Source organism: Podarcis pityusensis, assembly GCF_964106645.2.
Source record: "Podarcis pityusensis genome assembly, chromosome: 1".
Taxonomy (NCBI): domain Eukaryota; kingdom Metazoa; phylum Chordata; class Lepidosauria; order Squamata; family Lacertidae; genus Podarcis; species Podarcis pityusensis.
In genome coordinates, this window is record NC_138028.1 from 109,603,784 (window position 1) to 110,132,928 (window position 529,145).

Here is a 529,145-nt window from a genome sequence, read left to right on the forward strand (position 1 = left end):
ATATAAGTCTCTTTAAGTAAAAAAAGCAACATTAGGTAAGTGCAAATATTTTGTTCACTGGATTTGTCAATGGAGCACTGGACAAGAATGCAAGGGCAACGGTAGTTGATTTTGGTACCAAAGCCCAAGTCATCAAACCATTCAAATATTCATGGGTCAATACAGATGCCAATAATAATAATAATAATACAGTTGTGCAGTGCTATTTTTATAGAAAAAGAGGTGCTGGAACTCACCATGAATGCCTCCCTTGTTCTCTTATAATGGCAATGGCACCCACCTAAGAGGGGCCGGAACTGAGTTCTGGCAAGTTCCGGCTGAATAAAAGCCCTGATTAGAACAAGAAGGAGAAAATTAATAATGTGACAAGCTCTACAACTGAAATGAGGAAGAGGGAAAGTGGAATGACTCTATGAGTTCTCCTCAAAATTTGCAAACATCCTTCCTCTCATTCACTGAGACTGGAGTGGCTTTGGAAAATAGTTTGCTGTGATGAAAACCTTAGTCCTGTTCATCAAAACTAAATACCGTATTTTTCGCTCTATAACACGCACCTGACCATAACACGCACATAGTTTTTAGAGGAGGAAAACAAGAAAAAAAAATTCTGAATGAAACAGTGGATGTATCATTTTTGTGCTTCATGCTGTGACCACAGACATGTGATTTGACGGTGAGTTTGGGGTAGCCCAATGCAAAAATCCTGAGAATCCATGTGGATTTTTTTGGTGCAGGCTGTAGCCATGGACATGCTATGTGATCTGATGGTGAATTTGGAGTGACCCAATGCAAAGATCCTGAGGATCCATGTGGATCCATGCTTTGTAACCACGTTTTTGCACCATTGTGGCCCCAGGCAACAGTGGGTGCGTGGTCTTTTTGGTGCAGGCTGTAGCCATGGACATGCTATGTGATCTGATGGTGAATTTGGGGTGACCCAATGCAAAGATCCTGAGGATCCATGTGGATCCGTGCTTTGTAACCACGTTTTAAGTGGGGAGGGAAGGAAAAACACAGAAGGGACAAGGAGCATGAGAGGGGTGTGCGGAGAAGCAGCTGGCTAACAATGCAGGAGAGGGGTTTAACGGGAGGGAGGAAAGGAAGGCAAAAGTTCCCACCCACCCACCCAAGCCAGCCCTCTCTCTCTCTCTCTCTCTCTCTCTCTCTCTCTCCCACTTGCATGTTTTCCGGCTGCCTGCGAGTCCCTAGAATGCTAGACGCAGCAGCAGCAGCACCAGAGCACGGAGAGGAGGAGGTGGTGGCTGTCGGTTGCGCTCCTAGCCGACGGAACCTGAGCCGGGTGGACTGGAGCCTGCGCGCAGTGTGACTAGGAAGGAATTAGAAGAAAGGACGTGATCCTTTCCTTTCCCCTCTGCTTGCCAGGAGGGCAGGGGATTTCCCTGCTCTTTGTTGCGTTTGAGCAAACACAGCAACTGAAAACAGAAGAGGGTGGGCAGTAAGACCCTGAGGCAGAATGCAGGAAAGCAGCAGCCTCCTCTCTGCAAGCCTTCCCTCCTCTGTGACGCGCAATCTGATTTTTGCCTGATTTTTGCCCCTGCACTTGGGCCAGTCGGCTCCAGGAACCACACATTCACTCAATAACACACACAGACATTTCCCCTTACTTTTTAGGAGAAAAAAATGTGCGTGTTATAGTGCAAAAAATACTCTCCATCTCTCTACCGCCCACCCTCCTCAAGATCACAGTGTTTCCCTAGTCAACTTGGTTTCACTCCCCTTCCCAGCCAATAAATAAAATGCAGCGGTTGCTATATTTTAAATGACAAAAGACAGCATTTTTCTCGTCACCCGAGTCCTCAGCACAACTCCGGACTTCAGGGAGTCCCTGCTCTGAGCGGAGATGTTAATGGTGGAATCAGAGTCAGAGATGTTAAAACCTCACCCAACTCACACACATTTGCCTTGTTATTCAGTCTGTACACAGAGCCAATGCACAACAGGGATCTGGTGAAGTCACTCTAGAAATCAGCATGCACTTGCAGCATTTTCATTGGTCTGGAACAGACTACAGTATATGACACTGACCAAAGAATTTTACACGTGTGTGTGTGCGTGTGTGTGTGTGTTTTATCACGTCTGCGTTCAGTACTTCTGCAAAGCCTTTGGTGCCCATAGTTAAAAGTGCATCCTGTAAGAGCAGAGCATGTAAAGCTCCTGTTCGAGAGAGGACTGTGCAATAAACCCTAAAGAAAGGATACCTAGTACACAGTGTACGAAACAAGGAAACAGATAACTCTGTTCTGACTAATACCGTCTAACATATGGTGTGCAGCAGGAGTGATCAATCATCCCAATAACCAAACTCCTCTAGGCAGCTGAAGCTGTCAGAGCAAAGAACCAGATGACTGCTTCCTAGGTATCATTAAACCCTCTAAGACAGGTCATTTCTTCCTGCATATATATATATATATATATATATATATATATATATGAGAGAGAGACAATAAGTGGTAGCAAGGAAGCAAACTTAAAAAAGAGAGGAAGCAGCAGCAGATATTACCATCCATCAACAGCGAATGAAATCAAATAACGTGCAGTTACTTAACAGCAATTGCCCCTTTTGAGTTTTCTCAGGATTCCCACCTTTATGGTTTGTTTCTAGCACGAAACACATGGTCCTTCCGATTGTGCCTCAAGGCCTGACTCCCTGAAGCACCTGCAGCCACCTCCTCCTCGTGTCTGGGCTGCATCTTGCGTGTTTCCAAGGCAATGGCGTTCGCAGCCAGGGATCTTCAGACCTGCAGAACGAAGGTGCTGCTTTCGGAGTCACTGATGTTGCAGGCAGCAAAACTTACTTTTGCTCTAATGTGTGCCACAACGCTGTAAGCTGACTCCTACTCTTAATAGGGCCCCGCCAGACTTCTCAGCAGAAAACATATGTTCTCCTAATCATGCAAATGTCTGGAGATGACCGCTGGTGGTGGAGGTAGGTATGCCAGGCTGCTCTCAGCATTTCGTCCTGTTTTCAATATTAGTGAGTCACATGGATCTTGGAGATGTGGGATAGGAATATTTTAAATAAGCTGAGAGTGTGTGGGCCTAGCTAGCCTAGCTAGCCTAGCCTGGCCTAGCTCTCCAGAAGAAGCGAGAATCGTGCATGACTTTTGAGTCACACATCACTTGCAGTCCTGATTTTTCATCAGCAAGCGCTGACTTCGAGACACGTTGCCGTCAGCTAAACTAGCTGCGTGGCTGCCAGAGCCATGCACTGAACTGGGCATGAATTGATTTCGGTACCCAGTTATAGCAAACAACAAGGCTCTCTTGTTTTCACCCTGGTGGAAATTTGTAAGTAGGAGCAGCCACAGCAGTTCCATTAGGGTAGCCGGTGTTCTTGCAGATCAATCTATACATGTATAAGTAGCGCCTCCATTTCAAAATGCATTTTCAGCATCCTTAAGACAACCCATTCAACTCCTAACAAAATTAAACCAGGAATAGGGAACCTCAGGCCCAGTAACTAAATACACCTTTCCAGGCCTCTCTGAAAGTATGCTTGGAATTCTGGTAATGTTTCTTGCTTACCTGAATGCAGAGAGAGAGAGAGAGGTGCAGATGCGTACAAACTAGTCTACTGTTGAATTCACTCACTTCATACTCAACCCACTTTTGCTTCTGGCCTTGCTTACCATTAACATATGACAACCCTCCCACCCCCCACCTCACCGAAGGCTTCCTAGAAGGGAATGTGGCCCTTGAGTTGAGAATGGGTTAACTCACAGATGGGGAAACTAAGGGTTCATTCAGATATGGGGAATATTGCTTCTCTGATTATAATCAGTGTTTTTCTTGTAGAAAAAAAACAGTGCTGGTACTCACCAGGAGCTTGTTACAGAAAGTGCTGCATTTTTAGCCAACGCTTTTCTTCTAGGTGCTGGTACCGCGTACCCTCGAGTGCCCCTGGGGGGAGCACGGGTTATAATGCCAGCACCCCTGTCCTTTCACACAACAGTATCTGCTGCATTATGCAACTGTGACTTTTTGACCGGATGGCCAAGACGTTAAGTTAAATTTCAGTCGCATTGGGTGCATGATGTGACACACTAATGAATGTAACTGGACAATGTCACTGCAGCCCCACCCTTTCTGCACATGTGTGTCCTTGTTCTCCCATGAGTCAACCATGAAAACAGCAAGAAATAACTGTATGCCACTATCCCGCTGCAAATTTCGGCACTTTGCTCCCGCAATTTTCTGGGTTAATGGGCTGGCAACTGGATTTTTTTCCCCCTGGAAGCATTTAGCATGGAAATTAGTGTTAAACTTTTGCTAGATTCTGCTAAATTTCCAGAAGTGGCTTTTACATTGCGTGAAAGTTCAAATATAATGCGGAAACTTACAGTTGGGGAAACAGAATAAACTGCTGTGTGAACACAGTTTAAGATTTATCTCCAACATTCAGGTTCTAGTGGGCGCTATACGTGGCCATGGCAAATGATAGCTAACTGGCCATTTCTTTAAAAATCTGTTATTTTTTTAAAAAAATGGGCTGCAAATCCTGCACTATATACAATTAATGGTTGTTACATCATAGACATCATGCTGGAGCAAGATGCATGTTTACAGGCTGGCTCCTTAGACAAAGGCATTGATAAAGACAAGGATGCATATTCATACACATTGGTATGTTCACAGAATACAACAGCTTTTATGCTGTCAAACAGATGTTCAGTGTTGTCCTACATTGTCTGCGCCACCTCTAACTCTGCCCCACTGCTGCTTCTCATCTCACCAGCCCCCTTCATTCGGTGAATATTTGTAAAACACAAAACTGGAGTTGAGAATCAGCTCCAGATGGACTCGGATGATGTCACCACAATGGCACATGTGAGAGAACGTTTCCATTTGTCCCCAATCCCCTCTCTCATAAAAGTGCCCTTCTTTGAATCAAGGGTGCAGTAAAACTCAGGAAGCTGCCTTCAACTGGGAAGGAAGCCTTTTCCCTGAGCAGCTGCAGAGCATTTGCCTCTTAAGATGTGTCTTCAGGAGATGTGTCTTCTTCACGGTGTGAAGAAACTGCCTCGTGGTGAAGGTGTAAATCAGCTAGAACAGATATACATCCAGAGCCTCACATCGAAAGACGGAACTCAAAAAAGCGAAGAGCTGACATTTCAAATTCTGTCATGCTAAATCTCTACAGTGAAGATAATGATTTGATACAGAAAGCCTTGTTTTCTCAATTGCATTCTGCTCCTCCGTTTGGGTGTAAATGCCACAACGTTTGTGGGGTGGGGAGAGAGAACTGTCACCAACATTTGAGTTCCAGGACAAGGCAAACATGCTATTTGGAGGGAACAGTTGCATTTTATTTGATGGAAACTCTGATTCAAAGATGTTAGGGTTCGGTTAACACACTGATTATTATTTTTAAAAATCCAGTACCTTGGATCCCAAACGCCTTGTGAGTTGAATGTTTTGGCTTCCGAATGCTGCAAACCCAGAAGTGAGTGTTCCAGTTTGTGAATGTTCTTTGGAACACAAACATCCGATAGGGCTTCCGGGGCTTCTGGTTGGCTGCAGGAGCTTCCTGCAGTCAATCGGAAGCCATGCCTTGGTTTCCAAACGTTTTTGAAGTTGAACGGACTTCCGGAACGGATTCTGTTCGACTCCCAAGGTACCACTGTACTTTATTCTCCCTCACTCTGGCACTTCAGGAGGGCAGGTCTACCCGTCCAAGGGAGGACATGGTTCACCTCAAAGGACTCTTGACTATTTGAGACAAGACATGTCTGTCAAGCTAGGCCATTCTTCACATTTTGCTAGGGCTTCCTCCCTCTCTTAGACTGCATTCATAATAGCCCTATCGGACACACTGAGACTTAATTCCCAAGGAAATGCTCATAGGTCTGTGCTTTTAGTTACATCAGCTTCTCTGTGGGCCAGTTGGGGGAATCTGAGTCAGGAGGTCTTTTTTGGTTAAGGTAACTAGATTGTGGTTCCTTAAACAGTGGTTCTAAGCCAGGCATCCCCAAACTCGGCCCTCCAGCTGTTTTGGGACTACAACTCCCATCATCCCTAGCTAACAGGACCAGTGGTCAGGGATGATGGGAAGTGTAGTCCCCAAACAGCTGGCGGGGCGAGTTTGGGGATGCCTGTTCTAAGCCATTCTCATTCCATTCATTTCTTTCTTTAAAAAGGGCTAATTGGAAAGTTCACTTCTCAATATCCCCAAACAGATACCCTCCAAATATTTTGGACTACAATTCCCATTGGCCAGGCTGGCTGGGGATGGTAGGGATTTTAGTGCAAAGCATCTGGAGGGAACCATGTTACAGAAGATTGCTTCGTGCCCTTCACTTCTTTTCCTCCAGAACCTTGCAACTCAGCCTCTCAGTCATCTGATCTCCATCAGATGTCTATCTCCCAATTTTAATATTTCCTTTCTACCAATTTCAATCCTGGAATATCTTAATCTGTTCCTATTCTGTCCATTGTGTCGCCTTTTTCCTTTCCCTCTTGCTAGACAGGCCTGCAGGCTTGTGACCCTCTGCTTCTCTTCTCTGGCTGGCTGCTCAGCAGCAAATGCAGCAGCTGAAGAAGATGAGCCAAGAGACAAACACACACAAAACCCGCCCTTATTTGCTTTGGATTGCAAGTGCATGGGATCTGGTTATTCGAGAATATGTTCAGCTGTGCTGCAGTCAGCTGAACATGCCATACCATTGTGAACAATGTGTCCCAGTACTTGCCTGTTTTCCCACAAAGCACGCCTCCATAGTGGAATAGATGTGTGAAGAAATTCTCTTAGGTATCCTGTTTAACTGCCATGGGATAATGTGTATACAGTGAAATCCTGTTTACCTATCTGCCATTTACACCATGCTTTTATGATCCATGAAGGTTAAGCTTCCCTAGTTAAATTTCTCCCTTTTTCACACAGCTGTTAAAGGCACAGAGAAGTCTCTGTCAGCAAAGGAGCTGGGGGTACAGAGAAAGGAGCTGAGCACTCTTCACTTATCTCACGACCTAGCTTTGTTCTAAGCAAGAGAGCTAATGTAGCATGTTGAATGGCAGGAAAAGTCTGCTGCGCCTGGAGGAAAATACATAGACTTCCTCCTTCAAAATATAGAACCTCATAATGTCCAACATTTACACACACACACACACACACACACACACCGCCAACCTCCCAGAGCTCTTTAGAGAGTTGTGTTTCATTCAATTCAACCTGACTCCTCCGAAGTTTGCCCCACTGAAATCAATGTGACTTTATTCCCATATAAGCAGGTATAAAACTGCAGTCTTGTTTGGTAATCACAACATCCCTTGTAAAATATTTTGAAATGCTCTTTGTATGGCTTCCACTAGCTGTGCTCTCCAGTTATTACAGTGCCAATTTCCTTATATTTACCCATGGAACGCTTCACTCACTCAGAGCATCAGGTGATATCTCTGAGGCAGAAGCGAAGCAGCCTGCTCCAGTACCCGAAGCGGCGCTTGTCCCAGGGGGGGGCGTGACGCGCATCCCAGGGGTATGGTGCACTGCCCAGGGGGGTGCACATCAAGCAGTGTGCTCCTGGGGGGTGCTGCCAATGGGGGGGTCAGCACTTTGTCCCCCCCCTTTGGAATTGCACCCAGAGCGGTGCTGCAGGACCATCATATTTCATGCACCAACATGGCTCCCCTTCTCAAGCTGGCCTCTTGTTCTCTCCTGGTTCCACATCCTACAAAATGAATACCATCAGGTTTTCTGATCATATTCCTATGTTGGCTCATATAAGGCCAAATCTATTTATACAGTAAACTAAACTAGCTTCCCATGCCAGTAACAGCAGACTTCATTATAATCCCCAAAGTGCTGACTCTACTCCAGCTGCCCAAAACACATGACCTACCAAGCCAACCTATCTCCAGCCACTCAGTGCCAGGGATTAGATAACCCCTGTCCTCTTTGCTACTTGTCTGGAACTCTTTGAGGGAGCAGAGGAGTTGTTACAGCCGGCCATCATGCATGGCTGCTGGACTCTGCAGAGGCTTGGTCACAAATTGTGCAAGCCTGCAGAATTGCACTGTTGCATGAATGGACGAAAGCAAAGCACCTTAGCATGCTAACAGCTATTCAATTCAGGGCTCGCTATTCTGCAGCGCTCACAATTAAGATGGAGACAAGTCCTGCATTTATTTATCCTCTAATCAACATATCAATAAACCTCTTGTTGGGGATCCACTGTTTCCTGAAACCCAATAAGCCCTGACACGGTATTGACAGGAGCAATTGTTCGAAACTTTGTAGAAAACTATGTAGAGTGAAGCTCCATGCAGTCATATTAGCAAGCAGCCAAGGGATTCCTAAGAGGAAGAATATAGGCACCAAGTTGCCCTCGCTGTTCCTTAACATTTAAGTGGCTTATTTGGAAATTTAGGAACAATTCCTATTTAGGATTATTGGACCTCTCCAAAGTGGTGGTCCCAGACCTCTAATCCTTGCCTGGCCTTTAGATCCCACCTCACCCAGGAAGTTCAACATCTTCTCAGCCCCACCTACTTGATCCATCATGTATGATGCTTTGCAACATAGTTCCTCTGCTCTGACTAAACAGTCTCAAAGTTCCCTTCCAACTCTATGCATTGGGCACACTTAGTTATGCTTAGAATGGACCCATTGAAATCAATGGGACTACAGTTAGTCATGATTCACTTTTAACACAGCTGATCTGTGTTATATCTAAGTCTGGATTCAACCTTGATTCCGTGCTTCTGCAAAAGCTTTTTAATTGTCCTCAGTCTCCATTGGATTTCAGCCAAAGGTTTCTGGACGTACAGATCACAATCAGAAGAACTCTTGTGTTGTACAACTGGGAAGCAACATATTTAAATGACCAGCAATGCAATCCACAGAGAGTTTGTCCAAAGAACCTAATTGAAATCTTCTTTTTTTAAATTGACAGGTTAACATGTTTTCATGCTTGGTATTGTTAATGCAGCTGAGCCATAGTTCCAGGGCTGTTTAAAAAGTTAACATTTGGAATTGGTATGATCGTTATTTTCAGGTCAATCCCATGTCCCCTTCTGCTTATTTTACTTTTGGGCTGCGGCTTGAAAACCTCATGCAAACTTCAACAGCTTTCATCCTATTTATTTAATATTCTTGAAGTGTGAAATTTAAACACAAAAATAAATATTATGTTTCTGAAAATGTGCTCCATGGTTTGTGCTGTACATTTGGATGTTTATTTTAACAGCGGCATACTGAGAGTTTCACAGAGGGACTGCTTATTAGTTCCCAAAGGTGGTATGCATCCACTTTATCATCTCTTCTCTGCAAGGCTTGCTTTCTTAAAATAATGATAATAAAACAAAACCTCATTGGAATTATTTTAGTTACAAGCTCCTCCCTTTGTTCCAATCAAGATCCCTTCAGAAAACTCAAGTGGCTGATTAGCAGGAGGAAGAACCATAGCTCAGTGGGATGCAGAAGGTCCCAGGTTTAATCCCTAGTGTCTCTTTGGAAAAGCGCCTTACTGAAATAATAATAATAATAATAATAATAATAATAATAATAATAATAATAATTTGTTTCTACCCCACCCATCGGGCAGGGTTTCCCCAGCCACTCTGGGCAGCTTTCAACAGAACATTAAAAACAGAATAAAACTTCAACCCTGGACAGTTGCAGGCAGTCCATGTATACAATATTGAGCTAAATGGACCAATGGTCTGATTTGATGTAAGGCAGCTTCCTATTTTTCTATGTCTTTCAAATATCAAATACAAATTACAAGGGTGTTACAGAAGAGCTTTGGGAAGCTGCTTCCCTGATCTTTGTTGTCCTTCTGTTGTCTTCAGAAGCAGGAGGTGGCCCAGCCTGTCTCATCCCCTCTGGCGAAATGGGAAGCTGCCGCCACTGCTGCCACAGTGCCAAATTCTCGCTTACTGGGGTTGTGTGGCAGCTTCCAACAACGTCTCGCCAGAAGCTGAAACTGCAGCCATGTTGTCCCATGGGAGCACTGCCCCATGGGATTCTGCTGCTCGAGGCAGGCTGCTTCACTCTACCTCATGGGCAGGCCAGCCCCTGTTCAGAAGATTCTTGAACTGTAAGTTGCATTCAGTGCTTGGCATCAAATTTTGACATAGTTCAACAGTGCATTTAAAAATTACCTGAACGTTAATATTTTCAACTTAAGGCCCTTCTCCACGTGCCATCAGTTGCTGAAGTTTGTTGTGCTTGAGTGAAAGAGAGCGCCTCTTCTGTGATGGTGCACTGAGTTTCATCAGAAGCGCAGCAGGGAGAGAATACATTAAACTCCCCTTTCTAACCCCTAAGATCCCGAATCCCACTCACTGCTATTTGCATTTGCAAAAAGATGCACACAACTTGAAGTGCTGTGCTACGCATCATCTGTACACTGGGCCTTCAGCTGTAAGAATGCTACAGTATGTTATCCCACTACCTTTGTGAGAAATTACAAGTGAGGTAGACTGCCACGAGCAGATCAGAAACAGCTGCTGTCACCAGCTAACCAAAGATTCTTCACTCTGGACACTGTTTTCTTATTTTGACTGAAGACCTAGGGGGAAAAGCCAGTAGCAGAATCAAATTTCAGCACCTTAGCGTCACGTTAATGCAGTTTCCACAAATCTTTGGGGGAGGACTTTTGCAGGTTTGCATGGATACATAAAGGCTAAATAGGTTGTGCAAATATTTCATTGACTATACTCTGTTTCTTGAGAAAGCTCAATAAACTTACTTCAGGCAATGGTAGCCAGAGAGGACAAATGAAGGAGTGGGTGGCAGAATACAACTCTGGTAGAACTTCAGTTTGACACAAAGCAGCAAGCACTCAAATTAAAAGAAGGACTGAAGCCTAGTTAAACCCACATCTCTCATACTTCTTCAAAAGCCTGCTTAAATTCCTTATGCCTTAGCCCAGCCCAGAAGGATTTTTATTATTTCCTCCCCGCTTTGATTTCTACACGTCTTTAATAGGCGCTGCAAAGTGGCTATTGCATTACCAGCAATCTGTATTCAAGGGTATCAAATTTGTTCAAATTTCACAGCATTGTGCCGTGTTCCATTTAACCTATGTGAAATTCAAGTGCAAATGAGGTATTATTCATGAACAGAACCCTTCGTGCAGAAGATGGGGCTTTGGGGGAAAATTTAGTGGCTGGCCAAAGGTGCGACATGGATGACACTGAAGACTTAAGGCATCTATTACGGGAATGGGAGATACATTTTCTCCTGAAAAGCTCCGATAATAGGTGCCAATCCAAAGAGAGAAGGTGGCATTTAGTACATTCTATAACACTGGCAGTCAATGTATGGTGTGGACCTTACAAGTGGCTCTGGAAGTTGAAAGCATAGCATGCCATCTTGCAGTAGTACCAAAACAACAACAACAACCCAACCTTAATAGGTGTTTCTGTCCAAAATAAAGACTGGGCATGCTTAGTGGCTACATAAGGATCCACACTGAGAGAACTGAGTTTGCTATGAGTGTGTAAGATACAGAACAATTAAATGGACCATTGGCATTGGGGCATGCCAGGGAGATGTGATGCTGAAGCCTCTCCCCACTTCTCTAATGTTGCTGGTGCTCTTGAGGTTCTCCAGCGAAGCAAGAGGAAATGGCCCCTTCTTCCAGGAAGTGTTCTGCCGAGCATCACTGCATAGAAAGTGGCGAACTGGGTGACAAATTGCTGCCCATTCCACTTCAAGAGGAATAGAAGTCACAGACAGATTTCTTGACCATAGGTGGTCTAGCCTAGTTCTGCCCAAAACAGTGCATGTTGCCCAATTTGCTTACAAGAGAGGTTGATGGTGCACACAGATGTAGCCTGGTCCTTCTGAACTTCTCCTGCGGTTGGGTATTTCTTTATTTTGGCTTTGTTTTGTTTTGTTTCAGGAGATAGAGGGAAATGAGATTTGAGCTACCTTGCTAGATGGAATACAGAAAAAAGCAGTAGTAGAAGCTCCACATACCTATGCAGAGCTCATTAATATAATCATCTTTTGCACTTTTTCATAATGCTAAAAATCCATATCTAAACAAGAGCCTTATTCTCCCCCCCTCCGCACCTCCCCACACCAATGAAACTTTTATTCATCGTTACTAACCATTATGGCAGACATCCCCTTATATAAATATCAAAAAAAGGTAATGAGTCTTTCCTGGAATAAGATGCATTTTAATTAGATCCTACAGCACTTGAGAGACTTTAGTTCAATTCCCACCAGTCAGGGTCAGAAATGCAGGCACAGTAGTTAGCAGCCAGTTTTGAATCTCAAATGCACAGAGTAAGATGGGGGTCATTCGCTGGAGCAGGTACCCAAAGGGAAGGGTAAAACACAAGGCAAGGATTATTTCACATCCTCCAAAATGCTATGTAGGGAGGAGCAGTGGCCTTTCCTGGCAGAGTGACATGGGAAGAGGTGAGAGTCTGCCTGTCACTGGGCACAGCCAGCCGTTTGCATCAGGCCACAGGGAAACCTGGTGTTATTTATGAGATAGACACCAGTTAGCTAGTCTTTCCTCTGATATGGAGCCCAAGGTGGCTTACAACAATGGACATATGTAGGCTTGTGTATATGTGTGTGTATATGTGTGTGTGTATATAAAATTCCATAAACTACAGCAAAGCAGAAGAGTAAAAACCTGGTGATTTTTTAAATTTATTTTTTGTATGTAGTGCTTTCTTAATAATATCCACTGGGGAGACTGAGAGGAGTTGGGAAGCCACTACAGGAAATGTCCTCTCAATGCCCTCCTAAAGTGTATATTTTTTAGAACCCACCTAATTTTTGTTACTGTAAATTGTTGTAGACTGCTTTTAATATAGTGTTTTAATAATGTAACCTACCCCAGGACCTTAGGTAAAGGGTGGGTAATGAATCATCATCATCATATCATAGGGATTTATTTTTTGTATGTAGTGCTTTTGTATGTAGTGCCTGGCTGACTTTGGGGCATACAGTGAGTCCAGGGTGATTTAAGGCTTTATATCCTCATAGAATCAGCCACAGTGACTCACAGGCAAGCAATGCAGAGCCCTCAGAATTGGTGGTACACCATCCCTCCAGGCTACCCCAGATCACAACCTGGCACAGCAAACTGCACCAGCTTTATATTCTGGACCATCTTCAAGGAAACCTGCGTCCCCACCACACAAACAGTATTTCTTTTCCAAAGCTATATTTTGTTCTTGTTTCACCCTCTCCACCCTTGACGCAGATTTAAGTGCTACAGACATCAAAACTGGGAAGGGGAAAGCTGAAGTTCTACGTACGCAACATCTTTTGATGGGGATAAAGGACATGTACTCCAGTTCTGTCTGCATGCTGGTTGTGAGGCCTTACAGGTGGAAAACAGCCTTATGTTGAGGTGGGGGGGCATGTTGGAGTCGGGCCTGGCACGACTATGAGGCTTCCTCAGACCACTGCTGTGGTTTCAGCCTTGGAACAGCATCTTTGAACTTCTTCTCTCCAGTGTTGCAGCAAGGGACATGGTACCCAGAATCTTCTTTCTTTTTGATCTCTTCTGTTGTCTGTTTGTGGCCACTTTTGCTTACAACACAGGTTTGCATTGCAGCAAAGTTGTCTGTGTCTCTTACGATGGAAACTTAATCTGGGTTTTGTGTTTGTGTGAAAATTTTTCAATAAAAGTTGGTTTGTTTGTTTTAAAAAGAGTACCAGTATTTGAGAAGAATAAATTAGTACCAAGCAGGAAATTCTGCTTCATTTTGAGGGGGGTAGTTTGGGGGGAAAGACAAGTATGGTAAATTTGTAAAAATATGTGTGGTGTGGAGAAAGCAGACAGGAGGGGACACAGTGCATAATTAAGGGATGAAATGTGTTGGATGTGGTGATGATCATTAGCTTAGATGACTGTAAAGGGGGATTAGACAAATCCATGAAGAAATAAGGCTGTCAACTGTGACTAGTCTTGATGGCCATATAAACAGCCTCGTCTCAGTATACCTGAAGGAGTGTCTCCACCCCCATCGTTCAGCCCAGACAGTGAGGTCCTCCTCCAAGGGTCTTCTGCTGGTTCCCTCATTGCGAGAAGTGAAGTTACAGGGAACCAGGCAGAGGGCTTTCTCAGTAGTGGTGCCCACCCTGTGGAACACCCTCCCATCAGATGTCAAGGAGATAAAGAACTACATACCTTTTAGAAGACACCTGAAGGCAGCCCAGTAGCAGGAAGTTTTTCATGTTTGACATTTCACTATGTTTTTATATATGCTGTAAGCCACCCAGAGCGGCTGGGGAAACTCAGCCAGATGGACGCAGTATAAATAATAAATTTGTTGTTGTTGTTTTTGCCATTGTTGTTGTTCTTGTTGTTGTATACTATCTCCAGGATCAAAGATTATGTGTTTGTGAATACTGGTCACTAGGGGACCACGGGAAAAGAAGACTGTTGTGAGTTTCACAGATATATCTGCTTGGCCACTGTAGAAATCTAGATAGGCTGGACTAGATAGGCCTTTGGCCTGATCCAGCAGGATTCTTCTTATGTTCTTAACGCAGGGATGACCCAAGACATTTTGCTGCCCAAGTTGAAGAAGACCCATCCCATTTTGTGTAGAAAGGGTTATCTGGATGGTAGTTGAATCTAACGTTGATGCTGGCCATGGGACAGTACCCACCACCTCACCAAGAGGCTAGTTGAGGGGGATCAAAGCAGGTTGCTTATCACACACAGCTCTGTCCTTGGACAGAAAGGAGCAGCTGGAGATCTGGCACCATCTGCAGCCTAAGGTACTTGTCTCACTCTGCCTAATGGTGGGGCTGGTCCTGATTGAACTCATTTTGCGAGCCCCACATCTTCATTCGTGTGTGTGCAAACAACATTGCCCAGAAATTATATTCCAAGACTGTTTCAATTTAGACTGCAGATTGAATGCTCTCTCTAATATATCTATATCTGTTTCTAAACTTCCTGCAAGGCATTCAGGGCAATACATTCTGCATTCCAAGGAAGGAACCCAGCTCAGTCCTTCTACCTTTTTAAAAATGCCTCCTTTGAAGAGGTTAAAATGAATGAACTGAGCCTGGAAACATATTCTGTGTTTCAGTGCATTTCTCCATTGGTTGGCAGTGATAAGAAATGCACAGCGTGATGCCATCTGGGCATGGGAACAAGTTATAGAGGAGGCGGAGTTAGTCCAAGACGTTATTGCTTCCTGGGCAGCAAATGGTCGACTCCCCTGCCCAAATCAAAGATGTTTAGAACCCAGGCCAGCTATGGTTTTTTGGCACACGAGACAGAGAAACACATAGGCACCTCATCCCCTTCCTGGCAATAAGATGCAATAATGAGAAATTAAGTAACTAACATTGTGTTGTCCTTTCACAACTGCCTAACACTTTTGCCTCACAATGCTTCATGGAAGTGTCAGCCCTGGGAAGGGGAGAATGGCATCCAATTGCTTATAGAACATGTGATTCCATCCTCAGAATCCAGAATCATTCAACAAAATACTATAAATTTCTGGAAAATAGCCTTGAGTGGGGGATGTTTGCATAGGGTATTAGCAAAGCTTAGACAAAATACATTCATCATGAGAAGTTGTTGTCTGGATGTAACAGAAATGGTAAAAGTCTAGGATTTTGCCTGGAGATCTTCCGTGCCACCACTGATTTCAGCACATCAGCTGCAGTGCCAGAAATATTTATTTTACAATGTTGTTTCAAGACAAAATTAGGCAACACTTTTTCAACACCAGATATATATAGAGAGAGAGGTGCTTGAGTTTGTATTACAAAATTAGATTCAAGTTTGCAAATTTTTACTTGGGAAGGGGGGACTATACCTCAGCAATTGTGTAAACAAACAATGTCAGCTCGGTAGGAGGCCAGATTATCTCTTGGAGAAAGAAAAGGGAAAGTTTTCTTGGAAAGGGGCCAGCTTTAGGTAGGGGGTGTTTAAAGCCTTGGGAGTTACTGTAGCAATAGAAAAGATTAATAATTTGCACATGTGAGACTCTTGGCAAGCAGGATGCAGCTGTAAAGTATTAACCCCTCTTGAGAGATGTAAAAACATAGAGCAGCTGAGAAGAAAGAGGTTAGGGGAGTAGAAAGTGAGAGTATGCTAGTACAGATGTCCTAGAAGAGAAAATATGTAAAGTGGGCTTGTGGATTTGAATGCAATTTAAGCACGGACAGATCTCTTTAATATTTAGGATGCAGATAAAAGCAACAACAAAAGATGAAATACCGACAAGGTGCCATGCTGTTATTCAGAACCAACCGGTTTAATCATAAGCCTCGTGTAAAATCCCACCACTCTTCACTGAGAAAGGGAGGCGTTGAGATGGTCCGGCCCTCATGGGCTAGAGTCTGTGGCATGCTAAATTGAGACCTGCCCTCCTTGGATGCTTTCAGAACATGAGCATTATACACAGTTCTTGCCCACAGAATTCATAGGAGACAAAGGATTAAAACACAAGAGTGAAACACGGTTTGGATCAGATAGGTGCAAGACAGAAACCAAGACTCAGCCTGCAACTGTTGGGAAACACCAATTTGTAGCATTAGTTCATCTCCAGCTTCCTAGTGGAGACTGTTTTATAAGTGTGCAGTGGTACAGCAGCTACGTGGCTGCTTGGTCATAACTGAATTGATCCTCCATTGCAATAGCACTCTAACTGTAACTAATCTCCATTTCAGGAATGCCCTTTGCCCTGGGGCAGAGGAATATTTCTGCTTTATGCAAGAACCAGGAAAATCCCCCTCCTGCATGCCACTACTTTCAAACATCTTGCAGCTACACTTAACAGTTGCAACTCCAGCACCCTCCAAAACATCAAAAAGTAAAGATGGAATTAACTGAGCCATAAAGGGAGGCACCGATAGTGAACAAGGCCACTGCTTTGGCCATGTCATGATTGCCATCTTCATATAAACAACCCCAATCTGGCTTAAATTGAGAAAATGGAGTTAGCAAGCCCAAACCAGCCTCCTATACCAATACAATATACCATGATAAAATATGCACCTTCTCACATAGCCAGGCGATCCATTACTGTACTAATCAAGGTGACCTCAAACATTTCACAATTGCAGCAACCATAATACATGTCTCCTTCATTTTTCATCTTTCTGGTGGGACACCCAAAAGTGAAATCCTTATTCCTCCCCTATGAAGAAATACATCTCAGGGCTTGTTCATGCATCCATGTACATCACTTGGATACCCGCTCACTTTATGACTGGCAGGAGGATCTGTGAACTTACTCACTGAAAAGTATGAATATTTTTAAGGATTGTATGAAATGTATGTTTGTTTGTATATTGTTTGTATATTTGTAATATGTATGTATTAATGTTGAATTATTTTAATAATAAAATATTTAAAAAATTTAAGAAAGAAAAGTATTGTGTTTGGGGATGATAGAGAAGTTCCTCCTCCGATCGGCAATTAATACATGTCAATCATCACTTGCATCAACCCATATTCACAATGGAAGAAATGGGTAAGTTCCTTCTTTAGCTGTTATGCCAGAAGTGCACAACATGTAGATGTATCTCATATGCATATTTACAATACATATAGGCAGGAGGGAGAGTATTATCCTTGGCAATTCATCATGCTGTTTAAATTGTTCATTTCTTCATAGATCTATCCACCCTAAACAAATCAGAATGAGATGCTCCTCCTTTTGTGGTTGTAAGTTGTTTCCTCGGGGGGGAGGGGGGAGATGATGGCTGAAGTGTGTTGGAGGTGCTGTCAGTTTGATTGGCAGAATTTTTTGGGTGCGAGTATTTGTAAGTGGTACACAAACATAAAATGCACGACACCTTCAGTCAAAGCAACCTCAAAAGCACTGAAGTTGTCTTGAAAACCAATTGCGCAATTCAAAACAAAACAAACATTTCCAGATGCCTGGCACAAGGATAACTCTGGTCTTCTGCGATTATGATCTAATTGGTTGTTAGATTAGATTAGATAGACAGACTGACAGACAAATAGACCTGCATTGCACTTCACTAAGATTTGAGCACCAAGATCAGTCATCGTTACTATAACCACTTGTTCTTTTCTTTTTTCTTTCTTTTTCTTGCTCTCTGTTGCTCTTATTAAGGCCCAAGAGATGAAGGTAGTTTTGTAAAAGCACTCTCTCATGTCCTTTCAGCTCTCGAGACAGATAATAATCTGAGAGTAGCTCTCTTCAGCAGACAAAAACTGTCACAAAATTGCCCCAGTCACTTGCGTCTTTAAATGCATCATATTTACTTACAAAGAAGACAGGGAAACCTTTACACTAGGGGAGAAAAAAATGAATCAGAAAATGGCATGACTTAGGTAAACACAAGGGTGATAGTTTCATACAAAGACTTAAATCGTCCTGGGGTTTTCTTTTAACAAAAATGATAGTCCACATTAGAGACTGTAAAATCAAGCCAAAAAATACAATCAACACTGCCTGCATCTTGGCATGAACACTCTTAACGTGGAGATCTCTTTTCAACCTTTGCTTGTCTTCCATTTGCTCATATTTCTTTTGTATTTTTTTGTAATTTCCCTACAACAGCAGATCATCTTAAAAAGCCATTGAAAGTTTACTCATGCCCTAGTCCCACTGAAATCAAGGTAAAAACATTATGCATTTTATTTTACTTTTTAAAAAGAAGGCTCGCCCACACATAGAAACATATGAATTTTGGGCTGCTTCCAAATATGGCCGCAATCCTGTAAATACTTCCTTCATCTTGACACACATGAGTAACCTTTTGATTACAGTGGAAAAATTCATCATATTCACTCAGTGTAAGTGCGCCAAATGACTAACTACAAAACTGTAGGAAAGAAAATTGCAAAATAAGTATCTTTGAAAAGAGTCTTGTCAGGTAATGAAAGGTGCTATGCTTGCAAAGGTTTCTAGAACGACATTTTAATTTCATTAAGTTGTGACTAAGAAATGAGTCTGCTTTTGCAGTGAATACATTATGTAAATATTAACAATTTAAGCAGAAATTATCCAAATGTGGTGAACCTTTTTTTTTAAGAAGACGAAGAAGAAGAGGAGGAGGAGGAGGAGGAGGAGGAGGAGGAAGAAGAAGAAGAAGACATAACCACAAACACCAATAACTTGTCCCTTGAAACAGACTTTTAAATACATTTCTAAAATGCTAGGGGAGAAATTGCCCCCCCCCCAAAAAAATTAAAGCATGATAAGATTAGAATAACCAGAAAATTGCACAGAAAGACAAACTTGGTGCCTGGCTACAGAAAGTGTTCCACATTCAAAATAAGATGATCAATTATGATAATAATGACTTGGAGAGCTTTTCCAGTCTGTATCTGCATTGGAATTGTTTTTGAGATGCTCTTTATTGTTTTGTCACCTGTTGTTTGCAGCCCTGGGTTCCCTTTGGGAAAGCAGTGGGACATAAGAAAATTATATTACTTAAATAAATATATGTTATACAATATGTGATAGAAACATAATAAAAGAACATGAAAGATAGCCTCTCACTTTCTCAGCGACCAATAATAAGCATGGCCAGCACTGAAACTCTGAAAATGCTTAGGTGAACAAATACATTTTTAACAGGGATAAAATAATTGAACCAGGATGTAGGTGTGCTATGTTCCTGTGTACTCTCCCAATATGCATTAATACCAGCCTATGCTTGTCAGCACAGCTGGCCTTTCCTGTGCTAGGCACTGTACAAAAAAGCAAGTTATTAAGCATCCATTTAAACTCACTAACTGCTGTACAATGTATATTTCAAAGATATGAGGGATCCTGCCTTCCTGCATTCAAGCTAAATTCATTTCATTTATAACACGCCTTTCTGCAATGAGCTCAAGCACCAACACTAACAGACAGTTAAAAACTAAGGTTTAAGGTATTAAAGATGAACCTAAAATTAAAACTCAGCAGCACAATTTAACAAAACGGTAGAGCACAAATCTTAAAAAACTTGAGCCTGTCTGAATGAATGAATCTTCAAACTGTGCCTAAAGGCATGGAGAGAGGAAGCCTAACAAATCTTCTGTGGGAAGAACATTCCATTTTGGGTCCAATCACTGGAAAAAAGCCCTATTTTTGTACTCACCCTTAGTGCAATTTCATGGTGACTGGATGGAGAGTGGTTCCATCAACGCCTGCCTTAAGGCTGGAGTGGGCCCATATAGGAGGAGATGGTCTTTGAGTTAAGGAACTTGAAGGAACTTGGTTGTAGGCCAAGTTAGGGCTTCAAAAGTTAACGTCAACCTTCTAAACTGACCCAAGAAGCAAAGAGGTAACCAGCATATGCATTACAAGATCATCATTATGTATATGGTTAGTGAACAATTATTATTCCTGGTCAGTTGGGATAAGAGATTGCATGTATTTAATAGGAGGAGGAGATTCTGATGCCGTACGTATTTTGGCAAAAAACTTGAGCCAACATCATGTTATGTAGTATTTGCGCAAGCATATGAGGTTGCCAGATGGAACAATCTCTCTGCCTCTCCCATCGTATGCATTTCTGGGGGTTCTCCTGACCTCCCCACAGTCAATTTCAAGGGTGTGGGGTATGCAGGGGGAGGAGAGGTGGAAAACCCCATTATGCAAACAGAAGCCTTTCTCCAGAGTTTCCACTGACACATTAGGTGAATCCTGCCCAATATGTTTAGTGGCAGCAGTAATCTAATCCATGGGTAGGCAAACTAAGGCCCGGGGGCCGGATACAGCCCAATCACCTTCTAAATCCGGCCTGGGGACGGTCCAGGAATCAGCGTGTTTTTGCATGAGTAGAATGTGTCCTTTTATTTAAAATGCATCTCTGGGTTATTTGTGGGGCATAGGAATTCATTCATTTTCCCCCACCCCAAAATATAGTCTGGCCCCCCACAAGGTCTGAGAGATAGTGGACCGGCCCCCTGCTGAAAAGTTTGCTGCCCCCTGTAATCTATTGACTTATATGTATGGCCTACCCTATCCCAATGATATTGGGCAGCAAAACTCTCTCATTCAACTATCTCCATTTGCCCATTTAATCTTAAACCCCAAAAGCCAATGTAGAAAAGAAAGTTTTGTGTACTTCCAAAGAAAAAGTCAGGCTTAATATACTATTATGGTGAATAACTGTAACAGTAGTTGTAAAGTGGGGTAAATTACTAAGGAGGGTTTTAGCTCCTCATTTTAACTTTGGACTAGGTGGCTTAAATCACTTACCAAAATGAACCATGCAATAGAATCTTGGAGCAAATATTTCATGGAAATCTAAACCTGGGCATCCAAGAAGTTTGCATAAAGTTACTAAGTATGCCTGCATTTTTGGGGGGGGGGGTCTGGAATTCTGAATATTTATTGGCTTCTTGCCTTGCCATGAAATATATGTTCACGTAGCCAAGGCTCAAGCACAAAATTGCCAGTGCCAAGCCTTATTTGTGGAACATGTGAATTATTCAAGGACTTTTCAGCATGACCCAAATATTATAGCCTGCCTCCAAAAATCTCAGGCAGCAGGAAGGGGAGAGTGGGCAAGGAGAGTTTCAGTTTAGAAGACCTAAATTTTCAAGCTCCATTACTACATATATTTTGAAATCAAATCATATAAAATCTGGACACAAACATACTCTTTTTTTATGCACATCCATTGAACATTTTGATTTTTCCATAAATGAAGATGAAAAATTTCCTAAACTCCAGCTTGGGCTCCACACTTTGATCTTGACATTTGCCGTATCATAGGAGCCAACTTCTAGAGGAACCTCCCCTAAAATATTTGAGGGGGCTGCCTTCCAAAGTTGATGGGCATTGCCAGTCAAATGGTGTGTGTTTGCACCGCATCTTATGATCGATTATGTGGGGTGGAGCTTACCTGCTTCTTCCATTATTTTATTCAAGTTGAATTCCATAGGCCTGAAGTCCTGATTTCCTTCTCTCTTCTTTCTGTGTTATAGATGGCAAAGCCTTTCCAGCAAATACATTCTGTCTTTAAGCTTTGTTAAAATTCTTTGACAGGACAGTTTCCTACATTTTACTCATCTTTTGCAGCCAACAAATACATTTTAATGGTCTCTAAAGGGGTTTTAAATGAGCAGAGTGAAATATATTTATTTGCATTTAACCACAGCAATACATCCAATATTGTCTCTTCATTGCTATTGTATCTTCATTGCTCAGAGATATGTTTTTTCTAATACAGCTTAAGAGGCTATAAACCTCAGGGGTGTCTATCTCCTGCAATGTAATTAATTTTAATTGTATTACAGACGTTTTCAGATTTGCTAACTTCTGTCTTCTTAAAAGAGAGAAACAGACAGAGAAAACATCATGTGTTTACTAATTAAGCCGCTAAAATGAAGGGGGGTGGGGGAAAGGAGCTCAGTGTTGGAAGGAAAATATATATATATATTTTCATCAGGTCATCTTTAGCAGTCAGAGGGTAGGAGTTTTTATTTTAAAACTCAGGAATACTATAGATATTGACTTTAAAAATATCACTTGAAATTTGAATTTGCCTTCAGCATAAAATGTTTTTGTGTGCCAGTCCATCTCTGACAAGAGAAACAGACTTTACTGAATGGTAGCAAAATTTTACTTTGTAATCGAAAAGTAGTCCCTTCCTGTGATCACGATGTCTTTTTAGTATTCAGCCCAGAGGATTCAGAAAAAGATTACATTTACCATAATTAACATATATGTAAATGGAGATCATGGCTATGAATGATAAATTTTCATAGCAATTTAAACCTTGTTCAAATTAATCAACCATACAGACACTTGATTAATGAAAGGCAGCATCACTTTAAAATGCAACATGTTAATATATATTTCTGTTATCGCTGATCAAAGAATCTTTAAACATAAACCAATTAAGCCAAGGTTCAATCTACATTTTTACTGGCTTAATTCCTACATAATTATAACCGTATTGGAGGGGGGGAGGAATAAAAAGCATTTTATTCTATTTCATATTTATTCACTAAATTGACTTGTAAAGCAGAGACTTGCAATGCATCAATAAAATGTATCCAAAAACTGTAGCAAAACATCAACAGATAATTTAACAAAAGCCCACAAATTTTACAACTAGAATTGCAAGTGGGCGTTTTCTTTTCTTTGCTTTTTTGTCTATGGTTGCCACCTTCTTCTTCTTCTTCTTCTTCTTCTTCTTCTTCTTCTTCTTCTTCTTCTTCTTCTTCTTCCTGCTGTTGTGGCAATATGGTATGCAGAAATTTATCAGTAGAAACGTCTCCCAGCATGGAGATAAAATGGAAAAAAAACCAGTTGCTGGAGTTCAAGAGTGTTAGCGTGTTGCTGTGCTTTATGTCCAGTTTCTTGTCTTCCCACAGGCATTTGGTTGGCCACCCTAAGAACAGAATGCTGGATTAGATGGGTCCTTGGACTGAGCCACCAGCCTCTTCTTATGTTCTTCTGCATAGGAGCAGGCCAGAAAAAGGTGGGAATCCTATGCTTTGTCATTTTCAGCACTGTAGCTAATAGAGGTGTAGGATAATAGAGGTGTAGACAGATTTATATAGCTTATGGCAAGTGCCGGAAGCTGTTTAAGAAGAATATCAGTGTGGCAATATATCAAGAACTGTCTGTCAAAAATAGCAAGCAAATACAACTTTCCACTAAGAGCTCAGATAGATAGATGATAGATATAGTCAATAGTGCAAACATTGTATTTGCCTGGTTTGCATGTCATAGTAAGGCAGACTTTGGGCATACTGTAGGTTCTCTGCTACAGGTCGTTATTAGTGAGGAGAGCACTTAACACACTTAGGACTCTGCTACATTTGTAAAGAAAAAGCGCTTTATATGCATTATAACACTGTGACACCAGATGGCGCTGTGCAGTCCTGTCTTTTGCCAACGTGATTTCCCTTTTTGAACATGTTTTCCTGAAACGCTTTTTGAATGTATCTAGATCCAGCCTACTTCAAACCTTGGCTAAGCTCAGTGTGGTGCAGTGGGAAGAAAGTGGCTGTTGACTCCTCTTTGGGAGCCTGCACATTTGCGTGGTCCCCAATATGCCATAGTTCGGCTAACCATGATATGCAAACCAGACCATTGTGTTATTATGTCCTTGGACATTTTCTAAAAGGTACTGGTGGAGTCTCATCATACAAAAGGAGTTAATTTTATAAGGTTTGTTTGGGAGAAGACATGGGAACACATGATTTTTCAGGACTGTTGGGCAACAATTCTATGAACACAGGGATTGCATACTATAAGTTAATGAGATCCAGAGTGGTTGTTAGAATGTTGGACCTAGGATCAAGGTTCAAATCCTCACTTGGCCATGAAGTGCACTTGGGCCAGTCACTGTCTCTCAGCCTAACCTACTTCACAGTGTTGCTGTCATGATAAAATGGGAAGGAGAAGGCCCAATATATTTTGCTGCTTGTGGCAAAGGGTAAGATGGAGTCCCCTTCTATTCTATGAAGCTGACTGGACTGGCAGATGAAACACGCCTAAGTATTGGCAATGGAATAGTGACCTCTAGCATACCTGAGGGCAGCAGGCTAGTTCAGAGGGTTCTTGACAGGCCTGCAAGACACACAACACTGATACTTAGCAGATGTGAATGTCTTGGGTGCTCAAAATGAATGTATGTGTGTGTGCGCCATTGCTGCTCCCTAGGACTTGCCACCTGAGGCGATTACCTCACTCTGCCTAATGGGAGGTCCCTCATCCTAGCTACGTTTTAGGGAAATCTTTTGCTTCAACACATGAAATAACATATTTTGTTAAAAGCTTTAGACACATACTGTTGATATCTGGTTCTGCCCACAAAGATCCATTTCACACTGCAGGTTCTGATAGTCTATCACCTACTAAACAGGGAGCAATGGCTTTTAGGAATTGGGATTGCATTGTGAACTGCCTCTTTTTATGACTGCCTGCCACTATTTTGTAAGAACTGTTTCAACTCTCGGTTGCCCTTCTTAAAACTCCTGCAGTATCTGCAACTAAACACTCGTGTAATGAAGAGTTTTTGAAACAGAAATATTGACAACTGTTTATACACAACCAGTCTAGATTACGATTTGATCCCATTGACAACACCCCAGTTGAGTACACCAGATGGAGAGGAAACATACATTTTTAATGATTCTTTGTGTGAGAGAGATATAGCCTCCAAAAATTGTTTTTGACAAAATTGGGAATATATGTCAATTTGTCAGGATCATATTTTGGCAAACATAGTATTGAAAGGTCACTGGTCAAACAAGTTTTATTTTATTTTCACATAGCAGCTTCAAAAATTCTGTCAGTTTGCAACATTAGCTCCACATTCAGTGTTTTTTGTGTGGAGCCTTGGCAAAATTTCGTTCTTCCCTAGCTCTGTGTTTGACTATAGAAAGCACTGGAGATTCTCCAGTAATTCCCACCTCCAGTATGTCTCACTGCACTGGTTTAACTGCTCACTAAAACACAGGAACACCATTCAGAGAGAGTAGCAAAAAAGGGATTGTGATTGTATCATGTGGGTGACCTTGCATTCGTTAGTATGGATATAAAAAGCAAACATAACAAACACGCTTAAAAACGCTGGCACTTTTTTGGGGGGGGGAGGGGCAGAGTGCTATGCCTTAATCTTGAATATATAGATGAGCGGTCTTTGAACCTTGCTGTGAATCTAAACACTTCCACCTCACTCAAATATCTTTGTTTTATAAAACTGCACACTTGTTGAAATGTGATCATCTTGCCAGAAGCTTCCTCTGTACTTGTCAACTGCTAACCAGTTCAGTTTACTTGTACTTGTCTCTATGAAACCCATATCCAGGCAAGACGTTTGGCATTTCCACAATAATGTGGAGAGGCGGAGGGGGTGGGTGGGTAGACAGAATACTATGGGCATGCTGTGGGGAAAAATATCGATGGTATATTGCCAGTACTTTTTCTTTCTTTTTTAAGTGTTGCAAACAGCAGCAGCAGCAGCAGCAACAACAACAACAATATCATTATTCCAGTCTGGCTGGGGTGCAAGGAGTTTTGAAAATAAAAAGTGGCAATTTTACTGTACAGCAGTTCTCTCTTGGTAGGAAGTTAGCTGCTTTGGAAATGCCTCTCTTTTTTTCTTTTCTCTCTCTCTCTTTCTTTCTTCTCTCTTTCTCCTCTTCTCCTCCCTCTCTCTCTCCCTCTTTTCTTTTCTTTTCTTTTCTTTTCTTTTCTTTTCTCTCTCTCTCTCTCTCTCTCTCTCTCTCACACACACACACACACACACACAAACACATTTTTGACTTATTTATAGCTCTCACATGAGAGGGGATGGTGGGGTCACAGCTTCTAGCTCCACAATTACAGCCTTGGCCCCCTCCCCACATGGTGCCATGTCTGCATGCACACAGGTTTCAAGGGGAGGCAAACAGGTGTGTATTGAACACGCTCTTGCTACAGATTCCTCCCCTTCACTGCATGAGTGGCAGAAGGCGGGGCCTTGCTTTCCCTTCCACGTGATGCTTAGTTGTGTGAAGAGAACACCTGACTGGGAATTAGGTAGCCAGAGTCCTCCTCCTGCAAACCCCAGACCTCACAGAAGGCGCCCTCCCTGCCCTCCCGGAGGGTTGGCATGGCTGGCAAAAATGAAACTGCAGTCAGATCAAAAGCAGCTGGAGCCTATTTGGGGTATGTCCGTGAGAAATGGCAGCTGGCCTCACGACTTTGCTGCCTCGCGGTTCGGGCATGAGGAAATGAGCTGAGAGGACATGCCTGCGGTTGCTGCTTCCACTGTTTGGGCCACGTTGGAAACGCACCTGAAATGGCCCAAAGTCAAAATACCTGTAACGTGACAGAGGGTGGAAAGGATTTGGCCTGTAAACTAGCAACCGAACCGGCCCTAACCAGACTCCTGAGGCTTCGTTGTTCCAGGCAGAAGAAAGGAAACCTATGGGGGAAACAAGCAGCTGCATTTGTTTCATTTGGTTTTGTTTCATTTCATTTATTTAAAAGCGTTTATGAGGCCGAAATTGGGCGGGGGGGTAATGCCTCAGTAAGCGGAGCAAAGAACGTATGCTAATCCCTGAGGGAACAGGCAGAAAGGCCTCCATTTTGAAGAACCAGCAAACCTCCTGAGGTAAATTCCCAGGTTCGTATTCTCAAAGCTTTATTGGCGTATGTACAAGATTTCAGTAGGGTTCAATATAAAAGGACCACTCATTAAAAGAATAAAAATAAAATCCTGCAACTTAACACTTAAGTTAGTGTTGCATAGCATTCACAAATCCTGAGGTAAACTCAATAGTGGATAGCAGTGAAGAGGCCATTGCTAAGAATAAAAATAAGAATAAGAAGGATAAAAATGTGTGAAGAATATTTTTATTCTTATTTTAATTTTTATTCTTATTTATTTATTCTTATTACTTTGACAAAATAATAATAAAAAATTATAAAAAAGAGGCCATTGCTGGGCCTAGCTAGCGAAGGTGTTGGAAGGATTTAATAGCTAGAAAATATCTTGGAGGGAGTGAGAGAAATAGGAAGATACTTAAGAAATAATGATAGTGGGTTGCTATTGTTTTTCTGTCACTTGCCCCAATGTTCTCTTTTTCTTCTGAATATTGAATAATAATAATAATAGGAAAAAGGAAGATACTTAAGAGATAATGATAGTGGGTTGCTATTGTTTTTCTGTCACTTGCCCCAATGCTCTCTTTTTCTTTTGAATATTGAATAATAATGATAATAATCATTATTATTATTGGCTGCAACCACACTTTTGGGTTATGTAGCAAAAGCTGCCTGATCCTGAGTCAGACCATAGCTTAGAATTGTCTGGCCTAACTGGCACTAGGGATTGCACCTGAGACCTTCTGCATGCAAGGCAGAGAGGCCTTACCACTGAACTACAGTCCTTCAAACTACTTCTGAGCATGCATATTTTGCAACTCCTTTATCTCTTTATGTTTATGTGCTTGAAGGAACCTCAGTGGTGGAAGTCAGTGAACACTTTATTCAATAGGGGGTTTCCTTGGTTAGCAAAGCAACAGTTAGAAGAACAGGGTGCACCCTTTAAAAAGAGGCTTGTGTCTTCAGCACACCCTGAAAGCTATACAGCGAAGGTGCCAGACACACCCCACTCTGTGGGGACAGAGTCCCACAATTTAGGTGTTGTTGGAGAAAAACAAATTTCCTTCTCTTGAGTTTGTAGTAAATGAATGCATTTATTTAAACTACCAAAGGGCACTGTGTAGCAATCGAGCCAACACCCTTTTTAGCTCTCTGAGTTAACTTCATGCCAAAACTAAGGCATTTTGTTCTTTTCCCCAGACGAGATGTCATCTGTTTCTTTCATCTCCACTCATCCTGCAAATAGTTATTGCATGAATAAAGCCTTTGAACTCCAGAAACTGTAAGTGATTGTTCCACTTTAATTTACCCCAGCTGCTTGGTGGGCTGCAACAGAGAAAGCCCTTTACTGGGCTACCACACCACAAACTTCCAAGGGCAGAAATTGAACTTAACTTTTGGTACAGAGTCAGCCCTAACCCTTGGGTGGGATGAAGCAACATATCTCAGGCAGTAAATTTGGGGATATTACTGAAGGACAGCATGGAGCCAATTATTTTATTTTATTGTTTAATCACCATTTGAATTGTTTGCAAACCACAAATACATTGATCACTTCTATTTTGGTTGTTCTTGCTTTGGTAACCAGTGTTGAACAAATTTGCAATGGTCTGCATTGCTTGTCATGGTCATATCATGAACTAAATGAGTTGGGGAGTACAGCTTGTGTTTTTAGATGTGTGCTGAACAGCCAGAGGAATAGCAGATCATATAAGGAAGTTATCTTGATGGAAGATGCTGGCAAATCCAAGAAGCCTAAGTTGCCAGCATCAATGGGAATTTGCAATTGCATTGCATTGCTGAGCATGATTTTTGCACACATATAAAATGTATAGGAAAACCAACCTAATATCGCTAGACTATGCCATGTTTTCCCATATTCATTTATGTGCTGTGATTAGCTCGTTCTTTTCAAATGCCAGGGATGTATTGCTCACTAGAGGAACTTCAGTACCCAGCAGTCTTTAATATAAAAGGCAAGCCTTCCCACTAATGAGCAGTTTGTCTAGTGTTCTTAACCTTATCAGCAGCTCCTGAAGTGATAAAGGCTTAACTATTATGCACTGAAAGGTGTTGTTAATTCTCAATCTTCATGGAGGAAAAAAAGACGCTTTTTGTCACTTAGGACTCTACTGTTAAACTTAGCTGGCTGCTTACAAATTACCTTTCCTGTTCCATGGAACAGTCAGTGGAACTTGCTGGTGGGTATGCAGCAGAGGAATCGTCCTCTTATCAGGACAAAACGATGCCTACTGTTTAGGAGAAAAAGAATAATTTGAAAATTAATGATGTGGAACGGTCTCAGGATATAAGTTGGTCCAAACATGGATGATGAAGGGAAAAAAGAAAGAGGAGATTATAAATAAATTGGTAAACAAGGGGGGGGGACCCCTTCTCCATACTTAATGGGCTTAAACCATAGATCCAATTCTGCCCTTCTCCCCAATAAAAGAACCTAGTTTAAGCTCAGTCTTTCTGTGTTACAGAATGAAGAGTTCAGCACATCATTGTCTCTCTGTAGCTGCAAGAGAAACAATAAAAGCATGATCAGCTGAATGCTTAAATATGGCTGAATGTTTGATGAGATGAAGATGTAATTTTGTCTATGTTCCCCAAGGATCTGGATTAAATACGACTACAGGGCCTAATCAAATAGCTAGTCACTGAACAACAGTCCCAACTGCATTTTTCATTCCAGGCATGCCGTTTGCCTTCTCTCTTCACCCCCCACACCCCCAGTCCATTACTTATTCACTGGTTTGTCAGCAGTGTGCATTATTAGCGCTTGAGAGATAAAACTTTAAGTGTTGCTCCCAATTAGCACAACAGTGACCATGCACCATGCTCTGTGCTTAATGCCTGCTCTCAGAGAGGAGCTGGTTTTGAAGGTCTGAGGTGGAGGAGGGAAAAAAATGAAACAGCTTAAGCATTCATTTTGAGTGGAGAGACAGCTCCTATTAACATTTAACAGCATTTGTGCAACTTGGTGCGGAGGTTATGATGCAAATGAGGAGGAATTAAAAGTGGCCAGGGGTTTGTCATTGATGGATTGCAGTCTGGCGGTGTTCACACTTCTGCCGTGTCCATCAGAAGCGATTACTGTGTAATTAAACCTTATTTCTCGACTCTTCAGTGCATAATTACTTTGTGAATGTAACCATCATCTAAAAAAGCTACCAAAACGCTTTAGCATTTAGTCTAGCAGTCATTTCCCCTTGCTTGTGTCAGATATAACCATCAGACAGTGCAAAAAGAACTGTCACTTTTAATAAGAGGCAAAAAATTAAATGAAACAGTATGCTTATTACAGGAAAATTAGGCGTTCAAGTGGTAGAGTCCTTTTCCGCTATTTGCATAATTTATTCTTTTTTGTCCCTCACACCAGAAGCTTCAGGCAATTTTCCCTCACATTTAAATAGATCGCACATTTAAGGCTACTTAAGGAAAATTATCACTTTGCATATTTTAATTGTTGTGAAGAAAGTGAATAGAAGAGGTCTGCAGCTTGGACTCTTGAGTCGGTCAGATGCTCAACTGTCTGATTCTGGAGCTCCCCACTGCTCCACTAGAGATAACCCTACAGTTCACAGCCATCCACTCGCATTTCATCAGCATGCAAATGCAGCTCCAAGCACTATAATAAGTGGGTCTTTGATATTTACAAACTAGCCGCTAATAACTAAAATGTAATTTGTTTGACATAACTTTAGATTCCCTTATCTGTCTGCTTAAAAAAAAAAAAAAAAAAACCTTGATAAGTCCTTTAGCATTACAAAAACCTAAGATATCATCCATTCAAACCACAGCTTGCCCTATTAGGTCTGGCAGCATTATGCTCAGGAAAATCATGTCAGGTACTGTCTTCACTTTCGTTCCAGCAACACATCTCTTCAATTTCATTTTGAATTCTTTTGTTTAATTTCCCCCTCCCTCCTCCCTACTTTAATCAAATGAAATGAAATTCAAATAAGATTACAGCGAGAAATTCTTTCCATTTACCTACGGAAATATATCTATTAGTCTGATGCCACACAGAAATGGATGTTTCAGTCACTAAGGGAAGGCTATAATACTGCAATTTGCTACTTGGTGTTTCATGGGGGAAGGCGGGGGATTTTATGGTACAGAACATTACAAAGCAGAAAATCTATAAGCAGGCTCATGATTGGTTTGGTTTATCATTATGCTTTATTATGAAGCTAGTGAAAAATTAAAAATGAGATCTAATGAAAAATTTGATCAGATGTTGCACAGATTATCATTACATTTAATTAAATAGACTGAAAAAGTGTTCCCCAAGGTACCATTTTTACCATATTATATTTTTCACAACTTACCAAATCTGGAAAAGTTAACCAAAAATGAAAGCCATGCTTTTGTTTCTGGAAGCCTAGACCCCGGAAGTATATCAACAAGAGAATTTGATTAGAGAGGCATCACTTGTGCTAAATTACAAACAATTATGTGCTGCCTTTGGCTGTTGTATCTTCAAGTACAGCTTCTAATACTGGAATGTGTCAGGTTGTTAGTATACATATGATGCCACTAATGCAGCACAGCAGCAATCTCTTTATTTGCTAAAATGCACTATCCATCAGCTTACTGGGACCGGGGCGAAATCACACACAAAAAATTCTAAAACCTGTTAACCATCAAAGTAGGTGGAGCTCTCCTCCTTCCACATATGATATTTAAATGTATTTCTAACAGGAGATAAAAGAAGCTGCTTACAAACACCATTTCCATGTGTCCAGTCAGCCTCACTTAGTACATACACAGCCAGGTTATAATGTGCAGTTGGAGCAATTGCACCAGGGCCCATGCCTGCAAGGGGGCTCAGACTTTTTTTTTTTTTTTTAAAGAAGATCTAGCCCTCCTGGAAAGAAACTTAGGAAGGAAAATGACTTAAAAGTTTTATTTACAATTAAGCAGTATACAAATTTTATTAAATAAAATAAATGTTGAAAGTGTGAGGAAAACTGTAATGTCTGTGATACAAGCACTAAGTCCCCTTTTGCAGCCATTTTATACCTCTTCTATATTGTCACAACAGTCATATGAGGTAGGCTGGCAAGAAATGAGCAAAAACAATGATGAATTAAATGAGTTTAAAATGTGAAACTGGACATGCTCACAGTATTTTCTTTTTGTTTATCAAGCTTGTCAAGATGGGGTTTTTTGTTTGTGTTTTGCTGAGAGTTGAGAAACTCTCCAGGGTCAGAATCCAGTAAAGCATATGCCAAATAAATCTGTTAGTTGTTAAAATACCACAAGACACAAGACTTTCTTTTTTAAAAAATACCTTGTTTCATTCATTCCTTTTGAGGGACCTATTTTGGGAACTCCAACAGGGCCCCCAACAACCTTAATCCAGCCTTGCACATGCTTTAAATTTAATCTCCATGTAGTTTATCTTATTTTATCCTTGTAACATCCCTGATAGATAGACTAGCTGTTAGACTGAGAACTACTGACTTGTTCAAGGCCACCCAGTAACGCATGAGCACATTTTCAAACCTACGTTTTGTCACATTCAACCACAAAATAGTTGCCATTATGTCACATTGGCTCTTAGGCAAAGCCTTGCATCTCACCCCCCCCCATTCCGTTATCAGTCCCTATCCTTGGGGTTACCTCTTACCACCTGGGCCTTCTGGACCTTATACATATGCACATTGCATTTAGGCTCCAACTCTGCCCTCCATTTAACCTCTAGGTGTATCGTTTGCAAGTTTATGTGGTTCTTTAGGTAAGAGACCTGAAATGCCCACCTTCCAGAAAAGAGTCACGACTGTTCCGAACAGTGCAGCATGAAGTTTGAATCACCTCTTTAATCCCACCTCTCTGGAAGTATTGAAATGGCAGTGGTAGGGGTGGACTGGGTATTCTTCTGGTTTGTGTGTGTCAGCATGGAAACCCCAGGGAAAAAAATGCTTGGCACCTGGCACTTGCCCAACTTTGTTGCCAATTGTGCACCTGCACCATGACAGTTGAACTTTCTAAATAATAAGTTATTATTTAATAGCTTTTAAAATACAACATAATTTACAACTTCTCATTGCCTATCATTGTACAATGTATTGGAACTGATGCTGAGAGATGGTAGAGCTCCTCCAATATGTGTCAGATGGGATTTCAATCAGAGTTAATTTCAGGGATTATTCATTGTCCTATGCTGGTTCCTGAGCACGTTTATCTTCTTTCCTGTGACTTGTTTTCCAGCCACTTTCAGGTGGAATCCAATGTTGTATTTCCACTCATGGAACAGCTTTTGTTCCAGCAAACTCCACTGCTAATATAAGAGAAGGGGAGGTAATTTCCTCCAGTTTGCCCTGCATTGCTTCCCCACTGTTATTCCCCTCCTCACTTTTCTGAAATATTTTTTGGTAGTGCAAGGGGCTGCAGCGCAAAGAAGGAATTGGCCAAAATGGCTCCCCTTACATTAAAAGAGGTGTCCACTGGAAAACAAGCCATCAGAAAAGTTGCATTGGACTCCATCCTTATTCAGTGGCAGGTGCAGCACAATATTATTATTATTATTATTATTATTATTATTAATTTATTATTATTATTATTATTATTATTAATTTGTTATTTATACCCCGCCCATCTGGCTAGGTTTCCCCAGCCACTCTGGGTGTCTTTCAACAGAACACCAAAATACAATAACCTATTAAACATTAAAAGCTTCCCTAAACAGAGCTGCCTCCAGAGTGTATATTTGCATACACTCATTCCTTCTCATTCACTCATGCTTCTTATTATCCAGCTTACACTGGACCGTAGAAAATTATCTTGCAAGTTTGAACTCACAATGAAATTTATGAGCTCTCACTTTACCGTAGAAATTCACAGAGAAGGATGTGCAAGTTGAACTTCTCTTCATCCACTTTTTATATAATATATGAATTGGCTCTAAGTTGGACATCATGTCCCTCCTGTTTTCAATAGTTTGCCCTCTCTGATACTTTGTCTCTCCCCTCCAGATAATTTACCATTGCATGTACCTAGAACATTGTATTACATCCTTTGTAGCAGTGAGCATAACAATGCATTACAAAGAAGAGGCATTTGTTTGGGTGGGGGGAAGAGAGAGGCAGTTTCACTGCTGACTAAATCTCCTAAATAAATCCCTGTGAAATTGCCTCCTGTGAATTGCTGTCCTACTGAGGCTGGAAGGGTAGTAAGTTCTAAGGCAGTCAAGTTCATCCTATAATTTTTCATCTATTTGGTGAGGCAAGGCCAAGGACATGAGATTTCCCAGACAACTTCAGCCTGGATTTTTGTCACTGTGCTGACACCACTTCTTAGAGTGTATATGAGCAATTTGGCCTGGCACATTCAAAAGCTGAGAGTTAAAATATTTGGGGTGGTAAGTGCAATATTGGTATCTAATGATAAAATAATTAGAGCTCCTGTGTTGTTGGGCTTACATTCCCCTTTTATATTCTCATCCATTGTAATCTCATTGAGGACTCATTTATGGAAAATGCAAATGAATTTATTATTTTAAGTGTAAAAGCTAACATAGATTGGGTGTCCAAAGAAAACTTACATAGCTTGGTCTATAAGAATGGAGGGAAAGATCAGTTGAAGATAGCAGAAATAAACTTGTGTGTTCATTGAAAGCAAATGTTAACTTTCATTGCACCATTCAGTCTACCCTGATCTAACTATGCTTCAGTATATGAGACAGTATATGTCTGCTGTGACAGTTGCTTCTCCTCACACTTGGTGGGTCCCTATTTGTGTCAGAAAGGTTATCTGATTTATTTGCTAAATTATGTTACCATTTCCCCCCACCCCCCGTGCAAGCCTTCTAAATGAACAGAGGCAAACAAAGTTGAAATTTGTGTTTACGTTTAGCTCAAAGAGAGTCTTCTCTGATTTTACCATTATTGTATGGTAAATATCTTGATAAATAGTTCTTCCATTTCACATAAGTAGAATTGAAAATCATCTAGAAATTATTGAGGAATATTTGCCCAGAACAGTATAAACTTTATAGGGTCAGCATACACACTATTGTGCTTGACATTTAATTCTATTTAAGCCATAGCAGGTGCTATAACCTTGCAACAGTTTGATTTCACCCTCAAAAGCACATTCCTTCATTGTCTGAGACGGATGGTTGCCAACCAACCATTTCCTAAATTGTGAACAAACGTATGGTTCCATTACTACTTAAGTAGTTCCATTCAAATTCCCCCCATGATCACATTATGATGGATGGGCTGCTTTTAAAAAAATATAAATATATTAGTTAACGGAAGGCTATATATAAACAATGGTAGTAAAACCACAATATCTATTACAGTAATATCTGTGATGTGGAAAAACAAAGACTGCTATGATGTAAAGCTTGGCGATAGATAAGTCATGTACAGTACAATTGGTCACTAAACAACTGTCTTTGCGGGTAACCACTACTGTCATCCCAGGTTTATAATGGAAAATCCCCATCCTTCACCTGCCCCTCAAGGTGAATGGCTTATATAAGAACAAAGATTAAGTCAGTTATAGAGGCTGGCATTTACCTCAGATCTTCTTGGGTCTCATTCTTCTGGCTCATCTAAATATCTGTGAAAAAATTCTTATTAATTTCACACACCTCATTTAGGATACATATAGAATGTTGTGATTCATGGTGGCAGGCCAGCAGACAGCATACATGGGCAAATGCTTTCAAAGCCCCCAGTAGGGCCCATAACCACCAGCTTGTAGCCACCATTGCAGCTAATGTGGTTCAGCTGGGTGGCAGTTGTGGGCAGTTGGGGATGGTGGTGGCCAGGTGCACATAGTATCCGTTAACTTGCAGGCACCATCATACTAATTATGACAGCCTCCAACATACACACATCCGTTGGAGGATAGTGTAATAAACATGGTGGCACCAACAGATAATGGTGCATAGCACAGGAGCTCAGTACTGCCATAGGTGGAGGCAAGCTGCCTGACCCCCCCAAAACCTGGAGTATGGCTTGAGAGGTAGGCCAAGCTGTTGTTTTAAAATTAACCAGTGTACCACATCACATGGCCAAACACCTAAGTACTCACTCATGCACACATTAAAGGTAAAGGTAAAGGTACCCCTGCCTGTACGGGCCAGTCGTGTCCAACTCTAGGGTTGCGCGCTCATCTCGCTCAAGAGGCCGGGAGCCAGCGCTGTCCAGAGACACTTCCGGGTCACGTGGCCAGCGTGATTAAGCGGCATCTGGCGAGCCAGCACCAGCGCCGCACACGGAAACACTGTTTACCTTCCCGCTATAAAGCGGTACCTATTTATCTACTTGCACTTAGGGGTGCTTTCGAACTGCTAAGTGGGCAGGAGCTGGGACTGAACGACAGGAGCTCACCCCGCCGCGGGGATTCGAACCGCCGACCTTGCGATCTGCAAGTCCTAGGCGCTGAGGTTTTACCCACAGCGCCACCCGCGTCCTAACTAATGCACACATTAGTTAGCATTATACACACATAACCTCCTGTATTTAGGAAGTGATGGAATATAGACTTACTTCTACTAGAGTGGCAAATGTAGCAATGAAGATAAAAGCAATATTCCCACTTATCCAGCATTCTATTTAGAGTAGAATTGCTGTTGAGGGAAGCTAAATAGGACAATAGGACCAATGATGTCTTTGGAACTGGGACAGAATCTTATGCTTAGGCAGTTGTTCCTCTTTGGGGAAACCCATTGATTCAGGCCCTTGCCACATACCGAATATGCGGTGTCTGTTATATTCATTTGCAATAAGGGAAGGACTAAATGGCAGAGCAATTGGTTTGCATGCAGAAGTTCCCAGGTTCATCGTGGATATCTCCAGGGCTGGGAAAGAGTTTTGTCAGCAAAGATTTCTCTGTGAACAACAGAACATTATCACCTTCTCCCTCCTTTGTGTGCCCCTTATATCTGTTCTAGGGGTCCCCCCACTCATGTGAGGGAGAAGGGGGGGGGGGAGTCTTTTTGCAGAAGCAGAACTTCTTGTACTGATGGGACTGGTTATTTCAAAACCCATGAACTTGGATCCAGGATTACAATACCTGACGTTTTGTGAAACAGGTGTGATAGAAGGCAGTATTGCCTACAGAACTGATGCAGACCTCTGGAGTATGATATTAGCACTTTTTCATATTAGTCCTCCTATTAGGCTAAGTGAAGTGATGTTGGGGGGCAGGTTTTGAGAGTCATTAATTGTAAGATTGTCAACTATTTATCTACTGTCGGTAGGCTGTCATTTAGGGTCTTCTGTCTCAGCCACCAAAATGCCTTGGGATGGCTATGACTATTGCCATATTTTTAGTATGGATAGCTTCAAATGGCACCACATGGACACCAGAATAATGTGAAACCTCTCCAAAAAGAAAAAAGAAAAAGAAAGCTGTCATGTGAACATACCTCTAGAAATCCCACAATTGACATAGATTTGATTTAAACTGTAAACTTGGCATTGGCCATTTCTGCTTCATGTTAATCAGCTATGCAACAGAACAGTTAAATGTACTGTTTCCAAATATTTACCATGAATGATATAATTTTGCCCCATTTTGAAAATATTCTGTGTTTGTAATTGGGGCTTGGTTTGTAAGCTGAATTTGAATTTCTGGGATGTGTGAAGAAATACTCAACTATGTGAGTCATGGTACAAAATGCACTCACCCTAAGATGGTAAAAATACACATCACACTATCAAATCTGAATGGCAGATGTCCTTAAATGGCTAAGTTTTCCCACAGTAAATTTGGAAATATTCCACACTCCTGGATTTTTTATTTTTATTTTTGGTTCCTGCTTTATCTTCTACACACTGACAGAAAAGGATCTTTTATGCTAGCAAGAAGGGAACTATTTGGCTTATGTTTGTGCTTCTGATGATTAACTGCACAAGAAATGCAATAGTAGCTTCATTCATTATACAATGCAAGCCAGACTCCAGATTCTTAGCAAGCAAACAAGACTCTCCGAAATAGTTAATGGCAGAATGTGGGCTGGTGGAAGCTTTTTTCCTCTTTGCTATACTATACATTACCTTCTCTACTGCAGTTTCAGAAAAGCTTTTTTAGAAAAGCAAAACCAGAAGAACACATCAGGAAACAGTTAAACCCTGCGTCCTTTCCTTGTAAATATTTGTATGCAGTATTTCTGAGCAGCTAATTTCATACATTACAAAAAGCTGCTCCTGCTTGCACAATATACACAAAACCATCTTACTTTCTGCAGTTTATGTGAATTCCTCAAGCATTAACTGGCAGACTGCAGAGATTATGGTCCCTAGGAATTCTAGTGTGAGGCAGCTTCTGGTGTCGAACTTCTGCCCAATAATTTCAAAAGCAAGCAACGCTGAGCTTCCCAAACAGAAAAGAACAGGCTTTAACAAGGCAATTTTTTTTGTTAAAGGATCCGGTCCCTAGCTTATTCTATTTCTATTGGGATTGTAAAAAAATGAGATTCACTACCCCTTGAATAGCAAATTAAGGTCAGGTTATTGGTGTTTCTGTCCTGTATCCCTGAAATAAAGAGATACCCCTCCAACAGTACACAGCAGGTATTTCTTGTCATAGACAGATCCAACATTTTTTCCTATGGAAATGTCTGCAGATTGGGGGAGGGGTTAGACTCCCTCAATGATAGGTGCTATAGTCTGCAAATAGTTTTCATGTCGGCAGGGCAACTGTGACTCATGCTGTCAGACAAGTGAAAAGAAAACCGCAGTCAGCAGCTATTCAGCAGCAAATCATTAATTAATTACATTTTAATGAACCTTAAGCAGCTACTGCGGGAGCCTTCAGAAGTTTATCAAAAATGAAGAATTGCCTTGTGTAAATCTTAAGTTGACGGGGAGAGGGCTTGAGGGTAAGAGCAAGTCTAGTATAATTTCCATACATTCACTAAAACTTTATAGCTTTTGCTGTTATATTAGTGTTTCATTCCAAAACCTATAAATTTAAGGTTCCAGCTTTAAACACCTGTTTGAATTGTTCTTGGAAATAATGGTGATTTCAAGATTATTTTTTTAATTAAAAAAAAAACCTTAATGAGAACCATTATTATTTCAGTAAGGGAAAAAGTTACAGTGAGTCCTTCATTAAGTCTTAAGAGATCAGACGGGATATTTCAGTGTAGTAACTACATAGAGGAATGCTAGGCACAAATGTACTGTGAACAGCCAATTAATTTATGTTGCTATTCTGTTAAATATTTATATTTCTGTTTTGGGGATAAAGAGTTGGAGGAGATGAGGGGAACGGCTGCAGTTCCATTAACTAAAAACTTTATTATTTATCCTCTCCCCCTAATGCAAGTCATGAAAATGCAGTATACCAGACTAGGGGAAAGGGGGTCTCTGTGTGCTTCCCAAACTGCCTTCCCACCCAACCAGTTAAGTTACATAACCTTCAAAAGCACTGGGAGATGGTTAGATAATGGGAAAGAGGAGAAACAGGGATCTGCCGAACCTAAGGACCCCTCCTCCTTTGCATATATAAGGATTGTGAGCTACATTTTGGTAAATAAATGGTACCAGTGTGTTTATTAGGGCATACTTACAATGTAGTTTACAATACAGTGGTACCTCAGGTTAAGTACTTAATTCATTCTGGAGGTCCGTTCTTAACCTGAAACTGTTCTTAACATGAAGCACCACTTTAGCTAATGGGGCCTCCCGCTGCCACTGTGCCGCCACTGCACGATTTCTGTTCTCATCCTGAAGCAAAGTTCTTAACCCGAGGTACTATTTCTGGGTTAGCGGAGTCTGTAACCTGAAGTGTATGTAACCCGAAGCATATGTAACCCGAGGTACCACTGTATTCAGTTCAGTATACATTTAGCGTTATTGATAAAACCCTTTGATTGTAGATTTTTATTGAAATTGACCTTAATTTGTAAGCCACTTTGGGAACCAGTTTTGCTATAAAAATGAGCATTTAGACTTAAAACCAGGCAGCAATTATTTTTAACTCAGAATTCTTTTATTTGAGGTATGCTTGTTCTTTTCATATTCCATGATAGTAGCATAGCCATATACAACAAATTTTACAATAGAGAAAACTTTTCATAAAAATATCTGCCTTGAACCACAACTTTTATTTTTAATTCTTCAATGATTACTACTGAAACTAGTTATTCTATATGAAAACTTAATTTCCCTGTGGTAGCAAGTATTTATGAAAAGGAATATTCAGTAGGGACAGTTAGTTACAATACTGAGCACTGGGGTTTTTTATATTACAGTGCTAACACCCAAGAAAATGAGATGCATGGATTACAATTGAAACTGTAACAATGAGGACAAAAAAGCATTTTCAGATCTCCAGGTTAATTGTACAGCAGCTTCCTACACACATATGATCAACCATATAATGATCCCATCAAAAAAAAAAAAAATCTAAGCAGAAATGTCTCATTTACATTAATAATGTTCACAAATTATATGAATTCATTTTGAAAGTGATGGATAATTTAAGCTTTCATCATCTAAAGCTTGTCATTTTTTTCCAAGAGAAATGGATTGTTTCATTTTTAATGAGTGCAATAATATCACATTTAGTTTCAGCAGATGCAAAATAATGCACAACAAAAATGATTTTGAGTTTGCTGAATAAATAAGCAAAACAAGTACCAGAAGAATCCAAAGAAACTTGTACTATAAAGGCTTTTCCCTCCCTGTGAGAGGTCAAAAACTGGTCAAATCCAACACATTGTTTCAATTTAAGCAAATAAAATCAATATGGCCAGGAAAGCAAAGTGCACCAAAATTTTAATTTAGTTGGGCTTTAACAAAAAACAATTTTTGTCCCCAGACAAGTACTATTAGTTGACAAGAAGTATGGCATCCCTCACCTAATACAGCAAACAAACAGAAATAATCCCCCCACCTCTTAAATCATTACATTAGACACCCTCAAGACAATGATACTCTTTCAAGAAACTGCAGTGGAAAGGATCTGATGCTACTTTTTAAATGGAACTTAAAGAACAGATTGTCAGGCATACCAAGAATTTTCAGATGCATTTCTGCATTCACATCTGTGAGAGTTGTGGATTGTCACAGTTCATTTGCTTTTGTAAAAAGATCCACAATTTGCTGACAAGCAACTAGAAAAGTTCATGCATTGACTGGGGTGGCTTACCCATTTCAGTATTTTCTTTTTATATATATATTTTTTAAAGCGAGAGAAAGAAAACAAATTGTATCCTTCCCCCTACAGTAATACAAAGCTTTTGGAGACAAAGGGGTGGGGGAAATGATGCAAAAATAAATAATAAAATGTAAAATACTTCATACAAAGTACTTCCAAATGTGCCATCCGTGTACAATTGCATCCAAAACCAAACACGTTGATAAAGCAGAATTAGCAACAAAACTATTTGATTACAGAACACATGAGCACCTTGATTCCATGGCTGCAATCCTGTGCACATTTGTGCATGTGTAAATAAATTTCAGTGGCATTTAGACATGAGAAATAGTGTGCAGGATTGAAGCCCATATTTTAAAGTCCTTTGGGAAGTGCCTCTTTTTTCCATTTTTGGTTTATGTTTAAACCTTGTAGACTCTTACAAATGTAGTTTGTTTCTTTTCAGTACTGTACACAGGGAATAGGAAACTTACAGACTTACAGTGTGACACATTTTTACATTACTGAAGATAAAAATAATCCTTAAATACTATCATTTGTTTCCAGTTTAAGAGCCAAGTTGTATTGTTGTCAGTTAACACGATACAGTAATAGAGTGTAGACAGATTGCAAATGCAAATAATGCTTAAGAAAATTGACAATTATTCCCCCTCCCCCAAATCAGGGTCCATCAGAATAAAGCTGCATTTTCCTATAGCATGCCAAAAAGTGGGACCTTGATAAAGATCTGCACAGTGCATAATTTCCTTTAAGTTCCTTTAAGCAATCTTGTGTTACAAGAGTACAATTAAAAGTCCATCAGTATCCCAAGTCCTCATGCATTATCTACCCTGCCACACTTTGCTAATGTGTCTTATCATTTCAGTTGTTAATACTGTTCAGTGTAGAGACAGTCTTTCTGAGGTAGACTGTTCAAGTTCAAGGACAAGTCTTTCTTACGAAATGCATGACATTCAAAAAAAGACAACAAATAAATACTACATGTACAATATGTAGCAATGAGGTAGAAATGGTTTTAAAGAACAATGTCTGAATGCACACCCAATGCGACGGTGGGGAAAATATATATATATATATATATAGATTTATAATATACATAAAAAGGAAGCAGAAAAAACCCTCTAGTGACTGCATATAAACCACAACAGAAGGAAAGAAAGAAAAGAACATACACGTGAAGTTTAGGTGTGAAAATAAACTTTTGCCTCTTTGTGTATTGTAAGACAACAAGGAGGAATGACTGCATTCCCAACCTTGGTGTAGAACAGGACCATTTTATAAATATTTAACATTCTATAGGACTGATTCATATATTCTCACACAACTCTGTAGCAAGGCTGACCCACACTGCCGACTTTCTACATATCACCGAGACAGGGAGGTGAAATTTTCCTGCTTTCAGTCTAATTGTCTTTGACAATTGCAGTGCCTAGTGCTACACTTCTTGTGTTGTATTTAAAAACAGGGGAAAGAATAGAGACTTGTTCATTAAAGATGCAGTATCCCTGGTTCACAAAAATGTATCTGGCAGGTTCAAAATCGAATGTCAACCAAAGGTCTTTGCAGAGTGGGAGATTCTGTTCATGTATTGACTAGTCCCCAGTACAGCTGCTTCTTTTGAGTGTAGGAATATTTCTGGCTCTGTGTTTACTAATGTGCTTCGTATACGTATAAATCTTCAAATGATTAAGGAACAGAAAGCTTTTTATCTTTCAAAGGAAAGTGAAAGCAAAAATACTTCGGGTTATGTATATATGTACAGATAACTATTGTATAAACACATGCACACATACAAGATGAAATGAAGTTAGTGCTGTAAGGGAAAGGCATGTTGATCTTCAGTTCTGGAGCATATGCGTACCAGGAGTTTTACCTACGTAAATCCCATTGAAATGCCTGGGAAGTGCAGAAGTGGGCAACACACATGCATGTCAATGGATCTTACGTAGGAGATTTTCCTAGTAGGCTAGTGAAGAAAGCTAACATATACAGCATGTACCTTAGAGATTAGGATAAGATAGGCATTTCTCAAATCAGAAGTAATTCAAACTGATGAGCGTGGGCGGCAATAAATGGTATGAACAAAATTTAAAGTCAACTTCAATGTTTTATTTTTGAGATCTCGCTTTAGAAAGGAAATATTTCAATTTCATAGAATGAGGTCTGCATTGATTTGAATGAAACACATAAGCTGGTCCTTATAACAGTCTATTCAAAGTTACACACATTTTCAGGCAGCAGAAACCTTTGTTTGCAGCTTTTGACATGTAAACACATTACCATCTACCAACATCTGTTGGAATTAATTGGGGTTTTTACACTAGATTATCTCCTTTCGAAAATTGCCTAGCAAAGTATTACGCCAGCCCATATAAAATGACCTTGTACTATTTTACAGAGCATAGCCCCTGGACAGATGAGCTAGCTTTCCCAGATGGTGCTTTGCCTATGTGTTTTACTGGGAGGTTTTATTTTCTCCTTGATGGGTTTGAAATGCACAAGAAAAACCATTTTACCCATCTATCTGCATTTGAATAGAATACAAATTGACTAATAGAGAAATATTTTGTGCAAAAGTAAATAGCCTTAAACTGCTTTCACATTCCATTGATCAGCTCAGTCAGCAAACTTTTCACTACTATCTTTAATGGTCTAAATATTTTGGGGAAAGAAGCATGCCAGAAATGTAGAGCTTTTCTGTATAAACTCATATAAAGGTCATGATGCTGCATTTTGAATTGGCCTTGATAATTTGGCTGGCATAAAATTGTCCCTGCTTTTTCTGTTCTTGGAATTGTTATTGTAGTTGAAGAAGAAGCCTCATCTTATGCAAATATTATTATCTCATCCCACACATTTTGATAGGCTACTACAGCCAGCATGCAATAGTTGTCTACCCCAAAGTATTCAAAGAACATTCCAACAAGCTATCAGGCAGGGCTTTGTTGTCCTTAACTAATTACCAGTTTTACAGAAGGAAGAGTTTGGCAGGTGCAGTTTCAATTATCATGTAGATGGTGGGAGAAGCTGAAACTATTAATATTCTCCCTTCTATGAAAGGCACATGAGATCTGCCCAATATGGAATCTGACAATTCTTGCCCAAAGTTTTTATTTATTTATTGTTGATACAGAACCCATAGTTCTGACCAATGGAAAAAGATAGCAGATACCTTCCTACAGAAGCCATTTTAAATCCGCAGAACACTTTTATACGTTGGTCATATTGATTCCCTCACAAAAGCTAGTCTTCTCTTTCATGGATCATCCAACACCTTAGAAGCTTAAGTCAGGATCCATTTCTTTTGTATTGAGACATATAGGGTACAGAAGGAAATGTAGCAGCATAAGAAAAGAATGGCCCTATTCACATGGGATGCATGAAAGCAGTTGCTTCCAACTAGCATAAGGATAGTTCGTTAAAAATGAGCAAATGGGGTCTGAGCACACTGGACAAAGGCTGTGCGATTCCATTTATCAGGGAACTTCCATTGGCAGGAACTGATAGAATATTATAGCTTGCTTCCAGTTGGTAGGAAGATAGGGTAAACAAAAGTATTTTCCTCATGTTATGTAAAGCATTATAGCCACTAGCTGCAGCTAGCTACCAAGTGGGATGAAAACCTAATCCCCTGGTGCTTGCATCAATGGATTCAAGTGGGTAGGTGTGGGTGTGTGGGTGTACACACACACACACACACACTTTTAATTCTTTCAGCTTCATCATTTTGCTTTTTATATTTAAAGCTAATTGAAATAATAATTACCTTTCCCAACATATATGATGTAAAATGGGAGCCAAAATGTGACCTGAAAATTCTATTGAAGTAGTTTTTAATTTTATTTAGTGGGCTATGGGGATAGAAAACTTTATACTTTATGTGGTCATGTATATGACATTATGTTTACTTAAGTTTAGTTAATAATATTGATTTAGTAGAAAGCATAGAATTTCTGGTGTGAGTATGAGTTAGTTCTTCAAAACATGCTTGAATCTTTCAAATGAGCACAGCTTGATAGCAAACACAAAATGCAATGTGTAAAAGATGAAAAACAGATCAGCAATCTGCATCAGCAAACCTGTCTGCAAGATCAATGTGACTCACTGGGAAACGGGATACTTGGGCTTCACAAACAGAAAGGAAGATATAATAGAAGAAATGTAAGAGTATTGAAAGGCAAAAAGGAAGGCATTCACTACTTGAAAATGCAAAGCATCTTACTTTACTATATCAGTGAAAGGCACTGTGTTTTTTTAAAATGCACCTTCTGCCTTAAAAGCAACAACACTAGATTTAGATTGAATAAAAGAATTGCTAGAATGTACATTTTGGTTTATTTGCTCTGTTCTTAGCCATGGATATTAAAAGAAATTTTAAGAAATTAAAAGGAAATCAGTAATCAGAAATAAAATACAATCTACCTACCCACTATTAACTTTCTCATCCCTAATGTTTCAACTGACTAAATGTCAAGTATGATAACTGGAAAGTAGCTTTAAAGATACAAAATAACCAGGTAACTGATTGGTCTTTTTCTCCTTAGGGCTTTTCAGTGCATTTATTTCATGTAATTGAAGGTACATTACTTAAAAGAAACATAAAATGCCAGTGCTTTGCAAGTGTTTTGCTACTCTCTCTTTAAAGTAAACAGAAAATCACTTCAAAAAAAGTGGGGGAGACTGTTCTGCTCGTGTGGCTGTAAAGGCTCGGATTGCTACAGTGCTCAGAGACATTACCAGCATCAGTCAGCTGTCATGAACAGAATTGCTCATAAAAGCATTAAAGAATAATAAAAAAGACAATGTGGAGTGGAAGCACAAAAAGAACAAAAAGCCACACATGCTAGCTAGTCTGCCTTTCCAGAAGGAAGACTCGGCAACATTTGCCCTCTCTGGACAAGGAGGGAAGAGGTAAAAGATATAGATGGGCTTCACTCCAGAACTGAATCTTCCTCCATCCCCTCCTTTCCCTTCCCTTCCCTTAGATTGAAATACTAAGCACACTTCCTTGGGAGTTAAATCTCCTGGAACTCTGGGCAACTTACTGAGTAAAATGTTCATAGGGTTCCATTAAAGTCATTAAGGAGGTTAGCATCCTAGATGTAATCCAGCTTGTCCTCATCTTTACTTTGCTTTCCAAAGAGGAATTTAACAAAAACTGAGGTAGAAATAAAATGGTGGGCACATTTACCCAAAAAAGAGAGAGACAAAAATGGAAGAGACAATGTACACACAACCCTCCCCCAGCAAAAAAGGCAAAAAAAAAAAAAATCATTCATCTTTTGGAAATGGAAGATGAGGAAGAAAATTGTGATTGGAGGACTTACATTTTTCTTGCTTTTTTGTTCGGTTACTATCCACTGCATTGCTGCCAACAGCTTTGCAACCCACAACCTTTCTTAGTGACCTAGAATGATTTTGTTCTATTGACGCGGTGAAATAATCAAGACACTACATCTCTAAACATGGTATAAAAGCCATTGTAGTCTAAGGTAATTTGCCTCTCAGAGTCCTAACTAGATGTTGCCTTTGACTGTCTCAGATGATTACTTAATTCGACAGGGTGGCTTTCTTGCCGTTGGTGGACTGTCTACCGATGTGTCACAAAACTGTCAAGGACTTAAGGACTTCCACACACTACTGCCACGAAAATTCTCTTGTTCCAATTTGATCCCCAATATTTGGGGGGGGGGGAGAAAACCATTTCCTAAACACTGGGATACCCTCTCTGGTTCTATTTTGAAATGCTGAAAGACTCATTTATAACATACTTCAGCTTGCTCCTGGATACATTCAAAATATTTCTCCTTGCCATTTTTTTTCAACTGTTGAGGTAAACATACATACATATTTAATATAAAGTAACATTGAAGCCTATCCTATTAACTCTCAGCAGTACATAGTGCTTTCAACACATTCCTTTGAGGTACTGTACAAATCACAATCACTTTCCTGAGTTTTTTTTCTTTTTTCTTTTTTTGCAGACAGAACATTAAAAGAAATGAACTGCAGAAATTAAGGTCCAGATTACCATTACCCTGTTTTACCTGTTCTTAGTTTAGTACTGCAGAACAGACAGGATTGAGGAATACTGTTGCTCTTAGTTTAGCCAAAAAAAAGAAAAGAAAACAAAATAAAAATGTAGTTCTCTGTCGCAACGCAACCATTCATTTCTTTAGTCCCATAACATTTTGAAGTTAAAGCTCTTTATATTAGCACATGCCACCAATGTAATTGTGAGGCCAACAAAAAAGAAAATAAAATGAAAAGAAGGGAGGGGGAGAAAGCACCACTTCAGGCACTTGACAGCAACTAAATCTTGAGAACAGCAGAATGGAATCAACACACAGGGTTCATGTCCTTCTAAAAATCAAGCCACTTGGCTCCTTGCTCCACGGCGAGAGTGTGTTGTCTAGCCTGAAGAGAATGGAGCATCAACAGATGCTTTCTATCATCTGTGGCTTTTCAGATCAACAGCTCTTGTTTGATGCAATATTCCTTCAAACCTACACCTGGCTCTTTTGATGCAAGGTGATCATTGTCCCCCCCTCCCCCGCACAGTACTCTTTCACAATTTTAACTCTACTGAAGAGGGGTTCCATGCCCTATGTAACAGGTTTGTGTGTATGTATGTGTGTGTGCACGCACCAACATTCATTACATTTTTTTTAAAAAAAAGACTTGTCACTGACTACAACCAAACATTTTGTTCCATTCAACATATGTATCAAGCTCTTTTTGAGATATGCTAGGCTGTATCTTGCAGAAAGCATTTTCAAAGTCTTGATATGTAATGGGCCTCAACTGGCTGGGCATAATGGCTGAAAGGTCTGTGGCTGGCATGGCATGGAGTGGGCCTACTACCGCTTCCTGACACAAATGAGCAACATCTAGTCCAGAAAAGCCTTCCGTGCGCTGGACAAGCAGTGCAACCTCCTTGTCATTGAGACAGTAATTGTGCTGTGAGAGCAGTTGTACTATTATCTGGTGCCTTGCTGTGCTGTCAGGAAGTGGGATTAAAAGTCGTTTCATGAAGTACCTTCGAAGAGATTCATCTATTTCTTCCGGTTTACTGGTGGCACAAATTACTACTATTTGGTCCTCAGCAGAAGTTAGCACAGTGTCCAGCTGCATAAGGAACTCAGTTCTCATTCGACATACTGGACTGTGTTCTTCATTCACTTGGGATGAAAGTAGCACGTCAATGTCACTAACAAAAATCACTGAGGGCTGGCGACACCTTGCCACAAGGAAGGAGGCATGAACAATTTTTTCTCCTTCCCCTATCCACTTTGTGACAAGACCGGAGCCAGTGATTTTGAAAAACGTGGCTCCCAGCTGGCTAGCTATACATCTGCCCATTAATGTTTTGCCTGTTCCCCGAGGTCCAAACAAAAGGATGCTCCGAGGTAGAGCACTCAGCCCATTGAATGCATCTGACCTCAATACTGGCCATAAAACCTCCTCTTTAATGACAGCCTTTACCAAATCTAGGCCAGCAATGTCATTCCAGTCCACAGGAGGTCCTTGGTTGATAATCTCATTGGTTACAAGGTCAATGAGGTGTGCGTCAGTATTTTTCAGTTGCTCGTCAACAGAGTGGTTGGATGAGGTAGCTGCACGAAGTCCTGGGCCTTGCATTGGGTGAGGAAGGAGTTGTCTATGCTCATCACTGTGTTCATTCATTACTGGAGAGCTGTACTTCCCAAATGGTTCACTTGCTCTCGACCCAAGTGAATTTTTAGCAGTGCTGTAGGAAGGGGGTGTCAGAGCCCTACTGGACTGGCTGAATTTCCTTTGCTGTTCAGAAGCCATTATCTGTTTTGTTGGCTTAAATGCTAAGGATGGTGGTTCAGCACTCCTGTCAAAGCCATTCCCTCTGTTGGCATTTGAAATGCTGTTGTCGGGCATCCTGTACATAGGACTTTGTGTAGATCTCTGTTGGCCATAGCTGTAATTTCCATAACTGGAGTCCATTTCTCCTTGTCCTGCCATATAGAAAGCTTTTCTTTTCAGAGAACTTGCTGAACTGTTTGTCAGGGCAGAGGGTGCAATGGGTGTTAAACCATGACTCTGGTAGCTGTAACCAGGTACTGTAGTAGGGGGAAGAGGAGTTGGAGCAGGGATTCCTGAAGGCAGATATGCTGAAGGAGGAGGAGCACCACCAGGGCTATATCCAGGCCCAACAGCACTTTGAGGGGGATAACTTGCAGATGGATAGCTATAACTGGAAAGATTAGACGTTCCATTGTAGCCTGGTACTAGGGCTGGAGGGGGTGGTGGGGGTGGGGGTGGTTGTAAAAGCCCAGAGCTATGCAGAGGGGATGGATGAGGTGAAGGAAGTGCAGGTGTTGGCTGGCCACTATAACTTGTATGCAAGTAAGATCCATTGTATCCTGTGGCATATTCCTGAGATGGGAGCCCTGAATGCAGACTGGGTACCGTATGACTTCCACATGTACTACTAGAATAACTAGATTCTGTCAGGTTACTAGCCACCCCAGGTGAACTCCCTATACTGGCAGAGACATCTGCTGGAGGGAGGGCAGTACTTACTCCAGCTTTGCTGGCAGTGATAACATCTGGGACACAGTTCATGGGATACACACTCTCAGAGTTCAAAGAAGGCTGCCAGGGTTCACTTTCACTCTTGCGGCCATTCACCAGCCCTGATGGAGGCTCTGAGTAGTTACTTAGGATAGGCCGTTCAGCTGGCCCTTCCAAAATACCAGAATACTTTTCTGCATATTTTTTCAGCAGATTTGAGGCAGTTAGAGCAGAGATGTCATCATTAGCCCAAGCATACTGGTAGGTGCGTTGCAGGTGTCCACGGTAAGCTTCTACCTTGTGGGCAGGAGACCGGGTTGTTGAAGTGATGTCAAAGTGCTGCTCTGGCCACTGGGCATGCTCTGGCGTCCACTGCATCTTCAAGCCTGAGGATTGGGGTGGGGAGAACAAAAAACAAAAAAGCCAAAATTAACAAGCGGAAAATACTGTTGCAAAGGCATCTAAATCCATCCACTTGATTTCTTCATTTATAGATATAATGACTGCTGTGCTTAAAGTCAGCAGATTATTTATACATCCAACCTGCCTGTAAAAAAAAAAAAAAAAGATCACCAGTGGCACATTTTCTTGAAAAATATATACATGCCCCTCTCTAAAATATTCTACTTACAGTGCAATCCTAACCATGTCTACTCAGAAGTAAGTAATAGTGAATTCAGTGTGGGATACTTTCACGTAACTGGGATTAGAATTGCAGTCTGATTAGTTTGGGGGGGGGAGTGTGTGATTTAACCCAGCTGGATGTTTTAAAAGTGTAATTTGGTACATTTTTGGTATTCTGAGCATGGATTCAATGTTAAGTAACATGTTTCATACCACAAACACTCTATCTTCCCTCATCAGTTTCAGTTTTAAATTTTAACATTTTTTAAAACACACACACAGGGCGAGAGAGAGAGGAGAGAGAGAGACACGACACAGCTGACAGATCACATCTAGGATACCTTTCTTATTTGGTACTGAATACCTAGTTAGCACAGTATAATGCACCCTGCGCAGAACAATATGACACAGACATAGCAGGTCATTCCATAATCCAACTCTCATCTAAAGTGGTCCACGACAGTTTCAAATCTGCTTCGTGGAGTGCAGCAAAGCAATCTCCCAGGCAGCGCTCCGTTGCTTTCATCACACAAAGCCTACAACTCGGTATGAATTACAACTGGCTGCTCTCTGCCTCACAGTTCTGTTGTTGAGGCACTGGGAGGAAGGGTGGGGGGAAAAGAAAAGAGCAAAGCCCAAGCATCACTTGTCTGCCTGCCTTTTTCACTTGCTCTCCCTTTTCCCTCCCTCCCTGTTCCAAACTCTCCCTTCCCCTCCCTGCCTCTAGGGTACATAGCAGGTGGGGTGAAACGAGAAAAGGAAGAATTAAGTGTAGTCCTCTTGCTAAAAGTTCAGCAAAAAAAAGAAGTAGTGCTGGCTGTAAACAATCAGACAATACTTAAGTAACACGGTGTGACCAATGCATTAGCACAATTAACCATGCCAGGGAGAGAGAGAGGAAAGAGATATTTCTTTAGCTGTAATTTGGTAAGCCATTCCAAATGGCAAATAGAGTTCATCAGCATTAAAAAAAAAAAAAAGCTTCTTCAACTCTTACCTGTGTATCGCAGGCAGCATGAAGGCAAGCCTCAGCAATATCTTGCTCATTTTACAAAAAGTGATTTTTATTTTTTCCACCAACCTGTCTTGTACCCTTTGGCACAGATTCTCTGATAAGAAGGCTTAGAGTAAACGAAGCATTTGTGTCACGGGTTCTCTTATGAATTCTGCAGTCTATTTTTGACAGCCTGTACCCTCCTCATCTTGCTTTTCTTCTTCCCAAACCCCTTTAGCCCTCCTTTGCCTGACTCCAGAATCTTGACATGACCAGTTTAGCCCCGCTGAGCTAGACCTAACACAGCATACAGTTTGGTAACAGAATGGCATGTTTATTCCCTTCTGATTCCTTCTTCCTTGTTTGCACATCCGCTGCACCAGACACAGGAAGTTAATTAGCAGCATGATGCTGTGCTAATTGTGTTAATTTACAAGGTTTTAGTCAAAGAGAATCATGCCAGGGCTGGCACTGCTGTCAGGCTTCCAGCTTAATGATTAAGAAATACTGAAAACAAGGTGGGAAGAATTGCAGTAATTACACAATAAATTAATAGAGCAACAGGATTAATTTGTAAATATATTTTATTGCAGTTGTGCTCATTTGTATTGGGATTATTTAGGACAGAGTTTGTTATTAAAATTCACATAGGTTTTTTGGGTTTTTTGCTAACCCATGCTGCAATTTGATCTAAGAATTTCAAAAGAGCACTTGAGGTTTACCAGTTAGTATCCAAAATCATACTTTGCATAAGAATGTGTAAGATGTGCTCTAATTTAGTTTTATCTTGACAAAGATGTTGCTAACTGCCATACTTTCAACCCACATTTTCAAAATCAATTTTAATTCATGACAGTTGGATGTTCACTCCTTCATTTTAAGATAAATCAGTAAACCTATAGTAAATATGAGGATTTAATTTCACCAAGAAAAACAGGTAAATAAATATGACAGCCATACAAAACAATTTAACTTAAATAAAATAATATAGCCCCCCCTTTTAAAAATGTTTTATGTTTTTGATTTTGAGAGACTACAAAAACAGAGAAGGCTTCTGATTCCTTATGCATAAGCTCAAATATTTGAACAGATTAATGCTTCAGTAGTTATGTATGGAGGGAAATGTTTTTTTTAAGAACTTTAAAATTTATTCATCTGCAACCTGCCAACCAAATGATACAAATGGTATGTAATCATGGGTATAATTTACATCTGCAAAGCTTAATTGGTAAAACATTAATTCTGGAGTTTAACACAATGGCTGCAGTCTTCCATGCATTTGTGCACTTGCCCCATTGAGGGAAGATAATCTGAATGCAGAACACAAGTTACTACTAATAATATATGGCATTTATGTAGCATTTTAGGGCGTCCAAATTGCTTCACATGCATTAATTTCTTGCAGTTTTCATTACTGAGCTATGTTGTAGTAGTAATAACAATAGCAACAACAACAACTGTAATAACTATATTATTATTCCCATTCTGGGGCTGAGATAGTGGCTTACCTAATGAGTTCATGGCAGAGGTTAAAATGTGAATCAGAGACTATCTGATGCAAACAGTATGCTGCACCAGATGCAGTGTGAGCACAAAATGCTATAAAGCAACTGTGTGGGGATGCATTGAAGCCACGTCCTCAAATGGATCAGTGCCCACTATATTCTTGTACTACTCTCAATGCATTGCTTATAAATGGTATCAGTGTTATGAACCTGAAACTTTTGAGAGTTTTGTGCACTTCTTAGGCAGCGTAGGAGCAGCAATACAGAACACCACCACCCCTTAAAACGCATGCCAGCTTGTACTGTCAAATATACAGTGGTACCTCCGGTTACAAACTCAATTTGTTCCGGAGGTTCGTTCTTAAGCCAAAACCGTTCTTAACATGAGGTGTGCGAAAGCTAATGGGGCCTGCGGCTGCTGCTGCCTCACGACTTCCGCTCGCATCCCAGGGCAAAGTTCACAACAAGGGGCATCTACTTCTGGGTTAGCGGAGCTCATTACCCGAAGCATTCTTAAGGAGGACGGTACATGACATGAGGTTCCACTGTACTGCCTTCTGGTGCAATATGAATTAGAACTTCTGTGCATTTGCACAGATGTATAGGCATAATCTGCATCTTATAGTAGTCATTGGTAAAAAAATAATCTCATTGATTTTAATGGATATATGTAATGTTGTTTATCACACAGTAACTATGGGGTGGGGTTGGGGAACAGGGGAATGCAAAAGTTATTGTTTATTGTGGAAACACTCTAACAAAGTGAACATGCAAGCCTGTATTATGTTAAAATGTTTAGTATGACATATCAACTTTTAAAAAACTGATCTTGAAAAGCAATTAAGTTTTTTCTGTGTTTTCATTCCTCTGGTATAAATAATCACATGCATCAAAACTATTTATTTGGCATAATTACTAGTTAGCCCACTGGTTTCAGATTACTATCCTAGTTGTGAATCTGCTCACTGCACAATAATTGAAAGTTTATTTATTGGTGCATATTGAGTACCAGTACATTTAACACAGGCTATAAAAGCAGCATTTCAGAATTAAAATATGAATTTAAGGAAACAGGACTATCCTCATAACCTAAACGTAAGCATTTGTTCAACTGCATTACAATTATTAGTGTGATTTGTAAATTAAGAGTTAACTATAAAGCTATTATCCATAATAATATAGAGTGCACTACAACTGCCTTATCAAGTTCAAAAATAAGAAATATTACTGGTTATGGTGTTTGTTTCGTTGGCCTCTATGAAGTTGTACTGGTCAGATATTTTGGCAAGCAGCAATATTCTTTAAAAATAAGAGACATCTGGCAATCCTTTTATTAGCATGGCAATTGTGTTTCGGATAGAAAAGGCAAGCTAAGTAAACCATACTAAGGAAAAATACTAAGAAAGAAAATTAAGGAAGTGTTATTATAAAGAGCAAAGATATGCAATTGTCCAAATCTGGACAAAGAAAACATTCAACAACAGCTTTTCAGATATTATCAAATTAAAAAAAGATTCTAGGGGTGTGTGTGTGTGTGTGTGTGTGTGTGCAGACAATAATGTTGCAACTTCGTTTTTGACTGTTGCATACAGTATTTTGTAGTGTCCTGAACTGTTGTCTGGATTATGCTTAGACCAATCAGGTTTTTTAAAAAATATTTTACTCCCTTTTATTTAATTTTTTTTTGGGGGGAGCTATTTCAAAACACTTCATGCTTTTCAAATATCATATACCATGTGCAAGCAACTTCATAATTCTCTCTCTCCCTCCCTCACTGTGTCAAAATTAACTGAAAGTAAGCGGGGGAGGGGGAATCACAGTTAAAGGCTGTCAAGGCTTAACACATCCCTACAGTACTTGTTTCAGAATCACAGCACATATGGGACCTAATCCTGCAAATGCAAACTGTCAGTTTTTCAGCTCCAAAATGACTGAACCTGTCCAGAATTTAATGTGAATCTAGAGAAAAAAGCACCTTGGTGATCATTCCGTTCAGTATGAGGCATAACAAGATAATATTTATTTTGTTGTTTTAAACTAATATAATATAATACAACACACTACTACAAAAATATGTGTTATTTCTTAGTGTTTCTATTCAATTTACATGATTCAAGTGATTAGATTTGATAAGAACAGTTAACATCACTTAAAATATAGTACAATAGCCAAACAGAAAAATGCAGATATCAATCGTGTTTAAATGTAGAATGAAGGAGAGAAGGAAAATGGGAGGAGAAAATCAACCTGCATTTCTTCAACTGCATTTCATGCTGAGGGTGTTCAAACTTGTTTTGAACTGTACAAAGTATCTTGACTAGCTTTTCTGAATATGCCTTCAGAGCAAATCAAGGCAAAATAAAACAACTGCTTTTCTGTGTTCTATCCCCTGTTAAAGGACTCTGCTCACCTGTACATTCCATTCCTTTTAACCATGTATACAAGTGTTGCATTGAAAGAGCTGGCCCATTGAATTAAATGCAAACTAGTAAAGCTGTAAATAAGATACACATCCATCATCCATTAGAATACATGCTTTGTTCATGAACATACCTCACCAAAGCTTTGATGTCATCTCCAAGACCTAGAGTTACCTGACCTCTGATCTCTGGAAACAACACAAGCAAGTACAGTGGTACCTCGGGTTACAGATGCTTTAGGTTACAGATTCCACTAACCCAGAAATAATACCTAGGGTTAAGAACTTTGCTTCAGGATGAGAACAGAAATCGCACGGTGGAAGCGGGAAGCCCCATTAGCTAAAGTGGTGCTTCAGGTTAAGAACGGACCTCTGGAATGAATTAAGTTTTTAAGCCGAGGTACCACTGTACTAATTTCTGACAATGTGCTTCAGGTTAAATATCCACTAAAAAGTAGTCACTGGAAATAGTTGCTTCTCATGTGCACTCTTGCATGTGATGTGGGACATGAAACATATTGGGTGGAATTCAGTGTAGTGCTATGGCAATAGCACTTGCCCGATGCACTTTCTGCTTGCCCGATGGAACAATCTCCCCTACTTTCCTTCTGTGTGCTGTTCTGAGCATTCTTCCAAAACTCTACAGCGGATTTGGGGGAGGAGAGGAGAAAAGCCCCACTGTACTACTGAGGGTCCTTTCACTCGCTTCCGCTAGTGGAATGGGTTAATTACATCTGGACAATCAAACTCGTACACTTCAATATAATGAGGAAATGTGTAGAGCCATTGTTAGATGCAGATGCATATCTAACTGCACATCAACGCTTCTGTCTGGATTCAAGCCTATTTAGAAACTAGCAGATATTGCTCAGTTTTGGACCCATGTTTAACAAAATGGCACACTACACTGATGTAGCATTCATTTTGTTCTACTAGACAGCTGTACTCTTTCTGTTCTTCAAGTATTGGGAACTATTGAAAAGACTGTACATCTAGAATACTTACTGTAATAATTACTCTGAAGTGATTGAATGCAGACACCTGATTCTATATCAAAGGCGAACATCCATCAACTCAGATGAGGTCCCAGCGCTCAAAGATGTCAAGTACTCTTAAGTGTTAGGCTTCATTGAGTTGAAGATGTTCAAAACCTTTAAGAATCAGGTCCTTAATAGAGACAACTCTGGTTCATAATCCTGTGCTACCAGAAGACAGGGACCAAGTCTTGCATGTGATATTTCTCGCTACAAGGTATATATACACCAAAGAGCAAAGAAAAAGGATATACTTTCCCCAAGGATTTGGCAGTTGAATGATTACCAACAAGAGTGCACTCACACTTGCAATTTGAAACAACTATAGTTTTCTCCCACACTGACTTCTAGCGTAGCATAGTCGACTAGAAAATGAGTGATGGACTGGAAAGTCCCCTGGTTCTTATTTTAAATCAGTCATGAACTTGGTTGCCTTATGTCAATTTGTAACAGGTGGGTAACAATACAAGTTTGTTGAAAGGTTTACAGGACTAATGCAAGTGAAGCATTTTGAGCAATTTGAAAAAAATACTGTATAAATATGTAATCAGTACTAATACAGTTATTGTTAATACTGTGATGGGTAATGTTTATGCAGCCATGTCTGCTGTAAAATTTCCTTTGCCCATACAAGAGAAAATATAGTCATTATGTTATGTAAGTAGCCACGGCTGCCTTTGAAAAGAATATTCTATTAAGCTATTTGTTCTACCAAAAGGAGACCCATTGCTGCTGGCTCTTCCAGCACTTAAATAAATGCTAAAATTCTGTATGTCACATGGAAAGCTTATAAGAGCTGATGGGGAAATCCAGCAGTAATTTTAGTATTAAACTGTTAGTATTTGATCGTTTCGTCCAAGAAGGCATAAGAGGCCACCTTGCTGATGCTAAGCTGGTTTGGGCCTAGTCAGTGGCTGGATGGGTAACTACATGTCCCCAGCTGTGCATTCTGTGATGGAGGAAAGGAAGAATCTAAACGTATAATAATAATAATAATAATAATAATAATAATAATAGTGAAACTAAGTCAAAATAGTGTCAAAATGCTGTGGCGACAGCAGTTGGTGAAGGATTAGCTCTGCTGTGGCATCTGCCCACTCCTCCCATTTTCAGTAAATTGTAGCAATGCTTGTTTTTGGAAAGCCAGATGAACAATGCCCCGTCTATGCCACCCTGTCAACCGCTACTGCACTGTGGATTTTTTAAACTGAAAATTGAAATAAACGCATCCCTCCTGAAGGTTAACTATTCTGGAATTTGCAATTTGAGTTTCCATCAAAGGTATTCATACATACCCACTGAAGATAAGGAGTCTAATCTAGACATGTGTGACAACATGGGACCTCAGTGGCTTTAAAATGCGCATGTTGCAGGCTTTATCCACTTCAACTTAGAAGGCCCTGTTTGCGAAGTACATGTGAAAGCAGACATATGTTTACAACAAGTAAATCTCTCCAATCTGAAAGGCATTTACTTGCATGAAAGTTTTTAGAATTGTAGACTTCACATATTGTTCCTTCCCGCTCTAACATATTTTAATATGAAATGCACACCTTATTAACATTTACTATAATGCTGTTCTTCATTTTGTGTGGTGTGTAAAGGGACAGCTTAGAACACTATACAATGCAGACCCTCCAAGTGTCCCTATTTTCCAGGGACACTCATGATTTAGAGAAGCCGTCCCAGTTTCTGATTTGATCCTGGAATGTCCCACTTTTCCTTAAGGTGTCCCTATTTTCATTGGAGAAATGTTGGAGGGTTTAGAGTTATCCAGCCCCCAAGGGAATCCTGTATAGGGAAGGTATTTTTAAAATGTTTAATGTTTTATTACATTTTTATGTATGTTGGAAGCTGCCCAGAGTGGCTGGGGCAACCCAGTAAGATGAGTGGGGGTATAAATAGTAAAATTATCATAACGGTATGGTATGTCCCTATTGTCATTGGAGAAATGTTGGAGGGTATGTACAATGGTGTAATTTCACGAACACGTGCAGGACCGCATTCATGTAACTGGCTTCCTTCTTCTACCATGCTCTAACTTTACAAAAGTTTTTCATATTAATATTCCCCCCCCCCATTTCCCTTAAAATATTCTTAATAATAGAATACATCTTCAACTCTGTAGCCCTTCTGAATGCCAAAGGACTGTAGTGCAGTGGTATAGCATCTACTTTGCATGCAGATGGTCACAGGTTCAATCCCTGGCATGTCGTGGAAGGGCTTGGGAATTTCCCTTATCTGAAACCCTTGATAACTGCAGCCAATCAGTACAGATAACACTGAGCTAGATGGACCAATGGTCTGATTCAGTATAAGGCATCTGTAATGGTTCTATGAAAGTTAACACTGAAATTTTAAAATTATTTTCCTCTCCGAACCAAATAGTTTAACTCGATACTGACTACAGGGAACACACATAGTATAATATCAAAGTGAACCAATTGGGAGCTTGTAACTAGTTGCAGAACAATTTTGAAACCTGTATACTCCACATCCCAATTATCTAATTTAAATACTGTCAAATGATTATTCCTTTTAAATCACACTTTCACACCTCACAACTGCCAATTACAATACAATTGCAGCAAATTACTCTCATCCCCATCCTCCAACCCCTTTCTTCTAATATACATGGCTGAAGTTCTAACAATCACAAAGGCAATTCTGCCTTAAACGTGTTTAGCACGTATTGTAGTAAGTCTCATACTGCAAAAAAATCTCTATCTAATGAAGAGAGAGATTGACATAAGAACAAAGTAACAATTGAAACAAAGTAATGGGATTAAAATGTACCTCAGGCATTGTTGATTTGTCTTATTGTGAGCCAAAGTTACTGAGTTGGTATATATGGATACAGGCAGTTACTTATTAAAATGATAATTTTTATTTAAAGACGGCTATAGAAAAGGCAATGTAGTTCCCACCCAAATAAGTTCTACATGAATACAGTGGTTAAGTTGCTCATGTTTGCTACATGGAAAATTGTTGTGTGCATTTATACATTAGGACCATTTAATATGTTTATTGAAAAGTTTTTTTGCCTTGGACATGGCCTCCTCATTTTCTCATAATCTAAACCTTTCAATTTATCCAGTATTTGTTATACATTGACCCGTGAGCCAAAAAATGGCACAGCCTATACACTATTAAGCGCTTTTGTCCCATTGATTTTAATTGGAGTGTTAAACATGTGTTTAGCATTCTTCCATTGAAATCAATAAGAAGTGCTTAATTTTGGCTGATCCTTCCCACATATAAGGCAAGCTGTAATAAATAGGATTAAAAAACAACAATGGTGTAGAGGCTAAAGACAATTAAAACCTCAAACAAAGTAATAATGTTTGGGGTACAATATCATTCAAGATAAACACTAATTTTAATATTTGTGTACCTAATCATACTGAAAGGAAATCAAATTATTCACAGTTCTGATCATTCCGTAGGCCAGTGGTTTTCAACCAGTGTGCTGTGGCACCCTGGGGTCCCTTAATGATGGCCGGCGGGCCGTGGGCAACACTGGCCTCTCATCTCTCGTTCCTTCCCTCCCTCCTCTGATGCTCTCATCTTTGCCTCCCAAAAGCTTGCACAGTTCCCCAGGCGGATGGTGCCTCTGGGGCTGGCCAGAAGGTGCTTCCCAGGCCTATGTGGGGCAGTGTGAGGAGGGGGCAGAGGAGGCAGCTCAGAGACCAGGGCAGGAACTGCGGCTGCCCAGAGGACTCCCAAGGAAACAGGACAAGAGAGGAGGCTGAAGGAACACTCCACAAGGGAGGGTGTTTGAAAACAGGTGATATAACTGGGGTCCTGAGCCCCACAGAGGTGCTGCAGAAAGAATGTGGTTGGTTAAGGGAGCCATGAACCCAAGAAGGTTGAAAACCTCTGGCCTAGACTATCTCATGGTATCTTTGGTGGCCTAGATTGCCTTTCCCCAACTTCATTTGGTAGGACACCTATGACCATTGATGGATTGGGATAGTTTGACCACAGTTGTACATGCTTTCGTAACCTCATGGTTGGATTACTGTAATGTGCTCAATGTGGGACCACATGTGGGGTTGGACTGGATGCTGCAGCTGCTGCAGAACATGGTGGTTAGGTTGCTTGCAGAGTCCAACTACCACCTACACACCTTCTTTGTGGGATATGCCAGTCTGCCATTCTGTGACCAAGCCAAGTTAAAGGTGTTAGTACTAACATATAAGGCTCTATACAGCCCAGGAATGGGTTATTTGTGAGACTGCCTTATCTCTTATATAGCCAGTAGATCCCTAAGGTCTGTGAGAAAGTTTCTCCTGCAAATTCCAAATATCTCAGAGCCTGCTCTTCAGTAACTCAGAAGAGGGCTTTTAGTGTAGCTGCCCATGTTCTGCAGAAGGGCATTCCTGTTGAGATATGACACACACACACTTTCTGGAAACAATTGAAGACATTTTTGTTCTGGCAGGCTTTCCCAGCTGAATAATTGGATGTCTGTTTTTTATTGTTTTATTTTTGTTTTAAATGCATTGACTTTTTTGGGTTTGTTTTTAACTGGGTTTGTTTTTTTGCTGTTTTTATTGCACATCTCATTGAGATGATTGTGTATTAATAAATTAATGATAACAACAATAACAACATCTACTGGCGACAATGAACATTAGACTGATTTAAATCATTTCTGGAAAGCATTTCGTTAGCCTTGGATTCTACTTGCAAATGTCGACAGGTTTGTGTCATGACGCTTATTAATGACATTTGCAACTTGCCATGATAAATGTCAATATTTATGGGTAAATTATGGAAATGAGTATAAAAGTTGTTCTTTTACCAGACACTAAGAGCACTGTCCTAACCCCCTGAGCAATATAGCTGGTGAGGGTTATGAACTGCTGGTCTCTACCTGCAAAGAAGCACCACCACTAGAAACCCCTACTGTGCCTTGGTGACAAGCTACTGCTGGCAGTGTTCCCACTTGTGGCAGACAGCTAGTGGTGGGCTAGGAGCGGGACAGGATGCCATGCTGAAATGTTTCCTGGAAAAGGGCTGTTGCACCAGCCCAAAGCTAGTGCATAAAAACTGAAAATCTCCCTTGCGTTCTTGTCCTGGCTGCCGAAGCCAGCAGGGCTGCAGAAGCAGCAGTGGATCCACTTACTGCACCTCGCAGGCCCCTCTTAAGATTGCAGTGCTTGGCTAAATGTATACTTAGCTGGGAGTATGTCCCAATTGAACTCAACAGGGCTTACTTCTGGAGTAGAAATGTATAGGACAACACTGTTAAATAAGAACAAGAACATTCAAGGCAACATTACCTTCTGCAGAAAATAAAATAAAAGATTCACAGCCTAGTTTACAACCTAGTTTATGAAGTTTCCTTGAGTGCATCTAGTGCAAGGATTATTTCTCTTCTATTATCTGATCTATTATGGGAACTTCTCTCCCCCCCCCCCCATTTTTAACATTGATCTGAGAGTTGATGGATTTTATCACCTAAACCCCAAATATACATTGGGGCAATATGTTCATTAGGTCAATCAGAAACTCTCAAAATAAGAAGCAAGCTTTCAAGTTGTCCCAAACTTTTTTTCAGACCTGATGGTGAACAAAGTAGGGGGAGGGATTTGGCTGACCTTGAAGCTATGGAGTCTGCATTTAGTCACAGACTTGAAGTAGAATGTGAGAGAAGGTAGCAGACATTATGAAATTATATTATTATTATTATTATTATTATTATTATTATTATTAATTCTAGTTATTTCACTTTAGCAAATATTTGGACATTTTGATTTTTTTATCAGAATATAAACAAAACAACATTAAAGAAGTTTCTGATATTTAACATAACATGCACACACCCTCTGTGTACATAAATTGAACATATGACAGACAGAAAAACAAGGGGGAGGTGTGACACGGTAATATGCTTACACAGAATTAAACAGAACCACTAACAAGGGATCACAGGGGCTATGCATGTGCCAGGTCCTGACCCAGAAGGGACTCCAGCATCTTAGCTTTATTTCCTTTTTTAAAAAAGTAAGTCATCAGACATTTCTGAAGAAAGTTTGAGCATGAAATGCAGAGGCACTTTGAAGGCTTCTGTGCCATTGCTAAGGACGCTTAATCACTTAATCACTGTTGCTAGGCTATCAGAGGAAGAAATGCAGACCACTCCCACCTGGGTATCAGTGGGGTTGCCCTTTCAGAGGAGCAGAAAAAGCAGGAGTGGATCATTGTTGCTGACGCTGGATAGAGAAGGATGTTAGGGTGTGTTTGTTTAAACAATTTCCTTGGTGTCCAAATTATTTCATTCTCTGCCCAAGTGTGCTGCCTTTACAGAATAAAACAACTGGGTGGTTTCCATATGTTCTACTAAAAACCCTTGACATAAATTAGGCTTTCTTCCTGTCAAGGAAGAAAGGAAGGAAGGAAGGAAGGAAGGACGAGCAATTGCAACCCCTGTTCTCGGTTTTCTATGTCCCCCACCCAGCCGTTACTGGTCTGCTTGCCATCATTGGGCTGTTATTTACCAGTACTGTATACAATAACCAGACGGAAAAATATATAATGAATCAGCAAGCACCTTACGGCTGCAGGTAGACTGTACTTTATGCTTTTCTGTTTATATGAGCTTTGCTGAGAGTTCTGAAAGTGCACATATTTGTTGCATATTGTGGGCTTTACTCCCAGGAGATTATATCTGTGTGTATTGTTTTCCCTCTTTTATGTTCACAACTAGGTAGGCAGAGAGTTGGTAGTTCAGCCATCAAAGTTGTGAATCCACACATACTCAAGTATTTTTTGCTTGTTGATTATTTCTCAGGTTTGGCGCTCTCTCTCTCTCTCTCTCTCTCTCTCTTTGTAAATATCAGGACTATGAAATGTTGCAGCTAAAACAAGGGGGCTGCTGTGACTGATATTATATATTTGTATCTTTGTTTTCTACTCAGGAGCTCAAGGTTGTGCACACTATCCTCCCTGCCCTCACTTTTAGGATTAGCATTAGGATCCACCCTATTTCTGTAACTGTAATTTGTTTTTAACCTGTTTTTAATAAGGAATTTTATATTATTGTAACCTGACAAGGGACGTTATGGTAAAGGGTGAAGAAGAAATCAAATAAGTCTAACATCCCTGTGAGGTATGTATGTATGTATGTATACATACCCCGCCCATCTGGCTGGGTTTCCCCAGCCACTCTGGGCAGCCCCCAACAGATTAATAATAATAATAATAATAATAATAATGTGATAAAACATAAACAGCACTTAAACAGTAGATTATGGGGTGGGGCGGCAATCCACATACAACACACCAGACCTAGGAAATCCTGTTTGCATCCCTGGAGTTAAGTCCACTGAGTTAAATTGGACTTATTTTTATGTAAAACTCTGCAAAGGATTGCAACCAGAGATTTAATCTGGATAGTAATGAAGAAACACATAATTTCTATCTGAAGTAAATTTCTAAGATTTGACTGTTATTTTTTTCTCTTGGAGTTATTGCTCTTGCAAGCAAGCATGCACAACTAAAGCACACACAGCTATAGGTGAAACACAAAATACCTTGATTTTTAACAGCTAATTAGGGAGATGGGTTTGGAAATCTATTTAAGTCCTCCCTCCTGCAGTGTACTAGACACGCAAATTTCACATTTACGCATTAATAGCATTCTGTGACTCATAAAGACCACATACCACATGTTACAAACATTCTTGTTTGTCACCATCAACATTCTCATACTTATGTAAATAAAAGGGAGACATTTAAAGAGGGAAATAAATAAGGATAAATACTGGTATGAATATTGAATGACCATTGTTGATTCAGATCAATGGTGTGCTCAGCTTTAAGTGACAGTGAATCTTAATATTTTCTAATCAATGGGAGGATGCATTTTCCATGAATGCAAAAAGCAGATCAGATTACTAGCCAACATTCTCCCTGATCCTATGCTAGAAGCTACTCTATTTGCACATCCTGTACCTTCTCCCTAATAGGGGAGGGATACAAAAAAATAAGCACACCCTCTACTGACAATTTATTTATTACAATTGGGAAAGCAGATATGCTTCTATTGCTCTGTTCACAGATCTGTGGAGTATAGCCAGTGCTTTCTTTCTAAAAAAATAAATAAAAATGTTTAGCGGTACTCGCATTTTGACTCAACCATATCACCATTTTATAGTTCAAATCGGGAAAAATAAATACAGTAAATGGACAAAAGTACAAAGATTCACAAAATGTTTAGGGGTATGCGTACCCCTGCGTCCCTCCAGAAAAAAAGCACTGGAGAAGGCTGTGCATTTTTGTATATATTTTTTTCTGAAGAGTATAGATATAAACACAGTAGCCATTAACCTTAGTCTTAAGGTTAAATCAGTAACATTTTTCATCTGTCAAATTGTGTTGCTTCAAGAAATAGCCTTCCTTCTTTAAAATAGCAAAACAAAATTATGAATGCCAATTGCCTACTTTTAATCCTTAAGATTCATCCTTTATGAACACGAAAATATGTATTTTACAGATACAGTTGGGTTAATCAAAGAGACCTCTCTGCACAGTCCTGTTCTTTTTAAGCATATGAAAGCAAAGATCAATTTTGGAAAGTTTGAAATAAATGGTCAATCTTGAACTAATACGGGTCACCATGCAGATTTAGTACCTTCATCTAAAATAAATGACATATTCCTCTCAATTTCCCATTCCTAATGCCATTGCATATCCCAGTTTAGCACCCACCTATATAATCAAGTTATGCAGTTACTTTTATTGAGATCAGAGTACCTCTGTGCTAATAAGCTAAAGGAGAGTAAATGCATTATATGTATATTTGGAAGTAATCTAATACTATCCTTGGGGAGGAAATCCTTCTTAAGTTGACTGCAAAACATAGTCAGACTTTGCAAAAAGAAAAAGAAAAGAAAAGAAAAGAAAAGAAAAGAAAAAAGAGGTTAGTTTATGCATTTTACTTACTTTGGTAATCTACACATTAATTTTTAATGCAATTGTACAAGCTGTTGCATTTCAGACTTGCGAAGGGGGGGGGGGGGGAATCTATAGCCATGACTGGGTGACATGGTGCATTAATTCAATGTCCTTCACTCCCAGGACCTTTTTAGTTCAGCTTGAAGAAAATAACTTTGATCTGAATGCCGTGGAGGGAAAGAAAGCTACATATGAAATGAGTTTTGCTGGGTTTAGTGTTGTTTCTTATATACAAGACAACATATGACGATAAACTGCTTTAGCATGCTACTGACGTGGCCGAGGATTAACAGCAGACTACTCTTAGCAGCAACTGCAGTCTTACATATACATACATACAGAATTCCCAAACTACTGTCTCTTTTTCCATTGTCACACAGAAGTTGCACATAACACATCCCTTAAGAGTTTAGCCAGGAAAGAGGTAGCTTCTGATACTTGCTTCTGCTCATAGGAGCATCAGTGGTCTCACACTTTCTTTGGTTTTGTACAAAAATGAAACACCATTTTCTTGATCATAAACTTGGGGTACCAGAGTTAGAAAATAAGTACATAATCTTGCAAATAAATGACTGGCTGGGGCAACCCAGTCAGATGGGTGGCACAACAACAACAACAACAACAACAACAACAACAACAACAACATGTGCTATTTACATCAAACATTCAGTGTTGCACCAACTAATCTGATGACAGGCCACAAACTTAATTTATGTAAGGGCAAAACACAGGCTAAAAATGGACTGATTCCCTTGACGTGGCTGTTTGCAAAGCCTGTCTCCTTTTCTTCTTGCAATGTATCCTCTCTCTACCGCAGAGAAACATGATTAGTGGCAAAACAATGACTAAACAAACTGAAACATTGGAACACCAGGGTAATATTAACATTTCCTCTGCTTACACCTCTGAGTTATGTAGTCCATCAACAAGCTTCCTTCCTTGCTCATCCAATTAAAGGTCTTGAAATAAAATATTTAAAAATGTGAAATAGCTCATTATTTGAATGCTGATGCATTAGGGCAAGTGTTGTGGCATTTTATTTATTTATTTCAACTGGAATGTTATTGTTTTGAGTTTTGAAATCTATAAAATGGCTGATTTTGCATATCACAGCAAACCATGGTTTATTATGACGGGAAGCCACAGTGAGCCTTAAATTTGTGTTGCCCCCTTCTCTCAATGTGGAAGCTTTTACTTCTGTTTCACATTAACTATATTTAGTTCAAACTTGGTAGAGACTGTTTTTAATCTTATGAAATCACTTGTTCCAACAAATTATTTAAGACTAATAACATGGTTCTGATAAAGCACAGTAATGCTAAACTGTGGTCAATCAAAAATAGAAACGAAAGCTTCTGATCACCTCACAGCTGTGCTGGACAATAAGTAGGCAGGGGGAGTATATATGGCGCAAGGCGACTTGTTCGCATCACAATAAACCCTGGCTTATTTTGACATCCAAATGCACATAGCCATTATGCTAGTAAAATAATAAAAAAGTGAACTCTAGTCAACTGTTCCTATAACAACCCTATTTTTAAAAGGGAGCCACTGATAGTCTGTATAGGTTATTCGTAATGTCCTTAAAAACTAACTTCTCCTGTGTGTTCCCTGTCCTCCAATTAATAGAAGCAAATGACATTTCACAGCAGGAGCTTTCTCTGGAGGAAGGCACAGAGTGAGTGACCGACTAAAATCTGGACTATCCCTTTGAAGGGGTGGAAAATTAAGACACTTGTAAGGTTTAAAGAACCCAGCTCTACTTCAGAGAAAACTACATTTGTTTTCCAAAACTTAGCATTCATTTTTCCTTCTTCCCATTTTAGTAGCTCCAGAGCTTCCCATATTCTCAAACCAAATGACAGAGATAATCAATGAATAATCATATCCAGAACTGTATAAACTATGCTGATTGTGTTAAAGCAAATCACTGTTATAGTTTTGTTTATACGAATGATGCACAATGATAAAACTGTCTAAATACGTTCTGCAAATTATAGCATTCAAGGTCGGCCAATTGCACTCTCAAAACTAGCAGATAAATAAATGCTAGTTGATCTGTCTGTGAATGACCATTAAGCAATGTGAGCAAGCATTTCTAGCATTCTGCTATCTGATTTAATAACTTGCAGAAGTCATTATTAATAAAGGAGTATACATTTGACTTGCAAATACCATTTAATAAAATAGATAATCAAACCAAATTATTGCATTAACTCTGATATTTTTAACAAAGAAAAATGGCCTGAAAATTGATTTTCAATACAATAAACACATGAAGGGTTGCTTTGCTAATAGTGATACCTTCCTATTCACATTATTCTCTTCCCATGGGCATTATTTTCCTCTCATGGCAGGTAAGCATTATCTAAGTAAGGTTAGCCAATCAAAATTGCTTTAAACGTTTGTTAAACAGGACATGATGATGTTTATTATATAGTGCTATATGGCCTTTCAAGTCGTGAGTTGTAACATTTGATGCTGTAATAGTTGGTCTTTCATGCACTTACTATCTATACTGCAGCAAATTCAACTACATTAAACTCTCATTACTGTTTGCAATAGTCTTTTAATCTTTTTATCATGCTTTTCTCCCCAGTTTTACACAAAACAGTAGTATAAAAAGCATCCACAGATCTCAGACATCATAAAAACAAGGGCTTCTATTCACTTCACATAGATTCATTAAAATCTTGCCACAGCAGCTAAACAGCAGCAGTGACAGCTAATCACTTAAGGACTTATACATTAACCAATCTCCCCCCCCCCAACCCCGCCTCCCCACCCTATTTTCGGTAATAATGTTCAAGGCATGATTTAATAGAGAGACAGTCATTAAATACAGTTAACACATTTTACACCCAAGTTAAGCTTAGAAGTGAATGAATATTCACTTAAACATTATAATCAGCTTGGGCATTTTAAAATAATTTGCAAGAATACTGGTTTTAAAAGTTGAATGCTTCCAATTGCCTTGGTAATCAGAAAACCTCAATAGCTGGATAAAAGATTTGCAGACAAAACAATTGAGATGTGGAGTATGCTAATTAGAGGAATACATAAATTTTACAAATCATTTTAAGAGCAAAGAGCTATTATTTCATTTAGACCTTTACTTTGAAATAAAAGATGCAGAAGAATGCTTTTAGGAACCTTATACACAAACAAGCATGTGTATGGAGGAGGCATTGCAGATTTCAAGCAAACAGCATTATATACATGTTTCTGTCCCTCTTGTTTCCAGTGTCAGTTGGACAGCTTCTTAGACAATTTTCTATTCATTACTGAACTGTGGAAAAGAAACACAGAGGTAGCATTTTCTTTTTAAACCATGTAATGTCTTATAGCCAGATTCCAAAGCCTCAAGGAAAAGAGGGTTTTTTTTCTCTGCCTGCTAGACAAGCTGTCGTAATTGAAATGAAGTCTAATCAGACTCATTACTGTTTTCAGCAATTTGCACCACCAAAGATGCTTATTAGGTAACAGTGTTTAATAAACCGCTCTTTAGAAAACTACCAGTAATGAGCTCTTAACAGCCAATCTTTAGCAGGAATGTAATGTGAAAAGTGTTCCTAGCACTGAATAGATTTTCACATTTAGTAGTGTCATAATTAAGCTCGAGGAATTGGTGGCTGCAATGTTAGATTTACTGCAAGATAATCTACAATCTCTGCCCACCCCGCAAGTATATTTGAGAACACAATCTTTATATTTAAGCAAAATTACAGTTAATGTTTCCCCTGCAATTTTTAGAAGTATGTCAAGCTTTCCTAGAGCATGATAAACAACATTCACTCAAAGGATTAAGGGGGGGGGGAATGAGAAAAGGCATTCAGAAGGCAAGTTTGAGACATTCAGGTTTCACACATGTATTTCTTAATATTTATTTACATTTAAACTAGCTCTGCATAGCCCTGTTACATGCTGAAAAGAAAACCCAGAAATACAAATAATTAAGAAATAGTCATGCCATTGTACTGAATGAATAAAACTTAAAATTTACTTAAAATTTTAATTAACTGAGCAATACCTCAAGTGCTATCAACCTCTAGCGGTTATTAAGCACCTAATAGCCACACTTGTAATACTTCAAAAGTAACATGCCAGCATATATTATTCATAAAAATATAGCTATTAGTGAGATGGAGGGTTTTTAATCACCAGAAACGCCATGCAGACACAATGCTAAGCCCATAGCGAAAAAAAAGCTTAAAAAGAGAGAGAATGACTGTGTTTGGCTAATTAGAAACAAGAGAAGGGATCCCAAACAAGATCCAGTACTTTCATTTATCTGTTTGGATGCAATGCTAACCCATAGTTTTGTATTATTAAAATGACCCTAAGTGAACTTTGATCCCCTTTCCTCTCACAGAGCAATGAGAAGTTTGGAAGCTTTCACTTCTGTTTTTGATTAACCATAGATTGCTGCACTGTCCAAACCTAACAAACTGTGGTTAATCTAAAGTGGAAGTTTCTGATCATACCGTAGGAGCAGAGGGGAAGGGAAATACGTGAGCCCAAGGCTTGCTGTGGCTTATCCCCATAGCCCTAAAACATGGTTAACATAGGGTTGCCATACATCCAGGAAATTCCCGACTGTCTTCATTTGGGGGGCCAACAGGCCCATCCGGGGGGATTTTCACATTTTAAAGGAAATCTCTGGGATTCGGGAGTATTTATTCAATTGTTTTTTTCGGGGGGGGGGGCTTGGGCTTGAGTGCAGGCAGCTCGGGTGCTCTGCAGGTCGGGGCCACTGCCAGCCCGAGCCAGGGAAAGAGAAGTGTGGGCGCAGCCACTGCCACCCGTGTGCCTCTTTCCCTGGCTCGGGCTGTCTGCTTTTTTGCTTTTCAAAATGTGGAAAGCATAGTTTAACATTATGGAGAAATTCTCCTGGACCCTCATTAGACCAATTTGTTCTTGGCAAAGTATGTTTATGCTGGTGGATAATAATGTGGAAACACCGAATAGACTGATTCTAGAATCTTTTAAGATCACCGTTTGGAGAGCAGGTACTCATAAAGATGTAGATATTTTGTTTCCTTAAAATAGAAAGAATATGCTTGAGAGAGCTTTGGAGCTGGATTCTGTTTTATAAAGAGGACTATATATAAATATTGGAATCACTGGAATGAAGAAGACTACAATAGACTTTTAAATTCCCTTGAAACAGAACTCCATAATATGATGTTAAGGAGAATTCCACTACTGAGCAATTCTTGGAACACTTTTTGAAAATTCATCTTAGTCTCTAAATTTGAGTAATCCTAAATTTATTGAAATAAAAAAATTCCTTCCTGTAGCACCTTAAAGACCAACTAAGTTAGTTCTAAGTTAGTCCTAAATTTATTGGCACCAATAAACTTCCATATCTGTTTACAGCTTTCAGAATCAATATGGCTATGAGAACTGAAGCGGCTAGAATAATGCCAGTTCTGTCTGATTTTTTGCAGTACATATGATTTTCACCTAAGGAGCTGCAAAATCAGAAACCCTACTCCTACATATGGGTTTGTATAACTATCAAATCAAACTTTCTTCCAGCTTCTTAAATCTGGACTGAATTTATACACAAACCCAAAAAAGATTTCTTATCAAATTGTTGCATAATCTCAATTACCACAAGGCTCACTTCTTAAGATTCATTTTGCAGACAACCATTCAAAGATTCTGCAGTGGCTTTGGAGGGCATAACCTTGCACTTTTTAATGTGTGAAAGTGTTGAGCTTTACATCATGTATGAATGATAGCCTAAACATCTAAATTGCATTACAAATGGTTTATATAAAGGATTTATCCAAAATAAAACAGATGCTTTCCGGTATCAATTGCTTATTGATAACAAAACCACTCAAATTGTAGTTCACTTGAATTGCAAGGCTGCAATCCTACACTCAGTTACCTGAGAGTAAGACCCATTGACCCATTTATCGGCTGCCTTTCCTCCTAGGCTAAAAGGTGGTGACTGGCACAAAGTCACCAAGTGAACAGGTCACTTAACTGATGAATGGAGGAAAGTCCTAGTGTACCATTACCTGTGTTGATTTTTAAAATATAGTGGTACCTCGGGTTAAGTACTTAATTCATTCAGGAGGTCCGTACTTAACCTGAAACTGTTCTTAACCTGAAGCACCACTTTAGCTAATGGGGCCTCCCGCTGCTGCTGCGCTGCCGAAGCACAATTTCTGTTCTCATCCTGAAGCAAAGTTCTTAACCTGAAGCAATATTTCTGGGTTAGCGGAGTCTGTAACCTGAAGTTTATGTAACCTGAAGCATATGTAACCCGAGGTACCACTGTACATGTGATCTTTTCAAAATAAAAGTTATTGTAGGGTTCAAGTTTCTTCATTTTGGCTCTTCTCAAAGATCACCATAATATGCCTTCTCAAGTTGACCAAATATTACCTATTGGTGAGAACTCACCCATGTTTCTGACATGGAGGCATTATGAGAGGAAAAGAAATCAGAATCTGTGAAATGGCTTATAATTTCAAAGAGAGGAGTATCAAGTATGAAAAACATATCACTATAAAATACTGAGAATTGCTCCACTGAGTCCCTGCATCAAACACCACAAACAGTATGAACACACATGTTTTTTTCTGTTTTTATATGTTGTCATGTTTGTTTATATCATCAAAATATTTTTGTGAGGCCTAATTGCACACAATACAAATCATGTTAAAGGCTTTCAGTAACTACTAGCCCTGATCACTATGTTCTGCTTCCACTGTCAGAGGCACTATGCCTCTGAATGCCAATTGACTGGAATCACAAATGATTACTCCTATAAGCAGCTGGTTGGCCCCTGAGAGAACAAGAGGCTAGACTAGATGGCCCATGGACCTGATCCAGCAGGCTTTTCATTTGTCATTTGTTATATAGTCATCTGTGTATCTTCCTCTTAAAAAGGTAAAGGTAAAGGACCCCTGACAGTTAAATTGCCCTCAATGATATCATTACACATAAAAATTTGGCTAGACATCCTATTCAATGCAACACAATCTCTGACTGAATAGGACCACCAATATGACTAGTACAAGAAAGCAGAAACAAGCAAAGACCAAAACTGGTGCTGAAGTAGCAGCAAGCAGGGAAAGCAATAGGATTAAACAGTTAAATATTACTATTTTGGGAAAATATTTCTACCCCACTAAAATTGCTGTTTTTGAGATGAAACTTGGCTCAGTCCTAGTCCTAACTAGCAGATGGGGGAGGGATATGCTAAATGTGATGCAGTTGCTGTTGGCATCTATTTGTGCCTCAGGAAACAACGGAGTGCGTCTCCGGGAGTGAAGTCAAACCTCTGGAGAATCACGATGCCTGGTATGTAAGTCATAACTGCCTTCCCTGCCCCCCACGCAGCTATTTTGTGTCTGGTACCCCCAGCACCCTCAAAATTCGAAATGTTTCTACTGGTCCAGAAAGGCTGGTGATCCCTGCATTAGAATGATCAAAAGGAACCTGCAATTTAATTGTTGAAGTGTTAGGTGCTTCTCTTCAGTGTTCTAGCCAGTCATGTTTTCATTGAGGATACTCCATTCCATTTCCTTTCCTCACCTTGATTTTCTGACTTCCTCCTGACTCACGGCATTCTGTGGCCACTAAACATGCACCATCATGTTTTTTGAGGGGAGTTCCCATACATCTCTCTCTCTCTCCCTCTCTCTCTCTCTCTCTCTGTGTGTGTGTGTGTAATGAAAGAAAGATAGGCTTCTTAGTTATCTGCTATAAATCAGTGAAATATTTTCAATACAAAGGTAAAAAATTATTATCAAACATGATAATAGATGCTTAGTTTGCTTTTAGGTGCTATAGAAATATGTTAATACTAAGAAAGTGAACAAATGCAATTTATTGAACAAACTTTAGCCAATTAAAATTCATTACACCTTCAAATAAACCTCATCCAGAAAAACTATGAATGTGTATATTACTGTGGTAGATTCAGGCTGAAAGAATTTTATTTATAATACATTTCTTTGCTAAGCGAAGATGAAACCAGAGAAAGGTACAAAGCTGGGCTTTCCATGATACGAACCCTACCATCCAATTCACTAAAGGAATTGGAGTAGGCCATGGGATTCCCTCAAACAGCATCACATAATCTACCAGATGCAGCTGTCCTCTATATCTGTATTATAGGATCTTTTTTCCTTTCTTTCTATTTGTATCACCTTGATTGCCCTCTATCTCAAAGTTGCACCAAAGCAGAGAAATCGAGATTGGAGAGAAAAGAAAAAAGGAACTACTACAAAATTGAATGGAAAAGAAGCAGTGGTTGGGGGGTGGGGGAGAAGGACACAAGCAAGAATAAATTTCTATTTTATATATAATATATAAAATACACAAGGATTACAGTATCTAACTCATAATACACATTCATACACACGCACTCACACATACACATATATATTCATTCAGAGTCAGAGTGTGTTGTACACTTACATCAAAGTTCTCTACTCCAAGCATAAGTTGTAGGAGGAACTTTGTGGAACTTGGGAAATCAAAGACCAAGAAGGCGTTATATTTAATGTATGGCATTTTATTCATTTGCATTTTACAGAGTTTTACCTGAATTGATTTAGAGTAGAGTGAATTAGCTGGAATCTATGTAGGCACCCAGTATCTATTTTCTAACAAATACTGTAAGCATTTTGGAAGTCTCTTGTCTACAGAATTTAATGCAAAGAGTAACAAGCATGAACCTATCTGAGTCCACATATCTAGATGTAAATTTACAGTCCGTTGTACTTCAGCTGATCATCCTAGCTCTAAATTAAAGAGTGGTGCTACTCTATGCCTCTAATTTCACCAAGTGCATATGAGTTTTCTTCGGAATATTAAATTTTTGTTAAGAGTGACTGCTGCCAGGCTAACCATCACTCAATATGCCTTGGGAAAAGCTGCTTATTTGCCCCCTCCCTCCTTTCTTTACTTAGGAAGGCTCATTATACTTTAAATTTAGAACAGCTTCCGTAACTGACAATTTATCTCAAAACCACTTTTAAAAAGGTACATTTTTTTTGCATCTCTATATGTATGCATTCCATGCTTATTGAAGGGGATGAATTCTAAAATTCAAAATTTGCATCATGCAAATCCTATGAATTTATTATTAAGTTGTCTTCTGACAGTTCTGCCATTTGAATTATTATTCTCTAACATTTATAAAGTTGTTGATTGTGTATAAACAAAAGTCCTAACGGAGCAGTTATTTGCAGATAGGATTAAAACACAAAGCTAGTCTTGAATGAACAGAAAGGTACGTGATATAACAAATGGTTGGAGGGTATGGGCTGATATTTAAAGAGGTAAGGTTGTACAAAGGTACCTTTGATGGGCTATTTTATGATGAGTATAACCAGCTATGACATTTCTTTTAAAAGGTCTGGATTGCTAAAGAGGGAATGCCCTAAATTCATGGATGAGAACTACTGCTGAGCATGAATGCTTCTTTAATATTTTGACTATTTTTGAGGGAAAGACATTCATGCTAGAAATGTTTTTTCACTAAATCTCCATTGAATGCTGAGGACTTCCAAGATCATTTACAAAGCATACTCTTCTTAAAATGATTAAACTGCCTTTCGCCATGCTTTCAGTGATATAAAGGCTCAGCAAGGCTCTAGTGCCCCACAAGCTAAGAATTTTAAATGACAAATAAGAGAACAGCATCAGCTCCAGGTAATTACAAACTATGACTTCACCTAACCTTACAAGGTTGGCTGTTATTGGGCACCCTCTTTCCTAGTGAAAGTCCAATTATACATTCCCTTTGAACTTTACAGACCTATCTAGCCTTGGTTTCCAATATGCTATCAAGTTGAGGCCAGAGTTATAAATCCATTTCCTATCAATCATTTTATTTTACGGAGACCGATCTGCCTGACCTCATGTTGTATCTTGAGTACTCAAATTAGGGAAGCCATTTCTCCCAAAGTAAAGAGCTGCCCATTATTTGTATATGTGCTAATTCTTTTAAATAGATGTAAATGAGGCTGGCATGACAATTCCTAGTACTTTGTTTAGGAAGGAGAAAAACAACTAGGAATTTGATCCAGAATTTGCAGCTTGAGTATACACTATGGATTTATATCATGTTTGGTCTCTAGGGCTTAGATTAGTTGACACTGATATTTTACGATGTGTAATTTTTAAAGAAGCAAATAAATATTCCATAAATAGTCCTCTTCAAAAGTTTTTGAACTCTTCCCAGGCAGCAGATGCAATAGGCTAGTAGCTGAAAGGATCAGCTGGTTCCTAGCAGGCATTACTTTTCTGGCTTCTGTATGAGTACAGGCTGTCCTTTTTTTCTACAAACCTCTCCCCCAACTGGTTGTATCAGGATAGCAGCAGTTTTCTTCTGCTCCTTAAATAAACTTGCAGCTCAGTCACACATGCAAGAAAAATGGAAGCAATGTTCACTGTGTTTTGGACTAGGGTATCAAGGTGCACTCCTTAGCTTTCTTGTTTGACAATAAATTGTGTTAGAATAAGTGGGATTCAATTCTCAATGAGTGTGGTGTTAGCATCAGGAGGTATCTTAATTTTAGTCAGAGTTCAGTGTCATCATAAAGGTTTGGGCTGAATGTATGTGCTGGTCTCTAAAGTAGGAGTACAACCTTTGTGCTAACAAACTGATGCTTTCTTGTTCACATTCTTTAAGCCTTTCTTACAAAAGACTCCATTGACAATTTTCAAACTTCCCAAAACAGATTTGCCTAGATAGTCTCCTGTAACAAAGGAAATCAAATTGAAATAAAGAATCGTTCTCGGTGTTGACTGCAGGCATTTCAGATTTAATGGCAGCCCACGTCTTCTCAGTGCCTCTCACAGAGAAGAGATAATGCATGTGAAGAGAGGCAAAATTGCAGGTTTAGTCATGTCAAAACTTGATATATGCCAAAATAGAGATCTGAGATGTCAGCAATAGCAAAATAAGTGACAAGTGTTAAACTACCCAACAGAAGTAAATTCTGTAATTATTTACCTCTGTAGCTATATCAATGTGTGCTAATCTGTTGTGCACACCCATAGTTAAAGCATGCCAGACACCAAAATAAAATCTCTTTGCTCTCTCTCTATATCCAGGGATATGCTAATAGTGACTTGTCATTCATCGAGATCTGACTTTTGTCAAGGGGGAAAAAAAAGAGTAATAAAACTGTGGTGCCACAATACTGCACTGCAAGTAAACACAGCACCAGCAGAGAGGGCATTGGCTCAATATGCTGGGAGCTCCAATATACCATCATCTGCAAATGGACAACTTTAATTCGATTCCTGGCACTGTTGGCCATGCTGAGAACTCTCTCTCTTCCCAATAGGGGTTTGCTCTTTTAAGCATTGCTCCCTGAAGGGAAGGAAAAACCAGAGAAAGGATTTCCAATGACCCAGCACAGATGAATGGATGTGTCAATGGTGAATATTGGTTAAGCTTTGAAATAGGGAATCCTGCAGTGGTCTTTCAGCTTCATTCCCCCACTAGTGACTGCCACTGTGGACTTCAAATGTTGTAGGAGCCTTTAGGGGACAGGCCATAAATGAAAAACATCAATAAAATTGTTTCATTAAAAAAGAAGAAAGAAATAATAATAAGGGCATTTTTCTGACTCCATACTTTTGAACATTTTTCTGGATAATTTAATAAGAGATGTTCATCTTCAGAATAGTCTAGGTATTCTTACAATTTACAGGAGATATAGTGGTTCTTACCTAGTCTGTCTGCATTAAATTGCTTCATTAGTAATTAGTGTATTCTCCTTTTTTTGTAGCCTGGATGTAATTCTAGTCATGCAGTTCCCTGGTCACATTCTCTTCCAATATCTTATTAATTTCTCTTTTTATTAGCTTCCCAGAAATACACAAAATAAAGTAAGCAGTAGCGATTTTCATTTTTCCAGACTAGATCATCTTGCAATTGGTTTAAGCACACAAAATATACTTCCTTTTCAGCATGCTTTATGGTTCGCTTTCCTCCAGTTATCAATCAATCACTCAGTGGCATGATATAATTTCCTAATCATACTAATATTCATGCTTTTATCACTATTAAACCCAGAGCACATGCAATTCAATAAGACAGAAGTCTAATTATTTAAATATGGTGTAGTACAGCATTTCTCTTAAGGCCATTTATTTTATGAGTTTTTATCCCTTTTTAAAAATTTGGTCTGCAAAGTGAAATAAACAAATATTATCATAACCCTCCAAGTAAATAGTGCTTGCTCTTTCAATTTCCAGTAATGACAGCATTTTGTATATTTTCATACAAATTGTTCCCCCAATTGTTAATGAGAAGAATTCTATTAAATAAGTAGTCAGAACCTAAACTGGCATTTTATTTGTAAATAAACTAAGGTAAAATCCTGTGCTTCCTGGAGTCTTTATGTGATATAGAGCTAAGAGCTTGCTAAGCACTAAGAGGATCACCTGCATTTCTTCTTTCCACACTTCCATTATAATGTGTGTAGTGAGTTCTGTGTATCTCATTTGTTATTATACTTATGCAAGGGAGCGGGTGGCACTGTGGTCTAAACCACTGAGCCTCTTGGGTTTGCTGATCTGAAGGGCAGCGGTTCGAATCCCCACAACAGGGTGAGCTCCCGTTGCTCTGTCCCAGCTCCTGCCAACCTAGCAGTTTGAAAGCACACCAGTGCAAGTAGATAAACAGGTACCGCTGTGGCAGAAAGGTAAATGACATTTCCGTGTGGTCTGGCTTCTGCCATGGTGTTCCGTTGTGCCAGAAGCGGTTTAGTCATACTGGCCACATGACCTGGAAAGCTGTCTGTGGACAAACGCTGGTTCCCTTGGCCTGAAAGCGAGATGAGCACCGCACCCCATAGTCGCCTTTGACTGGACTTAACTGTCCTGGGGTCCTTTACCTTTGCCTTATACTTATGCATTTTAGATCATAATGAGTGTTCTAATAGCTTTCATGGAATTGCTAAAATACTTATGTGAGATCCCAAAGATCTGTAAATGCTTCCTAATATATAACTACACCATGCAGTGGCAAAGATGGCAGGAAGTACTATTTGTTTGGGGTTCAATCAATTTGTGTCACTGTTAAGATGCTATTTCTCAATCCTCTATGCTGTTGTGCCTGCATTATATTTATGGAATATAAAAATCTTTATAATTTCCCAGAAAAAAATAAAGTTTACTATACCAAATAATGAGCTGCATAAAACAATTTTAAAATCAAACAATTAAACATATATTTGTAAATATTTAGAAATGGTAAAGAGCTTATTGTCTAGGCCTGAGCCATACTAAATTCTAGCACAACAAAACTTTATACCAATATAAACTTACTTTGCTGGCATACACCAATTTTCTGTTCTTTTAAGGGTCGGTGCTATAAGAATATCAAAATACTGATGCACTTAAATGCATAACTGCACCTGCTGAGCTCCCCTGCTTCTTTGAGAATAAGAAAGGGAGCATGCATGGAAGGGGTAGGGGTTAGATTATGCTAATCTGCAAAATGGATCTCCTTGGAGAAGAGATCACATAGTGGTTCACAGGGCTAAAGTGAACTAGTAAAGGGAGACCTTATTTAAGAAATACTAGGCAATCAGGCCAAGATCCAATTAAGCAGTTTTGGTAAGCCCAAGAGTTTGGGCATGCCCTGTGACATTTTAATTCCCCGCCCTTTAACAGAAGACTTCAATTCCATATCACAAACTGAAGTCCATTTCAATCTAGCTTCAAGCCTTATTTCAGCACCAGGACAATCAGGCACCCTGACTGATAACCTTTATCTCAGGAGAGAGAAGGGTGTGCAACCCTCTTATTTTTCCTTTATCTCTCTGCATCTTTTGATACTATGGGGTCCTTTTGGAGTGGTTCTGGAGGTCTGGAGCACCATGTTATGACGATTCTGTGATCAATATCAGAAAGCAGCACTGGATGACTTCTGCTCAGCCGCCTGACTGTGGTGTACTGTGGGGTCCTTTAAGGTTCCATTCTTCCTCTTATGCTATTTAATGTATATATAAAACCACTGGAATATGTCAACCAGGTATATGGAGCATCGGGTCATCAGTATGTAGATGACACCCAAGTTCTTCTTTCAATTCCATATGAATTGGGAGAGACTTTGCCCAGAAGCTGGTCCAATGACTAGAGGCAGTAATGGACTAGATAAGAGTCAGTAAATGGAGACTAAAGCCAGGTATGATGGAGGCACTGATGATCATAAGATGGAGGCACAGATTGTGGCTTCTGGGTCCAGGAGTTGACCTGTTGGGGATTGTTTTGAACTTGCAAACATGAAGTAGCAGCCTGGGGATGCTCCTTGAGTAAACATTGTAATTTGAGGCTCAGGTAATGAGAAGTGGCTATTTCCAGCTTCAACTGGTTCATCTGCTACAGCCATCATTGCTGTTTCTTACTGTTTCCAAACTATAATGCAAGTAAGCTGTGGGACATCTTTTTAATGTATTGTCCCTGGATTTCTGGGTGCCAAAGTGGGTGCCACAGTATCCAGAGATCCTAGTTGTGCGGTTCTTTAGTTCAAGATCATGGGTTTCCTTCCTTTTTGAACATCATGCAATGCACTAAAGAAATGTTAATTTTCAGTACATACACATTATTGTTTTGCAAGTTATTATTAGAAGAAGCTCCATGGGTAACCACCAGCACTTAGGTGAAGTGTTATTACTCACAGAAAATATATGAAGTGTTGCAGAGCCTCAATATTTTTAGAACACAAAGATACATTATCGGGCCTGACTGATTATCCTCTAACAATACCCAAACAACATAAAACCCTTAGGGTGCACTGGTGTCAACAGAACCCAAACTGCAATCTTAGAGGAAGATCCTTCGATACTGAATTAACATTTATAAATGTAATATGAAGGTTTCTTGATATTAATTGAAGCAAGTCATGCATTGGAATGGTCATGGACACATTTTAAAAAGGACAGTCAAGCTCTGTTAATACTATTTATTGAGAACAATAAACAGAAATTATTTGAGCCAGGAAACATGTACTTGAGCTAGCAAATATTTATTTTTATTTATGTGTTTATCTATAACATGATTTCAGTTGAATATCTTAAAAATAACCTGCACTATCTTAAATGACAACATATACACTTGTTAAATGCATTATTCAACTGAGCTGTAGTCCAATCCCAATGACTGACTTTGAAATCTTATTTCAGCGAACACAATTCCAATAAAATTCATGGTTCTAAAATAGTAATATAAGGCTGCATTTACCTAGGAGTAAATCCCATTAAATGCAATTTCTGAGTAGACATATATAGGATTGCACAGGATACAACTGCTGCTCAGACACAGATATAAAATTTCTAGAAATTTGAAGCCATGGAATAATTTGTTTCTGACAAAAATTCAATTTGGGGAGAATCAGTTTCTGAGGCATACCTACCATGAAGGAACAATGCCACCTAAAAACAGTGTCTCCCAATTCCAGAGATACTGTGGCAGAAGGAAATGAAAGCCACCAAGTGGTCCAGGAAAATCAATAGGACTTTTCTCCCCTGCCCATTGCCCAGCACAGGTAATCTACCCTAGCAACTAAGGCTACTTAGTCACAAAACAGAATTGGAATTTGATGGGAAAGGAGATAACTAGTGGCTGAAGAACTAAAGAGCAGCTAACCAAACATTACAATATCTTACCTCAAAAAGTGATGTACTCACTAATTTAAAAGATAAACTCTTTCATAGGCGGAGTTATTCAAATTTCCAGAAATTTCCATTGAAAATATTGAAAAGGAAAGGTCTCAGAACAAAAACATGAGGGGAAAGAGAATTCCCTCCTCTCCACCCCCCCAGGCCTTCACATCTCTACTCTGTCATCAAATCAGCAGGTGACTTTAGACCATTCGCACACTCCACAAAGAACAGGAAAGCCAAGCACCTCAGAAAAATATATAAATGAGAATAATTAAATAAATCATTACCTTGAAGCACACACTATAAAAATCAAATCATGGAGATTTCAAGTAGGCAAAAATAGTTACTGCATTGTTTTTTTCATCCTACACCAGAAACCATTCAGTGGACATCTCTGTCCATGCATACTTGCATACCTCTCCACTTCTCTTTATTGCACATAGTTTGTAAAGCTCAAATCAGGAGCTCCTCCATTTATTTGAATGCAGCAGAATCTGCCTGATCCTGTAAAGCCCCTTCCTGAAAACAGGGCCCAAAAGATCCCATTCAAACAAACACTGAAATCCCAAGACTGAGTGTTGTTGTTGTTTTATAATAATTCCACAATTAGACACTCAAGTAGAGTTGAGAACTCTTGTTAGAATTATTGCCAAGGCTAGGCTTCTTCTAGGGCCTAAGATTAACTACCAAACAAAACAGCATAAAGGAAAATGAAACTACAGTAACAGCTCTGCCCCAAAGGGCCATCTCAAAATGGCTAAATAGTTAGAGAACCTCCCCCAATACCAACATGTGCGTATCAGAATATAAAATGATGTATGTACTTTGAGAGAGTGGAGAAGGAAAACATAGATACCCAGGATCTGCCTTAAATCTCAAAGAGCATAGGAGTGCCATGTGAGTGGGTGGGGGAGCACCAGCCTAACAGCCTTTTGGTGCCATTCCTTTGCTGTGTGCTACCTTTAAAAAGAAATGCCTTCACATGGCAGGAAAGGTGATTTGCTGTGCTTTGGATAGATACTGGGGCTAAAAGGTTCTTCTCCCACAGTTCCTTTCTGCAGAGTGAATAATTCAGGAAAATTCAAATGAGATGGCTTCCATTTGTCTTCTACTTCCTCTTCAGACTGCTTGACAGCCACTGCTTAAGTGTCACAAACCCTCAGTCATTAGCTATAACAGTGCACAGATGGAACAATATTTGCTCTGTCATTGGCATTCAATTAGGATGATGCCAGCTCTAAACATTAAGCCAGTTAAACTACGCTTTAGGCAAAGCACAGCCCATAATTTGAGCTTGTAAATTATCACTTGGAATCCTGATTTATCTGGGGTTTGATGTAAGGTACATATTATGTTTGTATATATAATTACATATATAAAAAAGAACTGCAGTCGAGTTTTTGGTTTTTCTACCAATAAAAGTGACACTGTGCTGCCTTTACCATCATGTAGGTATAGTCCAAATTCAAATAACAAGCTAGAAACTACATATCAACAATTTTATTTGCAAAAGTAAATAAAAGAGACCTGCCCACATATATGCCTCTGACTGGCATTAAGGACTACCGTATTTTTCCATCTATAAGACACCCCCATGTATAAGACACCCCTATTTTGGGGGACTCCAATTCAAGAAAAAATTGTGTATTTTACTATCCGTGTATAAGACGCCTCCAAATTTTTGACATTATTTTTAAGGGAAAAAACCTAGTCTTATACACAGAAAAATATGGTAATTCCTCAAGTGTCAATGAGTGATTTTATTCACATTACTACAAAATATGTAGGTTAAATTTCTATACCACCCTTCATTTGAGGATCACAGGACGGTTTACAATATACAAACACAAAAATACATACCATAGTAATAAACAAATCAATACCCTCTCCCCACAATTTCTCGGTTTCTGGTTATACATTCTCAGCCTAGCACCTATCTTGGAACCATTCCTAAAAGCACAGGCCTAGAACAAGGATGGGGAACTTTTTGGCTCCACAGGCCAGATCCTTATCAGCCAGTTCTCACCTGTCGAAATCCCTTTCCCCCTGAATTTAAATTAGAAGCGGGGGCGGGGGAGACTTGCAAAAGCCTTTGCCCCTTTATGATTACAGTGAGATCAGAGATACGAAAGGAAAGGCAGGAGACTCAGCCAGGCTTTTGCAAGCCTCCTTTCTCTTCCCTTTTAACTACCCAATCTCAGGGATTTAAAGGGGAAGAGGGAGGAGGCTTTATGAGTCTCCTGCCCTACCCAATCTCCTGTCCCCTCCTTCTGTCCCTATCTCAATCTGAACTCACTCTGATCTTTAAACTCTGCTCATCAGCTGAATGAAAATTAAATCCTTCTGCCTAGGCTGCACAATCCTGTTCCATCCTGAGAACAGGGTGGCACAGGCAACAGAGCTTTACACTCATTGGCTGATAGGCAGGTGGGCGTAGTTTGGAGAAAACAGTATGGTGGGCCAACTTGGATCCCCTGGCACGCCAAGACTGGATCATGGACCAAAGGTTCCCCACCCCTGGCTTAAAGCATGCTCAGTTCAAACTTTTCTAAAGAAACGTTTTTGCCTTTTGACCACTAGGTGGCAACCACATAAACATATCTTACTGTTACCACTAGCAGTACCTTTGTGCACACATGGGAAGCCTGAATTCTCCTTTTCTCAAAGCCTCATCATTTGGCGAAATGAATGATAGATTAGAAGCATCTCAAACTATGGAAAATCCAACATTCATTTCTTTAATTAGAAGCCAAATCATCTCTGGATTGTAAGCGGGTCTACTGGTCACTAATTTAGCTTCATTTGTTAAAACTATTAATATTCAAATATGTATTCATGCCACAGCAAGGAATACACACAATAAGCATTTAGGACTTGAGTTCATAGATAAGCACCAGACTTCGGACTTCCGGGGTGGCGCCATCGGTAATGGCGGATTCCCTCTGATTCGGAGGGACCAGCTCCACAGAAAACGGGTCTTTCCCGCTACGGCGAAGCGGGGACCCTTTCAAAAATCACAGGCGGATGAAGCCTGTGACCATGGGACTCGGCGGGCACCTTTAGTGCCCCCCCAACCCATAAAGGAACCCACTTACGGGCTCCGGAGCGAAGAGGGGGAAGTGGCGCGGTGCTGAGAGTCAACTGCTTCTTCCGTGGAGCGAAGCCGCACAGCCGTTGCCGGAGAGCGCTGCCTTTTTCCTGGGACAATTTGGCTTTTAAAACAATCACCCGTGAGTACTTTAATTTCGGACAATTGGACTATAAATAATGACCTGTGAGTAGAAAGGAAAATTGGACTAAGAAATTCATCTCAATTTGGCACTGAAACGGGAAGGTCGAAACAGGAAGTCAGCCTTCCGTTTCTTGTAGATAGATTAAAGCAAAGACATGGCAAACTAGAGTTCAGAAAGTCGCTTGTAAAGGATTAACTTTCATCATTTAAAATTGTTGAACCCCCTTCGGAAGCAGGAGAAGAGGGGGGATTTTTTCTAGACTGTTTAAACCTGCAGAAGAGAGTGTAAAGTAAAGTAATTTTCCACTGTCTTGATCCTGGGAGCAGGGTGTCAGGACTGACGTTCATTGGAGCTCATTGACCAGAGACAAACGTCTTTGACAGATAGTTAAAAGAAGAGAAACATAGTGATTCCATTGTTCTCCTTCGCATTTTAAAGGAACAAATATTGACAAAATATCTGAAAAGGAAACTTTGTTGCTAGATCTGCCTTTAAAAGAAAAGAACAAATAGAAGTTCTTCCCCTAGAGGGAGCCTGTGAAAGTGTTACTAAATCTGAATCGGGGAGCTCGGCAGCTGCAACAGATTACGATCGTGGGAATAGACTTCTGACCTTGCAGAACAATGTATCCAGAAGCTTTGGTGCGTGCTTTCTGCAAAACAAGTGCCCTACTGGAACAGCTACATGAGAAGACGGACTTGATGACTGCTGCGATCAGAAATTTTGGACAGGTAGTGGGAAACTATATAGAGCCCACCCAGGAATCAAATCAGGAGTGTGCTCTGACAGATCAGATGAGGGAAGAGGATGTTGCTGAACCTCGGGCGCCAGAGATGGAGGGAGATGCGGCCCAGCAGGAACATGAGCTCTTGGATCTGACAAATGAACTTGGAAAAAGCCAGATTTGGAAAGATAAAGTTTGGTTTGGTTTGGAAATGGGGGGTTGGATAGACCCCCCTATGTAGGGATGTTTGGACTTTTCAAGTCTGGCAATGGGCCGTGAGATGTTTGGGGTTGTGGGGGCTCTTAATTCTGGAGGGACTTTGAAACATGCTTTTAAATACCACATGGAGTTTAGTGTGGAATATGGAAAAGGGACTGATTTGTTGAGAAGGGTCAAAAACACTGTCAAGTTGGAGTTCCCACGAGTGAAAGGAGCAGGAGACAAAGTAAAGTACAGGTATAAATATGAAGAAGAGCCATGGAAGAGACTTAAGGGCCTCGGACATAAGATTACCAGGTTAATGCGCTAGATTGATGGGATAGAAAGGACTGACAAAACCCGGGACCAGGAGGAAGAGACGCTGGATGAAGATTGGAAGAAATTTTATTTTTATTAGGATTGCTTTATAAAATTGATGAATGTTAGAACGAAATCATCTGGCTTTAGCAAAAATGTTAAAAGAATTATGTAAGAATGTGTTATGGTTATGAGAAATTGGTATAAATAAGATCTAAGTTTCAAGTTTTAGGGTCTTTTATAGTAAGATAAGGTTAAAATAGATTAAGGTAATGTAATGACAGAATATTATGAAAAATGGAAAGGATTTGCTGTGACAATTAACAACTAGGATACAAAAAAAAGGGAGGAGTGAGGAGGTCAAAGAAAGAAGGTAATGACAGTTAAGGATTTGAGAATATTGGACTTGTTTTTTAAATGTTTGTGGCTTATTTTTGTTTTTTGATTGTGTTGTGTTACGTGCTTTGTTCTTATTTTTTTTATTTTGATTTTTATCAATTTGTATTGTTTGATTGTGGTTTGTTTTTCTTCTGTTTCTTTTTCTTTTTCTTTTTTGTTTTTTCTGTAACTTTAAAATTCTTAATAAATATCATTTAAAAAATAATAATAGATAAGCACCAGACTTCATAGATGAAAACTAACAGACTCCACCCTGAAAATTGTTTAATGCATCAGACCTGGAGCAAGTTAATGAAACTTTTATCACCTGAAGGAATGAACAGTCTGAGAAGCTGTTGGTCTCCAGTATTCCTATCCATCTATTTTCCCCACTTATGTGGGCAATAGGCCCAAGAGAAGGTTGTCGTTTGGGAAATACTGTTCTTTCTCTCCCTCCTTTGAGTCCTGCTAAGCACTGTTGCAGAAAGTGGCTAACATTTATTTTTGTACAACCAGGAGCATTTCTTCTAAACAACAGTTTTCTTACAGTCTGCAAGTATATGAGAAATCATGATCTGCCTTCACACTAGGTTTGAGTAGGTTGTCAGAATAGTGCTGCCAACTGACCCACTGTGGCCTTCCTAGGGGAACTGAGCAGCTGCTTGGCTCTGGTGGGAGCCATTTAATGATTTCCCACAATGCAATGCCCTTGAGCAACTGATGGAGTGCTGCTACACTGTACACATGCATCACTACTTTTCAATACTTGTTATCAAATTAGCCATATAATCATCTCCCACATGGAACCAGTGTTTCACACACAATTTTATTGTCATACTTCTGTACCACTTTTCATCACACTGTGAGCAAAAGTGGTTCCAACATCACTTCAGATTTGTAAAACAGTTAAAAGTGCAACAATAATTTCAGAACAGAAACAAGAAGGAGCCCCAAAGTAAAAACAGTTCAAAAACCCAGAGCAACTTGCATCAATACTCAGGACCCCGATTATTCAGGGATTTATACCAACACCATGAATACCAACACCATGAATATAGCCCGGTAACATGCATGTAGGTTAGGTCCATCATCCATAATCGAATCATGGGATCATGGGACATTCATGAGGGCAAATTGACATGGCTACCTAGGGGGATAGGGACAGATAGAGAATGGTCCAACAGAGGGGATAGCTTTGAAATACCGTATGTATCTCGATTCTTGAATGCCATATCTTGTTTAGTTTATTGAATTTAATTTATTAATAAAATATTATATTTATATCACTCACTCATGATATATCAAAGCAGTGTGTGTGTGTGTGTGTGTGTGTGTGTGTGTGTGTACACACACACATTTTTCCTTAAAAGAATACAAAATAATCGCGTCTGGTTCATCTTGGGGGGAAAAGAACAACTACTGAATAGGTCTGTCAATATCAAAAGTCTTCCAAAGATATTAGCACCAAAGATGCCTGCCAAATCTTCTGGAAGGGAATTCCACCACATTGGCCTAGCAACACTAAGTGCTCAACTTCAAACTGAAGACAGCTGAGCTTCTAAGATGCAGGAGACAACTAAGAGCACTCATTTGGATGATCTGAATAATTGAGCTGGGATATATACACTCAGGCAGTCCTTAAGATATTTAGCACTGTTGTTCTAGGCACTGTATATATAAGAAACGTGAACCTGGCTCAGTAGCATATGTGCATATGTTTTAGCAGAGGTATCACATGCTGCTGGCCATCTGTACCCATCTAGCCATTGCATTCGTCGCTAGCTGAAGCTTCCAGACCAGGCCCAAGGGCAGCTGCACGTACAGCACTCTGCAGTAATCTAGTCTTAAAGTTACCGATGTGTTAATAACAGCAGCCAGACTATTCCCATTCAGATACAACATAGCTAGTGTACCAAACAAAGGTGGTAAAAGGCATTCCACAGAATGGGCTTGAAATGACAAAGATGTATCCAGGTGTACCTCCATGCTATGTACCTGCTCCTTCAAGGTGAGCACAACTCTGTCCAGAAGTGGCAACTGGCCTATATTCTAGATATGGAAACAACCTACCGACAGAGTCTCCATCTTCCCAATGTTCAAACCCAATTTACTGGCCATCATCCAGTCCACCACTGCATTCAGAGCCAATGAGAGAGGGAGACAACTACCTCTAGTTCTGTCCCCATCCTCTCTGCTGAGTTCTACAAGGACAACACCAAGGAGGAGGAAGCTGACAGGAAGTCCATCCTCTGGACTGGATGTAAGAAAGAAGGCAGGCAGGTTGAAGGGTGGGGCAGAATGAGTTTGGTGGGGCAGTGCAATATTTGCCCTTATAGACCAGCCTTCACTGCACTGGGGCAAAAACAGTGCCCTGCGAACCTCATAGCACAAGTGTCGTAGAGCCAAAGAGGACTCTCCCATTACTACTCTGTTGGTTCAACCGTACAGCTAGGAACAAAATCATTGTAATACAGTGTGTCTAGCACCCATCCTGAATGGTCAGTCCAGTGGCTAGAAAAGTAAGAATAGAAGGGTTGTACTCCCCCATCCCACTTTCAATTTTAAAGACCATTAGGATGACCAGGACTGCTTCAGTCCTGAAATCAGGCCTTATCCCATGTTAAAATTGCTAAGAAACTATCAGGATGTCCTGGTCCTCCCTTCTTCCATATTTGTATGAGCTCAGCTATGATGGTATGAGCTCCTAAAGCATGTACTGTATGTGGTAGCTGCGGGCAATTATTAACCAGTCTAAAATATTTATCACCCCCACCACATATTTTACAGGTGCATGACAGGGATGTATGAGGATTTTTAGAATAGTTGTAATATTTTTATTTATTTTTAAAATTACGTTTATATGCTGCCCTTCACCCGCAGATCTCAGGGCAGTTAACAAAATAATAAAAGGTTGTTTTCAAAATTCTTAAAATACCATCGAGTTGCATCTTACACGCATGTAACTTACGCAACTGCAGTTTTTCCTGCTTGGTGGCTGGTCAGCTGACATTGCACAAATTAAATGCATGCAAGGCAGACAGCTTAAAAGCTCTTTCCGTGGCAGGATAACCCAGTGCAGAAAGAGGTTTTAAGCTCTCAGGCTTGCTTACTGGGCTCTGGAAGGCTCTTGTGAAATCTCGGGTGGCCCCATGAGATATTGTAGGTGGTAAGGCCCATTTGGCATGCTGGCTTCACAAAGGTAAGGGTGCTCATGTGGAGGAAGTTCCAGGGTTGTTTTGACTATACATGGTTTTGGCTTTACACACAATCCCCAGAACACAACCCCAACCAAAGCTGCAAGTTGATTGTATTTAGTTTACTTTATATTAAGTGTAATTTTAATTAAAAAGTGTAATTTTCATGTTCTATCTAGTTTATGCACATAGGTACTCTTCCATCCTTATTAGAAGCCATACTTCTTTATTTCTCTTTGAGTTGCAACATACAAATAAGAACTGGATAAAACATATAATAAATTATCAAGTGTAGCATTTTTGTTACTTTTACCTAAATTCTGGCTTGCGGTCATACGTGTGTGTGTGTGACTAATCTATTAAAATCACATTATGCCTGATAAGAAAGCAGTAAGCCACTCTGATTGCTGAGTGACAGACTTAAGAACAGTCTCAACACATTCTTTATGGCATTCAGCCAATCTCTCTAGGAACACAATGACCCCAACTTTATTCATAAATCTTAGTTTGAAAAATACTCTATTCCCTAAAGCAATTCTCAGCACTCCTTTAAAAGCTTTGGTGGGGCGGGGGGGGGGGGCGGCAGGGAGAGATCAGATTAGAGTTAAACAGGTTATGCAGATGTTATGAGAATGTAACTTCTAAAAATAACTTCATAGATCAATTTAAGTAAACTTCAAATAGAAATCTCACCTTCTGCACAGCACACCACTTGTGTGTTACATAATTCTGCTCTCAAATTATCAGATTGATATAGTAACTGTGAAAGAAAGCCTTAGACACAAAAGGACGCTTGTACTTTAAATGGATTTCTGTCTTGAAAGTTTTATGCCAATACATTATGTACAGTATCGGATGGAGCTATTATGCTTGACATTGTTTTTTTAGAATGCCTCCAGGTGGACAAGAAGAGAATAAATCCTTTTAATATATATGCTCACCAAATGCATTCATAAAAGCTATATTGGGGAGGAAGATTTTGGTATTATCTCCTAACTCTTAATTGCAATTTTCTATAGGAAAAAATAAAGTACAACTTAGACATATTTGATGAAAGAACATACAAAATAAAAATAAATAAATACCAGGTACATTGGGTTGGATCCAAACCTAGACCCAATCCATGCAGTGTGTCTCCTGTTATTCTGCAGTTGCCACATTATCTGAGACCAAGGCATGGTTTGGCTTAGTGTTATGTTTGAACCAGCCTGTTTCATCCGACCACAAACCATTATTGACAAAAAGCAATAAGGATTGTGTCACATTTTTGTCTGATGTGCATAAAAAACAAGTTGCAAAACTTTGAAATGTCAATGAAAGAAAGAAACTTCAAATATATAAATCTGAGGCCCCCTTTGCGTTTAAGGACCTGGGACTAATAGCCCTCCTGAACACTCCTCTCCCATACGGCCCGCCTATCTATATCCCATACTCCTTCCACTGCCATGAAGCTGACCCTCACTGACACACAGCTACTGAAAGCCAAACATAATCACAGAAATAGCACTTAGGTAATGCCTAAGAGAAAGTGCCATAAACTAACAGCTGTGACATATAATCAATGGTGCTCCTGGTAAAACAATATTCAGAATAACCTTGCTTATTTAAAACAACATCCAATATGTACACAGAATGTTCTAACCAAGCCATTTAAAAAACGATCACAGGTATCCAAAGAAGGTGGGTGAATCCTTATGTACTTCAAAGAGAGTTTCATGCTTTTACTTCAAATGATTAGTCTTGAAAGCCATGTAACTGCGATATATATTAATCCACTAGAGTACACATTGAACACATTGCTTCCAAGCACCACTGACTAAGTGTCTCAACAGAATTGCTTCCATGTTATAACAGTAAACTGCTCTGTATATTTAAAGGGAATGAAAGTTACTCCTTTGCTGAAATAACATTTGCAATAGGAAACAGAACTATACGGGACTAAACAAATATCCAAACTGGTTTGTTGGTACAGATCAGTGCAGGTGAATACAGTTGCTTCAGGTTACATATGCTTCAGGTTACAGACTCCGCTAAGCCATAAATATTACCTCAGGTTAAGAACTCTGCTTCAGGATGAGAACAGAAATCGTGTTCCGGCGGCGCGGCAGCAGCGGGAGGCCCCATTAGCTAAAGTGGTGCTTCAGGTTAAGTACAGTTTCAGGTTAAGAACGGACCTCCGGAACGAATTAAGTACTTAACCCGAGGTACCACTATACTTGCAAAACATTCACTTGTTGAAGCACTTTGAGATGAGTTTGTTCACAATCAGAGTCCAAAACAGAGACATTCTTAAGCTTTGCAGGGATAGAGCAAGGGTTCACATCTTGAACAAAGGACTTGTTCTGTTTGTAATTCTCATATGGGTATTGAGATATTTGCATTTTCCACAACAGATTCTCTCACCGCAACTAGTATGTGTCAAATTTGAGTGAATGTATACTTAAAGAAATACAGTAGCTCAAAGGCTATCCAATATTGAGTTAAAGTAACTACTAACACATACCAAAATTGTTAACAGATGTTGCAAAGATTTATTATCTCCCTCAGTTTGACATACAGGGAACGCCGTGTTTGCATGGGAGTTGCGCTCTGGGTCAGTTTGTGAGTCAGTGGCCATGCATAAGCCTGTTCCACTCCTGCTCTGCCCCCTTCCAGAGCCAAAAGCAGCGCACATGTTGGCATGCACAAAATGGTTGCCACCTGTATGTTTGCCACTAGGAACTCTGAAAATATTGCTGCTCTGCCACCTAAATCTAGAAAATTGATGGACACCCACCAACCTTTGAAAAGGAAGGTAAGTACGGCTGCTATAGCCACTTGGCCAGATATGCTTCAGGGTTGAATAGAAGGCTCCCCACAATGCTTGGTGTTTATTTAAGAAAGCACTAAGGGAAAACTGTTTTCAATTAATAGAGTCCTTTCTACAGATCAGTTACATTTGATGCAAGACACTACTGTTATAGGCAGTATGAGGTATGGGGAGAAGAGAGGTGGGAAAAGATAGTGGAGAAGAAAAAAGGGGGATAGTAAACGTTCATTGTTTTACATAATGTGCAAGGTTTTTATGTCAGCATCATGTGGCTGGGTTCTTCAATTATTCATTTGTTTGTTTTCATCGGCAGTGAAAGAGATTGGGGAGCCCAGGGCATGGTTGGTTGCATTTGGTTGATTGCAGTGAGTTTTGTTTGTGTGTGAGAGGAAATTTTTTTTGGGGGGGGGGGGGGGTTGTTGTTGGGTCAAATTAGCCATATTGATTTGTATGCTGTTGGGGTGGGGGTTATGTTGTCTTGTTGAACTGTGAAGAGCCACATCGGGGTGAAGGCATCCTCTTTTGTTTGTCCCCGTGCTAATTTCAGTTTGTTGGTTAGCTTTCCTAGACGGGCTGTTTCCCATGCAGTTTGGTACCATGTTCACTCCTGACAGGTCCCTCCAGTGTCTAGTTATGACACTCCTAGCTGCTGAGAGTAGGAGTCTTATTTGTGCTTTGTTAAAAAAGTGTGCGCTGTTGTCTTGGAAAATATTTAATAGGCCCAGTTCCGGAGTTGCTTTTCATATCTGTTTCGTTATTTTGCAGATTTCTTGTGGGACTGATGTCCAAAAGTGTTTGATTTGGAGGATGCTGGAGTGTTGTTATAAAATTCAATGAGAGACAGTCTATTCCCCTCCACCCCCGTTGTATAATAATTCTTTGTCATACTGTGTCTATGTAAAGAAAGGCATTTTTCTCAGTGTGATCCTTAATGCTGTGTTAATGATCAAAATGGTTGACTCTGTCCTATAAGGACACTGACAATTACTGTCATCATACCTTGCGTGCAGCAGTTCAAGTTGTTTAAAACTTTGATAATGACTACTTTACTGCATTTAAATGAAGGTCATTTATCCTTCCATTCCTTACTTATATAGTGCCTCTCCAAGCAACTTGCCTCAAGGCCCTTTTCAAAGAACGCTAATCAGTACACAAAATTATATTGGAGAAAACAACCTTGTCACAAATGCCATAGTACTAATACATAGTAAAAGCTAAATAAAAAAATAGTAGCTTTCCTCTCTATATTTAAAAATGTCAAACATTTCAAGTAGATAGGAATGCAGGAGATGAGAAGAGATTTCACAGTACATATTAGGAGAAAAACTGTTAGGCGATCAGAACATTCACATGGCCAATAAAAGAAAATTGGAGACATTTGCAAAAGCACAACATTTGATGGGCAAAGCAGTGCCAAAAAATGTCATAATTGCAAACTGTTTCTGGACTTTACATCCTATCAACCTGACCAGCCAACTGGGAAGTCTAGCCATATGATAATAAAAAACATCTGTGACTATTTTAAGGTTTGATTGTGACAGCAATGCCATCAACGTGACAGCATTACTTACTGAAAACTGGAACCACTTCATTCAGCTTGCCAGTCCAAAAAGGTAAGAAGCATTTCTTACCATGAATAAGGGTAATGCCTTATCAGTACACACATACAACCATCCCAGACTAGCTTAGACAAATGAATTTACTTCCACTACCAGTCTGTGAAGACTTCACAAAAGATGCCTGATAATGTCACTCCTATTGTGTGAGGGTTTGCTGGCTACTTACCAGTAGCCATGCTATTGGCTGCAAATGAAATAAATGTCCCTGCTCCTACAAAAGGGGAGGGGGAAGCAATCAGGTGCTATCTCCTGGTGGTTTAGAGGAACATAGTACATGATAAATAGGTTTGAAAACAGCTTTCTCCCACAAATCAGACTCTTATGGCAGTGCCAAAAGTACATTCTTACAATGTTTTGATTACAAATTCCTTAATCTGATAGAGGCAACAGCTCCACCTTTCTTCTATCTTAATGATTATTGGATCTCCCAGAGAAGCAAAACACCATCAAGCACTGAATTATCTGAAGATGATATCAAAAGTGAGGATTAAGAGGGTGCAGAAGATCTTCATTGAGATCAGAGGGTTGAATCTGGTGAGCTTGTGTGCTCTTTGCAGGGCAATGATGGCTCATTCCTGTTTATTAACCATATGATTAATTATTATTATTATAGTGTAGCTAATTTAGTTTAATCATTTGGAGAATGGAGCTGTGAGTGCAGAAATCATTGTCTGAATTAAGCACTCGGGGTTAAGTTTAAGATGTTAGTCTCAGTTTCTATTTGCAATATGGCATTTATAATACTGGACTCCCTTACAGTGTTGTTGTGGTTGCAGAGACTGTTTATGTGAAACCCACATTAATCATTTCCATTGGCCAATTTGTAAAAGCATTCAGTTTACATCTGGAACAGGCAACAAAGTTCAGCTACTTAACATAAGAGAATTAATATGAGCTGCAAGAAACTCTATGATTCCCTGAATTACATTTGTCAAGCGAGGTACTTATCATCCCTTAAGTTTGCATTTAATGTGCCTAGATGCAAGCTAGGGGTTAAATTGAGTTAAAAGGTTGTGATAAAGAGGCATAAAGCTGAGAACTCTATTCATTCAATCATTGTGTATTTATTAATTTAAGATTCTTCCACACTAACAATTTGTATATTGCTTAATCACAGCCATCTTTAAATGGTGTACGGAAAACAGAATGCAGTAATACTAAGAATGAGTTAAAATTATCTACACACACACATACCCCTACCTTGCAGTTGTGGCTTTCCTCATGACTAAAGCCATGTGCTGTGTGCATTTCTACACAGAGTTAGTGAGCTGAGGCTATCTTTTGATAACACTAAGTAACATGTGAACTCATTTTTGCCACTGGTACATAAGATGAAAGTAGACATTACAGAATGTGGGGAACAGGAAATACAAGCATCTTATTCCTAGATGCTTTGAAAACAAGATCTGTACACAACAGCCCAGATGTCTGCCTGCCATCACCTTTACCCCTGAAGCATAGGAAGTCCAAGAATTACGGGTCAATTTGCCTCTTGGGAGGGGAAAACTACCAGCTAACTCCACTGTCACCAATGGGCAAATACAGACTGTTCTACCACCACAACCTGCCTCCCAGTTGGCCAACTACGTAATATTTAATATTCTTAGGTTGCCAAAATATACAGTCAAACTTCAAGTTCCAATTTGAGAAGCTTTATTACTATTTGGTATATGGAGGCATATGGAGTGAGAAAGGAAACAGGAAACATAAAAGGAAAAATAACAACACAGTTTATTCTTTCTCTCTAAACAGCCAGCACTAGACAATCATTTTTAACAGCAATAAACCAGTGGAGGGTATTGGCAGGTGGGGAGGATTCTCCCATCAGGTATGATGATGTCTGTCTGGAACGTGGTGTTTCCAGCATACAGAGAGAGGGAGATAGACCACTGGCACCTTTCAACTGAAGTAAAAGGTGAGAACTAGAATTGATTCCTAATCTATGCCTGGTACACAAAAATTAGTAATTCTAGCTTGTGTGCATGGAGAATGTTTGAAATGTGACAGGTAAGTTGCTATGTAATGGAACCTAGGTTTATTTTTTTTTAAACAGGCATTTCCCCAAAATATTGTTATCACAAGATAACTATGCTGAACTTTCATTGCATAAGCAATCCCTATAAGGAAGATTAGTTCTTACCCTACAATTTTACATAATGCAACTAAAAGCAAAACCTAAAATTGCAATAGTAACCAGCCCTACTGTGCATCAGAATGTTAAAACAAACGGGAGGTCACCATTCGCCAAATAAAGGGGGAAAGCAATGCTTTCCCCTTTTTGATGCTAAAACAGAAAGGCAAAGTATAAGAAGGGCAATACAAACAATACAAAGGGAAAGTCAGAGATAGCAAGAATAAGGATAGAGCAGCAAAGGAAAATAAGACTGATATGGCACATCTATTGCATTTTCTGTTTTAATTGTTGGAATCAGAATAACATATCAGGCAGTAATGGAGCTAAAACTCAATAAAGGTAAAAATGTAGTAGCTTTATTCAGATGCATTTCTTAATCATGGCTTAGCATTACTGTACAAGAGCAAGCCTTAATGAGCTTCAAGCTTGTGTGCTCCTCTCTCTTCCGCCTGCATGGTTGCAAGCAGACGACCAGAAATTTCCATATCAATTTTAGATGAGCCAGTTTAACATGATGTCTGAACGGGGTTCAGTTTAACCAACTGTGGTTAATTGAAACAAGCCAGTTTCATAAGATATGGCTTAAAATTGTCCAGGTTTGGATCACAAAGAGAAAAGTTGGGTGCATGAGCTCAGGGCTTGTCATTGTAGCAGTGGTGTTTATGGTCAAAGGCTCACTATGGCATGTTCTCGATACACTAAACTGTATCAAGAAGTATTTTTAAAGAAAGTTACTCCAGCCAAAGTTACAGGATTCCACAGCATCAAACCAGGCATGTTGTAGCAAATCATGTGCATTTGCTCCAAGATACTTCTTACATCAGTTTGTCTTTGTTCCTGCATGTAGACTCCTCTAATGCAGGTGTACTTTTCATACCACCAGTGAACAAGTTTCTTAGGTATGAATTAGTTCTATATAACTTTCTAAGTAGATGGAGAAACACTGTCTTGGTTTTTTTGACAAGGAATAATGTAGAATTAAGGATACAGCCTTGACTTTAACTGAAAAACTATATCCCATCATTCTTTAACTACCTTATCAAATGAACATTCAACATGGCAAAACAGTAGAATTCCCCCACCTTTTAAATCATTCTTATGGGCAGAACTGAAATTATTCTAACGCACTTTAAAATACTTTGATTACCAAACCAGGGGGTGGTCATTCAGTTTAAGAAGTGGTACAAGGGTGTGATCTGCTGAATGTGGTGCAAGACTATAATTAGTTTGATACTGTATACTACCGAGACTTCTGGGTTAGCACCTCCGGCAATGGCGGATTTCCTCTGATCGGGAGGAATCCGCTTCATGAGAATTAGGGTCTGGACCGCCGCGGCGAGGCGGAGATCCACTAAAAACCACAGGCGGGAGAAGCCTGTGGACGTGGGATTCGGCTGGCACCTTTTGTGCCTCCCCTACTCGCGGGGAAACCCGGTTTCGGGGATCCGGAGCGACGTGGGGTGAATGGCGCGGTGCTTCGAATCGACTGCTCTTTTCACGGAGTGAATCCGCATTGCTGTTGCCGGAGAGCGCTGACTTTTTCCTGTGGACAATTGGATTTTAAACAACTGCCCGTGAGTAGAACGGAAAATTGGACTATGAAACTTCTTAATTTGGCACCGAAGTGGGAAGGTCTAAACAGGAAGTCCGCCTTCCGCTTTTGTAAATAGATTGAAGCAAAGACATTGCAAGCTAGAGTCTGGAAAGTCGTTTGTAAAGGACTAAATTTCCATCAGTTAAAATTACTAAACCCCCCTTGGAAGCAGGAGAAGAGGGGGGAATCTTTTTAGGCTGTTTAAACCTGCAGAAGAGAGAGTAAGGAAAGATAAATTTCCACCGTCTTGAAGCTGGGAGCGGGGTGTCAGGACAGACGTTTTGGGGAAGTTCATTGACTGTGGATAAAACGTTTTTGACAGATAGTTAAAAAAGAGAAACATATTGATTCCAATGTTCCCTTTTGCACTTAAAAGGAACAAAATATCTGAAAAACGAAAGGGACTTTGTTGCTAGATCTGCTTTTAAAAAGACGGATACAAATAGAAATTGTTTCCTCTAGAGGGAGCTTGTGAAATTGTTGTTAGAGTCGATCTGGGGAATTTTGCAGCTGTAGAGATTAAAGATCGTGAGACCAGACTTTGACCTTGAACAAGAATGTGCCCAGAAGAAACTTTAGTGCTTGCTTTTTGCAAGACAAGCGCCTTACTGGAACAGCTACATGAGAAGATGGATTTGATGACTGTTGCAGTTGGAAATTTTGGACAAACTGTGAATACCTATATAGAAACCACTCAGGAATCAATCCAGGAATGTGCTTTGACAGAGCAAGTGGTGAAGAAGATAAAGGAGGAGGTTGTTGCTGAACCTCAAGTAGCAGAAATGGAGAGAGCTGCGGCCTTGCAGGAACATAAGTTGTTGTTTTTGACGACTGAACCTGGAGAAAGTCAGATTTGGAGAGATGGAGTACTGTTTGGTTTGGAGATGGGAAGCTGGATAGATCCCCCTATGCAAGGATGTTTTGGCTTTTCGGATCTGGCTTTGGGCCAGGGGGAGTTTGGAGTTGTGGGGGCCCTTAACCTTGGAGGGACTTTGAAACATGCCTTTAAATATCTTATGGATTTCAGTGTTGACTATGGAGAATGGGCTGACTTGTTGAGAAGGGATAAATATATTGTCAAGTCGGAGTCTCCCCGAGAGAAAGGAAGGAAATTAAGAATAAGATCAGCAGAAGACAAAGTAAAGTACAGGTATAAACATGAAGAAGACCTGCGGAAGGGACATGGAAAAGACTTAAGAGCCTCGGATAGAAGGTCACCAGGTTGATGGACTAGATGGATGGGATAGAAAGGACTGACAAAACCCGAGACCAGGAAGAAGAGACGATGGATGAAGATTGGAAGAAAGTTTTAAAAACTCATTTAGAAAATCATTGTAAAATTAATGAGTATTAGAAAAATGTTGGAATGAAACTATTTGGCTTTAGTAGAAATGTTAAAAAGAATTATGTAGAAATATGTTATGCTAAAAAGAATTAGGTATAAATAAGACTTAAGTTTTAAGCTTTAGGGTTTTTTATGGTAAGATAAGGTTAAAATAGATTAAGATAATTTAATGACAGAATATTGTGAAAGATGGAAAGGATTTGCTGAGATAATTAATAACTAGAATACAAAAAAGGGAGGTGTGAGGAGGTGGATGAAACAAGTTAATGAAAGATAAAGATTTGGTAATATTGGATTTGTTTTTAAATTTTTTGTTTATTTTTGTTTTTTGATTTTGATGTATTGTGTGTTTTGTTTTTTCTTTGACTTTTGTTTTTATTGATTTGTATTGTTTAATTTCTCTTTTTGTCTACCTTTTTTCCTTTTTCTTTTTTTCTTGTTTTTTCCTTTCTTTCTCTGTAATTTTAAATTCTCAATAAATATCATTTTAAAAAAAAAGATACTGTATACTACCTACCCTGTAATAATCATTCTTAAACTATGCAAGTAGCAAGGTGGTTCATAGATTCAGAGTTGGAAGGGACCCCAAGGATCATCTGGTCCAACCCCCTGCAATGAAGGAATCTCAACACATGGTTCCCCATCCAATCTGAAACCACATCACACCCTGCTTAGCTTTGCAGATGTACTAGTAGTTTTATTCTGCACCACTAGTTCATGTTGATGAAAGGGGGAAATTAACAACAACAACAACAACAACAAAGCCTAACAACTGTGCAATGGCAGTGGCCGTTCTTCCAGCTACAGATTCAAGCACCTTTCATGGTTTCCCCATAAGTAGTGGGAAATTATTTTGCCCAAAGTTTTCTTCACAGTGCACTTGTCACTTCCCATATCTTTGGCTAGCCATAATGGGCAAGAGGAAGAGAAAAAGATTAGCAGTATGCCTGGCAGTAACGCAATTATTCAACCCAGGATTAAAATCATTGGGGCTCAAGAGTAACTGAGATTGTAGAAGAAGGGGTATGGTATGGCACCTAGACCAATAAGCAAGTGCACTAGGGGATACATTTGATTATTTGCAAAGTTATGCATATAAAGTCTGGAAAGCACTGGGAACCCATGTCCTAAATATAAAAGGAATGATCAAATACAAGGTGTTTCATATGCTCTGCCACTGAAGAACAGAATAAGAAGTTCGAGAAACTATTAATGGCAACACAATAAAGCCACTGGGGGAAATAAGCAATAAATCAGTTAAGCACAAAACCTGAAAGAACAAAGAGGTGCTCAAGGCTATCAAGCACCTGATAGAGAGGCTGCTTTCTGCAGATATCAAGCAAAATCAAGCACCAAAACACTGAGTTGGCAAAAAGAAGCATAATTCATTATAGGCCCTTCTGGGTTTTGTGTTGTGTGTGTGTGTGCTAGGGAATGGCTGGCCTACAGCCAATCTGGAATTTTGTGAAATTTATTATATTGTATTTCTTGCATTTATATCCCACCTTTATCTCCAAAGAGCTGAGTGGGGGTTTGAATGCTGGTCTCCTAGGGTTCAGCACTCTAACCACTACACAACACTGGCTGATTGTGTGTATGCACAGGTGTGAGAACAGTCATAGAACAACCATCCTGTTGTATTTTAATTTGCAAATTATAAAGCAACTGGGAAAGCCATCTCTATAGATTATTTTCACCCTTTAAATATTAGTCAAATTTCTAAATCTGTCGGACATAAAATTCACTAGCCACATGACATTGTAAGCCATAGCTAATAGTTTACCGTGCAAGAGGTCTTAGTGCCCGCTCACATAGGGGAGAAACATCCCATTATCCTTGGTTTAGCATTACATTTGAATTGGGGATTATAGTTTGTTTAGTTCCAAACAACCCATTATGGTAAACTGTCACATAAATTACTCAAGATACAATCCAACTATGCACACTTACATGACAGAACACCCCATTGACCACAGTGGGCCATACTTCTAGGTAAACATGCACAGGAATATGCTGTCAGTTGATCAACTAACTGATTCATATTTTGGTCAATAACCTTTATGCAAACACCCTCCCTTCAGATGTCAAGGAAATAAACAACTATCTGACTTTTAGAAAGCATCTGAAGGCAGTCCTGTTTAAGGAAGTTTTTAATGTTTGATGTTTTATCGTGTTTTTACTACTCTACTGGGAGCTGCCAAGAATGGCTGGGGAAACCCAGCCAGATGGGCGGGATATAAATAATGAAGTAGTAGTAATAGTAACTACTACTATTACTATTTAGGGGAGAAAAGCCATGTTCACCACTGATAAAAACAAAACAAAAAGTAGACACAACTCACTTCAGACAGGAGGCTTTCTGACTATTAAATACTGGGTACTAAGAATGCAAAACAAAACAAAGTTCCCTAACATACCTCGCATAAGCCAGAGGATTAAAATGCAGTGCACATGAACAAATGCTAGGGTTGCCATACGTCCAGGGAATCCTGGACATGTCCTCTTTTGGGGGATCAACAAGCCCATCTGGGAAGACTTTCACATTTGAAAGGAAATATCCTTGATTGATTGATTGTCAGCCAGTGTTGATGATACTGAGCAAGACGGAGCAATGTATAAAGTAGCTTACTTTGTGTTTTTGGTACCATACACAGTCACCTTCATGAAGAAAAGATGCTTTATTATCATATATGCCTCTATTATATATCTAACAAAACAATCCGTTTGTCTATGTATATACACACAGAGGGAAAACTGTGTTGAGTGGTTAATGTGCATACCACCAAGGCTAATGTGAAACATGAACATCCACAAAGAGAGAATTGTTGACAAAGAGGGGATTTTGCACCCTGTCCGAACAAAATACATACTCTCCTGGTTACAAAGTTCTGTTATGAAAAATGGATAAAAGCTTTCCTCTACCCGCTTTTTCCACAAAATGCATAATTTTAAACACTTCTATCATGTCCCCTCTTACTAGTCTTTTCTCTAAACTAAGATGTTCCAAATTTACTCATCTCCTTGAGCACACGTGCATGCATGCACACACACACCATCCCCATATATTTATTCACATAACTAACCAGTGGCAAAGCAGCTGGATATTGAGGAAGAATGGACATGACTTCAGATAAAAATTAGTAGCCCAGCTACCTTTGCCCTATTATCAAGGGGTGGGGGGAGGGAGGGAGGATCCTCACTTCAACTGCTCAATTCACATTCAGTGTATTTAACCATTTCTTTGCAATTGTAAGAATGCATGTTATGAGGTAGTCAATTTATCTCAGTATGATCTATATTGACTGTTGAGAATTTAACCTGGGACCTTCTGCATACAATGTACTCTACCAATGAGCTACATCACAGAAATGAATAGTACAGTGGTACCTCTGGTTGCGAATGGGATCCGTTCCAGAGGCCCGTTTGCAAAATGAAAAGAGTACAACCCACAGCTGCGCACGTGCGGGTTGTGATTCGCCACTTCTGTGCATGTGCATGACATTTCGCACTTCTGCGCATGCGCAAGTGGCAAAACCCAGAAGTAACCCTTTCCGGTACTTCTGGGTCGCCGCGGGACGTAACCTGAAAGAACATATCATGAAGCGGACGTAACATGAGGTCTGACTGTACCTACTTACTTCTGAACAAACACGATCAGGACCAGGCTGCATGTTTAGTGTCTGTGTGTATTTCAATAATCTCAGTGTATCTTCCGATTCCAGCAACACTTAAGATGATTCCTCATCCCTCAATATAAAATGCACCAAAATAATATCACGCTTATTTCAACAGCTTGGGTGCTTCATTGCTATCAAGCATTTTTTCATTCTAAGATTGCCACACAGTACAGAATACTAAGGTTCATGTATAAAACAGAACATACCCTGCACACTGTGCGCAGATTCAAATATATTAACTCTGGCTGATCTGGGCTATTTCTGGGATACCATTTGGCTTTAAAGTAACCTGGGTCAAGGAGGTAATGTTAATGTAAATAGAGACGAGACACTGGTAAATGTCATATTTATACAGCAGCTTCCACAACCTCATTCATGCTCGGCATTGGATTGCACCCTGGACTAATCTGGATCAAGGCCATAGAGGATACATTTGAAAACATTCTTCAAATTAGAGTAAGAACCTAAAAACCTGTAGCTCCTTAAGGAACTCAAAGGAAGGTCAAAGATCTCCATCTGCAGCTTCTTCCATCACAGTGATGATGATGGTAAGAGCTGTATTTCAGAATGAAGTAACTGCTTATGTTGTATCAGAAGAAGGGTGTTCTTCCAAAGCAGCCTATCAGATACCCCTGGGAATAGCCACAAAGCAGAGCAAGATGGCGGCAACTATCCAAATAAGTTTCTTTTGCGCAGAATCTGGTGCTACTCAAAGGAACCCTGTCTTTTCTTTTTCAGACTATTTCCTGCAGTGACACAATTCAGAATCTGGATAACTTTTAGCATGCCATTATAAACCAGTTTCCTTACAGGATCAAACTGTTAAAAAAAAAAGGAATTGCTGATCTATGAAGTGATAATCTAGTTATTCATATGTTTTAAAACCATGAGCATTTCATATCAGATTGCATCGGAAGTGATGAAATGTGACATGCGATATGCAAACACTTTTGAGGGAAAATGTTGACAAAATTTAGTCCCCCCACTCGTTGAAGAAAAAGTGCTATGAAGTCATTTGGAATATGAGATACAAAAAGTATTTCCAGGAAGAGAGTGACCACCAGCATTAACTGGTTCAGAGTGTTTCAGTAATATGTCAAATGTCTGGCCTGCTCCCCTGTCAAGATTTAGTCACCATTAACTCAGAATTAATTAGTTCCACTTTAACATGGAAGTGGGGTTTTTAGCTGGCAAAGAGCCAAGAAGAGACCAAGCCAAACAGGCTACCAGTAATCCAAAGATTAGAGATATTATCCTCGTGTGAAAAATTGTCTAAGCAGCAATAGGCCAATAGAAGACAGGGTGATGCATCTCCTTCTATTTTTTGTCCTTGGTTAATCAGGCTACAGCTTGCCAAGGATTGTGTCAGGGTGTGTGTGTGTGTAAGGAGAAGAGAGAAAGACTGGTATGGCATTAAACTGAGCGTGCATCTTTCAAATGACAGTTTATTCAGGCAGTGAAGTATTTCTCTGCAGACTGCCGATGCTTGTTGGCTTCAGTGTATCTGTACACTGTATCTGAAGTAGGGCTGCCTCTGAAGAGAGTTTGAAAACTTCAGCTGGTACAGAATTCAGCAGCCAGGTTGTTCTCAGGGATAAGAAGTATATTACACTGATCCTGGCCCGACTGCACTGGCTACCAATTAGTTTCCAGGCCCAATTCAAAACTATAAAGCCTTCAATGGCTTGTCACCGCAATACCTGAAGAACCGCCTCTCCACATATGACCTTGCAATCATCATCTGAGGCCCTTCTTTGTATTTCTCCTCCATGAGAAGTCACTGGAGAGTGGCAACAGAAGAAGGGGCTTTTCTGTGGTGGCTCCCAACTTGTGTAATGCTCTCCCCATGGATGCTCACCTGGCATCTTCATTACATATCTTTCGACACCAGGCAAAAAACGTTTCTCTTCAACCAGGTGTTCAGCTGATTAACATTCTATGGCTTTTTAAATATGCTTGTGGGAAGGGGGTAGTTATTGGTTGGTCTTTGTTTTATTATGGAGTTTGTATTCTCATTTTGTATTTTTCTGTTGTGAACCACTCTGGGATCTTTGGATGAACAGCTGTATACAAATTTAATAAATAATAATAATAAACCATTTTACACTTGACTAAACTAATGCTGCCCAAGAGAGAACAGGTGCCCATACATGCTAGCCCTGTGCACACATAACCATTAGCCATTGTTATTTTTCCTTCACTATTGTTAAGCATTACATGGGGATATACTGCAAATCAGTTTGACTCGGCTTCGTACATGATGGTTTGCATTATCTCAGTTAACCATGGTTAGCAAACATGATGCTCAATACAGCTTCCCTACTCTATGTTTACAAGCTGATAAGTAGGTTTCCACATATGCTTCTGAGGGCAAGGCTTATCTCAGCAAGCTAAATCTAGGTGCGTCCTATGGGCCGGTGCGTCCTATAGGGTGAAAAATACGGTATTTTAAATCAGTAAAATGACAGAGGAAAGGACCTGCCTCCTCCAGCAATGCAGTCTTAATTCAGTTTGAGGATCTCTACAGCTGCAAGAAAGGAAGGAACAAAGTAACTAGGGAAAACAGATTTGTGATTGGAGTTTAGGTTTAAAAAATGATGGTAAAAATATACATGAATCTTTTAAAAGTGATTTCCATAGTCAACATGATGGTATACTTTGCAAAACAAACACATCAAAAGCCAAGCCAGAGATTATTGTTAGCTTGGTGGCCCTACAATGAGTCTGTCGTGATGGAGACAAATTACAGGACTCCATTGGGAAAGGGTCATGTTGAAGACAGGCAAGATTCATTTATTGTTCAACTAGCCTAGGTTGGTTAAGGCAGTTCGTTTGATAGTAGAGAATACTTCTATGAGAGCCAACCTAAATAGACCTGAAGATTTGACAAAGAGTTTCCTCACATATTTGAACATATCTAATTGTGTTATCAAGTTATCAGCAAAAACTCTGGATACTTCAGCGAGGAGAATGTCCATCAACTTTGTGAAAACACAATATATGGAAGAGATAATGAAGGGCACTGCCCATAATTGGTAGCGGTCATTCTCCAACAGCAAAGCATTGTTAAGCTTTTACAATATAGTTCTAGCAGAAAAATGAAGGTAGGTTTGAAAGTTGCTAGAGCAAAAGCAATCCTGTGGAGTTATTATTTTAAATTGCAAGGCCAAAGACTTCAGGTGTAAAGGTCCTTGTGATCTGAACTCCTAATTTCGAGTTGGGAAGGTGCAGCAACTGGTTAAAAAAAAGTGTTCTGTGCTATGAGGAATTCTGACTAGAAACCATAAGAACCATTCTTTGACAGGAGTCCCCTGAAGTGAAAACACTGTTCAGGCTCATCCTGTAGAAAAGGCAATCTGAAGAGGATAAGCAAGACAACCTTATAAACTACGTATCAAAATTTCCATCACATAGGCACTTGAGGAAAATCCACCATGTGGAGATAGCATTCAGACTGAAAACATGGAAGATAGACTCTCAGAAGAAGTGTCATGAATTCATTCCTTTGAAAATGGAGAAGACTCTTGTTATAAAGCTGGTAGGATTGAATTTATGCTCTTTTAGCTTAGCAAAGGGTCTTCTGTTTGAGCTTTTACAAGCATCTTAGTATTCTGAGAAAATGGGGCAGTGGTGCTGGTGGGAACCAGAGCTACAACGTCCTTGACTTCTACTCAACTTGTCACTTGAAATTTACATTTATTTTACATTCTAATCTCTGGTACACATATAGGTACTAAAATACATAAAGACTAATGATAATTCAGTAATATAGAGATTAAACTATTAATTGTGTTATGATTTTTTAATGTTCCACTAAACTGTTTATAGTGCTCATACTTAAGACCTATTCTATTAAAGTATTTGTCAACCTAGGGAGACATACTCCAGCATGCTAATAAATTCATATTGCAAAAGGAATTGTGCAAAAAAGTCAAGGGTCTTGAGGCTTGCATACCAAAACAAAGAAAAAGCAAGGATGTTAACTAGCCCCCTCCACACTATTTTGAAATGTTTCCAAACCACCTATGATTAACACACAATTACTGAATTAATGGATAACAAGGTTATCAGCCATGATAACCTCTAGTATCAGAGGAAACATGCCTCTGAATACCTGTTGCCAGAAAACAACTGAGGGAGAGGGCTATTGCCCTTACATCCTACACATTTATTTATTTTCAAGATTTTTAGCCAATATTACTGTGGCTTCCATCCCAATCATGTAAATTTACATAAACTAAAATCACAACCACAATAAAGCATATCAGTAATACAATACTGTAATATATGAGGAAGACAGGTGTGGCAAGCTAAAGCAATGTAGCAAAAGCCTACATGTGAGCTTGCCAGTCATATGGGCATCTGATTAGGGACTGCAGAAAGCAGGATATTGGACTAGATCATAGAATCGTAGAATTGTAGAGTTGGAAGATACCACGAGGGTCATCTAGCCCACCCCTGAAATGCAGGAATATTTTGCCTGCATATGTGGGGCTTGAACCCACGACCCTGAGATTAAGAGCCTCATGCTCTACCAACTGAGCTATTTGGTCAAGTAGATTGGTAGTGAATGTGGACAAGCCCCATATTCCAGGGAGATGCCTTAGAAGGATTTTTATCTGAAATGAAGTGGGATCTACATGAGGTGCCCTGACTGAAGCAGCACCCCCAACCAAAGGGCATTGTGGAGAAGTCTGTTGTGGCTGACAGGTCAGGCTTGTAATCTTATTTTACAATTTACCTGGATTCTCCAATCTCAATACTTTGTGGGATAGATGTTGAAGTGCATAAATAGTCTTGGTCTCACATGTGTTTTGGAAGATCTGTCTCTGAACAGTAGGAAAGTTATAGTGGACTAGTTCGTGTGAGCTCAGCTCCCCCCCCCCCCAAAAAAAACACCAGAATCCTGAGCCTCAATATAGCATGAGGATGCCACTATCCAAAACAAGCTGAAAAGAAAGTGACTGAGTATGAAGGCAGTGAGGGTGGGGTGAAGGCAGCCATCCATTTCTCTTCAATGCAAGGCTCCCATTTGGGAGGCCATGGTTACTGATAGCTCACTTTTCATCAAGGATATACAGTACAAAGTGTCTTAAAAATGTAAAAATATGCAATGAAACAAAACACACAGTATGTGTCTTAAATACTAACAATATATTAATTGGAATTACTAAAGTCAACTGGAAGATTAGAAACATAGCTGTCAACGTTTCCCTTTTTTTAAGGGAAATTCCCTTATTCCAAATAGGATTCCTCGCAAGAAAAGGGAAAAGTTGACAGCTATGATTAGAAACCAAGCATGCCAAAATAAAAAGGTCTTCTACAAATGCCTTAAGACTAAAAAGAAAGGTGTGCATCTTATGTCCACAGGCATGGCATTCCACACTTGAGGTACCACCACTGAAAAGGCTCTGTCTCAGAGACCCAGCCAGCCAATTTAATCTCATTTAGGGAAGATCCTCTGTTGCTGACCTTTCGAGGCTTATGAGGGAGCAGATGCTCCCTGAGGTAACTTGCCCTAAAGTCATTTGCCACTTAAAAGGCTAAAGCCAGCATTTTAGAGGCTAAAACTGTACTTTAAATACAGCTCAGTGACCACTGAATTGAGCAATCTGATCTGGGGCTCCTAAATGCCAATCTGTAAACTGCATTTTGAACTGAACAGCAAAGAATCTTGTAGCAACTTAAAGAAGACTTTATTAAGACAGAATTGTTCATAGACTACATCGGAAGAAGTGGACTGTAGTCCACAAAAACTTATGCCGTAATAAATGTGTTTGTCTTTAAGGTGCCCCAAGACTCTTAGCTGTTTTTAATGCAAAAGACTAACATGGCTACCCCTCTGGAACTAATTGAAGTTTCCAGACTGTCTTGAAAGGCAGTACCACAAAGAGATGGTTGGCTGCATTGGGGGTCATGGTCAGCTGCACTCTCAAAGCAATCTGACTCTGTATAAGGCAGCAGTTTCTGTTCCTTATGCATTCCAATGAAGGACCCACCTACTTCTTTATCTCCATAAACTCCCTCCCTAAAACTATTAGGCTTCACATAATGCTGCCTCTCCCAGTGTACTAAGACAGCTATCTCACTTTAGCCACATAAAAAAGCCCCACAAACACAAGCCAGAACTTCATAAGCCATATTATCTCCCAAAGCCCTATTAGTTGCAAGGCCCAAGAACTTACTGTTATTTTGTTTATTTAAAAAAAATGTATTATTAAGGTTCATTTATTATTCATTATTAGGGGTTCTGAGGTCTAATTCACACCTGTAACAGTGACTGCTTGATATCGAACCGGGCATAAGCTCTTTCATTAGGTATGCCAACACACTCCGACATTTTTTTGGCATAGCAGCACACCACCACAAAGAAACATTTGTGGTAGCATAGGCTTGCCATATGTCACGAAAACGTCCTAACACGTCCTGGATTTCAGGTGAAAAAAATGGCGTAAGGGGAGAATTTTACTGAATGGGCAGAATGTCAGGGAAAACCCATATGTATGGCAACACAATGGAAAAAGCAGCGGAAACCGCTCCAAAAGCTTAAAATCACTGGGGGGGGGATATTTCTCCCAAAAAGCTCAACAATCTGGGTGTCAGGAACTTTACTTTTTGAAATGTGGCAACCCTATGGCAGCATGGCAAAAGGTGTCCTAATTGTCATAGCAGCCTACCTGACACAAATGTTTCAGCACTCAGTTCTGTTTCAAGCACCTACCACACCACAGTCTGCATATGTGAATGAGGTTTAAGGACTGCGGTGATCTCCAAAGGCAAAGCCTCACAGCTGGGATTTCACAAGCCTTCTCTAAAGCATGAAATTAAAGGAGATGGCAAACAAAGCAGCATGTAATGATTTATTTTTACACTGTGTGAATTAAATGTAAAAGCTCAATTTAAACACGAAGCTACAATTTGATAAACGAGCTAAAAATACCAGCTTGTAAATATACAGTGACATGTTAATTTCATTTCTGGCAAAAAATAGCACCCAGTTGTTTTCAACAGACATACTATGCTAACAGGAATGTGTGTGCCATAAAGAAATAGCAACTATAGTTTCCTCTAGGCATGCTGCAGCTCTCTCTTTCCCCAGAGGTCCTAGAAATATGAACTGTAGCTCTTGTATAGCAGTCCAGGAAATAATTGATCATTTGCCAGTGTCCTGTTGGCGAGTTACCACTCTTGGGACCCACTTTCAATTTCACACTATTTTGACTTTCTGGACACTGTGGGTTAATTTCTAGGAGAAAAGATGATTACGTACTTGAGCTGTTGTTACAATAGCTGTTCTACGTACATCGTGCATGTGGCATTTGTCTGTGTCATCTAAAATGCAAGAACAAAAACCATACAAGAGGGTTTTTGTTTTGCTAGAACAGCAGAAGTCTTAAAATTTTAAAATTACATCAATTTCTTACAGCATGGAACAACAGGGCCCTGCCACCCCTTCACCTATCAGATGCAGCATGGGGGGGGGGGCGTTGTTCCAAACCTACGGCTGTATACAAAAAGGGAAAGGATAGAAGACACAAAGCTCTAGAACTTTGAAGAATCCAGAGAAGAATAGCTGTTTTGTGGTAGCTTGAAATTCAGAGATGACAGGTGTATTTCTGTTAACACTTCATGGATAAAAGTAATCCAGAGCTACACAGAATTGCAGCCTGACAGCACAATGCAACTGCTACTGAAGCGAGACCCAAATTGGTCTCCTCAAAAAGAAGCTTTGCATCTCTATACCAATGTGCCCTCAAGCAGTAAGACACAAATCTTTGTTCTAAGTTGGAGAAAGTTTCCATGTTGTGCTGCAAATGTCTCACAATTCAATGCGCGGCCGCATTCCCCATTTACAGTAAAAACCTGAATAGGGGAAGGGAAAGAATGCCCAATTCACTATCACTGTGAGAAGGTAGGGCAGGCAGGAGTGGTAAGTCTCCAAACAATCTATACTCACAATACAGGGTTTTCATTAACAAAGATACAGGTTCAATAGACAACAAGCTGAATAATCACAAACAGAGGGGGGAAAACCTGATCCAAGCATTAATAATTCAATTAGTATTCATTGAAATAACATTGATTTTAATGAATTTATTTCACAGCATTGTTGCTGCCCTATGTACTTTTTAAACTTTCCATTACAGTTTGACATTCATTAAGGCTTGGGCCTTAAATATTTCCTTTTCAAATGAAAATAAAAGGATGAAGAGAAAAATCACTATAGGAGAACATTATAATGTTTAAAAACTGTTTAGCAAAATTAAAACAAAGGAAGCATAATCAATAACGGAAAAAGCACAAACCTACAAAGTTATGTAATACATGCATTTTTCTCCCCTCCCCCATAATTAAAAAGTCATTTTCATTAGAATTTAAATTTGTAATAATTTATCTATAGGCAAATTCCATGAATGTGATGCAGTAAATTAATCCTGCTATAAGATTACCAATATTGCTAGAAGATAGTGATCTTTTATATGAGCTGCAGTCTGCAACCTATATAAACAAATGACACTCTTCTGCCCAGCACGTCTAAAAGGTGCCCATATATTGCTTTACAAAGTTTTTGCTGATGTGCGAATGCTTTTCCCACAAATTGTGAATGCTTTTTCCACATACCAGAATAACTTCACTTAGAATGGTATAGGCATCACTCCAGCATCCCATAAACTGCAAAAAATCTCACGTTTATCTTGCTACCCATCATTAGAGGGCAACTAGATGCTAGATACTAGATACTAGAACTGCCAACCTAGCAGTTCGAAAGCATGTCAAAGTGCAAGTAGATAAATAGGTACTGCTCCGGCGGGAAGGTAAACGGCATTTCCATGCGCTGCTCTGGTTCGCCAGAAGCGGCTTCGTCATGCTGGCCACATGACCTGGAAGCTGTACGCCGGCTCCCTTGGCCAATAAAGCGAGATGAGCGCCTCAACCCCAGAGTCGTCCACGACTGGACCTAATGGTCAGGGGTCCCTTTACCTAGATACTAGTATATGTCTACTTTGTGGTGTCATATGCAAGCTAAATGAATTAAGTACAAGGTATGTGAGCAAACTGCAATTTAAAAAGCAGGGAAACCCAACATGCAAACAAATCCAAAATGCACATACAGCGTATTGAAACTTCTTAGAAGATAGGTGAGAGGATCACCTCTATATGGGTATGAATTTTTCCAAAAAAATATGTTCACCTGTGCTTTCACTTTCCAGTAGTTCACAGAATTGTAGAGTTGGAAGGGACCCTAAGAGTCATCTAAGTCCAATCCCCTGCAATGCCGGAATCTCAACTAGATCATACATGACAGATGGTCATCCAACCTCTGCTTAAAAAGGAGACAGGAGGTAGAAATCTCTATAAAGACTGCATTATGAGGCACATATTTTAAAGATGACTTTGGATTACTGTTCTCATTCGATAGCCTGAGACATATGGCCTGGCATTAAAACATTGCTTCATTCTCCTGGCAATTAATTTTTTGGCTGGGAGCTAGCATAGCATAGTGCCAACAAGATCTTGCGTAAATAGGATTTTCCAGTACTCTGTAAACCTGTTATGAGGGATCAGTGACACTTCATAAAAACTACTTCAGTTGCAAGATTGGTTGCAAGACTGAAACACACACTAAGTAAACAAAAAATTCAATAGCTCTTCTCCAGTACATGCTCAAGAACACTTAGCCTCTCAGAACTCTGGGGAGCCTGTCTGCCAAGCCATCCATGGAGAGGCTAAAGCAGCTGCTCTACTCTGAACTTGGATATGGTCTTCACTTTTTCTCTCTTTCTAGAGATTCAAGCATTGGCCCCTTGTGCTTTGTCCTCTTCTATAACAGGGAGCACCCACAATGGGGCATGTTGCAAATATGGCCCTCTAGGATACAACAGAGTTGTACACATCTAGGTACTTTTGATGGACAGCAAATCTTGGCATCAGCAAAGCCTACTGGATTCACTTCGGTGCACTGCAATAATTTTATAATGATCTAAATATAAATATGATCCCCTTTACATTTCTGCTGTCACACTGAATCGTGTCAAATATTTAAAAAGTGATGCAGAACTACACTGCTGTTTTCACCATTTATTTTAAAAACAAACAATAGAAATGGTTATTGTTAGCAGCAGGGTTAGAGCCAATCCCAATGATCTTGTAGCCTGCCTTTCAATTACAATTCTGCATTGTGAAAATTTGTCAGATGGTTTGTTATTTCCCTTTTAGAACCATATTTTTCCCTTTCAGTGCTCTTATTAAATTATTAGCTTTCTTAGGTTTAGATTTATGTTCAGAGAGTCAAATTATCTTCCTTTTTAAAAAGCCTCCCTGAGCCGCTTTCCCAGCTTAGTTCAGCTGCAGGAAACTACAGCACTCCAAATTCTTACTTTCTTCATAAACCACACCTGTTATATTTGATATTGCTTTCAAATGAACAAAAACTGTTAATTCCGTATCTATGCAGAGTAAGGCAGAATTTAGATGGTTAAGCAAAAACTTCTCAATTTGTTTAACAGTTGCCTGTTATACAATCGGATTTGAATTGTTCCACACTAGTTTTTTAGATACATAGACGTAAATGTACACAAATCTCAGGAACATGCAGCAACAACTAATATACATCATCCACTAATATACATAATCCTTTCAGACATTCTGGTCCTTATCTGAAATTCAACTTATCTGGAATATAAATGCAAATTCTGCCATTAAAGGAAACTATGGAGGGGGCAGTCTAACTGTCCTCCCCACCCTGTGTCTCAGGCCACATTTGATCATGCCTCAGGAATGCCTAGATCTCTGACTGACTCACAATTTCTACAATTGTGCAAGGCTTTTATTATTATTTCAGCAGTTCTGCGCACAAACTGCTTTGCTTAAAACAAATGTAAGAGATTTAATTATATTTCTATAGTTATGAGACATAGTATTATTATTATTTAAATTCATATACCACCCTTCATCTGAAGATCTCAGGGTTTCACAGCATAAAGTACAGGATTAAAACACAAAATACATACTAAAACTAAAATAAAACAAAACAATAACACCCCCCCCAAAAACACATTTAAAAGGATATATAGGATGTTAATAAGCCAAAAGCCTGGTTGAAGAGGAAAATATAAAAAGATGCACAAACCCAGTTATAAAACTGCCCAGTTTGAACAGACAGCTATAGAGATTCAAATATTTTGACTGATGAAACTTGCATTCTTACTGCATATTGGTGCAATAAGATATATAAAATTTGCATGCCATGTCATGCCAGCTGGGAAGATAATGCATCCAATCATGAGACCATGGGCAAATTCACACAACTTCACACAAGAACAGGCAACGTTGATAAGATAGTTTTACCAGGCTGCCCCAAAGCCAAGCACACACACACACAAACCCCCCACCATTTCTGGTAAGAAACATCACGGTCTCTCTAGCCATTGGCTGAGCTGCTGTGATGTCAGCCAAATTAGCTGATCCAGTAATTGTCATTGAATGATCATGAACATTAAATTTTAAATGAATAAATTTGCAGCATAAAGAGCATTAGGACAGATGGAGCTGTAAGCTGTTGGAGGGAAACGCTGCAGAGAATGTGTTATGAGCCCACCAATAAGTAATGGCACGGCAAACAAACAAGATGCCCAAATTTTTTTGGGGGGGGGGAGTCCCCGCTTTTAATATATTGTTATTTCTAGCCTTGCAATTTGAAAATGTTATTTCTAGAGGATCTCAGCAGTAACCGTGGTCTTTAAATCAAGAGGATGCGCCACACAAGCTGTACTTGAGTACCTATTAGAAGATACTGAGGAGGGACAACTTCTCAAGGGTTGAATATATTGGCTCAGTATGATACAATAGCAGAGTTTACAGTCTTTTCTTTAAAATGCTGTAATTGGCTTCTCAAAGGTACTGGAAAAGTCGTAATAGAAAAGGTCAATGGCAATATATATTTGTACAATAGTGAGATGCATTATCTTCCCAGCTGGCATGACATGGCATGTAATTTTACACACCATGCTGCACCAGCATGTGGTAACTAAGAGAGACACTGATCTCTGCTTGCTAAAATCCCAAGAACAATTGCATGCCATCATTGTAAATGACCTGTGGATGCACAGCAGTTTACATTCACATAGGTTTGCTAATCTTTCTAACAGTATATGCAAACAAAAAGACTAATGGCACTACAGAAGTCCGGAGACAGAAAATGGCATTCTGTTTATATAGAAGTTTACTTTTCTTGCTGTTTCCCTCAGTTCAGACACATGGTTCTGGCGTGTAACTAAATGCCCATGTATTTCCATGAATTCACACTGTCTTGCTTCTTCTTGTTTTATTAATCTGGACCTGTGCATATTAACTTCCTGAGTCAAATACTCACAGCAGAAAAACAAAACAGAACAAAACAAAACAAAACAAAACAAAACAAAACAAAACAAAAGCTACATACATGATAATATATTTTCTGTATAAGAGAAGAACATTGTAAGAATTTGTAACTATGATGGAGTCCTGTGAAATCAAGCACAAGATATTCTAGGACAGAAAAGGCACTGGTAAAAATGGCGCAAGGGCCATGCCTCAGTTGTAGAGCATACACCTTCCTTGTGAAAGGTCCCAAGTTCAATCCTTGGGACTGCATGTTTAAAACATTGGGTAGCTAGTGATGAGAATGACCTGATGAACCCTAGATGCTGGAAAGCCACTGCCCATCACAGAAACAGCAAATTGGGTATAAAGAAAATGAGATTAAGCTAGAGATAATGGTGCAAACTGCCATGCCTGATCCAACAGTTTTAAAAATAAGATTAGGCTACAGATTGTTCTAGACTTGGATCTGATCCAAAATGTATCAAGAATTTTGAGCATCCCACACCTGACAAAGAGCATAGGCCCCTAATCTTAGACCATTGCCCTTTGACCCTTCTTCACATGTATTTGAAAGGAAGGGGCAGTTGGAAGGGCTTCATACTTGGCAAAAGAAAGGTTTTACATCTCAGATCTTGCTATAGATATACAATATATGTAGGAATACTAGGAAGCAAGGGATTTGAAGTTAATAATAATAATAATAATAATAATAATAATAATAATAGGAGGTAACAAACAGTTATTTACCAATGCTGAGAAAAGGCCCAATCTCATGTGACTATTTACATGGTAAAGGTTTGTTGGTTCACATGTTTACCTAGCCAAATGGACTTTTCACTATCATCTTCTGGGGCTCACATATCTGCTAAAATATGCCACATCTCATAGCTTCTCATAGCTCTACCAAAACTAAAGTATCCTAAGAGATGAGAAATTTCACATTGTCTTGCCTACTGAAGGCTTTCTTGGTGTATAATTTTTTCTTAATTCATTCCAGATCCCTTGTAAATTGTAAAACTGTCATCACATTCTGGTGAATTTGCCCCCCCCCCCATTTAAGAATTATTATATCACTTCCATCTAATCCTGGAGAAACACCACATATTAATGAAGTACTATAGTGAAGATGGTCTGTTGCGGCTATCAGAGCCCTTCAGTCTAGTGCAGCCTTTTAGCAATAGAACAGAAGTTCATAGTTTGCCTCATCCATTTGGCCTTGTAGAGCTCATCTGTGGTATTTCAGCTTCTCAGGTTCCTACACACGTAGGTTAGAGGAAATGTTGCTGATGATCAGCAAAACAGTGAAAGTGCCTATACATAAAATGTTAAGGTAGAGTAATTTCTCATTGCCATAGTAAGTGAAAACATTTTCAAACTGACAGTGTCCTTTTAAAAAACAGGCTGCACAAGGATTTTGCCCAAGACTGTGAAAAATTGGTTTTCAAACCATGATAGTTATTTTAATGCTTTAGTGTGCATTGGTAAGTACTGCATAATCTGTCTCTAAACAATAATAACATGTTAAACAGTAACCATGTAAAAAGTAAAAAAAAAAGGTGACTTAAAATATATTTTCCAGTCTCTCTGAAGCAAAGCAAATTTTAAATAACTTGACATCCACATTCAGTGTTAATACCCCCATAAAACACAAGCTAGTACCACCCCAGGTGTGTGAGTGGCACCAGAGATGAAATTTTGTTCACTGTCTAAACACACCAGAATTGTTCCTTGAGTAATATTTTGCGGTTTCAAAAAACAAAACAAAAGCAATAGTATTAGCTGAGAGGCTTTTTTTTTTTTTTTAATGTGGCTTATTTTGAGAATCCCCCTTTTTGCAAAAATCTTCCCCTGCTGCCACCACTTTGGCATCAGAAGCACATATGAAGGTAGGATGTTCTGGGGTTGTATCCAATGAAGTCATCCCATTCATGCAAGGGCTTACTCAATGGAACTTCTCCGCCTCTCCTCTCCCTGTATCACCCAAACTGCTCTGGAGGTTTGGAGAAAACCCCAGAACATGGAGTGAAGGACAGGGAGAAGCAGCTCCATTATGCTAGTAGAAGACCTTGCGCAAACAGGACAACTTTGTTGGGTACAACCCCCTATACTTTCATTTGGATGCAAACAGAAGCAAAGACAATCGCAAAATTCATAAAGAACAGTTTTATTTCTCTAACATTTTGTTTTAAAATCTGTATTAGGGCAATACCTTTACTAGGCCAACCAAAATATCACAAAATAGTGTGGAAGCTTTCGAATTCCCTGGAACTCTTCATCAGGGTAGGTGGTAAACAAAGCACAGGGCAGGAGACTGGCTGCGGGTGAAGCCATTGAGTCTGTGTCTAGTCAAAGCCTTAAGATAGAATTTGAGCAAACACTCAAATGAGGCATTTTCATTTGTTTTCTGTAGTAGCACAGTAGTACATTAAACTTCTTCATACCATGCACATTCTGATATTCTGGACAATTTTCACTCATACTTCAAACCACCAAAATGTTTTAGTAAATGTCCTAGTAGAATTTTACATTGTATTTTTAATTTCTATTCCGCCCCCCCAATAAAAAAAAGTCACCAAACGGCTACAGCTATTCTAAAGGAAAGGTTATTAAAATCCCTCGTGATATCTGAAAGCAACAGGTTTTATATTTCACTAAAACTCTCTTCAATAATGCTTTAATTGCTACAATGCCGGAATTCACAGGCATCATGTACCGAATCCTTTAACATTTATTTAACAGGATGTCGAGCACCCTGACCTCAACGGGAGCTCTCAGATCTAAAATGTGTTTGTCAGAACATATTAAAATTGCAATGTAGACAGGGCATTTAGTATTTAACATAATGCTAGTCAAGATGGACTTTAGCATTCACAATATCACACACTGAGTGCAATTAATCTGAGGTGCAGCAGGGATAGGAACTATTACCACCCCTTCAGCATGTCTTCACAGTCACTATTACAGAATATGCACAAGCTGTTCCCACCTCCCCCTAAAAAAACAAGACCAAGATGGTGGAAAAATCCACTGCTTTTTAGCCACACAAGACTGATCAGAGATTGTTACACTGTAAATTATAAAATGTAGCTTCACACATACAATGTTATATTGCAGTAACTTCCAAAGTAAATTATGTTCATTACTTAATTTCTTTACCAGCCTTAAATTTCCAATCCAGGTGGGATGGGGTTAACAAAACAATGTTATACCCCAGCAAAAAAGAAGAAGCACAAGCTCACTCTCCACTTGCACCATTCCTGGAACTTCCCACAGCACTGTACTACATTTTCTCTGTTTTGGAAATGCAATGCCGCCCTTGGCTCTTTTTGCAGGAAGGGCAGGATCAATAATAAATAAACGTGGAACGGCAATAGATCACTAGTGAAATGCATATTTTGCATACCGAAGTTCCCATGTTCAATCTTTGGCATCTGGTAGGCCGGGGAAGACATGCAACTCTGGAGTGCTTCCAACAGACAGCATAGACAACACTGAGTTAAATGGATCTAACTCACTATAAAGCAGTTTCCCATGTTACTAACATGGGTCTCTGGCTGAGATTTCTGTTTTGCTCACATCTACTGGCTATATAGAAAGGTATTTCATTTCCATGGAGCATTAAGAGTGATTTTCCTCTGTCTATTATAGTATCATTACTCTGATCACCACCTCACCATAGAGGGGAAATCCTGTTGACTTTCTTTTCCCAAGATCAAACTCATCAATTTCCCCTATTTCCGCTCAAGTTGATGGAGTGGTGAAATGAACTGAGCCTTACCAAATGAGCTTCATGGCCAAGTCAATTTCAGGAAACTTTTAAAAGTATGGTGGGGCTGTGCAAAGAGGGGAGTGGTTTTCTTATGAATATTTCAAACTTTTAAAATCAAAGCAGCAAACAGCAACACAAAGAAAAGAAATGAAAAGCTGGCAGTATGACACAGCAGGATTTCTTGCACATGCATTGCAGTTATTTCCTGTAGTAAATGACAACTTGCATGTGAAAAAACAGATATCACAGATTTATCACTCAATACTGAGATTTCATTTGACCCAGCAGCAACTGAAATGTCCTCAACGGATAAAGTTCACATATTTATTTCAGAATGATCAAATAGAATGATCATGACTGCATAAACAAGTTTTAAATTTATTTTTATTTTATTTTGTTTTCTTATTCACCAACAGCCAGGGCAAAATGGCAAGGAGGCTTAGAAGAGTGAATATCATATTACAACCACTAGTACACAGCCTTGCACAGCCTTGGGGAATGAATTTGCTTTTAATTTGTAGAGGCATGCTCTAAGGCTCATTGTTCAAGTATTATCAATGTTTAACATTCATCCTGAAGAGCAGCTCTGGAAAACTCAAAAGCTTGCTGGCTTGTAACTGTTTAACGGGTCCCAATAAAGGTGTTACCTTTCTATAGATTTTGGATTTTATCTAAACTTTTTGCATGATAAAAGTAGATGCCTTTCTGGCAATTATATTTATATTTTGTCACACTATTTATTTATGACCCCCACCAGATGAAAATAATCATTTCCCCTTTCTTTAACCTAATAACACCAACCCAAATTCCTCCCAAGGCCCCAAACCTTCCATGTTCTAAACATTAATTCCTAACCCAATGTACTGTCTCGCCTCTCAGATAGAAAACTCAGACCTCAAATTCTCCATATTATTTCTCTATCTCTCACAAGGGAGGTACACCCCCCCACACCCTCAACATATACACACAGGTCATGACATTTCCCCAGTTCATATTATATTATTTCACATCCCACTACTCCACACTGACAATCTTTCCACATCAAAGGACCAAACATATAAAATGCAGACTGTGTTCTAGAAGCCTATAATATGCATAGAAGTTCTACATAAATGAGCACAATCCAGCCAAAGTTAACAGTGATTGCAATGGGAGAGATATAAGTATGTACCTCTTTCGCTGCCCCATAACCCGCTCTGTAAGAGATAGATTTCTTCCAGAGTTGCTGAAAGGACAAGAGCACTGGTCAAATTTACAGAAAAATTGACTTCCTATTTGCAAATAACAATGACAAGATCATTCAAAAACTGGCAGTGTTCACAGTAGCTTTGGCCTAAGCTAAACAAATATATATAGATCCCCATGTCTTTTATCTGCAATACTGTACAGGCAATTTTTAGTATTTGTGCAGGTCAATGAACTCATGAAAGAATTTCATGATGTTTATTTCAGTCATGTTTTCACGTTCTTTCCAACCATATCCTTCATTTAACTCCTGAAGTTGGTTTTATGTTTTTGTAAAAAATTACCTGGGTGCAAATTTGTCTTGCGTGTTTACCAATACCCTGCTCAAAAACCCCACAACTTTATAACACATTGCATAATATTTGCAACAGCTCATAATAGGACAAATAAATATTTATTCTTCACTTTTCCACTGAAATCAGTGAAACAAAGTGTTTAGCTGTGGCTGGATATGCTCAATACATATAATTATTCGTATAAAATATTAGCACTGTACAACTGGAAAACCAAACAGCATATAAGAGACAACACTATAAACATAATATTTTGGGCTGCTTTGACTGGAAGATATAAGTAAAAAAGCCAAAATGTTTTTTTTGGGGGGGGGGGATTACCTTGCAAATATGCAGAGCTAAAAAGGAATAAAAACGTTACCAGCCAATTCATAACTAGTATCCTAACTAACTCATGAACTTTTAGGTTAATCATTTTTATGCATCTAAAGCCAAAATCCAACTTTCTGCAGAAGGCCTACCCTCCTCTTCATGCCAGAAGAAACCTGCAAACAGGGTTTTTAAATAGCGCGATGTGAAGGAGAAAAAAGTTCAGTGAAGCAGCAGCGTCATGACACTCAGAATACGGTGAAAACAGCTTCCAAGAAGTCTACTATCTAATGGCCTTTGATGTTTACTGTACACTTGCAGCTTCATTACAACACTTAGCAAGCATCTGCCAAGATGGTAGGACTGAAAGGAAAGAGATAAAAACCCACCTTTGCCTCAAAATGAGGGCAGGGGAGATCAGATATGCCCATTCTTTTGTTAGAAAGACAAAAGTTGTTGACAAGGACAAAAGGAGATCTAGAAGCATAGCTATAATTAAAACTATTACTGATCCCCAGGGGAAAAAATCCTGGCAAATCCAAAAGCAAATGGAGGCATGACAAATATATACACACATAAAGTGGTACCTCTGGTTATGAACTTAATTCATTCTGGAGGTCCGTTCTTAACCTGAAACCGTTCTTAACCTGAAGCACCACTTTAGCTAATGGGGCCTCCCACCGCGACCGCGCCACCACCGCACGATTTCTCTTCTTATCCTGAGGTAAAGTTCTTAACCCGAGGTACTACTTCTGGGTTAGCGGAGTCTGTATCCCGAAGTGTTTGTAACCTGAGGTATACCACTGTACATACAAATGTGTGCATGTGCACACACATTGGTAAAATGTTCTAGACAAATGTGAAACCTCACTTCCAAGATTTGGACTCTTATCATATTTGCTTGCTGTCATCTAGTGTGTAACACAACATAAAGAGTAACCAGAAGATTTACAATCCAAAGATGAAGATTTTACTTTGCCATGGTGAATTCACTTCATAAAACAGAGAGAGAACACTTCAGTAGAAAATGTTGGCAGACCTCTTGGGAGTAACAGGGCACATTAATTTATATGTCATGCTGCCCTGTTTCTCTTATAGAGGCCCATAGGAGGAGTTTGCTACCCTGAGCTTTTACTTAGGTCCCTAATGAAAATAAAAATGTTTTCAGCCCGTTAGTTGGGCACTTTAAACTATCATGCATGCCTTTCTTTGTACGTCCACCTCCCACCCCTGCAATTTTTTAAAAAAACAAATATTACCTCTAAGTATATATGACTAATACGATTCAAAATTTATAAGATGCAATTGAAACAGCACAAGTGACACACACTTCAGTGTGCTGTTATTGGGTGCAATGGGCACCCTAAAGCACACAAAAGTCAAGAATCACACTGCTGCTATTGCAACCTTTTGTACAAGCAATATTATGATGTGTTAGTGTATTTTTCAATGCAAAAAGTGAATGTTTAATGGGAACAAAACCCCTTAAGTCCCTACTGGTCTTTTCATGGATTTGTTTGCTTTTGCTGTGTGTGCTTTTCTGCAGCCCCAACAAACTGCTGCTATATGGCCGTTTTTAGGGGTTCTCCCTAGCTAGCCAAATCAGCAGTCACTCAGGGCAAACAAAAGCATGTCTTCAATGTCCTTACTCTGAAGGGGTGGGTGAGAAAGGAGAAACTATAATGTGGATCAGAGAGCCAAAGGAAAGGAGAGACTATGATTTGTATCAGAGATCCTGTGAGCAGAACTCTGTCCATGGGCTGCGCCTACTTGCAGAAAGGATATTTTCAGATCCCCCTTCACTGCCCAAAAAAATCTCAAGAGCTGTCTGACCCCCTTCACCATGGCGGGGCAGGGGCAAGCAAGATTGTAGAGTCCAACTCCACCTTTCTGTGGTTTCACAATTAGAGTTAAGTAACATGAGAGGGAAGTCAGGATCAGGGTTGTAGCCTGGGTAGGCTAAAAACAGCATTTATGCAGTGCACTCTTTGTTAGATGAGATTATGTAATCCATAATGATTTAAAGCTCTAATGTCCTCCAGGCACTGCCACCTACCCCATGTGTGGCCCCTGAAATGGTCAGTTCTGTATCTGGCTGTTAGTCAATTGAAAGAAAGGAGTTGTTAACATTTAATCACCACAGAATCAGATGGCTTAAAACAAGGTAAAAAAAATGTCATTTTGGCAAAACAGTCAAGGCAGCAAAAAAGCATGAATTGTGCCAGGAAAGGCCAATTGTCAAAAAAATTGGCTAAATGTCCTTCTGTTTCAGACAATAGCTTATAAAGAAATTAAGAGTCAGTTAAACTAATTCACTTTAGAGGAGCTTGCCATCATAAGGCTGACAGAATTCCAGTAGTTCAATAGTGAGACACAGAAACTGTCAATGGTCCCTCAAGCAATTAATTTTCTCCCAGCTCTTCAGAACTGCATTTCAAGAAGTATTTGCAGGATCCGACCCAACCTTACCAGGAAATGCCCAAACAAAACAGTGCTGCCACATCCTAAGCCTTATCAGAAAGTTGAAAGTAGTGACCCACTAAGAGAGAAAACACTAAGCAATATTTTAATTACGTGCTTCATAATAACTACTAAAAAAAAATTAAACTCAAACTAATCAGACTTGTTACCTAACTCAGATTTAGACTTCTGTAGGTGCAGAGTGAAATATTTAGTTCATTATCTATATACAATGCATACTACAAATAGCTGCTTACATAAAACAAAAGTATAGGGTCCAATTCTTACATGCAAACAGTGACATGGAGGCTGTTCAAAACTCACAAGTTTATATAGTCTGCCAGATGGGTCAAACAAAAATAAGACGATATGGGAAACTGATATACATATTTAAACAAACAAAGTCCTCAACTCATGGTTTGTAGCCTGACCTGAAGTGGGTTGCAAATGGAAGTTAGGGATGGGGTGCTGGTCATGGGCACAAACAATCAATATGGTAGTAGTAGAATGTGTGTAGAATAAAAGCTCCCCCCACTTGAAAATAGCTTCCAGACAGTCTTGAAGAAGCTGGCCTTTCAAAATTGTTAGGAAAAGGGTATGTTACACTTGACTGTAGCACCTTCTGCATACAGGATAGCCAGAACAAGCTTCTAAAAAGGGATATTGTTAAGACAGAGAAGGCACAGAAAATGACCATTTAAATAATGACAAGGATGGAACAATTCTGCTGTTGAGGAAAAGTTACAACAGGGGTAGCTAACATGATACCCTTCTGGATGTTTTGGAGCACAGCTCTAATCAAACCCAGCCAGCATGGGTAAAACACTATACTATTTTAATATCCAAATTTATTGTGGTGTGGAAATTTTTTTAATGGAGAGCAATTTTCATAGTAAACGTGAGAATGCAATTCATACCTAGAATCCAATCTTAAGTGAGTGCAATCGAGAGAAAGGCAATTGTAGTTGGTTTCAGTGGAATTAATTTCAATGGACTCAGTTCATTCAGACATTTCTTTAAGACAAGGTCCTTTTAATAAAATGAACTGGGAAGCTCTTCTGGGCATGAGTGGGAACTCCCATACCCATAAAGCAAATGTTATCAGGACATTAGTAGTTAGGATCAGGGTATTAATCCTTTGATTTAGCTACAAAACAGATCTTATTGAAATAACTTGTGAATATGTTCCTATGTACTTGGTCATCCCATCCGTTAGGGGGAGGGGGGGAAACAAATAGGGAGAACGCAAATTTGCAATGCACAAAGTGTACAGTGTACAGTGTTTACATAGGATAAGAATTATCTAGCCAGATCTACTACCATGCAGCGGATTTTACGTTCTTTGGGGGATTCTAGGTGTGTTTTTCAAAAGGCCATTCATGAAACTATATTAGAGGTGTCTGGCTTCTATTAATGTTATGTCCTTTGACATCCAGTCAGAGAAAGATAAAAGATGGCATTAACTTCTCACAGTGGAGTGAAATGAACATGTTAAAAGAAATGAGCAAATACTAAATAGATGTGCAATGCAAGGTGACCCAGTCGACTTTAACAGAGTACCAAAATATAATCAAATAAAACCTATGATCTTTAGACTGGAAAAATGGTGAGCCAGGAAGGCAAACACAATTTTTAAATCTGCAAAGACCAACTGAAATAAATCATGCATAAATTGTAACATGCAGCTGAGTCCGCTACAACCACTTGATCCTTGCAAGGGCATCAATATTGAAAGGATGAGCTTGAGTCAGGGTGAGCTCAGCTTTCCTTGGAACATCATCCCTCCTGCTACTCACTCTCTCCAGATTATACAAACCACAGAAGCATCAATGCAAACAATCTATTATATACAAAGTGAAACTGCACTCTATTTCCCTCCATCACTCTCTGTCTAGTAAGCCAAACAGCTAGCTGTTTTGTTGAAGATAGCCACCAGCAAACCTGTTTGAAACTGGGAATGGGCCTTCTTCTGCCCAAAAGCACCATTCTTAGATTCACCTACTTTTTAAGCTTATTTAAAATTTATCCTTTGCTTTTCTATTAAAATACAGTTGTACCTTGGGTTACATACGCTTCAGGTTACATAAGCTTCAGGTTACAGACTCCGCTAACCCAGAAATATTACCTCAGGTTAAGAACTTTGCTTCAGGATGAGAACAGAAATCGTGCTCCGGTGGCGCGGCAGCAGCAGGAGGCCCCATTAGCTAAAGTGGTGCTTCAGGTTAAGAACAGTTTCAGGTTAAGAACGGACCTCCAGAACAAATTAAGTACTTAACCCGAGGTACCACTGTAATAACCCAAATGGCTTAAAAAATAAATACAGCAAAGTATGTCAAGAAAATGTTCCCATTCAATTGAATGGAAAACACAACATCAATTAAGACAAGACAGGCAGCCAGACTAAAACTTCAAAAGAAACATAAATAAACATCAGTTCTGAAGGATAGCCCTACCATTGTGCAGAACAAGGTGACTACCTGGAGTCAGGGTACAGTGGAGAGGGCAGAGATGGGTATGCTATGGCACCTATCCTTTGTCCCCTAAGTAAGTCTGTTGTTCTCAGATGCAGCGAAAGAAAGATGCTGTCCTGTCACCAGTGTTGAATTAACTGTGACACATGTGTTGGTAACCTCACATTTGGACTATTGTAATGTGTTCTGTGTGGGGCTATTCTCTTGCAGTTAGTGCAGAACACTGCAGCCCTTATCAGGTACATATCACACTAATGCCCTCAATAATTCTGAACCTGAAAAACCATTTTCCCCTCCACTGCCCAGTAAGTTTTGCCACAACCTGATTAGGTTGTGGTAACATGGAGGCTGGCTTTTTCACTAGTGGTATCAGTGTTTTGGAATGCCCTCCTTGCTAAAATACAAGAAACTCCATCAGTCTTGACATCCCACCAGCTCTTAAAGACACAAGAGTACTTTGTGTCTTTGTGTCATAAAGTACTCCTCTCCACCTGCACATCAAGCAAAAATATCAGCTCAAGTAATACCCCCAAACTATGGAACTGCTGCTTCAGAGGTAGTTCAACCCTATCCAGAACAGATTGGATCCATTTCCAAATCTCCAGAACAGTTGATCAACTACCTTGTCTGACTAACTTTAGGATTTGTTCACTCTCATCCACCCCATCTACACTGGAAAATTTCCATGTGATAGCAAGCAGTCCTGGCAACTACCAGCAGACTTTGCATGCAATTGCAATTATTCATATAGTAATCTGCTCTAGATATTAACAGCCCCAGTATGACAAATATGGGAGATATCCAATGCCCTCATTTCATTACTACAAGATTTCCATTTGTGCAACAGAACCCTTCCTTCCTCTCTCCAAATCTATTTTGGAAGGTTGGGTGAACCCCCAGAACAGATTTAAAGGGAGGATTAAGGAGAGGAGGAGAGGAGAGACAAAGTTCCATTGAACAGGCATGGCTGGGCAAGATTGATAAATAGTCTGACTTTGTATAAGGCAGCTGCCTATGTTCCTAAATACTATCCCAACACAAACTAGACAGCCATGTGCAATCAAAAGGTCCTAGAATGCTCATCATTTGCCTGCTGCCATGCGTGGGGTGGTGGTTAGAATGAATTGGAAAGTATTTGTGTAAAAGATTTTGAAGGCACAGGGTGCTTGAAGAGCTCTGCTAAAGAGAATAAAATACATACTATGTTGAAACTGCATACCAAAGATATCTAAAGATTGCATTCAGGCTTCAAGTACTTCTTAACCTCTCCAACCAGATTCATGTCACCAAGAATATAACTTAATAGACTGAGAAGTTATATCTAAAAGGGAAAACTGCATCTTTACATTATAGGATGGTAATAAAATCCCATAGCAATTATCCCATTGTTATGCTCAAAATAGGTACACTCTTTCATGCCTTAATTTTATGTTTTGCTTTGCCCTGTGCTAAAAGCACCAACATAATTATGCCCTCCAAGATCCTTGCAAAATCTGCTCAGAGTGATTATTTGACTCTCTTTTTATTTGTGGAAAGTAGCTAATATTGTTTCAGGCTTTTTATCAAAATAAATGCATGATTGGCTTTAACCATTTTCCCCCTATAATTGTTTAAAAAACGAGTTTGCTAATAGATGGAAGAGAAGAAGGTTAAATACTTTAATTTCCAACTTGCACACGCATGCATTGTAAAGAGTTTCTCATTTTGTGTAATTTAGGCACAACCACAGGACATAAATGATAATGTAAAAAAATAAAAACCCACCAAAAAAGGAACATGATGGTGTATACAGCGGCGTAGCGTGAGTTGTCAGCACCCGGGGCAAGGCAAGTAATTTGCGCCCCCTAACCCGGGGCAAGGCAAGTAATTTGCGCCCCCCCAACCCCTAACCTGCCGATCTGAGTCGAGTTGCTGCTGGCGCTGCCGCCCAAACCACGCCGCTTGCCTGGAGGAGGAGGGGGGCAGAGAGGCGAGGAAAATGCAACATGGCCCAGCAGCTGCAGCAGCAGCAGCGGAGGCGGGGCTGTGAGGAGGGGCTGCCTGGCACGTCCTCCGCGGCCCTGACGCGCGGGGCTGAGAGCCGCTGCCTGCCGGACGCCTTCAGCCCGGGCGCGCGCACAGCTCGTCGGTTCCACGAGACATGGGGCTCTGCTACAGCCTGCGCCCGAGGCTCTTCGGCGACTCCGGAGGCAGCGAGCGCGCCCCCCCAGATGTTGCGCCCGGTGCGGCCGGCCCCCCTGGCACCCCCCACGCTACGCCACTGGGTGTATATTACATGTGAATATGATTTCTGATTAATAATGGTGATTCAAATATATTAGTTCCCATTTAGAAGATACAATTGCAAGCTATTTTTATTTTTATGAATGCTTATGTGAAATAGTTTTAAATTTATCTTCACCATAAACCTAGAGCCTAAATCATCATTCAACTGTTGCAACATCATTCAAATATATAGTGCTGTTTTTTATATTAGTAATTAAGCCCATTCTATTTCATCATTCAAAATGTTTGAAAACTATTTATAATTCCCATTTAGAAAACCATGCCTAGGCAGCCACTATAATTCATTTCACAGATTTCAAAATAAAGTTTCCAAATATGGATCTGGAACCTTCCTACATATCTTTCTATGAATCCTTGCATTAAGTCTGGTACTTATGTGAACACCACTAGTTCATATTTCTCACTTAAAGCACAGTCAGCCAGCTCAATCATTTGCTTGCCTTTCAGGCTTACTTTGCAGGTTCTCGGTCTAAATGGTGTTGCAACCAAGCATCAAAAGCAATGGGTAAAGGGATGGTTGCAATGCTGAGCACTCAGTATTACAGGATCTTTCTCTTGGACCAGCACTTCATTAAATTGCCCCTCCCCTATTGGCCATGTCCAGACCAGATCAGCCTTAAACATAAATATAGGTACTTTAGTCCATTGACTTCAATGTGTATAGAGTAAGGCAAAACAACATAACGCTACTATCATAAATATGAAAATGATGGGGTATTAATGTCTTACAGAAAAATCACAATGGAAATCTGTTATACTTGTAAATCAAAAACGCATGTTCCTAGTTCCATTTGCTTGGCTTACAGCTGCCTTGTAAAGTGCTTCCGACAGATGTCAGATGGCACTGCCAGATGTCTATTTCTTCACATCTCAAAGCAATGCATATTAGTCAATGAAATGTTACTTCTCGCACTTATCTGTGCATTCAGAAACACTCGCATGTGTTTGTATAGGCTATGGGAGAACTGTAATGCAGGGCTGTATAACCTAAATGACCTCAAGGGCCATTCCACTTTTTGAAGGGCCAAGGACTGCAACCATAATTTTATCGCCAAAATTGTCAGTTCCACCTCAGCTTAATGCACATTAATCTCTTTATCACTTTAATTTGTCCTTAGCTACTTTGGCATGTGAATTTGTCCAGTGCATAATACACCATCAAGCACCAGTTCTATAGGAAATTATTTTCTGTCTTGGAATGCTAACTGGGCATGTGCAGGTCTGCAGGGTTCCTGTGAAGTTTTAGTGTTTTCAAGAGTTTTCAAGAAGGGATAGCAGCTGGGAATTGTAGTTTCCAGAGCTCTGTGTGCCTGAGATGACGTTATGAGCATGTGCATGGCACCCTGAAACATGTTCTTACCTAAGCATCTGAGATCTTTACCAAGTACAGTGGTACCTCCGGTCGTGGACAGGATCCATTCCGGAGCTCTTGTCGGATCCCGAGGTTTCCGCAACCGGAGGTGCCTGTTCTGCGCACATGTGCGGCGCGATAGAGCGCTTCTGCGCATGCGTGCAGCGAAACCTGGAAATATATTTCTGGGTTTGCTGAAGGATACATAACAAGAGGCGCACGTAAGTAGAGGTACCACTGTACTCTGTTGCCTTGTGAACAGCGTTTTTTGCTTTAGTATATTAAACATGGAAGGGTATTATTCCGACAGCCAGACATGTGTGAAGTAAATACATTTTCAAATATTAATAAGGTTGGGGAAAAAAGAAGTATCTCATAACCAAATAAAATCTCCAGGTCTTGACCAGGAAACAAACTTGTAGTATAGGCATGGTTGTGTAAAAAGCACAGACTGCAAAGCAGCTAATACACAGTATTGAAGAGGAATCACAGAATTGTAGAGTTGGAAGGGACCCCAGGGGCCATCTAGTCCAACCCACTACAATGCAAGAATCTCAACTAAAGCATCTGTGACAGATGGCCATCCAACCTTTGTTTAAAATCTCCAATGAAGGGGACTCCACCTCCTGCCAAAGGAGTCTGTCCCACTGTTGAGCAGCTCTTACTGATGTTTAGTTGGAGAATATTTGAGACTTTGCCTTCTTGATTTTTTAACAACCTGTGCTCAGTTATTTGACTTAAATACACACACAGTTTGCTGGATCACAGTCAAATTAGTGAAGTCCATTGATTTCATTGGATCTAATCTGAGAATGCCTTGCTTGACTACAACCCTTAATATTTATTTTGGTTGTTCTGAGAGGATTGTATATTTAAAAGATTCTAAATTTTTATGAGAGATGGCTAAGAATGTTAGAGGAACAATACATTTTTTGGATTAGAAGACCAAGCCAAACACACACACACCCCACACATACTCTGAAGTTTAATACACCCGGTTTTGCTGCTTGACTTGACACTGACTTAACACTGGCTGTGGGTTCGGGTGTAAGTCAGATCAGTTTTCATGGCCTACAGACTGATAGGATAACTTCTGGTACAATAAAGTACTGTACTACTTATGCATCAGCTAAGAGAAAACAAAAGGAAGACACCTTTATAAATACTTCTGCTAATTTATATGAGTAGGTGCTGATTTAAAAATAATTACTTTTAAGTAGACATATAATACATCTGACGGCAACTTCAAGGCCACAGCTCTCTCAGACTTGGATTCAAAGACCTTCATACAGGCAACTTCTGTAGAATAGGGCACATGGCCACCAAAGAGTGATGAGATAGGAATTCAATTAGAATGAAGCTCAAGGACCATCATTTGGAAACCTCTGCTCTAGGGGATGCAATCATGTGACTAACGCAGCTGGATACAAGACTTCGTTTTCAAAACTAGGTAAGAGAATAAGAACAAAACCATTTCAATTGAAAAGCTTTTATTATACGGTGCTCAACTTTTCACTGAAGGTTAGAGAGACTTTTCTTGAATTCAGTAGTCCTACTTAAGGATAACAAAATCATATCATTGTTAAGGACCTCAGAAATTACAGCACTACATGATAAACTGCTCTGTCTCTGTTTTATATTAATACTTCATACATATAAGCTGCTCTAAATTTAATGCTCTTGTAAGGAAGGTTAAATACTACAAAACTTCCATACAGCAAAAGCCTGGAACTCTTAATGCATCAGATTTTCTACTTGGTGATTGTTCAGATGGTATTACATCTTAATGGATTCCTTTTTAAAGAACTAGATTGTGATTAATTGCAGTGCATGATTATGTACATGAAAAGGATTGGTCTGAACCTTTGCCCTAACCATACACCAGGGTAAAAGGAAGTTATAAAAAGGTGATGATTTAATCATTTTACTGAAATAAAACTGTGACATCTTAGCAGACACAAACAATCCTATTTATGTGTTAAATGAACACCATTTTTATTGCCCAATGTAAATGCAAGTCATGCACAACAAATCAAGCAGGTGTCTAAAAGGGGAAAACATTCTTTTGAGCATTAACCCTTGGCAATATTTGTGTTTCCCAAATTAAGCTGGAAATAAGCCAGTTTAGTGTAATGCCTAGAACACTATTTGGACATGTGAAACATCAATGCAAATATCTACATAGCCATCATTTTTCTAGATAGCTATGAGCATGTTACCATCTCTCTGCCAAGTTACAGAATTATTGTGAGGATAAAATAGGAGAGACATATATACACCAGCCTTAAAGGAGAATAGGATAAAAAGGAGATTGCAAGTGCTCCTTTGTTATTTATTAACACACATAGAGGACATACTCCAGATTTATATAATGACCATTAAAATAGACACTACTTGTATAGAAAACTAACAGAATTAGAATGTGTGTGTGATTTATTTATTTAGTCTGTGCGCACATGTGTGTGTTTGTGCGCGCACACGCACACATATACACTCTACAGAAAGCACATGAGAGGACAGCAAAATTGCTTTGTTTTAACATTTACTGCAAACCATGCCAATATTTGGCCACAGTATTATAGCAGACCTGGGTGCAAGTGCTAATCAAGTGGAAATGCTAGTAGACATTTATTAGCATTTATTTATAAAATCAAATACTCCTTTTCAAAAAAAAAAAAAAAGCATACACGAAATGGTTTTCAATTTTTTTAAGAGTACATCTTTTGAGGGTAGGCTCAATTTGCACAAATTCATATTTGTGTCTAAAAAATAATAAGACTTGGACTAATCTCTGCCTGAGATTAAAATTGTTTCCCTAGTCTATTGATTGAGGCCCATATAAATAGACCTATGCCCACCTGAAGGGATCCAGAGCAGATAACATTTTGTATGCACCTGATGAGCACTGATCAGAATAGGATTAATGTACAGTATATATATCCCCAGTGCTAGATGCAGCAAAAGTGAAGAAGTCATTTGCCTGTTAGCCACAAGCTGATTCAAGTACAGATACCAGTTTCAACATATGGATGGCATTTAATAATCAAGTATTTAGACACATACATGAAATAAAATACGATTTGTGTATCCTGGGATTCGTGTATCCTGGGAGTTCCCACTGGGAAAAAAGAAACCAACTGAGATATTTGCCGTGCATCCAACAATGCAATTCAAATGGACTTGCTCAAGTTCAATCCTGTTTAGAAGAAGGGAAAAACTGTGGGTACTGTTCCACAGTTAACATTAGACGTAGCCAAAATTGCTTTGTTCCCCATGGGCCCAATCTGAAGTCAATAGATGTGTATACAAATGAAGATATGTGGAAACATTCTTACTAATTTTAAGATTTCATGGTCTATGTAAATTTGTGATGTGCCTCAATTAACATTTTCCCCACTTTAAAGCTTTGCAGTAAGAAAAAGCCAGGCATATTTTTTAAAAAAAATAAAGATGCACATATGATATAGCCTTATTTTTTGAAACAGTGCTTTTTCTGGGGCAACGCGGGGGGGTGGGTACGCGTACCCCTTAACATTTTGTGAATCTAAGTTTGACCTCATTGAGGGGCAGTATTTCAATATGAATAGGAAAATGAGAGTACCCCTAAACTTTTTTTAAAAAAAAGCACTGTCCAAAACATTTGGTTAAGCAATACATTTTGCTGAACTAACATACTGTTTGTGTAGTGTTATGTCCTTAAATGGTGCAGGCAAACAAACCTTGTGATAATCCATATTCAGAATAAATTTGACTTCACATAGAAATCATCCTAAATTTAAATGTGAAAAGGAATGCGGAAACTAAGCGAAGTCTGATTGTTTTGGTGGCAGTATTAGGAAAACCAAACAATCTGCCTGACGTCACCAAAATAATTCACCTGACATCATGATGGAGAAGCCAGCCATGAACACCTCGCAAATTATTATTTTGATCCAGTTGTTAAGAGAGAATTACAGCAAAACCTGCACTTTCCACAGCTATTAAAGCACTGACCCTAGAAGAGCACTCTTTTGTGCTGAACTTTTTTATATCACTAAGACTATTAATCAGGTGCCAGTTCAACTGATGTGCTTTATATGGTTGACCCCAACCAGTGCCTTAATTACCAGGTATTAAATGCTAATTAGGATTCTCTGCATTAAAGTTTAATTTCTAAAAAAAAGGAAAGAGTGAAAAATCTAAAAAGTATTGCGTTCCTTTGTTGTGTGCTACAGCATGGATGCAGGAGGATGCAGCAATTTGCTATTGACAAGCATTACAGGAGCAGGTCATTTCACAAGTATAGTGTGGACAAAGGTGAACTGGGCAACTGATGAGAATCTGTGGCCAAGGCGAAATAGCAATCTCTGAGCCAAACAGTAATAAAGTTACTGAAATGAAGCAATGCAGCTTTTAAAGTGAACTGTCATAAGTAGGAAATGGGTTTCAGAGTAATTAAAACCAGGGGCGAACCAACCATTAGGCTAAGTAAACTATAGTGTCTGACCTCTGATAAAGCTATGAGTAGCTTTAATACAGTGTATGTTACCCAGTAAATGCTCTTTCAAACATTGCAAAAAATAAGGGATAGATTTAACAGTAATAGAGAGGCTACTGAGCAGTTATTTCTCCACAAGGGCCGACACTGATGCCGAAATCCAGCATTGCCTGAGCTCTGTGAGTGCACCTTTCTCCCAACTGAAGTGTTTGAGGACCGGGACATTCTCATGGAAACTGAAATGCTCGTTTACAAAGCTACTGTACTACCAACCTTACTGTATGCTTGTGAAACATGGGCCACTTATAAATGCCATCTCCAATTCCTCGAAAGATTCCATCAACAGTGTCTCCAAAATTTTTTACATATCACTTGGGAAGACAGGCAAACTAATGCCAGTGTACTGGAAGAAGCAAAGATCACCAGTGTCAAGCAATGATTCTTCAACATCAACTTCGTTGGACTGGTCATGTTGTTCAGATGCCTGATAATTGTCTTCCAAAGCAACTACTATATTCCAAATTTAAAATTGGAAAGCTCAATGCTGGTGGTCAACAAAAGAGGTTTAAGGACTCTCTCAAGGTAAATCTAAAAAAATGTAGTATAAATTACGACAATTGGGAAACACTGGCCTGCGAGCGCTCTAATTGGAGAACAGCCTTTGTCATGAACTTTGAAGACGCTTGAACTTGGGACGAAAGGGAAAAACGTGCTAAGAGGAAGGCACACTTGGCAAACCCTCACCATGATCAACTCCCGTCCGGAAACCTATGTCCCCACTGTGGAAGGACATGTGCATCCAGAATTGGCCTCCACAGCCACTTAAGGACTCACTGTTGTGACCATATTCATGGAAGACAATCTTACTCAGCTACGAGTGATCGCCAAAGAAGAAGAGCTAGAGTGGAGAATCTTTTCCATTACAGCTACTGCAGCAGCAGCAGCAAGGTAAACAAGGGAGCTGAAGCAGTACTAAGGGGCAACCAAGGAAGAACCCATATCCTTACCAGACAGAAATACAAAATAATAATCATTCGCATCAGCATCTGCCACTCATCTGGCTGGGTTGCCCCAGCTACTCTGGGCGGCTTCCAGAGAACAAAGGCAGGGAACAGTCCCTAACTCAGCTGCTGCTTTGCATCTCCCTCTGGTAAGCATATATGGAATACCTTTGCATTCCACCACACCCACCACTCAGTGGTAACTGTAGAGTACCACCTCAGCCCCATGCTTACCTGACTGCAGTGCAGCTTTAAAGGAAGGAAAGCCTCCAGGGTTGCCAGATTGGGTACAGTGTGCAAAATGGCATGAACTGAACATACTTTAAGAAAAAGAAAATAATTTTTCAGCCCTTAAGCAATCCTTAATGAAAAAGAAAAAGGCCCTAATATTTATTAATCTGCCACTTGGCTGAGAAGAAAAATCAAGAACTCTCAGTTTGTTGAGGTCTAATAATTTAAAAAAGGAGACATGCAGTAACTGAATGGATCAGATCGCAACAGTCCCAGTGAAGTGGACTATTCACCACAGCGGAAATAAGCCAAATAGATCAGCCAGCATTACACACACACACACACACACACACACACACACTTTGCACAAATTATGTTAATTATGTTAACTAAAATATGCAAATTAGCTGTGGCCCTCTGCATTTTCCAAGGTGACCCTCCGTGCCGAATGTGCTGCATATCCAGTGTACTAAAATATGCTGGTAGATGGGCAACTATCTTATCTGCTGAAACATTAAGAATAATGTATTCCTCCATACACAAACAATGAAATATTTTGAATAAAGCATCCAACAGAAACTTGTTCAAAATGGAAAAAAAACCCTCCTACTAGTTAAATTGTATTTAAAGACTGAAATGTTTTCCAAGTGCAAGCATATATACATCAGAATTATTTACCTTTGCTGAACACCTAAACAGACATCTAAATATAAGAAAGGTGTACAAAATATATGTACTGAGAAGAGATTAATCTGTTTAAATCCCATTTTGATTCTGTTTTAAATACCTGAGCTGATATTTTCACATAATCTAAATTAAACCAAGGAAAGCAGGTATTAATATAAGAAATTGTCAATTATATTTATAGCCAGTGGAAACAGTAACCTGACAAACATGCTGCTGCTTAATTAAGATTTCAATCCTGTACAGTTAGAAGCAGAGACGCCTCGGTAACAGATATAAGGAAGTATGAATTTTATACAGGGTTATAGCAAACATAAACAATAGTCTCCTTTTCTTTTTAAAAATAGCTAAATAGCTGAATTGATAAGAAAGACAAATACAGATTCTATGACTCTCTTTCCTAGCAACACATATTTCAGCAGTTAGATATACCAGCTAAATAGTGGGAAATCCTTCCTTGGTGTGCAAATTTAAGACTTGATCATCCATGAATGTATTAAATACACACACACACACACACACACACACACGCGCGCACACATACACACACACGTGTGTGTGTGTGTGTGTGTGTGTGTGTGTGTGTATTCCGATACTGCAGCAAAAAAAAAAAAAAAAAAATTACGCACAGGCTGACCCTTCCCCATGAATGTATGAGCAACAAGAGATACAGCAGTGGATTCACCAACAGGATAGACAATTCGTAAAATGTTTCTGCCACAACAAGGAGTGGAGGGGCAAGTTTTGAGTTCCTAAGAGATTAAGTCTGAGTACCCAATACCAAGTGCATAATATAATTCCCAATGCTATAAAAATAATAAATTCCTCCATCCCTCCTAAGGTCTCAAGTTTCAATACTTCTACAAAATGAAGATCTAAAGCATGTGTAGCTTATTCCATAATTCAACATGGTTATAGATGCTGCACCTGCCCAAATTCTTCCTCTGCACAACTAGTAAAGGTACAGGAACTCTGACATCTTCCTCACCATACATAGTCATAAATGCCCTACTCTCAGTGAATAATCTTGTGTAGCATATTGGCCTCACGTACTAATATGCCAATTCATAATGCTGAGAGCAAAACCAACTCATTTGTGGATAACTTTAATTGTGCAAACACGCACACAGATGACTAAATCTCAGAAGCAATGCTAGTGCAAAAACTGGAATGCTAACACAATATGCAAGAAATCTTTTTCCTGTTCCTCTTATGGCAAAAAAATAAGGAAAGAAAACCGGATTACATAATGGAAACAATTCAGAATAAAAACCAAAAGGCATGGAAAAAAAGGTATAGCTCAGAAGTAGTATGTTGGAGCTGAATCACAGGTCTTATGCTACTATGTTTGATGGCAGGACAATATTCATGTGGTCAACCCTTGTCCCTCTGATCAAATCTGAAAGCTTAAGACAAGGCATGAGTGAGATGGTTCCCATATGTTTTTTAACAGGCTGATGTCAAGGTTGATGTGCAATGTCAATTTTATTTTTCTCAGATGAAATGTTGCACTTGACAATACTGGCTGCACAAAAGCCACATCTACAGCAGTATGGCGAATAAGCATAGTGACATCTTATGACTCTGAATGGCCCATTAGTAAGAGATTTAGCTGCCATGGGCCTGGTTGTCCACTATGAAAATATGATGTGCCCATACATATGTAATGCATTATTTTTAAAAGAAGACGTTCAAAGTATCTCCACTTGTTAATAAAATTAACTTCATAAATGGATCATTTTTGTCCTGGGAGTTTTAAGAGAGTTAGTTCTTTTTTTCAGTTGTGGCAGGGGCTTCTTGTGTCTTTGACTGAGGGGGTGGGATTCCGTTACCATAACTAATGTACATTACCAGTTTCAGAATTCTAATTGAGTTTAATACTGTTTCATGTTGCATTGAAGTACAAAATCAATACCATTTGTCCAGCAAAGAGGAAAAATGGAATCTATAAACTGCTCTTATTGAGTAATTAAACACCTATTATTGTCATGAGTAGTGGAAAAAAATGAATTTGGTAAGATAAATTTTCACAAGAAAACACTGCAGTGATTAATACCTCCCCACGTATTAAATAAAAATGACTGCCTTTTGTACAGGACTGCTGGCAGAAGAACAGGAATGAGAGAAGTAGTTGCCAGTACCACAATAACAGGCTAACCTTGAACTGAACTCCTTTCCTCAAGAAATTAAATGCTATAGCAGGACGTTAAATCCCTCCACTTAGAGCTCATTTGTGTTCCGTGTAACCTGCAGTTCCTGAAGAAAAGACTCATTATCTTCAAAAGGAGAATCCTTTTATAATTTCTTTACAAATGTGCATATTGTTTCTCCAAAAAAGTATTTCACATTAGAAGGATAAGGGTATTAACAGCATAAGCAAGCAGAGGGAATAAAAGAGAGAGAGAGACTTGCATCATTAAGATACCTTTTCTGTTTCCTGGACATTCTAACACAGACTACGTAGTGTTACTGGGGGAAATGGGATGTGAATGGGGGTTAATAAAAGTGTACCTTCACAGCAAATTTTTAATCTGTCAGATTGATCTTAAAATACCTCAATCTCTTTGTTGCTCCATGCCTGTTTTCTGCGCGCACAAACACACACACACAGCCCCTCCCCCAACATTTATCCTGATGGCTGCCTTTACATCCCTATTTTTCTTTTCACTTTCAACGATGCACTAGGAACAACTATCAAGTACAAAAGATGAATCTAGGGATGCGACACTTGTAAAGGGTAACCCTATTTCACAAGTGTGATGGGACAAAAAAAAAGGAAGGGGGGAAAAAGGCCACTGAAGCAATAACTGCTCACTGAATTACCATTAAATGGTAAGATTTATAATCCAATGTACAGTAAGTGCATATCTAATGGAGTTTGTCCTTTGAAAGAATATAAAGTAGATCTGCAAGCATACGGATGTATACAGGCTAGCAGTCATTCCTTGCTCATTTTGTTCTTAAAATTTAGAAACAAAGAATCTGGCCATATTGTATATATGTAAACAACCCAAAGTTTATAACCCAGAGTATAGTTAATTGTGGTTATGTCCCACTGAAACACATGGAATTGTGCCCAGTGCTGCAAGTGTAAATTAAGGGAATTAGGCATTTGTGCTGTACACTATGGCTTGCATTTTCCCATTTCACAATCCAAACAGATTCATTCTTCATAATGGGTAAAAAGGCAGCTTCATCATGACAAGTTAAAATTTCTCTCCACAAAATCATTAATAAAATGAGAAGCAATAAATTCAGTATCTCACGTATTGTAAGCCAGAGTGAAGATTGATTCTTCTACCATACCCAAACCACCACACCCCATAGTAAAAATAATAACAAAAACTCTACTGTTCTAGCAGAATATCACTTGTAACATGAACTTTGTTGAGATCTATGTTGAAGAAAGAATAGCAATGTGCATTCGCACTGAGTCATCAGGTCTGCTGGTTAACAGCACTGTAACACCAATATACTTTGCTCTCGTTCGTATCAGGAAGAAAGCAATAAAATGTCTTCACCTTGGACACAACTGACTAGGCACTACAGCAATTGCTAATCATTTTGAATTTGTGAGAGGTTTCTGCACAAACCGCATTGAGATTAGCTGAAGTTGCATGGCAGTGTGTGTCTGCTGGATTCCCTTCCTTGGAAAACAACATGGCAGTTTGAGCATTTCCTTCTTCAGTCTTTCAGGCACTTGGAGGTTACAGAAGGATAAAAGATCAAACAAGCCCAGATATAAACATGCTCTTAATATTGGATTTTTTTCTTAAGGGACATTGCAAGACAATCTAAACGAAAAAACAAAGCTAGTCTTACTCTGTTTCCTTCTGGGTTCAAAGGTGGATGGGTTTGTTTGTTGTTTAAACTCCAGCTTCTTTCAAATAGCAAAACTTGAAAATATTATCCTCAGAAAAGGAAAGGAAAAAATTGCAGCAAGCAACTTGGCTAATTTGCCTAAAATCAGAATTACATTTAGAAGAATAACAAACAGTGCCTGCCTTGTACTTTAAAATCTTGCAGAATGAAGTTCAGCAAAAGGTGAAGTAGCGGAATTAGAAAGATAAGTGGCTGTGTCATTGGAGACTTCTGCATTGGCAGCATCCAAAAACATACCTAAACAAACAGGAGCACTTTTTCCTTTCATACGTTAGGTTTTTCTCTCACCATCCACAGTGTAATTTTTAATTATTTGTTTTGTTGTTGCAAGTGTATTCTTAGGCTATGCACAAGCAGACAAAAACCTGGCATTATCTGAAATAGTTAAAAAGACCTTTTCTACGGTACAGCGAACCACAGAATTTCCAGCCGCTGAGGGAGGCCAGTTGACCACTTACATTCCCCCCCCCCCCCAGCCCGGTGATAAAATTAATGGATTGTTTTGATTCATACAATACTTTTCATGCCTAACTGGGGGAAGCACACAGCTAGAATAAAGGAGGAGGAAGAACAATCATCCTGAAGAAAGCAGGTTCAATGTAAAGGGAGCTAATTGCAAGATGATTGCATTCTGCAAAACAAGAGGTGCTTGTGGCATTACATACCATCACAAGGGCTAGGCTTTTCCACCCTGCTGCTGCCTCTAAACAAGCTGATTTGCTAACAAAGTGGTCAGCACTCGCTCAGCATCTCAGTAGGTCCACTGCCGGCTGCTTTCCCAAGCAGAGAATCTCAAGCACCATTTTCCAATCTGATTACACGGCTCCTTATTCCGGCAGCCTTAAACCTTCATGGCAGTTTACCAACATTTTCATCACTTTTTCTTTTTTTTTTTTTACAAAGCAAAAGAACTGATAAGCTCTCAGGTACCCAGGATTTCATAGTCGATGGCTGGCAGCCAGCCAGCCAGCTTCATTCACCACACAAAACTCCATCAACATCACATTACGGTTGGAAAAAGAAAGGTGGTGTGTGTGTGTGTGAGACCAAAGCCTTGTAGTCCCAATCCCTGGCATGCTTACTTTGAAGTAAATTTCACTAAAATGCTTAAACTCAAAGCTTCAAATTTGCTAGAGCTAGAAGGGATGGAGATGGATGGAAGGATTGGCAGCCAGAGAAGGGATGATGACACCACATTAGAATTATGCAATATATAGAAAGCATCTACAAGCTTTGACTATGTGTAAACTGTTCCTTTTCATTTGTCACATCTATGCTATAACAAGCGCTTGTGAGAACGCTGCAGCCTGAAAGTATTTATTTGAAAAACAAAACAGAGTACATCTTTATATATATATTAAAAAACCCTTTTAAAAAGCCACAAGGCCTCAAGAGGTTGGTTGGTCCTTGTTGCACTGCAATAAAATTAAAATAGTTCACAACTTTCTCTAATGAATTTAAATATTACACTATTTAGATGAATAATGAACTTCGAATGTGTGAGCTATTAAAAAGCCATTAAAAACAACCACAAAATGCATTAGTACATTTAAACCGCATATTGTGTAAGGAAAAGAAAAACAAGTCTACAATGAAATTATCTGCTTGTTTACTCAGAAGTAAGCTCCACAGATCTACATGGAGCTCGCTTCCATTTGAGTGTTTATATATAGAATGGCAACCATACTTGATCAAGCGGGAGTCAAGTATGTATCTGATGCAGGCAATTTTAGTTGTATTCATAGATAGATAGATAGATAGATAGATAGACAGATCAGAGGGAAATGTTTACGAGAGATTTTATTTTTACAAAATAGAATTACGTAAATGCCATTAAAATTAAATCAACCACAAGCTGCCAGACTAGTAATAGCAACTCTCTTGCCATAGGTCTTCCATCCTTACATGAAGAAGCAACCAACAAAAACAAGGGCAGTGTAAAAGCAGAGCACAAGAGCTCTTTTGTAAGCAAAATGCCAAATATCTTCTACATTTCCTGCCAGAAATCAGTTATCAGCCCAAGTGAAAATTGGGGGTGGGGTGCTTCTATTTAACTTCCCATAAAACACAATTTATTATAAAGGGGAGAAACAGGGAGTTGGTGTGGCCAGAGAGAAAATAAGGAAATGTACAACTAAGCTGGTGCGATGGCTCAGTACTCCAGATCAGCAGTGCATTGACCCTCTGTATCTCTGAGTCATTAGCTAGAATCCCAGCTCTGCCTTCAGGAGTAGGGAATTGAACTCACACACTGATGTGGGGAGATTCAGGATCTTGAGCATGCCAGACAGAAGGGTCATTCTCCGTGATGAGGAGGACGGTTGCCCCCCTGGGGAGGGAAAAAACTGGATGAGTGATTGTCGCACGATTCAAGCAATGGACATGCTGCTGACTCAGGGATGGACACTGACAGGCACCAATGCGTCAGGCCAGCTTGCTCCTAGCGGGAGTTGTTTTAGGGCACTAGTGCTGACAGGTACATGCAAAAGTCAAGGGGAAATAATATACATATACATGGTGTGTGTTTTACATCTCTATTTATACACCAACAGCAAGGACACACATACAATCAAGTCTATGTGAATGAGAGTAGAAGTGGAGCACTGGCTTCTTCTGTTTAGCACATACAAAGCTCATGTTAAGCATTCATCTGTAGTGTGTGCTTGTGTTTTTCCCCGCATTAGACATTTAAGTCTGACACCCTGGTATGCGTGCATATATTATGCACACGTGTAATTTGCATATGTGTAGTATCATGCATAAATGACAGCCAATTTAAAATGCCATTCTCTAATTTATATGCAAATTCTACCTCTGATAAAATAAAATAAAAACATATTTTAAAAGCAGCTTATAATGCTAACACATTATTCCCATGAATGATTCTCAGTAAACTACATATGCTGACTGCAGGGCTCTTTTTTATTATTAAATGATTTATTGGATAGAGAACGAACCCACTTAAACTACAGTGATTCGCATGAATCAGTAAATTTTCATGTTTCTAATTAAAATGTAAACAGTGTAATGAAGACATCAAGTTTTTAGGCAAATGTCTCTGCTGGTGCCACTTGGGGTATGGTAATTACTGGAGCAGATCTATGGATGCTCCTGAATCCTCTACAAGTCCAGATTAAAAGCATTACTGCTAAACCTTCCTTTTCCACCAGGGAATTGTGTACTCCAACCTATTCCCAGTTTGCTTACAGATGCAAATATGCACTCCTCTCTTTTAACTACTAGAGTGTGGAGATGGAAGTTTACACAAACCACATCAGTTGTGTAAAAACAATGACGGGATTTTCAAAAGTTTTAAAGTGAAAGCTGATTTATACATTTGAATTGATGTGAATATAAAAGATAGAACACTTTCAGAAACGCTGAAAAACCAAATCAATAGAATTACTATATCCGAAACAGATCAATGAAGGGAAAATAATAGAAAATATTTCAAGCTAAAAGCCAAATATTTTTCAGAGGACTATCCTCACAGCCCTACAGATATAAATGTTTAGACTGTGATCTTCTGGCCAGCTACACACAAACAGCTGCCTTCCTATGGAAATGTTTAAAAATACATTTCCAAAAAGATCCATTTCTAAAAGGCTAAACGTGAACTATTGGGGCACAACTAAAACATAAACCCTATTTGGGTTGCAACTATTATTGTCTTTTATCATTTCTTTATTTCAGCCTGGATATCTGCATCTGAAATTTGTCAGAATTTATCCTAAAGCAAGTGCCCTCTCCTGTGTCTATCCAAGGAATACAAGTCTTGTCTCCTCACAATTAACAGACCTTGTCTGCTGCTGCATCTCACTCCCCCCACCCCCTGAATGAGCATAGGCTTAAAAAAAGAAAACCCCAACACATACTGTATTTGCTGCTAGGCACTTAAATAGTTGTCTCGTCCATTTTAGTAGAACACTGTACTATCCATGAAGCAACGCTTTCCCACTCTCCATCACTGTATTACACAGAGTTAAATGCTGCAAGCCAGAATAAGGATCATCAAATGGTCTAAAAATGTAACGTACACAAAGGCCTTAAAACACGCACACAGTTCAGATCCAGCCTGGTATAGTCAATGTCCATGATATTATTACATAAAGACTAAATAAGCATGTCTGCGTTGCTAAACTGCATTGTGGAGATAAGTGTACGTAACAAACGTGGGGGTAGGGAGGGGCGTATTCCACAGCGTATTTGCCTTATTAAAAGCAACATATACAAGCAACATATACTAAGAAGTGTATATTTAATGTCAGAATCATCTAATTTTTATGTTTCACTAAAGCACAAATTGTTTAGTTCTTAAAATTATGAACAACAAATTATTTTTCTACTAGTAGTAGATCCAGTTAGACAAACAGTATCCTGAAGGACAATTCATTTCACAGAAAATATGCTGAGTGCTGAAACAAATCATTTTTATTTACCTCAATGCTAAAAATAAAATTTCAGCATCCCTGCCATTTTAATCAACTGTGTATCTAAGACAATCCTACACTTTCCATCCACGTCCGAGGCCCACATTAATCAGGTGTTAATTTTTTAAAAAATATATGCTCTAGCTGTTTGGAGTTCATTCAAGGTATTTCATTAGGAGCTTATTCGTTGAAAATAAACGTTCCAGCCATATCAAGTTTAACCCTTAGTGAAATGTGAATGAATGCTTTAAATGAGAAGATTAATAAAGAAAGGGATGTTCCAATTCCAAGCATGGCATGCTATGTATTTTTAAATTTGTCTATGCCAGATGCTGTCAGTCAGAACAAAAAACTGTCCAAGCAGACAATCTGTGTGTCTGAATGTTGATCATGTTGGAAAGTAAAAAAAAAAAAAAAAAAAAAGGAGGGGAGGGGAGGGGAGGGGGAAGTGTGTGTGTGTGTCAAGGATTCATGGTCCTTCATCTTTGCAGTAGAGCAAACACGTCTCTCAGTATAGCGACAGACAGCTGCTTCCACTTTCTAATGTGCCCTAACTTAGATCACTGAAAGAATTGTCAGCACTCAGAGAAACACACAAAGATAACACAGCCAGCTGCCATGAAGGAGGGGGAAAACAGCACAGCTCAGAAGAAATGGGATTTGTTCCATTTGCATGATGCTGGCTCCCTTGGGCCCCTTTCTTTCAAATCCACAGCACAAAAGACAACACTTAACATATTTGCTTAAAGATGACAACCTCATGTTGATTTCATTTGGATGTAACAGTGTCAGGATTACAGATATGAGAATATATTATATCCGTAACAGATACTGACAAATGTATCCATCAGTAGAACTGTCTGATTCATCTGCTTATACAGCCATTTTGCCATCCCAAGGGTTCCATCTAAGTAGTAACTTTGGAAGACTGAAGGTCTAATTTTATTACACCACATTTCAACCTACTAAACAATATTATTTCTAAAATAGATCATTTTTATTGGAAGTCTCCCTGATGAAAAATCCAGTAGACACCAGAGAATTTATGGACTGGATAGATCCCCCTGGACTCAATATATTGCTGGTTTTAAGCAACTTTCATTCTATACCATCAAAACTAAGATCAAAATAAACCAACAGCATATTTAAAAAAAAAACAACAGAAAAAAACAAATGTAGATTTTTTAAAAGTACCCATTTTTAAAAGTGTGCTTTAATCCAATTAAAAAAAACCATAAATGTCACTTGATAAGTACATTAAGCTTACTTGGCCACTTAAAGGAATGTGTAGCACAATATCCCGGAATTCACACACCAGCACGTAAATATTTTGATAGTAGTAGTAACACATTATTGCATTGTACTCCCTTATATTTGGACTTCCAAAAGTGGTTTGTCTATACTACAGAAATGTTGATGTCAACAGACACGCACATGTCTCTGCGGCTCCCTTCTGCGTATGATTTTATAGATCAACCCCACCCCTTTCTGATCAAATTAAGCAGTTAGGTAATGGTTTCACTCCATTTCAAAATGCATTACTTTGAATTGTGTATAGGGGCTTGTTCGTTCTTTCGTTCGTCCTCTCTCTCTATCCCTCCCTCCCTCTCTTTCTTTCTCTCCCGCGCCACCCCCTCCCACTACACAAAGTGACTAGGCATAATGAAATGCTGGCTGCATGTCTTTGTCCAGAGGAACTCTAAACTGCTTGTTGCTATTTGCTGGCACACAAGAACTGCACCATAATTCACTAGATTGGAGCTGTTTTGTAAAATGGAGTTAACTGCTGTACGTGGAATTTCAGCCCTGCAGATGGTTACGAATCATTATTTTCAATTTGTTTAGTTTCACATAAGGAAAGGAGTATGGGGAGGGAGAGCAAGATCAAAATATATGCCGAGGTTGCAGGGCGGGGGGTTAGTGTACTGGTTTGCAGTAACACAGCATTAAAATAATCTAGTACAAAGTACAAACCTCGTTAAAAAAATGCTGAGTATATAACCCCACCTCCTCCTCTTCTTGCATTTTTAAGAAGTTGTTCATTGATCAGAATATTCAGTCCTAAAATCTGGACCACATACAATTTTTGTTTGTTTTGTTTTGGAAATGGGATTGTAAGGTGTCTAAAAGCAAAGTCATCCTCTGTCACATTTGCCATCACTGAAGCCAAAATCATTCTATTCCATAAGTGGCTCAGTTGTCTGAGTGTAAATGGAACATAAAGCATTTATAGACAAGTGCATATGGACAGAAATTGAGCTGTAAATATATAGGCAGGGCAAATATTGGAGCCTAGAAACATCTGGGGCTGAAACACAAGATGTGAGACTTATTCTGAAAGTGGCCACTTAATTGCACAGTTGATTTATACACTTGCTGTTTCGATTAAACAGAATATTAGAAATTTCCTGAAGAGAAATACAGAAAGTGAATGCTTTAGTAAGGATGATTATGTTTCGATCTCATTGCAGAATAGGTGAAGGGGGGGGGTGGGAAATGGCACTCTCTCTAACACTTCTTTAGAAAACAAATGAAGCATTTCTACTTCAAGGACAAACACTTAAAAGCTTTTCTAAATTCAAACCAAAAGCATTATTCTACAAAAGGTGCAGCCACCAAGCTTCAGTGTTTGAGAGTATCCTTAAAGCATACTTTGAGCAGTTAAATGATTAAATAGCTTCACTTTTTAAAAAAATCTACATTTGATTATGTTGTTCAAAAGGCATCAACAGAATTAATGCACTTATCAGCATACTTATTAGTATTTCATTCTGGAGAGTTGATTCATTTGATTCTGGTGCCACATTATCACAGCTGCCATCAGAGGCATTCAGACATGCCTTCTTCCTAAGCAGTATTAAGGGGGCCATGAAGACCCTCTTGGTTCGAAAAGCCTCTGCCCTTCTTCACGGCAAAAGAGCCTAAAAAGAAAAGCTGTAAAAGCCATCTATTCAATAGGGTAGCTTAGAAAGATTAAGGGTTTGGGCTTTTAGGCAAGGGTGGTATATACTGTCAATCATCCACTGGGTTGAAGCTTAATTTTCTCACTGGATTATATTTTCGGATTTAGCAATTAAAATATTGCCAAAGCAGTATAAGATTACATGAACTGCTTGCTGGACCAGAAGAAAGGTCCTTTTAGCATTCTCGGCTCCAACTGTGGCTAACCAGATGCTCCAAGGATACTCATGAAGGCATGTTGGAAAGAGCTGTGTATTGATGTCGTCCCCCCCCCCCCACCCATATACTGTCTCTGAAATATGAATATCTAATTCTTGGCTCTTATGCTGACAGCTAGGTCTATCCTCCATGAATTTCCCTTACTCTCTTCAAAAGCAGGTTAGCAGCAAGCACCATTCATGTGGCAGTGAGTTCTGTAAGTTAAGTGGAAGTAATTTATTTTGTTTCTCCTGAACCTACTGCTAATAACCGAATTTGATGGCCCTAAATTTTGTAGATTGCAAGAGAAAATCTGAAACCATGACAGAAGTAACCATGACATTTCAAATCAACTGTATAGTGAAGCAATCACAATTCTTATTTCCAGCACTCTGTTTACAGCAGGGATGGGGACCTGTATGGTGTTAAGTTTCCCAATTCGTATCAGTCCCAGCCACTGTGGCCAATAGTCAGAGGTGTTTCTTGCCCTGAAACATCTAGAGGGGACCAGTTTTCCCACTTCTGAATTAAAGGAGGCTATTTGAAGAACGTGCAAGTCTAACAGAAATGATGTAGAAACAACCTTCTGACTTGGGTAATACCAGGTCAGCAAAATGTCACAATAATGTGGCAAGCTTCTGAGTTTTCCAGAATTTTTCATCAGGAAGGACACAACACAAAGGTTGAGGGACAAGAAAATTTTGGCTAGATGTTGTAGCCATGAGGCCAGCTTGTAGAGTTGGTAAGTACCTCCCAGATACTACAGGTATTAGGTTACACATCTTAGGGGCAACCTCTCTTCAGGAAACAAACAATACCAATAATTATCTGTGATCCCAAGAACTCATCTCCTAGGAATGAATGAAACCATAATATTCAAAAGGAAGTATGGCCCTACTCAGGCATTTGGTTGAATATATGTGGGCCTAAAGTAGATTGGGATTGGGACATGCATGCAAGTTCCACCACTAACATAACATATCTATGTATGCCGGCTCCACTTTCAGCCTTCATGGGTTAAGCATGAAGAGATATCCATTTGCTCAATATGTGAAGGTCAGAAGTGGAGCCATCACATGCAAGGGTGTTGGGCTTGCCTGTGTGCCTCCAGCCCTCTCCACTACGGAATACCTGAGTGAGGCTTAGATGCAGTGGGGGGTGAGGACATCTTTCTCCACAAGGCCAAGTCAATGGGTTTATGTTGCTCATTCTGGAGAGCAAGTGCCATTGCTTTCTTATAACACAATGCCATGCCAACACCCATAATTTCTCCTCATAATTGCCAATAACATTTCAAAACCCAATACTTAGCTTAACTACTCACTTTTAGGAGAGGTACACAAGACTGCAAAGGAGTGGCTGTAGTGTGACTCACTTGTTAAGTGAGTGTATGAGATACAAACACAGCTGCACACATATGCTGATTGCCCAGGGGGTGGGGAGAGATCTTCATCCCTTAGGTAAGTATTTCTGAACTTTTTGAATACACGCCTCCCCTCCTATACTCCTATACCAATCATTTGGTGTCCTATGTGCAGACATCTCTGAATGAAGTTGTGTGCACATAGCCTGCTCCAGAACATGATTCTCTGCAGACTGAGAAGGTAGAGCCACTGCAGCATTGGAAGGAGAATAGAGTAAGAGATCTGATCCCTCCCTATAAAAACCAAGCACTGAGAAAGATAAGCATGAAGCAGGGGCTCTTTCTATTCTCCTTTCTTCTCAGCTCACATTAGAACTATGGCTTTAAACTCAACATATTTCCATTGGCCCAATATGAATCCATCATTATTTTGCTTGTGGCATAAAACTTTTTCACCAGACACAAAATATACACCTTTGGATATTTCCAGCCAAAGTTCAACTGAAAGAATATGGTCCTATGAACAAAACACTTATCAATGGTGTGCTTACCAAATGATACGGGTGGTGTATTATATAGTCAGAGTAAGGCTACGTCTACCAAACTGAAAATAACTGATCAGTGAACTGAAACTTTCCTTTCCATCGTCGCTCTTACTCATCTCCTACCCCACCCCCTGCAAGCTCTCCATAGTTTACTTACCAACCTGTGCAGGTCTACTTCAGCTGAGTTTTTCAGGATGCTTGTGTACCATTCCTTTCCTAAGAGAGTATGGAATGTTGCCTTATACAGTACACTCCAGCAAAATTACCATCCTTTCTTTTAATGCATCCTTGTCTATATTTATGCACATCATGGTGACCCAGAAGAGGCCAGAACAGAGCAGGCTTATGCGTGTTCCACCATCATACATGATGACCCAGAACACAACCCCCATGCAAACGGGTTGCCTGTACTAGGAATTCACTTAGTAAATTCAGATAATTCAAGCCCGGTCTGGAACGCGAGATGATGGCTGCGTCATCAGCATACAACAACAAAGGGGTCCTTCTCATTCCTATTTTTGGAATGTGTCTATCTGGGTCCATTAAGTTCTCTTCTAGGTCATTTAAGAATAGACAAAACAATGTGGGGGCCAAAATACAACCCTGTCTCACCCCCCCAGTCATCTCGATGCTGTTCGATAGCTGTCCCTGTCGACCGCATTGGACCTGCAGTTTGGTTCCATTGTACAGGGCTTTTATAAGAAAGAGAAGTCGTTTGTCCTGTAAAATCAGACTCAATTTGGACCATAGCTGGGATCTGGGGATGGAGCGTAATAAAGATTGATGATGAAATTCAGATGAGAAGTAAGTAATAGTTTGAAAAGAAAAGATTCACTCCGTGAAGACATACCCATCTCTTTAGATGTGGCAGGAGGAGTCAGTTCTGGAAGCTATACTAAAATGTATGCCTAAATAGTACCAGAACAAACAATAACGTAAAAAAAAAGGTACAAAACAACTAGACCAAGAGCAAACTCTTCACTCAGAATATGTAACCAAAGTTGGCAAAGAAGTGTTCTAAATGTTATTATTCTGCCAACAGTGACATAGCAAAGCTAAAAAATGCAATGTACTAATGTAGTGTTAATGAACTTAAACTAGTTTTAAATTGCAACCTGTCAACAATGATCTTAAGCCAGTTGTAGGAAGCCCCTCCCCTCTGTCATCCTCCACTACCAGACTGATACCTTATGGGTTCATCTTTCCAGTCTCACTTTGGTGACATTTGTAAACTAGTGGAAACAGACCCAATTCATAGATTATAAGCAGCACTGGTTTTCTAGTAGAGTTTGAAGGAAGTAATTATGTGAACAGGAACGGCAACACAATTTCTTCTAAACCAAAGTGATTTGTTTCCAGCTAAACAAAGTAACCACATCACATGCACACACCGTTGTTCTTATACAGTATTACTGGAACTGCACTGAAACAGTGCAGCTAACATATAAATTTGTCTCTACCTTCTGGGATAGATACAAAAAAAAAGAACACCCTACTATCAATTCAGAATACTTAAGAGGACTCTACAGGTCAAATATTTTGCATGTTGAGAGCTGAATATGATAAATTATACGGGAAAAGTCTGAACAGTTGCTTTCAAGTAACTGTAACAGTAGATCTGCTTATTCTCTCAGATTACAGCAATGGCAAACACATACTGTATCTCTGGGCTTAATTCAGCGTTTCTCAAACTGTTTTCTCTGGGCCACTTTCAGAATAATGAATTTGCTCAAGCCACACCAAACTTTTTATAAGAAATACATGGGGGGGGGGGAACAACTCCTAGCAGTGATTTATTTATAAAACAGAACACAACCACTTTATAATATGATCATGGGCCATCCAGAAAGTATAAAGCAATTCAACTATATAAGAACATGAATCATTCCCAAAATAAAATTATAAACAAGCCTCTTACACATGTACCTTAAGTATGTAAACAAAGTCAATGAGAGTTGTGGGCTTGCTTTTTCCAGGAAATCTGATTTATATCGGGTCCAATTTGAGTCAAACAAATTCTTATCTCATCAACACAAATAAGCCTTTCTCCTTTCTCCTTTCTGATCTTTCATATTTATCAGAGTTGAAAATCCCTGTTCACAACAGTATGACATAGAGAACTGTAGAAGAATAGCCAATACAATTCTTCAGCAAATCTGTTCAAACAGCGATTCTGGATCACAACTAGGATTGTCCTCAATATCACTTGATACACTTTGCTCTCATTGTGAAAAGGTATCTGTTCATATTCTGCAAATATTTTTTAAACTATACACTGCACTAAACTACAATGCACTGAAATGTTTTAATGTTTCTTTGATTGCCCTTTAATCTTGCCATCCTCTCCTGCCACACTGGTTTAATCCAGTGGCTTAAAGATAATTTAATAATGGATCCCTCATGCCATGGAGCACAGCAACATTAACAGAACCATAGTGCTGAAAGGAATCCATGAAATTTATTTCATTTCCCTAAATAATCAGCAAAGATTTTTCACACAGTGCAATACTACTGCTAGTCAATAACTGTGGAATATCCCATATATATATATATATATAGAGAGAGAGAGAGAGAGAGAGAGAGAGAGAGAGAGAGAGAACCACATCTGTGTGGAACATGCACTTTCCAGGCCCCCCCCCCCCCAACTGCCTTGGGAATAAGTGTTGCTGCTTGCAGGTCAACTGAGGGATTTTTTCCTAGTACCCATACTACCAAAATGTAGCAGCAGCAACTTCCCAGAAAAAAGGAAACAGCTTTTCTTCAAATGAAGAGTTATATTTTTTCTAAATATGCTGAATAAAAATGTTTTAAAAGACAGAAAAACTCATAAGTTAGCAGACACTATAATAAAGCTTAATATCTCATGATCCATGCATGCCTTCTATCTAATAATGGTACTACTTGAGCTGAAAGAACTGCATTTCCCCACTAAATAATATTGCCACTTGAGCACTGAGAAAACCCTGTATCTCAAATATTTTGTGCCCAAAAGTCTGGAACATCCTCAGCAAACAAATTCACCGAACTGGCACAGAAAACAGCTAAGAGTTTGAGCTGTGGGTGGTCACTCCCAAAAGCAGATTCCAAAACCTCCTACAGGGATTGTTCAACAGCTGTACAATCCTGGCAACTTCTGTTACTGGTATAGCATAATCATACTCTTAGATCAAACCAAGTAGAAAACAGTTTCCAAAAGTAGCATCGACTACAAGCGCATGGAGTGCAAACCCATCCAGAACAAGCAACTGACCTATTTCCTGGACCTGCGAACCACTGACCCACAGCAACTGTTTCCAGCTCTGTTTATTTAGTCTTCATCCAGCCCACCACTCACAGCCATACCCGACAGTTGGATGTCCTCAGAGTATTAAAAACACTGCACTCCAAATCCCCTAATAACAAACAGCTCCCAACAGCTTCAGTTTATGGTAAAAAGAAGCAAGGTTACATTCCCTTTATGGTCTATGAATGTCTGCAGTTACACTACCACAAATATTGGGTCCAGGTTGCGCTTTACCATCAGTGGCTGTACCATGGTACCTTCTTAAGGCTCTGGACATGAGACCCTCACAGAAAGCTGCATTACGCACCCCTCGATCTAACCAGTCATACACTTCTGACTAGATCTGAGCCAAGAGGGACAAGGATTGAGAGAGCTTATAGTCAGCTGCATTACTGCAAGCATTGTGGGTGGTAGTCAACTAAATTTTACTAAGAGTAGACCCACTGAAATTAATGTGCATGACTAAAGTCCATTAATTTCAAATTTGTTTACTCTGAGTAAAACTTAGTTGAATACCACCCCTTGTCCATTTCATCAGGCCTCATTCACTAAAACTGATGCCACAAAAAAGGGAAATATGTAATACTCGATGCTTCCCTACGAACAGTCGTAACTATGGTGTCAAAATGTTTGGAAGATGAGTGCCCTTATCCTCAAAATGCTGTGCAAACATTTCGCAGTGCATCTTTACAAGCTCCCATGGGGTGTCCTCCATGGACAACAACCTCCATACCACCCTAAAGAGTTCTGCTGGACAGCTGTTTGAGAATGCAGTAGAGATGGTAATATCTTTTGCTGTCCCCTGCCAGATGGTAGGCACAATTATGTTCCCTAACTGGTGTTTGGACAGAACTTTCCACCAGCTGCACTATTGTTGTAATCCAGCCTGCTTCATTGCCTACAAGTTCACAGAATTTCAGGCAGCTCCACATCACCAGAGAGAACACTCAAGAGTAATCACAAGTCTGGAGCTTCAAGTCTTGCTGTTCCACAATGCAAGAAAGGCCTTGACAGGATTGTCAGCTTTATCCACTGGAAAATCCTCCACAGCATTTGGGAATCCATCACATTCCTTAACTATCCAAGGATGGACCTGCAGGGGGAATGTGGCACCAAAAGCCACTAGGAAATAGTCCAACCACTACAGTGCAATTTCTCTAACTGCACCCTCCCCATTACTAGACCACCAGCCATGCCATCTGCATCAAAGTCCAAACTGAGGGTATGTCCCACTCTATGTGCCAGGCCAATGGCAATTTGAGATAGCCCCATGGTTGTCATGGAGGTCATGAAGTCCCAACCCAGTGCAGGCAACCTCTTTTCTGTGTTCAAGGACTTTCCACACTTACACCTAGCTTTCCTGTGCACCATAGACAAGTCCCACTTTTACTATTCAAGGCACTCTAGATATTGTTAATTAGTCTCTTATTTCCCTATGCGGTGAAAACACACTCCCCCCCAGAGCTAATTTTCAAGAAGAGGGAAGCTACAAATACAATCAAAATAGGTCTGAGAGAGAGAGGGCTTGCTTCCATTTAAACACCAAATAGCCCAGTTATGCAAGCATATTCATAAGTAAGATCCACAAAGTTCAGTGGAATTTACTCATCGCCTCACACAGGAAGTACGGTATACATTCAAATTCTACTAATGAGTAGCAAGACATCAGGATCCATCTCTCAGTTGGATTGTAGCTTACTCAAAAAACCTTTGAGGCTTGGCTGAAGCACAAAATATCAAGCATGAATCCTTCTGCTAGTCACACTTTGAATATTGAGGGTGTTCAATATATTTTTAATATTACAAATTCTGTTTTAAAGGTGCCATCAAAATGGGGCCATGGCGTTATCTAATGAACATAATGCCACGTTACATGAGTCATGGCCACTAGCTTAGATAACATTAGGAGGCTAAATGTGATAAATAAAGTGAGTTGAAACCTACTATGGCTTTAAAGAAGAGTAATAAAGTTACATTTTAGTGGCAATTAAGCCACGTAACTTTTATATTTCAGATGAAGGTTTTTAATCTCCATTGCTCACTACAAAGCTACATTTGACTGCTGTAGTCAAATGCAATGCATTTGAAACAAGAAATTAAAAATCATGAGCAACCAAAAGCATAAACTAAAACTGTAGGATTTTTTTATATTTAAGAAAGTTCCCCCCCCATCCATAACACATTTCTATTACCATGAGGACTAGAAACATTTTAAAAATGCACTGAAAATCAGTTACTGAGTATTGCACTGAAGCTTTCTAGGCCACACAAGGGTAATGCCCACACTGTAACACAGATGATGATGATGATGATGATGACGACGCTGATGATTTATTTATTCCCCAGCCACTCTGGGATTTATAACTTTAAAAAAGTGTCTGGAAGGAATGGGGTGGGGTGTGGGGTGTGTGTGTACAAATGGTTAAATGATGATTACTGTGAATAGGCAAGTCTTTAATACTTGTAATATGTCATGTGAACACACTTTCAGAAAATATTTTATAAAAAGATACCATTGTGGGTTTTAGATAACTAGGAAATCCACCAAACCTTGTCTTCATCTCTTATAAACCAATCTTTAAAGTTCTGTGTTTGTTAGCATGCTGGAGATGTAAATACCTAAACACTATAGGTGTGCATATAATTTATTAAATTAATATCCCACCCATCCTCCCAAAGGAGTCCAGAACAGCAAGAACTTGGCCACTTGAAATGTTCAAGGGCAGGTATAATGGTGTTTACACTCTAAGTGTTTCTTTTTAATGGTACTCACATGGTGGATACAATAGACTGAGAGGTGAGAAGTGGGGCTCTTAAATCTCCACAGCATGTGCCATAGTGACTTTAAAATGTTTTAATTTATTCCACTTTTTACTTTGCCATATTCATTTTGCTTGGAAGCATATTACACGATGGAATAAAATACCCAACTGTACAAGAACATATTAAAATTAGCTCAAGGAACTCTTACAATGATTCTTGAAAATATTCAAGCTTGAACCAGGAAACCTCTAGGCTTAGAACTGTAGGGAAGCCACTGTAGAGCAAAACACATTTCTCGTGAAATGCACTTGCATCCTATAACATAAGAGTTTTTAGCCCTTAAGACTTTCAAGATCAGCTTGAGCAGATATGGTCACAATTTTATTGCAAGCTCATTGTAAAGAGTGGCAGGGGATAAAATAATTGCCAATGAAGTTTCAGAAGCCAGCACAGATTTTCCAGAGGTTGGATATTGGTGCTCCAGATAGTAATCCCAAGGTCTCTTGCTAGGGAGCAAATTCCATTGAACTGAACTGAATTATGAGCAAACATGTTTAAATTAGGACTGCATTGTGAATATCACAAACAAGCAGAAAAAGGCATTTGTGTTTAGCAGCCAAAATACCATGCCACAGTTATTCAAGTTTACACTAAGAGAGCTACCATATTTATAGTGTCAGAATTCACATTCCACCCATCCCCTGAACAAAATTTTGCTATAGTTCTAAAGTATAGATGGTTAGATATTTCTGGACAAATCCCCATGTTAAATTTTTAAAAAGCAGATAGGTTTCTCCAGCTGGCAGATAGAATGGACGACGTGATACTGGAGGCCTAATTTGGTATCTAACAAGCGGGTATGCAGTCAATAGTGCAGCTAACACCAACTGTTCCCTGCCCAATCCAGGAAACAATCAATTTTTTTTTATTGTATTCATGCCTTCCCTTTCTTCCAATCAACTCAGTACAATGTATTTTGCTCTCCTCCTCCCCATTTTGTCCTCAAACCACTCTGGTAGGTTAGGCCAACAGAGTATGTGACTGGCCCAAGGGTTACCTAGCAAGAGTCATGGCTGAGTGGACCTGGGTCTAGCCAACACACTGGCTAGCCAATGAAAAATATGAATATTATCTTGCTTAAGTGAATGAGATAGTGTTTCAAGCCATTGGTTGAGCAAGTTGTGCCATCAATGGAGGAGCAGCAACTCCAACAACACACACACAAAATCTATCTATCCACACACACATGCATACTCTTTTATTAGCAACAATCAATAAAAAAATGAAAAATTGAAACAGGTTCTTTTGCTCAAATATTTGCAATGATAATTAATTGGAGGAAAAAACAGTACTTAGGCTCAGCTCCCAGATGCCTGCTCTTTGTATAGCTGTCCTTTGACAAATCTGACCATTTAACATTACTTCACATGGCATTTTTGGGGTGGGAGTGGGGGTGTTATTCCAGATAAACATTAGAGTTCATTTCTTCCCCACAGTGAGCTAAAGAGCCAAAAGACTTATGTGTGACTTTGCTTTGAGTCTGTGTCAGAAAAAGAGCGAGAGAAAGAGATTACCAAATGTGTCTTGCCTGATGATAAACGTACTTGGTTTTGGCTAAAAGCAGTAATCATATCAGTATCCCTTGTTATGTCCAGCAAGTTTCTTCAGCATGGATTTGTCTTCAGAAGCACACTTCATGGGACTTTTATTAAGTCCATTTGAAAAGAGAGTAAGTTTTGGAGGGCAGAGTAACATTGCAAGGGGCAGCAGGATTGCCAGCTTACACTTGGCTTTTTGAGATGCAACATGAAAAAGGCACCTCTGCTTTTAATACACCAGCATGCTGGCTAATGCAGCTTTTCACATCGTAGTGCAAGAGTAGTAAAGAAAAAAGGAACCTGTAGAATATATCTTCCCCTTCCATATTGCTATTAAACACAAAATGAGCCCCACCCTGCTAGAGATTTGGTAATTCTTCATGTACGGAACTACATTCTTCTACCACTCCAGCTGCACACCAATGTATAGATTTTTAAGTATGATAAAGTCAGCAAAGAAATGACTACTTAACAAATCCATCTATCTTTTGGAATTGAGGCTGCAATTTTATGAGCCCAACTGAACTCCAGCAGGACTTACTTCCAAGTAAACATGCCTAGGATTGGATCTGGATGATATTCTTTAAAAAGGAACATCATGTTCAAAATGAGAATGGGGGTGATAAAGCTTCTTGAAAAGGATACCTCAGTTAGTGTAATTGTACAACTGCTTGCAGCGTAACATGCAACGGCATAACTATAGCTAGCTAATTTTTAAATGCATGATCACAGAGGTTTATTATTTGTCAGTATATCAAACTTATTTGCTCACAGATAATAAGACACTTCTTAAAACAAGTTAATAAGCCTAAACCTACTTTTTTGAAACAAATGTCTATGCAGACACCAATATCTTAATTCACTGGCAATTTTTCTTTCACTATTATTTTTGTTAGAAGATTACTATTCTTCTCATTCTAAATAATTCTGGAGTTGGAAAGCATTCTTTCTGTAGTTAGTTTTAGGGGAGGGAAGGAACAAAAAGTTAAGAGATCAAAGCACTCCAATTTGAGAAGTGTGTCACTGATTTAATAAAATGATTATGAAAGATGCTTCTAGTTCAGAAACAAAAGCCAAAGTTTGGCCTTTGGAAACAAACAGCAAAACTAAAAGCACACATACCGTGTTGCTGTGTATACTTGCTTGCTATTCAACATATTTTACTTCAAACAAATTTTAGGACATACACCCCTCATTATATCCTGCAAACTTGGGAGTAAAATTCTTCCTTACAGTGACAAAACCCAATTCAGTTTAAAGACAACCCAATAAAATTGAACAGGAATTTATTGGGCAACAATATCTTAAAATAAAGTTACGTTGCATCAGAAGTTTCACCAAGGTTTAAATAGTGAATTAAAATACAAAATGTTTCAAAGGCACATAAATCAATCATTTCCCCAGACATATCCACTGCACAAACATCAGTTAGCTTTAAAAACAACCACAACTACCAGCCCTTAGTTCTTTAGATATCTGTGCAGCCAACAATTCCATAAGGCTAAATAACTTTATTTACGTCATGATGAAGAAAGTGAAAAATAAGAATCTAAGGAACAAGTCAAATCCTTCCCCAATGTATGGGAAGGCTGTAGGACACTCCTACACTTGGAGTAGCAAACATAGAAGAGGAAAGTTATTGTCCTGGGGAACTAGATCATCCCAGTTTTTTTCAAAGGTATATTAATGTGAGAGCCAGTGTGGTTTAGGGCAGGGATAGACAAAATAGTGCCTTCAGATGTTGTTGGGCTTCCATCATCCCTGATCACTGGCCACACTAGCTGGGTCTGATGGGAGCTAGAATACAACTAGGGGGGCACCACTTTGGCTACCTCTACTGCAGTGATTTCACCAGGACTGAGAAGACTCAAGCTCAAATCCCCGCTCTGCTACAAATCTACTGGGTGGCTGTGAAACTGTCTCTCAATCTGACATTCTTGAATAAAAAACTGCAGAATGATATTGTACACTATCACAAGTTCCTTGAAGAAAGTACTAAATATGAAATGAATGAAACATTTAAATAATCCATACTCTTAAATCCAATACACTTTGCTGAAAGCTAAAACAATGTATTTTGAAAAAGTAACATTTTAACATAGACGTGTGGGTCATAAAAAAAATCTTCCCATTGTTCAACCCCCATACAAAATGTTCTACTAATTATTCTACTATGAGTCATTCAATAAAAATAGCTGGAACTATGGAAAGGATCATGAAACTGAAAAGTGAGTTGGGAAACCCTAATAAGCACGCATTCAAAACATGCTCCGTTGTAAGGATACATCCCGATGTAGGTCACTGAGAAGCACTTCATCTTGTAGTATCTTTTGAATTCTTCTGGTGGTGCTGCCCTGACTATTTGGTAAAACTAAAAGCCAACGAAATCTTTAAAATGTTTCCTCAAAATGTGATCCATCCTACTAGCAAACACAATTGCTGTCACACATCAGAACACCTCCAGCTGAAAGCAACACGAGTTACAAGTGCTCTCCACTCTATAGCTTTATACATAGAGATAATGAGCCAGTTAAATCCAAGCATTACGGCAGCCGAAGAATTTAGCAGGATTGATGAAAGAGTAACAAAGGAAAAGCAGGAGAAAGCTTACACAGTCTATACTTTGCCACATACCACTGCATGGCATATAATTAGCAACAGTTCAAAGTAATGGGGTTAATGAAACAAAGATCACAAGATGTTTCTTGTTCTTTCGTTTCTTCATTAGCCGTTTCAAATATAGATTTGCTTCAATAAGCTTTTGTGCTCAGATCACTTACTCTGGAGTAATCCCAATGATATTGATGGGCTGGCATCTATGCCAGTCAATAGGGTTTTTTAACAACAACAAAAAGTGCATTTAAATCCCCCCCCCCCACTTCATTATATTGAAGGCAATTATACACAAATACTTTCATTTGTGAAAAAGCATTTGCTTGCTGATTACCATTACAAGACATTTTGTGGAATGTAATTCACCAATATTTGCAATACAATTCGCATATTAAGGTGCTATTTCAGGGTCTTTTTTTCTTTACTAAACAGTCCAATTCAGAGACTTCCTACATGTCCTTGATTTGGACTCAATATATATTCACTCAGTAACTTCTTTTCATAACAAAAATGCTTAAAATGCCTATATAGGAATTCAGTCTTATATTCCCACTCCTGTCTCCTTCTGTGTCTTGAACAGCAGCTTAGCATAGAAAGCAAACAGGTTTCCTGGCACAGAGATAAAGTGATCAGAAAAGATTTACAGGCTAGATTTCTGTAGTTTCAGGCTGCTCTTAAAGGCACAATGCAGGTAATTAGATGGCAACTGTCACAGCCCATTCCTATTTGTACGTACACAAAGTTCCATGGCACTTACTTGAGAGTAAATGTTCATAGTACTGCAGTCCTGTGCACACTTACTCGTAGGTAAGTCCAATTGAATGCACTGGGGTTTGCTGCTGACTAAACACACTGGACATGCCCATGTCCCATTCAATTATTTACTTTAAAGCAAGCATATGAATTAAAATGCTTGATTAAAATCCATGCTGCTAGATTCAGCAAAAATAGTTATTTGTAGAGACACAGAAGATAAATATATATAGTCAAATGCGCGCGCACTCTCTCTCTCACACACACATACCATTTTCCTTTTTTCAGACACACTTTGCTTAGACTACCACAGGTGCATGTGCCAGAAGTAAATTTGTATTCACATTACAACCCAATGGATAAGGAATTTAATTTTTATAGCTTTCTCTACGGAACATGGCTCACAAATGCCAACAACAAGGAATTCAAAACAGGATCAATTCTTTTCCCTTCTTGGAAACAATCTTATAAGTGTCCAAGTACTCGACAACATGAAAGAATATTGTTGCTTCTCTGAGCTCTTTTGATATCTCTCTCTGCATGGTGAAGCTGTTCACGAGTGATGGGAGAAATCTCTTTTGAAAATAAATGGCACCTCTTCAAGTGTGTTCAGATACATCCTGGCTGGACCTTCAGTTATAACTTGAAAAGGATGCTTGATTTTTAAATTTGTTTTAGGTATCAAATTGTGATGCCTGTAACAATCTTCAAACCTGATTCTTGCAGCACCGACTTTATGAGTTTCCCCCATGTCAACACAGAAGGCAGAAAGTAATGAGAGTGGTGAGGAGAGGTAATGGGAGAAAGGAAGAGAGGATGGGGTTAGGCAATTGTTGCTGAACATCCCAACAAACTAAAGTTCACACTTCAGATGAGACATACTGAAAAGGTTAATGCTACTGCACTTAATGGTTTCTTCACATCCATAAGCATAGCTGTCACCACATACTTACACAGAGCACTAATCACTTCACAAGAGTCGAAGCACTGGTACAAATTGTAGTGCACAGGAGTATGTTACCCACATGCAGCCTGATCCTACACATGCATACACGCACTTACTCAGTAAGCACGCAGATTACTGATTACTACAACATCACTCTTTCTTCTGGCCTTTAAGGATACCTAAGAATCACACATAAACAGGTCTCCAACTTATACAAAAGAAAAATGCAGTATATTAAGATGCTGAGCTTTGGAAAATAAATTTAAGAGAATTTGGAGAGAATTTAAATGCTGATTTTAGCCACACTTAAAACATTTTTTTTTTTAAAAAAATCATTAAAGAGAAAATTTTAAAAAATCAAGAGACAAGTTCAAATGTTAGCTGTGCAGTTGTCATAAGACTACTATGATTGCGGCTTCAATTCTAACTGGGTACAGAATTGCAGTCTTCGGTTTCTTCCATAGCCAATATTAACCATAAGCTTTACATCAATGTTTATTGCCAAAACTGTATTTGGACATATTAAATACAAACAATGGACAGGAGAGTTGAATTAAATATATTCTTCTGAAGGTGGTGTAAGTTTAAAAAGAGAAAGGAGGCAATGTAGTTTTGTGTGTAAATGAATTTAAGTGGGTACAAATAGGCACAGAAGAGATCCAATATGACACATTGTTCATTCTGATATGGAAAGAGGTATCAATGTCTTTTTGCAATAATCGTTTTAGGATATTGCATTTACAGTACATTGTACAGTTATTTCTTAAACTGCACTTGAAAACAATCAGTTAAATTCTCGGTTAATAATGTAAATTAAGGTAATATCCTTCAAGGATATGCTTATAGAATTTACACTGTTTAATGACAAAAACAAATGATAAACTGGCAGCAACAAATATTATTTTTAAACAAATGTTAATAAAACAGATTGTCACTAAAGAAAAATAGCTACATTAGTTCTGCACTTCAGGGGGCAAAATCATTTCCACTTTAAATAAAATTTAGCCTTGAAATTAAATGTGCTATAATGAAGCATCTCACAGGTACCATTTACTGACATTGCCAGAACAAGAAGCTGCCTGTCATTGTTCTTCTAGCGCCTTGATATCCAGGTACCCTCATGAAGTTATGCTGATGAAGAGAATTCTAATTTGCTTTAGAGCAGGATAAAGTTCCTACTCCTATAAGAACTTATTTTTGGGAGGATACCCACTGATTTTTTCCTGGAATGACAGAATTCATTGTGTTTTAGGACTTTTATTCTCACGGGTTAATCAACAGGTATTTTCATATTTGCTGTTGTAGAACTAGCAAACACAAGCTTACGCTGCTTTTCAAATAATATGTTCCAAGCCCCTCTTCCTACAAAAATGCTGACATATCTAATTTTAATTTGACCTTCCTTGGAAGTTTCACCGTCACTCACACTGTGTGGTAGGCTGACTATATAGACTTCCATTTTTACCCAGCTTCCAGCTTCTCACCACTATATTTTGAAGGACAGAAGTTTAAAAAATGAAAAGCTAGGCTGTTTGTGTATATCCGATAGTACAACTAATGCTCATAATTAACACTGCAGCATGGATTTTACACCTGGAAGATATCCTTGTGTATTTTTGTGGGGGTTGGCGGCTTCTCACAATCCTATGCATGTCTACTTAGAGGTAAATCCAATTTAGTTAAATTATCAGGTAAGTGGGTACAGGTTTGTCTATTAATAAAAGGATGCTAGACCCCCTGCTACACTTAAAGCTCCCAGATGTTTCCCATAAGATATATCAGTTTTCACTTTAAAAAATAGCATTTCTAGCAAAGAGAGTTTAATAACCTGTAACCATAACCATGGTGTACAATCAGGAATTTAAAAGCATGGGGAGGGGAGAGAGAGAATCTGGTACAAAATAAAAACTAACTAAATTCCACATATTTTACTACCAAAATGTAATTGGAATAGGATGACTCTCAATTAGCCCACTGTGCTGCTTTTGCCAACTATTACCATGTCTTCCCCAAGCTCAAAAGAAGTATGTTGATTTATTAGTAGATGTACATAAAAATTAATAGAATCAAAGTTAGTCCATTATTACCAACTTGGATCATTTTGTTTGGGTTGGGTTGCATTGTGTAAAGAAAGGCAAGTTCATATTTAATGTTTCTTGTTAACTTTAAATCCTTTGCTTATTAATGGCAGTGGGGGGAGAGAGAGAGAGGAGAAGGAGGTAAACACGCTGATGAAATACTTTATCATGCTGATTGACAGAAAAAATGCTCCATTACTTCACAAAATGCCCGTATAACAATTCCCTCCCATCAATAAATCATGATGAAATTCCAGTTAATTAAATAAACATTAGTCAATAAACCTGGCGCTTTTTGTAAAGTTATACAATGCAAACTTAAGTTCTTATAAAGCATATGTTAACTGGGGGCAAAGAGCCAAATATTTTCCTTTATCGGATCTAACAACGCTAAATGAGACTAGCAGATTAAAAAACATGCAAGGGAGTTTCCTACATACAGCTATCATGCTGATTTTGTATCATTAAAATGGCTCCCAAACAAGCAGATTAACTGATTAATTGATGATTAAAACTGCAGGAAGATCAGACATTACACCCAAATACTTCTTGCATACACACACAGAGCTAACTAATTGACAGCTACACACACATCAGAATGATCAGTCTCCCAAAGCAATATTTTAAAAGCACGCATAAACCCCTCTTTCAGCATTTTCATGCACAATGAACAATTATATTTCTAAGTTCTATATTTCTAAGTTCAAGTTCTGCAACCTAAAGCACTAAAAGAATTCTTCAGTACAGTTATCAATAAATAAACTTTTGAAATTAATCATGTGATCATAAAAACAAGCAATAGAACATAAATATAACCTCAGTATTAATGCAAGGCACAGAATATATTCTGAGCCAACATGCACTAGAAAATATTAGGAATAAAGCTCTCATGCTGAATTGCTACCATCAGAAAGAACTTGGAGAAAAGTTCCTTGATGTATCAGATATACTGATGGTGGGGGTAATGTATTCCATCCTCTGCTATGTTTATATGGATGGTACCTGAAGCCAATGCTTATTGCCAATGGTAAATACCATATTGTATGTCACATAACTGACACACACCCCACACTTTCTCCAATACAGCTGGTTACTGTTGTATAAATCTCTTTTGTCTGGGGGTAAGGAATGATGACTGGGCACCAAGTTTGTATAGTAATCACATCTTGTTTCAAATATCACACATTAATAAAGCTTTTTCATAATAATGCAACAGACACAACTCATTAGCAAATCTAACACCCAAAGTCCTATTGCATTTTTGCTGAGATCTGGTCCAAACTGTCCACAAATAGCACTTGTTTTTCAGTAAGGACAGAGGAGTGCTAAAAAATGCCTGATTTCAAGGAATACTTCATTCTCTTATTAACAAAAAGCTGTCTGGCAAAGAAAATTCAGAACTTCTCTGAAAGTCCAGCGAAAATTCACCTATATTGTGGTTTTCTAAAATGGTATTTTTGACATGAGTTATCTATAGCTATGTATCCTTGTCTAGGATACAAATGCTTACAGTAAGAATCCACATGCAGTGCACTTGTCAAAGAGAAGGTGGAAAGGGCAAAGATGTTCTTAACGTGTCTCCTGATGTGGTGCAAAGTAATGCCCAATTTCTTGCATAAATACCAGCACTGGAAAGATTTCCCCGATAAAGAGCTAATGACAAATACAACAAAAAGCAGATTTATCAGAGGTTAGAAATCTGGGATTAATTTTCACTGTCTAAACCTTGCAACTGTCACATGGAAAACAAACTTACGAATGTATTTCATTCCATCAAGTCCCCCAGATGAAATATATTCCTAAAGATGCAATGCAGGGAAGCACACACACACAAAAATAAAGCCTGAACCACAAACATTAAAGCGCAAAAGCAGCAAACTAACTGTTTGAAGTTTTATTCTTAAAATATACATCTATATCATAGGGAAAATATCAGATACAGCTTTATGTTAAACAACTCAAAACCAAAAGTGTAAGGAGGATCTGCTGACTCTCTTTTTTCTTAAAAATTTCTTTCTGGGAGTGACAAACACAGAAGTCCATTTTTATTTTTATTTTGCAGATGAGGAGGGGGAGTCAATTCAAAGCAGCTTCCCCAACTCAGACCTAACTTTTCCCCCCTTGGAGCATCATCATGACAAGTGGCTGCTTGATAGATGTTCCCCTTGATAAATGACTTGTTCAAAAGAGACACAGTAGCTTTCATTTCCTGACCACAACACACTTTTAATTTGCAACAGCAGAACTGCTGGAGTGTGACTCAGTCCTACTCTCCAGCTTTTCAGGGTTCTGCTCCTGACACGCCACATCACTGGGCAAAACAACAACTAGGTGCATCTACTAACAACAATCACTGCATCATGTTTTTTCTTTTGATATATATATACATACACACACACACACACACACACACACACATTCAGTTGCAGAACTGATTACATTGGTGCTCTCACACACTCTCATCCTCTTCACCCCTCCCCGAAAACTCGGCCGCTTTCAAAATCACTCTGCTGGTCAAGATATTCTACTAGGAAATTGAGAAGTAGAGGTGGGGGTGGAGAGAAGGAGAAGAGGGCAGACCTAGAGGGGTTGGGGGGAGAGAATAAAGTGCACAAGTGCCATACAATATACAAAGCAATGTCACCCAACCATGATTACTGTGTATTACTACTATTAGAATTATCATCATCATCATCCAGGAATTGCATTTAAACAGTGGCCACCATCCACCCCATCCAATTTCAGCCCTCAGCACACTATCCAATTCCCGATTTAAAATTTATAAATGTAATATCCTCATCACAAGCAGCAGGTCCAATCTGCTGTGAATATATATTACAGCTTTAACATCACAGAGGGAAATCTCCCATCTGGCAATCACATTCGCTCCAACAGCTCTAGGAAATAAAAGCGGTTGGGGGGCAGGGAGAGAAGAGAAAGAGAAAGCCTTGTCTTCCTGCTCTCTCCCCCCTCCCCCTTAAAAACATGTCTCAGGGCAAATTATGTGCATCTAAAATAAACAGTTGCTGTATTGATCGCCTTAAAGTCAACAAGTTCCAAATGCAAAATAAATAAATAATAATAATCAGATCATCATCCCTATTGTAACAGCGGCTCAGGGTTACTTTGGAGAGATATAGGCACCTACTAGCATCAGCCTAGGAGTGGACATTTGGCACTCAAGCTTTGCTTTGGATTCAGGTTTGTTAGGAAAGATCAGTGGTCACGTACTTAAGCTGACCATGAGGTTTTGCTCTGTCCTTATTTGCTTCTCGCACAGACTAGTAAAAGTGAGACAATTCGCTGTCCTTCTGTCACCCCACAAATTCCTAATTTTTGCATTTGTACGCAAAACAAAATCTGCTGTTATACTTTCTCTAAGCTTCTGTAACTGGACTTTTGTAAACTGCAATATATTGAAATCCTCCCTGCCCCATTTCATCAGATCCCTCCAGGCCTATTTTTTTAAAGGTGTTTTGCAGAATGTGGCCTCTTACAATCATTTAAAAGTATGTTGCAATGACAAGCAGCTATATGGAAAAAAGGACAGAAAATACACAGGTTGTTATTAAAACTGGAGGAGGGAGGCGGAAGAATTGGTTATTGTGCACCTATGAATCATCTTATTTTCCTATCCTGATCTAAAACCTACAAAAAAGTAGAGGGAGGAAAGATATAACGGTAGTATAGAGTAAGAAACAATAACTATTACTTTAAAATTTAAAAGGAAACATTTGCTGTGAGTGTAGGCATAGATATGTTCAGGGTTTCCCCCCTCCCCTTTTTACAGTCAGTGAGTTTACTAATTTACATAGTATTTGAGTGTACACAGTTCACTTTTGGTAACATGCAACTTTAGCATTGCAACTGAGAGCAAAAGTAACACTACAATCAAAGCAGAAATCAGAAACAAAATGATAACACACAAAAACTGCTTATTTACACACTTGAAGCTTTACCATTAACATCATTTATCTCTAGCCATATCCACATGCAAAGTCCTCAGATATTTTTTTTCATCATGCGCTTTTAAAATTTATCTAGATGCAAAGAAAGAGAGAAAGAAAGAAATAGAAAGACATAGATCCCAAAAGCAGACATACCATAAACACTGGTGCTACTGATCATTTCTTGCTGGCAGCACAAAAAAGCTGAATTGGATTTTTCCCCCTCTTCCTCTTCTTCTTCTCCTCCTCACAAGCAGGAATTCCAAAGGTTGCTTTTCATTAAAGCCACTTTTCCTCTCAGCTATCAAATGTCACTGCCTTGAAACGTGGGCCCTTTCGTCAGGTATTCATTTAACCTACATGCATATAATTAAGTGGGAAAGCAACATCAACAAAAAGGGGATCTCAGATCACAAGAGAAGAAAGAAAGGGGGGGGGGGAGAAGAGCACATGACCACGAATACAAGTCCATGTCAATTTCACTCACTCCCATTGAAACTAACAAGAGCTCCAGGGAGAATAGTAATAGGATCAGTGGATTGTATATACCATTAAATTATACATCTTTCTCTCCGTTCCAAGCCAACAATACGCCCACCGTGCTGTCCCCCCTCCCTCCACGATGATGTGCTTACATTTTACTGCATCAGCTTCTCTTGACATATTCACGCCCCCCCCACCCTGAACTAAAACACGGCAATTTAACCCTAACTTTCCCCTTCCGCCGATCCTCATTCGCACTAATTTGCTTAAAAGTTCGTTCCCCCAATACACCTAAGTCGCATCTTATCCGCGCGTTCCTGCTTGGACTCCAATTTGAAAAAATAAAAGAGAGCCACTTAAGCGAAAGTGGATTTGGCGGCGGGGTGGGGTGGAGGGGGAAGATCTAAATCTCGCAATCGCGAACTCTTGGGCTCCTGACTATTGTTAGCAACGATCAAGGAAGGGGGGGGAAACCATCCACCGCGATGCTATCTCTTTACTTTCCACGCTGCGCTTAGATGAGAAAAACGGAACGGGGGGAAAAAAGAGAAAAGAATAAACCAGTCTGGAGCATGTCCTATATTTAAATATAGATTTAAAGCATTATGGCTTAGATTTAATATTTAAAAGGCACACGCACAAAATTTAAAGCGCCCGTAGCCGCCTGGGATATATTTAAAATTATATAAAATTTTAAACAGAGCGGGCGGGAGGGGGGGAGGATGAAGAGAGACGAACGGCGATGGGAGATCTTACCTGGAGGTTTGGTAGAGAAGCCCGGTAGGTTAGAGCAGCATCGATCCTATCTGTTCGCTGATGAATGGGGGCTCGGGTTAAGTGAAGGTGCCTATGATTTGAAATCATTCCAAGTTTTTGAAGGGAAGACTGACTGCAGCCTCTGCCATGTTGGAATTTCAAACCCAAAACAGCTGCTTCGCAAAGAGCCAGCATGCCAGCAGCTGAACGCCTGCGCAGAGCGCCGCCGAGCCAAATTCAAATCACTTTCACACTCGGAGCCAAAGATCAGTTTTCAAAAAAGAGAGAGAGAGAAGAAAAAGGTGGGGGGGGGGATATCGGGAGGGAGAGAGAGAGAGACAGAGACGCACCAGATTCATGGGCAAGAAGAGGAGGAGAGGAAGCTCAATGGCCGCGCGCTACTGCCGCCGCCGCCGCACCACCACCACCACCAGGCCCCTGGCTACACAGGTCAGGTTACATGGTAGGGGCTGTCGCTTGCAAGGAAGCCTGCAAACACTGCCTGGAGGTGGCCGGGAGGTCATGGCAGCGCAGCCAGGAAGCTCTCCCGCCCCTCCCGCGGCCGCCAAAAGGCGATTCGGGAACTTGGGGAGTTGGGATCCCTGCTCCCAACCTCGCCTCCGCCTCCTGCAGCAAGAGAAACACTTCTCCCAGCTCGGGCACTTTCCCTGCAGCCGGGAAAGCGCCATAGCCCGTCCCATCCCCCCAACCCCCCCACAGCAGCGGCGGCGAACGTCTCTGCCTCCCCCCCACCCCACCGCCCGGTCCCCACCTCGCAATAAGCAACAGCAGCGGCGGCGCCTCCAGCTCCAGGCCCTACCGCAGCTCAGTGGCAGTAATGCCTCTGTGCAGCCCGCTCGCCGTCGACTCAGCTCCCTAGACTTTGGGATGCTGCGCGGCGGCAACAGCCGAGAGCGGTTGAAGCAAGAGAAAGACCGGGAAAGGGGGGGGGGGGAGCCCGATCCTGCTCTGTGTGCTTGCTCGCGGGTAAAGAGTAAAGTCGCACTGTATGCTTATGGAGCTTTCCGCACCCCCCGGGTAAGAAACTGTGTGCGGCAAAGGGGATAGCAACCTGAATGATGCAGGATAGCAGCAGCATGGGGGGGGGGGAGCGAAAAACGACCAGAGACATTAGACTTTCCCCCCTAACAGTTGCATTTTATTCCCGCTGTCTCCACTTGGAAGTTCCTTTGCGTGCAGGATCCCCTGCTCTCACTTGCTCCAAATGACGTTTCACGGCACCGTCCTGCACAAGTTCTTTCCTCACAAAGAAATTTTCCGCTGGGTTGAAAAGAGTGTTCACTGAGCAAATAAAGCCGCTCTTCTTTCGGAATAGGACCCAGTGAATTCAGTCGGGGCTTTATTTCTTAGTAAATCTCTGCAGTGGATACAGATGTAATATCCCATTAAACTCTTCAGAGTGTTTCTGTTTACTGTACTAGGATAGTGCTGTGGGGTATTCTAATCTTACCTAATCTTAGGTATGCTTTCTTGGAAGTTCTACTGAATTGCTCTCTGTTTAAAAGGACTTCCCTGTGGATCCAAACTGGCAGCACCATCTGAGGTGAGGTGCTGAGTACACCAGGAATCTCCCACAGGATACATTGGAGTGGGAAGACAAAATATACCAAGGCTGCAATCCTAAATTGCCAAGGACCAAGTCCTGTTGAAATACTTGAATTAGTTCTGAGTAAAAATACTCTGAGGTGTGATGTCATTAAACAGGCTTGCTTGGAAGTGAGTCCAGTTTGCAATGTGATAGTTGTAAACATGCAAAGGGTTTGGCTGTACCTCTTGTGATCCTCTGTGTTATCATTTGCAAATGTCAGTTTCTTCACCTGTAAAATGGGCATTGTTAATACTAATTTTTAGTATAATCTCCAAGAGTTAATTTGAGCCCAGACTGAACAGAGATAAGTCTCTGGAATCAATTTTTATACAGCAAGTCCCATCTCTCCTTTATCTCCTATTAGTGAAATACCCCATAATTTGAGCTGTGAAAGTTGATTAGAAAGAATCTAGCCATCAGAGTGGCTCCTTGCAAATCCCTTGCTACTTACAGCTCAGGGAACATGCCCAGCAGCTTCAGGGATTAAGTGTTTAGGATCAGATGGCCACCGCACCTTCTTAAGAGGTATGGATGGGTGCGTGCTGGTGCTTTGATATCAAAAAATACATGTTTGCTTATGATTTGATGTCTCTTTACAACTGAATGATTCATAGTTGATTATGTGAACTACCTCCATTGACTTTTACTGCATTTGCAGTGATGTGATATGATAGTTCTGTTTGTGTTGTTACAAGTGCCTTTGTTGTACCTCACATACAAATAATCACTTGCCTGTTACTTAGTTTGTTAGTTTAATTGTTGTTGTGTGAGGAACATGCATAGACAAATCCAAACCTTAGAGTTAGAACCTTTTTGATGGAATCCATTCTCAAATGCTTTGCTGCAGGGACCTACCAATGGTCTTTTGTCTTCGAGCAAAATCCGCTTGTCACTTTCAGTGCCTTAATCAGAAGCTACATCTCTCAATCTGCGACACCCCCCCCCCCCCACTTTAAAGGCAAGCTGGTGTTCATCTCGGGCTTTTCATACCCTTCCTTACCTTATTATGTTGGATGCAATGAATACTTTCTCACAGTCCATTTTGGGAGGGAAGAGTTATGTTGCCACATTGCATATGCAAGTTAAAAGCCCAGACAGAGGATCTAACACAGGGAGTGGCATTTTATCCCATGTTTCCCTTTTATCATTTATATTCTGCACTAGTACCTTGAGACTCACCTCTGTGTACACAGAAAATAAGCCCCAGTGATTTCTATAGAGCCTCTTCCCCAGGAACTGGGCATACAATGGTAAACTTTTGGATTTTCTTCAGGTTAACGCCAGTGTACTTGCAAAGCAGCCAGAAGGCGAGAAAGTAGAGCAACTCAAACATCTCCTTAATGTGTATTCAAGTGCCAGAAGACTCAATGGGACATTTTGCATGCCAGAACGGCAAATTCCCAGCTCTATGAAAAGGACTGTCATAGAAAGTAGCATGGAATAGTCTTCTGTCCAGTATAAAAATAAACATCCCATGGAGCTTGTATTTGTGCTGCTAGAGGTAGTTAACAGTGCAGTCCTAAACATATCTCCTGAGAGGTATATCCCACTGAGTTCAGCAGGACTTCATCTCATCCGTGTGAGTACGGAATTGCAGCTTTAAGGTGGGACTTGTCAATCCATTATGTCTTACTCATGTGCATATAATTGTTCACATTGCTCCAATTTATGTGTATGGGGTTGTTGTTTTCTCCTGCAGGATTGCCAAGCTCTTTCTTTAACTACACTTCTCCAACCATATAGCCCAAGCATGTGCATGTTTGCTCAGATAAAAGTCTAAATTTAACTCAAATGAAAGTCCAAGTACAATGCACACTTACCGGCAGCTGTGTCCCAATATACATTAGTGTATATTATTAACTTGCATGTCCATCAGTTAACTATAGTTTTCAGTTAGGTGCAATTTATATTCATATGCTTCCTTTCACAAGCCTCTCCTTCCCTTGCATGCTATATATAATACACAAATAATACACAGTCCATGTTGGTCCCTTCCAGAGTAGATCCTATTACTAGATTATTAAATTATTTCTCATAATATATGTAACCTTTTACAGCTTTAAATCTGTATGGAAATATGTGCAATGTTTGGGTTTGTAATCCTTCCTGGGACCTTGTGGTAAAGAATGAGTAAGAAATCAAATAAGTAAATAAATCGTTCTCTGCATTAGGAGAAACAATTCCTGCATGCTCATAGTGGGAAAGGGATATTTCCTTCTGATATCAGCCCCTCATGCCTTATGGGTTGCCTAACCTTGAGCCCCCACGCTGCACATATTTCCATATAGATTTAAATTGCCCTCCAGACACTTTGGATTACAACTCAGCTGCAGCCATGGGAGTTGTAGTCCAAGAAACTGGAAGGCACCAGGTTGGAGAAGACTTTTCCACATCCTTACCTTGTCTTAGGGAAGCCTGATTTTCCTCTATGGAGAAAATAGCTCCAGAGATGTTGATATCTTCTTCCTGCCAAGCAAGAAGGCCAAGCAAGCACCTGCTGCTTTTCTTGTACATCCTCCCCAAATGAATGATCAGTGCTGTCAGCTCTGATGGCACTGGTTGTGTATTTGTGGAAGGGCCACGGGTAAGAAAGGGTGGGGGAAGAGAACATCAGATCTGAATTTGACACCTGTACTAATGGCCAGGGACAGCCTACAAACTTCAGGGGTCAGCACTCTCTCTATATGTGTCTCTCCCCTATTACCATTCAAGACTCCTTCTCCTATGACCTTTATTGCATGAAGTGAACATGGCATCAACAGGAAGCAAGGCATTTGTTGCTGTAGCTCCAAGGCTGTGGGATAATATCCCACAATGTTTGGTTGAATTCATCCCTCCTAGCCATTAGGGGGCCGGTGACCAGACAGGCAGCCCTTTTGGTCATGGCACTCCATCTGTAGAATGCTCTTTGCAGAGAGGTTTACTTGGAGGCCTCTTTGATGTTTTGTTTTGGCACCACGTAAAGGCTTAAAAAAAATTGTGCAGGCATTTCAGCATATAGCATAAGTTCCCTTGACCGTGTTTTTATCCGTTCTTTTGAATTTAATGGCTTTGTTTTGTTTTAATGGCCACTTCTTTTATTTTCTTTTATCACACTGGGAGTTTTTAGTGAAGGACTGAATAGAAATCTTCTAAATAAATAAATGAAACATATCTGTTTGGAAAGACCTTTGGTCAGTAAACAAATATTGTATGCCTATCTGATATAATCTGCTGAGTTCAATGTCCTGTGCTTTTAATTTTAGTGTTGCCATTTTTACATGAGGATGTTGTTTTATTTTATTATAGATTATTGTTGTGAGCTGCCTCAAACTTGTAGAATTCAGACACAAATGCTATAAACAAATACATTTCCACAGGAACATAAGAAGCTGTCTTATTGCTCAGCGAAGCTCGGTATTGTCTCTAACACACAGATAACCTGTGGCATTCAGTATGGTGTTGGACTGCAGCTCCCATCATCCCTGATCAATGGACATTCTGACTGGAGGACTGAGAACTGGAATCCAACAACATCTGGAGGGCCACAGGTTCCTAATCCTTTTATTTATTTGTAGATAGATGGATAGAGAGATAGATTTAATTTATATACCACCCTAAACCCACAGGTATATTCTTGACTCTGACCGCCCAGGGTTTCACACAGGGGTCTTTTCTAGCCCTGTCTGGAGATGCTGAGAGACCACCCTGCTACTGTCACATAGATTGTCAGGGCTGGAATCAGACACAGGTCAGCAATAAAATAAGTAGATATCAGTTATCAGTTAACTCTTTCTGCAAGGAAACGGGCATGCAACTTGGCCTTGTGGTCTCAGCAACATGGCCCAGTAGGCCTTGCCCCTATGAAGCAGTTGCCAGGACTGAAGGTCCCTTCCTTTCACCCTCTCTAAAGCTCCTTCTCTCCTGGATGGTTCCCAAGCAGTCTCAAACTGTGCCTGCGCACCTCTGATATCTGTTCTGATCTTCTCATTACTTTGCAAGTTCTCGGAGACCAGGGAGGAGGGGAGCTTGCAACAGCAGGAGAGGGAGACTCCCTGGATTCTTCAGCAATCTCTTGACGCCTCTCCTCCTCTGCTTTGGCCTCGGAGTCTGAACTGCTTTTCACAGGCTCGTCCTGCTCACTAAACGCTGTTGCCCCTTCAGCATCCAGCACTACCTTCCAATCTTTTCTCTCTGACCTCTCCTTGGTGTCCTACCACAAATCCCCTGGCTCTGAACCTTCCTTCTCCGAGGTTTCCATTGGAGGCTCCCCAGTTGGTGCCTCCCACCACACCTCTTTGTCCGGCCAGTCCCTGATATACATCTATGTTGTCAGTACTGAAAGGAAGAAGAATAAGAAGAATTTTATCATTTGTACACAGCCCATCTCACTGGGTTGTCCCAGCCACTCTAATAGTGTGTTAGATCAGCCTTCACGGTGTCCAGCCAGCATGGGGAGTTGGAGTACCAAACATCTGGAGAGCACCAGCTTGGCGAAGGCTGTGTTAGGTGTTTCACATAGGGATGCTCAAGCACTAAAGATAGCTCTCTTCTTCCCCAGCACTATTGTTTGTATGCAGAAGGACCAATCCACAAACAGTAAATGGTTTCAAATTATAACAGCTGGCTCACTTAGTTGTTCCAAGATGGGACTAGAGATTTAAATTTCTCCAAAGACCATTCAGATCATTCTAATAGGGCAAGTGCTGCATAAACTATATTCTTAGATAAAATTAATTATGGAACAAAGTTCCATATTTCCCTTGCCACCTGTGCCACTACCTCCTGGCATGTGTGCCATTTGTAAAAAAGAAGAAGAAGAATTCCTGTTCATGTAAAATAAACCCTTTGTACGTCCACACATGCACACATTCTGTTTTTCTTGCTATATAAAGAGATGTCACCATAACCTGTGGACATTTTGACAGCTCTATGAGAGCTAGTGCAGTGTGTTGGAGGAATGAGCTGTGAGATGAATCAGTTTGGATCTCACCTCAACCATGCACTTGGGGAACCTTAGGTGAACCTGTTAGCATCAGCCCTCAGCACCAAAGTAATTTGAGGTCTACTATATTGGCCTACTATAAAGATTTGTTGCAAGGCTCACAGCCTATGTGCTTTTACTTGGAAGTTAGGCCCAGTGCCAAGCAAGAATACAATTCTAGGCATGTCTGCTGATTGCGTTCCAAGTATGGATGAGACACTAGTCCTGCTGATGTTATGTATTTTGCCCCAGAGTGCTTAAATCACCACTAACATCAGCATGAAAGGAGGGTAGCTCCATCAGGTCCCCTTCTGTGAGGATTGCAACTACCATGACGATGGCTGTCTGAGAGAAGAACTGTGTGGTGGGAGCAACCCTGTTCTTCTGGCCAAGACATTGTCACCTGCTCTGTTCCTAGATCTGGTGTTGGATGGAGAGTACTTCCAGGGAGGAACTGGTTTTTATCAAGGACAAGAGAGACAGAACTTATATCAGGAGGCGTTTATATCAGCCAGCCAGAAATCTGCATAGACACATCTGCATTAGAAGAATGGTCACTTCAAGAACTTGAGTTTGAGCTTGATTCTGCCTCCTCTCTCACATTCCCTTTTCCTTATGTAAGCTGCTCTGGGAGGGTTTTGACTAAAGTATACATTAATTTTATCATTTCTGCTTCATAAATTATAAAAGAGTATGAAAGAAAGAAAGAAACATTTTATAGGAAGGAGATTGAGGCTGCACTCCTATACACATCTACTCAAAAGTAAGTCTCATTGAGTTCCATGGGGCTTGCTCCCAGAGTAGTATATATAGGATTGCAGCCTCAAGAAAAAATATTTTTAAATGTAAGGTATAAAGACTTCAACTTTCTCCACCAATCTACAGTAAAATGCAACAAATGGAATCAAAGCAAAAACTACATCAATAAAACTGTTTCTCAACCCCTTTATACTATTACTCTACAAATGGACGGCATCACTTAACAATATTGTGCATTAACAATACAATAAGTTCTCTAATAAGTTTCCATGAAATGACAATTTATTTAAAAACGCATCATTTGTAATTCTATTCTCATAAGACCATTTAGATGCATGGGTCTTTTCAATTCTAATAGACCTGCTAATAGTCCCTCACAAAAGAATTTATTCAAGCCCTTGACCTCAGATTGATACAACTGCACCACATAATCAGAATTAAGAGATGAGTCAAAGTAATATTCAGTAGTATCAAGGGGGTCAAACTGGTCCTTCAGCAACCCATGTACCATACATGTGAAGGTGATTTCAAAATCACTGCAGCAACCCCTTTCCCTTTGTGGTGTCTCAAGCCTTTGTACACATTTTAAGGAACAGTTTTGTCAATAAAATATTTAGCATACTATTCATACAGTCCATAGATTTTCTTTGTGAAAAGAACAATAGTGGGAAATCACGATTATTATTATTTTTAAGTCTACTGAGCGGGATTTACAGGAAGGTCTTAGAGACCTGCCAATATACATTTTTATATTTTAAAGGAACACAGCAGAAATCCCAGATTCATTTCCACAGCAAATGAAAATAACTGTAAAGTTATATATAAGAATTGATAATCAGATTGAGGTTTTCCTACTGCATACGAGTCAGGTAAACAGACCACCACAATCACAAATATTTTCTACATATCTCAGGGCGTGAGCAAGTGCCCATTTTGCTTGGGAGAGAAGATTCGGTCATACAGTGACCACAGTTTGAACGTAACAGTAAGCTATCGCTTCACATTATGTGAATGAGCCTCGGACTTGTGTGCTTTCCCCTATTATTTCTTCCCTGGAGTGGTTGCAAGAAGATCAAAAGAGTTTGCATCTTTTAAAAACCACTCATTACTCATTATGTCTGATTCTAGGTTTAGCTTTGTGCTTTAGAAAGGGGTAGGGAACCTTTCCCCTATGACTCACAGGAAAAAAACCAGTTGGGTGTGGCAGCTGGTACCAGGCATAGTAGCAACCAATGTTTGCTGAAGCCAGAGCCAAAGGGGGGGGGGCAAAAAACATATGATCTGCTTCATATAGCTGTCTAGTAGGTAGGAGGAATCAGCAAAAATGAGGTACTCTGACTTTCAGGAATAAAGTGCTTTCTGGTGCAGCAAAGTCACCAATGGATACAACCTATTAATTTCATTAACTCTGTGTTGGGTTATGGCCAAGTGTGTTTTAAAAAACAAAGTGAAGAGGTCAACTCATCAGCAAATACAGATCCCCTTGCCTCCAAAGTAAAACACCATCATGAAAATACTTTACACCAGCTTAGGTTCAGGCCCAAAGTGTATAAAGGTTTTTCAGAACAGGCTCCTTAATTCCCTTGAATCTGCATTATGTTATGTAGTCTGTTGATGCTTGAATTAATGTGTAAGTTGTTAATCTCTCTAGACCTGGATTTAAAATTAGACAAAGCAATAATTAGTTTGGCACCATCATTTTGCTACCCAGAGAGTAATAATATAGGTCATAAAATACAAGAGAGCCCATTACAAGTTTTTTTTTTTTTAACACACATTGTTACTGGGGAAAGATACATAGGTGCAGAAATTTGAAAATAAATTATGGTTAGGCAGCAAAATAAATTAATTTTTTTTGTAAATCCAACCCTATGGGTGATCTTTTTGTTTTTATTAGCATTTTAATGCTAAAGTGGCGAAGCAGCCACATCTAGAACCTTCAAGGAGCTGCTGTTACCAATTTGCCAATCACTCCCCTATTGCATCCATGCTGACCTTGACACTGTTGTGGCAGAGTCAGAGAATGATGGGACCTCGGATACCATTGAGCACTGCTAGGCCAGACAACTTTCAACTTGTTTCCCCTGAGACTGTGGACTAACTGCTTGGAGTGGTGAGGCTAGTCCTTAAAGACTACTCATTAAAAAGCCAAATTCTTTGGCCATGGACAATAAATAAATAATTTAATTGAAAATAAAATTCAGGATCAGGATTGTGATTGTGATGCACAACAAGCAGTGTTTTAACCATTTCTCCCCACACCAGTATCAATGACACCCCCTCCCTAACTGTTGATACTGGTAATGAAGCTTTCACTGATATTAATATTTAGATTTTCTTACATTGCAATCATCACTTTAGAGCCTCATCTGAATGGTTTCTGAATTCTGAGCTTTCCCCACCTCTAAATATTCCAGAAAACGTGCCTAATTACATTCTGAGAATACAAGCCTGAAACAGGATAAACATGGAATAGCCACATAGAAAGCATAGTCCTTTTGTATGTGCATCTCAGTTTGTTTTCAGGACAAAAGACTGCAGAGGAACAATGCAATTGCTTGCATTGGCTACTTTGTCCTGCCTTCCAATCACTCTTGCTTTATTTTTAGTTAAACATGAGAGATCAGGAAGTCATCAAATATCATAATTGGTCTTGATTTCTCAGGATATTTTGAGCTACATGCCATATCCAACAACAGTACATTGGCATTGTATTGAATCATTATGTTAAAACATCTCAGTATCCAGTTGCATATATTTTGCAAGTATTTAATTGCATACAAAAAGCATCACATAGTAACATTAAGTATGTGTGTGTGTATACATAGCACTACACAAGTGCAGAAATAAACAGAGAGCGGAAGAGATAGGTATAGAATGTAGATTCATTGCTATAAATGCATATATATTCATAACTCATTTAATGTGGAGCTTCTTGTGTAATGCAAGCCACTGATACAAAGTTGCTAATGATAATTATAGAAGTGATGCTGATTTAGTCATTTCAAGAAAGCCATAGAGGCATAATTAGTGTCTGAATGGCCTCAATATTGCATTATTAGGAGGCTAGGGTGAAACTTGAAATGAGAACATCAAGGCTGATAGGAGAAGAGAAAACATGAAATACATACATAATTCATTCTGAGATATTATGATAAAGGTTTATAACCAGAAACAATAATTTGCAGAAAGCATCTCATGTACCACAGCTGACTGCTGCAATCATTTGGTCAACCTGTTAAAGATCAAACAGTATTCTTCACTATTCTCAGTGGTATCTTTGTAATAAAGTAGCAGCAAACAGACAATGTTTGCTTCTGGTCAGTTTTAAAGAATGTTCAGTTTATCAGTAGAGACTTTAATCTCAAGCTTCATAGAGTACAAAGAGAACATTGATCCTACTGTGTTGTCCTTTAGGCCACAAGGCATGAGCATTTTTACATTCATTTGTCACAAAGCAAAAAAAGAAAGAAGGAAGTTAATACTTTGAAAACACCAAATGCCATCTTTTAAAACAGAATAATTTCCTATTTCTTTCTCTCTCTCTTTCATCCCCCAACTCATCTTTTTTTCTTCCTGCTATCTGATTAGGCTTCTGTTCCACCATACTTCACAGTTGTAACTAGTGGAGAAGAGCTCCAGTGCAGGATTTCATGATTCTGGATTCCCGCCAAGTCACCCATTAGCTAGTGACCTGGTGCTCGTGTTGAATGGAGCAATATCATTCATACAGGTCCACTGTTTTGGGTTCTGCTGTGAGTTGCCTACATGAAGAATGGCACTTTACCCCAGTTAGGTAAAGAAATGTGTCACAACCAGAGTAATTATTTCTGCTGAGACCAGGTCTGCAGATGAAAAGGAATTAGATTAAATTCACACTATGCGTGTCCTGCAGTTTATTTTGCATTTTCATTTACAGAAATAAAACAAAATGAATTACTTCCTTGACCATAGAATTGTAACCCCCCCCCCGAAAGTTGCTGCAAAAAGAATAGTGTGTGCAGCACAATAGGCCTATGCAGGCATATCTTTATCAGAGTGAAGGGGGACAAGTATGCTAGCGCTTTCCCCGCATTACAGACCTTATCGCTTTCCCATGAGTTGGATCGCTTTTGAAGTGGAACACCTACTTTGCTCATGGAGGTTGCCCATGACCAGGCCACACTAACCCATGATTTAGTTATACAAAACGTTGACCACTGAAAATGGCTCAGAAAGATCAGCTGGTTCAAAATGTGGCCACCAGAGTCCTGGATGCCAGTGTAGTTTTGACCCCACTTCAAAGTGCTGTTTTTTAAATCTATAAAGCCATAAACAATTTGGGCCTGAGCCAGTTGAAGGATTGCATGGAGCCACATCAACATGTTGTTGTTTAGTTGTTTAGTCGTGTCCGACTCTTCGTGACCCCATGGACCAGAGCACGCCAGGCACTCTTGTCTTCCACTGCCTCCCGCAGTTTGGTCAAACTCATGCTGGTAGCTTCGAGAACACTGTCCAACCATCTCGTCCTCTGTCGTCCCCTTCTCCTTGTGCCCTCCATCTTTCCCAACATCAGGGTCTTTTCCAGGGAGTCTTCTCTTATGAGATGGCCAAAGTATTGGAGCCTCAGCTTCAGGATCTGTCCTTCCAGTGAACACTCAGGGCTGATTTCCTTAAGAATGGATAGGTTTGATCTTCTTGCAGTCCATTGGACTCTCAAGAATCTCCTCCAGCACCATAATTCAAAAGCATCAATTCTTCGGCGATCAGCCTTCTTTATGGTCCAGCTCTCACATGAACATCCTCCAAATTTGCCCACCATTTAAATTATCAATGTAGGCAAGCATGAGGGAGAGGGCCGTTTCTGTAGTAGCCCTGCAGATCTGGAACTCGCTCACATCTGATGTGCAGAAGGCTTCCACAGCTCTGGTCCTTTTGAAATACCTTGTGGCCTTCACATGACTGGGAAGGCTGGGCTATGCTTCTTTACATTGCTCTGCTGGCAGATTATGTCTCATATCTTTGACTGGGTGTGGTTTTTCATGTTGTTGTTACTGCCAGCTTAGTAACTTTGGAGATATTGTTGTATTAAATGCTTCTATATATTTATATTGTCGATATCGTATTGAATTTTTATTACGGGAGCTGCCTTCAGCGAATTGTACTCAGAAAGGCAGCCTATAAATATTAAGAAAAATAAATAAATAAATAAATTTCAGGGCTTAAAATCATACATGAGTAGGCTGGTTCCCCACTACAAACGCTTGCCTGCAACTGAAGGAGAACAATAAGGGCAGTTATGGGGGCATGGGTTGGAGCTGCGATGCTCAACCCCACACTCCTTCAGGTAACAGCATTCGGAACTAGGATGACTAAATAGGACTAGTAACAATAAATATTCCAGTAGGGTATAGGACTGCAGCCTAAGAACACCTGTATTTCCTATTGGCTGATGCTTAGGTAGATATCCCCTCACTGTTCTTGGTTTTATAATGGGCTGCAGCTGAGCTTCTCATTAGCAGTCCGTTCCCTCTTCTGTTTTGCATGAAACAATGTGGCATAGCTGGTCCTGATTCACCACTAGATATGGCCAAATCTCTCGATTTCAGTTTCTCTCATTTTTCCAATCTTAAATTCAGTTCTCGACATTTCTGCTGCCATCTGTGATTTTTAAAACTTGCTTCGGACATTTTTTTTTTAGCACTTTAGTGTGAAGTTTCCCTAACAGGCATATTTTTGCAAGCAGTTTTGACTAATATACACATTTTTGCAAGATATTTCTGCTAACATACTGCATATCTGTATATTGCTTTCACAAATATATGCATCTATATCCACACTTTATCCTAATATACACATTTTTGTACACATCTGTTGGCTGAAGAAGGACCACTCCCATCATCCCTGATCTCTGGCCATCTTGGTTGGAGATGGTGGGACTTGGAGTCAAACAACATATGGAGGGCATCAGGTTGGGGAAGGCTGCCATGGGGTATCAGTAGTTTTGGTGTGTTTCCTCTCCTTAAGAATACATCCTCACTGGACAGTATTCTCTACTGTCCTGCGCTTCCCACTCTATTTTCAGTGGCCTGCGCTTGGCCTCCCCCCCCCCCCCAGCTCTTTCTCTGTTATGGTTGTATGTTGGTTCCTCAGCAATGACGGCACATATTGGCACCACTAAGGTGCTTTCCTCTGATATGCTTTTACACTTCTAGCACCAATCATATGGCTTTCTTTTAATTGTGTGTTAGAGCTTGTTTAGTCCAAAGCAATAGTGACAAGATGTCTCTCAAGGCCAGATAATTATCATTTATTTTGTGGTGCCAATAGAGAGTCTTCAAAATAAGATGAACTCAGGGGTATTGGCATGATTATTATTTTTCAGAGAAGCTATGATCAGCCTTATTCTCAGAAGCAGCCTACAAGAAATCTGTCAAATTTTGAGGATAACAACCAAATTCCCTCATGCAAATTTTATACTAGGTATCCAGCATATGTGATCTCTGGTAATGAAATATGTGTATATAAAGCTTAATTTGGTTGTTCGTATCTCAGGAGGATATTGGGATGGGGGGAAATACCCAACTTGTAACACATGTTGGATTTTGAAAGCCATCCTTATAAACTTATATGTGCTTGGCAACTGTGTCCTGTTTAAACTGCAATATTGCCTTGTGCCTAGGTGGGCATCATGCCACTCTAGCAGATGGGCATGAGTTTAAGTGAGCCAGCATAGTAGTACATACTTTTCAGGGTCCAGGCACCTATCATACCTGTAAAAAGCACTGCATCTAGGATTAAAGAGCTATACTAGTCCCCTCTAAATCATACACGGATTTGAACAGATATCTAGGATACAAAGAATGAACGGGACTAAAAGTCAGAACATCTACTATATATTTTTGGAAAATAGTTTATCTGTCTGTTCTCTGTAAGTTTGGCTGCCTCTCAGAATATCACCACCAAACTTGGCTTGAGGGTTCTTGAGATGGAGATCTTTGTTGACAGTTGAGTGCTGGGCGCCATTTTAAATCAATATGCTGCACCAAAATGTGACTTCATCTGTTTGCTTGCCATAAGTTCATCTGCCTCATCACAAAAGTAATCACAAGAACCAAACTGCAATACTTAAATGATCTGAAGGTATTGTACCCTAAGGCTGTTGGATGGAGTCTTGTACACCTTCTTCCAACAACTCCTGCCAAGCTGGTGCCAAATGTATTGCTCTGCTTTCCTTTGGACCACATTAGTGGGGCTGAGAGGGGGATATTGTTGTATGGGCAGCCCAGGACCTCCATACACACTGTCCTGGCTTGCACCCCAGGGAGATCAATTTGGTGCTGCTAATGCAGTGGTTTGACTTCACTCCTGGAGGAGCACTCCATTGTCTCTTGAGACAGATGGATGACAACAATATTGTGTGGAGGGACCCTCAATGTGTATAGTTACGTAGTTTTCCCTTGCTTGGCTGGCTTTTCTTTCACAGATAGCTGGTGTCGGGGGGGGGGAGGGACAGAACAGTGCTGAGACAGATTGGGACCATAGCAAGTGGGGAGGGGGCTTAATCTTTTGCCGCCAGTGTTGTCCTGATTAGAATCACCCATCCAATTGCTAATCTCACAGGGAGGAAAGCTCCCCTTGACACCAACGAGAGCTTTCTTTGCAAATAGCCAGCACTGGGGACAGGAAGAACTGTGGTGGGGCAAATGAAGTTCTTCACACACTCCCTCCCATGCTTATTAAGCCAAAATAAGCTACAAAATGGCAAAGAATGTGAAAAACCTTTTAAAAAAAACATTTGTAGTTTTCTTTGTTTTCATTTTTTTCTGTGGATTTTATCATGCTGCTGCTTTTAGATATGTTATTAGCAACCTTGGAAACATTTGATTGAGAGTCAGGGTTTACATTTCTTAAATACATACATAAATTAGTTCAGGAAAATATAAACTGGTAGGATTGCGGAGGCATCAGACACTATTATATAAGATGCTTAAGTCTGCATGTACCACACAGTCTCATGAACACTACCACTATTGTTTCAGATGAGGATATAGGCCTTTACCACTCCCTTGCAGTTTTATTGACAAATTCCCTTTCTATTTTGTGTAAGAGTTGAAATTCAATGATAAGTCATATAAGCTCGCTCTATTGAGAATCTGTAACACTGCTCCCAGGCACACTGCAATGATTGGAACCACAAGCCAAACACGCTTTAGACGCTTAAAAATCTCGCAATCTACTGCATATATATAATGGAGCTTTCAGCTAGTACACTGCAGCTACTCATAAATGCATTTGCCTTAGGGGCATGAAATCAGAGTAGTTATTTGTATTACACTGAAATAGCCATGGCTACAGAGGAATTTACATAATAAATACACCTGCCTGCTTTAAAACATAGTGTGCAACTTTTGCAATGTGTGTGGGTAGTGGTGGGGGTAGGTTAGAGAGGTATGTGTGTGTAGAAAACAGATGCGGATTTCAAAGTTACCCAAGCAGTTTATTCAATAAATGCTTGAAATGCTGCTGTGTTGTATTTTAACATGCAATCATCTGATAGCCAAAGGATGGTTCCAAATTTACGAATGGTATTAAGTAAATTTGGCATTGCAATGAATGCTGTTCACGTTCAAGTCAATGGTCACTTGTTGTGGCTTTCAAGAAGATTAAAATTTGGTAACTTTGCATCCCTTATAAGAATGTCTCTTTCAGTATTCAAAATTATACAAAAACCAAAAAGAGAGAGAAAGAAATATATCAAACACCACAGCACCACAAGATAGTTTTAAAGTGAACTCGACAACTTATATCCTTTTACTCCCTACTTTGTTATAACCGGTTGCCCTTTTAACAGTAAGAGACCCCTCAGGATATTAAAACATGACTGCAAATGAAAAAAGGTGTTCAGATGCATCCAGTTCATCTGGACATTAAGAGATTATGTGTCAGTCTACTTTTAAAAATGTAAGCAAGTCTGATAACTCAGACCCTCTCCCGATGTTAGCAGTGTGGAAGCCACTACAGCCTGTCTTCTTCCAGCTCTGCTTCACTAAAGCCAGAAGACCTTGGCCATATAAGAGGGAGCCCACAGCATGGTTCCATTTCCATGTCCTTCCTTTCAGAAACTGGAACTTTACATATACCAAGCTACTTCACACCATAGAGATGCTTAAAGTTGCAGGGGAGACCACCTAAAATTCAGTCTAATTTTGTGACTTGCAAATATCAAAAGCTACACAGTCTTTCTGACATAATAGAGCCCTCTTGCATTAACTGTGCTGATTAATACAACATAGTAAGGGTAACATATTTCAAAGGATGGACTTTGTAACAGTATATGAGCTCTTAATCCAACAACTAGAGGGTTTTGTACAACTCAAAAACATACATATTTTTTACACCGAAAGAGGTCCAATAAAACATTTAGCACACCTATTTTTCATTGCATATATTCTACAACATCTAAGCAACAGCTGCCTATTTCAACCTTAAATAGTGGCCAGTGCTGGCTTAGTCTTGGGTAAGCTTTGTTTGATTTATGAGAATCCTCTGAAGATTGATGTGAGATAGCATAGTCTTTTATCTGGTTGGTCTTCTGTCTTTCTGGTTTGGCTTAATTCCTTACAACACTTTTGACTAGCGCTGCCTGTATTCTCAAGGCAGAGTTTTCTGTTCTTCTTCTTTTTTTAACCACAAGATCATTCACAAGATTCCATGTTTCTAATTTACTGAAAGTCGCAAATCCTTGCCACACTCTCACAATAATGTCTGTATTATAAATTATTTGAACTCTTGCAGTCAATCACTTTCAAACACAAAGGTAACATGGCAGCACATCTTCCCAAAGGGATGCTGCCTTCTGTCGTTGACTCCAGATATCTAAAATGAGACAAGAATGACACACTGAACATTTCAGCATGGTGATTTCCTGGTTATTAGTTACATTCAAGTTCTTAGTGCAGCCTGGGACTTGCAGTTACTATATCAAGGTCTACAGCTTTTTGGCTAAATCATGCTCCCCTGCTCCATGCATATAAATGCATACCCCCACCAAAAAAGCAATGTTTCTGCCCATTTCCAGTAACATGCTCAGCAGAGACGACTTTCCACTGGTATGTTATCATTTAGAGTAACTTAGCTTGCATGATAGGATAACATCTGAAGAAGAGGAGGAGGAGGAGTTTGGACTTGATATCCCACCTTTCACTCCACTTAAGGAGTCTCAAAATGGCTAACAATCTCCTTTCCCTACCTCCCCCACAACAAACACTCTGTGAGGTGAGTGAGGCTGAGAGACTTCAGAGAAGTGTGACTAGCCCAAGGTCACCCAGCAGCTGCATGTGGAGGAGTGGGGAAGCAAACCCGGTTCACCAGATTACGAGCCCACCACTATTAACCACTACACCATGGGTAGGCAAACTAAGGCCCAGGGGCTGGATGCAGCCCAATCGCCTTCTAAATCCAGCCCGCGGACGGTCCAGGAATCAGCGTGCTTTTACATGAGTTGAATGTGTGCTTTTATTTAAAATGCATCTCTGGGTTATTTGTGGGGCATAGGAATTGGTTCATCCCCCCCCCCCCCCGCAAAAAAAAATATTCCGGCCCCCCACAAGGTCTGAGGGACAGTGGACTGTCCGCCTGCTGAAAAAATTTGCTGACCCCTGCACTACACTATGCTGGCTCCCTGAAATACAAAGAAACATGGACTGTGGCATGTTAAGGGAAAAAAAATCCCTTATCTAAAGCTATCTGAAAGTTGTAAAAAATACTGAGTTCAACAGAAGAAGAATGCCAGGTTCCAAGGACTTAATCATCTTCACTGTGCTTGCATGTTTCCTTGGAAGTAACTCCTGTTAGTGTAGTGGGGCTTTTTCCCAAAGAAGGGCATATAGGCTTATATGTTTGCTTGGAAGGAGCTTACTCCCACATTTGCCTTGTTGCTTTGGGGGCTTTAATCCTCACTCTCTTTACTCCAGAGGATCCCACTTTAAGTCATGTATGCAGTAGTATCAAAATGTTGTAGTCATTGTTCGTTTTCTGCAGTCTCTTTTGTTCAGCCATAAACCGGTTGGGTCTTTTATCTGCAGGGCTAGCAAGTTTGGGGGGGGGGGGGGTTAAAAAATGAGACAGGGTAAATCTCAAAGGAGTTGGTAAGGGCTCCATCTAGATTGGCCAGATGCAAAAGATGACAGGACTGTTGTATATTTAACAGTTGTGCAGTAGAGAGAATTTCAGTTGGCGTAACTTGTTACACAACAACTGTTAAAGATGCAGGAGCCATGTCCCTCTTGCATCCAGCTACCCTTGTGTCATCAAGAAAGCGGAAAACTGGGAAGCCTGAATAGAATGTTTACCTTCTATCCATGATAGTGTGTAGCATTATCCACTAGACCGAGAACCTGACTAGCACTGTCTCCTCAGGAAAGCACATGGACAGAGTTGATTTGACAGATCTCTTACCGGTCTGCTATCAACTGAAGGGTGCACAGTACTTCAGATACCTCCATTTAATTCCATGACAGAATGATAAAACCATGAAGCAAATTAGTGGATTTTCAGTCAATGGGAGGTGCTGAAATCTCAGATATGAGATTCCCTGGTACAATCTATGCTAGATATGGGCAGTATCCCCAAAGCATCACCCTTGCCAATAAAGCAAGTACCTGACTGGCTGAGTAAAGGAGAGGATGGAACATTTAAAAAATAAACAATTGCAAGCAGGATGCCCATCCATTGTTCCGGTAGCTGATCAAAAGCAAAATCTGTGTATATCTTTTTGAGCATAAGAACACAGTATACTTTCGAAGACGATGGGCTGGAGAAACAGGAATATTTTACAATGAAGATACACCAAAGGCGGGGTATGTTGACAACGGGGCTGAATGGGGGGGGGAACCTTTTTTACTTTCCTTCTATGTGATTTACAAGAACCCCTCCTCATTAGAACCGTCGGTTGAACTGACCCAAGCAGGATAATTAAGGTCTGTGTGGAGATAAACTTTAACCAAAAGTATGCTTTATGGAGACCGAGAAGCAATAAGAGCAATAAGAGCTTTTGGGAATGGCGCAGCAATTAATTCGGAGTCGCCATCTTGCCAAAGGATTTACAGCCGGGAGGAAGAACGGATTTGTTTTCAGACTGCATTCCTAGTGAATCTCCTCAGAGGTTTTGAGAAAGGAGGCAGATTGGTGAAGATTAATGACGCTAAGACTGTTTTGATGTATGGAAGTGATGTTATATGGAAAACGTCTGGATATGGCTACTGGATAAAAAAAATAATATCCACGCAGAGGTCTATCAGAGGTCACAAAGAGAAAGGAAAAATATATGAAAATAACAACAAGAGATGTGGAAAAATAATAAGAAAGGACTGGATAGTACTGTGAACATCATAAGGTTAGATTTGTGGGCATTAAAACAGCAGTAAGAAGCAAGAAGTTGATTGGATCCCTTCGGAACTTGAAATATGGGTACCCCCAACAAAAATTTAAAATTCGGCTGTGTAATTTGGAATTTATGTAATTTGGTTTGATTTGATGTGATTGGTCGGTTAATAAAAAAATTATTCTTAAAAAAAAAAAGAACACAGTATACTTTCAGTTTTAACCCGGGGGAGTGGTGTGGAAAACTCTGTCCCAGTATCAAAAGTTTGGCAAACAATGACTTAAGAGAATAGGGATGCTGGACTATGACTAGCTCAGTTTATGCTTAGCCTTGAATAAAGAACTAAATGATGCATTAAGACATTGGATGATGAGTGAGGCAGAAAACTTCCTTGCTGTGAGGGTGTTTGTTAGAGTCTGTCAAGACAGGAAAGGAATTTCCTGCCGTTTTTGCATTGTGAGTGCCATGGAGGAAAACAGGACCGGCTTTACTGACATGAATGAGATGCTACAATGGGTCACTTGAGATACTGGAATTCTATGGCATTTATTCAACTCCAAACCATATTTTCCTGCTTATTACGTCAGCATGTAATCACTTCTGAATATTTGCTCTACATTTCTGATATTTCATCACTAAATAAAAATAAAAATAATCCACAATTTTTGGGGGAGGGGAAAGGAATGCTGAAGCATAAGCCTTGCCATGCACAGTAGATGTTAACTATTATATTGTCTCCCATCATTAAACCATCCGTGTTTATCAGAGATATGGCAAATTCCTGACCTCTTTAAAAGAAATGCTGGCTGTAAGGCATTCCTTCCATAGCAACTATATTCGTAGCTGCAATCTACTGCAGTCAGTCAAACTAAATAAACCATCAAGAATTCCAAGCTAGAAATGAGCTGTTGGTGGATCTCATTATCACGTTCTCTCTGAGGTCAGATTACTGGTAAATGCAATGTTTTCACCACTGGCGGATTTGCAACTGGTGCTGGAATTAGATTTCGGGGGAGACAACCACCTCACCATTGCTGATGGTGACCAAAAAAAAATCACTTAGAAAATATTTTTATGAGCATTACAGAAGTTTGACATTTTGTTTTCTTGCCATCTCCTGGGAAAAACCAACTAACTGGTCAGATGAGCTGGATATTTCCCCTTACATCCAAAATAACCCATACCATATATTTGTACATCTAGCCCAGGACTGTCTGCTCTAACTGGCAGCATCTATGCAGGGTCTCAGGCAAAGTTTTTTTCCCCATTGCCTGTTACCTTGAACTCAAGAGTGATGGACCTGTGGCCCTCTGTGCTGGCTGATGGAATCCAGCAACTTTAGAATGCTTCACTTATGACCGTTGTCACTATGGGAGAGAAAGTAGAAGACTCTCATTTCATAGCCAACATACTTTCTCAAGGCAATGTAGATCTTGCATTCTAATTATTAAAACTGAGTTGCATTCCTTCTTTGAAAACAGTCCACAATCATGAATATACTCACCTGAAACTACACTTTTTTTTAAAAAAAAAGGGCAGGAGTTATCCCCAGGTAAAGGTGATTTGGACTGGGGTGTTAGTAAAAAACACAAATGGACCTTTTGTTTCAAACATCTGGTAAGTGTCCTTAACTGTGCAACTCTTTGCATGTCTAGTCATGACTAAGTCCCATCAGTTTCACAGTGACATGCTTCCAGGTAAGTGTGTGCATAGGATTGCAGCCTAAGAGTCCTACAGCGTGCAACCCCACACATTTTTGCTTGAAGCAAGTCCTACTAGATTCAATGAAGTTTTTGCTTTGTTAAGTGTGCATAGGTTTGCAGGCATAACATTCACTTTGTTATTCCATTCTACAGTGAGGGGGAAAGGCACTTTGTCCTCATGTTCAATTCCACTTTCTCTGCGTTTTAAAAAGAAATATTTCACAGCTGGCTTGAGGTATGCATTCCACATGCGGGCAATGTCTTCACTAAGCATGTGAGCTGAGTAACAATACATGCACAATGCATGGTGTCACTTAGTAATATATCATGGTGTAAAACAAGATTAATGACATCACCCATATATAGGGGACAGGATTTACACTAATATGAGAAATGTATTCATTTAAAGGCCCAGGAATCAGAAAGCTCTAGTGGAAGCCAGGGTCACAAGCCACTGAAAGGACAAAGAGACCAGTTCAGTTGGGTGTGTGGTTCTTGCCCCTTTTACTGGGAATGCAAAAATCTTTCCTTTTCCTGCAAAGTAGTAAAAATAGGGAATAGAAGATCCCTTGTGGCTATGCAGCCCAATTCCTATGTGGCAAACCCTGTGTGAGTTCAATGGGGCTCTCCCAAGGAAAAGTGCCTGGCATTACAGCCTGAGGTTTACTCTCTTTTCTCCCCAAATTTGTTAACAGATTTGCATTTCTTAGGTGTGTTTTTTTGTCAGTTGATATTTTTATTAAAGATTTCTTGGTTTACAAAGGCATGCACAATGTATCTTTTTTCGAGTTACATTTTCCACAGGTCATTTTCATTTGTTGAGACATTAGGGTTACATTAGGAAGAAAAGGGGGGGAAGAGGTGGAGGGGGCCATGGTGGGTAGGGTGGGGTTGGGAGGCAATGTTCCTATTTTACTTAATGTATGTGTGGGGTTTTGTATCAGCATCGCTTGTGCGGGTTCTCTTTACTATTCACTTGTGTTCCTTTGGTGGTGAGAGAAGTTGGGGTTGGCCTAGGGTGTGGTTGCTTGTTTGTGATTGGCTGTGGTGAACTTTGTTTTCATGTGTGAGCGGGGTGGGTGGGTGTTTTTGGATCAGGTTAGCCATATTGATTGATTCTGGTTAACAAGCTTATCTCATGCTGCAAAAGGATCACTTAGGACTGGGCACAAGGGCTGTCACAATGGGGCATCGCAGTTTGTGGGCCTGTGCCATTGTAATGAATTGGCAAATAGCATTCTGGAATGTATTCAGCCCTCAATAAACCCTTTCCGCAAGCACAAGGAGTTTTCTTCCTCTTTCCCTTCCCAGTACATAGCATTATATCTGCCCAGCAGCATAGGGCTGATTGTGCCGCTAATAGCATCTATTGCCAGATGTAGCACACAAAGCCACCATGTGTCTCAGAAACTGATAGCGAAGGGAGGGGGGGTGCAGCAAGGGTAGGCCAAGCAAATGTTCACATCCAGCTCCAATGGCTGGCACGGTAGAAGCAATGTGCCTCTGCTATGCTGCCATAATGGGATTTCAGCTGAACTCTAAAACGTGAAGCATGGATTTATTCTGCATGGGATGCTTCAGCTTGTCCTGTCATGACTGTGTGCTGGAATCCATGCGGCATGACAGTTGCCGAAGGGTGGCTAAGTCAGGCAGGTAGCAGATGGGATCCGGCTGGAGTTGCAGGACTTTGGATAGCTTCAAGCATATTCAAAGGATGGGTTAGTGGGAGAGCATCTGCCTTGCATGTAGAAGGTTCCAGGTTCAGTTCCTAGCATCTTCAGGAAGGACTGAGAAGGAACCCTTCCTGGAATCTGAGAGGCACTGCCAGTCACTGTAGACAGCACTGAGATAGATGGACCAATAATCTGACTTGGGAACATAGAAAATGGCCTTATACGGTATCCATACTACTTGCTCTAACAAATTGTGAGGGCCAACTTAGACCTCTTATTCTCCTTGGCCTTTGGCAACCTAATACCCTTTGAACCAAGTACCCTTCCAGTGTTTTAGACTACAACATTCCAGGGAGTTTATTTTATTTATTTCATTTTCTGGAACAAAATCATATTCTGTTCTTCTAGGCAAAGCTCATCCAAAGTGGTTTACAGCACGGAAAACTACAAATATATGCAGTCAATCCAGTGCTCTTGCCAGTGCACTTCCAACTACTTTGCCCCTCTTTGTCTCCCTTCTGGTGAACAACAACCCACCTCCTGGGGAACTTGTGTAGTGGCTTTGCACACACGCGCGCACACATACATATGTACAGCAGTCTGCTTTTTCCCAGAGAGACATACCCTTATGCTGAATGTTAGATCTTTCTAGCACAAGTTGATAGCTTTCTTATTTGCCCAGGCATTTTAGTTTTGATCATACAGCTGCTTGTGAAAAGTTGTTTTGTGTCATTAGTAAAAGGTCTCCTTAGAAAGTTTTCCTACTTATGCTTTATTGTAAACTTCTCTGGAAGCTCAATGAACTAAAGTGTCTCCCTTGAAAGGGGCTCCCTGGATGAATTCTGCATCCTGAAATATTTTAGGATTATTTCCTGTATGGCACTAATTTAAGGAAGGCAGTATTTCAAACTAGCGTAAGCAATCAAAGTTAGAGGAATATAGAAAGGATCAAATTATTTGCTGATTTATGCCAGGTGAGATATCAGGGATTACTAAATTTAGCCTGAAGGAAATATTTGATGAGGCTACAGTGAATTATTTGATACACACCACATGCAACCTCATTTTCAGCTGTCTGAGATTGCTGAATTCAAGAAGCAGTAGAAAAGGAATTTGTGCTATATATTCTTCCTTTTCATTCTAATCAGGGTAAAAAGGATATAAAATTGCAACATTGGTCAAGGGCAAGTCATCTTAAGGGTCCATTCAGGGACTCTGTGCTCTAAGGCTCAGAGATCAGTGGGAGCACAACTATCTCAGACACCAAGCAGAGAGCTTCGCACAGCATGTGCATCATAGCGTCAATTTAAATATTTTTACATTTATATTCAGTGGCAGCTATATAAAGAAAGATTCAACTCTCTCCATCCCCTAGCAAGGGAGATGGAATAGAAGAAGAAGCACATTCTCCTAGAGGGCAATATTTAATTGTAATAGAACTGGGTATAATGACATTGAGTTAAATGGGTATGCACTTTCACCAGTGCTGGATTTTGTTCTACAAGTTTAACAATAATGTATAAATTAATGAAATACTCAGTATGAAAATTAGATAATGACGATGTTGTTATTAATATACGTATTCCTTTACTTATTTTTCACCTTACAAAGGGTCTCAATGTAACATACATTAAAGTAGTAAACAGATATACATAACATATAAAAATGGGGGAGGGGACATGACTTAGTAGTACAGCACATTCTTTTCATGCCAAAGGTTCCTGGTTCAATTCTTGGCATCTCCATTTAGGACCGGGAGATCCCTTGGCTGAAACCCTGGACAACTGCTGCCAGTAAGTGTAAACTAGTCTTTCTTAAGTTCCCAGAAGTTGTTGGCGTACAACTCCATCATCTTTAGCTAAAAAGACCAGTGGTCAGGAATTAAGGGAGTTGTAGTCCAACAACATCTGGGGACCCAAGTTTGAGAAAGGCTGCTATAGACAATACTGAGCTAGATGGTCCAATGGTCTGAGAAACCGTAAGACAGCTTCCCATGTTCCTAAACTGACTGAAAGTGGGCATATTAAATATCCAAAAGTTAAAACCCCAACCTTACACAACACCATTGTTGTGGTATGAAGCATCATCAAAAACAACAAACTAAGAAACCCAACAATAAACAAATGAGGAGGACACTTTTTTTGGAACCTCCCTGGTATTTTATATGCTCCATGTGTTGGGAACAGAGATGCTTCTTTGAACTCTGGAAGATGCTTTCTCTGATTAAGAAAGCAGACAAAGTCCCTCTGGATCATATCCAATGACTGCTTGCTAAAATGCTGCAAAAAGTCCTAAACCCCCTGGCTAAATCCGAACAAAATAAGTCACACCAAAGGGAGTAGATCGCAGATTAGTTCCAATTACCTTGTCCTGTTGATTGCAATGGGATTTATGTACAACTAGCTGCTTCCTCTGGATTTGGTTCTATGTTTCTAACCCTCTTCATAGTTGTAGTTTGAAAACATACCAGTGCAAGTAGATCAATAGGTACTTCTGTAGTGGGAGGTAAATGGCATTTCTGTGCGCTTTGGATTTCATCACGGTGTTCCGTTGTGCCAGAAGCGGTTTAGTCATGCTGGCTACATGAGCTGTCTGTGGACAGATGCCGGCTCCCTTGGCTTGAAAGCAAGATGAGCACCACATAGTCACTTTGGACTGGAATTAACCATCCAAGGGTCCTTTACTTTTTAGCTTTACCTAGGATTAAAAACAAAGAAAGCTTTGAAAATAGAACAACTTGGTTTAACACTGACTTTTATATATTTATTTGATCCCCATCATTTATTTGGATGCTGCCTTTCCATAGTAAAGCATCCACATGGTGGCTCACAATATCAAAATATTTTACACAACAGTTACAAGACACAACAAAATTTAAATAGTCACATAAATAATGAACTAGTGATGACATATATTATATTAGTGAATATCCAATAAAATTAAACAGTCTACTGACAACACCACAGTGACATCAATTTTTTGTACTGCCTTTTATTGAAAGAAAAAATTCAAGGCGATTGACAAGAACAAAAATATATATTAAAATACAACAGCAAATACAGAGCCAGTGGAAATTATAGCAAGCTGCTCTTTATTAATGGCCAGCAAAGTCCTGGGAGAATAACTAGGTTTTCAGCAAGTGCTGAAAGCAAAACTCCTTTGGTGCCTGCCTTATCCCAGGATGTAAATTATTCCATACCATAGGCTGGGTGCCACAACAGAAAAAGCCATTCCCCTGGTTGCCTCAGAATGGGTCTCAACAAACTGTAGCACAACCAGGAGGGCCTCCTTTAGAAGATCCTAATGACCAAGCAAGTCTGCATGGGAGAAGCTGCTCCCTCATATAACCCATTCCCATGTTGTTTAGGACTTTATAGGTCAATGCTCAGTATACTAAACTTGACCCAGTAGCAAACTGAAGAAGAAGAAGAAGAAGAAGAAGAAGAAGAAGAAGAAGAAGAAGAAGAAGAAGAAACATTGCCCTTTATCAAAATAGACTCCAGGGTACTGTTTACCAACACAATTAACAAACTGACTAAAACTTAATACAATAAAACTTTAGCAAGCAGCTGATAAAAATGGCAAAGGAGATTGAGGGATTACACAATTAAAAGTACGATGAATTTGTCAAAGCCCTTTCAAAAGGCATTTACCTAGCAACTATCACCACTTTCTGAGGCAGTGAATTCCATATATCAATTCTGTGTTGTGTGAAATAATACATCCTTGTGTCCTTCTCAACTGTCCATCTACTGCCAATCAATTTCATTACGTGACCCCAATCTGTAGGGGGGGAAACAATGTCTATCCACTCTGTGACACTTTTAGAGTAAACTTGAGTCTGCAAAGAAAATCTGAAATCTTTCCATTTCTGTTTTACTGATTATCAACTTCATAACTATTTCGCCAAGAACTGCTTGTTTTTAAAATGTCATGATACCTACAACTTTCAAAATATCTTACATAAGTAAATAAAAGAAATCTGAAAGTATAATGGTATCCTATAAATTTCCTGACAGAGAAAAAGGTTTGACAGCATCTTGTATTCCATTGTTCCAATATATTACAAAAATTCTCTATTTCATAACTGGGACCTGTACTTTTTACCTTGTTCATAAACAATATAGAGCTAGGACTGAGTAGTGAGGAGGCCAAGTTTGCTGATGATACTAAATTGTTCATGGTTGTTAGAACAAAAGAATTGTGAAGAGCTCCAAAAGGACCTCCCGAAACTCAGTGAATGGACAGTAAAATGGCAAATGAAATTTAATACAAACAAGTGTAAAGTGATATATGTTGGGGAAAAAATATTAATTTCACATATCTGCTGATGGGGTCTGAACTGGTGGTGACAGACCAGGAAAAAGATTTTGGGGTCATAGTAGATAGCTCAATGAAGATGTTGACCCAGTGTGCAATGGCTGTGAAAAAGGCAATTTCCATGCTAAGGATCATTAGGAAAGGCACTGAAAATAAAACTGTCTGTATCATAATGCCATTATACAAATTCATGATGCAATCATGTTTGAAATACTGTGTACAGTTCTGGTAGCCTCACCTCAAAAAGGATATTGTAGAGTTGGAAAAGATTCAGAAAGTGTCAACCAAAAGGGATGGAGCAACTCCACTATGAAGAAAGGTTGCAGCATTTAGTACTTTTTAGTTTAGAGAAAAGGCGAGTAAGAAGTGGATAGAGAAATGTTCCCCCGCCCCCATCCCAATAACACTAGAACCTATGAGCATCCAATGAAGCTGAACATAGGAAGATCCAAGATAGACAACAGGAAGCACTTCTTCATGCAGCACATAGTTATAACTAAGGAACTTGCCTACAGGAGGCAGTCATGGCCACCAACTTTAAAAGAGGATTACACAACTGATGAAAGAGAGGGCTGTTAGTCATTATGGCTATACTCTGCCTCCACAGGTGAAGGCAGCAATGCTTCTGAATACCAGTTGCTAGAAACCACAGGAGAAGAGTGTGCTCTTGTGCTCAAGTCTTGCTTGCTGTTTCCCCACAGGATTCTGGTTGGCAACTGTGAGAACTGGCTGTTGACTAGATGGACCACAGGCATGATCCAGCAGGGTCTTACGTTCTTAGATGCTCTTTCAGAAGCGAGTACTGCTTATTATGTCCTGCTTGTGAGCTTCCTGAAAGCATCTTGTCAGCAACTGTGAGAAACCAGATGCTGGACTCAACAGGCTTTTGGTTTCATGTAGGTGGGCTTTTTCTGATGGTCTTGTTCTAGAGAACTTGCCTGACATCCCAGTGCAACAACTTTGCCAAAGTAATTAAATATCAGTGAATTTTCCCACCTTCCCTCTAGTGTAAGGTTATCCCCCCCCTTTTTTTAAATGGCAATTGCCATTACCAGTTAAGGTACAAAATGAAGTTGGGATGGGGGTGAAGCCAACAATTGAGAACAGTTTGTGCAGAGTCAAAATTGTGCTCAGTAGTGATTGCTAGGTGAATTCAAGGGCACATTCCATGACACTGGACTAGCTTATGAAAAACAGGATTGCATTTTACACACACACACTCCATGTGTTCCTTTCTCATTCTTACACCAATTTAAACTACAAGTATACATTTCCTGATTTGATGCCTGACTTAGAGAGGTGGTACTAAATATTTGTTTCTTTGAAAACTACATTTTCTGGCTTTTTAAGAATATAGTTCTGTTGAAGCATTGGGCACACAGGTTTGGGGTAGGAGTGTAGGTGTATATGCTTGATGCTTTGTGTGGGCAAGGATATACTGCTTCCTTGAGACTCCATTAACTTTCAGAAGGCAGTTCTTGGTCTCCTATGGAGCCCTTCTCACAGTAATATGATAAGCTGTCAATATACAGCAAGCCATTCTCTGCTGCAAAGTGGTGGATCTGTGCTAGCTTCTTACTTTCCTCTCCCACTGGGATTTGTACGATTTGTAAACTGTGTGTTCATCTTATCTATTTTTCTAAGAGTTCCACCTAGAATTGATGAATTTATTATCCTACTCAAACCTACTGGAAAAAGATAAGCATTTGAGTTTCAAGTCCTCTTCTCCCCCCCCCCCCCCCGCTTCTCTCCTTCTCTTCTATTGTCAGGACAGATTGATTTGCTTGTTGCTCCAGGCTGTCCGTTAATTTGTTCGTTCTCTCAGTCTCAGCATGCTACTGCCTTTACTTACCCATGGGCATAAGGCATGAAGTGTTCCAGGCTACCAAGAACTTCTTAAATTAATCAACTGAGATTTGGAAGCAGAGCAAGTAGCATTGCTACGGTTTTACAAAACAGCAATGTAAAGGAGGGTGTGTGTGGAATTCTCTCAGGAGCAACAGAGAATGGTGCCAACACAATCACCGATTGCCTTACACAGTATGGCCAACCTTTTTGACAAGTGTGCCACAGGTCAAGTCCAAAGTAGGAGATAGTGGCACTCTAATGAACACACAGCAGTTCACTCTGGCTTTCTGTACCTGGTGTGGGTTGGCTACAGTTCTGTTAGCTGGGGAGCAGGCAGCAACACAACACAAGAGAGTGAGGAAGGAGCGCAGGCCTGATTCTGCATTGTAGCCAAGCTTTCTCTCTCCAGTCCATCTTGTGGCCACCTGTGATAATATGCTGCTATCCCAACCAATTTCACATTACATAGTAGCAATGCTGGTTGTGCCTATCTTAAAACCTTACATAGTTTGGGATCTACATAACTGATCCCCATGCCAACCTCCCCAAAGTGCTGAGGTAATTTTCAGAGGAGCTCCTCCAGGTGGCCCCACCAGGTGAGGTGAGATGGGTGGCTATGATGGGTGGCTATGAGAGAAAAGGAGTGAGCGAGAGGACTTTCTCAGTAGTAGAGCCCCATTTATATGCAGTTCTCTTCTCAGGAAGGCTCAACCTAATGGCTACACTATTATACTTTCAGCACCAAAGACAGAGGGTAGGAGTCATATGATGAGTCCTATCAGCGGAAGGCCTGTACAAGAACTTTTTCCCCACAGAAGCAAACATTTTGGCCATTAAGTTTTCCTTTGAATATAGGCAAGCAAACAACAACTACAACAACAACTTATTATTTATACTCCGCCCACCATCTGGCTGGGTTTCCCCAGTCACTCTGGGCAGCTCCCAACAGAACATTAAAAACACAATAAAAGATCAAACGTTAAAAACTTCCCTGATAGGCATCAGGTTGGCCTCTGCAAGAACAGGATGTTAGACTAGATGTGCCTTTGGCCTCATCTATTAGGGCTTTTCTAGGGTCCTAACACATGGGGTGGAAAGTTGGACTGATGGCATCTGGTACTCTTTTCAGACTTGAATTTGGGGAAGAGAGTGCTTCCAGCAACAGCTGGGAACACATATACAGATGCTTGTTGAACGCAAGCTTCTGTTACCAGGATTATATAGAGCTCACTGTGGACATCATCCATGTTAAGGCAGCTGTAGAAATAGAAGTAACTATTTATTAGTTTCTTTAGCTAAGCCATTTTCCACAGCCACTACACCTTCTGCTTATCCTGTTATACTTAACAGACCTCTCACTGGAGACTTGGGTTGAAAGCCTTGAATTGCTTACTTTGAAGGAATCTGGCTGACTTGAAAGGGACTACTCCAGAGAAAGTGGCAGGAGGATTGCAGCCTTTGTGGTGGTGTAAGCCTTGTAATCAGCCTTGCCAATGCTGAGGGAGTCAGCCTATGCTGATGGGAGCTTGTGCGGACTCTGGCCTTTTCCTGGTCCTTTGTTGATATCTTAATAGTATCCTTGCCAAGACATTTCCCAGTTTGCTTCCTGATTTACATAACAGTGGGCAGCATGAATGGCGTGCATATAAGAGCAGGGAATATGTTGCCCTTGAGTAATATGTGCCAAAGCAATATTTAAGTATTGCTTGACTTCTTATTCCTGTAGTGTAATAATTGATTATAATTTTGACATCAAACCCCCTGCTTTACATTTTTTTTTAAAAAAAAAAAGTAGAGGCAATGCTGTATTTTGCAAGTTGTCAGTGATTCAAAGGAGCTACTCTTTCTCCCAATACTGACTTAGAGTTTGTACATGGATATATCACTTTAGAGTAGTTGTAGAAATATGAATGGGATGTCAACTTGAAACTCAGGTCATATATGTTTACAATTTGCCAGGCTGGTTTTTGTTTGTATGTATGTGTCAATTTGCTACCCACACAAGCACAAAAACTGACTCACACACCTCCACAAAATCCGAGGCCAGGATAAAAGGTGCTAAAATAGGTGTCTAAGGATTTTCAAATGAGTGAGCAATGTCTGTCTTGTATTGATAATGTTGCTGCAGTTGTCAATATATATTCATTGTTGCACTCCAATCTCTGAGTGGTGCAAGATTCCAGGGGTTTCATGTGCTTACCCATGGTCCGTGTTTCCTTTTGGAAATGAGGCACAGCAGAGACTGTGGATTTATGGTTTATAGATTTATGGCTATGGATTTATGGTTTATTTCCACATATATACAACCTGAGCCTACAATGGAGAGGTTCATAGCATTAACACCCCAGAAGCGTATTGTTTCTCACATAGCCACAGTCTTGGAGTCAAGATTCAAGCAGAGATGTGGCATGACTCTCTCTGTTTTTCCAGCCTACTGATTTTGCATCCAGGTTCTAGTTTTCAAACCCCCGTAATTCTAGACTCTAAACTCTGACTTTATTCCTTCACTCTGTCTGTGAGCTGAGGGAGGGGTCCCACCCACCGGTGTTTCCCACAGAACCCGTTCCTGTGCTTTTCTTACACCTCACCAGGAAACTAGCTGGGCTTGATTAGCTTTTAACATATGCTGGATCCAGGGATTAGAAGTATGGCACCCAGTTTAACACCCCAAGACTTGATTATATTCTAACACTTGCTGGATCCAGGGATTAAAGGAGTCTGGCACCCACAATATCAATATAAGTTCTTAAAATACCTTGGCATTTTGCCATTTCCCTGGTATCCAGAGCAGACCTTTGGATCTCAGTAAATGTCATTCCCTTCCACCGAATGCCTCGTTCCATCCCACAACAAAATTGGAAATGGTTGGTCATTATGCATATTTCTTCTTGTGATCCTGCCCCTGTTTGGCTGTACAGTTAAGTAAACCATAAAAGTAAAGGTAAAGGACCCATGACAGTTAAGTCCAGTCACAGACGACTCTGGGATTGTGGAGCTCATCTTGCTTTACAGACCGAGGGAGCTGGCGTTTGTCCACAGACATTTTTTCTGGGTCATGTGGCCAGCATGACTAAGCCACTTCTGGCGCAATGGAACACCGAAACCAGAGCAGCGCACAGAAACGCCACCCACCGGAGTGGTACCTATTTATCTACTTGCACTTTTGGGCATGCTTTTGAACTGCTAGGTTGGCAGGAGCTGGGACCAAGCAACGGGAGCTCACCACGTCGTGGGGATTCGAACTGCAGACCTTCTGATTGGCAAGCCCAAGAGGCTCAGTGGTTTAGACCACAGCGCCACCCGCATCCCTCTTAGTGAACCCTAGGTCTGCATTAAATGATACTGGCAGTCAATAAACTGTTTGACTTGAACAGCCTCAACATCCTAACACCTTGCAGGATATGTGAAATGTTTGATTACGTTTGTCTAATGTATTGTTTTGCTTTTGTTAAATAGCAGCTGTAGTGGTAGAGAAAATCACAATCAGGACTGTAGCACTCAAGGAAGGGAATTTTAATTTCCTCTGGAATACACACGCACACCCACCCACACCCCACTGCTATTCTGTGTGGGAAGGAAGCTGCTAAGTGACACAAATATTATTATCTGTCATTGAAGAATGAGCTCATTAGAGATCCTAGATAGATTTCTAACTAACTGGGCTACCTCTTGTACTTGTCAATGATCGTGGGAGGTTTCACTCAGCCGGACACGACATTGCCCTAGACTACATGAAGGGAAGCTGTTGACTGCCAAGCAGCAGTGTATGGTCTGTGCCCTTATATCATAGGAATGATAGAATAAAAATAGTCACAAAGATTAGCAGATCTACAGAGACAAAACCACAGTCATACAGCCCTTTGCACAAAGAGCCTGGTTGGTTACTGGGATGAAATAAAATCAAAATATGATGGTATTAATACAGCACCATTAATGTTCTACTTGATTTGAGGATTTCAGGGAGTCTGATCCCAAATGTTGATTTGCAAGAGGAGACGATGGAAGAAAGTAGTGACATCAGTGTTATCAATGAGTCTGCATTTCTCATTATCTTCCCTGCTTGTAGCCACTGGCTCACTTTGCTGCAGTTGCTGAGATCGTTTAACTGGGAGTCAGGAGAGAGAATTAGAGAAAGGAAGACAGACACTGGCAATCAGATAGAGGAAGAGAGAAGGGGTAGCCTGCTTGAGCCCTACAGCCTGCCTCAAACAGGAGCCCTTTCACACTATACTACACAGAAGGGGAGTGTTTCAGTAGCTTGTGAAAGATAGAAAAAAGACAAAAAGTGTAATGTTATGGGAACCCTAATCTCTAAGCAGTAAGAGATCTCACAGGGTCTCAGCTCATACTTGGGTTTTGTTTCCTTGGAAGGAAGGCCACTGGATACAGTGGTGTCTTTGTGATGGTCTTATTTACACACACATATTCAGGAGGAATAGAAGATGGAAAGGCATTACCACCTAGCAGATATTACTCTCCCACTAGGCATCAATAGCTAGTTATGTCTATGGCACCTTATCTATACTTGGCCAAATCTTTAGTCATGTAAAAAGATGCTTAACAGTGGAGGAATCTGGCCTATTAAAGCAAATATGATGCTGCCACACCAACCCTCAGTCTGTCCTCATTTGGGCTGCATTCATATGGCAGGTTATTCATTTTCCTGACATTTTCCTAACTCTTAATTTCTACGTTGTATAGATGAACTTTCACATGATGTAAAAGCCACTCTAGCAGCTTATATCACAGGTTTAATGCTCATTTCCATTTTATTTGCTTCTAGAAAAAAGGCATTTGCAAAACTGAAAACTTGGAGTTTTGCATAGGGCTGTGCACCAGATTTGACCAAGGCCCTGGAGGGTGCAAGTGATGTTAACACATCCACCCACACCCACCAGGATTGCTCCTTTCCCCAATAGCTGTAAACACAACTGAAAACTTTTTCACCAGTGTGCCACTAGCCAGGGGATTAGCTTAGAAAAAGTTGACTCTGGTTGGCACATTGAACAAAATTGAGCCAGAAATTCTGCCAGAGTTACTTGCCAATGATTCCATATTGGCCAACAGCAATGTTTTGGGTTTTCAATGATCTTCGATCAAGCTATATGCCAAAGAAAGGAAGGACAGTGATTCACCTCTCTTTGTACAGTAATTTGCCTTGCTTCAATGCATAATGATGCAGCAATCTCAGAAAAGGGTTCTAGTTGTATATCATAATAAAACTAAAGGACACTTGTGACCAGAAGGTCTCCACTATGTTTCCAAATGTATGATCATTTGATGCTGCCCCCATCAATATTCTGAACATTGCCTGTTTGTGGTGTAAATATCCCATTGGTGTGAAAATCCCAAAAGATACTTCTTGCTAGTAGATCTAGGTCTTGAGATGATCAAACCCTAGGTTTGGTCTAGAAACATAGCCAGCTCACCAGGGACATTGATAGAGGCAGCCTCGGAACTTGTAAGATCTTTTGTTGCTGATATCAAGAAAAGGAGAAGGTATCATTTCTCTGACCAACAGAAAAATACAACAATCATGTGCTCCATGTTACCATTTTGTCTGTCTTAATCATGCAGATTTGATATGTCTATGTTCCTGGAACGCTCAAGTGGGTTATGTTATTGTTGTGAAAACTGTGGGATTTCTTGCTGGTACAGACAATTTTTACATTTAAAAACAGTGGGTTCTATCAATGCAGGATTAAAATCCATGTTGTTCTGACTGATAGCATAGTAAGGCAATGTCCAAAATGAATGAATGCTTTGGTTATATTTTACCTAGCACCTTTCATTTGTGGTCTGAAGAAAGAAGAGAAACAGAGCAGTGAATTCCTTCTCTTGAATAATTTTCATTGGGAAAGATTTAATAAGAATAACAAGATTGCTTTTCATTTCATTCACCACTAAGGTGCCAAGAGGCTGGCAGTTGTGAGAGCCATGGAATGTGGGCCAAGCATATATGGCTGGCTTTAAAAACAGCTTTAGCTGTATGCTTGCACATTCTACTCCCATTCATTAATTTTTCATTCATTTCATTATCAGCAGTGATTTTACAGTTTGGTACATGAATTGTAATAGGCAAACCTAAATCATGCACTTAGGGTCTATTTTCTTCTGCTCCTGTCTTTGCATGTCCCCTAGACAGCAAATACATTCCTCAAGGAATTGATGCAGGACAACCCTCATCCTATCTCTAGAGTGTCACACATGCACACAGATTGCAAATTATTATCGTTAATAATAACTGGACAGGCAATATTATAACATAGCTGCATCCACTGCATACTTGAGCAATTAAACTGCTGGTGCCACCCTCCCCCATTTTGTATTTATTGTAACATAGGGCCCCTCCAGACATCCTTTTATAGTGCTTTCACAATGTGTTCATAATGGTTATACATGAGTCCGTTTTCAATACTGTTTGTGCCTGCAAAAGATTCAGACTGGATGTACAGCTTTATGTCTAATCAGCACATGTCTCATAGCTTCCTGCTGAAATTCTGTAACTTTATGCCACAAATGATCCAGTTTTTGATTTGCTTTTAGCCCTGCATTGTTGCACAAGATAGAGTTTTGGGAATAATCACAGAACAACTAATAAAGGGGAATGTTGCATGGAGAGTCCAATATAAATCCATCACTCCTGCACTATTATTGTGTCAATGACAGATTGCGTGTCGAGGTCCCCAATCCAACCCCAAAATAACTCACAACGGACACGTAATTTTTGTTTAAGATTTTTGGCATGATTTTGGCCACAACTTTATTAAAATACAAACCGTGAGTGGTTGTTTAGGCATTGGTTAAGACTATCTGTCCCCCCGCCTGGGGACAGAACTGACTTCCGGGCACCACCAAAAGACAGTGCGGGGGAAAGCAAGTCGGGGAGAAATGGAGCTGAGTCACAGACCCTCAATTCTCACCCGCCTGCTCCCCGAAGGCTTGCCGGCCCTAGTCCCATTCCAGGGATTGGACGAAAAGATGGCAAGCCCCAGGATTCCTTTAACGGAATTCCCTTTCCGCAGCAACCATGGAGGGGCAGGCCCAGCCTATTCTAACCCCTCCTCCACCAGATTTATAACCAATGCCTAACCACAACCTTACAAGTTGTGACGATTTGCTACGCAGTAGGCAAAAACCACCCAGCCGGCCAATTTGCCAGGTGGAAAAATTCCTACCAGGCCCCTGCTCAAAGGCAGACGACCCCATGACAGGCATAGCAAGGTCAATGCAACAACCCCTTACTCTAGGGCGGGTGGGCGGGTGATCCGTTGCACGCAGCAAAAGAGAAAGTACAAGGCTGCGTGCAGAGTATTTAAACCTTTTACCCCTCCCACCAAAATTGCAACATAACTTTTGCCCCAGCAACTCAGCAATCCAATCACTGCCCCATGGCCATCTTGGAGAACTTACCCAGCAACAAAGGGGGTGGCTCAGTAGACCCCACCGCAACACATGCTCTCCCTGAAGGAGAACACGCTTTGCAGAATACACCCACGAAAAAGCTACCAGTCTGGAGGGGCCCAAATTGGCAGTGAGCTCCTGCACCATCTTCAAATCTGCTCCAAAGTGGGCTTGCAGGGGGAAGTTCCATTGCGCAGGTGGAGATCTTTCCACTAGCAGATATATTTAGATGGAGACCACCCACTGTCTCAAATCTCTCTTATTTCTATTATCTTATTTCTATTATCCTTCTATTCTGTTGCTATTGTATTGATGCCTTGCTATTGTGTTGATATGCTAAAATGTACTGGTAAGGTTCGTAATAATGCGTAATGATAAACATAAGTTCCAGTCATTTTGAGTGGAAGCTAAGATTCTATCCTTTAGCCTCTCCTTGTAGTTACGTTCTTTTCCCTATGCAGCTACACATTAACCTGTTCTTCAATAAACAGTCCCTTCTTCTGGGCCTACAAAGTGAGTAACCCTGTTTTATATTAAATAAGAACTTAACATGTATCATTCCCCAAGCCAATTGTTTATATTTGGCTCATTCAGCATTGCTCCTTTTGGAGATTTCTAGCTTCAATCCCACCATCTCTCTCTCTCTCTCTCTCTCTCTCTCTCTCTCTGTGTGTGTGTGTTGTTTCCAAAGCAGACATTCCTGTGTTGTTTTGCTTTGTTAATACCAGGGCTTTTATATGTATCAACTGCCATGTGCATGATATGACGGGCCACCATTTTGCAACTTGCTATGCAAGCATAGGTGCCAGTCATAAGGACCATTCCTGACAGTGCAACTGAAATAAAGAGGATGCATTCATGCAGAACAGGAACACAAGACTGCAGCAGACATGTACTATTAATTCTTAGGTAATGTTGCGGCACCTAAGGGCAGCTAGAAAATTCGTATTTTATTCCATTTTACTGAAACGATTTGCTTGTTAGCCTGGATAATATAGCTATGCACTCCCCACATCCCCAAACAGTGAGTGATATTCCAGGAGCAGCACTACCACTGGGTTTAATTTCCTTGGGATGAGCGAGCTCTAGAGAATTATGCTATATCTGGAATATTTGCTTTATTTAAAACTACACAAGTAGAGTCTACTGAAAGCAAGTCAGGCAACAGAGGAGTTAATCCTGCATCAGACTCCAACAGAGCTGCTAGTACAGATTTACCCCAAGCAAATTTCTCAGCAAATTTCAGCTACCTCTAAGCTCTTTCTCCCTTAAATTAAGAATCTAGCTTGTTTCCTTTGCCAAACACATACATACCCTCACAGAGCATTGGTCTCAGACTCCACCTCCTGCAGGTAGATTGACCATACAGGAAAGTAGTTCCTATTGATGAAGCATCAACATGGCCATCTGGCCACTCAGCAGATTTGCACAATATATCAATACCATCCAGCTTGAATCACAGAAAAAGTAAATGCTGCTATGTTGCCCCACAAGAAAAATTCCAAAATCCATATTAGTGTAATACTTTCGTTAGGTCAGCTAAAATCTCACAAAATTGTTACAGAAGGGAGGACCTTTTCAGAAGTGTGCCCCCCCGCCTGTGGAATGCTGTCCCCTGGGAACCTGCCTAGTGCCAACAATGACACCTTTTTGACATCAGACAAAGCCTGCACCTGGTCAGTTTCAAGATGGAATGAGGGAGGAATTAGCCAGAATTAAAATGAGGCTCTGTTAGGTACTATGGAGGTTTCAGGTTGCACCAAGTTCTTCTGAGAAAGAGAAATATACAAGGGCTGAGTCCCCAACTCTGGAAATTCTTCCTCTTATACTTAGGAATATAAAATCAAGATCCAGAACTGTCTTTGGGTGAAACATGCAGGTTCTTTGGTAGGTGAAAATCAAGAATAAAGAGGAACTGGGCAGCTTTCATATTAACAAAGCTTTAGATTCATTTTAAGTGTTGTGCTAGGTAAAAATAAATGCTTAAGAGCAAACAGAAACCAAATAAGGAAGCTTTACCTAGCAATTGGAGGGAATGTTCTTTCAGTGAATCAAGTCCATTCTTCTTGTGGTATAAGACCATCTTCATCAAGTTTAGGCTCCCACTGTTAAATGACTAAATTCATTATTCTTCAAGTCCTCAAAAGGAAAAGATAGTCATGGTGTCCCATAAAGAAAATCCTCAAATTCAGGCAATGCCTTCATTAGGCAAACCAAAATAGTGTACCATACAAGCTCTCAAGTTCTCTAGAATCACAGATAAGCCAGGTGAAGAATCAGCTCTGAACTGGGAACACAGGAAAGTAAGATAAATTCACAACATTTCATGACATGGTCATGAAGCCACTTCTGAGCAGTGTGTTTCCCTTTGACTGCATTTCATCACAATGCTGCTTTTGTGGCAACACCCACTCCACTACCAAGGACCCAAACAAAGCTGAGCACCTCTTATGCTTGAGCACTGAATCTGGCTTAAGTGGACCTGACACACTTCAGAAACACCAAAAATGGCTTTGGATTTCATTCTCACAAGTAAACAATAAAAGCCATCATTAATACAACAGTATTAATAAACCAACTTCTCCTATTACCCCATGCAAAAGGCTACCCTTCTCCTATAGCTGTCAACGTTTCCCCCTTTTTAAGGGAAATTCCCTTATTCCGAATAGGATTCCTCGCAAGAAAAGGGAAAAGTTGACAGCTTTTCCCCCTCCTCCGGAGGGGGATGTTCGCAGCATCTCAGACATCAGTCTGGAATAGAAAACTCTTGGAACAACTAAAATATGGAAATTATTGCCCATAACCCTAATTAAGATTCGATGGTTGATCATCTTTTCTACTTAACCATGTCATAGATATTTACCTTTTCTGAAAGTAGATTTGACTGGGAGGGTGAGAGATACTAGAGAAGAGAACTGACAGAAGAACCACAGATTGTTCTTTCTCCTCCTTATCCCATTGAACCACAATAGGTGTTCCAGCAGAAAGAAGAAAATTATGGATTGCTATTTAGAATCAATAAACTATTTGCAGTTCTCCCAGGATTAAGGTTTCCCTGACCAGGATTAAAAACACAAGAAGAGCCCTGCTGGATCAGGCCAAAGTGCCATCTCATCTGGCATCCTTTTCTCACAGTGGCCAAACAGATATCTATGGGAAGCCCTAAAGCAGGATCTGAGCACAACAGCACTCTGTACACTTGTGATTCCCAGGAACTGACATCCAGAGGCATACTGCCTTTGAGAGTGGAGGTTAAACATAGCCATCATGGCAAGTAGCCATTGATAGCTTTACCCACCATGAATTTGTCAAATGCTCTTTTAAAGCTATCCACACTGGTGACTAGTACTGCGTCTTGTGGGAGCATCTTGTGAAATTACTTATTCCAGCGATTGGAATACTAGGCACAGCAGGGCCCAGTAAGATTCCTCACGTTGATAGCTTGCTCCAAAGTCCCCTGTAATGGCACAGTGGGCACTGGGCATGCTCTTACTGGAAGCATGGGGACTATACTTTTTTGGCCACAAGGCCACAGTTGGCTTGTTTGATTTCCTGAGTAGATATCGGCATTTTCTTCTTCAGAAATAACTTTCCCCATTACAGATGCAGTTGTGGGTGGAGTTTCATGCACCCATGAGAACTCTAAATGGAAGAAGTGGTACACAGGCCCGGAACAGAATACGGAAAGGCTAGGAGACAGAGCTGAGATTTAAACTGCTCTCCAGCCACTCTGTACTTTCTGTCCTGAACTAGACAATTTTGTAAGCTTCGCCAGATAATGCAAATACAGGCCCCCTCCCCAAGTTAACCTCACTGTTACGCAGAGGGGTACCCTTTTTGACTGCTTGACTCCTTTTGACACTAATAGAAGTTTCACAGCTAAATCCCTATGCTCTAATCTGACAAATTTATCCAAATGGAAAATTACACTCCACACGTCTTCATTCAGGGAAGGAGACATGTTTTGCTATGTAGCAGCACATGTACCGCTAATCAGCACTTAACATGGAGATCCTATTTCATGCTTTAAATCTCCAAAGTAGAGCAGAAAAAAGTCTGCTGTGTCTGAAGTGTGGAGCCGGTTGAGTTATTTATTGTGAAGAAATTAGCCCCTTCCTATTCAAAAGCCATTCAGAAAATGATCTTTGATTTCTGGGAATGTAATTATTATTCATAAGATCCATCAAATAGTCTAAAAATGATTTTTAGGTTATGGGCTCTTTGAGAGACTCCCTTGCACAATTTTCTAAAGTGTTGTGTACAATGAATCACAAAGCATAGCTTCTATTATTCATTCTTATTTAAAAGTTGAACACTTTCAATATATAAAATGTAAAAAAGAAAAGAAAATCATGAGTTGTATAGAGGTGGCTATTTAGCGCACAGCTGAGAGCGAATTCAGACTACCCATTTTGCACACGGCAAGGTAGGTCCAGTTCTCTGCACCCCCACTCTGGAGTCTCATGAACTGCCCAAGAACCCAGAAGCATAACTTTAAATGCTGTCACAAATATTACTAGCATGAGTTAAAGGGCATTGTGCAAAAACTGGTGTTTTTTGTATATGATTTAGGCTGCAACTCTGTCTATGCTTACCTAGAAATCAACAACATCAAGCGCAATGACACCCCGTGGGGCTGGGGGGCAGTGGGGCTGAGCATCACAGCATCTGAAGCTGTTCAAGGGGGGAAGAGGGGCATTTTTAGTTTCCGTTTCTGCACCAGTTCTAGGCAGATGCAAGTCATGGGCAGAAATCAAACCCCTTTGATTAGAGGGATAAAGCAGATTTAAAGGGATAAAGAGCTAATGGATCCATGTCTGACTCTGCTCCATTCCCACAACACCTCCTTTTGGGGCCTACATTGGTTACCACTAGGGATGGGGGTGGAATTCAATCCAGTTTTTATTTAAATGTGAATGTACCTAATTCATACTTTCCATAACAATGCACAAACCTAAAAACAGAAACAAACAAACAAACTAGCCATCCTTGAATATTCTCACTTCTCTGAATTTTGCCATATAGGCAACCCAGGTAACATATACAAAAATGCATACACTAAGGTACAGTGTGCATAACAATGCCTACATTATTAAAAACAATATACAAAGCCACATTATACTGGGGAACCTGCTTTGCAAGAGTGGGTACATTAGGTAAAACTGCATACAAGCTTGTGTGTATGAGGATAAATTTACACTAAGATGCTGGTGAGTTTTCAAGAGAGGCATTGTTGTTGTTGTTGTGGTTGTTGTTGTTGTTGTTGTTATACCGATGTGGAAATGTAGAGAACTAAGCATTAGAGTGGAAAAATAAGAAAATGGGAAAAGCTTACACTGAAAGATTTTCCCATTGCTATTATCTCAGGCTCAGTGGCACAGCTTATACCTACTCTGCTCCGGGTTGCTCATAGCTGTGGAATCCCCACTGTATTCAAAACCCTGGCACCACCTGCTGGTCAGGGCAGAAGGCAGTGGGTCCCCACTCTTTTTTGCTGGGCCATCTCTGGACTTTTGCAGCAGAATTAGACCTCACTACAGCAAAGTGGGTGCTTTAGTAGCTGGCGGATGCTTGGCTTGGCTCTGCACCTGCTCTTTATTGGTCTTGTGCGCCAAAAGTAGCTCCAGAACAAACCTGTGCCTTTGGCCCACACAGCAGGGACTTCTATGGCAGTCCAACCTCCATGCCAGCGGACCCAGGCATAGAGACCCTCCTGCCAAATCCTAAGCACCCCTCTCAGTAGTACAGATTGGATTGTTAGGATTGCTCCCTTAATTTAATGGGATTTACTCCCCGGTGAGTGTGTAAAGCACTGCATGGAGTCTTTAACTCTGTGAGATTTCGAAAATCTCCAGAGGAATTATTTTATACCTTACTAGATCAACGACACAGTTGCTGCACTAGGCTAGCCTGTGGCAGATTTTGAGAAACTTGAAAGTAACCCTCCGCTCCCATGTCTGTTGTGGCGCAAAGCATTTTGTTGGCCTTAAAAAGAAACAATTTAGGGTTCAAGCAAACAAAAACAAACAGAACACCATGCAAATAACCAATGTATAGATCAGAGCCCCAATGGAAGTTCCCATTTCACAAAGCAGATGCTTTCTGAAAGTGATTTTGGTAATGTGTTTGATTTACACATCCAGAGACAGACCCACCACTGGCAGAACTAAGCGTAAAGTGACTGAAGTAAATGAATGTGGGCCCACTTAGGAGAGCTCTGTTGCAGCAGCCTCTGCTGTAGATTCATATTTCTCCTCAGAGCTAAAAATACCTTTATATTTGAAGACTCTCCTTTGAGTTTACATCCCTCAGGACGACAGCACTGAACTGCCTGGAGGGGCTTTTGTGAACAGAGAACTCACTAAATGTGATCACAACATACTTTACAGCATGAGGTGAGTCCCGGGGGAATCTCCACATAAAATTCCTAAACACAGAGGAGAGGTAAAGCTGTCTGTCTAATCTATGGAAATGCAAGTTTCAGGAACTGTCAAACTGGAATTTTAAAGAATAAACTCACTTTAAAAGACCAGACTTTTCCCCCCCCCTCCTCCAAGTAGAGAGCGAGGAGGCAGGGGGAGAAATGATGAGATTATCTTTCCCTAAATTTCATACATAGTAATTACTGAGTATCCTACGCACCCAGATTACTTAGAATAAATTGTCAAAGTAAATTGGCTATTCTTTCAACATTGGTAAATTATTCTTCTATTGTGGATGCTTGCTTGATCATTCAAATACAGTAATTTTCATTTACTTAGTGTCTTTGACAATTTCGGAATAACTACTATGTCATTACTTTAGAAACCTATTAGGTACTTGTTATTGTATGGAGAGCTGGTCCATCCAGGTTTGAAACAAGAGAATCAATGATCAGGAGATGGAGGTCATATAAAAAGTAACTCTGAAGTAAAATTAACAGGGCCAGGAAGACAGAATTAAATCTATAATAAGTATTATCAGTAGGCAAATTTCTTCAGCTTGATTCTCATTTCACAGTGGGGTTAGGCGGATGCAGGGGAGGTCAGTTGAGCCTTTCTAAATGTAACCATAGAACGTATCTTGGCTCGACTCCATTTGCTATTGTCCTATGTGACACCAAAGATTGTGCTCTGTATTCTTTTCTCCCACCACCACCTGAGAGAAAATCCAGAGATAAACCTCAAGAGGCAGCTTTCATACAAAGGCCAGTACAGTATACCCTTCAGATATTTTGAACTACAGCTTCCACCGGCCCCAGCCAACTTGGTCATGTGTAGGGCAAAGGCTGGTATGTAACATGTGCTGCACAGAGATGAATACGACTGCCGTGATGGACTCACCATCTTTAGCTAAGTTTTATTTGCCAATATGTCTGAAATTAGAAGCTAAAGAAGTGGGGCGTGTACTATATAATATTTTGTTGAACTTTCACGAGATGTCAATAGGGCAATTCCTTTTTTTGTGGTGAAAAATGAGGTTCAGTGCTCAAATGTGGACTAAAGTGCCACAGGTGTCAGCACAAAATGGCTACCATGAACAGCAAAAGAAGAATGTCAGCATGCCGATACTGTTGAGTATTGTCATATGCAAAAATCTGTTTAGAAAGAGATGTTGTATTTGTTTAAATGGTTGCACCAATTCTATTTTTTTTCTTTTTTCTTATGTTATGTAAAACAAGAGTTTATAAAAAAAATGGTATGTTACCTTTTTTTTACTGGTTTGCCCCTTTATTTCTCAGTAATTATGTCAATGTTGCATATTATGGTAGCTAGGTTTGTGCAATGGCAGAAAAACACCATCCCTAGTTCTCCTATACCCCTGCCATGACATTAGCTGTAGTGGATTGGTGAATATATGCTAAAAACATGTGTTAAAAAATACTAAAAGGTGGCAGTGAGGCTTTGGTAATGAAGGCAAAGTACAAGACAAGGGCCAAAGGCATGTTTGTCAAAATGTTTACTACTCCTTTAGGCTGCAATGTTGCCTCCAGTTATAAGTACATGCAAGCACCTTTATACCATACAGGACAGTTTATTGCTGCTTCCTGATGGCTTCTTCTTGCACCACTTATGTAGGGTCTGAATGCATTGCTTGTGACAGTATTTGGTGTAATGGGTTAGTATGTCTAACTAAGACAGGGGAACTTGGATTCAAATCCTCCTCTCTCTCTCTAAGCTCAAGCTACCTCACAGGGTTGTTTTGATAACAAAAGGGATTAAGAGAAGTATGTACACTGTCCTGAGCTCCTCTGAGAAAGGTCAGGATAGGGGTGTAATAAAACAAATATGGAACATAAGCATGTTAGTATTCCTATGGGTAACAGCAGTACTGCTGTGATAATGTGAACCTCCTCATGTGGCTAAGCAGATTTGGGTATTATCAGAATGGCATAGGAAGAAACCACAAGTAATGACACCCCAGCTTCTCTGGTGAAGTGTAAATTGGATACACAGATACCAGTAGGACTTAAGCACATATAAGTTATCATAGGATTTCAGGCAATATTATGAGTTGCTGTATACAATAAAATCCCCTAGCAATCAGGGGTGATCCATGACATGAGACATGATGAGACACACATTGCACCAAATACTTGAACGATTTTCAGCAGCAGCTTGTAGAAAATGAGCTGGTGTCACCCCTGAAAGTAATGGTGATCATAATTATCACCATCCATTTTCTAATCTTCGTAATCTTCGGAGGCATTCCTGCCAGCACTACTAGACACCCAACAAGAACAAAAGGACCTTTGTTTCCGTTGTGATACAGTACTGGGTTAGGAAACAAAATTGGGCTACCAGACTTCAGCATCAGTGGATGATAAATGTCCTGTTTAGGATGGGGTAAAAGTTCCAGAGCTTGAAGTATTTCAGTTACTGTGGCAAAAAAGAAAAGAAAAAGCTAACTGATTTTCTCAGCCTAATGTTGTGGGTTTTGTTTTATTTCTTCTTGACTTAAGAAATATCTCAAGGAAGAGACAATAACCTTGGGCTTCCTTGACTGAAGTAGAGCTATTGCAAAGTGGAAGACAGCCTTGGGTGACCTCTTTCAAAGAGAGGATATTGTCAGGAAAGAGATACCAAATACTGTTCAGGAAAGCGGAGGGTGGATGGGTGGGGGAGGGTGGAGGCAAATGACTACATAATAGCCACTTAATGAAGAAAAACAAATCAAGTGTGTCTTCAGATTTCTGGACTTTGGGCAGACCAAAATGATGAAATGGCATTTGAGATGTTCCAACCCCACAATGTTAGAACTGAGAAATGTTCTGCGTCAGCTGTCTGATAACAAAATGCTACCCCTCAAGCAAAATTAGCCTGGTGTGCACACTCCCAAATCTCACTCTCAAAAACTGTTTTGTGTTTTCTGGGTTTTCAAGTGCCCCTGTTCCCGTTTGATCAATTCAAGTGTGTTCAAAGGCTATGAAGCTCTTCCATACTCAGAGCAAGTGTGCAGACCATGTGCGGGAAACTTTGTTCCAATGTTAGGCAGGGCTTAATATAGTTATCATTATTGCGGCCTTTATATCTACATTACAATTTTGTCACCAGCTCAATGTAATATCTGAAAATTCCCTTAAAATAAAAACTAGCGAGTGTGTTATGAAATTACAGCCAGGACAGATGGCCAGATCCTGTCATTGGAAATAAAAGTAATGTTATAAGTGTATAACTCCATTGGGGAAATTGAGTACCATAATAAAGTAGACTTCCACTTTCCGCAATGAAATTCAATGACTGTTGAGGAGTTTAGGGTTTAGAAAATTGAAAAATGAAACCTTTGGTTTTTCGCTGCTGTTTGATGATGTGTAGCAAGTCCCTTTATGGACTGAGGCTAACATCCAAATAGTAACAAGCTTGCAGTGAATAGAGCCCACAGAGGATAAGCTACTAAATCTTGCAATAAAAGCTGTGTGATTTACAGTAAATTCCAGAGGGCTGACAGCACCACAGCTGAGGGCATAAACACTTCTTTCATGGCTGAGGCTTCAGTCAGCTCTGTCTGCTGTGAAGTACAATTGAGCAGTGAGGCATGCTGCTTACCAGCAATGACTTTGATAAATAACTAGGAAGTCCCACTGTTGGCTTAAAACTAGAAGTTGTTCAGTTGCAATTCTGCATTTGTCCTGCTTTAATGGGTATGGAAGTGGCTTTAGCTGTAATCTGTCAGTGATTGATTAGGCCTTCCTGAATCCCTTCTCCACTCAGTTTGCAGCTCCCTGGCTCTCCGCAGTTAAAAACAAAATTGGTACATATCTGATTGCCCTCTTATGAGGAAAGTAAACACTCTTAATTCTGCTCAAGTGAGTATGAGTTAAATGGCCACAGCTGATAAATTGTCGACAACAAGGCGACACGTTTTAACAATTGAGCACATCAGCACGTGTTCGCAGTCGGTCATGCTGCAGTTTAAAATTCTAATCAGCATAAGGTATTTTATGTACGGGCAAAGAGGCCAAGAACAGAGAAGAATACCGAGGGTTTCTCTCTGAGCTCTCCAGACTCATGCAGAAGCTTTCTCTGTATAAACTGGGCATGGCATTAATTAAATACATGAACAAAGTCAGAAGGAAACCAATCTGTAACAAGACCTTTTAAAAAGAGGAGAGGCTGCTATATTTATGTGTGATTATTAACTTCTGGTTATACTGCAATTTGGATTCAATCTGTCCTGAGGTGGAAAAAACATTGAATTCTTAAGTATGTTTTAAAAGCAAGTGTAATGTGGCACTTTTGAGCTGTTCCCCCCGCCCTTCCTAGTCACTGGTTTGTTCAAGCTGCTGTGATGTCATGGGATATTAATAAACATTCTAATTTTAAAAGTGCAAGGTATCGGCAGCAGACTATTGACAAACAACACACAGTGCAGAGGGTTGACAGGAACAGAATATTGACAAACCAGCAGTGAGACTTCTGTGAGACAGCAATCTGGATGAGAGGAAAAAAATGATAGAGGGCTTGCATAGAGGAGGAAATATGTCACAGAAAGAAATGGCAGAGGTAGGGATGCTACATAAACATGGAAGCTGAGGTCTGGCAAGTGGAAGAGGTCCCAGGAGATGGAGGATCAAATAGACAAGGTGCCTAGCAGTCAGTTATCTGAAGAGTGGTGGATCTAAGAGGAAGGATGGGTAGAGAAGGCACCTGAAGGATGAGGAAAGAAGAGATGGATGAAGGAAGGGAAGGGAAAGGGGGGAAAATGGAGAGTTGAGGATGATGGCGATAAAAATAGGGATATAATCAGGACTATGCACTATTTACTAGACACATAGACAACAGAGATTTGAAAGATGGCTAAGGAGCCAAAGCAATGAGTGAGGGACTGAATTATGCATACCAAATCATCAAAACACTGCTTTATTTTATTATTCTTTAGTATGTTATATTATGTCACTCAAGTGAATCAAGTCCTGCTAACAAAAACTGTATATAGATACTTATCAAGCTGATAATATTCCCAACCAAAAATGCAAATAGAACCACCTTCTTCTATGAAAGCCAAAAGATAACCATGCAGGCAGAATGTGATGATTTGAAACATATAAAGGTGAGAAAAGCCCAAACATATACTTGGTGACTTTTCCATTGTCATTGTAGGCATCCTCATATACCAGATACATCTGTTATGATTCCTAGAGCCACTAAACTACATAAGTTAGCTCATCTGAAACAAGATGGCTCCCATCCTTCACTCTTTAGACATACTACAGTGATATTTGTTAGGGGAAAGTGGTTCTTTTATCACACCGGTTGTCACTCTCCAGAGGATGGCCTCAGCATCAAGGGTCCCAGTTACAGAATATATGAGCTTAGACCAAAGTATTCATGAATGAGGACAGGCAGATTGTAGCACAGTCCAAACAATCTGGGGGTCAATATATAACAGAGAGGTCAGACAAGATACAACACAGCAAGTTAGGGAGGTTAAAATTAGGCATCAGGAGCTAGAGAGCTGTGTTACTTCCAGCAATTAGAAGGCTCTAAACACACTCTAACCACAGTTCCTACTGGTGAAGAAGCATCAGGAATGACTTACACACAAGCAGACTCCTTACTCATGAGTAGACTCATCAGTAGATTTGGCCTATAGGTGCATATTGTGCAATTGCTCTCCGGCCCTCCAGATGTTTGGGACTACAATTCCCATCATCCCTGACCACTGGTCCTGTTAGCTAGGGATGATGGGAATTGTAGTCTCAAACATCTGGAGGGCCAGCGTTTGCCTATGCCTGCTCTTTGGCCTGGACCCAAAACTGTTGGTACCACTTCCGCTCCCTCCTCCCTCCTCCTCCCTCCAGGAGTTCCAGGGTTCCTCATCAGGTACCAACCCAGAGGGCCCCTCAATGGGATCCTCAACATTGCACTCAGCATTGACTGATCCTCCAGCACCTCAATATGTGGGGTGTCTGCTTCATCCTCTAAGGAGTCCATGCTTGACACTAGGAACATATGATGTTTTGGGCTTTATTGTTGTAAATACCACAGGGAATCTAATTTCCTCATGTTCCAGAAAATCCTAAGGAAATCAAAATCTGGCTGACTTTATGTATTTATATAACATTAAATTAAAATTTTCCTCCTCCCAGTTCAAAAATTCCCAACTGTTGACAAACCTGAATTTTTGAAGGAAAGATTTTAATGTTTATCCAAAGTGAACAGCAGTTTGGAATTCCTGCCCTCCTTTCTTTAGCAATGAAAAGGAACCATTACTTTGTGCAGAAGTTCATGCCCTTTCCTTAAGATTATTTATGGCTTCTTACTCCACTGGGTGATAATCAGCATAGGATATATTTCTCACACTTTGAGTAGGCCACCTCAAAGAGCTATCAAGAAATGTAATAGCACCACACAAGAGCCACATGGTCTAGGTAGACTGTATGTCTTGATTCTAAAATAGTCTTTTCCCATTTTCGACCCTTTCTCTCTTTTTGAGCAATCAGCTTTGATTTCCCCCTCTTCTTCATCCTTGAAACTGCCCAGATCTCATGACCCACATGCACTGAATTGTTCCATTGTTGCTTTTGGACTTTTTACTGTGACAGAATAGCAAAGAAATACTTCAGGGAACTGAGAGTGTTGTTTTAATGTTTGGGAGAGAGAAAATCTCTCTCTGCCAAGGATTTAGAAAATATTGTGCCCGTAAGCATACATCAAAGAGATTTGCATACCTGAAAAACAGCAATTTAAGCAGGAAAAAATGTAATGCTGATCAGAAACGACTAGTTAATAAATTTAGCTAGCAGCTGTGCTTTCTCCCTGGGTTTGTACTCAGGATTTAACACAAGTTTGTTTGAGCCAGAAGTAGTAAGCACTGAGAAAATGAGAAGCATGCCAAAATTAATACAAATTTAATGTCCAAGACAACAGTACGGATAGTGATGATAGTGGAGACATGCTTGTTTTGCCAGGCTTTTGGTGTGCCTTGCCATTATGGATGCTTGAGAAATTCAATCTTTGCAAATTCCTGATCCAAACTTGATGTGATCTAAATAGACCTGATTCAAACCGCCTAGATTCATATATAGTTCTGAAGGTGAAATCCATTGGATTTCATGCTTCTTGAACATCAAGGTGCAGTTCTCAGCTCAAAAACGATATCATAACCACATCTTTAAATGCAGATTTTCATGTGGTTTCAAAACAAAAAAAAAGATTTTTTTTTCAATTTCATGCTGAAATAGGATGCAATAGACTTGTGTAAAAGTGTCAGGGACTGAAAATCAAACTGACCTGTCTGTCCCTATTTACTATGTGATCTTCTGCAAGTTTACGCAGAAGTTAAGACCCATAGTGTTCAATGGGGCTAGTTCCAGAAAAGTGTGCAGCGAATTGCAAACTTGTTTTTTTTTTTTTTTAGTTTTCTTTGCTGTTGATATGAATTGTTGCTCCAGTAATTAATTGTATTTTATTGCCATGGTTTCCTTGTATATTGTTTAGAACTATCGTGAGCCATCTCTAGGGGCCTTGTTGTTGAAAGACAAGCTAGGAAAAAGCAACAATGAACGTAATACTGGACACATTGTATACACATTGTGCATATATCTTCATACATGTGGGGTTGTATCCAGACTAGGCAAGAAATTCAACAAACTACTATGACAATCATTCTGTCAGTGCAAGCATTTCAGCTTGCCAGTCAGAAAAATCCTCTCTATTCTCCCTGCACACTAGTTCCTAAATACAGAAACAAACCACGCTGTGTTCCAAAAACACCAACATCCCCATATCCATATTTAAAAACATACCAACAAATCAAGGGCTAGTGCCATGTTTGTGCAAAGTGCCTTCTGATGGGTCCCCCTGCTCCATTGACTGGTTCTGCTTGGCATACCTAACCATGGCAGGCAGCAGCAGTATTCCGAGCAGTGCTAGCTTGCTAGGTCTAGCTACCATTTAAATTTCTCACAATGCCCCAGATCAACATTATGTAGAGATATTAAAGTGGAAGAAACTAGACCCAAATGCCTTGGGATGCTCTAATCTCTGGGCCCAAAGAAATGTTTAAAACAGGGGATAGGACATGTGCTAGTTTTGGGGGTAGGCCCTGGCAGAGTGCTAGAGCCTTGGCAGCTGTCCAAAGATGCCGGGAGCTGATGCAGACTCTGAGCAAATTGCAGGAACTGTTTTCTCCCCCATTTAGACCCAGGCCTACCTCAAACTGAGCTGGACAACCATTCTTGCTTAACATCCTTTTGGATTGCTGAGTTGAATTGCTGAGTTGGAAGGGACTCCAAGGTCCAACTCCCTGCAATGCAGGAATCTCAACTAAAGCATCTATGACAGATGGCCATCCATCTCTGCTAAAAGAAACCTCCAAGGAAGAAGAGTCCACCACTTTGCAAGGGTGTCTGCTCCACTGTTGAAGAGCTCTTCCTGATGTTTAGTCAGAATCTCCTTTCTTGTAACTTAAATCAATTAGTTCAGGTCCTACCATCCTATCATCTTCCATGAGAAAGCCCTTTAGATGTTTGAAGATAGCTATCTATCTCCTCTCAGTCTCCTCTTTACCAGGCTAAACATACCTAGCTCACTCAACCATTTCTCATGAGGCTTGGTTTCCAGACCCTTGACCATCTTGGTCACCCTCCTTTGCACATGTTCCAGCTTGACAATATTCTTCTTGAGCTGTGGTGCCAAGAATGGGACACAGTACTCCAGGTGTGGTCTGACCAAGGCAGAATAGAGTAGTACTATTATTTCCCTTGATCTGGACACTATACTTTGGTTGATGCAGCTTAGAATAATATTCACTTTTTTTTTGCTGCTGCGTCACACTGTTGACTCATGTTAAGCTTGTGGTCTACTAGGACCCCTAGTTCCCTTTCACATGTACTACTGGCAAGCCAGGTGTCCCCCCATCTTATAGTTGTGCAGCTGGTTTTTCCTGCCTAAGAGCCTTACATTTGTCTCTACTGAAATTCATTTGTTAGTTTGGGCCAAATTCTCCAATCTGTTACAGTTATACTGGATATTGATTCTGCGGCATTAGCTATCTGTCCCAGTTTGGTGTCATCTGCAGATTTGATGAGGATCCCCTCAATTCCTTCATCCCAAGGTTGGGATATAAATTTAATAAACAATAAAATATATACAGACTAGGCATTCTGAATGACCTGTTTTAGTTCCTATCTTTGAAGTTGTATGGCAGCTGAGATCTCTAGGTCCATATTCTGGATTGATTTATTGCTTTATTTTAAAGAAATGAATGGAAGGTACAAGCCAAAGATTACCATTAAGCCTAGAATATAGGTTATATGGGAAGGAAATATCTGCAATTCCAGTGTCGGGCAGAGATATCATGCCTTCCTACAAACAAACAAACAAACAAACAAACCCTGGCATGTATTGACTGAGGCTGGGCAGCCATGTCAGCAGGGCTGGCTCATGGAGAGTGATCCTCAAGAAGAACCACCACATTTTGTTTGATAGGCAAGTGTTCGCCTCATGACAGGAACTTAAGCAGTGTTTAACCAGCTGTTAGACTGGTAAAACACACACACCAAAATAACACCCAGCACCATCCTTTTCATTTTAACATAAAAGTTAACCAATAGAAATTAGCAAGGAGAAGAAGATCAAGTAAAAATGCAATACTGTGATTATTTGGTGTCTCTTTGTTTGGTAGGATATTTTAGTGTCATTTTAAGAGGTTTTTTTTTTTTTAGTCTTTTTTAAAATAAAAAATGCTCTCTTCTCTTAATTGGAGCAGCCACTTAATCAGCATGACAGACTGTCCACTGATAACCCAATTAACAGGCTTCTACTGTCATTATATTAAAAAATATCACTGTAATAATAAATTGTAATTGTTGTGTGCTTCAGCCTGGAGACCTTTTCAAAAAGATTATTTAAAAAAGGAAGAAAGTGGAGAGTTTGAGTCCTGTGAACTCCTGGGTTATTGTTCTGTCTTGCAACAATGCGAAATTCAAAAACCTAAAAAGTCTTTCTATGATGCTTTGCCTGTATCTTCCTAATTTTGATACATTTAAGAACAGAATACTAGGTATTCCTACTCAGAATTAAGCCTTCACTGGATTCATAGCTCTCATTCCCAGGTGAATCACAGGATTGCAGCTGTGAGATTGAGGGCATGTGGGTGCAGTCTTGGCTCCACTCCCACGCTTGGATCACCATTGCCAAGTTCATTGTCTTCCATGCATTGGAAGCTAAACTTCTGCAGAGGAGTGCCCTGTGCTTGTCACATGAGTTAGAACCCTGATGTTCCGGGGATTTCAATACCATGGGGAACCTAAGCGAGTAGAAAAGTTTCCACAAACACAAAAGTTTCCGGTAGTGTACCCTGCCTGGGGACACACCATTTGCCTAGGTTGCTCACAACAAATTGATGAATTCCCTTTCCTTGCAGTAAGAAGAGCCTATGTCGAAGAGGGATCTTTACCCACAAGTAAATGGTTCAGAATACCATGGTGTTGGGGCCAGCTCTGCCATTAGGCAGTGTAAGGTCATTGTCTTGGGAAGCAATGTTGGGGTGGGGGGGGGGAATAGAGCAGTGGAGGCTGGTCTGTTAGGGCAAATGGGGGCACTTTCCCACTAACTGCAGTCTGCTGTTAGCAAGACCCTCCCCCACCTACCAGCCTAGCAGCTTCCTCCTCCTTCTCAAACCACTGAAGTACTCAGCAGTGAGGAAGATGGGGACAAAACTAGAATTGGTTGGCTGTGCCTGCCATTGGCCTCTCTACTTTCCTTCTGTTGGCCTCTCTACTTTCCACCCAACCTCTCCCAATGGGCATTAGTCACCAAAGCCGCAGAGGCAGCCCCCCATAATTCCTTGTGAGCCCCCCAGGTATTGCCTTTTGTTGGGTATAGCAGTGCGTGTGCCACAGGCCTTTCAAATACTCCTATGATGGGCTGCTGTCCTTGGGTACAGTGTAGGATGTTGACAGTGTTGATGTAAGATTCAACTGCTGGCCCAGTGTCTGCTTCTATACATGGAACGAGTGTGTTTGTGTGTGGGGGTGTGTGTGCCATCTTGCCCTTTGTCTTCAGCAGCAAAATGTCTTTTTTTAAGAATCAGTTTGGTAGGGACCACCCCCAGAACAAACCCATCACAAAAAGTCACCTGATCCTTACTGAAATGGCACACTTGTCTTTCTGAAAAGCCCAGCACCCGCATTATGTAGCCAAACAGAGCTCACCACCCTAGAAAACACAGTAGCAGAAGTAGAGAAAACACACACACACACACCAAATGTGCTCCTGAATGCAATAAATCATCTTCGGCTCAAAGCAAATGAAACGGTCCCAAGCTATTCCCCCAAATGACAAGTACATCTGTAGTCTGGCAAACAAGACTGGAGAAGAGCTCTGTATTGTTTTGCCCTTCTGAGGGAAGGCCCAGCTCCCCCAACTCGGGGATGCGGAGGACTGCAAGCCTAGAGATCTCCCTTTGTTGTAGCAGGAGATAGGTCATTAAGCAGACCCTCAGGAATACAGCTACAGTTATTAATTAGGGCTTAAGGGCCCAGTCCTGTGAAGTGTTGAGCATCTCGGTGGGATGCCAAGAGGAGCTGAAGTCACAAGAGGCTGGTTACCTGCCTTTAGAATCAGGGCCTTCAGTCTTAATAAGAAGTATTTCAATGGCGCTTGCTGGGCAGGAAGCAGCTGGTGCAACAGAGAAAAGCACACTGTGTGTGTGTGTGTGTGTGTGTGTGAGAGAGAGAGAGAGAGAGAGAGAGAGAGAGTGAGTGTGTATGTGTATGTTGGGGTGGGGGGATTTTAAATGGCTCCACTAATGATATTCTATTTAACTGATGTAAAAAAGAATCCCCTAATGAAACAGACCACAGAAAGGATGGCTGGATTAATTCTTACAGTGCCCCCAAAAAGACTAGTTACCTAGCTATTAACTAGTGAGTTGGGTACTGTGAGACTTGGACACTATAACCTCAGTCTAAATGCATGAAGTCAAGCAGCCTATTGTTTTGTTAATTTCTACTTTTCAAAGTTAATTTCTTTACTTTTTTTAGTATTAGTCATGTATTACGAGAATTAACATAAAGGTGATAATGCATGATCTTTATATGCTGTCCTATTAAAATGAAGCTATTTTTAATACTTTTAAGAGGCCTATCAGAAAACACAATTTATATCCTCAAAGTATATTTTGTCAGATTCAAGTATAATTTTTGCATTCATATTCTTTTATGAATTTTAATGGAGACACTTAAATTGTAATTATTCCTCTCAGCTCAAATGCAGGTAACAAATGGAATTCAATCAGTGTTTGCGCATAATGACCATCATTAAGAGAGAAATAATAATGACATTCTCTCTGCATTAAACTTGCAGACTCTTTACACAATGATCTGAATACCATTATTGATCTCCATGGAGATATGCAATTGTCACCTATTCTGCATAATATCTGAATGTTAAATACATTTGTTTGGAACAAATATTTTAATGAATACAGTCAGTTCCACTTAATTAACTATCTGATAACTGAATATTTTTACTTAATAATTCAACACGGAACATCAAAATTGTCCTTTTAGAAATCAAATGCACTTGAGATTAGGCAGATATTCATTTAAATTTTCATAAAAATGTATATAGAGTTTAGAATCTCCCATGGAATCCTTTAAAGTCCATGTGTGTAAGAGCACCAGTTAAGTATTTCAATAACATTTTCTTTATCCTTTGTTTATTACCATCTCTTAGAAGTTTGCAAGTGAAATTCATGTTGCTATCAAAGTAACTATTTCATTTACATTGCCCACTGGCATGTGATTGTAGTGTTGTTCAAGTGGGCTTGGTTACCGGCATTCTCCTTTTCAAAATGGGGTCTTGCAGCAACTTTACAAAGTGCATAGTTATACGGGCTTTGCCAACAGACATTTTGGAACATGAAGCAAGGAGACATAGATCACCCTGACTCCGTTTTTTTATTATGTCATTAATTACTATAAACCTTCTGACTTCAAAGAGACCTTAGTTTTGAAAGGGTTTTCAAAATCCTAAGTACCACAGAATCTTCGGCAGTCATAAAAAAGAGTGCACTTTTATGTATTGATAGGAAAATATTAATATCCATTTGCTTTGAAAGTCCCCACCCCACATTTCCCTTTACTTTGTTAAGCTTGTTTCCCATGTGTTTGGATAGAAAAGGCGACAGACAAAATCTTACCACACCACACCAAGTATTTAATAGGTTTTGTATTGTAGGACAAAACAGAGCTCCCTTTCAGAGACTATATTTCCTCCAAGCCAAGTTCAGCTTTAGAATTTGTTTTCTGTTCCAGAGAAGAAAAAAGGAACAGCCATTTGCCTTTCTCCTACTCCTTCCATACTCACATATTTTATTTCATTGACCATTTGTAGCAACAGATGTGACAATCAGGTTTTTGTTAACACAATTTTGGAACAGATAACCAATGCATTATTGTAAGAAGGCCAACCTTCATATGGAGGCTCAGCCTTGTATATGAAAGCTCTTATTTTTGACATGTCCCACAACCTGCTTCTGAAACAGGGCAAACATCAAGGATCAGCATGGTTGGATATCTAAGATAGAGTCCATTGAAAGAGCTCTCTGGAATTGTTTTACCCCTTCACTACTACAGCCTGCTTGCTTGCTCACCCACCAGTCACTCTAGCCAACAATGATGGTGAGAATGAGGAGAAGTAGATGCTACTGCCTGCTTGCTCATTGGCTTTTTTCCCTGGCAGCCAGCGTAGTGGAAATAATGATGAGGAAGATGTGCAGCAGCTTTAGGTGATTATGGCAGTGAGGAGGTAGACTTACTGAGGGAGTGGTCCCATAGTCAGTGTCATCACCTAGGACCTTCCAAAACCTGCAACCTACACTTCTCTGAACCTTTCCAATCACACTCCAAACATAAAGAGGAGGTGTGAGTTAAAAAGGGGTGTGGTCATTGCTTACAGAATGGTTGATAGGGATCATAGGACCTTGGAGGAAAAGGTGGGATATAAATACAAACAAACAAACAAACAAACAAACAAACTGTCCAAAGTGACCATAAATGAGTTGTTAGTTTTGTTTCTGCCATGGGTGGACCATTTTAATGGACTGCCAAAATTCTGCAACAGCAGTGTGGTGTTGGCTGGTTCCAGAATTTTGTTGCCTTTACTTGCTCTCCTTTGTCTTGTGTGGGAGTTGGTGTTTCATGCAACAGGGGCTGGACGTTGTGATGAAGACTTCAGCCTTGCAATTGTGTTTCCTTGCTGTATCGAAGATCCTACTTCTGAGCAGCTGACTGTACTATGTGACCTTCAAAGACACTCTCAACCTTGTGATACAAGAAAAAGAATGGAATGCCCATAGCCTTAAAAATGCTACATTGGAATGTTACAGAAGAACTCAGTGTGGTGGTGAATTAAATGACTCTAAAAATATTAATACTTTCCAGACTACAATGATGTGTTTATCATAGACTACTTAATCAGGCTCCTTTTATGCCACATCCAGGCTGGGTGGCACTGGCAGTATTTGTATATCTATACGCTCGATCACTTCCCTTTATATTATACAGTGTACATGACATTTCCTGGACGAATGCAGAGTGTGTTTACTATACTACCACTCGATCATTATCTTGGGTTAACGGCCACTGTGCACCCTCCTCCTTCCTCATTATTATGGTGGCCGGATCCCAGCAATTGATCACTCTCCTAGCTCTGTCCAACAGCTCTTTGGGTGGGAGTTCTGTATCTGTTTGTTATGTTTGCTTTGTGAAAGCAATAAAGTATACAGAAAATGGACAATCATTTTCTCTATTGTTTGTCAGGGGAGGGGGAAGATCCTTAAAACAAAACAAAACAAAACAAAACAAAACAAAACAAAACAAAACAAAACAAAACAAAACATATTTTTGCCAAACTAGAATGGGGTAGGCGAGGGGAAATCAAAGTGTATACATACTGTAGACAGAAAATTCTGACAATGTTAAGGAATGAAAATTCAATATTCTATCTATCTGTCTACCTATTCACACACACACACACACACACACACACACGTACATGCATGTATATATACCACCCCAACATTATTATTTACAGTAATAGTCATCAACCCTTCATCATAAGATCCCAGGGTGGATTACTTCTAAAAATAATAATAATACAGCAAAACAAATGAAGCAACCCCATTCCCAAATACCATACAATACATTTATATAATACAGACGATACAAAACCAAAGGGCATTTGAGGGGGGGCACTATCACTAATAGTTCAACAGTCTGTTTTTTTAAAAATAATCTGCATGTGAATGAAGTCAGTAAAGGAGCAAGGCTCAGATTTATTACCAACAGGGGCCTTGATCTTCTACCCCAAACATGTGCTTGACAAGAACAGAGTTGGCAGGTACAGATTACCAAATGGTTGTGCCAGTCTCTCCCCTCCGCATGGCATTGCCGAGGCCCCAAATACCCTTCCTATTAGACATGCCTCGTAAAGCAGCACATTCCATTTCCGAGGTGCTGCTCAGCATCCCTAACCTCCTCTAGGAAGCCCATGGGGTGAGTGGTAGTGCCACTACTGATGATAGTGTTCAAGGAAGAAATGTATTTACTAAATTGAATTTTGAATGGGATAGCAAAAAGATTGCCATAGGCAGTGGGGAGGACTGATATAATCCTACCAGCTTAGTTCATGTTGTTGCATACGGGTGAAACAACCGTATCATTTACAGTGGGGGGAAGGGGGAAGGAAAGGGTAAAAGGAATCACAAGATAGAAGATTTATTAGTACTTGCATTTAATGTTATTGTAGCCTAGTGTAACTGTGTGTTAGAGCAGGTCCAATCACTTTCATTTATCATAAAACAAAAATGGAAAAGAAAGCAAGCCAGGAAACTTGTATTTTTGCTGGCTCTTCTGTAGGGGATTCTATACTTGATACTTGACTTGGGCTATTTTTCATTTTGTATTTTATAATGCCAAGATCGTATGGAGTGCCATCTTTATTGCAACTATTTTCAGTGGCTTGCAGCAATCCCAGTCTCAGTGATATTACAACGTATAAAGCCATAGTAAAACAAAAGACAAAAATGTAGAGTGTGATTTTGCCAACATCGTCACATCATCTTAAGGTAGCAGAAAATTACTAAGAATTGAAAATCCTTGAATATTTCCTCATTTGTTATGACAATTCTATCAAACAAAAATGAACATGTTGCGTGCCCTTTCGAAATAGATCTTTGTTTTTTGGTTGGTATCTTTCTGACATTTTCTCAATTATTCCAGCTTTAAGAAATTAGTGCTCAATAATCATGATGTGGAGTGTGTAGGGTCACTTCGAGGAGAGCAACACACACAGAGAGAGAATTAGTTGTCCATCCAGAGCAGAGTTCTGGAGTTCTGAATAAAGGACTAGTCAGAGGCATCATTTGAAAGTTTTTCTTGGAAGGAACTCTGCAAAGCCAAAGAAAGGTCTACTACATTTAAAACAAGAATGAAGAAAGAAGAGACACCAAATATAAGCGCTTTCTGTACATTTTAAGGGCTAATAGAGGAATAGAAAAATAATACAGTCATTCAGATTGCAACACCAGCTGTGCAATGAAAGAAAGAAAAACCAGTAGCTAAACTGAGTCCATTTGTGGTTAATAAAAATATATACATACAGAAAAGCAGTTTAAGGGCAAATGAGCTCAGTGGTATAGCCCATGCCTTGTGTGCAGAAGGTCCCAGGTTCAATCCGTACCATCTCACAGATCAGGTGAGAAGAAAGGCCTCTCTCTGCCTGGGGCCCTGGAAAGCTGCCACCTGTCAAAGTAGTCAATATTTATTTACTAAAACCATTTCTCTACTGCCCTTCACTGGTAATACCATGGCTGTTCTAAACAATAGAAAAACATTTTTCATACAGAACATGTTAAAATACAAAATTCACAGTAAAACTAGCCAGTTCTGCCAAAAGCATAGCAGGACTAAAGCAACGATAAGAACGATAAAATATCAATGATAAATGATAATTTCACCACATTGTTGTTGTTGTTGTTGCTGTTGTTGCTGTTGTTACTGCTGTTGTTGTTGTTGTTGTTGCTGCTGCTGTTGTTTCAATACTGCAATTCATCCATGGATCACAGGGCAGTTTACAATATAAAAACACAAAGATACATAACATAATAACCAACAAAAAAAAAATCCCCCCTGCAGTTTGATGGACCATATATTTTTTAAATTAGCCAAAGGCCTGCAATAAGAAGAGTGTTCTTGCCTGGCACCTAAAGATATATGAAAAAGGCGGCAGGTGAGCCTCTCGGGGGAGAGAACCCCACAAGCATAGAGCCACTACAGAAAAGGCCCATACTTGTGTTGCTGTCCTCTGGGCTTCTCCTGGAGGAGGCACAAGAAGGGCTTCAGGTGATGATTGCAGGGTCTGGGTTCTGCAGGAGAGGGGATTCTGCAAATGCCATCCTATCAGATGGTTCGTTCTTCATGATGTTGGAATTGGGCCTTAGTGTGATGGCACTCCCTCCCTTTGGAACACCCTCCCATTCTGTATCAGAAAGGCACCTTCTTTATTGTTTGTGTGACACCTGCTAAAGACATTCCTCTTTCAATAAACCTTCTAAATGGAGTTCTTTGGCTCAAGTGGAGCCTCCATCGGATTTAAGTAGCTTAGTTACTAAGAGGGGGTGAGGCTTCTTTTGTCGAATATGTGTAAATAAGTAAAAAGGAGTAAATAGTTTATGTGTATGAGCTGTTGACACACACAGGTAATTGTTTTTATACATGCAATTGTTGTAATTGCTGTTATATATGTAACTGTTTTTATGTAAGTTTTTTTAAAAAATCACTTCATGATACTTCATGGGGAATAATTCATATAGGAAATAATATGTTAACCAACTTGCAGAGTAGCTGTTTGGCAGAGAGGCTCATTGGTTTGCTGGTGGTCTTGCTGTAGAAACCATATCCTCACCAATCCCACAGTCAAGTCAAGTCAAGTACTTTAGTATGGTCATAGACCAGCATAAGCAAAACATCTAAATAAATAGCATAACAGTATGAATCTAAGTGAATAATTATTAAATAGGAGTAAGAACCAAATGTAGATTTAAACATATACATACGGATACTTAATTAAGCATAGACAACAGTAAAAATTTATGAGAAAAATTAAAAGATCGGTTAACACAGCTATATGGGGTGGGCTTCAGAAGTGTGGATCTAACAATATGGGCCTTCAGTTTAGGATTGAATTGTAGCATAGACCATTCTCCGTCGAATATCTATCATGGCAGCGCAAAATCTGGCGACTGAATATGTGACTTCTGGGCTCTCGTCCTGTAGTAATAGGGAGATGTTGTGTTGTTCTGAACACCCAGGAAACTTATATAAGATGGTTTGGATAAACCTAGTTCGAATGTCTATAGAATACTGGCAATGAAGAAGGGCATGCTCTGTTGTTTCCTGCTGCCCAGAGCTACATGGACATTTCCTCTCCTCGTAAGGTATCTTCCTATAATGGCCTTCCTGAATTGCTGAAGGGGGGCGGGGGCGGCGGCCTGACAATGGGCCAAAGGGAAAGCCCTTCATTGTTTTGGTATTTCGAGATTAGCTATGTATGGCATTTGGAAGTCAAGTATCTTCTAGTTCCACTAATTAAATTTTTTGGGGACCTGGCTAGGTCTACCTGTTGTTCTGTATCTACCACACACTGTTTAATGTTGTTTCAATCCCATAGTTATCCCGCATGGCAATTTGGATCTGGGAGCATCTATCCTGCACTGCTGTCCTGGAGCCAATTTTGTGGTGTTAAGAAAATCCCCCAAATCCTCATGGCAAACCGCAATTACAGATAAATTGTTTTGTGCCTAGAGCCTGCCACAGAGAAAATAAAATTAAAATGGCCTCTTTCATGTGTACTGACCTCGACTCTTCACTCTAAACTCTGCACTGACTTGGCACTGAACATTCGGGCAATGTTCACGCTGCGTCAATTTTTTTTTTGCCTACAATCCTTTGGGAGATAAAGCAAAAGGGTTGGGTGTGGGTTGGAGGCTGGTAACAGCTGCACATAGACACAAATAACTTGCTCACCTTATTTCCATGGTGTCAGCATCTCTTCCCAATCTGAAGCTTCAAAATGATATTAAAAAAAACTAAACAAATAAAAAACACTGAGGGAAATTCGAGACAGGTTGAAATCTCATGTTGTTAGAACTCAGATAGCAGGGTTTTCCTCCTCTCTATCCCTGTTCCCTTCCTAATTCATTAAACATCTGGGGGGTAGGCGGGCACCAGGTTGGCAAAATCTTTTCTTGAAGAACCAACCATCCTTTCAAAGCTACATGATAATCAAAAAGTGGTGCACTTCATCGCACCCAATTTGGGAAATGTTAATTGCAAGAGCCTAAAGGAGAACTGTGATCCTCAACACAAATGTCAATTTGTATAGTTTTCAGTCAAATTACTATTAAAACAAATTGGTGTAAAGAGAGGGGTGCAGCATCTCTTGTGTCTAACAGGTCAACTTGTACATGTGAAAGGCTCAAAGAATTAATCCCAAGTTGTTCACACACAGCAACAAGTTCTGCATACACTGCTACTCTCATAACCCTCACCCTCCCACCCCACTGTTAAGGAGAATATTACAGCACACCCCCTTTTATGCTTCCTGCTATTTAGTGGGCATAAGAGGCCGAAAGTCTCTGGGCCCCCCTGTATTTGTAGATAGACAGATCAGGGTAAGTGTGGGTCACCTCAGAGAGAGGAATCTGTCTGAAGGGCATTTGTAGATTACAAACTCACCAGCATGACTCCATGGCCATATATCTGAGATGCATATTTTTGGCACAAACACATTGCCAATAAAATGATACTCTAAAGACAACTCTTTGAATACAAGATAGGCAAGTGTGACCCGATGTTAATTATAGCCATCAATTACGCTTGTGTAGTACAATAGAGATCATGTCATTGACATTACTGTAGGATATAGCCAACAATTATATGCATTTTTAAGACTGGGCACACTCTAGATTTATCTTGTGTTTGGAAAGCTCTGCAATTCCTGCCCATTGCTGAGTACTAGAGTCTCACTGCCTTTTACAATGATCCAGCTTCTCACCATACATTGCCCATCTTGCCCATGAATACTGAACAGAGTTCGATTCATTGATGACTGTACCCAGCAGAGCCCTGCTGAAACCAGCTTAGAACAGCCACTTAATGCATCTTCCAAAAGGAGGAAAAAGTGGGCAAAGATTCACATATTGTTTGCATAATTTATATATAGACAACAAATTAGAAATAATTACGATCATTTAAATGGAAATGCAATGCATCTCCTCATAACAGGAACCAGATGACCTGTGTGCCCTGCTTAGTCTGCTGTTCAGGTGTTGGTGGGTAATGTCAAGGCCCCTCCTACTCTTCCTTCATATAGTCCTTGATCTTTAAATTAGACTTAGACAGGCCAGCAATTCAAACAGAGGGCTGGTCATTCAAGTGGAGGGTTGTTCTCTGTCAGGCAGGTTACCTGCCCCCTCCAACACAACTGAAAGTTGGTTGTGAATGGCCCTTTGTCACACAAATGTATGCTTTTTTGCTTTTGCTTTTTTCTTGAAAACATCCAAAGCACCTTATAAAAGCTTAAAACAATACAATCAAAAACATGAAATTTAAAAGCTGCATTAAATACTAAAACAGCAGCAAGAAAACATACCTATTTAAAAGCACCAGCATAGTCCATTAAAGAATGTAGAAGCATGAGGTCACAAAAAAGTAAAAAGCTTGCTGAAATAATAAAAAGGATGGATAGCCCCCCAATCCATGAATCTATACATGTGCATGGCAGAGCTTCCATGTTCACTTTAATGGAAGGTGATTTTCTCTGTTCCCATCCCTGTGTGCTCGTTGTTTATTCTACTATTAAGGTGAATGAAGAAACCACTGCAAGACAGGTGTGCGCCCTTCTGCTCCTCAAGAAACAACTGGATCAGAGTGATGGTATAATTCCTAAAATCAAAGATGATTCTTTATTTCATTCCATTCGAAAAAGGTCTCTGGCCACCTTCTCACAAAATATAAAATTGATGGTGTTTCCCCCATAATTATTAGATTCATTTTTCTATTAAAATGTTTTAAGGAAGCCAGTGCTTTGCCTAATGAATGCAGCTTGATTCACTATGAAAATGCCACTTTATCAATTATTGTAGACTTAGACTGGATGACTTATTGAAGCTTTAATTCAATATGTGGCACCAGCATGCTGATAGACACCAGTTTTTAAAAATGGTAGTGTTTCTAGAAAAACAAAGCCATTCACACACTGAGTGTGGGCTCAAACAATTACGGGAACGGGGTCTAACTTTCAGCACAGCAAATGTGGGCAGAGATGTGAAACTACAATATGACATGCTAAAAACCTAAAAGAGACAATGCACATACTTTTGTATCCTAAGAAAACCTATAATAAAAATTATTTTAAAAAACAACAACAAAGCCATACACACCTCTTATTCAGCTTAACTGCCATGCACATCCCGTCCTCTTTGAACTTGTCAGCAAACTCACAGACACATGCTGAAGCCTAGAGGACATTCCCAGCCATTATGGCCTCTGATTGGCTATTCCACATTCCATTTATGGATTCTCCTCTATGTGTGTTTTATGACCCTTTATATATCACTTAATTACAATAATCTCTAAGTAGTATATAGTAAGCTTAACAAGTAATATAGAAATAGAATCAGTTAAAAATGAACTATAAAATCAGAAATGACTTTAAATGCCTGCTGATTTTTATTTTTTTTAAAAACCTTTTTGGTAAGTGCCAAAGTTTTAATAGAGAGGGGACTCTCTATTATCTGATAGCAGCTGGGAGAGAGTTCCACAGAATTGGACCCCCAATTGTGAATGCACAGCTCCTGGTGGGTATGAATGTCCAAAATGTGATTAATATCAACATTCAGTTCCAAATGTATTTTGTAAAAAGATACATGATCCCTCACATTTTGGACACATTTTTGTGAAAGTGGCCAATCCTGCTTAAGTGATGGTCAAATCTACTGGCAGTCACCAAATTTCCATCGAAATTCACTGTAGTACATCATGCAACCATGGACTTAGAAGCAAGGCCTGGTGAAATCAATGAAAGCTTGATAAAGATGTGAAAGGGATTTGCAACAGACTTTACAGCTTTTCCATTCATGAAGCATTCCGAGGCCCTTTGATTGACACAGATGATGTTCGGTTATTTCAATTAGCAAAGGGACAGTATTTCAGATTAAACGATCACCTCAGATTATTTAATGGAAAAGTAGCATATCCATTTTACATAATCACTTCTTAAAAAAAAGAAAACCTTCAGAAATGTATAGCCAATCTTTTACAGATCATGTACTAGCCACAATTTCTCCCAAGGGGCCCAATTTTGTGTTGCTTTTCACACTTTCTGGCTTCATATATAACGGTTTCATTAATTTTACAGTTTATGATTTCTATTCAGTCTTTTAATGTGGATGCTCCTGAGAGCTTCAGATATTCTAGTCAGACATACTTTGACATGGGGTTGTGAAATATGGATGAGTTTTTTTCATGTAACTATTAAATGCCCAATTATCTTGTAATAAATTTATTTATTAAAGTCCATTTCAGTGATGTCTGTATTTCTTCACCTCCCCATAAAAGACTGGCGATAATCGGACTGATTTCCAGCTATGATTTATGTAATCTCAGGCAATTCCACAGACTATGTGGAATACATTCAGTCCTGCAGATATTTAAATCATACCAATAACTGGAAAATGTGGGGAGGAATAGGGGATAGAGGCTGGTTAGCTGAAAGAACATTCTTCCTCTCATCAAGTATATCATCTATGCCAGGTGCATACATATTTTTGCAAGCAATGAACGTGAAATCATTTGCATGCATCTGTCTTGGGTGACAATGGAGGAGTGAACTTTTGAGGATTAAGTTAAACTACTGTGGCGAGAGTCCTGTTTTGTTGCAGCTGGGGCAGACGAAGGCATCTGTTTGTGTTGCTGCAGATGTACCATGGCGTTTCTTCTCTCTGTGTTCCTCCTAGAGGTCATTCCTCTTTGGTCATTGCTATGGATGCACAACCTGACTGCCTGTCTCCAGGCAGTAAGCACCACATTTTTCCATACCCTCTTGGAGAGGCGAGGCATTGCTGTAGCTGCCTTGCCAGTATGCTTGTCCAGCTTAGTGTTAATGGAGAGGTTGTTGGTTATGGTGGAACCCAGGTAGACAAAATTGCCTACCCCCTCAAGCATGTGGTCACCAGTGTTGATGCCTGGAGCGCTGGGGATGTCCTGACCCACTATGTTGGTCTTTGTCGGGCTGATGGTAAGGCCAAACTTCCTGCAGGCTTGTGCAAAATGGTTGATGAGCAGAGCTTCCCCAGAGAGTGCTGTCAAGGCTGTGTCATCTGCAAACAACATCTATCAGCTAAGGACCTGCCACCTGTTTGTCTTAGCACAAAGACGTGCCAGGTTGAACAGATCCCCATTGCTCCTTGAATGAAAGTACACACCATCTTCAGTTGAGCTGAAGGTATATGAGAACACCAGGAAGAGGAATAAGCCAAAGGGAGTTGAGACAAGAATACAGTCCTGTTTCACACCACTCTTTATATGGAAAGCACTTCTGCTGGGATTCTGTCCTGTCCTTTTTCTCATGAGTGAGTATAGCTGCAAGGCAGCAGTGGTTTAGGATCAGCATTTTCCTTCTCCTAGATGGGCTACCTTCCCAGTTTGATGAGCCCCATTTGCTGCTGATTTCACAGCACATGCAGAAACTGCCTTCTTGACTGTTGGACCTACTATTGGTCTCACCTCCTCAATCCACCGGAGCCTGTCTTTGCATGCAAGGGATAGACAAGTCCCGAACTCACCGACCCATAGACTACCCTCACCTGGTTTAGCTGACCAGTCAAAGCCATTACCCAGGGTCTGGCCACTATCACATGCTGACAGCTTCTAGGAGCCACAGATGAGAGCTATCAATGGTAGATGAACTGCCAGAAGAAGGATGGTGTGCTGCTATCACAGCCTCTGAATCACAAACACATTATTCTCTACCAAGGCAAAACACCTACTGTCTCTGGTGTCCCACACCAGAGATACTGCTGTTATGGGAGAGGGGAGACAACATCTATCAACCACTTTTCCCACATCATCTATCATTCTGCCCCCTGGTTTTCTTTTCTCCTCTTCTAAACAATCAAACCACACTTTCCTTACCACTGCCCTAACTTCCTGGTTAGAGTAGTGACATAACATCACTAGCATGCCTAGAGTGGATGTGGTGACTCCATGAAGCATCAAGATCCCCAAAGAAGGTCTGAAGAGGTATCCATGTGCTCTTCCTGACATCTCCGATTAAAGGGGCTCATGTATCAGGTTTAGGAAAATGCTCTTGAGGCCCTAGAGGGCTGCTCCTAGATCTGGAGTAGCCAGTGTAATGCCCTCAAAATATTGTTGGACTAGAACTTCCATTATCCTTGACAGTTGACTATGCTGGCTGGGGCTGATGGAAGTTGTAGTCCAGCATCTGGAAGACATTACACTGGTTACCCATGGGGTAAATGGGTCAATAATCTGACTTGGCATACCCTTCACATCTCCAACCAGGGTAAATGAATTGATCTATTGGGTGAGGGTGGCTGCATTGCGGAAAAAGACTGGACGAAATGAGGTCTTTCTAGTACTATGATTTCTGTGAATATGTAGCACCTAAATAGTTTTTCTCTTACTATTATGAAATTATGTAATTTATTTTTATATACCTCCTAGGGAATTAGAAAAGCTTTATACCAGGCCAACACAGTCTTTTATATCTGACACTCATACTGTACCAGGTAGAATGAAATCAATTGGATGTGTAAATTCCTTAAATAATAGCAAAAAGAGCAAATTGAATTTCAAAGAGAAAAAAATGGTGAACCTGAAACGCAGTGGTAAAAAGTTCATCAGCAGAATTAGCAAAAAAAGTCTGGCAAAGTTACAGTTAGGCAGTCAGTAATACTCTATTGATCAGACATTTTCAATCAATGGTGCTGTGCCTAGATTATTGATGCAAAGGTATTAAGCAAAATTTTATTTCAGCTAACTTGTTGGCTCAGATGTCAACTGAAAGTCATTTCCCCAGTCAATCAAACATAAAATAAATCTGAGCAGAGTTAGCTCTTTTTTTTAAAAACAGCTTTGCCTGTCTTACTTTCCAATTACACAACTCTGAAACTTCAACATTTAAGGTGATATTACTTTAAGTGATATTACTAGGAATTGAGAAAGATGTGATTTCCTGAAGAGAACTAAAAATATGGGGTAAAAATATGGATGCAGGAATGGAAAAGGAATGACGTTTTCCTGTGGTTTGACAGGGAGATTGTAAAATATGAAAACAAAGTTAATCTGGAGTTTAAGAGGAAATGGCTGTAGGGAAATCCTCCTGGCTTGACTGTAATTTTTCTACACTAAAAACACATCACATAAACTGTTCTAAGTGATAGAGCTGAAATGTTTTGTATTTCTTTGGCCTTTGTTACCTTAATATGAAAGGCATGGAATCCTGTATGTGGCAGATTCACATAGCACCTATTGCAAGAATAACTGGTGCATAAATGTTTGGTGCAACTGGAAAAGAACTGCACTGTTTGTTGCTGATTTTGACATGCTTCTTGCCACAGCAAGCTTCCAAACTGTGCTCCACAGATGTGAGTTTCTAACTCACTTGGTGAAATTGGAGGTGGACGGGATTAGCACATCAAACCCATGGCCCTCAATTCATTTCTGACTAGCTTCAGTCCAAGGTATATTTGTCAAATTGTATTTCCATTTTAAAAAAATACCCCAAGTGGGTATATGGATCTTGATGCTTGACTGAGAAAATATTTTCCAGCATCCTTAGATAACTGAAAAAGTAGTGGTGCTGGTTAGCATCTAGCACTGGACCAAAGAACATTTTTCAGTCCATACCAAATCAGCTGGTTAGAAGTTACAGCAAGCCCCTGTAAATGTCATTTGCAGGAATCTGTTTGGGTTCAATCCACTTCTGAACATAAGCAAGAAGAAACTGATTTCCACGATTATGATAATATGACAATACTTGATGAAACACTTTTATTCAGGTGGTCTCTTGTTAACTCTATCAGATGTGTTGCTTTTGCAAGATTCAAGTTTAGGGCTATGCCTTATGCAGCACCTTCAAAAATCAGACTACATTATATCTGAGACCGCAACTCATTCTGCTGTCACCATCTAGTAAAGGGCAATTAAATGTGCCAGAAAGTGTGAACCTAACTTTTAAAACTTCATGTAAATTATGAAGTATGGCTTCTAGTATGAACTACACAAATAGTGGATCTGCAGCCTGATCCAATGTAAATGTTCCTGCAAGTAACTGAGTTCAGTGGGGCTTGCTCCAGTGTAAGCAAGCACGCAACATTTGCTGTTCTGTGTGTTCCAAAGTCTGCAAGAATTTGTCTAAAAGCAGGGACTAAGAATTGGGGAGGGAGAATCTGGTTTGTATCTGTTTGTGATTAACCCTCATGTTTGTGCTATTCATTCCTGAATTTGGAACCCCCTATGGAAACCTGATCAGTACTGTGTAATTACAGCCTGCTCAAATCAAACCAGTCAAATACTGTCAAAAGCAATTATTTTCTTTTCAGAGGGGCACAACGTATTTTGGAATACACAGGAGAAAATGCAGATTTCAGCCTGTGAACAGTTCACACAAACAGGCCTGTCTGGTGGCATTCTATAATTGCTGGTGAGTTCGGAGCTGTTTGTGGACCCATCAGGATTAGTTTTTCGACGTTGCTAGATTCTAGTTCTCGCGTCTATGAAATCATAGAATGCTGCTTTAAAAGTAATTTTTTTAAAAGGAATCAGCTTCATGACATATGTAAAAAGATTGAACAGAAATAATTAATATTCTTATCCAAACTGCTGCTATGAGTAGTAGTAGTAGTAGTAGTAGTAGTAGTAGTAGTAGTTTTAACGACCATATCATCAGGATCTTGTAATAGACAGGGCAACTTGCAAAACAATAAAAACAAAGCCCATCCAATAAAATGAAACCTACTATAAATGAGACCTACTAAGTTACTTGGCTGGGGAGTGTCATTTGTTGCCTACCCTCAGACAACAGTGGGTTTTGGCCTAGCCTTGCCCAGTAGGAGAGAAATCCCTTTCGAAAAGCAGACCACATTTCAAGCTTGATGTAACATTCCTTTAAATTCCCATTGACTCTTCCCCTAAAGCTTCTTGGCTTGTATCTGCACTTGTTTATCATATGCTGCTCTTCTGTAAGGGATTTTTTTCCCAGGGTTTACAAGTCATCGTTCAGTGCCTCTCATCCCTGTAATCTTTGAACCTCTTGAATTTGGACTTGTGCCTGTGTCTTTCTGTCTACCTGGTATGGCAGATGTGGCTTGTGCTATCCACATGACTCTTGCTGAGACACTGATGTCAGATCCCATGCCACATAGAATTTATTACAGATGCAAAAACTGGGAAAGATTTCTTTAAAAAGAGCCCCCAACTCTTCTGCTTTTCCCCATTGAAGGCACTTTTTTATTCCAAGATTAAGAAATCTTTTTCAGCATGAGTCTACCTTCACTTCTGGACAATCTTCTGGAGGCCACATGATAAGCATGGGCAAGGCCAGAGGGAAATGTAGACAGAACTAGTTTCTACAGCCCTCTCTATCCCCCATCCAAGCAAGTGAGAGTCGTTGTCAGAGTTCAAGGACACATTCCCACCAGTCAAAGAAACGGGAAGAGTCTCAAGAGAGGACTAGAGGGCTGCATCCCCCCCAACCCCTGTTTTACACCAACAAATCTGCCCCTTCTTATTACCCATAAATGGAAGGTGGTGATGCTTCTTGAAGCATCAATGGTTTTATTTGTGGTAAAAGGTAAAGGTAAAGGTACCCCTGCCCGTACGGGCCAGTCTTGACAGACTCTAGGGTTGTGCGCTCATCTCACTCTAGAGGCCGGGAGCCAGTGCTGTCCGCAGACACTTCCGGGTCACGTGGCCAGCGTGACAAAGCTGCTCTGGTGAGCCAGCACCAGCGCAGCACACAGAAACGCCGTTTACCTTCCCGCTATAAAGTGGTACCTATTTATCTACTTGCACTTAAGGGTGTTTTCGAACTGCTAGGTGGGCAGGAGCTGGGACCGAACGACGGGAGCTCACCCCGCCGTGGGGATTCGAACCGCCGACCATGCGATCGGCAAGTCCTAGGCGCTGAGGTTTTACCCACAGCGCCACCCGCGTCCCTTTTATTTGTGGTAGGAAATGACAATTTAGTAATCAGAGTGATGGTACAAAGTGACTTGTAAAGTGTGCTGTAAAGTGGGAGAAGTAGAAATGGGTTGCTGTTAAATGACCAAAAATTTTATTTCTGGACATTTATGACATCCGTTCTAGTATGATATATGAGCATCAGCCATAAAAGTTTCACAATAAAACAAAACACACCTTATCCAGATCTCACTAGATGTCACTGAATTCAGAAATTTCATATCCCCCACTGCTACATTCCTCTATCCTCCCCAATTCTGGTAAGTTCTGTATTGTAAACTGTTCTGTTATCTCTCCAGTAATAGTGATTATGCATAAAACATTGTCTTATGAGTTAAGCCTAGCTAAACAGGAAACATTGTCTCAAGTTCCAAGAATAGCCCCATCATAACATTTGCCCATCTTGACAATGAGTGCCTGGAATGAGAGGTGCTCCCCAAGGATGCTGGTACACCAGGATCTCAAAGATAGAATGCTGGTGGCACCAAAGTTCAGTCTGTGGCCATTGAATGTGGATGGGCATTCAAACATGCAGGTGAAAGCCACTTGGCAGTCATCAATATGCATCTGTGCATAAGTCCTAAGATTTCTGAGGTCTGTAGGCAACATCAAGTGTAGTGTGACCAAGCAACTGGGCTTCTTCCTCCTCCCCTCCCTGCTGCAGCTTCTTGCAAACCCCCAAATATCAGTGGACAGCATGGTGGGGTTGTGGTGCTTACTTGACCTCCATCTGGCTGAGTTGCTGCAGCATACTGGGACAAAAAGAGTGTGTGGTGGTGGTGAAGATGACACATAGCAAACCTGTCATCAGGAACCCTGCAGAACATATTTTGGTGGCATGGGGGTGGGGTGGGAGAAGAGAAAGCAGAAGTTCCATTGCACAAGCCTATTTCCATTGCACAAATGGAGGGTCATCACTGGATGCTTCCTTGTGCTACTAATTCTGTGAGTTTGCATTCATGCAACAACTATGCTTCATGGGTCCATACGATTGCATTTGTTGCATAAGGGTGTAGATAACATATATTTTATAGAAACAGAACAATTTGAGCTATAAGTAAGGCAGAACAAATCTGCTGCTTCTGGTGGCCTTTGAATTAATTTTCATATGTTAGTCACTTAACAGAACAAAATTAATATTAATGACACACACTCTCTCTCTTTGCAAAATGAAAAAAAGAAAAGAAAAGTGACAGTTTGATTGCTTCCAGTCTTGGGATTCAGGGCAAATTTTTCGAAGTTTCCATGGGAGATTCTTGAGAGGGAGCGCAGTGTGTATGTGTGTGTTGGAAAACTTGACTTTCTCCACTCTTAGAGGGTTCAAGCTACATATAACAGGGCATGTGTGTGTCCAGAGCACTATGGCCTACATTGTTTGCTTCCTCAGCAAATGTTCTGGCACCATCTCTCAGATCTACATCCATGTTAATGTGTGGTCCGCAAGTCAAAACTGTGAAAGCACATTGAAAAGAGAGGTTTAATGAAACCATAGGCTTGTTCACATTTTGCACTAAACATGGATACTCATGCTCCTGGTGGCTTGTGCTTTCCTGCAACATTCCAGGGGATTTTCCAGAGTCTTGTGTCGTAGTGTGTTCACATATTACATTCAATTTGTACAATCTGTGTACATGTGTACACCAGTAGTTGAGCTGTGTACTTGATCTGCTTATTCACATTTAATGTTTAACAAGCATACAGTCTGTGAAACTTTTGTATACAGTCGTTGAGCTGTAGAAATCAACAAGTTACACTTTTTCACATGAATGCTTGTACATGTGTAGAGATGGTTTGTATCCATGTTTAGTGCAAAATGTGAACAAGCCTATGGTTTCATCAGAAATGTTGTCCCTATCCCCAGATCGATTCCCATTCTGGGTCACAGAGCCCCTTGATCTTGCTGTTGATTCCCAGCCAGCGCTTTGGTCAAAGTAATTTTTCAAACCCAATTTGCCTATGATTCGTAACAACTATTAGGGAGGTGTTGCACATAGCAGATTTGTGCTCTTTTATTATGAACAGAACTGCCTATTCTGCCTGCCAAAACATGCAGTTTCATTGCAGTTGGTTCAACTCATTGTTTGCCTGCTTAGGTCATTATCTTGTTCTTTTCTGTATGTAAGTAAACAAGTAAACAAATAAGCAAACAAAAACTTAAAGTATTTGTCTAATATAACAATATGTGCTTGCAATATTTGTTTAATATAAGCAAAAAAAACAAAACAAAACCCAACAACCACAAGATGCTACTGCTTTGATTCTTTTCTTCCTTATGCCAATTCGCTAAATTGATATCATGCATCAACAAAGGCCTCCCATATATTCTAGCTTGGCTTATTTTGAGAAGGCAGTGTTTTTTAAATATAAATGTAGAGTTTCAGGTGACAGAGGTCAATTTCCCCTCCCACCCCCACAGACATTTAGTAGGGGGGGAGTTTTTCTGCAAAAAATATCTGCAGTTTATGGAAGTGGAGTAGAGAAAGCAGTAGTGTCATATGGTGACCATATGGTCCTTGTTAAAATCATCTACCAAGAGGCTGCAGTAATCACGGTCAACCCGTTTACATTATTTCAGAAGACCAACCAGAATTAATTTCATTTTCACTCCAAAACATGAGGTTACAGAAAGTTTAGCAGTGATATTAAGGACAAGAAAAGTAAGGCATTGCCCAGTGGATGCCTTTTGCATTGTTTAGCTGTATGAATGTTTTGTTGTTGTCCAACCTGGCGAGGCAGAATCATCACATCAGTAAGTCTCCTCATGTGCTTAGACGCCAGAGGCTATTAATACAAAATTTCAAAAGAGGTAAAAGGCATCTGCTTTATATGCAAAATGTCCCAGGTCCATTCCCCAACATCTCCAGGTAGGGCTAGGAGAGACCCCTGTCTGCAATCCTGGAGAACTGCTGCCAGTCAGTGTAGACAATACTGAATTAGAAAGACCTACAGTCTTACTCAGTGCAAGACAGCTTCCCATGTTCTTAAGCATATACAGTGGTACCTCGGGTTAAGTACTTAATGCTGGGATACTGCCAGGGAGACAAAGTCCATCATGGCCCCCAAGCCGCCTCCGGACGTCCATCGATCTCCCGTAGACACGCAGTATCATTCAATTAGCGACACGAGCTTCCAGAAATAGCTTGCCACATTCCAGAGCTCATGCACGCTCTATCAGCAGAATTCACACAGCGAAAGATGCACGCAGGAGAGCATTATTTACAAGTTTATTCAGCGTTGGTCAGAACAAAGAAAACATGACTGCCTGCTTCAGTGTCTCAGACACAGAGAGAAAACGAAAGCAAAGACACAACAGAAACATCCTGTGAACAGGAAATACGCAGGCTGTGACACAAACATCCTGCTCCCTTTTAAGGTGGAACGGAAATATCCTAACATCCTCCCCCTTTCCGTGTAACCTGTAGTACCTGTGGTTCAACCCAATTGCAACCTCTGTACATAAACCTTAAGTTGTTCTCTGTTAACAACCTTAGACAACAGATCAGCAGGAATTTCATTTCCTGCCATGTAGGACACCTGAATGAGTCCTTTCTGAATACACTCTCTTGCACGATGTAGCTTAATCTGCAAGTACTTGGTTCTTTGCTTGCAACTCTCTGAGTTGAGCAAAGCCAAACAGGATCTATTGTCTTGATACACTTGTATAGGACATTTCACAGAAACTCTGATGTCCTTAAACAGTTGCATCAACCATTCACAATCCATGAGTGAAAATGACAGAGCATTGAGTTCTGCTTCTTGCACAGCCAGTCAAACAGACAGTGGTTGTACATGTAGCATACTCCAGAAGTGCTTGTACCATCCGTGGTGTCACTTCCAAAACTAGCATCTGCAAAGATTTCAAGACCTCCAGTCTTCTGACTGGTGAACCTCAGCCTGTAGTGCATAGTCCCTTTCAAATAGTGGGCTATGCGCTTCAGAGCTTTCCAATCCTGAACAATAGGATTGTTGGCATGTCTGCTAAGCAGGTTAGTGATTACAGCTATGTCAGGTCTTGAGCATCTAGCAATGAAATTCAACTTGCCTAGAATGCATCTGTACAGCGTAGTGTCAGAAAACGCTTCAGCAGTACTATCTACCTGGTAACCTGTCGCCATCAGTGTGTCTGCTGGGTTTGCATCAACCAAATTCAACCTGGTTAACACATCAACAATTTTCTGTGTTTGGTGTACCAGAAAATTACCTGCTTGGTCCCTCTCCACCTGCAGAGATAGTTGGATACCTCACCAAGATCCTTCATGTCAAAGTGCTCTTTCAGCTGAGCTAGGGTGCTTTGGTACAAAGCCTGATTCTTCCAAAACATCAGAAGATCATCAACAAAACATAAACAATACAGTTTGTTTTGCCCCTCCTCCTTGACAAACACACACGGTTCAGCTTTGCTCTGGTGAAAACCTAGAGAAAGCAATGTCTCAGTGAGCTTTGTGTTCCAACACCTGGCACTCTGCTTGAGACCATATAAGGATTTCCGCAGTTTACAGACCATTCCCTTCTGTATCTGCATTCCATCAGGTGGAAGCATAAACAGCTCCTCCCCCAAAACCCCGTACAAAAATACTGTGTTAATGTCATGATGGGAAACATGCAGTTTCTCCTCTGCAGCAATCTTGAGCATCAGCCGAATGCTCTCATACTTGACGGTGGGTGAGTAGGTCTCATGGTAATCCTGTCCTGGTACCTGTGAAAAACCTCTGGCAACCAATCTGGCTTTGTGTCTGACTACCTTGCCATTCTGGTCTGTCTTGGCCCTGAAGACCCATTTGCTGCCAACCAGTCTCATTCCTGGGACTACCGGTACCAGTTCCCAAGTTTGGTTCCTGTTCAAGGAATCAACTTCAGCCTTCATGGCATTAACCCAAGGCTCAGCATCTTTAGAGGTTAACTCCTGAACCTCTTTGAAGCTTGAAGGTTCCCACAACTTCTCTGAGCTACTAAGAACAGCAGTTGCTGTCTTAGCAAACTCATCAGCAAATCTCTTTGGAGGTCTGCCTTTGGTCGCCCTTTCAGATCTGCGTACTAGACACAAGTCTTCTGGACTCATCTCCTCCTTCTTAGGAGAAAAGTGACCAACGGTGAACAGTGGTTCTTCCAGTTCATTGTCAGACGCATCAGATGGTCTGACTGATGCCTTTGCGCTCTTGTAGTCTGCTGTGTCATCACTGTCACTGACAGCAGCAGCAGCGCCGCCCACTGAGCTGGAATCTGAACTCTGATCATCATCATCATCCTCAGCTTCCTCAACACCATCTGCTTTTTTCACATCACCTTCATCTTCCTCTGGGTAACTCTGGATAATTCCCACATTTCTCCCCCACTTAGGATTGTACTCAACACTCTTTGTGAACTTAATGGACTTAGAATCAGCATTAGACACAACAGCACCATTGTCATCACAAGTTATACAGAACAATCCATCTATAAACTTTGCATGCAAAATGTCCTCTTTGCCTTTCCTGATGACACAGACGCTCCTCTTGAAGGAAATCTCAAAGCCACGCCCAGTCAGCTGTGGGACACTGAGCAAATTGTCTGCAGCACCTGGAACATAAAGTACATCTTTGATGGTTGTATGCAGACTTGCCAGTTTCATAGAATCATAGAATCATAGAGTTGGAAGAGACCACAAGGGCCATCGAGTCCAACCCCCTGCCAAGCAGGAAACACCATCAGAGCACTCCTGACATATGGTTGTCAAGCCTCTGCTTAAAGACCTCCAAAGAAGGAGACTCCACCACACTCCTTGGCAGCAAAATCCACTGTCGAACAGCTCTTACTGTCAGGAAGTTCTTCCTAATGTTTAGGTGGAATCTTCTTTCTAGTAGTTTGGATCCATTGCTCCGTGTCCGCTTCTCTGGAGCAGCAGAAAACAACCTTTCTCCCTCCTCTATGTGACATCCTTTTATATATTTGAACATGGCTATCATATCACCCCTTAACCTCCTCTTCTCCAGGCTAAACTTGCCCAACTCTCCAGGCTAAACATGCCCAACTCTAAACAGTCCCAACTCTTGCGATTCGCAACATCTTTCCATCTGCCTGGTGGATCTCTCCATCTTGAGGCATGAAGGAGATAAACAGATGCTTATCTTTTGCCAGATGGCGGGTGCATCCAGAATCTACAATAAATCTGGCCTTGGCCTTTGGAGCAGCTTTTCTGGCAAGCAAAACCTTGTCTCCCACCGGCGTGGGCTTTTGCTGCTTGCCCCCCTGCTCCTGGCCATCAAACTTGCCTTTAGCCTTTGGTGAAGCTGTGCCAGCAAACAAAGCCTTGTTTTTCCCTGGCTTGGGCTTTCCACCCCCCTTCTGCTTCTGGCCATCTGCTGGCTTCTTCCTTTGTTTATTTCCAGTCTTTGGACAAAACTTCTGAGTGTGACCTTGGGTCCCACAGTTCCAGCACTTCACAGCTGCCAACGCTTTGGCTCCCCCTGGAGGCTGGAATGCTGTCCCACATTGCTCACCCTGAAGCACACAAGCCGACTCAGCTGCATTCCTTCTATTGTATTCGTTTTGCAAGGTCGCCAAGACCTTTGTAGCAGCGAGGTCTTGTGCAGGTAGAGTCACCAGCTGACTTGCCACGGCATGGTAGCTTTCATCCAGGGAGTCCAGGATAAGAATTGCAAACAGTGACTCAGGCATATTGAAACCTCTCTGAGTCAATTCCTGTCTGAGATGCTGCAAATGTAAAAGGTGGGCTCTAAGGTCTTCCCCTGGCTCCAAACGCTTCCTGTGCAGCTTTCTGAAGTAAAGCAACACAGACCCAGCCTCTTGTCGGAGATGACAGGCTTTAAGCCCATCCCACATCTCACGGGCACTGGCCTTGCCAGCCAGGGTGATTAACTCTTCAGGAGCTACTGAGAGCAAAATTATCCCCATGGCTCTTGAATCCTGTGCCCTCCAATCATCTGTCACAGGGGCTGGGGGGTCCTCAGAAATAGCATTCCACACACCAAGCCTTCTCATCTGGCCCTCACAGTACCTTGCCCAGGTCTGATAGTTGTGGCCATTTAGCTTTGGTGGACACGGAGCAGCTTCTGAGGATTGTAAAAGATCCATCTCAGCTATTCACTTGAGCCGTGAGCCTTATTCACTTCAGAGACTCCTTATCTTGGCTACTCATAAATCTTGAGGCCTGCTTGGCTTGACTCCCAGGCCAATTAGCCGGCCGGAGTTCAAAGAGACTTTGCCGCGGCAACGAAAAGCCTTGACTTTTCTGCCTACATACCTCTCAGCAGTCCGTTGCAGTCTTACTCTCCTGTAAGTGCCATGAATCTGGGCCCGAAACATGTTGTTGGGATACTGTCAGGGAGACAAAGTCCATCATGACTCCACGTCGCCTCCGGACGTCCATCGATCTGCCGTAGACACGCAGTATCATTCAATTAGCGACACGAGCTTCCAGAAATAGCTTGCCACATTCCAGAGCTCATGCACGCTCTATCAGCAGAATTCACACAGCGAAAGATGCACGCAGGAGAGCATTATTTACAAGTTTATTCAGCGTTGGTCAGAACAAAGAAAACATGACTGCCAGCTTCAGTGTCTCAGACACAGAGAGAAAACGAAAGCAAAGACACAACAGAAACATCCTGTGAACAGGAAATACGCAGGCTGTGACACAAACATCCTGCTCCCTTTTAAGGTGGAACGGAAATATCCTAACACTTAATTCATTCCGGAGGTCCGTACTTAACCTGGAACTATTCTTAACCTGAAGCACCACTTTAGCTAATGGGGCCTCTTGCTGCCGCCACACTGCCGGAGCCCGATTTCTGTTCTTATCCTGAAGCAAAGTTCTTAACCTGAAGCACTATTTCTAGGTTAGCGGAGTGTGTAACCTGAAGCGTATGTAACCTGAAGCGTATGTAACCCAAGGTACCACTGTATATGCCAGCCCTTGTGCCAGAAAAATGACAGAGACCACTGGGACTCCTTAGAGACAAGGGGAATAGTCCAGCCAAAATAAAATGCTTTAAAAAGCCTCATTGATTTCAGTGAAAAAGATTAACTGTGCAGTCCTATACATGACTACTTAGAAATCTCTTTGAGTTTACTGCCTCTATGAGGTGAGTGGTATAGGATTACAGCCATAGCATATGTTTTAACTCTCCCATTGATATCAGTCTAACTCATGCTTAACTTTGGCCAAATCATGCCCTAACTGGTTTATTGTAGCTTAAGCTTTTGAATGAAACAGCTTATATCTCAGATGATGTTAGGGAGAATTGAATCATAACCCAACTGCAGCCTGATGCTAGACAACTGTGTTTATTGGTCTTATTTCCACATGTGTACATGTGCAGCCCAGTCTTATGCATATATACTTTGAAGTAAATCCTACTTATTTCAATTGGTGTTATTCCTAAATCATGGCATCACAGCCTCTGAATATCTCTAGACCACCAAGAAAAAGGGCAGTTATGTTGGCAGAACCTACCATATGGAACAGCCTCTCTACAGAAAAATTGCTTGCATCATCTCCCTGTTTCTGCTGGCAGAAGGGAAGGATCTCTTCAGAGTTCTATACCTTATACTCTGTCTAAATCACAAGATAAGAAATACCTTACTAATGTGGGATGGATTTAATTTGATTTGCATTCCGGCACTCTTGCCACAAAAAGGTGTTGAGCTTTTTTTTTTTTTTTTAAGGAAACCACTGAAATTGTTGAGCTTTTAAAAGGAAAACCTGAAAGTTGTTGAGCTTTTTTGATTGACTTGCCTAAGATACAGGACAAAGTGCCGCCTTTTGGAAATTCCCCTCAGTAATGTCCAGGAAAATCCAGACGTATGGCAGCCCTAAAGTTGGCCTCCACTGGTTGGCTGAAATACATTTTGGGTTTCTTGCTTTATCAGCTCCAAGAGGATCTTGACTCATTCTAATTTGAATGGTCAAAGAGGGACCTAGCAAGAGGCCATTCAGTACATATCAATTGAAGGTTATGTATATTATTACTATTATTTTCAACATTACCGTTACTTTCATGAAACATCTCTTTATGACCCAGCTCCAGTTCTGGCTTTATTAAAAATGTATAACAATAAAGCACAAACCCATTTCCTTACTGCCAGCATTTATGCAAAACAGCTTGAAACAACTGACAATATTAATCTCTTTTTCCATCTAGCAATTAATACTGTGCAGCTGATGACAATGTGCATTGTATCCTACACTGGAAAATAACATAGTCCATATTGTGCTGACCTATTGTTCTTAATTACACATGAAAGGTCTCAATTTCCCCTAAGTCACAGTACAGAAGAACCACAGGTTCTTAGGTTAGGATTTTTCTGATATGACACGTAAACATAACTCAAAGTTGTATAGCATGGATCTAGAAGACTGAAACTCTGTAATACATTATGAAGAACACAAATGGTTTTTTATGAGAATAGGGGGGCATGAACATGAGAATGAATATGAAAATGTGTGATTTCCATGAATCTGTAAGCGCACTACTAAATAAAATATGTATCCCTACACATATACACAACAACACATATAAGAAGGCTGTATAAGAGCCAGCCGTTGTGACTATATATAAACCAACCCATCACAATCATAGAAGTTGGGCCAATTAGGTGAATCTCCCCCACCCAACTGGCATCCCAGTGGGAGGGTGGATAGTGGTTGGGTGAGAAAGACCCATGTAATCAATTCTATCCCTATGACTGCAGTTTTCATAACTCTAAGCAAATGCGCAAAGTGTGCAAAAATGACTTCAATCATGAAGCTGCTTTGTTTAATTCTTTAATTGCTTTTCAAAGAAAGAACTTTTCAGCATGCCTTGAAAGCTACAAGGATTCCATTTAAGCTTTTAACTTAGAATAATGGTTAGTTTCACCAATGTCTACATGATAAGAAAATACATAGAAAATAGATGATTATGTGGCAGAGAATACAAGGTATGTGTTAAACCCAGCAAATCAAAGAAAGCTGGAGAGAGAGAAAATTATAGATTCTAATTAAGAAACAGGAAAGTAATACTGTGACTAAAAGTATTATCATATTTTGTTGGTTTTAGCAAATCTCCTCTACTTTGTCCAGTGGATCTAACTAATCAGCTTAGACAAGGATCCCGTATTTGTTAAGAAAATGGAGCAACAAGAAACTTAGGTTACAAGGGTTATAGTTCAATTTAGAAGCCTTTCTAATTGGTACTATGGAGAAAGACCCTTAAAAAAGAAAAGTGTTGGTAAAAAAAAAAGAGCTAGAAGAGGAAGAAGCCTTCAATTCAGATCATGATATATGCATATCTGGCTGGAGTCATGTACCTTTGGTCAGGATTTAGATGAGATCACACTGGATGAGAACTGGTGTGATGTAGTGATTAGGGTGTCAGACTAAGACCTGGGAAACCAGGGTTCAGTTTCCCATTCAGCCATGAAGCTCACCTTGGGCCAGTCGTCAACTCTCAGCCTAACCTACTTCACAGAGTTCTTGTGAGGATAATATGGAGAGGGGAAGAGCCATAAGCCCTTGGGAAGAAAGACAGGTCATAAATGGAATGCAACACAATAATCATGGTGACAATGATAATGGTTGAGATAGCCGCCAAAAGCATACCAATTTGAATCTTCAATGGAATAATGTTCTAGTGCCGACAAAGATTCTTCTCATCCTTTCTTGACCTTTTGGGTTGGACTTGGAGACTTTTGTTTTCATTTTAATCCACACCATATATTTAATGCACCGAGGGGACGCGGGTGGCACTATGGTCTAAACCACTGAGCCTCTTGGGCTTGCCAGTAGGAAGGTCAACAGTTCCAATCCACATGATGGTGGTGAGCTCCTGTTGCTCTGTCCCAGCTGGTTCGAAAGCACACCAGTGCAAGTAGATAAATAGGTACTGCTGCGGCAGGAAGGTAAACAGCATTTCCGTGCGCTCTGGCTTCCGTCATGGTGTCTCGTTGTGCCAGAATCAGTTTAGTCATGCTGGCCACATGACCTGGAAAGCTGTCTGCGGACAAATGCCGGCTCCCTTGGCCTAAAGCGAGATGAGTGCCGCACCCCAGTCGCCTTTGACTGCACTTAACTGTCCAGGGGTCCTTTACCTTTTTTACCTTATTTTAATGCACTCTTATAGCAAAGTTGTGGCTTCCCCTCAGGAATCCTGGGAACTTTAGTTTGCTAAGGGTGCTGAGAGTTGTTAGGAGACATCTCACAGAGCTAAAATTCCCAGGACCCTTAACAAACTACAGTTCCCATGATTCTTGGGGGGCAACTATGACTGTTAAAGTTATATGAGTCCTTTAAATGGAGGGTGTGGATGTGATCAATGTGTCACTCTTCTCATGCTACAAATATAGGTGTACCTAGAATTCTCCCAGGCTCTGAAGTTGGAGGTTCTTTAAGGTTACAGAACTTCTCATAAACAGGGAGGTTACACTCCTTAAGCTCATTGATCCTGCCAGTTGAATTTAACCCTGCTATTCCTATGCACCTCACCTTAAATCTATAGCATATGTAGGGAACCTCCAAATGTCACTCAACTAAAAGTCCTATCATCCCTGCTTGACCATATTTGTGAAACACTACTGTGCTATGGCCTTGCCACCACAGAAACACCATTGTATTTGGTTCACACTTTTTTTCCTCTGGCCAAACAGCTTTTGTAGGTATTTCAAGAGGTATAAAATTCTGAAAAACTGTAGTGGGTGGACGGTACACACCACAGGTAGCAGCAATGCCTATCATACCACCTCCAGAACACACAAGGAAGGATTAAACTAACTTCAATCTCCAGCCAATATCTATCAATTTCAGCTTCTCTCAGTTTCTCATTCTTCCAATCTTAAATTCACTTCTCCACATTTCCATGCCGGTGTGTGTGTGTTTAAGTCCTTATGAAAATTCATAAACATTTTTGTGTGAATTTCTCCTAATGTACACATTTTTGGATGTAATTTTAGATATTATTTTCACTAATATATGGATTTTTTAATGCACACTTTACCTTACCATTTGCATTTTGTGCACATTACCTACTGGAAAACTGCACTGCAAATTTCAGAGAAGTACAAATTTTGAAGGATGGAGGTGTTGCGGTTCACAAATTGTTTCAGAAAATGTGAATTTAGTAGGTTTGCCTTTTAATGCTGACTGAATCGGATTTCTCCTCTGCCCTTGGGTGATTAAGAGTTTCAGATGGAAAACATGGAGATGTGTTGGGCAGGAAGGACAAGATAAAAATATCTAGCAAAATTAAGGTTGTGTGTACATCAGATCCTGGGGCATGGCTGAAGATACCTGATGTAGATCCCTTGCTGCAACTAGGCTGGGTCAGTGCCCACAGGACACTCTTTTTGGGAATCCCATGCCTGCTTTTTCGTTCCATGATGGAAGGAAAGTGGGAAAGAAATGTAATGAAATGATCCTTTAGTCTCTGCTGTTTGCTGTTGGTTTCCTATCTTTCCTGCAAATCTGCATGTGAGCATATTGTTGAGTTAATAAAAGTATGCACGTAGGGTCATTTTAAAGCAGCAGCCATAAATTGGAAAACTCCCAAATGGAAACCCAAAGGGTCAGTTTGCAAACAACCAGCGTGGGTTTTTTGTTTTTGTTTCGCTATTGCTCTTGGTTTTGTTGCAATTCTCCCTTTATGGGCAGGCTCCAGTCCTGATATTATTAAAAATGCATACCAGTAAGACATAAAACCATTTCCTTGTTGCTAGCATTTATGCAAAACCACTTAAACCATTCCCAATATTCATCTGCTTTCCCAGCGAGCAATTAATGCTTGGGCAGGCAATGACAACACCCATTGCTCCTTTCGCTGGAAAATAACACTGCCAACATTGCACGTTGACCTGCTGCACTTAATTACACAACAAAGCGCTCCCTTTTTCCAAATTCACCAAAATATACTGTCACTGCTTAGGTAAGCTTAATTAGGGTGCAATGCTAATGCAGCGTCTACTCAGAGTAATTCCAATCCTTTATGTTCATTCTGAATATTGGAACCATGCTGTGCTGCACAAATGCAACATTTTGCACCTTAAAGATGAGAGAGCTGTTTTAAAATGATAATAATATTAATAATAATTTAAACCCTTCAAAACCTCAGTCAAAACAGAGATGCTGAAGACTTTTGCTGAGCGGGGATTTTTATTTTATATTTTTGCTAATGCTTGCTAATTTCTGCTGTAGGCAAACTCGCCTCTTTCTTATAGTTTAAAAGGTTTTTTTTAATGCCTCTCCAGATCATTAATCTGTTTTAATTTCCTAAAAATACTAACACACTTTGTTTTGTCACACTTTGGTCCCATTGAAAGCAATGGGGAAACTTAATCATGGTGGTTCTGTTTATGTCAATGGAAAGCAAGAGTGGCTAACACAATCCTAACCATGTCTACTCAGAAGCAAGTCCCATTAAATTCACTGTGGCTTATTCCAAAACTAGGGGTTAGGATTACAACCTAAATTGCTTTGAATATAAACCATTGTCAACTGCAGAAATTATAAAACTGGAAGGGGACTTAGAAGTCAACAAGTCTAGCCTCTTGCTTAATGCAGTACTGCATCTACAATACAGTGTGCATTACCCCTGTATGTGAAGGTTCCCCTGAGCTACTGTGGCCAATAGCTTTTGATATTTCCATCTAAGCTGGTGGACATAGCTGCATCTTTGTGTTTAGAAACATTCAAAGCACTCCATGTACTCAGTAATTTAAACTCAGTAATATAAACTCAGCAATTTAGCTTTCTCCTTTCCCACTCCCTTATGCCCCTTTGATTTATATGGCTTCATATTGACAATATTTCCTTAAATCAAGGTTCTTTTAGAAAATAGCTGTTGTAAACTGAAACACATCTCAGATAACAGAGTACATCTCATGCCCTGCCAGATGTAGAACTTCACAACTCATGACACAGGCACCCTAAATATTAAGTGGATTCCGTGTTGGTCATTTGTCCTGTATTTTATGATTTTATCATTTTACGACGTTATAATTATTTTATCATACACTGCCATAATAATCTGTTCATGAGTTAGATGGGTCAATGTCTGCCTCGGTTTAAGGCAACTTCCTGTGTTCCTTAGCCCATCTCTTTCCAGCAGACTCCATCACCAGACCATGTTGGATATTATCCATGGACCAATGCAGGATGCTGCCCATTAGCAAAACATGTATTTTGCAGAAGGACTTGAAACCAAATTAGAATGCCAAAGCTGTGTGGCTTGCTTGAGAAGGTTTGGGGAGTCAACTAAGTGCAAACAGGAGCACCTTGATTTTCAGCTGCTCCTCTCAGACATTTTGGCCAGCACTGTTTAGCAGCAGGAGTGCTGTGTGCATCTCCTGTGTTAAAAAAATGACAGACGTAACCATCTAGTGCAGATTGGTCAAGATAACTTTGAGGCATAGCTGTCAACTTTCAGATTTGAAAATAAGGGATCAGCAGCCTCGAAAATAAGGGATCAGCAGCCTCACCTGTCCTGGGGAGCCTCAAAAATAAGGGATCAGCAGCCTCACCTGTCCCGGCGACAGTCTATGGGATATCTAACAATCCGGGATAGCAGCGGGTAGCAGCGGGAAACGGCGCTGGAATAAGGGAATTTCCCGCAAAAAAGGGGAAGGTTGACAGCTATGCTTTGAGGCATGCAAGATCAAACACCCTCTCTCTTTTCTCTCCACCCCCTTGTGCACACAGAAAGGAATTATGGGGGGAAAGTTTGTCTAAAAAAGCTTACCAATTTTATATTTCTCTTTTCAACTCATCTGGTTTTCTGCCCACTTTTTTATTAAACACACAAGCCATTCCATACAACTCTCGCCAGGAGCAAAATGCTCCATAGTATCACTCCTCCGTAATAGAATCATTTAAAACCATGTCTTATTCCACAGTGTAAGGCGACTGTACATTATTTTTAGCTATTGCTGCTACCCTTGACACAGTCACTGGAGTCAGGCACTTAAACTTCTGCTCCACAGGATTTCACTGGGATAGTTTGCCTCTATGACATCCGTTTGCCTTAAAATTTAAGGCTATTTCATCAAGATCTCAGTGAGTTTTTCTGTTAAAGCGAGATCGATTACAGCCTATCTGCAGAGGTCTTTCTCATAGTCTGCTACCACTGGAGATGCCAGAGACTGAACCCAGGACCTTCTGCATGTAAAACATGTACCCTGCATTTAGCTATGGGCTTCTTAAGTAACTATATTTATACTTTGCAAAATGAGCAACCTACTTCTAGGGGATGTGCTGCTGCTTGTTTCCTGGTGCTATGGTAAAAGTAAGAGCAGCTTGGGATGTTTGTAATGTGCAGTAAGGGTACCTCCATAATGTAACTATTTGCGGAGAGGGATTCAAGCACGTACTGGAATGTAAAGTGGGTTGAAGCGCACTGCCACCCCAGCACAACAAATTGATCTAAAAACAACATATCTTTGGAAAGTGATGGGGAGATGCATTGTAGAATGAGTGAGCAGGGAGACATGGAAACACCCCACAAGCATATCATGATGAATGTAGCATAGTAAATATTTATGGTGATACAACCACTCCATAAATAAATCAGAACAAATGCTCAGTAAAAACCAAGCATAATCTAACCAACATGTCAACTTTGTGCAAGCAGCTCTGGATGAATGCTGAATTAGCAGGTCAATAGGAAGCACCGGTCAATCAAGTTTCTTGCATTCACACATATAGATTGTGTCCAAAGAGGGAACTCCATGTATCTCCTTTGTTGGACGATGCATAGTCTGTACCACCATCAAAGTGCCTAGGGCAACTCAGCCAGATGGGCAGGGTATAAATAATAAAATTGTTATTATTAAAATTATTTAAAGCATATGCACTTCTTCACTGGGCAAAATCACAATTCCCTACTTCAGATGTCAATGATAGGTGCACATACAGGAAACGCAACTTGCGCTTCCGGTATCCATGTGTATTGCCAATGTCTGAAGTCACTAACATACCTACACAGTAAGTACTGTAGGTTGCATTCCTGGCCAGGAATGTCTCCACTGCTATCTAGCAGAAGCTTCCAAACTGCACTTTTGGTTTAGGAACATTGCCAACCCCATCAGCTCTTGGCTCAGCTAATACAATTTTTAGCTTAATTACTGTTTTAAAATATTGAATAATTTCCATAGAAATGTAGATCAGAATTCTGGCCTATTTGAATCAGACAGATGGCAAGCAGGGAGGAGGTGGACAGAAGCAGTCCCAAGGAGATTCTACCACCTTTGCTGGACTATTCTAAATACATATTCCATGTAATGTAATTCTGCTGTGCTGGCTTGCATGCGTGCAGTATTTGAAAAGAGCTGATAATAAACCTGCCTACAATCTTAATGTTTACATTTAAAGTCATTGGGAAGCTCCTTTCTTCTTCTTCTTCTTCCTCCTCCTCTTCTTTTTCTGTCTTCATTTTACCTCCATAACAGTCCAACCATATTAACTTTATAAAGAAAGTAAGAAACTACAGGGGAAAGGTACAAAGATCTTCCCTGCTCATCACAACATGGGTAAATATGTGCCATAAATTCAAAGCACATTTATACCACTTTAACAGTCATGGCTGCCCCCTAAGAATCCTGGGAACTGTAGCTTACTGCTCACAGAGCCACAATTCCCAGAACCCTTAACAAACTATAGTTCCCCTGCTTATTTGGGGGAAGCCAATGTATGATATGGGGTTTCTTGTTTCTTAAGGACTTGTGCCTTCATGACCCACAGACAAGGCTTCTCTTCCTCTTTGTGCTTAGGCCAAGCTGTGCATGATACTAAACAGATTACTTGGAAACACATGAGGGGTCTTAATGGTAGCTGCCCCCACTTGATTTCAATTGGGTTTAGTTCACGATCTGGCCTGGGGTGCATGCAGTGATTTCAAACAGTTGCTGAATGATGCTCATCCTGTACAGGCCACATTAAAATGGTGGACAGAGACTTTGTTTAAGTAATAACAATAGCACCTAGCCCTACTACTGCTGCTACTGCTGCTGAAGTATACAGTGGTGCCCCGCAAGACGAATGCCTCGCAAGACGGAAAACCCGCTAGACGAAAGGGTTTTCCGTTTTTGAGTTGCTTCACAGGACGAATTTCCCTATGGGCTTGCTTCGCAAGACGAAAATGTCTTGCGAGTCTTGAGATTTTTTTTCCGCTCCCCCCCCCTTTTTCTAAGCCGCTAAGCCGCTAATAGCCTTTTAGCAGCTAAGCCGCTAAGCCTTTAATAGCTGCTAAACCGCTAATAGCGCTAATCCGCTAAGCCGCTAATAGGGTTGCTTCGCAAGACGAAAAAAACGCTAGACGAAGACACTCGCGGAACGGATTAATTTCGTCTTGCAAGGCACCACTGTATAGGCTTATCAACAGGCTAGCCCAGGGGTGGTCAACCTTTTTATACCTACTGCCCACTAATGAATCTTTCTTGATGGTAACATTTCCTTACTGCCCACCAGTGCTCGATGGAAGGAGGATTCAGCTTATGCCATAGAACCCCCTACCGCCCACCTAGAATCCTGAAACGCCCACTAGTGGGCAGAAGGGACCAGGCTGACAACCCCTGGCCTAGCCTTTAGTGTGGCAGGCCCCTCCTTGCCAATAGAAGTTCAGCAGAAGTCACCCCTGCTTGTTTTTAGATGTTTTCTAAAATTTGTATGATTCAGACGGGCCTTTCGAAACCTCAGATTCTTTGCTAAACAGCTTTTACTGATGTGCTCGACATTTTAAAATAATTTTTACTAATACTGTGTTTTAGGTTGCATGACACTTTGCAATGTTTTCTATTAAGAACAGATTAAGGAGGTTCGGGGCAGGAGAAGAAGAGGAAGTCCCATTGCACAAGCCTAAATCTTTGTGCTAACAGAATGAGTTATTCAGTGCTATATTGGATACAACCCGAATCATACAAAGTGACTTTCTCTACCTAAATTGGGCTGCTGAAATGAAGAAAGCTAACTGGGAGTGGATGAATGTGTGAAAAGATTGTGTTCTGTTCTCGTGCTAAAAACATGTTTCTGCATTCCAGGGTGTGTTCAGATGAAGCCTGTCCTTTATTTCCAACTATATGGCTTTTGCACCTGGCTGTGGTTGGTAATACTTGGGGTTCTAGCAGTAAGGATTCGACAACCTTGACTTGTACCCACTCTGGGCTTTAGCAGCATTATATTGATCTTTTGATGTTGTTTGGTTAGGTTTGATGCTGCTGCTGATGATTAGGCACCCTGAACTATCCCAGTACACTAGTGGAAGCCAGCACAGGGACCTTTCACTAGTGCAAAAGGGCTTTCCCCCCTCCCATCTTCTCACCCATGCACACCCTGTGCCTCTCCCAAAGGGTTGGGAGAATCCCCAGAACAGCGTGTTGGAGGAGGAAAGAGGAGCTTGTTCCATCTGGAAAGGCAAAATGCTTGCAGTGATGGAATGATTGTATTAACGTGACATTGAATTCCACCCATTATAATTAGTTCTGTGTATATCCTGTCCTTCCTCCTGAAGGAGCCCAGGGTGGCAATAGAATGAGCCCACTATATGTGGGCTCACACAGCACTTGCTGTTAAAAGGAGCTCTCTGCTAAAGGAAAACAGCGAGTGATAACTGTGAGACAATGCAGATAGACAGCGTCTAGCTGGAATGAGGGAGGAAAACAAAGAACCGATGGAGTAATGGAGGGTCAAGGCTGCCAGAGTTTCACAAGAGTCTAGGCAAGACAGCTTGTTCAAAAGATTCTCCACTGCAACCTTTCTCTCCGTCTCTCTTTCTGCTTTGGGTTGCCTCATCACATTCGCTAAGCCTCACCTCTACCTCCTGGAGATGCCTGACAGGATTGTGGTGTGGGGTTTTTTTGGTGTGTGTGTTTTTTTACAGTATCTACAGATTTAACGTGTAAGGTTGTTGCTCTCAAGTTTTATTAATGCATTCCAATCATTTGCTTGTTTTCTGATGAATGAGCCTGTCACAAACACTTCTTAGTGTATAGTTTAATAATTGAGCAATGAACATCTGTTCTTTTTTATTTACTTTTCTTTCTTTCCTTCCTTTTCCTGATGTTATGTACTGAGCTGAATCCTAGAACAATAGGATCCAGAATGCAGCAGTCTGATTGGTCCACAGGAGCCACCAAATCCAGCTCCAGGTGGAAGTGAATCAGCGACCTGATTGGCCTGCAGGAGCAGCCCGGAATTAGCCAATCACACGGCGCCCATTGTGTAAACAATGTATATATAACTAGACATTTTGGGGAAAGTTTCATTCATTGCTACTATGAGCTGAATAAAGAGCACGAAATTCACACTCAACTCCGAGTATATTTCACTGGTGATGAAGGTGGGATTCCTCTGAGCTGACTGCCATGCACAGCACTGCAGCACTGCAACCTGCCGCAATGCTGCATTGCACCGTGCATCCAGGATTCAGCTCCGGGACCCAAGAATGGCAACCGACACCAGCTTCTCGCTGTTCAACCCAGCATCAGGAAACTGGGAAGGGTACACCACCAGTTTCAACTTCCTCCTAGAAGCTAGACCCCACTGTACGACCCATCAGGCTCAAGACCCGTCAGGTCCTATTTGCCTTGAAACCCCACATAGACGAGGAATTGGACCGGCTTGTGGAGTCGGTGCCTAATGCCTCCTGGGAAACCCCGATCGTCACACCCATCCAGCCTAATGGTTCAGTCCGCATCTGCTCAGACTACAAATGTACCATAAACAAGGTCCACACGGCCCATGCGTACCCAGTGCCAGTGGTCAGCCATGTCCTCACGACCCTGACCGGGTCATAATTTTTTGGCAAGCTGGACTTGGCTCAAGCCTATCAGCAGTTGCTGGTGGAGAAGGCCACAGCAGAGGCACAGACAATTGTGACGCACAGAGGAGCATTCAGGGTAAAGCGGCTGCAATTCAGCGTCAGCGTGGTGCCATGCATATTCCAGAATCTAATGGACTCTCTCCTTAAAGGGATTGCTGGCATTACCCCAATCTTCGATGCTGTGTTGTTCGCTGGGCCCAAACCAGAGGAGTTCGGGGACCACCTCCACACCGTCCTGCACTGTTTCCAGACGGCAGGCCTCAAGGTTAAGCGGGAAAAGTGTCTACTAGGACACGAAGGCAGCCGGCGTACCTTGAGAACTACGAGGAACCTTGAGGACTGGAACTTAGAGGGGAGGGGTATTATGTACTGAGATGAATCCTAGAACAATAGGATCCAGAATGCAGCAGTCTGATTGGTCCGCGGGAGACACCCAATCCAGCTCCAGATGGAAGTGAATCAGCAACCTGATTGGCCTGCAGGAGCAGCCAATCAGACTTCTGGAGGAGATGAATTCGCAACCTTATTGGCCTACAGGAGCAGCCCGGAATTAACCAATCACGCGGGGCCCATTGTGTAAATAATATATATATAGCTAGACGTTTTGGGGAAAGTTTCATTCATTGCTACTATGAGCTGAATAAAGAGCATGAAATTCACACTCGACTCCGAGTATATTTCACCTGAATAACTCATGGTTTGGATTACTAACAGTTGGTACTCTTCAGGTCCAATTAATTTTTTCTTCTGGAAGCAAATGAACAAAATGAACTTCTTCTTTTTAAAAAACAAAAAATAGAGAATAAGAGAAAATGTATTGAAAAGACAGACTGTGGCTTGTATATTGTGCAATGAAATTGTCTTTTCCTCATACATTAGCACAGCATAAATCAAGATTATAGGGGTGGAGGAGCAGAATTTCCAAACCTCAGTGAATTTTATGAGACACAGGATACTTTGGGAATTCTGACCATTTTTCCCCCTGTCCTAGAATAAAACAAAGATCTTTTGGTATTTACTGCTTATGATGCAAAAAAACCTCACCCTACACAGGTTTCCTATATTTCAACTATATCCCCCCAAACTTACTGATTTATGCCTTTTAGATGCTAAAATCTGGTCAGGATGTTTCACTTCTGCTCTTGCAAAATATCTCATAATTTATAAACTGCATGCTGCCTCCCCGTTTTTTCTCACAGCACTACATAATGCATGATCCCAACTTATCATCTTATCTTTGTAAAACATCTTTCAAAAATGCATATAAGAGCCAGAAGCTGATGATATTACATAGAAAGGATTTATAGAAATGAAATAAGAATGTTAATTGGAATGAGAGTCAGGGGTTCCAAAGCCAAAAGGAACAGTATTTTATTTAGTAAAACCATTCTAAAAAAAATAAAATTCCTGCATACAGAAAGCAGATATTTTAATTTAAAGTGGCTAAATTGGACATAATGTTTTCTATGTGATACAATTAGGGAATTACAAGAACACTTTTGAAGGATATTTACCAAGTAGCTTGTTTCAGCTCGGATATTAGCTTGATTTACCATCTGCAGAATTACCAATAACATGATGCATTTATTACCCGTAAAAGCTATTAGCAGGTCATTTTGTTCAGTTCATCATATGTGTCTTGAGACACAATCTGGCGTCTAACAGATTTTCATACATTGATGTCACAGAGAATCAGACTGTTCTTTAATTGATTGTTTCTTGCTAGACTCCTTTGATTAAAGCAGGTTGGGCTGTTTGCTTTTAGCTTTGCCATTTCTGTACTTTAACTGTAGGCCTAGGAGAAGCAGAAAATTATTCTCATTTCCACGGATTTGTCTACTTCAATGTGCATATGATAATCCCTGGGAAAAAGAATCAAGCTGCATTTTTCTTAAAAAAAGAAGAAGAAAAAAGTGTTCCAGATATGCTAAACCCATTACTCCCTCCCCAATTAATACAATCTACACAATGTTCTAAAAGCTATTCATCTTTCCACGCCAAGTTGTTAGATCTTAAGCCTCAGAGACATGAATGCATAGAGAGGGAGCACATCTGAGAAAGAGAGAGGCACATTCCTTAAAAGTTTCCCCCTCTCATTTACCCAGGTCCAAGCAAGCCAAGGGGAAGCTGCAGCATATCCAGCATAAGAAACTGCTTCTTATATCAAGTTGGATTGTTTTCCACCTAGCTTTGTATTGTCTACTTTGACTGGCAGCAGCTCTCCTGGGTCTTGGAAAGAGTTCCCCACCCCCCAAAATGCCTTACTACCTGATCCTTTTAACTAAAGAAGTCAAGGATTGAACTTGGGACCTCCTGAGTGCAAACAAGTACAGTACCCTGCCACTGAGCTATGGTCCTTCCCCAAACGGTAGCATTATCTTTACACCAGCAGCAGATAGGCAAGGCATTTGGTGCAGAGGGATGTTTCAAGTTACGGCTTCTTTTGAAAGCGGGGATTTTCTTGACCTCCAAAGGGAGATTATATCTTCCAACTAGGCTCTAGGACACTCCTCGGGTCTAACGGCATGGTGAGTTTTTACTACTGCAGCCAGAAACAATGTCGTGCATCTGTCGTGCAACCGGATGCTTCCTTCACATGGCAATGAAAGAACTAAGGTGGGAGGAATAGCACGAACTCAGCCTTCTCCTTATAGTTGTGGAGACCAACACAATCAATGGTGTGCTGGAGTTACACTTGCTTCTATCATTTTAATGTAATCATTCGTAAATTCACATACACACAACCCGAAGGCAAGGTGAAAATACCGACATTTCAGGCATTTACAAATTGCTTTGGGCTGGATTTCAGCCTGAACAATGGCACAAAATATAAAGTATGTACAGTAAGAATCCATCTTTTCCAGCATCAGAGGTGCCAGCTTCTTCAGAGGATCGGGGGCCCCACGCCATACAGCTAAAGCACATTTAAAGTACCTGTACATCGCTAATCCCAGAGAATCCTGGGAACTGTTGTTTACCCATCCCACGGCTACAATTCTGTGTAATAAACTACTCAAGAAAGCTAAGAAAATATCAAAGCACACAATGGCATGTGCATTGCTTAATTTCTTTTCCCCAGCATTTGTAATATTTAAGTTTAAAGGCCCAAAGTGTCTAAAGAGTTTTATAAAAGACATGTTAGAGAATGAAATCATTCAGAGTTCACATATACTTAATGCATGTTCCGTTCACCCGGCAATAAAGGGAAACACTTTCAGGCGTAGTTCAGAGATCTCCAAACTTCATTAAACTGAACTAGTATTCTTGCTAAGCACTGGAATACTGTTCTCATAGTTGAAGTGAACACAACCTTTGTTGTAGAGAAATTAGAGATGGGCAAAGATAAATCAGATTAGAGTCATGGCACTGAATCTTAGAGATGATCCTATGAAATAGCCTGCAGGAGAGAGAGAGTTGGTGAAGGCAATGCCCAGGATATGGTCTTAAGGTGCATGAGGCCACCACCTTGTTGAAGCTAAAGCTAACTGGCTGGATGAGTGATTGTCTGAGTATCACATGTACACTGCTTTGGGTTCCATACTGGAAGAAAGGTGGGATATAACTACAAGAAAATGAAATAAAATTTGGGTGAGCACATCCACATATGATGTGCTACATCTGAACCACACCCACCATAAGGACATTTGCACATTAAAACTATAAGAAAAGAAGACAAATTAGCAAATGAAAAAAATTCTTCCTGACATAAGAGCAGAACACAGATGCAGAACTTGGCAAAGATTGGGTCAAAACAGTACAGCATTAGGTGAGTTTCTAATCCAGTAAGAAGAAGAAGAAGAAAGGAGGTGGCAGCTTCAAATCAGAGGCCTTAAACTGACAAGCATCGTGCTGCCATGCCTAAGCGTGTTAAAAGCTGCAGCGGCAGCTTTCCCATCCTCAGCTGTTAGTGCCATTGCATATAGTCAGACAATTGGTCAAGGGGCACAGGCTGGATCCTGATGTGTTAACATAAAGGAAATCAATGTTAATCCTCAAAGGACTGCACCACTGGAACAAGTATCCCAAGCAGTTGCTGTGTGGCACTCGGTGTTCTCCAGGGTTCATCCAAAAATATACCTCACTGCCACGGTCTCCTGGGTTTAGAGTGACCCAGGTAGAAAAGTACATTTCCATAAAGTGCATGACAATCATCTTTGAAAGCATCAAACGCACTGCACAGACAGGTTTGAAGCTGGAGGGCAAAGCGAAAGCACCCTGCTCCTTCTGAAGTCTGAATTCCAAGGGCAGATCTTACTTCGACTTCTCATATCCTTTTATACATTCACAAGGGCAGAGCAAAGCAAAGCAGAATTTATTAAACTTATAACAAAATCCAAGGGGAATTATTTCAAAGTGAAAACATTATATTTACAGAACAAATGAAGGAACCATCTAAGGCAAGTCCAGGGTTGGGTGGGTGGGGGGAATGAAATTAAATAAATCAGAGAAATCAGATTGCCACTTTTATTTTTTTAGATCATTTTGAATTGCAGGCAAAATCTCACTCATCTCTGCCCATTCTTCTATGCCTATGAGACAGTCTCAGGATTGGTTTAGACAATACTTTTACATGGAATTGTGAGAAATTCAGGTGCTGAAAGCATGGCATGAACTGTTCAGGGAGTGCATATTTCCATGTATGTGATGGATCTGGAAGAAGACCTTTGTACCTGACATGGAGCTTAAACTATCACCAGTGAAATAGGGAAAGTGAGGGGAGAAATCCCAGAGGAGCAGAAGCAAAGTTGGTAGCTGTGTGGGGCCAGGTAATATGGCTGAAAGGAAAACACAATCAACAGGTTGATGTCATTTCTCAGGAGATGTTTCAACCTGATAGAGGCTTGACAGAAGACTGATGGCAGAAGGTTTCAGAGACTGTGCAGCTTGCTTTTGGCTGGTAGATAAAAGGAGACATGCGGGAGAAGTAGAACTGGGCATTTGACTGGTCAAAATATAAGAAAGCAGGAAGTATTTGTCAACTGAGCAATCAAACATTGCATAGATATTGTCAAAGAATTAGCAAGTTGTTGTTTTTTAAAGCATTCAACTTTGTTATAAAACATGTTTTGGGAGTATGTTGGGAGAAGCTGTGGAAGTAGATTCATAGCCTCCCCGCCCCCAACTGGGAACAAACTACACATGTGCTGGAATCAATGGAAGGGAAACTTAAAATAAGTCAATAAACTGGAATGGGGAAAGGTAGCTGGGAGGAAAACACACACCCCATCCTTCCAGTTTGTGGCTATTGGAGCATTGGAAAAGCTGTGCCTAAGCCAATACAACTCACATTCTGTAACCAATAAAGTTGCGGCCTTTTTTGCCCATTAACCTAAAATACTGTTTCATGTGTCTTTATTCCACTTCCTGGGAGGGTTTGGGACCTTGCCACGCAAATGGTAGTTGGGAGGAAAACACACACCCCCATCTTGCCAGTCTGTGGCTATTGGAGCATTGGAAAAGCTGCTTCATCAATCTTCAGTTCTCCCTCCCATGCGCCTTTTGGATTGCTCTGAAAGTTAACTTGTAGTACGTTCTGATTTGGGAAAGTGTTCACCATCCCACATGGTTTGTCTAGGGATGATCACAATGGCTTATCTCTAGCAGATGGTGCCTAATGAGTGAACCAGGAGCAAAGTTAATAAACTTTCTGCTGAATCATATGATTGGTCCATCTAACCCAACAGTCTGCTCAGTCAGACTTCACTTTTTCCAAGAACCTGGAGATCCCAATGACCTTCTCAATGCAAAACCTATGGTCTTCCACTAATCTGTGGCTGCTCCCCTGTATTCACTTCTATTCTCATAATGTTCCCCACTCAGTAAATGTCCAATCTGCATCCTTGGACTCAGAATACTTCCCATGACTTTTATCCCAAAGGAGAATATGTACTATATGCAACTAAAGCTATTTGAAAAGACCTCCATATCTCATGACTATGTTTAAACAACCTATCTCTGCAAAGATAATCTTTTATACAACCTAGAGAGGTAGGGAGATAAACAACCCTAACAAGGAGCCATTGATGGTAATATGCAGGCAGACTTCATTACATACACATACACACACACACACTTTCATATATATGAGCAGCTTGACTTTTCAATGGATTTTTACAACGCATTAAAAAGTTGAGTTTTAAAAGCAGGGGCACCATTTATTATGTAAAGAAACCAAAGAATTAACACTAGCCATGAACTGTGTGACCTCAATTATGCTGAAGTGGATTCAGCAAATTTCTGGTGCTAAATTCAACTTGGGCCTTTGTTGTGTTTTACTCTTAAACACAACATGTACTTGAACCGTTCAGGGGCATGAGAAACTGCAGGATCATGCCTCTTGGTTACTGATGTGAAACCTTGACAACCTTGGCCATTATATTTTTAAATCAGGAGGCACCTTCTGTGGCGTAAGCATCGCTGGAGCCAAGTGGGGGTGGACCTCATCAGTTCCTGGATGGGAAACTCCACTCCATGTTTTCTAAAGGAAGATCACCTTGACACAACTACCATCATAATAATATTAATATTAAATGAGAAACAACTGAAAGATTTCAAGTATCCTTCTTCAAAGGGCAAGGTTTGGGGTGTATCTGATCCGGGTTATATATTTTTTAAAAATCAGTATGCTCATTCTGGCAAGTGCACAATAGTCAATAGTGGTGGGCATCCAAGTCTGACAAATCTAAGTGATCATGGCACAACAAACTGCTCAATGTATGTTAAAGGCTGGGGCTACCTGCAGGATCTTCTAGGTTCAATTTACAACAGGGATTCAATTTGCGTGCATACTGGGAAGTGTTTTTCCTGGCCATGTAATAGCCCCTCTCAGCTAAACACCCCTCCCAATAGATCCTCCAGCCTGCAGCCGTGATTAGAAGAGACTATTGGGGAGCAGGAGACAGGTAGCAGAAATCTCCACTTGCCACCATTGGAAATAAACACTGTGTCAGCATTCTTGATCCATTCAGGGACTGCATGTAAACAACATGGCACAAGTCTAGAAAACTGCCACCATAAAATATTTTAAGAGGCAGAGTGGAGTAAAATAAAATAAAAATGTCTTTTTATGTGATATCTCAGAGTAATTCAGGATTTATGGTACCTTAACCTTTAGAATCCAAAATATTAAGCTATGTTTCTTAGAGATAATAACTTGGTTGTCCCTCACTTATGTGTCTTAGATAAAAGCTTACTGCTTCAGAATCCATGAATGCTCAAATACCCTTGCGGGCCTTTAGTAGTAAATCTTATGGAATAGCTTATGGCCAATGTAATGGCCCACAGTAGCCTGCGAATATCATGAATTCTAATAATACTTACATCAGTAGAAACATGAAGTAATGTCTCCATTGTAATTAAATGATGTATTTAGAGCAGAGCACTAAATGGTCCCCTAGTGTGTTGGTGATATATTCTAATAGTCCTCTCTTTACAGCCCCACACGGTAATATTCATGCTTTATTCTGGAGGGCTTTGCTTCTTACCGAACATTTGAATTGCAACATTAAGTGGTAAAGTGGATTACAGCAGGGCCTGCATGAATATGGATTCTGATCAAGGAACTAAGTGCTTGAAAAAATAAATTGTTACTATTTAAGTAGAATGATTGGCAAAACATTTCTATTCCAAAGAATGTCAGAAACCTTTCCTTTCTTTTCCCCTTTTCCTTAAAAAAACACACACATCCTGGATGTAACTGTGATTTGTGGCAATTAAAAGCATAACCAGGGAAGCACCTGGGCTGAATTCAGCTAAATCATCTCCACTGCAAGACACAATATTAAATTTGGGTTAGTTGAGGCACCGTTCATTTGGATACTAATTACATTACTATCTTGCTTTAAAACACGATTTCAACCAAATTCATGTTATTGTGTGTGTCAGGTCAGTAGCTTCGTATGTGCTTCGTATTTATAAAGAAGATTTCTGCTGCGTTGGAGAGAGCGGGGAGTGAACCACCTTTTTCTTCTTCTTCTTCTTCATCTCCTCCTCCTCCTCCTCTACCTTTCCTCTCCCTAGCTCCCTAGCTTCTGATTGGGAAGCAACAGAAATGTCCAGCTATGTATTTCTCCTCTTTATTTCCCCAGTAAATCAGCTAATTTTATACCAGCTGGAGGCACTAAGGGCCCGAGGCACAGCTAAGGGCATTTCACTCTACTTAGTCATGGCCAAAGCATGCGGAGCAAGAGGAAGCATATTGTTGCATATGGAAAACTATAGCTGGCCTGTCATTATGAGGAAATGTTACACGTATATTTAGAAGCCATTACTGAGCTGGAGGGCGGGGACTGAGTAGACAAATACCAGCATAAATAAATTTACACTCATCGATTAAAAATGGCATTATTATTTTGTTCCACCATCTCTCAAAATTCTCCAGTAATTGCTTGTGAATTTATTATCCCCCCCCCCCAGCAGCACATGTACAAAATATGTTATTTTATTTTATTTTTCTTTAACATCCACCAATATAAATTCTCCCAGGAATTTGTAACTGAGACATGGGGAGCTTTTCATCAGAATCCTGCTAGTTACTCACTCGATATATTCTGTGGGTGTTTGACCCGATTGGTGGTTTTCTTCATTATGGGTAATGTAACATACTCCCTAATATGATATATTTTGTGTGCACGTTGTACACAAATGGCGACTAATTAGCAATGCAGCTATTTTCATGCTAGGAGCTTCGCAGATGAAGGGTTGTTTACTCAGAGAGATCTACAGAAGGTCACAGATCCCGGCTTTGCACACCTAGAAGAGTTATTCAGTTCTACAGTAGAGAATGTGTCTGGACTGACGAGCCATTTCCAGCTGGTTGTGTTAGAGTCTTCCTTGGAGAGCATGTTAATAAGGCTCTTCACTCCTGCGGATGTTTATGTCTCGATTCAAAAGGGCCAAAAAAAATTGACCCTCCACACCCACTGAGCAAAATAGATAATCCAGCCAGGCCTAGGCTGATTGTTATGTGACCCCGCCAATCAGCTACCTAAAGGCAGCCTTTATCATTTATTGGAAATTTATTAACCTTCACTGGAAAACAACAAACTTGATTTCCCATAAGCACACAGATTCAGCCTTCCTCTTTCTCCTGCTCCACCAGCTTTTACTTCATTTCTAGGACTGACGATATGAAATGCTTCAGGTTCTGAAAAGAGGCTGGGGTTTTGTCGGGGGTGGGAATGTACAAAAATGCTCTCAGGAATAATCTTTCACAGAAATCTTCCCACCCTGAGACATCAGTACATTTCATGTGATCTTACACATGAAATGATCTTACACATGAAATGTACACATGAAGACAGGAGTGCCTGGTGTGCTCTGGTCCAGGGGGTCACGAAGAGTCGGACACGACTAAACGACTAAACAACAACAAGATAGCTTTACAACATGATCTTAGAAGAACATATGTGCTTAGGATGTGGTGTACTAATAATTACATAAAAATGCTATAGCTAACGCATAAGACCCCAAGTGCAAGCCCTTTCAGTGGGGGCTTGTGTGCTGGGTAACTTCTTTCTGGGTAGGCCTGACATTACTACCCAGCACTCTTGGGCAGATGAAACCTTCCCTGATCCTCCTGAGCCAAGGCAGCTTGGCTGAGAGCTGCCATTTTATTCTCCACAATGCCCTGAAGAGACAATATGTAAGGGCATTGTGGGGAGTTTAAATGGTGACGAACAACTGCCCAACATTACCAGGCAAGCTTGCAGCTGGTGCAAGGGACTAATGTAGGAGGAACCCACCAGTCAAACATAACTATACTTGAGTACTAGTTAGAGCATGGTTAAGATCACAGAGTTCTGTTCAACTAGATCAGGCATGGCCAAACTTGGCCCTCCAGCTGTTTTGAGACTACAATTCCCATCATCCCTGACCACTGGAGAGCGTAGTTTGGCCATGCCTGAACTAGATCATGTCTCCTCTCCTTCATGAGGAAGGACATGAAGTTGTTTCTCTTCCTGTTCCACAGTTGTTTTGCGCCATGTAACCAACCAGGCTGGATGTGTCTGTACTTCATCCAAGTTCAGAACACATGTTTGAAACTATATGCTGCATTTTGCACCCAAGAGTGTGTTCTCCTTGCTGCTGCATGGAATAACACATGAACCAGACCTTTGGATTTAGAAAGTAAAGCATCTTAAACTTATTTAACAGTGTGTGGTTTGTTCATTACTAGCGGGGTAGAAAGTGGGGGAAAGCATTTTAAGGCAGACTAAACGGGATTTGAAAGAGGGTGTGAAAATTTATATTCCACACGATGCTGCTGGTTAACTCTGGGAGTGTTTTTAACTCTGCTGGGGGCTCTTTTCCACTGGAGAGTGTACAAAGCCCCACATTTTGAATCTAGGTGCTCAGTCAAATATATTTTCTTCACACAGGCATTTTGTCTAGGCTTCCTGAAACCTGGAACAGCCCTTGATTTGGGGTGCCTCTTTTCTTAGGAGACTCTCAAAGTGAAGTTGTTGCTTCTGAAAGGGGGCATCCGAGAGGGGATAATATTAACATCCGAGATGTTATAATAAACATCTGAGAGGGGATGAGAATTCATGCAGTAGCTTTGCCCAATCTAGCTGTGCTGGATGGCCTTGATACATGGAGAGGAGGATGGGGGTGGGGAGAGAGGAAAGACTTCCTTGTGCTTCTGAGTGTGATGGAGTAAGTGCAGTTAATAGGGGGACTTAAGGGAAAGGAGGGGGGAAAGCATACTGGACAGAAATTTGCATATGAACATGAGTACAGTAGGAAGAATTCACACTAAAATATTCATGAATTTTCAGGATGACTTTATAAAGAAAGGCACAAACTGGTATAGTATTATAGAAAACTGAATTTAAGATTGGAAATATGAGAAACTGATATGGATACATTCACTCATACCTAGTGGAATGAAGAACTTCCTCAGCCCCAAACACAAAGGGCCACTACTAGGTATTTGTAAAGTTATCCAATGTGGGGTTTTCACCGCTAAAGGCTGCTGCAGAACCTTTGCTGACATTTGGCGCCCGTTTGGATGCCGGCCTGGCCAGGACAGCTTTCCTTTTATATCTTGCATGTTCATTGCAGCATCTGGGCTTGATGAGGCATGTGACCTGATCTTAGCCTTCTACAGCTGAGGAATCACACACCTCCCCGAGGTAGCAAGCCCCACCTGGGCACCTTGCCTGCCTTAGCCTCCTAGAGCGTACCTCCTTCAATTCTGCAGTCGGAGTAATTTGACCAAAATAACCAAAACCAATGAGGTCCTTGACATTTTTTTCAATCTTAAATTCTGTGTGCTCTTCCTCCTCCCCTCCCTGCCATATTCTGTTATTCTTCATTCCCCCTCCCCCATAAGTATTTTCCTCCTCTTTTCTTTAAAACCATTGTTTAAGTCATTGGCTCTCCCATAGGTTTTTGTGGCGATGCAGCAACAGTCCCAGAGCTGTTGCCACCTTTCCTTTCCATTGAATAGCTTCTTAAGTTCTATTCCCATTCCCATTTCCGTGTTTGTTTGTTTGTTTGTTTGTTTGTTTGTTTTGAGAGGTGGCCAATATGGCTTTGCAATAAATAAAACAAAATATTAGCTAGAAACACTTTCTGTAATGTCATGGCCATGGAAGAGAGGGGACTTGTGTTGCTGAGTTCTGGTGACGACATAGGCACTATGCAATAGGTGCTCGTTCTATCTGTACAGCCACTGTCCACACATAACACCATTGCATGAAAAGCATTAGCAGGAAATGAGGTGAAAGGCGGATTTCATTTCCACTATGACACAGATTAGTGTTTTGAGTACAGGGGTGAATTATATTTCCCCACAATAGCAGTGCTTGCTGGAGGTAGGACATCTGGGTCTAGAGCACAGTCAGCGCTCGCAAAGACTGATCACTTCAATAAGCCCCAAGATGTGCAAGGCTACATCCTCCAGCAGTTTGTTGTGTTGTGTGCTATCTGCATGCTCATTCATTTGCTCATTCATTAACACAGACTTCAATCTGTAGTATTTCCTGGTGGGTTGTGCAATGGCCAAAGAGAGAGATATTGCTCAGAGTGAACCCACTGAAATCATGACTGTTAGGTCATTAATTTCAGTGGGTTTGCTCTGAGTAAAACTAAGTTGGATGCCAACCTCTAATGATAAAGTCCTGCATCTTTTCACCCCACTAGGCTGCTAAACTATGTCACACAACTGAAGAGCCAATGAATGCCAACATTGCAGCTGATTTAATTAGACATTTGAAGTTCGGGTTCTGAAATTTGAGACTGCTGAACATAGGTGGATAATAATCATTTCAATGGAGGTGAAAGACGGGGCATGGGGGGCACTGCAGAAAAAAGTATGGTGAAAACAGTTTCTCTGCTGTTTCAGTTTTGCTCTGATAGGGACTTGGCAGCCAAAAGCAAATTCTGGGAAAACCATGTACAAGGTTCAAAGTTTTGTTTTAAAACAAAAACAAGGAGGAGGGGATGGAAGGAATTGGGGGGGCGGGGAGAGGCTATTATCCCCCTTACTTGGGCCAGTACAAATATGGCAGACTGTGAACTGTGGATGCTGGCATAAAGTCTGACAGTTATGATACTCTCTGGTTATTGTATTGCTGAATAATTAACATGCCCACGTAAAACACAGTAAATGTATATATGCATGCGTTGTTCACCTACATGACAGAGCATTTGCTGATTAAATCCAGTGACAGGAAGAATGGACATAAATTACCCCAAACTATAAGCTATAGCATAAGCAAACAATTATTTCTGATAAGGCCACCATCACTAGCTGCCCTTTATTTTGAAAACGGAGTCTTAATTTGATAATGCTTCAGTGTGTTTGGAACAGTCTTGAATGTACTTTTATTCTAGTGATTAAACTTCATTTATCACAGTGTGGTGTTACTATGATCTAAGGGTGTCTCTGTTTTTGCTGTTTGTTTTTTAAAAAGAGAATGCACTTAGTCCCAGCACCCTGGCACTTGCCCCACAATGCAGTGTGCTAGCACTGGGCCTGGAATATAGACCAAGCCATGGTTTGATAGACTAACAACCTTAGTCTATCAAACCATGGCTTGATATCTGGTTTGTAGGCAGAGGTGAAACCACAGTTTACAAATTGGGCATAATGGGAAACTGTGCTTTTATAGAAGAGATGTACAAATCAGGCTGTCTCCAGTCCAATTCAGTTTCACAAAGTTGATTTCATCTCATTTCTGCATTAATCTATGGCTTTAAAAAAAAACCATATGAAAATTTCTATTAGAATAATATTTAATCATAAAATACATTTTAAATATTCATTTTAACTCAGTGTATGGATTCATAAACATATCTTATTCTAAAATTCCACATTTTTAGTATTTGAGCAGAGAACAGTATCACAAAATTTGGAGAGGTGCAAAATCCAAAGGATATGTATGTCCAGGAGGTGCAAATGAGGTTAGTTTACTTAAAAATGCAACCTGAACAGGCTTTTCCTCCATCCCTACTTACCACGCCCCTGTTGTTCTGTATTTTGAAATGCAGGAGAGGGGCGGAGGCACAGTGCTTGTTCTCAGCACCGTCTAAACCAGGCCTCTGAGTCTCTGGTTCAAAAAATTCGCTAATAAGAGCCAAGCTTCTAAGCCAAGATATCTCTTCTTTTCTTTTTAAAAAGACATTTAAGTCTTTTTACATATACAAGTTCCACCATTAATAGATTATTACACCCTCCCATGAACCACTCCGCATCTATTTTCCATTTAGATGCCACCTCAATTCTAGCTTGTTATAAGTGAATTAGTCACCAGTTCTCTATTTTCCTTTCCTAGTAACAAATTACAAGGTGCTTGTCTTGTTACTGGCTTTATCACAATTACTTCTTTCAAGAAAAGAACACTTTCACTACAAGCCCACCAAGTATGTGTCAGTTGTGGTGTGGATGGGTGTGTACGTACTCACGTATCTGTTTATCTTGCTATATAATATCCTTGTAAGAAAAAAAGTTGTTATGCTGCAGTTGGTGTGGTCACCTGCCGTATGATGACAGAACAGGCAGGCAAGATACATGCATATATCCTACATGGATCCAGGAAACTTGGATTCTGATCCTTTAAAATCCTATGCATATGTTCATTAAGTGTTGAAACCACTGGATGGTGGGGGTAGGATTTGGGTCATGCTTGCTGCTAGCTGTTCCTGGGACCTATGTGCACAGCAGCCCAGGCATGCAGGTAAGTCCCCAGTGAACTGTGTTCTTGACTTCTGCATGCTATGGCTTGACCATAGGGTACCAATTTACCGTATTTTTCGCTCTATAAGACGCACCAGACCACAAGACGCACCTAGTTTTTGGAGGAGGAAAATGGAAAAAAAATATTCTGAATCTCAGAAGGCAGAACAGCAAGAGGGATTGCTGTGCAGCGAAAGCAGCAATCCCTCTTGGTGTTCTGGCTTCTGGGATAGCTGCGCAGCCTGCATTCCCTCCATAAGACACACACACATTTCCCCTTACTTTTTAGGAGGGAAAAAGTGAGTCTTATAGAGCAAAAAATACGGTATATTGAGGTATATGCAGGTAGAAATGTCTTCAAATTGGACACTGAGGACAGGGCCGGTAACACTGATCCCACTCCATGTATCAGTCTTTCTATTTACAATATGAGTGTCATCACTTTAATAGCCAAAACTCAGTGCTATTTTTCTAGGAACAAAGGTGCCGGAACTAACCATGAATGCTTCCCTTGTTCTCTAATAATGGCAATGACGCCCACTCAGTTCCAACGGAAAGAAAGCCCTGGTGTCATTGATTAATAGAAGGGTAGGGTAGTCTTGGCAGACTTCCTTTCAGGAAGGAAAACCCTAAGGGAAAACCCCAAAGCAGCCCAAGAGGGCTGGGCGTGTTCCGTTAGCTGGCTATTGGGGAAAATGGGTGGGAAGAGAGGAATTGGAGCAAATCATCTAGAATCTTGAACACCACTGCAACATTTTGTAGCAGATCCCCAATTGTAATTTGTACTTTAGTTGTAAATTTATATAATATTTAACAGCCTGTCTTAATGAATTGTAGACTTAACGTCTGCATGGGACTCAAGCCTACTGTACTGGTAAAGTTTTGTTTTAGGTATCAGCTTCAGCATTAGGATGCTAAGGGGGTGGTGGAATAAATTCAGATATTCTCTCCTTGTGCACACTTGATAATTGCTAAGGGACTCTTCAGATATTCACCCAATTGGCTGTCATCTGTAGACAGAGCATGAGGAATTGACTTCTGGGGCATAGCATAGTAGGAGATATGTAATGGATAACCTTGTATCTGCATATTTTATAGCTGCAGGCTAAGCCATGATGGCCTGGGATGCGGGTGGCGCTGTGGGTTAAACCACAGAGCCTAGGACTTGCCGATCAGAAGGTCGGCGGTTTGAATCCCTGCGACGGGGTGAGCTCCCGTTTCTCGGTCCCAGCTCCTGCCCACCTAGCAGTTCGAAAGCATACCAGTGCAAGTAGATAAATAGGTACCGCTCCAGCGGGAAGGTAAACGGCATTTCCGTGCGCTGCTCTGGTTCGCCAGAAGCATCTTAGTTATGCTGGCCACATGACCCGGAAGCTGTAAGCTGGCTCCCTTGGCCAATAAAGCGAGATGAGGGTCACAACCCCAGAGTCAGTCATGACTGGACCTAACGGTCAGGGTTCCCTTTACCTTTTTAAGCCATGATGGCTATGCTCTGGTTGGAGGCTGATTGCTTCTGAATGCCATTTGCGGAGACCAAGGAAGGGGAGATTCCCGTGGAGCTTCAGTCCAGCTTGCAGGCTTCCCATAGGCATGTGGTTGGCCGCTGTGAGAACAGGATGCTGGATTAGATGAGTCATTGGCCTGATCCAGCAGCACTGCTTATGTTCTTATATTGTCTTGACTTCAAAGATCCCATGTGGAAGCAGAAGCGCATTCTGTTTGCACACAGGAGGTTATCAGTTAGATCCATATGGGTGGCCATATTTCAAAAAGTGAAAATCCAGACATGAAAGTTGAGCTTTTTTATATATCTTGCATGTTCATTGTAGCATCTCGGCTTGATGAGGCATGTGACCTGTCCTGAGCCTCCTCCAGCTGAGAAATCACACACCTCCTTCCTGAGCTAGCGAGCCCCACCTGGGCTGTGGGTCCTTGCCTTCCTTGGCCTCCTACAATCCTGCAATCAGAATAATTCAACCAAAATAACCAAAACGCTTAGCACTGGAGGGCCATACACCCAGATTTTCCTGGGCATTTCAATGATTTCCACCTGGACACTGTTTCCAATGGCCGAATCCCGGCTATGTCCGGGAAATTCTGGATGTATGGTAACCCTACACCCACCCTTGACTCATGCTACATCAAATGTCACAGAAATAATTACTACAATTTCATAAAAGCACAATACAACTCACTATGGTGGGGAAGATACCAAGTGACTTGTGTGCCTGCTCAGCCTGCTGACCAGTGATGTTAACTATTAATGAGCAGACTTAAAGCTCCTGCCCTCCTTTGTTATGGTTCCTTATTTTTAAACGGGACTTGGACCAGATAGCCCTCAAATAGAGGAGAACTTTAGATGGAGGAACATCCTCTGTAAAATAGGACAGATGGCATCAGACTAGTATGTTTATGGGTATGGTCTCTTTATCCTGGAGTTGTCTTTGACTTTTTAATCACTTTACGATGAGATCCAATGCACTTTAATATATAAAAATAATTTATACGGAGAGAGAAAGGGAAGTATGAAAAAAATGCCTCCAATCTTTCTTGTTTCATGGGGAGGGGGGGAGAGAAGAGTTGCAAATAATGGCCCCGTACTGTATCTCTCCCTCTCAAGCAGCACAAGTACTTGCTATCTCCCCGTGGAAAGTAGCAATTACCTTCAATCTCCCTGATCTGAAGTAATCCCTGCTACATGCGTAGCTCATTGTGAGTGATGAGGCCTACTGTTTGCTGAGTCTAAAACCAAATGATCTTTCACAAGCAAAATTTAAACTTGAAATAGGATTCTCTGGCTCTTGATTCCTAGTCTATTTTTCCCCGTGTACTTTATAAATTCCCAAATAAGGCTCAGGCTGGCTACAGATGGTGCTGGTGTGTAATGAGAAGGGCTCAGAAGCCGCTCGGGTTCCCAGGGGAGCCTTCTGTAATGGAACTAACTATGTATTGTCCACCTTATATACTAGATTTGATTTTGGACTATTTGCCCAACTGTGTTTGTTTATTGCTTAGCACTGGAGGGCTTCCATTAGCTGTAGGCTGATTGAACATAGACTGCAGAGTTAGAAGGTACAGAACATTTTTTCCCTTTCCCAATTGCTGATAAAATCCTTTTTACTTTACTGACAGCAAAGCTGCGCTTTCTACTAGAGAAGTTGGGTTTTGCAGCCAGGAGTGAGATGCACCTTTGTGATTAGATTCCCACCTAATAGAATTAAACCTGTTTTAATGTGTATCAAAGCAAGAATGCATAGAAGCCAAGGGTTTGAGCACACATTTCCCACTTTGAAAACAAATCACTCAGAATGCACTGGATGTATATATCAAACCTGCTACCACTGAACAATATAATGCATATGTGACTTCACACTAACTTCATTTGTACGTGAAGGACAGAAATGTTGTTCTTTCATAGCAGTTAAGACCTCACAAACTGTGTTTTTGAAATAATACAAAATCTCTACAATAGCAACACCTGCAGAAATAATTATTGATGTTGAAATATACACGAACATGTCAAATAGTTTACTAAGGGAACAATGACCCTTTTGGACGTAACCCTAAGCCATTGTTTAGTGTTACATGCACAAGCCAGCCCATGCCTCTGGTTGAACACGTGCCCTCTTTCCTCCTCTCACATAGCTTCAAAGAGATGGGAAAATTCTGTTTTCACTTTTAAACTTACCAGATTCCTCATTCTGTCTGAAATTGAGGGGTCTCTGATTACTTTAAGCTATGGTTTGTTTAAACAATTCCTTTCAACAGGGGTCCCTTCACCTTTACCTTACTGTGCACTGGTTACATACAAACTGGACCAGTATCTTCTTCTTCTTCCATAGCCATTATGAAAAGATTTTCTCTCAAATAAGTGGGTTTAGGATTGCAGCCAGTGTTTGGTAATGGGGTGGAGTGTGCACACATGCAAATGGGACAGTGACTGGATTGAGGCCTATATCCAATGCAGTGCTAGGTACGTAAGTATCCAGTCAGTGCAAGGATTCCCGCATGTGCAACAGGACTTTCTCTCTTTTTATTTTCCTGCATGACTCCTAATTCTGTTCTGGGGTTTTCCCAAATCCTCGAGAGCTGATTTGGGGAGGGCACAGGGAATGCAAGTGGGGAGAAGAGTGGCAAAGTCCCGTTACGCATGTGGAAATCCTTGATGCTACGCTTACTGCATTGGATCTAAGCCTGATTCACACATCCCCAACATGCAACATTAGTGTTCTGTCAGTGAGCTACACTTGTCATTTGCTCCAGTTAGATCTTGTATATATGTGTGTGTTGCAGAGAGCCACATCAGCTGTGCATGCAAAAGTCCACTTCAAAATGCAAATCTCTTTTGACGGACTGAGATGGATGAAGATTTCCTTCCTGGTGGACTATCAAAGTCCATTCCAGTTTTTTTGCTAGAAAAAATCTCACTCACACTCTTTTCAGTTGGTGGGACACACAAGTATTTATTTATACACACATGCATATTTTCCCCAGTTTATTTATATGCTGTGTTTTTAAATCTGTGCTCAAAGTGCTTCACAGAAAAATCAAAGCCTGAATACAGTAATACAATAACAATACATAATAGGACACATATTATCACTGCAATACAACACTAAAAGAATAATCAACAATTGACAGTTCATTTAACACAGGGATCAGCAAATTTTTTCAGCAGGGGGCTGGTCCACCTTCCCTAAGACCTTGTGGGGGGCTGGACTATATTTATTTGGGGGGAAAGAAGAACGGATTCCTATGCCCCACAAATAACCCAGAGATTAAAGCACACCTTTTTAAAAAAATCTTTTTATTAAGCAATTTCAACATAACAAATTATCAAACCATATAATCACATACAATTACTTCCCCCTTTTTTCCACCCCCTTCCATCCCTCCCCCCCCATCAGAGACTTCCCTTAGCTCCTCTCTTTAATTTCTCTGCACGTATTACTCTCTGCATGTTATAAAATTATACATATACTTACCTTATCTATCTATCATGTAAAGGTAAAGGTACCCCTGCCCGTACGGGCCAGTCGTGTCCAACTCTAGGGTTGCGTGCTCATCTCGCTCTAGAGGCCGTGAGCCGGCGCTGTCCGAAGACACTTCCGGGTCACGTGGCTAGCGTGACGAAGCTGCTCTGGCGAGCCAGCACCAGTGCAGCACACGGAAACGCCGTTTACCTTCCCGCTATAAAGCGGTCCCTATTTATCTACTTGCACTTAAGAGTGCTTTCGAACTGCTAGGTGGGCAGGACCTGGGACCGAACGACAGGAGCTCACCCCGCTGCGGGGATTCAAACCGCTGACCATACGATCGGCAAGTCCTAGGCACTGAGGTTTTACCCACAGTGCCACCCGCGTCCCTATCTATCATGTTATCAACCAATAAATTTGTGTATGTTCATTCAAAACCTGCCAAGGAGTCTAGTTCATAAAAGCACACATTCAACTCATGTAAAAACACCAGGCAGGCCCCACAAATAACCCAGAGATGTATTTTAAATAAAAGGACACATTCTACTCATGTAAAAACATGCTGATTCCCAGACTGTCTGTGGGCTGGAATAGAAGGCAATTGGGCCGGATCTTGCTCCTGGGCCTTAGTTTGCCTACCCATGATTTAACATATACAGACATTTAACCAAATACAGTCATACCTCAGGTTACAGACGCTTCAGGTTGTGTGTTTTTGGGTTGTGCACCGCGCTGAACCCGGAAGTACCAGAATGGGTTACCTCCAGGTTTTGGCACTCGCACTCACGCAGAAGCACTAAATCATGCTTTGGACATGCGCAGAAGCGCCAAATCGTGACCCGCGCATGCGCAGACGTGGCACTGTGGGTTGCGAACGCTGTGGGTTGCGAACATGCCTCCCGCACGGATCACGTTCGCAACCCGAGCATCCACTGTATCCAGTTTACTGACAGGGCAAGTCAAAATATCCATTAAGCAACTCCTTTCTGGAGGCTCCTAGCCCTGGAAGGTGGTCTAAGGCAAGTGGGGAAAGCCACCCTCTGACACAGAGTCCCTCACCCCTTGTAGTAGTCCTTCTGGCAGCAGCTCCCTTATGAAGGCTCTCACCCCTTGTGAAGGCTGTCAATGTGTATGGTGCATTACAGAGTATAAAAGGACAGGTCCTTGCCCTGAGAAGATTATAATCTTAAATTCAACACAGGAAAAACAACAGAGCAATGCTGTTATTTTAATTGCTATGAATATGAATTCAGAAATAAAATGGGCGCTTGCCATAGATCTACCATAGAATCTCTTGAATGGTGGGTTAGATATCCTGGGTAGGTGTGCGGGACAAACTCTCTTGACAGTTTAAAATCCTATGGCTGGTTATGATGATGGATTGATTCAATTCCTTACCTCCTCTTCACCATAATATTGCAGCAATTTTCAAAATATAGGATTAGAAACATGTTACAATAAATTACAGTCACAAGAAGAGTGTGTGTGTGTGTGAAAGTGACTGGCCAGCTGGCCATGAGCCAAGCCAAAATTGGCGCCTGCACCTCCATGGGGCATCTTCATTGCCTGACTAGGCTACTTCTCAGGCTCTCCCTACACACATTTTCCTTAATAAGAAAAGAAAAAAGAAAATACGCTTCTGCTTGCATCTTAATTATAAGTACAAAGCAGATTTGTCATATTCCTGTGATTGGGAAGGGACGTGGTTAATGCAAAAACACAACTGCATAATGCTAATCATTGACTTTGTTATGCAGTTAATAGAAGAAAAGGTAGCAATATATACAGTGGTACCTCAGGTTACATATGCTTCAGGTTACAGACTCCGCTAACCCAGAAATAGTACCTCGGGTTAAGAACTTTGCTTCAGGATGAGAACAGAAATCGTGCTCCGGCGGCGAGGCGGCAGCAGGAGGCCCCATTAGCTAAAGTGGTGCTTCAGGTTAAGAACAGTTTCAGGTTAAGTACGGACCTCCGGAACGAATTAAGTACTTAACCCGAGGTACCACTGTATTTTGGGGGAAAGCCCTGAAATCTGATTGTAAAATAATTCACGATTAATACAGCATTCTACATTAAATATTTTGCTGCCATATTCCTCATTTATTGTTATCATTTCATATAAGGCATCTTGCCAAAGTTCAGGACTTTTTTCAGTGGCACAGGTGATTTCTCGGGGGGGGGGGGCACCATGCAGATGCTCCCAAGCTCAACTCACAATATTAAGGAGGCAGATGATGGGAAAGATTCTCCACCTGGGAGCTCTTGCCGTTCACAATAGATGATACTGAACTAGATGGAGAAAAAGTCTGCTGACCCAGCCTGAAGTAGCTTCCTGTTTTCCATGGGCTGCATACACACCATGCATTTTAAGCCTATGGCTCCTCCACCCCATGAATCCTGGGAACAGTAGCTTAGCTGCAAATTCCTGGAACCCTTAACAAATGTCAGTTCCCAGAATCCTTTGTGGGGGAGCCATGCTCTTTAAATGTGCCCTGTATATTTAGTCTCTCTCCCATTAGAATTAATGGCAGGTCGAAAGTGCTTGGCTGTGGGCTGACCTGGGCTCATTTTCCCACATCATGTCACAATTCTTTGCCAGGAGAGAAAATGACCCAGTCCGTTGTTATGAAGTAACTGTAGCGGCACTTTGACAATGCAATGCTGATATCCAAATGGCTTCTGGAGGCAAGTTGTGAAAGCTTGTGTAGCATGAGCGGCTAAGAGAACAAGACTGCAATCCCAACCCCACTTAACTGGGAGTAATTGAATTCAACATGACCCATTGAATTCAACATGACTTACTTCTGAGTGGACATAGCTTAAGACTGCACTGTAAAGGATAAGCAAGGCATTCAAATCTTGCCATGAGCTCTTAACCTCAGTACCTCCTCCCCCTCCAATAATAAGGGACAACACCGGTCTGCCTTGCAAGGCTGTTCTGAGGGTTTGCCATCACTCTCAAGCACCAAATCATGCCAAGTATCATTACTAATGAAATTGCTTTGCGAGTGGTATTTATTGCTGGGCTTTTAACAACGCTGCACTTAATGCGCCTTTCTTTACAGGTCTCGGAATAACCTGCTCTTGCAGTTAAGATTGGTTTTGAATGAGCCGAATGAAGAAATTTCCATTTTAAGGCCTTTTCTGCTTCACTTTCACTTTTCTTGCACGTGTTTCTGTGTGTGTACAGGCTACTTTGGGGACTTCGTGCAGTAAGTTACAAAGATGGAGCATGACAGTCACAATAGCGCACACTATTAGCTAGACCTCGGCTCTATTACAGTTCTATGTTTGGTGACACAGAATCAAGAGACTCAAGGTTACAAGGTCGAAGGTAGCAAAACATTACATTAATCTGTTCAGTTTGTAGACACAAGTGCATCAATCTCCAAGTGTAATATAGTTCACTGTTTAATTATGAAGCACCGAGAGCTAAGTGTATAATTAATAAACTGTTTGTTATTTTTTTCTGGGGGGAAAAAATCCTAGGAAAAACAAATAGATGGTGAGGTATTGGTTCATTTAGCCTCATTTCCCTTGTTTTATTAACCCAGTAGTTATTGGTGAGAAGTACTCTGCTTAAATTGCTCATAATAGTACAAAATTACTTGAAGGCATCTTGGCAAATTGTTCCTCTTTCTCTGATTATGTCTATGAAAGCAGTGTCAGAAAATCAATCTAAGCAGCAAAATTAATATACCAATTCAATTGAAAGTACTTAGCTTATATATTTGGTGAATGCAAAGCAATACAATGGGCTAACACAGATGTGGGGGGGCATGCGTACCCCCCCCCCATATATAAAAATTCCATTAGTCACCAGGGATTTTTTAAAAAGAAAAAAATAAGAACAAATATTTATTTACTCCACATTGTTTTGTGAATATTATTTAATGATAGCAGCTGGTGAATGCTGAAGGCTGGGTGTGCTTTTGTAGACTACTATATTTGATATAATATATTTAAGTAGAGGTAGTGGACAGGAAGAAACTTGATGGTCAGTTTCACTAGACTGACATGTGGTGCTAGTTATTGGTGGAAAGTTAACAGCAGAACACATATGAAAACAAGGAAACCTCATTAAAACATCCTCCTCAGTTTGGACTTACTCACTTTAGAGAAGGAAGGATATGTGAGTGAACCAAAATTGTATTCTGAGGCAGAGGGGATGCATATGCTGTTGCTATAAGCCGGATGTGAATATGGAAGACTCTCCTGACAAGAGAGTCTTCCAAAGGGCAGCCTATAAGCACATCATTAGCAGTTGGGTGATGCATCTTTGCATGTTATTTTCACTAATATACACATTTTATGCACACTTTCCCCTAATATTCAAATTCCTATACACAAAAATCAGCCTGAGAACTGCATTGCAATTTTTGGAGAAGTGTGCATTTTGAAGTGTGCAGTTTGTGTTTCAGTTTGCGTATTATTTCAGGAAATGCAGAGCAGGTAGTAATTTTTGTTTCAGTGCAAACCAAATCAATTTTTTTCTCACTTCCCAGGATGGACCTCATTTTTTGTATTTCTTCTGATAAAAAATAGGGTGGGAAGGAGGACATTCTGAATGCCTGAGAGTGCGGGGGTTGGGGTGGGAAAGACTTTTCAGGGCAGACTTTTCAGAAGCCGAGGGAGAAGGAGAAGGACTGCCTCAGCTGATAGCATCTGTGTGCTCTTACAGTACTCCTCATTTGGCAGTGAGAGGAACAATGGGGAGCAATCAGATTCAGTTCCCATTTAAAACTGCCCCCCCCCCGTCACACTTTGCGAAACAGAATGAAACACAACCATTGCTTCAATGTTGCACTTCTCTAAATATGGCAGTGCAATTCTCCAGCCAAGTAAAATATGTACCAAAATGTGTACATATTAAGGTAAAGTGTGCATAAAAATGCACCTATTGGAGAAAATAGAAAGCAACAATTGCACTAAATTAGGGGAAATTGCTTTGCAAACATGTGTATATTAGGCAAGACCACATACAAAAAGTGTGTGTATTAGGATAAATTCTCACTGGAATGCTTAATGAATGTTCACAAGGACTTTTTAAAGGGAAGAAATGGAAAACTGATGAGGAATTGTGGGGAAAAGAATTTATGTTTGGGAAAATGACAAACTGAGAGAAACTAAAATTGACAGTGTCTCCCATCCCTGTGAAAGGCGCTGGAAACTAATTGCCTACAGCCTGCATGTAATTAGTATTTGTCAGGAGTGGCCTGCAGGGAAAGACTGCAACGCAGACCTGGTCTCCTGGCAGTGGCATCTCTGCTGCATACAGGCCTGGTGGAGAGGGTGGTGCAGTTTGAGCATTCTGGTGGGACTGCTGGGATGAAACAAAAGAGAAACCTTCATTCATAAAAACAAGGAAACCCCTACTAAGCACAGCTAAAGCAAAGGCTTCAATTTTAAGCAAGCAAATGCAAAATGAAGCCAATTCCTATCTGCCATGGCAAGCTTTTCATTCACTTTGAATTTAAAGGGATCATATGTAGCTCAGAAGGAGAGCACTAGCTTTGTGTGTAGAGGATGTTGGATCGAATCCCAGCCATCTCCAGCTGAAAAGCTTCAGGTAGCAGGCTTTGAGGGTCCAGAGAACTACGGGCTGAGATAAACAATACTGGGATGAGGAGCCCAAAAGTCTGACTCAGCATAAGGCAGCTTCATATTCTCTCTCTCTCTCTCAACGTCTGAACCTTTCATTTTACAGTATCTCCGCCATTGACGCCACTGACTTTAAACAAATGACATAAATTTGTATGTCTGTTAAGTGAATCCAAGTGAATATACAGTGTAAGGGCTAAGGGCTGTTTTGGATGCTGCTTGTGATATTGGCCTACTCAGGGCAATTAGCTGACAGAGGAAGAAAGACTGCTCCCACTTCTAAAGGGTTAAAGTATCTCCTTTTAAATTTAATAATTGTACATCCTGAAGGAGATCTCATTTCTTCAACCAGTTCTTATGTAGCCAACAGGGGTCCAACTTGACTAAAATATTAGGAGGACCAGGCAAGCCTCACCCTACATAATGGTGCTTGTGCACACCATTTGAATGCCAATGCCTATCAACCTGTCCCGGCTCCAGCCCCCTCAAATATTTTAGGGGGGGCAAAGACCTTTCAGCCCCTAGGAGTTGGCTCCTATGGTAGCCAAAATGGCACCATCCACGCAGAAGTGTACCAGATATATCAGCGTGGTCAGCGAAACCACAAGGTTTGCAGCACAATGAGAACTGAGCATGCTTAATGGGCATGGAATGGTGATTGGCTCTCTAGGGAAGGGATGGAAAACCAGGAGGGGGGGGAAATGGAATGGAATGAAATGGCTGATGAGAAGCAGTCTGCAAGGGAACGTTTTGTTGCATGCCCCTCTTGCATTACCTGTCACGATTTGGGTGATTACTAGTATACCAAGCCATCTAAACCATCACAGAAAGTTCAGTCACAGATGCTTCAAATGTGGAAATGAATTGCCAGTTTCACACCATATGCTTTTCTTCATCACTGTCCAACACTGATCTGTTTCCATTGTGAAGACTTGTTGCTAAGCTGGTGGTAATTTTTAAGGTGGCAAGGGGAAAGACCAAGAGGATACAAGGCCCCTAATCTCCCATTCTTGTATCTGAAGCAGTAATCATCACTAGCAAATCACCAACAGACATCACATGTGCCAGTCTTCTAGCTAAGGCCTCTTTGTGTGAGTTCTTCAGTGAAGTGTGCACCTGTTTAATCAGACGTGACACTTCATGCACCATTCCCAGACAATGCATACATTCATGGGGATTCAGAAGATGATTGCACCACACCTAGCAGCAACAACAAGAGTTTAAGCTCAGGTGGATCAGAAGATGTTGTGGCCAGGATATTACACAGTTTAATTTTTGTTGGAAGCAAAAATTTGCTTGAAAATTTGGTCACTTCAGACTGCAAACTTATATATGGGAAAGTCCTCCTGAACACAATAGGATTTACCTCTGCGTAGATATGCATAGAATTGTGCTGTACCTCATTATTCTTATGAGGTTGCTAAAAGGGTGTGTGGATCCAATTATGGGCATGGGTCAGTCTTCCAGACATGTGTCACTGTGGTCATGCCTTTGTTTGTCTTACTCCTCATTACCAATAACCATGTGCATCAGTACAGCAATTAAATATTTGCAAGCAGAAAATACAATATATTCAGAAATACTACTACTGCTACTACTAGTAGTATTAGTAATATTTTACCTTTTACTATTTTTAAAACCTTTTTTTCTATGTAAGCTAAGACATTCTTTTCATTGCTAAGTCCTTGATAAAATTGTCTTGAAGTTTTAAAGAGGTTTGGTCTCTTTGCCAAGTACCAAGATTCTAGCCTTGCACATGATTTTGTACAGATCAAAACAAACACAATACCTAACAACTCCTTTCTTCTTAATGAAAGTGAACTTTTTTTAAAAAAAAATGAGGGAGGGAGAACAATTCTTCAAAAATTCCTAATTATCTTCCTTTAAATCCTTTTTAAATTAGAATCACAAGCCTTGTACAAATACAGTTTGGTCCCACAGCTTATCTGATGGATTAGCAACAAAATAACTATTCAGGAACGGGGGTGGGGTGGGGGTGACAATCATTATACCTGAATTCTGAACATGAAGCTTGTTGCTTAAACTGGGTTTTAATAAGTGTGCAATAGCATATGAAACCTCCTGTAGTATTTACGTTATGCCACCGTCTTCTTTAATGCAAGGACATTCCAACAAAAAACCAACCTGAAAGGGGACATTGAAAGGCCTTCTGAAAATTCGTTCACGCGGCCACTGCCTTTAGGCTTCCACCACACAGTACAAAGTTACTCTGTGTCCTTCTCTTCTCTGGTTACTACAGAGCTATTTTCTGAGAACCGATTCATAACAAAGAATTTTCGTTTGAGAGAGCCCGGGCCTAGACTGACGCCATGGGCCTTTCCCCACCCCAAGAGCCTTTTGTTTAGTGCCAAAAGAATCGCTCCATTCATTATCCCCACAGATGCTTGGCCCGGAGGCAGAAAGAGTCAGTAAAAACAACAAGAAGCTGAGTTCTCCACCAGCCTAGGCTATCATTATCTACACAAGAGATGATGAGTTTGTAATGAAGTTGACGAGGCTTATTCAGACGCTCGCAGATTGGCAAGAGGATAAAAAGTATCTTCAATTTTCGTGTTGTCTGATGTTGAAGTTTAGCTGTCATCCAGCACTAGATTAGTCACACTTTGAGGCAGGGCTTTGGAGAAGGGGTCAGAACAAAGCTACTGTACTCTGGTATTTCACAGTCAGAGGAACAGAAGCATAATAAATGGGCTCTGTAATTTAAATCAAGGAGCTGCTGCAGGAAACTGCTGCCTCTTTCACTTGAGGAATTAGCACACTGCACTGTGCTGCTTGACACCGCATCACATATAAGAAGGCTGGACAACTTTGCTCTTAAAATTGGAATGAATGCCGCGATTATGTTGGATGAGGCTCTTCTGAAATCGGCAGAAGAAAGGCTTCCCCCACCAGAGAGGATACATTAGATTATGTGTGTTTTATACTCTCTTCTTCTTCTTCTTCTTCTTCTTCTTCTTCTTCTTCTCTTTCTGGGTAATTCAATTGAAAAATTGGTTAAACATGGGTGAAATTTTAATTGGAAATGTTTCATGCTTAGGCAACGCAGATAGATTTTGATAAATGTTACTACCCCACCCCGCTGCCCAATTGAAGATATCTACTTTAAATGACCCATAATTTAATGCTTCGACTTGTTCTAATCAAGCCTCATAAAATATACCATTTACGATCCTCTATAACCAAAGAAAATTGTTTATAACTGCAGAAGACAGTACACTACCATATTTCGGAAGCAGAGAAAACATTTCCTTGGGCATAAAACAAGCACAACAGCAAAAACCAAAGGCAATATTTCCTTTGCAAGCCTGATGTTAAGCAAAAGAAAAAGGCAAATTTACATAGAATCCTGAGATACAGAATCTGCCATAAAGAAAGACACTACATCAAAGGACTTCACAGTGACTTATTGTCCTAGCTACAAATGCCGTTCCAACTTAGCTTCAGCTAAATGCCATTGTCCAAGATGTTACTCATGAACTATCTTATTGTGGAGGGTGGTTTTGTTTCTGTTCCCTTCCAGTTCCAGCTGGGTGGCTCAGAGAGGAGCTTTCACTTGCTGGTAATGTCTGTTTCGTTCTAGCCATTTTATGAAGGTGATAGTTTGGTTAGCCAGTGGTCCATGAAAGAGAAGAAAAGAGAAGAGAATAAAAGGAAGGGTTGGGTGGGGTCAGGGGGAAGAGAGAGAACAAAAATCACTCAAGGTATAGCCAATGTTGCCACTTTCGGTTCGCTTTTCTGATCTATTCCGATCACCTTGACTCAGCAGAACTGTAGCCAAATAGAGGAAAGAAAATAAAGACATTGGCGAAAGCTTTGCTGAAGATCCCCAGTCCTGATGCTGATTATCGATCAGATGATTAAGGCAGATGAAGAGGTTTTTTGAAAGTGAAGGCTCTGATTGTGTCTCTCCAGTGTGCCCCAAAAGGGGCTGAGAAATCAATACTCTCAATCACAGTGGAAAGCATTTCTCTGTCAGTCACACTGACTGAAGTGATTAGAATTGAGTCATAAGACAATGAATAACTCCACACCAGCTTCCGTTCCCTCTTTTGCACCTCATAGGGAGTCTAATGAACTCTCCTCGCTAAGAGAGTGGGGCTTCCACTCCTAACATCCACAGAACAGGCAAATTAGCATTCCAAATAGCAGCACTATTTTGCTCCAGCAAGTACATATTTTATCCTAAGTTCATTGATGATACTGTGTAGAAAATTCAGAGTATGACATCCATACACATTAAGGTAAGCATCGCTGGCGTACAGCTACTTTCCTATAGCACCAATGGCTTTAAATATTGCTGATAACTTTCCCAATTGTTTAGTGTTGCACCATGTCCACAGTATACATTTCAGGGGTTTTCAAACACTGAGAAAATTAATGGCTACACTTCCAAAATCAAAATGCAGACAAATACACACAGAGACGTAAAGCCGTATTAGAAAATCTGCTGCAAATGGGCTGCGCAGCCTATATTGTTTGAGTAAATAGTAATTTATTTATGACTATTAACTGTTTAAATAAAAGCATTAGAAAAGTCACATTAAGGCAGATATATTCATGTGTCTCGCTCACTTGAAGTATCTCCCCCTTAAGATAGAAGCTGGCAAAGTAGCATTGGAATTATTAGGAAATAATGCACATTTAATAATTAAGATTAAGATTAATTAAGATTAAGATTGCTGTGCCAGGACCAAAATCTATCCCAAACTAAACGCTCTGAAATCCCATTGATGTAAATGGGAAACATTTAAGGGTTCTTTCCTAATTGTATTTCACCCTTTTGTTATTGAGCTTTCAACAATGCCTTTCAAACATGTTAATTTTAATCCCACCCAACCCCAAAAATTAAATTCTGTGGCAGCTTTCTCTAAACCTGATCAGGTATTAGGTATGTATTATCCCAGACAGCTGATTCAGAACAGCAGAGGTCACTTTCTCAAATGTTTCATCCACAGAAAACACCTACCATGCACCTGGCTACAATTACCTGTCCCTGGTAGTGTTTGCCACACCATTAGGCAGAGCGAGGTGGCTGCCTCAGGCAATGGATGCTGGGAGATGGGATGCAGTGGCAAAGTATGGGAGGACTGAGCTAAGTGAGCCATACAGCCTTCCCTACATCCCTTAAAGCCAGTCTGCTACCCCCTGGTATGGTGGAGGACGCTGTCCCATCAAGAGAGCTGAAGGAAGATTCGACTGCCAGTTTGGCTGGCTTCTGTTACATGGAATGAGTTGAAGTGCCATCTTATTCCTTGACTCGGGCAACAAAAAGCCTTGGGCCAGCCCTGTCTGAAGGTATTAAAAGTGTTTGTTTACTCTTGATTCCTGGTAGTAATCCACCCCATGTTGCTGATTACCACTTTCCCATCCACACCAAAATATGTGATGCTTTAATGAACAATGCTTCACCACAAAAAAAATTTCAGTACGATTTCTACAGGTTTAGGTTCGCCATCGTACCTCTGCTGTGAATCAACTGGTGTGATATTGGATGTATTAAGAACCGTCTTAGTTTGTACTCACACAACTGTACACCTCTGTTCAAAAAGTGAACATTGTGATTGTTCAGATATGGTTTGTCTCATGCAATTCAACAAATACATCTCCAATAGCTTGACAACAGGAAGTGGTTTAAGGATAATTGTGACACCCATATTGATGGATTCCTCTTACAGCCCAAATAGCAGAGTGTCCTGCCGCACCTCAGTGAGTAACAGATTTATGGTGGCATGTGATTTCATGGAGTAGAGCAGGGGTATCCAACATGACGCCCTCTATATGCTGTAGGACTCCAATTCCCATCATCCCTGGCCATTGCCCATGCTGGCTGGGACTCATGGGAGTTCTAATGAAGTAGGACTGGAGCCTGCTTCAATAGTTTCCCAACAATAATGCAAGTGCTCACAGGCACTGGTAGAGTTCCAATGTGCAAACACTGTAAGCAGGCCAATAATAGCCAGGGTAGCTACATTTGCAAGAAGGCATATGATCATCACTGTTAATGGGAAGAAAGTGAATTCATGCACAATTGCCACAGAAACAGTTTACAAAGCTGCTGTTCTTAAGTGCTAAGACCCACAATGACATCCAGATAGTAACACAAACAGAGGGAGTAGATTTAATTGTGCCGGAGTTTTGAAAGCATGTGAGGTAGATAAGTTAGTCTCAATGTTACAGACAGAGCAGAATTAGAAAGCAGTGATGAAATGTGAGCAACTCACATTGCAGTTCTTTTCAGTGGTGTTGGTTCACACATTTGGCCAGTGATTCAAATGAAAAATGAAGTGACATGGATGTAGATGTACGTACCAAACCATCTACTCTTCTTGAAAGCAACCTCCAGTGCCTCCCTTTATCTTTCACCGAACGTTCCTTCTATACCCCACGTGAGCCTGAGGAGGCACAGGCAGCAAATCCCCTTGTGCTCTGAGCTCAGTGAAGCTAAAAGGTTTACTCCAGAGTAAATGACTTGAGGATCATGGCCTTATTCAATTAGTATTGGTAGTGTGCTGTGGAGTTCTTCAGAAGTAAACACTCAGTCAGTCCTCAGGGAATGTGCAGGCGACCTTGGAACGGACAGCTCACGGAAGAACCCCGACCAAACCTAAGAGGAGGCGTGTAGTGGTGATAGGGGATTCCCTACTGAGGGGAACAGAAGCAGTGATCTGTGGGCCTGACAAGATGTCTCGGGAAGTGTGCTGTCTCCCCGGGGCTAAGATCCAAGATGTAACTGAACGACTGCAAGGAATCATAAAACCCACTGACAAATACCCCGTCCTCTTGGTTCATGTGGGAACCAATGACACTGCAAGCAATAGCCTCCAGAAGATCAAAAGAGACTACGAGGCTCTGGGCAGGAAATTGAAGCAATTAAATGCACAAATTGTCATCTCATCCGTCCTCCCAGTTGAACGACGTGGCCCAGGGAGAGAGGGAAAAATAGTGGAAGTGAACAGCTGGCTTCGCAAATGGTGTAAACAGGAACGGTTTGGATTCTTAGATCACAGACTGCAGTTTCTTGAAGATGGACTTCTGGCAAGCGATGGGCTGCACCTCACAACGGTTGGGAGAAATGTTTTTGCCAAAAATCTCAGAAACCTCATCAGGAGGGCTTTAAACTGACTAATGTGGCGGAGGGAGACAGTGCTCCTGAAGGTAGGAGTCTATCAATTGAGGAAGATGATCATCCAAATGTCATAGACCAAATGGAGCAAACAGCACGCAGACCTAGTGGTGGGAGGAAAAAATCCTTAAATAAGAGACACGGGGGAATGATTAATGGACTTCAATGTCTGTACACTAATGCGCAAAGCATGGGAAATAAACAAGATGAGCTTGAGCTCTTGGTACAGCAAACTAAATATGACATAATAGGCATCACTGAAACCTGGTGGGATAAGTCCCACGATTGGAATGTAATAATGGGGGGATACAATCTATTTCAGAGAAACAGACCAGACAAGAAAGGAGGAGGAGTGGCGTTATATGTCAGGGATGTGTATACCTGTGAAGAGATCCAAGATTTAGAACCTCAAAGCCAAAGTGAGAGCATTTGGGTCAAAATTAAGGGAGAGAAGAATAACAGTGACCTCATTGTGGGAGTTTACTATAGATCCCCAAGCCAAACGGAGGACATAGATGATGCCTTCCTGGAACAGATGGCCAAGCATGCAAAAGGAAGGGAGATAGTAGTAATGGGGGACTTCAATTACCCGGATATTTGTTGGATGTCAAACTCAGCCAAGAGCATAAGGTCAAACAGATTCCTCACTGGCCTTGCAGACAACTTCATTGTCCAGAAAGTGGGAGAAGCAACAAGAGGAACAGCCATTTTAGATCTGGTCCTAACCAATGTTGATGACCTGGTTAGTGGGGTAGAAGTGGAAGGATCATTAGGCGCGAGTGATCATGCTCTTCTGAAGTTTACTATACAGCGGAAAGGAGCAGCCAAGCATACTAGGACTCAATTTCTTGACTTTAAGAAAGCCGACTTCATAAAACTTAGGGAAGTGCTGGGTGAGATCCCATGGACAGTAATACTAAAAGGAAAGGGAGTTCATGATGGCTGGGAGTTTGTTAAGAGGGAGATAGTAAAAGCACAACGTAAGGCAATACCAATGAGACGGAAACATGGAAGGTGCCTAAAGAAGCCAGGGTGGCTATCTAAAGAACTTTTAACTGAGTTAAGATTTTAAAAGGATGTGTACAAAAAATGGAAAAGGGGGGAAACCACCAAAGAGGAATTCAAACAAATAGCCAGCACGTGTAGACACAAAGTCAGAAAAGCTAAAGCACAGAATGAACTCAGGCTTGCTAGAGAGGTTAAAGGCAACAAAAAAGGCTTTTATGGGTATGTTCGTAGCAAAAGGAAGAACAAAGAAACAGTGGGGTCACTCAGAGGAGAAGATGGTGAAATGCAAACAGGGGACACAGAAAGGGCTGAACTCCTCAATGCCTTCTTTGCCTCAGTCTTCTCCGATAAAGAAAACAATGCCCGACCTGAAGAATTTGAAGTAAATGATTCAGCAAAGGAAACACAGCCCAGAATAACTAAGGAGATAGTACAAGAATACTTGGCTAGTTTAGATGTATTCAAGTCTCCAAGGCCAGATGAACTGCATCCAAGAGTATTAAAAGAACTGGCAGATGTGATCTCAGAACCACTGGCAGTCATCTTTGAGAATTCCTGGAGAACAGGCGAAGTCCCGGCAGACTGGAGGAGGGCAAATGTTGTCCCTATTTTCAAAAAGGGGAAAAGAGAGGACCCAAATAATTACCGCCCAGTCAGTCTGACATCAATACCAGGGAAGATTCTGGAGCAGATCATTAAGCAAACAGTCTGTGAGCACCTAGAAAGGAATGCTGTGATCACCAATAGTCAGCATGGATTTCTGAAAAATAAGTCATGTCAGACTAACCTGATCTTGTTTTTTGACAGAATTACAAGCCTGGTGGATGAAGGGAACGCAGTGGATGTAGCCTACCTTGATTTCAGCAAGGCATTTGACAAGGTGCCCCATGATATTCTTGTAAAGAAGCTGGTAAAATGCGGTCTTGACTATGCTACCACTCAGTGGATTTGTAACTGGCTGACTGACCGAACCCAAAGGGTGCTCATCAATGGTTCCTCTTCATCCTGGAGAAGAGTGACTAGTGGCGTGCCACAGGGTTCTGTCTTGGGCCCGGTCTTATTCAACATCTTTATCAACGACTTGGATGATGGACTCAAGGGCATCCTGATCAAATTTGCAGATGACACCAAACTGGGAGGGGTGGCTAACACCCCAGAGGACAGGATCACACTTCAAAACAACCTTGACAGATTAGAGAACTGGGCAAAAACAAACAAGATGAATTTTAACAGGGAGAAATGTAAAGTATTGCACTTGGGCAAAAAAAATGAGAGGCACACATACAAGATGGGTGACACCTGGCTTGAGAGCAGTACATGTGAAAAGGATCTAGGAGTCTTGGTTGACCACAAACTTGACATGAGCCAACAGTGTGACGCGGCAGCTAAAAAAGCCAATGCAATTCTGGGCTGCATCAATAGGAGTATAGCATCTAGATCAAGGGAAGTAATAGTGCCACTGTATTCTGCGCTGGTCAGACCTCACCTGGAGTACTGTGTCCAGTTCTGGGCACCACAGTTCAAGAAGGACACTGACAAACTGGAACGTGTCCAGAGGAGGGCAACCAAAATGGTCAAAGGCCTGGAAATGATGCCTTATGAGGAACGGCTAAGGGAGCTGGGCATGCTTAGCCTGGAGAAGAAGAGGTTAAGGGGTGATATGATAGCCATGTTCAAATATATAAAAGGATGTCACATAGAGGAGGGAGAAAGGTTGTTTTCTGCTGCTCCAGAGAAGCGGACACGGAGCAATGGATCCAAACTACAAGAAAGAAGATTCCACCTAAACATTAGGAAGAACTTCCTGACAGTAAGAGCTGTTCGACAGTGGAATTTGCTGCCAAGGAGTGTGGTGGAGTCTCCTTCTTTGGAGGTCTTTAAGCAGAGGCTTGACAACCATATGTCAGGAGTGCTCTGATGGTGTTTCCTGCTTGGCAGGGGGTTGGACTCGATGGCCCTTGTGGTCTCTTCCAACTCTATGATTCTATGATTCTATGACTCATTAGCTGTTATAAAGTAGTGTAAAGCCAATCTAGTTTATTATCGTTACCCTGAGACCTGTCAGCGTCATAATGAGAGAAGTGTAAAGAGCAGAGCAAAAATTAGTATGTTTAAGTGTGAGACTTCTTGAGGAGGTCCTATTGCCTTTAATTAAATTGGCTTCAAAATCACTATGATTTCAAGTATGAAGAATTCTAATTCCCACCACCACCACCACCACCACCACCACCACCAGACGACATATCATTCAGGTTTTCCCTAAGCCCCAGAAGTTCTAATTACTTGCATACAAGGAAATAGTTATTTCAGATTTCCCCCGCCTTCCTTTAGAGAGCAAGAGGGAGCAACAAGAGATCTGTCAAACTTCCTGAAAGTTTATTTTTTGTAGTTTCAATGAGAGATGTCGATGTCAAATAGGTGGCTCTGCATCCGCTGGGTTGAGAAATGCCCCCTGGACCTACATGTTGCAATTTCTTAATAATCATAACAACCTGAGAGCAGCTAAACGCTGTCTCGAAAACATACAAATGTCAACAGTGCAGTGACACTCTCAAGTGGACCAATCGAGCCACTTCAGTTGATCCCCTTCTTAAGGAATCTTTACGCCTCCAGCTATTCATCTGGCCTCTCTATAAGCAAGGCTGTGATAAAAACTGAATTGTATTTAAGAAGGGCTCCCTTACATTCGCTCTTAAGGGTATGCACTAACTTGCCTCATCTTTTTAGAAGCTTTTTAAATGCACTGTCTTTTGAAAAGGGTATCGAAAGCAGACAACATAGAAATGCTATAGCAGAAAGTCTCATCACACTCTTTAAAAACAAGAGCTTTTTATTTTTGCAGAGTATGTTATAAAAACCTCATTCTCCCCCTCACACAATAAATTAACAATATAAATACAATGGCTGGGATTCAAATCAGTACACATGGGTGTGCTGCTCACACACAGCAGCCTTTTGAGCTCCATGTGGCAGCCCTCTGCACCCCCTCTGGGTATCACATTCAGAGCCAGTTCACACGATGCACAAAAGCTTCTCCTTTCTCTGTGGCTGTGAAGTCAGGCTTGTGACTTTCAGTTTAAGGGAGCTTCTGATTCTTCCTTTCCAGTTGTAACGCAGTGCTTTTCGAATTTGGAGCTGAATTCTACCAGTGGCCGAATAGGAAGGAATGCGAATGCAGATTGTTATATAGAATTTTACCTAATATACAACATTTGGGCAAAGCATATTTTCCCTAATGTTTGTGTTTTACCCAATATAATGTATTTTGTATGTTCACATGTATTCACTAATATATACATTTTTATGGCCACTTTACTTTAGCATATGTATTTTGAGTGCTATTTTTTTCTTGAAAAAAGAGGTGCCAGAACTCACCATGAACCTCATTCTGTTAGAATGGCAATGGCGCCCACCTGAGAGGTGCTGGAAGTGAGTTCCCCTTGGGGGGAAAAGGCCTGTATATTTCTGTACAGATTACTTGACTGGAGAAATGCATTGTAAAATTCAGAGAAGTTCGAATTTCAAATAATGGCTGTGTTCTGGTTCACATATTGTTTAAGAGAAACAGAAGTACAAAGATTCACCTTTAAATACAATGTGAAGCACATTTATCCCCATGGAGAGGTGGGCACAGTTTGGGTAAACCATGCCATGGGTCAAGTGGGGAGGCCAGGGAGGCTTAATTAGACCAGTGGGTTGGAGATTTCCCCTTGCTGAGAATACAAATTTAAATAATAATAATGATTTTCATTGAGCTGGTCAATATGACTCCAAGATTCATTTCCTGGTCAGCCACTGCCTTCGAACCCATTAAGTGTTTGTATGATGGACCACAAAGGGTATTGGGTGTGGTTCTAATTCTTGGGCACATTTACAATTCTCCTGTGACCAACAGGCAAACAATGGGATCTTCTGCAATAAATTGCTTCAGGAAAGGCTTCAATGTCAGGAGAGCGCGCGCACACACACACACACACAGACACAGACACAGTGGGTACTTGGATATCTGTTGTATATCCAAGGTGATTTGTTCCCTTGACCTACCAGTCTGAAGTGAAGTACCTGCAAAAGACTTGTCTCCCTGACCAGTGGGAGAGGAACCTTGGGCGAGGGAGGTAAGCAGCCAATTCAATTTCTCGGTGTACTGCACTGCTCAGAGTCCTAAATCAGAGCAGCTTATTTATAGTCTGCCAGCAAGGTTTGTCTTGTTTGGATGTCTCAGGGTCATGGTTTCGCTGGAAGCAACATAAGGAATGCTTGAGGCCTAGGGGGAATCACCCTGGGCTCCCAAAGGCTTCCTTGCCTTCCTGGAGACAACTGAGGGTGCATTTACTATTCATCATCAGCTCAATGGTTCTGTTCTTCTTTTCACCAAAGAGGCCAACACCAGTGTAAGTGCTATATGAAAAATCTATATGCTCACATGGTGAAACTATGGTTGCCCAGTATTATTGCACAGGGAATTTTAAATTCTTTACTGCACTTCTTTTTCTCTCAGCGACACTTTATAAAACAAACATTGATTGTGGACTAATCACAGAAACTTCTTTTCACAAAAATAAGAGTCCATTAATGAAACAGATAAAGACACCTATCACTTCCAAAATAAAATATGCAATAATCACTCTTAGGCTGAAATCCTAATTTTTGGAGGGAATATATCTTATTGGACTCAGTAAGTCTTTCTTCCCAGTAAACATGCATTGAATCAAGGTGCAACTGCATGTGTGTCTCACACATAAAACAGCCAAGTTTTGTGGTTTGTATATCCATTCAGGTTCCACTATACTGAGCCTGAAGTTGGGGGGGGGAACCCATGTGAAATCAGAATCAATCAATATAAAAATATGTATTGAAACAATATCTAAAAAGCCTAGGCAAATAAAGAGGTTTATACATGGTGTCAAAAAAGCACCACATTTGTTGACTGGTATGCTTTTCCAGGAAGGGCATTCCAAAGACGAGGTACCACCACAACAAAGATCCTATCTTGGGTCACCACCCACCTCACCTTCAAAGGCAGGGGGACCTGAAGAAGGCCCCTGGAAAGGATCTCCACAACCAGGCAGGTTCAAGTAACAACAAGAAATCCTTGACGTTTTTCTGTTCAATGTCATAGAAGGCGAGGCCAGCACTTTCAGTTGTGCCTGGAAGAGGCCTTGGAACCAGTGCAACTGCTTTAAAACAAGTGGGAAATGATCCAAATGCCCAGTCTCATTCAAAAGCATGTTGCACCATTTGAAGTTCCCATACATTATCCAAAGGCAGCTCAATGTGCAACACATTTCAGTAATCTAAACAGGATATAACCACAGCATGGAGGACTGTGGCCAGCTGTCCCTGTCCAAAAGGGATCACAGCTGGCACACCAGCTGATGCTGGTGGAAAGTGCTCAGTGCCACCACTTGGGTCTCCCAAGATCATCACATTCTGTGTCTACACCAGAGCCTTCACAAACTCTCTGGGTTAATTTGCCACATATGTTTTAGCAGTATCCAGGAAAAACATTCAAATGGCCATACCTTTGGCAATTTGCAATGCCATTGCTTTCCATTGCCTGGAACCACAAATTACTGTATTATGTTCTTGAGTTTCCTTACTTGATCTAACTAGAAGGGAGATCAGACTTTTAGAAAGCAGGACTGAAACAGAAACAAAGCTTTGAATGATCACTTAAGTGCTTGATCTGGTCAGCCCCATGCGTTTAGTCCTCCCTAGTTCAAGTTATTAACCTAAATCACCAGTAGTGTCTGTATGGTATTAGGAAGCCTATATATTTTCTGTCAAGTGATGACACCATTAACCAGACCCTGGAGGATTTTTTTTAAAAAAATACAAAACAAAACAGTGATGACTCCCAGTTAATTAATGCAGGCTGGAATTGTGACACTGTGGAAGAATCTACTTTTAGCAGAAAATGTGGTCGCATCTCTCAAGACTCAGCTCATCCAGCTGCCCTTTAACTGACTTCCATTTTGTCATCCCCATCCCATTTCACTAACCTCCTTTGTTCCCCAATGCAACATTACACCGTATTAATCAAAATAAAGTAGCCGCAAACTTCATTTGCTTAAAAAAAAGTTGCCAGCTTCCTCGAAAAATTCACTTGATCAGCACATGAGAAAAGCCATTTTTCATCATTGCACCCTGCAGCCTTCTCTCTTTGTAGACCAGCTACCCTTTCTTTGACTCAACATCTTATTTTTCTAGCACGTAGTTTAGAAGACTAAGGAACACCAAGTGACCCAGTTTTCCCTCTCTAACAGCCCAATCTATAAATTCCTTCAGATGGATACAGTTACATTAGCCTGGCCCCATGCATAGGTACAAGCTAATCAGTATCCTGTAGTTTGTGGCAGCCTGGGTTGTGCTGTGGGGATGGAGCCTTTGCAGAATATATTTTCATTGCATGTCCACTTTTATATGTGGCTGGGAGGTGTGCCTGTGCCTTAAATTTCCACTTCTCCACTCCCAGTTTGTAATATCATGGAACCTTTTATCACACTTCCCATTTCTGTGCCCCTATGCTAAGGATGGGGAACCTCAGCCTCTGCAGGTTTTTTTTAATCTGGCCCTTGGGATTTTCTTCAGACATCCCCTGCTCTCTAGGCTGCAACCTTACCTGTCCCAGCTCTGTGTCCTCCTCAAGTGCTTTTGCTTGGCTAGAACATGTCCTGTAATGTGTGCAGAAACCTCTGGCTTTTGCATGCCTAGAATGCAAAAGGTAAGAAAACCTGAGCACCAGTAGTAGAGTGTTCAAGTGGAACCAGGGGAAGGTATAGGTAAAGGTACCCCTGACCGTTAGGTCCAGTTGCAGATGACTCTGGGGTTGTGGCAATCATCTCGCTCTATAGGCCGAGGGAGCTGGCGTTTGTCCACAGACAGCTTCTGGGTCATGTGGCCAGCATGACTAAGCTGCTTCTGGCGAACCAGAGCAATGCACGAAAACACCGTTTACCTTCTCGCTGGAGCAGTACCTATTTATCTACTTGCACTTTGACATACTTCCGAACTGCTAGGCAGGCAGGAGCTGGGACTGAACAACGGGAACTCACCTCGTCACGGGGATTCGAACCACTGACCTTCTGATCGGCAAGCCCTACGCTCTGTGGTATAGACCACAGTGCCACCTGCGTCCCTGTGGAACCAGGGAAACTCAAATTCACATCCCACTTCGTGTTATAACATGAAATAATAATATTGTATCTCATCTGGGGCCAGCAGGAGGCTGGAAGATGCGCAGGAAGGTGACTGCTGTGGCTGCGCTACCTGCGCATCAGCTGTTAGGCAGGGAGGCTGAGCAGCGTAAATAAAGCCCAGCTGCACCTCCAGTCTCTTTGAGGCTTCCTCCGTTCTCATTGACATGCTCTTCAGGCTCCGGGGAGGGTCTCCTTACAAGCCAGGAGGTCTCTCCAGCTCTCTCTCTCGCCATTTCTGGGTTTGAATTGAATTATTTCTTTATTTCCCGGCAATGCATGTATATGCAGCAGTGTGCGAGTCAGTCATGCATAAGTTGGGGGGATGCCTTCCCCCCAAATGAATGAATGATTTGGGCAAGATTTGAACTAGGGATTTCTCAGCCCACAGCTTGGCTCTTGTCCACTATGCTACACCTGTTCGCTATGCTATAGTGCAGTAATGAGTTGCCACTAGTCAGGCCAATAAATGTCTGTGTCTGAAACCAGCAAAAGAGGTGTTGAAAAATCTTAGAAGGATTAACTACATAAAGATCCTTATTCATAAATTCCACCCTTTGGGTGGAAAATCCACCATTCCAGTCCACGCATTAAGGACCCAGTCGCATGAATAGGACTAGGCAAATCATACTAGATAACAACAGAACGAACAAAATGGTTAATGGCTGCCAATCTAGGAGGAACAATAAAAAGTAATCATAACATACAATTTTGAAGTCAAAATTGGTTGACTTGAATGATATGGCTTGAATGATATGACCTGAATGGTATTTCCTCCCAGGAACAGACACCAGTGAGGATGCTGACTTAAAAAAATATCCATCTACTGTATGCACCACTGTTCAGGCAGGGTACAAAATAGCTTTTTAAAAGTATATTATGTGAACAGACTGGTCCCACTAGTTTTCCAGAAAGGGAAAGTTCACATTTATTATAACATGCTTAAGCATAGCACTGTGAAAGAAAGGAAGCTTTTAAAAGGATCTTAGATAAAAGGGGAAAAGACAAATGTGCTGTACAAAACACAGTTGTGGTTACAATAAGAAAAGGCGGGTGATGAGCATATCTATCCATTGCATGCAATCCACTTCTCACTGAAGACAATGATGAATAAGGCAAGAAGGTGACCCCACTTAACTGAATTATTGTAGCCATTTAAAGCATTCCAACCCAGCTTACAATATAAAACCTTCCAAAACAGCTAACAACAAAGTGTAAGACCAATTAAAATATAATTAAAATAACAATTTAAACAAAAAGAAATTGTTGTACATATCTTACTTTCAAGGTGGCCAAGTATTGTTTGTGAGTATCATTGCTTTCATTCTACAACTCACCTCTCCAGTAGTCTGCACTCTGCAGCCTGCTCAGGTGCCCCTCCATTTTCTGAATGTCCTCGGTTAGGCTTCACTGTAAAAACAAGAGTAAAGTCTGTGTACCTGGCTGCTCTCTCTTTTTTAAGTGTGGTATTTTCCCTTTTAAAGAAATCAGTGTGGGAATATTTGTAAAGGTTATAAATAATAGGAAGTACACAGATTTTATATTGGAACTGCCTGATCACCAGCCTCCCATGATTCAATTCAAGCTCAAGAGAGGAAGCCATGGGGCATTTTGAGATCAGGAAAGGCAGGTAGTAGAAGAGGCTGCAGCAGGGGTGCCAACTTGAATAAAATATTGGGGAGGTGCAGGTAAGCCCCAGCCTGCATAATCAATCACATGATGTGGTGCATGTACACCATTGGAATGGCAATGCCCACCAACTAGCTAGCCACCTCTCAGTGATAAGGAAAACTCAATTCCCCCACCAAATCCACTGGAATCCTGAGGAAATTCTGATGCATGCTGAGAATGAGGCAGAAAATGAAAGACCATTTTACAAGGAAAGAAAACTTCCACAAAATTTGAGAGCAGCTTTTGGCACAGTGTAAATAGTGCACTTGTTTGATTATTGCAGAAATTAGAAACTGTATTATTCTATTGTAGTGTGTTACAATGCCCCCCCCCGCATTAAATGACTTTATTTTAAGAACTGCAGTGATATCCTCAAATACTCAGCAGTATACCAGAGTTTTAAAATAATTGTTAATTTATAAAAAATCATTCAAATACAAACCACAGGAACCATATTTGAAACTAACAGAGTAGATACCAGCTAACCACCTCTGGAGAGAATATTCTATAACCAGAGCACCACCACTAAAAAGGCCCTATTCCCAGTTTCCACTTGCTTAACCTTTATAAGCAAATGTGTCCAGAGGAGGGATTCTGATGAAGATTTGATGTGTGCCTAAAAGCCTGGCAGGCCATCTTACTCTATGGTATTACCCTTTCATGTTTTAATTAAACTTAAGCATGTTGGCTATATGAGGCTGGTTATCCCACAGTTTCTTGGGTAAGTGGCATATGCTGCTTTAGGTAAGCCTCAGTTTGAACTCAAAGACACAATGCACACTTACTCTGAATATGAATGAGCTGTTGAAAGTAATACATGGAGCAGAATTGCACCCATAGACCATAGGTTTGGAAGAATGCATGGAGGTACTTAGGTCCAGGGTATGTGGGTATAATCCTGCTCCCACTTCCACATATTCATTTCTACACAAATGAATTTATGAACAGGCCTTGTGCTTAAGTGAAATGATCCCAGCTTTTGTCTTACATTCTGGAAGTTTGTAAATACCTGACCCTAAGAGCTACCGATAGTTGCTGAGGAGAGGTGCTTCAGATCCTTCAGGAATGTACCACCGCTGCAGCTTTTCAATACTGAATACAGACACGTAAAAACATGATGGTGAACCTCATGCCATCATGGTGCCCCACAATATATTTAACTAGCATGGCTGAAATACAAAGATAATGTTGAAAGGCAGAGACCCTTACAATCATCAGGCTTGGTTTGCACCCACAACCCCCTTGAAGACACCAAGGGTTTTCCTTTTTGCTCAGTGTGCTGTGTGTGTTTCTCTACCACATAATTTCCTGAGCAATAAATCCATTTAAAATGTCCTCCCATTATTCTGGCTACTGTCTGCATTGTATTATCAAAACCTGTGTTCGTGGCATACTTGTGGGGGTGGGAATGTGCGTATGAATAGGGAACATATCTGTAAAACCCCTGAATACAATAGCATTCTTCCCCTTTGTGGTCTTAGTGCAATCTCTCTGTGTGCCTGTATACATCTCTCTCTGTGAGAAATGTTTCTCCCCCCTCCCCCTATATTTTTTTATTGTTATTGCATTAGCTAGAATTTACATCTTGATTTTTTTTTTTATTTAAATGCTAGTAGTTCAGACCCTGCTTGTTGTCTAAGTGTGTTTTGTGCGTAGCATTATTTTTTTAAAAAAACACAACAACAACATTATAGAGAATGGCCTATGATACATTTCCACACTCTCTTGATGGAAAGCAGGGAGCAAAATACCTTACAAGAGCCAAGTCTCCGACTCTTGTTAATCTCAGATTCCTTTTATGATGTCTTAACATGGTAAAGAGCTGTTATATGTGAGACTATCTTTATTAAGAAAAAAGGGAGGGGGCACCCAAGTAGAGTTTTTATGTTGTGCCCTATGCAGCTGACACTGTCCTTTTTGGAAAGCCAATGACTTGTTAGTACCCCTAGCAGCAGTGTGAACAGATGCATCCCTGACAGGCGATGGATGGTCAGGGTCCATCTGGCCAGTGCAGCCCGGACAGAAATGATGTATACAGCTTCATCAGCGAATGACTGTCATCAATCGTGTGCCATGGATAGCGTAAATGACAGCTACACTGCAGCTGAGGCCCAGGTGTGAGACTGGGGAAAGGACTGATTTAAGAATGCTGGGTAATCAGGAATGTATAGTCTCCTGGACTTTAATTTGTATCTTTAACCTCCTATAAATATCTCTCTGGATAGTGTGTGGAGCAGGTATGTGTTTTTAAAGAGCCTGATCATGAAATTAGCTTTGGAATGACAGCCATTCTCTGCTCTCCTTTAACTGCTGATTACCCCAGCTCCCAGTATGCATTAACAAATGCATGCTGAGCGTTGGCCACTGTACTGTGGGCTCCACAATTTAATTATTACCTCATTGATTTTTCATGTATTTCAATTTTCTGTTCTTCAAGTCAGAGTGGCTCTTCTATTGGGGCAATGTTTGTTTTCTCTTTCCCAAGATTTCCTTGTGGAATTTATATGGAGTCAAATATTTGTTTGGGCGTGTGTGGTTTTTCCCCTCCTTTTTTTTTTTTTTTAACCCTTCAGGAATGTACCATTGTTGCAGTCTTGTCAGCTGCTGGTCAGTTAAATCAGACACAGAAAAGCATGATGGTGCAATGGAGTTACAGAATCTAAATAAAAATAATGTGTCGACTATGGGAAAAATCACTAACAGAAAGCGCCTTCTTTTTCAAATTGTTTCTCTTTAGTATGCATTAAAGATCATGCATAATTTGCATCTATTAGCATTTTATTATTCCACTGGCACTGGGGAAAGGAAAATGAAAACAATTATTGTATCCTCCATGGACATTTCTTTACTTAGAACTATTTTATAATAAATCATTTTTCCCCTTTAATGGCATACAGTATGTGGTTATGCCAGGAAATAATAAGAACGATATACTGTAACATTTTAAAAGCACAGGAAGTAAGACTTCATTTATGTGCCATTTCATCTAAAGCTTTGAAGCCTCTCAAGTCACAAACATCCTATGTCTGTCTTATCAGCAGACAACCATTTATATCAAACCAAGCGACTGTGTCAAATGTGGGGGAAGGGATGTAGCTCAAGTGCTGGAGCAACTGCTTTGAATAAAAAGGTCCCAGGTGAAAACCCTGGCATCTCCAGGTGGCATTAGGAAACACTCCTGTGATTCCTGCATTGCTGGGGTTGGACTAGATGAGCCTCATGGTCCCTTCCAACTCTATGATTCTATGAAACCCTGGAGAACTGCTCCAAGCCAGTGTAGATAATACTGAGGAAGATAGGCCAGTGGTCAGACTTAATATAAGGTGGATTCCAGTGTTACAATTTGTGGTGACTTAGATTTTGACAGCTGTATGTGTGTGCATCAGTGGGCTTTATCTATTCTTATCTTCCATTTGGCTTTCAGAAATAGCATAAGAAACTTCCTCTAAGATTTTGATGGTCACAATTTACCACCCAAGTATTATACATTCACCCAACCTTTTTGTCTACAAATGACTAGCATTTTGGGGTTGCATCCTGCCTGAGGCTGCAATTCTGACACCATTTACCTGGGGGATATGCCCTATTGAATTCAAAGGGACTTATTTCTCCAGTAGAGATGGTTAGGATAATAGGACCAGAGACTTAAGTCAAGCTTAGAATAGACCGATTCAAATCACCAGGAGTTTTGAAAATAATGATTCATTGATCTCAAAAGCTTTACTCAGAGCGTGATCAAGTCTGGATCCAAACCATAGTTCTTCACTTTCCATAGCCAGCAGTGGGATGCAGATAGGCACACAATTATAGTCTATGAATTTTCTCCAATTTGTTGTTGTTTAGTCATTTAGTCGTGGCCGATTCCAATGCATCATAGTTATTCACACCTGTGCTACTCAACTTTTTGCTGATCCACCAGGAAAATGTGGACAGTGCTCAATAGCCCTTGGAATTTGTCATTTTTTATCTGTGGTGGATTAGGGTGTGGTTGCACATTAACTTACCGTGTAAGACATGGAAGGACACCGGCTGAAAACTTCAGAGGACCCAAAAAAGGGGGGGGGGTGCCTTTGTACACACTTGCAATTGAAAAACTGTACACTCCTTTGAAAAAGGCTCCTTTAAAAGAGGTAAAACACTAATTTTGCTAGAAGGTACGTTTTCATTAAGGACAAAGCAATGGATCTGATAGAGGAGTAAGGATATATTTACATTATAGGATGACTATGCTAAAGAGTACCGGTACACACACAAACACACACACAGCCATATTTATTACATATTATTGCTGATAAATTAAATAGACCAGAGCATGGTGATGATGATAATGATGATGATAATAGTTGATAACTTTTCTTAAGATGGTATCTCAAAGCAATTGACTTTTAAAATGTGTGGGATATTGCAATAGAAAGGACAGGCTTAGGACTTCCAGTGCAGCCACTTTGGCGAACTGCCGATCCTATGGTCGTGGATTCCAGCCGTGCAGTTAATTCAGGATAATTTGGGAGTAATTATCCTTGCAAGCCCCCACCCCGAGTCGGGGGGGGGGAGAGCTTTCTCTCACAGATCGTCCAATAACTGCTTCTCACTCCGATGGAATGTGGGGTCAGGGACGCAGAGGGCATAGCACTGCACGTGTTGGAAACTCCACAAGGCAGTCGCCATGAGCGGAGGTATCTCTGTTTCTTTTAAGATGTATCTGAATTTGGACTTAAGAAACAGACGTGTTTTGGAAGAAGGAGAAAGATAACCTGCGAAATGAATCAGCCACTGAGTGCCAAGGTTTTGATCTGGAGAGGACTCTCTTTATCGTAATTAGAATGCTACGTAAGCGAAGGGAGCCTTTGTTCTCTTTATACATTATTTTTGCTGTGCTATGAATCAGCAAGCCTTCACTGGAAAAGAATAAATTATTAATGGAAGGAAATTACTAATGGATTACAACCATATATGGAATGCAAGCGGGATTCAATAAGAACTTTTTTTTATGGAGTGCTTGAAAGAATAGACTGTGTGAAATACTGTTATGATTTGTAACATTTCCAACTAAAGAGAGCTCTAGTTCTGATTTATGATGGTTTTGGTGAGACGCCAGCTTGTTAGAAGAAATAAGGAGATAAACACTGAAAGTAAGTCAGAAGTCGTGGCTGGAGTTCTTTCTGCTTTCGGCTTCAGAGAGGCAAAGCTATGACGCACCTAGAAATGAGCTTTCAAAGGAGGGGCAATGTTGAAGAAAATTGACTGATTACAACATGAAGAAAATGAAGAAGGTAAACAAATATTTCACACAGCTACAGGATATAAATTCCCTCTGCAAGTTAATGGATTTGGATTTATTAAACACGATTGAAAGTCATCGCATCAGTGGCTGCTAGAACAAAGGATTAAGATTGGAATTGTGGAACTTGGACTAATTAAGATAATTGGATCAAGGAATCAAGGAATAACATCAACCCCTGATAGCCGGAACACGGGAAGTCATCCAAAAATGTTTAATTCGGAACTGTTTAATTGGCTCTTTTGATTGTATTGTGATTTGGCATGATTTGGCATTGTATTAATGTGGCCTCCAATGGATTGTTATTAATGAAAAATTAATAAAAATTAATTTAAAGGAGAGGACAGGCTTAAGGTGTGGATCAGAATTAGTTCTGTTTTAGTTTGGATCTTGTCTGATAAAAGATTTTAGTAGTTGAAGAACATAGGTACTACTCAGCTGTTCTGTGCTGAAACTGGGAACAGGAAGTGGGAAACTATGCTTTGAGCAGGTCAGCATTTGCTCAACATCTGGAATATATATATTCTCATTTTCTTGGAAATAATCCATCAATTTTAAAAGAAAATAAAGAAACAGTAGACTATATTTGACATAGTATCCTCAAATTTCTGTTTGTCTTGTTGACAAATATGGGCTAAGTTGCTGTGAGAAGGTGGCAATCCCTGCCTGAGCATCTCATGAGCACCTCAACATCCAGAAGAAACATGCAACTCATTTCATAGGAGACACATTAAGCCAAACACGTTTTACAGAATGGCATAGCCTGCTGGGAGAAGGAATATAACTATTCTCTAGAAAAGGTCCAATTCCCAGCATTCTATCCTGACCAATAAAGGGAACCTAATACCAGGCAATATGGACACTCAACTCAGTCCAGCAGAAGCCACATTCTAAAGCTGAGGAGGTGAACCTCTGGCCCCAACCAGCCTCAATTAGCATGGGTGATGCTCAGGGATTATAAGAGGTGTGTTGACTACATTATAGTCCTATAACATCTGAAGGGCCAAAGGTTAGCCACTGCTGTCGTAAAGGCAGCAAGAATATGTGACCTAAAGAACTTCTTCCATTACTTCTGAGATTGTCAGGGTAAGGATGTCAGGGCAAGGATGACCTGCCTCTAGGATTCCCATAGGCATGTGTTTGAGCCCTATGAGAACAGGATGCAGGACTAGCCGGGCCATTGGCCTTACCCAGCTGTAGTCTTCTTATGTTCTTAAGCTATTAAATCCCTGGGCATGGTCTGATAACATGTTGCACAGTTACCTTGCCAATTCTAAGTCTACATCACATCTGTGCCTAGATGGAAGACTGCTTGAGAGTTCTACGTATTATCCCTTAAAGTGAGATATAAATACATGTTAGCTCTTGGGATTTGTGTGCTGAAACCTGTATATAAAAAGCAAAGCAGCTGTGTTGGCCCATGAGGGGTAAACTCCACAGTTGGGCAATACCTTTATTTGGACCAACCAAACTGTCACAAAATAACAGCAAGCTTTCAAGAACTTTAGCAGGCAAAATGTTACGCTAAGCAGGGCAGGGATGAGGAAGAATGCTTTTTTAAAAATAAAAAAATACAAAATTAGGATGGATGTTGTAGCCATAAAGATTGGCTCCAAGATGGAGACTGCAGACTAAATAAGGCTCCACTACATACTATAGGTATTAGGGTACACACCTAAGATTATGGGACGAAGAAGCAATGACCTCTCCCTTTTAAAAAATATAAATTTGTACATTTTTCTGGTTAGTCTGTCAAAAAACATTATGAATGAGGTCACATCAGCACCATATTTTTAAAACACATGTTTTTCCCAAAGACTCTTGGGAACTGCAGTTTGTTATGGGTGCTGGAAATTATAATTCTGTGAGGGGTGAAGACAGTCCCTAGGATTTTTTTGGGGGGGGGGGAGTCTTGTGCTTTAAATGTATGGTGTGGATGTGACTTTTGGGCATGTTTAACCCTATATCAGTGGCACCAACTCCAGGGGGCCCTGGGGGCCCTAGCACCCACAAAGTTTTTGTTGTGGGTGCTCAGCCCCCCCATGCCACTCACCCCCCCACACACTGTGTGCCATCTCCCCTTTCCCCAGAACAGGACCACAGTCTGTAAGGAGGAGGTAAAAACCCTTCACACAGCTATTCCTGGGGACGTAGCTGCTATCGGTACCATTGACTTCACTCCTGGATTAAACAGCTGATTTGAGTGGGTCATTTCCATCAGTACTGCAGTGCAGAGGCAAAGAATTGAACCCTCTTCCCCATACACAACATTCTCAATCTCCCTGACGCTGTTTTTCCATTTAAAGAAAAACACCCAGATATATGAAACACAGTCCTGCATTTCATTTATTGCTTTGTTTGGAAACAAGTGCAGGGCAATACAGAGTTTACCTTCTGCCTTCAACTAGCACCCCAAGCCTGCTTCTTCAATTCATTCTTTCACCTCATCTCTGATTGACTTTTAAATGCATGCATACTATATGTCTACCTATCTATTTTGGGAATTCTGTATGAATTGGAGTGGTTGTTGAGGGAGTAAACTAATCCACGTGAATCAAATTAAAACCTTCACAGAGAATGGCAGCATAAACATTCTAAAAACATGCAACGTGTTTGCAAAGTAAGGGGGGAATCTTATCGCATTCTCACTCCCTCTCTCTTGCCCTAATGCCTCTTGTTAGTCATGGAGTTGATCAGTAAAGCATTTGAATGCAATTCTTGCCTTCAAATGCTGTCAAATATTCAAGTGTGAGATGTCACGTACTGTAGCAAATTTGCTGCAATGCCTAGGCACCAAAGGGTGAGTTAAGGATGGACTGTCAGCACTAAGGTCACGACCTGCTATGGAAGTAATGTACAGATCTAGAGCACTAATGAGGGAAACAATGACTTCCACAATAATGATGCACAATACTGAAAAACATCCCATGTATTCTTGGCTAGTTCTGCAAATGTCACGGGCCCTGAACGGGAATGGGAATTTCTTTGCCCTGACTGACTTCTCTTATAGCTTGTTTACATGCAGTTATATAGATGGTGTTTTGCTTTTCGCATGTCCTAAAGCAATATAGAAATGATGCATCAGAGAATCATAGAACGGTAGAGTTGGAAGGGACCCCAAAGGTCATCGAGTTGTGAACCGCCCTGAGATCTATGGATGAAGGGAGGTAGACAAATTTAATAAATGAATAAATAAAATGGTCCAATCCCATGTGATGCAGGGATCTCAACTAAAGCATACATATAGAATCATAGAGGATGATGGGAAACGTAGGAACCAACTTCTAGGGGCCAAGGTCCCTTCTGCCTCCACATAAAGTATTTGAGGGGGCTGGGGCCCCCAAAGTTGATGGGCATTGCCATTCAAATGGTGTGCACGTGCTGTGTCTTGTGATTGATTAGTTGGCACCTCTGATGGGAAACCTATGGCTTTCCGTTTGTTGCTGGACCATAGCTATACTCACAGGGCATGCAAGGGGCTCAGAAAAGAATGAATTGCACCGTCTCTTACTAGTTCTTCCTTCCTTGCAGTGTTGCATTGCTACCCTTGCTATGCTTAGACTGGGTCAGACTGCCGGTTATCCTTGTCCAGCAATCCAATGTAACATTCAAACACATTGTACAAATGTGCTACCACTGTGTCTCATCTGACCTCCTATGCCTAGAAAATCTGTTCTCCTGTCATGGACTGGCTGGATGCAGAGGAATGGTGGGAGGAACCAGCTGGGGAGCCACCAAGGCGAAAGGCTCAGAGCCGAGGGAGTGGTGGTGGGACAATGATGAGTAGTCACAGGGAAAAGGAGGAGAAGACGGGGAAGAGGTGGTGTCAGAAGCTGAAGGTGTAACAGGGTTTAGTGAGCCGCAAGAGTCTATGGCAGATGTTGTTGTTTAGTCATTTAGTCGTGTCTGACTCTTCGTGACCCCATGGGCCAGAGCACGCCAGGCACTCCTGTCTTCCACTGCCTCCCACAGTTTGGTCTGACTCATGTTTGTAGCTTCGAGAACACTCCAACCATCTCGTCCTCTTTCGTCCCCTTCTCCTTGTGCCCTCCATCTTTCCCAACATCAGGGTCTTTTCCAGGGAGTCTTCTCTTCTCATGAGGTGGCCAAAGTATTGGAGCCTCAGCTTCATGATCTGTCCTTCCAGTGACCACTCAGGGCTGATTTCCTTAAGAATGGATGCGTTTGATCTTCTTGCAGTCCATGGGACTCTCAAGAGTCTCCTCCAGCACCAGAATTCAAAAGCATCAATTCTTCTGTGATCAGCCTTCTTTATGGTCCAGCTCTCACTTCCCTACATCACTACTGGGAAAACCATGGCTTTAACTATACAGACCTTTGTTGGCAAGGTGATGTCTCTGCTTTTTAAGATGCTGTGGCAGATAGAAGACCATAATCAGGGAAGTTGAAGCAGGGGAGGAGGGAGGCCAAGAGGTAGCTGTGAGGAGGCAGGGACTTTTAGTCTGAGCAACTGTTTCATGGATGCAAGACCTGCTGGAAATGAGTTGCTGTGTTCATTAGGCCTGATACTCTGCCAGGTCTGGGCAGATTGTGTTTTTCTAATAAAGAGTTAACTCCAACTTGCATGGCGTGGTTTACTGCCAGCTTGCTTCTGACATCTCCCTGCAACAGTGGAACTCTTGGGGTGGTCACACATAGACACACACCACCAAACTGAGACCATTTGTTTTTATTTCCAGCTGAGCTTAGAACAGAATGAGGAGGGCAGTCCTGGAAAAAAAGCTAACAAAACTAATCAAATATCTTGCTTTCTTTAATAGATATTAGGTGGGGAAGTGGCACTAATTCAGTCTTTCTAAGTATACACATTCCAAATATAAATATCTCTTTGAACTTAACAGCAGACAAAACCCCAAAGGAATGAGCGATGCTGTTCTTTAATTTTATTTTGCATACCATATAAAATTCTAGAATCTCATCCCATGGGAGCTGAAACTGGGAAGAAAACACAGTATTTTATGTGAGATTGTGTGATTGGAGATCATAATGTTCCTTCAACTGGAGAGAGCTAAGATCTATATTGATATTACTTTAATACACAAATGAAGATTCATTACTAACATTTACTGCTTTCAGTATCATTTTTATATACCTTTTTATATTAAAAAAACACTAATCATCCTTCTCCTTCCATTACACATACTTTACCTTTTCTTCAGTTATTTATCCTAGCCCTTAAATTTCTTTTCTTAAACCACTCTATATAATAGACTTATAATGGATAAAATTTGGAAGAACAGAATTTAATGTGGAAGGAAATATATTTATTTACATCTGCTGGGGGCAGAACTTGCCCAAAGAGCCTGAAAATACATTTTACTGTTTCATAAACATCTAATGGAAAATAAATACTTCAAAACCTATCAATGCTCCCCACACACTGTCTAGTATTGCTCAGAAATCCAAGAATAAGAAAAAAGATGCACTATTTGTAAAATAAATGAATCCAAAAGATGATTTCCAGGCTAAGTTATCTGCTTGCTTACAGTGCTGGGAGAATTTTTATGATCAAGTTATAAATCCTTAAAAAGAGGAGGGGGTTGTAAAGGGAACTCTTATATACCTTTATCTAGAATGGCACAGCTGGGGGCTGCTATAATAATCCTTTTGCTTTCATGTGGCCATCTGGAGGCCTATTAAAAGTGGTCTGTAAAACAGACTCCCCAAGTGCGTTGAGTTTGCCAGTTTCCACGAAGTCACCAAAATAAGGGAGTTTGTCCTTCTTTCGGGTGAAGTGGCCCTCCACAGAGGGAGGAAAACTTGACCTCTAACCTTTTCCACTGCGAATATGTTGTGTATGGGTTGATTTTGATACATACGTTGTAATTGTGCAGAGAGCTACAGCTGGGTCTGTTCTGCACCTCAGGTTGTGTGATGAGACAGAAGAGGTTAGGAGATGCAGGGGTGGGCAGCACACTGTAACTTTAATGAAGCAGCATGCTTCAACAGGATAATAATATCCCTTTTTGGTTTGTGAGCAAAGCAACTATGAAATATTGAAACAATATTGCAAGCTTTAATGGGTTTTTTGCTCAAAATATTAAAAAAGAATTTCCCCTCTTTTCTTTTAAAAAATGCACGTGAACTGTTAAATAAAAATTAAGGGGAAAACATTATTGTGATTATTCAAATATACATTGCCTTTTTTGGAGGGGGGAGGCAAGATCCCTTGCTATCTTAATGAAATCCATTTGGCAAAGGACGTCGCTCAAAAATACACACAGAAAGTCAAACAAGAAACATCATTTGTCCATAACAGAATCCATCCAGTAGATTTTTCATTAAGCACCTCGCTCTGTAACGTTGCTTGCAACCTATTAAACCTGATATATCAAAACAAAAATTAAGTCGCTTTCTCAAACTGCACTGGAACTCAGATCTAAAGGACCAAATAAGACGCATTAATTGCTTTACTGCTTCACCGCAAAGCCACTCTTAAAATATAATTCCTTAATGAAGTCCGTTAATTTGTTCATGGCAGTACACAATCTGTTCAAAATGACACAGAATTGCACTCTGTTTTCTAACCCCTGCAGTTTCTTCTGTTAGTCACTCTGTCTTGTGTTGTTATCCCATGGATAGTAATTATTTTATAGTGGCTGTAATTAGGAGAGAATTAGGCTTGGTAAACAAAACCTGCCTTCTCCTGTTAATAGCTAAGGATAATAAATTTGGCACTGACATTCACTATATTTGGACAAGGCTTGGCCTACTTCCAGTTTTCCCAATAAGAACTTTTATTATATAATTATGCCTTGGAGGGTCTCATATTACAAGGTAATTTTTTTGTAAAGACACATATTGCATGGCTCCCAGCCAGAAAATGATATACTATAATATATGTCTCCAATAAATGTTTTAAACAAAAAATTTCTCTAAGCAATATTCTTCCGGACTCTGAAGCAGCACACTGTTCTTCAGCATATATTATTTACTGGGTTTTTCATAATGCAAATTATTTTCTTTTGCTCGTTCTGTTCAACATTATAGCAAGTGTCTTTTAAAAAGTTTGGGATTATTTATTCCTAGTAGGATTTCAGGGCCACCAATAACAGTGTTAGATTAAAAACAGCAAGCAGTGTACTGGGTCTTACCAACAGTCCATTACACGTGTGTTCCATTTCTGGTTGCACCTCAGCAAAATAAACTAAAATCCTGTCCCCTCTGCAGTATCCACCAAATCTGTCTCTGGTTCTGGTCACCAGTCCCTTCCTCACCCCATTTCCTCCCCTGCCCTTGCAAATACACCCAGCTCTATCACAAGAGGAAGCAAAACCATAACCAAAAAAAGGCGGAGGGTGGGGGAGATTTCTAAGCAGCTTGATTTGGATCTAAAAGAGACAAAGAAACAAAAGAAGAGATCAAAGTATAACTAATCTAGTTTGCCAAACAGAACTATTTAATTGGCAGGCTCCCTAACGACAGTATCCACAGAGTGTAGGGTGAAATGGGGAGAGGGACAAAGCTTCCTCTGCTGCCAAAGGAAAAGGAAATGAGAAGCAAGTAATAGAAGCTGGCTGTAGTAACAGTGGCCAGAGCACAGGTAGTGATGAGAGTCATGGGAGCCTGAGGAGCAGGGGTGGAGGAAGGGGGGCGGTGGGCGCGGTCCGACCCGGGTGTCACCTCTGAGGGGGGTGACAAAATGGCAGGCAGCACTCACTGCGAGGCCTGCAGCGCGCCCGAGCCATGCGTCTCTCCTGGGAGTGACGTGGTGGCTTGGGCACCAGCAGGCTCTGCACTGCCCCGAACGGTCCGCCCGCCACCTCCCTCTCAGCTGTAGGGCAGCTGAGTGAGAGGAGGCAGGCAGACTCCTTGGAGGCCCCATGGGGCGTCTTGCCCTGACTGGTCCCGCCCCCCGCATGGCTGGCCCCGCCCCTGGGCGCAGGGCATGCGCGCCACCCCAGGCTCCCGATCAGCTTGCTCTGCTGCTGCTGAGGAGAATGGGGCACTGCGGTGTGTTGTAGTGGTTACAGAGCTGAGTGCACCTGGGGGTATACAGGTTTTGGTTCTTACTGGGCCATGAAGCTGGGTGATTCTGGTCCAATGAACTTCTCACTGCCTAAACCACCTTATGTGGTTGTTGTGAGGAGAAAACGGAAGGAGGTCACCATCTGGAACACCTTGGGGAAAATGTGGGACACAAAATGTAATAAATAAATAAGCTAGTACTTGCAAAATGGGCTGACTCACCCCTTCATTTGCCAGTTAATTTTCAAGGCCCTTCAAGTGGTATCATTGTGGACTGCTTTGGAGACCCACAGCAGGTGGCTACGTTCGCTTGCAGGTTTGACCTGCTCCCCCCTCTCTATATGCATCCTCGGCATTCTTTTTTGTATTTGGTGGAATTAAATTCATTCTGAATGATGAATGTGGCACAGCTATGGAAAAGAGGAAGTGATATGCCCCATTTGAGGATATATGCCAACAGCAGCTTCTACCTACTCAAGCATTGAGCAGGCGCCGTCAGGAGCTCCACAGAGCTAGGCTGAGGGACTCCCTTGTCTCATCCAGTATGGTGAATCCCCCACTTGCATTGCATTTCCTTTACATTTAAATTAACAGGGTGTAATAATGTAATGACCATGGAATTTGGTAGAAGATGAACTGCAGTGGAACGAAAGCAAAGCTGCATGTGATGAATAGAGGGCAGAAAGGAAAGTGAGGCCTTTGACCACCCCTAGCCAGAACAAAATATAAACAGCCTCACCACCACCATTTCCCTGCATGTCTTGTCTTTTTAGTTGGTAAGCCTGATGTCTGGGCTTCTTTTTCTGACTCTCTCTGCCTCTGCCCCCCCCCCCCTCAAAAGAATGATTTGAGTCTCTGAGACCTGTTTGAAAAATAGGATAAAAATAGTGTTAACAACAACCAAAAGTGCAGTGAGGAGATTGTGATTTTTTTAAAAGTATATAAAAACATAATTACACAGTGAGGGTGCATATACAAGCCACCTTGGCCACATCTCATTGGAAGGAAACCAAACCAAAAGGCACAGTAGCTGGGTGATATCTTGTCTTCTTAAAGCCCTAAACAGTGGCCCTTCCACTGAAAACCCCCAACTGCAAGGAAGTGGCAAATATAAATGCCCCCCTCCATATTTGTTGATTTCCTGCTAAACTCTTTAACTTACCAAAGAGTTATTGAGTTCCTTTTATTCTCCAGTTAAAGCTGCAGTTTTGTTGACATATAGTAAACTAAGGCAGTCTCTTTATTTTCTATTTACTGCATGAATTAAAAATACCCCTTTGTTCCATTTGCGGACCACATCATACAATGCATCATTCCCTCCCCACCTCCCAACTCGCTTTTCATTTTATAATATACCTTTTATGTAAAATAAAACTTAGGAAAGAAATGCTCAAATTCCTTTTCAAACCGTAAGCTAAACAGAAAAGGATTTTTTTTCCCCCGATGGAAAGATTTGCAAAGGGAAGCGACTTAATGGCTCAGAAACAGAGAGACCCAGTTATGAGGAAGGGAAGTACAAAAAGTAGCAATGACGGATTAAATTCTGAAATGTCGTGAGAAGTGTAAATGGAAGAGAAATGCAATGACTATAACGGTGCCCTGGCTGGTGCGAGCAGGTAGGGCTCTGGATGCAAAAGCGGCTCTGTCTTGGTTTTTTCTGCCCAAGATTTACGTTTTCAGCAGTGCAGGGGGGGGGGGATCAGGGAGAGGAACGGGAATATCTCTGAGGCAATCAGAAACCCCAGTAGGACTGCTTGAGTGGGATGAGGTGCAGGAATGAATCATAGAATCATAGAATCATAGAGTTGGAAGAGATGCCTTTGTGTCTCCTCCCTCCCTCATGACTTACTTCTCAGTTCTAAAGTGTAAAGTATATAACCTCATGTTCATTCTCAAAACTATCATGGAATAATTGGCTTAGGGAACTGAAAGGGATACCACCCAGGGCTCTATTGTCTGCAAGGGGATGCCACAATACTCTTGGGTACTAAGCTGGTCACCACACTGGAAAATGCATGGGCCAGGCATTGTACAGAAGTGACTAAGCACTGCAGTGATTAACTAAATAAACTAAATAAACTCTAAGCAGTCTACAATTATTATAGCATGTCTGGAAAATTATTGAAAAAAGAAAAAGGCGTTGGGTGTTTCCCCCCTCCAAGACTTATTTTGATGCTAAAGACCTCAGGTCCACTTCAGTATTGATGTAACTCACTTGAATTATATGAAGAATTAATTTGGCCATATTACCTTCTCCTCAGGGTTTGTGAGGAGGAAAATCCCCTAGAGGTATTGACTTAGTTTATCATCATCATTAGACTGTAGAAATGCTTTATTAGGTCATCTAATCCATTTCCTCCCCTAAACAGCTAATGTAGGTTCGGCCCCTAACAGTATAATCTACTCTGCTTTGTCTAGACCATTCTTTTTATGGCTTAATATAATGATGCTAACACCACTTTTCCTGGCAAACTATTCCACATGCTATTAGGAGTTTGTTTTCCCTTGTTGTTCAGCTCAAATTATTTTATAGTTAATTTAAATCTCATTACTTTTACCTTGGCACAGATACTGTACAATGCTTTCACAAAGCCTGCTTGAGTCGTTGAGTCATTTTATTTGAGCGTGGTGTCTCTCAAACCAAATATACTTACATAGCACACCGTCTATCCTTTGTTCACCGAGTAAACGACAAATAGCTTATTCCCAATTTGTAGCTATCAAAAGGGCCACTTTGAGAAATTTAAGTGGTGGCTCCCAGGCACCTACAGGGGCCTTGGGTTGTATCTTTCTTTCAGGCCTGCCCCCCAAGCCTTTTGTTCCATATAATTTTTGAGAATGAACCTGATGCTGTTATTTACTTGCTACTTCAGAACTTTTACTTCCCACAATGTCTTTTAGTGGCACTCCAACAGGGACATTTGTAAATAAATAAATAAATAAATAAATAATAAAAAATTGAGGTTCTATTGGACTACTGTTATATGCTTCTGATGCCCACCACTATCGACATTACTAGGTACCTATGCCAGGGGCCCTGAAGTGAAGGACATGGCAGGAGTTGATAATGCAGGTGAGCTGTGCACAGGTGAGCTGCAAGCAAGCTACTGGCCAGCTCTGTGGAGGCTCCTTTTATTGACACAATATGCAAACCCAGGCAGATATATTTTGGGATGTGACCTTTACACATCTTCCAGTCCCAAGATCGTGGGGTGGCACAAAGTTATTTTGGCACCTGTTTCCACCGCATCATTTTCCCCTGTATGAAGAAGGAGACAAAGGTCTCAGACAAAGGTCACAGGCAGGACACCACAGACTACTGAGACCACAAAAGGTTAGACAAAGGGCACAATGTTCAGACAGCTGTGGCTTTGTCTGTGAGGGGGAGTGTGCCCCGCACCCCAAGGTCACGCGTGCAGGCAGGCTGAGGCTGCCTGCGGGTGGGGTGTGTGCTTCAGACCCAGCGATCATTCCTACAAGGCCCGTCAGAGGACACTTTGCCAATAGATCCCTTAAACCTGGAGCTGGCTATGTGACAAATCACAGCCAACTCTCCCAATGACCACTTTCTTCATGGGAGTCATGAACTGCAGCTATAATGCTGGCTGATAGTGAATTCCAGCTCTCACTGTAGCTTTCCGTTCCTGTTGTGTGCAGAGGCAACCATGTGCTACCAGACTGGTAAGGAGATAGCACTGCATATACCATCAGTACGATACCATCAGTGCTAATAAAACTATACATTATTAAATCCTGTAAGTGGCTACCTACCACTACTGCTTCCGCTGGTGAACACTTCATCTCCTTGGAATAACGATTCCTTTCCTTTACTCCTTCCACAATGAATCATATTCCACTGGCACCTTCCTGCCAGTAAGGTTTAGTTCTGTATAAGTAGCCTAAGAGATGGCACAGCCCAGAAATAAGGCAAAGGCAAAACTATTCAGATTGCCTCCCTCCTTGTTGTCCTTCCACCAGCAGGGGAAGACTTTTTTGTTTCAACAGGGAGCTGACTGCTTTTAATGAAGGGCTGCTGCTGTGTTGTTTTTAATTATTGTCCCCCCCCCCATGTTTTAATGGTTCTCATTTTTACCTGTAAATAGTCTTGAGTTTCGGCAGGGAAAAAGGCGGTGTATAAATCAAAATAATGATCATGATCATGATAATATTAATAATAATAATAGTCAGAGCAACCTGAGCAATGCCGGCGATGCAATTGGTCCTAGATAATTCTGGGCAAAGCAGGTACCAACTGCCGCTGTTGTGTGTGCATATTTGTTTATATTAAAAAAAGGTGACGTGTGTCAAGATCTGTCTTGAGCCTTCAGTAACACAGTTTCTCTAGTGCCAAGGCTTGTGCCCGTTCTTTTTTGCATGCATTATTTTAGCACACATGGAGAAAAGCAAAGGGAACAGCAGGGAGCTAGAGCTCCTTTCATCTTGGCTTTTTTTTTTTTTTGAAAAGCTATAAAGCAAAGTGATGGGCCCAAAGACTAACACACCCCAAAAAGTACCTTCAACTACATATCTGAAGAATAAGAAGCATTTTAAATCCTACTTGTATAGGGAGATATCTCAGTAAGAAACGAGAACTTTCATGAGCTTTGACTGTCATGTGAAAGTTGCCATTTGTGGGGAGATGTGAAAGGTTTTGCCAAAAAAGAAATGTGCCTCCTACTCTTTTGACCACAGTGCCTGGAGACAGATAGTCAGGTCATGGATCCACAGCAGTGACCAGAGGAGAAATGACTGCTGGGAGGTGCTCAGGGAGAAGAAACGCCATGGTGCATCTGTAACAGCAAAACTGGACACCTTCATCTGCCCCAGCTGCAATAAAACATGTCTCTCCCCTATTGGTCTCTACAGCCTTAGCAGACACTTTAACTCTCCAATGGCTTGTCTTTACCCCGCATGGCACACTCTTCCATGGTCTCTTGAGACAGACTGATGCCGACTCTTTTGAGCATTTCCCCCCATACATGTTTGCAGACATTTTTGCTGACTATTGCTGCTGCTCCTCTGCTATTTTTTTAAACTTGAGTGTCTTCACTGTGTGATCCTCCCATCCAATCAAGAATCACATATGATGACAGCATAGTATCCTTTAGCCAATCAGATTTCCCTATGTGGTGAGTATCAGTAGAGGCACATGAAACCCTTCTTTTGCCCTCACTTTGAAAGGGGATGGGAAAGGGGAATGCAGACAACTGGACCAACACTGTGTCCTGCTGTGTTGTGCTAGCAGTTTCATTGCCTGCCAGTGCTCCATAGCAAGACCTGATGCAGCATTAGACACACATGGTTATACAAAGCGGGCGGGGGTGGACTGGGATGGAGTTGTGGATTGACATTCGGATTCATATCTGAAAATACATTCATTACAAGTAAAGCTATGCACAGGGACAGCATCTGCATTCAGGTGTTCAACAGCACTGCTTTACTTTCAACAGGATGTACATTTGGATGTGTATCCTAATTAATCAACTAAGGACATAAAAAGTGTCCTCCTAGGTCAGGCCAAAGGCCTATCTAATTCAGCATCCTGATCAACCGGATGCCTATGGAAAGCTCACAAGCAGGACCTGAGGGCAACAACATTTTCCCCACTTGCAATTCCTAGCCAACAAGTCTCCAAAAGCATACTGTCTCCAACAGTGGAGGTAATACACAGTCATCAGGACTGGCTGCTATTGATAGCCTTATCCTCCATGAACATAATGGAATCTAAGCAATGTAGAATCAGCCCTATTGCCACATCAAGGGCAATGCTTCCTCTTTCTCCTGAAGTTCTCTCTCTCTCTCTCTCTCTCTCTCTCTCTCTCTCTCTCCCTCTCTCTCTCCCTCTCTCTCCCTCCCTCCCTCCCTCTCCCCACCCCCCCAGTTTCACACCCTCTTCACAAGGGTTCAGAAAATCACCCCAGGGAAGGGACACAGTCATGAGGAACAGAAATGCTGAGAAAACACACTGTTGATTTCAGCTCAGCAGTAAAGAAAACTCTGTGATAAAGATGGATTAAAGTCATTCACAAGTCTTTTCTCCTGAGCCTGAAGAGGAGATGAAGACTCCAGCTGTATATTGAGACTTGGAGGTGCTTGGAAAGCAGTGAGACTTTTTGCAGCTTTCTGAGACTCAGCACAACCCTCACTACCCATTCTCCAGCCCAGACCTGAAGAATATGGCAGGGATGGCTCACACACCCACTTGAGCATGGTATGGCACCAAACAAGATCCTTTCCCTCCTTATGCAGGGGCATTGTGTCGAGCATAAATTCTAGCTGCTTACGAAGACAATGGAGTGTGCCTCCAGGGGTGAAGTCAAACCGCTGGAGAATCACAGTGCCTGCTGTGGCTGCAGATACCAGGAACCCTTAATTGCTGTCTCCTGCATTGTTTTTGCTGCATTAGCAGCACCAAAATGACCTCTTCAGGGCGTAAGCCTGGGCAGTGTGTATGAAGGTCCTGGGCTGTCTAGATGACAAGACCCCCTTCTCAGCCTCACTGATGATGTCAAAGGAAAGCAGAGCAGTACATGTGGCACCAGTTTGGATGCAGGAGTTGCCAGAAGGAGGCGTACAAGACGCCATCCAGTCCTCTTAGGGACTGCACTCCAGATTTGTGTAGGGTTTACTCTATAGGCATTCTTCTCCTGAAGATGTCCCACAAGGCAGCAGAGGTTTAAGATCAGAGTTTTCCTTCCCCTGGATGGGCTACCTTCCCAGGTAGATGAGCCTCATCTACCCCTCACTTCCTTCTACAGCATGTGCAGTAACCATCTTCTTGACTGTTGGACCCACTATTACTCTTGTCTGCTCAATCCTGACCCCGTCTTCGCATGAAGGGGAAATCTGTAATGCACCGAGGCTTGGAGACCCATAGGCTACCCTCGCCTAGTTTAGCCAGCCAGTTGAAGCCGTGGCTGCTGTTGCAGGCTAACAGCTTCTAAGAGCCACAGGTGACAGCAAAGTGCAGAGTGGGGACCAAAAGTTGGATGAACTACCCCAGAAGGAGCATGGTGTGTCTCCCACCAAAGGTGCTACACCTCCCGTAACACTTCATACACCCCATAGAACATTCATGATCACCTTTTCTAAATATTAACTTGGTTCCAGTCAATCTGTCTGAGAATGTGATTCAGTGGACTACTGTTCTTTAGTTTACATATTTGAATCCTTCTACAGGGCCTTTTTACTGGTCTAGATAGGCCTGAATTGTAATGTCAAAGGGGAAGTTTGTAACAAAACTTTAAGGCTGGTCCCCAATGGCAATATAGCAGAAAACTAAAAGAGGTTGAAGCAAGAATTGTATAGACAAGAGTGAAGGTCCCTAATGACAGGAAGGTTAATAAAAGGGGGGAAATGGCTTGTATGAATGCCAGTTTCTGTCCATATCTTAGCCTGGTACTTAAGGGGAATGTTTTCACTTAGATACTTTTGGTCCTCTTGCTGACATGAGGGAGATGCTGTTAATAACAGAGATTGTCCCTGATGGTGGCAGGTCTAATTACAGGATAAAACACAAAAAGGTAGAATGAAGTAACGGGTTTGTGGGTTTCTTTTTTCCCCTGGATGTCAGTTTATTACCAATCTGACATTATAACTTTAAGGGTCAGTTCTCTGCAGTCCCTGCATTACCAAAACAAAAAGAAAAGCAGAACACACAAAGAGGCAAAAGGGGGGTGGGAAGGAAGCAATCTTTGTTAGTTTCCTCTTCAAAATATTTCTTTTATTAATAGTGGCTTATAAAACAGGACTCCTTGTAAAAGGCGCCTAAAATATGTGTGTGGCATATGCACACGTCACTTATTTAATTCATCTCTTTAAAGAGAGCTTGGATTTGCTGAGAAATAAGCCACTGAAATAAACAAGAATCCAAAACCTTGGCAAATATTTGCAGCTTTTCTCCCAAAGCAGAATGCTTTAGTGAGCCATAGGAAATACGGTAAATGAAATCTATATGCTAAGTCTGTCCACCTAAATTTTTTGTCTCCCCATTTTGGTTGCTGGTGATGTTTTAAAGGATTACTTTTGTTGTTTTTATATTCATGTGTTGTACTCCATCTTGCTGTTTTTTACGTAAATGTGGATTATAAATTCATTAACAACAACAACAACATGACTACTAAATTGCAGCTTATTCAAAGTGCAATCAAAATTGTGGGGAATACACAGAGAGAGAGGGGGGGGGAGAGAAAGAGAGAGAGAAAGTCTCATTGTCATTGTCCAGATTATGAATTATGGTTCCAAAACAAAATCTCATTGTCCAGATTATGAGTTATGGTTCTAGGGCAGTATGGTATCACAAATCAGTTCTCAGCTGACCCTACTGCCTTTCATTTAAGCTAACCTAGGGCTGAATATTCTCATTTATGTTCCTTGACCTTAAGACTTCCAGTTGACTACTGATCACCGTGGTGGGTCAGGCTCATGGGATCATTGCGTTCACTTCTGGGTGTTGCAGTTTTGGGAAGGTATAGTTTTCCTACCTATGATCCAATTCTGTCCAAATGAACATCCCAGGGCACTGATCACTAACATTATTCAGGTCCCACAAAGCCCATGAAAATGAGTTTGGTCTTAATCCTGATCTTGTATGTCACCTGCTAAGGAACAACTATCTCATCGGTTTAAGTAAATAAATGAATGCATAAATAGTTAAATAGATGCTTTTCAGATTGCCCATTTAAAGGGCCCCTGCGTTTGGGGATAGCTTTATAAATACTTAAAAACAGAATGTGATTAATAAAAAGCAAACAATTTTTTAAAAAACAACAACCCTAAAAACAGAAAAACAGCAGCTAAAAGCAGCATAACTAATTTCCTCCAAGTTTCAAATTATTTAAAAGGCAAAAAGAAGAAGAAAAAAGAATTTGCCTGTTGCCAGAAATATTTGGAAGCAGGCACCAGCCTAACCTCCCTAGCAGAGTATTCCACAACTGGGTGCCACCACTGAGAAGGCTCCCCTCTTTTGTCTGATTGCCACCCACCTTACCTCACCAGGTGGCTAGGTTTGCTAAGTATTCAATAAAACTATGTGAACTGCAGTATTGCAAAATGAGATTGATTGCTCCATTGTCTATGTTCACGCTTCCCAAGTGCCCCTATGTGAGGCAACATTTTGAACAGACATGTCATCCAGGCAGGGGAGTGGGTTATACAAAAAGGCTAAATGAAAAGTTTTCTGCCTTAGCTGTTCGATTTGTGTTTTAAAACCTGCCCTCCCAGTTGTACTGTTTTGGAAAACATTTTAAAGGCTATGTCTGTAAATCACATTGGGACTTATACATAGAAGGCAATTCATCAATACAACTATCATTACATATTTAATATGAATATATATATATATATAAATATATATATATATATATATATATATATATATATATATATATTCTCATATATATATATATATATATATATATATATTCATATATATTCATATATATATATATTCATATTCATATATATATATATATATATATATATATATATGCAAATTGATCTGCAAATATAATTGAAGGGACAGCTTTTGTCTCATCACAGCAATTTCTGGAGCAACAGCTGTTAGAAAAAATCCCCACAATCGGAGATATCATGGGGGTCCTAAACACAGCCCCAACCTGGAGGTACCAGTCATGGGGGACCCATAAAAGGCTAAATGGGAAAGTGCTGCCCTGCTGCTACCCAAGCCTCCCTTATATGGTTGTGCGACAGTGCCTGCAAAGAAGCGGCAGCAGGTCCAAGTGAGCTCTTGCTGGAATCTTGCCAAATCTCACAGAGTGCATGAGATCTTGTGAGACTTTGCCAAGAACTTGTGGAGCACATAAGATCTCACAGGTTCTCACCGGAAGCAGCTGCCTCCGCTTCTCCACCAGCAGCGAAGGTGGTAGAGTAGGCAAGGTGCCCGCAGGGGCTCTGCCCCAAGGTTCTGCCACCCGAGGTGGCTACCTCAGCCCTCTTCATGGGTAGGTCAGCCTGGTACATCATGGCACAAGTGCAGCCTGATTATAAGCCTCTGAGTTGCTTTTCATGCTACCACAACTCATGCTGGAAGCCACTGGAAGGCATGAATGACTCCTGTTTCTCCCTCTATCTGGAATCTATTCAGAAGCTAGCCTTTAGTCACATGCACCAGGGATAAAAGGTTCAAACGTGGCTTGCTTCATCGTGTGTGTGTGTGTGTGTGTGTGCGCGCACACACACACACACACACACACACACACACACACACAATCATCATTATCAGTCCAAGATACCCATGTCAAGATCTGAAATGTGTTAAACAGTTGGGTGAACACTAGATATTGTCCCACAACAGAGAAAGTAGCCCGTCTACAACGTCTCACATCCCTGTCTGGAGTCGTTCTTAATGATACATCTCACCGTTAAAAGAATTATGCTATACACTGACATGGCACCATTGTTGAATTATTTTCAATATTTAATTTGCTGTGCTGAGTTACACAGCATGCACACATATGCTATTTGTACCTATACATTTATCTACTCTTTTCTCTGTCTCTTTCTTTCTCCTGAAGCCCTAACATGATTGACACTCTCTGAGAGCCAAAGTTGGAATAAGGAACATGCACAAATGATGGTTTCCTTAGCAACGGGAACCATGTGAATTCTCTTCTTTCCTTCTTGGTGATTTTTTTTTTTTTTACTTTACTTAGTGGTCTCTCCACATTGGTTTTCATGGAGACTTGGAGGCCTGATGTCTATTTTTCTAAAAATAAAATAAAATCAGTGAACCAAAGAGAATTAAAAGGATGTTTTGTTGTTGATTTGAATGTTTAATTTTGTTTAACTGACAAGATTCTCAAAAGCACATACTCATTTGAGCATTCATAGTTTTGTGGATATTTTTTAAAAAATCATCTCTTCTTAAAGGGATAAATGGATATTCACTTTCCAAAAGAAAAAAAATAACTGTATATTGAATGAAGGTGACCATACTAAACATATTTTCTGTTAAGTAAGACATATTGTATTTGAGAGAGTTAACTTTCATGTAAGCATGCTTAGGATTGTGTCAATAATTTAATTTCCATACATGGTTCTGTTATATTTGTATGTGAAAAATACCTTTCCTTCAAATAACAAACCACAAATGTCCAACCAGCGATGGAGGATGAAATGGAGAGGTACCTAATTATTTTACTTATTTTATTTTTATAAAAAGCATTTTCGTAAAATCATAGAATCATAGAATTTTAGAGTTGGGAGAGATCCTGAGGGTCATCTAGTCCAACCCCCTGCAGTGCAGGAATCTCAAGAAAAGCATCCATGACAGATGGTTCATAGAAAATGCTACATAAAATTAGAAGTTGTTTGCTTGCCCAACCTGCCTCCCTAGCACTTTTAGCTCCTTTGCATGCAGTCAGATGCACCCTACATAGGATAGGGTAAGGAATCTCTAGCCCACGGGCCAAATTTAGCCTGACATGGGTCTCAATTTGGCTTGCAAGTCCTTGACACACACCCCAATGATGCCCACCCATCTCCCACCTGAAGGTAGAGACATAGCTGGAGTTGCCCTGCCCTTGCATGAAGTCTTGGGTTTACAATTTTGGGAGAGGAGAGACTGCAGCACTGGGGAGCGGGCAGGCTGGCGAGGCCCCTTAGATTTAGAGGCCCAAGTTGTCCTGCCCTCACATGAAGTATTGGTTTGCAATTTTGGGAGAAGGGAGACTGCCCGCTGGGGAGCGGGCGGGCTGGCGAGGCCCCCTATAGAAGCCCTAGGCTTCAGCCTACTTAGTCTATACATAAATCTGGCACTGCCTGCATGTGGAAGTGGCGAGACAGCCCTCTTGTCCTTCACCACAAGTAACAAATCTCTTGGGCCACCCAGTTCTCTGTTCTGCTTTCTCAACAGAGGATGGCGATGAGGCAAGTGCTAGGAAAACACCTAGGGCTGTTTGCATGAATACACCACACAGTAAGTGATACTTTGTTGGCAGGATAATAAGTGCTAAAGGACCACTTACCTCCTCTTGTGTGTTTGTGTGTGGGTTGTTTTTTTTAGCCCACAAGAGTTTGGAACATATATGCAAAGCGCACAGAAGAAGTCACTTTTATTGCAGCAACCTCTGGCATGCTGATATACGAAGTGCTTTTAAAGAGACACCATCAACTTGAAATCTTGTCGTTTTTAAGTGTTAAAAGTGGTTTCATATGTTACTCATATTTCACTTTCATTTCCTTCAAAGCCATTCATGAGGATGGTTAGCCTCTTTGCCCCTCCACACCCACACCACAATCAGACTTCAGTCGGGAGGGCTGTCTATGGATGCAAAGGAATATATATTTGCTTCTAAGTCACCTTTAGTCATTTTCTCTCCTTGCTCCCCTCCCACAAACAACAGGTACATGAGGCACACACAGGACTGCAGCTCAGAACTGCATACCGTAAGGAACATGAAAACATCTGGCCCATGTTGTTCTGATTGCATACTTTGTTTTCCCGTGCCATTACCACACTCTGGTCCAAACGATTGGCTGATCCAGAATATTTTATTCCACCAGGAGAACAATTTTAAAATAGCTCATAGTGAAATCCCTGTAAAATTCAGCTCAAATTCTCACATTTGTTCATGACATGATAAAGTCACTGCAATGTGATTTCCCCCCTCCATTATTTTCACTTCTACAAGAACTTTTATTCTGAAAGTAGTGAGATCTAGGGTTTATCGTAGTTTAGAATCCAGGAATATTACGCTCTCCACAATGTGCGGACGTAACAAGTATCATTGCAGGAAACAGCATCCAGCCTCCTTGGGGCCTCAGATTTCTGGCAGGCCTCAGTAGTGCCAACACTTACTCTGAGAACTAGGCCCAGATACCCTGAGCTTTGTCTTGCCTATAGCAGCAGCAACAACAACATAGGCATCTGCAAGTCACGTATGACTGTAAATTTTCTGCAATGCCCAATGAATGGAACTGTCAGTTTTGGTTCTCTCGATTTCTCATTTTTCCAATCTCAAATTCTGGTACCCACCTATCTGCAGCTATTTGTGAATCCGTTTTCTTTAAAATAATAATAATAATAATAATAATAATAATAATAATAATAATTTAATAATTAATAATAATTAATTAAATAATAATAATAATAAGTGTGGTGGAGTCTCCTTCTTTGGAGGTCTTTAAGCAGAGGCTTGACATCCATATGTCAGGAGTGCTCTGATGGTGTTTCCTGCTTGGCAGGGGGTTGGACTCAATGGCCCTTGTGGTCTCTTCCAACTCTATGATTCTATGATTCTATGAATAATAATAATAATAATAACAATCCTCATGAAAATTCTTCAGAATTTTGGCGTGTATATCTTCCAAAGAAGCCTTTTTTTTGTATTATAGTTTTGACTAATTTACAGATTTGTGCACAGTTTTGTCAGCAATTTCTCCTTGACAGATGTTTAGCAGAAAAGTATCCAAGACGCTCTCTACTTTGAAATGGATTACAGAAGAAACAGAAAAAAGTGTGGCTTCGGGAATTTGGGGGAAACTTAGAAATAAATTGCTGAGGATTTCACTTGGTAGGTCTAAGCCCTGGTTGCCCTAATGGACCATCTCCACTGGCTTCGGTTCTCATATTGTTTCTGAAACAATAATACCTTTGAATGCAAACTGAATTGAATTCCATCCCTACCATGGAGTGACGCTGTATGGGAATGCTGTGGGTAGCAGGCATCCGCTCACCTCAGATCAGAGGGCTGGTGGTGCCCACAGTTCACCACTAATAAAGTTATACTGAGGGATAGTGATGTTGAGGGATTGCCAGATTGCACATTGCTGAGATGCCCCTCAAACCTGGATCCAGGCCTGGCAAGAAGGCCTGCTGAAAACAAGGGAGTAGCACATGAAATGACCGAAGGCAACCACTGCACAGTGTCATTAAACCACCCCCTGAGCCTTATGAAAGAGTGAAAGAAGCTTGTTGGGATGAAACAGCCAGAGAATAGCTCTTGGGCAGTCACCCAGAGGGCAAAGAAATGTGAACAACGTGAACTGGCCTAGGAGTAAAGTGTGCATTGGAAGCTTCCACCAGACAGCATCCCTCATAGATTTTCTGGAGCAATTGCAAAATTCTCTCTCCTGCAGAAGGAGGCAGCCACGTGATTCACCTTTTGCTTTCCTCTCAATAAAGGATTTAGTTCCATGCTCCCAGCAACAGGGACCTGTTCTCTCCCCCCCCCCCCCGCCACCTCCTTGATGCTCTCTTAGGCCCTTCTCAAATCCTCCTGTTTACTTCCACAGGTGGAATTGTGATTTGCTCTTCTTGTACATGCTTATTATTATTAATTTTTTTCCCAACGTCTTGATATTTCTGTGTGGCTGCCGTGGGAGATTTCACAGGTGGCTGATGAAGCTCGTTATATTTATTTGGACCTCCTCAGCGCTCCTTAAAAGGCAATTAAAATGAGAATGGAAATGACTGTATGTGGTCAAGCACACCGCTGCCTGACAATTCACACAACTGCCAGCAGAATATAAAAAGGGAGGGCTGTTTGCACTGGCACAAGGCGAACACAGCTGTGCTAATGGCTTCCCAAACTTCTGCATTTGAAATTTGCCCAAGAGGAACTTTTACAATGGCATCGGTGACTGAAGCACATCAACCCTTCTAATCTATACATTTAGCAGACTGCAGGGCAGGAATAGGCAACATGTCCCTCCCTGTCAATCATAGTTTTCTCCTCCGGCATATTAACATGGGGTGTACAGCAGGGCCTGTTCTATAGACTGGCACTAGCTGCTGCACAACAGCTTCAGCCAGTGGTGGACCTACATTTTGGGGGCCCTGTGAGCTTGAGCTATTATGGGAGCCCCTTCACAACCAGCAACAAGGTTTCAGTAACCACTGTTATTTTCTTCCATGGGGTTGTTTACAACAGCCTTTGCAACATCTAAACTACTGACTCTCAAGCTTTGGGGCTGTTGAAATACATACAACAAAATTAATAAATTTGAGACATGCAACTCGTTGCATCTGCTAGACATGTGTTTTTTTTAAGTAATGTGGACTAAAGTCACTTATGGGGCCCCTCCGGGATCAGGGGCCCTGAAGCTTAAGCTTCATTAGTTTCATAGTAGATCCACCCCTGGCTTCAGCTGCTTTTGCAGTCCACCCAACACCACCACCCACCTTTCAATGGTGGGGATGGTGGTTTGCATTCTTCCAACATCACTGCATACGTGGAGCTTTTTGCCAGTATGTAAGTGCAACCTAGGCTGCATCTAGGCACATCAAAGAAGCATTTCAGTTAAATGTGTTTTAAACTTGGTATGAGAAATTGCGTTGGCAAAAATGGAACGCCATCTGGGGTCATGGTGTTATCATGCATATACAATGCATATAAAACGCTTTTACTCCACCCATCTAGCTGAGTCCCTAGAATGATCACTTTAAAAATACCTATTCTCCCATCACTGGTATGGCTTAACCCTAAGGAAAGAAGGAAAGGCAAGCATGAGCAAAAAAGGTCCCCCTATTTACATTTAGGGATTGGTTGAATCTATTGGTTTTGGTCCCCCTCGGTTTCTGTTTTTTCAAGTGGGTTTGTTATTCTTTTTTCGTTAAGTTCTCCTGAAAATTCATCAGCACTTTAATGAGAATTTCTGCTAGTAAGCACATGTTTGCATGCAATTTTGCCTTAGGGTTAGGCCATACCAACTGTCTACTGGAAGATTGCCTTGCAAAAATAGATTTAAATAAATAAATAAATAAATTCTAATATATGCATTTCGATGCACACTTTACCCTAGTATATGCATTTTTGTACACATTACCTGGCTTAAAGATAGCATTGCAAAATTCAGAGAAGTGAGAATTTTGGAGGATGGCTATGTTTTGGCTTGCATATGATTTCAGAAAGTGCAAATTAGGTGGGTCTAAATGAAAATGGAATTGAGTTTCTTCCCCATCCCTATTTATGCCGGCAACATATAAATTTCAAGGCAGAAAATGATTTTTGGCTGTGACTTAGCTCTCTAAGACCTTCACAAGAGATGGTTCTCAGGGTCAGCATTCTCAGAGAATGTAGTTTCAGTATCCCTTCATGTCTGTTTTACAAAACGTTTGTGTGGGTCACCGTCCAGCGGTTTATATTGCTCAAAGTGCTTCTGTTGGTCTTTTGTATTCCTTTTCCATTCCAGAAGTTTGTTTTAGAGAGTTGCAGCCCAACTTTTTTATTTTCTGTGTTGCAACATATATTGTATTTTGATATGGTCATGATGTCTATGTTGCACCTTGGTACTGGAAATAGTAGTTTTCTTTTGATGCTTAATGTAGATGTACATTCAGCTGTGTATGTATATACGTATGTGCATATAGAAAAAACAACAGTTTTTTAACAAATTCCTAGGGCCAGATTAGATGTGATGTTAAATGTGGGTAAACATACAACATATGGAAATTGGGAGAGTATTGGGAGGGAAGCAGAGTTGAAATCGCTGCATGCAGAGTGGTGTGTGTGTGTGTGTGGCAACTAAGTGTTTTCTCCCAACAACAAAAAATCCATCTTCAGAAATAGTTTTTGGTTCCAGTAGGAAAGTTTTCACAAAGGCCAATGGCAACTTCTGGCACAGGGAATTTTCAGCAGAACTGCAATGCAGGGGAGGCTTAGACTTACTTACAAAATGAAAAAAGGTCTATAATAAATGCCTAGAAATGCATTTAACATGAACAATGGTTTGACCCATATGCTGCAGAACAAATAATCAGATAAATAAATTGGAATATCCTGCACATTTCAGAACAAAGGGATGCTGGGTTTGGTGCTTCATATCAGACACAGTGGATAGTCTCCAACTATGAGTAGACCCACTGAAATGAATGAACATGGCTAAGTAAGGACTATCAATTTCAGCAAGTTGAATACCACCCAGTCACACCTTAAAATAATCGTAGATATCGCATTGTACCTGCTATATACAGTATCTACACAGGAAAGGCTGTAGCTCAGTGGTGGCTCATATGCTGTGTACACAAAAGGCTCCAGATTCAATCCTTGGCACTTCTGGCTATAACTGGCAAAGACACAAGTCTAAAGATCTGGTGAGTTTCTGACAGCCAATGTAGACAGCGCTGAGATAGATGGAGCCGTACCTAGTCTGGCTTGATATAAGGCAGCTCCTTGTGACATTGTGAGTCCAATTCTTATTCTTGCCCTGTGGAGGTTGTGGGGGATGGATAGACAGAAACACCATGGTTTCTACACCACATGAATATAATAAAGGCTGCATGCCACTTTGTAAACAATTCTCTGGCCATTTTGGGAGGTGTGCTAATGCATGAATCTATGATCTGCCTGAAGGGTCATAACAGCGTGAATTGCCTCTGTCACCAATTCCCCGGAAAAGAAGATTCACATAACCATTTTTCTCCCCACTGTGTGGTGATGATTTTCAGGAGACGGATCCACTGCAATTTGGGTGTGTTCAGGAAACCTCGCAGGTTCGGGTAGGCGAATTACCCTAATTCTTCTTAGACTTAACATATAAAGGCAGTATAATTGTATTAGACTCCATTTGTATAATTGCATTAGAACTAAAATTACAGTAAATTCTCAAGAGCTACTGCCAAAGGGCTCATAAATTCAAGGATTTATTTGGCTGCACACATTTCTTAATATGAGTACAATTTAATCTAAATGCCATTGTAGGTTTTTTTTGGGGGGGGGGATTTCTCCTTGCTAGTAAACAAAGATTTCTTTCTCAGTGTAGGGAGAAAGAATCCATCAGAAGGCAACCCAATTTTAAGTCTCAACAATTTTCCATGCGAAAGATTTATGCAGTAGTAAATTCTGAAATGCGGGAGCTAATCATGACCATCTTCCATAACCACAGCACCAAAGAAGTCCAAAAATGCTGGAAAATGTGTTGATCCATAGCTTAACACCCAATTTATTAGGATTGTTGTTTAGTCGTTTAGTCGTGTCCGACTCTTTGTGACCCCATGGACCAGAGCACACCAGGCTCTCCTGTCTTCCACTGCCTCCCGCAGTTTGGTCAAACTCACATTGGTAGCTTCGAGAACACTGCCCAACCATCTCGTCCTCTGTCATCCCCTTCTCCTTGTGCCCTCAGTCTTACCCAACATCAGGGTCTTTTCCAGGGAGTCTTCTCTTCTCATGAGGTGGCCAAAGTATTGGAGCCTCAGCTTCAGGATCTGTCCTTCCAGTGAGCACTCAGGGCTGATTTCCTTAAGAATAGATTATTAGGATTGGAAGGCCATTAAGAGAACAGTGAGTTAGTAAACAGTGGTGCAGTGATTAGCATGTTGGACGCTGGCTGGATTCACTTTGGCAGGGTTCAACTGGATTGCCATGAGATTCATGGGGTGACCATGGGCCAGTCCCTGCCTGAGCCTAGCCTGGCTATCAAAGGGATTGTCTGCCAGGCCAGACCTGTTCTCCAATGCCCCAAGCTTAAAATACAGGCAAATGCCACTCCTGCAGATTATGTCATTGGTGCTATTATGAAAAGGTATTGGAGCAGCATTCTCCCGCATTCCTGCTCCACTTCACTTAACTCATTCTGCTAAAATCAACATATTCTAGAAAAGCACAACTCTAGATGCCTCATCTCCAAATTTTGTAGGACTAGGATGAAGTATGCACCGATCTCCAGCTATGAGAAAATTGCCTGCATTTGATTCAGCCATAATTGGGAAGATTACAAGTGATCAGGTTTGGATTCCCAAACTGTGATCTGCAAGCTTTATTCAGGTGATCCATGTTGTGTCTGTGGATTTGTGATTGAAGACAGGTGATGGCACATCCATCTCATTAAATATGCAAATTGATTTGTAATTGTATTTTTATTGCTTCTATTTCTTGTATTGTATTACAATTTGAACTGTATGGAATTAAAATTGCAATGGGATAAAATGGAATATATAAGAAATAAAATAAGCAAAAAACAACAGCAAATAAGCATCTAGCAGCATCTAGCGCAGCACACTGCAGTGGTGCTGTGATAGCAGGCAAAAAATCATTAAGTGGTCCGCTAAGACCCACAGCAATATTCAAGTGGTCCAAGTATGGGAACCACTGCCTTATTGCAACCCACAGTGGTGAAAAGTCTCTAGGAAAAGCATGTAGAAAGATGGAAGGTATTTTAAACAAACAATCAAACCCACAACACTTATTCCCACTCCCATTTGTGTTAATGTTTCATTTTCCAGATTTAGATTCTTTGTTGGTGATTTCAAAAAGTCACATATCCAATAACATTTTATTTAAGCTCTTTAAAACCTGCCAAGATAAAAGCTAATCTTTCCTGTAATCAGTATGCAGAGATGAAGAGAAGCAGCAGCAAAGCAGTTGCTGCATGTTTGCTGACAAAATATTTAATCCAAACATTTAATTTCAATCTGCCACTGTTCTCAGTTGGTATAATTACTTTAAGCAAATATCATGTAAGAAGAAATGGAAAATAGTCTCAGCCAGCGAAATGTAAATAATAAAAAATAATCATCATCATTGCAGGCTTAAAGCCTTCTTTAGGGTCTGTTCTGTAGACTATTTTAAATGCTTTAAGTGGCTTCACATTAATTCTAACATCACAGTCTGTGATTCTGCCATGCCCACGAATACTATAAAGCCCTGCAAATAACATGCAGCCAAAAATACTGCCTTTTTTTCTGATTGGAATTTACAGATCCAGCCATAAACGTAACAATGGATACACAAATGTCACACAAATCTGGACAGTCAAATGACATCATGAGATTTAAAATGCTCAGTAAATTTCCACACCATTATTATTCACTTGGATCGGAGACATTGATTGATGTTTGATTTGATTTGTCCAGATTTACAGTATGTTATTGCTACTTGATTCCAAACGTGGTGTGGGTGTGTTTGTATGTATGGGGTATGATCTGTAGCAAGGATGTAATGAATTGACACCTACATTTTACAGCCCCTTTAACATACAGTGAAATTTTGCACCATTTCTCTCATTTTCAGGGTAATGTCTGCTGTAATGCATGCTGAAACTTGCCAGCTTATATTGAGAAGCAGGGCAATAGGTCTTTCATTAACTGGGACCAGTCAAATGAAATATATCTCACTAATTGAAATGATTGTGCTGGTTCTCAGCCCAATTCAGAATCCAATTCAAAGTGCTCGTTCATACCTTGATAAGACATGAATGGCATAGGGCCAGATACCTGAAAGACCACCTTTTACCACATGACTTACTCCAAATGCAGAGGTCATCTTCAGAAACCTATTCTTTTTCCACTTTTTTTTTTTTAATGCTTAGTTTAAACTTTTATAAAATGCAATTACCCCCCTGCCTTCCAGGGCAAAAACATTAGAAGAACATAAAAAGAGCCCATGCAAAGGAAAGGCCCATCGAGTCATGCATTCTGTTCCCATAGTGGCCAATCCAATGCCTATGGGAAGACCACAAGCAAAGTATGAGAGCCATAACACTCAGGATCCCCATCTACTGGTGTATAGAGGCAGGCCACCTCTGATACTGAAGGCAGCCATCATTACTAGTAGAAACTGATCTCCTCCTCCATGACATTGTCTAATCCTTTTTGAAAACTATCCAAGTTGGTGACTATTACTATTACTTGTGATGGGTGAAGCAAGTGGTGACCAGGAATAGGGTATTCTCTGTTTTTGTACCCTAGTTATGGCATCCTCTCCAGGAATACTTACCTGGAGCAAGGGATGTAGGAAGGCACCTATTTACACAGCAGTTTGATTTCCACTAAATACTAAATAATTTCTCTCTGTTTACGTAATTATCTATGAAATTTATGTAAGTTAGCTGGAATCTACAAACATATTTTTTATATTAAAAAAACGTTCTGCAAATGCTTTTTTAAAGCTTTTTTTTTTTAAAAAAAACTGCATTTTCCATAAGGCTCACCATCGCCATCTAATGTCACATTGTATATTGCACTTAAAACACACTTTTTGCAGCTCTATAGCTGAGTCCTTACAAATTTAACGTAATGACACAGCACCATTCATTTCAATGGAAGGGCCATTCATTTCAGTGCAAAGGAAATGTAATTTAAAGGGGAAGGGAAGTCATCAATTTCTGTATCTTTGCAGACTGCGGGGAGAAAAACCGCATAGCTAATTCCGATCGGTATTTGCTTGATTGATTTCCGTTCCGGCTATCGGACGCATAAACGAACATCGGTGATCTCTGCTTTTGCTTCTATTTTTGTTAGAATTCTCTGACATCCCTACTTGGTGCAGAGTCTGATGCCCTTTGCTAGATGAGGACCTTTTTATTTGCCTTGGGCTTTTAGATGGACATTTGTTCATTTCCCCCACCCCAGCCCCAAAAGATGCCCACTGCAGACCTATATGATACAGCCCAAAATGTTCAGTAGGTCTCTTCCACCCTCTAGAGAGCCTTTTTAGGAATGTGGGTATATATATATAGAGAGAGAGAGAGAGAGAGAGGTCATGTTTGTCCTTGCTGTTTTTGGACATATTTTACTGACTTTATTATTAATGTGTTTTTAACTTATGTAAGTCACTCTAAAAGTCTTTGTACTAAAGACTGGGGTGTGAAATATGTGCAGAACAAACAAAGAAATGAACTTATCTACCCTGGTAACCAGATCAACCTTCAATTAGGTTTGGGCAAGTCATAAACGACATCGTGCACGGGAGCTGGATAACTGCATCTCGACCAGGTAACAAAACCTATTAACATTTAAATTGAGAATCCCAGGAGGGGCAAGCAGACTAGGCAGAATACATAACTCCTTATGTGTGACAAGCCGTTCGCTATGTATGGCAGACAGGATTAAACAAAGGAAATGCAGCATATACACATACTGAATAGGGCTCATTGTCCAAAAGGAAATACTAACCTAGGTAAGCGTGCCTCGTACCCTTAGAACCTTGCAGGCACACACACAGAGCCAGTCATCCCATGCAGGGCAAACCATAGCAAGCATAACTGGTATGCTTTTTTGCTCATCCTGGTTGTACCTCCTGAGCCCCCCCTAGATATTCCCCTCAGTTTGGTGACAGAACTGTGCATGCCACATGATTACTCCTGGGACACCCCCCCCCTTAGACTATTCCATTGCCAATGTTGCAGTAAGTTTTAGGTGCCAGTCCAATCGGGTTCTGTACGTGAAACTGGAGCAGCGTGGGCAAGGGTCTTAGGTGCTATCTCTGCATTTGCCTCAGGGAGATATACCCCAGGGCTGGCCCTGGTCACAGGGTGAGATTGCTCTGCTCCTTAATTAATCACAATTGTTTTTGTTTCTCAGCATACTCAAGTTAGTTTAAATCACAACAGTGCCATGCCAAACATCCATTTGTGTCCACATGCAAGATAGCAATCTGGGCAAGATACTAAGTCACTTATCAAGCAGAGCCCAGCCCAGAATACAGCCCAGAATATTAGAAACTGTCTGCTGCCTGTTGGGTGAACCTGATAAACTAAGCCTGTTATCATCATCATTGTCATCATCATCATCATCATCATCATCATCGGTGTTGGTGTTTGTTATAATTTCTTACCCACCCTTCACCATAAGGTCCCAGGACCTGTTACAACAGTATAAACACACACACACACACACACACACACACACACACACTTAATAAATAAATAAATTGTGAAATCAGCTTTTTTTAAAAAACTGTACAATGCATCAATCTTTCACTTAAATTGGTAGCTTGTAGACGGATACCATGCCTCACACTTTTTCTTCTACTCCTCTTCTGTAGTAGCTCCAGTCACAAATGATATATAACATATCTCTCTTTTTTTTGAGGGGGGAGGGAAAATAATATCACCATCCTTTGGTCATTAAGAAGCGAAAGAATCTCACTAATTTATTGTTTAGCAAAAGCATTCAAAGATTAGAAATAAATCCTGTCACTCTACCCACACAGATCATCCAGCCTAACTTGCCGTAATTAGGAAATGCAAAACATATCGAAAGGGGGGGCGGGAAGGGGAAAAAAATAGGAGGGAGTCTGAACTTAGCAGGTTCCAAAGAACCTCAGTGGGTGATGTTGCTTCTTGAGTAATTACTACAATAACTCTTTGAAGTGAAGGGTGCAATTTTGTTTACTCCTTAACCAGTCTTGCTTGTATTACAGGTCAAGCATGTATGTCAAAAACTGTTGGCTTTAACCGCAGCTATTCCTGTTAACTTATCTGATTTGTTTACATGGCTAAACAGTTAGGGCTCTCCTCTCTCTCTCTCTCTCTCTGTACTGCAAGAAAAGAATTCCACTGCAGTGGTTAGGAGAAGCCGCACAGGCTGACAATGGTAACCTAGTTCTTTATTTATTGCTCCCAGCAGGTGTCAGATGCTGTGGTTTCTTTACAACCATCAACACCCTGGGGCTTTTTAGTTCCACATACAAGATAAGGAAGATGGGGGATGGCAACTAACCTCCAGGGATTAGGTACCTGAATCCTATCCCAACTGCTAGCAGACTCCAGCTGTGTCTAAATGTGTTTTTGTGCTTTTTTTTGTTTTTTTGAGGGGGGGAAGGAGAATTTCTGATGTTCAGTGGTTGCTGATTACTTCCAGATTTTAGTTCTACCCCAGTGGAGATTGGCTACAAAGAGTTTTAGCTGTTGTTAAAAACTGCAATTGCGCCAAGGAAATGTCTTCTTTACAACCAGTTTCAAAAACACGAACTGTTAAAGCAGTGTTTTAAGGAAAGGTGTGGGGCGACAAGGAGAGAGCGAGCGAGAGATCTGCAGATGTCTCAGGAAACCCGTTCAAAACAGTGTAGCAAGGCAGAGTTAAATGTGGACAAGCCATACTTATTGTGCGTTCGTTCTTTTACCATGGTGGGTTCCAATCAAACTTCCAGCTGCAAATTAATTGACAGTTACCAAGGCTGATTTTAAATATCTTTGGGTGCTTTCATAAAAGCAACTCTATGTAACTCCTGTAAACATTTTTTCCTGTAAACATTCCTCCAAATTTCCCCCCCCTGTAAACATTCCTCCAAATTTCACAGCTCCTTTAGATGCGGAAGAAGTTTGTTATAATAAAATCGGATGCTAGAGCAAAAAGTTCCCTTCTGCTTGTCTGTTAATACATAGAGTTCTGTCTTTAATGCATATAGATTTAAGCCATTCATAAATAATATTGTTAGTTCACTGTAGATGAAGGCATCATTTGACCTGTGGAAAAGGAGGAGGCAAGTTACAAATTAAAGCTAGAGACTTACACTTAAAAAACAAAACAAAAACAACTCACTCTGGGCTTGGTGTAAGGTAATTATATATACAATACAGTATATAATATAACCTAACATTATATATATTATGCAACATATAAAGAGTTAAAGGTAATCCACTGTCAAAGTTAAAAGCTCAGCTTTAGGTTTAGTTTCAAAATAAGTTAAAATCTACTTCGATTTTTAGAACTTCAACAGGAAATCAAGTTCTTGCATTCTCTGAAAGACTTCAACTGCTACTGTTCTCACCTTAATCCCCACTTGATCACCACCCATTGCCTTCTCCCCTGACAAAAACAAAACACCTGTTCCCCCAAACAGTAGGACTGTGCACAGCCACCTGATCCACCTTCTCTGACTTGGGGAGCGCCCACTCTGGATCCATCCCCCAAGCAATGGTGGAGAGGGGCTGCTAAGCTTTTTTTTAAAAAACAACAACACACTTTTTAAACATATAGTTAAAATAGGGTTTAAAAATACAGTCGGGAGTTCTCAAAGATGAAATTGTGGATGTAACAAAAATGTGTAACTTGTCCTTCAGATCAGCCTCCATACCTGAAAACTAGCAAGTGATCAGCAGAGGTGGCAGTATATTATAGTACCCTTCACCTTCTACCCTTGGGGGATGAGAGAAGGTAACATGCTTCCGTGTGCTCCATGTTTACATTTTATCTGCTCCTTGTTGCCGCTGCATCAGCTTTTGCGCCGGGATTCCACTGTAGTGTGTACCCATAACAGGGGAAGGGTATACCACAACAGAAGCCACGTGTGACCAAGGAATAATCAGACCTGTTAACATATATGGTACACATTTCCCCCACTGGCTTTAATTAATTCAATGCGTTTAGATAAGTTAGACAGCCGCTATCAGTCATCATACAATCACAAATTATTACATGTGCTTTGATAACCGCGAGGAAGCTATTATGTTTTTTTTCTGTATCAGGTTGTTGATCGACAGCTATCCAGATGCTTTTAGCTGATAACAATCAGCCAAGAGCTGCCGCTGATTATAACGAACTGTGAAAAATGTGGCTAATCTGTGTTGGTTTGGGGATGTCTGGAAATACAGTCTTTTGATCCTTTTTGTGCTTTCCCGGCTGCGGGCAAAGTTGGCCGACATCACTGAATATAGTGTAGTGACCAGCCTGCGCTAGCAAGTATGCGTGTTTATAATCTGAAATGTGCCATCAGTGCCTTGAGGGCATAGCACAGGGGTGGGGAACTTGTGGCCTTCCAGATATTATTGAATTCCCACTCTCATCAGCCCCTGGCAGCATGGCCACTGGTCAGGGATAATGGAAGCTGCAGTCCAGCAGCACCTCAAGGGGCGCAGGGTTCCTACTTTTTGCATAGGGGAAGCAAAAACAGCAGCACAGTAGCAGTAGCAGCTGCCTACAACACATGCACAGGAATTCAATGGGGCAAAGTGAAACCTCTGACATCAGTAAACTCAGTGCCTTCCATTTCTGGCACCTTTGTCTGTCTCTGCAATCATCACCAGCTGCTCGCTCACACACTCCCATAATTCACAAATTTGGCATTGTGTTCTCCATCAGGATACTGGACTGTTGCGTCCTGAATATAGGCCGCTAAGCTTGTACGGTTTGGGAACAAATGAGATGCTGCACCCACCTATTTGATCCCACTGGAAACACTATTTCCTGGAGGGAAAGCTAGGACTAGACAAACGTCGAAGGAGCATTGCTTACCCCTTTGCATGCATGCCACAGCCCCTCTCTACATTACCTCCACAGGCCCATAGCACATGGCATGGTGGGGCTGTGCTATATACCTGTCCTCCATCTGGCTGAGCTACTGCTGCATTCAGGGATGGAGACAGGGACAGGCAAGGAGGTGGCAAGGTCAGTGCGGTGCAAATGTGCCAGCAGGGGCACCAGATAGCTTCACTAGTGTGTTTGCACCACGCCAGCCTTGCTGCTGCCTCTCCCCCTACCCCTACATCCTAGTATGCAGCAGCAACTCTGCCAGAGGCAGCTTCCACCATGCTGCCCACTACTGCCCTGTTCAATGCTTCTGCCCCTTGCTGTGTTCCAGGTGTGGGAAAACACACATTTAGAACTCTGCAGAGGGAACAAGACAGAAAAAATCATGGGCATAGCCAGGTTTTTTGTTGGGGGGACAGGACTTTTTTCGGGGGGCAGAACCGCCCTGATTGGTCAGTTAGTTAAGTATTTCTATTGTTTTTCTTGATCTAGGGGGTGCAGCTGCTCCCCTTCCCCCTTTGGCTACTGCCGTGTAAAGAACCCTTCACTTTCTGCATGTAACAGCATTTGCATGTAATATCAAGTCTCATCCTCTAGTCATAGGTTTCCATGTGGCACTCAGATTGTTTTGTATGCTGTTCTCTAACAGAAAGGAGTGAGATGGGTTGCGCTTTGCTATCTTCAAACAGACAGCATTAAGTGGTCTGGAGAATTTAATTTTAACCAAACCAACAGCAATCTTCATAAACAATCTCACAAGTGGAAAAGAGAGGGAGAGAGAAAGAGAAAAGCATTGTGTTTGCTAGCTAAATCCATCCATGGAACATAACAAGAGGTTATGCCACCGCCTCAAATGATCAAAGGAGCTATTTTATTTGATTACAGTGGAAAGTTGCCACAAGAGCCAAAGTCAGAGAACATTATCATCTCAGCATAATTATTCATTAATGATTTACTTTAAATTCATTCTCTCTCTGAAAAAGGAATTGATTAGAAATTGGATTTAAAAAAAGAAGTGGAATGATTAGATGTCTCTAGCTGTGAAGAGGCAGGTAAGGGCCATCTCCGACACCAGGACATACCACAGCCTGCCTTGACTGCGGGAGCAGCGAGGGAAGGATTATTTCGTTCCACTGCAACATATCACAAGTGGCTGTAGCTACTTTTACAAACGCAACCTTGTCATTGCGATTTGTCACACTTTTGGTGAGCATTTTAGCACACTGAAGTTTCCTCTCCTCTGTCTTGTAACCAATAGCCATAAAATGCATGGTGCAGTAATGAAAAAGGCAAGATCACAACACGGGATATAATAACACCACTATGGCTATACAATATAAAGTCAGATTGCATAGTGAATGCAGCTGCTGACATTGCATTTAACGTCTGTGCATCTATGGGAGGGGGGAGTTCATAGCTCAGTGGCAAAGCATGCATAGGATCACAGATTCATTTCTGCCATCTCCAGTAGCAGAACAAGGACATATCCTCAGAGAGTTGCTTCTAGTCAGAGTAGGCCAACCTTCGCCCGATATGGTGCCCTTAATAATAATAATAATAATAATAATAATAATAATTGGACTCCACCCCTCATCAGCCTTGGCTACTATGGCCAATTGTCAGGATTAATAAGAGTTGTAGTCCAAAACCTATGAAGGATACCAGGTTGGAGAAAGTCTGAGTAGACAATGCTGAGCTAGACAGACCAAAGCTCTGACTCCATGAAAGACAACTTCTTACAACTGTATCCAAATATCAGCATTATACTAGGGGTGCTGCTGCTGCTGCAGATTTCCTGCAAACTCCATGCACAATTCTAAATAAGACCTTGAGGAAGTAAGTACTTCCTCAGAAGTAAGTCCCACTGAGCTCAATGGAACTTACTCAAAGATGTGTGTGTGTACAGAATTTCAGCTTAAGGCTACTATCCGATTTACCAGTGCTTTTAAAAGCAACACACCTGATGCAGCTGTGTCATTTGAGAAAACCAGCAAGATGTGTGAACTCTTGGTAGCCCTTGATGTTCTGATTATTAATGATGTGAGACAGCTCCTGTTCTTCACTCGTCCTGAAAACATGTTGTCAGTCAGAACCCATGAAACCTTTTCCACAGCAATGAAAAAGAAGGCACAAGAGGTCATCAGCTTGCTGAAGTTGAGCAGATGTGGTTTCTGGTCAGTGCCTGGATAGGTGACCGACTGGAAACCATATATATGCATCCTTGGGTTCCATGTTGGAAGAATCTTAACAGTATCACAAAAACTTTATTAGGATCAACTAAAAGTCACAAAACAGCCAGTTAGTTCTTGAGTGTCAAAGGACTACTGCTGAACTGAAGAATGTGAACCAGTGATTGGTGGTGTTTTCATGGGTGAATGCTTTCCTTTAACAAGTGAGGGCTGGGGGTTGCTTTGCCACCTCTTGAAGCAAGGGTTTGGTTGTACTTACCTAGGAGTATATCCCTCCAACTACAAGGGGGCTTCTTTCTGAGTAAACATGCCTAGGATTGCACTGTGAATTGTGGTGTCCTAAGGTGTCATGGGCCAGGAGTCAGCTTCACCTGCTGAACAGCAGCCTGAAGGGGGAGAAGGCAGAGTGACTCCACCTGCAGCTGATCAGCCATCAAGGACACAGAGGAGAAGGTGCTGATGAGAACCAGCTGGCTTCAGCCTTCTGAAGCAGAGCTTCCAGCAGTAGTCAGATGCTGTTAAAAATGCTTGCAGTTTCTGGCCCTGCCTTGCTGCCTTCTGCTTGTCTTGAACCCATGATCATCAGATTCCTTGACCCTTGGACTGCCTGACCCCACAGATTGCTGTTCACCCAACCCTAGGACTGGACCTGACTTTGGACGCTGACTGCCTCCAGGTAAGTACACCTCAGAAACTCTTCTGGTTTGCTGGCCTCCCACTCCACTGAGCTTGAGACTACAACACAAAGGTGATTTGTCTACCGCCTATTTTGTGTGCTTTCAAGCAGGAGTTTAAGACTGATCCTTTATTATGGTCCATATTTCTAAACTAGAGTCCTTAGATTATGTGCCTTTAGTTGATGTTGCTGGTGTCTTGCATTGTGATGTTTTTTTGCTGCTGGATTTCTTTGTTGTTTTAAGAATTGCTTTTTAGCTTGTTTTATTGCTATTGTTGTTATTTTATTCTGCATGCCACCTTGGGTATGCATTTGGCATAGAAAGATGGGATATAAATGCAGACACGCATGTGTGCATATGTACATAAGTCCATTTCATCATTTTGAAGAACTACGAAGAGTTGTACTGATGGTTATTTGTGCTTTGTCTTTTTCTAAGGTTTATGTACGTATGGGCATCCATACATTTTTAATTTTTATACTGGAGGGGTTAATTGGAGGTTGCAATTCACATCTCATGATACAATATATGGTGGAAAGCAAAGTCTCTCTCTAAGTGAGAGCACAGATGGCTGGTTATTTAATGCTACTCCAAGCATCTTTATGACTGCTAAAACAGAACCAGTGTTTTACTGCATGTATTTTGAATGAGGAAAAAGAGAGCTTTAAAAAAATGTTTCTGGCAATGGAGGGAAGCAACGGAAGGTGAAAAGAGGGCAGAGAACTGTCACCATCACAGCACCTGAGACCAGGGAATATGTGTTAAGTGAGGATAGTGGACTGAAAAAATATGAGACTGTAAGACAGATAACAAAGACTTGCTGCTTTTGTTACTTGGGGTTGTTTTTTTCTTAAATAGCTTGTGTTGCTTGTCAAATCTTCTGATGACACAACCTGCTTTTAAAGTTTACTTTTCATTAGTGAGAAAGGATGAGGGAGAAACCCTGATATATCTATGCATGATGAAAGGAACAGGGCAAGTCTTGGGCTCAGACTTGGGGGAGTGGCTTATTCTCTCCATGTTCCTTTTTCCTCCCAGATCTTCATACTGAATAGGGAGTCTTAGCCATATTTTTCTAAACCTCCTTCCCTCCCCTTCCTATCTGGCCTCCTCGCTGCCACACCAATATAGAATACTCTTTACACATTTGTAAGAACTTGATCATTTTGTGTAGCAGCGCCTACACATTGGAATTCCCTGCCTATTGATATCAAACAGTCATCTTCACTGTATTCCTTTTGGCACATGATAAAAAACATTCTTGTTTAATCAAGCCTACCCAGATGCTTGGAAAAGCTGTTGTGAATTTTAAACTGTTTTAATATTTTAACTTCTTGTATGTTTAAATGTATGGCGCATCTCTGTGCGCATGGCAGAAATGGGCAGGGCAGTTGCTTTTGATTTCATTTTAATGAGAAGTGGCCTAATTTGCAGTTCTTGAACCAGTGTGTGGACCCAAAGCAAGCTATGCTTCTAAATTTGTACTTCTCCAAGTATTGTAATGCAGTTCTGCAAGCAAACAATATATGCAAAATTGTATGCATTAGGGGGAATTGTACACAAAATACATATAAGCACTGGGTAATATCTCACTCAGAATAGTCCCATCATTTTCCTTGACTGCACCCTGCAGGTGATACCCAACATGAGTCATAACTAAATGTACAGCGTTATGGTTAGGCCTTAACAGAAAGCTTAATTCTGTGGTATGATAAGCTTAGTGGTTATTAGCACAAATGAGATGCAGCAGATGATCGATTGCTTATTTTCTTGTTTTCTTGTCACTCTGGTAAATTCTTAACAAGCTTTGCTTTTCAAAAATTATTTGCGTCTTGTTGACATAAACACTAACTTCAATACTGTAAGATTATGACGTGTATTGGGCAGATTAGCCAGCACAGCAAAAAAATGCAAGAAAATGGAAATATAATCCCTGTTATTTCTCACCAAGCTAATGAAAGCCTTTTTAATGCAGGCACACAATAGGGTTCAAATCATCAGAATCTAGAAAATGGTTTACATTAAAAATGTGATATATGAATATATCAAGCATACCTTCCTTTGTATTTCTGATTTCCACAGGATAGTCTACAAGATTGGTTTGATAGAGGTACTTTAAACATACATAACTTCAAGACTTCTTTTTAAAAAATATCTATAAACTATTTCCCCCCTGAAATAAGTCTCCCCAAAAGGCAAACTTCCTCTTTTGGAGATATTACCCTGACATCTTTAGAAATGAACACACAATAGTTCAGATTCAGATCATATCCCCGAACTAGCTCAAAATCTCTTTTTTTAAAAAAACACATGTTCCCAATTGCTGAATTTGTCAAAAGCTAGGCACCAAGCACTAGTACAATAACTTTCAAAAGAGTGTGATAAAATGAGCTGTGAATGGTACAATTTGACCCCAGATGCCAACTCTTCCTAGATTTGCCTTTTTCCACTGCCTCATGTACCCCATTCCATGGCAAAATTCTTAGACCCTTGGAACTGATCACTTTAGAACTATCTTTTAATCCACCACATGGCCAGCAGCCTACGAGGAACTTGCTGTGGCACTAGGTTTTCCATTTTCCGTTCTGCTCCTTTTAATATACTGGAAGCATTTTTACAAAAGGCGAGGCTTAATTAATGCCAGATAAAAACCTGCTCTTTCTTGTGGGGTCTTGCACAGCATCTTTCCCTAATGCAATAAATAAATAAATGCGTAGAAAATATTCTGCAAATGGCAAAATATCTGAAAATGAATGTCAGGGAAATTTGAAATTGCCATTTGCAACCGGGCTGGCGGTGTGTTTGCCAATTTACCTTTGATTTCTGAAGAAAACCGAACATCTTGATCTGTTTCAAAATAACTCCTTGTGCTCATGAGATCGGCACAAAGGGCCCTTTTATGTGGGTCAAAGGGATGTTTCCCCCATGCCCATTTAATATGTTGTCTGTGAAGTTCTGTGTGCTGCCCTTAGGGCCATCCACATGCTGGCGATATGCATGTAACTTGCACAGCAAGTTTTCCTTCCTCTCTGAATCACAATGTCTGCAATTCAATCTGCCCCACAATGAAATTGTGTGTGTGTGTGTTTTCCCCTCCACATTCACCAGGTATGCAGTAAGCTATTGCTCCCCATGAAAAGGGTCTTCAGATGGGGGACACACACTGTAGTAGGAACTTATCATTTATACTGCTTTCATCATGACAATGACTGATGTGGCTCTCTGAGAATATTATATATTTAGAAGTTTAGAAAGGTTCTCCTTTTGCTGGGGGGGGGGGAGAATGCTTCTTTGTACTTAAGAAGCATATCTCATCATACTCGGTGAACTCCTGAACTAAGTCTTAAATGTTTAAAGAAAGGTCAAAAAGGCAGCCTGCTACAAAAGTGTGCAACTCACACCTGACTAATATCAGAGAATAAAATCATGCAGGGAATAATTTGAGTAAGTTTTTCTTTCCATTTAAACAAAAAGTCATAGATTTTTCCCCCCTCTGAATATTTATCACAAAGATATAGCCTTGGAACTGGGGGGTTCTTAACAAAGCAGAAAGCAAACTTTTTCTCTTTCCTCCCTGAACCAAAAGTCCATAAGATTCTTCATAAACTTTGGGAGCGTTTCCTCAAAACATGCTTCTCCATTTATACAACAGATCAAGGAAGGCTAGAATCCAATTTCAAATCAAATAACCTCCATATCGATGTGCAGGGTAGTTGACAGTGCACTCTCATCATCTCTGTGCTTTCTGGTGGGTAATGTGCACAATATAACTTAGAGTAGCCATTTGGCAGAAAACTGCTGTAGTCAAATTGAAATAGCCTTTAGTGCCTTGGTTAAAATGGAGAGCCCATAAGATATGCTTGTCATGGGAAGGCGATGCAGGGTTGCGGGGGGGGGGGGGGAGTAGTGTGTTTGAATTAAGGTGGGGGATTTGTACTGTTGATGGAACTGCACAGATGTCAGGATCTTATTTAAAAGTGTTAAGGCACAGCACAACACCGAAGCAAAAATTTGTTAGGCTAGTGGGCTAGCGATCAAATATTTCATTGCCGTAGTTAGCAGCCACCTGTGAGTCACTTACACATAACTGTATGCTTCAGGAGGAAAACACAAGCCGGATCTTTGAAAACTGGGCTGTTTCCTGCTGCTCTGAGACCTAGATGGTGAAAAGCGGGATAAGATTGAGAGAGAGAGAGAGAGAGAGAGAGAGAAATTGCACACAAATATTTGTATATCAGGAGAAAGAAACACTAAAATGCTAGGGAATTCTTGTGAGAACTTAAAATAAAGGGGGGGATTTGGCAAACTGAAGTAGAAATGTGGCAAACCAAAAATAGGATTAGAAAAATGAGAAACTAAGAGAAACCAAAATTGACAGATTAACCCATCCCTATTTGCCACATGCTGTGGTAGTAATTGTATAAACAACAGCCAACCCCCCAATCATACCCTGAGAGTGTAGTACTTCAGAATGTATATGAGATAGGTAGGTTTCAATTTATTTGTTTAGTTAGAAGCCAAAACAGAAGAGAAGGCAAAAACACACACCACCCGAATTGAACCACAAATTTAGCTATTAATTTCCTTCACACAAATGAAGAGATTCTCAAAGTAACATAGTGAGGAACCTGAACATCACAGACCACTAGGGTTGGTCTCCTGACTTTTGAGAGTGGTTTTCCAAGAAGCATGGGATCCCTGCTGTTGGGGAGCCCTTTCTGTGTCCCCATGAGCACGAAGGTGTTTCTTACAGAGCAATTTCAATCTCCGCCTAAAATACCTCAGGATTCTGGTCTAATTGTATCATGACAGAGGTGGTGTTTAATGTGTTGCTTGCAGTGAAGTCAGGGTTTTGTTAAAGACAAGCATGGGGTGGGCCCAATTATATCAAGACCACTGTGCATTAACCCTTCCATCCCATGCCACAACCATTTAAAAAATGCCTCATCCCATACTACAAATAATGATAGAACAATAATTCCCATTTGATTTGCAACTTTCCCCTTATCTCTATATACAGTGATTTTTTCGGGATTGTGGTGGCAGGGGACAGATTAAACCTCGCTATATCAATGTGCATTGGGGGAGGGGTGCCTTTGCGTTACTGTTGCAAATGAACAACCTAACAAGCAACATATTTAATGCAACAAATTGAAGTATAGTATGAAATGTACTTTTGAATAAGAAAGGAAATGGCCTGATGGGTGGGAAATTAAAATATGCTGCTTCTAGGTGGATTATTTTGACACAGTTACAGAGAAATTGACTTCTCTAGAGTATTGGCTCTTTTTGTTAAAACGGTCATTCAAAGGTGCTTTTTTTCTTTACATATGGCCCCGCCTGTGAGACCTATTTATTAACCAAATACCCAAACTAGTCTTTGCCTTTTGTATTGAATTCTCTCTAGGACCCTTAGAGGTCCTACCAGCAAACCTCCCACAAACTAGCTCTAAATCAATAGTTCGTTACACCACATACTGTAGATCTGTACTGTAGTTTCTTCCTACAACCCATAGATACATAAGCCTGATTCTGGCATTTGCCTAAATCTGTGTGAGTGGGGAGGGTGCAGAGGTGTGTAGGCAAGCCCTGCTCAAATGTCCCCAAATGCACCAGGAGGACTCTAAGCATCTTCACCCAAGCTCACTTAGAATCCTGCTTCCATCCTACTCTCTCAATGGGTGAATGCATTAAGTGAAGGGGGGATGTTGGAGGTGGAGTTTGCATGTGTGGCCCTGCCCCTCCCCACTTTTAAACTACAAGGATTTGGGAGGGTGATGAAGACAATACGTGATTGCACTACCCAACCTCTGTGATTCCTCTGTTCTTCCCGCACCCGTTTCTTCACATTCATACACCTGCAGTATGCACCTCGAGTCCATTCTCTTGCAGAATGTGCACAATTTAAAAGGGAAAGCTTTTGTGTGTTCTTGTGGGCTTCAGAAGGTATTCTTCACTACTCCTGAACTCCATGCCCCGTGATAAGCCACAGCGAATAGGTGCAGCAGGAAAAGGAAAGCCCAGGCAAAATGCAGGTGATGCAAAGGGGTTGAAGAAGGAAAAATGGTTTATTATCCGATGCGTTTCAGACCTCTTGGGTCCTTCACCGTGGAGTTTCAAATGCAGAAGTTTAATCCTTTTTTTTTTTTTTACACTCTCTCCTCTTCCCTTCTGCAACAATACTAAATAGACAGCAGAAGTAAAGAGAAGATGGTGTGACAAAAAATAGAACTTCTGTATTTGAAACCCATTGATGAAGGACCCAGGAGGTCTAAGACGTACTGGATATTTAAAAATAAAATCCAACCTTTCCTTCCTGCTTCCCAATCCCCATGAAAAAACCAGACACAGTGCTGCTTCCTCTGACACTCTCCGCGTCAACGGAAGACAACAAGAGGGTTTGTGGGTCAGCTCTCTATATCGCTGCCACAGGCTCTGATTCGGCTCAGCTCCATTAGATATTCAGGCTTTTAAATGCTATTGGATACTCACTGCAACTTTGGAGGATTTCTTTTCTCACGATAGAAATCAGCATCACATTTTATTTATATTCATTTCCCAAACTTCATTCAGATTCAAACAAATTGAAAATCCCATTAGAACAATATTGGCTTTTCAAAAAACACAGCCTTAAAAGGAATTCAAATATTTCTAGCACCTTGGAACATGTTAATTTTATAAGATTATTAGCAATAAACTCATTTAATTTGTTAGAATACGGTGTGTGGTAAGTGGCAGTACACAGGTGACAATGTATATTTAACATTCCAGTCCTCAACACTTCACACAGATATAAATACGTAAATTACAAAGACAGGGATAATCTTGTTGTTGTTGTCTTTCAATTATGTAGGTTAAAATGATCAGCAAGAGACCTTTTCTTGCAAAAAAAGAGTACAGTGGTACCTCTGGTTAAGAACTTAATTTGTTCCAGAGGTCCATTGTAAGAGAAAGTACATAAAGAATTGCTCACAAAGTTGATAAAGAACAAAGTGTCAGTAGATCTAATGGGGTGTCCAGCTTTTCCCTGAAGGAGAGGGGCCACACACTGTTTCTTGTTGTATTTTGCTGTTTCATTTTCTGGATATCTATCATAAGCAATGCTATTTCTCTATAAAAAGAGGTACCAGAACCCACCATGAGCACATTCCTCATTCTCTTTGAATGGCAATGGTGGTGCCCATCTGAGAGGTGCCGGAACTGAGTTTCTACTGGGGGGGGGGAAGCCCTTGTCATAAGCAAACACTTCACTTGTGTAGATAAGCAAAAATATTTTAGAAAAGGGAAACTTTGCTTTTCAGATTGATCTATGCTACAAATATTTCATAGAAACCCCTGAAGAAAACACTGATGAATCGATTTGATTATTGTTGGAGCATGCAAATTTGAGCTGTGTAAATTCAGTTTTGGAATCCGGGAGAACAGTGTGTTACATTTTTAGTGAAGGAATAAAACGTTTCCAGGAGCATCCAAGCTTGAATTTACCGGTTTACATCAGCAGCACTATCCTGGATGATCTTTGTCTGTGTCTAAGAAGGACTGGATAGATACATGGGAGGCATGTATGAGCCAGCTTCTCCTGGTAATAGCTCAGGATGCTCCAAGCATGCTAGTTGATGGGAAGAGGGTGCAACTGAGTCCTATGCTGATCTCTCCAGGCATGGGAGGCTGGCATGGCATGGGAATGAATTGGGGCCCCCAGTTGTATTACTGAAACGCCTTTAAAAATAGAGATAAGCAAGCCATAAGATGAAGTAATATAGCAACTGCCAAGATTCTATATCAGTTAACAGGACTTTATGTCCTATATTCTCACGTTTTAACGTCGATGTATAAAACCCAAAGCTATTCTGTGCCAAATGTTCACATTTGAATATGTTCTGTGCAGTGGCGTAGCGTGGGGGGTGCAGGGGGGGCCGGCCGCACCGGGCGCAACATCTGGGGGTTAGGGGGCGCAAATCCATGGGTTAGGGGGAGCAAATTACTTGCCTTGCCCCGGGTGCTGACAACCCACGCTACGCCACTGGTTCTGTGCAAAAGGGCTTTGCCCCCCAAGCTGTCCAACCCTTGGTCACAGCGTTTGTGCCTCCTGTGTTTACAGTTGCCATTTCCATGTTTTGCTGCTTTGCCCCCCACCCCACCCCACTCTGGGATTCTTGTAAAGTGGTCCTAGCCAATTTGGGAACATGACGTAAGCAAGATGATAACACAGTGCCACACAGCCCTGGACCTGGATGATATCACACAGCGTGACTACATGATGCTATTACAAAGTCAATTGAGAGTGAGGTCAAGAATCATTGTTTGCCTTAAATTGACATACCAGATGGAGCTTATGCTCAGCAAAGTGAGTATAGGATTGCACACTTAGATTCAGTAATGAGCATCTCTGAACAGTTTTATAATTGAATAAAATAACACCTATTTTACCCACATTCATATCGTATCCTCATTGTTCCATGAAAAAGATGCTTTTATAAACTTGATGGAACAGTTTGGAGATACTTTTGTTTGATTTGATGTCACTTCCATGTCTCTATATCCACCTAATAATGGAATTGGTTTTTAAGTTCATGACTTTTGTTTTCAAGTTTAGTCTCTATCCAGTCATACTAATAACTATGAAATTGTTTCTAGCAGGTCCAGGAGCATTATGTTATACAGTAAGCATAGAGACATTTATTTGACCTTGGCTATTCTCCTCGAAATAGTTTTTTTTAATGGGTGGAACCATTGGAAAAAATGGCAAGAAAATAAGGGCCAAATATGACCCTTGGATGAGCATGTGAAATTTTCAAAGGGCATTAATGGAACTAAATTTTCTTGTTTAAAAGAAAACTGTCATCCTTAGGGAAGAATCTGAAGTTCTGAGATTTATAAGCTTAACAAGTATTATATTTGGAAGACTCATTAAAACTTGTTTGAACTATCTCTGTGTGTTCCCTTTATAATTTCTCCCCGTTAAAGCAGCTGATCTGAAACCAAACAAATCTCAGTGATGCACAGGACATTTCCCATGTTAAACTGAAGCTCAGAATTAGGTGGGGAAATGTATGGCCTGCGATGAAATCTATTTTAGACAAAGCCTCCTAATAAAGAGTTCGGGGGGGGGGGACTCTCTCCCAACTGTTTCAGAACCTCATTTATTGCTACAGCGCATTCATTACAATTCATTACAATTTTTAAAAGACATTAATATCTTAAGTCTGTGATTGTAACAATTTAGATAACAGCCCATGTACAAGAAACCAAATCTGCTGTTTAGTACCATATGGCTCCAAGGTAGGCAGCCAAGAACATGGCATCTCTGTGAGTGACAGGATCCATGGTTCCAAGATGGATCCTTAAGTTAAAGATCAAAAATTTCTGAGCCTATCCATGGGGGATTAGATTCTTTGGAAATGTATCAAGCTTCCCGTCAATGTCATGGCAAGGGTTGCCTCAGCAGGCAGCTTAGGGCGTGTCATTTTAGGGGAGTGAAACTAAATTCTTGTGTCGCAGCAGCTTTGGGAATGGCCTCAAATCTAACGGTAAAGGCTGTCTCTTTATCATGTTCCCTGAAATAGCTTATTTCAAGAAGAGGTGTGTGTGTGTGTGTGTGTGTGTGTGTGTGTGTGTGATTTACTGCATTCAGTCGGAACTCTTAATGCAGGAAGATGAGGTGGCAGTAGGCCTACCACATCTCCTTTTCAGTTCCATGTGCCCTGAATTTTCCTCACTTGTCCTGCTCTGTCTGGCATGAGGGTCCATGTGTTTCAGTGACCAGGCTCTTCTCATAGTTGAGTTGCAGTTGCAGTGACTGCTTGCTGTATGAATCGTCCTAGCCAAAACTGTGAGTAGCTTGCACAGTCTGAGTCTGTTCTTCCATTTTGTCCTGATCGATTCTCCCTCTGAGACACCTTTCCTCAGTTGGAGTTTTCCCATTCGTCAAATAAAAAAAGCATAGATGGCCACATTGGTCCATAGGGATGGGTGCGTGCACACACACACACACACACTACATAACCCATGATTGTTGATTTGTCCCAGCAGCCTTGGTGCAACTCGTTAATACCTAACAGAGGCTGATCTCATTTTAACTGAAACTGTATTCCAGACTGGGAGCTTTGTATTCCTAACAGGTCATTGGAAACGGGTTTTTGGGGTGTGTTTTTTTAACTTACTGAATTTTCCACTGAAAGGGTAAATCCAGAAATACAGGATAGCATTTTAATGCCAATGACATTGTGTGGAAACTGCAAAACAAAAAACCCTGCATGTATCAGGAACACCCCTATAGTATGAACATCAATCAGGAAGCACCCCAAGTCTCCATCTTGGACTATTACAATTGCAGACTTTGTGGCTTTAACTTTAGGCCAGGTTGTATTTTTTTTTCTCCCCTCCCTGCTCTGCTTGACATTCAGCCTTATAAAAAGTTTCTGGAGTACTCAAAAGCTTGCCCGCTCTTTCATTCAACCCCATACGCACATTTAACAATATTTGGAAAAAGAATTAAGTTTGCTTCCCCTCCCACCCCAAATCCGAAGAATGGGCATGTACATTATCTTAACAGTTGACTTAAATCTTCCTTGTTAATAGTAAACAGTAGTATTTAACAGATTGCATGTCATCTTTAGCATGGCACCATGTTGGCTGCAAGAAAGGCAAGGTCACTTCTGCGTGATTCTTGCATTGGAAACCTGCATTAAAAAAAAGTATGGGTTGTGGTTTTTTAAAAAAAAATAAAAACAACAACTTTGTCTGCAGCAAGATCCGGAGCTAGTTGTTCAGTATATGACATTTTTCTTTTCTGAGTCAAAATTGAACCAATGCCCAGCATTGCTTAAAGGTGTTAATTGCTAGATTGGATATAAAAATGAAGGTTGTGACCCCTTATGGTAATTAAATATCTTATGGCAATGTTCCCAAGAAAAAGGAAGCTAACCATGCTTTTCTGGCTCAATTCTATATGTAGGGTTATCTAATCCTATAACAGCTTCACTGCAGATGATCTAATTTGAAGTGCTTGTGGTATGATTGCTACATTGCAGAAGATTCAGATGACTGTTTCCTCCACCTCTGCATTTATTAAGAAAGGTGATTGGGGGTCACCTGAGATGAGCAATGAGTCTCACATGTGATTGCCTGAATTAGCTCTCAGCTGCACACATAAACTAGTGTTTACTTTTAAATGTAGCGCCAGTGCCTAAGGGCAAGGTAGGTCCATTATTATGTAGTCCTACCCCTATCTACTCAGAGGTAAGCTCCATTGAGTTCAGTGAGACTTACTCACTGATAAGTATCTACAGGACTGCAGCCTTATTGCTTATATATTTTTGCACTCTAAATGTGTTATGTACTGAGTTGAATAGGATCCAAACTGAAGCAGTCTGATTGGTCCTAGAACAATAGGATTCAGAATGCAGCAGTCTGATTGGTCCTAGAACAATGCAGCAGTATGATTGGTTGGCAGGAACCACCCAATCCTGCTCCAGATAGAAGTGAATCCACAACCTGATTGGCTTACAGTAGAATTCCAGAATTAGCCAATCATGTGCAGCCCATTGTGTAAATAATGTATATAAAGCAGATACTGTGAGGGGACATTCATTCATTCCTCCTCACCACTATGAGCTGAATAAAGAGCATGAAATCACTTTGCGACTCTGAGTATATTTCACTGGCGACGAAGGTGGGATCCCGCTGAGCTGACTGCCACACGCAGCACCGCCAACTGCCGCACCGCTGCCTCGCACCGTGTATCCAGGCTTCAGCTCCGGGGCACAAGGAACTCAGAATGGCAGCCAACAGCAGCTTCTCGCCATTCAACCCAGCATCTGGAGACTGGGAAGCGTACGCCTCCCGTTTCACCTTCCTCCTAGAAGCCAAAGGGGTCACCGACGAAGAAGACGCCAAGAAGAGGGCGATATTCTTCAGCGTCTGCGGAGAGGAGACGTTTGAAATTGCCCGGGCTCTCCTTGCGCCTGAAGACGTCGCTACTGTTCCATACAAAACAATAATGGAACAGCTGAAGGGGCACTTTTCGCCGCAGCCCTCAGTGGTGGCTCGTCGAAATGCCTTCTACGCAAAGCGGCAAGCCCCTGGGGAAACCATAACTGGGTTTGTGACCTCTCTCCGCCAAGCCGCCCGGTTCTGCAACTTCTCAGAGCTGGAGAACATGCTTCGTGACCGCCTCGTCGGTGGCCTGAAGGATGAGAAGCTGCAACGACGCCTCTACGCTAAGAAGGACCTAACGTTCCAGGTCGCTCTGGAGGAGGCCCTGGCAACAGAAGCTGCCGAGAGGTCGACCCAAGAGGCACGGCCGAGCCTGCCATCCCAACCGAGGGTCCACCATGAAGACCTCACCGACGACTCAGGATCCGACAGGGAGGAGGTGCACCGAGTACAGCAGCGCACTCAAGCAGCGCACAGACCACAGCTGCCTCGACGAGAAGGAGGGAACTGCGCAAGCTGCGGGGAGAGTCACGAGAGGAGGACCTGCCGTTTCCGCAACGCAGAGTGCAGGCAGTGCAGAAAATCGGGACACATCGCCCGGGTGTGTCGGGCTCGGCCCACCCGACACCAGGCATCAGATGACCAATCCAAGAGCCCCAGGTCCCGGGGCCCAACGCACCAAGGCAACTCGACGGAGCTCACGGACTTCCAGGTATACCAGTTGCCCCACCCCAACGTAGAGAAAATTTATGTAGAGGTACAGATAGAGGGGGCCCCATGCCGCATGGAGCTTGACACGGGTTCAACTCTATCCATAATCTCGGCAAGGACCTTAAGGAAACTGTGTCCCACTGGGGGTCCCAAACTCAGGCCGGCCCCATTCACCCTCCGGGACTTCCAGAAACGTAAGGTCCCCACAATGGGGGTGGGGACCTTCAGGGTGCAATACCGAGGGCGGACGCGGCAACTGGACTTGCTTGTGGTCAAGGGCCCCTACATTAGCTTACTGGGATTGGCATGGTTTGGACCACTGGGGCTAGCTGTCACCGGGGTGAACCACACTAGCTTACAAGTGGACGTGGACGCCATATGCAAGGAATTTCCAGGGGTTTTCGATGGGAAATTGGGACAGTATACGGGCCCCCCCATTGCGCTACAGCTTGACCCCGCAGTACGACCGGTCAGGCTCAAGGCCCGCCGGGTCCCGTTCGCCTTGAAACCCCGTATAGACGAGGAATTGGACCGACTCGTAGAGCAAGGAGTGCTGGAGCCGGTGCCTAATGCTCCCTGGGAAACCCCAATCGTCACACCCGTCAAGCCTAATGGTTCGGTCCGCATCTGCGCAGACTACAAATGTACCATAAACAAGGCCCTCACGGCCCACGCATACCCAGTGCCAGTGGTCAGCCATGTCCTTGCCACCCTGGCTGGGTCGAAAATTTTTGGCAAGCTGGACTTGGCCCAAGCATATCAACAGCTGCCAGTAGATGAGGCCACAGCAGAGGCACAGACAATTGTGACGCACAGAGGAGCGTTCAGGGTAAAGCGGCTGCAATTCGGTGTCAGCGTGGCACCAGGCATATTCCAGAATATAATGGACTCTCTCCTTAAAGGGATTCCTGGCGTCACCCCCTTCTTCGATGATGTGTTGATTGCCGGCCCCACACCAGAGGAGTTTGAGGACCGCCTCCGCACCGTTCTGCACCGTTTCCAGACGGCGGGTCTCAAGGTGAAGCGGGAAAAATGTCTACTAGGAGTGCCTCAGGTGGACTTTCTGGGATTTATGGTGGACGCAGAAGGGGTCCACCCGACTGGGGACAAGGTACGGGCCATTTGTGATGCCCCAGCGCCCAAGAGCAAGACTGAACTTCAGGCCTTCTTGGGACTATTGAACTTTTACCATTCCTTCCTTCCCCACAAGGCGGCGGTAGCGGAGCCCCTACACAGACTCCTGGACAAGCGGGCCCCTTGGGTGTGGGGCCAGCGCCAGGAGGCCGCATTCCAGGCAGTCAAGGACTTGCTTGTCTCAAACTCGGTCTTGGCACACTTCGACGAGAGGCTGCCGGTGGTGCTAGCATGCGACGCCTCACCCTATGGCATTGGAGCTGTCCTGGGGCACCAACTCCCGGATGGAAGAGAGGTACCGGTGGCGTACTTTTCCCAGACACTCAACACAACCGAGCGGAACTACTCGCAAATCGACAAGGAGGGTCTGGCAATCGTAAAGGGAGTAAAAAAATTCCATGATTTCTTGTACGGGCGGCCCTTCACCGTGGTGACTGACCACAAGCCGTTGCTTGGCTTGTTTGCCCCCGAAAAGCAGACCCCCCAAGTGCTGTCTCCTCGCGTCCTCAGGTGGTCAATTTTCCTTGCCAGCTACCAGTATGCACTGATTCACCGACCTGGGAAGGCGATGGGCCATGCGGACGCCCTCAGCAGGCTACCACTACCGGAAACAGGCCCTGACCCAGCACCTGCACAAGAGGTTATGAGCCTGGAGCTGCTTCCCGACCGCCCCATTCAGGCACAAGAAGTTGCACACCATTCCAAGAAAGATAGGGTCATCTCCCGGGTCCTGGACTGGGTGTGGAGGGGATGGCCCAGCAGCAGCCCCGGGCCAGAATTCGCCGGCTACACAACCCGCAAACATGAACTGTCGGCCCACAAGGGGTGCCTGTTATGGGGAAGCAGAGTCGTTGTTCCCCAGCCCCTCTGCAAAAGGGTCCTCACAGCCCTACACGAGACACATCCAGGGGTAGTAAGAATGAAGGCCCTTGCCAGGAGTTATGTGTGGTGGCCGGGGATCGATGGAGAGATAGAGGCCTGGGTCAAACACTGCCAGGCCTGCCAAGAATCCCGCCCAGATCCCCCAAGGGCCCCAGTCCAGTCCTGGGAGTCCGCCCGAGCACCATGGTCACGCCTGCATGTGGATTTCGCTGGCCCCTTTCAGGGGAAAACATTCTTCATAGTGGTGGACTCCTACACCAAATGGCTGGAAGTCGCACTGGTACCGTCCACTTCCACGTCCGCAGCCATCCGGGTACTACGCAGGCTGTTTGCAACCCACGGGCTCCCTGACACTCTCGTCTCAGACAACGGGACTGCATTTACGTCAGGAGAATTCCAAACCTTCACAGCGCAGAACGCCATCCGCCACATCCGTTCGGCGCCGTTCCACCCTGCCACCAATGGCCAAGCAGAACGCATGGTGCGGACCACCAAGGACACCCTTCGCCGCATGACGCAAGGGGACTGGGAGTACCGCCTTGCCACATTCCTTCTAGCACAGCACAGCACCCCCAGCTCAACGACTGGCCGGAGCCCCGCTGAACTACTAATGGGTCGGCGCCTTGCAATCAGATTGGACCGCCTTCACCCCGATAGAGCTCAGGATGAGGTAGTGGTGGGGGAAGGCAGGAACCCCCGGACCTTCGAGGCCCAGGACCCAGTGTACGCAAAGAATTTTGGGGCAGGCCCAGCATGGGTACCCGCCACAATCACCAGGGTCACTGGCCCCGTGTCGTACGAGGTGCTAACGGATGGGGGGCAATGCTGGCGCCGCCACTGCGACCAGATACGGCGACGATTCCCGGGAGAAAACCAGGAGGAGGACAGGTCAGAGGAGTCCCAAGGGAACAGCGGGGCAGTGAGGCCCATAGAGCAGGAGGGGCCAGCAGGAGAGGCAGAATCAGTAAATACAGAGAGGACCCGTGAGGCCGAAAGGACACCGGAACCAGAACCACGACTGAGCGAGCCGGTTGCACCAGACCAAACAGCCGCATCACAGCCAGCATCCTTGGAACACGAGCCAGAACCCGGAGCCCGGACCAGGGAACACCCCAGGCCACAACGCACACGTAGGCCGCCGGCATACCTTGAGGACTATGAATGCGACCTCCCGGGCAGGACTGGAACTTAGAGGGGAGGGGTGTTATGTACTGAGTTGAATAGGATCCAAACTGAAGCAGTCTGATTGGTCCTAGAACAATAGGATTCAGAATGCAGCAGTCTGATTGGTCCTAGAACAATGCAGCAGTATGATTGGTTGGCAGGAACCACCCAATCCTGCTCCAGATAGAAGTGAATCCACAACCTGATTGGCTTACAGTAGAATTCCAGAATTAGCCAATCATGTGCAGCCCATTGTGTAAATAATGTATATAAAGCAGATACTGTGAGGGGACATTCATTCATTCCTCCTCACCACTATGAGCTGAATAAAGAGCATGAAATCACTTTGCGACTCTGAGTATATTTCAAAATGGTACAAAGTGCATTTTAGAACTTAAATAGATAAAATACAATAGCCAACCATGAATGTGAACAAGGTGCACATCCTCTCTTAAAAAAAAAATACATTAAAAAGACCCTTTAAGCGACTTACACATTATATGTAATATTTGTAATAAAATGCCAATGAAAACAAACTTAAAAACAGGAAGACATGACATAATTTATCAAAATATAGATAAAATCAACTGTTTTAAAAACAACTATACCTAAGGAAATCTTTTACAAATTTCCTTGTAAGCTTGATCCTTAAATTCCCAATTACTGTACTTGTTGTTCATAATAACAGGCTATGCTCCTCTGATCACTGGGATAGCCTTCCCACAGTGATGCGTGCTCATGCCTTGGTTACTACAATGCCCTGTACAGGGGACTTCCCTTAGAGATGATCCATTTTCATGTACTATTTTGTTTTCACCATTTTATTGGAAACCATCTTGGAATTGCAGTAGGACAAAGGACAGCTTATAAATAAGGTAAATGAATAAGTAAGAAGAGGAACGTTTATCCTATGCACCAATACGCCTGCAATTCCAGGCTGCATTCCCAGGGATCCTGGACCCGTTATCAAGTACAGTGGTACCACGGGTTAAGAACTTAATTCGTTCCGGAGGTCCGTTCTTAACCTGAAGCACCACTTTAGCTAATGGGGCCTCCTGCTGCCACCGTGCCGCCGGAGCACGATTTCTGTTCTCATCCTGAAGCAAAGTTCTTAACCCGAGGTACTATTTCTGGGTTAGCGGAGTCTGTCACCTGAAGCGTATGTAACCTGAAGCGTATGTAACCCAAGGTACCACTGTACATCCTTTTTCATAAACCTTGAACACAACAGGCAACAGGAAATATGTAGTGAAGACAAACCATATGTTTGCTTGTTGTTGTTTTTTGCATTTGAAAACTAATTCAGAGATTTGAAAGTAAGGGTCAGAGTAGATGCTACAAATGCTACAAATGTATCAAAGCTCAAACAGGGTTGTTTATTAAGAAAATGGAGAGAAGCCTCGTGAAGCTGCACGAAGTAGGAAAGCAAAGGGTGCTTAAATATTTCTGGTGCTGGTCAGCTTCCAACTCAAAATACCCTCAAGCTGCTTTTCTCCTGCTGGTGTTCCAGAAGTGTAATGTACCCTGCAAAACAAGCATCTGGAACCCGGTGCAATGAAGATCAGCTTTCTGGGGGGGAGTGATTTTGAGCAGAAAAATGATCAGCAGGGAAAGAGTTAAGCGCCCCTCCTCCCACCACAGCTTAGAATTGTTGCTTAGTGCCAACCCAATTGTCTACCTGTCTGCCCAGAAGTAAGTCCTTGGCTTACTCTTAGGCAAGTGAGTATAGAATCGTAGCCTAAGGCTCCTTTCCATTTATTTATTTTTTCTAAAGAAACAACCTGAGCTTTGTTACATGCATTTCTGTGTAACATCTGGTTTGCCCCTAAGACAATAATAAGAGCAGGTTTAATTCTAACTTTTCAAGCCTTTTCTAAGTGCTTGATATTTTAACCTCAGAACTGCATTAATGCTGGAGGGGGAAAGAACTACATACAAAGGTTATCTCCATGGTGATTGTTTTTGTGTTTTCATACTATACTTTTAACATATGAAAATCTTGTAAATAAGGAAAATAGATCAATAGAAAAATAAATGCAGTCATTCTCCCCCCCTCCACCCCCAACAAATGAATTATGAAAAGAAATCAGATATATGGGGCAGGTTTAAGTGAAGACAGAAAGAAATTGCTGGCATTAAACATTGGCTATAGAGAGAAATATATAAGGAACATTTTATCTTTCTAAAAATATAGCTTTCCTGGTTCTAGTGTAATATGAAGTGGGAGAGGTTAGCAGCCCTTTAAAGTGGATTTAAAAACTCTGTGAATTAACAGTGCAATCCTATGTATGTTCCAGCTTTAATAGATTTGTTTGCTTGCCAAAATCTAACATACTCAAACATGGCGGGAAATAATCATTTCAGACTTAAAAGAAAAAAAATAGATTCATGGGTAAATTTTGATCTCTCCTTTCCTTGCTTAAAGCCGCAACCTTAAACACACTTGCTAAGAGAAAGCCCCATTGAATGCAATGGGACTTACAAGCGTAGGATTAGGTTGCATGAGTTATTTATTCTAAATAATACAATGTTTAAACCAAGAATTATTTAGTGGGGGAAAATGATCTCACACTGAAACTAGATTTTTATATGGCACTCTCATGTTTTTCAAGTCCCCCATACATCACACGCTAGATTGAAATAGAGCTGATAGACAATTTAAAAAGAAGAATTTCATTGGTGTTCTCAGCAACACTTAGGCATGAAGGACCACATGTGAGGTAAGCCCATCACCAGCAGAAGGTTTTCTCTTTCAGGCTCTGAGGAGTATATGTGACATTCCATTAGAATGTTTGCATTTTCGTTATTTATTATCTCAGAGATACAGTGTTATTTCTTGTAGGACTGCAAAGTCAATTCAATCTGGATGACAACTCAGGCTGTGTCTGCACTGTAGGGTATCCCTCTTATGTATTATATTGTTTTGGTTTACAGACCATAGCAGCATATCAGCCATTCATCAATTGCTTTGTCCTTGGCTTTGTATCTCATCGCTGTTTACTTTTCACCCCGCTCCAAATAGTTTGCGTGGTTGTGTCAGAATTTCACACCTCTTATGATAGGTGGGCAAAGTTTGTCTCTCATCCTCCTCAATCAACTTGCAAAAATAAACACTCTCACAGATCAGTTGTAGAATTTGCACATATTCCAGTGAACAACGTGTTGCGTTTGGATAGGAGTCAAAATCTCTGCTGTGCCACACAGCCTAGATTGCCTCCAAAGTTTGTTGTGAGGAAACATGAAATGAAGGCTCAGGTCCAAAGACAAGGGTGAGGGGTGCGTGTTGTCATTTTTATATACAACCCCCCCCATATACCTGCAGTCTTTTGTACCCACTGGAAAACTGATGTTCCAAATACCCCAATAGCTTCCCCTCCTCTCTTCTTGCTCCCGCTGCTTGAAATGTAAGCCACACCAGAGGCTTTTAAAAAGGGAATATAAATAAATAAGAGAAGCACTCTGTGGGTTCTAAGAGAAGAATAGATCATAGGTAGAGAAGACCAGATTACAGCAGTCATGAAATAAACTGCTATGATAGATTACAACAAATGTAGAAAGGAAAAAAATATGTGCTTGATAAAGCATAGAAGTAAAAAGAAAGTGATTGCTGTTCTTTATAAAAATTCAAATACAACCACACATTTTTCTTCCTATTTTTCCTTCTTTCTGAGAGATCAAATGCATTTTCAGCTGACTAACAGAGTTATTGCAACTCTGGAACACTGCATTCTAGAGCAGGTCTGCCTTTCTTCTATTTCAGAGGAGTAAATCTTCAGACAATAAAAGGTCTCTATTTCCTTGTCAACCTCACCAACAGGAAATGATGAAGACTATCTTGCGAAATCCCACATTTCGTGGCCTAGCCACTACTATGGCGTCAGTGCATAACTTTGTAGTGTTAAGTATCAGTCACATGGCCATCTCTTCCCACAATTTCAGTGGCTGCAGGCTCCTACCCATTTGAGCAGGAGAGAGTTGAAGCTAAGCAACTTTTCAGGCCCATTGGGTGGGGATGATGGATTATGTCCCTGCTGAGAAACAAATAAAAAGTAGGTTTGTCAAGTGAAAAAATTTCTATTTTATTTTTTTTGCTTCTCCAAGTCAATTAGCTACGATGCTTTAACTGATTCTTCAATCAATTGAACACTTTAAAAGCTCAATATTATAGACTTTCATTATAGCCCCTGCAATGTTCCTTCCATAAATCAAGAGGAGATTTTTTTCCCTTTTCCTTTTGGACACCTTTACATAGCATTTAAAAGTCCATTCCATTTCCCCCCAGTAGTTCTACCATACTGGAATCAGCAGTGGTTCCAATCCAAATGTCTTTCTCTTTGAAAGCTAAACCTCGTCAGGCAGCCATGAAAGATTCTGATAGTCCTCATTGTAACTAATTGTTAGTACTTAAGTTGGTTTAATAAAAACAACACTCTGCTTGGACCACTTCACTGTGGTCACTTCCAGACTACATGCTTATTGAGCATTCATCTTGATTTGTTTGTTTGGAGGTTATACAATGATGCATTAAGCAACTGTTAGCCCACAGAGCCTAGGGCTTGCCGATCAGAAGGTCGGCAGTTCGAATCCCCACAACGGGGTAAGCTCCTGTTGCTCCTGCCAACCTAGCAGTTCGAAAGCACGAAGTGCAAGCTCCAGCGGGAAGGTAAATGGCATTTCCGTGCGCTGCTCTGGTTCACCAGAAGCGGCTTAGTCATGCTGGCCACATGACCCGGAAGCTGTACGCCAGTTCCCTTGGCCAGTAAAGCAAGATGAGTGCCACAACCCCAGAGTCGTCCGCGATTGGACCTAACCTTTACCTTTACCCCACATTTTCCAGTGCATTTTCCTTACAGCAAATAGTCCGGGGGGGGGGCATACCAAATCAGCTTTCATTCTGCAACATGGGCCTGTATGCGATTGAATCTCACATGAAAACAGCAATTGTCTATAAATGCCCTATATTTTCTCCTGGATCCCTGGAGAATTGTATACCTTAATGCAGCATTTCTTGAACTGGCATACAGTGCTCTCTTCCCCAGTTGTCTGATGTGGTAGAAAGATGTTTCTTAGCAAAAGGCAGGTAAAGGCCGAGACTGAATGTGGCGCTCCTACAGTTGACAGGAGTTGGTGTCCAACAACTTCTGAAAAGACCGTTTTCCCATTCTTGCTCTAGCATGTATGTGTGTCTTCACCCTGTGTCTTAGTCATATTGTTTTCACAGAAGTACTTTATTACTTCAGAAAGATGCAGTGAGACAGCGGCAGAAAGAGGAACTTCTGCTTTTATTCCTTAAGAATGTCCAGAGCCACTCTGGGAAACATGCCATTGGAGATACCTGATGCTGTAGATATCATAGCCTAGAAGAGTCAAGCGGCCCAAGATTATTTTATTTCTTTTTTTTAATTATTTGAGGTATTTATATACCACCCTTTCATAATATTCTTGGTTTACAGTAAAACTCTATCAAAATAAAAAGTAAATAAAAAAAACTATGAACTACTATAAAACAACGACAAATAAGATGGCAAAACCCATTCATATATTTTCTGGGTATGTACCCCACCCTTCAGTAGAAAACATTATATTTAGCACCTTTTAGCATAGAAGAGAAACCCAGTGGGCAGGGCAATTATCTACCAGTGGTTTCTTTCCCTGCTGACCTTGTAGGATCTACGCTTGTGCTGGGGGGAACCTGTGGCCCTCCAGATGTTGTTGGACTTCATCTCCCATCAGTCCCAGCCAGCGAGGCCAATGGCCAGGGATAATGGGAGTTGTAGTGCAGCAACATCTGGTTTAAGGACTAAAACATACATGGAGACAAAACAAGTAGTATTTTTCTGCAAAGTTCTTACTAAGCATGAACAAATCTAAAGCCTGCAATGACAAAAGAGGCGTTAAAATCCATTTCTTAACAACAGCAAAAATAAGCCACATTTATTTGAGATGGAGTCTTAGGTTCTCAGATTCTTGGTTACCCTATAGGCAAAGGTTGCTTTCAACATTTCCTTGTGCATTCCAGCTTCTTGTCATTAGTAAGGAGCTAACCAAGATTAAAGACTAGATATTTGAGCTATGTTTTTCTCTGTGGAGAGAGGAAAATGGGGGGGGGGGCTGAATAAAATGAGAAATTCAGAGTAGCGGGGGTGGGGGTGTGACTTTGATTTAGCAAGTACAGAAGAGTGATAGGAAGGGTATTTGCTATGTGACTGTGCACTTTTTGCTTTGGCATGGGCAATAAATGAGCCAAGAAATAAACTTATATTTACAATCGCAGAAATGGGCAGGGGGGAGCTACAGGGAGGAACAATTATCATACCGGTGGAAACAGTTTGCTCTTGTATTTCCAGACAAGCTGCTGTGGCCCTCATCATGTATAAGTCTGCTTGGAAGCCAGGTTAATATATATATATTCCCATTATTGGAACTGTGCACAGCCCTAGCTGTCCCTAAATGGCAAGAAATAAGCAAGGAAGAGAGAGAGAGAGAGAAAGAAGCATCAGTGGCAAATTGGAATCCAAGGCCTTTTGTGCTTGTTAAATGGTGGAATGATTATAATTGGAAAAAGTGATGTGCATTAGTTCTGAGTGAATGTACAAGAAATGACAAGCGTGTAACTTAATGATTACTCCACAACACTCAGAACGGCCTCCGAGTCTTGCACAGAGCGGTTCAGCCCTACAGCAAAGAAAATGGCATACCTTCCACCGCTATTCATGGACATCCTCCACAGGTCACATGGAAATAACCCCGAAGTGATAAGTCTTAGTTTAGGAAGTCTGCTACTTAAGCTTGTATAAGTCATTGTGACAGAAGGTGGCGTGTGTGTGTGTGTGCGCACGCACGCCTGCAAACCATTGTGTCCGTTAGCAACAACTGGGCAGAGTCTTGTTTTAAATGAAACAATACACTGTGTGTTTAATCTCATGGGCAGCGAGGTATCAGAAATGCTGTAGATCATATTTCTATGATTTATTGGTGAGAGCCTTTCCCTGGTGGTGTTCTTCCTTTCCCCTCTCCACTGCACGATCACCGGTACAATTTTAGAAGAATAACACTGGCCAAAGCTGCTCCGATAAATTAACATAAGCCTTTCAAAGGGATGAAAAATAGAGCATCGTTGTGCAAAAGTGTCACAGGCATAACGCTTGTAGATTGCATACATATATATATTTCATTCATACCATTTTTTTCCTATATGGGAGAAACAGAATATAACGAGCCCTTTGCTCATTCTGCCCACCCCGCCTTTCTTTTATGTACTTGGAAACCCAGGCAAGGGAAGAATTGTAATGGTTTGTTTTTAAGGTGAAAGGAGTATTCTGTGCCCAGCCTCATTTAAAAACTCAGGGTTAAGTGCTCAATGAAAACACATATAGTTCATAAATCTGAGCTCAAAGTAGCAGGCAATGTGTCAAGGGGCCATAATCTCCAGAGACAGGGTTTGGATTTTTTTTATTATTATTATTTAATTCTCACAACAGGAACCTTGGCAGGGTCAGAGTTTCACAGGATCTGGGTAAAGTCAAAGCTTTATGCTGAGCAAACCATCTTATGGAATCTTGCACTGTGTGAGGTATCGCTAATCCGCCGATGAGGCCAAGCAGCGTGCAACCGCGAAGCGCCCACAGTGGGGAGCGAACTGTAAGGCACATGGAAACTTGTGTGCAGATATGGAAGAGTTCTGTATGCAGATTCTTTTAGAACTCTGTGTGAATACTGGAAATATTGTGTGGGGTGGCGGCCGGGTGGGTGGGAATCCTGCCTTCACTGATATAGCTGAAGTACAGAAATAACAGATCCTCAGTATGCCACTAGGTGGCACGCAATGAGCTGCAGAGCAAAAATCCACCCAGGTGCAGATGTCAAGTTTGATGGCGTTACCCTTGATTCCAAAATTCTCTTCATACTTGTAAAAGGCTTCAGAAGATGAATTGCTTACAGCTCACTGAGGCAAATGCACTAGATGCATGAGATGAGCAGGTGGTGGCCTAATTCAAGTGGTAAAAATCTGCCCATGGATCACTGCGCCAAATTCTCAGAGATTCAAGGTGGGAGAGGCGGGGGCCATCAAAGAGGGGAAAGGGCAGCAGGCGACCCAAATAGTTAAGCACGTGGAGCAGCTTCTGTATGAGGACATGTTACAACATTTGGGGCTTTTTAGTTTAGAGAAAATGCAATAGGAGTGTTGAATGCCCTGTTATAATTGCTCAGCCTCTGAGAGAGGCCTATACCTTCATTTCATTAAGGCATAACAGAGGAAATTAGAACTTGATAAAACAAAGGACGCTGCTTCAAACTTGTCAATAGCTCAGAAGAGCATGAGACTCTTAATCTCAGTGTCGGGGGGTTGGACTAGATGGTCCTTATGGTCCCTTCCAACTCTTTGATTTCTAGCCCACTGCTTGCCACAGCACAGCTACTGTATATAAGCAAAGGGGTTCATGAACACAGCGGTCTGCTCCACAATGCACTGCAGCCTCCATTTGTTTCAATGGGCCTGCCTAGGGATCCATTTCAGCAGCACACCTTCAGTTTGGTAGTCTGCCCTTCCATGAGCGCAAGCTCCACTTGCAGAAGGAATTGCTTTGCTTGGTTGAACCCTAGAGAGAAAGCTTTGGTCCTTTTCCTTTCTTTTCTATTACAGATGCATTTGAAGCTATGATTTAGTCTGGAAGAGATGCTAATAAGAAAAAGGCTTTTAATTTAAATTTTTTTTAGGAGAAAAGTCTTGACAGTTGGGAAGGAGATTATATTATGAGGTCTGTCATGCAGGTAATATCCTGTATATCGAGACTAATCACCCATTTATAGTTAAAACAAGAGGTGTTAAGGGTATAGTGAATCACAGTCTAATGATTAGTGATAAAAATCACCTAGGTAATGGAACTGGTATTGAGAAACAGATTTTTAGGCAAAAATGATTATCATGTGAGATTGATTAAAAGGATAATTGTGGAACAACGTAACCTTTCCCATCATTATGGGCCTGGAGTTGCTTAAGACCATTTCTCATAATGGTGCAATGGTCCTGTATTGTAAGAAGATTGACCAGTGATTAGAAAGATATTTATTGCTTCCCATAATGTGAGGCGCTATCACATCCATACAGTGTAGGTATCATATATCTTCATCAGAAGTTAAAGTTAGAAGTTAGAACTTGGATCCATAAAACCAATGCAGGTTTCTAATTTCAAAATAAAATAAAAGCCTAGAGCAGGGAAGGGGACTCAGTGGCCTCTCAGATGTTGTTGGTCCCCAGCCAGCATGGCCAATGGTCAAGAATGATGGGAACTGTAACAATATCTGGAAGTCTACAGGTCCCCTAACCCTGGCCTAGAACAATGTAATAAAATATCATAGGGAGTTTTCAGCATATTCATTGCAAGATCCTTTGGGATGCTTGTTAGATTTTTACTTGTTTGTATAGAAAAATGTATAGAACACTTAGGCAGGAAAAATTCTAAGCAGTGTACATTAGTAGTGAGTAAAACAGTAAAACAGTAAAATAATAAAGAGGTGAGTAAAACACAGGTATCTCCCCAAGAACATCTCAGGAGACTAAAAAGTAGAGTACATAGAGATTAAAATGGAAAATGTTTTTTGGTGACACATGTAGGAAAATCTGAGCACAAAAAACCAACCCAACATGCACACGCTCAAAGTGTTTCTTTTGTTCTGTACTTTTCCCCAGAGCATGCGCAGAGGGATCTTACTAGAAAAAAACATGACCCTCCCTTAAAAGATGCAGTCTTACAGTTCATGGGCATTATTATAAGCCATTTTCTAAGCTATGTATATATTGACATCAGTTCTTACCAATTCCATACTAAATCCAACCAGTTTCTGGAAGAATACCACCCTTCCACCACAGTGGAACAGCTAAACATGTTGAGAGTGCTACCTGATCAATTTATTTTGTGATTCATCTTCACCGCATCCTAGATCAGGGTTCATCATCATCCCAACGTATCATCTACATGCATAGATAGGCGATGTTCAAGCCTTAAGGTGAGAATTGTTCCATATTCAGTTAGGTGTTCATACAGACTCATGGCAACTTTTTTATTATTTCCCTTAATGGAGGAACTGGATAACAGAAAAGTTTTATTTAAATGGGTATCAAATTATTCTCTGAAGGACTTAAATTCTTCTGCTTATATATTCAAAAGGTAGTGGATTCTAAAATAGGTGTGCGTATTTGCAAAAAGCTGTGAAAAATGTCACTCAAAGGTAGACTCTTGAAGGAATAATCCTTTATGCCGATTCCCTAAGTGATAACTTTGTAGAACCTTGATAATTTTGGAATGCTTTTCAGTGTGAAAACTAACAGCTCATAATATTGATATTTCTTTTTAAAATACACATCTTAGACTAATCCTTCCTGGGGGACCTGGAAGAATGCTAGCCATTTTTGGAATATGAATGTAAAAATATATTTATGTTTTCCTTCCACACTTCCATCCAGACTAACCTGGTAGATCAAGAGTGAGGAAGCTTTTCAGACTGAGGGCCACTTTTCCTTTTCAGCAACCTTATGGGGGCCACATGCCAGTTATGAATTTTACCTTTTAACAGTAGGCTAAGTTTCTAAATATGCTCTTGCATTCCTCTCTTTCCTCCAGACAGACAAACTAGAAGCATTATTGGAGTTTAAAGGCATATTTCAGCCAGGCAAAAACACTCAAGGTGTGGAGCAGGGCTGGTGAGGGGAGTGTCCTCCAGGGAGAATCCCAAGGGCCTGAAAGAAAGGCATGAAGGGTGCCAATCAGCCCCCAGGCCTGAAATTCCTCACCCTCCTTTGGTAGGTCTTGGGGGACTTTATCATACTAGGTTCAAACAGCAGGCAAACACGGAGTAGTTGAGCAGTGAAGGAGGAAGAACAAGGGTTCCGAACCTGAATGCTTCTCAATTTCATATTTTTTTGCAAGCAGAATGCTTGAAAGTTTTTGGGAGCCTTGGTAGACAACTTTTTTCGTTTTCCTACGAATTAAAGCACATAGATAATGTATTTCAGTGAGCATAGTCTTGCCTTTCTAATGTGCTTGAGCGTGTTTGTGGATCAGCTATGAAGAAAAATACAACAGCATTCCCCACCCCAGTGCCGACATCATTGTTAAAACCAGTGCCATATATAATGAAAGATCATGGTCAGGCTGCTGAGAAGGGATCCTTTAATTGATGGATTTTCCAGGTGCAAAATTATAATCTCTCATTTTAGTTTATAATGTATATATTTATTGATTTTATTGATTTTGCTTTGTTAAAAACACATTTTTAACATTGATATTGACAAATTTATGTATATTTTGCGGTCTTTGTAAAGAGCTTGGAGATTTTTATTTACAGTTAAACAGTATACACATTTTGTTAGGTAAAACAAAATAAAATAAATGGATTGCACCAGAACTGTATTATGTAAATCACAGCCTTGATAGCCTGTTCAGTAATTCCAACATCACTTTGATCTCCATCACACACAAAAGCAGCTGAATGCAGGGCAAAATACAGATATTTCGGCAACCTTTCCACAGAGGAATTAAATGGAGCTCATGGACACAGAGATCCACAGACCAGTGTATGAAAACCTCTGGCCTAAGCCACTGGTTGATAACCTTGATGCCATTTGAGTCATATAAACCAGAATCACAAAGACCATTCTCACAATATGCATCTTAAGATCTGCTGCTTGAGATTTTGGAACAGAAATGCCATTTAGTTTTTCCATTGTCCAAAACACATATCTACTAAAATTGTTTTTGGGTGTCCCTTCATTTGGACTGGGTAAAGGACTTATGGTAAAAAGATTTTAGAAAAAGGATTTGACCTGAGCTTTTGCGCAGTCAATTCACCCCCTTGACCTTCTGGACTAGCTGAAAGATGACAAGGATCCCTTCCACCCAAGTCTGGAGAACTTCCATGAGTCGTAGCTTGTGGCTCAGGCACTACACTTCTCCTTAACAGTGCAGCTCCCTTGAGCAGTGCTTGGTCCTTTCACATCCAGGAGCTCAGATGAAAAAATACAGACATGCTTTTACTGTGTGACTTGCCTACCCCTTTGATGAAACATTCTCCCCAGTTGAAAACACCAATTTCAACATGAAAAATTGAAGCTCACAAAAACTCAACTCTACTTGAGATTTGTGCAAAGACCTTAGCACCGTAATATCGAAGCAGTACACTGTAGAACAAGGCTTTGTCAGTCTCTTTATGCTAAAGCCTTAGAAAGAAGAGAGAAATCTGGATGCTGCTTCCAATCATTATAATTCAGGGAAGTTTTTGAAATAATCTGTTGTTCACACAGAGGATTTCTCACTCGCCACCCTCCACCCTGAGTAGTAACTTAGAAAAAGAATGGAGTAAGTAAAGGTCACAGTGGTTCCTGACAGCAGGATGGGGCCCAGAGACATGCATTCATAGGAATATAAGAAATTGCCACGGAGAGAAACCAGTGGTCCACCTAAGCTCAATATTGCCTGCACTGATTAGCTGTGGCTCTCCAGGGTTTCGGACAGGGGACATTCCCAACCCTACCTGGGAAATCCTCTGTCTTTACGATATGGAAACAATGGAAGTTCAAGAATAGCTTGAGTATTATTTTCAGTCTGAAAAGAAGAAGAAAAAATATATATTCATAATGAAGTTGGGGGGCTTTTTAAAGCACCTTCGATTCTCAAAGGTTTTTCTAGGAGAGGAACTTTCCACTTCAAATGTACTTTATAAAGGAGACATTGTCTCTAAAGGCATTGTTGTGCAGTTTTTTGTTTCTTTTCAGAGAACATTAACCACAAGAATTCAAAAGAAATTTACATATGAATCGGGCCTGAACTATATTACTTAGTGGTTTTTCCGACCTGCTCTCAAGGTCACTATAGAGTTAAAAAAACAAACAAAACGTAGAGCAATCACAGAAGCACACTCAATCCTTCAAGAAGCTGAGTGCCCCTTAAGATCACTCTGTTTTCATGAAAATTGAAAGCGCTCCTTGTGCTATTTGAACACTGACACTAAAGGTACTGTTATTCTAGGACTCGCTAGATGCCATGGGTATCAGAAGAGCTTCTTCCTATAGTTGTTCGCAATAAGCATTGCCAGAACAGGATAGCTAAGCCATTATAGTGAAGAAAAAGTCTGAAGATCGATTAAAGCTTCATTCTTTCAATAGTGGGGAACTTACTGGATGTTGCTTCACCCAGGATTCTATGCAAGATGAAATCAGGAGTGGTTCCTCAACATGTCCTTTCCTTCACTCTATCCCTTCTTTGTTCCCATCAGTGTGAAGGTCTTCCAGCTCCCTTATTGAATTCCAACTACGATGAGGAGAGAAGCTGGAGAACTAGGACAGGTAGGGCAGGACACATAAAAGTTCAGGTTAGCATTTGATACAGCTGGGACATTTGTGACAGCCTTGCTGTCCTTTTCAATACCTTGACCAAATAGATTTGGGTAGCTTGATCCTCCACTGTTTCGTTCGGTTACCAATGTTGGTTTTTTAAAATAATAAAATAAAATAAAATACCAAGCCTTAGCCAAAATAAATACAGTGGTACCTTGGTTTACAACCATAATCCATTCTGGAGGTCCATTTGTAAACCAAAACAGGTTGTAACCCAAGGCGCACTTTCGCCAATGGGGCCTCCAAAAAAAATCTTTTTTCTCTCTCCAAAATATAGTCTGGCCCACCACATGGCCCATGGCTGGGAAAGGTTGCTGACCCCTACTCCAGTAGGAATTTTGCTCCCCAGTTCATATTAAGGCCTGTCTTTCCTGGTTGTATATCTTCCATGCAGGAGTGCTTGTACAGAACAAGTTTTAGAATTCAAAGAGAAGAGAAGCTTCCTCTTTTCTTTGCTCTGTCCCATACCTGTTTCATGAACGTTTTTAGGTGGGGAAAATCCTTGAGGACTGTGCTTTATCCCAGTTGTGTGTTGCTAAAAATGTGGGACTGGAACAATGGCTAAACCCCTTGCTTAAAGACACAATATGGGCCATTTTCTCCGGCTGCTTAAAACAAGAGATTTAAGCACATGCTTAATAGCTCCCCTATGGAAATAAATGAAACTTAAAAAGTGACTGGATTATGCTCTGAAACAGAAATCCACTGAGCATCACAATCAAATGCTTTTAAGTCAGATGCCTTAAACTTAGAAGTTAAAATCCTTGTTGTGTGATTTAAGTGTCCTATTTAAGAAAAAATATAGATCACTGACAATAAGAATGGTTACATAGTCATTGCTTCAATCTGGTTGAATAAATCACTGTGATTTAGCTCCTAGCAGTAATAAAAATAAATGATATTGTTTTGGTTCATTACTACTGAACTAATGAAATGTAATGAATTAAGAAATTTACTGAGTGAATTAGTCTCATTAAAAAAAACACAACATTTCAATCCTTTTGTCCAATAGTAAAAATGGAAGAACAAAATGCAGGAATATATTCCGTTGTCAAAATTGACTAATTACATCAGATTGAAAGAGAAAAGACAAAGATGTAATAACTGTGTTCAGATTTTACACTTTTTATATATCTTATAAAAAAACTTAATTAAACGTTTATACAGAAAACAATTTGCTAATGGTATTTTAATGCTCAGTGCAACTGTGCTTGTAATTTTTTTTTAATCTCACTGAAGATTTCCTTGCTGTTCCAGTTTTAACTCTTCTTTCACTCTAGTCTGTTATTTACTGTTTGTTTGCTTGCTTGCTTGCTTGCTTGCTTGCTTGCTTGCTTCAGAAATGCAATAGCCCACTCTTTGACCCTAAGGCTCCCTGTTTGCCTTACAACAATTTAAAATAAAACCAAAATGGATAAAAACACTAAAATTACAGCAGCAATATCAGCCTAAAAACTGAATCGAAGGCTCTACCAGTTCATGAAAGGCCTGACCAAATAAAAAGGTCTTCCCCTGACATGGTACGGTCGCAGACTTTGCTCCAGGTAGGACTGTCCGCAGAGGGCATCCCAAAACCAGCATCAGCCCACCACAAAGCGGGATGGGCCAAGCTGTCTATTTCAGATTCTCTGTTTCTCATTTTGCCAATGTTAAGTTCAGGTCTCCTCATTTCCACATTCACATTTTGCAAAATTCACCAGCATTTCAGGGTGAATTTCTCCTAACCTGTACATTTTTGTATGAAACAATAATCCTTACTGTAATGAACGTCCTGTGTTATTCTCACCAATGCATGTATTTTAATGCACATTTTACACAAATGTCTTCATTTTTGTACACATTTACTTGGCTGGAGAACTACAATGAAAGTTTTGAGATGTGTGAATTTCAATGGACGGCTCTGTTTTGGTTTGCAGATTGTTTGGGAAATTGCAGATTAGGTAGGTTTGCCTTTAAATGTGGACTGAATCAAATTGTTCACCCATCCCTGATCTCACATCACTTTCAACTTCTGGTGACTGTTCCTTACTTCAGGATGTATTTCTTTTCCCAATCTCAGTACTTCTTCAGATGCAAGAGTAAGCAGGCAGAAGAGAAAGTGCAACCGAATCCAGCTATTTGTTCCCCATACTTTTCTATCATTTCTGTTGTGACTTACACTCTCCATTGAGAATAGGATCTATAGCGGTGACTGAGGTGGCTCCCAATTTTGTTCTATGGGCATCAACTTGTTCAGCCTGAGGATCTGGATTTAAATAGCTTGGAGGATTGAAGCCAATCATGTTGCTGGACTCACATTATCTCCAGTCAGCATGGTGAATAGTCTCTCACAACACCTGTGTCCAAGACATAAAACAGAATGGAGAAGCGTCTGCTAGCAGAGAGTTCTGTGCACCCCAGAACTGCTGATCTGGGACGCTGAGCCATAGTTTTAGTAGAATAAATAAATAAGAATAACCGATACATTCTGATTTTCAGCCCAATTTTAGAGTGTGATAGCACAGTTTCACTTAACAGTCTTTGCGGGTCTGAAGGAAAGCAGGCTGCACCTCCACAGCATTTAAGATTATTGAGAGAGTTAGATTTTGTACAGAGCAAATGAATTGGTTCTCCTTGAATGGCATGATTTACAGAGTTTCTTGGATTAAGCTAAAGCAGCGGATCAGCCTGAGTCCTGTAAACATGGATTTCTAAATGCCTGGAACAAGTTATTTCCCGATCCCTCACCGACTTCTATCCAAGGATGTGGAGAAGATTGACAAACAGCAGGAGAAATAAAAGCCGGAGTTTAGGAGACTAGAAAGAAATCTCAGTGACGGCAATAGGCTAGCCAACCTGGAAATGCAGTAAAACCCGTGTCTTTCATAGGGCAGTAGAAAGACGTGAACAGAAAATTGCAGGTAGAGGCATCCATAAACGATAGAAAACATAACTCCATGTTAGAAAAGCAAGTGATATGCTATAAAACTGACTTTTAAACAAAAGTGCAACTATGGAGCTGACCCAAGGCTTTGCCTTTTTGAGGTACTAAGCTCTTTGATCTGACCCAGCATAACTTGTAAACACAGCATTATTTTTAAGTGTGCAGCACACCATGTTGCGCGTCGAGGTCCCCAAGACACCCCCCCAAGAAAAACACAATTGACACTTAATTTTTGTTTAAGGTTTTTGGCATAATTTTGGCCACAACTTTATTCAAATACAGCAATGTGAGTGGTTGCTTAGGCATTGGTAGCACTAACTGCCCCCGCACGGGGACAGCTCTGACATTTGCACCCCCCGCGAAGTCAGGAAGGGTAAGTCACCTGGGGAGAGAGACGGGACTGGGAACCATGCATCACCTCTCCCCAGCATGCTCCCAGGGGCTTGCGTGGCCCTAGCCCCTTGCCAGGGGGTTTCGGACAAAAGCATGGGGGAGCCCCTGGGTTCCTTTAACGGTAAAACCCTTCAGCAGCAGCAGCATTTTGGAGGGGCAGGCACAGCCGAATCCATACCCCTCCACCACCAGCAGCATTTTGGGGGGCAGGCACAGCCAAATCCATACCCCCCAGCAACCAATTCCAGACCAATGCCTAACCGCAAACCTTACAAGTTGTGACGATTTGCTACACGGTAGGCGAAAACCAAGTGGCACACACTAATCAGCCAAATGGAAAAATTCCTACCGGGCCCCTGCCCCAAAGCAGATGACCCCATGACAGGCAATAGCAAGGTCAAGCAAACAGCCTAACATTAGGGAAGGGAGGGCGGGTGATCCGAAGCATGCAGTGAAAGAGGACGTCCGTTGCTGCGTGCCTTGTATTTAACAAATAGGGCTGTCAATCACTAATTGGCAACATCTAAATTTCCCCAGTAAAAGCCCGCCCCTGCTTACAGGATGGCCAAACCATTTGCCTAGTAACAGTGAGGTGTCTTGTCAGCCCCGCCCGCAACCTGTGCTCTCCATGAGGGAGAACACACTTTCTTAGTGAAAATGAATATAGCCACAAAGATATGACAGAGTAAGTGCATTACAATTCTCTTTCAATGGACCAGAATGCCCAGTCACGACATCTAGGGATGAAAAAGAATGATTAGAAATGACCAATGACAATCCCACAGATGATCTTGGTGATGAAGTTGGAACATAAGGGCTGTGGCAGTCCTTAGGGACACAGTGTACCTTAAGTTGTGGAGGGCTTTGCAAATTGATACAATGATCTTCAGCCTGGTTCATTTGTACATGTGCAGTCTGTACAGACTGTCTACACGGAAGCAGCAGGTCCTCCAAATTGTCCATAATGATACTAAGATGGGGTGGTGGTGGGATATTAGTGACTTTTTTCTTTTCTTGTTTCATTAGTTTCTCCTTTCACAGTCCAGCTTCATTCCTGCACATTGCCCTTTTGGAATTATTTACCTATCTTACAGATACTGCTTTTAAAACCCTCTTCCTCCTTGTTTTCTAAGAGCTATGCACTTGGTGAAGTTTTTATTAAAGATGATTAGCTGCATAAAACCCCCTGATATGTATTGTGACAATGACAAACATCCATTATGAAGGCCTTCCTTAGCCTCTGGTTCTTGGATAGGATGCTGGACCTGATCTCTGTTTCATATCTTTAAGTTCTGTAAAGGACCACAGACCCCCCAAATAACCCCAAACACCAGCTTTTAACAGTTCTAGGACATTCATTCCAAACATATGTGGGATCACATGCTGTATCGAATGCTGTACGGGGCTCCTGCCACAATGGTGCCATTACAACCAAATAACTGAAATATCTCCTTATGTTCTGAATTACGCTCTTGTATCCCAGAAATATACTACAAGGCTTCCAAGCTGCAGTATGTTCTGCACATATGAATGCTTGCTTTGCAATTTAATAGCAATAACAGGCTCAGTAGAAGCAACAGAATCAAGGGAATTAGAGGAAATGCTCATTAAAACAAATTTAAAAGGTCTAATGATTAAAATATTGATTAATTAGCCAAACATTGATTAACAGTCACACATTATCAACTACAAAGGTTCTAATTACTGCGCCATTATTCCAAAGATTGACCTGTACTCTCTTGTCAGTTAGGATGAAGAACAATTTTTATTAAGTGGGTAATTTGGATTTTTGACCTGTAAAATTTTAATAGGGAGTGCAGAGAGGGTGTCATGTGTGGTTTGGCATTTTAGTCATCAAGGGACCGATAGTTACTGTCTCTACTTAACCAAAGGCACAGGAGTGCAAAAGGGATGTGAATACTTAGGGATTAAAGCCCTAACAACTCCATAATCAGGAAAATATGGAGGCATATTTGCAACTGGTTAAAATTCTCCTCCTGGAAACCAAGAGTGGTTTGGTTAGAAGTGCATGCTAGCAGAACGTGACAAGGGCTACCTGAATTCCTTTGGATGACAGAACATGCAACATTAAACTTGTACACCAGCTTGCAATGCCAATTGCAGAGGCAGAGAAGGAAGTCACCAGCTGTAGTGGTTTTGTCCCATAGACATCACTGCATCCTCCATTGTAAAGCTAAGGGGAAAGCCAGCAGGGCCTAAAATAACATTCCCCACAGCAACAGATTAATCTTACAGAAAGCAGGCACACAGTTTAAACCTTTTAAATGGGGGAGATTTATGGGTGCCCCGCATAATACTATCTTGCTGATTTCTATAACTGTCTATTTAAATCTGTTGATGTAGCATTTAAACCTTGCCTCACAAAGGAAGAGAGGCTAATACACACCCAGGGTTACGCTCTCCATATAACTGTCTGAAAAGTTGATGGTCTGGATTTACTCTTGATGAGATCAGCTCTCTGGCCAGCGCACAGATTTATAGGATGGACGCAAATGAGCACAGGGGAGGAACAGGACCTTTTTGATCGCACATATGCTTGTCAGGCAAAACATACTCAAGACCTTTTCTTTTTCCTTTCCCCTGCCAAGCAAGTAAGAGCTAGGAAGTTGCTCACACAGTTCAATGGAAACATGACATCAGGAGGGGCGGTTCAGGAAAGAAGCATTAGCCTGGCAAAGATCAACAGCTAAAGACTACGGAACAGGCTGAGGGGAAAAAAGGGTGCATGAAGACCGCCATTGCGGGGGAGCGAATCTTCTGGAGACTGAGCTATCTGGGGCTGTGAAGAAATGGCCAGATTATACCAACCGTAGCTTGAACAGGAAGAGAAAAAAGTGCTGGTGCAATGCCAGCCTCTGAAATTCCCTACACACTACCTACTTGTGAATAGCGATGAAGTTACAGCTAGGCACAGAGAGCAGCTGTGCTGAATGGGTCCAATGCCAACAGAAAAAGTCAGCACCACAACCTATTCTTGGCCTTTTCTCTCAGTGCTGCTCGTTACAAGCAAAAAGCTGCTACCTTTCCATGGGAGCAAAGTGTGTGCATGTGTCTTAAAACAGAAAACGGTTTTTCTTTGTTTTACACTGGTTCCCCCCCCCCCGCAAAAAAAATCCCTGGGGATTTAAATTGCCATTTTTCAAAAGCTTTAGCAAGAACGTCCGAAGTTCCAGATACAAACAAGTCCTCATTTACGGCAGAACTGCACTTCATCCAGTATCCTTCCGTTTGCTAAGGAACCGCACCTGAGTTTCTTCCCGTGAAAAGGATGGTTGCTTCAAATGTTACTATTCTCTCCAAAAATGGCTTGCGCATGGGAGCCCTCCAGATTCAATGTCTGCAAATAACTTCAGCTTGATTGCATAGCTGGTCTCAGGGCAGTTCACAGGATAAAACCAGAATGTAAAACCACAAAATACATAACCAAAATAAAAACAAAAACAACCCAACCCCCAAACAACCCAATAACACCCCCCTCAATACATTTTAAAAGGGCATAGACTGTCAATCAACCAAAGGCCTGGTTAAAGAGGAATGTTTTTGACTGGTGCCTAAAGGTGCATAATGAAGGTGCCAGGCATCCATAGGAGAGGTTCATCTAGTCCAGCATCTCGTTCTCACAATGGCCAACCAGATGGAGTGGGAGAGAGATCACAGAAATCTGGATCTCCTTTTGGGTGCCTTCCCATATTAGTGTTGTATGCATGGAGAGAAGGGGGCACACCTCTTCCCTCCATATACAAATGTATATCCTCATACACAGTAAGTATCTGAATCCTTACTTCTGTTCAGTGCCTGGAACAATACTGATAGTAAATTATGTTGCTGGCATGCTAGTAGTAATAATGGTGGTACTCATTGATGTACTGCATGGCACTCATGGTTGCAACAGGAGACCATAAGTCAGCCGCTTTGGAATACTAGAGTGTCTTAACTGAGAGCAGGGTGTGTGTGTGTGTGTGTGTGTGTGTGTGTGTGTGTGTGTGTGTTTAAGTTTTATTGATTTTCAGTATATAAATACAATTACAAAAAGTCATGAAAGTACCAGATGAGACTCATGTTGACCCACAATATGGCTTATTTCCATAAATGCGCTTTGCTAGAAGGGCTGTGCATGGTCACATGCCCACCACATGTAGAATGTTGTACCTATCCTGTTGCAGCCTCTCCAGCACAGGGGTGGAAGTGTTTTGTTGATATACCTACATTGTATGAGAATGAGGTTGTTGTAGTAGTTTGGTGTTTTTTTTAAGGTATAAATGACTGCAAGGTTAAAAAGAAAACAAATGTGCATTTCTCTCAGACTAGATAGCTTGATAAAAACAGAGAAGAAAGTACACAATGAATGGCAGCCTCATTTTGGAGCTGTAGTAACTGCCTTGCAGCGTGCTGAGCAGCCCATCACACCAACGCACAGCCTTTCCGGAAGCTAATAAGGGACGAGTGTGGGCATCCTTTTCCTCTTCCTCGTCCACTGCTGTTACAGGCAAAGTTGCTGTGCAGCTAGCGCAAGGAAACGCACACAGATACCGTGCAGTCCTCAACAAACCTCTTAACCTGGTGGAAAATTAGTGTATTTAAGGAACCTCTCATTGCTCCAGCACGCCTGAAACCTGAAGAATGGGCTACATGACAACATGTTATTCTTGCAATACAGGCAGAAGTCTGGAAAGACACAAAAAGGATAGCCACCATTCTTTCCACTAGTTTCTGTTTTAGTTCTCTTTATCTGGCTAGGCTAAAGTCATAATGTTATTTCAGTGTATGGAATACACACACACACACACACACACACGATAGATGGGTGATTACTCGACAACACTGGATAAGACAGATATTTATGGAAAGAGATCGTATTATTTTTGGCTGAATAGCAGGGATAGATAGCAACTGCTTTGCGTTACAAATGTGAATGTGAATTTTTTGGTAAACCTCCCTGCATTAAAAATGAATTAACTGTGTGATTATTAATTGTGCATATTCCAATCCCTTTGTGCTCTACCGCATGTTTCCTGAATCTCATTTGAATCCTTTGGCTAAGTAATGTGTCAAGGGGGGTACTAGCCTGAATGCCTGATTTATTTAAAAAGCAGGACAGCACTTCCAGATTAGAATACCAATGAGTGGGGTTAAAAAGGCTTTACTGTAGTTGGAGGGCAGCTCTCAGTCTGAGAAGTACCTGAAAAGGACCTCTATGGACTAATTTCCAGAATCACATTGTAATGTGGGCTCATGTCAATCATCAGAACAGACAGCTTCATCCCATGATATAAACTAGTTATACATTCAAGAGCTGCCAGAGGATCTTCATTAAAAAGGGACTTAGCATTAAAAGAAGAAGGTTGTTTTATTATAATACTTCAAACACAGTTTTTTTGTTTTATATGTTCTCTGAAACCCTTTTTTGTTCTTCTCCACAGTATCAAAAAAAAAGTGCCACAGAAGAAGCGACAACATTAAATATTCCAATTTTTAATAGGAATCAAGGTAGCTTTTCTGGTTTAAGGCGTAAAAATGATATACATTATTTTTCCCCTAAATATATTCATGCCTTTGACTAACAAAAAGAAATCTCTAGATGTAATAGGAGGATGTTTTTAATCTTTTTTTGTGAGGAGGGATTTGCAAAGCCGCTACTCAAGTACAATATCTAGTGGCAAAGTCTATATCAGCGAGAGGTGTATATATTTGTATAAAACCTTTGGGCTATCGTCAGCTTTGAGATACAAGTGAGATATCACAATCCATGTCATTAAACTATAATGAGGCAGTATTAAGAAAAAAACATTAACAATATCCATGGAAGTAAATCGTTGACAAAGTAATCCAGTATTTCAAGAAGCCATTACATGCACGCATGTATGTATCTATTTACTTACACACCTGCCATTTCATAGACCCTCATTTAGCTATAACTTTACAAGTCAAACAATGTTTTCAAATTGAATGGGGCATTTCAATCAAAAGCTACTGCTTTATTAGCACAAAAGGAAAAGATGTAGGGGTTCTTGATGGTTCAGCAATGTTTACCCTTTGGAGAAAGAACCATCAAAATGTAGCCTGGGCATTTTCCATATGCACTTCAATATTTTTATTTAAGCAGGATTTCTGGTTTTGGGTAGCCCACTGTAAAAGAAAAATGAATATTGGGTCACATTTATTCATATATTGCAATTCCATAATTATTGGCATAAAATGCCATCATGTTCCCTACCAGGAAGCACATATCTAAGCCTGCACATGCCTAGGTTTGTGCTGTAAATAACAGAACCACTGAAAGCCAATGAGATGTAGTGTTTAAAGCACTGGCTCAGGGAATGGTCACAGAGCATGTGACTTGCGTACAGCAGACCCTCAGATTCAATCCACAGCATATCCAGTGAAAACTTCAGCCTTTCCCAGTTAGGGTAGACAGCACAGGGCTACAAATGGACCCATAATCTGGTTTGTTATAAGGAAGTTGTGCTTCCTGTGTTTACATAGCCTGGCTTCACATCCCTGTTAAGCAATGGAGCCAAGTTGCCTGTCACTACTTCTCAATCTAACCTGCCTCACAGGGTTGTTAAGAGGATGGAATTGTGTGGGAAGGATAGCCATGTGTGCAGCTCCGATATCCCTTGAGGAAGTGTGAGACAGATATGCAATTAATCCTGTAAAGGTCTAATTCTAACCGTCACTCTTTTGGTATGTGCTGCGCATGCTGATTTCAGGTGGCAGTTGTTATGAAAGCCAACATCATGCACAGGATTCTGGCAGGAGTTTCTGTATGCCACTGTAAGTCCTTGGAACCAGTGCCAGATTTACGTATAAGCTAAACAAGCTATAGCTTGGGGCTCCATCCTCTTGCCCCCCCCATTAGTTTTTATATATATATATATATATATATATATATATATATATATATATTAACATACAAATTATAAAATGTACCACAAAAACTATCACTTATACATTTTTTTTAGACTTCCATCAGCACCTCTGATGATCTACCGTTTTACCCACTTCTTATGCATTTCTTAACTTTATATTGCCTTTGCATCTCTTAACAAATCATCCTTCCCCTTCTCCGTTTTTGCAATACTTCCAATAATACTCCTCACAAAACTTCTTGCAAACCTACAAGAAGGGCCCCCCAAAAAAATTTAAAGGGAAAAAAACTGGATGTACATTTCCAAAATATAAGATAAAAAACAAATAAAATAAAACCTACATACAGCAACAGTGTTTTGTGTTGTGTAGGCTCCTATGATGTAAGTAATGGGCCCCGCCTGCTAGCCTGCTCCCTAAAATATCACTGGTTTGCTCATTTCTATATATAGGGTGCCTACATTCTGCATGTGCAAATGGCTTTAGATACCTATTAGGTCCATTAATTACCATATAGCATATATTCAACACAAAAAACAGCGACTATTTGTTGTTGACAAAGGACAGCTGAACATATAAAGGGCCTCATTACCTTCAGTAGCTTACGGCCTCATCAAACCTAAATCCGGCCCTGAATGGAACATGTCTCATGCCACAGTGTATGAAAAGTGGACAGCACCTCTGTGTGTGAGGCATCTATCACCATGCAGCAGTGTGCATAGCAGAACCTGGGGTGGTTCCCCTAGGTTGCTGGGTTTACCAGGTTCCAGTCCTAAGAATAGGGTCAGAACATAAGAAGACCCTTACTAGGCCAGGCCAGTGGCCCATCTAGTCCAACATCCTCTTCTCACAGTGGCCAAGCAGATGGCTATGGGAAGCCCACAAACAGGCCCCAAAGACAACACCACTCTCCCTTGAGGATGTGGGAGCATAAGGATGCCTTATCTGAATTGGCTATTTGGTAAAGAGAAAAAGCTTTCCTGGAATTTTTAACACTTTAACCTCGAAATGTTTCAAGGGCAGGTGTAACAAATTTCCTGTAAATAACAGAAACTGCCCTTATGATCATGAGCAGATGGACTCGGTGTCACAAGTTCTTTTTAAATGCAGGGGTAGTATTTTTAATCAGGTGACAAGATAAATTCTGATCTACTTCATTACACAATCCTTCCTCTGCTGCTATTTTCATTGGAGAGCTCTAATTACTAAGCAAATTGCAACATTTCAAAACGTTGCTTGGACAATTGATGGTTTCTCTTTTTTAATGGTCTTATATATTTTACATTCTGCAGTTTTCTATCTGTGGTTAAAGGTAAAGGTAAAGGGACCCCTGACCATTAGGTCCAGTCGTGGCCGACTCTGGGGTTGCGGCGCTCATCTCACTTTATTGGCCGAGGTAGCTGGCGTACAGCTTCCGGGTCATGTGACCAGCATGACTAAGCCGCTTCTGGCGAACCAGAGCAGCGCACGGAAACGCCGTTTACCCTCCTGCCAGAGCGGTACCTATTTATCTACTTGCACTTTGACGTGCTTTCGAACTGCTAGGTTGGCAGGAGGTTAGTGGACCATAAATACCCTACATATTTGTAGTTGTCTTTATGTCAGGAGCGATCTTGCAAGTTGGGTCACTCTGCTGCAGCCATTTCCCCAAATCTGCAGAGAAAATTCAGAATAAATCATTATTTAGAAGCAAGGTGGCCAACACTCCTGGTATTGTTTTCATCTCAAACAGGTCATTTACCATACGTTCAAATGATGCAAACTATGTGCAGTGCAGGGTTATATTTTCAAGGGAGCCACTCAAGGCAACTCTCTGGGAATAGTATCATTACAAAATGAGTTTCGAGAGCTTAGAAAATCCACCTGGTGTGTAAGCTCTGTTGCACTTGCATGAACCCAGAGAGAGCTTAATTAAAGTCTTTCTGATGCTTAGAGATAAAACAGACACACCAATCCTTGCTCTTTGGGGCTCTTAAAAGGAGTCTTTTGAAGCTTCCCTCATTGCTGTCTCTGTCATGCTGAAGGCTTCGATTATACACAAACACACACACAGAGCTTCTTCATTAAAAAAAAAAAAGTGCACTTCCACAGTGCAGAATGAAACAGTGACAGGTACCGTGAAACCTCAGCACCCTTTTAGCCTCCATCTTAGGAGCAGTTAGCAGTACAATCTTTGATTTGCCCTTTACTGCTGCCTAATGGGTAAAAGGCAGTGACATCTCAAATCTAAAGCACACAAAGCGTTGAAGGACTTGTGCACGTACAGAGGAGTCTCCAAACCACTATCAAAAGCGGAAAATTATAAAGGAGGGAGACTGAGAGAGACTCTGCTGCCAACAAAGAATAGTGTCCTGTCAATAAACAGGACTGACAATGATGCCAGACTGTCCGGGTCCAAATCCTGACTTTACAGCCAAGGCCTACTGAGCGCCTAGTGCTCTCGGTGCTCATCTAGGTGAGCACCGGGCACTCAGGACCTCACCAGATTGATCCTTTTCCTATTAAAGTCAATGCTGAATATATTTATGCAGCACCTCCTGATATAATATGCTGGCTGACACATCCTCAGTATTTATACACTGTGCGAGTATTGCAGCAGGTATTGCAATATAGATTACTTTCCAAGAAGATGCAGAATTGTAGTGAGGAACAACCTACATGGTTGGTCCCAGGATTTTTTATGTGCGCTTCTATCTCAGTTTAAGCATATAGCTCAGCCCGCATTTCACTTTGCATTTCCTTCATGGGTTTTTCAGAATCTTTTATGCATGTGAGATTGGAAATAAATTAATGTTGCCAGTTTACAGTACATTTCTGTCATAGTGTTTGCAGAAAGAAGGGCAGAGGGACAGAAATGAATCTGTATAAAGAAGGCTCATTAAGAGAGAGATAGGATAGCTATGCAAGCTCCGTTTAAATATTATGTAAACAGTATTACTTTAGTGACAAAGTCAAAGTGTGGAGAGGCAACCCTCCAGCAACTTGCTATAATTCTATGTCCAGTGGATTCCTCACCCCAACACGAACTTGCTGCTTCTTCACATCCACTCTGCCTATTTTTCCATCATCTGTATCTATACTTTTATCAGTATTATTTCATTGTATCAGTGCATTAGAGATGGCAAACAGAACGAGTAGGATGCTCAAATCTATTAAATCCTACTCTGTGGAATACCAGCAATCAAGAATATATCCTAAGATACTGTAAAACAAAACCATTTCAAGCTGCTTCTTCAGTGTCACCAATGAGAGAGTTGTATTCCACAGAGGACAATGAGCTTGATAGTTGCTCCATTTGCTTACCAGTGAAAATTAAAGCCTAAACAATCAGGTTCTTGCCAAACAGTTTTCTCGTGGTCAGGAAATCCAAATTGCAACTTAATAATGGAAGGAAAGTGCTGTGATACAGCACACAAAGGCTGAAATCTGGATCAAGCTTACATGGTAAGCAGAGGAGACTAGCTTCATGTGGTTCCAAGAGGGGTGTCCATGCAATAGTTTCTTAAAGACAAGGGCGCTCTTTCTCTTATGGCCTGCAGCATAGCATAGTAAGAAGATATTAGCTACAGGGCCATGACACCTTCATCAGATTGCCAAATGAAGAATAGTCTATGATCTGTGAATTCCTTGCATGGTTAGGAAGTTGTGTGGAAACGCACCACCTCGGTTTTGGTGTCTGGGTGTCTGGATCCCTATTCAGACAATCTCAATACGCAGAAGCTACATAGAGAGAAGCGGTGGGGAAACAACATTGCTAGCCCTACCTTGATGCCATGCATGGCACTGGGGCAGGTGCCTACCCTGGGAAACCTTCACATCAGCAGCGGCTCACATGTAAGCCTTCAGCACAATTGGGGTCCCTGCATGATTATGGATCCCAACAGTGGCAGACTTTGGGCTTTCAAATTACAGTGGAGCCCTGTGCAATGCCAAAATTCAGTGCCCTCCTTGTGTTCTTACCTTCTGTTCTACGTCATTGTTGCAGTGTCCCCTGTTGCGCTCTCTGGGCTCAGTGCCCAGTGCAGAAGAACCAGTTGCGCTCCCCTAAATCTGCCTCTGATCCCAACCTTGTGGAATCCTGCACATGTGCTGCTCTCCAGGGAATGGTACCAGTGCCACCCATGATGTCTTTTGGGAACAGCAGCGCAGCCCAGCTGCCTCCTATTATACACTTAGGAGAACTACATTTAGGAGAAGCTGAACAGACTCAGGCTGTAGCCAGGATCTATTTGATCCACATGGCACAATGTGTTTTTGTGAGCAGTGGGCCCAGTTCAGATATTTATTATGGTATCCACAGGGAAAGGGGTGCAAGCTCTTCTTCAGTACACACATAAAAGGATACAGGTGCTCCACCGAGAACCCTATGCACAATTCTTTTACATAAAAATGATGGGAGCAGACATTGGAATCAGGTTTTACGCATATTGTTTTCTGTGCAGAGTATATTGCCTCAGCTGTTGCATGGAGGAGGGGAGATGCTTCATCACCGCATGAAGACAGTCACTATCAGACCCTGGCCCATATCCAAACAAGTGTTTCTTATTCAGCCTTGAATCTCAATGAGTGAGCTTGTGCCAGCCACAGGCTCTCTATCTTAACCTCCATGAAGACAGTGCCCTGAGTTTCCTGCTAGACCAGCAGGATAGAAATTTGCGAAAAGAAAAACTGGATAATTCCAAGGAAGACAGAAGTTGTCTCTCCATTTCAGTATTGTCTCGGTTAGTGAAAGGACTTTGATATGGGGAGGCAACTTGACAGAAATTGATCCTTGATAGGTGCAGCATACGGTGAGCATTGAACTATCAAAGAAGGAAGATCTATAGAAACAATAGTTTGGAAATATGCAAATTTCAGTTGACAGAAATAACTTTATAGGGGAAGGGTAGTAGTGGATAGATAGAGCTTCTCCAGGTAGGGCTTGGCAGGACTCTTGCCTGAAATCCTGGACAGCTGCTGCTGCTGCCAGTCATTGTAGTTAATACTGAGTTAAGGTATTAACTCAGTATTAACTAATTATTAACTAATTATTCATCGAGGACTGGGGAAAGTTTGCGGCATATCTGGAATCTATATGTGATCAACAAACAACGCTAGCGGGGTTTAAAGAGACTTTGTAATACTATAAGGTATATTGTATGACAGAATTAGAGAGGTGTAAGATAATGGTAAACCAGCAATACTATATAGGAAATGCGGGAAAATAAGAAAAATGGATGATTGTGGGAGGTGCTGGTGGAGGTTCAAAAACTGTAAATTTGTAATCATGGTTGTAGCCAATATAAGCAAAAGGAAAACTGAATAAAAATTTATTAAAAAAAAAAAAAAAAAATACTGAGTTAAGGTAAAGGGACCCCTGACCATTAGGTCCAGTCGTGACCGACTCTGGGGTTGCGGCACTCATCTCGCTTTATTGGCCAAGGGAGCCAGCGTACAGCTTCCGGGTCATGTGGCCAGCATGACTAAGCCGCTTCTGGCGAACCAGAGCAGCGCACAGAAACACCATTTACCTTCCCTCCGGAGCAGTACCTATTTATCTACTTGCACTTTGACGTGCTTTCGAACTGCTAGGTTGGCAGGAGCAGGGACCGAGCAACGGGAGCTCACCCCGTCACGGGGATTTGAACTGCCAACCTTCTGATCGGCAAGCCCTAGGCTCTGCGGTTTAACCCACAGCGCCACCTGCGTCCCTAATACTGAGTTAGATGGGCCAATATTCTGACTCCATATCATTATCAGTATAAGGCAGTTTCCTATGTTTCAGAGTGCCGAATTCCTCTAGATTTCCCAATGTTTATATGAGCAGAATGTGTAATTATAGAGATTTTTCACATAACAACAGTAAAGAAACTGATAATGATTATAATAATAAATCACTATTTGTGCCATTAAGGGTGTATTCACATGATTTAACAATTTAATGCATGTTATCCTTTTTATCAGAGGCTCCTAAATAAAGCTTGTCTTGACATTAAAGGACCTAATAACCAGAACTAAATTAAGTTATATCCAATAAAGCACACTGATTTGCTGTGTCATACAATTACAAAATCCCTCTTTTGTGTACAGAGTGTGTATGTATATATATATATATATATATATATATATATGGAACAAGCTAAAATGGTTTTGCGAAACTTTGCAGCAAATTAGTGATAGATGATAAAACTGCATGGGAAATAATTCTTGCATGTTTGCATAAAGGAGAGAAAGTTCTGTTTTTGACCCTTTCAAAAGGCTACAGAGAGCAGTGAGGTATATGTATTTTACTACACTGTGCCTATTGATACATTTCAACCCCAGCCTCTGCTGTGCTCTCCTTTGGGAAAAAATCTTTAGGGGGGGAAATTGTGACAGCTAGAAATAAATTCAGCCTTGCAGATGTTAGATTTGTGTTTTTTTTTTAAAGACCATCACCATCTCCACGCCACCTGAATACCTTAAAAAAAAGATGCTTTAAAACCAGAATAAGGATTTGATGTCTAGTCACTTCTTCATAGCCATGTCTCTTTAAAGAAGACTTTCAATCATTAATGCATAAGTCAGTCAGCCAGCCAGACCTTTTTAATAAGCAGTTGAAGAGCCACTGTCTTTAGCACATGAAGCTAACAAAAGGCTCATTAGTCAAATGAACAAAGAATAGTTTGAATATCAATGTCTTATTTTAGAGGGAAACCTGCTCCACAAAAATTTCCATGCAGTCACTTGACTGGAGTTTCTCTGTCCAACTTTTAATGCTCCGGACCCTACTTATGAAAAATTGATGTCGAAGAAAATGTTGAAAGAATATATTCGCTGCATGTCATTTTAAGTGATGGGTCTTTACATTCAATAATCATTTAGAAAGTAGAAAATCTGCCTTGAAAGAATAAAAAACTTTATTTCTTTTATTTTTTAAAGGAAGATCTTGCTCAACATATTCCCCTTTTGCTGTAGGATCATTTGTGAAAGTGCTGAGGAAGTAGAAAATACATTTAAGAAATAAAACACCAGACTCTTGCATGGGATGACAACAATATGAAAATGGTGCTCAGAAAGTGCTTTAGGTTTTGGGGCAGACTTACACCACAGTAATGCTTTGCCGTTGCCTTTGGAAGCCACTTCAACTAATGATGATGCTAACAGCATTTTAAAACATGGGTGGAATCGCTCACCATTAGAACAGATGGTCAAAGGAAAGAGGAAGAATATTTAAGCTGTGCACAGCATTCAAAACTGGCAGCCCCTTCTTGAAACCACCTCAACTAAAAGCTACTTTTTAATGCATCTAAGTCTGCTTGACAATTCTTCATTTGACTGAGAAAAACCCAAACCTACAATTCTAGTAAAAAAATAATGATCAAAACACAAAATTTTCCACCGTATCCCATTTAAAAGCATTAACAAGGCATACTTCCTTTAGAAAGGCAGCCATGTTGTGGCAGGGAACAACCAGTTTCCAACGTGTGCGCAATGAATTTTACATAACTCTAGAGCAGGGGTTGAGAACCTCAGGCCTGAGACTCAGATACAGCCCTCCAGACCTTCCTTTCTGATTGTTGGAACTCTCCCTAGGCTACACCCCTCGCTGGCCCTGATTTGCACCCCAGATATTTTTGCCTGGAAGTGTCCTCAGACTACGATGATGCTTCTTCCTTGGCTGGATAGAGAATGCAGAGCAGGTGTATGAGTGTGTGTGTAAATAAACTAGCCTGCTGTGCAAAGGTTAAGTTTATATTTGTTCCTCCACACTCTGTTGCCTCTGGCCCTACCTACCCCCTGGCATGTGGCTCCCAGAAGAGAATGTGGCCTGCTTTAGAAGGTTAGCAGACACTTGTGTTGATTGACAGTATGGGAAACCTGACTGATTTGTGATGATTTATGGAAAACAGGAGAGAGAGAGAGAACTATACTCCAACTCAAGTAAGAGCCCTATACAGTGGTACCTTGGGTTACATACGCCTCAGGTTACATACGCTTCAGGTTACAGACTCCGCTTACCCAGAAATAGTGCTTCAGGTTAAGAACTTTGCTTCAGGGTGAGAACAGAAATTGTGCTCCAGCGGCGCGGCAGCAGCAGGAGGCCCCATTAGCTAAAGTGGTGTTTCAGGTTAAGAACAGTTTCAGGTTAAGTATGGACCTCAGGAACAAATTAAGTACTTAACCCGAGGTACCACTGTATAGGATTATAGGAAATGTATTTAAGGGTTATCCCCACCAATATTTGGACCAATACGACACAATTTAATAACACTGATGTCAGCTAGCTATAGTTTATGGGAATCGTAGCGTGAGATGGTTGGCGATATCTGAATCTAGTTAAACTAAATAAAAGGTCCCACACAAAGAGGTTTTGGTGTCGAAAGTGCTTGGTAAGCCATGCTTGTTTTATTTATCTTGGATGGAACTACACTTAATAGTCAACTGATGGGTGTAGTTCAGAGACTGAACCAACTGCTGTGTGTCTGCCTTGCTAAGTCACACCGAGGACAATTGTCATTTTTCTATTTTCTGTCAGCTCTGTTTAAATTCATTTGCTGTTGCTAAAATCATCTAGACTTGGCACTGGAAGCTGACAACTGGATCCCTACAGTTTTTTAAAAAATGGCTGATTAAAGCACTTGAAATCACTGAGGTAGACAGAGAAGTTAAAAACAGCTGTTTCAACAATAGAAAAAATAGTTCTGTTTAATTCCTATTGGAACATGAATTGTAATTCTGTAGATGCAGAAAAGAAAGTTCTTGTTTTGACTCTTTTTAAAGGCGGGGGAGAGGAGCTGGAATCCAGCGATGCAGCCCTCCCATACAAAGATTGCTCTCTCATTATCTGAAGAAGTGTGCATGCACATGAAAGCTCATACCAATAACAAACTTAGTTGGTCTCTAAGGTGCTTCTGGAAGGATTTATTTATTTATTTTGTAATTACAAGGTTATCTTCAAACACCAACACCGCCATCCAAATGTTCTCAAAAGCTCCATCTGCATGGAAGGTTCTAGATTTGCATCTGTATTATCTTGTGCTTTATGAAAAGCAAAGCACACACACACACCCCATTCTGTTATGTATGGTATATTCAAAATTTTGATATTCAAAACCTTCAAAACACTGCTCAAAGGGACTCTGAGGCAGCAACAAGGCACATAGGAGACTCCTGCTAGGGATACAGAAATAAAGAGTGGAGGATGCACTCTTTAGCATGCAGAAAGTCACAGGTTCAATTCCTGGCATTTCTGATTAGAAGGATGGAGATGGGGAAATGAATGCCCCCCCCCCGATATTGTTGTACAGCTCCCATAATCCCCAGCCTGCATGACCAATGCCTGGGGTGATGGAGCTTAGCAACATGTAGGGGGCCATAGATATCCCACCACTGAGATAGGAGGTGATGGAGAGCGCTTGCCAGTCAGGCTAGACTGGGCTTGATGGGCCCATGTTTAAGACATGACAATATTCGTCATTATAGAAGTAGTAAACTGTGTGCTCCCAAAAAAACCCCACCTCTATCTATATCCCACTTTTCTTCTTTTGCTGAACCCAAGGCAACAAACATTTGGTCCCATCTAGGCAGTGACCCGATCCAGACCTCCTTAGCTGCAGCAGGGTGAAGGCCTCTGTGCCTTCAGATCCTACCCTTGTGAACAATGAGGGTGTGGAGACCAGGGGAAAGTTGACTGAAATCACGTACACAATTTAAATCGAGTCTTTCTAGTAGTTCTCATTTGATCAAATAAGTGTACAAGCAGTATGTGGTGGTTATAATGTCAAGGACCAGGAAAGAAATATATATATAATTTCTAAGTTGAGGCACCAGAATGATGATGCTGTATCAAGGGGGAAAGTTTGTGCAGTTCTTTCTCTTGCAGAAGTAATAAAAAGTTTCTGTGGGAGAAATTTCTAGACAAAATTCATTGCAACTTTGGCATGCTTTTGATACGGGGCTAAGTGGGTTGGGGGGGTGGGGAGAGAAACTTTTTCCCCCTTCTCTGTAATACCAGCAGAGCTACGGACTCTGATCAAACTCGGAAAGGTCAGGAAGAATGCCACTAAGGTGGCTAGAGAACTGGCTTGGATATTTTAGACAGAGGTCACTTGTGGGGGTGCATAACAGAAAGCAAAGGCAGGTAGAATGATGCCGTAAGCATCAGGGTTTAGGCTAGAGTGTCCCCCCCCCCTTGTGTTCTAATGGCCTGATTGAAGGAATGAACAGAATGGAAGATGCTCTTTTTTTTCCTTTCTCTGATGTGAAAATGGAATGGAGGGAGGAAGAAGTCAATAGAAAGGTGAAAAGTGCTAGAAGTCAAGTGTGGCTTAGGACAAACTGAGAGCCTGAGGGTGCAATTCTAACCCTACGGAAATAAATGAAAGTCGCCCTGAGCTTCCTAAACACATCTGCTCTGCTATTTTCCGGACCGGGACTTGATCACAGGGAAAGATATTAAGGAGACGCAGCCTCAGTGGGATTAGGGTTGCATGTTGACCAGGATGAAAGTCATTTTATGCAGATTGTTGTGTGGTGAAGGTGACACACTGCGACGTCCCCACCCCCGTCAGATTTGAAAATGCAGCTGTGCCTGTTCAAACTGCAACAGGACAGAGATCAAGAGGGAAAGGTCAGGTACTCGTCACATAATGAGATACAATTTGGGAGGTATCAAATTGGGTGTCCAGCAGGGGAGGGGGGGAAAAGCAACAAGTTCTGAGGCAGTAAGAGTAACATTAGCGACTGATTAAAACGGTGACAGTAGCAAACTGATTGTGTTTCCCCACTAGACAGGATAGCAAATAGCTGAGCTTTCTAGTAACCTTGTTAGACAAAGCGAGTCTGAAGAAGGGCTGCAACAGAGACGGACCAACTGGGATCCTCGTTGTAAGGGACAGTTTTGTGTTTTGTTGGAAGGAGCCGGTGATTAACAGGAAACTCTATTAAGGTGGACACAGCCCTGAGGGGGATGGAGTGCAACAGTGCTGGAGGCTATCTGAGTCTCTGTTAAGTAGAGGGAACGAAGGGCCATGAACTTCCGCTGATTTGGACAGTTTAAAAAAGTTAGCCAGGATTTTCTTACACGAAACTATGAAGAATAGGATACAGCAACACAGAGCTTAGGAAAGGGGAGGAGGAGGCCCAAAAGGGGCAAATAAATCTGTAGGGTGCAACTGTCAAAATAAAGACATGGTTCACAAAGTCGTTAATTCTGTAGTTTAAAATTTCTTTGTAAACTGCCCGTGGAATATCCATTTTTGAGAGGTGTGGTTTATAACTTTAAAATAAATAAAAAATAACACACTTTCTCTCTCTCTCTCTCTCTCTCTGTGTGTGTGTGTGTGTGTGTGTGTGTGTGAATTTGTATACTGCCCTTCATCCACAGATCTCAGAGCGGTTCACAACATAAAATTACAATATAAAAACCACAAAATGCATAGTGAAAATAAGTACAATAGCAAACCAATAATCTCCCCCTCCCAGACCACATTTAAAAGTGCATCAGGTGTCAATCAGCCAAAGGTCTGGTTGAAGAGGAACGTTTTCGCCTGGCGCCTAAAGGTGTATAATGAATGTGCCAGGCAAGCCTTCCTGGGGAGAACATCCCACAAATGAGGAGCCACTGCAGAGAAGGCCCATTCTCATGTTGCCACCCTCCAGACATCTTGTGGAGGAGCCACATGAAGAAGGGTCTCAGAATATGCGAAACTGCGTCGTGGTTTGCACCTCAAGGTTAATATGTGATTCTGAAATATATCAAGACAAATATATTGCTCCCAAGGACAAGGAAAATGCATTATATCATTCATATTAACAATACTTGTATCATACAGTAGAATCGTGTGTTGCGTACCGCCCTCCTTACGAATGCTTCGGATTACGAGCTCCGCTAACCCAGAAATAGATGTTCCCAGTTGTGAACTTTGCCCCGGGATGTGAGCAGAAGTCGCGTGCCAGCGGCAGGAGGCGCCATTAGCCTCATGTTAAGAATGGTTTCGGGTTACAAATGGACCTCCGGAATGAATTAAGTTTATAACCGGAGGTACCACTGTACTTCCCAACAAAAAGACCAAAGTTTTTCCCGCAAACTGATTATGTAGTGAGAGGTTGCCTGCTCTTGGTGTTACACTTCCTCTGAAGGAGTGGGTACATAGCTTGGGCGTACTTCTGGATTCTTTGCTGTCACTTGAGGCTCAGGTGGCCTTAGGGGCACGGGGATAACTTCACTTCTGTCACCAGGTGACTTAGAAAGCCAGCTTTGGGGCATCTCTTTGCGGGCAGAATTTCTTAAGCTATGCCAGTATCAGAAGATCTTTATCCCTGGTTTCAATTCAGCTTGATCATTCCCAGTCTCATACTTTATTTTCTTCACATGCTTCCAAGCTACCCTTATTTCCACCTTGTGGAATTTCAGGCTTTGGCAGTCTTGAATTTGTGCAATTGCATCCAGGCACCTAAATGTCCATCAAATTTTATCCCCCTACCCAAAACAACTTGCCTCAAATAAGGAGGAGAAACTTTGCATGCTTGGGTTCCAGAACCATAATGAATCTGGCTTTAGCTTCTGCCTGGAAAAAAACACACGAGTGAAATATATTACTATTATTTTATAATTGTTGATATTGTTAGAGTTCTTACCTGCCTTTCACCATAAGCTCATAAAGCAGATTACAACAATTAAAAACTAAAAATGCAATGATCACATTAGACCCATTGAAATTAATGAACATAGTCAAGTTAGGACCATTGAGTCTGCTCTGAGGAAAGCTTAGATATATTCCACCCATCCAGTGAAAGGAGTGGAAGGGCTGCAGAGGCACACATTTGCAAAATGCTTTAGAAAAACAGCTTTGATAATACATGAGACGATGGCAGGAGACAACAGGTGAGGCCAGTCACTAAAATTGCCTGTATAAAATTGCACCATTTTTCATTAGATGCAAGATTTTTTAGTTGGGAGGCAAGCAGAGGAGACAACCAGGAAATGGACAAAATGAGGCAGATCACAGGATGTAGTTAAAAAAAAGACAAAAGGACTTCTTGAGTAACTGTAGTAGAGCATGTAAACATGAGAATCTGGATGTATTGTACCATTACAGGACTTTTGAAAGTGCTGTAACTCAGTGGTAGAGCAGGTGTTTTGCATGCAGAAGGTCCCAGGTTCAATCCTGGTACCTCCAGGTAGGTCCGGACAAGGCTTCTGTGTCTGAAATCTCATCAATCAGAGTAGACAGCGCTGAGCTAGGTAGAACAATGGCCTTACTTGATCTAAGGTGCCTTACTTCCAGGTTCTTATCTGGACAATGAAGCAAACCAAGACATAATAGAAAGTGTGGGTGGTGGGAGAATCAGGAAACAGTCAGAAACAGGCAATAATCACTGCTTTCCTGTCTGGTCAATAGAAGGCTATGCCACTATGACAGAGTTAAGAGGGAGAAGGGAAAAGGGAGAAGAGGGAGAAGGGAGAAGAAGAAGAAAACCCAATTCAGCACAAAGAATATAAATGACTTAATGCATTGCTCACTCTGCTCATCTTGGAGGGGTCTGGCTGGGGTTGCTGTCACCATAGTAAGATTAATCAAGAAGGGATCTTTTAGACAAAGGAAAACAGACCACAATCATTGTATAATATTGATTCCTCACATCTCAAATGAGGAGGAAGGGATTCATTGGTTCCTTTCAAGCACCTGCCCAAACAGAAACTGCTTTAGCTTAGCTGTCACACCAGGTATTGCTGACTGTGGACATTACTGATTTTAATTTTTGCTTCATATACTTTGTTTTCAAGCCTCCATATGGCAGAAGGATTGTTTTGTTTGGCTGCCTTCACTGCCTCTCTGGCGTATACTGTCTGGCCCCTTGCACTGCGAGGGCAGTCAATTTCATTTTTTCTGTGTTCAATACAAAGAGCTTTGAGAAGGAATGTGCTTCTTTCATTGCTAGAGGTGGGGGGTGGCGAGCAGATCCTCTCCATCAGCCTACTTCTTTTCACCACACACATCTAAGTATAATTCCACACACACACATAAAGACAAAGGCTAGCCACAGCACAGCCAACATCAACTGTATTGATAAGAGAACGGTTGAATGAATATTAAAGGCCAGATAGGCAGAAGGTTTTCACTACTGTTCTCTGAAAGGGTGAGAAGATATGCTTCATTTTTCTGTGTGTTTACAATGAGGAGGGGGAGAACATGTGGACTCCAACTCTCATCAGAACCAACAACTCTCTCCCTGGTCTAATTCATGGATGATGTGTAGCTTCTACTTAGCTGTGACCTTTGGCCACCCAGCAAATGGCATAGTGGCAACAAACTTCGAAGGCATCGGTGTCTTTTAAGCTTTCCCTTTGCAGTCCCAGGTGCAGGGTGTACAAGGCCAGCACAAGGAAAGAGAAAGAGGAACACAGGACAAGATCTTGGGTTTGAATAGGCCACAACTTTATTGATAACAGATGTTAAATTGGTTTGGGCGTTGGCACTGGGCATGTATCTTGAATCAACCAACTCAGCAGCTGATTGTTGAGGGGGAGCAGCGATTGTGGCTCCCTTTATGAATGACGCAGCCATGCCCACTAGCCTGCTTGTCATTAGCCCATTCCAACAGGCAGGCTCCTGCCAACTCATGCAGCCACAGGAGGAGGGTTTTGTCCCCCAATGGCTGCGTGGGACAGGAAGAAGGCACTCAGTTTGACAATAGTCACACTGGGCCGCAAACAACTGCTCCCAGGACTTAGGATAAACAGCCATTGCTTCCTCTTATTTTTTTGGCATGAAGGGTCCTGCCACCCCACAAACCTTTGGATGGCTGCCACTGAGCAAGCCATACAGGTGCATCTTTCATTTAAGTTAATGCCTTGACATGACTTTACAAGCTTCCTTTTGGTTTAATTTATCACGTGTCCTGGCACCATTTATCACTAAATGCAGAATGATGAAGAAATGGCTCTATTAAAACTGAATAGCTACTGAATTAAAAAGCTGTTAAATGAGTTGGAGTGCAGACCACTGTTAACAATGTGTGGGAAGGGGGTTTGGGCTTGAATAAATTGCTTTCCCAGTAATAATCGAAAGAGCCCACCTTTGGAGGAGCATGTTCAAGCATTCACATCTTGATTTTTCCAACTACATTAAGACTTGTTCTTATAAAAAAAAAATTAGCCTCATGGAGGGGGGGCGAAGCCTGGATCTTCCCAAATGCTGTGATTTCCCCCTCTGTTTAAAAACTGAGGAATAGCAGAGGTGGTGTTGCTATTTTCAAAAGTACATCCAAGGCACAGTAACAGATTTCCAATTAAGATACATTTCTCTTGCTCACCCATAATCTATTTGTAATGCTTTTTACAATATTTTAATGCACTCTGCCACACTAACTTGTAAATAATAAATACACGCTTCGTATACTTCAGGAAAAAGTCTGCACACAGCCCTCCTTGCAAATAGCAAACAGCCGGCCTGCTAATGAGTTCAGATTCATTTTCATTTTATTGATTGCCATAAGCTTAGGTAGGTAATGGAAAAGATCCAATATGCAGCTGATATCGCCCCTGACATGGCATGACAATTGCAAACCTGAAAGTGCATTCTTAATAATAAGGGGAAATCTGACAACCTACCGAGCATGTCCTCAAAGCTTATGCGTTTCAAACGCCAGGTTGCCAGAAACAAGTGTGCAACCTTGCGGTGTTCTTGGAGGAAGCAGGGAGCTTTTTAATCCTTAAAAACAGGTGGCAATTATGATTACTCTTCTTCCTGACTGCTAAGATACTGTAGTTAGGAACAAAGGGCTGTTTAATGATATTCGATTCTTGTCTGGAAATAATACAGTTCAATAGGAGGAAGCCTTTACTTACACAGAGTGCACTCCTATTCCCAGTTAACTTTATTATTGGGAGCAGAGTTGTGCTCTTCATTAGCCTCTTTGAAATGACCTTCTGGTGGACATCTCAGATCCATAAAAAAGGGCAGCTTCGTGGTGTGACTGGCATATGCTTGCAGGCGCCATATTGGGGGAGTGGGGGGAGAATATAACTTGTCTAAAATGCTCTTCCTCAAAATATGCAGTGACAGAAAACTCAGGGGAACTTCCCCCGGAAGACAAGTTCCAGTAAAAGCATTGTCGCTTCTTATATAAGGGAATCCTTTTCTAAGGTGTCCCCGATGATTAGCTGAGCCTCAGTATTGCAAATGAGGAAGGGCTTGACCCTAAGATTCACCATTTCCCATTTCCGGTATGAGGACTGAACGTGGGCTTTTGAAGAGAAGCGATCCAAAGATTCAGGAGGTTTGAGGAAACTGCAAAACAAAAAAAGATTGGAGACTAATGAAATCAACAACTGGATATGCTGCCTCATGGTCTTGAACAACTTTTGGAAATTGTGGAGAAGAGGGTCGTTGCACAGTCCTTCCAAGCTGAGATTTCAAGACTATAAGGGAGGCATGCTTCCCAGTGGGAAACCGTGGTCTGAGCTTCAGGTTGGAACATGGGACCCCCAATAGAACTTAGATTGCTTCAGTAAGAGCTTGTCCATGAAGAATATGATATGATCAAAAACTGGATTGGGGAACTTTTGGCTCTCCAGATATTGCTACCAAGCCTGGCCAGTGGCAAGGGATGAAGGGAGTTGTAGTTTTGTAACATCTGAAGAGCATCTGCTTCAGAGGTTATCTATGCAACTTCTCTCTCTCTCATCATGTGAAAGATTAGAATGGGACTATGGAGCCCCCGGCCCACCCAGGGCCTAATGTGGCCATCCGGGTCTCTCTATCTGACCCTTGGATTCTCCCCAGGGCACACCCCACAGTGTCCTTACAATGCAGTTTGCCTTGGTGGCTGCCCAGTGACCAGCATTGTCCGTACTTTAGTTTCCAAATGTCTGACTGAACAAGAAGGTCTTAGCCCACTGTAGGAAACATAACAAAGAGGGAGCCAATCCAATCTCTTCAGTGAGGGAATTCCGCAATGTCGGAGCAGCAACAGAAAATACTCTCTTGTGTCACTACCAACTGTGCTCCTGATGTTGATGGACTGAGAGGAAGTGCTCACCTGAGGATCTGAGCACCCGGGCAGGTTGCATAGTTACCTTATTCCACACCTTTCATTTCAGTGCAAATGAACTGCAATGCAAATGTAATCAGTTATCAATTGTTTGCATACTGAAAGCATCATAAACAATAACAGTGAATACCAATTGTATTTTCTGGATTGGTTGCTGTTCTAGACATCAGATGAATAAGCAAACACCAGCAATTCCCATTCCCATTTTCAGCGGTATTCTCCAACATCCCTACCCATAACACACACCCCATTAATCCTCCATTAATATCTGGAGATGCGATTCTAGCAAATGTTTCCTCTGGATGACAAAGGCCATGTACTGAGTCGCAATAACAGTTTGTATCTAGCTTAAGTCATATTAATGAAATCCAAGGGCATGGCTAAGTGAAGTCTGTTAATTTCAGTGGGTTGGCTTTGAGTATAGCTTAGTCATACACAACCTAATGTGAACATCTTTTAAACATCTGTATAAAAAATGTTACTCATTTCTTGCCAGCAGCTATTAATCTCTTCCTCCCCTCCCCTTTTACTATGTTTGGTTTTCATTATTGTCCTGATTCTTTCAGTTTATTTGCTCTGAATTCTTTCTGTTTTATGCAGCCTTCTAGAGTGCTTTGGTAAATAGGTGTGCCATAAGCTATGAAGCAAATAAAGTATTTAAATATTATTTTGCTCTTAAATCAGTTGGCTGAATGCAAGATAACATGCCATTTATAAGTAAGTATTTAACTTCCAGAGTGTTTCTGCAGATGAGTAGGAGGGCTGATTAAACAGTAAACCTAAGGTGGATTTTCAATTTTTCATTCAATCATGCATGATTTAAGTAGCTTAATTTCCATGTTGAAGCATGTCTCTGGCTCCTGTCACTTTGAATTATAAATATGTCGGGGTGTCGACTATTAAAAAACACAGTAAATATTACTTTGTGAGTGACATGCTAAATGCTTTACTATGCATTTCCATCCATAAGTAAATATGACACTGAGTTTTCATAGGCCACTGATTATTGATGACACCATGCCATCAAAATACATCCAGCAATGTCTTTCACACTTGATACAGTTATGCTAGCATTACATTAGACATCATATTGAGGAACAAACTTGTCTAAATAAAGACGTCGAAAGATGAAGGTTCCAATCCTGAATACAAACCAGTCCAAGTAAAGACGTCAAAACAAAAGAATGAGATGCAAGAAAGAGATCCTTGCCTCTCTTCCTCTGAAGAGATAATCATTACTGTCTCTTTGGACACCAGCATCCCTCATCTCCACAAATGTGATCAATTAGGTACATAAAATGCACTGATATCTACCAGGGAGCCATGCAGGGGAAAGGGAAGGTCCAGATGTATAGGGCAAATACGTTTGTTGCCACCATTCTACCTTTTGTATACCCTGAGAGATTGTGTGCGGGAGGGGGGGCTCGTTTAATCTCACTGTAAACAAGTGGTACAGTGACAATAAAGTACCGGGTATTTCTATTTCTATGTTACTCTTAAAAGGCAATCCCCTGTTGCTCATGCAGCATTTAACAGTACTGACTGCATGCCCTCTTCCTTAGCATTTGTTATTCCACACATCCTGTTTATGCTGTATAAACACACACACAAAAACAAAACATTTTGAAAACAAAAGTTTGGATTGGCAAATTATGGAAATTAATTACAGCAAAACTCTATAAACATTTTTTTCCTCTTGGGGGGACTATTTAATGGACAGTTATGGTCAATGGCGAAAGTGCTTCTGGTTTTTGGAATTATTGGTAGATGGCTCGTCCACAAAGTAAGAATTGATCCCCTGATAAATGAAGTTCTTTCATGAGTACTTTGAAGGAGGGAGTCATCAGATTGTGGGGCAAGCAAGACCCCTTTGCATCTGCTTTGCATAAAGAAGCGCACAGGTTCAATCTGTCCAGGTGGGGTTGAGGGAGACCCCGCCTGGAGAGCCACTGCCAGCTGGTATAGACCAGAGATGGGTAATGTGTGTATCTCTCAATCTCTCACCATCCCTCACCTGGGTACATAGGAGCCAGCTCCTGGGGGTTGAGGTCCCTTTGTCCTGTGTGTGTGTGTGTGTGTGTGTGTATGTGTATGTGTGTTTCTGATATATGTCATTATCGGCAAAGCATAAACAGAAATAGTACAAAAATAAGGAAAAGGTCTCTGAAATAATATCAAATAAAATTTTGAAATAGCTTAAAAGAACAGAAAACAACAAAAAAAAAACATTCTGTGACTGACTTCCCGTCCTCTCTTTCAATGGTTCTTTTTAACTCCCCCCCCCCCCGGTTTCTTGGATCCACCCTTCCTATTGTAACTCCTTATATGAATTCTACCGTATTTTTCACCCCATAGGACGAACTTTTTCCCCTCCAAAAATGAAGGGGAAATCTATGTGCATCTTATGGGGTGAATGCAGGCTTTCAGGCTTTCACTGAAGCGTGGAGAGTGAGAGGGATAGCAGCCTGCTGCCCGGAGCGCGGGGTGCGCTGAAGCAGAGCACCCCGCGCTTCGGGCAAATATCCGCAAGCCTGGGGAGCCCGCGGGAGTTCCCGCAGGGCTCCCTAGGCTGCAGATAGCAGCCTGCTGCCTGGAGCACGGAGTGCCCTCCGGAGGGTATCAAATTTTAAAAGTTAAAATATAGCCTTAGAAAGAAACTGTGGACACATAAATAATTCCTGAGATGATGACAAGCCTGATTATTAGCTTGTCTCTTTAGATGCATTTAGGTAAACATGGCTTTGTAACAGTTAACACTCTATACATTTAATATCACTAATTATATTTCCTCTGGTGTTTTGATGGGCTAGAATCTATCTGCTAGATATAGCTTGGATTTTTTTTTTATTAAAAAACCCCCACTGTGGTAAGGACAACTGCACAGCAAGGTTAAGTGCCTCCTTGTCTTCAGTACCAATAATTACCTTTAAACCAAAAAGAAGAAGCTGTTTTCAGATCTGACAGCTAATTTACTAATGAGTATGTGCACCCAATTCATAATAAAGTAATATTGACCAAAAAATAATCCAGCATTGGTACTCATTGAAATTATTTTATTGTTTGGGTCTTCTATTAAATAAATTGGAAAGGATTAATTTTGCAAGATGGGATTGTCAGAGATTGCTGCATAAACGAGATGCATGTCAGCACTAAATTTAATTATTGATCACAATACAATAGTGCTGAGTTTTCCAATCCCAAACAGCTTCCAGTAAGTATCAGCAGATTCCAAATATGTAGAGAGAGGGGAGAGAGACCAGAGGGAAAAAAAATACTTAATTGCAGATGACCACATTTTATTAAATAAATATTTTATGATGGCTAGATAAAAAATTCATTATAACTTTCACTTCTAATCACCTGCTCGCTCATACACTAAAAATAAGCATACTTTTGAATTTGTTCTCATCAATAAAAGTATGGTAGCCCCAGTTAGTCTATGCATAAAGATGGCTTGTCATAAAACGGCTTCTGCGGGTTAATTAACTGCTGTGTGGAAATTAACACTGGAGAATAGCAAGCCATATTGTTTGCAGAGTTTTCTCCTCGGTCTTTGGTAAGGATCTAATGGGCACAAGAGAAGGGATTCATGCAGCCTGGCTTTAAGTCACTTGACAGTGTTGTGGGCGAAACAAAGAGGTGATTCTGTGCTCTCTGGATAAATCCCAGTCTCAAATACAAATCCTGCTCAATGCACTATCTGGAAGCTAAAAACATGTGCAGTTAAAACTATTCAAAAATAGGTCCTGACCACACTAAAAATGCCTTTTAAAAATAATTATATTTAATTCTACCTCCAATATATAGTAGAAGGAAATATTACTTTTTTTAAAAAAAGAAAGGAGCAAAACAAAATTAAAAATAAGAACTCCAATTGTTGTAATTGTGGAGGCTCCCAATGCATTTCAGAATCCCGGTTTTCCTCTCCACATGTACAGAGGGCTCCCTGCTTCTGAAGATTGTTTACATGGGTTGGAGGGTGGTAGGGTTGCAGCTAGAGTATTCATCTCTTCTGCTCCCCTCCCCAAAATGTTTAGCTCCATCTGTACTATACAGTGGTACCTCGGGTTTACATACGCTTCAGGCTACATACGCTTCAGGTTACAGACTCCGCTAACCCAGAAATAGTACCTCAGGTTAAGAACTTTGCTTCAGGATGAGAACAGAAATTGTGCTTTGGCGGCGTGGCGGCAGCAGGAGGCCCCATTAGCTAAAGTGGTGCTTCAGGCTAAGAACAGTTTCAGGTTAAGAACGGACCTCCGGAACGAATTAAGTACTTAACCCGAGGTACCACTGTACATTTTAAGCACTATTTAAAGTACTTGAAACAGCCGTGCTTTCCTCAAAGAATCCTGGGAGCTTCAGTTTGTTAAGGGTGCTGAGAGTGGTTAGGAGATCTTCTCAAGGAGGTACTATTCCCAGAGTGGTTTAACAACCAATCCACCTTCCCTGGGAACTCTGGAAATGGCCAGGGATTGAACCTGAGCCCTTCTGCATGCAAAGCAGATGCTCTATCACTACAGAGGAGGGCAGAACCCAAGAACATATAGGGTCCTTGGGCCTCCTAATTATGGTTAGGAAATGGGGTATGTAGGAAGCACCTGTACACGCTTTTTTAAAAAAGATTTTGCCTGAGGTGAATAAATGTCTGTGGCCACTGCTACAACCGCCATTGATGGTTCATTTCTTCTTCTGATGTTTACAATCAGCGGGTAATCTGTCAGCCATTTTGCATTGTTCAGTCTCTCCATTCTCTAGTATTCTGTACAGTGCCGGATTTACATATGAGCTAAAGAAGCTAAAGCTTAGGGCCCCACTCTCTTGGGGCCCCCCAAAAAAATTTAAGGGGAAAAAAAAAACCCTTTATATTTCAAAATATAAGATAAAAAATAAATAAAATAAAACCTACATGGAGCAACAGTGTTTTGTGTTGTGTATGGACCTATTAGGTCCATAAATTACCATATAGGATATATTCAACACAAAAAAATTGTTGTTGACAAAGGACAGCTGGACATATAAAGTGCCCCATTACCTTCAGTAGCTTAGGGCCTCATCAAACCTAAATCCGGCCCTGATTCTGTAGCATTCTACTTTCTATCTCTCACTGCCTCCTGTCCCTTAAAAAGAAAAGAAAAAGAAAAGAAAAGAAAAGCCACCTTTGTATTTTCATTCTAAGTGGAGAGACATAATAAAAAAGGGGAAAGAGGCACACTTTTAAGCAATTGTTTCTTTTCCCCTTTTTTAAAAAAAAAAACAACACACCACAATGTTCTGAAAAGTTCCACATGACAATGCTATGATGTTGATGCATACAGTTGTTCAGCGGAGACATCTGATTGACAGGTACACCATTATTTCCACAATCTGGACTGATTGCTACACAGAGTAAATGCTAATCTTTACCTATTCCACTCTGGGTATGTGCTTTCCCCCACCAGCTCCACCACTACCATCCCATTATTCATTCTTTTTCCCACCAGTGTAGAAATGACCTGTTTGGAGCATCCCCCACTCCATGCTCCTTTGTCAGTGGAAACCGGGCTGGAATTAAAACACCTGGACAGCTACTCTCTGATGGGGCTCATGGCATGATAGCTGTATTTGTAAATACCCACTAGTACACACTACGGTACATGACTCATTAGATGCCAATAAATGAGTCATCTAATTTAGACTAATTGAGCTGTACCAAGAGATTCCGTATGCATATGCAGATAGCTCTGCCTTTTTTCCTACCAGAAGTGCTTTGCATGCACAAAAGCTACCCCACAGTATAAACCTACTCTATATTCAGTTTTAATTTAATCACAACTTGGTCTATATGCTCAAGAGACGGAAGATTCTCCCTCCCCACTCCACCCCATCAAATAATTGGATGCTAGGTCCTGAAAAATTCCAAGGAGTGAATAGTAAAAATAACACACACACCCCTTTGATGCCATAACATATTGTATTGGATTAGCAATATAGCATATTGTATCTAAAAATATTAACATGGGACTGACAAAAAGGAAATCTGGCAAGAATCCCCCCCCCCTCGCGCAACTTAGATTCTGGCCTGGACATGTTGGCATTTTGAGTTTTACAGAGCAAACTTTAACAAGTTGCACTTACCAACTGCAGTAAAAGAAGAAGAAGAAGAAGAAGAAGAAGAAGAAGAAGAAGAAGAAGAAGAAGAAGAAGAAGAAGTAGTGGTGGTGGTGAAGGTTGACCCACATATTTAATGTGGCAACACAAGGAAACTTGGGAGAAGGGCTCAGGCTTAGAACATCTGTTTTGCATGCAGTACACCCCCATGTTCAGTCCCTGGCATCTCCTAGTTGGGGAGGCACCCCTGTTTGAAACCCTGGAAGACAGCTGCCAAAACAGAGCTAGAGTCAGTGCCGGGCAGTTTTCTGTGTTCCTGTGATAATAATTCCATCTCAGTCACCTAATACTGAAAGTAGGATTCTGGATTTCTTTCTACACTGGTGCACATAAATGACTAGTTTGGGGTACCCTTCTTAGACCTGCCCTCTTCTTTCTCCTCCTCTGTTTTCATGGAGAACAATGAATGGCCATTACAAGTACAGTGGTACCTCGAGTTACATATGCTTCAGGTTACATATGCTTCAGGTTACAGACTCCGCTAACCCAGAAATAGTGCTTCAGGTTAAGAACTTTGCTTCAGGATGAGAGCATAAATCGTACTCCGGCGGCACGCCAGCAGCAGGAGGCCCCATTAGCTAAAGTGGTGCTTCAGGTTAAGAACAATTTCAGGTTTAGTGCGGACCTCCGGAACGAATTAAGTACTTAACCTAAGGTACCACTGTATAGTTCTATCTGGGTCCCAAGAGCATGCATGCAAGATAGGAAGCTTCAGGGAGCAAAGTATTCAGAGTCTGGCTAATAAGTTGCACACAGCATATCAAATGCAAGAAGACACATAGAATAGCAAGCGGGAGGAAGGAGAAGCTCACAGACGTAACTACTTTTCTTTGGCATCTCTGGGATTCTACCAGGGCCAGCACTACTGTTGGGCGAAGTGAGTCTGCTGTCTCAGGCAACAGATAATGAGAGGCACAGACTGATTGTGAGGTGTTGGAGAATAGAGCTAGCTGTATCATCCAGCCCACCCTACACCCTACAGCCATCTTGGTGCCTGCTGGTGTTAGAGGAGACACGGTACTTCCTCGCAAGATTCAGCAGTCAACCTGGTCAGCTTCTGCATGTGGAATGGAAGGGTGTCATCTTGTCCTTCACCTCAACACCAAAATGTCTTGGGTTGGCCCTGACTCCTACAGCTCAGGAATCAGCAGCACTCCAGCATCTGTGCCTTTCCTAAGCTCACAGCAACGGCCTGTGCTTTTCAGTCGCCTAACATAATGCTGCAGCTTCCCAGCTGAGGAAGGGATGTGTGTCATCTGAGAGCAGCCTGACTGACATGGTTGGGCCTAGAGAAAATAGTGTCCTGGGTGAGGAGCTCCTTCAGTGTCTCTTGTGGTCAGTTTTGTGACCAAGTGACGTGGCTTGTGCAGGACTGGAAAACCAATCAGTGTGATAGATGCTAGGCTTTCCTAGCTGTGTCCATGAATAGGGTTCAGGGAGACCGCCCAATAATTTGCTGTCCTGCTCCGGTCCTGGGAAAGAGGTTGCATTCAAAGTAGTACTAAATAGCTCTTGCCTCCCTCCTCCCACCCCACATTGCCCCCCAAATAAACTCTGGTGTTTTCCCCAACCCTCCAGAGCAGAATTGGGGGTGGTGCAGGGCATGTGCACCAGAAGGAGAGAGAGAGAAAAGTCCCACTGAGCAAGGAAAAGCCATTCCACTTATGCAATTGTTTAGTTGAATACAGCTCAAGATGTTTGCATTTCTGCTTTTGAGAACCACAAGTAATAAAAATATAAAGTTACATATTTTTAAAATTGACCTCAATTTCAGTTGTACCTTTCTTTTTAAAATTCTTGATAGCGGCTAATAACCAACTAAGTCAGGGTTAGACCTATTGAAATCAATTACTTAAGACCATGTATTTTAATGTTGTTGTTTTTTAATTTTTGTTGGAAGCCGCCCAGAGTGGCTGGGGAAACCCAACCAGATGGGCGGGGTAAAAATAATAAATTATCATTAAATTATTATCCATGGGCTTCAGTGGGTGTGCTCCAAGTATAACTGGCATTGGATGTCATGCTACAAACACTGAGCAGCGTTGATAGCTGTCTTCGGCAACCCGGTGTCCTCCAGATGTTCTGGAATGGAACTCCCATCATCCTTGACCTTTGGCCGTGCTGGCAGGAGTTGGAGATGAAAACAGCTGGAAGGCACTAGATTGGCAATATCTGGTTAGTAGCATCTGAAGAGCTTGCTAATGTTCAAGTGGCGTCCCACTGAGTTTTATCTGGAACCAATGACATCAAGATAGAAAAGGAAAAAGTAACTACTTTAAAGCTAATTAGTGGACATTCATTCTCTGGTTAGTACAGTAGTGGAGGGGAGATGACTCCTTTTTCTCCCACTCTGGCTTATTGAAGAAAGACTCAAGAAACCTCAAATCATGAATTGCAGCTCAATGCTTCCTTCTACTCAGTGTCCATTGCCTGCAAACCTATTTCTAACATGTGAGTGAGCGTTTGTGAGGAACTGATATAAATAGTAGATAAGAACATGTGAACAAAAAAGCAAGCAAGTAATAATAATTTATAATAATAATTTATTATTTATATCCCAACCAATCTAGCTGGGTTTCCCCAGCCAGTCTGGGCAGCTTCCAACAAAATATTAAAATACAATTGTCTGTCAAACATTAAAAGCTTCCCTAAACAGGGCTGCCTTCAGATGTCTTTTAAAAGTCTGGTAGTTGTTGTTCCACAGAGCAGGTGCCACTACCAAGAAGGCCCTCTGCCTGGTTCCCTGTAACTTGGCTTCTCGAAGCGAGGGAACCGCCAGAAGGCCCTCGGCGCTGGATCTCAGTGTCCGGGTAGAAAGGTGGGGGTGAAGACGCTCCTTCAGGTATACTTTAAAGGTCAGTACCAACACTTTGAATTGTGCTTGGAAATGTACTGGAAACGTAGACAGGACAAAATGTAGAAAACTAAGACCATGCAATGCTATCTAGGTCTACTCAGTGGGAGGTAAGTCCCATTGAATTTACTTGCATGTAAGTCTGTACAAGATTGTAGCCTAAGAGTTAGGTCACATCCACACCATTTAAAAGCACTGTTATATCACTTTGACAGCCATGGAGACTCCTGGGAACTGTAGTTCGTTAAGAGTGCTGAGAATTGTAGTTCCTTGAAGTCATTACCCTTAGCAAACTACAGTTCCCAGTATTCCTTTGGGGATAGCTGTGGCTGTTAAAGTGGTATATTAAGGCTTTAAAGGTATGGTGCAGGTGTGACCTTTGCTAGCAAATAAATAGCAGCCAAATTTCAGTTAAGGTCATTTGGCATGCGTTGCAGTTACACTGATGAGTGCCTACCTTAAAATGTATCTGTCCTCCCAGTTTAGATGGTTATGGGGGGTACATCTACATCTGTAAAATGCTCTGAGACTTCCATGTAAAGAAGAGGTGCTGGGATTGCCTAAATTCACATACTATCACATTTGAAGGAAGTGAGAATTTCATTCTGTTGAAATCTGTGCCAGAATGAGTTTCTATAACAGTATGCCTCTTTTTATAAATATGCTCAGCTGCCCAAAGTTTCGTGTCCTTGTGTGCTGTACATCTCTTCATTCCCCCACCCCGTCCTTATTTATATGGCTTTTGCACAGTGGCAAACGGTTCAACTGTACTGCACTGTTATACTGAAGAAGTTCAGATTTAGCCTGACCTGCTCAGAATGTGTATATCTAGGCACCAGTATGCTATGAGACCCTTTGTAAGACTTCTTTGATAATTCCTTGCAAGTCTCCATTAGGAACATGGAAAAGCCACTTCAAGAGTGCACACTTACAGCTTACTGTTTACCTATACACTCGTAAGATCAAAACCCCTGGTCTTACTGTTTTTGTTAACAAGGAGCACTAAAAGTCTTCCCACATACTGAGTTTTGGTTTCCATTTTACAATCCGAGATGACAGACGGCACAAAAAAATGATGAGAAAACTGTGGGGAGGCTTCCAGAAGATTGATTCTCTCATCAGCTGATTCTTTTCTAGTTAGTCTTTTATTGACTACAAAGGTAGAGCCAATGCAGAAAAGGAAAGCCCAGACTGCCCTGTTTAATCCTGAGGGCATTGGCAAAAGGTGATCACTTTTTGAGAAAACAGAGGCCTACAAGGAAATCAGCACACTGTATGAGCCGTTAAGCTGATTTAAACACACAAGGGATGCCTGGGGTTGAACTCAAGATCTCTGAGGTGCGAGATGAGAATGAAACCATTCCACAGACTAATATTACTGAGCTTTAGTAGCAGGTGGTATAGTTGATCAGCCAGGAACCTGTCATTTGGAGAATAGGCCAATATATCTGAGAGACATGAAAAGTCCTTCATTTCTCCACATTCCCCCCCCCCCCTTCTTCCCAACCAAGAATAAAAAATATCACAATTGTGAACTTTGACAACCATGTACCATACATTTTCACAAGTTAGGCTCTTGTAAGGAAGAAGCAGAGCCAGGACAGTATTTGTTGTACCCAAATTGAAAGGTTGTAAAACTATAAAGATAACGAACAGTGAAATAAAGACAGTATTGTATATTCCAGGCACCCACTATGATTTGCAACAATTTCCTCTGCCGAAGCAGATCACTTGTATTCCTTTTTTCTCTACTCCCAACATTATATGTGGAAACAAAGAAATATACCATTGATTTACAAATCCCTAGCTAATATTTGGATATAGGTGGGTGAGGGGAAAGCGATCCTTGTCTAAGTCTGTAATCGTGTGCTTGCTTACCAGGGAGTAAGTCTCATTTAACTCAAAGGGACCTCCTTCTGAGTAGACATGCAGAGTAGGATTGTGCTGTACTGTTTTAGAATTTTTACCATGGGTTTTCTCTGCAGGATAGCTCTGGATGTGGATATAAATAGCTCGCCTTCTTATTTAACGGCAACATATTATTGAAGTAATACCAATATTATTTCACACTTTTAAGGAGTAGAGCACTGAAACTATGATTAATCACACACTTTGATAGCTATACTTGGTATACTTAGTTTCCTCCCCCCCCCCCCCCGGTTTGGGTGTTTCAGACAGGTTGCTTCCAAATCAACCTAATTACGATCAGCCTAATTATGATTACCCTTGATGTTCATTAGCGTCTGCCACATTTGTCCCTCTTATGTGCATGATGAAGCAAGTTTCAAAGCACACTTTCTGGACTGGATGCCTGGCTGTGGACAAAAGGGTCCTATGCATGCCACCCTGAATAAATAGTCAGCATTAACAATTTTTTAACAGTGATGAATAAGGCATGAATGAAACCCCACTCCCATCCATTCCTTCATATATATTTTTGAACATGGTACCAGTGCTATAAAAGCTAACCACATGGCTTGGCTCAGTCAGATATGCAAATACAGTTGACGTGCAACCCACACCAGTTTGACGTAAATGCCGTGCACATGCACCTATGAATCGGAGCCCATGTGTTGACTTGAGTAGTTCTCACAATACACAGCATTTGTAGCCCTGTTCAGGTGTTTGGTAGCTTTTGGTACCCAAGATGTGCTGAAGCCAAGAATAACACATGGGCTGGCCCCACATCCTAGATGCTGATGTGCATGCTAGGCGTATGTCCCAGCTACCCCATGTTTGACACTAGTCTGAAGAGGGATTTATGCAAAGATGGGTGAATCTGACAATTTTGGTGTCTCTCATTTTCTCATTTTTCCGTAAGTTCTGCTCTCCGCATTTCCACATCAGTTTGTTGAGGGGGTGGTGTGGGGAATTAAAGTCCTCACAAAAATTCATCAGCAGTTGTCCCCCCCCCCCACATATACCCATTTTGGTAGGCAATTTTACCTAATACATTGGTACCTCGGGTTACATACGCTTCAGGTTACATACGCTTCAGGTTACAGACTCCGCTAACCCAGAAATATTACCTCGCGTTAAGAACTTTGCTTCAGGATGAGACCAGAAATCATGTTCCCGTGGCGCGGCGACAGCAGGAGGCCCCATTAGCTAAAGTGGTGCTTCCGGTTAAGAACAGTTTCAGGTTAAGAACGGACCTCCAGAACAAATTAAGTACTTAACCCAAGGTACCACTGTATACACATTTTTGCAAGGCAATTTCCCTTCCTATAAAGCATTCTCTGTGCTGTCTTCATTACTTTTACCCTAGTACTTGCATTTCGGCACACATTACTTGGCTGGAGAACTGGGTTGCAAAATTTGGAGAAGTGTGAATTCCAAAGGATGCCTGCGCTTTGATTCGTGTATTGTTTCAGGAAGTGTGGATTAGATAATTTGCCTTTAAATGTGAACTGAATCAACTCCCACCCCCAGTCTCTAGATGTATGCATAAGCATGGGCCTCCCTCCATGGGGACAGGAACTCCAATAAATGAGGGTTCCAGTCTCTCACAGAGGGTGCCCTACACATATAAAATGTCCTTCAGTCTGTCAGTGAACACCCAGGTTGGATCTGACATATCAAAAAAGTCTTTTAGGAAAATGTGTTCTAAACCTCATAATGGGAAAGCACGTTGGCGAAAGACTGAACTCCATAGCGCCATCTGGTGTCACAGTATATAACACATATAAAAGGTTTTGTTTTTTTACTGATGTAGCTGAGTCCCCGCTAGTTGGTGGAAAGTAGTTGGTGCCATACTTCTACTTGTTTGCATCTCAGGATGGAGCTAGCCTGTTCATTCTTGCTAGTCCCCTCACAAGGGCAGGATCCATGGGTACCGAAGGCCAAACTAGGGCTCATGTTCTTCACGAAGCTCATTTGAAATAGTTTAACCTGTGCATGCATCTCAGAAATCACTGGTTTCTGCACATGCTCACAGAACACCCACACAAATCTGTCTCTAATTTCCATTGGAAAATTGAAGGAACCAAATGGGCCCCGCTTTTTCGCACCTGCCCCCCACCCCCAATCCAATTCAGGAAAGCTGAATCTGCCCCAAATCCTGCTTCTTAATTTAACATTTTAAATTAAATCCATTTCAGATGAGGGAAAATTAGGTTTCTGTGCCATAGCAAGTTCTTGCCTATTATTATTAGCAAAGATATGCTTTAGTTTCAGAATAATGGTCGACAGTGGAGAGAAGACACACTCCATAAAATGAGCAAACAAAGTCTCCATTTTTTCTTTCCCACAAAAGTTGTACATTTAATGCTTGCATTCGACACCTGTCCTTTAACCTATCTTAAGGTGCAGGCATGTTGCAACTTAGCTCTCACAAAGGGTCTTTCAGATAGCCGCGTGCAGCAAGGCATAATACAGCAAGTAGATATGAAGATGGTGAGATAAAAAGAGAATAGTGTGGGGGCACTGCTCCATTTTGCTTTCATTATACTTATCACCTATACCAAGAGATGATAAGGAGAAGCTTCATTTTAATTATCAATTACTATGTTTGTCCATCAGCCACAAAGAACGGTGTCCCTGGGTAGGAGAGGTCCACCGGGTCAAATTTGGGTGCTGCTTACGCCATGGCTACTTCTTATTAGTAGACACTAACAAGTTATTTGGACACACCATCTTTAATTCCCCGGAGTTCATTTTTGAGGAATCTTATTGATTTTTGCCACCAGCTGCTAACCCCCATAGGAAACCTAACCCACGCTGCCTTCTTATTCCCCATAGGTACGTCCGCGTTTGTTTTAAATAAAGTTATCCTGCTTGGCTTTGCTAGGTTGGTACGCAGTCAGTACTGTGTGTGTGTGTGTGTGTGTGTGTGTGTAAGTGTGTAATAAGCAAATCAAAATAGTGTTTCCCATTTGCTAATAACTGTGAGTCTAACCTACACTTGATCTGCAGCTCTCTCTTTCTCTCTTGTTTATATTTAGGGATCAGGCCTCTTTGAAAAAATTGAATTGGAATTAAGCAGCTTCCTTTGTTCTTGTTAAGCTATCACGGCTATACAGGGTGGTTGGTTTCTTTTCACGGCCACTCAGATTCCTGTTCTTTTTAAAAAAAAACAAAAAACAAAACTGTTATGCTCACAGAAGGCTAAGTAGATAGCATATTGACAAATACATTAACGTTTATTGCTGCCGTATGCCTTTGCTTAATTTGCCCCACACAGAGTGCATTGCAGTATCCCAACCTGGAGGTTACCAGTGAATCAGTGGTCAGAAACAGCACCAGCTGTCTTACCAGCTGAAGCCAGTAAAAGGCAGTCCTAGCCACTGAGGTCCCTTGGCTTCTAGTAGCAAAAATGGATACAGGAGACCCTCCAGACTATGAACCATCTGTTTCAGGGGGGTGTATGACCCCAACCAAAGCAGGCAATTGACCAATGATCCAGACTCAGAAACCACCTGTCAGGGGTTCAGGAGCAGAGGCAAGGGCAAGGGAGGAAACAGAGAGCGAGGGAGAGGAGGCAGAAGAAAAGATGAGTGATGACGACGACCCGAGATCTCCGAGTCTTTCCAGTGAATCAGAAGATTCACAGAAAGGAGCACCAGTGGCCAGGGCAAGGGGGGAGCCTAGGGGGACACCCCAGGAAGATAGAGCCAGAGGGGACTCAGAGGGGAGCAGTTGGAAATCGGGACCAGCGTCACCGCCAGAGAGCAGGGAAGAGGAAGGGCGCCAGGGATCAAGCGCTGGCAGCTCACAACAGGGGGGAGGGCACGAGTCAGGAGTGGCCACACCTCCATCGGGGAGCGAAGAAACGGTCAGACGGAAGGTGGAAGGTTGGGCGCGCGTGCCAAGTTCAAATGCACAGGAAGGTGGCGCAGTAGGCAGCCCGGAAAGGGAGCCAGGTCCTAAAGCCCGCCGAAAGGAGGGAGAAGAGTCAGGGGGGTCAGCGTCAGCGTCAGAGGAATCCCGGAAGGAAGAGACCCCGGGGGGCAGAGGGACCCAGAGAAGAACAGTCAGGCGGAAAAGGTGGAGCAAGGCTAGGATATTAAGTTGGTGTACAAGGGGCGGAGACTCAGATGGAGCTTCGCCGATCTAACCATGAGACGTAGAGTTGCACGCAGCAGCTTGAGAATGGAAACTGTAACTCAATAAAGACTTTTATTTAATGATCGCTGGCTAGCGTGATCCTCTGTGAGCTAGGATCTGGAAGCAGCTCTGACAGTAAGCTCCATCCCTAGATTGTGGGCATCTACGTCCTCGCGGAGAGGAGAGAAAGCGGGTGCCTACTAGCGAGCTCACGAACGGCAGACAACATGACGGCCGAACAGCAGATAGTGGAACTCAGAGAAGCAGTGACACGACTGAATGCCGAGGCTCTTGCATCCAGGAAGAGAGAGGAGGACGCAGCTGCCGCCTACAGGGATCTCCAGGTCAGGTTGGAAGTGCTTACGAAGCAAGGGCAACTGACACCCAAACCGGAGGGGATTGGGTTGGGGAGACGAACAGGCGGTCTGGTCTCTCACTTCGATGGGAATTTGCAACAGTACCCCAACTTTAGAGCAGATGTAATGTGTGCACTGCAACTGCTGAACAAAGACTTTAGAGATGAGCAAGAGAAGGTGGGATTCATCATGTCCCATTTGCATGGAGATGCTAAAGCATGGCTGCGCAATTTGTGGAGAGATAAGGATCCGGCGCTCCAAAATGCGGATGCCTTTATTAAAGCGATGGATGGGTGCTTTTTATCAAGCATTGACGTGGATCTTGCTCGGCAGGAGATACATGGACTGAAGCAAGGGAGGGCCAGCGTAAGGCAGTACCATGCCCGCTTTTTCGCTTTGGTCAGTGCCCTGGAATGGGACAGAGATTCGGCTCCTGTAAGAGACCTGTTTTGGGAGGGATTGCACGGCTCGGTTAAAGATGAAATTGCGAGGGGGGAGAGACCCCGGACCACGCAGGAGATCGTTCAGAGGGCGCTGGCGGTGGGGGTGCGGCTGGAAGGACGTCCGTGGAGCAGGGACGAAGGGCGTGGAGGGCGCGAACCAGCCAGGGGCTCCTCCTTCCTTCCCAGAGAAGCAGCGCGTGCGCAATCCACGCCTCCGCCAGGAGGAGGAGCGGAACCTATGGAGGTTGGAGGTGCAAGGGCTCAGTCAGCAGCCAGAGCCCTAGCACCGGCAGCAGTGAAAGCGAAGCCTCCTAGAGGGAACAGGAAGTGTTACATCTGCGATGATCCACAGCATATGGCGAAAGAGTGTCCCCAGAGGCTCCACAAGCACACTGCAGCCTCAGCAATGGTAACTGCAGCAACGCAGCAAGGACAACCACAGCAGGGAAACGAAGGAGTCTGGTTGGAGGAAGAGGCACTGGGGCCCAGCCAGACGTGTCAGTGAAGCAGTCCCCAGAGATTTTACAGCCCATGGACCCCCTCCCGCCCAAACCGGTAGTGAAGCTCACCACGTCGCTCCAGCTGCCCAATGGAATCACCATGGACGTGCCAATCACCATTGACTCCGGAAGCAATGCGGACTTTATAGGGCAGGACTTTGTCGACCGGCACGCTATACAGTTGCTGCCTGCCACGCTGCCCCTGCAGGTTGTCACGGTGGATGGCAGGGAGCTGCTAGGGGGGCAAGTGGTGAAGCAGACGCCACCAATGGTGATGCGACTTGGGAATCACAGGGAAATCATCAGCTTCAATGTCACTCAACTATCGGACACGCCCATTGTATTGGGCATGAGTTGGCTGGACAAGCACAGCCCGACGCTGGCTTGGTACCAGAGGCAGCTGACCTTCGGCTCTTCCTTTTGCGCTGAACACTGCATCGTGCCCAGGCAGGAAGGAGGGGAAGAGGAGTCACAGCTGCAGCTAGGCACGCTGCAAGCGGTTCCCCACAAGTACGCAGAATTTTTGGAGGTTTTCTGCGAGAAAGAGGCAGACAGGCTACCCCCCCACAGACCATATGACTGCAAAATTGACCTGCTGCCAGGGGCGGCGCTGCCCAAAGGGAAGCTGTATTCCATGTCTGAGGACGAACTGCAGGAACTCAAAGAGTTCATAGATCATAATTTGGAGCGCGGTTTCATCCGAGAGTCCAAGGCAGCGGGGGGCAGTCCGGTATTCTTTGTTAAGAAGCGGGACACGCCCCAAAAAAGACTTGTAGTGGACTTTCGCATCTTGAACAGTGTGACCAAGCCATCGGACTTCCCCATGCCCCGAATCGACGACCTCCTCGCAAAGGTACGGAAGGGCAGAGTGTTCACCAAGTTGGACTTGCGAGGGGCATACAACCTCATTCGCATGCGGGAGGGAGATGAGTGGAAGACAGCCATGTTCACGCCCCTGGGCACCTACGAATATAGAGTTATGCCTTTTGGATTGCAAAATGGCTCCCACGTTTTTCAAGCTTTCATGCATCACGTGTTGGCGGGGCTCCTCTACAAGACGTGCGTCTGTTTCTTGGATGACATCCTGATCTTTTCGGAATCGCAGCAGGAGCATGACAGACACGTCAAGGAAGTGCTGAGCAGGCTACAGCAACATAGGCTTTACGCCAAGCTGGAGAAGTGCCAATTCGACGTGACCGAGGTGGATTTCCTGGGCTACAAGTTGTCTGATAAAGGGCTCGCCATGGACAGCGCCAAGGTCCGAGCAGTGTTGGATTGGAAAAGCCCACGCAACCGGAAGGAGGTCCAACGGTTTGTCGGCTTCGCGAACTTCTATCGCAAGTTTATCAAAGGCTTTGCGATGCAGACAGCGGCCATCACGGACACGCTCAGCTCCAAGAAAAAGAAGTTCATCTGGACAGAGCAGGCGGAGCAGTCCTTTCAGGCACTCAAGCGTCTCTTCGCGTCGGAAGAGCAGCTGCTTCATGTCAACCCCAGCAGGCCGATGAGGGTGGAGACAGACGCTTCGGACAGAGCCGTGGGAGCAGTCCTGCTGCAGAAAGACCCGCAGGGGGTTTGGAGGCCGGGAGCGTTTTACTCAAGGAAGCTCAGCAAGTCCGAACAGAACTACACCATCTGGGACAGGGAGTTGCTGGCCATTCATGCAGCGTTCAAAGCGTGGAGGCACTTCCTGATCGGCGCCAAGCACACGGTGCAGGTCTGCACGGACCACAAGAATCTAGAGCACTGGCGCACGGCACAGTTCCTGAACCAGAGGCAGATACGTTGGGCTGAGTTCTTTGCGAATTTCGACTTCCGAATAGAGTATGTCCCGGGGGACACCAACATCATGGCGGATGCTCTCTCCCGTAAGCCACAGTATCTGGAGGAGGCAACGCCAGCGGCCGCCATGCACATCTTCGCACCGACAGTGTGGGCGTGCGCGGCGGCAACAGTTGACCTGGATGCGGTGCGACGAGCGTTGCAGGATGACTCCTTCGCGCAAGCAAAGATGGCAGAGGTGCACAGGGGCACGGCAGCGACCGACGAGTTCCAGCTGCGAGATGGTTTGCTCATCCGTAAAGGGGCCATCTACGTGCCGGGAGACGAACTTCGCGCCAAGGTACTGCAGCAGCTGCACGACGCGCCCACTGCCGGGCACTTTGGCAAGGAGAAGACGGTGGAATTAGTAGCCAGAGACTTCTGGTGGCCCGGAATGAGAGGGGAAGTCGCGGACTACGTGGCGAGGTGTGACACCTGCCAGAGGGCCAAACCAGTGCACAGACCGCCGGCCGGACTGCTGGAACCGCTGCAAACTCCGTTCGAGCCATGGGAGAGAGTGGCCCTGGACTTTGTCACGGATCTGCCCAGCTCGAGGGGCAAGACGGCTGTGCTGGTGGTGGTGGATTTGTTCTCCAAGATGGCACATTTCATTCCGTGTGCGAAGGTGGCCACGGCGGAACAAACCGCCAAACTGTTCATAGACCACGTGTTCAAGGTTCACGGTCTGCCGCGGTCTATTCTGTCCGACCGAGGGCGACAGTTCATCTCAAACTTCTGGCAGAGGCTGATGGGCTTCCTGAACGTCAAGATCAACCTGGCGTCGGCTAGACACCCGCAGACCAACGGGCAAGCGGAGCGGGTCAATGCCATCATGCAGCAGTACCTGAGATGTTATGCGAATCAACAGCCTGCGACGTGGGTGGATTACCTGCCTCTCGCCGAGTTCGCCTACAACAACACGAAGCACGTGTCCACGGGGGTCACGCCGTTCTTCGCCAACAACGGGAGGCACCCTAGAACCTTCCCGGGACTGGAAAGAATGGGGGAGGGGGAGCCGCAGACAGCAGATGCGTTCGCGTCGGAGTTGCAGGAGGTCCACGATCAGCTGCGGCGGCACCTGGAGCTGGCTAAACACGCATACAAGGTACAAGCGGACAAACACAGAAGGGTTGGTGAAGAGATCCATGTGGGAGACTGGGTCTGGTTAGCAGCCCACGCAGTGCCGGCCAGGTCGTTGGCGAAGAAGAAACTAGGGCATAAACAACTGGGGCCCTACCAAGTCGACGAACAGGTCAACCCGGTGGCTTTCAGGCTGGCTCTTCCGGAGGGTTCCAGAATGCATCCGGTGTTCCACAGATCGGTGCTCACTCCCTACAAGGCACCTCACAGGTTTCAGGAACCAGGAACGGCACCGGGTCCGCTCCGAGAGAGAACCGGGCAAGGGGGAGTGGCACAGGAGGAGCGCATCAACGAAGTCACGGAGATTTTGGACTCCAGATGGGGGGAAGAGGGGGTAGAATACCTTCTCGCCAAGGAGGGCACCCCGGCCAGTGCCAACAGCTGGGTGCCGGGCTACGCTTTAGACGAACCTCTGCTCAAAGAAGAGTTTCATGCCCTCTTCCCACATAGGCCAATGCCAGCAGACTTTTTCGACGACTGGCTTTTCACGCCCACGCTTTCAGCCAGCACGTTCCGGGGGTTCGACTCGGACGAGGAACCGACACGAGACGCCCGTTCCCCAGAGGGGTCACCCTCGGGATCTGCTTCAGAACCCTCGTATTGGTGGGATGATCGACCAGAGGAGCAGTTTCGCAGAAGGTGGCTGGAGGGTCCAGGACGAGCAACGTCTCCAGAAGGCAACGAGGGAGAGACGGACATGGACGTTTTCGGGGACGACCCGGGTTTCGAGCACGGCGGCACAGAGATGGAAGCGGAGGTGACCGTCGTCAACGAGAGCAGGGAGGAAGAACCGGAAGACTTCGGATGGCGGCCCGCCACGGGAAGCGAACTGTATCCGACATTCGTCCCCCTGACACGGCAGCACCCAGATCCCGCACCGGAAGGAGGGGAGGGGGGAAGAGGGGGCTTCGAGGGGGGGATGGATGTCAGGGGTTCAGGAGCAGAGGCAAGGGCAAGGGAGGAAACAGAGAGCGAGGGAGAGGAGGCAGAAGAAAAGATGAGTGATGACGACGACCCGAGATCTCCGAGTCTTTCCAGTGAATCAGAAGATTCACAGAAAGGAGCACCAGTGGCCAGGGCAAGGGGGGAGCCTAGGGGGACACCCCAGGAAGATAGAGCCAGAGGGGACTCAGAGGGGAGCAGTTGGAAATCGGGACCAGCGTCACCGCCAGAGAGCAGGGAAGAGGAAGGGCGCCAGGGATCAAGCGCTGGCAGCTCACAACAGGGGGGAGGGCACGAGTCAGGAGTGGCCACACCTCCATCGGGGAGCGAAGAAACGGTCAGACGGAAGGTGGAAGGTTGGGCGCGCGTGCCAAGTTCAAATGCACAGGAAGGTGGCGCAGTAGGCAGCCCGGAAAGGGAGCCAGGTCCTAAAGCCCGCCGAAAGGAGGGAGAAGAGTCAGGGGGGTCAGCGTCAGAGGAATCCCGGAAGGAAGAGACCCCGGGGGGCAGAGGGACCCAGAGAAGAACAGTCAGGCGGAAAAGGTGGAGCAAGGCTAGGATATTAAGTTGGTGTACAAGGGGCGGAGACTCAGATGGAGCTTCGCCGATCTAACCATGAGACGTAGAGTTGCACGCAGCAGCTTGAGAATGGAAACTGTAACTCAATAAAGACTTTTATTTAATGATCGCTGGCTAGCGTGATCCTCTGTGAGCTAGGATCTGGAAGCAGCTCTGACACCACCCATCCGTAGTACCTCATTTTGTCAGGATTCAGAGCCATTTTTCTTGGCCTTCATTCAGCCCACAACAGAGTCAAGGCACTGGTCCAGGGTTGCTCAGACACTCCTAATTCAGATGCTACAGAGAAATAGAGTTGGGTCATTAGCATACTGATGACACCTCCTTCCCAAATCCCCTAATGACTGCCCCCAACAGCTTCATATGAATTGTAGAGTTGGAATGGACCCCAAGGGTCACCTAGGCCAACCACCTGCAATGAAGGAATTTCAACTGGATCATACATGACAGATGGCCATCCGATCTCTGTTTTAAAACCCCCAATGAAGGAGAGTCCACCTCCTTCCAAAGGAGTCTGTTCCACAGTCAAACTGCTCTTACCGTCAGAAAGTTATTCCTGATGTTTAATCAGAATCTCCTTCCTTGTTACTTGAACCCATTGGTTCGGGTCCTAGCCTCTGGTGCAGGAGAAAACAAGCTTGAGTCATCCTCCATGTGATAGCTCTTTAGCAGTGCTTTTTCCCCCCAAGGAAAGAAAGGTGCCAGTACTCACAGCAGCTCTTGCGCCTGCCCTGCCACACCATCACAAGCACTGCCAGCAAGGTGACCAGGGTACATACAGCCAGCAGTGCGTGGCAGAGAGGTGTGTCACCTGCTGCACCACCCACTCTCTCATTCCTTGGGGAGCTGGAGTCTTGCACTCCAGCCAGCCCCATGGGGCAGCGGCAGCAGCCGAGCCCCCGGGGGCTCTGCTCATGCCACAGTTCCCCATGTGGCTGAGCATCTCTTGAGGGAAAAGGAAATAAAACCACTGTCCTTTAAATATTTGAAGATGGCTGCGCTATCTCTTCTCAGTCTCCTCTTTATCAAGTTAAACATACCCTTGATCACCCTCCTCTGCACACTTTCCAGCTTGTCAATAGCCTTCTTAAATTGTGCTTCACAGTACTGGATACAGTACAGATGTGGTCTGACCAAGGCAGAATAGAGCAGGACTACTCAATGACACCTTGCAGCCCAGCTGCCAGGCAGCCAAAAGGCAGTTAGCCAATCCCACGTAAAACAAGGCCTCCACTAACCATCTCACTAAGTCAGCTCAGAAGGATACCATAGTCAAGGTTTTCAAAAGTTGGTGAGAGATCAAGTGAGAACAATAGGGCCATATTCCCCCTGTCTTTCTCTTGATAAAAGTTATCCATCAAAGCAACCAAAGCCATTTTAGCCAGTCCTGGACCCAGACTGAAATGGGTCAAGAGAAAATTTGTGACTGGGTGGCAGTTGTCACAAACTAATGGTTCTAGGCTGGGCTTTTTCAGGATAGAGTGGATCACCAGCTCTTCAGGGTGGCTGGGACCAGTTGCTCCCACAAGAAAGCATTTACCACACCTTGAATCCATTCAGTCATACCCCCTTGACCAGCCTTGAGAAGTCAAGAGGGGCAAGGATCCAAGAAATAATGTCACTGGCCACATTGTCACAAAACATCTATTCCATGTCATCAGGCCACATCAACAGAAACCAATCCCAAGATGTTGCAGCAGACATTGCACTAGACACCTCATTGGAAACTGCTGTGGATGTGAATGTGATGCTATGGAGGTGAGCAACTTCACCCTCAAAATGCCTTGCAAACAATTTCAGTGAACTTCCATACTCCACTGGGTGACCAATAGAGGTCACTCACTGAGATCACCATTCCCTAGGTGGGTGGTTCCAGTGGGTGACCTCTATTGCCACACCATTGCTTCCATTTGTTCCTACTACAAGCAGTTTTGTGCCAGGCCTGTAATAAGAAAAAAAAAATGTTTGGGGATTAGTGCTCTGAACCGAGGGGGGCGGGGGCAGGTATGCATGTGACAATATTTGGATTTATCCACACTTGCTCTAGTCCCATTGCTTTCCCCTGGGAAAAACTGCTCTTTAGCAATCTGTTGGTTTTCCCCCAGATTGCCATTTGTTCTGCTCTATTGCTAAAGAGTGCGGAAAACCACTTGGACCCATTCTTTGTAAGCACCACACAAGCAGAAGTGTGGATGAGCCTGTTCTGTAAACTAATTCTTTTCTCAATCTTCTCCAGCTGACTTTCATCTTCAACTTACAGCTTTCCTAAGAGGAGTAGTTTGGGACATCTCTCTCTCTCTTTTCTCTTCCAAACTACTCCAAGAGTCTACCACAACAACAGGAAGTCCCTGGGCATGAAACTATTGAATAGAATTGGTTTTTTTAAAGCAGGAAGAGGCAAACACTTGCTGCCTCTTGCTTCTCCACCCCCACAAACCTCTGAGATGCTGGAGGAGACTATTGGAGAGGTTTGAAAAAACAGCAAGAAGAGGTTCAGAGTCAATTGATTCCCTTCCCTCTCAGCAACACAATTGGATGCCAAAATGCTTTGAGCCAAAGTTGGATATCAGTTGGAGAAGGCTGGGAGAGATTGTCTTAATTTACTGGAAGCTCAGCACGCACCCAACTCACTTATAAGCAGCCCCAAACTGTTTTTTGTTTTTTTATGATTACAGACCTTGTGCAATTCAATTAAATCAAAACCGTACAGAATTGAATTATCTTTAAAAGTAAGAAGCAAACTACAGTTTAGGCCAGTAAACCAAGGCAGGTAGGGAGTGATTATGGGAAGGGTAAAAAAACCACCAACAACATACCCAAGTTATTTTCTGCCAAGCTCTGCCCAGTATTGTGGACGGCAAGCAGCAGAACATAGTCTGCTGATGGCCTTGTCCTCTGCAAAACAAGAGATTGGTGTCTTCATTTTTTTTAACGTTAAAATATTTTACACCTAGGACTCGAAACCTGCGTGCCCACAGAAATAATTTCAAAAATGGATCCTTAAGACAATGTTAATGAACTGAATTTAAATTTATGATTTTGACCTAGCATAGTTGGCAAGACTTCAAACATTTTTAAAGACAGTGATTATAATTATTTCAATAATAAAAGCTAATGTGGTAGTATAAGAATATTTGAAACTAAAACGTAACTGTGTTGAGATAAGAGAGGCTTCCAAGGTCTTGAAAAGTATTAAAAACGTTGACCACAATCCAGCCCCAAGTCTCAGGGTCAGGTTATTATTGCTTTTATTGGTTTCATTATTGCTTAATCGTTTCCTTGGGAAATGGCCATGATCTAACCCAGGCTTTATCAAATTCGGCCCTCCAGATGTTTTGAGACTACAATTCCCACCATCCCTGACCACTGGTCCGGCTAGCTAGGGTTCATGGGAGTTGTAGGCCAAAACATCTGGAGTGGCCCGAGTTTGAGGAAGCCTGATCTAACCGTTCCACACATGGACAGCAATGCATGCCAGTTCTAAATATAGAGGGCCAGAGGGAAGCCACTGAGCAGGCCTGCTCCAAGACATTTTGCTGCCTGGAGTTTAGGACAATATGCCACCCTCTCCATCCTACAGAAACCAACTGGACTGGAGGGTGGCTTACTTCAACCCCCAGCTATGGGACAGAGTTCTCCACCACACCTTGAGGACAGCAGGCTAGTTTAATGCGCACAAAGCAGGTGCACAGCTCCATTTTCTAGCAGAAGGGGACTCAGGAGGTATGGCGGGTGGAGCGGGGGTGAAGGAAGGAGAACTAGGACCTGGTGTGGAGTGTCGGGGGTGGAGCAAACCATATGTACGGTGCAGGCGCAGCACTGCTACGTAGGGCACATGCGTGCATGCCACTATGTACGGTGCACACACACTGTATGTAGGGCGCATGCATGCCATCGTCTGTAGTGTCACCGCGCATGTATCACGCGGCACCGCTGCTGGAGCACCGTACGGGCAGCGGCAGAGGGTGCAGCCGTGAGTGGAGGATCCTCGATGGCAGTGGCTCACGATGCCACGCCCGGGGCAGCAAGGCAAGCCCGCCGCAGGGTGCCTTCTTGTCACCCCCCCCCTCAGAGATGGCACCCGGGGCGCACTGCACCCCCACTCCCCTTCCTCTGCCACTGGGTGGAATATTGCTGCTGCCACTGCATGCACATCAGAACCTGCCACCTGATACACCAAACTCATTATTGTCCAATGGTAGGGCTGGCCCTTACGCTGAACAAAGGATGGCTAAAGAGCAAGGAGGATGAGAAGTGAGAAACAGCATGGGCTGGCCTTGGCTATTCTCCTTCCTACCAATTGCCTCTTGAGAGTCCCTTCCTTGAGCACATCTAGCTACGCAAGTGCACACCGGAAGTTACTCCGGCTACTGATCTGTCCAGCAACAGGAGTATGCCAGCATATAGCTTGTTGCCCGCCCCCCCCCCCCGCCCCCAGATTGAGCAAATTCTTCTACCTGTGAAGAGACAGAATTCTTTCCATTTCCACTGCAATAATTGGCTACTCTTGAAGCCAGCAAGATGGTGGCTTTTATAACCTGAGCTCAAGTCCTCTTGTGCCATCATTAGAGATGGGGGATAAATTCAATTCAGTTTGCATTTAAAGGCATACTTATCCAGTTCACACTCTCCTGCCCTGCCCTGCCATCAAAGAAAAAGGCTAACTGAAACACAGTCATCCTTCAACATTTGCATTTTTCTGAATTTTGTCATGCTGTTCTCCCTCCAGGTTATGTATACAAAATATCATATACTGGGTTAAAGTGTGCATATAAATGCACATGGTAGTGTTCTGTATTTTGTTGAATTCTCTGAAATTCAAGAGAAAATGCACAGTAAGACACCACTCCCATCATGGAATATCCATGGGGAAACAATGGGAAAGGTCTGGGGATCGGATATCCCCAGCCGATGTGGACAGACTCCTCCGAGCTGGAAAGCCCACCACCTGTCCTCTCGACCCGTGCCCGTCTTGGCTGATCAGAGCGTGTCCAGACGAGGTGCGGGCCCCCCTGGGTGATATCATCAATTTGTCCCTTGGCACCGGGATATTCCCAGGGGAACTGAAGGAGGCAGTGGTGCGTCCGCTCTTAAAGAAAACATCATTAGATCCCTTAGATCTATCCAATTACCGCCCGGTTTCAAATCTTCCATTCCTGGGTAAGGTGATTGCTGAACAGCTTGGTAGGTTTCTGGATGAAACATCGGCTCTCGATCCATTCCAGTCCGGCTTCCGCGCAGGTCATGGGACCGAGACGGCTCTGGTCGCCCTAACAGATGATCTCCGCAGGCAGCTGGATCGAGGCGGGTCAGGGCTGCTGATTCTTCTAGACCTGTCAGCAGCCTTCGACATGGTCGATCACGAACTCCTGGACCACCGCCTTGCCGACGTGGGGATCCGGGGCACAGTCCTTCAATGGCTGCGCTCGTTTCTCTCTGGTCGGGGACAGAGGGTGGCGCTTGGGGGGGGGAATTGTCATCGCGCCACTCCTTGGTGTGTGGAGTGCCTCAGGGTGCAATTCTCTCCCCGATGCTTTTTAACATCTTTATGCGCCCCCTCGCCCAGCTTGTCCGGAGTTTTGGGCTGGGTTGCCATCAGTATGCCGATGACACCCAACTCTATCTGTTGATGGATGGCCATCCTGACTCGACCCCAGACACATTGACCAGATGTCTGGAAGCTGTGGCTGGATGGTTACGTGGGAGCCGGTTGAAGTTAAATCCTTTGAAGACAGAGGTCCTCTGGCTGGGACGGGGCGATATGGGATTGAGGGGGCAACTCCCATCTCTTGCGGGGGTGCAATTAGTGCCAGCATCGTCCGTTAAGAGTTTGGGTGTAATCTTCGATACCTCCCTCTCTATGAAGGCGCAGATTACAGCTATAACAAAGGCGGCATTTTTTCATCTCCGCCAAGCTAAGCAGTTGGCTCCTTATCTCTCTCGCCCTGACCTAGCCACTGTGATCCACGCGACGGTCACCTCCAGATTGGATTATTGTAACTTGCTCTACGTGGGGCTGCCCTTGAGACTGACCCAGAAACTCCAGCGGGTGCAGAATGCCGCGGCAAGACTCCTTATGGGGTCTTCGCTGCGAGCTCATATTCATCCGGTACTATACCAGCTGCACTGGCTCCCGGTGGAGTACAGGATCAGGTTTAAGGTGCTGGTTTTAACCTTTAAAGCCCTATACGGCCTAGGACCCTCATACCTGCGGGACCGCCTCTCCTGGTATGTCCCACAGAGAAATTTACGGTCTGCAAATAAAAACATCCTGAAGATCCCAGGCCACAGAGAGGTTAGGCTGGCCTCAACTAGAGCCAGGGCTTTCTCGGCCGCGGCTCCAATCTGGTGGAACGCTCTGTCACAAGAGACTAGGGCCCTGCGGGACCTGACATCTTTCCGCAGGGCCTGCAAGACAGAGCTGTTCCACCAGGCCTTTGGTCAGGGTGCAGCCTGACCCCCTCCTCTGGCAATCTGCACAGAATTTTACTTAATGGTTGCCATCAATTTGATTTTAATTAATTTTATAATGAATGTTTTTAGAATGCTGGATTATTTTGATTGTTGTTAGCCGCCCTGAGCCCAGCTTTGGCTGGGGAGGGCGGGATATAAATAAAATTTATTATTATTATTATTATTATTATTATTATTATTATTACACATAGAAGGTCCTGGTTTAAATTTCTTGCATCTCCACTTAGGGAGAGGAAGACCCCTATCCTGCATGGAAACCCTTAAGGGCTGCTGCCAGTTAGTATTGACAATATGGAGCTAGATGGGCTAGTTGTTTGAATCTGCATAAGGCAATTTCTTGTGGCCATATGCTTAGCTGCAATTACTGTGAGTTGATTTCAAGATGCCCATTCTTGTCTCTCAGTGAGAGTCCCAGCAACCTACATAATCTCACCTAACAAAGCGGTGCTTTCAAAATCACCTGCAACAGATTTCCAATTAATAGTAAATAGATAGGAGCTTCAGTAGGTTTCTTCGAAACGAAACAAAACAGAACAGAACAGAACAGAACAAAACAAAACACACAAGCTCCCTGCTTCCAGATCTCAGCACAGCACCCCAAGCAAAGCACAGCAAACTGGCAAAGTCTTGCTGAAGTGTCTCACTCTTGTGCTGAAATGCAATTATTGGCCGATGGTGGAAGACTCAGGCCCTTGTTTCTCCATGCCCACATTCACTCCAAGCTGATAATAAAACTAATCACGGCTTGGAAATAATGTGCTTGTGCAAACCGGTCAATTTCCTAGTGGTTTCACACACTTAGGTTATCAAAGGCAATTGCCTTCAGGTGTACCGTCACTCTTTATTATCACCACTCTGTGTTTCGGTTCCTGCAAGCATGTACGGAAGAGACCAAGTTGTCCACTTGCGTAAGCATGGGAAATTGCCTGTGCACAAACCAAAGCAGCACAACCCAGCTTTCTGTGTGCACAACTAGATTCTAAATGTGCTCCCATCTCAAATCCCTTTCCCCCTACTCAGTTCCTTCTTATGCTTCCCCACCCTCCTGTTCCTCAAGGTATAACACACTTTATAAAAATAATGATTAAGAAAAGCTCTTCCTGCTCATTGCCTGGTCCTCAGAACAGAGGCATCAGAACAATACCCTGCTCCCCCTACCTTGATCTTCATATATGCTTCATCCTACCCCCTTCACGACAATGACACCAAACATGAAAAGCGAGCAGAAAGAGAATGAGAAAGAAGCAGTAGCAGCAAGCACACTGAGGACTCTAACAATGGTGCAGAGATTGTTAAAACTGACAAACTGGAGAGTGCTTTCTACAGGCAATACAACAAGTATCTCAGTTGGTTACCGATGTTAAGCTTCAGCTGATCAGTAGAGGGAGGGGGAGAGAGAGAAGTGCAGGTTCTAAAAAAGAAAAGAAAAACCTGGTGGTTTTTTGTTAAAAAAAAGAAGAAGAATAAAAGAAAAAGGGAAGAGAAAGAGAAAGCCATTGCTGAACTGCTAGATCTTCTCTTTAATTTCGCCCAAGTGTCCTCTCATTCTTAAGTGGAGGGCTATCAACACTTGCCTTGTTTTATCAAGGAACAACTCATTGTTTCAAGATATATGGAGGGTTTTCCTTCTTTTTCTAGCTCTGTGCAAAATCTCCTGCGTTGGGCTTGGTCATTGTCTAAGCGCCTCTCCCTCCTTCGCACTGCAAGATGCTGAGACTGGGAAAAGAGCACAAACAGCATCCAGCCAATCAAATTATAGAACAATGAGAAGGTCAAGTAGCATCCCATATTGCTATCCTTCATGGAATACATTGAAGGAGGTTTCTTCTTCTTTTTTTTTAAGGTAGAAATTTAACCCCTAGCTCTAGCTGCTTTACTCATGGTCCTTGTTAGTCGGATAAAATAGAGCAGGATGTCCCGCTAAGCTAAAGCAAGCAGGAGAGTAGAAAACTCTAAGATAGCAGGTTACAATTAAATATACTGCTTTGCCTCCCTTATTCTGCCTTCCAATGGCAAAGGGAGAGAGAAAAAGTTGCCAGTAAGAAGGGCACTGATGTGTCTTTTTTATTATTATTGGAAGAAATGAACTACAGTTTCGATCTCACTAGGGGTTTCTGTGGTAAATGGAGCTTTTCTTCCTTTAGGTTTATTTTAGTTCTCCAACTGGCAAGGTGTTAGAACATGAAGGCACCTTCTATTATACCCAGAGCAAGGCAGGGATTCCTTTATGATGGCTTCTCCTTGCAGTTAAAGGAGGGGGGGGGGGAATTAAAGTACATGCAAGGAAGTAGAGGACATATCTTAATAATATTCATACTTCCATTCAAAATCTAGGTGTGTGTGGACACATGCCTTGCAATTATATCAATGCGGTGCCCAATAAACAGCACATACTGTAGATGTGTGTTTAATATACTGTATTTGCAAAGTTTTGATCACAGACTAGGCAGTGAAAATGAAATTAAGCCGTATAACTTTTTAATTACTGTACATTGGCACAACATACCACAGCAGGCGCTGTAACTCTCCAACAGTTTGACTACATCCCCCAAAGGTGCCCTCTTCCATTGTCTCCTAAGGCAGACTGACGCCAGCAACGTACCTTACCGGTTTTCATAATTTTCAAATGCGATGAGACATATTAATTTATTTAAAGGAGAACCAGTCTGGTTTGGGTTACACGCAGTAATTGTAATAATTCTTGTCCCTAACATGGCTAAGGGGCTTTAGAATGTTCGTTGTTTAGTTATGCCTTACATTTATATACCGCTTCATACCAAGGTTTCTTGTGTTCATATGTACCATCTCAAAATCCTCGTCGCAACCATTTAAAGCTGGCAGTTGTCATTCTTGTCATACTGCAGTTGGTGGGGATAAAACTGAGCAACAGGGCGTGCCAAGGAGTAGAACTACACAGTGGATTGGATTGTGAGTTGCCCTTCCACAAAGAGCAAGGGTCCTTTGTGCATGGAAGGGGCTCCAATCAGCATTTGAAATTTGCATGGTGCATTTTGCAACAGGCTATCGGCCACTTGCGACCAAGTGTACATGCCTGGGTGCCAGGATAGCGCCTAATGTCTCCACCATTTGGAGGTGCACGCCTAGAGATCTTGACTGTATTCACCCACTAGCACCACATCCTGTAGAATTCTATACATTATATTTTATCTGCACAACCAGATTGAATTTCAGGAACCAGAAAGCCATATTAAAAAATACAACTTTAGAGCTATCTGGCCTAAGGCATTCCGTTTTGGCAACTGTAACCCTGGTTTAAGGAGCCATTTGGTGCATAGCTTATACAGTCGTACCTCGGAAGTCTCATGGAATCCATTCCGAAAGTCAGTCTGACTTCTGAAATGTTTGGAAACCAAAGGGCGGCTTCCGATTGGCTGCAGGAAGCTCCTGCAGCCAATCGGAAGCCGTGGAAGCCCCGTCAGATGTTTGGCTTCCAAAAGAATGTTTGAAAACCAGAACACTCGCTTCCGTTTTTCAATCGTTCGGGAGCCAGAATGTTCGACGCCTAAGGCGTTTGGGAGCCGAGAGTTTCTAACACTGGCTTCAGCGTAAGGGAGCGTCCTGCTGCCAGAAGCTTTTATATTGGCTCTGTTCGATTGTAAGCCCAATGAGCACAGCCTATGCTGTTTGCTAACCTTTGGCTGTGTAAACACCCTATGTGGAACTGCAGTTTGTTAAGGGTGCTGGGAAATGTGGCTCTGTAAAGGATAACTATAGTTCCCAGGTTTTTTGGGGGGGTGGGGGATAAAGTGTTTTAAATGTATGGTGTGTATGCAGTCTTTGTACAGAACCTACAACACTAGTAAGAGCTTTATAAAGTGGTACCTTGGGTTAAGAACTTAATTCGTTCTGCAGGTCCATTTTTAACCTGAAACTGTTCTTAACCTGAAGTACCACTTTAGCTAATGGGGCCTCCCGCTGCCGCCACGCCACCGCCACGCAATTTTTGTTCTCATCCTTTAGCAAAGTTCTTAACCCGAGGTACTATTTCTGGGTTAGCGGAGTCTGTAACCTGAAGCCTCTGTAACCTGAAGTCTCTGTAACCTGAAGCGTCTGTAACCCAAGGTAAAGGGACCCCAGACCATTAGGTCCAGTCGTGGCCGACTCTGGGGTTGCGGCGCTCATCTCACTTTATTGGCCAAGGGAGACAGCGTACAGCTTCCGGGTCATGTGGCCGGCATGACTAAGCCGCTTCTGGCGAACCAGAGCAGCGCACGGAAATGCCGTTTACCTTCCCGCCGGAGCAGTATCTATTTATCTACTTGCACTTCGTGCTTTCGAACTGCTAGGTTGGCAGGAGCTGGGACCGAGCAACGGGAGCTCACCCTGTCACGGAGATTAGAACCACCGACCTTCTGATCGGCAATCCCTAGGCTCTGTGGTTTAACCTGCAGCGCTACCTACGTCCCATGTAACCCAAGGTACCACTGTATAAATCCCATTGAACTGGCCAGGAATGTTTTAACTTGGAAGCATTCACAAGAGTACAGCAGCTTGGTTTTCTGTGCCCTCGTGTCACAATTTGGTAGCAAATGTCCATGAGAATGCAAGTGGGGAGCAGCAGGGGTGCAGCTAGTGTATGTGTCTGTGTTTGTGTGATGGGGGGAAACTGGGTTGCTATGTGATTCTGTTTAGAGAAGTGATGGGCAGAAGGCGGCAATGCCTTATACATAGCCACGCCCAACCAAAAATTGCTTTCGTGCTCTTAAGCTTTGTCCTTCCCTTTATTCCCCCATCACAATGAACAGGGGGTGGAATAGGTTTTCAATGACAAAAGAGCCCGGCAGAGAGCTCAAGGGAAGAAAGGAAAAGGCAAAAATGTTTTCATAGCGACAGCGAGACACCCTTCTCATTAACATTAATGGGACATACGCATACGCATAAAAGGAGAGCAGACTCACACCGCTCCTGGCCCTTGACCAAAATGGAACCGGTCAGCAGGATTTTCAATTCATTAGGTCGATGAATGAAGGCTTCCACTTCACTTCAAGAAAGATTCCAGCAATGAGACACTGAATTCGTTTTTCATTCCAACTTCTCCAAATTTTTGTTGCCCGGGGTGAGCAAAAAGTAGATCTGGCGTTTCATTTTTTCATATTTTTTAAAGAGGACACGGTGAGTGGAGTGGCTTTTCAGTATGTGGGAGGGCATTTCTCTAGCTTATAGATTAAAAACTATGAGTCACGTTTAGGGAAGAATAACTGAGGAAGAATAACCCATCCGCTCCACCATTAGATGACTATATGGATGTACTACAGCATATAGGGCAGTCACATTTTGTGTTAGGTTTATATCCAGAGCATGAGTTATAAGGGATCCCAGTCCCTTTATGTTCTGAGAAAGCCCTCCTAGATACTATCCTTAAAGCAACCTTCCAAGTGCCCCAGAAAAAACAGGACATTGTGGTTTCCCCCCCCCACAAGATTTCTGTGGCCATTTTGAGTGCTGCAATCTCTCATGCTCATGTTCCTCACTTTTGCCCCACGAAAAGCACATGGGGGGGGGGAGAGTGAGGCATGGATTACAAGACTCACCCAGGAGTGCGTCCCAGAATATGCACATCTTTTTCACATCAGAAAAGTTGGAAGCTATGCTTAAAGGCTACAGGGTGGGGAGCATATTTTGGTTAAAATGGGACCAAACTTGAGCTTGTGGGTCCTCCTGCACTTTGAGCACATGTCCAATACTTTTCCAAAACTTAGAAATAAAAGTGTGTGTGTGTGGAGTATCAAGCAAAAAGATATTACACAGCTTTCAGGAGATTTTCAGGTGCAGGTCCTACGGAGGTAAATGGGGTATGAGTGGTATTTGTGTTTACTAGTCACATTAATTGAAATACTGCATTGAAGGTTATATTACTGCAATACGTTATATGTGAGGCTGCTTCTGAAGACAGTTTAGAAATTGCAGCTGGTGCAGAATTCAGTGGTCAGTTCACTTGCCAGGACAAGATGGTTTGAGCATGAAACACCAATCCTGTCCCAACTGCACTGGCTACCAATTAGTTTCTGGGTCCAATTCTAAGTGCTGCTTTTGACCTATAAAGCCTTAAATGGCTCAGGACTGCGATAGCTCAGAGGCTGCCGCTCTCCATATGAACCAACCTGGACCCTGAGATCATCTTCTGAGGCCCTTCTTCATGTACTTCCTCTGTGTGAGGTCCAGAGGGTGGCAATATGAGAACGGGCCTTTTCTGCAGTGGCTCCTCATTTATGGAATGCTCTCTCCAGGGAGGTTCAGCTAGTGCCTTCATTACATATCTTTAAGTGCCAGGCAAAAACATCCTCTTTTCCCAGGCCTTTGGCTTCTTGAATAATCTAAACTGGGGTGGGGGAGTAATTGCTTTTGTTCATTACTATGGTATGTATTTTTGTGTTATTATATAGTAAACCACCCCGTGACCCTTGAATGGTGTCACAGAGATGAACTGGTGCTTGATAACCTTCAGCCTAAGGCTCCCACTTATATGCCAGTGTTGGAGAATAGAAGGCAAACTTTCATAAAATGAATCAATCAGACCTGTATATTTCTGATATCATGTATTCATCTATCCTGTCTGGTAAGAGCCCTCCAGGTAGGGGCGGACTTTGCTACTACTGGTGCCCTGAGCTGGGCCTAAAGTTGGTGCCTCCAACCCTTGTGCCGTGCTGGTCTTTGGGAAGGATGTACGAGGCTCTGGCAGGGTCCTAGAGCCCTCCCTTCTCATTCCCAGTGCTCCCCCCCCCCCGAAAAAGAGATGCTGGAACTCACCATGAACACCACCCTTGTTCTCTTATAATGGCAATGGTGCCCACCTGAGAGGTCCCAGAATGGAGTTCTGATAAGTTCCAGGTGAAAAAAAACCCTGCTTCTTCCCAAAGCTGAGCAAGCACTAACTAGTTTTTGGAGAGAAGGAGGGAGAACTCGACCCTCTCAGTGCCCTCACACCTCCTTCCTGTACCCAGGCAAGTGCTTACCAGGTGCTCTCTCCACTCAGCACCCAGTGTGGGAAAACTGGTCACGCTGCCCTAAAACTGCTTCTGCTCCAGGGTTTCAAGAGACTTGGGGGTGTGTCTTGGTCCTATCTGCTTCTTGTGCCATACAATGTTTTATGATGGTTTGAGACATGTTGGATTGGCCTGACAGGCAAACATGAGACCCTGGGAAATGCAAACTCTCTCTTAAGAATGATGACTCTTCTCCCTGATGTAACATCAGTACTTTAATAGAAAATGGGGGTGGGGGGACTGCCCCTTTATTATGCCATACAATTTTGCTTTAATGCTTTAGAATTAGTTTGCAGCTATTGCTATGATGAATGTGCTACCGAGATAGGCTTGATATAGTCCAAGTGGGAATAAGAACCTCAGGCACACTATATTAAACACACACACTGGGAATTTTAAGCAACTTTGAGGGCATCCTTACACAAAGTCCACTGACATATTCAAACTGGAGATGCTTTATAAATAATTAACTTTTAAAAAATAAAAATATGAAATTATGTGCCCTTAGCTGGGACTATCTTTTAATGTGCTGAAGGTCTGATAATGTGTGGGTGTTATTTGGTTTTATGGATCACCGTTGGTTTTATTGTGATTTAATTGTCTATCTGTACTTTGTAACACGCGTTGGGTCCGTTAAGTCTGGGGGAAAATAGGCCATAAATTAATCTAGGTGAACAACTAAAACAAAACAGAATTCCTCATTTTGCCCCCAAACTTCAGCTTCCCCCCGTCACCTGCTGCCACCACCCCGATCATATCCCTGAAAGTCAGAAAAGCTTCAGAAATGCTAGTCTCAAGTTCCTCAATCTTCAGAGGAGGCCATTCATATAAATTTAGTAAAGACAGTAATGTGTGAATCTGATACCACCCTGACCCCACTCCACCTTCAAAAGCAACTCAGCAATCTTAAACAGTAAAATTCAAACAAAAAAAGACACCTCTGCGGCTGCCAAACAGATAGATAGCCTATGCCTGAACTCAATTTACAAAACAGGGACATCACTGTATGTTAGCCACTTTAATAGATTCAAGTTTATTTTCAGAATATACATCTACCATCAGCGGTCTGCAGAGTGGAAGCAGGACTGAATAATGCTGACTGAGAAAAGTCACCAGAGAGAGGAATATAAAGGAAGCCAATTAACCCTTTCTAGATTTTTTTTAAGCCCCGCAAATTCCCTTAACATTCCTCTAAAAGGGGGGGGGGGAGTCTAGCTGTAACACACCACCATTTTGACCATTAAAATTATTTTGGACCCGAATATGCACTATGTATTGTGTGGCAATCGGACTATGTGTGTGTGTATATATATATATATGCACACACAAACACACACTTAAATTCAATCCCATTACACAAGATGAAACAATGCAGGTTGCATGTGGCCATTCGAACTACCTAACTATTGTCAGGAAAAACGGAAAGTACCTGAGATGTCTGGCCCACGGTGGGGGTGGGGGGGTGGGAAAGTGTTACTAGAACAGTAACAAGCTGCAAGCAATCTATGAATCTAGAAATGGCAGTAAATAGGATTGCTTTCAGTTTATGAGCTGGTAAGCCTCTTTCCGAGAGTAGCTCATGGTGACTGACAGTTAAAGCAGCGCTTGTGCTACATGCCAAGCGGCACAAGGCCATGAAGACGGATGGCACTGGAAGGAGCTGAGGGGGAGCAGCAAACGCTCGCCTGATGAAGCCACCTAGAGGGAAGATGAGCAAACAAGAGATTGGGGGGGGGGGGCAATTAGCTTTAGCTGAGTTTCCTACGTTGCAGGGGGTTGCATTAGAAAGATGACCATTCCAGCTCTAGGATTCTATGTTTTTCTGCTTCAACAATATTTCACGATGATCCTATCCTTTTATGTGATTGTATTTTGTATAAACTATAAAAATGATAAATAAGACATGTTCTGTTTACAAACAAAACATTTTAATAGCTACCTTTCTATCGGCAGGACGGGGTGGGGCCACAAGAAGGAAACGAGGTTGGATGGGGGCCACTGTCAGAAAAAGGTTGGGAAACACTGGTGTAGACAATATGGCGCTAGGTAGATCAATTGTCTGACTCAGTATAAGGGAGTTTCCTAGGTTCAAGGTGTTAGCTGAAGGAGTGTCTCCACCCCCATCGTTCTGCCCCGACACGGAGATCCAGCGCTGAGGGCCTTCTGGCGGTTCCCTCATTGCGAGAAGCCAAGTTACAGGGAACCAGGCAGAGGGCCTTCTCGGTAGTGGCGCCCGCCCTGTGGAACGCCCTCCCACCAGATGTCAAAGAGTAAAACAACTACCAGACTTTTAAAAGACATCTGAAGGCAGCCCTGTTTAGGAAAGTTTTTAATATTTGATGGATTATTGCATTTTAATATTTTGTTGGAAGCTGCCCAGAGGAGTGGCTGGGGAAACCCAACCAGATGGGTGGGGTATAAATAATAAATTATTATTATTATTATTATTATTAGCTTTAAAGCTCTTTGGATCCAATTTTATTTTATGTTGTTTATTTTCCCCACCATTAAACATAAGGGCCCAGGGTGGGTTACAACGGTATAAAAATACAATTTTAAAATAATTTAAAACCAATTTTCAATCAGAAGAAAAGGGTAGGTATGTGTGTGCATCTTCAGCATGTGACAAAAGCTTCGCAGGGAAGTGGCATGGGATTTCTGTTAAACTCCTTATCAGTAAGACCAGTGTCTCATATGCAACAGCATGGCCCAACCACAAACCTGGTAAGAACCTGTTAAGCGGCTTGAATGTTAAAGTGAAAAACAACTCCACATAAGGTACAAGGAAGCTTCTGATGCATGCAGTAAAAATGGGTTGTCTTTCAGGGACTGTGGTTGGTTGAGAGATGCTGATGTGCCAGGGTGGCAGAAGACATATTTTGCCTATATAGTGTGTGTCCTAATGCAAATGTTCTTGCAGACTCTTTGAACTCTGACCTGCAATGCATTACTGAATAAAGTCTGACTGGTTGGGAAATTGGTTTGAGCCTTGTATTTAAACCCCCAGGGGGAATTTCTCCCACAGAAGGTGCCAGACCCTCCTCTGTGAGGACAGCTTCTTCTCAGGCAGTAAAATATATTGGGTCAGCCCTGCCTACAGGCTTATGTCCACCCTAAGCAACCTTTGTAACTATCAGCCCAATACACTTTGCTGCCTCTTCTATTCCATGTCCAAGACTGGCTGGGTTGAAAGCTGAGCCTTTCTTCAACACTGAGGAGAGGAAGCCTGCTGCCCTGCTGCCAGGTGCAACGCAGGACAACTCAGGGGGTGAAAAGCAGGGCATGTGGTCACAAAGCTCCATCCTGCAACAACTCACAGCAGTTCCCTGCCCTGATGTGGTCACTTCACTCTGCCCAATGGTAGAATCGGCCCTGGTAATAAACTTTCTTGGTTATTAGCAAATAGTGATTCTACCCCCAGTATAATGAAACATGTATGTATTAAAGGATACATGGGCCCACACAAGCCATCCCTGGCACCCACAGGGTGTCCTCTACTCAATGAAAATAGGCTTGAAATAATCATTATGCTATAGGTAATAGATCTGTGCTCATTTGCAGGATGTGCAAGTGGTGGCCATAGCAGCTTTTCAAACGGTCCCCAAAAGGTTGGCAATCCCTGGATTACACTGAGAGAAATCCATCTGATTTCAAGTGTGCTCAGCGGCAATAGCTTCTCACCTACCTTCTGGTTCCTGTTGGCCCAACGTGAGAGGCCGCTCTGATAATAGAAGCTGAAAGGATTTTTTCCTGTTCCCAGGCATCACTTGAAGGAAGATCCTGAAGAGAGCCACAGCTTGAATAGTTAGCAGAGCTTTTCATGTACTAACTGAAAATGTACTGTCTCAGTCTCGTGGCATTTGGCCAGAAAGCAGCAGGGTTCTAAATCAGCAACAATGAGAGTAAACTTCTCTTTTCAGTTTGGGCAGGGATGTCAAAATGTAAGCAGTTCTCCAGGATAAGGCAGATAATTTCAGTGGCATATGTCTCGGCTAATTCCGATCTCTCAAAATACCACTTGCATTTATGAGGCATTATCTGTAGAAATCTAACCTCTCAAGGACGTCAACCCAGGGAAACAGATGGCTTGCAACTGCATGTTTAATCCTCAAATCAAATAACAGAATCAGCACTTCAGAACGACTGCTTATATAGACACTTTTGTCAGGCAACGTGGCTTATAGCTGTCCATCTTGCGAAACGTGGCCCAAGCGAGTGTGTTGATGTGCAGCCAAAGAGCAAATTTGTAAAGCAATTGGCTTCAAAGTATGACTCATGCATTTCCTGTCAGAGCCCAGGCGAAATCATTTTGCCAAACCTCTTCAGCGTGAGCGCAGCACGCAGCTACCAGCTCATTGACTATTCCCCTTAATTGATTCTGAAACAATATGGAATATGCAAACACACAAAAGACTCCAGTGGAAAAGAAGGTGGTAAGTCCCCAGTTGATACCAGCGGGCTTTGCATTGTCATTTTTTGATAAGGGTGAGGAAACTGTGTTGCTAATGGGCATTCTGGAAATCACCAGAATTTAGTTATTATTTCTACATTTCATTTACTAAATTTATATCCCACAGTTCTTCCCAAAGGAGCCCAGGGCAGCACCATACAAGCAATATTGTAGAATAACCGAGATACACACACATCACAAAAAAAATCAGATAGAATTACTCATGTGGAATAAAATAAACTGGACACTGAGGGCCTTCTGGCGGTTCCCTCCTTGCGAGAAGGGAGGGTACAGGGAACAAGGCAGAGGGCCTTCTCGGCAGTGGCGCCCACACTGTGGAATGCCCTCCCATCAGATGTCAAGGAATTAAACAACTATATGACTTTTAGAAGACATTGGATGGCAACCCTGTATGGGGAAGTTTTTAATGTTTGATGTTTTATTGTGTTTTTAATATTCTGTTGGGAGCCACCCAGAGTGGCTGGGGAACCCAGCCAGATGGGCGAGGTATAAATAATAAAATCATTATTATTATTTGGTGTTCAAAGTTCCATAAATGGATGTGGGGGCTTTTTCCTGTTTCTCATTCACATGCAAGTAAATGTGTATCGCTAAGTAACCATGTTGCAGATAGCCTGTTAATCCATATCCTCTGACTGTTGAGGTTCATTGCAAATGGTTGATAAGATTACAAAGGTGGAGGGCAAGGTGCATGACACACAGCTCTATTCTCCAGCAGAAGGGTATGCTCAGGGAACTCAGGAGGAAGAGCTGAAGGGCACCACCGCCTTGTAGCTTCCTCACTCTGCCTAATAGTAGGACTGGCCCTTATGCTATGGTTGGGACAAGCCTCAGGGCAGGTATGAACAGACCAGATGACCCTATGCACCAAAACTAAGACTTGACTTACCTAACCCTCAAGAACTACTGTGGCTGCCTTGCCATACCTTCCAATTTATGCATGGTTTTCCTGTTGTCATTTCCTGAAAAGGGGCAAGTAAAGCAGAAAGAAAAGTTTCAACGTAGCTAAGAAAGAGAATCATCTTTGCAAGTGCCAGGAAAATTAAGCCGTGAAAGGAAATGCACTTAACTAGTGTGCTTATGAAACAAAGATGACACACCAAATAAAAAGTCTGAATTTGTTTGAAGAGCTTATGGGTTGTGTGCGTGTGGTGGTGTTATTTAATCCCCACTACTATTGAAATGAGCCCCTAGTCTCAAGTACTTTTCACATACCAGAGTGGTGAATTTCCACAAAGCCTGCACTGATGTTATGCATTTTCCTCCCAAGTGAAATGCTCTTTAGTAAGTAAACATGAGTATTAGATTGTGCTGTAGCTGGAGACAATGAGAAAACCCTCCATTTCAAAATACATCAGAAAGTAAATCATTTTTAAAAGCTTTGGATTGAAGGGTTGAATCTCTCAAACCTGAGAACAGGCCCGGCGTGGTTTCCTTCTTTGCTTCTCATTTGCCTATTGTGCTTGATGGTACAAAACAAGTTATATATTGTATTACAATTGCGTTGCATATAATGTAGCAGGTACTTGAGTGCAACCTTCAAGAATTGCCCATAATTGTAAAGGCTATGTTCAGCATTTTAGTACAAAATTCCATTTGGAACACTTCAGAATGGATTTTATTTCTAGATCATTCAAACCACTCAGTGGTCCCTGCAATTGTTAATGGTCAGTGGCCAGGGGTGATGGGAGTTGTATTCCGGCAATATCTCAAGGACCACAAGCTCCTCAGCCCTGCTTTATAGCACAGTAACTGCAACAGCTTGGTTGTTTTCACATTGTCCACTTTCGATTGCAAGGACCTCTCTGTGCTCCCTATGTAGCTCTGTAAGATAACACACACACTAATGGTGTGGCAATAATAATAACAGCAACATCAATCCAGTATTTGCCAACATAGGGCATATACTCAGTATGAAATTAATAAATGAAACGTGTGACAAAGAGGCCATATATACAATGCAAACTGACTTAGCTGATGTGACCTTGTCTCCATTGCCCTGTTGGGTATCTGGCTTATGGCAAGCATAACTAGACTCCACTGGACAAAACAAAAGCAAAAAAACCACCCAGCTTGAAAAATTTAAAATTAAAGGTTTTAGCACAAAAGAGAAAACTCATCCCATTTCCACCAAAATATTAACAAACCTGTGCACAGGCAAACACAGAAGTCTAAAAGGCAGTATCTTCTGACTTCCCTAAATAAATAAATAAAACAGGTGTGTGATTTATTACCTATGCCAAGAAGTCATACATTGAATGGTTTAAAAAAGCAAACCAATTTTGCCATGTGGGGATTTATGAGTGCAAGAACATTTTATGGCATATCCAGATCAGTTTCTCATAGGGCAAATGTTTTCTTGTGGGGAAAACAAGGAGATGGATGTCTGTTTAATTCTAAGGATACCTCCACAACACACACACACACACACACACACACACACACACCCAAAGGAGAAAATTCAGGGTGAGGTTATTTTTAAAGTCCGTGAGTTGCAGGATCCAAGCCAGGAGCAGGGTCTCTTATTAAAACTGTTAACATTCTAAATACCTCCTCACATTAAAAAAAGAAAGAAAGACTATTCACTTTAACCATGATGAGCTCTAGTTCCCAGATCATGCTCTGTCCCAAACTAGATGTAACACATCAGTCTTCCCTATATATATTTTTGGACAATAAGTCCCATTAGCTACGGCCCTTCAACATCCGGAGGGCACTGGGTTACAGAAGGCTGTAATACATCATGGTTGTATGTACCATTAAAATAAAATGAAAAGCAGAATCAGACACTTCCACTTTCAGGAGAGGAATGACAGGGGTGGGGATGCTTACCTATTCCCCCAGCTGCTTTTCTACTTATAGGAAGGGATGATGGGAGTTGTAGTTCAGCAATGTCTGGGGGATCAAATGTTCTCAGTCCCTGCTCTAATTTATTAAATGTTGCAGTTGCATTGAATTGGTAATATACTAGGGGTGGTGGTTGTAACAGCATTTATTATTCAAGCCGCACGGTGTTTTATTTTATTGCATTGCTAGAAATATTGATATAATCCTTTCCCCCACTATCTTAATATTGCTTTTGCCAATAACTCACAGATTTTGGCTGCAACCTATTAACACTTACCTGGAAGAACGTCTCACTGAACCGCAAGGGGCTTTACTCCAAGTAGACATTAATAGGACCACACTGTTCAGGTGCTGGATACTGTCCCCCGGAAGTAGCCCCTCAGCTGTAAGTAAACAACAACAACAAACAAATCCAAAAGAGTTAAATGCACTTTGGCAGAAAATTGTTGAGTGGGTTTAACTTACAACGATAAACAATAAATAATATAGTCTCTCTCTCTGAACACTACAGAGGCACGTGCATTCTCTTCCATTGATTTTATCACTTCATCACACACAGCAAATCTGAGTCAACATGAGTGGCAAGTCTCTGAGGTAAAAAACGAACAAGTCAAGGCCATGGAAGCAGATCACATGCTTAGGAATTTGTCTATTGTAACCATAATGAGGTGGCCTATTGACTCCAAGGAGACAATTCAGATATACAATGTGCCCAGTAAGGAGGTAGTGGATGTCTCTTTTTCTCCCCATCCCCCCCCCCCCGCCCCTGCCACATCCTCCTAGAGTAAAACATAAGTTGAAGAGGTGAGGAACATTTTAGAGAGGCAGGTAGAATGATACATGCAGATACCACAGGCATCAGTGCACCCACCAGCACTTCCCATGGCCCCCACAGAAAGTCCATCTCTTTTTTAAAAAGCATTTTTACAATTTATATACTCATCATTCATCATTTATCTCTTGTCCTTGGGCTTCCCAATCCATCTCTCCATGGCAATTTAGATAGTCTTTTGTTGGCTGCATATTCTATTATTCCACCCATTTTCGTCTCAAATCTTCCTTTATTTAGTGTTCTCTGCTGCTCATATGTTCATTCCTACTTGTAGGTTAAATGGACTATTATACCCTCTAAGACACTTTTGTAGAGTACCCATGGAAAGTCTCATTAAATATCCCCTCAAAAATCCACAATGCAAGAGAGACAGCTTTTTCTCCCTCGTCAGTTCCTGTTTGCAGTGGTCTGGCCTATCAAACAGTGACCACGCCCGCTTAAAAATACTCAAATTTCACTGGATGCCAGGAGTAGACAGCCACCCACCCTCCTTTGTGTTCAGAACAGAGGAGACTATTTCTCTCCGTGAGAGAACACAGTGGTGGTTGATGTTATTGTCTTTTTTTCACTGGGGAGTGCTGATGGGGAACATGTTATGCCATAACATGCATGACAGCCATTTTGAGCTATGCCATGATGTCATTGTCCATTATGCCACATCCCCATGACAACCATTTTGTGATTGGCATTATTATTATTATTATTATTATTATTATTACAGTCGTACCTTGGAAGTCGAATGGAATCCATTCCGGAAGTCCATTCGACTTCAAAAACATTTGAAAACCAAATTGCAGCTTCTGAATCAGAAGCCGCAGAAGCCCCATCGGCTGCACTGGCAGAGGAAGAGGAGTGCAGGGGGAGTGCGATCCCGGTAGGGTGCCATCGCGGCTGCCCCCCCGCCCACACTGGGCACCACGCCCCTGCAGGCAGTGTGCCCTGCCACCAGGACACGTGCCACGCCTCTGCAGGCGGCGCGTCACACCCCCAGGATGCACGCCAGCCCCGCCTACTCTCCACCCCCCAGTTGCATGAAGCTCCGCAACTAATCGGACATTTGGGTTCCAAAAGAACATTCGCAAACCGGAACAATCATTGCCGGGTTTGTGGCATTTGGGAGCAAAATGTCCGAGTTCCAGGGCATTTGGGATCCAAGGTACGACTGTGGTATTGGTGCTGTTGCTGCTGCTGCTGCTGTTCTACCACCCTTCATCTTTAGATCCCAGGGTGGATCACAACATAAAAATGTATAAATGTATAAAAAATAACAAAATACATAATAATAAACATAAGAACAAAAACAAACCAATACTCCCCCCCCCCCACAACACACTTAAAAGCATATCGGCTGTTAATCTGCCAAAGCAATTTATCAAAATGTAAAATGTGCCCACTTTGATACAACACCATTTCAGAGATTGTCTAGTTTGGTAGAAAAGAAATACTCATTGATGAAACTATTTGTTAAAACATTATGACAGCAATCGCTAATGTGGCGCCCTGAGATGTCATTGCACTACAGTTCCCACCAGTCCCAGCCAGCATGACCCACGGGCAAGGATGTTGGAAGTAGCAGTCCAACATTTGTCTAGCCCCGCATCACAAATACGCTTGAGGACATTTATTTACATTCCAATACATAGATTGCGTAAAATACATTATCCTTCAAGCAGCCAAACGTCTGTGCATTTTCGGATATCCAGTTTCACTGCTGACTTTATGCTCTGCTCAAGCACCACCACTAGTCCCAGTAAAATGAAACATCAGGCCAAATTTTCCTCTCAATTACACTTCTGCAACAGCATTTTAGTAGTCAAGGTTTTATTCCCACATAAATTTGATTTCATCGGCATTTGAAGAGAGCAACAGAGACAATGGCTGACTAGTTGATTTCAGATTTACATTCTCTAAATACAAGGGCATATGGTCTGACTTGGAGGGGGATATCAAGTGCTCACCAAAGCCAGACACAGTTCATGAAGAGGAGTGTAAAATAGCACATCAGTGGCTTGGTCACAGTCATTTAACATCTGCTACACTCATGTTAATTCAAGTTGGTCATCGCACGAAAGGAAAAAGGGGGGGGGTCACAAATGCAAGCTAAGGCAACTGCTCAGGAAATGATGTTGCATATGAGGCCTGAGTTTGACTGACGCTGGAAACCCCACCCCCACTTTTTTAAAGGGGGAGTGTAACCTCTGTTGCATCTTCATTGGGTTGCACTGAACTTTCAACCAGGATCCCCCCCCCCCCCAGTTTCAAAGGAGATGGTAAAGTGTCCCAAACATACACAAAAAGCTTGCATACCTTTTCGTGAAAGGTTTATATATATACAGCTGTCGTCTTCCTGGCCTCGTCTGCTGTTTGGGCACCGTGTGTGTGTGTGTGTGTGTGTGTGTGTTAAAAAGGCAGCTTTCTTTCTGAACCCATCCCAGCCAATCATGGATCACAGAACAATGCAATGGCATTGTATCAACATTCAGCAATTCAGATTCATCCGTGTAATGAGATCACAAAGGCAAATCAGAGTGAGGATATTGTCCTAATTCCAAATGGCATTATGTTGTAGGGCAGGCATCCCCAACCTGTGGCCCTCCAGATGTTTTGGCCTACAGCTCCCATGATCCCTAGCTAACAGGACTAGTGGTCAGGGATGATGGGAACTGTAGTCCAAAACATCTGTAGGGCCGAAGGTTGGGGATGCCTGTTGTAGGACATTGGGAAGAGGGAAGCCTGCCCTAAAAGAGACTGAAAGCATCTCGTTGCTTAGCGTAAATTGTGGCAGCAGAGTCACCTGGTGGATTGGGGAGAGGACTCTGAATGACATCTCACTCCAGCATCCTCCCTCTTTTGCTGCCAGCCTCACCTTTTATAGTAATAAGTCCATTGTTTGATATTATTCATGAGCTTCTGGATTCATCACTGATCGTATTAGTGTGAACTGCTTTGAGAACCATTATACAAATGCTAGTCAAGACTCGCTTTATATCCAGTTCTAATTTAATTTCCATCAAGAAAAATCGTAACAGTTGGATGTGCAAATTCTTGCATATGCTGCCAAGGGGGGAGGGAGATAGATGGTGCTGGATGTGCAATGCTGTAGAGTTTTGTGCCCAAAGCCTGCAAAGAGCACCAGGGGAAACTGACAAGGGAACACAGCAGCAACCACCCCTAACCCTCTCTCTCTATAGCTAGTGCTGAAAAATCTCTCTTCACCGTAAAAGTGAAAATGAAAAGGGATTTAAAACACCATGGCAGTTTCACCTCTAGACTGAAGGCATTTCTCCCAATGCAAACTTATCAGTTTCATCTTTCCTCCGAGTGAGGAGACCTCGCAAGGGCACAGTGCTTACCTAGGTTCCGTTCCCTTTGGAAGGAGGTCGCCAGAGGCTGACTGTCATTTTGTCATATTCAGCTGGTTTACAAATATGCAGGTTGAGCATGAGCTGGAGGCTCAGCTTCAGCATTCTAACAAACAGCCGCTGCTCCCCTATCAGATCTCCAAGGAAAACAGCTGGCAACCTAAGGATCTAACAGTTGGGCGGGGACCCTCTGGACAAATGTGGCTCTGCAGGCTTCTCCGTCTGGCTCTTCAGACTCTGCCCACATGGTTCCCCTGGGCTGCAGCCTTCACTGGCCCTGATCTGTGCACTGAGTGCTTTAAAGAACCATAACATTGTAGAGTTGGAAAGGACCCAAGGGTCATCTAGCCCAACTCCTTGCAATGCAGGAATCTTTTGCCCAATGCGGGGCTCGAACCCATGACCCTGAGGTTAAGAGTCTCCTGCTTTACCAGCTGAGCTATCCCTGTAGTGGAATGTGTTCCTGAAGTTCAGTAATGCTTTCCTGGATGGAGCATTGGGGTGGGGTGCAGAAACTAGCCTACTGTACAAACGTCACATTTACATTTGTTGCTCCACCCACATTTCCTTCTGGCCCCACCCACCACTAGCATGGGGCCTTCCGAATGTTGCCCAGAAGAGAACGTGGTCCTTTGGCTGGAAACGTTTTCCCAAACCTTTGCTAAGAGAACACAACCTCAGCTCTCTATCTCTTTCCCTTTCTTCAACCCAGTCTGACTCAAACTGTTTACGCAGACACAATGCTTCCTTCTCCTGGCCAGAGGGCTGGCAAATCTCCTCTGACTCTCACCAACGCTCCTTGGACCATTTTATTCATGGAAAACACCTGCTGAATATTTCAGGCTATTGGACGCTCTTTTGTCAAGTCCCAGACTCTCACCCACTATTGCCCCCAGGCCAACCTACGCTCACAGAAAACCCGCTCACAGAAACCTGATAGAAAACACAAAACAACATAATTTTCTGAGTTCAAGCAAAACATTGGGCTTTATTTAGTTCTCAGCGCAAAGATGAAACTGAGTAACTTGAGGTGGAGAAGCCCCTTCACTGTCGAGGCAATATTTGACAAGGGGGTTCAATTTTTTGTCAGTTTCTCATCTATGGAAGGAAAAGGGCAAGCTGGCATGGGAGAGCTTAATAACTGTGTCAGCAATGCAATGCAGGATTCATAGGAGGAAAACACAGGGACCAACAGCAACAGTACCCCAGTTTGTTAACTTTTACTGATCGTAATATTCAGGGATTCCGGATAACACAACACATTTCACATTTCGTCCTATTTTCTTCTGTCAACGATTTAGGCAGAGCCAGCATCCATTCAAATATTCACCCATTCATTCAGTTTGTTATCAATAATAATACGCTGGGAGACTTAAAACAGAAACAATAGATGCAATAAGGGTTGTTGGAAGCAGGGCTACAAGGCACTTGAAGCAGGTGAATACTTGAATACTTGAAGCTAATACCCTTTAAAGATATATGAATGCATGAGTACGTTATATACACAACCTTCATGAAGACTTGCATGACAAAGGTGTATAAAATTATGGTGTGAAGAAAGCAGAATATTTTCTCCTCTCATAATATTAAAATAGGAGTCATCAGATGAAGCTAAATGGTGGGAGATCAGAGCAGATAAAAGGCAGCACTTCTTCACATGGTGCGTAGTTAAACTGTGGAATTTTTTACCATATCATGAAAACAACATACAAAAATGCATTATGAGAAACTGCTTGAAAAGAAATGTGTACTAGGATAAATTCTCTAATTTGCTGAAGGATTTCCATGATGAATATGGTAATCACAAATTGCTGCAGAAATTTGAAGAACTGAATTTAAGATTGTAAAAAATGCAAAAGTGGGGGAATGGAAATGGGCAGATTTTTTTTCCATCCCTCGCTATGGCTAAAGCCATTTTGCCATGCCCAATTACCCGTAGGGGTGAGTCAGCTCAGCACGGAGCTAGAAGGAGCAGAGAATGCAATAACTGAGTTGTACTGGGCAGATCCATATAGAAGGGTCAATGCAGAGACAGAATCAACTTCAAACAGAGCTGTTTACACACTGTACATTGAAAATACATCCCCCCAGGTCTGTGTGCACACCATACATTTGTGTGCGCAAAGCACATTTATAGTGCAATTTCCCCTCAAAAAAAAAAAAAAAATTCCTGGAAACAGTAGTTTAAGGAGACTGGGAACTGTCATTCTTTGAGGGGTAAACTGCAGTTCCCAAGATTCTTTGGAGGTGGGAATGTGCTTTAAGTGTGTGGTGCATGTACAACCAAGGAAAGTCTGCCCAAATGGGAACTGGAATGAAGATACAGATAGGCAGGATGATGGGCAGGGGAATAGAGGTGCTGGGAAGCTGGGAAGGGAACAGGTAGGCAGAGCAACAGAAGACAGGCAGGCATGCAGCTGGCAGGTGGGGACAAGAAACAACCAGAGTTATAAGACACTTCCTTATCTGATAACAACGGTCAGGTTGGGAACTTGAAAAGTATCCAGCATAGGGTCATATTTGAGCAACTTAATGCTTTTATGTAAAAAAATTTTTTTAAAAAAAAATCTGATTCAGTAATCTTGTTAGTATTGGTCAAATCCAGGCCAATCAAAAGGAGTAAAATCATCTTTCCCTTAAGTAGCAACAAGTATTACTATAAGTTGGTCAACTCAATATACACATACACAACTTTAAAAATAATCAGATCTCATGAAAAGAAATGCATGCTCCTGGTGGACAGGGGAGCATTCAGTAGACTTTTAACTTTATTTGAGTAGACTATACAGCCTAAGCAGTTTAATAAATCTGCACACTTTCCACACACAGAGAAGTGGGATCATTTGATTTTAATATGTATTGCTAATTTGCTTCACCCTTAGCAGTAACAGCGCAATAAACAAATGAGCCCTTGGGTCTGCAAAGATGTGCTTGCAATAGTCTCCTAGATGGATGACATCGTTATTATATGGCACTGCTATGCCCCAAAAAGGTTCTTGCCCCTTTTTATATCTGTTTTATTACTGATGTGCTTTATGATCTCTGTGGCTGCTATTTTTCCTTTCCAGCCTCTCTGTTGTAGGCTTAACTGTATACAGTCTGCTTTATATCTAATTGTTGGCCTTACTAATTCTTAAGATGTTGTGATTGCTGTAACTCATGTTTTACCTTGTATGAGTTGCTCATTTTTGCCTGTACCCAAGATCAGCAGGTGAAACGCTGGCTCTGGGCATGGAAGGCAGCAATCTGAAAACTTAGTTACTACTTAGTTACTAGTCATTTACTTAGGGCACATCACCTGTCTTCCATGATGGAACTCAAGGCAGCATCCACAGAGTTCTCATGGGGCCTCGCATCTAAGCACTGGTCAAACGCAGACCTGCTTAGCTTCAGTAAGGTGGCTGTATCATTGTCTCCAGACCATGTTTTCAGACTATGCCCTGGAAGTGATTTTTCAGTTTGTGAAAGCAAAGAAGGTATAGAAGGGTGTGGGGGTGGAGGACAATAGCCTGCTATTGGCCACAGCCTAGATCGGAGTGGAAGGCAACTCCTATCATCAGCAGGGACTGATGGGATTTGGAGTCCAGCAGTATCTGGAGGGCACCAACTTATAATGGAAGCATGGACTAGAGGGATCACATGTATCAATATGCCAGGCAACGCAGGGCTAGAAGGCTGGATATGGAAGACAGACAACCAGCTTGAATGGTGATAAGACAGAGAAGGATGAGAGATGGCCTCTGGGACAGGAAAATTGGGATCCGTTTCATGTTTCCAGCAGCTCGTAGAAACAGAGAGGAACACTCACAAATGCAATGGAACAAATTGCATGGTGAGAATCTGGATTTGTCCACTGGTATGTGGATATCTGGATCACCATTCAAGGTTATGTTTTTTGATTGCAGGCAAAGCAGCCTCTCAGTCGTTCTGCAGTAATGGAGGTGTGAAGAGGACCCAGGAAGGGATGGCTCAAAGTCTGTCAGCAAAATTCCCCCGGTGGCTCCTGCCTATATCTTTAGGCCCCAACAGGCTTACCTGGTGGTCTTACCTGGCAGAAGCAGTAGCAGCAGCGCTTAGTGGTTTGGAGCCACCTTTTATATTTCCCACAATGCCCCAGGGTGACACTAAGGCAGGGCACTGTGGGAAATTAAAATGGTGGCTCTAAGCTACACCATGTGGAGTGACCAGAGCAGGTATAGGAGTGGGCCTTCCCAGGATGCAGGGCCTTGGAAATTGTCCACGGGTGTCGCAGGCTGACGCCAGTCCCAGAAAACAATATGGTAGAAGTGGACTGTTTAGTCTACCCAAGGGACAGCAATAGATCGTAAAAATCCCTTGCAAGTTGCAAGTCAAAGTAGCAAGCTTAGTGTTTTTCCAATGATCATATTATCTGTCTCCTTTGAGCATTTCAGCAGCTTCCACACAGCATCCCTCATATTTTATCCCACATTTTGTGAGTCCCAAAGCTGCTATGAACAGAAGCATGCGTGATCTTTTTATATCGTTACTGAGTAGTTTATCATTTCACTGTTCCTCAATTTCAGGTTGCAATTCTCCTGTTCAATCATCCAATTACAGAACAAAAGCTCTATGAATCTGCTTACATTAACAGTTCCTCACTATGAATAATCAATATGCAATAGCTGCTACAGAATAGTTACAAACCCCACTGGTGGGGATAGGGGGGTGGGCACACAGAATAAAATTAAACAAAAATTACACACCCAAGCGATGCCATTAAATTGATCACCTATATCCTGTCTTAATAAATACTCTTTTCCCGTTAAGTGTTTTTATACTTTTTAGAGCTTTTTAATTGCGCTGTTGTTCACATCCTTCTGATTATCACAGTGCACAGGTGTTTTATAAATACAAATCATCATTAAACCTCTTATATTTTACAGCCCAATCCTTAAAAGCAGTCTGCCAATGTAAGCCCCGTTCCATTCAACCACATATGTGTGAACAGAATGCTTTGCCATTCAAGCTGTAAGTTATTTCCCCCCAAGGGCCCTCTGTGTGTTAGAAGCACAGTCTTGGTATAACTGATTTTCCAATTTTCACATTACAAAGTAATGGGAAGCAGAATGAGAGCTTTCATTTTGCTTCCCCATAAACGTGGACCTACACAGTTTCAAAATTGACTGTAAGCAGGAACTCCTGTAATTAAGCTTCCATTGCAGTTGCTCTGTTTCTTTTTCTTGCTGGTATCCTTGCCGGATTTCGGTGGGGGAAAGCCTGTAGTCAAATGATGAAGCTGAAGCTAAGCTGGCCTTGGTCTGGGTCAGTGCCTGGATGGAAACTGGACATTATTATTATTATTGTTATTGTTATGGTTGTTGTTGTTGTTGTTGTTGTTAGACTCCTCTGACTGGCTTGTCCTAGCTCGGGTTGCCCTAGCTTCCGACAAAATTAAAAACAAAACAAAAAACGCTCAAACATTCAAACCCGGAAAACTGGTCCACATTATGCATTTAAAGCACATGGCTTCCCCCCTAAAGTATCCTGGAAATTGTAGCTTGTGGCTCACAGAGCTACAATTCCCAGCACCCTTAACAAATCACAGTTCACATGATTCTGCAGGGGGAAATCAAGGACTTTAAACACATGGCATGGATGTGAACCCCTTGGAGTTTTGTGAAGCAACAAAGTTGGAATAAAGTGTTGGTGCTGACCTTTAAAGCCCTAAACGGCCTCGGTCCAGCATACCTGAAGGAGCGTCTCCACCCCCATCGTTCTACCCGGGCATTGAGGTCCAGTGCCGAGGGCCTTCTGGTGGTTCCCTCACTGTGAGAAGCCAAGTTACAGGGAACCAGGCAGAGGGCCTTCTCGGTAATGGCACCCGCCCTGTGGAATGCCCTCCCACCAGATGTCAAAGAGAAAAATAACTACCAAACTTTTAGAAGACATCTGAAGGCAGCCCTGTTTAGGGAAGCTTTTAATGTTTAATACGTTATTGTATTTAAGTGTTTTGTTGGAAGCTGCCCAGAGTGGCTGGGGAAACCTAGCCAGACGGGTGGGGTATAAATAAATTGTTATTATTATTATTATTTACAATTGCATTTTAGAAATTTTTATTCTTCCTCCCTACAGGCTACACACCTGACTGATCCTGCTCAGAGCCTCCCTTGCATGCTTTTGCTTTTTTTAAGATGAGCAAAATTCCTTATGTGGTGTTTACAAAGCAAAATGTTAACCATAGCCGTTGGGCTGTAAGTCAGAGCTGGAACTAAAACAACCTTTGCAAAGCTGATGGCCTCCAAATGTTTCGGACTACAACTCACATCAGTTCCAGGCAGCCAGATTATAAACCCACCAGCGACCAATCCAGTGAGGAGGATAAGGCTGAACCGCCCTGTGTTTTGTAGGAAGAAAAGCTATGAAATTTCACAAAAGAAATTTCATTTCTTCAAGGCTTCAATTAAATTTTCTGTGCTGGGCTGATATTATTTGTTACTATTCCCTTTTGTCTGGAGAGGGGAAAAAATATTCAACCAGTGTTTCCTACCTGTCAAAACATATAGCTCTGAAACATGCTTTTCTGACAACAAACATGGCTGAGAATCTCCAAACAGCCCAGTGTGCTTGGAGAAGATGCATGCTGAGCATCACAAATAAAAGTTGGAAAAGTGAGTGGGGAGGGAGGGGAGAGAGGGAGAGGGAGAATGAAAGGTTAGATGGAAAGACAAAAGCAGATGACATGCTGGAATTTTTTTGGAACAAATAAGAAGAATATAGTGCAAATCACATAACCGTCTGATCAGAGATGGGCAAAAACAATATCTGAGTAGATGTCCACAATCTAGATACGGAAGAAAAATACTCCTAATTTAGTTCAAATTTCAATATTTATCATGGACACACATTAGTGCTTACTAAGCTGCAATAAAAGGATCTTCGTCACCCAAAAGTGATCTCCAATCAAGATTAGAGGAGGGAATAGCTTGATGGTGGTGGAGATACAATTGGGCTTCCTACAGCCTAGCATAGAAACCAGAAGAGTGTCAGTCATGAGTAGGGGTGGGAAAGAAATTCAGTTCAGTTCACATTCAAATGAAGATTTACTTAATTTACACTTTCCGAACCAATATGCTGACTAGAACAGAGGCCTCCTTTCAAAATTTGCACTTCTCTGAATTTTGCAAAGCACTTCTCCAGATACATAAAGTGTACAAAAATACACATACTAGGGGAAAGCGTTCATCAAAAATGTCTATAATAGGAAAAACTGCATACATTGGAAGAAATTTGCAGGAAAATATTGGTGCATTTTCATGAGGGCATTTTTTTAAACAGATGTGGAAATGTGGAGAATTGGACTTGAGACTGGGGGGAAATGAGAAACTGATAGAAACCAAAATGGACAGATTCATTCACCCCTAGTTGCGAGTCCCTTCTGAAAAAAGCTGACCAGCTCCAGCTCTTATATACCAGGAATTTCTGCAAACCTCCACTTAACCTTCAGCCATTGCTCCTACTCCCTAAATTGCATGAGTTTGATGTCCCTGAGGAACTTGTAATCTATATTTAGCAGGGTGGTGGGAACCCTTTGGCTTAAAAAACCTAAAGGAGAACAAAAGCACTTCCCCCCCCAGCCCAATTTTAAAATCCATAGAATCGTAGAGTTGGAAGGGACCCTGAGGGTCATCTAGTCCAGCCCCCCAATGCAGGAATCTAAGCTAAAGCATCCATGACTGATGGCCACCCAACGTCTGCTTAAAAACCTCCAAGAGACCACAACCTCCCGAGGGAGTCCATTCCACTGTCAAACAGCTCTTGCTGTCAGAAAGTTCTTCCTGAGCCTTGAGCGGGGAAGGCTCCGGTCTCATCCTTGGCTTCTGCTCCCCATCCCAATTCTATCTTGCTTCCTAACTGGAGACGTGGGGAGGGAGATCTCATAAGGCAGGTTTTTGTTTTTAAATGGAATGGGTATGAGTAGTCTGTTGCTGTAGCAAGAAGAGTGGCTTTGAATCCCCCTCCTGATGCGGAGAACCTCAAGGCCTTGGAAAGAGAGGAGGAGGATCGCCTGTTTATATAAATCACAGGCGAAAATCAGTAGCTTAGCTGTATGTGACGGTCATTCTATATAGGAGCGGAAGGAAATCGCCTTTCCAGAACTGCGCTCAGAATTGTTGTGAATAGAGGTTCAAATATGGCAATAAACTCTTCTTCCCATAAATTGCTTACATATCGCAGTGTCCCAGCACCAGCTGTTTGCAACACCATCAATCATAATAAAAGAATAAAATTTCAAAAAAAACAACAAAAAACAGAAAGTTCTTCCTGAAGTTTAGCCAGAATCTCCTTTCTTGTAAATTAAATCCATTGGTTCGAGTCCTACTCTCCGGAGCAGGAGAAAACAAGATTGCTCCATCCTCCATGTGACCACCCTTATGATATTTGAAAATGGCCCTCATATCTCCTCTCAGTCTCCTCTTATCCAGGCTAAACATACCTCAGTACCTGTACACTGAGTTGGAATTACATAACTAAGAGCACACTAGGCACATCTAAACACACACACAGTCTTCCAGCACTTATCCCCGTGAGCCTTTGCAGCCTGCTCTGCCACTTTGCAATGCAACTGATTACTGTGAGTCGAGGACCCTCAGCTCGCTTAGGGATAAATAAGACACAAGGATGCATGTATTTTAGGTTAATGGGCTAAAGAAGGCCACAACTTTATTGGTTACAGCATGTGAGTGGTATTGGCTTAGGCACTGGATCAAACAATCTATACATGACTCCACCCCGCTCAGTGGGGAGTCATCCGAAGGTTAACAACCAGTGGAAGGAGCTTGTTGATGCAAATACAACTGGAAGCTTCCCCTGATGTCACCAGGCATTGTGTCATGGCCCTAGCCACCAGCAGGGCATTGGAAAGGATCTACAACCACCAGATTCCTTTAACAGAATACTATCCAACATCCTGTTCTCACAGTGCCTAACCAAGATGCCAATACCAAGCCCACAAGCCAAACCTGACCACAACAGTACTCTTCCCTGCATGTGATTCCCCCAGCTGCTGGTATTCAGAAGCAAAGCTCCTCTGACAGTGGAGACATAGTATTTAAGTTCACTGGGTCTACTCTGAGTAAATGTTGGTTGAATACAACCCATTGTGTGCACACATACAAAAACACATACTGCACACATTGGGATACCAATGTCTCTTGTACCTTGAAATGAGGCTATACCAAGTTTTGGCCAGCCCTGTCTGTCTGGGAAGATGATATACTCTGGGTCTTGACATACCCATTGTCCTCCTCCTTCCTGTGCTCACCTCCTGATGAAGCAGCCAATATACAGGCTGTCTTCTCCTTGGCCATTTCCTCATTGTCTCTAAATAGAGCACAGCAACCTGGACGTGGTTCCTGAGGTCAGGAATGCCCATCACAGGACAATTGGGTCTCATCAGTGAACTTACAGCAGCCCAGCAGCCTCAGTGACCCACCAAGAACGATTGGTAGCAGCTATGTCTTCATGGTCATGGCTGCCCCATGGGTGAATGTCAGATTGCTGCTTTGCCCAGATGGTTGCTGCAGGCTCAATGGGGCTTTCCTCGTGGGCAGGGACACTCCCTGAGAGAGGAAGTCTAGGAAGCTCCTCTGTTATCTATCAGTATGATATGGAAGCAGCTCTCTGGAGTCTCAAGTAAATGAGATCCCTTTGCCTGAAGATGCCAGGATTGGACCTGGGATGCATTACATGGCCCCATCTAGAAGAAGCCAAATGCAACTCCTTCCTTTTACAGCCTCTACACTATTTTAACTGGGAAAGCAATGAAGCAATTACGTTATTTATGGATAGCAAATCATAGAAAACAAATTATCTGCAAGTTGGATGCTCACAGGGAATTTTCCTTGGCACACAAACACAAACAGATATATATGTATCTATACAGAAACATTTTGAAAATGGATAATAAAATGCTTCAGTTTTTTGTTGTTGCATGCTGTCAAAAAGGTCTTAATGTGTGCTTGTTTCAAGAATTATTTTTCTCCCCTGCTCTTTGTTTGCTAAAGTAGCTTAGCAGCAGTAATAAAGAGTGGAAATATCAGCTTCAGTGCACCAACAAAATGAGCATTCACAGAAACTATTTTCCTTCACAATATATAGAGAGCTCCTTTTTCTTCTTCTTCTTCTTCTTCTTTCCCTTCTCTCTGTCTCTCTCATGGTTTCTGGGCTATCTTTTTTTAGGGTATCTCTCTAATTTCATTGAGACTGCTCTGCTGAGGTATGATACTATAGTTCAGTAGCAATAGGAAAGTTAGCCCGAAAGAGCCAGCTTGAAACTACCGCAAACTGTTTTCACTTCTTATGTTTAACATTTCATCTCAAAGGGCTCTTTGCTCTTTCTGTGAGTTACAAGGCATTACTTTGTCTCTATTGTGCTTTACTGTTCTAAGGTGCCTCATTGACGGCAGTGAAGTAGACTACAGTGTGCCAACTGGAGGCTGGCAAAAGTTTTTTAAAAATTTGGTTGAACTTAGCCTACACCCCTCAGGAGCGCTCACTGATACAGGCAGACAGTCTTTCCCTTATGCTGCCCTATTATGATTGATGTGGGGTGATAATATACATATGTCTATTTAACCAGACACAGTGTCATTAATCATGGCACCCCAGGTTGTACCTCTATATAGTTTCACCTTTGGCAATAAAAGGAATCCCAGAATGCTACATTGTTGTAGCTGGCAGGTTAAAAAATCTCACCTAACCTTTACCAGGAGGTCCCAGGGCAGGTTACAACAATTTTAAAATACGATATTAAAACAGTTAAAGACAATTACAGTCTAGAGCAGGGTTTCCCAAACTTGGGTCCCCAGCTGTTTTGGGGACTACAGTTCCCATTGTCCCTGACCACTGGTCCTGCTAGCTAGGGATGATGGGAGTTGTAGTCCAAAAACAACTGGAGACCCAAGTTTGGGAAACCCTGGTCTAGAGAATAGAGTGGGTGCTAAGATATAGGTCTCAGGTACCAAAGGGTAAAGAGGTGCAGCCTCAGCATCTGATGGAAACTACTTGATGAAGGTATAATAATAATGATAATTTAATTACTTGTACCCCGCCCATCTAACTGAGTTGCCCCAGCCACTCTGGGCGGCTTCCAGCAAAATATGAAAACGCCATAAAGTCAAACTTAAAAACTTCCGTATACAGGGCTGCCTTCAGATGTCTTCTAAAAGTCATTTAGTTGTTTATCTCCTTGACATCTCAGTAGAGGGTGCTCCACAGGCCAGGCACCACTACCAAGAAGGGCCTCTCTCTGCCTGGCTCCTTGTAATCTCACTTCTCACAGTGAGGGAACCGCCAGAAGGCCCTCAGAGCTAGATCTCAGTGGAAGCACTCCTTTGGGAATATTATACACACCTCTGTGTTGGTAGGAACTCCAGAGTTTAAGGAATGCCACAGAGAATGTAACATCTACCCAGCACACATTGGAGCACTAAAAAAGTTTGTATAAAAAGGAGCCCAGGCCAGACAACATCAACAGTGGTCCTGCCACAGCGCTAGACCTCAACACCTGCCGAACCATATTGGCTACAGTGCCAGGACATCCACCTTTGAGATGTAACCATATTTATCTCCAGTTTTTATTTTTTAAATATTTTTCTACTGTCTTTCAACTCCCCATTGTGTTTCCATGGAAGTAAAATACTCATTCTGCCCAGTCATGAGATGTCACCAAGTTGTCAAGTGACCTTTGCAGGGCAAAATAGGTCTTTTCAATTCTGTGCAGCACTTTTGAGGGCTCCTCTGAAGGTCTGACAATCAACTGACTGTCAGGTCTTCAGAAGCCACTTTCAAAGCACTGCCTGGCCTAGTGCTTTGCACAGGTTGGGTGCCTGCAAACCCCCTTTTTACCAGCCTCGCATGTGATATCATATATGATATCAGTTGGGTATGGGATGCCCAAAATTAGGGAGGCATGGTGGGCCAAATCAGGCCTGGGAGCCAGAGACCCACCACCCCAGCATAGAGTTTCTGACATAGGGGACCTGGTGTTCAAAGGAGCCCAAGCTGTGCCCATGTTGGAAGGAGACACCTGCAGTTAGAGGTGTAAAGGAGATCGCAAAGAGCTTTTCTCCAGTTATGCACCACTTGAGCGGTCGGCATGTGAAAAGGTCTTTCTGCCTTAAGCATTTCTTCCATATTGTTTTTATACCTATCTTGTCCTTTTGCACTGGTTTCAAAGCTATTTTGGGTTATTTTTAGGTGAATCGCCTTCAGACGCACGTGGAAGGCGATTCTTAAATAAAATAAAATAATAATAAAAAAAGATGTTATTATTTCTATCTCTGCATACAGGACAGCTATAGCCAGCAAAGAAAGAAAGAAAGAAAGAAAGAAAGAAAGAAAGAAAGAAATCAATCAATCATTTAAAAACCAATGAAAAATGCATACACTGGGTGATGGACAGTTATAGAAGCTATGTCAAACTAACACCAGCAAGCACAGATTTCTGAACATAATGGTATCCCAAAAAAGAACAAAGCAGAAACATGAAGTCTTGTGGAGGGATGGAGCAGGGGGAGATCTGCAGGAGACTGGCTACAGGAGGCTACAAGGTTAAATTGGAAGCCTAGAGAAGTCTGAAGAACACAGATGTAGATAGAACTGAACGGTGTGTCTTTGGGGAAGGGAAATGTCAAGGAGTCTTGGTTTTCTAAAATGATTGAGGACTCAGTGAGCTGGGAGGTAGGAACTAGACTTTTAGGGTGGTGGCACTCAAACTGCCATTGGCCATTTAATATTCAGAGTACTCAAAAGTTCCAGCTTCAGAAACATGTGAGCCTTTTCACTATAAAAAAGGCAAGGCCAGAACCAAAAGCTTCAGGGTCAGGGGGAGGTAGATTTCTGTCAACACAAAGGTATCATTCTGGTCCCCCAAAATAAGGACGTTTATATGCAGTTGTACATGAGCAACATACAAGTAATGGATTTAAGCCTGCCGGAGCACAGTCATATGCAAGAAAGTGCAGACTGATAGTATGGACATTTGGGAAATGGAATATTCAGCTGGACAGCTTAAAAAACACACAACTATGGATGAGATTCAACTAAGCTGTTGCATGCACCGAATGAGGTCCACTCATGCAATGGGACTTTCTTCCTCACCCTGCCCCCCCCCCATGCCCCCTAAATTTGTTCTGGCAGATTGGGAGGAGGGGAGGGGGAAGTCCCATTACACAGTGGACCTCGTATCATGCACACACACCACACTTTGTGCCACGTTAAATCCCACCCTTTGGATATACTTCCACCTTTGATTCCCCTCATCTAAGCAGGGAGGTGCCTACAGTGGTTTGTTCTACTTTCAGGGATTCTAGGTATAGAATATGAAAAACTCAAGACCGTATAAATGTTCATGATGCTAAATTGGGTCCTGTCGAGGTTTAGACTTGCAGCGGCTGGTCCCTGCTGCAAGGGGGAGGAACTCATTGGGGTGGCCAATCTCTGAAGGCTTATGGGATCCATTTGGATTGCAGAAGGTCCTTAGGAAGTTCCAGTCAGCTGGGCAGGTGGTTCTTGTTAATGCCCTGGTCACTTTGTGGAATGTAGGGATGACCCAGATGGTTGATATGGTTGCTCTCAAGCATCCTCTTCTACTGAGCCCAGTCAGCTCCTTGATATACTGGAGAGCTAAGCACCTAAGTCTGTGGAAATTTTTGCCCCAACGTTGACTGGAATCTAGTGTCTAATGCAACCAGAATAAGCTGTATTAAGCGCAGCACACATGAATAGAGAAAGAAGCAGTGGTGCCACTTGGCTCACTGGAAGAGACGATCTCTTTCAGATATAGCATGGTTCATGCAGCTGTGGCTTTCCATATGTTGCTGAACTCCATCACCCATCTGCCCCAGCTAGCACAGCCATTGGTCAAGGATGACAGGAGTTATAATCCAACAACACCTGGAGGGCCACAGGCCTCTCTGGATGGGCATTCCAGCTGTGCAGTTAGCTTATACAGTGGTACCTTGGTTTTCAAACACCTTAGTACTCAACCAACTTGGAACCCAAACACTGCAAACCCGGATGTAAGTGTTCCAGTTTGCGAACTTTTTTTGAAAGCCGAACATGCTCCGTTTTGAGTGCCACGCTTCCGTTTTGAGATGAGGTCTGTCTGTTTTTGCTATTTATTTTGTGTTTTTGTGGCTTTTTTGTTTGTTTTTGTGACTATGTGGAACCCAGTTCATCTACTGATTGATTGATTGATTGATTGTGTGACTGCAGTACATTGTTTATTGCTTTCATTTTATGGCTCAATGGTCTCGTTAGATAGTAAAATTCATGTTAAATTGCTGTTTTAGGGGTTGTTCTGAAAAGTCTGGAACAGATTAATCCATTTTACATTACTTTCTATGGGAAAGCGTGCCTTGGTTTTGGAACACTTTGGTTTTGGAACGGATTTCCGGAACGGATTAAGTTTGAGAACCAAGGTACCACTGTATCTTGTGACTTGAGTGTTGTTTATTTCAGCAAGCAGAGCATGTGTCCTTAAGCTGCTTTGCCCATAAGAAACTTCCCCCTCTTCCCTCTTGTGCTTTTGCTTTGTTTTCTTTCAGACATCACATCGCCCTGGAGGAAGTGTTTTAAAAACATCCTAAGTCTCAGATCTGTCATTGGCAAACAGTAGCAGAACTACAACTGGTCAGTTTCAACAAGACATCTCTGGTAATAATAATAATAATAATAATAATAGCGTGGAGATGAAGAAACCATGACATGAATCTTCTGCCAAGCCTTGTGAGTCTTTATGTGTGTTTTGTAAACAGCAGCAGTTCACCACATACCCATTCAAAGTCAAGCCACCTGCCCCCCCATGCATCTTCTCTGATGTAAAAGAGAAGTCAAAACACATCCTCTTAGGAAGTAAAATAAATGAACCCAGGAGGAAGAATATTAAGTGGGTTGGTTTGTTTTGCATTATGGTGCTCATTCTTCTGATTCACTGTGATGTAACTTGGTTGGGAAATAATGCCAAAACCACAACATTCTTTATCTGTCTTTTTCCCCTTAGAGTGTTTGCCAAAATAGTCACACCAGTTCAACCCCAAAATGAATTTCTGGGGTACCTTTAACATTTCAGCTTCCTTTAGCAAAAAAAAAAAAAGAACATCACCATTTTAAGTAGGGTTGAAACAAACAAACAAACAAAAATCCTTCCAGTAGCACCTTAGCGACCAACTAAGTTTGTTATTGGTATGAGCTTTCGTGTGCATGCACACTTCTTCAGATAAGTAGGGTTGTAAGATTTCTGACCTGCATTCATCGCAAACAGCATTGCTTCCATTCCACTGCAGTTCGCTTACCACCAAATGCTACATTATTCATCTCTCTCATAATGTATGTTATGCATAACGATTTGTGTAACTTACATAACTTCCATTCATTCCAATCTAAAGGAAATGTCAATGTAAAACAAAAGTCATTATTTGTGTATCATTTGAGGACTTTAAAAAAATGTTGATGAATACTCATCCCATTCCTAACTCAAGACAAACATGGAATTGCCACACTCCTCAACCGACAACAGCTGTCCAAAGAAGTGGGGGGGGACATATTGACAAGACTAGACTGGAACTGAGGAATAATCTACTGTAGGATAGACAGACAATAGAAAATGCCCACCACTTCTTGTTACATACAGATCTCAGTTAAAAGTGATGAAGGGACCGACCACAGCAGCGGACCCAGCATCTAGTGAAGGGGGCTGAAATCTGATGCCACAATCAATCTGGTAGTTTTTAAGGTGCCACAAGACTTTCTGTTCTCTTCCTCATTGCAATTCTTGAATGGAGAATAATGGCACAGACCTTTGATCATCTTTACACGAACCTATCCTACCCCCAAGAGGTAGGCCAGGTCCTCTCAGGCAAGCACGCGCGCGATTGTGCAGGAGTTCATAAGGTTTCGAGGAAAAAAGAGCAGAAAGCCCATAAAACTTCTGCTGCAATTCACAGAAACTTTCAATGAGATTGGAAGCGTATTCATGTTGAAAATATTGAGTCGCTAAGCCTTCAGACTGCATTCCAAAAGTCTCCCAGAAACATTTCAATCAAGAGTGCGAGTGTGAGACAGCCAAGCCATTTGGGCAAAAAAGCACTGTGCAGAATTATGTTGGTGAATCTAGTGCCCTCCAAACGACCTCATATTAGAGCCACAGCATTAAGTCATGGAGAAACCTGTAAGTAAGATGAATATTTTTTTTTCTTAAAAAAAAGAGAGAGAGGAGAAAAGGAAAAACCTCCCGAGTTCCCAGTAAGAATGCTAAATTACCCCTTCTCCCAATGGAATGGTTCACTTTCATTTCCAAGTAGCAGTAAAGCCTATTGACCCCCTCAGTGTTATCCTTTTCACTGCTCATGCAGTACTTTCTTTAATCTCTCGGATCAAAGATTGGTCAATAAAAATCATCCCTGCTTTTGTGAGGAGCAAACAAACTACAGTCGGTCTTATGATAATTGTAAATCTACACTAAATTCTTTGAGAAAGAGAAAAACCTTCCAAGTTAACCAGGCTGTTGGAAATTTGTCATTCTCTTCTGCTAAAAAAGCAAACTTTTCAAAGCTTGCTTGTTTAGAATGGTAGCAAATCTTTATTGCACACCCTAAACTCTTTTTCCTTTTTGTTTTGTTTTGTTATTGTTTTACAAATGTTTGCTGAACTTTCACTAGCCTTAGAATATTCAGTTACTGCATTATGCTGGTTTTGTAGCATATTGGCTATGATCTTGAGGAGTGGATGTGGGGGAATGAAATTAAGGAACAAATTCCTACCAGCAAAGGCTTCACACCAAGGTGGAAATGTTATCCATGCTGATTTCTGGGTTTGCACTGCAACTGATTATTGGTGGAGAGATCTGTTTCTTTCCTTCTCCCTGTAACCCACCATCGGTTTCAACGGCACACATGCTAGAATTGTATATATTCTTCAGAGATAGAATATATTCCATGATTTTGTTCAGTAAAGTAGAAGTAGTAATTACACAAACATGGGTCAGTAAGAAAGGTCAAGGGGCTGGGCAATCTATTAATAATGGCACCTGCGTTCATCAAAAAGATACTATTTTAGGAAGCTGGTGACATCCTCGAGAGAGATATTGAGGTTAATAGGCCAATATAGTGAAGTGCCTGGTTGCACGTGTAACAAAAATAAATCTGAAATTACTGGATTGAATATAAAAGATGAAGAAAGAAAAAAGTTTTTGGAGTAAACTTTTTAAAAGATGAGAGAACTTGGAGTTATGACTGCTTGCCTGCCTGCCTGGATAATGTTTTTAAATGCAATTGTATGCAATGAGATGGGCAGGGTGGGGGAGGGGAGAAGCATCTCAAGATGCCTGCAGCCAAAGAACTGGACAATAAAAAAAAATCAGTGGGTTGGATCTAGAGATTCCCCTTTCCGTTTGCATTGGGGACCAGGATCTGATAAGGCCTCCCTGTTGAAACAAGGGGGTCATTTTCACTTGTTTGTCATTCCCCATCAGCTCCCAACACTATCTTCCATGCTATCTTGGGGGGGGGGGGCTAATCTCCTGAAGCAGGTTTTCATGGGACAGTGGTAAGTGGAGATTGGGGACAAACGTGATTCAGTTTGCATTTACAGGTGAACTTTCATAATTCACATTTTTCAAAACAGCACATGAACCAAAACCTTCAAAATTCACACTTCTCCAATTGTTTGCAATGCAGTTCTCCAGCCAAGAAATGTACAGTGGTACCTCGGGTTACAGATGCTTCAGGTTACAGACTCCGCTAACCCAGAAATAGTACCTCAGGTTAAGAACTTTGCTTCAGGATGAGAACAGAAATTGCACAGTGGCGGCAGGAGGCCCCATTAGCTAAAGTGGTACCTCAGGTTAAGATCAATTTCAGGTTAAGAACGGACCTCCGGAATGAATTAAGTACTTAACCTGAGGTACCACTGTATACAGAAATGCATACAGTAGGATAAAGTGTGCATATGCAAGTAAAAATAACATACAAAATGCATTATATCAGAGGAAATCCCTTCGCAAAAACTTATTTTCAATAGGTAACATTGCATACAAAACTGTGTATGCCAAGAGAAATTTGCACCAAAATGCAGATGAATTTTTATGAGAACTTGAAAAAGAATCACAAAAGATGAACCTCCAGCCTCAGCTAAAACTGGTTGATCATGCCAGTCTTCCTTGGACTGGAGTTCGTCTCTTTATAGCCAAATAACTTTCTATGAAACTGTAATGGACGAAGTCCATTCCTGCTACTTATCTCCCTGTAACATGTGTGAACACACACACACACACACACACACAAAATTTGCTTTCCTTTGAACACTACCAAAAATCGGTGAGATAAAGTGAAGCCTACTTTTGAATCGTGGCATATAGCATCATTTAAGTGTTGACAATCATCCATTCACCTGGGCTATTTCCACCTGACATTTCTTTGGCGACAAACAAGCTACACAACAGTAAAGCTTGTCTGAAAGTTGTCACTATCTAATTGTCAGGTTGCGTTCCCATCAAACCATGCCTGGGCTATGGGATGTCATTCCCAACTCAAGAGCTGGAAATTATGCTCTCAGTTTTATTGTTCTGAAATCAGTGGCTGGAACTGGGATCTTGAGATTGAAACAGAGAGCCTGAAATATGATATAGCATGAAGGAGGTGTGACTCTGGACAGGGGCTGAAGCACTGGAGGCTTAAGGGAGATTGGGACACTGCCCTACCAGATTCATTCTGTCCCTAGTCAGTTCCCCTGCCCCACCTGCTTTCATACTTGCAATCAGCCCAGGGAGTGGTGCTGGCTTAGGGTTGCCATATTTCATGAAGTGAAAATCCAGACACAAAAGTTGTTGAGCTGTTTTTAAGGAAAATCGGCAAAAACGACACTGCTGACATGGATTGCCATATGGCCAGATTTTCCCGATTTCCGACCAGAAACTGCTTCCAACTGCAGTGTTCCGGGTATGTCCAGAAAATTCCGGACATATGGCAACCCTATCTAGCTGCTGGCTTCCTCCTCAGCCTCAGTGCCTTCAGCAGAGAGGAGGATAAGAACAAAACTAGAATCAGCTGGCTCAACTGGCATATCACTATTCCCTTCCTTATCTGAGGATGGCTCTTGGGACTAAGCACACACCAGTCTATGGAGCTGACATGGGTAGGTATCCAATGGCACCTGTTTTTGGTCCTCCCACTTGATCTATTCTGGGCTTGGACTTACCAAGCAGGAGCAGTGGACAGTTGAGAAATTGCAGTTGGGGGCAGAATTAATGTCATAGGGGGCACAAAGAGAGCACATTGGATGGAACCCCCTAAAACTGGAGCCAACTTTACATGATGTTTCAAGTTCCTACTCCAGATTCCCTAATATCTTATTATCCCCCATCCAGGCAAGGGATCATGCCAAGTCCAACTTGAGTGCAAAGTAGCATGTCATAGAGGTCAACATTCATGCAAGAAACAACACCACAACCAATTGTTGCACCTTATGCCTTTCAGGACCAGCTGGAAACCATTGCTAAAGAAAGGTTGCAAGAGCAAACCAATAACTTGCAAGAACCTTTTGCTTATTTTTGTTCGTCAGTCCCTCCTTCCCATCTTGTTCAATAAGTAATATGAGCCTTAATGGCCTTTTCAACCTGTGCTCATGCATTGATCTCTCCTTTCCACTCAACTCACTCTGCATAAGACCTTCCCGGCTGAACAAGACGGCCAAACTTCCTTTTGTATTCAAACCTTCTCCAAAAGAGATTTCTTCTGTGGGGGAATAAAAAAAATAAATCTGCTTCTCACACAGTGACATGCCTTCTTATTGTGGCAAGAACCACGAATTCCAGTGAGCTAAAATTTTGTTACTTTCAGGATCAGGGCGGTCTTAAGCATATGCGGCGCCAGGGTGCAAAGATCCGCCCAGCACCCCCCCCCCCAGATTGCCCAGTCCCAGGCGCGCAGGAAGGTGGAGCCGGCCGGCTGGCTGCCTCAGTGTCTCACTGGCTTGGTCACCCCCAAACTCCCAACACAGAGCCACCCACAGCAGAAGAGCCCGTCATGGCGCTCTGACCGATGGGCGGGCTCTTCCCTGGACTCTCGGCCTGGTGCCCCTGAGAGCCTGGCACTTGGGTGCCCTGCACCCCTAGCGCCTATGGGTAAGACGGCCCCGCAGGTGATAGTAGGACACATTTTGACAAGAGATCTCTTCATCTCACATTTTTATGCAATCCTCAAAAATATGTCATCCACAATCTTACTGAAGAACATTTCACCTCTATCGTCGGAATCATCAGGAAAAACCCAAACCCTTGCATAAACACATAATAGCTATAAAGTTATTTAAGAGCAGGCGTTAGAAAGGATGGGAAACAGACATCTGGTTGGCCACTGTGAGCACAGGATGTTGGACAAGATGGGCCATTGGCCTGATCCAGCACAGCTTGTCTTGTACTTTTAACTAAAGAGACATGCTACAAAAGGAAAAAAGGAACGAGGAGAGAGGAAGCAAATGAACTTGTGTTCCAATTATTTCATACCATTACATAATGTAGTGACATCATCACCAGGTAGAATGGGAAGGAAAGAGCCCAATGGCAGGCCGTTCCCAGGCAAGCCAATGGATGGGACCCCTCAGAGACAGCCATGAGAATATCATATGGGAGGATTTCATGGCCTGGACACTCCCAAACAGCCTCCTTCTCTCCTTTTCACGTGCCATGGGCAAAATTAAATTGCGGGCACCTCGAGGCCAGAGGCCATGCTTCCCCATTTCTGCTAAGATGTGTCCAGCACACTTGTTGGATATAAAAATAATAACTAAGAGAAGGATGCAGCATCTGCTCCCTCCTCATAAATAAGGAACTGTGATTATTTTCTATACACATTTATACTGCAAGGTTAATAGGCATTTTGCTGGCATACTTATTTTTAAAAACAGACTTTGGCTTCCAATGCCAGGTCAAGCACATCAAGACTCAAAGGTTGTGAGAATCTCTATATTATATGCACAACAGCCCAGTATTAATTTGCTGGTTGCTCAGGCTGCATATTTAAGTTTGGCTACTGAGCATCAAAGAAAGTGGAGATGCAGCAATCAGCTGTGCGTAGCCACTTGGTGAACGTTATTCAACTGCTTTAGCAGCACCACCATGCATTAATTACAGAAAAGAAAGATTAGCCCTGACATACTTCTCTGTCAGCCGGTGGTCAATAAAATGTTATCTGCCATCTTGACATAATCAAGCCATTCAGCTTTCCAGTGTGCATCAAACGTACACATCCTTGTTTTGCACACCCACCCACTCGCAACAACAGCAAAATCACTGCCCACAAGGGGTTTCTCTGGCACAAACCCCACTGAAATGAATGAAAGCTGTGCAGTGTGGTAACGGTCCTTTACAAGAGTCTGCTCCCCATCCCTCAGCATCTGCCGTGTGAGGTGGCTGCCTCGCTCTGCCTCAAGGGCAGGGTTGGCGCTGGCTGCAGTTGCTGAAATTCCCCCTTCTATACCCAGCATTTCGGAGCATTGCAGACCCTCCAAGTGTCCCTGTTTTCCGGGGACATTGCAGATTTACAGAAGCTGTCCCGGTTTCTGATTTGATCCCAGAATGTCCCGCTTTTCCTTAGGATGTCCCTATTTTCTTTGGAGAAGTGTTGGAAGGTATGGTGAGATATCCCTATTTTCATCAGAGAAATGTTGGAGGGTGTGGAGTTATCTGACCCCTGAGCAGCCCTGTATATGGAAGTTATTTTAACGTTTAATGCTTTATTATGTTTGTATATATTTTGGAAGCTACCCAGAGTTGGGTATGATTAGCAAAATAATAATAATAATAGAATAAGATGTCCTTATTTTCATAAGAAAGAGACGCGGGTAGCACTGTGGGTTAAACCACAGAGCCTAGGACTTGCCGATCAGAAGGTCGGCAGTTTGAATTTCCGCAACGGGGTGAGCTCCCATTGCTCGGTCCCTGCTCCTGCCAACCTAGCAGTTCGAAAGCACTTCAAAGTGCAAGTAGATAAATAGGTACCGCTTCGGCAGGAAGGTAAACAGCGTTTCCGTGTACTGCTCTGGTTCGCCAGAAGCGGCTTAGTCATGCTGGCCACATGACCCAGAAGCTGTACGCCGGCACCCTTGGCCAATAAAACGAGATGAGCACCGCAACCCCAGAATCAGTCACGACTGGACCTAATAGTCAGGGGGCCCTTTACCTTTATTTTCATAAGAGAAATGGAGAAATGTTGGACGGTAGGCCTCTGGGCACCCTATGCCTCATTGCTTTGCATATTTCTCTTGCGCATATAAACCTCTATTCTACACAAATGTCACATTCTCCAATATGCCCATGTGTGTGAGAGAGTAATATAGGACCCTGGCATATATTAGGCTTTTTTTTCTGATTACACCAAAGTTAAACAAGCAGTGGCTGAGAGCCAAGAAAGAACCCTCTTGTCCGACAGATGCTTTTTCTATATAGCCGAGCACTCTTCCAACTGATAGGAATGATGGTGTCGTTGCAGAAAGAGGAGAGTTAACAAAAGGAAGGGATGCTGTCTGCTTCAACATGGGAAATAGGGCAAAATGTAATGGCACGGGGAAAATCTAAAAGACAGTGAACTGAGTCCATTTCAAAACAGATAAAACATTAACAGAACAGCCGAACCTTTTGTGACAGATCACACACAAATGGTAAAACAGTAGGCATTTATTTTCATAGCCATCATATGTCCATGATAAAAGTCAAAATAAATCATAAATACTGGCATAAATATAGAGTATGGTATACATATAGCCATGGCTGCAATCTTGTGCCCAATTAAGTAGCTAAAATCCCACTGGGTCAATGAGATGCCAGTCTTTTTTAATTTGTAATGTATCCATCTATCAATTGATTACACTCACATACACATACACATAAAGGTTGTGTATAACTGCGTACAACTGTTATTCTCCAATGGCTTAAGATTTTTCACTACAGAGTTTTACAAACAGCAGCAAAACCACTTACAGCATTGTGGAGTGCTGCCTCTCCATTTTAAACAAAGCATTCATACTGGAAAATAATGTGAATACTTCAGACATGAAACAATATGCACCTTCTCTAAATTGTTTCTAATGATAGAGGGATATTAATAAAATCCATAAACCATTAGTACTGTTATGGCTGCTTTGTTCTGAATTACACATAGACCTTTTTATGTTTATTCCTCACAGAAAATGCATGAAAAAAATTGAAATCCTCTCTAATTGCACTCTCTGAAGATAGCTGGTAAAATCATTTCTAGCAGCTATAAATCAATTGCAGTATTTAAATGACCTGCCAGGTGCATCTTCTGGGTATCAGACTAATTAAGGGAATGTATTAATTGCAACTATTCATCAACACCACCAATGTTGTTAGGTAACGCTTTCAATGAATCTTTTCACCATATTATCCAGCAATAAAACTGCAGTTTGGCCAAGTGGTAGGGGGAGAGAAGGATGAATTTTAAAGAGGTAAACACATACCATACCTTGTTTCAAAAATTGTATTGGCGCTTGTCTCATATAATGCAACAGAATATGACTAAATACATCAATCCTGCATATAAAGAAGCAACAGCATAAGGTATGTAAAATATTTCGCTTGCAGCAGGGGGAAAAATCAGAATAAGCTGGAAAAAAATAGTTTAAAAACTAAAAGAAAACAAGACTCTGGGTAATGGCTTTATTAATGTCCTTTATATTTATATTTTCCCCTGATGATGAAGTTACGGATCAGTAATAGGATTTGGCAAGTGATTTGAGTACTTATATGTAGACTTAATACACCTCAGTTCTAATCACTGGAATCAACCACCTTTGGTTGTAATTCCCTGTAGATCTTAATTTTTTTTAAGTGCCTGAACCAGCTTGTTCTGGTCCAGAAAATGCTTGCCAGACAGGATATTTCATCCAGGTGTCTCCCAAAACTTTTAACCCCCTTTTATGGAATCTAGTCTCTCCAGTTCCTTCAGCAAAAGTGCTGGGCCGTGGCATGTTCGAAGGCGGACTCTGGTGCCTTTAGAGACTGCAGAACCAAACAACACAAACACAATAGGGTATGTTGAGTCCTTAGTCCATTTTTAAGGCATGATTGTCCCACAGTCGAAAATCCACATTCAACACTCAAATTTCACCTGTAATTAAGTAACCCACTGAAATATCATTAACCAAAACTGGGGTGCTCCTGTGGGAACAATCACAGGCCTGGCTCATACCATTACTGTGGCCTAATTGGCAGCTTCCATATTAATGAGAGCTGGGATATATACCTATAGCCAACAAGGAGCTATTTTCACACCCCACTCCCCCCCCCCACATACCATCACAATGAGTGATGTCATCAAATTTCATAATTCCTTCATGCCAAATAGAACTCTTATTGATTCAGGTCCTAGCTTTATGTACTGTTAATGGCATGATTAACCATCATATAAAGGCTTTTAAATAAATAAATAAATACCAGGTATGGGTAGGGAGTTGTCATCAGTGCTACATGGGGAAGCAAGGTTTAAGATTTTCTCTCCAGCTACGATCTCAGTAAAAAATACTCCTCACCAATATAGCTTTTCCTAATGCTGTACGTTGTGTGGGGTTTGATTGTTTGTTCGTTATAAAGGTCACAACCATGTTGGGAAGCAGAAACTTGATGACAATCTCCCACCCCAACGCAACTGGTTTAAAAACTCAACAACGTGATTGCAAATCATGTCACTCGTTTGGCATGTAGTCAGACCCTCGTAATGCTTAGTTTCAACATAATATGCACACATTACAGCCCCTCAGATATGACGGAAACTATGTGGTGCAATGGGGTAAAAGCAGTAAAGCAACAATGGGACCATCTATCTTGGACCTGGTCCTCACCAGCAGGGAGCAACTGATCAATGAAGAGGAAGTACTGGGAACCTTGGGAGGAAGTGATCGGGTCCTCTTGGGTTTCATGACACTGAGGTAAGAGGAAGCTGAGTGCAGTCGGACATGCACTATGGACTGTGGGGCTCTGAATACAGGTCAATGAAAATGGTGTGGCGGGGAGGATTTTTTTATATTACAGAGTTTTAAATATATCCAATAGATGCATAAACTTTGGCTATGGTTGTAAAGTTTGACTATGGGTTTCCTAGGAGTAAGTTCAACTGAAATCAGTGGATTTACTTACCAAGTAAAAATGCAGGCGATTAGGATCTATATCCACTGGATACTAATCAAGGCTCATTAAAGTTTTACCTCTGTTTGTATTCCAGGCTTCCAGCTACTGCGACATTTACAAGGCTTGCTGCGCTATATCCACTTTTTAATATTAAATTATTTTTATATTTATAGGAAAGACCCTCTTTTCTTCAAGTATATGATTGTACACGCCTTGCACCGTGGTTTGAAAATGGCTGTTAAGTGCTCACGGAATGGAACATTTAACTGTCATTTATATATTTAGTCATTGTTATTGCTATTTATTATTCCTACTGTGGGCACAGTGTTCCCAATCAAGGGTCAGGGCTCAATTGTCTAGTGGCTAGCACTAACAAATAACTGAAAAGACAGCTAGGCAAGTCCCCTGTCCCAGAGAGGTTACAGCCATAGACTCAGCAGCGTACTTATGTATTTCTAAAATGCAGACTTCAGCAAAAAAAGAAACATCTGGGAAATCTTTAAAGGGGGAAAAAACTCTGAAGGGATTTAAACTGTAACAGGACTTTATCACAAAGAAGTTTCCTCCTCTCGGGTTTTTTTGGGGGGGGCACTTTAAAAATTACAAATCTACAACATAGGGCATACTTTTACCTGTGGAAGAGGAAAAGCAGACACTCACAGACCACAAGACATGGCTGACACACTTGCATCAATTTTGTGTTGTAGGCGCTCAGAAGCCAAGGCCAATCACAGCTTCCCAGCAAAACAGAAGTGTGTGCGGTTGCTACAAGTGGCAATCGATGTGTGAATTACATATGCTCTTTCCTAAACAGAAGTGCAATCCATGTGGGAAACAAGATGCGCTTAAGGCAGCCCTTAAACATTCGTGTTCCTTAAGAAAAAAAGGCATATCCATCACTGGTCCTGCATAACCAAACAGGGTTGGTTGGTTGGTTGGTTGGTTTGTTGTTTTAAATAAGACTAGTTTTGAGAATTGTACCTGCAACAATCTGGGCATTCTAGTTTGGATCATTTTTATGTTCAACAGAAGCGATGCAACATTCCGCAAGCATTTTAAAATACCCAACTTCATGTTACAATGGTTAAAAACGAGTCTCCCGACCCACCTTTTTTTCTGTCTTAGGTGGATTGGGTTTATCTACCTCTTTGTAGTATACTGAATTGGGTATTTCTCACCTTTTTTTTTTTTTTTTTTTTTTTTTTTGTCTAAACTGCAGAAATAAAAGTTCACAATAAAAGTAAGATATTGCTCTCGGCTTCCCTTCTCTTTCCCTACTGCTGTATGATCTTCCTTTTGTCCTCGATCCCTCCTTTATCCTTTTCACCTTCTCTTTCTTACTCTCGCACTGTCCCCTTGATCCATCAGACGCAGCCAAGCCATCTGATACGTATGCCTGAAAGTAATTTTGGACAGAATCAAAATGCCCTAGAATCCTTAGTAATCCTCCTCAGATCCCTATACTGAGCTCTGGTTAGGCCCTTATATATTCAGCGAACAGCCTTTCAGTCAGCCGGTGAGGAAATTGAAAACCTTTTTACAGTAACACTGGAGAGAGATGGCAAGTCGTGAAACAAACCAGTCTGCTAGAAAGGGGGGGAGAGGGGGGAGGAGGAGGGAAGGGTCTGTGCAGAATTAAAGTTATGATGGCCATAGAGCAGCAACTGGAAAGAGGGAAGCCATACTCAAGAAAGCAAGTTGTCCTATGCATGCTTCCATATTTCATAGATAATTACTTCAACTGCCTCAGAACACCTTGCATTTAAAAATTGCACTATAGTAATGGGACCAACAGCTGGTGAAGGAAGAGTGAGAAGTAAAGTGATAGAAGCAACACAGCTGGTGAAATATATAAAAAAGGAAGGGAAGCGGCAATGCTAATATGAGGCTAAAGAGGGAGCAACGTGGCTGGGCCTGTAAAGGCGCATAGAGGTTGGAAGGGCAGATTTGGGAAGATGCAGACAAGTGGGGTCAGTCAGTGGTAATGCGTTGCCTACGGAGGGGCGTTACTTGCAGAAAGCTAAGGCTCCATGAGAACAGAGGCCTGAATTATCTCTGTGTGAAAAGGTCTCAGTGCAGCAGCCCATAGGGTGAGGCCATTTGCCTATCTGGGTGATGACCCTCGCTTCCAAATACAGTGGTACTTCAGGTTAAGTACTTAATTCGTTCCAGAGGTCCGTTCTTAACCTGAAACTGTTCTTAACCTGAAGCACCACTTTAGCTAATAGGGCCTCCTGCTGCTGCCGCGCCACCGGAGTACGATTTCTGTTCTTATCTTGAAGCAAAGTTCTTAACCTGAAGCACTATTTCTGGGTTAGTGGAGTCTGTAACCTGAAGCGTATGTAACCTGAAGTGTATGTAACCCGAAGTACCACTGTAAAAAGAAGTCTGAGGCTGCAGTCCTATAGCCATGCACCTGGGAGCGGGCCCTATGGAATCCAATGGATCTTCCTTCCAAGTAGCCAGATACAGAAGAGTATGTGTAGGTCCCTGCATTTGACATTTCCCTCTAACTCTTACCTCAGACTTTCCTCCCTCTCCTCAGTCCTCTTGGGATTATATATATTACATACCATCCAACATTTCCACATCAAAAACCTGGATGCAGGTCTTCCGGAATGTACTCCCGGGGTGAGTCACATGACCTGTGCCATGATCTCGCCCCAAGCGTTTCTTATTTCTTTTTCAAGGCAAGATTACAACAAAATGGCCGCCTTGATCTCACGCAATAAAATGGGGCGTCGCTTTTTTTCTGGGACACTTGGTGGGTATTATATTAGCTTCCCCGACTCTGTCTCATTTCCCCTCTGTTTCCATTTTAATTTTTGAAGGGCTTTTAAGAGATGGCTCAACTTTTCTCCTCTTTCAGTTTTGTTTCTTCTTTTGCATATACTGCTTCAAATACATGTATCTGGTGCATATGATCAGCTCCTGGCTTAATAAGCCAGGGCATACATAAACTCAAGTCCTTTGCTCTTACTTTACTTTTTCTTTTCTGTGAGTGGGAAAGAAAGTCAGGAAGCAGCAGCTAACCATAGCTTCCTTACGTCTGAACTGGGAAATGATGGTTAATGACTTTCAAAAAAGCAAAAATAGAAACCAATGGGTCCCATAGCTTGGCTTGTTTGGAAGCCATTAACCACGGTTTCTTTGACGTAATGAGAAGCTATGGTCAGCTGTGCATTCCTAACATTCTGATCACCCTGAAGCTCAATTATAACCACTATGTATCTTTGTTCTTGGACATCTTTTTCTTAAAATACATGTACTGCTGTAAAGGTATTTATGCTTTTAATAACACTTAGTATTTATGCCAAGGGTGGCTAACAGTCCATGGACTGGATCCAACCCAACAAGCCACGGTAAGTGTCCCCACCAGCCAGACATCATCCCTCTGATTAGGGGATAAAAGATCCTTCTAGCAACCCTGTAGAGAAAATCTCTAAAGAGCGGTCAGAGGGATCTTTCATCTCCAATCTGAGGGCTAAACACCACAGCACTGAGGTCAGAGATAAAAGGCAGCATTTGTTCCCACACCTTCACACCAGTAACAGAGGGATTATATCCTTGGGAAATGCATGGCGGAAGCACTTAGAACACCAAACCAGCAAACCACCAAGTTGGGAGACAGTAACAGGCTTTGGCTTGGTTATGAAGTCAAGCCAAAATTTGTGGTGCCCCATGACTAAGATAAACAGGATCAATATTGTTCATTCCACATGGAGAAGCTGAGAAATAGTGCCTTATTCAAGGCTACCTGGTGAGTTCATTGCCAAGGTGAGATTTTACCTGGATGCTTCGCAGCTCATCACTCACACTCACTACCCCTTAAGTGCAGCAGCTGCCGTGTTGCCCTGGTTTGCTCCACAGCAGGGATGGTGAACTTGCAACCGTCCAAACTCCCACCATTCCTGAATGTTTGGCATGCTGGCTGTTGCTCTTAGGCCAGCAACATTTGGAGGGCCACAGGCTCCCCACCCCTGCCTGCAAATAAGAACGGAGGCATAAGATAAAATAAGTGAAAATGAGAATTTTGATGCTTCACACATTAAGAATTGGTTACTTTTATACCCCTGAATATCAGATATATTTCTCTAACATCTCTCTGTTTGCCTGGGTTAATATTTCACAGCTTAGGCACTCTCATTCGCTGCATTGTAGAATAGGTGAAGTGCCCAAGAACAACACATTTCCCCTGTTGCTGGAAACTCAATAAATATGATGGAAATGGGAAGGGAATTATATTCTCTCTCATTGTCTTCTTCTGCATGATTAAATCATTAATCATTCTAAACATTCTCCTCTCATGATTCATGAGACCATTCCTATAGTCTTATATATTCCTTTATGACTATATAGTCAGTCTGGTATCTTTGACCATTTCTTTGCTTTCTCCACCATCTGCCTTCCTCATGTTTCTTCTAATTAGGCCACTTTCTGCATCCTTCCTCCAGGTATCGTCCTACAGCTGTGAAAGTCTTTCTTTCTTTCATCCTTCATCAGATCCTACCCCATACATAAGCTTTTCCTTTCTCTCCTCTTTTAAAGAGTTTGGTCTCAGCTATATCTCAGATTCCTAAAGTTGGGTTGTTGGAGGCCATGGAGAATAGAAAGGAGGAGGAGGACGAAAAAGAGAAATATGGAATGATTAAATAAAACATCAGAGTTGTCCGAAACCAGTGTTGCTCATTTTGGACCCTGTGACCCTTCTGTGCTGATGAAGATGTAGTCATTCCAACTGCATATAAATAATATTGTTTTATTTTAAGGATTCATTTATTCTAGTGATTTTGTATTTTGCCTTTCAATAAAATTCCAATGATGGCTTTATTTGTTTATTTATTAAACCACTAGGGTTAAATCAGGCAGAACAAATCTTGGCTTAACCATGAGTCCCAGCTCAGATGCTAAGACAACCTTTGGATTAGGTAAACTTGGCATGGAAGTGAAGATGACCAAGCTGGTAATCCGTAACATTACACTGAAATGCCAGAGCAAATAAAACAACTTAAAGCATCTAAAAGAGGTGCTAGCATTCAAGAGGGTGGGAGGCCATCACAGAAAAGACTCCTTCTCCATCTGCTGCAAATAAAATCGTCACTATCTGTCTGACTAGATGGCTCCATGGCTGGATGACTAGAAGGTGTTGATGTGCTGTTTTATAGCTATAGCTATTTATATGTTATTATTTCTGCATGATAAGCATGAAAACTAATGCATACTAGGCTAAACCTCCTCCTCCCAGAAATTATCACTGGTGCTTAACTGATGGTGACATCTCTATGAGCCTCAATTCAGGTGACAAATCTCTTTCTCCACACCTATCTATTTCACTTCCTCTGGAGCCTGCAGAACGAATGGTACGTGTATTATGACCACAAAGCAAGAGCCCTGTAGATAGTGACAGAGCTCAGTAAGGTTGCCAGAGACCTGAAGCCAAAAGGCGTCTTACTGAGTATGTCAGAGGAAGCAAGACAAAAGTCACCAACTGTGAGTCAAGCTAGAGGCATTGTGACAGTTCAAGACATTTAAGCACAGAACTGTCCAAACCACAGGAGTGGGAGGCCCTGATGTAAAAAACCAAACCTCCCCTTCTGCAGCTTGAAGGTGGAAGAATTGCCAAGGCAACACGGTCAACAGATGAATCTTGAATCCTCAGGAGGCGGAAGGATTTAGACCTGGGGTGAAAACCAGTTGTCCAGGTTGGCTGGGGCTCAGGGGAGGAGTGTGGGGGGCTGCCGGGGCAATGGCCCCGCACACATTTGGGGGGGGGTTGCTGGCAGGGTGGTGTGAGGAGGATGAAACAGGCATTCATCTTTCCGATCAGTCCAATCAGACTGATGGGAAGGGCACACGCCTGCCCTGTTGCATCCTCCTCAAGTCGCCCTTCACACACCAGGTACCATAAAGACACACTTTGCCAATAACCTTTGGAACAAAATGTTCTAAGCCATAGATCACCCAGCCCCAATTTGGATCCTCTCACTCATATACACACTGTTGCTTTTAGACTTCTCCTTTTCTTCCTCTCCTCCTTAAAACAACTTTGTGTATCGGACATTGGAACTGCTGTGGTGTGGTGTGGTCCTAAGACTTTCCACAGAACTTCTGCTTCCTGCCTAGTTTTGACTGTATTTGCTGCTAAGTTTGACACTTCCCCTCCCGCAAGACTCCTGTACCTTTAAAAGTTGCATGATGACAGGCAGAAAATTCACAAGTACCCCATTTTCGGTTGCGGCCTATCTGGGCTCAGAATAGTTGAAGCTGTTACCTTCACGCCTAAAGATATGAGGGGAGGGATATGCGGAAAGTATACTTGCTGTAGCCCTCAAGTTTAAATAAATGGTTGCTGAAGTTGTAGATAAACCACTGAAAGGGTTTGCTCTTGTAAGTTACAGCAGAGCAGCACGGGAGAAGGGGTTGTGGGGAGGATGAAAAATGGAAATTCTGTCTTAATAGGGAAAGGAGGGAAAGAGTTTGACAGCCCTGTGCTATTAGAAACTGAACCAATTCTTGTTCAGCGACATGAATTTCAACCATAACAGCCTTGTGTTATAATTAATATGACAAAGGGCTTCCATTTTGTAAGTCCCGCAAGTTACCTCTCTAGATAAAAAATTATATTCTATTCTCTCTTTATGTTATGCAATCTCTTTACTGTAAATATTGCTGTGATAAGGAGAGGAACAAACATCAGCACCAGCATTTTGTTCCAAAAACATCTTGCAGAAATCACACTATGCTAGTGATATTTAATTGTAACATAAAAATTAAACACCATTTACTCGAAATAAAATCAGGGTAGTATGTAAATTAAGTAAGTTTCAATTCATGTCTTCTTACTCACATCTGTTGGCAGTTTAAATAGTTTTAGTGTCATTAATTGTTATAAAAGTGCAAGATTTGCTGTATGCTTGCCACTTAGGACCAAAGGCACAAAAGTCTAATTGAACTAAGTAATTAGTAATTTGTCATTTCCTATTGTCAGCAATTACTTTCTATTGGAAATCCGCACTGAAAATTCTAATTTGAAGTGAGGTTTGCATTTTATTGCTGTCCATCCAAATTAGTTTTAAACTGACAGCTACATTTTCATTAAAAATGTAAAGATACTAAATATACCTGCAGAGACTGAAAAGGAAAGTCTGCTACACATGAGTTCAAACTATATTTTTGACACTTAATGAGTAAAGGTTGAAATCCAAAATACTTCTTGTTAGTCCAATGCAAAAAAAAAAATCAGGGGGGGAAATCACATACATGAAGCAAGGCATTTTTTCTCCTTTTCAGTAGTTCCATTAAAATCTCATTGGTGGAATAATTCATGTGAGCAGCATTTTTTTTTTTTTAAATCTCATCATAAATCATAAGATTTCACTTCTAGTTTTCATTTTGCTTAAGGAAACCATACTCCATAGATGCTTTTCCTGTTCCTCTGTAAGATTCAGAGTGCCAAAGAAGGATAGAACTAAGGATAAGGGGGGGGGGGGGAATGGGTCAGTTCAGATTTTAATCCAAACCTACCTAATTCACAATTCCTGAAAGAATATGCAAACTGAAAAGTAGTTGTCGTACGCACAATTTGCACTTGTCTGAATTTTGCATTCAACCAAATGATGTGAACAAAAAATGCTTATTAGGAGAAAGTGTGCACAAGAATGCATACGCTGCTGAAAAACAACATACAAAACGTGCACTGTTATATTAGGCAAAGTTGCATGCATAAATGCGTACAAAGCCAATTTTCACATAAAAACTGTATGTAGATTATTATGTTTTGATTGTGTTTTTATCATTGATGTTCTGTAATGTGTTTTCAATGTTGTATACCACCCTGGGATCTTCTGATAAAAGGTGGCATATAAATTGAAATAATAATGATGATGACGATGATAAATAATAATAATACTGACAAATTTTCATGAAGTGAAAATTTTCATGAAGAGGCAAGTATGAAACTGAAACTGACAGATTTGTCTGAACCTAGATATAAATAGACAGTTTTGTGTGACTTGTCCCGTTAGCTTTTCCCCATGTGACGTTTGATACAAAAGTGCAAGAGTGATTTTTCTGGAGTGTATTTTTTAGTCTCCATTTGAAAACCACCAGTGATGGCTATTATGTTTTTTTTTAATAAGATATTTATTAAGATTTTCAGAAAATTGCAATATAAAAATGAAAAAGAAAAAGAAGATACAAAGTTACAATATAAAAATGAAAAAGAAAATACAAAATAAAAATGATTAAAAACCACTCAATTTTTCCATTACTTATTTTTCCTTAGCTTGTTTCCCAGACCTCCTCATACCTCCCTTTTTTGTATTCCACCAGTGATGGCTATTATGATACATAACTGGACTCACATGGTGGGCAACAGAATATTGTGCTGATTAGCAGGTGAGATAAATGAATTCTGCCAAATGGACACACATACCCCTTCCAGAGAGCAGGCTCCTGTGTGGGGAGATATTTTCCTTGCCTTAAGCCAAATATCCAGGGCCTAGATGTTCAAAGCTAAATGGTACTATTGATTCTGGTTTATTTATAAAAGGGAAGGCATTAGTCCAAAATCTTCTTTCTTTTTTTTACCGCGGAGCTGTTATGAAATTATCTCCTTCACTCCCATTGAGCTCAAACCCTCAAACCATAAACTCCTTAAAGAAGAATATACTCTTTAAAGGGTAAATGCTTTTGAATAGTTAGGTTTCTAACCACTATATCTGCTTACTTATGTGAAACTGCTATTTCCATGTGCACTTTATAACACCTACTTCAACAGGTTTTTAGTATGTGTACATGTTTGACAGACTATAGAAGCACACAATCTCAAAAAAGAAAATCAACAAGGAAGTGAAGATCTCTCAGGGTGAGAGAGAAGAAAAATCCCAGGTGAGAGCTTGTAGGGTCCGCCATTTTCTGTGGTTGACAAGAGTTAAGAGCTACCTTTGAAAGAGGACTCTGTGTTTTCTTTTCTGCTTCTTTGTCTGTATTTGTTTTTATTTGGATTGGTTTCTTTTTATCTTATTGTATTATGAAAAAGCGTCAATAAAATCCTGTGGGGTGGGGAGCAAGGCCAAAGCAAGACGCTGAGTGCCTTCTTAACATAGAGCCTAATCCTGTCCACATTTACTTGGAAATAAGTCCCATAAATGGGAGTTACTTACAAGAAACCACACGTAGGATTGCAGCTTTGCTCTATGTTTTGAACTGTTCACATAAATATTTCTCACTTCATGAGAAACCTGAAACAATCCTGTTAATGGATCCTTCATCCAAAAGAATGATTTGATTACGCTACAAGGTATCATTAAAAGCAAACAGTAAATGAGAACCAAAGTTAAATTGGTACCAGGAGGAGGGTCATTGATTGTTCTTCTGTTTTGTTTTTGCTAAATTCAAACGTAAGGCAGCAAGCCCAGTTTTGGAAATCTGTTAATAGAAATGTAACAATCGATTTTTTTTCTTTTAAAAAAAGAATACGCATAGGGAAAAGACAATATCTGGGAGAACTTTCACTCTTACACAACGTTAAAGGAACATAACTTTGATCTGGGAAGGGCTGGCAAAACTGGTAGGGATAGTGCTCAATTATTAACTCACAAATCTAGAAATCTATTGGAGTTACTAAGAAACTATGTAAATGCATAATTTGTGTTCTTGATGTCTCAATAATTACTCAGGATGGCACTGGGTCCAAATTTCACTCTGTGTGTGTGTGTGTGTGTGTGTGTGAGAGAGAGAGAGAGAGAGAGAGAGAGAGAGAAATTCAGGTGAAACTAGAATTAACTTCATCAATAAAGGCCATTTCTTTTTGTTTGAAACAGATTGTCTTAAACTATGTACACTGAAAGCATGTACATTTTCCACAGAAACCCATTCTGAGTGCTAACCATGATGTATATCTCAGCTCACTCTATTAAGTGGATATTAATTAACACTACTTTACAGCAGAATTCCTACGAAGTAGCACATATTATATAGACATTAAACCCCAAAGAGCTCACCAAAGAGCTCCCTCTGATTAATGTTGTGACAAAGAAAAGTGAAGAATCGCAATGATTTATCACTAATTAGTGACAGATGTTGTCCACAGATCTTTAAACAGATGAAATGGCCTTAATATTACATCTCTAACACACACACACACACACACACACACACACACACACACACCATGTGGTACAAGCGTGGGAATCAATTATGTATCTATAAGGCGGTTTTTGTTGGATTCAGGAGTCTAAATGCAAAGGGGTCAGCTGGACTGCACATAAGTTGATATGACTGGTAATGCTTTATGCCACTGCAATCAGTTTTACTTATTACTGTATTAATGGGAGACTGATTATAATTAGATGCTTGATTTATGCTAAAATCTTCAAATAGATTGATGGGTTTGAAGATCTGGGAAACAAACAAACAAACCCCAAACCATGGCTTTGCTACAGTTCCAAACTCACTCACTCTCTCTCTCAACAATGTACATGCAAAGTGTATTTAAAAACTTCTATTCTGCCATTTATGCAATTGTGCTTAATTGCCAATAAGGCGCTGAGCAAAACAGAGAATTAAATTAAAAGTTCAATAAACACAGATCAATATTCTTGTAAATACCGAGTCTATAAAACGATCTCCTCCTTAAATGTAGTTATACTGCAGGTGCCGTGCCGTATCATCTCTGTTTGAATTTAGCTGATTGTTTTCCAGTCAAGCTAAATTCCTCTCTAATAAAAACATGCTGAAAAATCCAGGCACGATGCCAGCAAAGATTAGAAGCCGGCCCCTTATTCCTAAACTGTTGCAGTCTCCTGCCTCAGCATTAGCTCACAATCAGCTGAATAAAGAAGTCATCTTCCGTCTAACATGTAAATAAATCATCAGCTTCACTTACTTTACCACTGGCTGTTTGTCATTCAGGAAAATAATGGTTAATCAATGGTTAATCAATGAAGATGTGTAACGTATTAGTTTGCAGTCCTTCATCATCCTATTTTCTTCAATTGCCTGGGGGTTTGTGTTCAGTACTTACAGAATCGATTACAATTGGGAGTGATCACTCAGCTCATGTTGAGAGCTGTCAGCTGCGCTTTCTGTAAAGAGTTTTTACCCTTCTGTTTAATATAAGAAGGTAATATTTAGCTGCATCTGACAAGCGCTAGCAGGCATTCATGGCATGAGTGGTGGTGAAGAAAGATAGGTACGGCAGAGAGATATATACTAAATAACTAAACGCAACACTATGCGGCACTTGGTGAAACTAAACTTTTCCTGACTCCACAATAATCATAAGCATTTCTGTGTTGTTGAAGAAAATTAAAAGAAAATAGCCGTCTGCTTATCATGCCTGCAGGGAAGGGCTGAGACAGACAAGTGACAATAACGTCTTTGTGTATAACCAAAGTGGGGGGGGGGAGAGACAGATAATTTGTCCATTTTCTTCTGAACAGACACCCAATTCTCCACTCTTTACATGTGGGTGTGCCTGACAAGCCTTCTGCCAGAGTCAACAGAAAAGTTTAATATAAACATTTTGCAAAACAGCTTTCATGACCAGCAAAGATAGGCACAGCAACAGCTTGAAAAATCACTTTATTGTGTGAATTGCCTGCCTTTAACTTATTTTTCTTTTTAAAGGAAGTATAAGCATCCCTTGTCACCAATGTTAAGGTTGGGACAAGGCTGGCTGGGCTCCCTTAAAGGCCCCCTGCAAATGTTGCAGTCAACGAATAGAGTTATTTGTGTTAATTATTGTTTTTGTCATTTTCTCTGCAAATCTGCACCACTGATAGTCATTGGGTGTGGGGATGGAGACTAATAATCATTAATGTCTTTCATTAAATATTTACAGCGCAACAGTATTGATTAAAGGGAGGCGCAGTATATAAAAATAGTGTCATCTATTAGCGTTTTAGTTCCAACACCACCCTCTTGTGGTTGAATGCCTGCAGAGATTTTCTTTTCCTCTGCGTGAAACGAAACACGCTGCTGTTATGCAGAACTTTCAAGTTCTCTTTATAGCTGCTTATTATGGAACTTTCAAAACGAGAAGGTATAATCGGAACCTAGGGTTAAACTAGAGGGGATTATGGGGGATTTTCTGCCCTACTTATTTTTAAAATGCAGGGGGAGGTGATTTTCTTTTTTAGCAAAAAGGTGCAAGATTGAACCCCTCCTGTACTCATTTATTGCCTCTCCCGTGCCCCTTGCAACGCATTTCTCCTAGGTAAGCTCCTGTCTCACCTCAGGATTTCAGCTTAAAAATGCCTTGAGAAGGGGGCACAGACTGCAGAGAGAACCGTTGTGGGCAGTAAAGGGACCCCTGACCGTTAGGTCCAATCTCGGATGACTCTCGGGTTGCAGCGCTCATCTCGCTTTACTGGCCGAGGGAGCCAGCGTACATCTTCCGGGTCATGTGGCCAGCATGACTAAGCATGACTCTGGCAAACCAGAGCAGCGCACGGAAACGCTGTTTACCTTCCTGCCAGAGCGGTACCTATTTATCTACTTGCACTTCATGCTTTCGAACTGCTGGTTTGGCAGGAGCAGGGACCGAGCAACAGGAGCTCACCCCATCGCGGGGATTCGAACCGCCGACCTTCTGATCGGCAAGCCCTAGGCTCTGTGGTTTAGCCCACAGCGCCACCCGTGTCCCGTTGTGGGCAGTGGGAGGGCATAATTTCCCCAAATCTTGTCTTTCCCCCCTCACCCACAACTTAATGTGTCTTGGGCCAGAGCTAGTTTTAAACAAGCCATGCCTCGTGTCATAAATATAGGGGTTGCTCGTGCGTAAGTTGCCGCCACTCCTGGCTAGGTTGCCTTGTTAAACCTTTTCTGTCTGGACAGCCCTTCACTTTGTGGCTGTTTCAGTCGCTAGCAGAATCCGTCAGTGGGCGTTTCTTAAACCTTTTCCAGCATAAAAGCTGTTTGACCCCAAGTCTCCTCCTACTCTCCCTGCGCGGAAGTCTTCTGCGCAGGGAGGGTGTGGGTAGGGGAGGACCCGTGCTCTCCCCGCTGGTCTCCAGCGAGGAGTCCTGGAGCCCCCTCACCGATTCCCCCATCTGCCCCCCTTTATCCCTGGTGTTACGCTGATTTCCTTCCCTGGCGGATGAGCTGCCTCTCTCCCTGCTGGGCCCTTCTCCAGCATCGCTTGAGAGCCTTGCCTCCACCTCTGGCTCCGATGTCAGTTCCCTGACACCTCGCTTAGCCCAAATCACCATTACATCTAGTTCAGCCCTAGTGTTAGTCAAGTGCAGTCATGGCCATGTGCAGGCCTGGGCAACTAGTGAATGCACATAAGCTAAATGCAGAGCACATGTGCAGAGAGCCAGCTGTCACAGTGTTGGAGGAGGACGAGGGAGACCCAGGTTCAAATCCCGACTTAACCATGAAACCTGTAGATGGTCTTCAGCCAAACAATCACTTCCTCTCATTCTGCCTCACAGGATTAAAAGAAGGCGATGAATATATAACTCCCGGGGGGGGGGGGGGAGAGGATATAAATACAATCAATAAAATAAATATGGAAGCTCATGGAGGAGAACGCTAAAACCTCTCCATGTCAAAGCTTCTCAGGCCTTTCAGAAATAGGTGGAGTGGGTCGCCAGGTATGAGATGGCCTGTAATACACAGTGGTGTCGACTTGCATTCTCCTCAGCAAGTTGTCCAGGCTTAGGCATGTAAAACGTGAAACTTTTGCTATGATTAATACAGGTGTTTTCTAAAACCTTGCAAAGGTTTTCATCCAGTGTTTTAGAATTGTATAGATATATAAAATAAAATATAAAATAAAATAACACCCTTCATCCAAGGATCACAGGGTGGTTTATAGTATAAAAACACACACAAAAAATAGCATAATAATAAACAGACTCATAACCCTCCCCCCATTTCATTCAGAGATATATTTCATTCATGCGCATGTATGTAAATGAAATGGGGGGGGTATTGGTTTGTTGGTTTGTTTGTTATTACATGTTTTTCTGTTTTTGTAGTGTGTTTGTGTGTGTGTGTATGCTATATGCAGTGCTTTTTTCTAAAACAAACGTTTAGGGGTATAGTCATACCTCAGGTTACAGATGCTTCAGGTTGCATTTTTTCGGGTTGCAGACCACCAAAACCCGGAAGTACTGGAACGGGTTACTTCCGGGTTTTGGCAGTCGTGCATGTGCAGAAGCACTAAATTGCGCTTTGCGCATGTGCAGAAGCACCAAATCGCAACCCATGCGTGCACAGACATGCCGCTGCGGGTTGCGGACGCTGCGGGTTGCGGACGTGCATCCCACACGGATCACGTTCACAACCCGAGCGTCCACTGTACTCTCATTTGGACTCAAGAAAATCACCATTTTATAGTTCAAATTGGGAAAAATAAATACAATAAATGGACAAAAGTGCAAAGATTCACGTAATGCTTAGGGGTATGCGTACCCCCAGAAAAAAGCACTGACTATATGTATATACACAGTTGTCCCCAACAGCTGCAGATAGGCAGGGTCATAAACTCTGCTAACAGGGGTGTTTTCTGAAAGAAAAGGGGTAAAAGACTACTTAGGGATCAGAGAGTGCAAGGGAGAGGTTAAGAAATAAAACTGAAAGTGATCACATGTCATTAGATGGATTTGTATGATATGAAGAGAAACCAGAGTGATCATATGCTGTTATTCCAGTCACTTTTCTTTTTGCCTTTTAGTCAAAAATTAGTTGTTGTTTCTAACTGAAGTAGAACATAACTTAAGCAAAAAAAAATGAAGTTCATTGCTTCATTTGGAAGGTTTTTTGGCTTAGATGCAGACATTTCCGTTGCATCAAGAAACAGACCGTCTGAAGTAGACAGACACAGACAGACCATGGCTATATAGCAACAGACCATGGGGATGAATAAATGGTGTTGTGCAATTCAAATAGAGAAGAGAGAAGATGGGGGCAAATAAAGCAGCCACATTTCACCTTTGCAGAAAGGCGAATGAATACAGCTTTGGACAAAAATACCGACGGAGCACAAAGACCGCAGGAAAATGCCTGTGCTGAACTCTAGTCAGGCCACTGCAGTTTCCACAGTGGTCAGTCTTGCAACCTTTGTTCTGTAAAGCCTCACAGACCAGAAAGCAGAGTAATAGTTTAAGGATAAAAAGGCTGCAATTCTCCATTGCATGTGGTTTTAAAAATTGAGCATCAGAATAACACTGAGTAAAACCATAGTGATTGTGGACCCAGCATTAAAAAAACAAAAACAAAAAACAAAAAAGGACTTCTTAAGGAAATTTGGCCATTGGAAATTCCAGTATGAATTTACCCAAGCAGCTCCTCTGGAGTAATGTGTAGATTATAATTTAGTTATCCACCAGCTCTCCTTCCCAACACTTTCTGGCTCAAATTGAGATGGGGTGTGTGTGTATGTGCTTTAAATTGCATATTTGGATGGTAAATATATTTAGAAATAGGCTTTTTCAAGGAAAATACATTTTTTAAATAGTTTTTAAAACACAGATTTTGTGTGTGTGTGTTTAATTACAGATAAATGCAGAAACAGAACAGAATGGACTTTTTAGCAAACATATGTGAACACAGAATAGAAATACCAGGTTTCATCAATCTGTAGTTAAAATGTGGCTGGCTGTCTAGAATAATACAAGCACATCCCATAGTCTGGAGAAATCTTACTGTCGAAGAGGGTCACCAAAGGTCTCAATTTACATGACTCAACTCATCTGATACATTTTGGTGCTACTGAATCCAAATTTTCACTTTAATCAGCCATTGGAAGTTGGCTTTTGACAAAAAATAGCCTCTGTTGCTACTAGCCATGACATTGGAGGCATATATTTGTGAATCATTCCTGAAAGGCTCTCTGCAATAAAGGTTCAACATGTCAATGGACCCATATCTGCAAGTTTCCTTTTCTGCTATAGTGCCCAGTTCTCTTAGCTCTAGTCAAAATCTCATTTGTATCCAATATTTGCAAAAGGGAAATAAAACACATTACACATGTTGCCAATGAAATCATTATGTGATTAAAAATACAACATTTTAACATTTCACAGAAAAGTAACTGCAATGGTTCTAGGGGTTGCTCGTGTGTAAGCCGGTGCTTATCTCCCCGGCTGGGTGCAAACACCTGGCTGGGTTGCCTAAGTGAACCTTTTCTGTCCGGACAGCCACTCACCCGTGGCTGACTCAATCGCTGGCAGAATCCGTCAGTGGGCGTTTCTTAAACTTCTTCCAGCAAAGAACCTGTTTGACGCCTAGTCTCCTCCTACTCTCTCTGCGCGAAAGCCTTCTGCGCAAGGAGGGCGTGGGCAGCGGAGGACCCCTACTCTCCCCGCTGGTCCCAGGCAAGGAGTCATGGGACCGCCTCGCCGCTTCCCCCCTCTGCCCCCCTTCTCCACTGGTGCTACGCTGATTCTCTTCCCCAGAAGATGTGCTGCTTCTCCTGATCCCTGGACGCTCTGTGGAATCCCTCTGGCTTTTGCTCTCTCCCTCCGGCACTGATGGCAGTTCCCTGACAGTAACCAACAGCATTCTGTTTCTGATTAAAGTGTTCCTGTGATGTACATACAGATGTAGACAAAATGGCACCAGCCACAAACACAAGAGGGAGCGATCAACTGACTCTGGGTAACCTTGAGGTTTGCAGGAATATGAAGCATCTTTTTGGGGAGGGAGAACTTACAGAGAGAAACATTTGTGTGTGAGAAAGAGAAACAGAGTGTATGGGAAAGTGAGATGAAGGAGGAGATGTGGAGGTGTGGAGAGAACCATCTTGTTTTCTGGATAGTTCATTTCCTGGTTCATGCTAAGATGCTACAGTGGTACCTCGGGTTAAGTACTTAATTCGTTCCAGAGGTCCGTTCTTAACCTGAAACTGTTCTTAACCTGCAGCACCATTTTAGTTAATGGGGCCTCCTGCTGCCGCTGCGCCACCAGAGCACGATTTCTGTTCTCATCCTGAAGCAAAGTTCTTAACCTGAAGCACTATTTCTGGGTTAGCGGAGTCTGTAACCTGAAGCGTATGTAACCCGAGGTACCGCTGTATTTGTAAATATCCCAAGGGTCAAAACTGAGACTGGCATATAAAAACCCACAAATACAAGATTTTAACATAGCTGGAACTGGGCAGCCAAGTGTTCTCTCTCTCTCTCTCTCTCTCTCTCTCTCTCTCTCTCACACACACACACACACACACACACACACCAAAATAGAGACAGAAGAAATCAGAACAGCCCAATGAGAACCGAGGTGATCTATGGGAACAAAATGTAGACTGGTGGGTGTGTGTGTGTGTGGAGTGGCCAAAACTCTGAACAGAAGAACTCCACACTGCAGCATTTTGTTGCAGTCCCCACCCCACTTGTGACAACTCTATATGAAGCATTATGCACCAGCTTGCCGTGGAAAATACACAAGCAACATACTGTGATCATGGTTTTCTCTGCACTGAACACCTGTACTTTATTATGCTAGCATCATGTAAAAAGTACAGTGGTACCTTGCTTTGCAACCGCTTTGGATTACAACCGTTTTGAATTACAAACCTGGAAATGCATGTCCCTTTTTTTGGATTGCAACCCATTTTTGGGGATGACAACCATTTTTGCGGGGAGGCCCCATTGGTGAAAGCGCGCCTTGGGTTACAACCTGTTTTGGTTTACAACCGGACCTCCAGAAGGGATTATGGTTGTAAACCAAGGTACCACTGTGTCTATTTGGATCAAAGCTGCTGGAGTTTTAATTCTCTCCCCTCATTTGCTGCTTTCTGGTGCACCGGCCACATTTGAAAGGATCTACAGCATTCTTGCAAATCATCTGCTGTACAACATATGCATGATAATACATAATATTAAATAAGTGAAAGGTGATGGATGCATGAATATTAAGATAGCTTCTGCTAGTCAAAATGTGTGCATGATACTTTATACAAATTCATTGGTTTGGGTGAAGTTACTAAGTTTTGATGCTTTGGAATCAAAGTTTTATTGCCGAAGCCTCTAACGAGTCCACATGAATAGCAAAAGGAAAGTTATAATTCAATTTATAAAGACAACTGACAAAATAAAAGTAAAGGGAACAATGATACATGTTTATTGACACAAATGATGTTAAATATTATATTTATATCATCAGCAAAACAATGACAAATGAAAGATTCAGCAAAGGTTACGGCTTGACAAAGTAAGGTTTTTTTGAAATGTGGACCCCAATCAAATTGATAAAAGCATAAATGATGCAACACTTTCTGACACTAAAGTCTTTACTTCTGCTTATATATATATATATATGGAATCCTCCACTACAGTGGCCTAATGTCAGCATTTGTCCATAAACTCTTTCATAAAACAGAAATGGGAAAAATGATTTAAAGCAGCTCAATTTGTCTGTTTACCTTAATCTTTAACTATTCCCAGATGTCTTAGCTACATGATGTATGACTCCTTATAAAACAATTTTTCAAAGATATCCAAGACAGGGCGGGGAGGGGGGAGGGGAGGGAGTCAGACTTCTGTCCTTTTAGCCACATAACTTTACTAAACAAGCGACAAACAGCAACACTTTTTAGACTGTCAGAAAAAAAAATTAATGGGTTGTTCATATTATTTTAATCACTCCTGTCTCTTTTCGTAAATGTCCATATACAACTCATATTCTCTCCTTTAACCAAAGGCCAAAGAAAATTTGGTGTCACAACTTCAGCACTGACAATTGCCAGTACAGTGGTACCTCGGGTTACAGACGCTTCAGGTTACAAACTCCACTAACCCAGAAATAGTACCTCAGGTTAAGAACTTTGCTTCAGGATGAGAACAGTGGGAGGCCCCATTAGCTAAAGTGGTACCTCAGGTTAAGAACAGTTTCAGGTTAAGAACGGACCTCTGGAACAAATTAAGTTCTTAACCTGAGGTACCACTGTACAATCCTACTCCTGTTTCAGATTTTGAATATACAGTTGCATTACACAGCCTGTACCTGCAAAATTCAGGTTTGATGACTATATTACACCAGGGAATGATCATCAATTCATGTGGATGAATGATGCCTTGAGTCCTCTCTGGCGAGTATTATTATGGTGATTATCTTCTATATTACAGACTCCATGCCAAAAAAGAGAATAAACCACTGTGACTGTTGGGCTCTTTCTTTGTTCTAGAGTTTTATATGTTTAGAGGTGCCGACTGCTGTTTGTTTTATTACTGGTGGTGGTGGTGGTTTATTTCATTCATGAATACCTTCCTATGGAACATCTCAAAAAGCTTTCAAAACACATAAAAAACATATAGGACACTGTCAGTACACACACAGGCACTGTCAATACCTGGGACCCCCCCCACAACCCCCCCCACAAAATCCTGAGCAAAACACTGCCAGCTACCCTATCATTCCCAGCCAATGAACGAAGTACAACATAATTTTCAATGAGAAGATTCCATTTGTTATCTAATGTTTGCTTTTCTGCTGCTCTTTTAAACCAGTGCACCAAAAACAAAATAGCTCTCATTTCTAGTAATTGAAATTCACCTTCATCCATTAAAAAATGTCCCTTGCCAGTTTCCCAACCAAAGCAGGGGGGGGGGGATCTCAGGCTTTGAGGCCAAATGTCCCTTTGGGGCTTCCCAGGCCAAATACCCTCTAGGAAGCCACAGAAACCCTCAGCAGCCCTCCTCCACTCCCTCCTTGGGTTCTTTTGCTTGAATGTAATGTGTTCTTGAACTGTATCATTCCTCTTGTTTCCCAGTATTTATTTATTTTTACCAGCACCGATAAACCACTGGAAAGTAGCCTGCAGGTACAGCAGACCATTTCAAAAAGAAGGGGGTGGATGTAAATTCCCACTCAAGGTTTGATCACACAGTGATACATTAAAATTAAAGGCCACAATCCACCAGGCAGGACATTGAACCAAAATGGGAGCAACACAACTGCGTGACAATGCTGTTGAGCTACTCTCGTTCACTCTGATGGGCTCATGCAAGGGGAGATCTTGAGGGACTTGGGCCAGACTCACAGATTCTCAAAGTCAGAGAGTAATTATGTCAATCTCCCACTTGATTTTCCCAAAGGGAAATGTGGCACTGAAACGCTGTGTTTTCTTTAAAAACCTGCCTCTCAATTAATATTCCAGGAAGACAGCTGAACACTATGGTGAAAACAAGCATTTCTCATGAATAGCATTTCCACAAAGTATCGCATGAAGTGTGTGCACTGTTTTAATGTTACACATATATTGTACTGTGCTTATCCACAAGGCAACTAGAGAGAAAAGGGATAGAAATCCCTCCGAAAAAGAAGCAATTTTCATTTGGGATCCCTCACCACCACAACATCACCACCACCCCCTCCTCCACCACCAATTTCTAGGACGAAAATGGCTGTTTTAAAAACTTCAAGTAAGCTTGAGAAACTGACTGTGGATCATGTATACAACACAGGGTCAATGCTGTATTGAATTTCTAGACCATTTTCAGACTACCTTCTGGCAATGGAAGCATTTTGACCACTGACACTCCCTATGGGTATATCTGACTATCCCGGTACAATGCGCCATTCTCCATTATTGAATCTACAACAAACTGCTGTAGGTTATTCATTGATTGAGTGTTTAAGTGTATTCTTTGGGAGTAAATGGAAAGTGAATTCTGTAGACAGCCACATAAAATAAAATTCTAAAAAATCAGCAGAATTCCTTGCTGGAGAGAGATGTGCATTGGGGCCAATGTGATTATTTTTGTACTTGTTTTGTTTTTCTGCATCACTTGCTACCTACAGGAATTATTATTATTATTATTATTATTATTATTATTATTATTTTGTTCATCTATTGAACAGGTGTGGGTGGGTGGGTGAGTAGTTTATTCTCACAAAAAATTAAGCTATCACCAAGATGACAACATAGGGATATAAGGTGAAAGCCTATCTCTCTCTCCACCCCCAATGTCTTTAAATCAATTATAACAGGCAGACTGTTAATCAACCAACACAGATGCAAGAAGGTAGTCTTTAAGTATTCCTAAAAGAGGCCAGAGGAGGAGGATTAAAAGTGAGCAGTTGTTCAGATTTAAGGCAAGTGTTGTGCATGCCGTAACGTGTCTATGCAAATCTTCAGTTACAGCGCTCAGAAAATATTCACAAATCATTGCCTTTCCAGATGTAGCTGGAGTCCAGCTCCTATCAGCCCCACCTGCATGGTCCATAGTCAGGAACAGTGGGCGTTCCAGTTCAGCAACATCTGGAAGGCCAATGGTTCCCCATCCCTGATCTAAACTAATTCAGCAGGGGGCCTTGAAGGCACATGAGGGTCCCCACCTCATTAAAGAAGTCGGGGTCTGGTCAGGGCCTGGATGAATGATCACCTGGAAAACACACATGCGCCATTCTGGGTAGCATGATGACAGAAATGTGGAATATAAATAAATTTAATAAAATGCCCATCTGTAAGAGATAAGTCAGCCCGACTTTGTTCACAACACTGTTGCACTACAGTGGTACCTTGGGTTACAAACACTTCAGGTTACAAACACTTCGGATTACAAACTCCGCTAAGTAGTACCTTGGGTTGAGAACTTTGCCCCAGGATGAGAACAAAAATTGCATGGTGGCAGCGCGGTGGCAGCGGGAGGCCCCATTAGCGAAAGCGCGCCTCAGGTTCAGAACGGTTTCGGGCTAAGAACGGACCTCCGGAATGAATTAAGTTTATAACCTGAGGTACCACTGTATTTTGAGTGTGTGGCATATTGCCCCTGGCTGGTATTCAATCTGCTGTAAGTCACCTTTAAAGGTAGTTTTAAAATAAAACAGAATGTATACATATTACTCCAGAAATTCATTTGCAAACAAAACAAAGCCCAAATATTACACAGCATACACTTACTGTCATTGGTCTTTTTAAAATACAAAACAGAACACTGATTTCTACCATGTATATGAATCATAACATTGCCAGCATTCATCTGTCTCAAGAGACTATGGAGTGCAGCTGCAGAGGTAAAGTCAAACCGCAGGAGAATCACAGCGCCTGCTGTGGCTGCAGAGACTAGTACAGTGGTACCTCGGGCTAAGAACTTCATTCATTCCGGAGGTCCGTTCTTAACCTGAAATTGTTCTTAACCTGAAGCACCACTTTAGCTAATGGGGCCTCCCGCTGCCGCCGTGCCGCCAGAGCACAATTTCTGTTCTCATCCTGAAGCAAAGTTCTTAACCCGAGGTACTATTTCTGGGTTAGCGGAGTCTGTAACCTGAAGCGTATGTAACCCGAGGTACCACTGTAACCAGTTTTTGCTGCATTAGCAGCACCAAAGTGACCTCTCTGGTGCGCAAGCCTGGCCAGTGCGCATGGAGGTCCTGGGCTCCCCAGATGACAAGGACCCCCCCCCCCCGCTCATGTGGTCCAAAGGAAAGCAGAGCAGTATGTTTGGCACCGGCATAGTTGCAGGAGTTGCCAGCAGGAGGCATACAAGACGCCATCCAACTGTCTCAGGGTTTACTCCTTAGCCTTTTCTTCTCCCGAATATGTCCTGCAATGCAGTGGGTATGAATTTTTCCTCAGGGTTTTCCTCCTGAAGCATTTCTCATGAACGAGTACAGATGCAAGGCAGTGGAGGTTTAAGATCAGAGTTTTCCTTCTCCTGGATGAGCTACCTTCCCATCATAACATCAGCAACATTCATGTATTAAGGCATCTGCTGGCATCAAAGAGTCCTCCACAAGCAATCAGTTCAGATCCTCCTGTCCTCAGTGGGCAAAGAGAGGAAGTTGCAGATGGAGAAAGAAAGAGTTTCAAAAGGAATGGGGATGGCCTAAAGAGATAAACGTTTTGGTTCCACCCCACACACTGCTGGCATGCAGTCCCCAGTAAATTACACCCAAGGGATTGAGTGACCCTCAGTAGGAAAGAAGTTTACCAAAACTGATGCTCCAATGCTCTGGTTTAGTATAATGCAGATTTCTATGACGCAATTTCCCACTGCTAGGGAGGCATCTTCTATGGTCTTCTGGAGCCTTCCTCCCACCACCACCCCTTATGCAACGTGAGTCCCTGGGGGAAAGGGAAGCAGGTTGAGGATTCTGCATATGAGCAGAATCAAGGGGAGGGGCCTTCTGGACTTGAATTTTGATCCTGCTCAAAGCAGTTCAGGCAGAAATGCTTGCATAACCCAGAATCCTTGCTTCAAGCACCACCTCTTCAGTTGCAGTTTGCCATACTGCAGAGAGCTACTGTTTGAGGAGAATCGGTTCTATGGCCCCCTCGAGCTCACAGAATTAGTTTGGTGGGTCTCTGGATCCTGGCCCATAAATTCCAGAAGGAACACTCACTCACTCTACCATACCAAACGTTTAACTACCTTGTGGATTTTTAGCCATTTAAGAAGTTGCATTCACGAGACCTTGCTTTCAGGACTGTTCCTAGCTTGGGTCAGTTGACAGCCATCTTACATGCTACAGCTTAACTCTTCACGTACAAAAAGGAAAAGGAAAAAATTAAGGCAAGTACTTTCTGAACCAGGTGGCACTGCAGGAAAGATTTTCAGCCGAAAGAAATTCTGGTATTGAAATTCTGAGGGGACACCAGGGAGCCCAGCTGGAGAGTGATTGGCAGACTTGTGGGGACTGAGGTTGGAGGTGGGGAAGATTGATGCCTTGGCTTGACACACACAAAGAGGGCTGTGTGTGTGAGAGAGAGAGAGAGTTAGTGAGTGAGTGAGAGAGAACCCACCATAAGGCATGGCAGTCCCTATAAACATGGGGAATGTCAGTTTACTGTTTTGCCTATGGTACAAAAAAAATGCTTCATTCAAGTGCTGCATGCCATAGAAAAGGGCAGCATATCTAAAATGTTGCCATTCGCCTTCAAAAACACTGCAGCTCCCTTTATGTATGGAGTGGTGGCTGCTATTGAGTTTTTAATGTAGTGTTGTGAAGGGTTTTTTGGAGATAGGTATGTGAGACCCTTCTAACCTCTGGATGCAGCAAGTGTTAAAACATGAGCCAGGCTAGCTTCCTGTGTTGAGGTGATCACCTGGCCATTAAGAAAACAAAGGAAAGGGGCTCTGTGCCAAATGGGTGGGGCTAACAGGGATAGTTAGAAGGACAAAGCCTGAGTTTTAGTCGAAAGTGGGCAGTGATGTGACCTAGAAAGAAAGTAGCAAGCTGGAGAAAGAACAATGTTTGAGAGAAATGATTGATTTCTGTTTGAATCCCAAGGCTACAGCTATGGGAGAAACAAGGCCCTTTGGGGTGTTAACGCTGTAAATCCCTCCATCGTAGGCTCAGGTTGTATATATGTGTAAATAAACCACATATCATAAAGACACCAGAGTCTCCACTATGCCTCATTTCCAAAAGGGAACATGAACCCTGAAATTGCGTGCCGCTCAGAGATTGGGGTAATGTGCAACAGTATAGAGACCAAAGCTTCAAGAGACTGAACTGTGGTAACAAAGAGGGTCCTTTTTTCCCACACACACAAAAATCAGATTTTAGGACACTTGTGTAAACACATTTTCATATCAATCTCTCAAGCTTCCAGAAAGGCACTGCTCAGGTTCGTTGAGTAAAGCACACCAGCTTTAAAAACAATTTACCAAACCTGTATAAAAACCTTGGTGCAATTCACAAACCCTCCAGTCAAGTGGGCAGAGACGACTAATAGTTAACACCCAAAGGAATTTAAAGAGTTCATTGGGAGTGTTGCATTAAAAGACTTAAAAAACACACACACCACCACCAAATGCTTCTCTAACCACAAGATTCATGCTTCATCAGGAGATTCTAGCTAGACTCTATGGAAGTTTTCCAGAAAAAGAAATCACCCACATTGTTTACCTTTTAAAAATTAGAAACAGGAAGGCAACTGAGGGTGAAAAGGTGTACTCTCAAGTCTAAAATTCATCACCAAGCTTTATGATCTTTTAAAACCCAGAGGGAAATTATGAGATTTGCCATTTTTATTCTTGTTACCAAACCCCGCATGGGGTTTTAAAGATGGCATTTGCCATTTTACGCAGTGTTTGCCATTCACCCCCAGATTAATCATAAGGACTTGTGGGTGGGGAGCATTCAAGCTTTCTAGCAGATGCCGGCATTTTGCTTCCCCCAGATGATGAGCAGCGGCACAGGCAATTCACACCCCTGCTGTTTTCGCTGCACACCTGCACCTGCCGTGCCTGCAGCCAGTGATGGAAAGGAAAGGTGAGAGAGAGAAGCCACCTGGTCACTGCCTTCAGAGAAACCTTGATGTAACCTCCTTGGTAAGCAGTGAGTAGCAGGGAGGAGACTTGTCCACAAGTCAAAGAATAAAATTGAGATACAAGAAATGTAGGAATATCCTGAAAGGCATATTGACAGTAGGGAGCCCTTGTGTGGAAGACTCCTTTCCACATGAAGGAGGTCACAAAGTCATATGCATTGTGAATTTCTTTCCCTCCACTCTAGGGTGTGTGTGTGTGTGTGTGTGTGTGTGTGTGTGTGTTTAAGAGGAAGTCCTCCACCCTGTCACTGCTGTACTACTATAAACTGGCAGCCTGGTTCCATCCAACTCCAGCCTTGACGCTACTCATCTTTGGAAGTGGAGTGCTAACTTTTGCTCATTCCCAAATGATCTTGTGTATGTTTATGTGTGTTGCGAGGTGGGGGGTGGGTGGGTATCATTTTGACTTTTGCTGCAAAGTGACAAAATGACAACAGGTGATACAGCAAACAGTCAGAGAGGGTGGGGTGACAAAGTCGAGGCTGCTACTGGTACTAATGTTCCCCACATTTCATTTTATTATCTGTTTTAATTACGGATGTTTGTACAACTTCTTCTTTTTACACTTTGCAAACCACTAAGCAGCCTGTTTTGGAGTTATGTAGTATATAAATTCATAAAGAACAATAGTTCAGAGGTGCTAAGACAGCTGCATTACAGGTGGAGCTTCTTGCTGGGTGTGTATGTAGATCTCAAGAAACGTGTCTGCAGCTGCTGGAGATGCTCGTTCCACCATCCTTCCTATCTGTTGCCTGAGACAATTTGTCCACTGTGCCTATTGGTAGGGCCAGACCCATCTGGAGCTCTGCTCTTTTCTAGAGAAAAACTACCTTGGATATGTGCTTCATAGGAACCTAAAAGTGGGGAATAAAGATGAGGATGAGGGGAGAGAGAGAGAGAGAGATCCCTGCACAGCACTAAGAAGCCTTTATCTCTGTATTTACTATCAAGTGATCCCATGATGCATTAAAAAGGTGCACTATCAATTACAGCAGCACATTCACGGGAAGATGGCAGGCTGCTTTCCACTGGGTCAGACGACTGATCCATTTAGCCTTTGAGAGGGACTCTTGCTCCCTAGTGCTGCTAGGCATCAGGGTCTCTCTTTCTCTCTCTTGAAGGTAGCAAATTCAGGCATTAAGAGGAATCCTCGTTTCCCAGTAGTGCATCTCCTGTACACATCCAACATACCCAACCTGTGCTGTGCTGAAAAGTGTGCAGCTGCACATAGAAACGAGCCATAGCACCAGGTCCTCTGCCTGAATTTGTCTGTTTTCTATTTGGGATTGTTAGCTTCAATGTATGGGTAGGCCCTGTAGGAAGAACTGCAGGTACACGTAGTATAGCCCCACGGGTTCCATTTTATGGGGTGAGAGGAACATAAATCACAAAGATATAGGACAAAAATGGGAGGAACAAAACCAGCTTGCTGTTTTATAGGGAATCTACTAAACTATTCATTTCCCATAACTTGGTTTCACAACCTTAGCTTTAAACGCACAGCCCTTCACATTTTATGGAAAACAGCATTGATCAGGAGTTATATAATAATGGCTGAATGTGCCAAGCTCAGCATATATTTATAATTATCACAGGCTTTGTCATAGGCTACACACCAGCAGCCGAGCAGTGCAAATTAACAGTAGAAATACCTTTTTTTTAAAACAAACTCTTTCAAAACCATTATGTTACCCATATCCGTATTATCTGTGTCCGTTTTCAAAGCAAACAAATAATGATGATGAAATGCACACATATCACGCAGCTGTTATATATTAAGGCTACTTATTCTGCGTAAGGAAATGGGGAGGTGGTCGAGCTGTGAGCTTGTAGAATGGACTATAGCACTACAGACATTCACAATGTGAATGTTCCCCAGAGTTCTGAGAGAAAACGCAAGGGAACAGGCTGCACTAGAGTCTTCATGCGTCATGTGGTTGCTGTTCTTCGTTTTGTTTTACTGTTTTAATTTGTTTTAGTGTGGGATTTTTTAAAAAAAAATAAGCACCCCAATACCTGCAGTCTGAGTGGGACGCGGGTGGCGCTGTGGGTAAAACCTCAGCACCTAGGACTTGCCGATCACATGGTTGGCGGTTCGAATCCCCGCAGTGGGGTGAGCTCCCATCTTTCTGTCCCAGCTCCTGCCCACCTAGCAGTTCGAAAGCACCCTTAAGTGCAAGCAGATAAATAGGGACCGCTTTCTAGCGGGAAGGTAAACGGCGTTTCTGTGTGCTGCGCTGGTGCCGGCTCGCCAGAGCAGCTTCGTCACTCCGGCCACGTGACCCAGAAGTGTCTCCGGACAGCGCTGGCCCCTGGCCTCTTAAGTGACATGGGCACACAACCCTAGAGTCGGACACGACTGGCCCATACAGGCAGGGGTACCTTTACCTTTACCTTTTACCTGCAGTCTGAAGTGGCACAGCCCACACCACCACCTCTTAATTCTTAAGAGCCAATGCAGCATCTTCCAGAGGTTGTGGAGGTCACCTCAAAAGTGCGTAAGAAGAGCTGGATCGTGCCAAAAGTACTCTCCCCACTTACGATTCTCAGTGAGTTTTATTCAGAAACACGCTGCCTCTTACACTGGAGGGACTTGCTACACAGCTACCACGGCTTGTAGTCACGAATAGTCATATCCACCATGAATATGTCTAAACCCCTTCTGAAGCCATCCAAATCAGTGGCTATCACTACTTCCTGAGGAAGTGATTTCCGCAGGTTAACTAGTAGAATTTCCTTTAGTCTATACAACATTGTCCGGCATTCAGCTTTGTCAGAGGACCCAGAGAGGGAGAACTTCTCTCTGTCAACTCCCACAAGCCTGCAGCCAGCACAGCAAATCCTTGGGGATAATGGAAATTTTAAGGGTAGGTCAGGGCTAAGCTAAAGCATTGATTCCAGCAGTAAAATGTAAGTTGTTCATTCATTTATAAAATTTATACCCCACCCTTCCTCCCGAATAAACCCAGAGTGGCAAACCCTAGAGTGATAAAACAAAACAGTCATACCTCATGTTACATTTGCTTCATGATACATTTTTTCAGGTTGCGTCCCGCAAGTACTGGAAAGGGTTACTTCTGGGTTTCACCACTCACGCATGCGCAGAAGCGCTAAATCGTGCTTCGCACATGCGCACAAGAGCCAAATTGCACCGCGCACCTGCGCAGATACGGCGCTTCAGGTTGCAGGCCTTTCATGTTGTGAACGGGCCTCCGGAACGGATCCCGTTCGCAACCAGAGGTACCACTCTAGAAATGAACAATTGACTCTATACTGAAACTATACAACTGCTATTGGCCTCGGACTATATGGTCAATGGTTAGGGATGATTGAAACTGGGAATCTAATGGATTATAGGTATCAAATTGGGGAAGGCTGGTGCATAGGATTGAAGCCTGACTCCAGAAGAATTTTTTAAAAAACCAAAAACTTATTGCTGATTGAAGCTTAGGATTCCAGAACAATTTGCTTCTAATATAGAGAATTCTTCTGGCGCTGCCTGTCCTAAACCGTCAAGGCCTCCAGTTTGAGAACATGTGAAGACCCGTGACAGATATATTCTGTTAAAGCCAGCCATTCAAACTATACCCACTGAGGTATAACTCTGATAACTGTTAACTCTTAGTGTTTAAGATTAATGCAGGAGGAAATTGCTTTGCCCAGCCATGCCTGGTTTTATTAGGTATGGTGTCTATTTTTCGGATTAAACATAAAGCTCCCAGCTCCGACATAAAGTCACCCATCGTCAGCAAGGGGAATGTATGCTCAAGATGGCAGACATCTAAGACAACTTCCCCATATCCCTCTTTGAGGGTTGAACCATGCAAAAGAAAACCTTTTCACATTTCTCAGCTTCACTTTGCTTTGTGTCCCATGTAGGAAAGGCAGACATGTTGTACAATAATTGTGTGTTCACATAGGAGCTGCCATACAATTTTAATACAGTTAAACCTCAGATCCCGAACGCCTCCGTTTTGGAACGTTTCATCTCCTGAATGTCAAAAACCCGGAACTACCGGTAAATGCTCCGGTTTTCAAACAATTTCCAGAAGCCAAATATCCAATGCTGCTTCTGCTTGAGTGCAGGAAGCTCTTGCAACCAATCGGAAGCCGTGCCTCGGGTGTCAATTTCGGAAGCCAAACAGGCTTCTGGAACAGATTACGTTTGACAACCAAGGTTTGACTGTAATAATTATTATAATTTATTCTTCGCCCATCTGGCTGGGTTGCCCCAGCCACTCTTGAATGACTTTTCAGCATCCAATAGAGCTTCTTGTTACTCCATGAGAGAAAAGGATTTGGTGGGTGTGAAATTCAGAAAATGTTGGGATAGGGGTTGTCGGAGCCTCCGCTACGACTGAGCTACTCCTCCGGTCGAGTCCTTCGGAATCGCCTCCGACGATGATTAACGACCTGAGCCTCTGATAAGGCTCCAGGCACATTCCCTCATTATGCAGAGTATCCAGCAGCAGGGAAGGACGAGAAATTTGAGCAACATTGCTAGGTTTTATTTCTAACTACGCAGACAGAAAAGAAATATACGTGCTCTCTCTGTGAAAGCAGAGAGCAACCGGAACACAAAGGAACAGGAAACCAGTAACGTCACATCCATCTCCCATCTTCCGTGACACTTCCAACAGCCTGGAATCTCTGGAATGCAAACCAGAGTCTTGTGACTCCAAGCACTTCACAGTGGCAAAACACAGAAACCAACAGGGGTATGAGAAACATGGGGAAATAAGTTGCTCAAGGGACTGAACATGGATTTTCCAGGTGACTCCCATCCTTTCATTGACTAGACTCAGACCTGCTTCACTTCAAGTAATGCTGCTGTATCATTCACCTAGACCCTAGGCTATGGCATGGAACTGCGCCCTGGACCCTAGACTAGGGGTTCTCAAATTGTGGTCTGCAGACCACCAAAGGTCCATGAGCTTCATTCAGGTGGTCCATGGCCTAGATTTGAGTTTGAAAATGGGAGCTGCTACATCCATCATATTAAATATTTTATTTTCAACTGTATTTCAGCTGCTTCTTTTATTTCTTATATTTTATTTTGTGGTACTGCCACTTGAGGTGCATGGAATACAATATATAATAAAGTAAGGAATTAAAATACAATTAAAATCACAATTAAAATCACAGTATCTAGTACAGCACATTACAATTACCACAGCAAGCAGAAAAACCATTAAGTGGTCCACCAAAACCATTAGCAATTTTCAAGTGGTCCTGGGGAGAGCGAGGTTGAGGTTACCACCCCACAGTCTGAGGTGAAGGAGGTGGTGGCCAGAGACAGAGCCTTCTCAGTAGTGGTACCCTATTTATGGACGTCACTCTCTAAAGGGATTTGCCCAGCGCTCACTTTGTTTTCTTTTCATTACCACGAGAAGCATTGCTCTCTTCTGCCTTGGTCAGACCACACCTGGAGAACTGTGTCCAGCTCTGGGTGCCACAGTTTAAGTAGGATATTGGAGCATGTGCAGAGGGAGATTCAAGTCACAAAAAAGGAAATTCAATCTAAACATCAGGATGAACTTTCTGGCAGTAAGAGCTCTTCAACAGTGGAGCGGACTCCCTTGGTCGTTGGTGGCCTCTCCTTCTTGAAGGTGTCTAAGCAGAGGTTGAATGGCCATCTGTCATGGATGCTTTAGTTGCAATTATTTCATTGTAGGGGGCTGAACTAGATAACCCTTCCAGCTCTACAATTCTATGGTTCTATGAAGTGTTGTTTTTTTAAAAATCTTTTGGGCTTTCTTTGAAGCTTTAAATTCTATTCTGGGATCTGCTGCTTTATTGCTAAACTATTCATGTGTGTTTTATTTCTGTTGATTGCATCGTTGTTTTATTTTGAGGGGGACCAATTGTTTGAAGCATTCTATGTAAATGCAGCCGCACAACACAACCATTTAACATGGAAATTAAGAGTATATTGAGGTATATGAACCTATGATCAGGTTAGGTGATAATGGAACTATACTATTGAAACTGTGCTTTTAAAAAAGAAGAAGAAGAAGAAGAAGCATTTCACTATTTGTTGAACTATTTTTAGTCAATCCAAATATTATTTCTAATCCTTTTTTTAAAAAAAAAATTATCCAATGCAGCAAATATACATTTGTCATTATCTTGATTTATTGGAGAGGGGGAAGAAAAGCAGGTTAATTGAACCGATTTCATTCAATATTTTCCCAACCTTAATTGTTGGAGACACAGATAGGGCTGTCATGATCAATTATACTGTTTTCTTGAAATCCCCAAAGATGGGGTGCTTGGGGGGTGCACAGTTAAGGAGCTTCAAGGCCTAACCTTTCATGTGTGTGCTAATTGCAATCTTTTATTGGCCAGAATATTATACTTCAAGATACCAAGGAGAGCTCTGAAACCTTTCTTCCCTTTGAAAGGTTAAAAAAAAAATGTTCTAAAAACCTAACAGGGCTAACCCATCTCTCTCTTTAAAGTCTATTTTTGGCTAATTCTTTCTCTCCTTCCCCCACCCCTTTGTCTGAGGTCAAACCAGAGAAAAAGAATGTGAAGGATATGAACGAGAAAGTTAAGTTTACTGGCCTGGGGTGCAGTGGGGGGGGGGAGGGGGAGGGGACGGAAACACAAACGGACAGCGGCAGACGCCAGGAAGAAATTGCAAGACCAAAGCAGTAAATTCTCCCCACCAGCAGAGGGAGCCTCTGCACTTCAAAGGATAAGCTATGCCTGTGAAGAAGCCTTTGCTGCTGTTTTTTAAAAACACAACTGCACAAAGCTCTCTAGAAGCAGCAGACAATTAAAGCATGCTAACAGATTTGTAGGTGCTAGAAAGCAGGAGCAGAGAGACAAAAGGTTTTTTTGCTTAAGCACCAAATTTTGAATCTAAGCCGTATCAGAAGTTCTTTGGGTTAGAGGGGAATCCACAAAATGGAAAAATTCAGAAAACGTCTGATTAGGGATCGCAGTGATCTTCTGAGTAATATAAGCGCCATCAAGAGAGGCTGAAAGGAACAGCTCTCCCTGTGTGTTGCTATTTTGAAGGCCAGCATTCCATTCACACCAAAATAATAATAATAATAATAATAATAATTTTATTTATACCCCGCCCTCCCCAGCCAAGACTGGGCTCAGGGCAGTTAACAACCAATAATAAAAACAAATTGATTGAAATACAACTTAAAAAACAAGATTAAAATACAAGATTAAAACATTAAAATGCAGCCTCATCACAGGAGGAGAAAGGAAAAAAGAAAGAGGGGGAGGGAATCAAATTGATTCCAAGCCAAAGGCCAGGCGGAACAACTCTGTCTTACAGGCCCTGTGGAAAGAAATCAGATCCTGCAGTGACCTGGTCTCATGAGGCAGAGCGTTCCACCAGGCCGGAGCCAGTGTTGAAAAAGCCCCAGCTCTGGTTGAGGCTAATCTAACTTCCTTAGGGCCTGGGACCTCTAGGGTGTTGCTATTTATGGACCTTAAGGTCCTCCGTGGGGCATACCGGGAGAGGCGGTCCCGTAGGTACGAGGGTCCTAGGCCGTGAAGGGCTTTAAAGGTCAAAACCAGTACCTTAAATCTGACCCTGTACTCCACTGGGAGCCAGTGCAGCTGGAAAAGCACTGGGTGAATATGCTCCCATGGCAGAGACCCCGTGAGGAGCCTCGCTGCAGCATTCTGCACCCGCATAATCTCCAAGGGTCCCGATTTTCCAGGGACAGTCCCAGAATTACAAAAGCCATTCCGGCTTCTGGTTTGATCCCAGAATGTCCTTATTTCTCCTGCTGGTGCTGTAGCCACTGAGCTCAGGCAGGACGATGAGCCGGCACTTGTCCCAAACTGCAAAGGAGCATCTTGTTGCTACTCTGTGGCCTCTTCATGGCTGCCACTTCCGGCTTCCTTCCTTGCGCAGCTCATAACATTCTGTGAACAGAGTTGACACAACTGCAGCCACACGAGTGTATGGTTACGCACACACAACTTCCACTGGTGTCAGTCATGAGGCTGGGGTAATGCGAAACAGCATTCAGCGGTGGCCAACGCAAACTTTTAGCGTGGGAATCAAAAGTGTTTCTAGCTGAAACTGCAGAGGAATTTTAGGTAGGCAGAATAAAATTACTAAAGCTTGGACTTTGGCCAGGTCACTGGCATTAACATTCCTACTCCAGCAAAAAATAAAAAATCCCATTAAGACATTAATGACCACAAATGGCCAAGACCTTGATTTGCATCTCATCGGAAGGAGCTTAAGTAGGCCACACTGTTATGTATCCCTTCCCCTCTCACATACCAACCCCCACCCCCAAAATTAAGCCATCTTAATGGGGCAATTCTTCCAGTTAAACTTTGGGTTGAGAACGACTTAAGAGCAAACAGAAAATGATCTATGAGCCAGTCCGAAGAGAAACACAAGAGCAGCCCCCCAGCCGAGGTCAGATTCCTCAAGCACAGGCCATCCAACTTTTGGAGAGCGCCTGAGAAATGACTAAGTTAAAACCTAATTAAAATAAACATGCAGACAATAGCTTTTGATGCCACTCAGCAAAGATCACTCCTTTCTCTGAAATTAAGATACACCAATTCCAGGAACCTAAACTATTTTTCATCCCCCAGATTTGGAGGGCAAGCGCACGGCATGAGCGGATGTGCCAAAAACATGTCAGTGGTGCATACGCTGATGAGAAAAGAAGGGGAAGACGGATGGTCGTGCTCCTGATAATTTATTTCTATACTCAGATCTACAAGCGGCAGGAAAGCCGAGGGAGGGAGGAAGCAGAGGTTGCCAGTCGCCTCCTTCCTCAACAGCCACAAGGATGTTTAACTGAGCATGACTCATCTTCACAGTGACTAGTCAGCCTATAGACAATAAAAGGATCTGGCTGGCAAGAAAAGGTCAGTATAGGACATGAAGCAATGGATTTCTTTTCTTTTCTTTTAAGAAAAAAAAAAGGATATTGCAGGGTTACAACAAAGATACTTTGCTAGGCTGAGTCTGTGCCATAATTATGAATGCGCTCCATTATTAATATGCCGTTGTGATTTCTGCTCCATGCAAGGGATGGATAATGATATGCATTGGCGGGTGTTCCGGTGCCCCAGACCACGATGGACTAATTTCAAGAAAGAACAGAGTGCTGCAGAAGCATCAGATAGATACAGAAGCCACAGCAGAAGATTCAGATATTACCTTCATCTTAAGATATACCGCTATTTCCCCCATCTCCTACTTACTCGGAATTCTCTAGTAATTTTTTAGAGTGCTTTACGGTCTTTATTGTGTTTACCTATGAAGTGGGCTATTCCCATTTTACAGATAAGAAAGGGAGAGAGCTGGGATGAGCCTGAATCAAGTCCTAGTCCCCTAAACCCCTTTATTCCCCATCTGTCTGCTCCTCAAGCTCCTGTGCTTTGTTTGAGAAAATACAAAAACTTAGCCTCTAACTTTGTGGTAGACTTGAGATTGCCTGCACAGGGAGCCAGATTCCTTCTGACAGCAAGGCCAGAGACCCTCTTATCCCCCCTCTTATTGGAGACTATCTTCTACTATTTGTCCATACTACTCAGTATGGTCTACTATGAGTGGCAACAACTCTCCAAGGTGAGTCTCAGACAGAGAGAGGACTTTCCTCATTGCCTGCTTCTTGAAATCCTTTTTACAAGCAATTCCAGGGCCTGAACCTGACACCTTCTGCACACAGAGTGTGTCCCTTGCCATTGAACAAGAACACTTCTCCCTTGCATCCTTTGCTATCTGAATCTAGACAGCCTTGATGGCTCCAAGATCTTCTGTACTGTTATCCTTTTACCTGTACAGCATGCTTATTCCTCGGGGGAGGGGAATTTTGCACCTGTAGGCTAACTGAACCAGCACTTTTAGACACCTGTGCTCCCTGGGATAAGGTGACCACTTGGCATCTGCCTCTCATTCAGAGAGGTTATCTGCATTTCGAGAGGGAAGGGTTGACCTGCCATCTCTACCACAAGGACCGGGATGCGTGTGTCTCCCTGTTCTGCCTCAAGGTCCCTCAACACAGGTTGCTCCTCTGTGGCGTATGGCTTGGGGAGCTCCAGGTCAGCTAGACTGGTGGCTGGGAGTGGCTGCTGAGACCATAGAACACTGGTCCTGAAAGACCTACATTGGTTCTCAGTACATTTCTGAGCACAATTCAAAGTGTTGGTGCTGACCTTTAAAGCCATAAATGGCCTCGGCCCGGTATACTTGAAGGAGCCTCCCCACCCCCATCGTTCAGCCCAGACACTGAGGTCCAGCTCCGAGGGCCTTCTGGCGGTTCCCTCCCTGCGTGAAGTGAGGTTACAGAGAACCAGGTAGAGAGCCTTCTTGGTGGTGGCGCCCGCCCTGTGGAACGCCCTCCCATCAGATGTCAAGAAAATAAACAACTATCTGACTTTTAGGAGACATCTGAAGGCAGTTTAGGGAAATTTTTAATGTTTGATGTTCTATTGTGCTTTTAATTCTGTTGGGAGCTGCCCAGAGTGGCCGGGGAAACCCAGCCAGATGGACAGGGTATAAATAATAAATTATTATTATCTATTATCCTCTTAAGAGGATTCCTCCAGCTGAGACATGGCACTACCTAACAACACCACCACCACTAGCACCATGGAACTTTGAAAAGGATATGGGGAACATACTCAAGTTATATGAAGCGCTGAGCCCACAAGCAAATATATTTGCACCCAGAATTTGGGCAGTGAGAATAAATTATTTGAGATTCAAATGGGGGAATGGAATGGAGCACAACTTCAGAGACATCTGCATCCAGGCCTCCCTGCTAACCAAAGTGGTGGTCAATCTACCACTCCTCTGATGATTTTTGCAACGAGCCCTGAGCCAACGGCTGTTCCCTTATCAGTACAGACTGTACAAAGTTCGGTGAAGTAGAGATTAGTGGCCAATTCACAAAGACATTTTTATCAAGCGGCAGTGGCAATCCAAGGGGGGGGGGGGATTCACATGGATCTGCAGAATTAATCAAACTGAACATTTGCTATGAATATTCATCCCCACTGTAATTAATATATAAAACAGTTTAAAGGATAGAAATGACAGCAGTTTCTACATTTCTCCGAGCCTCATGATGAAAGTCTCATTGCCTTCCTTATTTCTCTCCACTTAGGGCAAGGCTGCGCCAAGTCATTTCCCCATTATCTGTCTCTGAAACTACTAGTACAGGAACCTGCTGCAATCGGAGGTCCTGAATACTTTTCTTGCGATTCTGGAAGCCAATTGCCATCTTCATGCAGCAACTGTAAATGCTAGGGCTACATTAGTGTTATACTAGGCATTCCTGCAGTAAAGGTAAATGCAAATTGGAACTAAGCTAGTCTAAACTGTTTAAATGTCGATTGCAAACCCCTTGGGACAGAGATTCTCCTTTTATAAAGTGCTATCATGTTCCTTGATGTCACTGTTATGGCTCAATATTATAATCTAACTCAGCTAAATGTCTCTTTCCTCTTTTAGTGGCACTAACCAAGAGGCATCCACCATCAATGATTTGCTCTCAACTCCTGGCAGTTGTGACTCAGGAATGAGCTGTACAGTGTATTAGTAAAGTCTGTAACTTGCCCCCCCACCAAAATCTAGCTACAGATCTGCTCCGAATTTGCATTTCCCTTGTAAGTTGTGGCAAGGTGGGTCTTTTGCCTGTCATGCATCGTTCCCTAAACTGATTTTGAAGTTACGGAAGCTAAGAATTCTGCGGAAATAGAACTCCTGACTTTGCAGCGGAACTGAAGATATAGAATTAGGAGTATGCTAGTACCAACTGCTTGATTTGGGGGGGGGGGTGTAGCTATTTAAAGCAAAGGTGTGGGACCTGCAGCCCTTCCAGATGTTGGACTCCCATCATCCCTATTGAGCCACGCTGGCTGTGGCTGATGGAAGCTGGAGCTCACCCACATCTGGAGAGCCACAGGATCCCCACCCCTTTGAGTCTGATGCAACTCTTTCAATCAATTTATCCTTATCTATTTCCTACTGCCCCACCATCACCACCACAATCAGTGAGCAGGTATCACCTGCACATGGCATCCCAGAAACTGAAACTTGTGTATATTTTCATTTGCAGGCTAGAAAGTTCATTCATGCCAAGAATCCACAACATTTGCTTTGGAAGAATGGAGTTGAATTTCTACAATTTATTGTCAGGCACAGAACATCCAGAGTGAGGAGTCCACTCTTTATTATCCAAAGTACACTTACAAGTTAAGCAAAGGCATGTCCTACATCTCTGAGCTACTCTTTGACTCTGCACCAGCCTGACGGATCTCTCTCTCTCTTCCTGCACCTGTTCATCATTCTCCAACCCTGCAGCTTCTCCTGCGTCTGATCTCCCGGCTGTTACAGGTTCCCCCGGATTACTGATCCCTTCATCCAAGTCAGTCTCCAACCCCCCTTCTCATCAAGATCCAGCCCCCACTCCTCAGTGTCCAACCAGTCCCTGACATTTATTAACTATCGTCACCTCTCACCAAGATATGCAATAAATACTAGATTTAATAGTTGATTTAATTCTTTGGCTACGGCCATATCAAATTTCCATATGCATTTTTGGCTGTCATATTTTATTATGCAATTACTTTTCTTCCTTGTTTTAACAGGCATGTGGGAAATAAACACTATTTTCCCTCCTTAAAATGTCAACCATTTCTTACACATTTACCTAAATGTGCATTTTATATTTGAGTTCCTTTAACAATGTTTTCTTTTGAAATGATTAAGATTAAAAAAAAAATTGTTAACTTTGCTGCGTCAAATGTGCATTCTGTAGTTGACCTTTCTAATGTTTCATTTTGGAATTTTTAAGATGTTTTATTTGCCTGTTAATTACATTTCTTTGAATGTATACTTTTATATTTAGCTTTCTTCAGCAATATTTTTCCCCCTGGATTGTTTTATTTGATGTTTTAATGTGCTGTAAGCCAGACTGAGATTTTTTCCCCTTACAAATATAAAGTAGTAAAGAAATGAAAATAATAATAATAATAATAATAATCTACATATTCAGAGATAGATCCTCTTTCTGCTCAAGGCAGGTGTGGGGAAACTTTGACCTGCCAGATGTTGCTGAACTACAACTCCCATCATCCCTTGCCATTGGCCATATTTGCTAGAGCTTATTGGAGTTATTTCCTCAGAAATAAATGTCACCAGCTATCCTTATATCTCTCAGTTACTCAAAATACTACTCATGCGGATATATAATGCTAAGTCAGATAGCAGTAGACTGAGAAGAAATGTGGAGAGGACCAAATTTAGCTCACTGCCCAATATATCAACAGGATTTGAACCCAAGGCTTTTAAGGCGGAAAGGAGATATAAAATACAGCCTCATCCCCACACCTCACAGTGTCGATCATATTTTAATACTAATTAGTCATTTGGCTGATTATTCAGTCAAAATATGCTAGACCGAAACAAATTATATTCTTAGCACATATTTCACATATTGGATCAAGTCTTGCAAGGGTTTTCTTTTATTATTTATAAGATCATATGATGCCTTCCTGCAAAGACAGAGAGAGAGGGAGGGAGAGAGTCTGGCGTGAGGAAAAAGGTAAAAGAAATGCAGAGAAATGAAACAATCAGATATTCCCTAATGATATTTTAAAATAGAAAATTTTGCCACTGCTACATACAGCATGTTCCATCTTTTGAGATTTAATGGCTCTCTTGTGGTTTAATGGAGAATTACTTTCAGTAATTGATTATTAAAATTTAAAATTGCTAACCATCTTCATTATTAGACGAGTGAACATGTTATCCTTGTAATTAAAAAAAGCTTGAGATTCGCTTTCATCCTGTTGACAGACTGGGCAGACAGGCTCAGCACTCTAGCCTGATGGTTTCGGGCTGGCTTCCCTGTTTGACAAAAATAACCAGCACGTTATTTTGCGATAAAAATGCAGAACATCCGCAGAGACCGAGCAGAAAATAATGAACAAAGATAAAATAATAAGAGAAGTGACAAAGCCTTAGAAGCTAATTAAACTGCTCAGGCCCAAATGTTGCCTGCTCTCATTTGAGCAGCGCACATCCCCTTTCCTTGTATTAACAAATTTTCATTGCATCAGAAACTTCCCCACTCAGGGAAGAATTGAGTGTGGAAGGAGAGCCATAGCACCCACTCTGCATGCTGAATCCCTGTCATCTCCAGATAGGGGTAGGAATGTCAGTCCGTATAGTTCAAGCTATGGTTTTCCCAGTAGTGATGTATGGAAGTGAGAGGTGGTCCATAAAGAAGGCTGATCGCCGAAGAATTGATGCTTTTGAATTATGGTGCTGGAGGAGACTCTTGAGAGTCCCATGGACTGCAAGAAGATCAAACCTATCCATTCTTAAGGAAATCAGCCCTGAGTGCCCCACTGGAAGGACAGATCCTGAAGCTGAGGGTCCAATACTTTGGCCACCTCATGAGAAGAGACGACTCCCTGGAAAAGACCCTGATGTTGGGAAAGATGGAGGGCAGAAGGAGAAGGGGATGACAGAGGTCGAGATGGTTGGACAGTGTTCTTGAAGCTACCAGCATGAGTTTGACCAAACTGCGGGAGGCAGTAGAAGACAGGAGTGCCTGTCATGCTCTGGTCCATGGGGTCACGAAGAGTTGGACACAACTAAACGACTAAACAACAACAACAAATTTCATTTCATTTCATTTCATATTGTTTCAGAGCACTTATCAATAGTTGCGACGTTGCCTTGAGTAGTGCCACACAATGCTTCAGTGTTGACCTGCAGAAAAAATTAGCTGAAAGCACAAAGTAAAGTTTGAGTGCTTGGAAACCAAAGTGTAAGTGGTTACAATTTATTTACTTACTTACCGTATATACTCAAGTATAAGCCGACCTGAATATAAGCCGAAGCATGTAATTTTACCACAAAAAACTGGGAAAACTTATTGACTGGAGTATAAGCCTAGGGTGGGAAATGCTGACAGTGGCAAAGGCAGCGGAGGAGGAAGGAGCAGCCCCAAAGGGCTGTTTTTGGGCTGCTTGTTCCTCCTCCTCTGCCAACAGCCTCTGCCGCTCGCAAGGGCAGGCACAGGAGCCGCGCTTGGCAGTGTGGCGGCGGCATGAGCAGTGGCAGCAAACAGTAAGTGGGACCCTCACTCGAGTATAAGCCGAGGGGGGCTTTTTCAGCATAAAAAAATGTGCTGAACAAGTCAGCTTATATAAGAGTAAAAAGGTAAAGGGACCCCTGTGTTGGGATACTGCCAGGGAGACAAAGTCCATCATGACTCCACGTTGCCTCCGGACGATCCATCGATCTCCCGTAGATACAGTATCAGCAATTAGCGACACGAGCTCCAGAAATAGCTTGCCACATTCCAGAGCTCATGCACGCTCTATCAGCAGAGTTCGCATAGCGAAAGATGCACTCAGGAGAGCATATTTACAACTTTATTCAGCGTTGGTCAGAACAAAGAGAAAACATGACTGCCTGCTTCAGTGTCTCAGACACAGAGAGAAAAACGAAAGCATAGACACAGCAGAAAAATCCTGTGAACAGGAAATATGCAGGCTGTGACACAAACATCCTGCTCCCTTTTAAGGTGGAACGGAAATATCCTAACACCCTGACCATTAGGTCCAGTCATGGCCGACTCTGGGGTTGCGGCGCTCATCTCGCTTTATTGGCCGAGGGAGCCTGCGTACAGCTTCTGGGTCATGTGGCCAGCATGACTAAGCCGCTTCTGGTGAACAAGAGCAGCACACGGAAACGCCATTTACCTTCCTGCCGGAACAGTACCTATTTATCTACTTGCACTTTGACGTGCTTTCGAACTGCTAGGTTGGCAGGAGCAGGGACCGAGCAACGGGAGCTCACCCCGTGGCGGGGATTCGAACCAGTGACTTTCTGATCAGCAAGCCCTAGGCTCTGTGGTTTAACCCACAGTGCCACCCGCGTCCCTATACACAAGTATATACGGTAAATTATATCCTGATACTTCAACATAGATTTATGTTCCCAGGGCAGCTAAACTATATTATTATTTTTAGGAGGGAAGGAGTGGGAGAAGAGGGGAAGAAGATTGCAAAGGCAGTGTTTAGCCTTAGTGCGATGCAGAATACAACTTCTTTTTGTTGTTAAGAAAGAAACGAATTAATAAATATATAAGCTAAAACAGCAAATTAGGTCAACAAACTGAAACAGCAACTGCCAAGTTGAATGCCTGGGACATAAATGATAAGTGGGTCTCCTTCGGGAGGGCATTCCAAAGGCAAGGAGCCACCACATAAAAGGCTCCTAGTATGAGACTATGGAATATGTTTATTGCTGACACAACACAGAAGAAGGTGCCTTAATTTAACATTTCCATGATTAGGGGCATTAGCGAATTTGTAGGCACCTTAGCTCTCCATTTCTATCTGAATGTATATATGGTTGGATCCAGGCTTTCCATAAGCACAGTGCCACATGGGGGATGCTCCCACTGGATGTGTTTTTTGACCTTAACCCTGTTCCTCCTCCTCCTACTGCCTCCCTTTATGCTCCCTGAAAATCCGTTCTGGAGGCCTGGGAGACAGCGGGCACAATTTACAGAGCTGTTACTTGCCAAACGGGGCAGCCATTCATTCAAATCCTAATATATGTATCACTTACTGTCAGGGTAAAACAAACATCACTGCCGATTCCTAATGCCACTCACTGTGGTCTCATATTGTCTCCAGGCTATCATTTCCTGGGGGATCCACACTTAAAATGTTACCCCATTAAATTCAGAATCTGCCAAGCTACTCTATACCCTGCCCGCCCCCAAACACCATAATTTACTGTTTTAATTAATGGAAAGTGTGTGCACAACATCTGTTAGTAAATGGCAACATGTCAAAATCAACAGCTATTACTGGACGACGATGTTTTTCTTTGTCTGCCTACGAGCGAAACTGGCTTAGCCAGATCGTGGGAGAGAATGTCCCCCACCATTTCCCTTCCCCTTATTCAACTTTTGCAAAAAGTTGGATCTTTCCACTTCTCTCTCTAGAGCCTAGTAATGTTATTTGCTCAATCTTTTTGTGTCAGCATGGATAGAAGCAATCTCACTACAATGGAAATGGCAGATTGTGAATAATTAACATCAGGCATCAAGGCATTGACATGTCATTCACTGGTAACACCATGGGACGGAATGCCAATAATACTTTCTAAATATGCCATAGAGGGAATTCCCAGATCCTTAACAGAGTATGCCTTGATACATAATGTATAAGGAAGCATCCACCTTCGCCTGCAACAACTGTGCCCAGATGAGAAAAGGTAACTGCATTAGCTGTAAAATATTGAGGATATTGGCTCCAAGCATCAAACAATTTTGTACAGTTAAAAAAACACACACACCATAAGCAGAGTAAAGTTTTTAGGGTAAACTTCAACCTTTTGTTGAAAATGCCATACATTGCATAAGCAAACGGTGATGCAGTTCTTCTTTTCAGAAGTGAAAAAACCAGATGTTCACATCCTACAGTGCAATAGCCAAAAAAGAAGAACAAATTGAATCATGACTCAAACCCAATAAAGGAAAGCTGCTCACAGGAAACAGGATTCCTTTCGTGAATGGATTGCTCCCTCCATTAAGATAAAAGTCTCCTTGTGGAGCCTCCTACTTGGTCCTGCAGTCAATCAATGGAGCTTCAGCTATTGAAACTGTGGAGCTCCCCTCTCACAGCGCCATAATTCTCCTGTGGATTCAAGTGCCCTGTATCCTCCATCAGCTGTCATCAGTTCAGTAGGGGATGAAGGAAGGAGACGCCAGTTGTTTCGAAAGAAATCAAGATAAGCACTTGGGAAACTGAGTGCCACAGGTACAAACCTTTAAACAAATTCATTCTAATCTGTTGTTTCTACTTTCAAAGAAACCTTAGAATGCAACAATGTTTTAGTAAGTGACACACACTCACACATGTCTGCAAAAATGTCGGTGTTACTTCCCATCTGCTTGGTAATGTCCTTCTTTGTTTAACTGGCATAGTTTAATGTGACTCATTATGTAGTCAGTTAACAGCTCTCTGTTAAATGCAAGGTGGACATTTTCGATGCTTAACTTCAATTGCTTGCTTTCCCCCTTTTTGGGGCAGGAAATTCTGTCTAAGAACTGGAGTGCTGAGAAGAGGAGACAGACCTATGAATAATTTCCAGCCCTATGATCCGACGACAGAGCAGCAATAGTAGCAGCTGCAAAATTTCTGTTTCAGCAAGCTTCATTTGATTCAATCATGGGGTTGTTGTTGTTTTGGTTGTACCACCCATTCTGTTTAGGATGGTGTAACAATAATTTAATTTGCAAAACAAAAATTAAAGGAATTTAAATGCGTGGGCTACATCCCTCCCTGTTCATTGTGGTAGCCCATTAGACAGTTTAACTAAGCATTATATAAAGGAGTGCTTACTTTTGTCCGTCCTGAGTCTCCCACCATTCAGATTCATTGGATGACCTCAGGATGACCTCAGGACCTCCCCAATATTGTGGGAGGGGAAAAAATATTTTCCCTGTCCACTGTCTCCACAACATGAATGACTTGATACAACTCTATCACACAGGCATCATTTTGTTTGCATGTCACCTTTCCATAGTTTAAGCCATGCTCAAGGCGGCTTACAACATAACCCCCCCCCCAACAGAATTACAAACATAACAAAAGTCACAAATAAAACATAAAAAGTGCACAACCAAATAAAACAATTTCCACATAAATCATAGTAAGATAAAGAAACAAAAAATAAAATCAACAGCAGCAACAACCTCCCAACAAAACTCCCCAAACCTTGCCCCAACCCAAGAGTCTGTTCAGCAGCCTCAGCTTTTGCAGCTGGAGTCAGTCCGGGCCTTGCATTCCCAGGCCAGGTGGGAAAAGGTCTGCAAAGCAAGGAGCAGGTCTCCCAGGACTCATAGCCAAGACAAATGCCATTACAGTCATACCTCGGGTAACAGATGCTTCAGGTTGCGTTTTTTTGGGTAACGGACTGCTGAAACCCAGAAGTACTGGAACGGGTTATTTCCGGGTTTCGGTGGTCGCGCATGCACAGAAGTACTAAATCACATTTCGCGCATGCACTGAATCACAACCCGTGTGTGCGCAGATGCAGGTTGCAAACGTGCATCCCGCACGGATCACGTTCGCAACCCAAGCATCCACCGTACTCACAGTATCATGTTCTCCCTTATTCATTCTTTTCTAACCTAAAAGTTCTGGATGTTGTAGCTTTTCCTCATAAAGGAGTTACTCCTGATCATTTTGAATATCCCTTTCTGCACATTTTCCAATTGTGCCATATACTCTTTGAGGTGAGGCAAGCAGAACAATAATGTATTAGGCATTACGGCATCATTTTCAATTCCTTTCCTAACAATCCCCAACTGGAATTTCCCTTATTCACAGCAGCCATACATTGGATTGATGTTTTCATCCAGCTCCTCACCACAAATCCAAAATCCCTTCCTCAATCAGTCACAGAAAAGTCAAATTTCACACTGCACTATGTAACCAGCGACAGAGGAAGTGACAATATTAGCCTTTCCCTCCAGTAACTAATATATGTAACAAGCAAAAACGATAATGAGAACAACTACATTCTAGAATGTGATTTAAAAAAAAAAATAAAAGAATGAGAAAAGCAGTAGAGATTTGAGAGAGATGTTATTTTACATCAGAAGCTGCACCTTCCTCCAAAAATGGATTTAAAGGTGATATGCACACACAGAATTAGGAAATACCAACCAACAATAAGGGAAACAAAACTATCCAACCAGCTAGAATATAATTGTAAATGCTTTGGCAGATAGAAAGGGTTCTAACCTGTTGCTGGGAAGAGCAGAGTGTTTGGTTGATGGGAAGGACTGGAGACGAAGGGGAAATGCCTGGGAGAAGCACACCTGAAACTGAGTTTATTTCTGCTCCTCCTACTTAGCTGGGAGCTGCTTGCACACAGGTGTGATCTGGAGAGCGAAATCAAGGGGTTTTCAGCCTTTGGTTCTGAGCCAGTGAGTGGGTCATCAGTGAGCCAAGAACACCTGCAGTTGTTGATAGCAGGCAAATATCATAACCACTCAAGCTCAGAACTTGAAATGGCTGGCCTTCACATGACCATTTCAGCTCATCAGTGGAAGTTCTCAGATCAGAAGCTTTGCGATTACAGCAGAGACAAATTGTCTTCAGAAGATGTTCTCACTCTGACAAGGTGTTTAGCCAGTTGGTATGTGATTAGTCCTGTTGGGATCTTGTCATTTAAAACTTGTTTTTCTTGGGGCATTATTGTTCCTTAAGGCACATTTGCTTGTTGTTTGAAATAGGTCATGTTACATTAACAGCACCTGTGCTTGGGCTGCCATCATTCTCTCTTACCTCAAAAGAGGACACCTGTGACTGGGCAGTAGTTGCTATAATCATCTGGGTCCAGGAAGGATCTCACCTCCTTCAGGGTGACCAGGATCACTGCCTTTCCAAAATAGGTATCTAATCTCCTGGATCCACTGCCAATTCCCTTTGGCTTGAAGGAGAAGTCAAACGGGGGAAGGGTCAAGAATACAAGTGGTTGGACAGAACTCTCCAAGTCCACATCCTCATTGTGCTACATCTCTGCCACAAAACAGGAGCAGAGAGTGCTCTGGATTCTTCCCTCTGGAACATTTGCCAACGACAGCATCTAGGTTGCAAGGCTAGTAAACTTGGCACAACAGTTCATAAATCTACTATTGTCACTAGCTACTTTCAAGTGAATTGACTCTTTATTACTGACTCCTTTTGGGGGGGCGTGTTTGAAGAACATGCCCTGAACTACAGCCATTAGCATACAGGCATCCCTAAGTGTTGATTATGAATGAATGTACATTCAAATAAGGTCATACTAGAGTGTCCCAGAGCTTGGTAAGCAAAGCAGAGAGCTAAAAACTCTCCACCTTGCATGGGTGGTAAGATCAATTTGGCATGCCTGCTTCTGGAAAAATAGAAGTGGTCCCCTGGGGGCTGTACTGAGGTTGTTCTGACTCTACACTATTTTGGCTTTATGCTCAATTCTCAGACTACCTGGGTCAACTATATATTAAAATTTGAGGTTGAAAATAAAAACCTACCTACAACTTTGCTCAGAAGCACAAAGATTTGTATTGCTCAACAAAAGCCAAGAAAATTCCAAGTATGCCTTGCTAAGAGTGGCTGGGAAAACCCAGCCAGATGAGCAGGGTATAAATAATAATTATTATATAAATTATTATTATAAGGAAAATACAGTGGTACCTTGGGTTACATACGCTTCAGGTTACATACGCTTCAGGTTACAGACTCCACTAACCCAGAAATAGTACCTTGGGTTAAGAACTTTGCTTCAGAATGAGAACAGAAATCGCACAGCGGCAGTGCAGCAGCAGCAGGAGGCCCCATTAGCTAAAGTGGTGCTTCAGGTTAAGAACAGTTTCAGCTTAAGAACAGACCTCCAGAACGAATTAAGTACGTAACCAGAGGTATCACTGTATAGGAAATCTCCTTAATGATCAAAGTAACTTATGAGAGAAGAGCACTAATTAATCAGCAAAACAACCTGTTTATTGAAATATGGGTTCTCTTTATCAGCTATTGGAACAGGAAAATCAGTGACAACATCCCCCTCTCTACAATTTATTCTATCCTATTTAACTTACCTTATTTTTTCTAAATCAATATAGCAAATTTCAAAGCTCTTACAATCTCATGAAAAAGTAGGGGGGTGGGGGGTGGGATAATGAAATCCAGCCCTCTAATACTGTCTTTATACAGGATAAAGAAGGGCTGATTCTGATGTTTAAAAATAGGATGGGCTGTGGGTTTTTCGACATATTTCTAGAATATGATGTAAGAGAAGGGCACTTGCCAGTATAAGAATCTAAAAGCTAGGTGTGGGGATTCATAAACAGGGTTAACAGTAACAAAAAAAGAGGTTATTTTAAACAGCTCATTTGTAAAAGAAGAAAGTCGAAACCCAGCCTGCAAGTTAAAGTAGCAGCAATTAGTTTCATACCTACAGCAAAGTTCATTGAAGTTTTCCTTTCCAGTGTCTTGTAAAAAGCGAGAGAGAAAAGATGATTGGGTTTGATCCAGTTGCCAGGGAAGTCAGTGTCATAACCACCAGTGGCTTCCAAGGGAACAGGATCAGACACCTCTTCGGATTTTAGTTTTAAAGTACCTACATGGTTCCAAAAAGATCAAGGCATCTTTCAGTGTAACAAAGGGCCCTCAAAGCAGAAATCATTTCATAAACGTATTTATAGGATCAGCATAGTTGTCTATCCCCCCCCAAAAAAAACCCCAATGTTTGTGTTACCTTCAGCTTCTTTAGGTTAGATCCACTATACTAGGCTTCATGCATTTTGTGCAAATAAATTTACCAACACTGCATCCTAAATTCAGAGATCAGTTGTGGCAATGATTGATGACAGGGGGCTTAAAATTAATGTCACATGAGTTACATTGACCGACAGACTCTCCGCATAGCTCTTAGACACAAATCATGAACAGAAGCAACATTTAGAGAGGCAATGGGACGAACTTGCCTTCTGTGTTTCTAATCCTGTATGAATATTCTCCCGAGAGCATCTCTGGTTCTAAACATGAATTTACTGTTGTCACAGTTAACTGGGAAGATATGTAGCTCCTTTACAGTATCAAGAAACATTCTACATTGTTTGAGCACTGTCACCCAAACGCACTGCCGGATTCAGGCACATAAAAATAGTCTCTTGGCTCCCTTCTAGGCTGAGCAAGAGCCCATGGTTGTGACTTTTAAGGAAGCATACTACTGCAAGCTTATGGTGCATATACGGTAAACAGATTTGGAGTGGTGCACCACTAAAAAAACACACATCCTCCTATTATTTGTGGCTCAAATCTTTGATCCTCCCTCATAGCACAGTTCTCCAAGAATCTAAGATACAGATGTTATTCAACAATGCAGCAGTGTCTAACCTGCGTCATCCCTAACGTAGCTGAGCTACTGCTTCCATTGCCCCTGACCATTGGTCATGCTGGCTGGGACTGATGGAAATTGCAGTTCAACAGCAATTGGAACCTTACTGCTGTTTCTCCAGTATCATCCAATATTTATGTAGCAAATATCTTTTGCATGTCTGCCATTTTCTGTGTTTTCCTTTTCCTCTTAGTGGTCCAAGATTATTTAAAGTGGAAACTTATATTAGACTTCCTACAGTCTGTACATGTCATAATAAAAATATACATCACTCCTATCATCATGGAATAGATAGAATTGGAGAGAACTCAACAGGTATGGCAAATGATGTAGATTAGGGAAAATGATATTTTTGCTGTTTCCGTAGGCTCTAAAACTGCAGTTGTTGATGCACTGTATATCACCACTTTTTGTTATTTATAAAGTGTTGCAATGTGACAAAGTAATGCTATCCATCAGGATTCAATCTAAGATGAATCTGGCAGAGGGAAGTGGAGTGGAGTGGATGACATTTCTGTTGTTCATTCAAGGTGGCAGCTTGGGAGATTTTGTAGGAAGAATTTTTAAACCTTGTTTATTCAATTTTTAAAGTACATGGATTACTTCACCAAGCAAAATTGAAATGGGGTTCCAATTCAGATAGTTGCAATAAAGAGATAATTTCTCTGCTCTTTTTGCAGTTCCCTTATATACATCTACATGTATACATGCCTGTGTGTGCATATGAGAGAGAATAAGAATTACATATATATATATATATATATATATATATATCTTTTTCCTCATCTGCATTGAAGATGCAATTGTATGCATAGTGCATGACTCACAATCAGAGGCATGGAACCCAACATAACTGAGGTCTGGAGACAGGATGGCTTCTTAAAATGGAAATTTTAGCACAGAAATTTAAGCCTGGCACAGGATGGCTTCTTAAAATGCAAATGCCAGTTCTTTATATTTTAACATAGTTATGGATTTTCTATATTACTCATCCTTCTAGATAGTGTTGGTTGTCTCCACCCCTATTTTAGGGAATTCTTTTAGAAATAATGCCTTATTTTATTTTTTAAAGCCTACTTGTTTCCTGTGTCTTGTTAAGGCCAGAAAATTGCAAAATGCTGTTTGCCATTTTTCTGTGTTATCTATACACTCTAATATATACTTCTCACCCTGCTTCTTCTTCATTAGAATTCCCAGCCAATTAACATGTCTCAATGGCCCTCTCTGCTGGCTACAGCCAAAGGAGCACCAGCCAGTCATGCCTGTTTCCAGTGTTGTTCACCTTTGAACAAGTAAAATACATTGCAATAAGTCTTCTTGACTTGTATCACCACCGCACTGCTTAAGGATTGGATATTACCTAACTGGGGAATTATATACAGCCATGGAGACTTGTTCTTCTTTATTATAGGTTTCTTACTGTAAAGCTACGCAGGTTGAGAGATGTATAAGAAACAAGGATCATAATTTAATACATGAGAAAATTGAAATGCCTTAGGACAACAGCATAACTAATGCCAGCTAATGTACTGCATTCAGAAACGGAATTCATTCTCTTAACTTTTTTCCACTGTTCACGAACCACATTCAAAATACATTACAAAAAGAAATGAATGTCTGTTGGAGGCCAATGCCAGTTTGAAGAGCATAGGATCTAGTAAAGATGCCAGTGGGAAAACGGGGGGGGGGGGGGAGAGCAATTGTGGGGTGCTCCCACATGTGCCCCATTGATGAGATCCATCTACCCTCTTTTGGAGCAGACAGATCCTAAGAACGTAAGAAGCAGCTGATGGAGCAGGTCAATGGTCCCACATCCTGTTCTCACAGTAGCCAACCAGATGGAATCAGGATCCAACCACGAGAGCATTCTCTCCTTCTGTGGTTTCCAGCAACCTATACACAGGCAAAATGAGCATGGGGTCGAGGACAGGTATTTGATGCACAAGTCATGCACACAATGCTGTATCTATTTAAATACGTACATAGGTAAAGGGTAAAGGGACCCCTGACCATTAGGTCCAGTCGCGGACGACTCTGGGGTTGCGGCACTCATCTTGCTTTATTGGCTGAGAGAGCCGGCGTACAGCTTCTGGGTCATGTGGCCAGCATGACTAAGCTGCTTCTGGCGAACCAGAGCAGCACACAGAAACGCCGTTTACCTTCCCGCCGGAGCGGTACCTATTTATTTACTTGCACTTTGAAATGCTTTCGAACTGCTAGGTTGGCAGGAGCAGGGACCGAGCACATATGTATATATTTGAGAGTAAGGTGCACACGAGTCAATGATTCACTCCTGAATCCTGTCAAGTAGTGCTGTGTGGAAACTCTGGGAACCAGTCCTCAAATCAGTCCGGCTGCTCGGCTACGAGTGATCGCCAAAGAAGACGACAACGACTATAATTAGGATAACTCTAGGCAATTTTACTGCATACTTTCATAGTTTTGTTGCTGATTTGGTGTCTACTCTGCCTTTTAGTATATGAGAAGACTTTTCAAACAAAGCACTTCAACTTATAAATATGTTAGGCAAAGGATTCATTTCACCATTTAATTCTGGCATAATCCCCCTCCCCCAACAGTCAAAGTGCCTTAGTGAATGAGAACACTAGGCAGGTGTCTCTCCCACCCTGGTGCCAAGGCCTAGGTTTCTCAGGGGAACTGGGCAAGGACGTAGCGGATATATCTGACTAGGAGGAGACTTTTGAAACAGCCCTCCTCTTTCTGCCTCCTCAGAGGGTCCAGCAATAGAGGAGCCAGTGATACATGGGCTTCTCCAGCCTGAAGAGGCTGGGGGTGGGGATGAAAAGTGTTTAGTTGCTCATGAGCCATGAAGTAAGTGCCTGTTAGCACAGAGTGGGGCCCTCTTTGTGATCAACATCATGAGCAACGTCATGGGAGAGGTGTTTCTAGGACAAAGGTGAAACTATCAAGCTCTCTTTATTTCTTTGCATGCTGTTATATTTGCTATTGTGTTGTTTTAATGTGTTTTTGCACTGTTTGATTTTGAAACACATTTCTCTTTATTTGTTGCAAGCAACAAAGTGTGTGTGTGTGTGCCTGGCAAAGTGAGATACAAATAAAATTATGAATGAATGAATGAAATGGGGGTTGGATCTGTTTGCTAAGCTACTCAATTGCTTCAGTGAGTTGGATGTCGTATTTTGATTATAAATTGGAAACTCTAATTGTCGTACTCACTGCAATATAGCATTGCTTGTTTTATGATGGAATTGTGGATTTGTTCATGTTATTTACTGAATTTGTGTTTTTATGGAGGCTGCAATTTTTGTGTTATCTTTTTCCCATACATTTTTCATGTCATTTTATTTCTTTGTTCCCTGCTCCAGGATTGAAATATCCAACAAAGAACAGATTATAAATACCCAAGAAAGAAAGAAAAAGAAAACTACCTCCATGGTACCCGACGGTCTACCTCTAAGTTGTTACAGGAAAAACATGTAACATTAGACATTCCCCAGTAACTGGCATTCAAAAGCATGCCACTTCCAATTCTGGAGGTGGCACGCAACCGTCCTGACTGGCAGCCACTGAAAGCACACCAAGACATTGCTGACCTGTACCAGCATATCTGACTGCAGAAAACAGAAACATGCCTGAAATAAATGCCATAAATGCCATCATATTTTGGGCCATTGCACAGGAGCCGCAACTGGATTGCACGACATGGCAGAATCGGGCTATAAAATTACTGTGCGAATAAGCCATTGAAGGACAAACAAAATGATAGCGTAACAGCAAAGAAACCGCTACTTTGCGATCACTAGTAGACAAGCAAAGGGAAACGCAAGGGGCTTCATCACTTCACATTACCATTCTGAAATAAAATAAGGAGTTAGCCTCGGTTCAAGTGAAAAATAAAGAGCAGATCCAGAACTGATGTTTATGTGACAAAAGTAGCAATAATGTATCATTTGCCCGAGAAGTAAAATTGACAGTTATTACCAAGGGTTATCTGGTAGCAAATCACATTGTTCAGGTGGCAGGAAGGGCAAGAAATAGCATATTTGCATATCAGAAATTATTTCCCTTTTTGCTTCCATTCTGTCCTCAGCTTGTTTTCCCCAAGGGATGCCGGTTAGCAGAAAGATTATGAAAGTATTATGAAAGCACAGAGAGGGATTTTCCTCCCCGGTGTGTTTTGTTACCTTAGTTCTCTGCTGTTGTTTTTCTCTTACTACCACCTCTGAGCTTTTCAAGATCTCCAGGAGCAATCTGATATGATAATATTTTATATTCCATCCCTTAAGATGTTGTACATGTCAATAGACTTCAGTATGAGAAACGTCCTGCCCAGCCTGATGTTGCAAAAGTATCTGTGCCTTTGCCTTCCGAGAAATCTCTGTTACGACTGAAGTCGCTTTCTTGGCTAAGAGGAACCTACTTCTCCAGGCCTGTCTTTAGCCCAGGGAGAGAAGACAGCTGTTTCAGGACCTTGGATAGCTCTAAGCATGGCCATTGCCCAACAGAAGCTGGAAGCTGACTGCTGCCTTATGAATTGCTCCACTCAAATGCTAGGCTAGACTACCTGCAGTGAAAGCAAGCCCTTCTTCTCTCTGGCTCCTCACCTGGCACACTCCCTGAGTCAGAGAGGAAGAACTGTTGAGTGGAAGGTGTTTGGCTCATTAGCTGAAGTACCCACCTAGGATCCACCTTGGGTGAAGAATCAGGAACCTGGTGTTGTTTTCTCAGCTTGCATTGGAAAAGCCCTGGGCTCAACTGGCTCATCCTCCTCCAACTTGGCTGTCACGCTGTCCAAAGTGGCCAACCCAAATACTCCAGCAAGCAGGACACACTGTTGCTTCCCAGCAACTGATGCCTAGTGGCTTGTCATCTCTGAACAGACACATTTAATGTAACGTGTCATTGTCATTGTCATTGTCATCATCATCCCCCTTGCCAGGGCTGGATTAACCATTTAGCAAAATAAGCACATACTCAGGGCATCATGGGAAGTTGGGGAGCACCACAGAAATTTTCCATTGCTGGATTTATTATGGACCATATGGTGCAGCTGAAAGAAAAGGCACCCGCAATAAATGAGAAAATTACACACACATACACACACAATAATAAAATAGTAATAATAGATATAGATGGTATACATTAATATTGGGAATACAACAAAATAGAATCTGGTAACTGGTAAGCTGGCACTTGGTCCATGGATGTTCATGTGTTTATATTTTGAATTTTGAATTTGAAAGCCAATGCAATTCTGGGCTGCATCGATGGGAGTATAGCATCTAGATCAAGGGAAGTAATAGTGCCACTGTATTCTGCTCTGGTCAGACCTCACCTGGAGTACTGTGTCCAGTTCTGGGCACCACAGTTCAAGAAGGACACTGACAAACTGGAACGTGTCCAGAGGAGGGCAACCAAAATGGTCAAAGGCCTGGAAACGATGCCTTATGAGGAACGGCTAAGGGAGCTGGGCATGTTTAGCCTGGAGAAGAGGAGGTTAAGGGGTGATATGATAGCCATGTTCAAATATATAAAAGGATGTCACATAGAGGAGGGAGAAAGGTTGTTTTCTGCTACTCCAGAGAAGCGGACACGGAGCAATGGATGAAAACTACAAGAAAGAAGATTCCACCTAAACATTAGGAAGAACTTCCTGACAGTAAGAGCTGTTCGACAGTGGAATTTGCTGCCAAGGAGTGTGGTGGAGTCTCCTTCTTTGGAGGTCTTTAAGCAGAGGCTTGACAACCATATGTCAGGAGTGCTCTGATGGTGTTTCCTGCTTGGCAGGGGGTTGGACTCGATGGCCCTTGTGGTCTCTTCCAACTCTATGATTCTATGATTCTATGAATTGGATATATATGGGGGCACCAAAATCTTTTCAGTGCTTAGGGCCTCTAAAGTCTTAATCCAGCCCTGCCCGCTTGCCCCAGTTCACGTTCTTAGTGAGCTAGTCACAAACCAAAAATCTCTATCTGAATTAGTCACTGCTATTACCCATGTATCTGTTAGAATTGTTTGTCACAACATCCATCACCATACACTTCCTGATATTCCACCTCATTTGCAAGTTTTGCTACCCATTCACCCCATTTGTAGAAATCCTTTGGGAGCTCTTCACCGTTCATCTGGGTTTACGCCACTCTGAGTAATTTGGCATAATCCACAATTATTATTTTTTTAAAAAAGATATTTATTGAAATTTTCAAAGTGTTACAAAAAATAAAAAATTAAATAGAAGCAGAAGAAAGTACAAATAAAAATAGTTGACAAAGTAGGGGGAAAAAACAAAACAAACCCCTTCCCACCATATGAGTAAAAATTCAAAAAGAAAAAAGAAAAGTCACAGAAAAAAAGAAAAATACAAAAATACACCACAAACCGTTAAAAACATTTAAAAACAAATTCGTTATTTTCAAATCCTTAACTGTCATTGCCTTTTTTCTTAGACCTCCTCCTCCTCCCTTTCTTTGTATCCTAGTTATTAATTATCCCAGCAAATCCTTTCCATGTTTCATAATATTCTGTCATTACATTACCCTAAACTGTTTTAATCTTATCTTTCTATAAAATAAACCTTAAAGCTTAAAACTTAAATCTTATCCTTACCAACTTCTCATAACCATAATATTCTTTCATAATTCTTTAAACATCTTTGCTAAAGCCAAGTAATTTCATTCCAACATTTTTCTAACATTCATCAATTTTATAAAACAGTTCCAATGGTAGAGAAAAGAGATACAAACAAATCCAATCTTCATCCAACGTCCCTTCCTCCTGGTTCCGGGTTTTGTCAGTCCTTATTATCCCGTCGATCTAGCCCATTAACCTGGCAACCTTATATCCGAGGCCCTCAAGTCTATTCCATGTCCCTTCCGCAGCTCTTTTTCATATTTGTAACTGTATTTTCCCTTGTCTCCTGCTCGTGGTAACTCCAGCTTGACAATGTTCTTAACCCTTCTCGACAGATCAGCCCCTTTTCCATATTCAACACTGAATTCCATGTAGTATTTAAAAGCATGTTTCAAAGACCCTCCAAAATTAAGAGCCCCCACAAACCCAAACATCTCACGGCCCATTGCCATATTTGAAAAGTCCAAATGTCCCAGCATAGGGGGGTCAATCCAGCTCCCCATTTCCAAGCCAAACCATACTTTTCCTTTCCAAATCTGGCTTTTTCCAAGTTCATTTGTCAAATCCGAAAACTCATATTCCTGTTGGGCCTGTTCTGTCAAGACACACTCCTGATTTAATTCCTGAGTGGGCTCCACATATTTTCCCACTGCCTGTTCAAAATTTCTAGTCGAAGTCGCCATCCAATTCACCTTCTCGTGTAATTGTTCCAGTAGGGCATTTGTTTTATAGAGAGCACACAACAAAGCTTCTGAATACATTGTCCTGTAAGGTCAGATGCCTGTTCCCACAGTTGTAATCTGTAACAGCTGCCGGCTACCTGGAGTTGGTTACAGTTCCACAGACTCCCTCTAGGGGGGAAACTTCTATTTGTTCTTGCAACAAAGTTTCCCTTTTTGAGATACTTTGTCAATATATATTCCTTTAAAATGCGAAGGGGAACAGTGAAATCACTATGTTTCTCTTCTTTTAGCTATCTGTCAAAAACACTTGTCTTTGGTCAATGAACTTCAAACGTCAGTCCTGACACCCCGCTCCAGGATCAGGACGGAGGAAAGTTACTTTACTTTAAAGTCACTTTAAACAGTCCAAAAAGATCCCCCCCCCTTCTCCTGCTGTCGAAGGGGGGTTCCACAATTTTAAATGGTGAAATCCAATCCTTTAAAGACGATTTTCTGAGCTCTAGTTTAAATTGTCTTTGCTTTATTCTGTTTACAAAGGAACGGAAGGCTGACTTCCTGTTTAGACCTTCCCGTTCCGTACCAAATTAGAGTAAGTTTTTTAAAATCCAATTCTTTTCTGCTCGTTAGTCCTTATTTGATGTCCAATTGCTCAAAGTCTAAGTACTCACGGGTGCTTATTTTAAAGTCCAAATTGTCCCAGGAAAAAGGCAGCGCTCTCCGGCAATGGCTATGCGGCTTCGCTCCACGGAAATAGCAGTTGACTCACAGCACTGCGCCACTTCCCCCTCTTCACTTCGGAGCCTGTTAGTGGGTTCCTTAGCGGGTTGGGGGGGTGCTAATGGTGCCCGCCGAGTCCCATGGTCACAGGCTTCATCCGCCTGTGATTTTTAAAAGGGTCCCCGCTTCGCCGGAGCGGAGAAGACCCGTTTCCCGCGGAGCTAGTCCCTCCAGTTCAGAGGGAGTCCGCCATTGCCGGTGGCGCCACCCCGGAAGTGGCATCATCCACAAAATTAGGCTCTGAATGAGTACGTGAAATAGCACCAATTCCAATATATATCTTTGAGGGAGCCCACTTTCTATTCTCCTCCATTGTGAAAACTGCCTGTTTGTTCCTCCTGCAATTCCTGTTGTTTAAGCTGCCTAGTAATTCATAAAATCAGCTTTTAAAACTATATGCTATTTCCTATTTAACCTCAGCTAGTAGATGGTTATTGGGCTAGTCACCATAAATAATAATAATGTTATTATTTATTCCCCCCCCCCCAATCTGGCTGGGTTTCCCCGGCCACTCTGGGCGGCTACCAACAGAACAGCTTCCATATCTGAATGTACAAATACTGTTACATCAGCAGCATTACGAAACTCGGATGAAAAGAGCCTATTCGTGTCTTCCTGGCACTGGAACCTGAAGGCAGAGAGGCTAGTCTGTTGCTGGCACTGTGATCTATCCCAAAGTCTTTGGAATGGAAACCAATCAATCAAAATATGTAAGTGACACTCGCCTGTTAGCAGCTGTTTGCAAAGCATTCTCTCGAAAAGTTGATGGTGAAGCGAACCAAAGCGTGAAATGCAGTACAGATATTGCAAGTGCCTGAGAGAGGGCATTCCCTCCCCCATCCCATAATCTTCCTACCCTCTCTCTTCTCAAAGGGTGCAGGAGTTCTTCCGCTCCTGTTAAAAGCAATTATGGTTTAAAGGAGACATTTGGCGACACGTGACTTGACGGGATAAAGGCTAGGAAATTTGGCAGACCCCGTTGTGAACGTAAAAAATATAGAGTTCCCCCTCCCCTTGAGATCTGATAAGAAATATTCTGATTTTCTTAGGACTAGACTTATAGTTCTACCTTATTCTGAGATGAGAAGGTGTAGCTGCCAAGACAGACGAAGCATGGAACTTGTAAGACCTATGACAGATCAGAAGAATATGGCAGTGTTACAGGATTCCTAACATGTTTTTAAAAATTGTATCACTCCAAGAACTGGTATCCCCCAGAACTATTCTTCTACTTGTAAAAGCTAAGGTGGTGACAGAAAAAAAGATACACATTTAGAGTTGTAGGTACTGTTACGTATGTAAGTGTATCTCTCTCTCTCTCTCTCTTGCCTCTCTGAAGTATGAATTGCGATGGAATGAAATGAGCCACCTTCAAAAATTGCTAAACAGTGGAACAATTAGCACCGATCATAGGGAAAGCTTCCCAAGGGGCTCATCTGAGAACAATCAAGTGTGTGTGTGTATGTGTGTGTCAGTCATTAACTAACTTTGGGGCCTTGAATAGGATCCCCACCTTCGTAGCATTTCACAGTCTTCCTTTTAATGTCCTGCAACCCTCTGACCCCCTGAAAACTCTCTCAGTTCTGCTTTTATAAAATCTTTCAGGCTCCCCCCCCCACACTTAATATATAAAAAAATTAATTATACAAATCATTAGTATTTTTTGAAAAAGGTAATAGAATGGTTCCAAGAACAAGCTTCACAGAGTATCTGCATATTTAATCATCTGTGTTAATAAATATTTAATCGTTCATTGAATTCAGGTTCTGTCTTGAAGCTTAACTTGATAACAAACCTTGCAACTGGTAGAACTAATTGGTACAGAACAAGTGAATAATTTATAGGGAGAAAAAGCGCTGGGTTTTCGGAAGGTGCGCAGAGACCAGGAAGCCACAGCTGTTTCTGGGAGCTGACAGGAAAACAATGGCACCTTCTACAAATTCCACAGCACGCTGCTGCCCTCCTGAGGCCAACATTTACCATTGGTTCATATGTCTTAAGAAAGGGCTGTAAGGCCGACTACAAAGTCAGATCCATTAAGTTTTAAATATTCATGCATTTCATTAAAGCTATCATAATTGGTCTACCGTACACATTGATTATGCACAGACCATCAAGTGTTTAACCTCTGAAAGCTTGCGTGCGTATTTAAATATATCTGTTATGTCCTGTCTTGGTGGCTTCAGAGAAATCTCCAGCAACAAGGAGTTGAGCTAGGCCGGGGAGGGGGAAAGAGAGGGAATGATAGCGCAGGGCTGAAGGAAAAAAGAGAGTGCCTCCCAATGCTTCAGAAACAAAAAAGATGAGGGGAATATTGCATTAAGTTTCCCTGAATATAATACGAGTGCTTCTGTCCCATTTGCTAACGTTCTTTTCACACTGAAGTACTTGTTGTAGTACTTGTTGTGTTAGGGACGCGGGTGGCGCTGTGGGTTAAAACACAGAGCCTAGGACTTGCCGATCAGAAGGTCGCTGGTTCAAATCCCTACCACAGGGTGAGCTCCTGTTGTTTGGTCCCTGCTCCTGCCAACCTAGCAGTTCGAAAGCACGTCAAAGTGCAAGTAGATAAATAGGTACTGCTCTGGCAGGAAGGTAAACGGCGTTTCCATGCGCTGCTCTGGTTTGCCAGAAGCGGCTTAGTCATGCTGGCCACATGACCCGGAAGCTGTACGCCGGCTCCCTCGGCCAATAAAGTGAGATGAGCGCCGCAACCCCCGAGTCGGCCACGACTAGACCTAATGGTCAGGGGTCCCTTTACCTTTACCTTTACTTGTTGTGTTATGGATCTGTGGCTTTTTGAGCAATATACCAGCATGTCACACTA

General features: G+C 41.6%; 2 protein-coding genes and 3 long non-coding RNA genes across 15 annotated transcripts; 3 read left to right on the forward strand and 2 right to left on the reverse strand.

Annotated features, from left to right (window-relative positions):
- The first annotated feature begins 26,012 nt into the window (after positions 1-26,012).
- LOC308478964 (uncharacterized protein) lies at positions 26,013-451,367 on the forward strand. 9 transcript variants are annotated; one of them, XM_081009176.1, is made up of 5 exons: positions 26,013-26,550; positions 28,192-28,273; positions 440,979-441,114; positions 446,519-446,583; positions 451,017-451,367. In XM_081009176.1, the coding sequence occupies exons 1-5, from the start codon at positions 26,184-26,186 to the stop codon at positions 451,027-451,029; spliced, it is 663 nt and encodes a 220-aa protein (XP_080865302.1). In that variant the 5' UTR covers positions 26,013-26,183; the 3' UTR covers positions 451,030-451,367. The 9 variants fall into 9 exon arrangements, 1 of the variants encoding a protein (XP_080865302.1); XR_013987401.1 differs by lacking the exons at positions 440,979-441,114; positions 446,519-446,583; positions 451,017-451,367 and adding an exon at positions 318,553-318,851 and having other exon boundaries at positions 26,013-27,010; XR_013987402.1 differs by lacking the exons at positions 440,979-441,114; positions 446,519-446,583; positions 451,017-451,367 and adding an exon at positions 229,436-229,751 and having other exon boundaries at positions 26,013-27,010.
- Positions 40,546-168,333, reverse strand: FIGN (fidgetin, microtubule severing factor). 3 transcript variants are annotated; one of them, XM_081006738.1, is made up of 4 exons: positions 167,633-168,333; positions 166,550-166,749; positions 119,397-119,450; positions 40,546-50,060 (listed from the first exon to the last, which is right to left on the reverse strand). In XM_081006738.1, the coding sequence occupies exons 2-4, from the start codon at positions 166,572-166,574 to the stop codon at positions 47,812-47,814; spliced, it is 2,328 nt and encodes a 775-aa protein (XP_080862864.1). In that variant the 5' UTR covers positions 166,575-166,749; positions 167,633-168,333; the 3' UTR covers positions 40,546-47,811. The 3 variants fall into 3 exon arrangements, with proteins under 3 accessions (XP_080862864.1, XP_080862866.1, XP_080862865.1); XM_081006740.1 differs by lacking the exon at positions 119,397-119,450; XM_081006739.1 differs by lacking the exons at positions 119,397-119,450; positions 166,550-166,749; positions 167,633-168,333 and adding an exon at positions 55,208-55,376.
- LOC308479207 lies at positions 438,385-441,077 on the reverse strand. The gene is made up of 4 exons (XR_013987552.1): positions 441,007-441,077; positions 440,030-440,079; positions 439,098-439,199; positions 438,385-438,844 (listed from the first exon to the last, which is right to left on the reverse strand). It is a non-coding gene; the product is annotated as an uncharacterized lncRNA (long non-coding RNA).
- Positions 451,368-457,250: 5,883 nt separating the features above from the next.
- Positions 457,251-464,626, forward strand: LOC308479600. The gene is made up of 4 exons (XR_013987749.1): positions 457,251-457,551; positions 459,494-459,674; positions 462,418-462,491; positions 464,311-464,626. It is a non-coding gene; the product is annotated as an uncharacterized lncRNA (long non-coding RNA).
- An 8,148-nt stretch (positions 464,627-472,774) lies between these two features.
- On the forward strand, positions 472,775-474,912 carry LOC308465037. Its single transcript, XR_013980236.1, has 2 exons — positions 472,775-472,849; positions 474,634-474,912. It is a non-coding gene; the product is annotated as an uncharacterized lncRNA (long non-coding RNA).
- Positions 474,913-529,145: the final 54,233 nt, after the last annotated feature.

What these genes read in the sequence shown, in the direction of transcription:
- LOC308478964 (XM_081009176.1), top strand. Translation starts at nt 26,184, where the DNA reads ATGAGAGGGGATGGTGGGGTCACAGCTTCTAGCTCCACAATTACAGCC. An exon ending in GCAGCTGGAGCCTATTTGGG is followed by an intron (nt 26,551 to 28,191) that starts GTATGTCCGTGA and finishes TCTTTTCCCCAG; the next exon opens with ACGAGATGTCATCTGTTTCT. An exon ending in CCGGAAGTAGCCCCTCAGCT is followed by an intron (nt 441,115 to 446,518) that starts GTAAGTAAACAA and finishes ATATTAAAATAG; the next exon opens with GAGTCATCAGATGAAGCTAA.
- FIGN (XM_081006738.1), bottom strand. Translation starts at nt 166,574, where the DNA reads ATGATCAGTAGCACCAGTGTTTATG. An exon ending in CAGTAGCACCAGTGTTTATG is followed by an intron (nt 119,451 to 166,549) that starts GTATGTCTGCTT and finishes TTGTCCTTTCAG; the next exon opens with CAACTCTGGAAGAAATCTAT. An exon ending in GTTATGGGGCAGCGAAAGAG is followed by an intron (nt 50,061 to 119,396) that starts GTACATACTTAT and finishes CCCAATCCTCAG; the next exon opens with GCTTGAAGATGCAGTGGACG.